The 576,716-nt window shown below is 37.7% G+C and overlaps 2 protein-coding genes, 1 long non-coding RNA gene and 1 pseudogene across 7 annotated transcripts; 3 read left to right on the plus strand and 1 right to left on the minus strand.

Moving 5' to 3' along the window:
* Positions 1–72,751: 72,751 nt before the first annotated feature.
* LOC117199383 (uncharacterized) lies at positions 72,752–117,970 on the minus strand. Of its 2 annotated transcripts, XR_004480610.2 has the most exons (4): positions 117,732–117,970; positions 115,894–116,026; positions 89,148–89,238; positions 72,752–75,186 (listed from the first exon to the last, which is right to left on the minus strand). It is a non-coding gene; the product is annotated as an uncharacterized LOC117199383 (long non-coding RNA). The 2 variants fall into 2 exon arrangements; XR_004480608.2 differs by lacking the exons at positions 72,752–75,186; positions 89,148–89,238 and adding an exon at positions 107,613–108,266 and having other exon boundaries at positions 117,732–117,963.
* A 78-nt stretch (positions 117,971–118,048) lies between these two features.
* On the plus strand, positions 118,049–449,510 carry ASCC3 (activating signal cointegrator 1 complex subunit 3). 4 transcript variants are annotated; one of them, XM_004264782.4, is made up of 42 exons: positions 118,067–118,338; positions 143,266–143,396; positions 146,131–146,281; positions 156,558–157,117; positions 181,103–181,223; positions 187,081–187,285; positions 187,996–188,137; positions 188,734–188,859; positions 214,563–214,763; positions 215,233–215,373; positions 251,889–252,053; positions 261,387–261,563; positions 264,213–264,284; positions 289,743–289,877; positions 306,630–306,821; positions 307,129–307,353; positions 314,392–314,511; positions 317,339–317,503; positions 319,183–319,269; positions 320,131–320,307; positions 323,800–324,025; positions 325,603–325,757; positions 328,259–328,357; positions 329,315–329,483; positions 332,592–332,812; positions 334,118–334,203; positions 338,400–338,566; positions 338,679–338,824; positions 338,949–339,069; positions 341,254–341,396; positions 357,124–357,261; positions 357,348–357,468; positions 358,399–358,531; positions 362,358–362,483; positions 373,707–373,818; positions 374,016–374,150; positions 419,827–420,051; positions 439,744–439,895; positions 442,037–442,184; positions 446,000–446,209; positions 448,432–448,607; positions 448,705–449,510. In XM_004264782.4, the coding sequence occupies exons 2-42, from the start codon at positions 143,307–143,309 to the stop codon at positions 448,847–448,849; spliced, it is 6,606 nt and encodes a 2,201-aa protein (XP_004264830.1). In that variant the 5' UTR covers positions 118,067–118,338; positions 143,266–143,306; the 3' UTR covers positions 448,850–449,510. The 4 variants fall into 4 exon arrangements, with proteins under 4 accessions (XP_033274654.1, XP_033274651.1, XP_033274653.1 ...); XM_033418760.2 differs by lacking the exons at positions 439,744–439,895; positions 442,037–442,184; positions 446,000–446,209; positions 448,432–448,607; positions 448,705–449,510 and adding an exon at positions 377,825–377,966 and having other exon boundaries at positions 118,064–118,338; positions 419,827–419,965; XM_033418762.2 differs by lacking the exons at positions 419,827–420,051; positions 439,744–439,895; positions 442,037–442,184; ... (1 more) ...; positions 448,432–448,607; positions 448,705–449,510 and adding an exon at positions 377,822–377,949 and having other exon boundaries at positions 118,065–118,338.
* A 37,686-nt stretch (positions 449,511–487,196) lies between these two features.
* SIM1 (SIM bHLH transcription factor 1) lies at positions 487,197–556,822 on the plus strand. The gene is made up of 12 exons (XM_004264783.4): positions 487,197–487,511; positions 488,206–488,825; positions 498,137–498,219; positions 501,621–501,710; positions 502,220–502,328; positions 502,463–502,548; positions 503,270–503,469; positions 503,669–503,775; positions 504,401–504,548; positions 528,766–528,934; positions 551,200–551,602; positions 553,862–556,822. Exons 2-12 carry the CDS (start codon positions 488,651–488,653, stop codon positions 554,590–554,592), a joined length of 2,301 nt encoding a protein of 766 aa, XP_004264831.1. The 5' UTR covers positions 487,197–487,511; positions 488,206–488,650; the 3' UTR covers positions 554,593–556,822.
* A 17,618-nt stretch (positions 556,823–574,440) lies between these two features.
* On the plus strand, positions 574,441–574,635 carry LOC101276815 (H/ACA ribonucleoprotein complex subunit 3-like; annotated as a pseudogene).
* The last annotated feature ends 2,081 nt before the right edge of the window (positions 574,636–576,716 follow it).

Below are 576,716 nucleotides of genomic sequence, written 5' to 3' on the forward strand. Positions count from 1 at the left end.
TATCCAAATCTTTATATTAAAATACAAGATATTTCCATTTTAGGGGGAAAAGCACATTAAACCTCGATCTTCCTGCTTCAATTTCTATTCTAAAACTAAATATTAGAATAAGAATGAGAACAGTAAAGTGAAATTTAACCGAAATTTACTGGTAAGAAACATTGTTAAATAAGTAAGATTCTAAGTAATTAATAAGTATCATATAGGTGAAAAGTCCAGAAATACACATTTTTAACCACTGAAACTTTAAGTCTATTCCTAAAAGTATAGATTTTTTTTCAGCATCTCTTCCAAGGATCAGAACATATATTAAAAGAAAGATAAAACCTTGTAACCTATATGAGCAACAAATGACCCTAAAAAGCCAAGCTATTACTAGAGATGGCCTTCAAGCAATCCTGTGCCTCCTTGGGCCCTCATTAAAGTTTATTTTTTATAACATCCACAGTGAAGATCAGTCTGCTATTCTGAGCAAACTGAATGTGGATGCCCCTTCCCATCTGGGTATGAGATGGACTTGCACCAATCCCCAAAACAGAACAAGTTCACAGTTGTTGAGAGTGGAAGGAACATTGCTAGCATCTTAGTGAGGTTTGCAGTTTTGCTGCTGAGTACCTTCTGATGAGTCAGGTGGACAGCCTGAGCTGGAAAAGGATGAGTGATGGGCAGATGATGGACTAATATGACCAGAGTGTACAGAGAGACGGTGAGGCATCTGCTGACCCCCTGGCTCAGTACATACAAATCCATGTGTTGTCAGCTAAATGGGGAGAGAAGGAGCTGACTCTGCCTGCTTTCTGAAACTGACCTCACACACCCTCACTCACCCCCTCACCCCATGGGGTGACCTACTTAACCAACCCTTAATACATGTCTCTTCAATGAAACCTTTGGATGATAGACTAACAAAAAAATATTTTTGATCAAGGCTTACGGGACATACACACTCCAAAGTTTATTCAGATCAAATAGAAACAAATAGCAGACCTACAGTTGGCATTGATTTTTTTCTATACTTTCATGGTTTTAAAAAGCAATTTTCATAAATATAAATAAGCAATTCCCTTCAGCATACAGTCTATGAAGTGAGGGCATTTGAGGCAGTTACTTACTGATAAATAATTCACTTTTTACTATCAGCCAATGTGTTCCATAGAGTTGAAAACTAGAAGTTAATAGCTTAGGAACCAGATGTAAGTAGCAAATTTCTTAAACTAGAACCTAACTTCAGATGTGCCCATACAGAAAACCATATACTAATTATATGGCAAAGTATTAGTAATAGTATTACAAAGAGATATCAAAAGAGGGGAAAGAAACTCCTTTCTACTCTCAGAGAAAAATGCACCAACATTTATAGACACTGGCCTAAAACAGGATTAATGTTTAAAATCACTGAATGGTGTTTGGGAGGAAAAAACCTAAAATCTACTTCTTTTATGTATATTCTATTACTATTTCTATTTTTGAGGATCAAATAGATTTTTCATTACCAATTGCATTACCATGCATTCACATGATTTAGGAGTCATGTGATTTTTTTAACTTGGAGGATAATCTATTATGTATTTAACTGGAGTTGGAAACAGAGTCATCCCCAAAGCCTTAACAATACTCCAGAAAAGCTAGTCCAATGTAGAGGGAGCCCAGCTCACTAAATCTGCCTGCAGGACTGCCTTCTCCATTTCTGAGTTAGGGCTATGTCTTAATCTCCTAGAAGAAAAATGTGTCATTTAAACTTATTCTAAGAGCAACCTAAGTGTCCATCAACCGAGGAATGAATAAAGAAGATGTGGTACATATATACAAAGGAATATTACTCAGCCATAAAAAAGAATGAAATAATGCCATTTGCGGCAACATGGATGGACCTAGAGATTATCATACTAAGTGAAGTAAGTCAGATGGAGAAAGACAAGTATCATATATCACTTATATGTGGAATCTAAAAAAATGATACAAAAGAACTTATTTACAAAACAGAAACAGACTCACAGACTTCAGAAACAAACTTATGGTTACCAAAGGGGAAAGGTGCAGGGGGGAGAGATAAATTAGGAGCTTGGGATTAACATATACACACTACTATATATAAAATAGATAACCAACAAGGACCTACTGTATAGCACAGGGAACTCTACTCAATATTCTGTAATAACCTATATGGGAAAAGAATCTGAAAAAGAATGGATATATGTGTATGTATAACTGAATCACTTTGCCGTACACCTGAAACTAACACAACATTGTAAATCAACTATACTCCAATATAAAACTAAAATTAAAAATAAATAAAATAAAATAATTCTAAGAGGAAAAACTTACAAACTAAACTAGGAAAATATTTTTTTTCCATATGATAAGTTTGCTATTTTCAATATTTTGACACAAAGGGACTCTCCTATTCCCCAGAGTGTGGAAGGCAGAATTACAAGATGATCCCTAAGACTCCCATTCCCTGGTATGTAACACCCTGTATAATCTCTCCCTTTGAGTGGGAGAAGGACCTGCAATTCTGATAGGATATCACTCCTGTAACTAGGTTATGTTGTATGGAAGAGGTAAAAGGATTTTGCACATGTAATTAGGGTCCCTAATCAGGTTAAATTCATTAAAAGGGAGATCATCCAAGGTGGGGCTGACCTAATTAGATGAACCTGTTATTTTAGAAAAAGAGTCTAGAGATCTGAGACAGGAGAAGTCAGAGAGACTCTCCAGCTGGCCTTGAAGAAACAGTCAGTCATGATGTGAACTGCATTTGGACAGAGACACCCTCTGGAAGCTGTCTTCAGTCCTATGGCTGCAAGTCATTCAATTCTGCCAGCAACCTGAATGAGCTTGGAAGAAGACTCCAAAATGTAGATGAGATTACAGCCCCAGCTGACACCTTGATTTTAACTGGGTGAGACCCTAAACAGAGGTGATTCATACCTTGGCTCCTAACTCACAGAAACTGTAAAATTATAATGTATGTTGTTTTAAGCTATTAAGTTTGCAAGTAATTTATTGTAGAGTAGTGATAACTAATACACCCAGTAGGTTGTTGGTTGAGTTCCATAGTATTTTCTTGAGTGGAAAGGACATTAGAAGTCTAAGTTTGTATCCAATTAGTTATGTAAATACTCTCCTGATTGGAGAAATTAACGTCTCCTTGTTTCCTTGACTACATCCTTTATAATACATGGAAGGACTGCATATAGCTCTAAGGAACAGTTCCCATAGTCCATTCATTTCCTCAGCTTACACACGTGGCTGGAACCAATGTGGGCAGAGAGCAATGGTGGCACAAAGTGGTCTACTTTGCAATGTACAGGACTACACGGTGCTTAGTTACAGTTAGCTGGCCCAAAAGTAGGTTTGAGATTTAACCATCCAATTTAGCTCATGAAGATGTATACCACTGGCCAGGATCAAAACAATGGATATGGACACATTCTAGACATTCAATTCTAAATAGAAGGTAATTTACAAATTCGTATAACTTTGAAATGGGAGTCTGAAGATTTAGGTGCAGATTCTATCTCTGCCACTAATTCATTGTGTCATCTTAGGCAAACCCTGAATCTCTATACATAATTTGTATAGTTATGTTAATTATTAGAGAAAACTTTCCAATGGCCCTGCTAGTGCAAATGTTCTAAGATTATGTTAGTTCTACCTATTTTTTTAAGTAGTGCTGAGTCTACACTAGCTCAGATGATTGCTTTGATCTACCCCCTAGAAATACTGTTTTTATTTTATCTAAATGAAGAGCAGCAATGATGAAAACAACCCGTAAAAGTGCTATTATGACCTCTTTGGCATCTACCCAGCTAGTGTCCCAGGTCAGAGCAGAAGAAAATACGGGCGGCTAAGGAGGATAGGAACATAAAGCACCAAGAAGAGGAAATAGGGATAAGAAGAACATAGTCTGTGAGATAGGAGTTATAAATGTAAAGGGCAATGACTACCGACTTCCCCAACCTCATTTCCTTTCAGAGAAAGAATTCCAGAAATGAAATTATTCACGAGACCAATATAGAGAGGCCTTTATGTAGAACCCAGTATCTAAGGAACCTACGAACAGGCCTCTAGCCTACCTACAACATGAATTCAGAATGTCCCGAGAAACAGCTATAGAATCTTAAAGGAAACTCAGATTTCACTTACAAGATTCTACCACATTAGAGAAGAATTACTCTCTAAGAGACGCCCTGAAATGACAATATCACTAAGATCCTAGCAGGCAGAGTCAATGTTTAATAATTTTTTTGCATTATCTATAACACTATTGCATAAATATTAGCTCCTACTAAATGCTTTTCAAAATCCTACTGCAGACAACAAATGGTTTAATAACAGATCTGTAAATAATACCACCTAGGAAAGAACAATTCAACCACCTGTCCCTTTGAACCATCAGTGAGCACATCTTTGAGAGTCTTAAAAGAAGTTGACAGTGAATGCCTGGGGGACGTAGGGTGACCATGATGTCCCATAAAGAAATCTAACTCCCAGGATCCCTGTAGATCTCAGGGTGTGTAAACCAGAAACAAACTACCTAGAACTTACACAAGCATCAATTTCAAATGACCTGGTAACTAAAAGGGAAATTAATGTATTCTTCTTAACAAATGTTTCAATACAAAGTCCATGGAAGATATAATTCATACGATCTATGTCTGTAGGATTCTTGTTGAGGTAAAGAGTAGGCAAAGGGGTGGGAGGATGTCTAAGGCACAGACACTAACAATATTATGAAGAACTAAGACAAAAATTTTGAACTTCATAGGGCCAATCAAAAATATCATTCAATAGAGGGAAAGGTGTTATTTCCCCCAGATTTCAGCCTAGCTTTCTACAGTAGATAAAAGTAAATGCTATATTGAGAATCTCTTTTGTGGAGGAAGGTGTTAAGTCTCCAATTACATCTCAGAAAGAAAAAAAAAAAAACCTCAATAGTTACTCATCATAGAAAATGGCATATATTTTGAGATCAAGAGTCAGCCACCTGCCTGGGACACAGAGTGAGAGAAAGATAAAAACAAATCTATCTTACAGTCTGTGATAACATAAGTTTGATAAGAAAAATGACAGAGATTAATACATAGCATAGCTGCATGGTCATAGCTAAAAATTAATGGCCTTCAGAGTTCTTTTCCGACTCTCTCATGAGTGTCCAAAAAAGTCCTTTTGAAATCTACAAAGTTTCACGTTGCATTTTGGGGTCACGAGGCAAAAAATTATGAAATAATTTTTCAAGTCATTTTAAAGGTTATGTATGTGTGTACACAGATATATGTGTGCATGCATAAGTGTATGTATACATAAATAATTTTCTAAAAAATTCTTACCTTTCATACCCCACTCTTTTCATCTTTATGGCCTTAAGCTTTGACTGTCATGATAACTAATAATTTAGAGTTCTACCTGTGAAATATTTCCTTCTCAGATAGAGATAATGAAATCCAGGTGACAAAGATAAACTGCAGGCAAGCTAGAGAAGGATAGAAAACTGTTTTGAAAGCAAAATTTAGAGAAGCCCACAGACACTATAAAGGGAGAGAGAATGATCATTATAAATATTGGGCAGGTGTAAAAAGAAGATGATACATGCTTATAAAGAATCTATACTCTTAGAAAAATGCAGAGAAACTTGGGGACTGAATGGCAAGGATTAGCTGTTCTTGATATACACTTTCTTGCCAGTAGAGAGCCATCTTTAAATTAATAGAATAATTAATGAGTCACAGCACAGTGTAAATTGAAAGTTTATAAATTTTAACACTTAAATTGAAGCTTATTTTAAGTACAAGGAAATAGTTTTGTGATTTATCACAAAGCCCACCACTTCACGCCTGCACAAGTGTACAGTTGCTCCTCCTTTGCAAGGTATGTTCATTCTTTTGATACTCATCAAATAAATACCGTATTTATTTACTATTTACAAGATATTTGTAAACTTGTAAATATTTACCTATTTACAAGAGGCAGTGACTTGGAATGTTACTTAAGAAAAATTCAGTGGGAAGGAAAAGGTTAGGAGAAAAGCATAGAATATACTCCCGTTTGTGGAAAGGAAGCAGAGCATATGTTGAAATGTGCCCAGACTATCCCAGGAAGGATTCATGAAAAACTAGTTGCCTCCTGGGAGGGGATCTAGGGAATTAGAGATAAGTTACAGGGAGACTTACTTTAACTGTATACACTTTAGATTCTGGTCTAATGTTGTGCCATAAGTATATATTACTTTTTCAAACAAATAAAAATACATAAAAATGGCAGGTACCTGACAGATCTTACCTGTAGTGGGGATTAGGAAGAAAGCAGAGTGTACGGAGCCACCCAGATACAACTGTATAATCACATCTTTCATCCGGAAGTCCAGGTGCCCACAGAACTCAGGTCCATAGACCCAGCCCGCATCGCCAAAGTGAACAAGGCGGAAAAGGCCTCTGGATTTGGTTGTAGCTTCACCGTAACTAGCCACCAGATCACGACGTCCTCACCTGTGCCTTGTCAGCAGACATTACCTACCTCATTCTCACAACGACCCTACAAGCTGGGTATTCTCTTGCCTTTTAAACAGAGGTTTGGTACGGTAAAGACAGCACCCCAAGGTTTCACAGATCCCAAGTGGCAGAATGAGAAACCCCTCCGGATATCCGGCCCCGAAACCCCACACTCCCCGGCTGCTCAGGAGTTGGGGGCACAGGTATTAGGAACAGCATACTAGCTAAAGCAAGGACGGCAGCCAATGGACTGGAGAGGAGAAAGAAAACAACTTTGACTTCAGAATTGTAGCATCCTTTAGAGGTCTAAGGAGGACCCAGAGTTAATGCTCCTAGGAAAAAACAAACACTGAAGTATGTTACACTGTGTTAGCTTCCCTACTGCTGCTGTAACAAATTACCACAAACTTTGCAGCTTAAATCAACACAAAGGTATTAACCTTCTCGAAGTCAGAGTCCAAAATGAGTCTCACCAGGCTGAAATCCAGGTAGCAGGGCTATGTTCCTTCTGGAGGCTCTCGGGGAGAATCCATTTTCTTCCTTGACTTGCAGACCCCTTCCATCTCCAAAGCCAGCCATGGTCGTTGGAGTCTTTCTTGTGCTGCATCGCTCTGACCCAACTCTTCTGCCTCCTACTTCCTCTCATGCTTATATTGAGCCCACCTGGATAATCCAGGATAATCTCCTTATCTTAAAGTCAGCTGTTTGGCAACCTTAATTCCATCAGCAACCTTATTTCTCCCTTGCTACCATACATAACATACTCATAGGTTCCAGGGATTAGAACGTGAACAGCTTTGAGGGGCCGTTATTTCGCCGACCACATATCTTTTTAGGGACAAAAAAATCATCAATAATGTTAAAATGAAGTAGCTTTCTACATTTTAATTATCTGGAAAATTTCTATACGATCCCTTGATGTCGCTGGCGGGGGGAAAAGGCATTCTTGAAAGTTAGTTTATTGTGAAAAAGGAAAGCTATATTGTCTCCAACAGTACTTACACATTTAGGAGCCTGGATAAATTATATAAATCATTAGAAACAATACTATGTGACTTTATTATAAATTTTTAAAACCACATTTTCCTGCTGTTTCATGCAGGGGACCAGGTGCACTAGTGTAATAGGCTGGCCCCTGCCCCGAGTTCCCCTTCCTGCCCTCTCCTGACTTATGACCTAGTGACATTCAAACAGACCAGTGAAATCCCTAGTGCCTTTTACTTGTGTACTCCACCTCAACCCACAATAAAGGCACTTGCCCACGAGCGTTCACTCTCTCACAACTCCCCACCTCCCTGGCTGAGCCTGCTCCCTTGGCCTCTCCCCATGTGGCCCCCTGTGTATGGCGTGTGTGCCTCCCTCTTCTAGGACCTGTGAGTATAATAAATCCTTTAATTTCACAGGCCTCTCCATGTGTAACTCCTATGGATATGACAGAGTGATCCTTAAAGATCTTATGGGGGACTTACTTCCCACTTACAGCACAGTGACTATAATATGCTTATAACATCCATAATAATCAGTCGAAGAATTCACTTTATTAAATAACCAGCACTGATGTTGTAACTTTCTACATAATTTTACCTCTCTGTGTTACATCAGACATATTCACATGCTAGAGAAGTCCGTTCCAGGTGCACCCAAAAATGAAGGCCTCCATAGGCACACAGCTGTCATCTATGTATATCCCTGACCCTACACCATCCCTCTAGGACTTACCTTCTAACATCCCCAAACCCTTACTAGACCCAACAAATCCAACATTTTTCACATAGCAGTAAAGGAGATCAAATATTTTAAGTGCCCAACTGGCCTATAGTTCTATATTTAGTTAATTGACCTTCTGCCCTTATAGCCATCTGCTGAAAAACCAAATGGCACCAAAGATAAAAGAAGAATTTGACTAGCATAGTTGAAAAATTATAGAGTTTTTAAAGCATCTAGACTCTATTAAGGATAATAGTTGAAAATATTTTTAAACATGTAATAAAATCATCCAAATTTGTATTTTTCTAGCTAAAAACATCGTTGGCTAAAGAGATGGCACATGGGGACTTCCCTGGTGGTGCAGTGGTTAAGAATCCACCTGCCAATGCAGGAGACACGGGTTCGAGCCCTAGTCCGGGAAGATCCCACATGCTGCAGAACAACTAAGCCCGTGCACCACAACTACTGAGCCTGTGATCTAGAGCCCACGATCCACAACTACTGAGCTTGTGTGCCACAACTACTGAAGCCCACGCGCCTAGAGCCCGTGCATCTAACAAGAGAAGCCACCACAATGAGAAGCCTGTGCACCGCAATGAAGAGTAGACCCCGCCCGCCGCAACCAGAGAAAACCCCGCGTGCAGCAACAGAGACCCAATGCAGCCAAAAATAAAATATGTAAAACAAAATAAATTTATTAAAAAAAAAGAGATGGCAGATGATTGATTCCAAAACAATTGAAAGAAAAGATCCAATGTGAGAATTTAGTATATATATGTGTGTGTATGTGTGTTCCAGTTACAGCAAGTTTGCCCAAATACTAAGTTACGCAGCAAATCACAATTTGTCAGGTGTGGCACTGGGTAGCTTACAGTCATTAGTTTTGGTTCAGTGCTTGTAGCCTTAGGAACAAAGGCATTACATTTTATGCACATTTAAAAAGCAATTTCATAAGCTTAAAATGCCAACAGTTTCTCATAAATGTTGCTGTAATTATTTTAAATCACCTAATAATATTCCAGGAAATAAGTGAATTAACTGTGTTAAGCCCAAGTCCATTTCACAGAAAACATCAGCATGGCCCACAGCTGGGATATTTTTTCTTTGTTTTGTTTTTGGTTTTGTTTTCTAATCAAGGTGTCTGTCACAGATCAATTATTATATGGTTTCCAAGAAGCCATCTCTAGGTAGGCATAAAATATGATTCTGTTGATTTAAAGAATACTGACTAATGTGGAAGATTAATAGACTGGGGAGATATACAAAAAGCTTCTTTCGTGGGCTAAAAATCTCCAACTGATCCTTATCTACCAGCATGGGAAAATCATAAGAGATTATTTTACATTCAAATCAGTTACCATTTCATTGTTAGCCTGTATACCACTTCCTTCAGGAATCCTGTTTTCACAAGTGACAATAATGAGAAAATATGATCTATGCAAATATGAAGAAAGTCTAAAATAATGATCTGCTAAAGGTCTTTTTCATAAAAGCGTCAGAACTTCCGAATAAGCAAACATATTTTCCTCTCCAAACAATCCAGTTTTCTGTTGGTTTATATTTTGTTCTTTATGAAGCATTCTTATTACCTGGGTCCATGTGACAGGGGATGAAATGTATTTGGATAGCTTTTTTTTGTGCTGTGCATCAGGATCTTATCTACAACAATTCTTGGTACTTTCCATAACCAGTCATATTTATAGGTACTGGCCATGATACTTGGGTTTGTAGGGTTCAGGAGGCCAAAGAACAAACCACTTCAGCACGCAGCCTAAGCTCACCAGGTCATGTACTAGGTAAGCAAAATGAAATTGCTGTTTCATAGTTAAGAAACAATTAAATACTATTCCCTTAAAAATTTTTCAAATTTTACCATATATTTGAAATTTTTCATGACAAAATGTTGGGGAGAAAAAGGTCAAATATAAGCACATTCATATAGTTAACCTAATAGTATTTCCTAATTCTATACATTGAATTTCTGAAAATAGACTCCTCAGAGCCTTCTGTGCCGTGATCCCTAAGTTCTAGCTACTTCTACTTTATTAAGCAAAGTCCCAGATCCTGCCTGGTGGCATCTAGCATGCTGCCACCCAAAACCTGTGTAAAGCACAGCAGTGAAGTTGAGTGGATAGTGTTTCCTCATGCCTTCAGGAAAACATCCTTCCAATTGCCTTCCTACATTTCTGAAAACAGGCCACCTAAGTTTCCTGTGCTCAAGCTGCCCCTAGCCATCAGTACAGAGGCCATCCAGGCTTCTGTCCCTAAGTGCCAGCTCCCTCTGGGAGTCCCTTCACGCAATCACCTAAATGTGTTGTATCTATCTGGGTCTCGGTGTGCACTTCCTCTTCAGCTTACCACCTACACTCTGTGCAGTCCCTACAGCATCAACCTCCAAACTTTTCCCAGTTCAGTCTTTCCTTTGGAAGTAGCACCAGTTTCAAGATCCTATCAGATATGTCTGTTGATTATGAGGACTTGCTCAATGCATCATTGCATGTAGAGTTTAAATAGTCATATCACCTATTTTGAATGGTTACAGTCTATAGTTTCAAAATGATTGCACCACTTGGAGAAAAGGAAGATCTTCCTTCCACAAGGAAGACAAGCCAACTGGACTGTTTATTAAACATTCAACCAATATTTACTGAGCCAACAATCTACCATGATGGTCTGTCAAAAAAAAAAAACAAAGAAACAACTAGCTTCTCCTCACAAGCTTATAAAGATTCTCAGTGAATTCCAATATAAAGATTTCTTTTAAAGTACAAATTTCAATTTGTAATGTTTAATTGTTTCTATTTTTATTTTTATCCAAGTACCGTTCACATAGCTTTAAAAGTCTAATGGTACTATGAGCCTTCTAATAAAAAGTTGCAGTACCCCAACTCAATACATTCCCCCCTTAAAATTTCCAGCAAAAAGAGGAAATATCTGTCAACTCTCTTAGCTGATTATTTTGTAATTTAAGAATACATTGTTGGGACTTCCCTGGTGGCACAGTGGTTAAGAATCCGCCTGCCAATGCAGGGGACACGGGTTCGAGCTCTGGTCCGGAAAGATCCCATATGCTGTGGAGCAACTAAGCCCGTGCACCACAACTACTGAGCCTGCACTCTAGAGCCCGAACCACAACTACTGAAGTCCGCACGCCTAGAGCCGATGCTCCGCAACAAGAGAAGCCACCACAATGACAAGCCCGCGCACCACAACGAAGAGTAGCCCCCGCTGGCCGCAACTAGAGAAAGCCAGTGTGCAGCAACAAGACCCAAGGCAGCCCCACCCCAAAACCCTTAATTAATTAATTAAAAAAAGAATACATTGTTTATTTTAGTGAACAACTGCTTTCATGGTGCTTACTACATGACAAGAGCTTTCTAAGTACTTTACAATATTAACTCATTGATTCCTCATAATAACTTACAAGGCAGTTATTCCTACTTTCTAGCTAGGAAATTGATGCAGAGAAAGGTCAAGTAACTTTTGCCCAAGGTCACATAGACAGTAAGTCATGGAGCCAGGATTCTAACCCAAGCAAGTCTGGTTCAAGCCCACAATTATAACCACAACAATGCATATATATTTCTAAGTAGTAATCTTAAACTACCATTGATTAATTAAAAAATTTTTGACAATATTGATTTTCTATGATGAGAAATCAGGATAATTTTCCACATAAAATGCACACACAAAACACAAATCACACACTCACACACACAAACATCCCCTCCCCATTCTCCCAATATATGTATTATATTTTTGTTAAATTACCATCTAGTTTACATTTTTGTAAAAGCTGACTCATGCAGTGCACATTGATTACATCTTTTTTGTACAGATTTTGGTTTTTAAGATTTTATTTTCAAGAAAATTTGTGGATTTTCCACATCACACCTTGAGCTATTTGATCTGTTTGTTGTGTTACTCATTTGAAGTAGACCATATCCCTATGATCTTAATAAGTTTAAATCAACCCTATTTCCCAAACAAAATAGTTTGTAGAATATTGGCTAACTGCACATGAAGAAGAGGTTAACCTTCCAGGCTCTCCTAGATTGTAATTGGCACACACAACACTGGTAAAGAACATAGACTTAACTGAAGGACTATATCCATTGCCATATTTATGTGCATATTTCCTCCCTCTTATCAGTAGATATTTTATTGCTAAACTTACTGAATTGAAGTGATGCATATTTCCCTGACTAATGCTGACCAGACATCTAGAAAACTCTAGAATTTCCACAATTCTAGTTTGAAGAATATCCCCACTCCCACCCCGATCCCACATAAAGCAGCCCCTCGATGCTGTGAAAGATCAACTGAAGAGCAATTACCAGTGCCCCTTTTACTTTTACAAAAATAAAAAAAGTCACATCAAAATTATTTCATAGCTCTTATCAAGCTTTGAATGTCACAGAAACATATAAAAAGAGAATTATGGAGGGGAGATCAGATGTTTAGTTCAAAACTTATGGATGATAACGCATAAGGAAATATGGCACTATTAAAATTAGAGGTAGGGAATTCCCTGGCTGTTCAGTGGTTAGGACTCTGTGCTTCCACTGCAGGGGGCATGGGTTTGATCCCTGTTGGGGAAATAAGATCCTGCTTGCCACATGGCATGGCCAAAAAAAAGTGCTCTCAAGTTGGTAGTGCAAGGTGACTACAAAAACAAAATAAAATTAGAGGTACATTAACAATTAAATGTATAGTATTGCTAAAAGAATTTCCAAATTTGTTGAAAATTAACTTGACTATTTTAAACATATATCATTTGAACTGGGTTTAACCTGTTGACAAATGAATAAACATATCTTTGAATGCAAACTAATAATTATAAAACAAATCTGCAAATTTCTTGAAAAAATCCTTTGTAAATAAAGTCATGTTGTTTGTTTATTTCCTTAAAGACTTATGTCTCAAATAATGTGAAAATAAACTTCCATCTAGCCTGCTTCCTAATAAACACAAATCCTGAATCAGTGAAGTCTATATTCATGACACTAAATTAAACTAACTACAGGGTTTTAAAATAAAATATTTTAACATGCTCACATATCAACTATTCAGTCTTCCCCCTTTCTCAAAATCACCTTTCACTTTTCAGACATAAAGTCAGTCTTAAATACATATTGATAAGAACAAAGCTCGAAATTACAATATATTTCCATTTAGGTCAGAAGTTATCAGAACTACAAATCCCAACATTTTATTGATAGATAATTTTTTCTAGACCATGTTAATGTAAGTACCTCATCCACTGTGGAAAACTTCAGTAGAATTTAATCTTGTATTCAAAACCCAATCTTCCTGTGGTGCAAGCTTTGAAAATATTAACATTTTTCCCCAGTATTACCTCAACACAGTAAGAGAAAATAAACCACATGGCATAATTCATTCTGTCAGGAAGAAATCCATCAAGTCATCCTAGACAGTAGAGACTCAGGAACAGAGCATAAGTAATGGATCAGGCTCAAGAACTTACAAAAAAGGTTCAAATCACCGTATACATAGCAAAGTGGCATTTAAAAAAAAAAAAAGGCAGCCATCTGACAAGTACGCCATCTATACATGCATTCTGCATCCTTTGTACAGACTAGAACTTTTAGACAGAAGAAGGTAAATTTAACAAATTTATCAAAAAGAAAAAAAAAGAAAGAAAATCAGAGGATTTGATTCAATAAGTCTTTAACAACTAAAATTATTTTAAAGTTTAGTCATCAACTCTAGTCTCCTCACAACTATCTAATCCTGACCCCTAAAACTAAATACATTAGTAAGTTTCATAAGGCTTCACCGGCAGATCCAGGCCTTTGCCAGACCTATATCTAACCTGAAAAGAGCAGGTAATATATCTTGTGAGGCTGGTACACTTGATGGAGATACAATTCCAAGTTCAGATCCAGTGACCCAACAACATCTATAAGACTTCTGGTCACCTTGTTGCCCTAGTTCTGCCCCACTACCAAGTTCAGTTTTATTTTTGGATAAGAGACCTGGGATCTGGGCCTGCATCTGAGTGAGGCTGCTCTTCTGAAATGTTCCCTGCATGCCAGTGGGTGGGATTCTGACGAGTCCTATGGTCCTATGTTGCCAAGTTCCAATTTGGCAATAAATGGAAGAAGCAACAGTTCAAATGATCATTCTTAAGAATTTGATGCAATTACCCTGAATATGTATATATTTCTTTAAAAAGAGGAATTGTATATAACTTACAAAAACTTACATAAAATATAAAGATAGATAAAGAATTTTACTGAGCACCTACTATGTGTCAGTGATAATGTGTCTCTCATCATCCAGCAACATAGCCTGGGCTTGTTCATGCGTGGTGGCAGGGGACCAATAGGACCAGTGGATGCAATCAAGACCCCTTGAAGCCTATGCTTGAAATTGACACAATCTCAGCACATTATCCAGCCAAAGCAAGGCACAGCACCTACCCACTTTAAAGAGATGAGGAAATAGACTCCACTTCTTGATGTTAGGATCTACAAAGTCACCCTGCAAAGGGCATGGATATAGAGAGGATGCAACCTCTCTATATCCATGCCCTCATTTTTACAACCAAGTCACCCACACCAAAATGCCAATTATTGCAGCAAACCAGAGTAACACTGCTTCTATATCCATATCGAAAACTTCCATTGGAAATGGATTGTTGGGATAAACACAGGATGAAGGTGATTGTAAATTGTAGTTTAAAGGTAGAAACTGGTCAAGTCTCAAGAGTTCATGATGTTCTCTGTTGGGGTGGGATTTGTATTCCCCAAGGGTTCCACTGGCTGACCCTGCCCTATGGCTTCAATGAGCATTAGACTCATCCTTTGAAACCAAGGTGGAGACAGGTGCCCTCCCCACCCCACCACACTCTAGGCTTGTGGTGACAGTGGCAGCCCTGATAATCTCTGAAGCACCTTTGGGGTCCTTCTTCCCATGCCTTGAAGAATAGTACAAGTTCACAACTGAATGATTCTGTGGTCTGGTCCTGCAGGGTCTTTTTCCATCCTCTGTTTCCTTCAGTTCCAGCTGGCAATGTTTCTGCTGTTATAGTCTCATCTCTATTCCTGCCTTTTGTTGAGGTGGTTGATTAAATCCTTGGGTCACACCCACACTAATCTCCTGTCCAGTCTATCACACCCTTATTGTTCTCTTCTGAATAGCTTTCTCATTTTTCGTAATACGCACAGACTGAGAATATTCAAATCTTTAAGTATCTAGTTCCTTTTTGCTTAACCATGTCATCTTTAGTTATTTCTCTCCTCTCACATTTTACTATAAGTAGTCAAGAGGAACCAAGCTGCTCCTTCAACACCTTCCTTAGAAATCTCCTTTGCTATATATTTAATTTCATCACTTGCAAGTTCTAGCTTCCACAAAACACTAAAAAATGAATACAATTCAGCCAAGTTCTTTGCCACTTTATAACAGGGATTGCCCTTCCTCCAGTTTCCAATGACATGTCCCTCATTTCTGTTTCAGATTTCATCAGAGTGGCCTTTACTGTCCGTATTTCTACCAATATTCTGTTCGTGGTTGCTTAGGTACTCTCTAAGAAGATGGAAGCCCTCTCTACAGCTCTCCTCTTTTCTTGCTGAGGTCTCACCAGAATTATCTTTAAAAATCTGTTCACGGTGATTCAGGCTTTTTCTAGCATGCAGCTCAAAATTCCTCCAGCTTCTACGCATTACCCAGTTCCAAAGCCATGTCCACATTTTTACAGCAGCACTCCCACTTCTGGGTACTGATTTCCATCTTAGTCCACTCAGGCTGCTATAACAGCGTACCATAGACTGGGTGTCTTATAAACAACAGAAATTTATTACTCACAGTTCTGGAGGCTGCAAGTCTGAGACCATGGTCGGGTTCTGGTGAGAGCTCTCCTTTCGGTTGTAGACTAGAGTTTCTCACTGTACCCTTGCTTTGCAAAAAGAAATCTCTGGGGTTTCTTTTATAAAAGCATTAATTCCATTCATAAGGGCTCCACCTTCATAACCTAATCATTTTCCTAAAGCCCCACCACCTAATACCATCCCATTGGGGGTTAGGATTTCAACATATGAATTTGAGGGTAGGGGGAGGAGACACAAACATTCAGTCCACAACACCACTGAATTGTTTTCCCCATCTCTAGTAATAGAGAAATTTCTATATCTTATGAGATCCTGTAATGATCAGTATGGAAATTATGATAAAAATTCCCTATGCTAGAGGAATGAAAATATGTTTTTCTAATGTAGTATAGGGGCAGTTTTGCTATAGTCTTATTAAAACTTGCAGATTTGTGTGGAATTGCTTAAACTTAAACTTAGAATATAGCCCTAATATATGGTGATACCAAGGTACATGATTCCTGGAACATATCATGTGTGAGATGTTGGAAGATTTGATTGGGCACTAAACATACTAAGGGCCAATTTCTGATAGGAAAATTTGTCTTCCATTTATTTCTCCTCCAATATCCAGAAGAAGTTGTCAGTTTGTAACACTCTGAGATAAATAGACGAAAATAGAGGATTATCCCAAAGATCTGAAATTGGAAAGACAAGGAGTGACGATTTGAATGCTAACAGCATTAAGAGCCCAATAATAACTACACAATTGAAACATCATTTTGAAACTCATCGCTTGCTCGGTGAAATACTCTTAAGAGTAGTTTTCTACACTACTCATATTTGAACCTATCTGTGTACGGAAGCAAAATTTGCCACTCCAAAATGTGTCTCTTTGCCACAAATATTAATTTAGGCTGATTATTTTTAAGAAACAGAAGACTCAGGAAGTCTTCCTCTTTACCTCCCCCTTAGCTGCTTAAAGAATTCAGAGAAAGGGTCCGTTCCAGGAACAAAGCCATTACCAGAGATACCTACAAAGAACATGGGCCAGGTGTGGTGGGAGAAATTCAGATCCGAGTCTACTCTGTGTCCCATGTCTCTTCACCACCCAGCACATACAGGTTTACCAAACAGTTGCTTTTCCATTTCCATGTCAATTGTTTTTCTCCCCTTGGAAATCCCAAATCACTACCCACAACATCTTCTTTTGTCTTTAGCTGAAGATAGTTTCTAAGGTGAGGGTTTCAACCGTTTGATGAGTTACTCAATTTTCCTGGGTCTCTCCCATGTATACATGTTATTCAACTTTTGTTTGATTTTCTCCTGTTAATCTGTACTATGTCATTTTAATTCTTAGAGCTGCTAGAAGAACCTAGAAGGGTAGAGGAAAATTTCTTCCTCCCTGGCACCTGCATCATATGTGGACCTCCTTTGACAGTGCTTCTCACCTATACAGGCAGAGTTAGTCACTGATGCTAGTCTAAAGACATTTTTGTTTTGAAAACTGAGGTGCCATTTTGAATACCACTTGCATTTAGAAAAAGAACAAATTGAAATGAAATCAAATACCTGAATTTGAAAAACAAACTACTCACCTTCCATCTTTGATGAAGGAATTAGAAATCATTTGCAAACCAATTACCATACTAGGTAATTTCAAATATTTCTGAATATATAGTCAAATATACTTTACATACAAGAGATTCTCTGTGGCAGTTGTTAGCCAGAGAGTTGGGGGAGAGATGTCCATTTTAGTCAGTCTTATCCTATGATAATTATGTAACAAGATGGGAAAAGATACAACTCAATCCCATTTTTTTGCTGATTTACTGCCACTCACAAGGCTGACAGAACATTGCACCCGAAGCATCAATATTAATCATTCCACAGCTGTTCTCAATTTACCTCTCGCGCTTCCCAAGTGTTAATAGCATATACTGGTCCAGAATGGCAAAAAGAAAAGTTTTGAGTAAAGGTTTAAATAGTTATTAGGAAAGAGATATATATATAGAAGATGATATTATAAGTTACAAATTGAAGCAAATATGGCCTTATATATGAAAAAGGGACTTGTAAAACAATTCTGTTTTTACATTTATCATAAACTATATGTAGAACTACAGTGTTTAAACAGCATTCCTATATGTTTCAGATGCTGCTTATATGAATTTGTATAAGCATGTCCACAAGACCTAGGAAATTCTTTGACAATTAAATGTCACAAGAATAGTTTTTCCAAACAAGTGAAACTTTATTAATGTACATGTTAAGAGAAAAACAGCTTGGCTTATGGGTTTAGACTTTTCCGATGTACAAGCAGTCAAGAAGGAAAATTACTCTTTTTTTTAAAGAAAATGAGATACTTTGCCACTATCTCCATTTGTTTGCCTACCTAAATTTTCTTTCAGAAATGGTGGATAAGCTAAAAGAACAATTTTAACCTCAATTTCCTGAATAAAGACTGGGAAAGAAAATTCAACACTGACCACTCTCTCTTTCTATTCTACTGAGAGTTTACAGGGCCCCCAAACTAATTTTAGATGAAAAAAATTCTCTTCTAAAGTGGCTTTAAAAAGGCTGGAGGAAAATAAAACCTTGGATGGTAGATAGCTCACTTAATCTGGCTCTGAACTTTTTTTATTTTCCACATTTATAAAATAAAAATAATGTTATCTTCATAAGAGTTTCTGTAAGGATTAAATATGATAATATACATTTTTAAAACGGGGACGAATAATAGTCAATTTTTCTGGAATAAAAAGTATGGGGCTGGAAAGAAGAGTAATTCCTAACAAGAAAGTGTATAATGATAGTCTGCTTTCTTTGCTGGCTGGCTGCTGACTGAGGGAATAAATGCTACAATCTCACTCTTCTCACCACTTCTGACTGCCTGCTGGGCTCCCATTGCCCAACCAGGAGTCAATGGATAGGCAGGTCCATGGATGTGATCCGTATTAGATCAGCCTCATGCAAAAGAGAGGATAGAGAAGGATAAAGAGTGAATTTGAAAGGACAGATGGAAGATACTCAGCACATGACATTTTTCATTGATGTTTCTTGAACACCATGAAGGTGAGATACAGCTCATGACAACTTTTATACAACTCTTTATTCTCTCTCCCATTGACTTCTTACACCACACTTCCTACCACACTACCCTCTCCCAAACTACCACAAAAAAAGGACTTGGAAATCCTGCCTAACCCCATTAGCCTTTCCCTCTTCTCCCTCTTCTCCTTCTTCTGCCTCACAACAGCCCAGAAGGAGTCCAACATTGGCAGAAATCTTCCCAGAGGAGATGTGTAGAGAGGAAAATAAGTAGACAAGGTGGATATCCTCTTCCCAGATTAAAGGGGGTTGAGGAAAGACTCAGAATATTCATATGATAATTTTTCCCAGTACAATGGCAAAAGTCTTCTCAAAGCTATTCTTGCCTTTTTCTGTTCTACCTCCTTTCCATTTTCCCTACTGCTGTTAGAGTAACTACTCTAAATACAAATTTGATCCTACCATTCACTCCAAAACATTTAAATAGTTCCTGCTGTAAATTGTAAAATAAATAAATAAATAAAAATGGCCACAATTCTCCACTATTCCTTATACCCAGGCCTCCTTGCGATGGTGATGTGACTGGTCCTCCTATCAAGAGGTACAGTCTAGTTCCTCTCACTCTTGGGAAACTTGCCATCTGTGAACAAGCCTAAGCTGCCCTGATGGATGATGAGAGATACTTGGCCCAATAACCTCTGTCACCCCACCTAAAAGCCAGCCAACCACCAGACATGTAAGTAAGGCCATCCTACCCAGCCAACCACAGACCAATAAGCAAGTCAAGTTCAGCAGAGCCTGGCCCAGATCAGTATTACCAACCAGCAAAACCTTTGGCTTGTAATTAATAAATGGTTATTATTTTAAGCCATAAAGTTTTGAGATTGTTTGTTATATAACAATTGATAACTGATAAACTCCCCATTGCACATAGCTTTTTTATATAAATTTATTTATTAATTTTTGGCTGCATTGGGTCTTTGTTGCTGCGCAGGGGCTTTCTCTAGTTGTGGTGAGCGGGGGCTACTCTTCGTTGTGGTGCGTGGGCTTCTCATTGTGGTGGCTTCTCTTGGTGCGGAGCACAGGCTCTTAGACGTGGGCTTCAGTAGTTGTGGCACATGGGCTCAGTAGTTGTGATTTGCGGGCTCAGTAGTTGTGGCTCACAGGCTGTAGAGTGCAGGCTCTTTTTTAAAAAAAATTTATTTATTTTTGGCTGCGTTGGGTCTTCGTTGCTGTGCACGGGCTTTCTCTAGTTGTGACGAGCGGGGGCTGCTCTTAGTTGTGGTTCATGGGCTTCTCATTGCAGTGGCTTCTCTTGTTGTGGAGCACAGGCTCTAGGCACACGAACTTCAGTAGCTGTGGCACTCAGGCTCAGTAGTTGTGGCTTGCGGGCTCTAAAGCGCAGGCTCAGTAGTTGTGGTGCACAGGCTTAGCTGCTCCATGGTGTGTGGGATCTTCCTGGACCAGGGATCAAACCCGTGTCTCCTGCATTGGCAGGTGGATTCTTAAGCACTGTGCCACCAGGGAAGTCCCCCCATTGCATATAATATTAAAAATCTGAACTTCTTATATAATAATCAGATCCTTCATAAAATCTAATATAAATGTTCAGCTTTATACTCCAAACTCTAAGCCTATCTATATTACAGTTTAACCCTTAGAGTCTGATCAGTATTCTGCAAACAAGTGCACACCTTCATATCTCTGTGCTTTCCACATGAGTTGGAGGACAAACAGGAAAGGAGATTGAAACTAACATGTAGAGAATAACTACAATGTCCCAAGATTTTTACATGTGCTTGCTAATTATACCTTCAATTAACAACCCTGTAAATTGTAGTCATCCCCATTTTATAGATGGGAACACTGTGGCACAAAGAGGTTAGATTTCTCAAGGCTATAAAACTAACAAGTGATAGATCTGTATGATTTCAAAGTTCGTGATCTTCCTGTTGCAAAACTGGTTCTCAGTTTGGTGACCAGGTGGGGAATGAGCTGCAGTAGATATTCAGAATTATCTTGATAATGCTTTCAAAAATTATGTGATTACTCTAGTTATTCTGTTGGACACGTTAAGAATTTTATCAGGGATGGAAATGGACTCCTCTAATACAGCTCTCCCTCTTCCATACTCCCCTCTTTGAAAACTACCATACTTACTTTTTCTATATTATTGTCTCTGTCTGGAAAAATTTTCCTCCTTTTCTGTCTGGTAAATCATACACATCCTTCAAGGCCCAGCTAAAAAAATCTAATCTTCTCAATTAAGATTAGATAGAAATATTACAGATAGAAATAAATGTTCACTCCTCTGTGCTTTAAAACCACTTTGCCAATGTCTTTATCATAGTGCATTGTACTTAGTTGTGTACCTTTCCCTTCTTCCTTGTGAGCTAATTGAGGACAAGAACCACGTTTCACTCATTTGTGTTCCTGAAACTATACCTGGTGTATAGCAAGTGCTCACTAAATATTTGTGGAATTATGGTGAATAGTTTTCCATGTGCTTAACAAGAGATGGAGGAAATATGTTTCTTTTCTAAAGCTTAGGGTGAAAGAGCTGGTTTGTGCTAAAACAGAGATATTCTCTGAAACCCCAAATTCTGTTGCTATTCCTAAATAAGAAAATTTGTTCAAATTTCTCTTATTAAGTAATTTACAACATAATTAATACTAAGAATTAAAACATGAAGCCCTCTAGAGAAGAAAAATAATGACAGCAGCATCTGGGGTAATTGGGGAATGTAATTGTGAATTTGCCCAATAGACAAATAGAACTCCTGAAGAAATCCATCCTATTAAATGTAGTTACTAGCAAAAGCACATATTAATCTTCTCGTGCCAGATAAAATTTTGTACTTAAACTTTTACCTAGTTGATTACTTAGCTGACAAAGCTGTAATTATGGCTGCAAATTTTAAAAGAAATATCAAGATATTGAAGTAGCCTGGTCTAGAAGTGTGAAAGTTATTTGTGTTAAGCCATTTTGGTAGATAATGCCTTTTTTAGAGAAAAAGAATGACAAAGAGAAGAGTACCTCTTATAACTAAATTTCTGGACTCTTTTCAAATATCCCCTCAACCCACATCCAACCTTTCAAAGGGAAGGGCCTCTAATTGTTATACCTTGACACTAGGCACCCTAAGTAATTGTGGCTCCCTAATGATTTAGCCCCATTTTAACATGGCAATATATATTTCAGGGTTTGATGATGCTATTTTAAATTCTCAGATTAAGTTTGACCTTTGCCCCCTGTTCATTTCAGTGACTCTCATACCACCACCATCCTCAGAAGTGCAGGATTAACTTTGGTAATTATTGCCTGTAAGGAGATACGAAGATTATTTCCTATGTCTTCAATGTCTATTTTTCTAAAAATGTCAATTGTTTAGAGTAATAAAGTAGGCTTATTTTATAAGTACACTGATTGATGACCACAGTAAGGTGTGTTAAATCATACATCTGAATCTGGCTACATGGAAAATTTGTATGAGCATAAGGACACATATAACAGCACACACAAAAAGGGAGAAATCCTATAGGTGAAATGATTTAGGCAGCAAATTGATCACAGATTATGAGAAAATGATCACTTGCTCATAAACAACAGAGCTGAGGATGCACATGAATTCATTAATTAGTGAGATGCAGGATTAAGGGTATAAGGGTGCAGGCTCCAAAAAAGGCTCCTCCAGGTGTACAATCAGTCAGTTATAAGGCAGGGTAGCTGCTGGCTCCCTGGGAACACATTAGTCACAGTTCTAGCTTTAGACAACACTGGCTTATTGTAAATGCATGAGTGGGAAAGGGAATTGCCACTTGGACTAACCATGAAAATCTCCAAAATTTGAACTTCAGTTATCTAGGGCAGTTATAGGTATATATATCGCTATGGATTGATTCATTTTTTAAAAAGCAAAAATACAAAACAACATCATCTTCAAAATTATTTTGTTAACACTAGTGAAGTTTAAATCAGAAGAGAGCAGCTGATAATCAGAATCTCTAAAAATAAAAATCTCATAGTAAAGGTGAAAAAGTTCATCCCAAACCATATTTTTTATATGTCTCTACAGAATGATGATGGCTCATGGGGAAACTTAAATGAAATATAATTTTGAAATATAATTGAAAACTGGAGACAAATTCTACATGTTTTCTTGTATTTTTTTCCCCACTAAAGATTATGGTTTGAGTTCTATTTCTTTTGCTACTTTCCCCTGCCTGAAGTCATAATCTTCCAACTGTAACATAAAAAATCTTTTTTGTAACAACCAACTGTGATACCTTAAACAGAGGACTACTCTCTGAGATTTGAAAAAGCAGCAGGAAATGACTGTCAAAAGTTTTTTTTTGTTTGTTGTTGTTGTTGTTTTAAATCCCAGCAAAGAATTAAGCAAGAGAAATTCAGAGAACATAACGTAGAAACAGAAATGACCTTCCAGAGAACATCTAATTTTCCCCAAGAGATTTCATGGGTTCTGTTAGGCCACTTTCACAAGATACAAGTATTCATCTTGAAAATAATGACAAAGCTTCAGAATACAGAGAATTTAAGGCCCAGAAATTGTTTAAAACTCACAGTTCCAGAAAATCTCACTGTTCCAAATAGAAATGTCCCAGAATTAATTTCTTAAAAATGACCGAGTAGGGCTTCCCTGGTGGCGCAAGTGGTTGAGAGTCTGCCTGCCGATGCAGGGGACGTGGGTTCGTGCCCCGGTCGGGGAGGATCCCACATGCCACGGAGTGGCTGGGCCTGTGAGCTATGGCCGCTGAGCCTGCGCGTCCGGAGCCTGTGCTCCGCAACGGGAAAGGCCAAAACAGTGAGAGGCCCGCGTACCGCAAAAAAAAAAAAAAAAAAAAAAAAAATGACCAAGTAAATATTAGTAAGTCAAACTCTAAGATAAATATTAAGGAAATAGACTACCAACAATAGAAATGTTATAACCTTCCACTAAGTTATGCTGCCTCTATCTATTGAAAGAATTTTTAACAGTTATAGAATTGGCAGACCAGGAGACAAAAACCTGAACCATGAAATAATTCTGAAATGAAGAAGCATTTAAATTATGTTGCCTGAAAGACACAATTAAATCATTTTTTAAAATCCCAAGTTAACAACTACATGATATCTACTGCTCAAAAGTGATACCATCCAAACTATTCAGAAGACCAAATCACTGGAACACTAAAAAAAAAAAAAAAATCTAGATTGTTGTGGGAATTAAAAGAGATAATACACATGAAAGAACTTTATAAATATGAAACATTGTTCAAATAAAATGAATTGTAGTAATCATTTTTGGGTTGTTGACACAAGTGATCATGCAGCAGATTCTAGGGTATTTCACACAATCACCTGATTTTGACTCTTTCAATCCAAATGTATTACTCTCTTTTTCTGACTGGCTCAGGAAACATTTTCTTTTTACCTTTAACACTCTATCTCTTGGTAATATTTTAAGGATGTTATACTAGAGGGGGTAAGATCTAGTAGCTTCTTATCTTCTAAAGACTTGTAACTCTCTTAGTTTGGATTTCCCTGAGAACAGAGTCTGAGATGAGCACATGTATGCAGGAGAGTTTACTGTGGAGACAAAGTGAGACAGGAAAGGATCAGTTAGTGAGACGGTGGCTGCTGAGGTCACTGATATAGGCACCCCAGCACTTCTGGGAAACAGAGATGACTGTTTGAAGAGCTATGGAACTTTTACCTACTGACTCTAGTCTCCAATAAGTTAGTGGTTCCTTCAGAGCACTACATCCCTCATACTTCCAGGCTGTGATTGAATAGGGCCAAAGAAGCTTCTACTGCATTGGAGAAGACCCTGGGGTAGAAAGAGCACGGACACACAGTGCACCCTGGAAGGAGGATGCCGCCCAGTGAGAGGTGAGTCTGGGCTTACACAGAACTATGTGCAGCAGTTAAGACTATGTAGTATTAGTTTTCTATTGCTGTGTAATAAATTACCTCAAACAGAGGCTTAAAATAACACTCATGAATTCATCCATAATTTCTAAAGGTCAGAAGTCCAGGCATAACTTGATTCTCTGCTCAAGGCCTCACTGGACTGAAATGAAGGTGTTGGCTGGGGCTTTGGTTCTCATCTGGACTCAGGGTCCTCTTCCAAGCTCACCAGTCATTAGCAGAATGCACTTCCTTGTAGTTGTAGGACTGTGGTCCCTGTTTTCCTGCTAGCTGTCAGCTGGAGACTGTTCTTGGGTGCAAGAGCCTGCCCACATTTCCTTCCACGTGGACCCTCCCCAGGCAAGCAGTTCACAAGATGCATGTTTGCTTTCTTCCAAAACAGTAGGAGCACATCTCTCTGACTTCCTTTTCTGCCACCAGTGGAGAAAACTCTGTTTTCAAAAGGTTCATGTGATGAAGTCAGATAATATTCCTATTTTAAGGTCAACTGATCAGGACTTTAATTGCATCTGCAAAATCCCCTCACAGCAGCATCTAGGTTAGGGTTTGATTGAATAATTGGGAAAAGGTGTGCACACCAGGGGCCAGGACCTTGGGGAGCATGTTACAATTCTGCCCACCCCAGATTGAACTATCAGATCGGCTGAGAGGATATGACATGGGACACCAAAAAGCATCTGCTGTAGCAATTTTTAAAAGTAAGTTTGTTTTTTGCTTAACAATTTAAGTAAAGGAGCAGCCAAAGTCTAGCAAGATGGGTCTGAATTAAGAAGTATCTCCTGAAGTTTGGTTTAGGGAATTAATTGATCATATTTTTCTGATACATAAATAAAGAACCAAATAGAGTAGATCTCAACACCCATCATAACCTAGGTTTTCAGTTATCTTCTATGATATCTTCTACATGGGGTACTTAAATAAGTATACCTGTTAAATAAGAACTATGCCATAAAACTGATTGCTCTGAAGACCTGTGCAACTACTAAAGAAGGTAAAGTGGAAGATTCTTGAATATTTAGTGAGCATTATTTGAATGGACTACAATGGACTCAAATTTTTTCATACATAATTGTTACATTGTATCTAGCCTATTAAATCTAACATTTAAATTTAAAAACCCAGTTAAGATAAATTAAATATCTGCCAATTTTATGGCTATGAGCACATGCTAATCTTCTTGCTGGAAGATGAGACATGCAGATTGTAAGAAACCAAGCTATATTTAGAAGCACATTACTAGAGCTGGGTATTTCAATTCGAGCTCTGTTAGATCTTGTATGACGTTCTTTTCCATTGTGTAAAAAGTATGTTCAACAGTTCTTCTAATTGTATAATTTAACCACTGGGAGCCTAAGTGGCATTCCCTAATTCTACGCGGATAATAGCAGTGTTGTGTTTGTGGTTACTGCACACAAATGCAGCCCTCGGATTTTTCTGAATTCATTTCCTGCTCTAGGGGCATCTCTGGTAATCTCTGCTGTGGCTTCCTGAGCAACTCGCTGAGGTAGTACGAACAAGTGGGAAGCAAAGGGAAATACAAACCATAGGGGGCTCCATCTTTACTCTCCGTGCACCCTGATCGCTCTCCTGCTTCTTGGCTTGAAAGAGGGTGTATCACACATATGTGTGAAGCCTTAGTATATGCCAAGCGCTGTGCTGAGAACTTGATTTGTAAGCTCTATCCTCATTTAATCTTCATAAAAACTTTAGGAAATAGACACTAGTGATATCCTCATTACAGATGAGGTTACAGAAAACCTTATGTGACTTGCATATGGCTAACAAGGTTGCATAGCTAATAATAAGCTAATAAGGATTCAAACCCAGGCAGCCTAACTCCACAGCCAGTGTTCTGAACCGTTATGCTATACCATCAAGAAGGTGGTGAATACATTAATTTTCTAAAAATGCTGCTCAAGATCCAAAGAAATTAGTAAGTTTTCCCTCGGGTCCTTAAAACCAAGATAACTGGAGGATACAGATTCATAAAGTACTATAAAATGCCGCACATAAATATACCACCAAGTACACTTTAATATGAAGCGTTTGAAGATCCCAAGGCTTCTTTACCTCTTATACAACATGCCGTTTATTGAGGCATAGACAGAACTTTTATTATCAAATGTTGATTTCCCAAATGGAATGATGACTATAGAATTATTTTTACTTTAAAATCAAAGAGTGTGACTACCAGAGCAACTATCTCAAGATCAGAATTTATATTCTATTCATTTTTTTCTTTAAATGTCAGTCACTTTTGAAAAATAAGGCAAAAATTGTCTCATGTCCCATATACTCATACGTGACAAGTACTCAGACCTCTAAGTCCTTTTTCCCCAAACTCACCAGACGGTTCTCATTGCTTTCACTCAGGGAGGATTCATGATGGGTTTTAAGGGTAATCATTTACAAAGGCAAAATGATAGAAAACTACTAACATGCATTTACTATTATTTGTCAGAGAAATTTTCCTCTTGAAGGTTGGTTCTTATTTGGAGGGAACAAAGTGTCCCCTAGAATTAAAAGACTACCAAATGGTGATTCATAGTCCAAATATCTTGATTCACATACTCTAAAAACAGAATGTTAAGCTAAGTCTTTAAATTGCCCATATGGACTTCGTAGGCTAAATGAGATTCGGGTCTGAACCACAAAATGCATCAGGGATAAATTTCAGCAAATGAATTGCTTCCAAATTTAGTGTTATAAACTTTCAATCCATATCTTATAGGATTTTGTCTAACATTGGGGAACCAATATTTGAGCTCATGCATTTCTTTTTCCTTTAAAGGGTCCTGATATCCTGGAACTGGAAGAGATGTCCCATAGATGTAGATGATCACCCATATTCCACTAAGCCATTCAGTTCAGCCCTCACTGAGTTCTCAGAGCTTCTCACAAAGTTTGAAATCATTCATTTCCTCTCTCCCATTGCACTGGATAAGTTTTAGTCAGTATAGATATATTTGGGGGTTTAGTATTATTATACAATCACAGTGTAAGAATAAAACTACTGGGTTTTTTTCCCAGTTTGAGTAAAACATTTACATATTCAAAATAAAAATTATAGGATCAGTGAAAGAAATACAATATTTTTAAGATACTTGCAAATTAAATGCTTAGCCTGAGTGATCTGTATTATCAGCAGAAAACCTTATTATGCACATAATTTGTGCAAGTTCCTTTTATAGGTTCTACTGAGAAATGATGAGTATAAGCTCTCTTAAAGTATATGATCTTTTAAAGAGATTATAATCTATAGGTAAATCATTAATACCATAGTTCCATGAGAGTTATATATAATAAGATTACCTCTTTAAATGAAGCAGAAAAGTTGTTTTATTTAATTTTTTACTGTATTTTTTCTTTAGAGTAGCAATTAATTCAAAGTACAAATTCAAAAATATTATGTCCTCAGGTATTATAGTGAAATGACAAATAAACATATATCAAATTTTAAATCATAGAGGGATGTCTGATACCATAATTTGTTGCATTTTGGATAGAGCAAAAGTCTTTTTCTGTAAAAGATAATTGATGGATCGTTTTCTCATTTGGCTTAATATTTGTACATTAAGTATAATTCTGAGACCTTTATTATTTGATGCCATATTAATCCTTATTTAATCATTTTGCTGGAGAGCCCTGAATCATGAAGGAGTCATACTTCGGATTCAAGCGCCCATTCAGAAACCAAGGAAAGAGCCCAGCAAGCAAGTCCAAGTTGGAATGTAAAATTAAAATTAAATAGATATAAAAAATAAATAGATATAATATATATTTAGATAATATGTGTTTACATATTATGGAAAACTAATAAAAATCAAATGCAACAGATACTATATTTTCTTCACTGGGCAGATAACCCAGGGAGGTGGGAGGTGTAGTGTTTGTGACCTTGGCCTTAGATGACAGGCCTATGTTTTAAAAGAGCTCTTATTAACTGAATGACTCATGAGCCTAACCTCCTTCCCATAAATGAAAGTAACACCATAGATCATTGGTTTGTTGTGAAATAATACATATCAAGCAGTGAATGGAATACAATATATTTTTGAAACAGTAACTGAAATAGAGCTATTTATTTAATCCTTACAGAAACCAAACACCATTTCCTCATTTTTTTTAGGTAGACATTGAGGCTCAGAGAAGCTGAATAACTTGCTCAAGGATTCCTACCCAGAACACAAGAATGCCAAGTTTCAAACACAGATCTGTCTGATTTTTCATTTATACCACACGGCCAACTATATTCTACAATTCCCAAAATCCCCCAAGGGGGGACTTTTATTTGTATTTTAGCTTCAGTTTTTCTCATTGTCATTTATAGTCCCTGCCTTAGTTTGCTAGGACTGCTGTGACAAAGTACCAAAAACTGGGTGGCTTAGAATAACAGAAATTTACTGTCTCATAGTTCTGGAGGCTAGAAGTCCTAGATCAAGTTGTCATTAGGGTTAGTTCCTTCTGGAGCCTGTGAGGAAGAATCTGTTCCATTCCTCTCTTTTCACTTCTGGTGCTTTGCTGGCAATCTTCGGTGTTCCTTGGCTTTTGCTGCATCACCCTGATCTCAACCTTCATCTTTACATGAGTTTTTTCTGCATGTGAGTCTTGTCCAAATTTCTACTTTTTATAAGGACACCAATCATTTTGGATATGGGGTGAACCCTATTCCAGTATGACCCCATCTTAACTAATTACATCTGCAATGACCCTATTTCCAAATATGATCACATTCTGAGGTATAGGCAGTAGGACTTCAACATATGAATTTGGGGGGAAACAATTCAACCTATGACAGTTCCCAAAGGGAAAAAAATCTTTTCAAGCAGGCAGGTGTGAAGTCTTGTAATGCCACACTTCCTAATAGGATTCGCCCACACAGTGCGTGGTGTATTGGCGTGGTCATTTTGCTGCTACGTTGTCTGCTGGCTTGGGCTGCTCAATGCATTTATTGTGTATTCAACTCTGGCACCCAAAGCTAACTTTCTCATGTTATGTCTCCTCCTAACCAGCAACCTTTGATCATTCAAGGCTCGCACCATCCGTTATGAGTACCTAGATATTCCACTGGAAAGCGAGGAAGATCTGACCTGAACAGTGATCAGCTCTTGGGCTGCCCGTGCAGCTCTAGCAATCACTACTTCTTGCTGACACTTCCACAGCCTATTTTAGAGTTCAACAACTTCTGCTTTAGAGTAACCTAGAAACAGAATTTTCTATTTTTCTGAGTGGCAAATTCTCCTCACCTTTGAGTTTTTCATCATTGAAGATTGTTCACTCACATTTCTACTCTCAGGGATTACTTGTCATTACCAAGGTGACATTTTCCTGCTCCAGGATGTTTATGTGTTTATCCTGCTTTTCACAGCATCATCCCTGACTGACTTTTCAGCCAGTCAGTTGACCAAAGCCTTACTTATACCACCCTGTAAGATGATGAGGCATTTTTCCTGCAAATTGCCACACCTTTCTTTCCAGGTGGCACTAAACTAACTCAATTTGTTCTTAGTTTCTGAGATCCATAAAAAAACAGCAACAATGAGCATGCGTTACATATGTGTTAGACTTCTCTTGCTATTAAGGGGGCAAGATGTTGGGGCCTGGAATGTCATGATTTTTGTTTGTTTATGGATATACCCTTTTATTCAGACATAGAAAATTCAAAATCTGATATTATAGCATTTATTAGAATATATATAACTCATATATATATAAATAACTATATATATAACTATATATATATAACTATATATATATATACATATAACTCCTAGAGTTCCATGGTTCCATGGGTTCCCTCAATAATTAGTTCCAGTTAATATGGATTCTCAAGGGGAAGCAGAATGGAAGAAAATTTCAGTGCTTAGGCTATAGGGTCTGGCAAGACCAAGTTCAGGTCCCATTTCTGCCACATCCCAGTTCTGTGACCTTGAGCAAGTTAATTAACTTCAATAACCTCATGTGTAAAATGGGGAATAAAAATAGCTCCTACACATAAAGTTGTATTTGTGTAAAGCAGGGTTTGGAAAACTTGCCTAGTGATAAAAATCATCTGGAACATAGTAAAAACACAGAGTCCAAGACCCTTTTTCTGGAGAATTGGATTCAGAAGGTCTGGGTGAGGGATCCCAAATCAACATTTTTAATAAGTACCTCAAATGATCAGTATCAGGCAAGTGCTGGAAATATTTCTGTGTTGCACAGTTCATGTCCCACTCGGGAAATGTTAGTGCATTTCTGTTTATCAAAATTGATTTCCTAGAGACCCACAGGGAGGAAGCTGGCGAGGCTGCTCACAAGCCAGTTTCTTCTTCCAGGTCCCACTGCTAAACTACGTTCCAAGGTCTCCTTGCTTCTCGGTGACTCCATGAGATTAGTCACAATAGTTTGTCTGAAATCAGCAGAAATAGTTTGTCTCTTCTCTCTCTTCATCTCCCTCCCTCCAGTGTGATAGTTGTGTACACTCTAAGGTAACCTTGAAACCACAAGTTAAAGATGGTAAACCCACAGTTTACAAATTACATGGGTTTGTAAGTGATTTTGTAGCATTAAGTCCCCTACTCGCCCATACTGACCACAACATGAAGAGGAATAAAGCTTTATTGTGTTAAGCCACCGCCTTTTGGAGCTGTTGCACAACCCGCATCCCATAACACATCCACATTACATCATCTAAGATTACTGAAACTGGTCTCAATTCCTTCATTCAGGCTTCTCTCAATTCAGCTTGCATACCATTGCCTGACGCTAATCTTAAAACCACATTTTCCTCACCTCACTTACCTATACAAACACATATTAGTGACTTCTTTTTTTTTTTTTTTTTTGGTCACACCACGTGGCATGCACAATCTTAGTTTCCCGACCAGGGATTGAACCTGTGCCCCCTGCAGGGGAAGCTCAGAGTCCTAACCACTGGACCACCAGGGGATTCCCATTAATGACTTCTTTTATATATCTCATCAGGTCAAAAGTCTTCATCTTTGTTTTAAAACCCCTGAATATCCCATCCTAACTATCTAAACTTTATTTCTAGAGGATGGAAAAAATAAAATGCCTAAGAGAAGTGTAAAGAACTAGGGAGCTATAAATATTCTTTCTTCGTGGAAATCTTGTTTCACTTGGTGTCAGAACCACACAACATAGCGTACCATTTTTCTGTTATTTTTTCTGAGACAGCTCTATCTCCTCCCCTGGATGATGCCATTGAACATAGGGTCCATGTCTCACACTTCCTTTTAATCCAATTTCATCTCTGGCGCCATTCTAAACACACAGCAGGAATTCAATAAAACCTTGCTCCTTGATTACTGAGCTGAGTTCATATGGTTTTACATCTCCTTTCTTAGTTGAAACTGTTTATTTCTGAAATGTAGTATACCTTACACAAAGTGCTGGGATAATGTGAGCAACCAGAGAAAGTATTCTATGGCATGGCAGGCTGCAGAGTAACTAAAAGCTGTGTGGTTTCCTGGATTGTAGAAGCATGTTGAGAGCTGGTCTGCCCCACAAGACACATTGCAGTTCCATGTGTTCTGATAAGTAGTTACTTGTTGCCAGTTACTTAGAAGTTTTGGTACAAATATAGAAATTACCCAAATCCTTAGATTTTTTAAAAATGGATTTTAGAGGAGAAAAGAACCATAAAAATTATCTAGTCCAACCCCTTCATTTTTATAGACAGGAAAATGGCATGGTGGAAAAAAGGTTTGACCAAAGCCACACATCCATATTCTGGTTTCAGTCCCACACGTATGGTTTGAGCAAGACACTCAGTTTCCTCCAGCCTCAATTCCTCATCTAAAAATTCAGGGAACATGATGATATTTAAGACCCTGTCTAGCTCTTGGATTCTAATAGTTCTATATTGCTTATTAAGTACTTTAAAAAAATGTTAATTTATAAACCTACGTAAATAATATGATTACTCTATTTATACAGTAGACTTTGAAAAAGTCTTTATACAAAGATTTGAAAAATTCATACAAGATGCTGGGTTAATAAATATACTCTGATATTCTACTTAGCAAAAATATAGCAAAACTAAGTTAATGAGCCCTTAGTTTAAATCAATATAAAAGAATTACAACCAAAACTAAAATTATGGACTGTTCTTTTAGTATCTGCAGTAATAGATTTTTTTCCTGTACTGCTTTATTTAAATCTATCTTTGAGCATATAATGAGTGAGCTCTCCCCAGTACCTAGGTTATGACATGGATATCAATTGGGCACATAAAGAAAATGAACTTTTGCAAGCTATCACATTACTACTTAGTGCACAGAGGAAATAAAATTACTAAATGATACCCACAAGATTTTGGGGAAAAAAAGAATGCTAGACCCATTCTTATTCACTATAAACTATATTTAACATGAAATCCTCTACCCTTTGAGCTCCAAGTAAAATTGTCCCCAAATCCCCTCCCCTGATTCTATAGCCTGTACAAGCCCAAATCCCTCCTAAGGTTTTCTGTGCACGAAATCATGCAGCCTCTGCCTTCTCACAGGTGGAATCTCTTTCACTCCTCTGCAAATCAAATACGAAATTCAACAGCCATTCCATCCATTTCCACAAAAGCTACATCAAAGCATTAATAAGAATTGAACACCTTCCTGAAGATCAGGGAACATGAGGAGGAATCACACAGCAATTTTAAGATTTTTACTAGATATTCCTTTCCCTGAGGACCCTTCAACCGCCCTGTCACCAAGGGTCCTCTCTTGGCATTTCCCTGATGTAGCATACTCCTGTCATTTCTCTTAATACTAAAGAGCCACAGAACAAAAATATATATATTTTCTCATCCCACAGAGAGCATCTCAGCCTCCTTTTCTAAAACTTTCTTTAATTCTCAGGGGCTTGGGGGCTTATCTTTTATGCCTAGAGCCCATTAAGATATCTTTAAGACAGGAGTCTTTATGTGGGAAGTTACTGAAAGCAACAAATAAGCTTAAGCCACAAAAGGAGATTTATTAGCTCATGTAACTGGGAAGTTGGGGGTGGATTCTAGGACTTAAGTGCCATTTAGACTTTCTCACTGAGTCTCTTGCTTTCCTCTGGATGCTGGCTCTATTCTCTCCTACCTGTCCATGTTGTAGGAGACTTGGCAACTGGCAGCTAGAGGTCATTTCATTAGACCTCACAATTCAAGAGGACCAAGAGACCCACTTAATCTGTTATTGTCATTCTTCAGAGGCAGTATGGCTCCTTACCCAAAGTTTGAATCAGGTGTCAAGACTGAGGAAACACACACACACACACACACACACACACACACACACACACACACACACAACATGAGGGTATGAAAAAGGCTTATTACTTACATAATGAGGCTTTCTGGAGAGAGTGGGGCAGACTTTCCACACTGGTCAGAAAATGGCCTGAGAGAACAAAGAAAGGAGACTGGCTTGAGGCTTTTATTGTGATTAATTAGTGGGGCTAGAGTGAGGGTTCCCATGCTTGGGCAGGTGCTTGCCTGGTTTGAATCTCCCATCAGCACCAAAGGAGAAGCCCTGGCCTTGCTTATCATCTTGCCCAGATGTGAGGCAGAAGGGATGAGGAAGGCGTAGTCTGAAAAGCTTCTCAGCAGTCAAACACCAAAATATGGCATCAGACTGTTTATCACAATACCTCAACTTAAGACACATGTCCAACAATCAGAATTATCACTGCATCTGAAACGATACAATCCTATAATAGATCTTATGCTCACATGTGTGGCCATGGGGCCTGACCATGGGGCCAAGATGCTGAAATTGGCAGCCCCACCAAACCCAGTGTAATGGGTGGTGAAAAAAGATCAGATCTTCAAAGAAAAGATATATGCTCTTGCTAAGAAAAGTTGAGGTAGCAGTCTGAGCAGAAAAAATAAAATAAAGTAATAATAATTCCATACCCCAATAAAGAGATTATAGAACTAGCTGATAAGAGGTTTTAAAGTCCCCATCTTGTTATGTGTGATTGGTAGCACAAATAATCAGCAGAGGTGCATAATACAATTGCACTGAAGTTTGGATCAGAATGAACTAGTTAGGAATGTAAAACCATTCACTAGCTCTGGGGACCTGGGCAAAAGTAAAATAAGAAAAGGAAAAAGGGAAAAAGGAGAAAATAAAGATTTTTAGAACATGCTTAGTAAGTGCCAAGTACCATGCTAACTGCTTTACATGGATTATCTCATTTAATCTCCCATAAGAACCCTATGATTTGGATGCTGTTATAACTTCCACTTTATACATATGAAACTGAAAGTTTAAAAAGTTAAATAACTTCCTCAAGTCCTACGCTAGAAAGTTTGGGTTCCTGAACTGAACTCAAGTGCAAAACCTGCATGATTAACCACCATGGCTTAACTTCTCTAACCCTCAGTTCATTCCCTTGTAAAATGAATAATGAATAAATTTAAAAAATAGCTCTGAAATCTTTGGTCCTCAGCAGTCCTTTAAATTTTAAAGAGCAACTTTAATTTAAAATTTTTTTATTGTATTATGTAAAATAGATTCCACCTCTTCTTCATCCTTATTGCCAGCTTCAGACTGGTTCCCAAAGATCTCACCTTCAAGCCCAAACACCTCTCAAAGTATTTTTTCAGATTAAGATAATTCCCTCCCTGAGAATTGTGCTTATAATTTTTCTATCTCATGAAAAATAATCAAAATAAAAATGATAAAGAACAGCAATGGCATCACTATCTCACAAGTGACAATGAAATCAATTTTTACTGTGAGGTTCAGCAAAAATCAAGTAGTCAAAATTGCCCTTAAAAATCCATCCAAGCCCCTACTTGAGACCGCCATTTAATTTGTAATTTAGTAAGTCCAGCTCAGCCAGATATTCCCCCAGCACTGAAGAATACCACTCTTTTTGATTGAGCCCGGTGGAATATTGGGCTTGTGTTTAAAAAGTCATGTATAAAATATACATACCTTAGTCACTAAAATTACATTAAGCACAGCAACAAACTCACAGCATGAGAGGTGTGAAGAAATTAGGATTAGTTGTAGTAAGAGTAGATTCAACGTGTCTTGGAATAAACATGAAAGAGATGATATCGTATTGGCATGTGAGAAAGATTATTGTTTCAATGTGGAAAGCAATTGAGAAGAAAGAGATCAGCAGGAAGACTATTACAGGACTACACATAGAAAGATACTGGTAGTGCAAACTCAGGTAGCAGCAGTAGTGGTGGAGAGAAGGAACTGATTCAAGTGTTCTTAAGGAAGTAGACATAATACAACTTGGTATTTGATTGGATGTAGAGATTGAAGGAAAGAAAAGAGTTGAGGAGGAAGACTGGATATTGAGATGATTTATGTATGACACTACCAACACAGAAAACACTGAAACAATTACTATTTATCATGTGGGATACTGCCCTTCCATTAAAGCAGAATGATTGCTCTTTCAATATCATGCTAATCTTTTAACCAATTAAATCCCCAGGTCTTTTTTTTTTTTTACAGAAACTTCTGCTAAGCTAATGTCCCCCAATCCTTTATTTGGTACACAATTTTTTAACCTCCTGTTCCAATATGTGGCAGTTCTCAATTTTGATGCTTTCATTTGAAAATGTGTGAACTATAATTAAATATGAGAAGCATGGTTAAATCTAGGGATACATTAAAAACTTTATAGTCAGTTCTTTTTTTCCCTTTACTAGCTATGGGGTAAGTCCAATTGTCATGTGGATGAGGGAATAGAAGTTTCTACATGACTTCATGGGAGAGAAACAAGACTATGACTATGAGCTACAGGAAGATCAATTTTAGCTCTCTATAAGGACAACCATTCTAGTATTTGTAGCTATTCAGAAATGGAATGAGATAGTAAATGCTCTGTCTCTGATGGTGTTTAAGAGGATTCAAGCATTATTGGAAGAATTAGACCAGATGATCTTTCCAAAAGAAATAATGATGATGATGATAATTAACAATATAATACTGAAGCCAAAATATATGCTATCATTTAGGTGTGGAAAAAAGAAAGTGTTTATTTACTATAATTTGACCTTATCTTGCTCTAGAGCTCAAATCTTGATGATGGCAGTAGAGAACATAGTTTCTTCCAGTTTAATAGAAATATCTTCTGTCAGGTTCTTAACATCTTTCAAAAAGATTCACAGTTTTCTTCAGTTTCCTAAGGTTATGTGTGGGGATATAGTTGAGCATAAGAATACACAGGGCAGCGGGGTAGGGAGCTGCTGCTTCTTGTGCTGTTCTCCCAATTCTCACTGGCCTATGTGAAGGCGTCCCCATTCCTGTCTGGATTCCAGATGTCCACAGTAACCATCTACCGATACGTGGGTAACCCCTTCTGGCTTGGGGAGCCATTGTACTGAAGCCTGAAATCTATGGTTTCTGTCATTCTGAAATTTTTAATTCTTGCCCTAGGCATCTTCATGTCCACCAGTTCTATCCTGGAACATATGGAAATTCTGGATACCCTACATGTCACATTCAATCTCAGGATGGCTTAAATAGCAATCTTAGAACCATCTAACTTGCACCTCCTTCCACTGATGCTACTTTATTGCTCCTGCACCATGTTGGATGCTACACTGTACTAGAAAGAAAATTTCTCTGAGAGGCTTGCAAACTTCCTAGGACACACATGAGAAAGTGAAGCACTAGTCTGAAAATTTGGGGATTCACACAAATATACCTGGCATTTTTTACCTGCCTCTCCCCATTCCCAGGGTTTCTCTCCCAGAGAAAAGAATGGTCAAGACCTTGCTCTTCTTACGACTTCTTTCTCTTTGGCTCTTTTTATCAGTCATCTATTGTCACAGTAATGCTGTGAACAAGTCATTTCAATAACTAAGTGGCTTAAAAACAACCACCATATGTTTTCATTCATGCATCTGTGGGCTAAGAGTTGGGGATTGCTGAACTTAGGTAGGCTTGGCTGGCTTAGTTCCAAGCTGAAGATTAGATCCAAATCACCATCTCCTGTTTCTCATCCTCATTGGCCCAGTAGACTACTCAGGTCACATTATTCTCATGACCAGAGGTTGCAAGAGATCAAGCCCAACCACAGGAACACAGTTCAAGCTTGTGCTTATGCCATATCGGTTGGCCTTTGCATCGGTCAAAGTACTTTCCACCTACTGTGAGGCCAAATCAAGTCACATGACCAAATCCAACATGAATGAGGTAGTGATGTAAACTCCATCCATGGTGGTGAGGAAAAGGCATGTGAATATATGTGAACCATAATCTAATAGACTATACTCCTTCCAGCACCAGAAAAGTTCTCTATTTCCTCTTTCTGCCTGAAAGAGACAGAAAGAGAACAAATCATGTAACACTGACCCTCCCATTTACCGTCCCATGGAAGAATCCCACTAGATTATTGAGAAGAAAAAAAAATTGGATAATATTTCAAATATAATATCCCCAAAGCAATTGCTAATATCAGTTGGTCCAGGTCTTTGGTAAGCCCTTTACTACTCCAGATTATTTAATTATTACCACAGCCTAGTGTAACAATTTGTTAGTCTTTATTTTACAACTGTGGACAATGATAAAGATCAGAAACTTGACCAAGGTTATCCAGATAAATGAAAGAGACAAACCTCAAACCAAATTCTATATGACTCAGTAATTTACTACCAGCAAGAATTCAAGTTCAGCAGGGAAAGCTAGCAAAATACTTTGTAAACCCTGAAAATATACCTGTAAGAGAACTCTAAGTTTGTTAGACTTGAATAGCTAAATCTTAACATTTCTTATAGACTTATTGTTTCAACGTCTATCCATTCATCGTATTGTCTTAGTGGTCATCGGCATGCCAGTAATTTGTTTTGCATAGTGACCTCATATTTTGCTCCAGAATTCATGGTTCACAAGTCAGAAACTAGGACATTTTTTTTATTTAGCATCATCTAGTCTCCAGATATCAGGCATTGTTATCTGTCATGGTAACTTTGTATCTTAATTTAGGAAAATCAATAGGAGCGATAGGGGCAGAAGTTCTTGCAGTAACAGAGATCAGGAATTAAAATGTACTTGTGTAGAACAAACAACAAAAGGGCTACCTGTAAGACACACACACACAAACCATAAAATACCAGAAGTCCCCAAATCAGCCACCGTAAGTTATTACCATCACAAGGTGTGAAATCAGTAATGACAACAGCAATGATTCAAGTTAATTGAATTCTGAGCTCTCTTATTGTTATCTTCACACCCCAACAGGTGCTCAGGCCTCTTTCTCTGACTGAAATCATCTGTAAAATACTTTCCACTCTCTCCTTTAATGTGCATAATACGTAAGAAATAAAACCAAATCTCTCTTTCTCTAAGCAGTTCACAAAATGATTGAATGAGTCTTGTGCCCTTTGCTCACTTTTTCTACAAAACCATCATCCTCAGTTTAAAATAATAGTATTTTCGTGTTATGTACTAGGCATTAACCGGTGAATGAGAGAAACAGGTCATTGCTTTGCACAGTTCATATTCTGGAAAAGAAATATATGCAATAAACAAATGAAAGATAGTTTCATGTGGTGATAATTGCTATATATTATGTGATGATGGTTGAGAAGGAAGTAGCAACTTTAGATTGCATAGAAGGAAAGATGTTCTATGAATGAATATCCACCAAGACAGCCAATATTCTTCTGGGGTAAGAAATGACCCCAAAATCTCAGCAGGGTTGAGAAATCTCTGCTCCAAGTCAGAACAACCCTCCAGGGTAACTGATATTTTTACAGTGATTCAACAACACAGGCTAGTGGGGTCTCCACTTTCCTAACTGTGTCATCTGAAAGAGACCATTTCTTCACTTGATATGACAGGGAAACAAAGACTGGAAAGCAACACAGTCAATGGCTTTTCACTGTCACCCTCCTTTACAGCCCATTGGCCAGAACCAGTCACCCAGCCCTGCCCAACGCCAACTATCACTGGTACTCTACCCTCAAGATGTACCCTTTAACTTGGTACACAAGGACCATCTTGACCTATGAACCCCCTTGTTTATATCCCCAACCTCTGCCCTTCCTAAAGCAGAGTTTTTAGTTTTATGCATGTTCACATAACATTTACTTCCAATTCCTGAAAAATTCTTCCTGTCACCATTCACCTCCCTTGCTTTTCTCTGGGATAATTTTTATTTGTGTTTCATAACCCAGCATGCTTGCCCTCTCCTCTGGAGAATCTTCTGTGACTCCCCCTAGCTGGGTTAGTGTCCTTGTCTGTGCTCCTCCTACCCTACACTCACCTCTGTATTTGTCACTTTATTACTCGTTTCTCTCCCTGACTTTCTACCAGACTGAAAATTTATGATGAGCTTAACTGTGTCCTCCTAATTATTATATCCCAACACAGTCTCTTAAAAACATAGGAGTTAGTTGAATAGTTGTTGAAGGAAAAAAATGGGAGAAAAATAAAAACTAGAGGAAAGATGCTGGATTGTTAAGTGTAGTTGATTCACAATATAGTCTCATTCACAAACAAACAAACAAAAAAAAATGGAGAGAATCATGAGAATAAGCACGTTTGATGCAAGAAAGAACCGGAATTTTTGTGAGAGCCTATCATATACTAAGTACCAAGCCAGAAGTATTATGTATGTTCAGTTAAGGTTTGAACATAATGAATTTGAGATGCTATTAGAATAATCATTAGAACATGTCCAAAAGATAGTTGAGATTGAAGTCCATTTGTCATGAATAAAGACATGTAGATCTGAGATTCATCCACAGGTGATAATGGGATCCATCCAGTGTGGATCCCTGAATCTCAAACTCTGTGTAACAATACTTGATAGAAATAAAGTCTGGTCAAGTCAATAGCCCTCAAGCATTGGGGGAAGGAGCAGTTATACAGAAATGGAGTATAATGGTATATTTGGTATATACCAAACGGAGCAGTTATACAGATGTGGAGTATTATGGTATACTTCTAGTGATAATTTCCAGATGTATTAAATAAAGGAAGGAGACAGGAGAAGAGCAAGAGAAGAGGGAAAGCCAGTAGGAATAAATGTAAATTAGTTATTACTTGCTTAATGATGAAAGAAAAAATTTACAATTAGCTACTGGGAATTCTCTGAAAAAAATATTGTTTTATTTGCCAGCTGAAATGCCATTTGCATCTGATTTTACTTCTCATGTCATTAATCTTTGATGCAAGAACTAGTTAATTGTTCACACAAATCTGGGAAATGCCACATATTAGCTGGGGCTGCCTGACTGCCAAAGAATCATGTGGGACTGAAACAGTCAGTTCAATATATATTTTTTAGCTCATGACGACAATCTCTTGAGATCAGTGTTTGAAACCTTCCTTTTTCATGCCACTTGTGGAGTTATGTAGATAGACTGTAGTAAACTGGAAGCAAGAAATCTTTTGTCCATGCCAGCCCAACTCCAGTCCTGTAAATATTGCTATAATGAAGCTGCCCTTTGAGCCTCTTTGATTTTGAAATCACTCATCCAGAATTTATAATACATTGACTCATTCTGGATGAAGTTTTTTTTCCCTAAAACCTAAAAACTCTCTTTTTCATTTCTAGAAAGTATCTAACCAGATTATTTTTGAAGAGCATTCTGCAAAGTAAATATTCAGGGTTTTTTTAAGTGTTAAACTCAGGAATAAGCAAAGTTGAACAGCTTTATTACCTATGAAATTTCTAAGATTTTTTAATACATCAGTGCCTATTGTGATTTTCTTAAAGGCAGATATACTATGACATGTTGCCAAAAGTTATTTGACCTTGGAACACTTTTTCCTGGAGCACATTTTGGGAAATATTAACCTACCTTAAAGCATGCCAGCGTAGATTTATTTTGAGAGCATCGACTACGTGACAGGCATTGTGCTAGCACAGTCTAAGAAAGCAGACCTAATTTCTGTCTGGGTAAGACAGACATTAACTTATAATTAATTTAATAATTCTGAGTGTGCAAATTACTGTAAGAAAAATGCAGGGAAATCTAACCTTGCCTGGGAGGTTAAGGAAGGCTCCTTTGTGAAATATAGCTTAAGACCTGCAAAATGGGCGTGAGTGAGTTAAATGAAGAGAGGCAACAGAATATTCTAGGTAGAGGAAACAGCAAATGCAATGGCTCTGAGGCAGGAGAAAGTACAGCCAATCCAAACAATTGTTAACAATACAGCAGAGCTGAAATGCAGGAGACACCCTCATGCAGCATACTTTGTAGTTGGTAAGAAAGACATGCTCTATACTTTACCCTTCTAATTCCAAACCATGAGGAATCACCTTTTCCAGCAAATGATGAACTAGTTATTCAGGACTGATACACCACTGAGAATAACCTGAAGAGCAGGAAGAAGCATGAAAATCATCTCTCTGAAGACACTGGAGAGCTACCAAAGTAAACATCTAAGGGAATGCAATTCCAAAAATAAGGGAAGCTCGGAGAGGTGAAGCAAATGTTGGGAACCTCTCTTCACCTGAAGGCATTAGTCAGCTTGGAAGCTTCAGCTGAAAGCTTGAGAAGCTTAGCAGGGCAGTCAGCAGTTTTACAGAGTTTGGGTGACAAAAATGATGTCCAGGGTGTACCAAGGAGAAGGAACAGTTTAAAACACTGAAGGTCTTCATTTGAGAAAACCAAAAGACTACAACCTATGTCTGAGGTGAGTATTCACAAAGGCTAAATCACAGCTTCAAATCACCTCAATCTCTATTTAGATAAAAGTGGTCCACCGTACCCTAACTGTGCAACAGAAACAAAAGTAAATTCCCTCAGGAGGAAAGGATCATTCCAAGCCTCAAATTATCTTTACAAATTATCTTTACAATTGTAATTCACAATGGAAGGCACTAAAGGTCAGAAGAAAACACCAGACTAAAGAAGAAAAAGGAAGAGGACTTCCCTTGTAGCACAGTGGTTAAGAATCCACCTGCCAGGCTTCCGGCAAGATGGCGGAAGAGTAAGACGCGGAGATCACCTTCCTCCCCACAGATACACCAGAAATACATCTACACGTGGAACAACTCCTACAGAACACCTACTGAACACTGGCAGAAGACCTCAGACCTCCCAACAGGCAAGAAACTCTCCACATACCTGGGTAGGGCAAAAGAAAAAAGAATAAACAGAGACAAAAGAGTAGGGACGGGACCTGCACCAGTGGGAGGGAGCTGTGAAGGAGGAGAAGTTTCCACACACTAGGAAGCCCCTTCGCGGGCGGAGACTGCGGGTGGTGGAGTGGGGGAAGCTTCAGAGTCACAGAGGAGAGCACAGCAACAGGGGTGCGGAGGGCAAACCGGAGAGATTCCCGCACAGAGGATCGGTGCCGACCGGCACTCACCAGTCCGAGAGGCTTGTCTGCTCCCCCGCCGGGGCAGGCGGGACTGGGAGCTGAGGCTCGGGCTTCGGTCGGAGCGCCGGGAGAGGACTGGGGTTGGCGGCGTGAACACAGGCTGCAGGGGGTTAGTGCACCACGGCTAGCCGGGAGGGAGTCCGGGGAAAAGTCTGGACCTGCCGAAGAGGCAAGAGACTTTTTCTTCCCTCTTCCTTTCCTGGTGCGCGAGGAGAGGGGATTAAGAGCGCTGCTTAAAGGAGCTCCAGAGACGGGCGCGAGCCGCGGCTAAAAGCGCGGACCCAGAGACAGGCATGAGACGCTAAGGCTGCTGCTGCCGCCACCAAGAAGCCTGTGTGCGAGCACAGGTCACTATCCACACCCACCTTCCGGGGAGCCTGTGCAGCCCGCCACTGCCAGGGTCCCGGGATCCAGGGACAACTTCCCCGGGAGAACACGGCGCGCCTCAGGCTGGTACAACGTCACGCAGGCCACTGCCGCCGCACGCAGGCCTCTGCCGCCGCACGCTCGCCCCGCACTCCGTGCCCCTCCCTCCCCTCGGCCTGAGTGAGCCAGAGCGCCCGAATCAGCGGCTCCTTTAACCCCATCCTGTCTGAGCGAAGAACAGATGCCCTCCGGGGACCTACACGCAGAGGCGGCGCCAAATCCAAAGCTGAGCCCCCGGGAGCTGTGAGAACAAAGAAGAGAAAGGGAAATCTCTCCCAGCAGCCGCAGAAGCAGCAGATTAAAGCTCCACAATCAACTTGATGTACCCTGCATCTGTGGAATACATGAATAGACAACGAATCATCCCAAACTGAGGTGGACTTTGAGAGCAAGATTTATGATTTTTTCCCCTTTTCCTCTTTTTGTGAGTGTGTATGTGTATGCTTCTGTGTGAGATTTTGTCTGTATAGCTTTGCTTCTACCATTTGTCCTAGGGTTCTATCCGTCCGGTTTTTTTTTTTTTCTGTTTTTTTCTTAATAATTATTTTTTTATTTTAATAACTTTATTATATTTTATCTTACTTTATTTTATTTTACTTTATCTTCTTTCTTTCTTTTTTCCTTCCTTCCCTCCTTCCTTCCTTCCTCCCTCCCTCCTTTCTTTCTTTTTTCTTTCTTTCTTTTCTTTCTACTGCTACTAATTCTTTCTTTCTACTTTTTCTCCCTTTTATTCTGAGCCGTGTGGATGAAAGGCTCTTGGTGCTACAGCCAGGAGTCAGTGCTTTGCCTCTGAGGTGGGAGAGCCAATTTCAGGACACTGGTCCACAAGAGACCTCCCAGCTCCACATAATATCAAATAGCAAAAATCTCCCAGAGATCTCCATCTCAATGCCAGCACCCAGCTTCACTCAACGACCAGCAAGCTACAGTGCTGGATACCGTATGCCAAACAACTAGCAAGACAGGAACACAACCCCACCCATTAACAGAGAGGCTGCCTAAAATCATAATAAGTCCACAGACACCCCAAAACACATCACCAGACGTGGACCTGCCCACCAGAAAGACAAGATCCAGCCTCATCCACCAGAACACAGTCACTAGTCCCCTCCACCAGGAAGCCTACACAACCCACTGAACCAACCTTAGCCACTGGGGACAGACACCAAAAACAACGGGAACTACGAACCTGCAGCCTGCAAAAAGGAGACTCCAAACACAGTAAGATAAGCAAAATGAGAAGACAGAAAAACTCACAGTAGATGAAGGAGCAAGATAAAAACCCACCAGACCTAACAAATGAAGAGAAAATAGGCAGTCTACCTGAAAAAGGATTCAGAATAATGATGGTAAAGATAAGCCAAAATCTTGGAAATAGAATGGACAAAATGCAAGAAACATTTAACAAGGACCTAGAAGAACTAAAGATGGCATCAATAGCAGAATAACTGAGGCAGAAGAATGGATAAGTGACCTGGAAGATAAAATAGTGGAAATAACTACTGCAGAGCAGAATAAAGAAAAAAGAATGAAAAGAACAGTCTCAGAGACCTCTGGGATAACATTAAACGCACCAACATTCGAATTATAGAGGTTCCAGAAGAAGAAGAGAAAAAGAAAGGGACTGAAAAAATATTTGAAGAGATTACAGTTGAAAACTTCCCTAATATGGGAAAGGAAATAGTTAATCAAGTCCAGGAAGTACAGAGAGTCCCATACAGGATAAATCCAAGGAGAAATACGCCAAGACACATATTAATCAAGCTGTCAAAAATTAAATACAAAGAAAACATATTAAAAGCAGCAAGGGAAAAACAACCTGCCAAGACTGAATCAGGAAGAAATGGAAAATATGAACAGACCAATCACAAGCACTGAAATTGAAACTGTGATTTAAAATCTTCCAACAAACAAAAGCCTCTTCTTGCATTTTGTCCATTCTATTTCCAAGCCCAGGACCAGATGGCTTCACAGGCGAATTCTATCACATATTTAGAGAAGAGCTAACACCTATCCTTCTCAAACTCTTCCAAAATATAGCAGAGGGAGGAACACTCCCAAACTCATTCTACAAGGCCACCATCACCTTGATACCAAAACCAGACAAGGATGTCACAAAGAAATAAACCTACAGGCCAATATCACTGATGAATATAGATGCAAAAATCCTCAACAAAATACTAGCAAACAGAATCCAACAGCACATTAAAAGGATCATACACCATGATCAAGTGGGGTTTATTCCAGGAGTGCAAGGATTCTTCAATATATGCAAATCAATCAACGTGATACACCATTTTGACAAATTGAAGGAGAAAAAACATATGATCATCTAAATAGATGCAGACAAAGCTTTCGACAAAATCCAACACCCATTCATGATAAAAACCCTGCAGAAAGTAGGCATAAAGGGAACTTTCCTCAACATAATAAAGGCCATATATGACAAACTCACAGACAACATCATCCTCAATGGTGAAAAACTGAAACCATTTCCACTGAGATCAGGAACAAGACAAGGTTGCCCACTCTCACCACTCTTATTCAACATAGTTTTGGAAGTTTTAGCCACAGCAATCAGAGAAGAAAAGGAAATAAAAGGAATCCAAATTGGAAAAGAAGAAGTAAAGCTATCACTGTTTGCATATGACATGATACGATACATACAGAATCCTAAAGATGCTACCAGAAAACTACTAGAGCTAATCAATGAATTTGGTAAAGTAGCAGGATACAAAATTAATGCACAGAAATCTCTGGCATTACTATACTCTAATGATGAAAAATCTGAAAGTGAAATCAAGAAAACACTCCCAATTACCATTGCAACAAAAAGAATAAAATATCTAGGAATAAACCTACCTAAGGAGACAAAAGACCTGTCTGCAGAAAATTATAAGACACTGATGAAAGAAATTAAAGATGATACAAATAGATGGAGAGATATACCATGTTCTTGGATTGGAAGAATCAACATTGTGAAAATGACTCTACTACCCAAAGCAATCTACAGATTCAATGCAATCCCTATCAAACTACCACTGGTATTTTTCACAGAACTAGAACAAAAAATTTCACAATTTGTATGGAAACACACAAGACCCCAAATAGCCAAAGCAATCTTGAGAACAAAAAACAGAGCTGGAGGAATCAGGCTCCCTAACTTCAGACTATACTACAAAGCTACAGTAATCAAGACAGTATGGTACTGGCACAAAAACAGAAATATAGATCAATGGAACAGGATAGAAAGCCCAGAGATAAACCCACGCACATATGGTCACCTTATCTTTGATACAGGAGGCAGGAATGTACAGTGGAGAAAGGACAGCCTCTTCAATAAGTGGTGCTGGGAAAACTGGACAGGTACATGTAAAAGTATGAGATTAGATCACTCCCTAACACCATACACAAAAATAAGCTCAAAATGGATTAAAGACCTAAACGTAAGGCCAGAAACTATCAAACTCTTAGAGGAAAACATAGGCGGAACACTCTATGACATAAATCACAGCAAGATCCTTTTTGACCCACCTCCTAGAGAAATGGAAATAAAAACAAAAATAAACAAATGGGACCTAATGAAACTTAAAAGCTTTTGCACAGCAAAGGAAACCATAAGCAAGACGAAAAGACAGCCCTCAGAATGGGAGAAAATATTTGCAAATGAAGCAACTGATGAAGGATTACTCTCCAAAATATACAAGCAGCTCATGCAGCTCAATATCAAAAAAACAAACAACCCAATCCAAAAATGGGCAGAAGACCTAAATAGACATTTCTCCAAAGAAGATATACATACTGCCAACAAACACATCAAAGAATGCTCAACATCATTAATCATTAGAGAAATGCAAATCAAAACTACAATGAGCTATCATCTCACACCAGTCAGAATGGCCATCATCAAAAAATCTACAAACAATAAATGCTGGAGAGGGTGTGGAGAAAAGGGAACACTCTTGCACTGCTGGTGGGAATGTGAATTGGTACAGCCACAATGGAGAACAGTATGTAGGTCCCTTTAAAAACTACAAATAGAACTACCATATGACCCAGCAATCCCACTACTGGGCATATACCCTGAGAAAACCATAATTCAAAAAGAGTCATGTACCAAAATATTCATTGCAGCTCTATTTACAATAGCCCAGAGATGGAAACAACCTAAGTGTCCATCTTCGGATGAATGGATTAAGAAGATGTGGCACATATATACAATGGAATATTACTCAGCCATAAAAAGAAACGAAATTGAGCTATTTGTAATGAGGTGGATAGACCTAGAGTCTGTCATACAGAGTGAAGTAAGTCAGAAAGAGAAAGACAAATACTGTATGCTAACACATATATATGGAATTTAAGAAAAAAAAATGTCATGAAGAACCTAGGGGTAAGACAGGAATAAAGACACAGACCTACTAGAGAATGCACTTGAGGATATGGGGAGGGGGAAGGGTAAGCTGTGACAAAGCGAGAGAGAGGCATGGACATATATACACTACCAAACGTAAGGTAGATAGCTAGTGGGAAGCAGCCGCATAGCACAGGGAGATCAGCTCGGTGCTTTGTGACCGCCCGGAGGGGTGGGATAGGGAGGGTGGGAAGGAGGGAGACGCAAGAGGGAAGAGATATGGGAACATATGTATATGTATAACTGATTCACTTTGTTATAAAGCAGAAACTAACACACCATTGTAAAGCAATTATACTCAAATTAAGATGTAAAAAAAAAAAGAATCCACCTGCCAATGCAGGGGACATGGGTTCGAGCTCTGGTCTGGGAAGATCCCACATGCCACGGAACAACTAAGCCCATGTGCCACAACTACTGAGCCTGCACTCTAGAGCCTGCGAGCCATAAATACTGAGCCTGCATGCCACAACTACTGAAGCCAGCATGCCTAGAGCCCATGCTCCACAACAAGAGAAGCCACCGCAAAAAGAAGCCTGCTCACCGCAACGAAGAGTTAGCCCCAACTCCCCACAACTAGAAGAAGTCTGTGAGCAGCGACAAAACCCCAATGCAGACAAAAATAAATAAATAAATTTTAAAAAAAGAAGAAAAAGGAAACAAATATGGAAAGTATAGAACACTGCTTAAGAAACATTTGTGGTTTGGTAAAATCTTGGCTAACTTACCTTGAAGTTTCAGCACAAAAGGAGTAAGAAAGGGAGCAAAAGGTCCCATTTCAACAGCTAATGACCAATAACTTTCTAAAACTAATGAAAAATACTAAGCCACAGATATAAGATGCACTGCAATTCCCAAGCAGAATAAATGATAGGCACATCTAGACATATTGTATCATAGCAAAATGGTAGAAAATAAAAGATACATATGCAATCTTAAAAACAGCAAGAGAGAACAGGACACATTACCCCCAAAGGATCAACAATAAGATTGAAAGCTGACTTCTCAACAAAAAAGTAGAAGCCAAAATATACTTCAAAATATTGAAAGAAAAGAACTGCCATGGGCTTCCCTGGTGGCGCAGTGGTTGGGAGTCCACCTGCCGATGCAGGGGACATGGGTTTGTGCCCCGGTCCGGGAGGATCCCACATGCCGCAGAGCGGCTGGGCCCGTGAGCCATGGCCGCTGAGCCTGCGGGTCCGGAGCCTGTGCTCTGCAACGGGAGAGGCCACAGCAGTGAGAGGCCCGCATACCACACACACAAAAAAAAGAACTGCCAAACTAGAGTTCTATATCCAGCCAAATATTTACTCAAAAATGAAGGTGAAATAAACATATGTTCAAATAAATAAAAGCTGAAAGACTTACACTCCAGTAGACTTATACTAAAAAGATACCAACATTGGGTTTTCAGGCAGAAGAATAATAATCATAGGTGGAAGCATGGAAATGACAAAAGGAAAAAAAAGAATGAGGACTAATGGAAAGGATAAGTATATAGGTAAAACTGATAAAAATTGATTGTTTTAAACAAAAATTATGTCTTGAGGTCAACTCTCTCTATATACATATATACGTAGAGAGAGAGAGAGGATAAAAAAACAGAGGAAAAAAACAGCACAAAAGTTTAAGGGAGGCTAAATATAAATAAAATGTTCTAAATTTCTTGCATTGCCCAAGAAGTAATAAAACTATACATTTACACAACACTTTATAAGTCAAGGATGCATGTCATAGGATGTATGGTAACTACTAAAGGAAAATAAAAGAATAGATAACTAACAATTAACAAGGAAATATGAAATTAAAATTCTTATTTTGAAAATTAAAAAATATTTTTACAATTTTTAAAGGTTACTCTCCATTTACAGTTATTACAAAATATTGGATGTATTCCTTGTGCTGTATAATACATCCTTGTAGCCTATCTTACACCCAGTAATTTATACCTCCCACTACCCTACCTCTACACACTGGTAACCACTAGTTTGTTCTCTGTGATTCTGCTTCTTTGTTGTTATATTCACTAGTTTGTTGTATTTTTTAGATCCCATATATAAGTGATATCAAACAGTATTTGTCTTTTCCAAGTCCATCCATCTTGCTACAAATGGCAAAATTTAATTCCTTTAGATGGCTAAGTAGTATTTCATCGTATATATACCACATCTTCTTGATCCATTCATCTGCTGATGGACACTTACGTTGCTTCCATATCTTGGCAATTGTAAATAATGCTGCTATGAACTTCGGGGTACAAGTATCTTTTCAAATTAGTGTTTTGGGGCTTTTTTGGATATACACCCAGGAGTGGAATTTGCTGGATCATATGGTAGTTCTAGTTTTAGGTTTTGGAGAAACCTCCATACTGTTTTCCACAGTGGCTGCACCAATTTACATTCCCACCAACAGCGTACGAGGGTTCCCTTTTCTCCACATTCTCTCCAGCATTTATTTGTGTTCTTTTCAATGACAGGCACCTTAACACATGTGAGGTGATATCTCGTGGTTTTGTAAATTAAAATTCTTAATTGAATTTCTAATTCTACCATAACGGATTAGGTAAGGAACTTGCCCTACCACCATAATCAACTAGAAAACTGGACAAATGATATGAAACGGCTGTTTTAAGACATCGGAATAAAGGCAGCAGATGACTGTGATCCCAAAGAAAAGCAAAACAAGTGAGGTAGGACCTACTACTGCCAAGGCTTTCCAGATGGAGTTATTTTCAAGACTACAACACAGGAAGGGTTTAATTAAACAGAGCATGGATGTCTTGCTGACTTAAGGAACTAGAAAACAGAGTGTGAGGAGACAAGTGGCTGCAATTTGTGGGACAAACTACCATTAAGAAGGAAGATATGCAGAAAAAGAGACGCAGAAATCTGCGTAGGGATCTCTTGAGTCAGCTGCTAACAATAAGCTGCACGTGGATAGACTCGACAAGGACAGGCAAAAAGCTATCAAGATCCATCTGAACAATCTAAGGCTCATGTAGGCCTAGGAGACATTCTAATTCCAACCAGTCAGTGTGAAGAAGCTTTTATTCATTCATTTATTTTTGGCCACACTGCAGGGCATGTGCGATCTTAGTTCCCCAACCAGGGATCAACCTGTGCCCCCTGCAGTGGAAGTGTGGAGTCTTAACCACTGGACCACCAGGGAAGTCCCAGAAGAAGTTTTTTAAATATCCAAAGCATTCAGTAAGATCCCAGATGGGACATGTCTCAGCAATAGAGCTAAACTGACCCTAGAATAAAGGCTACTTTATCTACTCTCTTTTTTAAAAAAAAAGATGAAAAAACATGGGGGGAGGAGAGGAGAGGAAACCTTGAAAGAATCAAGTTGATCCACAAAGCTCAACACAAGAAGAGAAGGCATACATAAAAAAAGAAATGAAAGTGAGTTATTTGTAGAGAGGTGGATGGACCTAGAGACTGTCATACAGAATGAAGTAAGTCAGAAAGAAAAACAAATACCATATGCTAACACATATATATGGAATCTAAAAAAAAAAAAGGTTCTGAAGAACCTAGGGGCAGGACAGGAATAAAGATGAAGATGTACAGAATGGACTTGAGGACACGGGGAGGGGGAAGGGTAAGCTGGGACTAAGTGAGAGAGTGGCATGGACATATATACACTACCAAATGAAAAGTAGCTAGCTAGTGGGAAGCAGCCACATAGAACAGGGAGATCAGCTTGGTGCTTTGTGACCACCTAGAGGGGTGGGATAGGAAGGGTGGGTGGGAGGCTCAAGAGGGAGGAGATATGGGGATGTATGTATATGTACAGCTGATTCACTTTGTTATACAGCAGAAACTAACACACCATTGTGAAGCAATTATACTCCAATAAAGATGTTAAAAAAAAAAAAAGAAGAAGAAGAGAAGGCATGAATCCCACTCAGTCATGGCAACACTAAGGCCCTCTGCTGGACATGCACTCTGGGTCCTTCTTCTAGGACAAGGTAAGAGCAATACTATCGGTGGGAAAAGAAAAATAAAGAGATTTCTTCGAGCACCACTGTCCAATAGAATTTTTTTTTAATTTTCTTTTATTTGTTTTTTTATACAGCAGGTTCCTATTAGTCACCAATTTTATACACATCAGTGTATACATGTCAATCCCAATCACCCAATTCATCACATCACCACCACCACCACCCCGCCGCTCTCCCCCCTTGGTGTCCATACGTTTGTTCTCTACATCTGTGTCTCAGTTTCTGCCCTGCAAACCGGTTCATCTGTACCATTTTTCTAGGTTCCACGTATAAGTGTTAATATGCGATATTTGTTCTTCTCTTTATGACTTACTGCACTCTGTATGACAGTCTCTAGATTCATCCACGTCTCTACAAATGACCCAATTTCATTCCTTTTTATGGCTGAGTAATATTCCATTGTATATATGTACCACATCTTCTTTATCCATTCGTCTGTCAATGGGCATTTAGGTTGCTTCCACGTCCTGGCTATTGTAAATAGTGCTGCAATAAACACTGGGGTGCATGTGTCTTTTTGAATTACGGTTTTCTCTGGGTATATGCCCAGTAGTGGGATTGCTGGGTCATATGGTAATTCTTGTCCAATAAAATTTAATGCATGCTACATAGATAATTTAAATTGTCAAGTAGCCACATTTTTAAAAATGGATAAGATTAATTTTAATGTCTTTTATTTAACTTGATATATTCAAAATGTTATCATTTCAGTAAGTAGCTAGTGGAAAATAAATTATTATTGAGATATTTTACATTTTTTTCATGCAAAGACTTTGAAATACAGTGTGTATTTTATGCTTTCAGCAATCTCAATTCAGACTTGCCTCATTTCAAGTGCTTTACAGCCATATGTGGCTGGTGGCTACTGTATGGAACGGCACAGGCCTAAAGCTAGGGAGTCTGGCTTTGTCAGCTATGTATAAGAGTGGTCTAGGAAATCCAGCATCTCGGGACCTTGAGCTAATAAGAAGTTGCAGCCCCTCCAGCTGTAGATAGGAAGTCATCATTCCCTTAGGAAAGTAACCATAGAAGCTGAGTTTGGATGCAGCCCCTTGTGATCCTCCAGGGTTATTTTTGGACAATTCTGTTTGTCACACCACAGAATGATATTGTTAATAACCAAAATATTTAATTAATGTGTCTGCCTCCTGTCATTAAAATAACATACCTCTTTCAAAAGCTTAATTAGACCATGAGATAAATAGGAGTAACCCACTACAAGAACGTTCAATCTTTCAGAGTCATTGACTGCCAGATGTTAGCAATGAGAATCATATGCAAACTGATAAAGATCATTTCCATAATACATCAATCATATTTAATAAAGCCATGCCGTTTACTAGAAATAATCCATCTACTTTACTACTACAGACAGCAGCAAAACAGTAGTCTATCTACAAACTATAAATAGACAATGAAATGGAGTAGCTCCTGGGTATAAAACTGCTTGTTGGGAAAACCCACTAGTCGCAAAGGGCGTGCTGGTATGTGTATCTAGACCTTATACATGTAGGATACAATGTCACTTGTTTATAGATTTTTCATGTTACTCAGTGACATAAAATACCTAGTTTTCCCAGATATTTTGCATAGTATAAAAACATGTAATTCATAGATCTGAGTCACAAAAGGGAAATAAGTCTCCTTTGGTCTTTTAAACAGTATTTGGCCACGTTTCAGCTAAAAGCCATAAAACCAGAAATACTCACAAGGCTTGTTTGGGGGGAGTACAAGGTAGATTTTGTCTGGCTCAGTGATTAGAAGGTCCTGAAGACCTCATATGGTTGAGTCTCATCTGGCAAACCTACTTAGTCTCTGAATTTCTCGTTTCAGTTTAACTTTCAGGCCTTCTTCAGTAACTTTCAGATTCCTTGCTTCTGGAATCGATTTTAGGAGTGTGTAAAAAAACAAAACAGTGTATATTTTTTTAATGTACATCTGAAACCTCTCCCGTGACTCTCACAGGATTCTTTCCTGTAGCCAATATTCTCAGATGGAGTCTGTGGCAAATGCTCCTTTCTAAATGACTTCCCTGTTGGAAAACTCAGGCAGCTGAAAACCTGAGCACACCCCAGGCACACCCCCAAATAGAACTATGTAACTCTGAGCTGGGGACTTGATATCCTTTTAGAATAAACCTATTGAGGGAATTTCTACAAGGCTATTAACAACAATGACAACAACAGTACTGATATCCCATCTCTCTTTTTTAAAATATTTACTTATTTATTTTGGCTGCGCCGGGTCTTAATTGTGGCATGCAGGATTTTCAGTTGCAGCATGCGAACTCTTAGTTGCAGCATGCGTGTGGGATCTAGTTCCCCAACCAGGGATTGAACCTGGGCCCCCTGCATTGGGAGCACGGAGTCTTACCCACTGGATCACCAGGGAAGTCCCTATCCAATATCTCTTGAATGCTTATTACATGCAGGCGTCAAGCTAAGCATGTCACATGGTTCCCTAATTCTATTTGTACAACAATTTTTGAAGGAGGTACTCTGATTTTCCCCTGAGGGAATATTAGGGAGAAAAGTAAATTATCCAAACTCACCCTGCTAGTAATGGTGGAGCTGGGGTTTGAACTCAGACAGTCTAATTTCAGATTTCATGCAGTTCTTGCTGCATATACTGACTCTCACTTGTGAGGGAGCTAAATCCACTTACAGTTAAAAATCAATTCAGACTCAACCAATAACCCTATCTGTACCCCATTCTGGATCTAAAACTCAGCTAAGTATCCCTCTTCTTTGTTTTCCAAAAGCACGTTTTCATTCCCTATTCACCATCTTTGCATTATTTAAATTATCTATTAATTTCTCAGTGTCTCCCACTAGATTTAAATTTCTTTAAGGCAATGGTTTTAAGCTGGAAGTGATTCTGCCCCCCAGGGCACACTTGGCAATGCCTGGGGACACTTTTGCTTGTCACTACTGGCGGAGGGGTTCTACTGGCATTTAGTGAGTAAAGGCCTGTGATGCTGCTAAACATTTAACAACGCACAGGACAGCCTCCCACTAGAAAGAAATATCCAGCCCAAAATGTCAATAGTGTTGAGGTTGAGAACCCTTCTGTAAGGCAAGACCAACTATATATTATTAATCTTTGTATTCAGCACCCAATATAATATCTGATATATAATAGGTGCTTCTTGAACAGGACTCAACTGATATTGTAGGTTAGAAAATTATGCTCCATTTTCTATTCATTTGAAAATGACTTCCCTAAACTTCTCAGAATGAGTTGTCCCTCCATTCTCCACAAGCTATTATTACCTTAAGTCACCTACCAGACTGAAGAAAAATCTCTCTGCTTTTACATACGTGTTAGATGGTAATGTCCTATCAGTTTTAGATATCTTAGCATCTCAGTCCCTGCTTCTACAAAGCAGTTTTTAAAGATACTAAAAAAGACTATGTCAAGAAAGACTTACCATAATTAGATGACATGTTGGCATCTCCCTCCCCAGAATGCGTAGCCCACTCTGAGTCCCAAATTCTACAGGGCACGCAGCCACAAGGAGACCTACAGTCAGCAGAAGGCAAAATCATCTGGGTGGGATGAAGGCTGGCCCTGGTGTGCATTACTCTTTTTTATTTTCTGTTTTTCTATTATGTAACCTGTAATCTCCCATTATATATAAGCTATAACAGCTGGCCGTATTCAAGTTTCTCTCAAACTTACATTGCTCTCCATTGAGGTTGTGATTTTATTTCTATCTGTTTTCCACAGGTCTGAAAAAGCATGTCGCCAAAACTGGTGTCAGGACATTCTGCAGTAGGGACTTCCTTGCTTTTCTTGCAGAAGTAGCGGAGTATAAGCAAGCATTCCCATGAGAACTTGCTACAGAAAAAGTTGTGATTTTTCTCATTGGAAACAGGTGAAATAGAATCAAGGGCCATAATGGGTAGCTCCTATTCAAGAGCAAGAAAGTGTTTCTTACAAAAGGCATTGAAAAGTGTCTGTTAAATCTCATTGGGTTATTAATATAACCTACCCAGACTCTTTTCATTAATGTTTTGTTTGATAGCAATCTAATATTCTAATATTGGTAGAATAATGGTAATTTCATGTCCCTCCTATTTTTGATGAATTATGACCTATAGTACTCTTTCCTTAGTTTAATATCTCAGTCTTTCTTAGGCTGCCCAGTCCTCCTTTCTGGTCTATGATTTAATTAAGTTGTTACTCTGGTGTTTTTAAAACACTAGATAAATAATCATCTGTCATTAGATCATTCTTTACATAGAAGGAAATGCCATTAAAACTCCCACTTTTAGCTATGACAAAGTAACTACTAGCAGGTCAAAACTCACACCAAAAACAAGCAGAAAAGCTGAATAAAGTACAAAACAAAACAAAAAGATTTTGGAGGTACTGGAGAGCTTCAAAGCAGCCAGAATTTGAGGGGTCAAGCACTCAAAGAAACAAGACGCTTATTGGAATGAGCTCGACACCTGTGTGCCAGTTTTCCCCTTTGGGGTATTTTTCAAATCTTTAGGACTTTGGAGCAAGAAACCTGAGGCTGATCAGTAAAGAAGTAGAAATTAGCTGGTAAGTAGCACTTTGTGTGGCTGTAAGAAGCTGGGGGAATAAAACTGAGTTCCTGCCTGACAAAGAAGCCAGGACTTGAGGGACCAAGAACTTGTATTGAGGAAAGGATGTTTAATAAATGATACTGGGACTGTAGCAAACCTACACGAGAAAAAAAAAGAGAGAGAGAGAATCTTGACCTTTATTTTATGTCAAACCATTAAAAAAATCCCTTCCCCATGTATTTTAGGTTTAAAGGTAAAATTTAAAACTAAAAGCTTCTAAAAGATAACATAGGAAACTATATTAAGGATGGAAAAAAAATTGTAAGCACCTCAAAGGCACTAACTATAAAAGAAAAGATTAATCAGTTGGACTACATTAAAATTAAGAACTTCTGTTTTTTTCAAAAGACACCTTAGGACACCTTTAACAGAGTGAAAAAGGTAAGTCATAGGGTAAAAGAAATTATTTTCAATTCATATATTCAACAAAGGACTTGTATCTAGAAAATATAAACAGCTCCTACAAATCAGTAGGAAAAAAATAGACAACACAACTGAAAAAATGCACAAAAGACTACACAGGCACCGATATCAAGATGGTATCAAATGGACAATAAACATGAATATGTATCAAAATCATTACTTATCATGGAAATGCAAAGTAAAACTACAGTACCACAATAATGGCTAATAATATTTAAAGAGAAAAGTACCAATTGTTCGTGAGATTGTGAATAACTCAAACTCTTATACACTGTTCTAAAAATGGGAATTGGTGCATCCACTGTTTGGCAATATATGCTAACATTAAATATATTCATAACATGACGAAGAACTTCTACTCCTATGTATACACACTACAGAGATGCAAAAATATGTTCATCAAATGACACTCATGATAACATTCATTGTAACACTATTTGTAATACTCCCAAACAGGAAACAACACAAAGGCCTTTTAACAGTAGAACTGATTAATAAATCATAGTATATTCCGGTAAGGTGATATTAAATAAGAATAAGAATAAAATACTGTAATATTTATAGCAATAAGAATGAAATACACACAGCAACACTGATAATGTTAATGAAGGGAAGAAAGCAGATACAAGGGAATACAGACTATGCAACTTCATTTATTAAAGTTTAAGCACATATAGAATTAGTTGGTAGAAAAAATGTCAAGACAGCAGTTGCCTTTGGGAGGGATGTTAGGGACAGGAAAGAGTGTGAGAGAGGATTCTGGGCTGTTGGTAACATTCTGTTTCTTGACCTGAGTAGTAGTAGTGTACCCACTAATGAAAAAAGTTCACTGAGCTGTACACTTATAATGTGGGCACTCTTCCTCTGTATGTTATACTTTAGCACAAAGTTTACGCTCTAAAAATTCCGTTACAAATCATGACAAAACAATGTTCACGTCTTAGGAAAAGCCCATAGAGAAAGTATTATATGGTCAACTTGGAAAAGAAATTCTGACCTCAATATATTATTTTTGATTAAGACAAAATCTTAATTTCTTCTTTCTACCACATATTTTCACCACTTGACATTACATTGTATACTAACTTATTTATTGCCTGTCCCCCCTGCCTAGCATGCACTACATGAAGGCAAAGAGTTTATCTATTTTATTCACTGCTGTATACTCAGCATCTAAAATAGTACATAAAAATCCCTTAATACATCTTTACTGAATGAATGAATCAATCAAATTCCTTATGGTCATTACTGGTCATTGATGCTTTTATTTAAATTTAGTTTGAGTTTCACACACATGAAACCTTACAGAAAGCCTTCAATAATTCCAGGTCTTAAGCAACTTGCATGAGGTGGGCAGTAAGTAAGGTAACGCCTTAATCCACTTCATAGCTACAATGAAAACATGATAGGAAGAAGCCAGAAAGCATTATAAAGTATTCTTTTGGTTCAAGGGAGTTTCTTGCCAACCAGATTCTTCTCTACAAAATTTTTCGTTTTTTAAAGGGAGAAAATAGTTCTTCCTGTCCTCTAGACAAGAAGAAGGAGGAAAATATGTCTCAGTGACTACGGATAATGTAATGACTGGACTAGTGTCCAGAGTGATGTGACCATCTGCTGCTGACTGATATACATCCCTACCTAAACCACACTGGGAAGGTGAAGTAATGGTGAAAAACTAAATAAGAACACCCCCTTTATGAAACAGGTGATACAAGCCCTTTCCTTACAGGCCAGTGGCTGCAGAGGATGTGACCTCTGGGCTCAGATAAGCAGCACAGAGAGGAAGCCAGAGAGCTCAGAGAGAGTCTGTGCAGCTATTTCATAAATTCCGTTAATACTTCGTTTTTAAAGCTAATTTTAAAGAAAATTAGTAAGTCTCCAAAAAGATTTCCAAAAGATCACTAGTTTATATTTTTTTAATTACCAAATTCTGGAGGGCTGATGTCCAGTAAGCCTCTACGTGACAGAGACATGTACCCTCCCTACCGAGCAGAGAGGAAATGGGAGTGTTATATGGCAAGTTCCCTAAATAAGGGTGGTTTGAGGGATGTCCGTGATCAAGATTGAGTTTGAAGGATATCCTTCACTACCCAAGTAGAGTAAAACCTGACACACCAATCTGCTTCATTTGAACCCTGAGCCCATGCAGATAGGGTTATACCTGTGTCTATGATTTTTCTTTCTTTAGTTTTATAAAGACAACTACTATCAGTCAGCAATATTTACCATTTCAATCTTGTCATTCATCTTCAAAATTCTTAAGCAGATTTTCACATATATAAAATTTGAATAAGTTACTTGTTATTTAAAGATGAAACACTGGGCAACATCTTACGTCTTCTCACTTATTAACTTCTTTCTTTAACATTGATATCATTAAATATAATTGCTGCACTTCATGTGCTTTAGACTTCTTTAAGAAATAGCTTTCTCTGGACCTGACTCCTCCCACCTTTCCCTCTTCCCTTCTACAGAATGAGTTTCTTAGAGGTTTCTTTGTGGGTATTTTAGCATCTTTATACCTGGAAAGTTTTTTCTCTTTGCCGTTCATTCCCTTAACAGACTTCTTGGAATATATATATATATATTTCTGAATATTTTCTCACATTTTGCCATTATTAAATGAAAAGTAAGACTTCCTTTGTTTTACAATTAATTTTTTCTGGCCTTTCTTGATTAATGACATAAACCTCCTTCATAAAAATACCCTTATCGTCATTCAATGATTAAATCTCAGTGATGCCTGGAATCATAACCTATAGATAATACACGCTTCCTTTTACCACCCAGGACTGTCTTTAGGCACAGGGAAGAAGGGCCACTGATCTGAAACCTGCAAATGTCTCTTTCCCAGCTCCATCCTCCTGAGGGTAGATTGTCCTGCAGTTGTGCACATAATACACTGAGAAGTAGCAAGTGTTGGCTGATTGTAGGAGGTGTGCTAAGAGCTTGGATTATGGGTCAAGTTGACTGCAGGTGTGGGTGTAAGTCCCTCACAGAGTCAAAGGTAAGAAGAGAAGAAGGTGGGTCATCTCACTGCAGTGCAGAACTTCCTGTAGTCTGAAATTTCTAACTTTAAATTTAGCTTTCCAAATCAGTATGAAGGTCCATTTGTCAAAGGAAGAGGCTAGGAATAATTTTATATAACAGTTCGGTGGCTTGATTTGTAAATTTAAATATTTGGCCTCCGTTTTCACTCTTGCCAGGGCCACGTGATGTTAGGGCCAGGAAGGACTGACATCATCCTCCAAGTCATGTTCCAGAAGTAAAGCTAAGGGGGGCTTCCCTGGTGGCACAGTGGTTAAGAATCCGCCTGCCAATGCAGCACACACAGGTTCGAGCCCTGGTCCAGGAAGATCCCACATACAGCAGGGCAAATAAGCCCATGCGCCACAACTACTGAGGCTGCACTCTAGAGCTCACGAGCCACAACTACTGAGCCTGCGTGCTTAGAGTCCGTGCTCCACAACAAGAGAAGCCACCACAATGAGAAGCCTGCACACTGCAACGAAGAGTAGCTCCCGCTCACCGCAAGTAGAGAAAACCGCACACAGCAACAAAAACCCAATGCAGCCAAAAATAAATAATAAATTAATTAATTAATTTTTAAAAAAAAGAAGTAAAGCTGAGGGGACATACAGAAAGGCCCACTGAGAAGCAATGCTTCTTTTTCTTCTTTTCTTAAAGATTTAGTTTTCTCCTACATTCTTGAATAAGCCAAGCAAATCCAAGCATATATCATTCAATTTCACATAACAACAACTAAAAGGGATAAGTGAATTCAAGAATTAACTGTCCTTTATGTTTTTTCCTCTATTCCTTGAACCTTCTGTTTTACTGCTGGGCTCTTTCACATCTCTAAGGAAATTCCTGTTCTAATGCCATGATATCTTATTTCAGATCACAGAGAAGCAAGGGTAAATTATAGCATATTTTCATTGTCTTGAATTTACTTCCTTTTCAGAGTGTTGGCTAACCCCCATTTAGGTAACTGATAGTATCTAATTAAACTACCTATGTGGGTTTAATTTGTTATGGCATTTTTCAATGTTCCTACTCACCCAGAGTTGGATGAAATATTTTCTAAGTCTATCATTTTGTAAAGCTCTCCAGAGTGAAACACAAGATTAGTATAAGGTCATAATCGTGATGATAAAAACATAGTCTTAAATTTATGTTCGAAGTTTCTATAATGATTTGAGAAAAAACTTTTGTCATTATAAATTGTGATCAGTGGAAATGTATGTCATTCAAATTTTAAAACTAAATTGATTAGGAGATTGCTTAATTGATATTCTCTGCTATGATTTTACAATGCTTCTGTCAAATTTTCAAGCCCATCTCCAAAACAAATCGACCAGGCACTTGCTAATCAATTTAGCTGCCAGTGAATGCCTGTTCTAAGAAATGGGGGCCCCACAGCCCCTACTGAGTGGGCAGGGGGCCATCTGACCCTTCCCCTTGGCCTAGCTGAATGAATGAGGATGATCACCTGACTTGAGCTGAACCAGTTGGGATTTCTTTCAAAAATAGGTTCAAGGAGGGACTTCCCTGGTGGAGCAGTGGTTAAGACTCCATGCTCCCAATGCAGGGGGTGAGGGTTCCATCCCTGGTCAGGGAACTAGATCCCACATGCATGCTGCAACTAAGAGTTCGCATGCCACAACTAAGGGGCCCACGTGCCACAACTAAGGAGCTGGTGAGCCACAACTAAGTAGCCTGAAAGCCACAACTAAGGAGCCCGCCTGACGCAACTAAGACCCAGTGCAACTAAATAAATAAATAAATATTTAGAAAAATAGTTTCAATGACTCAAGAATTCTTGTCAGTCTCTGTTGGGCACTTGATCCGATACAGAGTGCAATACCAAGGTGAGGGTAGCTATGTTAGTTATGAGCAAATGGAGCAGAGGAAGTCTGTCTACAAACGGAATCATAAAGCAGACACATACACAGAGATCTTGGCAGAGAGCCCTTACAGCCCACAAGACAGGAAGAGAAAAAGAGAGAGAGAGACACTGCCTTGACTTGTGCTACTGTCCTGATCCTGCTTCCAGACCAAGTGGCTGACAGCTGCATTAGCTCCTTTGGGTTCTAAAAAGCTGCCCTTGTATATTTATAATACATTAGATATTTTACTTATACTAATTTAAGGGGTATCTAAGAGCAATCATCTTTCAATAAAGCATAAATAGATTTTACCATCTCTAATTCTGTAATTCTGTGATGACATTTTGTATACAACCTACATGCAGAAATGAAGTTAAACCTCATGAGGATCCTATAATATAGGTACTATTAGAATCACCACTTTACAAATGAGAAAACTGAGGCACAGAGAAGTTACGTAACTTGTCCAATGTCATTCAACTAGAATTTAGGTCATTTGGTTAAGAATCAAAAACAGACTGTGTCGCTCCAGGATCCACACTCTAAAGAACTATCTAATTCACAGCATATCAATCATTTTTCTATGATTCAAATAATCATATTTCAGAGAAGGCTGATAGTAACTCATAATTTATTTAGTAACTGCATTAAGCAAAGTAAAACACTACAGCCATTAGAAGGAGCTTGAGAAAACCATTAGCATTTGGAATTATGAGTCTGATATGCAGATTAAAGTCATAAAACCTTTAACCTTCCTTTACAGAATGCCTCATTGACCATCCTTTCTCAGAGGAGTTACAAAGAAGATTGATATACAATAAAATCATTATGAAAATAAGGGTATTTAACTTTCCAATGAATAAGCAAACATGAACTAGAGAGTAATAAGACCAAATATTTATTAAGCACTCAAGAGAGCTTGAGTAACAGTTCTTGCACAGCTGAGAATCTCTTTCCAGTTAAAATAATTTTTGTATATAGCCTTCCTTCTGTTATATCATATATTTTCTTAACACGAGACATAAGAAGCTAAGACTACTGTGGGATTATATTGAAATTTTTAAAGTTTGGGGGTTTGGGTTTTTTTTTTACTAAAATTGATACCATTTTAAGATAAAGCCAAATACAATCTCTAAAAGTAAGTTTTAAAATGTTAATAACCAAGAACATAACAATAATAAACAATGCTATGTTTTGGATCATTAAGAAATAGACAATACTAATCTGCTGTTTATACTCTGAGCCCAATTCTCTGAGGTACAGGAGAAATACAGGGCAAAATTCCTGCCAGTAAGAGTGTACAATCTGGCTTGAAAAACAAAAGGAACCTACATGAAACAAGCACAGACTGATAAATGAGGGTATGTTTTGTTATTTATTTATACTCCCAACTCATTAAAATATGTATCTGGTCAACTTCAAATAGCAGTATGTAATCCAGCTATACATTGTGGGGATACAAAATAAACATCTAACAGAGAAGGACAAGAATGGGGATACAATAGTCAAGGATGATATTTTGTAGCAAGAAAGTAAGACTTTCTTTACCTTATCCTCCAAGATGAGAAGTATTTCAATAAGCAGAAAGAAGGGAAGAATTCATTTAACTCTAGAAAAGCAGCATAAACATAAGCTTGGGGACAGGCAGTACTATACTGTGATTGTCCTTCCAACATCCATTCTTGCCTGTAGGTTAGAAGATAATGTACCCAATTCCAGGAATGAACCGGGCCCCAGGCAATCAGGGCAAATCCACTTTTTTATCCACAGTCACTGGTCCAGATTATCCAGGCCTAAACCAATCAGTAAGTGGTATCCACTGGTCTGAGTGGTTCAAAGGAGGGCTGGATTTTGTTGTGGGAAGGGATGCTTTCTCACATTGGCCATAGTGAAGCTTATATTCTTCACAAGTATTCTCAAGTATTGAAACATGAAAAGTGTGATTCTTCATACTCGTGGGAAATAGAGATGCTTTCTACTGAAGAAAGGCTGTCAGCTTGTAATACCACTGATTTGTGATTCTATTCACAGTCCTTAAAATGTGACATCTATAAACAGGAGTTTTGTGTTCTGGTTGTATAATATTCTCATTGATAATATATATCAAGAATGAAGATTTGCAAAACATTTCTACTGTGTATGATACTGACCAATCTACTTGACTTCAATGATTATCACTTCATTAAAAGTGAAATACAATGCTTTTGTCCCTCTGTCTCACAGAGATAGTTTGAGAGTCATTGTCTATAAAAGCAGGATGTGGTGGTGATGCACAATAAGCTTTTAGGAAGGCTACAAGCATAATTGCACTAAAACAAAAATCACTACTAAGCCAAATTTATATTCTTTTTAAATAAATAAGTTTCATTAATGTGTTCTAGTTTCTAAAACACCCAGAACACTAGTCATAAGGCTTCTTTAATCAGAGTTCTTCTGAATCATTTTCTTTTCCAACATAGTTGAAACATTTGGAATGACCCAACATAGAGTAAAAACAGTAACTTTATATAACTCCTACTTCAAATAAGGAAAAGTACAATGCAACTAATCCATATTCTTTGGAATGAAAGTCAGTTACAGTATTACTTCAAACAGCTGAATTTCTTATTTTTCTCTTGAAATCTAAACAGTCCTTTCATAACTTGCAGGCAGTGATTTTTAACTGCAATTTAGGTCACCCAACTGTCCTCTTTTTTCCCCTATTCTAGTTTCTAAATCTCTAAATTTCATCAATTCATTTTCTGTCAGCACAATATATAAATACACAAAATCAATACTCAATCTGAGAGATACAGGACTAATTTTAACAAACAATTTCAATCAAACCTTATTCCAGATGTTATCTTTATTTTAAATGCCCTATATTACTTAGTGTTTTAAAGTTATTTTCATTTCACTCTCAACACGTCTCTCTTCACACTGTCAACAATAGCTTGTCTATTTTCTCTTATTTTCAATTTGGAAATTTTTGCCATTGAAGAAGGAGCAGGAATTGATTCCTTTTTCACCTCAATTACATCTTTCAAAACAATTTTAATGTACGGAAATAACGTCTTACCTCCTGAAAAGAATACTAATTAACCCTCATAGATCAACAGTTCTGGTTTATTAGACTTCCATAATATACTTAGATTTGGGGCAAATTTTAAAAGAAAAAAAATTTAAGTCAATCTCTAAAAAATTAGTTTTCTAAACTCCTAATCACCTCAACAGAAGCATGAAATTAAAACTTTACAAGAAACAGAAATCCTATTTTTGTCAAAAGGTATTTGTGTAATATCTTGCTGAACCCCCCAAAATATCACCCAACAACCTGTTAATAAAGCCAAACCAAGTTCATTTGGACTCACGGCACTAAGGGAGAATACCACCTCAATACCTTAGCAGTATCTCAGAAGAAGGATGTCAGAAGTGAAATATTTATAAGACTTTGGAGTTTGAGCTTAAGTGGTTAAAGATGAGTCTTTCAAGACAGGGAATTAGTTAAGATTCAATAAAAATTTGTGATACAATAGCTTAGGATTGGTAGACATAGCAAAGTGAAGGTCTTGAAGAGACTCTTGGAAAGTAAACCTCTGTTTGAAAAGTGAGCAGTTTGCCCAGAGGAGCAGATTATATTGTTTCCAATAAATTGATCTATAGGAAATTCCTGAAGCAATGAAGTTGTTTATTGGTTTATAGCTGTATCTCTCCCAGGCAAAATTTTCTTGGAACAAACAACTAAGTCATGTTGACAACGTTGGTCTAAAATCTTACTGTAGTCCTGTTGATACAGATGGTAGTTCTCATTCTTCCCTTTTGATCATTCTTTAACCTGACCTGGAGTATAGATGGTTATCATAAGGGGAAATGATTAAAGAGATGTTTGTAGAGCCATCATTAAATATCAGGGTCCGTTGTTCATCATTTCAACAATTACACACATCAGGTTTTCTTGTTTTCTGTTGTATTATCATTTGATGGAACAGTGCCTATGAAAAGCACTTAAGATTCTAAGGGTTACATATTTGAACATTATAACACAAATACTTAGAATACTATGATCAGATTCTATAGTCCACATCTAAGCCAGAAGCTAAGGGTGATATAATTAAACCAAAAGAACAGATTGCATCCATAAAAAAACCTCAGACTAGATGTGGGTATATTAGCCAAACTGCCTAATCTCATCATTTTCTTTGTTTCCTGGACCTTCTTAGTAATATTAAAATTCTCAGAAGTATCTATAGGAATGGAAATGCAATATTCTCTTCCTAAAGTGGTATTTGTAATACCTCTGCAGTTCAGTTATGTCTAGGGCTTCTTCTTTTTATTCCTTTTTTTGGCTGCACCGCACGGCATGTGGAATCTTAGTTCTCCGACCAGGGATCAAACCCAAGCCCCCTGCTGTGGAAGCATGAAGACTTAACCAGTGGACCCACAGGGAATTCCCTAGGTTTTCTTATTCTTTGAACTGAGAAGGAGTTCTATGGATTTCTGACATTATCTAACTCTCCTTTCAATCTCTGAATGATGGCATGTTAAGATTTTCTTTACCATCCATGCCTCTAGTAGAGTGATATAAAGAGGCTTAAGGACAGAAGAAAATCATCCCTAATGTCCCTTGAGTAGTTAAGCTTTCAGATCTCAAGAGAAGCTCAGTTTTTTTTTTCTCCTGCTTGAAACAAGGTATATAATTATCTCCTTTCCTGAGAGTGTCAAATAGTGGACCAAAATGTAGCCTCAGTAGTATCGTAGACTCCTGACTACCCTGAAACAGGTATCAATTCACTAAGATAAGAAGTAGCTGTCTGATTTGTTGGTAGTAGTCAGTAGGCTTTTGTGCCACAAATTCAATACCTATGGTAGGGGGCTGCCCAATGACAAATTCTTAGGCAAAATACCCATGGGTGGATGCCAAGTCTTATATAGTTTCAGCAGTATTCAAAAGTATTAGGTACTAGGTGGGTGAATATATAGTAAAGATGTCATGAAATAGATGAAATGTTCTGTTTATAGGAAATCCAAAGATTTCCTACATGGTAAACCTTGTTTGGAAGGGCTATAAACATGAGACAGGTGTTAAATAAATTATACAGGTTCCCTTTCTGAGTCTTACCTCTTAAGTTCAGTTATACAGAGATGTGCTCCTACAAGTGATACCTGGGTATTACATAATCCTCCCTTTCTATCTTCCTAGGTATGACATAACAGGGTGTTTTCGTTTTTGGTTATCTGCTTGATGTGCTATCTTCCACAAAAAAAAAAAACAGCAACAAAAACCACACATTAGTAATTGAGTCATATGATTGATGAAACCACATTTTTTAATTGTAAAGAACTGGAACGAAAGGGAGCTAGTTGACATGGAGAAAATGTTTACAAGTTCAGCCATTGGTTCAATTGTATGTTTTACCCAAATCCAAATCATGAACAAATTGCATCCAGATATTGGACTTATATTTAGGTGTGAATAAGATGGAAGAAAGCAATGTTGATCACAGAGAACTCAACATAGTTAAAAAAAACACAGTTAAACATAGTTAAAAAATAACAAGTGTGTTTCTTTAAAATTCAGATTTTTAAGCCAGAAAAAAAGGGGGAAATGGCTAAAAAATTAAATAACAAAAGCATGTAGATTAAAGAATGACAATCTGTGGCTCCAGTCCTTTAGAATCTGTTCCATAGCTCTGAAGTAGAAGCTATCCATGTCATGCAGCCGTCTTCTTCATTCAAAACTCTTGGTGGAAGCTGTCTCCTTTCAAAGACCATCTGCTGCTAAGGATTCTAAGAAACCTCAGTTTTATAATAGACATTAGAATGGCACTCCAGGTATCAGTGGGTATTTTTGCCTACCACTTCTTGGTATTCACACCCTTGTGTAGTCCCACACTGTACCAGGTTTGGTCTGTGTGATTAATAGATTATGGCAGAAGTGATGGTATGTCACTTATGAGATTAAATGATAAAACACACTGGCTTCCTTCTTGGTTGTGTTTTCTCTCTCTCCCTCTCTTCCTCTCTCTCTTGTCTCCAATCATTTTTGCTCTGGAGAAAGCCAGTTGCCATGTCGCATGCAACCATATAGAGAGGTCCACTGATGAGATACTGAGGGCTCCTAGCCAATAGTCATGTGAATAATCTTGGAAATGGATAGTCTAGTCCAGTCAGGACTTCAGATGATTGCAGCCCCAGCTGATAGCTTGACTGGAACCTCGTGAGAGACCCTGATCCAAAATTACCAGCTATGTCATTCTCAATTCTTGACCCTCAGAAATTATGTGGAATAACAAATGTTTACTGTTTTAAGTCACCAAATCTGGGGGTCATTTGTTGAATAATTTGCTCCTCAGTGATAGATAACTAATACCGAGGGTGAAATCCTGTGTCTTTTTAACTAGAAGACATAAATCTAGGGCTCTACACTGTAGAGTTTAACTGCCGTTAGAGTGGCTGGAAGTATCTGATAAAGTTCTTTCCAACATGCCTCCTAACAGTTTTGTTTTCCCCTCTTGTGTCTTTTTCCTGAAGAGGAAGTCTCCATGTTTTAGCCCATATAGAGTTGCTTAGGAGGATGTAAAGGAAAGACAACTTGAATCTGTTGCAGTAAGAATGGATATATAGCATGAATGGTTTGCAGTAATTTGCCGTGTATGTCTGAAGTAGAGTCCAAAACCAGGGAAGCAATGTCAAAGGGTAACTTGTAACAAGTTCACATGGTAAGAATTGATTAGTGCCAGAGGGTGTGAACCTCAGGATCTTGAGAGTCAGAGGAAGCCCAGAAGTGTCAGTTTTGGTAGCTTCAGTTTTAAAATATCATTAATTCTGTCTCATTTTCTTGAGGTTCGAGGAGATGAGAACAATGAAGTTTCTGGATAAGTTCAAGGCTTTACAAAATTTTCTAACAGTCCCATTAAAATGAGTGCCTCTATCACTGGAGAGATTGATTGGACCTCCCCAGGTTGGGAACATAAAATCAACAGTGTGTTTGCTACTGTCAGAACATAGCTCTCCAGGAAGGAAATGTTTCATCCACTCTAAGAATAAGCAAACAATGATCAGAAGGACATATTAAAAACCCATAGAAGGAGGCAGTTATTTGAACTCCTTCAAAAATGTCCATGGGGACCTAGAAGCCTGGGTTCTTGTCCATGTCCATCCTTACAAACACGTACAATCTTAGTAAAAATTTCCCCATCAGTGTTGACTGACTATAGTAGTCAATTTGTACTTCTTATGGTAGGTAATTTCATGTGAAATTTTTGTCAAGGTTCTAGTTAAAGTCCTTGAGTGACACCGAGTATCCACTTTGAAGTGTCAGAGATTATCTTCAGGTAATTTACAACTGGAATTTTTCCAATAACTCTTCATATTCTGGAGCCAATCACTGCCATTCCATAAAAACTTCCTTCAACCTCTCAAAAGAATTGGCTTCTAGGGCCATGATGGGAGCCAGAACCTTAGTGAGGCCTGCCTGCCATATTGATTATCTAGGCTTTTTTTTGTTCCTTCATGCTGTTTTTGCATGGCTTCAACCTTTATGACAGCCAACTCCTTAGGAAGTACTAGAGCATTTAAAAGTTACTTAATCTGTTAATCTTTTCTTTTTTTTTTTTTGCGTTACGCGGGTCTCTCACTGCTGTGGCCTCTCCCGTTGCAGAGCACAGGCTCCGGACGCGCAGGCTCAGCGGCCATGGCTCACGGGCCCAGCCACTCCCTGGCATGTGGAATCTTCCTGGACCGGGGCACGAACCCGTGTCCCTGCATCAGCAGGCGGACTCTCAACCACTGCGTCACCAGGGAAGCCCTGTTAATCATTTTTAACTGAGTTAACTGCTAAGGTGAAAAACCTTTACTGTTACTACTTCACACTCCTTAGGATGGATATTATTAAAAATATGGAAAATAACAAGTGCTAGCAAGGATGTGAAGAAATTGGAACCCTCATGCATTACTAGCAGGAATGTAAGGTGTTGCAACCACTGTGGAAAATACTTTATGTTTATATTAATATATTTACCTTAATGTTATGTTATGCTAAGTGAGGTAAGCCAGACACAAAAGAAAAAACATTGTATGATTCTGCTTATATGAGGTACCTAGAATAGGAAAATTCATAGAGACAGAAAGTAGAATAGAGGTTACCAGGGCTGAGAAGAGTGGGCAGTGAGGAGTCACTGTTTAATGGGGATATAATTTCTGTTTGGGATGATGAAAAAGTCCTGGAAATAGATCATGGTGATGGTTATAGGCACCTTGGACTTGGACTTCTCAACCTCCAGAACTGTGAGAAATAAATGTTTGTTGTTTAAGCCACCCAGTCTATGGTATTTTTGTTATAGCATCCCAAATGGACTAAGATATATATGTGTGTCTACACAGATACATAACCATAATTTTTAAAAATCTCCTTTGTTTCCAAAGCAGTCCAAAATCATGGACCACTCCAACAGCCTACCTTCTATAAGTGTATATATTAACTCTTGTCTCTTATCAATTGGCAAGTACAAAAAAATTTGACCATCTGGGCTAAATTTACTTCGGATGAAGGGTCATATCCTAAGAGTGAAATGAGATATGTCATGACATATCTTGTCTAATATTTCCCAGTTTCAGAAGTAAGAGTTGACTCATCAATAAACAATACTAAGCCAGGATTTTCTATGGATGTTTATAACAAATCCGTTCAAGGCATAGTCAGTTCTTGAACAGACTCTAGACAGCCATGGAATTCCCTTTTCTGGGTAATAAAGATTAGTAGAATTTAAAATACTACAATGATGGATACAATGTATAAGAAAAAAGCAATAAAATTTCATTGGAAGTAAGCCCGCTTGCTGAATAATGTCATCTGTTTTCAGCAAGTAGTAAAGATTACACAGGATGAGATACCATCATGTTTAAGGAAGATCCTGAAACCAAGTCACTATAATGTTCTACTTGTTTGGCGGCTGCTGCTTAGATGAGGAGATATGGGTCTAGGAAAAGGCTGAGATAAACACTTGGTCTGTGATGGTTCCCATGGGTTTGTATCAGAACATTAAGAGAGTATCCCAGGGCATTGATGTAGAAATAGGTAGAAAGTTTTGTAGTTCAGAAGACCCAGAATATAAGGCTTTTGAAGAAGTCACAAAACAGCTGCTAATATTTAGATTCTCAGGAAAGAGTTTCAGTTACCAAGGACTAAACAAGTTATATGGAGATGTGACTCGCAGTAGCTAGTGAAAACCAGAAAATCTGTTAATTGTCTCTTAGTAATCTGTCTAGGAAAGTTTTGAATGGCTTGTAATCTGTCAAGCATGAAAAATTTACTCTCCTTAGAATAAATTATATTCTGGACAATGGACTCTGTTCTGAGGAAATTGTAATTTTTCTTTGGAAATGATATAACCTTTAAAAGTTAAAATAGTAAGTATGCAGAAGCTAATCTTTAAGCCCCCCTCATCTTGAAAACATACAAAAGGTCACCCACATATTAGATAAGAAAAATTTACAGTACTGAAGTTCCTAAGAAGCTGTGGAAAATAGGAGGGTGTCTCAGTAAATCTCCAAGGCATAACTGCCCCCAAAATTGTTGAACTTCCAGTTTTTTGGGGGGGAGGGGCAGGGGTTGACTTTTTCAATCTAGAGAAAAGCAGAACATGTGCTTATAATGTTGGTACTGAACGTAAAGTAGTATTGGGGTTTGGTACCATAGGGAAGCAGAGATAATATGTTTATTTGGGCTTAAGTTCCTAAACAAGTCTATATCTTCACTCATTGATTTCTTTGACTAGAAGAATTGGAGTATCACAAAGACCATTATAAGGTATGACCAATATTCTGTGTCTACTTGAATTTCAACTATTGACTTGCCTTTTTTAGCTTCTGGTTTTAAAGGATATCATGAAAGCTTAGGATATTATGAAATCTGAACCTTGATGAGTTCATCCCCAATAATTCTGCCAATATCACTAGTATTTTTTGCCCACAAAGAACCTGGCATTATGCAGTGATTTTCAATCAAGGCTGGATTTACACAAAAAAATACTGGAAAGCCAAAGTTTAATTTAGCTGGGCAGCTATGATTTGATAACCATAGAAATTCTGAGAGATGTGAAAAAAAAGACTATGAAGAGAGGTTTTAATTTAGCAATGCCACTGCTTTTCCAAATCTTTCTGGGTTCCTGTGCAATTCAGAGTCTTCTTAAGTAACTGTATGCAAAATGCATCATTCACTGCATTTGTGCATTTTCTACCAAAAGGGTCCATATCTTTCCTCAAATGAAATCATATAACAACCATAACCCTTTTCTTGTTCCTTTTGATGAATACCCATTATGTGAAATGTTTTTTTTTTTAAACATCTTTATTGGAGTATAATTCCTTTACAATGGTGTGTTAGTTTCTGCTTTATAAAAAGGTGAATCAGGGCTTCCCTGATGGCGCAGTGGTTGAGAGTCCGCCTGCCGATGCAGGGAACACGGGTTCGTGCCCCGGTCTGGGAAGATCCCATATGCCGCGGAGTGGCTGGGCCCGTGAGACATGGCTGCTGAGCCTGCACGTCTGGAGCCTGTGCTCCGCAACGGGAGAGGGCACAGCAGTGAGAGGCCCGCGTATCACAAAAAAAAAAAAAAAAAAAGGTGAATCAGTTGTACATATACATATGTCCCCATAATTCTTCCATCTTGCATCTTCCTCCCTCCCACCCTCCCTATCCCACCCCTCTAGGTGGTCACAAAGCACCGAGCTGCCCTCCCTGTGCTATGCGGCTGCTTCCCACTAGCTATCTATTTTACGTTTGGTAGTGTATATATGTCCATGCCTCTCTCTCGCTTTGTCCCAGCTTACCCTTCCCCCTCCCTGTATCCTCAAGTCCATTCTCTAGAAGGTCTGTGTCTTTATTCTCGTCTTTCCCCTAGGTTCTTCATGACCGTTTTTTGTTTTTTTTAGGTTCCATACATATGTGTTAGCATACGGTATTTGTCTTTCTCTTTCTGACATACTTCTCTCTGTATGACAGACTCTAGGTCCATCCACCTCACTACAAATAACTCAATATCTTTTCTTTTTATGGCTGAGTAATATTCCATTGTATATATGCACCACATCTTCTTTATCCATTCATCTGTTGATGGACACTTAGGTTGCTTCCATGCCCTGGCTATTGTAAATAGAGCTGCAATGAACATTTTGGTACATGACTCTTTTTGAATTATGGCTTTCTCAAGGTATATGCCCAATAGTGGGATTGCTGGGTCATATGGTAGTTCTATTTTCAGTTTTTTTTAAGGAACCTCCATACTGTTCTCCATAGTGGCTGTATCAATTTACATTCCCACCAACAGTGCAAGAGGGTTCTCTTTTCTCTACACCCTCTCCAGCATTTATTGTTTGTAGATTTTTTGATGTTGGCCATTCTGACTGGTGTGAGATGATACCTCGTTGTAGTTTTGATTTACATTTCTCTAATGATTAATGATGTTGAGCATTCTTTCATGTGTTTGTTGGCAATCTGTATATCTTCTTTGGAGAAATGTCTATTTAGGTCTTCTGTCCATTTTTGGATTGGGTTGTTTGGTTTTTTTTGATATTGAGCTGCATGAGCTGCTTGTATATTTTGGAGAGTAATCCTTCATCACTTGCTTCATTTGCAAATATTTTCTCACATTCTGAGGGCTGTCTTTTCGTCTTGTTTATGGTTTCCTTTGCTGTGCAAAAGCTTTTAAGTTTCATTATGTCCCATTTGTTTATGTTTGCTTTTATTTCCATTTCTCTAGAAGGTGGGTCAGAAAGGATCTTGCTGTGATTTATGTCATAGAGTGTTCTGCCTATGTTTTCCTCTAAGAGTTTAATAGTGTCTGGCCTTACATTTAGGTCTTTAATCCATTTTGAGTTAATTTTTGTGTATGGTGTTAGGGAGTGTTTTAATTTCATTCTTTTACACGTAGCTGTCCAGTTTTCCCAGCACCACTTTTTGAAGAGGCTGTCTTTTCTCCACTCTATATTCTTGCCTCCTGTATCAAAGATAAGGTGACCATATGTGTGTGGGTTTATCTCTGGGCTTTCTATCCTGTTCCATTGATCTATATTTCTGTTTTTGTGCCAGTACCATACTGTCTTGATTACTGTAGCTTTGTAGTATAGTCTGAAGTCAGGGAGCCTGATTCCTCCAGCTCCATTTTTCTTTCTCAAGATTGCTTTGGCTCTTTGGGGTCTTTGTGTTTCCATACAAATTGTGAATTTTTTGTTCTAATTCTTTGAAAAATGCCAGTGGTAGTTTGATAGGGATTGCATTGAATCTGTAGATTGCCTTGGGTAGTAGAGTCATTTTTACAATGTTGATTCTTCCAATCCAAGAACATGTTATATCTCTCCATCTATTTGTATCATCTTTAATTTCTTTCATCAGTGTCTTATAATTTTCTGCATACAGGTCTTTTGTCTCCTTAGGTAGGTTTATTCCTGGATATTTTATTCTTTTGGTTGCAATGGTAAATGTGAGTGTTTTCTTAATTTCACTTTCAGATTTTTCATCATTAGTGTATAGGAATGCAAGAGATTTCTGTGCATTAATTTTGTATCCTGCTACTTTACCAAATTCATTGATTAGCTCTAATAGTTTTCTGCTAGCATCTTTAGGATTCTGTATGTATAATATCATGTCATCTGCAAACAATGACAGCTTTACTTCTTCTTTTCTGAGTTGGATTCTTTTTTTTTTTTTTTTTGCAGTATGCGGGTCTCTCACTGTTGTGGCCTCTCTCGTTGAGGAGCACAGGCTCCGGACGCACAGGCTCAGTGGCCATGGCTCATGGGCCTAGCCGCTCCATGGCATATGGGATCTTCCCAGACCGGGGCACGAACCCGTGACCCTGCATCGGCAGGCGGACTCTCAACCACTGCGCCACCAGGGAGGCCCTGGATTCTTTTTATTTCTTTTTCTTCTCTGATTGCTATGGGTAAAACTTCCAAATCTATGTTGAATAATAGTGGTGAGAGTGGGCAGCCTTGTCTATTATGTGCAATCTTGGTGAAAATATCAAAATGCCATCTTTCCATAGCCAACAGTTGAGCACATAACCTAAAGCAACCAGTTTTCTTCTCTCTCGTCTCTCTTCTCTCTCTTTCTACCTCTTCTCTCTTTCTTCTTTTAATTTTAACTAAAGTGATACAAAGGCATCAAATATAAGCATAATAATAAGGCTCTTCAAAAGATACTGTTAAGAAAATGAAAAGAAAAACTACAAACTGAGAAAACACTTACAAATCACATACTTGATAAAGGATCTGGATTAAGAATATATAAGGAACTCTCAAAACTTAATAAAAAATAAAGCAAACCAATTTTTAAAAATAGGCAAAACATATAAAACTATTACCAAAGAAGTACAGAATACAATTACAATAAAATAATATTTTCACCTATCAAAATGACAAATTACTTGTTCCGTACTTGCAAGAAAATGTGAGGACAAACATTCATACTTTTGTAGGAATGTAAACTGGTAAAACTTTTCTAGAAGGAAATTTTGATGCTATTTTAGTCTAGAGTTTTAACTGTGTTCATATTTTTTGACCCATACGTTCCCTTTTGTGTAGGTAAACTAAGGAAATAATTATACACATAGTCAAAGATACATTCAGCATAGGAAACCATCAGCACTGAAAGGCAGAAAGATGTTATCTCTTGTCATTTATAAAATATAGGTTTCTGGCTATATATTTTTTTTAGATTGTGGATAACTTTGTCTCCCTTATACTTTACAATATTTTGTACAATAAACATGTATTTCCTTTATATAGAAAAACAGATTGTTTTCTTTCATTTATTTTAGGTTGTACAGCAATCATTCAAGTGACGGTTTTCAGGTACTGATTTATCACAAGGGACAATGAAGTTGAAATACAGATCTGGCTTTGTGTTAATCTTTTTAAAACACAGATTAAGAATAATAAACTCAATCAGCATGTTCTTCAAGAAAGCTAAATCAAGTGACAATTTTCAAAGTTTTATGTGAATACATTTTTTTTAATATTTATTGAAGGCCAGCTATATATATATATTTTTAATTCATTTATTTATTCTTGGTGTGTTGCGTCTTCATTGCTGTGGTGAGCAGGGGCTGCTCTTCATTGCGGTGCATGGGCTTCTCATTGCGCTGGCTTCTATTGCTGCGCAGCACGGGCTCTAGGCACCCAGGCATCAGTAGCTGTGGCTCGTGGGCTCTAGAGCACAGGTTCAGTAGTTGTGGTGCACGGGCCTAAGTTGCTCTGCGGCATATGGGATCCTCCTGGACCAGGGTTTGAACCCATGTCCCCTGCATTGGCAGGCGGATTCTTAACCACTGTGCCACCAGGGAAGTTCCTTATGTGAATACATTTTTAAGGTTGAGTTTGAGAATGGAGGGCAGAAAGTAGAGTGAATCAATGATCTTTCCTTTGACATTGCAGATGGACAGAAAACATATCGCTAGGTAATGGGTTGACTAATAGCTTTTTATAAGAAAAATAAATAGAGATTGTTTTGCTCAACCTTCTCACTTTATAGATCGAGCATCTAAGACCTTACTACAATCCCCATGTTTAAAAATCTACTAATACTAGCTAGTTACTAATTTCTATCTCCAGATTCAAAGTGCCTACCACTACTCAGAATTTCATTGAGACTTGGGACATCAGTTACCCTTCCTATTTGTTGTGGTAAAAGACATAAAGGAATGCAAAGGCAACCAGTACAATAATAAATAATGGTGAAAAATGTGGCCCAAAATATGTCGGAATGAGCTTCTGCTAGTTTTATTGCTAGAAATCATCTCCCTTTCAAACTGTGCCTGAGTGATTTCAGACAATTTTCCAGTGTGCTACCTCTCATGTGCTCTCATGTCCTATCATCAGCTGCTCCCTCAGGCCAGCACTGCTACTTTGATGCTGATGACCCTCCTAAAATTGCTTTACCGTTGGTTATAGCTACCCTCATCCAGTGGCCACCTCCACTATCATCATCTGGCCTCAGAGAAAGAACTCTGCTCATTCATTGTCTACTTTGCCATAAATGTTGACCAGGTACTCCTCTTTAATTCCCCATAGCACACCATCAACCCTTAATTACATGGGAAATTGAAATTTGTGACATGTCTTTAGTGAAGGATCAGGGATAACAGAAAGGAAACTTAAGGAAACCTACAACCCCCCATGACCATCATTTGAGTAAATCACACAAAAGTAGTGCCAATGGATTTACACCACAAAAAGGCGGGGGGCGGGGGGAGGGCTGTTAATCACACATTCTATTTCCCCTACACCACTGTGTCCTCTAGTAAGCAAATAAGCCATGCTCTTTCCAAATGTCCAGAGTCTTATTTTTTCTTAGATGGCCATTTGCTTGTCAACGATACATCTAAATCGTAAAATCCCTTTAAACCTGAGATAAAAATGCTTTTCCCATCACTAGGTTTTACTACCGTGGCTCCCCTTCATATTTGCCATTTCTGAATTGTTTGAATATTTACATTTGTAACTCTGAAGGATAGGTATTATATTACATTTGTTTCATTTATCTAAATTCCATCTCCACAGCTAAATGGCTAACATTTCAAGGATAGGAACTACTATTTCTTTTTCACTTTCCATAATACTTTGTACAATACCAGACACAGAGTAGACTTTTGATACTCAAAGACTTCAGTGAATTTGACTTATAGCACTAGGATAATTTGAGATTTGAGATATGATGGCAATGGTCTTTCTTCAAATGTTTATTCTCTTTCTTTGGTGATTGAATTTAAGTGCCTTTGCCCTAAATATAAGAGTGAACATAAATCATTGTAAACACTAGCAGGAAACAATAAGGAATTAAATCCAGGATTAAAAAGGAAATAACTATGTATACATATGATTAATTATTTGAATTTTACAATCCTGTGTTATTTTCTTTCTTTATGTAGCTTGCTTAAGCTTTTAATGACAAAAATCTTATTTGAAAAATGTATTCTATTTTATTATCAATCCAAGAAAACACACGGATCAGTAGCATCCTAAGCACATTAACCTGCTGACTAGGGATTACCTTAAAAAACAACAAATCTAACATTCATTCACTGGAACAAGGACAAATAGAATAGAAAAACTGTTCACCTCCAGACTCAGGCAATTAGTTTTAAATATGTCTAGATGAGTGTTGCTATGAGAAATAAATGCACTGAATAGTAACTATGAAAAAAGATAAACTGCAAAAGAAGCCAAGGTATAAGTAAATACCCTAACAGAAGGCACTTGAAAATAAATCCTCACTAATATTGGAGGTTTCAGAATATAAAGATCTATTAAGTTTTATTTTTGAACTTCTATAACTGTCCCCATGGTAACAGTCCAGGACAATTCAGATGGAAAATTTAAATTAAGAACCGTAGTTTGGACAGAAATCACAAATGTCCATAAATCGCTAACCTAATTGAGAATATGAATTCTAGCATTCATTTTTTAAAAATAGCAATAGGCCTTCTGTCATGATCAGGAGATGGGGTAATCTGAAGACAATCCGATAATACTTTGTTTAAAAATGTAACCATAAAAATACAATGTGGCAAAAATTGTGAAGATAATATTTATCCTTCCCCAGAATGGCAGATATTCTTTTCTAAGTAAAAAGGCTTCTATTTTGCTCTTATTATAAGGGTAATAGGTGTAATAGAAACAAAAATTTTAAAAATACAGAGGGGTTTAAAATGAAAAGCAAGTCTTTCTTCCTGCCTCCCACTCCCAATTCCATTCCCCATAGATGACAATTTTTTATACAATTTCTGGCTTTAGTTCTAGCGATTACCTTCGTTATCCCCTTAATAACAAGGATTATCTAGATTCTAGGTTATCTTCTCGAGGTTATCTATATAAGCATATAACAATATTGCTGATACCACTACACCTCTATTTCTTTTATTGATTGTTGTCTCTAGCAGAAAAAATGAGAAATTAGCTCGTTTTCTGCACCTTCCCCTCCCCATTCAGTCTTTATTATATTTTTATTTTATTAGGTTTACTTGAAAATTTTAAGTAATCTGCTTAAACGTCTCGTTCTTTAATTTACATTCCCTAACTCCTTGCTATAAACATGAAAAATATTAGTACTTCTGTAGCTCATTCTACTTCTCCAAAACTCAGTCAGATATACCATTATTTTACTGTCAAGGTCTATAGAATTTGCATCTTAGTCTCTAACTAAGATAAATTTTTTCACTTTGTCTATATGTTGATTCTGAAAACTGAAAACCAATAGAAAGCATTTCCTTATCATTCATTACAGAATGACATTTCATGATTGGATTTAGAGAAAGAAATCTAATCTACAAAACTGAACCTTGTAAATAAATATTCCAAAAGCATGGGTCAAAAGGATTCTCAGTGTTTACTTGGCTGCTTCTCAAAGCCTTTGACTAGGAGGGAATATCTGAAGAAATAATGAAGTTATATTTTCCAGAATTTTTTTCTAAAGGTGAAATACTTCAGATTGAAAAGGTCCTTAAAGTGTCAAAGAGAAGAAACAGGGAAAATCCACCTTGAGACACACCAGAGTGATGTTTATGGGCATCAAAGAAAAAGAGAGGCTTCCCTGGTGGCACAGTGGTTAAGAACCTGCCTGCCAATGCAGGGGACACAGGTTCAAGCCCTGGTCCAGGAAGATCCCACATGCTGTGGAGCAACTAAGCCCGTGTGCCACAACTACTGAGCCTGTGCTATAGAGCTCGCGAGTCACAACTACTGAGCCCGTGCACCCAGAGCCCGTGCTCCACAACAAGAGTAAGCCACCGCAGTGAGAAGCCCGTGCACCACAACGAAGAGTAGCTCCTGCTCGTTGCAACTAGAGAAAGCCTGCATGCAGCAACGAAGACCCATTGCAGCCAAAAAAATTAATTAATTTTAAAAAATAAAGGTTACAAAGAGAAAGAACAGAGAATATACAAAGGAATAAGAATTAGACTGACTTCAGATTTTTCAGTAGCAACACTGGATGAAAGAAGTCAATGGAGAAAAGTCTCCAAAGTATTAAAGAACAAGAATTTAGAATATAGAGTTTTCTATGTAGCCATTAAAATGTGAAGGCATGATAAGGTATTCTCAGATCTATAAGACCTCGGAAGCTTTGCTGCAATGGGATTTTTATTGAATTCTCAATTCTTACCACAATGGCTGACACAAGGTAGGCACTTAATGAATACACAATAAAGAAAGGAAGGAACAGTGGGTGGGAGGACAAAAGGAAATGAGAGAGGAAGAAAGAAAGAAAATCCAAAAGTAAACTCAGTCCTGAGTTTTATGAAAACACAGAGACACTATGTCCTATGTAGTCGAACAGTATTTGCTACATAAAGACCTACATTAAAAACAATTTTGGATACTTAAATAGGAGGAGAGAAATTCAAAAGATGTTGCGAGAGAAATTTGAAGTAAAGGTGATAAAATATTTTGGTAAAATTTATTGTTGCCTTTTAAAAAAATCACTGAAACTAATTATTCAGCCTTGGACAAAACCTATGCTACACACAAGTGAAGCTTGAGGACATTATGCTAAGTGAAATAAGCCAGTCACAGAAGGACAAATACGGCATGAATCCACTTATGTCAGGTGTCTAAAATTGTTAAACTCTTAGAAAGTATCAATAGAATTGTGGTGCCAAGGGCTGGGGGGAGGGAGAAGGGGGATTGTTGTTCGATGGGAATAGAGTTTCAGTTTTGCAAGATAAAAATTTTTCTAGAGGTAGCTTGTTCAACAACATGCATACAGATAACAATACTATACTGTACATCTAAAAATGGTAAAAAAGTAAATTTTATGTTATGTATTTTTTACCACAATTTAAAAAATAACTGAAACTAGAGCTTTTGTCTCTGCAATTCACTAGCAACATAGAATAGCTTTCTTTCGAGTTCCTTAGGGAAGACATATTAGCTATCAGGTTTTTAAATAACTAACACTTTTTCTCCTATCTTCTGCTGGGTATTGATTCCACTTTCCTCACTATTTTGACTTCTGTGACTGTGAGCCTAAACTAAGCCAGTGAGGCTCCCTTTCTCAGTGTTATGGACTGAATTGTGCCCCTGCTTCCACCACCACCAAGTTCATAAGTTGAAGCCCTAACTGCCAGTTCCTCAGAGTGATTCTATATGGAAACAGGGTCTTTAAAGAGGTAATTAAGTTAAAATGAGACCATGAGGATGGGATCCTAATCCAATATGACTGGTGCTCTTATAAAAGAAAGATACTCCAGGGGTGCACATGCACAGAGAAAAGGCCATGTGTGGACACAGCCAGAAGGTGGCCACTCGCAAGCCAAGCGGAGAGGCCTCAGGAGAAACTAAACCTGTCGACACCTTGATCTTGGACTTCTAGCCTCCAGAATATTGAGAAAATAAATTTCTTCTGTTTAAGCAACCCAGCCTGTAGTATTTTGTTATGACAGCCCCAGCAAACGAATATACTCAGAAACCTTATTTTGAACAGAGCCACCAAAGACTAAAGTTAGTTGGTGTGATAGAGCAGCTAACATTCTGGGGCAGGGGTGGGAGGTAGAGGGAAAGATAATACACACAAATAAACCTCAGTGTCAAGAAGCAATCAGTCCAGGACTTCCCTGGTGGCACAGTGGTTGGGAATCCTCCTGCCAATGCAAGCGACACGGGTTCGATCCCTGGTCCGGGAAGATCCCACATGCTGGAGCAACTAAACTCGTGGGCCACAGCAACTGAGCCTACATGCCACAACTACTGAAGTCCGTGCACCTAAGGCCCGTGCTCCGCAACAAGAGAGGCCACCACAATAAGAAGCCTGTGCACTGCAATGAAGAGGAGCCCCCGCTCGGTGCAACTAGAGAAAGCCTGCATGCAGCAATGAAGACCCAACGCAGCCAAAAATAAATAAAGTTCAAAAATATAAAAATTAATTTAAAAAAAAAGAAGCAATCAGTCCTATGGAAAAAATTACATGAGAATAAGGGAATATAGTGATGGAGGATGAGGGCCTATTTTAAGGTAGTTAGGGAAGAAAATATTGAGAATTTTTGTTTATTACATGTTTTTCTACAAAGTCTCAAAGGAGAAAATTCTCTCTAGTATCAGCAAGAGTTTTCTTTACCTTTAGGAGCAACTGGTTCATTGTCACCATGTTAAAACCACAACACTTGTGACTGTTCACATTACCCATGTAACATTTGTGATTTACCCTTATCACAGGGTTACCAACAAAGGAAAGACAACTGGATGGACAGCTGACAACAGCAACAACGGAAGACAGAAAACATAAGGAAAATATTTTCAAAGTGATGAGAGAAGACACCATCATGAGATTGTCTGAAGTCATATTTTAAATGTAAACCACCTGGGTCTAATAGCAGGTGTGTCCTTGTTATGGAGATGGCTACATCGGCTTACTGATGTTGAACATTTGAATCAGGATAATAGCTGATAAAAATGTCATCTGCCTACAATGCACATACAATCTCTAATCCTCAAAACAACCCTAAAAATAGACATTATTACCTCTATTTTATAAAACAGAACCAGAGGCTCAGGGAAGTTAAATTACATAAAACCATACAACTAATCGAAACATCCACTGTTACATTTCATAGCCCATATTCTATACATTAAATCACTGGCCTTTCTAAATTTGCTCTAAATTTATGTTCATCAAACAAACTTCATAACATTTATGCTTATATAAATTTTCTCTTCAGGGAAAAAATTGCATACTGATTATTCATAAAATTCATGTCAGAAATATATTTGAAATATTAGGGAATTTACATAAATTTTATTTACACAAATCTTTAGAAGCATGTCTATGATCAAAATCTTTACAAGCATGTCTATGATAAAATGTATTTAGATTTACAGAGGTAAATCTTACAAAACCCATTTTTTCTAATTGTATTTGTAACCTACCATCTTTAATAGATAAAGTACTAACCTATCATCAGAAGGACATGAAGACTGGGATTTTTCTCAGTAGAAATGAAATGTTAGTACTTCTCTAACTTGCTTTCTTACTTGATTTAATTTATGCCTCTTCCACCCACCCAGTTGCAAGATGGTCATGATTAAGTGTTTAACTCAGCCATAGAACATTCTGACCCACAAAGAAATCAAATTCATGTCCTTGGCCTTATTAGAAGTTTCACGAATCATCGTTATCCAAATTTATGTTTTAAAAATTCCAATAGTAATTATTGTCTGTAGAATCCTTTTGGTAATTAATCATGTACTGCTTTGTGACAAACCTATTGTTCTCTTGAACTGTTAACTATTCTGTTATTTATCTTGATGCTACAGTCCCTCTTTTATACTGTCAGAAAATTATCTTCCTAAAGCACAGATATTATGGTCATGTTATTGCCCTGCTCAAAAACTATGAAAGGCACATTCTCAGGATTCCCTCTGGCTTTCAAGCCCCTTGCTTCCACTGGATTGGTGCATTTTACAGATCATGACACTGTTCTACCTGTACTTTCTGTTCTTCCCCACAGGGCAGAGTAATGGACCCCCCAAAATGTCCCCATACTAATTCCCAGAACCTGTGAATATATTAGCTTGCATGGCAAAAGGGACTTTGCAATTGTGATTGAGGATCTTTGTGAGTGTGTGTGTGTGTGTGTGTGTGTGTGTGAGTGAGATTAAGAATCTTGAGATGGGGACTTCCCTGGCGGTCCAGTGCTTAAGACTCCATGCTCCCTATGCATGCTCCCAGGCAAGGGTTTGATCCCTGGTCGGGGAACTAAAATCCCGCACGCCACATGGTGCGGCCAAAAAAAAAAAAAAAAAAAAAAAGGAGAAGAAAGGAAAGAAAAAAAAATCAAAGCATCATATAAGAAATTAAAAAAAAAAAAAGAGAGAGAGAATCTTGAGATGGAGAGATAGACCTGAATTATGTAGGTGGGGCCAATGTGGTCACAAGGGTCCTTATAATGGAAAGAGGACAAGAGAGTCAGAGTCAGAGAAGAGGTGACAACAGAAGCCAAGATCAGAGGGAGAAATTTGAAGATGTGATGCTGTTATCTTGGGAGCGGGAGGAAAGGGCCACGAGCCAAAGAATATGGGAAGCCTCTACAACCGGGAAAAGATGAAACAGATTTTCCCCTAGAGCCTCCAGAAGAAACCAGCCCTACTGATACCTTTGTTTTAGGCTTATAGGGCCCATTTTTGGACTTCTGACCTCCAGAACTATAAGATAATAAATTTGTGTTATTTTAAGCCACTAAACTTACATTAATCTGTCATAGCAGGAATAAGAAACTAATACAGACCCAGTTGAGGAAATCAGTCCCTTCTCTCAACTTGTAAAACAGGACTCCCAAACTTTACTGCAGATTTGGGGAGCTTGAGCAGGGAGTTCACATTTCAGAATAAGGAATATTAGACATCTCTGCTTTTAAAATACTCACCTATAATTTTTTCTCTCCCTCTCTGTTGTACTCTTCCCCATTTTCTCAAATTATTGTATATCATAAATACAAGTTAAGCTTTCCCCTCTGTTTGACTCCTGATAATCCATGCCCTTAGGATCTCATTTCCCAGGTCAAGTGATTTTTATCTAAGCATTTCCTCAGTAAATTCAAAAGGAACTCTGATACCAGCTGTTACTATAACTGTACAAACTACATGAGACAGAAATCTTATATATATTATTTTTACCTCTACAGGTCCTTTCTTATGGTAGATGTTCAGCACGTTTTTCTTTAAATTTACTTGATGAGAAGTGCTATTATCTGAATTCAGCATATAAGTTTTATCCACATACATAGTTAGATAACCTTCTGCTGAAAGCTCCTGGAATTGCCTTTGAATTTCCTGTCAGGAAGAGGTCAATGGATCTAAACTTAGCAGGACATTACTTTATTTGCTCTCCTTTAGTGCTGATAGTTTACACAGAATTACACGCGACCTCTCCAAATACTCTCTGTGACTAATGGTATATATTTTTGAAATGTTTGCCCATAATTTTTCTTTCTCTGCTCTGTTTTCCTCATAACCTGAAACAAACAGAGGTCTCTGAATTAGAATTATGACCATGACTTACGGTTTTTTTCAGAGAAAGAGATATACCTGAGACCAAGAGATTTATATTAGACTATACTAACCAATAAGTCTAGGAACACAGATGGTTAGAAAGCCAGCAACAAGGCAGGTGGTCAAAAGTCAAGCACAAGTACTGACAAAGAAGTACAAGGAATACTACAGGATACTATTATTAAGCCAATTTCTTGTCTTTATTTCCTAACTTTGTAGAAAGTTAATAGCAAAATCATTGAATGTGGCCAATATGAGGCAAGTCTAGGCTGCCTGGAGTTTTTATCTTTTGTATTTACAAGAAAAGTGTCTGATTGGTTTGACAGGAAGGAGCCAAAAAATGTCATATGTACCACTCTATAAAGGAGTTTATTTTATAAACAGCATTCTCCAACTCAAGGTAAGGAAACTACAGCACATAAGCTGAAGTCTGCATTTGACTTTATATTACCTGAGTGGGAACATATTATATCCAAAGAAGGTTTTCTGGTATTTGACCCTAGCATACCCCATTCAGAATGGAGTTTTATTTTTGAGATTTAAAGATCAGAACAGTTGAAACCTGACTAATAGTGGTTAATTAGATACTCACAATTTCAAAAGGCAGAGATATTTGATCATTTGCTTAAAATCCTATAGTTCAGGTAAATAGTAGAATGTGACAGAAAATTATTTATTTCCAATTCACTTCCACCATGGGAGACTCAAATTACTTATAAAGGGCATCAGTCTTTTAAAGCCCTTCCTTGAAAAACTAAAGTCTCAATTTCTCACCAATTCCTCACATCTAAGTTCAATGGACACAATATAGAAACATGAGATTATTACTAAAATAAAAGGAAAGCCAATAACACAGATAATATTCAACAGACATATGACAGTAGATCAGATGCTTGCAAATGAGCAAGCAAATCTCAGTGTCACACATCGTTTTGTGTGAAAATATGCTAGACAGCATGTCCCAGCCTCAGTTACATGGCCCTCCCCTTGCACTCTCCGCTGAAGTAATCATTCTCCTGTGACTGCTAACAACCTTCTTTGGCATAAGCTGCTTTCAAAAGGTTTTGTTGTTATTTTTTGTTTTGTTTTGTTTTGAATTGTCTTCTACCCTACTGTCTTCTATGTTTACCCCTGCTGCAGAAGCAGATATCACCAAATGTAATTCCAAGTGTATTGCTGAGGAGTATTCTACTGTGAGATATTCCATAATTTATTTATTCATTCACCTTTTGATAGGCATTTGAGCAGTATCCAAGTTTTAGCTATTGCGAATAATATTGCTATGAACACTTCTGTACATGTCTTTGTGTGGAAACCTGTTTTAATTTCTTTTGGTAAATTCCTAGAAATGAAATTATTGGATCATACAGAAAGTGTATATTTACTTTCTTCAGAACTGGCAAGCTGTCGTTAAAAGTGGTTGTACCATTTTGGTTTTTTTTATAGTGATCTTGGGGTCTTCTTATGTATTTATTTTTATTTTATTTGTTTTTGGCTATGTTGGGTCTTCGTTTCTGTGCGAGGGCTTTCTCTAGTTGTGGCAAGCGGGGGCCACTCTTCAACGCGGCGCGCAGGCCTCTCGCTATCGTGGCCTCTCTTGTTGCGGAGCACAGGCTCCAGATGCGCAGGCTCAGTAGTTGTGGCTCACGGGCCTAGTTGCTACGCGGCATGTGGGATCTTCCCAGACCAGGGCTCGAACCCATGTCCCCTGCATTGGCAGGCAGATTCTCAACCACTGTGCCACCAGGGAAGCCCCTGTACCATTTTTATATGCCCGGGAACAGTGTATGAGAATTCCATTTTCTAAACACCTTCACCAAAAGGTGGGCAGTCTGGTAGGCTTGGTTGGCCCCCAGTCTGGTTGGTTGCCAGGCCCCGCCTTGTACAGATGCTGCTGGCTTCTGTTTACTGGGGCCTGGTCACGAGGCGGCTGGTCGCTGGCTCACTGGTGGACAGAATCAGAGTCCTGAAGACTCTGGGGCTGTTGCCTATTCACTGGTGGGTGAAGACAGATCCTGGGGTTAGTGCTGGACTACTGGCAGCAGAGCTGGTTCCTGGAGTATAGCTGCAGGGCCGAGGGATCCCAGAGCTCATTTCAGAGCGTTAGTGGGAAGGGGTCGGTTCCTGACACAGTTGGTTATAGGGTCGGGAGTGTCCCGAAGGTTGCATTGGTCTAGTGGGCAGGGCCAGGGCCCTGCTGGCCCCAGGGTAGGGTCTGGCCTGCGTCTGGTACCTGCCCTCTGGTGGTGAGACTGGTCTGGAGGCTTGTGGAGGCTTCCTGGTGTGAGGGGCCAGTGCCTGCCCACTGGTGGGTGGAGCTGGGTCTTGGCCCTCTGGTGGGCAGGGCTGTGTCTAGGGGCGTGTCCAGAGGTGGCTGTGGGCTCTTTAGTCTTTAGGCAGCCAGTCTGCTGATGGGTGGGGCTATGTCCCCCAACCCTCGCCCCCCAGTTAGTTGTCTGGCCTGAGACACCCCAGCACTGGCAACTCTAGGCTGTTGGGTAGGGCCAGGTCTTGGTGCTAATAAGCCACCAGTGGGAGCAGTGTTCACATGGCAGAGTGTTTTGCCTTATGCATGTTTTCCCTTATGAAATGTTTATTCTTTTAGGCTATAATTTGTTACACAGCAAGACATATCTAATATACTGGAGTGCATTCCTTTCACTCACATTTCATTTAGTTTCTTCGACCACATATAACCAAAAGAGTCTAGGAAATATAGTCTATTTATATACCCAGTAAGAAAGGGAGAACAGCTTTTGGTGGAGAGCTGGCATTCTCTGCAAAACACATTCTAGTATCTGGACATTATTTGACCTGTGCTTCAGTTTCTCCAACTACATTGTGAAAATGGAAACCCAAATTTTAGTGACAATTAGCTGTTTCTGCCATAGCTGATTTGTGTTAAATGCACGCACTTGAACCAAAGAATGGAGGCCAAGAAACTGGATTAACAGCTACTAATATGACAGCTGTCATGGTATACAACTGGAGACAAAGGGAGTAGTTTTCAGAAGATCCATGGACAGGAGCACTAGGAAGGCAATTGCATAGACACACACTACATTTCTCAATAAATATCTTCAGAATGAATTAATTAAATTGGACTTTTCTACGAAAGAATGTTTAAAATATAAGACTGTTAGTGGGCATGAGATAGACGTATATATCATGACATGGAAAGGGCTCTGTGGTATACTGTTAAGTGATAAAAGCAGATTATAGAATAGTCTGTATAAAATGACCCCACTTATAAAAGCAAACAAACGCATATGAATAAATATATATGCATGAAACAGCCTTGGAAAAAAATGTAACTCAAACTGTCAGCAATTGTTGCCCCTAAGGATATTCACTTTCTTTTTACTGTTTGCTATTGTTTGAATTTTTCTACTATTTTTTACACACTGCATTAAATTGTTTACAATAAATATCTATTACTTTTATAGGGATATGTAGTAATAAAAAGCAAAAAGAGCAATAAAAATAAATATATTCTTTGGGGAAAAAAAATCTTTCTCTCTAAAATGCTTCACAAATCTGCCTTTTTCTCTCTATTGCATGTTATTTCCTTAGTTTAGTCTTTACCATTTATTAACTAAACCAGGATTCAGCAAACATTTCCTGTTACGGGCCATATAGTAAATACTTTGGCATGCAGACTATATGTTCCCATTCACATCTACTCATTCTGTTGTAATAGCTTCAAAGCAGCTGAAAATGATACCTAAACTAGTGAGTGTGGCTGTGTTCCAATACAGCTTTATTTACTAAAACAATTGGTGGGCTAGCCCACGGGCCATAGTTTGCTGACCACTCACTTAGACTACTTCAAATTATATCTCTGACTCTAATCCTCTCCTCCTCCCCCTCCCATATCTTACACTGTTCCTACATATGTCACATAATTTATTCACATCCCATGTTTTTACTTAAGTCTCATCTGTCTGGAAAATTCTTAGATTTCTGGTGACATCTAGATCATTTTTTAAGACCCAAAGTGCCTTCATGACCCTGGTAAACAAAATTGACTGTTTTCTTTCTGTGCTTCCACAGTCTTTGTACATACCTTGATTGACACCTTGTATTGTGATGATTTCAATATGTGTCTCTCAGTCAGACACAGGAGGGCTGAGACTATGCTTCTGAATTCCTGGAACCTAACAGAAGACAGAGCAGAGAACAGGGATTCAGAAATGTTTGCTGAGTGAATAAAGACACAGAGAGAGGTATCTCTTTGGCCTTTTAGACTTCCAAATTAAGTGCAGAAAATTCCTCCTTCCAGCAGTCCTTTTTCCCTCCACAATCAGAGCAATCAATACCTGTTAGCTTAGATCTTTCTTCTTTCCTTCCTTTTTGTATCTCTGCATGCTTTAATGCCCAGAGCAAATAAAACCATATAGATAATATCAACTTTTTGAATCTAATTTGTCATCTGATCCAAAACAATACACTAAGCATTTACAAGTTACATCATTCAGGGGGATGGTTCATATTTGCCTTCTAGTCCAATTTATAAGGATTTTCCCCCAACCCAGGTTCACCAGATGGTGAGCCACTTAACTATGGGGAGTATATTTTTGAAAAGCTGAAAAATATCTAGTGCATAAATGAATGGCTCCCTAGGTCACAGCCTGCCAAGTTCAGAATGTGCCCCAGGTATGCTTAGGACCTTTTCACAGGGCTTGTACATAGGAAAAATATTACTTATATGCAATAAACTATCAAAAAGCCCATTACATTATTTAGCTTAATCCTCCCTCAGCCCTTCAAATGGCTATTATCACCAATTTGCTGATGAGGAAACTGAGGCTCGTGGTTGTTAATTATCTAGCCCACTGTCATAGTGAACAAGGAGGGAGTCCTTCAGATTTTAAATCCTGTGTCTTTTTCTCATATGTGACTTAATCTCATCTTCCCTTGACTCTTAACACTTGGATGATAACCTTTTGCATATCATTTAAAATGAGTTATTAAGCTATCCTGTTCAGTACTAGAGCTTTTGCAGCTGACTTTCTGCTTAACAATATGGTTAATTATGCAAATTATTGTTAAAAGGGGTTCCAAAAGTTTGCCTGTTGAATAGTTTTTAAATGTTTAAAACAGATAATTAACATGGTTTTAAGCACCACTCTATACTGAGCTTTGTTGAGCTTTCCCTAGGTTTTGGCGGGCAGTGAGATGGACTAGACTGAGATGACCCACATCTGAAGACTCAATAAATATCCATCCACAGAAAAGGCAGGTGAGCTGCTAGATCTGAGCAGCCCGAAATGGTCAGGAAAGGTTAATGTCAGTCATAGTACTGGAAAATTCAACAGTAGGTGGGAACTCCAGTACATGTACAGAATACAATAACAAAAGATCCAGAGATCTACCCATCATCCAAAAGATCCTGAAGCTAATAATAGAAATCTACTCTTATGGGTAGAACTGAATCAACAAAAAACCGGGAAGAAGCCCAGCCCCATAGGAGCTAGCATACCTGTCTTAGGACACAAGGCTGAGACTCATGCACAGGGGAACCAGACAACACATCAGGGGCAAGAAGGAGGCTGCAAAGTTAAAGTGACAGCAGCTGACTTGACTTAGGGCCTTCCCATTCTCTCTTCCCAAAAGGCAGAAATGTACCAAGCAGTTATATAGGTTGAATTCTATGGGTGATGGATACAATCTTCCAGCTAAGAAGAGACAGGGAAAACAAGTAGAGATTACTGTGCACCCATCTCCACTTCACTCTTGTCTGCCTCCCTTTATTCATTTCACCTCAATGTTCAAAGGTTTTAAGTAACCAAAGTATACTTTGGAGTATTTGTCTTAATTATTAAGTGATGTTTATTTTTCTTATTCTGAATTTTTAAAATAATTGAATATTTTGTATTTCACTATGAAAAAAATATAATATCCAATTGATTTTTCCCCCTTTGTGTCAACAGCCCTCTGTAGAATCCCTAACCTTGCTTTAACCAACTCTTTATTCACCAAACTGAAAATTGCAATTAATTCAAACTGCACAGATTAATGTTTTTAAAAAAATCTCCACACTGGGAATTCCCTGGTGGTCCAGTGGTTAGGACGCTGCGCTTCCACTGCAGGGGGTGCAGGTTCGATCCCTGGTCAGGGAACTAAGATCCCACATGCCGTGTGGCGCGGCCAATAAAATAAAATTAAATTAAATTAAAAATCATTACACTACAAAAAAATTAAGGGTACACATGCCTCTTAAATATTCACAAATGATGAAAGGGTTAATTATTGTGCATTCTCTTGATGAAATATTATGCACTGACTGAAATGATATTTTAGAATGCCAAGAAACCAAGTACACAAATGCTTATATTTAAAAAATTAAAATCTGAATCCATAACTACAACTAGATAAAAGTTTTATACGTGGGCAAAAATGATAAGAGAATACTGAAAAAACAAAAATGTGGTTTTATAGAGAGGCAGAAAGAAAGACTAATAATATAATAAATAAAGACTAAATAATAAATAAATAAAATAATAAATAAAGACTAATAATATAATAATAAATTATATTTTATTTTTTGGTGTTATAATGTTGTTTGGGCAATTAATCACATTTCTTAAAATGAAATGTATATCCCTCACCTATTTTTATTATATTTAACTTTTAATTAATTGAGATGAGTTCATGAGCTTACATAACATATAGTTTCACAGAACCACCGCCCTAAAAATGCTCAGTTGTTCCACTGTGGTACATCTAAAACAAAGCAATTCAAAGAATCTAGTATCTTTGGAAATGGAGCTGTAACTTCATGTATCTAAAAAAAAAAAAAGTCTTTCCATGCTACACATGATAAAGGAAGGTGTCATTCAACACAGCTTAGAACAGAGTGTCATTCAACACAGCTTAGAATAGAGTGTGTTCCAGGGAAATCTCTATCTGTGACCTCCTAATCACCTCCATCCCCTAACTCTATCCCTCCCCATCCTCCTGCAATTTTCATTTGTGATTTGAAATTTTTCTCTAATCCTCAGTGTTCTCACACAGAACGCTAAAAGATTTTGCCCTTCTGCTTTTTGATATGCCATTTTTGGTTTCTAATTTGAATGCACTTAAATCCTGCACAAAATTAAACTCTGATTATGCATTCACTTACCTTTTATTCCTTAAATGTAGTTTTCCTTCCCCTGAGTTCATAGTGGCAGGCTGATAAAGGCCTGCTTACATGGGCAATTTTATTAAATTAATACACATTCAGTGGAAACATTCAGATATGATTATTTTACTATTCATAATACATAATTTGTTTCCTTTGAGGAATCGTTTATTCTTCCAATAAATAACTTCAATAAAATACAATAACATAAGATTGAATACATGGATAGGCCTTTTTCATTGCGAGGAAGTATTAAAAATATGGTCTTTTCCCAAAAGAACTTTTTAAATATCAGTGCTAAAAAGATGAAGTAAAATGAATTTTTATAATAGTATTAAAATTTGTGGCAGCTTAAATGAAAGAAGATTCTAATATGAAAATGGTTATTTTTTATTGTTTATATCTTCAGATTTATTGCCACTATATTGTTTTGGCTGCTAGCTGTGACCTAGTTTTCATTTGCTTATATTTTTTATTTGCTTTATTTTAAAAATCTTACGGCAAAATAAAAAATACTGAAAGTTTCTTTTAAATAACATCGAAGATTTTTATATCAACTGTACTACAAAACAACCTGAGTATTAATGAATATAAATTTGGAGTGGTGATTCTGAGGCAGGAACTTGCTTAGAATGTTCAACAATAGCAAGGAGGCAGGATGACTGAAGCAAAGAGAGGGAAGAAGAGGGTGAATGTAGAAGGTAACACCAAAAAGGTAACTAAAGGGAAAGACATTGGGCCATCGAGGTCTTTAGATATTATTATACATGCAGTGGGAAGCCATTGCATTGAACAGCATAGTGACATGACCTTCTTTAACTTTGAATGACTTTGACTTTGAAAAGTCAAAGGCTTACTCAGGCTGCTGTGTGGTGAGTAGACTGTGGAATGAGCAAGAGTAGAATTAGGGTAATGAGGACGGTGGCTTTGAGGTAGCTTGTTTTTGTACTGTGTGGTAAGGTGTGGTTAGATTTTGGAGATACAGAAACCTACAGATATACCCATTACCAGGTTCACCTGTTGCTAATATTATATCCCATGTGCTTTATCATTTCTCTCTCTCTCTCTCTCTGTGTCTCTCTCAGTCTCTCTCTCTTTCTCCCAGGCCTCATTCAAATAGTTCTTCTGAACTATTTGAGAATAAGTTATATTCATCATATATCATGGTCCTTTACTTCTAAATTCCTCCATGTGCATTTCACAAATTCAACTTCAGTAAATTTAACATTGACACAGTATCTAATTTTATCTAATTTACCATTTGTATTCCAATCTTGTAAGTTGACTTAGTAATGTCCGTTAGAGCACTGTTCCCTTCCAGTACAGGATCCAGTATTACCTTTAGTTGTCATGTTTCTTTAGGCTCCTTTAATATGGAACATTTCAGCAAACTCTGTCTCTTATGAATATATCTTTAACGTAGAGCCAACTGACAGGACTGAACATTTATACAGATGGATTTGACGTGGGCTTTGAGGAAGCTGAGGATGATCCCAAAATTTTTAGCTTGAGAAACTGAATAAATGTCATTTATTGTGATAACCAATACAACAAAGATGAAGGGGGGGCAGGTGGTAGGAATAGAAACCACTAAGGAGGTGCCTCTTTGTGAAAGAGACTTATAGTTCTTACTCATGTCTTATTCTCCTCTCCTGGACACACTGCAGCATTTTACTTCCCCACCACCTTACACCTACCTGGGGCTATATTATCAGTTCTAATAGGTTGTGTAAAAAATTAATAAACAGAAACCTCAATTAGAGTTGGGACTCTCATGCCCTGTGATGATAGCAGAGCCCAACAGGAAGAAGAAAGACCTCTCTCCTTTTCTAGCAAGGATTTAGCCAATGAAAGGTCAAACTCTGTTTACTGTAGCCCTCCCAACTTCCTTTTCCTCTATATAAAAGCATCCTCCTTCCCTTGCTGTGTATCTGGGAACTTGCGCATGGCTCTCTGTGGTTGCAGACCTCGAATTTGCAATTCTCTGCTAATCCCGAATAAACCCATTTTTGCTGGAGAAATATCTGGCAGCCTATTTGGTCTGGGTCAACAGCTGTAAACTGAAATGATAGTATCACACCCCAAGTGAAGCATTCTATTCTCCTGTCTCACTGCTCAAGGAGGCTGCATGTTTCAAGTGGTGCAGCTGCAGGATGGTGGAGGCTCCATCATTCTGGATTATTGAGTTGTCACATGAAGAACATTTGCCCTGGAGAATTGCCCAGACACACAGCAGACTTTGTATGAGGAAATAAACATTTGTTATGTTAATCCACTGAAATTTGGGGGTTGACTGCTACCTCGCCTGTCATGACTAAGTCACTATTAGACACGCAAGTGAAAATGGTAAATAGACATTTGGATATAAGATTTTGGAGTTGGGATCGGGTCAGGTCTAGGAAAGTTCGGGAACCAACAACATGCAAATGATGGTTAGAGGCATGAGATTCCCCCATCTAGAGAGTGTAGGCATGGATAATTGATTAATAGGTGATTGATTGATTGACACATACATATAGACATGATGGCCTAGCCCTCTACCACCTGCCATAAATGATCATTCCAGGAAAGAGCATATGACCAAAGTCAGCCACTCAAAGTCTTTTTGCAGGATTTTTCAAACTAGAACAAAGAGAACCAGTCTCTCTTATGTGGTGGGAGTCAGAGACCACAGTCTATGAGGGTCAAGAAGTTATGCTCCAAGCCATGTGTATGAAACTAGAAAGAGTGGGTGAGAGGAAAGTTGAAGCAGAGAGAAAAGAAGAAATAAGAGGGAGTCCCAACACCATTCAGTTCCCTAGTTCTCATTGTTCTTGAGGCTATTTCCTTCATGTCTAATGGATAGTTTGGTCATTCAACAAAACTATTAATTACAAGAACCAGTAATTCCCATATTCTCCTAATATAGTTTGAATAGATTTCCATGACCTAAAGCCCAAAGAATGCTGGATAGTAAATGAACGTTACCAAGTTAATAAAATATAAACTTCTAACTTAAAAAAGTCATGATTGGCTTCTCCTGTTTTTACAGAGCTCTAAGTGAAAGTCATCATTTACTTCCTATCCCTTCCCCCATTTAAGATCCTATTCCAGTTATCTATAGATGCATAAGAAACCACTCCAACACTTAGTGGTTTAAAGTGACAATCAATCTGCAATTTAGGCAGAGCTCTGTGGGGAAGGCTCATCTCTGCTCCACATGGTGTCAGCTGGAAGACCTGAGCAAGAATATTTGAGTACAAAGTGACCACTGGCCACACCTGGTTGGGGGGTGTGTGTGAGTAGGTGTAACCTCCCAGGTATGGCAACTCCACTTAAGTGAGGGCTGTTCTCCAAAGGCTGCAGTTGTGAGTGCTTAGCATCCAAAACACACAGTAGCTGGGATGGATATACCCACCCAAGAAAGAAGCTCTGAGCAGGGCAACAGCATGTTCGCTACACATCTTCTTTTGAATGTTTTACTAGAAGTTGTATATATCAACCTGATATCTAGGCATAAACTGAGAAGAAAATTTGACTAGCCCTTAACTAGATACAGAGTGAATAGCAAGTCTTACCATTGTCTGTTGAGTAGAACTCTCCTTGTTTGAAGATGAAGGTAAAAAAATCAACATAGTATCTATGAGAGGGACTTCAAGAAATTTTAAAAAAAACCATTAAACTCAACAAAAGTGGATCACTGGGACTTCCCTGGTAGCGCAGTGGTTAAGAATCCGCCTGACAGTGCAGGGGACACGGGTTCAAGCCCTGGTCCGGGAAGATCCCATATGCCGTGGGGCAACTAAGCCCGTGAGCCACAACTACTGAGCCTGCACTCTACAGCCCGTGAGCCACAACTACTGGAGCCCACGTGCCTAGAGCCTGTGCTCCACAACAAGAGAAGCCACCGCAATGAGAAGCCCGCACACTGCAACGAAGAGTAGCCCTGGCTCACCACAAGTAGAGAAAGCCCGCACAGAGCAACAAAAACCCAACGAACCAAAAATAAATAAATACATGAGTTAATTTTTAAAAATATATTATAAAAAAGTGGATCACTGAAAATTATTTATTATATACAAAAGAATTGGGTGATTTTAATAGTTTTGTTAAAATACAATTTATATGTCATAAAATTAATTGATTGAAATAATTGAATGAATAAATGTTTTACGTTTACATATACAACCTTCACTACAATCTAATTTTAGAACATTTCCATCATTATTAAAAAAATCACATGCCCATATACAGTCATTTCCCAAGGCCATCCCTCTGCCCCCAGCCCTGGGCAAGCATGTTGTATCATGTATCAGCACATCTTTGTTCTTTTTGTTTTTCTTTTTTTTTTTTTGCAGTACGCGGGCCTCTCACTGTTGCGGCCTCTCCCGTTGCGGAGCACAGGCTCCGGACGCGCAGGCTCAGCGGCCATGGCTCACGGGTCCAGCCACTCCGTGGCATGTGGGATCTTCCCGGACTGGGGCACGAACCCGTGTCCCTTGCATCGGCAGGCGGACTCCCAACCACTGCGCCACCAGGGAAGCCCATCTTTATTCTTTTTATTGCCTGTTACTACTGAAGAGTATTCCATTGTATTTTGTTTACACATTTACCAGTTGATGAACATTTGAGTTGCTTACATTTTTTGGCTATTGTGAATAATGCTGTTATGAATGTTCATGCACAAGTCTTTATGTGGACATTTTTACTTTTCATTTCTCTTAGGTAGGTATCTAGGAGTGGAATTCTTGGATCATATGTTAACGCAATGCTTAACTTTTTGAGGAACTGCCAAACTGTTTCCAAAGCAGCTGCACCATTTTACATTCCCACTAGCAGTGTATGAAGATTCCAATTTCTCCACATCTTCCAATACTTGTTATTATCTTACTTTTTTGTTGTGGCCATTCTAGTGGACGAGAAATGACATCTCATTGTCATTTTGTTTGCATTTCCCTGATCGCTAATGATTTTTTTTATGTGTTTATTGGCCATTTGTGCACTTTCTTTGGAGAAATATCTATTCTCATCCTTTGCCCATTTTAATTAGATTATCTATTTTTTTAGTATTGATTTGTAAGAGTTCTTTATCTATTCTGGATATAAATCTCTTATTATATATATGATTTGCAAATATTTTCTCTCATTCTATGAATTGCTTATTGACTTTCTTGATGGTATCTTTTGAAATGTAGAAGTTTTTAGTTTTAAGTCCAATTTATCAATTTTTCTTTTACCCCTTGTATTTTTCTGTCACATCCAAGAATCACAAAGGTTTTCCCCTATGCTCTCTTCTAAGAGTTTCATAATATTAGTTTTTACATTTAGGTGAGGTCTGTGATCCATTTTAAGTTCATTTTTGTGTATAGTGTGATATAGGAGTTGTATCATTTTTTGCATGTGGATATTCAATTGTCCTAGCATTATGTGCTGAAAGGACTCTTTCCTATTGAATTTTCTTGGCACCTTCATCAAGAAAACTGAATGATTTTAGAAAAGCAGTAGACATACTCAGTCTGACAAGTCCCTGACCTATATCAAAGAAGAGTAGACCATTAGGAGAAAACAGTGTGACATTAAAACAAGAAGAGAATAAGATGAAATGGGTAAAATAAAGAAATAATGCAAAGGAATAAATAATATAACAGAAGCATTAACATGCACAGTACAGAGCAGAAAAGGAACTACTGAATGTCTAACCTCTTCCAGTTATATACATATATATGCACATATAAATAGATAGATGGATAGCTTTTTAAAAAAACTGTAAAGCAGAAGTTGATAAATATGACAGACAGAATAAAAATGCAATATAAGAACTTTAGATGTTTTTCAATTAAGAAATTAGAATAATTTGAATAATAATTAAAGACATAGCTGAAGAAAGAATCCCTTAAGTAAAGATGTGAGTATATGGATGAGAAATGCTCAGAGCTTCCCTAGAAAAAAAATCCAAAAGAAATCTCCACATAGATTTATTATAGAAAAAATGTATTAAAGGAAAATTCCTTTATAATCTAATTAAAATGGGCAAAAATCTATGAGGAAAAATGCTTTCTTTGCATGAGAGAAGCAATTGGATTGCTCCAGTTTCCTCTACTAAACAATAAATGTTAGAAGACAGGGTAAACATTTTAAGTTTTGAGTAAACAAACCTTTTTTTTTTTAAAAAAAAAAAACAAAGACTTTAAAACCTGGGAATGTTGTCTTTCATTTGAAAGTACCTAAAAAAATCTTAGAAATTCAAGGGTTTGCTCTCCACCAATTTATTTGAATAATAATCATAATAATCATGATAATAACAGATAACACTTATTAATGTGCCAGGCATTGTTCCAAGCACTTTACATATATATATATATATATATAAACTCATTTAATTCTCACAACAACTCTATGAGATGGATACTGTTGTTATCCCCATTTTACAGGTGAGAAACTGAGGCACAGAGCACTCAAGGAACTTGCTCAAGGTGACATGATTAATAGGAGGCAGATTTAGGTATGAACCTGGGCAGTATGGCACTGGAGGTCATGCTCTTAACCACCAAGATAGGCTTCCTCCACTACAGATGGTACTATATTTTTCTATATTCACAGCTCCTAACGTCAGTGAAAGGCACTAGAAGTTGTTTAGAGGTTGAAAGAAAGTATTCAACTTTTAAAAACCTGAATTGCGTATTATGTACTAGTCGCAATGCTAGTCATGGGGCTACAGAGAAAAAGAAAGACTCAGCAACAAAGAGCTCCCCACAGTCTAGCACGAGAAGCAGGCGAGTCAGCAAAGGCAGTCCATGAATGTAGCAGGGGGATGCAGAGTGCACAGGGAGAAGAGGCACTGAACTGGCAACCTGGGGGCTCAGCACAGTATTCCTAATTTCAGTCTGCAACTAAACTCATCCTCTGCGTTGGACCAAAAGCCCGTAGTATTAGGCACCCACAGCTGGGCCCACCAGTCTTGAGTGAACTAAAGATAGAAGTTTTGCAAGTTCAAAAAGCAGCAGCAACAATTCTTTTTCCCTTTTCTTCCCCCTAAACAATGACTGGTTGTTGCCCTTTGATTCTCTTGTGCCTAATTAGACGCTGAAGAAGCTAACCAGGCTTCCGTTAAACTTAACTGGAATGATGTGTTTTACAGAATCTTGCAGACATGAAAAGTGAATTGGTACCCACTTTCAGGTTTGACTCTGTTCAGCAACTGTCCAAGGCAATGGACAATGGAAGCTACAGGAGGCTGAGCAGTTAAGACTGTAATTCTCGGGCTTCCCTGGTGGTGCAGTGGTTGGGAGTCTGCCTGCTGATGCAGGGGACACGGGATCGTGCCCCGGTCCAGGAGGATCCCACGTGCCATGGAGCGGCTGGGCCCGTGAGCCATGGCCATGGAGCCTGCGCGTCTGGAACCTGTGCTCCGTGGCGGGAGAGGCCACAACAGTGAGAGGCCCACGTACCGGAAAAAAGAAAAAGAAAAAGAAAAAGAAAAAAAAGACTGTAATTCTGTTTCTTTCATAAAAACCATGGTCGAATAGCCCAGAAATAGACCCCCATAAATTCAGTCAACTGATCTTTGATAAAAGAGCAAAGGCAATACAATGGGACAAAGATAGTGTTTCAACAGATGGAGCTGGAACAACTGGACATCCACACGTGAAAAAATGAACCTAGACTCAGACCTTACACCATCACAAAAGTTAGCTCAAAATGGATCACAGACCTGAATGTAAAATGCAAAACTATAAAACTCCTAGAAGATAACAAAGGAGGAAACCTACATGATGCTGGGTGTGGTGATGCCTTTTTAGATACAACACCAAAGACAACTCATGAAAGAAATAATTAACAAGCTGGACTTCACTAAAATTAAAGACTTCTGTTCTGTGAAAGACAATGTCAAGAGAATGAGAAGTCACAGACTGGGAGAAAATATTTGCAAAAGACACATCTGGTAAAGGACTGTTACCCCAAATATACAAAGAACTGTTAAAACTCAACAGTAAAAAAAACAAACAACTTGATTAAAAAATGGGACAAAAATCTTAAGACATCTCACCAAAGAAGATACACAGATGGTAAATAAGCGTGTGAAAAGTTGCTCCACAGCATGTCATCAGGGAAATGCAAATTAAAACAACAATGGGATACCATTACACACCTGTTAGAATGGCCAAAATCCTGAACACTGACAACAAAGGCTGGTGAGGATGTGGAGCAATAGGAACTCTGGTAGCATTACTGGTGGGAATGCAAAGTGGTACAGCCACTTTGGAAGACAGTTTGGTGGTTTCTTACAAAACTATACTCTTACCACACGATCTGACAATCTCGCTCCTTGGTATTTACCCAAAGGAATTGAAAATTTATGTCCACACAAAAACCTGATATGCAGTTTTTTTAATAGCAGCTTTATTCGTAATTGCCAAAATTTGGAAGCAACCAAGATGTCCTTCAGTAGGTAAATGAATAAATAAACTATGGTACATCCAGACAATAGAATATTATTCAGCATTAAAAAGAAATGAGGGCTTCCTTTGTGGCGCAGTGGTTGCGAGTCTGCCTGCCGATGCAGGGGACACAGGTTCATGCTCCGGTCCAGGAAGATCCCACATGCCGCAGAGTGGCTGGGCCCGTGAGCCATGGCCGCTGAGCCTGCGCTTCCGGAGCCTGTGCTCCGCAACGGGAGAGGTTGCAGCAGTGAGAGGCCCGCGTACGGCAAAAAAAAAAAAAAAAAAAAAAAAAGAGCTATTAAGCTCATGAAAAGACATGAAAGAAACTTGAATGCATATTACTAAATAAGCCAATCTGGAAAGCCTATATACTATGATTCCGACCACGTGACACTCTGGAAAAGGCAAAACCATGGAGACAGTAAAAAAGATCAGTGGTTGTAAGGGCATAGCAGGGAGAGAGATGAATAGGTAGAGCACAGAAGATTGTTAGGGCAGTGAAAATACTCCGTATGATACTATAATGATAGATATATATTATACTATTGTCCAAACCCGTAGAATGTACAACACTAAGAGTGAACTCTAAGGTAAACTATGGACTTTGGGTGATTGTGATGTGTCAGTGGAGGTTCATTCTTGGTAAAAAAATTTTACTTTCTCATGAGTGATATTGATCATGGGGAAGGCTACGAATGCGTGGGGTCAGGAGGTCTTTGGGAAATCTCCATAGCTTCCTCTTAATTTTGTTTTAAACCTAAAACTGCTCTTAAAAAATAAAATATTTTTTAAAGGGTCAAAAAAAAAAGAAATTCAAGGGTTCAAACTCAATGAAAATTTCATTGTCAAATTCAATGAAAATATGACATCCATGTACCTTACTGGTATATATTACTGTATGGGAAGGTGTGATGGTCTGCCCGTACTCTTTCTGAACCCCAAAGGAGGAAATATAATTAGATCTGGTTTTCAGGTTGGTGGAGGAAGGAATGTGGAGGTGGGAAGAGTGTGAACCTGTGATGCTTCACTCAGCTGTTTCATCAGGCTCTTTCTTAATGAAATGTGTTATTTCTTGAATTATGACCTATAGTCCACAATTTAGGAGGCCTCACACTGTCAATTTAGTGCTTAATTTTCTCCTGTGAAGGGAGTAATTTATTGAAAAATATCGTTTCCTTATCCAGACCATGTGAGCAGAATTCTTCTGCAGACCTACCTCCCTGAGGGTAATTTGCTAATGAGAAAAGATAAGGGAAAAGAGAGTGAGTGCCCTTTGGATATAGCCTCTTTTGGAGTGAAGGTCATTCAAAAATGCAACTAGCACAGAGGTCCAAACTCTGAGATTAACTGAAGTTTCACTTAGATTTAATACCATACGAGCACAATACATTTCAAGATTTCCAAGTACCTCATAACCTGTAAGTTTTCTGTCTTGATTCTTTCAAAATTGTACAGCTAATGCACTTAACCTTCACTTGGAGGTTCATTTCCACCTCAGATACTGAAAGCAGTCTTCACTGATGAGTGTTAGGAAGAACCCTAAGTCAATTTGGTTTAACTCAACACACTTACTTTTATATTTGCCCTGAACTTGGCACTATGCAAGCTACTGATGACAAGATAAATAACCACAAAGAGAAATCAACCACAGGCTTTATTCTTTAAGTGACTGCATAAGAACTGCCTGAGAGGTTGTTAAAAATGTAGGACCTGGCCCAGTTCCCAGAGGTTCTGGTTCATTAGTTCTTCTAGGGCATATGGAGTGAGAGACTTCTTTTTGGAAACATTTGTCTAGAAGCCAAGCACAGAATAGATATCTCAATACGATGTCAAAATTAACCATTATTTTAATAATGGTTAAAATCATAGACTTTGGCACCAGAAAATCTGGATTTGAATCTAGTACTACTACTTACTACTATATGACATTAGGTAAGTTATTATTATATCTCTATAAAATCTTACCTCCTAGGGTTGTTGTTGATGATTATAATAAATGAAGGAATTTAAGTCTAAAGAAATGAATTAACGCTTATAGCTTTAATAATTCTGTTTTACTGAGGGGTACTGTAACAAAATGTCCCATTACAATAAGGGACTTGGGAATCAGTGTAGGCAAAGGGAGAGATGAAGACAAGATCTGGAGTCTGTATGGATGAAGAATGAGATTTTGAAATGAGAGATGAAAAGAGATATCTAATTAAGAAGGTTGCTTAAAGTTTGCTCTGTTGTGTGCAAGGTACATTTCCCAAAGAAAACTTCATAACATTTACATTACTAGCCAATGTTTTTGAAGTTGGACTTGCTTTTGCAGGGAATGCCAGAAGAAGTGCTGAGTCTGTTCTCAGAGTGGGCTGGGTGCAAGAGAAAAGGCTGCTCAAAGGGTGTAGTCATATTTTTATTACATAAGTAAAATGCTACTAGGCTGACACATAACAAACCTCCAATAAAGCTATGATTCACAGGATGCCACGTGCTCTAAAAAGGCGCATGTAGTAGGTTGCATAGAGACTCCCCATAAAGACATGTCCACACCCTAACCCTCAGAACCTGGGGTTGTCTTATATGGCAGAAGATGTGATTAAATAAAGGATTTAGGGCTCATGCACAAAATATCTGCATGGGCCCTAAATGCGATCACATGCATTCCTATAGATATGAGGCAGAGAGGGTTTTGAGACCTAAGAGGGGGAGGCAATGAGATTGGAGCCATGAGGCTGCAAGCCAAGGAACTCCTGGAGCCACCAGCAGGTGGAAGAGACAAGGAACTGATTTTCCCTCAAAGCCTTTGGAGGGAGCAGAGCCCTGTTGACAGCTTGATTTCAGATTTCTGGCCCCCAGAACTGTGAGAGAAAAAAATATCTCTTGTTTTAAGTCACCCAGTTTGTGGTAATTTGTTACAGCAGCCATCAGACAAGAAACAACAATTTTTTCTGAGAAATATAAATGGTGGCCATATGGAGAAATAAGAAATAAAATCAGGTATGTTCAGTTACGTCTTTGAATGGCACAACTAAGAAGCCAAAACTCTAAGGCCTTGGCACTCAAAGTGTGGTTTTTAGAGCAGCAGCAGCATTACCTCAGAGCTTTTTAAAACTGTAGAAGTGGGGGCCACATTCCAAACCTACTCAATTAGAATCTGCATTTTAACAAGATTCACGGATCATTTGTATGCACTCTAATATTTGAGAAGCATGCTTCTAGGGAAAGGCTATTGGAAGATTTTGAAAGATTTAATGCAGATCAGTGACAAGGTAATATTTGCATTTTAGGTCAAACAATCTGGTGGTATTATGAAGAAGAGATGTGACAGGGGTAAAACCCAAGGCAGAGACAAGTGACTGCAACAGTACTAGTAAGAGATTATGAAGTTTTGAACAGAGATGGTGGTAATAGAGATGAGGAAAAAACAACACAAATTTAAGAAATATTCAGACCCTGGTCTGATGTGTACTAATGCTGCTCACACCTAGGTTCTATAACGTGTCCTTATTCTTTGTGCTTCTATTTCTAAGAGGATCTCAAAATGGGATTCTTTCTGGCATAGTTTCTACTGAAGCACCAACAGATGACAGGATACCCAAGTGAGTATGAGATACCTTCTCCTCTCCATAGGCAGGTTTACAAAGGAAATGTGTTCAAGAAACTATTACATGGGACTCTCTCTCTGGGTCTGCCTGTGTATCTATCCACAAGTACTGTACTTTTTTCTCCTAATAAATACTTGTTAAAAAAACAAAAAAAGAAACTATTACATGATTCTCTGAGCCTTCAACCAGATTTAGGATATAAACAAGTGTCACAGAAAGTAAAGAAGCTTCTTCAGAGAACTGCAACTATGTTGTAGACACCTACCCCCTGCAGGGAATAGAGTATGATCTTCCAATCTCACATCTAGTGGGGTTACTGCCAGGGGACCAGAGGAGAGCTTTGAAATGTGTTTTCTGCACGTGGAAAATGCAAGGAACTTGTGTACTGATGTGCCAAAATGCTTAAAGTGTACTGTACACTGAGATGTGATTCCACTTCCGCCCCAGGAAACTTAGAGGCTAAGAGCATGACTGACTACTTGGTGGAGCCAGAAGCATGCCGTTGCTTTAGGACTGGCCTTCACTCCCAAAACTTACCAGGGCAAGGGGCGTAAGCCAGGGAGAAGAGAGCTAGAGTGGCTCACCTTGGGGTCTGTCCAATAAAGCCATCTGAAGGAGAAAGAGGTTCCCCTCAAAAAGAAAGTATAGGTGCACAGCTAGCTTCCCAGGGTCTGAGGAAGGAAAGATGCTTCAGTCAGGGGACTGCAGGAGTTGGGAGCATCTAGTTGAGAACCTTCAGAGTCCTCAAAAGTACCCCCCAACAGAAAGACTCTGCTTTAATCATTTGCCTTTAATCAGGACCTGCCAGGGTCCCTGCTTTTAGAATCAGAGAGGGAAACCACCAGGCTGTGTAGCCAAGCAAGACATTTCCTCCATCTCCTGACCTCCATTCAAACCCCAGCTTGTAAGGAATGTGTGTGTCCCTGCAAATGACAGCGCTAAGTGGGGTGGGAGGATGTTGCCATACGTAGAAAGGAGAGAGAAGGCCCACCCCACTTCTTCAGTTCAGGCCTTTGGCTCCAAGTAGGCTTAAATAAGCTGGTGGAAGGGAGAAGAATTTACACTAAATCCAATTCTTCACTTTCATTTTTATACTCTAGTGAATAGTCTAGTATTAAATAGTCTACTGAATCACAATAGCATTTGTGATCTAAAATGACAGTGGAAAGTTACATTATCTAAAAGTAAACAATAACAACAACAATAAAACTATAATCTCCTGGGAGTTTTCCTCTGGGAACAAGTAATCCATTCCAATAAAATTTAAACGAACTGTGAGAGAAAAAAGGTTTCATTTTGGCTATGTCAAAAGCTATGCTTGCTCCAGTATGCAGACTAAATTAGAATTTTAGTAAATATTGCTCATCACCCCTCAGGCCAAGAATCTAGTAAAGTGACAGATGCCCTTCCAGAGCCTGAACCTTCAGGAGCGATGCCGGCCTCAGAAGGCGAAGAGGAGGAAGGGGCCCTGGAGGCCATGCTGGCTGTGTCTTGCAGGTGGGGCCATCCCGTTGGGCCCCTGGCTCTTCTCACCGCACTCCACGCACACGCCTCTGAAGCCTCACTTGCGCTGCACCTCTATGATGAGGCATCACATTCTGGAGGAGTTCTTTGCTAATTATCTCTTCAGTCTTTGCAGAGGTTTTGAGATCTCATCTTCAGGAGTATAAACAAAAGGATCTTTTGTGGGGCTGGGCAATGAAGTCCATCTTCTTGCAAAGCACTTCTGAGAATGGATTTGATTGCCTGAATATTGAGGACTATGTACATTTTTTTGTCTTTAAAACACATAAATGAATTTTATATAAATGGGTTTCAATAAATTTCTGCGTTAACAATTTAAAAACATAACTAACTAAATAAAAATAATACCTTAGATGTTGGCTTCCTCAGAGGAGTGTGGGAAGTTGAATTGGTTCATTTAGGTTAGAAGATGGCTAAACAGAAAAAGACGGCTTCTGGCACTTGTGTCAGCTGTGGGCATTAGTAACCCCCATTCATTTCTGTAGGACGTGGTCTCAACACACTTAGGATATGGTTGTCTATTTCCAGAGTTTCAAACTATGAGAGGATATTTTACTCTTTCTGCTTTTATAAAAGGAAACACTATAATTGGTGCTACACACTTAATAAAAAATTGTTGTTTATACTTGTTTTGCTTATATATGTATTTATAATTTCTTGCTGTGTCTCTGTGAAAGCTTAAAAAGAGAAATTCTCCCATAGAGCGTATATGTCAGAATTTATTTTGTAAAATTCACTTTAGGGGTTGTTAAATAACCAGGTCTGTTCAGAGATGTGTAAATCTGATCAAGCAGACAATTTTTATCATTGTACATTGATTGTACCTAGATTTTAAATTTTCAAATGACGCAATTGATGAAATCCATATCACATTTTAAACGAAGAACTTATTTTTAAGCAACCTTCAATATATATTTTAAGTACTAATACTAAAATTAATTATCTGTCCCTATTTTTCTATCTTTCTTCTGCATAATAGCAACATAAACACCAACAGACAGAGCTGTAACCAAAACGAGTCCCTTCTTCTGATCTAGAAAATACTAGGATTCTAGATGATAAACCATTCAATAAAGAAGGGAATGAGGTAACCCTTGACACCTTTGTCATCAGTCCCCAGGTCAAGTCCTCCTTTATGAAGTTCCACATCTTGCCAAAAGATGGGGCTCTTGTATCCAGCACAGAAACTGAAAGTGAGAAGAGAAGGCTACGCAACCCGCAAAGGCCTTTTGCTAGCAAGAAAGTTCAGCTTTGGAGGATGCGCCAAGAGGCCTTTAGACACATTGTCAACCTCTTAGAGACTCAAATTTCCTTACCTGTGAAATCTAGATAATAAAAGTGAGAATAATAGAGTTCTGGAAGAAGTGCTTATTAGCACGATGCCTGGCAAAAGGGCAGATAGATGGGCAATGAATGTTAGCTGCCATCCCTAAAAGCCAACAGTGTTTGTCTTCTCTGCTATTGTGTCTGCTGACCCATAGTAGGTATTCAATACACAATATAGCACTTGAATGAAAGGCTGAATGAACCTTTGAATCAATCTATAGAGTTAGCTAAACATAGCTTTTAGTCTGAGCCTCCTGAGCCTTTGAGATCGGAATCTTATCCATGACTTGAACCTTGCGCTTCCTGACCAATGACTCTATAATATCTGCCTGCCCGACCTGTGATTTGATAGACTTTAATTGTTCTGGTCCTGCTAAGGTGGTGTTTCAGTTTTCAGCCTGTTTCAGTTTGTTTTGTGTCTTACTATATCTTAACAAGAACAAAACAATCACAACTCATTTTAAACTAGGAAGAGAGCTAAACCTATCAAAATAGTAATAAAAATTATTTTAAACAGAAATTTGACATAAACAACAAGTGGCACCTTAACTCTTTAAATCTTTTAATTTCATTTTAAGCCATAATGGCATTAGTTCCTCAGAGACAATTCCTCAACACATTCATGTAAAGAAAAAATGTTCAAAATATAGGGACGATTTTAGACAATTTCACCCTTCTTTATGGAGGTTTTTGGGAGTTTACACTCTTTCTAGGGGAGTCTTACCCAATCCCCAAGCCTCAAAATCACTGAAATATTGCTAATTCAGCCTTGTTTTTTAGTATTGTCAGTTCTGGTATTATTGCTCCTGGAAAACTCTCAGTTTTATTGTGTAGCTGTTGCCCAACTTTCAAAAGTACAAGTCCGTAATCTTGGTAGAATCCTTGTATTTATATATATTGGACAATTAGGGAGAAAGAAAATGTTATTGCTCCTGCTCCAATCTTAACTCTCTTGTCAAATATGCTGAGATACTTCATAATAATTCAGAATCCCTAAAAATACAAACTCACGGGCTTCCCTGGTGGCACAGTGGTTGAGAGTCCGCCTGCCCATGCAGGGAACGCGGGCTCGTGCCCCGGTCCGGGAAGATCCCACATGCCGCGGAGCAGCTGGGCCCGTGAGCCATGGCCGCTGAGCCTGCGCGTCCGGAGCCTGTGCTCCGCAATGGGAGAGGCCACAGCAGTGAGAGGCCCGCGTACTGAAAAAAAAAAAAAAAAAAAACAAACTCATGAAATTAATCATTGAGAAAAAATATTTTGAAGAAACAATTTAACTTCAGGTTTCAGAAACAAATTCTCCAGTGAGAGAAGTGAAGATTTAGGGGTTATGTAGTAAAGAATTGGGGCTCGCCCAAAGAGAAGGCCTGGCCTTTGCCCTCAGCCTTACAGTATCTGCTGTTTGCCTGAGGGCCTTGGGTCCTACTGGGTTGTCTAACAATAGGATCTAGGGTGGGGACTGGCCACACCCATACAGTCTTAGGTTGGGGGCTGGCCCTTCCAAAGGTCCAACTGTGTGAGTTAGGGTGGGGGCTTTGAGTCACAAAGTATCCATAGACCTGGAAACTGGGATTAAATAAATGGGCGATCAATCAAGCCTACATAATAAGGCCCCCCCCAAAACCTCTGGACACCAACCTCAGGTGAGCCTCCCTGATTGGCAGTTCACTGTGAATGTTGTCACACATCAATGTTGGAACAGTACCATGTCCTGACTCTGTGGCTAGAAGACAACTGAAACTCTGCATTTGAAACCCTCCTGGACTCTGCTCTATGTGTGTCTGCTTTTGACTAATCTTAATCTGTATCCTTTCCCTTTAATAAAACATAACCATGAGTATAACAGCTTTCAGTGAGTTTTATGAGTCTTTCTAGCAAATTATTGAAACTGAGGTAGTTTGGGGACCCCTCACCCACCCATACCCCTGCAGACTTGCAGTTGGTGTCAGAAGTGAGGGTGTTTTTGTATAAGGATGGTGCCTCTAACTTTGTAGTTGACCTAAACTTCTCATAGGGGATTTCCAGATTTGTCTGAGTAAAAAAGTCACAGCAAGTTAACTTGACTGTCATTTTGGAACTACCAAGCTGTACTATAATAGTGCAGGATGGAGTTACGCTGGCCTTGCCTACTTAAAGTAAGCACAAACTGTCTTTGAAGTTCAAAGACCAATGACAACTCTAATGTATATTACTACCTACTAAACACCTTTTCCATACTTTTCTAGGGTTTTTCCATAAGAAAAGACTTTAAAATGGAGGGTGGAAATCTCTCTTTCAAGTATCAACAAGCCTCACAAATTAAGATCAAGGTAGCAAAAACCTGAAAAAATGTTGCGTGATATATTATTTTATTTATATGAATTTTAAAACTAGGAATATAATCTATATTGATAGAAATCAGAATAGTGGCTTCTTTGGGGTGGCTGCGGTGGAGTGAGGGGATTTGAGTGCTGACTGGGAGGGTCATAAGAATATCTGGTAGAGTTAGAAATGATCTATAACTTGATTTGGGTAGTAGTTACATGAGGTGGTATATGGCACTGTACAATTAAGATTTGTACACTTTGGTACATTTCAGTTTTTTAAAAAAGCTATACCTCAGTAGAAAAATGTTAAGTCCTTTGTCACATAATAAAAGAAACACTGAGGGTAAAAGAAAAATTGTATTTATTTCACAGATACTTGGTGTCTAATATGTGTCAGGCATTCTGTTAGTACTTGTGGATACAACATAAAGCAAAAAACAGAAATGGCACTTGTTAATAGATGACCAAATCAGTCATTCTTAGCCTCTAGGCTACCATCAGCAACAGCTTGCACTTTAAAATTCAGTATGTGTTTATTCTCTAGGATTAATCCTACAAATAAACCTTTCATAATTTTGCACATGAAACATTTTGTTCTACCTATTCTTATATGCCCAGTTCAGTTTTCACTATTTCCACAAAGGTTTTTAATGTCTTGTATCCAGAGGTGGCCTATCTTTACTTTGAATTCCTTTTGCACTCATAAAGTAAGTATCATGCAACTCAGCACTTAATTGTTCTTGAAGCGTCTTGAGTGTTAAATTTGTCTTCTACCCAAACTATAAATTCCTCTAAGTTCCTTGAGACTAGAGATCATATCATGTGTTTCTTTGGAATGTGTCACACTGCTTAGCAAAGTGTGGATTTTGTGATATATGCTTAATTTCTTGTGGGTAGAATGAATGAAAACTTCACTTTGACGACATTGAACATGCTTAAGAATAGGTTAAACTTCAGGAAAAATTAATCCTTAAAGTAATTACTGTTCAGGATTTCATTCTGCCAGTTTTTACTAGCTCACTTTTTATGTGTTAGAAAGAGATAAAAGTTATTCTTGACATTCTCTTCTGTTCCCTTTGGCTCAGTTCTGGTAAGAAGGGAAGAGAGGCTATTCTTATCTGTTTAATACCAGTATATTTGCTTTAATTAAGAAGGAAAGTATTCTGGGTGAAACATTTGTCTCCAAATATTTCCTACCTCCTGATTATTTAACTTAGTACAGGGTTGCCTGAAATAAATACTACATTTCCCAGCTTCCCTTGCAACTCAGTATGGCCATGTGACTGTGAGTGATAGGTACACTTTCAGTTTCCCAAGGGATGTCCTTTGGTTCCTCCTCTTCCTTAGGACTGCTACTTGGAATATGGTCATGACTGTGAGTCATCTTGGACTATTAAATGAGGACAACACCCTAGAAATGGCAGAGCAATGAGAAGGTGCATGTGTCCCTGGATGAATAAATCGAGAAAGAAAGTACAACATTCTAGGATCATCCATGCATCCTGTATATGAGATGTCTATTGTTTAAGCTGCTGTTATTCTGGGTCTCATTATATATAGCTTAAGCAATTTCCCACCTTATCCATGGGAGTAATCATAGAATGGCAACAGTTAGCACAGAATGATTCTTCCCTTCCCACACAGTACTTTAAGGAATAAACATGTTTCAGCCCCAAACTTTGGGTGGATCATTTGCCTGTATAAGACAACCAGACCTAGCTTCTGCTATCAAAAGTCTAGTTAAAAATTAGTTTTGAAGCTAACTGCCTCTAATCTTTTTTCCCCAAAGTCCCATTCACACACACAAACATATACTCAAATGCATTCTCACACTGACCACGGGGTATCACCTGGCATTTGGGAAAACCAATTGGATATCAAGTTAAAACAGCCAATAAGAACTGGGTGAATAGTAGTTTTCATCACATATTTTATATTGACTTTGAGTGGTGTTGCTTTTTAATACCTAACCTTGACTGCATCCTTGAAATTGGCTTTTGTATTTTGTAATATTTTATGAAAATTTAATGTATCTTATTATCTTATAAGAAATAGTTAAAAATATTCATCCACTGAACAATTCATAATTTCAAGGCTGCTAAAAGATGCATAACTTTCATTTCATATGTTCAACTTGGAAATTATTATAGCTACACATACCTCAATACCTTGAACTTACTCCTGTATATTCAAGCATCTTCTACTACTTCTGTCCTATCTCACAGAAAAACTTCCTTCTACCAAGATAAAGAAAAACCTCACCCATGGTCTTCAGTGCATCCTTGTCTGCCCTTACCTCCTTATTTCCTTACTTAGCTCATCTCTTTCTTATAGGTTCTTTCCCTTTATCAATCCTTGCCCCTCCTCTTCTATCTTAAAAACACACACAGGGCTTCCCTGGTGGCGCAGTGGTTGGGAGTCCGCCTGCCGATGCAGGGCACGCGGGTTCGTGCCCCGGTCCTGGAGGATCCCGCATGCCGCGGAGCGGCTGGGCCCGTGGGCTATGGCCGCTGGGCCTGCGCGTCTGGAGCTTGTGCTCTGCGATGGGAGAGGCCACAGCAGTGAGAGGCCCGCGTACCGCAAAAAAAAAAAAGAAAAAAAACCACACACAGACAAAAGTCTCTCTCGGACTCTAATATTTCTTCATGTATTGCCTTGCTTTTTTAGACAAAAATGATTATCAGTGGTGCTTTCATTTTCCCACTTCTCATTTACTCGCTTACATTTCCATATGATTCCATCTTTATCAGGTTACTAAAAGTGATTCCAATTCATCAATCACCTAAATCTCCAAGGACATTTATCCAGTCTCTACTCTCCTTGACTTTGAGCAGGAATTAACCTTGTTGATGACTTAAAAAAATAATTCTATATATCTTAGCTTATCACTTATCTCTTTGACCACTCTTCTCCTTTGCTAGCTCTCTTTCTTCCTCCCAGTCCTAAGTATAATGGATACATTTTGTTTTGATCCTTTTCCTGGTAATATCTTTTCTGAATTTCTTCTAAGGAACTACCCCTGTCTACATTTTATCCTTGCACCATTTGATTTACTACAACTTCATTTTTTTCAAATCCCCTACCTTACCATCTATTCTACTGAATGCCCCCTCTACCCACCCCTGCCCCCACCCCTGCATTTCCTCCTCTAAGACTTGCTCCTTGAACCCTTCAGCTTTGTGCTCCCATCTACACTGCTTCCTCTCCAGACGAGGCACGGCACTCTTCCATGATTTTTTTCTTTGCCTTTTTCTAGGATTGATACACCTTTTCCAGAATTCCATGGTTTCCTCTTGGTTTTTGCCCTTATTTTGCTGGAGTATATGGTCAAGTAACTTTCTAAAAGATCATACCAGAGGAAAGTGTTCTGTAGTTCTCCATCCTTGCTGAACTGAAAATATCTTTAGTTTGCTCTTTTAGTTAATTGATAAATTGAATGAGTACAGAACTGTAGACTGAAAAATATCTACCATTAAAGCTTTGAAAATATTCTGTAATTGTCTTCTAGATCCAGTGCTGCTGAGTAGGTCTTATTTTTATTCCTTTGTTGGTAAAATGTTTATGTTTGGAAAATTTGCAGGTTTATTATTATTATTATTCATAGATTTTATTCTTGATTTTTTTTTCTCACTTAAAAAAAAATCTCTTTCTCTTCTACTGATTAAATTGGCTGGTTGGATTGGTTCTCCATGACTCATCTGTTTTCATGTTTTCTGTTTATGTCTTTTATCTTATGTTCTAGATTTCCTTGATTTTTATCTCCAATACTTCCAATGAATTTTTTATTTAAGTAATCATGTTTTTAGTGTCTCAGAACTCTATTTTCTTCTGTGGTTGCTCTTTTTTCAGAATATTTGGTTTGTATCTTATAGATCCAATATATCCTGAATACTGGAGTATATAAATTGGAGTGCTTTTAAAAAATGTCCTTTTTTATTTCCTGAATTTTAATGGCTTCCTTTGGAGTTAGTTACTCTGTTTTTCTCTGTCTTTCTCTTTCAGAATGGTGATTTTCCTGATTTGCCTGTTGATTCTTCACTGTATGTTCCTTCATAAAAAGAGCTGGTCATTGATGTGGTTTTCCTTTGCTTTTAGTAAGTAGGATGTCTTCCAGCTCTTTCTCCTGTGTGGAAATTGTGAATACACGGCCAGGGCAGGGCCAGAAATCAGGTTTCACTTTAGGACTGGTGGCCAAGTAGCTAGCTGGCTCTCTGAATGCTGGCTCTGAATGCCAGAACAATAGTGGTTTTGCTCTGTGTTGTCAACATAAAAGTTTTCACTTCTTCTCTACTATTTGTGCAATTAATTTGGAGGAGACTTTGGGGTCTTTTTGGTTTCTGTTTTTTTTTTTTTAATTAATTTATTTCATTTATTTTATTTTTGGCAGCATTGGGTCTTCGTTGCTGCATGTGGGCTTTCTCTACTTGCTGTGAGTGGGGGCTACTCTTCGTTGAGGTGTGTGGGCTTCTCATCGCGGTGGCCTCTCCTGTTGCAGAGCACGGGCTCCAGAGCACAGGCTCAGCAGTTGCGGCGCACGGGCCCAGCCGCTCCGCGGCATGTGGGATCTTCCCGAACCAGGGCTCAAACCCGTGTCCCCTGCATTGGCAGGCGGATTCTCAACCACTGCACCACCAGGGAAGCCCTTGGTTTCTGTTTTTGTCTGGTGGCAGATGTGTCTTTGTCTGCTCACAGTGTGCATGAATGAGAGAAGGAAATGTGTATTGTGACTGATTCACTTGTACCATATTTAGAATGTTACCTCCATTTTCAGCCCTTATTCTCACTTCTGCCCTCTGCCATGCTCCCAACCAACTCTTTTGTAGCATCTTCACTATATTTTTTTAGGCGTTCGTTTTGGGTGTTATTACTAGTCAAATCACTACTATTAGCTTTTTATCCAGGAAATTGTTGAAATTTCATTTACTTTTCTCCCCTTCTCTACCTACTGTCCTCTCCTTAACATAAGCACGTACATAAAAACACACATATCTTTATTCTTTTATTTACTCTTTGGTTTTTCTACTTCTACATTTTTATGTGTCTAGGAAAGAATAGTTGGCAGATGGTATGCCAAGTTCACCATCTGGAACAGAAACCCAAGAACAACTCTCTATATTTTATAAGCATATATTTTGCCATTTGAATAAAACATATTGCAGAATCCTCCCTAGCTGACTATCCCTTGGACATGTGACCACCTCTACAACATTCTTATTCAAACAGAAATAGAATTACTACCAGGGTAATGGGAGGAGCTCACATTTCTTTAGTTCTTTGGAACTTTAACAAATTCATTTTATTAAGTGAGGAAGAGGACAAAAATGGTGGTTGGGTAGGCAACCAACAGTCTGCCATGGTAGTGATCCTTTTTTCCTTCCCAACTCAGTTCATTAAAAAGTTTAGGGAGGCTTATTTTAGAATTGAGTTTTTTTGTTTTTTTTTGTTTTTTTTTGTGGTACGCGGGCCTCTCACCCCCTTGTGGCCTCTCCCGTTGCGGAGCACAGGCTCTGGACGCGCAAGCTCAGCAGCCATGGCTCACGGGCCTAGCCGCTCCGCGGCATGTGGGATCTTCCCAGACCGGGGCAAGAACCCGTTTCCCCTACATCGGCAGGCGGACTCTCAACCACTGCACCACCAGGGAAGCCCCTAGAATTGAGTCTTTTATTATTCGGTGTCCTCCAGCAGTTAAGTGTCAGCTCCAGGTAAGGAACTGCACTGGGGTCTATCAAAGATGGACTTTTAAGACCCAATGTTGCAAGCTGGGGTAGGGAAGACGGCAGGACATTGGACTGAGAATAGGTAAAACCAAAAAAGGCCTATAAGCTAAGGTTGTGGGACACTAATGAGCTGGGCAGACCTACTGGTCTTACATACTGAGATACTAAGAGACTGATGGGCTGGAAATGAGTCTGGAGCTTATTAACCCATGCCAACAACACATGAGGTGACAAAGGCTGAGACTGAAAGGCTAATTTGCTAATATGATGGAACACAGACATGAAAGAGCCAAAAACATGGATGACTTCGTTGAGCCACTGAAAATACCCCACCCTGAGATTTTGTTTTTGAGACAATTTTGGAATAATTAAGGTAATTTTAGTCAAATGATCTAGTTACATACACATACGTATTTAATTTTTCATATATGGGGTCATATTGTATATATATTGTTTTGTAAACTACTCAATTGTATATCTTGATATGTTTCCATATCAATTGATTCCACTTTATAGATGTGCTATAATTTATTTAAATCAACCCTCTATTGAACATTTTTTGGTATAATACATTTTTAAGTACAATGAGTTTTAATTGGTTGCCCAACCACCCATTAATTTCAACCCACTATACTCAATATTGCCAAGATAATCTTACAATCCCAGTTGGTAACTGCCAAATCCCAACTGCCTATAGAACTAAATTCAAAGTTGAGTCTCTCCTTACAGACCAGTTTCTAGCCAATTTTGACTTTGTCACTACCTTCTAATAAGAACCTTCCACTATAGACAAACAGGTTACTCACCACAGAATGCATCTACAGTCTTGTTTCCTTGTCTTTGCTCATGGCATATTTTATGGACAGTCTTCCTTCTCTTCATGAGGAATCTTGTCATCAGACTGTCTTTCCATTAATGTTTTGGAAAATCCCCCAAGGACTACAAAGGGTACAAAGATAGTTCTTAGAGTTCAATGAAGTATATTTCCTTCTAGGTCAGGACTATCTAATAGAACAAGATACAAGCGACCTATGTAATTTAAAAGTTTTCTAGTAGCCAAATTAAAAAAGTGAAAATAAGTGAAATTAGTTTTAATATCCTAACCCAATATCTACCAAATATTTCAACATGTCATCAATATAAGAATTAAGCTATTTTACATTTTTTTCTTTGTACTAAATCTTTGAAATCTGGTGTGTATTTCACACTTACTGCATGTCTCAATTTGGACCAGCCACATTTCAAGTATAAATATTCATATTTGGCTAGTGGCTATCCTACTGGACAGGGCAGTTCTAAGCAGTCTATTTTCGATTTCCTTCTTGTCCCCTAAGTCTCTGAAACTGTGATGAGAACAATCTGTCATGTAAACTCCTAGAACTTATTGTTAGTACCTCTCATTATCATATAGCCTCCTTGCATTTTTTACCTTTTGATGCATTTGACTTGTCTCAGAGCTAACCTGTAAATTCTAAGGCTGGAACCATGAACTGATTGACTCTCAAGGCTGTAAACGCCTTTAACAAAACCATCAACTAATTCTTCTCTTGATGCCTGTCTCCCCCGCACCTAGTTCCTATTAAGTAAGCCTTCAGAATCTACTTAAAGTCAAATCCAGGGGTCAAGGCATCAATGTAACCTAAAGCAGACACCTTCTCTGGCGAGTGCTAGAAGGGGATCCTCTTTTCAGGGTCTGAAATCTGTTTCTCTCAAGTCTGCATCTCTCTTTTTTTTTTTGCGGTACGCGGGCCTCTCACTGTTGTGGCCTCTCCCGTTGCGGAGCACAGGCTCCGGACGCGCAGGCTCAGCCGCCATGGCTCACGGGCCCAGCCGCTCCGCGGCATGTGGGATCTTCCGGGACCGGGGCACGAACCCGTGTCCCCTGCATCGGCAGGCGGACTCTCAACCACTGTGCCACCAGGGAAGCCCTCAAGTCTGCATCTCTTGAGACCACATGAAACAAATCTATGTTACATGATGAGTTTTTACATATTTAGAGATAGTCCCAGTAGCTTTCTCTCTTCTGTGAGAATCTTCCTAAGTTCAAAGAGTACTTCTTCATTTGTCATGCTTTTGAGCACTCTTCATCATTTTGCTCTTCTCTGAAATAATTCCAACTTCTTTGAGGTCTTCTTAAAGTGCCTGATCTAGAACTGAACGCAGAACTACAGAAGTAGTTAGGGCAGTTTAGTGTATAATTGGATCACTATTGGCTGCCTCTCTATAAAACACGGTTCTATGAGGTGTCAAGGCACATTCCTTACGAGAGGGGTATGGAAGTGAAAAAAGGAGCCACAGCACATTATTAACTCATACCGCCTTTGCATGCCCGGCTTTTAGCCTAGAACTGTACACACATACAGCACATTCTTGAGGTTAATTTTTCTTAATGTCATCTTCCTGATTCAGTTGAGCCAGGGAATCTTCAGGCATTTTGTTTTTGGTGGGGTTCGTCCGACAAAAGGACCGACTAGAAGAGGTAACTTTAAGAGAACTAAACTGAGAATCCAGAAAGCTTAAGGAAGGCGGGACTTGAAAGGAAGGAACCGTATATAAAGTGACCAGCAGCCAGGATTTCTGGCTGGCGATGACAATGACAATTACTTGGTTCTTCACTCATACTCAGGGCTCCTCTCTACTTTACCTGTAATAGGAATTACCTCCTCCGTGTCTTCACCTCACAGAGAAGGGCGGGGAGAAGATGGAGCCGACTCAAGTAACTACAGGGAAAGATGCTCAGGTAGCGATCTGGAGGTGGCAGGCCCTGCCTCGCAAGGGCACCCCACAGACACCGAGTCCCGGGAACGCGCGCGCCCGCGCCCACGCCCGCCTGGGGGCGCGCCCTCGCCGCAGGCCTGGTCCACCTCAGCGCTGGGCGGGCGGCGGGCGGGGCGGCGGCGCGCGCACGCGTGGGGGTGGGGCTGGGGGAGCCGACGTGCAGACGTTGGCGCCGCTGCGGGCGGGTGACGTGTAGGCCCGCGCTTGCTCCGCCCCCTCCCTCCTCTCCGGATCTGTGGGTTTGTCCGGCTGTCCGGCTGTCTTCGCGTACCCTGCCCCGTGGCTGGAGGGGACCCGGCAAGCCCGGCGTGGGGTGCGGACTAGGACGCGGCGGGGCAGCTGCCCGCTGGCATCCTCTGCACTGCCCTCCGGCCCTCACCCGGCGTGGGAAGTAAAGATCAAACCGAAATGGAGGGAGGCGCGGAGGCAGGAGCTGGCGGAGAGATGGGAAGCGCATGAACCGGGGCCGAGAGGTGAGGAGAAGGAAGTGGGAGGAGGAGAAGGGGTGCTGCGGCCCTGAGAAGCCGGTAGGAGGCGGGGCCAGGGTGCCCCTTGGACGATTCCCGTTCGGCCCCGGAGGCAAGCCCGGACCTGTCATCCCTCTCGGGGCCGGAGACTTGTCTGTGGTCTCGGATAGTCTCGTCCTTTTCATGGAATTTGTAGGGTGGGGGTGGGAATCAAAAAATGAACCAGAGTCACATGTTGCCAAGGTGTTAGGCCACAACGTGATGACCAGATGGGTAATTTTTTAAAATTTTTCCTGTGCGTGGGTAATTTGTTTTCATTAGGGTTTTTTTTTTGTTTTTTTTTGTGTTTTTTTCCCGTTACAAAAATGTAGTAACTTTTTCGTTTTCTTCACGTGGACTTGGGAGAGAAATCAGCTTCCTTGTGTTTTTTACCTCCACACTGAAAAGTAAATAAAGTGGGTGGGGAGTGGACCATGGTGAATTTAGCAATCGAGGAGTCTAGAATGTTACTTCGAAATAAGTGTTGTATGTGCAAGCGTGCTGAGGTGTTGTGGGTACGTGGGCAGTTCTTTTAAATAGGCTTCTTATCACACATTAACTCATTCATTGACTCCAGTGTGTTCGTGTATTTTGCTATTTAGTTTAAAAGAAACATTTTAGCGGAAGCTAAAAATTTTATATGAATGGTATCACATGTGTAGTTCAAACTAGTAATCATATTTTCTGTCTTTCTTTTCCTAAGTAAGATTAGATTGAAGAGCGGTCACCATCACCAGATTGCATGTTTCATAGATTGAAATCACTTTTCTGATTTTCAAAGTGTTCTCAGAAGTTGAGAATTCAGCTTTTGATTCCACTCTGGAGCGTGCTTCTCTTCATGTATCTTTCATTTTTAATGATAATTATAATAATATTCTTGCATAAGAAAAATGCTTCTTAGAGATACCAGTTAAGTGTAAGCTAAATAATATTATTTAAATGAATTAATTTTTCATAGCTTAAGTTGTGATCCCTGCTGAATAGTTTTAGTTTTTGTTCATTCGTCATTCACTTATTTATGTCTTCATATGTACCAGGCACTATGCTAGGCCTAGGAAATCAAGAGACATAGGATGTCGGTACTTATGGAACTTTCTGTAGTCCATCACCCTTTTAGTAGAGAATCGAGACTAGGGCTCCTCCTCATGTCATGGATCTCTAGTTGACCTAAGCAAGGCTTTTTGCAAGAATAAGTTATTGTCAGTGTTTATATGTAAGTGGCATTGAAAGAGGAGCAGATTATTTTACTTGCACAGTATGACTTGATTTTGCCTTTGATCAAAAAGATGGTATGCATGCTAGTGTTTTGCCAGTTAAGAGGAGTAAGTTTTCTTTTTGCAAAGTTGGCTTAGTTGTAAAATTCACAATTGGAAATCAGTTTCTACCTGAAAAATAATATTTTATTTTTCCAGTTTTTACATTGGTCTGAGTGATCTATGTGTTAATAACTTGTAATTCATAAGCATTCTATGCACAAAGCATATTCATGAGGAAAATGTATAGTACTTGTTGAATGAAGTAAATTTATTGCCCCATAGTACCTTCCATGGGGAGGTGGTTTACATGAGCCCTTTAAGTACAGAATAATCTTGATGTAATGTGACACAGTTTTTAACTTTGAGCAGATATCTACCTGAAACTGAAATTACAGCAAAGACATTTATGGAAAGAAAAAGTGCATAATTACCAAGGAGGAGAGAATAAGGTATCTAATATGTATTTAGTAATCATCCAAAGGGAGGCATTGTGTGTTATACTCTAAAGTTACTTAAAGTAGGGACTGGATCTTATTTCTCATTTCTTTTGCCTGGTATAATACTTAGCACATAGTTGACAGACCCATATAGATGTTCATTAATTCAATATGTACCATCTCATTTGAGTATTTTGCATGTAGATGAGCAAGTATGTTTAAGTGAGTTTGTCTATTGTTTGTTCATTTTCCAGCTCTGCGTTGGCTGTGGTAATGTCTTATAGGTTGTCCTAATTTATTTCTGAAACTGTCTCTGTGATTCAGAGTTAATGCAATTCAACCCATGTTTGAGTATTCTGATTTTAGTCAGATCATTCAGCCTGAAAGGGGCATAAAAAATCATTTTGTTATTCCTCTTCATTTTATTGATCAGAAAATTGATATCCTGAGAAGTTAGCTTGATTTTCTACCATAAAACAAAAATTGGCATCTGAATTAATTTCTTTTTATTTTTATTCTGCTTCTTCCTACTACAGTCTGTCTCTCCTTGTTGTTATTTGAATAGAATAACTCTTGGAGACCTTTGTAAATTAAGATAGATTCCCATTTTATCTTCCTGGTTTTGGAGTTTTTGACTAGTTTTCCTCCACTTCTGTGATTTCCTCTTTAAAGATAATTCTTAGGAATTGCATTCATCATCAAAGGTTTGAACTGACATGGAAAATAAGGGTGCAATTTTGAGAGGTACATGATTTAAAGATATAATATGTAAGACAATTACCGGTAACAGTAAGCATTCTCAGGATATGTTTTAATAAGATAATTGACAAGAAATATTTATAGTTGAAGAGAAGAAAGTTCATACCTAGTTATTTAATGACTAAACCAAAGATTGTCAAACTGCTGAATCATACTCTTGGGGGATGGTGTCTAGAAATGTCTATTTTCAAGCAACTCCCAAGTGATTCCAGTGCCACCAATTCATATTGTGAAGAACTTCTATATTAAAGCATATGAATTCAAGAGCCTCTTAATTTTGGATAATATCTATCTTATTACACCAGAACTTCAAAAGAAGGAAGGTAGTTTATCTCAGGATTATGGAGTAGTCAGGGAGGCAGTTGCTAATGTTTTCCAGCATTTTCAAAGACTTGCTAGGTCATTTTCAAACGAAGTCAGTAACTAGCAAGTTACTCAGTTGTGTGTAGCTAAGAAACATGGCATATGAATTTGATAAAGGAAAATTTATATTCCATTCCAGGTGAGGGAATCCTTGCTTACCAATGAGACAACTTGTCCTTGTAGAAAAATTCTTGAAAGTGAATAAAATGTCCAACAAGCCAATCAAATAGAACAATGTAAAAATGATAAATGCTACTCTTATTTATAAATATTGATAGATATAAGTATGTCTTAATCTTTATTTAAGAAACTTAATTATAAAAGTCTACATAAATGATTTATAAGAATAAATTAATGACAGTATACAATCTGCAAAAATAATTTCAGTGCATCCTTTCCCAGTGCACATATATTTTCTAAAATGAGACCTGCTTTAAGTAGTACCTCTGACACCAGGGAGGCTCACTAAACGTTCTTTTTGAGCGTTCTTTAAGGAGTGAAGGAAGCTTTGCAAAACTATTAGCAATGCTTTTACTCTGAAGATTGGTGTGGTAAAGAATAACCTAAAAATCAATTCTGGAAAGCTTCACAGTAATACTCTGAGTACACATCATTGAACAGATACTTATTGAGTTCTTTGGCACAGACCAAGAACCATACAGGGTACCAGGGAAAAGAAGACATACATCACTTTTGCACTCTTGGAGATTATAGTCAAGATGTTGGCTTTGGGAGACTGTTCAATGAAATTCTTTAAGGAATTTGAGGGGTGGCTTGGCTGAACACCAGGTTTTGAAAACTCCTCTGTTTGTATTTATTAGAAACAGAACACTGGAAGAACATAGCTAAAATTCTATATCCAATGGACATTTTACCACATGTCTTGACAGCGTTTGACATGGTTGACCATACCTCTTCCTTAAAACTTATCCTTTCCTTGGTTTCAGAGACACCACCCTGGCCTTATTTGGCCTCCTGTTGTTCAGAATCTCCTTTATAGACCTTTCTACCCATTTATTCTGTAAAGTCTCATGTTCCTCCAGCTTCTGCTGTTCTTGTCTTCTTAGTCTTCACACAAATCCTTGGGTGATTTTTATCTCTTCCCATGATACTCTTTATGATTCTCATGTTTGTATCCAGACCTCTCTCCTGAACTTCACACCTGAATATTCAGCCCCTACTGACCGTTTCTACTTGAATGTCATACAGACATCTCAGACTCAACTCATCCGAGATTGAACTCATGATATTCCTAACTGCCCCCCCTACCCAAGAAAAACTGAGCCCTAATTCAGTGAATTCTGTCATCAACCTGATCTATACATGTGGAGGTCAGCTGAGGTCCTTGCCTCCTTCCCCACCACAGATAGAAATAATCAGAGTAAGCCAAATAAATTTAATTGAATTACCTGATTCCTCCACTTTTCTCTAAATCACTACCACTACTTCGTTTCAGGAACCCATCATCTCCTCATCTTCATCTCTTCATCTGGATTACTGCAGCAACCTCCTAGTATCTTTCTGCTTCAGGTCTTGCCTTCCTGTGGTCCATAGTACTGCAGTCATAGTAATGTCTATTAAACACAGCTCAAGTCAAAAACTCTTCTGAAGATTTCTCTTACTATTAGAACAATTTCTAAACAACATAACTTATGAGGCCCTTCATGACCTCATTCCTACCTATCTCTCCAGCTCCATCTCTTGCCACATTACATACTCTTTGACCGCTATGCTCCAGTCATCTTTTCAGTTCCTTGAGTGTGAAATGTTCTCACCCCTCATCTGGAATATGTTGCCCTTTTTACCTAACACTTCATCCTTGAAGTCTCAAGTAAGAAAGCTGCTTTTCCTTCCCAACCTCCTTTATTGCTAGGCTAGAGGCACCTGCTTTGTGTTCTGATAACACTCATTACTGCCTCCTTTTATAGATAGCAGTCTTAGTTTGTATTGAGATAGCTTATTTAATTGGGTTGTCTTCCCCACCAGGCTGTGAGCTTCGCAAGGGCAGGTAGCAGATTGATTTTGCTCACTGTGGTTCACCCAGCCTGGTGTCCAGCATGCAGTGGAAATACTAGTTAAGAAATATCAATTGAGTGAAAGTTGTTCCTGCATTCTTCTACTATGATATTCCTGCTGAGCCCACTCCTACCCTAGAGTTTCTAGCAACTGTTGACTATCCTTTTACCCTTGCTTTTGCTTTTCTACTTTATTAGCTTGAGATTTTGAAAAAAACTTACCCCCAAAATAAGAATTACATTTCTGCATATATAAGTTCTTTGAAAAGAATGGCATCATGAGTTGAATAAATCACAGTAGCTTTTGATTTCTTTTGTGTTTGAGTAAACTTCCTTGTTTGTAAGACCTCTTTTCTTAGGGACTGAAATAAATTAATCAAATAATTAAGCTAATTTCTGTGAAACTATATTTTTGAGGTCTTGAAATAAAGATGATATAAGCTTCAAAAAATAAATGTATAGGAATCCAGACCTGTAAATTCTGCCTCTTTTTTTTGTGGCAGCTTTGGCTTCCCTTTATTCTTCCTGTCAGTCCATCCAGCCAGCCATTATACAAATATTTACCGAGACTGCACAAGGCCCCAGGCACTGTTGAGGTGCTTTGGATACTGCAGTGAACAAAGCAAAGTCCCCACCCTTGTGGGGATCTTACTCTATTGGATGTAGCTGACAACAAGCACAGTGATAAGTGCCTTGAAGTAAAGTGGGTTGGGTGCAGAAGGATGAAGGAAAGGGTGCTGTTTTAGATAGGGTGGTCCGAGAAGGTGTCTCTGGTAAAGAGATGTTTGAGCAGCAACCTGAAGGAAATGAGGGACCTACCTTTGTGGCATCTGGAGGAAGAGTGTTCATCCAGAGGGATCTGCTTGGTATGGTTATATCACTGCACCAAGGCCAGTGTGGATGCCCCAAAATGAGCAAGGAGGAGAGTTACAGGGGATCAAATCAAAAGGTTGGAGAAAGCCAGATGCCTTGGGAGTTTTGAAGTTTACTTAGAGATATGGGAAACCTTTGGGGGGTTTTGAGCAGAGGAGAGCCACAATGTTATTTGTTTTAGAAAAGAATCATTCTTGTTTATATGTGGAAATTAGATTGTTAGGGAGTAAGGGTGAAAACAGGGAGACTAAATAGGCCATTGCAGTAAACTGGGGAAGAGATGGTAATGATGAGAAGTGGTCAGATTCTGGATATATTTTGAAGGTAGAATTGGGAGACTTTACTGATAAGGTGGATGGTGTAAAGCATAACTCCAAGTTTTTTGGTCTGAGCAGCAGGCAGAGTGGAGTTGTGATTTATTAAAGTGAGGTAGACCATAAGAGGAGGTTTGCATGGGAGATAAATTTTGACAGTTTTAAGTTTGAGCTCACTATTAGACATCTAAGTGGAGATGTGGAAGAGGCATGGGTAGACAAATCTGGAGTACAGGTGAGATGCGCAGGATGGAGATAAGAATTTGGTGTTAGAATATAAATGATACTTAAAGCCTTGAGACTGAAGGATCACATGGGGAATGACTGTAGCTAAAGAAAAGGTCTGAACTCTGAGCTTAGGGGCAAAGCAGTGTTAAAGGATAGGAGGATGAGGAGGAACCAAGAAGAGTGGAAAGAGCCAAGAGATAATGTAGGAGAAAAAACAAGACATATTGGTGTCCTAGATGCCAAGTGAAGCAACTGTTCAGAAGGGCTGGGTCAAAATCTCCTGACAGGGATCAAACAAGGACTGAGAAGTAACTGAATTTGGCAATGTTGAGCTTATTTGTGACCTTTATAGCTCTTTTGGTGGAATAGTACAGGTTAAAGCCTGATAGGACTGGAGTGTCTGCTGTAGATAGCGATCAAAAAAATGGGGTGTTAATTGAAAAGGGCTGTGGAGTTTTTAAATATGGGAGCAGCTACAGCATATTTTGGGGTTTTGGAAATCATCCAATAGAGAAGAAAATATTACTAACAAGGAGAGAGGGGACTTTCACTTCAGTAACTTTATCACTGTGTCCCCACTGAATGTTTTTCTTTTTTTTTTTTGGCTGCGTTGGGTCTTCGTTGCTGTGCGTGGGCTTTCTGTAGTTGCGGCGAGCGGGGGCTACTCTTTGTTGCGGTGCACAGGCTTCTCATTGCAGTGGCTTCTCTTGTTGCGGAGCATGGGCTCTAGGCTCACGGGCTTCAGTAGTGGTGGCATGTGGGCTCAGTAGTGGTGGCTCATGGGCTCTGGAGCGCAGGCTCAGTAGTTGTGGTGCATGGGCTTAGTTGTTCCGTGGCATGTGGGATCTTCCTGGGCCAGGGCTCGAACCCGTGTCCCCTGCATAGGCAGGCGGATTCTTAACCACTTTGCCACCAGGAAGTCCCTGAATGTTTTTGTTGAATGAATGAGTTAATGGATGGGTAGAAGTATTTTCACCAGATGCAGTATAATTTTTTTTAATCAGTGCTGAATAAAAAGTGGAAGAAAGAACACTTCAGTTAACACCTCCTTTTCCAGATCGTTGTGGGATTTTTTAGGCTTCAGTCTTCTTTAGTTAGATTACCATCTTGAAGTTTACTTTTTCACCCTGGTGAACCTGGTGTTTCTCAGGTCTTTGCAGCTGCCCTCACAAATGATCTATTAAAATGTGTCACCACTACAGACTTGTCTAATCTTTTACTTTTTGTTCATTTTTCTCATTTGAACTTTTAAAGAGTTGGTACCTATTTCAAAAATTTTGAGACCTCTTGTTAACAATTATTCTTGACTTAAGAAGATACAGTATTTGCCAGAAGAGTGAAGGAATGCAGATTTTTGAATGTTCAGAGTAGGGTTGCCAAATAAAATACAAGATGCAGAGTTAAATTCGAATTTCAGGTAACGACAAGTAATTTTTTTAGTATAAATATATCCCATGTAAGTATGTCCCAAATATTGCATGGGACATATTATACTAAAAAATTAATTGAAATTCAAATTTAACTCTGACTTTATATTTTTATCTGCTAATCTGGCAACTGTAATTTAGAAAAAAAGGTTTGTATGATTCATAGTCTGAGAGTATAAACACAAAGGTAGATCTTCAGAGTCTGGGTCTCTGGAGAATGTAATACTGATGGTGTATTCATACATAACTCTGATGATCAAGAAGAGAGAGGTATCTCAAGAAACTGATGTTGCTGTGCCTGAATATTTTTAAAAAATATAAATTGAACATGGAGAAGGAGTACACGAACTAAGAATGAATTAAAGAAAAGAGAGTTTGTGGGATCTGTGATGCGTATCCTTGAAGAAACATAAAGGTTAGCAAAAACAGTTTTTAAGCTACATTCAACAGTGTGTTTCTTGGGGCAGTTACTAGGATGTTAAAAGAGAATATAGAGTTCATTAACTACTTGATCTCTTCTTTCTTTTATGCTGGACTCTGGATTGAAAATGGCAGAATTGATTTGGGTTAAATGGAATTGAAGCACATTATGGGTAGCAATATTAAAAGAGCACCCAAATGTTCGGCGTTCAGTCTCTCATAAGCCTGAGCATTTTCAGTAGTGCTTTCAGAACCTGCGATTTGGCAGACATTCAGTTTGATGCTTTCACAACTCTTCTCTCTCTTATTAGGCTTCTGTGTTTATTTAAAACTTAATTAAAACTTTTAATTGTGGAGTATTTCAAGAATATGGAAAATTTTCAGAAAATAATGTAATACACTCCTATACTTGCCATACAGATTTAACAAGTAGTAATTTTTGCCTTATTTGCTTCAGTTCTTCTCTTTTGAAAAGTATTGCTAATTTTTTTTCCCTCTTCTGTCACTTCTGTGCTGCCTCTCAATCCATTACCTTGAAGCTGGTGCATATAGTTCTCATGCATGTTTCTACATATTTCTGTGTGACAGGATATAAGCCAGGGATTAATGAGGGAGATTGATGGAAAGAAATGGGATTGATTAGCTTGGTGAAGAGAAAATTTAAAGTAGGATTACAGGTTCCTTCAACTATCTAGAAGTCACTCATGTGAAAAGAGTACTTAACTTTGATAACTTATTGACATTAGGCAGTACAGATAATTTTTAAAGTACTTTTAATATCAGAAAGCAACATGTAGTACTTAGTGACCTAATTCTTTTATAGTCTATACTTACATGGAAACTTTTATAAAACATTGAAAAACATCAATGTTCAACCTACACAAATGTCATTTTTTAAAAAAAATCAACAACAATCATGATTTTCCTAATGTCTTTACTGTAAATATGGTTAACCAGCAATCTTTAGAGAAATGACTATATTACTATTTAAAAATTTGTTAAGGGTACACATCCTGAAATATTTAAGACATCAGAGAAAGTGAATTTTAAAAAAATGTTCTTCATGTTTTTATGCTTTTTGAAGCATGGTGTTTCTTTCAGTAATTGCATTCTAAAAAAGGTGGGAGGTATCATTAACAAAACCTATTTTTCTCTGAACTGTAGTATATATAATATGTTGGTAAGAAAAATGCCTTAGAAGTTCGAATGTAAGAAAGAATGAGAGATATGGGTCTGACCCTTTCACACACCTTTCAGTTTAGGAAACTGAATACCAGAGGATGGAGTCGATAGGGAAGTGAGAGTTCAGCTCAGAACAAGGCACAGAGAAAACATTCTTATGGACTATATTTGCCAGGGCACATTTCTGACTAACACAAAGTGAAAGAGAGTACACTGTTTTTGTAAGTAATTAAGTTTTTATTCATAAAGATTGAAACAAACAGTTCAGACCAGAATGTTAAATAATGGTCATGGCAATACATTCTTTCAGAAAGATTAAGTAAAGCATACATGACATGTAATATAGTAGCACAATAAAATTCTTACCATGTGTTTGTTCTAATTCATAATGCCCAATAAATTAGTGATTTACTTTCCTGTTTTTGTATTTCTTGTTTACCACATAAATTCATCTGAGTCCTGATTTTAGTGTCTAGTTTTTCTCTACTTGAGAGAGAGGGGTAGAGATTTCATTCTGCTATTACGAGGTAGGTGCCAACTTCTTTTACACAGTGTCAGTGTTAGGGTGATTTAAGAATTTCCTCTACACCGACCTTCAAGATGGCAGAGGAGTAAGACGTGGAGATCACCTTCCTTGCCACAGATACATCAAAAATACATCAACATGGGGAACAACTCCTACAGAACACCTACTAAATGCTGGCAGAAGACCTCAGACTTCCCAAAAGGCAAGAAACTCCCCACGTACCTGGGTAGGGCAAAAGAGAAAAGAAAAAACAGAGACAAAAGGATAGGGACGGGACCAGCACATCTGGGAGGGAGCCGTGAAGGAGGAAAAGTTTCCACACACTAGGAAGCCCCTTCACTGGCGGAAATGGGGAGTGACAGGGGTGAAGCTTAGGAACCACAGAGGAGAGCGGAGCAACAGGCTTGCAGGGGGCAAAGCGGAGAGATTACTGCACAGAAGATCAGTGCCGACCAGCACCCACCAGCCTGAGAGGCTTGTCTGCTCACCCACTGGGGCCGGTGGGGGCTGGGAGCTGAGGCTCAGGCTTCGGAGGTCAGATCTCAGAGAGGACTGGGGTTGGCTGTGTGAACACAACCTGAAGGGGGCTAGTGCACCACAGCTAGCTGGGAGGGAGTCCAGGAAAAAGTCTGGACCTGCATAAGAGTCAAGAGACCATTGTTTCAGGGTGAGCGAGGAGAGGGGATTCAGAGCACTGCCTAAAGGAGCTCCAGAGATGGGTGTGAGCCATGGCTATCCGCGTGGGCACCAGAGACGCACATGAAACACTAAGGCTGCTGCTGCAGCCACCAAGAATCCTGTGTGCAAGCGCAGGTCACTATCCACACCTCCCCTCCCGGGAACCTGTGCAGCCCACCACTGCCAGGGTCCCGTGATCCAAGGACAACTTCCTCGGGAGAACACACGGCATGCCCCAGGCTGCTACAACGTCACACCAGCCTCTGCCGCCGTAGGCTCACCCCACATTCCATACCCCTTCCTCCTCCCGGCCTGAGTGAGCCAGAGCCCCCGAGTCAGCCGCTCCTTTAACCCCCGCCTGTCTGGGTGAAGAACAGAAGCCAGAGGACGACCTACATGCAGAGATGGGGCCAAATCCAAACCTGAACCCCAGGAGCTGTGTGAACAAAGAAGAGAAAAGGGAAATCTGTGCAGCCCCAGGAGCAAAGGATTAAATCTCCACAATCAACTTGACGTACCCTGCACCTGTGGAATACCTCAGTAGACAGTGAATCATCCCCAAACTGATGCGGTAGACTTTCAGAGCAACTGTAGACTTGGGGTTTGCTTTCTGTGTCTAATTTGTTTCAAGTTTTATGTTTGTCTTAGTTGACTATTTAGAGCTAATTATCATTGGTGGATTTGTTTATTGATTTGGTTGCTCTCTTCCTCTTATATGTATATATATATATTTTTTTTTTTTTTTTTTCCTTTTTCTCTTTTTGTGAGTGTGTATGTGTGTGCTTCTTTGTGTGAGTTTGTCTGTATAGGTTTGCTTTTACCATTTATCCTAGGGCTCTGTCGTTGTTTTTAGTATAGTTTTTAGTGCTTGTTATCATTGGTGGATTGGTTTCTTGGTTTGGTTGCTCTCTTCTTTTTTTTAATTAATTACTTTATTATTTTATTTTAATAATATATTTTTTAATTTTAAAAACTTTATTTTTTTAAAATTTTTTCTTTCTCTCTTTTTTTTTCTTTTCTCACTCTTCTTCTGAGCTGTGTGGCTGACAGGATCTTGGTGCTCTGGCTGGGTGTCAGCCCTGAGCCTCTGAGGTGGGAGAGCTGAGTTCAGGACATTGGTCCACCAGACACCTCCCGGCCCCTCGTAATATCAGTCAGTGAGAGCTCTTCCAGAGATATCCCTCGCAACGCTAAGATGCAGCTCCACTCAGTGACCAACAAGCTGCAGTGCTGGACACCCCATTGCAAACAACTAGCAAGACAGGAACACAACCCCGCCCATTAGCAGAGAGGTTGCCTAAAATCATAATACGGTCACAGACACCCCAAAACACATCACCAGACGCGGCACTGCCCACCAGAAAGGCAAGATCCAGCCTCATCCACCAGAACACAGGCACCAGTCCCCTCCACCAGGAAGCCTACACAACCCACTTAACCAACCTTACCCACTGGGGGCAGATACCAAAAACAACAGGAACTACGAACCTACAGCCTGTGAAAAGGAGACCCCAAACACAGTAAGTTAACCAAATGGGAATACAGAGAAATACACAACAGATGAAGGAGCAAGGTAAAAACCCACCAGACCAAACAAATGAAGAGGAAATAGGCAGTCTACTTGAAAAAGAATTCAGAGTAATGATAGTAAAGATGATCCCAAATCTCAAAAGTAGAATGGAGAAAATACAAGAAACGTTAACAAGGACCTAGAAGAACTAAACAGCAAACAAACAATGATGAACAACACATAAAATGAAATTAAAAATTCTCTAGAAGGAATCAATAGCAGAGTAATGGAGACAGAAGAACGGATAAGTGACCTGGAAGATAAAATAGTGGAAATAACTATTGCAGAGCAGAATAAAGAAAAAGGAATGAAAAAAATTGAGGACAGTCTCAGAGACCTCTGGGACAACATTAAATGCACCAGCATTTGAATTATACGGGTCCCAGAAGAAGAAGTTAAGAAGAAAGGGACTGAGAAAATATTTGAAGAGATTATAGTTGAAAACTTCCCTAATATGGGAAAGGAAATAGTCAAGTCCAGGAAGTACAGAGAGTCCCATACAGGATAAATACAAGGAGAAACACGCCAAGACACATATTAATCAAACTGTCAAAAATTAAATACAAAGAAAAAATATTAAAAGCAGCAAGGGAGAAACAACAAATAGCATACAAGGGAATCCCCATAAGGTTAACAGCTGCTCTTTCAGCAGAAACTCTGCAAGCCAGAAGGGAGTGGCAGGACATATTTAAAGTGATGAAAGGGAAAAACCTACAACCAAGATTACTCTACCCAGCAAGGATCTCATTCAGATTCGATGGAGAAATTAAAACCTTTAAAGACAAGCAAAAGCTAAGAGAATTCAGCACCACCAAACCAGCTTTACAACAAATGCTAAAGGAACTTCTCTAGGCAGGAAACACAAGAGAAGGAAAAGACCTACAATAACAAACTCAAAACAATTAACAAAATGGTAATAGGGACATACATATCGCTAATTACCTTAAATGTAAATGTATTAAATCCTCCAACCAAAAGACATAGACTGGCTGAATGGATACAAAAACAAGGCCTGTACATATGCTGTCTACAAGAGACCCACTTCAGACCCAGGGACACATACAGAGTGAAAGTGAGGGGATGGAAAAAGGTATTCCATGCAAATAGAAATGAAAAGAAAGCTGGAGTAGCAATTTTCATATCAGACAAAATAGACTTTAAAATAAAGACTATTACAAGAGACAAAGAAGGACACTGCCTAATGACCAAGGGATCAATCCAAGAAGAAGATATAACAACTGTAAATATTTATGCACCCAACATAGGAGCACCTCAGTACATAAGGCAAATGCTAACAGCCATAAACGGGGAAATTGACAGTAACACAATAATAGTAGAGGACTTTAACACCACACTTTCACCAATGGACAGATCATCCAAAATGAAAGTAAATGAAGAAACACAAGCTTTAAATGACATATTAAACAAGATGGACTTAATTGATATGTATAGGACATTCCATCCAACAACAACAGAATGTACTTTCTTCTCAAGTGCTCATGGGACATTTTCCAGGGTAGATCATATCTTGGGTCACAAACCAAGGCTTGGTAAATTTAAGAAAATTCAAATCATATCAAGTTTCTTTTCCAACCATAATGCCTTAAGATTAGATATCAGTTACAGGAAAAAAAACTATAAAAAATACAAACACATGGAAGCTAAAAAATACACTACTAATAACCAAGAGTTCACTGAAGAAATCAAAGAGGAAATCAAAAAATAACTAGAAACAAATGACAATAAAAACACGACGACCCAAAACCTATGGGATGCAGCAAAAGCACTTCTACAAGGGAAGTTTATAGCAATACAATCCTACCTTAAGAAACAAGAAACATCTCAAATAAACAACCTAACATTACACCTAAAGCAATTAGAGAAAGAAGAACAAAAAAACCCCCAAAGTTAGCAGGAGGAAAGAAATCATAAGGATCAGATCAAAATTAATGAAAAAGAAGAAAACAGTAGCAAATATCAGTAAAACTAAAAGCTGGTTCTTTGGGAAGATAAGCAAAATTGATAAACCATTAGCCAGACTTATCAAGAAAAAAAGGGAGAAGACTCAAATCAGAATTAGAAATGAAAAGGAAGGAACAACTGACACTGCAGAAATACAAAGGATCATGAGAGATTACTACAAGCAACTCTATGCCAATAAAATGGACAACTTGGAAGAAATGGACAAATTCTTAGAAAAGCACAACCTTCCGAGACTGAACCAGGAAGAAATATAAAATAAAAACAGACCAATCACAAGCACAGAAATTGAAACTGTGATTAAAAGTCTTCCAACAGACAAAAGCCCAGGACCAGATGGCTTCACAGGCGAATTCTATCAAACGTTTAGAGAAGAGCTAACACCTATCCTTCTCAAACTCTTCCAAAATATAGCAGAGGGAGGAACACTCCCAAACTCATTCTACGAGGCCACCATTACCCTGATACCAAAACTAGACAAAGATGTCACAAAAAAGAAAACTACAGGCCAATATCACTGATGAACATAGATGCAAAAATCCTCAACAAAATACTAGCAAACAGAATCCAACAGCCTATTAAAAGGATCATACAGCATGATCAAGTGGGGTTTATTCCAGGAATGCAAGGATTCTTCAATATATGCAAATCAATCAATGTGATAAGCCATATTAACAAATTGAAGGAGAAAAACCATATGATCATCTCAATAGATGCAGAAAAAGCTTTCAACAAAATTCAATACTCATTTATGATAAAAACCCACCAGAAAGTAGGCATAAAGGAACTTACCTCAACATAATAAAGGCCATATATGACAAACCCACAGCCAACATCCTTCTCAGTGGTGAAAAACTGACACCATTTCCACTAAGATCAGACCAAGACAAGGTTGCCCACTCTCACCAGTATTATTCAACATCGTTTTGGAAGTTTTAGCCACAGCAGTCAGAGATGAAAAAGAAATAAAAGAAATCCAAATCGGCAAAGAAGAAATAAAACTGTCACTGTTTGCAGATGACATGATACTATACATAGAGAATCCTAAAGATGCTACCAGAAAACTACTAGAGCTAATCAATGAATTTGGTAAAGTAGCAGGATACAGAAGTAATGCACAGAAAACAGTTGCATTCCCATATACTAATGATAAAAAATCTGAAAGAGAAATTAAGGAAACACTCCCATTTACCATTGCAACAAAAAGAATAAAATGCCTAGGAATAAATCTACCTAAAGAGACAAATGATCTGTATGCAGAAAAGTATAAGACACTGATGAAATAAATTAAAGACGATACAAAGAGATGGAGAGATATACCATGTTCTTGGATTGGAATAATCAACATTGTGAAAAGGACTGTACTACCCAGAGCAATTGACAGATTCATTGCAATCTTTATCAAACTACCAATGGCAGTTTTCACAGAAGTAGAAAAAAAAATTTCACAATTTGTACGGAGATACAAAAGACCCCCAATAGCCAAAGCAACCTTGAGAAAGAAAAACGGAGCTGGAGGAATCAGGCTCCCTGACTTCAGACTATACTACAAAGGTACGGTAATCAAGACAGTATGGTACTGGCACAAAAACAGAAATATAGATCAATGGAACAGGGTAGAAAGCCCAGAGATAAACCCGTGCAGCTATGGTTACCTCATCTTTGATAAAGGAGTCAAGTATAAACAGTGGAGAAAAGAGAGCCCCTTTAATAAGCTGTGCTGGAAAAACTGGACAGCTACATGTAAAAGAATGAAATTAGTACACTTCCTAACACCATACACAAAAATAAACTCAAAATGGATTAAAGACCTAAATATAAGGCCAGGCACTATAAAACTCTTAGAGGAAAACATAGGCAGAATACTCATGACATAAATCATAGCAAGATCCTTTTTCACCCACCTCCTAGAGAGAGGGAAATAAAAACAAAAATAAACAAATGGAACCTAATGAAATTTAAAAGCTTTTGCACAACAAAGGAAACCTTAAACAAGACGAAAAGACAACCCTCAGAATGGGAGAAAATATTTGCAAATGAAGCAACTGACAAAGGATTAATCTCCAAAATATACAAGCAGCTCATGCAGCTCAATATCAAAAAAAAAAAAAAAAAAATCCAAAAATGGGCAGAAGACTGAGTAGACATTTCTCCAAAGAAGATATACAGATTGCCATCAAACATACGAAAGGATACTCAACATCACTAATCATTAGAGAAATGCAAATCAAAACTACAATGAGATATCACCTCACACTGGTCAGAATGGCCAACTTCAAAAAGTCTACAAAGAATAAATGCTGGAGAGAGTGTGGAGAAAAGGAAACCCTCTCGCACAGTTGGTGGGAATGTAAACTGATGCAGCCACTAGGGAGAACAGTATGGAGGTTCCTTAAAAAACTAAAAATAGAACTACCATACGACCCAGCAATCGCAGTACTGGGCATATACCCTGAGAAAACCATAATTCAAAAAGAGTCATGTACCACAATGTTCATTGCAGCACTATTTACAATAGCCAGGACATGGAAGCAACCTAAGTGTCCATCAAGTGATGAATGGATAAAGAAGATGTGGCACATATATACAGTGGAATATTACTCAGCCATAAATAGAAACGAAATTGAGTTATTTGTAGTGAGGTGGATGAACCTAGAGTCTGTCATACAGAGTGAAGTAAGTCAGACAGAGAAAAACAAATACTGTAGGCTAATACATATATATATATAGAATCAAAAAAAAAAGTGGTTCTGAAGAACCTAGGGGCAGGACAGGAATAAAGACACAGATAGAGAATGGACTTGAGGACACGGGGAGGGGGAAGGTAAACTGGATTGAAATGAGAGAGTAGCTGACATATATACACTACCAAATGTAAAATAGATAGCTAGTGGGAAGCAGCCACATAGTACAGGGAGATCAGCTCGGTGTTTTGTGACCACCTAGAGGGGTGGGATAGGGAGTGTGGGAGGGAGTCGCAACAGGGAGGGCATATGGGGATATATGTATATGTATAGCTGATTCAGTTTCTTGTAGTGCAGAAACTAACACAGCATTGTAAAGCTGTTATACTCCAATAAAGATGTTAAAAAAAATTTACTATGCATACAACAGTGAGTAAAGATCAAAGCCATCATATCCTTTGATAAATACTTTTTTGGATTTGGAGTATATAATCCTAGTTGTTTGAGTATAAAAACTTGCATCAGATTTCTAAAAGATCACCAGAGCTCATATTCGGGAATGTAGTGGTGTTCCGTATAATTGTGGTACAGAGGAACAAATAAGTGTACAAAGTCATGATAATTCTTTCTCTAAACAGCTAAGGCTTGCTCCAGAGCATCACTTGAGCTTTGGTTTGGTGTATGAGGGTACCTCCTGAGAGGTTTCAATTCAAATTAATCTTTTCAGGGCTTATTAGGGGACAGGCACAAATTCCTTGGGTCTGTCTTTAAGAGGCCCATAGATTGGGATGGAATGAGAATGTTGCCTTTGTCAGCTAATCTGGCCCCAGACCTTTTTCACTGGAATGGAAATATGTGCTGCCTCGTATGTTGTGGGTCTCCTCCATGTGTTCTCTACAATATTGTGTGCTGGTTTGTTCCTTGTGGGATGTTCTTTCTTACTATTCTTGTTCTCATCTGTGCTGATACGTTATTCTAGCCTCTTACTTTCGCAAGAACATTTAAAAGAAAACTTTTCTTATCCTTTGTTAAAATATAACCATGGGGGTCTTCTGTAGACTCTGGTTTATAGTTATGGGCCTGGCTAGGTTTTCTCCCCCACTTTTGGATGGGAAACCTGGAGTTGATATAAGTAAGTAATTGGAGGGAAAAGTTAGAGAACAACAATCTCATTTAGATAAATTTTATTCTTAACAAGCCATTATAGATTTTGATTTATACAAAAAGTATATATGTATATACTTAATCATCTGTCCCTTTCTTTCTCTGTTCTCCATGCTCTGAGTGTGTTCTAATTTGACTGGAAACTATTCAAGAGCAGTTGCTTCATGCTTAAGAATGAGTTAGGATCTAAAGTGAACTTGTTGGCTGGAAACTATAAATAGTTAAAATTTCCCTTGAAAATTCTTTAGGAGGACACCAGGTTGTCACAACATACTGTCTCTCAATGTGTTGTATGCAGCCACGTTTTTCCTCCAAACTTGGAACATATCACAGTTTCTGAGGGTGCACCAGATGAAAAAGTTGGCTTGTGTTTAATGGCCATGTTGTATATTTTTTTAAAAGGGAGCTTAGTTTTAAACATTGGAGTCATGCAGTGCAGCGAGATTCTCAGTTTGTTATGCATGTAGTGATTGAAACAGATTAAGAGAGCATCATATTCTTGTTGCTCACCCCCATTCACTCTAGAGCATGTATTGAGTACATGAAATAGTGGACAGAATCTCTAATATTACTGTTTATGTCTGTCTATGCCTTATATTTGGCCTCTTATGTTTGATTGTTTCAAATAATTAAATGCACCTGTAATGTGATTCCACTACATTAACCAGTTGGTGGCAATAAAGTACAATAAAAGTAAGGAATACAAGTTCAATATGATTAAGTTAAAATTTTCTATAGGATTTACCATGAAAAAAACCACCCCATTTTGAAATGACATAATAGAGGATTATATATATAATGTTTTACATATATTAAGGCTATTAAGGCTGATGTTTTCTGAATTCTGATCTAAACAGTGTAAACTATATCACAACTTGATTTTTTTAACTTTTTAAAAATAAATTTACTTTATTTATTTTTGGCTGTGTTGGGTCTTCGTTGCTGCACGTGGGCTTTCTCTAGTTGTGGCGAGCGGGGGCCACTCTTCCTTGCGGTGCACAGGCTTCTCATTGTGGTGGCTTCTCTTGTTGCGGAGCACGGGCTGTAGGCGTGTGGGCTTCAGTAGTTGTGGCGAGTGGGCTCTAGAGCGCAGGCTCAGTAGTTGTGGCGCACGGGCTTAGTTGCTCCGTGGCATATGGCATCTTCCTGGACCAGGGCTCGAACCCGTGTCGCCTGCACTGGCAGGCAGATTCCCAACCAGTGAAGCCCACGGCTCGATTTTTTAAACTGGTGAATTAAAATATAAATATTTTAGCTTACTTTTTTTAACGATATGGTTTGTGGGCATATAATTTTATTTTAAGTATTGAAATTTTAAATTCTAATTTTTACTCCATTCGTAGGCCACTCCGTCTTTTCAGTGTTTTTATTCCTTACCTACATTATATCCCTTTTACTTTTTCTTTTTTCTTCCTAATAATTACCTGGTATCCATGATCACCAACAAGTAATTGCTTGGCTTTATACTCATTAGGAAATACGGTTTGTCTCTTCTGGAGTTTTTGTTAATTTTTTATAATTAAAAATACTGTAATTATATTTTCCTAAAGTTGCTATCAATCTGTTAGACCCTTTTTAGACTTGAGAAGCACAGGTTTGGAATATGAAGAATAAATCCTACAATTTTTTATGTGATACTTCAAAATAATATGTACTAGAATTCTAACTTACTCATTATTGGTTAATATCATTTCACAAAGGGAAATGCATTACTGTCAAATTTTTATCTTCCCTATTTGAATGTTACAAAGGGCAGTTAACTTCTTCAAGACAGTTCCTTTTTATCTGTACATATATCTAATCACTGTAAAGATTCATTCAGATAACCATAGTGGGGGTTACTTCAGGCCAACAGGAAAATATTGACTTTTAGGGTTTCAGTCTTTTAGCAATTGTATTTGTTCGGAGGGATCTTTTTATGTGTGCATTTGTCATTTAGTAGGCCACGCTAAATGTGGAATAGAAATTACTGTGGTAACAATTGCTTTGCAGGCCAGTTTATCTTGATGAGCATTCACTGTGTCTTATATATCAGAAATTTTAACCATAAACATTATGACGTTGTATCTTTAAGACCTCCTAGGTGAATGTTTTTTCCTTTCCTTTGGATCTCAAATCCAGCACTTAATCATTTGCATCATTTAGGCTCCACTGTCTTCCTACTGTCCCTGTGTTATAAAGCCTTAACCCTCTATAATACCAACCTTCATTCCTTTGCCAGATTGTTGCCATTCTAAATTTATGGTTTCCGGTATGAGATGAGCATTCATTTGCCACCTGAAAAATCCTTTTATGGTTTATTAATCAATTTCCTCTCATTTTTGGTGGTAAGGTCAAACTTTTGCCTCTGTCTTTAAAAATTCCATCTCATCTTCTTTTGAATAGTCTTGGCAGATCTCAAAGAAAATAGGAGTCATTTTGGTGGAACTCTCTTTTACCATATTTTTTCTCCCCCATTCACCTTCTGCTTCCCATATTACAAACATATCTGCACTTTGACTCATCCATCCCTCCATGTTCATCCTTCCATCCAAGTCTTATCACTAGAACCATGATTCTCTCTCCTGCGTTCTCAGGGACCCGGCTCCCCTAAGTCATAGTCTTTCTTCTGGTTATTCAACCTCTCTCTTTCTCTATTGGCTCTACTCTGATTATAGAATTGTGCTCAACTCTCTCCTGTATTTCTAAAAACTCTCAACAGCATGCATTTTGCTATTTCTTGCCTCTTCTCCTTTTCTTTTCAACCAAGTTCCTTGAAAGAGTAGCTAGTACCCATTTTATTTCCCCATTTCTTCCCTTTCTGTTTATCTTTTCTTTAAATAAATTTTATTTTTATTTTTGGCTGCGTTGGGTCTTTGTTGCTGCGCACGGGCTTTCTCTAGTTGTGGCGAGCAGGGGTTACTCTTCTTGTGGTGCACGGGCTTCTCATTGCAGTGGCTTCTCTTGTTGTGGAGCACGGGCTCTAGGTGCACGGGCTTCAGTAGTTGTGGCTCGCGGGCTTAGTTGCTCTGCAGCATGGGGGATCTTCCCAGACCAGGGCTCGGACCCATGTCCCCTGCGTTGGCAGGCGGATTCTTAACCACTGTGCCACCAGAGAAGCCCTCCATTTATCTTTCACCCACTGAAATTTTCTTTCACTGACCATTTTTTTTGAAACTATGTGTACTAAAGTCATCTAAGACTTGAGAGTGGCTAAGTACACTGGACTCTCTAGCATGACATCTGAAACTTTCTTTTTTCATGTGATACCACTTTCTTCATATGACAGCTCTTTGCTGATCTCTTAGGACGCTGTCCTTGGCCCTGTACTGTCTACTCTCAAGAGGTTTTTTGGGGTACATGGATAGGTTTCATGACATTCATGCAGCCTCTGAAATGGATTACAAAATGTTTATATGTGTATATGTCTATTTTCTTAGGGAGAGGGTCCACAGGCTTATATATATAAATAATTTGACTTAAAGGAATATGTTCATCCATGATTTTAACTACGTTGAAGTGATAACACTAAATTCTGTACTTCCAGCCCAGACCTGTGATATGTTCCATCTGTAGGAGAATTGAGAAAAAAGTCATTCAGTTCACTTTCAGTAAGACCTTGTTGAGAAAGACTGCTGGGAAGCAGATTATGCAACCTAACTCAAGCCACCCAATTCTTAGTATAGACGGAAACTCCTTGGTTACTATTGATTTGAGACAAAATTGAATGGTGACTTCAGAATAAAAGATACTATCTCTAAAACTGGTTCTCAAAGTATGGTCCTTGACCTGCTGCATCACTGGAGAATGTGTTGGAAATATAAAATTTTTGTGCCCCATCACAGTGCCATCTGATCTGCTGAATCAGAAACTTGGAGGTGAAGAATAGGGTGGTGGGGCTTAGCAATTTGAGAAGCCCTCTGGTGACTTTGATGCACACTAAAGTTTGAGAGTCTCTTTGCTGTCCACTGACTCCTACTTTCATTTCTTCTTCCAGATGCTCCAGAAAGTACGTTATCTAGTGTTAGAAAAATCCAGATGTGGTTCTCGGAATCATCTCGTTTCCAGAAATGCTCTCCTAAATTCATTCCCAATGGATACTTGAAATTTGAAGTCAGCTAGCTAGGGAGTTTATTTGCAAATTGGATCATTTTACTTTTCTGATTAAAGTTCTTCAGTGTGGTGTGGATAATCCATCCATTTTTTGCCCCAGCCATTCTCATACCATTTCCTTACAGATTTGTAATGCAATCATCTATGTTTTTTAATCTTTTATGTTTCTGATTTCTAATCTAATTGTATTTTGCTCAGAAAATATGAGCTATATCAGGGGTCAGCAGACTAATATGGTCACCCTGAGCCCAAGAATGGTGTTTTTTTGTTTGTTTTGTTTTTTTAAAGAAAAAAAAAAAGCAAAGATTATACAGCAGAGACTGCGTGTGGCCTGCCAAACCTAAGTATTTACTCTCTTTCTGCAAAGTTTGTTGACCCCTGATCTATATGATACTTATTTTTTGAAATTTGTTGAGATTTACTTTATGGCCTCGTATACATAGACCATTTAAAATTGTTACAAGTGTTGAAAAGAATATATATTTTCATATATGTTAGGTTAAATTTACTAATTTCACGGCTCAAGTTCCCTATTTTTGGTTGAATTTTTGTTGATTTGACCTATCAATAGTTAATCAATTATTGAACTTTCACTTTGATGTTGGACTTGTTACTTTCTTTTGGAGGTCTATTTGTTTTAACTATTTTGAGGCTATTCCATCAGGGCATGCAAATTCAAAAGTTTTATACCTTCTTAGTGAGCTGTATCTTTTCTTATTATGTAGAGAAGTGGGTTTTTTTTGTTTTTTTCCCCCCATCCCTAATAATACCTTTCGTTTTTAGAGTCTATTTTGTCTGATCTGATACTATTGATATAGCCACCAGCTACTTTTGGTTATTATTTAACCAAATATTATTATTATTTATTTGGTTATTATTTACAGCTACTTTTGGTTATTATTTATAGGAGGATCTTATTCTATCTCTTAACTTTCAACCTTTCTCTGTCCTATTTTAGGTATAGCTCTAGTGTTTACTTGATTGCTGTTTAGTAATTCAGTCTGTCAATCTTTTGGGTGTTAAGATTAATTCATTTACATTTATTGTGAGTATCGATATATTTGGACTTGTTTCTCTTTGATCTACTTAATGTATACTTTGTCTAGTTGTAACAGCATACTGGGTTATTTCTTCAGATCTCTCTTTCAGGTCACCACTTTTCACTGTATTTAATCTATTGTTTAACTTATATATTGATAGTTTTTAATTTAACAAGTATTTATTTTTAAAAGTTATATTTTCAAATTTGCCTAGTCATTTTATTATTATTCATTATTTTTAAATTCTCTCTTATTTTGTTAAACATTTCATACAGTTATCTTATATCTAATTACACTAATATAGGAGCCAGAGATTTTTCCAAGTATTAAGCTTTGTAATAACTTCAAAGGGTATATGCAATCAAGAAGAGCAGAAACAAGGAGTGGTCTGAGACATCCTATATGTCCCCCTAGTTGTTCTTTCTTTCAGTCTCACAATAGACACATGCTCTTTGGCCCAAACAATTAGTGAGGTCTCTTAATTGAGTTTTGTTGGTCTTTTCACACTGTGAGAAGTGTTTGGGTTATAAAACATCTCTGTTTTAGACTAGAGTAGGTTTTTATAAGCTCTGCACTATTGACATTTGGGGCTAGATAATTCTTTGTTGTGAGGAGGCTGTCCTGTGCCTTATAGTATGTTTAGCAGCATCACTGGCCTCTACCCACCAGAAAACAGTAGTACCCTCCCAACCCCCCAGATGTGATATCCCAAAGTGTTACCAGATATTGCCAAATGTCCCAACGGGGGCAAAATCATCCCTATTTGAGAACTAGGGACTTACATAGTTTATGTGACATTCTCCAGGCAGTCATGCCTTATAAACATTGTAGTTTTGTTGTAATAAGCTATCTTAAACCAGGATAACCCTCTAAGAGTATTCCATAGATGAGGACTCCCCTCATAGCAAATATAATTAGTCTGTTTGCCAAAAGATTAGTTGTTTAGTTGTTAGCATATAAACAAGATTAGGTCAGATTACCTGACTTCTTTCTTTCCCTGGGAATTCTCCCCTTCCTCAGCTGCTCTAATTCTTTTCTCATTCTTCAGTCTCCCTGTTATCATGGTCTCCTTTTCTCCAGTTTTCTTCCTTTTATTATTAACCAAATAGTTAATGAGTGCCAAAAATATTTTAGTACTGTTTTGTTTGCTAGGGGAGATCAGTGAAATGAAGGTCTTTTTTGTCATGAAGCTTACTCTTTGTGGGGTAAGACAATATATAAATAAGTAAATAAATAAGAGAATGTCAAATATTAATTAGTGCCTATAAAAATAATTGAAATGTTGTACTATGATAGACAGTAACTGGGTAGCTGCCCTGTCTAAGATTGAGTGGTCAAAAAAGGCCCCATCTCAGGAGGCATCTTTTAAGCCAAGACTTTTGTGTCAAGGAGTCAGCTGTATGAGGATCAGTAGAACATTCCAAGTAATGCAAATGCAAGTAGGTGGAAACATGCTTGATACTTTAAGAAGAGAAAAAGCCAGTGAGACTGAAAGTAAGGGATAATGTGAAATGAAATCAGTGAGTGTAAAATGAAATTGGAGAAAAGATGGGCAGGTGCTTTTATCTCTCTCAATATTATTGGCTGTAGTAATAAAGTATTTGACACCTGTACTTAGGAATTGGTAGAATTCATTTGAAGGAATGTTATGGTAGTACCCACAAACAAGTGGGGTTTTTTTTTGTCTGTTTCTTTTTCACCTATAAGCCAATGAATTATTAAATAAACTACTGGGGTAGAAAATGTGTCAGGAGAATTTTTCAACATTGGTAGCAATTGCTTTTTAACTAATTAGTTTCTTTTTTTCTTATACAGGCTAATTTGTTGAATTTGATTACCTCTCCCACCTCCTCTCTACAGATAAATATCATCTTGTTTTGTTTCAGTTTCAGGCTTCTGGTTGTATGGATCGCTGATTGAATAATAGATGGCTTTACCTCGTCTCACAGGAGCCTTGCGCTCCTTTTCAAATGTCACCAAGCAAGATAATTATAATGAAGAAGTGACTGACTTACAGGTAAACGTTTTAGATGAAAACCATTATAAACATAAGATACGGGTAAATATTTGGCATTCGTTTTCTCAATTCTGTGTGCTTTTTTTTGTTTGTTTTTGGCTGCATTGGGTCTTTGTTGTGGTGCACAGGCTTCTCTCGTTGTGGCACGCAGGCTCAGTAGTTTGGTGCCTGGGCTCTCTAGTTGTGTTGCGCAGGCTTAGTTGCCCCGCAGCTTGCGGGATCTTAGTTCCCCGACCAGGTATCTAACTCGCGTCCCCTGCATTAGAAGGCTGATTCTTAATCACTGGACCACGAGTGAAGTCCTTGTGTGCATTTTTAAAAATGGAAAGTTTTACCTTTTTTGGTATTATACCAAGAAGGGGAATGTGCATATTGATGTTTGCTGTGGGAATACTTATCTTAAGCACTTACAAGTTTATTGTGAAAGAGAACAAATAGAACTATGATATTGAATCCTTTGTTAACTTTTCTGTTCCTAAGATACCTGCCTCAATTAATTTTGTAATTTAATCCAGTAATTTACCTCTAGATCATCTGAGTAAGTTTTCAGATCTCTGGTCAAATTCTTATCAAATGTGAATATTAATCTTTTAAACTCTGTAGCTGGTCTCATAATTCACTTCTGTCTTGTCCTTATAATTGGTTGTGGATGTAATAGGCCTAAGGGTCCATGAACTGTGCATATGAAGGAATGAGCCATTTAATATAGTATATGAAGGAACTGGCCCTATGCTGTTTTTTAAAAAACAGCAGTCCCTTTTCTGACTCCTTATTTGACTCTTGTAGAATATTAACATTGTTTCCTAGTAGGTTGGAATTTTATTGCTTAAAGCCCTTATGCAGTTTTACAATTAATAGCTTCACTGAAAGATTGATACTAGGAAAAAAAGATTTGTAACAGTCTTTAGGTAGATTTTTCCTCTAATGATGGTACAGAATTTTGCTACACACAAAACAGTTAACCTTCTTTATGATGGGAGCTATTTTGCATTTTCACAGCAATTAAAATAAGGATATATTCTATACAGTTAATTAATATTGCTATCTTAAACTTGAATTATTTCCTCTCATTGCCTAACCAAGGCCCTTTACAAGTTATTTTTTATTTATTTATTTATTTTTTTGCGGTACGTGGGCCTCTCACTGTTGTGGCCTCTGCCGTTACGGAGCACACGCTCCGGACGCGCAGGCTCAGTGGCCATGGCTCATGGGCCCAGCCGCTACACGGCATGTGGGATCCTCCCGGACTGGGGCACAAACCCGCGTCCCCTGCATAGGCAGGCAGACTCTCAACCCCTGCGCCACCAGGGAAGCCCTACAAGTTATTTTATATAAGAGACGCAACAGAAGATTTTAAAATTTGAAAGTTATAAGGACGACATGCTCATCCCATGTCATTCAATTTGTTTTTGTAGGCTTTTAAACACATTTTCCCCCTCTGGGGGAAGAAAGTGGCAGATATAATGAGCCTCATTTTAATGTAATTTTTTATCTTGGGAAATATCCAACGTATACAAAAGAGAGAGAAAAGTAACGTGAAGCTTTGTGTACCTATGACCCATTATAACAATTCAACTTTGGGCCAGTCTTATTTCATCTCTACATTTGCCTGTTTTCCTCCCCGTAAACCCAGATTAATTAGCTCCATTTCAGTTTAGAAAACTGAGGCAGGGAAGTAATAGTGAATTATGAAAGTAATAGGAATATTGTCAATAGAACCAAGAGGAAAATTACAGTTTTCTGTCAGACCTGCTACTTTTCATTTGGTCACAAGACATCATGAAGTTTAATCCATGGATCAAGTCCAATGATGTGAAGTAAAATTTTTACTGCTTTCTGTGTCAGTTCTTGAGAATGGAAAGATTTATAGTCTCAAAGAAAGTGTGTGTATAGATAAGAATCCCCTGGATGCCTAACTTGTTCTAGGATCAGACTTAGGAAAGCAATACTGATTTGAATATATTGAACCTGTCATAGGAGTCTTATTTTCTTTAAATGCCTTTCATCAAAAAGCATCACATAAAGTTCTTATATACAGTATGGTTTAAGCTATGTTAAAAACGAGCAGGAGGGGCCTTCCCTGGTGGCACAGTGGTTGAGAATCTGCCTGCCAATGCAGGGGACACGGGTTCGAGGCCTGGTATGGGAAGATCCCACATGCCACGGAGCAACTGGGCCCGTGAGCCACAACTGCTGAGCCTGCGCATCTGGAGCCTGTGCTCTGCAACAAGAGAGGCTACGATAGTGAGAGGCCCATGCACCGCGATGAAGAATGGCCCCCACTTGTCGTAACTACTGAAAGCCCTCGCACAGAAACGAAGACCCAACACAGCCAAAAACAAACAAACAAATAAATTAAAAAATAAATTTAAAAAAAAAGCGAGCAGGAAAATGGAAAAGAGGTATGTGGGGTGTTACCGATTGTTATCTGGATGTTGGACATTTTGCTTTTTACTTTGCCGTATGAAAATTATTTCATAATGAGTATTCATTGTGATTAAACTGTAAAAAAAGAACCTTTTTTAAAACATATCTTTAAACAAATGAGATTCTTTTAAATCACAGTTAAATAAAGCTCCTTCTGGGAGATGTAAATTTGGATGTGAGTAGATACAATTTTGAATTCTTGTGGGTAGTGCCAAGTTGTATAATGTAATGCAAAATATATGTAATAAATGATAGAATTGAGAAAATCTTTAATCAGTATGTTTCTGTATTATTCTGTCTGTTTCAGTTGAAGCGGTCTAAACTTCATGAACAAACTGTAGGTTTGGACCTGACATGGATGAAGATTGTAAAATTTTTGAATGAAAAGCTGGAGAAGAGTGAAATGCAAAGTGTAAATGAAGACTTAAAAGATATATTGCAGGCTGCAAAACAAATAGGTATAGTTTTGTTATTTTTTTTAATCCACTAAAGTTCAAAAATAGATGCCTTTTAAACTATATACTATAGAGTGAAAGGTTAAAATTTCCAGGGAAGTATTCATAATTATGAGACAGCCTTATCTATCAAGGAGCTTAGGATTCAGGGAGGCAAAAGTAAGTAATTATAATACAGTCAACTTGAGGGATTTATAGGAATTTAGAGTTTTAAACCACTGTCTTTATTGAAATAAGGATTAGGGTAAATTAAAAATTTTCTGTAGTTGGAAGGAACCTTAAGATGCCCACCTAACACACAGTGAGGGCCAGTACTGAAGCTGAACTTTTCTTCAATTCCTGTTGCACACTAATATTTACATCATTTGATTACATTTGAAGGAAATTGTAGTTAGAGATTGTAACACTCTGTTACAATCTGTTACAATCAAAGTTAGTTTCCCAAAATTGAAGACAGAGTAAAACAAATCATGTGACTCTTTGGTAAAACATCTGAGTTTGTTCATGGAAATTCATTGTCCCGTTCCAGACTCTGATAATTAAAAAGCATAGTTAACACTACTGTAGTTCTAACTTCAAATTCAGGTTTCTACCTATAAAAAGTTCAGACTGATAACTTTGGCTCTGTATGATCTGGCCTTCACCTTTCTTTCTGACCTTGAGTCATCCTTGCTTTCACTAACTGTGCTTCAGACACATGGCCTTTTCTTACTTCTGCAAACTCACCAGGTTGGTGCCTATTTGGGGATCGTTGTACATGCTGTTTCCTGTGCTGAGAATGTTCTTCTGTCCTAATCTTAGAGTGTGTAGATCCTTTCTTGTTATTTTGAGCTCACCTGAAAATTATTTCCTTAATGAGGCCTTCGCTGATCATCTAATCTTAAGCGGTTACCTAGTCATTCTTTATCTTGTAACCCTCGGTAACATTTTCTCCATAACATTTATTATCTGATATTTTGCTTGTTTGTTTATTGCCTGTGTTTTGCTACTAGGATGTAAGTTTCATGAGAATAGGATCTTATTTTTCTTGTTCAACACACTCCATCCCCAGTGCTTAGAATAGTGCTTGGTATATTTTAGGGTCTTAATAAAATTTCACTTGATAAATAAATGAAAAAGTTTTCTCAGGTGATTTCTTAGTAGAACGAAAATTTAGATCCTAACTTCACCATATGCTGGTTGGCAGTTTTCTTCCCTTCACCAGCTTTGTAAGGTGTTTCTATTATATCTTGTATACTTGAAGACTTTTTATTTATAATCATCAAATCTTAGAATTTATTATTCAAATATTTTGACTTTGATGTATTATTTAATTATCATTGGTTTGTAGTATAGTACAATATTGAGTTTAATGCCCCCATAATTTAAGTTGTGAAAGTACAAAATGAATGTCATGTATGTTTTTGCAGTTAGATGATCTTTTGAAGTTCAAGGGCTTTGGTGAGAATTGAGATTACTTACTAAGCCTAGGGAAAATAGAGCGCACTGATGTGATTTGTGACAGCATTTGACATAGACTTTATGTTTTAAGAATACTGAGGCAGTTAGGTTCATTAGAAAATAGTAGCAAAAATGCAAAGTCTCCAATCTACCTAGATTACCTTGAGTAGGATCGTAACCCTTCTGGGCTTCACTGTCTTCATTTCTAAGATGTTAGAATTATTTGTCGGGGGGTGGTCTGACTTAAGCAGTTTTCAAAAACTGTAATATCCTTCCTTTAATTTTATTATGAAAATACCTCAGAATATTTAGCAAAAATAGTATAAAATATTGAGCTTATTCAGTACCATGACTAAATATTTCTTTATTAAATGATGTGGAAATTAAGGTTATTAAAAAATAAGTTATTCTTTAGACTACTTCCCCCAAATATCTCTGAAAAGTCAAAACTTATTGTTTTAAATAGCCGATCATTAAACATAATTCTAGGAGTTTTGCCTGTTAGCAAAGCATCTGAGTCATACTCAGGAACTAATCTATTGACTGACGTGTTTAAGGAATTGATTATTTTGAGATGTAATGTCTCAAAAGAATATTTTCATGACAGATAAAATCTTAGGGTTGTATTTAGGAAAATGCTCTATTATATCTACTTTTTAATGGTGTGTTTAAGTTGAAAAACTATTAGTGAAACTAGTAGTTGACTAGTAGTCATCCACTCTGTCTGAATGAAAATACTGCTGATACTGGAAGTGTAATTAAAACTAGCAGCATTGAAATGATTAGTCTTATGGAAAAAATGTCTTTGTGTTTCCTCTTATATCATTCTTTTAGCACAGGTAATTTTGGTGTAATTGTGTTAAAAACGTGGAGCAAGAGAATAAAGTAAAAAGAACAATGACTTATATTTCAGTTGAGCATAGTAGTATGAGGCACATGTGTATTGACCAGTCAGAGTAATAGGTATTTTAAGCTGGAGGGGACATCAGGGAACATTTTGTCCAATCCCTTCATGTTGTATGTGAAGAAACAGGGTCCTTGAAGGTTAAGTGAACCCCGTGGTTGATTTGTGGCACAGGCAGGCCTAGACCAAAATTCTGAAATGGAAACATGATGGAAATCCTAAATTCTTTCCTTTCCTTGTAGTTAGAGATCATGTTCTGTCCAAGTCTACTTTTCAGCTATTCTCAGATTGACTCCCTTTGCATATTTGCCCTAGTTTAGGCTTTTACTATAGCATGTCTGAACTACTGCAGTAACCTATCGCCTCACCCTTCCTTTCTTATTCAACTTCTTCACAGTCACTAGACTTATCTTTTTTTTTTTTTTAGACTGATTGTTATAAGAAGCAAAGCTCATTTTTATTCCCAGCTTGCTCTTTAGACCAAATTCCTTAGAATGGGAAAGGAAAAGTTCCTTTATGAATTGAAATAATTTACCTTTTCATCTCCTTGCCATTCTGTCACATGCGGCCTTTGTTCCTAACATATATAATGTTTACTATCTTACTTTCCTAAGCAGTCTCTCTGTCATTATATGTTAGCATAACTTTCCCCATTGTGATTATCTGGTAAAATGCTTCTCATCTCTGAAGAAATGGCTTAGGCTTCATCCATGTCCTTTGTTATTCCTTTCCAGTGTTAATAGACAGTGTTCCATTAGAATGGCATCTATTCTATATTTTTTCTCATTATTTGATATTTACCTCTGTCCTCTCCCTCATGGACTGTGAATGCCTTGATGATACAGGGATTCTAGGAATCACAGTGCCTTTGTACTCCAGTGCCTAATGTGGTGCAAGGGATACACAGATGTTCAATAAGTAAATGAAGTATTGAGAATCCAACTAAAAGTCAACCATGGTCTCTACTACCTCTGATGCTGACAATGTCTTACAAGTGGTAGCTTTTTTAAAATTTTTGTTATTTTAAAGTACTTATTTTTCTCTCAGGTTTATATTTGATATATTCTTATACCTTTTTACAATTTCATTCTCCCCACAAAGAGTATTTTAATAATAAAACTTAGCTTGAGGGAGAAAATACTATAAATTATTTAAAAATAGTATTCTTGGCACTTAATCTTAGTTTATTTAATTACTCATTGTAGATATAGCTATCTCCTCCATGGATTTTGAAGGATAAGCATAGTCATATTAACCTATATTCTGCTCATAATGAAACTTTGTCAATATATTTTATGTGCTCTAAGTAAAAACATTTTTGAAAATAAGAGGTCAAGATTCAGAATGACAGTCAGTAAAATGCATTATGTATTAGGCATGTATTTCTGTTATTTAGAGTTTTAAATGATCATTTCAGGAGGCTAAGATTTACACAGAGTACGTAGAAAGTAGGATGGGGGTCAAGAATGGTGGAAAGATCAGTAGAAAGACCCAGCAGTTCCCTAATCAGCTTTGTAAGTGAATCTCTCTCCTAAGGCCAAGCAGAATGATGTAATAATTTTACTCTGAATCCTCAGTACAGATCAGGACTCAGCCAGAACTGAACTAGTTGTTGTTTTTTTTTTTTTCAGTGTTCAAGTTATTTTGCCATACACAGACACATTTGTTTTGCCTTCTTTAATTTATAACCCCTGCTTCATTTGGATTTTGGTGTTTTTATACATTTTACTTTTAATAACTTTATCTTTGAGAAAAGCATGAACCAAAAGGTAGGACAGGAATAACTTACAAAGTGTGATTTAGGGAATTTGGGAATTCATTATGTTTTTTGAGTTGTCAAGGAAATAAGATTTTACTATAAAAAAGTGAGGAATCAAAACTGAGAGTGGAAAGCAGTTTATAAAGTAATGACTGGAAAAAGGAAGTATAAGAAGGTATTAGCAGAATCTGGCAATTCTGTCTATGGAAGCAAGCGTAGGCATTTAGAATAATAAAGGCCTGTTGTGTATGGGATATGGCAGGAGGTTTTGCAGAAGTATTTGTGAAAATAGCTATCTTGAAAATTGTGGATTCCAAAAAAGTTGACTTCTACTTCTCATAGATTGGCAGACAAGGTAATTTGGAACAACTCTCTGCTGAGAATAACTAGAAAAACTATAAAACATAAAATTTGTTTGACTGCATCAGCATACTACCAAAGCAGTGAAGAATTATGGGGCCAAGATCTAGAAGCAGGAATAAACCCCAAAAGCATGACCCTGGTTTGGGCCACTTTTTCCTAAAGGTGACTGTCCATTCTGGAAGAGGAGGCCAGATGGAGAAGTGGAAGATGAGACAATGAGCAAAGCTTTTCACATATTCAGAGGACCAAGATGACAAAAATGACTAAAATGGACAAAAGAGGAAATAGAAAATCTGAATATATGACTATTAAAGAAATTGAATCTGTAATTAAAAACCTTCAGACAAAGAAATCTATGTGCCTTTTTGGCTTTACTGGGCAAGGTCATTCAACGTCATTTAAAAAGGAGGATATTGTTGATTAAGGGAGGTTACAGGCATATAATAATCAAATGTAATATACTATCCTTGATTTAATCCTGAACCGGAAAAAAAGTATAAAGATATATTTGGGGCCATTGTAGAAATGTGAATATGTGTTGGGTATCATTAGGTAATATTAGGTAAGATCTTAGGTGAGATAGGTGGTGTGGCTATGTAAGATATCCTAAATCTCAGTGTCATGAAGACTGCAATATACTGTCAAATGGATCAGTTAAAGAAATACATGTGAGAGAGAGGGCGCAAGTGCATGTGAGTGCACAAAATGTTAATTATTAAATTGTTAAATGGGAAAAATAGTGTGATTTCATGTAAAGCAATAAAGGTTTAAAAGCCATATGATTATTTAGTAGATGAAGAAAAAGCATTTTATGAATATCTAAAATCCAATTGTGATTAAAAAAAATACTTAGCTAACTAGGAATGGAAAAGGAACTTCCTTAATTTGCTAAAGGGTATCTATAAAAAACCCTAGATTAAATGTTATATTTAATGTTACAGCGTTGAAAAATATTCTCTTTTGCGATGGTGAATTAGAGAAGAATGCTATCATCACTTCTGTTTCTCACTGTACTTGCTAATGTAACAAAGCAAGAAAAAGAAAGAAAGAGTATAAAGATTGAAAAAAACTGCCATTAGTCTAATGACTGTATTGTTAGAAAATGAATTTAGCAAGGTCAGTATAAAAATCAATTTTACTTCTACTTACGAGCAGCAGTTTTTCAAAAATGCCATTTTCAAAAGTGTTAAAAATCATCAGATACCTAGATATAAATTTAACAAAAGGTGAGCAGGGTTTTCTCTTGGAAAACTAAAATATTATTGAGAGAAATTAAAGATGCCCTAAATAAATGGAGGGATATACAAAGGCTTGAAACACTCACTACTATAAAGATATCATTTTTACCCAAATTGATCTACAGGTTCAATGTGATCCCAGTCAAAATCTCAGCAGGTTTGTGTTTGTGGGTATGTGTTTGAATGTAGAAATTTACAAGATAATCTGAAAGTTATGTGGAAATTCAAAGGTGAAGAACAGCCAAGTCAACCTTGAGAAACAAAGAGGGAGAGCTTACTCTCTGGATATTGACTTATTATAAAGATCAGTAATTTAGACAGTGAAGGATTGATCCAAGGATAGACGAATAAACCAGATGGAAGAGAGTCCAAAAACTGGCCCACAGATATTAAGGATACTTGATTTATCATGAAGGACTTCAAGTAGTGAGACATGGCTGAATGTCTCACTACTTGAAGTCCTTTTGGGGGAATAAACTTCAGTTATTTAACCTTTCTATATCTGTGTTTCTCTGTAAAATGAGGAGAATGATTGTAAGGTTCATGTGACAACTTTAGATAACATACTTGTTAGAAAAAAAGTACATTAACAGGCAGCGGACACAAATATGTAAGAGGGAAAAAATGATGAGAGTATGGGATAGTTATGTTTAAGTTGAATCATTTTTGTACTTTTTTATATGTAATGCTGTCCTAGGAAAGTTGCTGGTATTGTAAAATAAATACTTGTAAAATAAATCGTCATAACTATCAGTTAGCTAATCTCTATTCAAATATAAAATGTTTATAGCCACTTGCCTGCCTTGCTGGTATTTTTAACAAATGGAATGAGTTTAAGTTAATGATGTGATGCAGGGTTATAATATATTGGTATTTACAGTTACAGATCAAGTGTCAGGGATAAAATGGACATTTAAAGTTTGGCCGTAACATGGAAAAATAAATTTGTAAAATACTTTCTCCTACACATTGAAGAATTAATTGTTCAAGGAACTCATTTGTTGACAACTTCTAAATTGAATATTTAGCAATTAAGGATGTAAACAGTTGATGGATATTTTTATTCATTTTTCAATTAAAATTTCCTACTCATCCTTTTTGAAGAATTCCTCAACTATAAAGGTAGGCAACTAAAAAGTTATAATTTACAACCTTTTAATTCTTAATATTATGTAATCAAAAGAAAAATACATAAGTAAATTGTGTATTGAGGATGATTTGATTGTCACTACTCAACTCTAATTTTACAAATTTGTTTTATGTTACAGTAATCAGTTACTAATTATATATTTACACTTTTACATTTCACATACATCTCATTTATTCTCAATATAACTGTAAAGCAGGCAGGGCAATGATAATTTATTATTAATAAAAAGTATTCTAGGGCTTCCCTGGTGGCGCGGTGGTTGGGAGTCCGCCTGCCGATGCAGGGGACACGGGTTCGTGCCCCGGTCCGGGAAGATCCCACATGCCACGGAGCGGCTGGGCCCGTGAGCCATGGCCGCTGAGCCTTCGTGTCCGGAGCCTGTGCTTCGCAACGGGAGAGGCCACAACAGTGAGAGGCCCACGTACCGCAAAAAAAAAAAAAGTATTCTAGTGAACTTTTAAGCATATCTCTTTAAATGTATTGCAGTTGAAGTGCTAGGTGCATAGAGCCAGTTTTCTGGGCTATAGCACCAGTGTTTTATGTATAGAAAATTAGATGTTCAAGTGGTAGGTAACTAGACTAGCTTCCTTAAAGGTTTGGAGATCTTAAGTTTCAAACTTTAGTCAATTGATTATTTAATGAATATTTTATTCTTTACTGAGACTTTATTTTGAGGACAAAACGAATTTCCTAAAATCCCTATTCCTCTCAGAAAGATCAGCACAGTCAGTGGTGTAATTGACCGAAGAGTTTCAGACTAATAATCATTTAATCTTAGCAGTGGCAACAAATGCTGTTTGCTAATGCTTCTGAAAAACTGGAACTCCCAGACTCTCAAGTAGCGCGCTACGGAGATTCAGTTTTGAGAAACCCCTTTGTGGTGTGGACACGTGTCCGTTCTTAGCAGCCCAACGCAGAGATGGGATGGAGTAGGTTGTGCAGAAGAATTAGTAGTTAGGCAAGGATATTCACCTGAATGAACCACCCTTACCGAACAGGCTTAAGAGTTTAAAGTATTTGTTATTTTTGAAATTTTGTAGATTACAGAAGGGCTTAAATTAAAAATTTGAAACCTTGAGAAAATTGGTTTTGATCTTTGTAGATGTTTTATGAATCTGCAGTTATTTTTTTTCTTCAGAAGTGAACTCATAACTTACATTTTTTTCTCACTTAATGTATTGTGGAGGTTATTTTACGGCAAGATATATGGATCCACAGCATTATGTTTAATGAATGTAATGTATGGCTGTAACATAATTTAACCAGTGACCTAATGATAGGTATTTAAGTTAATTCCACTTTTGGTAATAAATTGACTATTCTCAAATTTATTTATTTCCTACAGTGGTGATTATTTGTTTGTTTAATAAATGAGAATTAGAGATAAATCTACTTTCTAGAAGTGTAGTGTAGTAGAAAGAACGTTTTTTAGGAGTTAGAAGATTTCTTTGAATCTTTTTTAATAACTAAATAGCTATTTGATCTCTCCCAAATTTAATTCTGAATCTCTATTTTAGCATCTAAAAGATGGAGATGATTTTGTTAGGAAGAATTGAGATAATTTAATGTAAAAGTTCTTAGTAAGTTGTTTAAGGAAAATCCCAAGTTGCAAAAATGATACTATCTTTACCAAAGAGTAACATTTACAATGTTAGGTAAAGAATGAGTTTGTAATTGTGAATTCCGGTTTTGGTCAGACTTCGGTAGTCCCAAACCTGTTGAATTATCTGTAGAGTTATTACAATCCCTAAGTTATCCAAAACCTAAGTTCTCCAAACCACATATGTAGACTGAATAAGTAAAATATACACAAATCCTATTCAATTAATTAATTCAAAAGCATTAGTTAATTTCTAGAAGATTTTTGTCATGTATTCTCCTAAATACTAAAAGAATAATTATATGTCAGATGGTGTTTTATAAATTCTTTATAATTGTAAAAGTAGACTTCATACTTAAAGAATTAAATAACGACATACATCGTAAAATTGCTTATCTTCACTTACATAAACTGTTAGTCTTCTACACACATTTGTAAATATCAAATGAAAAAAAACAATAAAAAGTTACTCAGGCAATGTGGTATAATGTAGGAATACTTGTTTGGTGTCATTGTGGCCTGGGTTCACTTCAATTCAACAGTTTAAATCTCTGCTGAGACACCTATTTTTGGCTAGGTAACAGTGAGGGAATACAGGAAGGTACACAGTATTATCCTGACTTTGAAAGAGGCAATTGAGCTGGATTCTGAAACATGGGTAGTATTTGAATAATCAGAGGCCTTGGGGAAGATTAAAATAAAGGCATAGGAAATAGGCATAGAATAGAACAGGACCTGAGTTTTGGATGTTAAGAAATTCTTGTTGGCTGGAGCAGGAAATGTATAATAGCCAGTAAAGCTGGAAAAAAAGAATGGGGTCAGTTCCTGGCATGACTTGAAAACAAAGTATAGGAGTTTGGGTTGAATTTCTGAACTATATCGTAAGCTGCTCAAGATTTGTGATTAATGTGATTGGAGCCATGGTTTCAGGAAGATGATGGTGTTAATTATACTATTGCTAACTTTACCAATATTACTTTAGGTTAAGTCCCATTGACTTTTGGGACCTTTTCAAGATTGAATTTCCTTTTTTCTGCTCTTAGAATATTCTTTGAATTCTATGACACATATACAGGTTCTTCTTTTATTTGAGGGAATCAGATATGAGATATTAATGCCTTAAAGAAATTAGGGGCTGCTCCTTTTTACTTCCTCTTACTTTAGTAAGAATTTACCTCTGGCCTCTTCTCAAGAGCAGAATTTAAAAGAAAATGTGTAATATGGCTGACTTTATTTTAAAAGATTCTTTTTATGTTCATCCTTGACCTTTCTACCCTTGTAGAAAAGGTATTAACTGTTGTTAAAACTTTATTTTTTATTGAAGTGTAGTTGATTTATGTATTAAATATTTTTGAATGAAAACTATGTAAATTTATTTCTTGCCATCTCAAGTGTATAGTACGTGGAAAGGAAGTTAGGGATTTGTGAGGCTTGCTTCCAGCTCCAAAAGTCTATAATTCAGACTTTTTTTGCACCTTACTTATTTAACTAGCTCATCAAATCAGTTTTTAAAATTTGGTTTTAAATAAGATTTAGCTAATGCTTCAAATTGTTTTTAGAAAGAGGTCAGGGGTTGTTGTAGGTAATTACTTTGCTATAACACTGATAATGGGTTATTTACCTAATACAATTCTTTGGGAATTTGGGAATGGACTTAAAGGGATTTACCTGTTCCTGAATTGGCTATCTTTATCCATCTATAGCAAAATGTCAGTGTGTTTTCACTGTTGGATTTACTCAGAGGAAGATTTGTAGTAGTTTCTTTGAAAATGGAAACTTCAGCCATGATCCATTTGAGCTAATGCTGTTTCTTTTGTCTGAATAGTTGGAACGGATAATGGGAAAGAAGCAATTGAAAGTGCGGCTGCATTTCTCTTCAAGACATTTCACTTGAAGGACTCTGTTGGTCACAAGGAGACAAAGGCTATCAAACAGATGTTTGGTCCCTTTCCCTCATCATCTGCCACTGCAGCTTGTAATGCTACTAATCGAATTACTTCTCGTTTTTGTAAAGACAGTCTTACTGCTCTCGTCCAGATGACAACAGATGAATATGGTGATAGAGTTTTATTTGGTAAAAATTTAGCATTTTCCTTTGACATGCATGATTTGGACCACTTTGACGAGCTGCCAATAAATGGTGAATCCCAGAAAACTATAAGTTTGGATTACAAGAAGTTTCTGACTGACCATTTTCAGGAGCATTCCGCCCCAGACCTCAAGCCTGTGGAAAAAGCAAACGACTCCTTTTTGTGGTGTGAAGTTGAGAAGTACTTAAATGCAACTTTAAATGAAATGGCCGAAGCAACAAGAATAGAAGATCTTTGCTGTACTTTATACGATATGCTTGCTTCTGTTAAAAGTGGTGATGAACTTCAGGATGAGGTATAGTTGAAGTAATTGCAGTTTTATCTTAATGTGAATTATCTTAATGAAATAGCCTTTTAAAATATGGGTGGCTGGCAAAGAAAGTATTTCTTTAATATTGTGCTACAGTGGTCAAATATATAGCCAAATGGTTTTACATAGTAGACATGTGTATCTTTCCACTATGTAGTTGTAGGAGGACTGTGGGTGTAATGAATAGTAGAAGAGTCTAGGGCAGTAGTTTGGGTGTCCACAAGTCCTGGTTACTGGGACAGTTCTGGTTAAACCTGTTGTTACATTGTAATAATTAGTAGTGTCTCTTCTTCAAAAAGTATATAGGTTTGAATGATAAATTATATGGTTAATCTAGTAATAACTGTTTACATTTGTACAGCATTATATATTTCTATGAGTTCTTTGATGAAAATATGATAAACTTCAAAACATTAGAAATTTTATCTATATACTGAATGACTTACTGATTTAGAAAAATATTTTTGACTAGTTTCTATGATTGAAAGAGTAAGCTTTGAAAAACAGACTGATCTAGAAGTAATTGGACTGTTTTATACTACTTGTTCAATAAAGAATTGTGTCTTTATAAGTTTTTTATATCACACAAAGGAAACATTATTTTAATTCCTTTCTATGCCACCATTTGCTTATGTTATTCAAAATGATGAATTACTCTTACCGTCACATGAAAAGTTCAGTTTTGCTCTCAGTTACTGGCATTATATTCATTATCTGATACAAATTTAAAATAATGTCAGCCCAGTTTTAATACTGGATGAGTAACATTTGATGAAGTACTAAGAGAGGTGGCATATTGTTGTAGAAAGGGCAGAGACTGAAATCAGAAGTCTTTTCTTTCCCACATTTTGGTAGTGAGAGTTCAGGTAATTGAATCCCCTAGAAGCTTTTTTTGCTGGGCTCTCAGGATAAAAAGAATGTGTAGATTATAGAATTGGTATAAGCCTTAAATGAGATACCATGTGTGAGATGATAAGTAGCATTTAATAAATACTCGTTACATGGTAGCTGTGATTATTTTTGTTATTGTTGTTATTATTGAAATTAAGAATTTGAAAATCACATGGAGTATCAGGAATGTAGAAAAAAATCTAGGTTTCCCCCACCCCCAGAGGAGAATTAATTTAGGGAATTATCTGTTTCCATATATCAGAGTTTTATTAGAGTGTATACCTGATAGATCAGTAAATAAATTTTTATCTATGTCTTGTTATATATAGATGTTTCAAGTAATTAATAAAATGATGCTTGGAGGCTGGGTCTTAATTCAGAGAATTATTATTTTTACCGCTTTTTTTTTTTTTCTGTTTTGCTTTTTTAAGTCTCACTATTCTAAAGAAAATCTTTTGAATTGAGTTTTTGAAGTGAGTTCTGATTTTAAGTCTTTGGTAAAATAGAAAAGGTGTTAATAGGAAAATACTTGGGAATATTGGAGATGGCATATACATATCTCTTGGTATTATTTCAATATTAAATGCTATTTGCAGTTATTAATATTGATGTAAGTATTGATAGAGTTCTGTAACAAGTTCTTTGGAAAAGTGAATTTTGAGTTATTGATATTATCATAGTTCGTGGTTGTACAGCTGGGGTTCATTCTTTATAGCATTTCTTTTTTTTTTTGCGGTACGCGGGCCTCTCACTGTCGTGGCCTCTCCCGTTGCGGAGCACAGGCTCCGGACGTGCAGGCTCAACCACCATGGCTCATGGGCCCAGCCGCTCCGCGGCATGTGGGATCTTCCCAGACTGGGGCACGAACCCCTGTCCCCAGCATTGGCAGGCGGACTCTCAACCACTGCGCCACCAGGGAAGCCCGTCTTTACAGCATTTCTAATTTTACATTTGCTGTTAGCATTATTTCTTGACTCTATGCGGATGGTGTTATTGACCCATGTGAGTTCAGTCCTGAACCTAGCCCTGTTCCAGATATGTGCCCGATCCTAAACTTGGTTAGAATGTCTTCTGAGGGAAGACTCTTTTTTTTAGTACTTATTTGCATTATAGGTGATTCCAGCATCCTTTGAAATTTTGATATAGAGTAATTAGCATGGTTTAATACAGTAGTTCCCAAACTTTGTTCTCAAAACTCCTTTACGCTCTTAAAAATTACAGAGGATCTCATAGAGTTTTCCTTATGTTGTTTATCAATATGTTCTATTGATATTTATTGTATTAAAAATTAAAACAAAAATTTTAATATATTATTAAATATTGTATTTATTAAAATAATACTAAATCTATTAATTAATATAAGTAACTAAATCTATTACATTGATACTAATAACACTAAATCTGTTACATTAATATAAGTAGCATTTTTATGAAAAGTAACTTCTCTGAAATAAAAAATAGTATGAAGAATGGCATTGTATGACATTTTTTCAAATCAATTAAATGTCTAGCTTAATATAAGACAGCTAGATTCCCATATGTGCTTCTGCATGCAGTCTGTTCTGATATTACACATTATGTAGCCTCTGGAAATCTCCACTCACTTTATACTCGTGGGAGGATGAGATGAATGAGGCAAAGACTATTTTAGTGTTATTGTGAAAATAGTTTTGGCTTCATGGACCTCCTGAAAGGATCCTGGAGATTCTAGACCAGACTTTGAGGATCACTAATTTAATGTATATACTACAATTTGGTAAGGAGGCTGTCGTGATGTTTTTGGTACCCAGAGTAGGAAATCTAATATTACCATGCTGAATGATTAACATTAATGTTTCATGAAAAGGTTTTATATCTATTAGGTATTGTACATTCTTTTTGGTAGTCTTAGCCCTGCTAGAATATAAGGACACCAACATTAACCAGGTTGACATTAAAATAATGTCTCTTCAACTGTGAGGACAAAATATGTGCTGCTTTTTCTGTCGTCTTTCCACCACATAATCAGAAGAGCCCTTCCCCTGCCCAGAGTCTGAATAGAGAGCTACCATTGGGTAAAATTATACTTAGAGAATATTTAGAATCATTGAGTTCCCCCACGCAATGTATTATTTGTGTGTCTAGCATTCTATCCAAGTGGTGCCCATATAATAAGGGCTACTTACTCTAATGAAGAGTTTCTTTTTTTCAAAAGGCATCTTATCCCTTGCTTGAGTAGTCCTCATGTAACTTACTTGTTTTGCTGACTGATAACTGCTCCTGTTACGTCTGCCATTTAGTCTTGTGTCTGTACAGGGGCAGTGAAGTTGTAGATGTCTACTCTTTTATATGACTGTGTTTTAGACATGTGATGGCAGTTAAATTTTTCCCTTCCTTAGCCTTTTTTTCTAAGTGTAAAACTCCTTCAGTTTTCCTCTACATTAACATTAATCCATTATATCAACACAATCTGTGTACAGTTGTTCAGTTCTCCATAGATCTAACAGTATTGACCTGTAGAATGCTTTCATCATCTCATTTCAAAGATACCAAACTTTCAGTTGCTTATCCAATCTAAGAACAACTAACCTAATAATCTCATAGGAAAAAGAATTAAGACTATTTTGCCATGATTTTACTTGTGAATTCTGTTCTTCTGTTACATTTCCATGTGTTGATATTTAAGTTATAATAATTTTCACAACCCATCATTTTTATCATTTCTTTTTTAAATTGGGGAATTTTGCCTTCATCTGGAACTTCTGTTTTCCTTTGTTATTTCTCAGAGATATTAATGACTCTGTAAGCAGTCCTTGAACCTTGGGGTATGATTCATCAAGGTCTGAACACCTGAACTTATTTATTTGAAGAAGTTAGGTAATTCCTTACTACTTTCTCCATAAGGTAGAACTCAATATTTCTCCATGGGTAGCATTCAATATTTTTGGTATTTGTTCTGCTCTTTCCTGTCTTAAGCTAATATTCTCTGTAGAAGATGCATACCAAGTGAGAATGGACTTGCTTCTCCCATCTTCCTCAGGGAAGAACATATGTCCTGGTTTTATTTCCTTGCTTCAAGCTTGGTAAAAGAACTCTGTCATTTCTCTCGTTTTTACGTGCCTAGATATTTTTAGAGCTTTAACCATGTAGACACTACTATAATAGGTTTTAAAAACATATACAGAATTATGATAGTTTTTATTGTGATTTTGCTACCATATTGTCTCTCATGTCCCTCTAATATTTTTCAGTTTATAGTTCCTGCGTAGCCATAGTGTTTTATTAAAATTCAATTTTTTTTCTCTTATTTTTTTCAGGATTGTGGTGGAAATTCTAGTCTTTTATGCCATTTCATTTTTTAATGCCAACTGTTCTTTACACAACTTTATTTTTCTCATTTAAAACAAAGTATCATTGTAGAAAATTTAGAACATAAAATGTAGGAACGAAATCATCTGTAAGATTCTCACTACTATCTAGCGATGGCCACTGCAAATATTTTGGAGTATATATTTTTAAAAGTATGAATACTTAAGAAAATGCGTCCTATAGTATATGTAATGCTTTTTTGTTACTTAACACTTCTATGCATGTTTTTATGACAATAAAACATGCAATATATTATCTATTGTATTTTTTTTAGTTGAAGTATAGTTGATTTACAATGTGATTAGCTTCAGATATGTAACATGGTGATTTGATTAATAAATTTTAATGGCTGCATAGTATACATTTATCATCATATCCTAGTTTATTAAATTAATACTCTGCTATTGAAGATTTAAGTTAAATCTAGCCTTTCCCTATTATAAATAACATTGCAATAAAAACTTTTATGCTAAATATTTGCTAATACATATTTTTCCCTTGAATATATTACTAGTACTGAAAATTTTGCATGCAAAAGTACTGACGAAATTCTTTCCAGAAAGAATCTACCAGTGTCCATTTCTGCCTATAGTGTATAAGAGTATCCCTGTACTTACGTTCTTGCCAACCCTGTTTATTAGGGAGATAATTATATCTCACTGTTTTAATTACACTTCTTATTACTACTGAGGTTAAAGATTTTTTCCCCATATATTTATAGGCCACTTACTGCTTTCTAGTGAGAATTGCCAATTTTTCATTTGATGAAGTTCAGTTACTCTTTATATGAGAATTTATAATGAGATTTAAAAAAATTTTGTGATGTTTTGAGTGTACAAATAGGCAAGTCTATTCATCTTTTCATTTAGGAATCTTTTTTTTGGTATTATGCTTAGAAAGGCGATTCCAAAGACATGATTGAACCTCCCATCTCTTTTGAACTTTTTTCTTTTTAGTCTCACTGGTTTTAGTCAGAATGTTACTTGGATCAGATGTATCTTTGTATTTAATTTGTAGGTGCATATCTGAATATGTCCATATTGCATACTCTAAAGTGATCTAGCCATTTTCTCCCAAGGTTCTTATTACTTCCACATTGTCTGCCATTTTAGGTTATTCATTCCTACTTTTACTTTTTAAGGGATGAAATTTTCATGAGGAAAGTTCATGTTCTACTTTTAGCTGAATGTAAAATTTAGGAAAGGTCAAGATGGTTGAAGTGTTACCTGCTATAACAGGTCTCTTAAGTTTTATGGTCTATATTGGGAAAGCACTGGCAGTATTTTTTTATTTATCTTGGTTGAATGTTGCTTTTACCTCCTTCTTTGTGGCTCAAATTGTTAGAATAACGGGCTGAATATGACGATAAAATAGATAAATATAAGTTCATATACTTGTAACCAGGAACACTGTTAATTATAGGTAGATCTAGTTCAGCAGCTTTCTCTAGTTGCGGCGAGTGGGGACTACTCTTCGTTGCAGTGTGCAGGCTTCTCATTGCGGTGGCTTCTCTTGTTGCAGAGCAGGGCTCTAGGTGCATGGGCTTCAGTAGTTGTGGCATGTGGGCTCAGTAGTTGCAGCTTGTGGCCTCTAGAGAGCAGGCTCAACAGTTGTGGCACACGGGCTTAGTTGCTCTGTGGCATGTGGGACCTTCACGGACCAGGGCTCGAACCCATGTCCCCTCCATCGGCAGGCGGTTTCTTAACCTGCGCCACCTGGGAAGTCCCAAAAAGGTATTATTAATATGTTAACTTAAACTCACAATGAGGACTTAAAAATACTTGCTTGTTTCCAATTTGTAGTAATAACAGATTCCAAACTATTTTGCTCATAGTTGGAATGGTTGTTTGAGGAGTAAGACCTTTTACCAAATTTCGTACATTTAGTCTTATTCTTCTCTGTTTGGCACTGTTCATTCACTTGTTTATTCATTCATTCTCAGCTGTGTGTCAAGTACTCTTAGGTTTGGGGAGACAAAAAGGAAAGGTAACAAAGTTCAATCAACTCACTCCCATTATCTTGCTTTCTTAAGTCTCCTCCTCTTGGAATTTTCATACATATATTTAAAAGGAGAATGGGCATGAAAATTATGTTTGATATAATGAATGTTATGACTAATTTGGAAGAGCATATGGATTTTATAACTTGAGCAATATCTGTAATGTTTCGATATGGGAAAGAAATAAATACATTTTATTAGCAGAATAAAGAATAAATTTCTGTGTTTGAGATGAGTAAAAAACGTTCTGGATAATGTTTATTCAGTTGAAAAACATAGATAAGTATGACTTAGATTTAGAAATTGCTGTAAGCATTTTAAAAATATTTAAAATTTAATACATTATTTGTCCAGCTTTATATGTACATGTGCACATATGCACATACATACATATGATGGCTGTAAATTTCTATTCAGTAAGGCAACTAAAAATCAGCATATTTTGTTTTTAAGAATCAAGGAAGCTATCAATTTGCCACGTGCATGAAAATGTAAAGTAAGCTTTTAAATATACAATGGTACCTAGCTTTAACCTTACTTACTATACATCTAATTAATTATAGTATGTGAGGAATAAATAGTATTTACATTCCAAGTAGTTTTAACTAAGTCGTGACCTTGGTTTTAGCTTTGTTAAGTTGTTGTGTTAGATTAAGTACCTGTAAATAATGAACATTAGTTATTCTGAAAATATAATTTATCTCATTCTCTGCAGTGCAACAACAATTTGCATAACACATTTTTCTTGAGAGATAAATAAATGCTAAATAAATGCTGTCCTAATTTTCACAGTCATTTTCCTTTGTTGTTTAAGACTTTATTTTGGAATGTATGAATACTTAATAATTTTTTATGCCACAAACCAAACTAAGAATAATTTACAATGTTATAAATAACATACTCCGCTTTATGTAATTATTCTGATACTGAGTTCCATATGGACTGTTAATTCAAAGCTTTTTTCAGAATTACTCAGTTAACATTTTCTTTTAACATACTTCATTATTCTTTGTTTTCAATACGCACATCATTTCATGTGCTAATCTAAAATTGCTTGTTATCTCAAAGGAAGACATTCCCTAAATTGAGTATAGTTTTTCTTTGAATACCATGTTTACTACAGTGTATAATGTATGCTGTTTATACAGTAGAGGTGTAGATACAACTCTAAGTTTTAAAATGCCTCCCTTTATAATTAAGAAAGGAAATACATGGATTTGCCTTAGTTTAATTTATGAGAATCAGAATGCCTCCTCTTTTTCTTGGGGCTTATTGGATAGTCACTGGTGCATCACATGGTTTTCCAATCCTTCTACTATTCTTAGAATCCCAGCCTGAGTAGAGAATTTGTAAATTACCCTGTTTTAATACTAATACCTAAGGTTATTCTGACTTCATAAAATAAACTTCTGGAGCTTTATTTATCTGTTTTTTAAAAGGTTTCTATAAGAAAGCAATTATTTCTTTCATGAAAGTTTGAAGCAAGTATGCTTCTAAAACTATGTTGCCTGGTGTCTTTTTGTAGGGCAGACATTAATTAGCAATTCAGATTTTCCGGTCGTTGGTTTATTCAAATTTTCTATTTATTCTTAAATCAAATTTGATAATTTTATATATTTTCTGTGAAATTAGCCATTTCACTAGCCAAGTATTCAAGCTTTTTGCTCTAAAGTTATTCATAATGTCTTCTTATTTAAAAAGAAAATTTTTTTTACACTAGCTTTTGGTTATGTTGCCCCTGTATTTCTGTCTGTTTTCTACTTTCTAATTTTTGATAGAGGAGTGTTTGTTTTCAGAGAACCAGCTTTTAATTTTGTTGCTCTTCTCTTTATTTTTTTTCCCCACATATGTTTTAGCTTTTATTCATATTGCAGGTATTAGTTTTAAATAATAAGACATCTGGCAGTTTCCCAATCTTTAGATATGAAGTAGTTGGGACAAGCCTGATGTCCTTGTAGTCACATCCAGTTATAGCAGGTGTATTTGTTTCACAGTGGAAATGGGTTTCTTCTTTAAAAATTTTAATCTGTTTATAACTACTTATTTTCTTATGCAATCAATAATAATGATGATAACATTTGAAATACTCTAAAAATATAAAGTGACATCAAAGACATTTATTGTATCTGAAAAATAAAGTAGATTCCAATGAGAATGTTAAAAGAGATGTATATTTTATGACCCGATAACTAATGCTGATAGAAAATGACCTCATATTGATCATTAATTACCTCTTTTCATTACTTACTCATTTTCTCCACAAAGATTTGTTAGGCATCTTTTTTATATTTTACTAGGTAGTTTTTGTTTAAACCACAAGTGTACAATCATTTAAACTTTACAAATATTTATCAGCAGTAGGAGAATAATCACCTTGATTGATATAGATTTAAAATTCTTTTTTCCTTGAATCATTTATCATCTTTTTTTAATTAATAAACTTTTTAAATAGCAGCCTTAAGTTTACAGAAAAATTGAGCAAAAAGGATAGAATGTTCCAATATACCCTCTTTTATTTTGTTTCATAAATTCTTTTAATGGAGGCAACTGCTTTGTTACCTCTTGGAGCTTTGTAATAGTACTTGAAAGTCTTTATCACATTGTTCCATATTACCTTCTTCTGGAGTGAACTTAAGTTCCATTGTTGATTTTGTTGACTGTCATTTTTAGTTTAAGATTTCTTCATATGTTTTAGAATTTTAATTATGCTGATGGTGATGTTGATTTGTAGCTTCTTCCTTCCACATTCCCCCTCCTCCCCATCTTAGATTGCTATAGATTGTGGCCGCAAGTCTCATTTTGGTAGTAGTTCTTTTCAGCCCCTTCTTATAAACAGGGGAGCCCCATGCCCATGCTCTGGCCTCAGCTAAGCCTTGTTCTGCTTTGCACATTGTTTACAAGGAGCACTTTTTTTTTTTTCTTTTTACATTTTGACCATGCCGCAGCATGTGGGATCTTAGTTCCCCTACCAAGGATTGAAGCCGTGCCCCCTGTGGTGGAATCGTGAAGTCTTAACCATTGGACTGCCCGGGAAGTCCCCACAGAGCACTTTTCATCTAGGTTATCTCACAGGAGCCAGACTCCTGGCCTTGCTGTCTAGAACTGGAGCTCAGCTTGTTACTTTAGCCCTACTCGGTGTTTTACTTTTTTTGGCTCAATTTCTGGTCCAGGGAGATATTTTTCTTCTTTTTAAGTTTGAAGTGTCTTTTAGGTTTTTCTCTTTTTCAGTCTTACCAAAAGAGGTACATTCACCTTCTGCAATCTTACCAGAAGTGCATTCACCTTCTGCAATCTTACCAGAAGAGGTGAATTTTGTGCCATACCTTCTTTTTCATCTTAATCGCCAATACTTGTTTTCAGAAGTCAGCTTCCTTCACATGTTAAGCATAAAAGGGAAGGGAGTTTTTTCAAGATAGTTTTAAGAAGAAATTTAAAAGTAAAATATATTTTAGTTTAGTTTTTTTTTAAGAGAAATGACTGTGATTATCCTTATAGGATCATCATATTTTTTATTGTGACAAACTGCTTAAGGGTTTTGTTAGTTAGAAACACTCTAATACTTGAAAATAGTAGAATAACTAAATTCAGTATATAGAATGTCAATTGTACTGTCAGAAACAGTGACCGATAAACACTTATTCAGCTATTCTTTCTACTTAGGGTTAAAATTGAAATCTTAAGTTTGCTCAAGGCAATGGAAAATTAATCATGACAGTTATGTAGTTTTAATAAGAATAACTTAACTATAGACTTTACAAGTATTTTGATAATTTCAACAACAAAAAACCAAACCAGGAGCTCATGGTTACTTATATTATTAGTAAGCCTTATATATTTTTTGCTTTATTTTGGTATTTTTAACCCTGTCTCTTGTTTTATATGAGTACCTGGTTATCATAACTTCATTGCTTATGCATTTTATGTATCACCTGATACCCAGAAAAAGTGATGTGTGGTATAATATTCCTGGAGATTCAATTTCTGTATAGAGAGTTAAGTGTCTTGAAAATACCCCAAATAGAAAGATCCCCTAATAAATGCTGTGATTTTTATTGTCTATGCCAATAAGGAAAGAGGCTAAACATTATTCCTTGCATATTATCAGTCTACCATGAAACATAATAAATCTCATAACAATAGTAAATGTGTATTTTAATAGTTACAGGTATTGCTTTCTGTGAAAAATGTTAATTTTCTTTTGATATACAATTAAATAAGCTTACTTGGAGAGTAATACTTTACCCACTTGCTCCATTTTGTAAATCTGGCCATATAGATGCTCAAGCAAAATTTTCATTTCTGTTTGTAAGCTGCTCTTCTTTTCCCTAACCAGCTTAGTTCAAAGTGCCATCCATGGCTCTTCTACTTGGAAATAATATAATGGACATTCTGCACTTATTGCATCTCTTAAGTAGTTCCAGTTAGATATTAGGATAAGGGATTTGCTTATTACCTCAAATGATTAAATTGTTAAAACATCTATTTTATTGCTATTATGAACTAATAATAATTATATTATTAAAATTACTGAAATAATTTTTCAGTGATCAGAATTTTTAGAAAATGGTGTATGTTAGCGTGATTCCTATGTGGTTACATTGTGCTTGATTAAAAAAAAAGTTTTTCATTTGAAAAATAAGATTTGGTAGAGGAAATAAAGTTTAAATTATTCATTGGTCCTTGTACTATTAGTTATCAGCTGATTTGTCTACATGATTTTTTTTGGTTTATATAATTAGTGTTCATTCCAAATATGGCAATTTGTGAAAACCTATTTTATTTATTAAGTTAGTGATGCTTTGTGTCCTTAGCGGACAAAAAGTTAAAAAAATTGGTAAATCAGGGCTTCCCTAGTGGCGCAGTGGTTGAGAGTCCGCCTGCCGATGCGGAGGACATGGGTTCGTGCCCCGGTCCGGGAAGATCCCACATGCCGCGGAGCGGCTGGGCCCGTGAGCCATGGCCGCTGAGCCTGTGCGTCCAGAGCCTGTGCTCCGCAACAGGAGAGGCCACAACAGTGAGAGGCCCGCGTACCACACACACACACACACACAAAATTGGTAAATCAGAATCTGGTTTGTATTATTTTATTTATTTATTTTAAAAATAAATATATTTATTTATTTATTTTTGGCTGCATTGGGTCTTCGTTGCTGTGCGCAGGCTTTCTCTAGTTGTGGCGAGCGGGGGTTACTGTTTCGTTGCGGTGCGCAGGCTTCTCATTGCTGTGGCTTCTCTTGTTGAGGAGCATGGGCTCTAGGCGTGCAGGCTTCAGTAGTTGTGACTCGTGGGCTCAGTAGTTGCGGCTTGCAGGCTCTAGAGCACAGGCTCAGTAGTTGTGGTGCACAGGCTTAGTTGTTCCTTGGCATGTGGGATCTTCCCGGACCAGGGCTTGAACCCATGTCCCCAGCATTGGCATGCGGATTCTTAACCACTGCACCACCAAGGAAGCCCTGGTTTGTATTATTAAAAAAAATAATAAATAAAACCTCTTCTGATTAAATAGTATGTGTTCATTGTAGAAAATTTGGAAAAGAAAAAAATGAAAAGTGTGAAATTTAGTGATATTCTTTCCGCATTTCTCTGTATAGGACTTGCTTGCATATTTTTATGGATGAGATAATTTGAGTAAAAAACAGAATTTAATGAAATAAAAAATAAAGACAACTGTCAAAAGCAAACAAGATATTCTTCAGTAGGGAAATGGATAAACTGTGGTATTCAGTGATAAAAGAAAATGAGCCAGCAAGCCATGAAAAAACTTAGAAGAACCTTAAATGATTATTGCTAAGTGAAAGAAGTCAATCTGAAATGGGTACCCACTATATGATTCCATCTATGTGACATTCTGTAAAAGGCAAAATTTTGGAGATAGTCAAAAAATAAGTGGTTACCAGGGGTTGGGGAGAAGGGAGAAAGGGGTAAATTGGTGGAGCATAGGGGATTTTTAGGGCAGTGAATCTCTTCTGTATGATACTGTAATGATAGCTACATGTCATTGTGGTCATCATACATTTGCCAAAACTTGTAGAATATACAGCACAAAGAGTAAATAAACTGTAATGTAAACTATGAGCTTTTTAAAAAAACCCTAATTTGGTAGTCAGTGTGATAAACTAGACAGACAGATTTTGCTGTGTAAACATATTCTATGTAGATCTAAGCAGTGTTTTACAGTACAATCAAAATATCTCCTAGACCAGTGCTGTCTTTTTGTGATGATTGAAATATTTTGTTTGCTCTTCAACACAGTAGTCACTAGCCACATGCGGCTGCTGATCTCTTGAAACATGGTTAAATGTAACTGAGGAATTGTATTTCATATTTTGTTTAATTGTAATTACTTGGCATACAAATAGCCTTGTGTGACTAGTGGCTACAATACTAGATATTGAAGAATCTAAATTAGACAACATATATCGAGAAATGTCAGCAGTGATTAATACAGTTAAATGGAGTTAATAGTTGATTGAAAAACCTTATTGTAAATATTGGTTCATTGCCAATTTGGAATCAGGTCTCCATTCTTTATCCTGTAGTTTTTTACTTTTGTCCTGTCCTCAGTACTTTAATCAATAATTTGTATAAAGGCACAGTTATTGAACTTGTGTTCTGGACTGGTTCAACACTGATAGTGTTTACTGATATAATAGATTGCCAGAATCCAGATTTTAAAAGCTCTCTAAAGACTAAAAAAACAAAAACAAAAAAAAAGAACAAAATGAAATTTATAAGGGATCTATTTGAGATTTTGGGCTTAAAAATTATTATATAAAGTACAGGATATGGGAATCTGCCTACTAGGAATTTATGTGGAAAAAAACTAAAACCAAATACTTTTACTTGGCTACACATTCAATTTGAGCCAATAGTGTGGTATTGTTACCAATTTAAGCTGTGTTTAGAAAAGTTTAACATCTAGTCCAGAGTTGTTTTAATCTCTCTGATCTGCCCCAATCAAATTATATTTGAAATGTTATGCTCAGTTTTGGATGCCATTAAAAGTAAAAGGCTCAGTAAAAGGTAGATTTCTAAACGAACCTGGATAAAGAATCATCAAGAAACCAAATTATATGACTAATAGTAAGGAATTGATGTATGTTTACCTGGGAAGGAAAGAACTTACGAGTGAAGTGTGCCTAATACTTTACTTGGCCTTATCTTTAAATTTTTGAAGGGCTGTCTTGTAGAAATATTATTAAGATCATTCTCTGTAACCCCGGAGGGCACAGCCAGTGTTAGGTGAAAGCTATAGTGAGTCTGATTGGGCTCAATGTACGGAAGGATTTTTTGACTTTAAGCATCCTCTAGCAGTGGCATGAGTTTCCTTATGAAGTGTTCTACTTGCTGGTGGAAGTATGCTGGGTGTTCATTAGCCAGAAAAAAAAAAAAATGTCAATAACAGCAGTAAATATGTATAGAGCACCTGTTGTCAGATACCATGCTAATTTCTTTTAACAGAAAGGAAAGCTGAGGCACAGAGAACTTAAGAAAGTTCCCATAGTCATATAAGTAGGAATTGACAAAATTGGTAAACTTAGTTCTGAGTCCAAGCCCGTGTTCTCAGCTGTCCTGTTTTTCGGACTCCTTTGGCAGTTAATTATTGATTTTTGAGAGCTTTGTTTAGATGTCCTCCAAGGTCCCTTCTAAACTGAGCTTAGATGAGATTACCCCATTGTAGTTTCTACAATATATGGGTGTATGTGAAAGCTGTGAGGGAGATTCATCTGGTTCTTTTATTTAACAGACTGAAATGGAGGAGACATACTGGTGGTTGTCAGGAAGGTTAAGGAAGCTGTGATCTAACCAGTGATTAAAGTTTTGGTTGAAGCAATGGTTTCAAATCTATTGCTGCTTTTTACAGAACAGTAGGATATATTGTATTTAGTTTCACCATTGAACCAAGAATAATTTTACTAGCAGAAGTTGGAGTTAGAATATATGCATGCACATATTTACAATCATGAGCACACTTTCTTGAGAAAAAATGCTGAAGTAAATATGCATGTCAGATATTTGTGTTAATATTTGTTGTATGTTCATTTATTTCCTGACAAGTGATAGTTGATTATTCATACTTTTGTAGTATTTTCTTTGAATTATTATTCTATCATGATTGCTTTTAAATGATAAATGCATTAGTATTGTGTATATTTAGCAAAGATTCACTGAATATTTCTTCAGATGAACACTGTGAAAATGTTTGCTTTAGACGTAAAGCACTTAATTACTTGCCTGGGATATAACTAGTGTACAAGTATTAGGTTTTGTTATCATTTTCACTGTGATACAAATTATTTTGTGTACTTTTCTTATTCCCTTATTTGATTATGATTCGTTTATTTTGGTAATACTAAATACCTAATGTTAATTACTTATTATATGCAAGGCACTGTGTCATATACATTTACATACATTATTTAGTTCACATCACAACCCTGTGAAGGGTATGTATGTACTCTTATTCCCACTTTACAAATGAGAAAAGGAGGCTCAGAGCAGATGTCTAAGCTCCTAAAGCCAATGAGCAGCAGGCTTATGATTTGAGCCCGGACTGACTTTCCCCTAACCTAAACTGCTGTGTGTTACTAGTGTTCATAAGCTTGGTAAATTAGTAAATTAAGTTGACTGACAGGGGGTAATATAAAGTAAAAACTGAGTTGCTGATGTAGAATGCACTTACACAAAAGTTTTGAAAATGTGAGTAGCAGTGGTATCAGTGGATTGTACCTAATCTGTATTTCCTTACATTCTATAATTATAAATTAAATATAATTTAATATTTAATATATTAAATAATTTAATTATTTAATATAATTTAATTTATAATTTACATATAATTATAATTATGTGATTTAAATTATAATTTTATAATTTAAATTATAATATTATAATTCTACTGACCATTTTCAGAAACACCATTCATGTAAGAACATTTTCAGAAAAAATATTATATTAAATATAAATATTGCTTATAAGATATATCCAAATAAGAAAACTTACATTGTGCAAACCTTTCATAACAGAATGATACTTTAAAGCATTGGTCTCCAAACTTTTTTGATTATACTTTCTAACCACGTTTGATAATGTATCCCTGATACAAATGTAGTTATTTAATTTTAAACTGTATATGATATACAGTATAATTTTAAATTATGCTATGATACCTTACACTCATTATAAAACATACATAGAAATGGAGAATTAAAAAGGATGCTGTTTTAAAAAGAATATTTAACTTTATTAATGATATTAAAATTCTTTCTAGTCAGAGCAATGTAATTGAATATACATCAGTATTTTTGACTCTTAGTGTAGCACTTTTTGATGTTTTGAGGTTCTGCTTCTGTGTTCAGTTCAATTCAGTACTTCATCTTGAGAACAATGGAGAGCAATTGGAAGTTTGTTGGCAAGGGTTGGAGGGAAGGTAGCATACATTGATCAGACCTACATTTCCTAACATCTTCTGTCATTGCTGTGTGGAGAATGGATTGGAATGTGTTTTGGATAGATGTGCAGAAACTATTTAGGAAGCCCTTTGCATGGTACAGGCAATAACTGTTTGGGATCTTAAAACAGACAAGGAGAAAGGCTTGAAATCTGTTTAGTAGTTGAGATCGAGAGAATTTAAGAGTGAAGTGGATGACGGGGTAGGATTGGGTGCGATGCATAAAGAGGTGGTAAGGGTGCATTTTAGGCTTTTGTGTAACTGGAAGGATGGCAATGCCATTCATGGAAATAAAGAATACTTAGAGTGAAGTGGGTGGAAAACCAAGAGATGGTTTTGGACGTATGTGGAATTGTGAGAGGCCTTAAGACCTCCAAGTGAAGATGATAACTGGACAAATTGTTAAATGAAGCTCAGAGTAGAGATCTGGGAAGGATGTGTGACTTCATGAGTTTTCAGTATATGCTTGCTAATGGGAGCTGAGGGCTTGCATGTGAACAGCTAAGGAGAGAACATGGAGTGGAAGAGAAAGCCTGGGATTAAACCTTAAGGAACTCCAACATTTAATAGTCAAAGGGAGCCTAAAGAAGAGATAGGAATGTACCAGCCAGAGTGGTAGGATACATATCAAAAGAATGGCGTGTCTAGAGAACAGACTTGTGGTTGACAAGCGGGAGAAGGGGAGGGAGAGGGATAGACTGCGAGTTTGGGGTTGGTAGATGCAAACTATTAAATTTAGAATGGATAAACAAGGTCCTACTGTCTAGCACAGGGAACTATACTCAATATCCTGTGATAAACCATAATGGAAAAGAATATTAAAAAAGAATGCCTCTATGTGTATAACTGAGTCATTTTGCTGCACAGCAGAGATTGGCACAGCATAGTAAATCAACTCTACTTCAATAAAATAAAATAAAATTACTTAAAAAAAAAGAATGGTGTGTCAAGGATATCAGAGGAAAAGTATGTTTCAAGAAGGATAAGGGGTATTTAGCAATGTGGAGTGATGCATGGAGGACGATCCAGGAAGATGGGACCAGAATTATATTCATTATCTTTATCAAATCTATGAATGAGTATCCTTCAAACAGAATGGATAATAGTAACATCTGCTATCCTTCAGACAGAATGGATAATAGTAACAGTTTGCATAGATATATCTTATTTTTACTTTCTTTTTCATGTTCTTTTCTTTAGTTTTTTATTGTAACCTTCTTAAAAAGTATAGATTAGAATTGAACTCAGCCCTCTAAATATGGTTCAGTCAGTGTAGTATCCTTTGAGATGGTAAATGGGGTTTTGGAGATACAATATTGCTATTACTACATTAAATTTTTCCCTAGCCTTTATTACATTATTTATTCATATTGAACCTGTAAATAACCAACCCCCTACCCTTTCAGGATTTTTCTTAGGAATTTATTTGTGGGATAAGGTTTCCCCATCTTGTACAAGTACACATGAGTTTTTTAAACCTAATTGTGGGGTTTTATATTTACCTCTATTGCTTCTCCTTAGGTCTGGCCAGATTATATCAGACTATTTAGAAAATTTTAAAATTTTGATTCTATCATGAACTAAATTGACACCTTTAACAAATTTAATTTAATATCTTCTAGTTTATATATAATTGATAAAATTTTGAACAGGACAGAGCCATGACCACTCTTTAAAGAACAACTTTAGTGGGTGATCTCCATATTGAGAATAATTCCATAATCCGCTTAACTGTATTGTCCAAAAGGATACCGCATTCACATCAAGATATTATGCCTACTGTGCATCACTAGCTGTTTTTCAGAATGCCCGTTGACTATTTGCTAGGCAGAATGGTTGGTCTCTCTTTTGAAAGAGGTCTTTTCGGAACTTCAGATAGACTTATTTTTGACTTTTAATGAATTCTTTAATATTGACTAGATGGAAACAGAATGGAACTGACAAACCTTTTATAAATATGAATTTTATTATCGTTAAAGCCTGTTTTAGTGATTAAATACTTTGTTCAACATGTTTTGACTAACCTGAGAAATAAGGTTCAAACAGGACATTAACATGACCAGAATTGCCTTTTACTTGGAAATAATGTTTTGCCTCTAAATCTTTGAGTAAACCCGTAATGCAAGTGTGTTTGTCATGTTTATTCTGTGGTTTCACAAACCCTCAGCATATCTGCATACCCCAGCTCTTGAACAGATTTATAGTTCTTATTCAGGCCCATTATAACTTTTTGTTACCAATTTTCCTAAGATTTATAGTATAATTTTCTGTGATATATTATTTAAAGGTTTTCATTACTTTATATTTTGCTTTTATGATGATGTAATGTGTGTGATTCATTTTGATACTGTGTTGGGGATATAGCATCCACTAGAGCATCGTTCCTATTGGAATAAAAATGATATAACACAGAATACAGTGGAAAGTGGTGTTTACCTTTCCTGAGAGATTCACAAACTACATTCATCTGTTACAAGTGTAAGAAATAAGGAAGTAATGCTGCTTATTAGTAATGTTAGTCTGTACAGGGACTTCCCTGGTAGTCCAGTGGTTAAGACTGTGCTTTCAAGGCAGAGGGATTGGGTTCGATCCCTGGTCGAGGAACTAAGATCCCACATGCTGTGCAGAGTGGCCAAAAAAATTAAAAAAAAAAAAAAAAAAGTTTAAAAGGTAGTGTGTGCGTGTTCTGCGATATTTTTTTTTTTTGGCATCTCAGGAACATAGTCTGTTGGTTAATTTTTTTACTTTAATGAAGAACTACTTTAATTTGATAATTTAATTTAATGAAAAAGGAATTATAATAACAATGAGAACCCTGAGCACCTTTGTCTATTGAGAAGTTCCTTAATAGATAATAATGGCTTTAGCAAAATCTACCAGGAAAAGGATATTACCTGTTTATTCCTATTGTGTTTCCTTTGAATCTCATATCCTTAATTTATAGCCAGAGTAGTAAAACTTGCCTTTTTATTGTTTTGAGAGCTGCATTTTTGTTTTTTAAAACTCTGTAGTTGATGCCTGTTTCTCTACCCATAGCTAACTTTTCCCGCCTTTTTTTTCAATTTGATAGCTTCTGGAACTTGTGTCAGTGTATAGAGCAATGATCCAGACAGTTGCACCTTTACAGACAGTCACTCTCGGTGCCAAATTAGTTTGTAGTGCGAATCTTGAATGAGAACTGCACCTGCTCTCAGTGTAGATGAAAATGACAAATGTTAGGGAAAGCGTAATTTGGGATTGCTTTAAATCTGATGGCAGCTGATCTCAGAATTCTGCTGGGGATTCTTCATTTTGGATTATGGAAGTCCTGCTATTCAGAGCAAAACAGCCTTCTTGTCTCTTTTGCTAGGTCTTAGGTGTATTATTTTTAAGAAATAACATGCTCTTTGTGCTGTGATTTTATATCTGAGATGTTTTATCTAGAAGTTATCTTCCAGATACATTGGTGGTTTCCTAAAATTATGTTGGACTAAAAATTTCTGAATCTCTAATTTATCATATGTCAACATTATATTTCAAATATGCAAGGGTAGCTGCCACAATAAATCACATTCTTATGGAGGAAATGGTCTCAATTTAAGAATTAACATGTTCTTTGAAGGTTGATAGCATATAAAAGACATTTCATACTGTATGTAGAGAGCATTTGCTACTACAATTTGTTTGGAATATGGGGGGAGAAGGTATCTTTGTAGGTATGTATTACATTTATCTTTTTTGAATTTGCTTATTCTTTAATATCACCCTTACCTTAAGCATGGGACTTGTGTCTAAAAGCAATTCAAAACACTCACTTAAAATGCTTATCAGGAAAATTGTATTTAATCTTTATTTTTCAACCCTCAACAGTTTATTGGTTACTTTTAATATCTTAAGTCATTTTGGTTCATAATTTTAAAAAATAGCTTCATTGATATACAGTTCACATACCGTACAGTTCACCCACTTAAAATGTTATAAAGCAGTGTTTTTTAGTGTATTCATAGATATGTGCAACCATCACCACAGTCAATTTTAGAGCATTTACAAAACCTCAGAAAGAAATCCTAAGCCTTTAGCTAGTATTCCCCTACTCCCCCGCCCCCTTCTCCCAACCCCCAAGCCCTAAACAACCACTAGCCTACTTTCTGTCTCTAGAAATTTCCTTATTTAGGACATTTCATATAAATGGAATCATAATGCGTGGCCTTCTGTGACTGGCTTCTTTCACTTAGCAAAATGTTTTGAAGGTTCATCCATGTTGTACACTACTTCATTCCTTTTTTTAAAAAATAAATTTATTTATTTATTTTTGTCTGTGTTGGGTCTTCGTTGCTGCGTGCGGGCTTTCTCTAGTTGCGGCGGGCAGGGGCTACTCTTTGTTGCAGTGTGTGGGCTTCTCATTGCTCTGGCTTCTCTTGCTGCGGAGTATGGGCTCTAGGTGCACGGGCTTCAGTAGTTGCAGCACACGGGCTCAGTAGTTGTGGCCCACAGGCTCTAGAGCACAGACTCAGTAGTTGTGGCGTACAGGCTTAGTTGCTCCGCGGCATGTGGGATCTTCCCTGACCAGGGTTCGAACCCATGTCCCCTGCATTGGCAGGTGGATTCTCAACCACTATGCCACCAGGGAAGCCCTACTTCATTCATTTTTATGGCTTAGTAATATTCTGTGCTGTGGATGTATACCACATTTTGTTTATCCATGCATGAGTTGATGGACATTTGGGTTGTTTCTACCTTTTGGCTGTGTTAATAGCCCTGTTTGTGTGTAAGTTTTTGTTTGGACACATGTTTTAAATTCTTCTGGGTATATACCTAGGAATGGAATTGCTGGGTCATATTGTAATTCTGTGTTTAACTTACTGAGGAACGAGAAAACTGTTTTTCACAATGGCTACACAACTTTGTATTCCTGCACTGTATGAGAATTCCAGTTTTCTCCACATCCTTGCCAACACTTACTATTTTCCATTAAAAAAATAGTTGTTCCAGTGGTTCTTCTTTGCATTTCTTCGATGACTAATGATGTTGAGCATCTTTTCACATCCTTATTGGCCATTTATATATTTTCCTTGGATAAATTCAGATCCTTTGCTCATTTTTTTCATTGGTTGTCTTTTTTTTATTAGTAAGAATTCTTTATATATTCTGGATACAAGTCCTTTAACAGATATATGATTTGCAAATATTTTCTCCCATTCTGTGAGTTGTTTTATTCACTTTCTTGATGGTTTCCTTTGAAGCAGATGTTTCTTATTTTGATGAAGTCCAAATTATCTGTGTTTTCTTTTGTTGCTCATGCTGTTGGTGTCATATTTAAGAATCTCTTACCAAATCTGAGCCCATTAAACTTACTTCTGTAAAGAGTTTTATAAGTTTATATGTTAAATGTAGATCACTGATCCATTTCGATTTAATTTTTGTATATGGTATAATGGTCCAACTTCAGTTTATTTCATGTGGCTAGCCAGTTGTCCCATCATTTATTGAAAAGACTGATCTTTCCTAACTGAATGGTCTTGGCTCACTTTTTGAAAACTTTACTTATTTATTAGTTCTAATAGTATTTTAGTACATTCTTTAGTATTTTCCACATAGAAGATCATAGTGATCTATAAATAGAAATAGTTTTACCTCTTAATTTTCAATCTGGTTGCTTTTTATTTCTTTTTTCTTACCTAATTACCCTGACTTGAACCTCCAGTACAATGTTCAGTAGAAGTCACAAAAGCACATTTTTTTGTCTTGTTTCTGTTCTTAGTGGGAAACTAATCCAGTGTTTCACCATTAAGTATGATGTTAACTGTGGGATTTTTATAGATGCCCTTTATCAGGTATTAGAAGTTCCTTTCTAGTCCTAACTTGTTGAATGTTTTTACCATGAAAGGATGTTGGGTTTTATCAAATGGTTCTTCTGCATCTGTTGAGCTGATCTTGTGATTTTTGCTTTTTATTCTGTTGCTATAATATATAAATTGATTGTCTTATGTTGAACTAACCTGATATTCCTGACATAAATCTCACATTGTCATGGTATATAATTCTTTTTTATAAATTGCTGGATTTGATCTGGTTTGCTTGTATTTCACTGAGGATTTTTGTGTCCATATTCCTAAGAAGTACTGGTCTTTAGTTTTCTTATGACATATTTATTTGTCTGGTTGTGGGGTCAGAGTAATATTGACCTCATAAAATGAGTTGTGAAATATTCTTTCCTCTTGTTTTTGGAAATGTTTGTGAGGAATTGGTTTTAACTTAAAATGCTTTGTAGAATTCATCATTGAAGCCATCTGGACCTGGACTTTTCTTTGTGGATGTTTTTTGATTATTAATTTAATCTTTCACTTGTTTTAGGTCTATTCAGGTTGTCTGTCTTGGGTTACTTTTGGTAGCTTGTGTCTTTCTAGGAATTTGTCCATTTCATCTAGTCTACCACCTCCAGGGCTTGTTACTGTCATTTGCTTGTTTATTTGTTTAGTGACCTGCTGGATTATTTTAGTTCAAACAGTTCCTTCTACCCTCACTCCACAGTGTTGACCTTCTGATGTTGTTCCCCAGGGAGCCGCACCTGTGAGTATACCCATAGTCCCTTTGGGATGAAGGTAGTGTTAGCACAAACAACCCTTTTCTACGCTTCCCCTGACTCCATTCAGCTGTTCAGATCGGGACTTGAACCCACATTGTGATCTTTACTAATTCCCAGCTGACCATTCTGATGTTTACAAAAATGCCCCTGGGACATAAATTTCTCCATAAACTAATCCAGTAAATTTGTGACCCCTTTGAAGGAGTAATTCCAAAGGTCAGTGTTGATATATAGTCTCACCCCAAGAGGGTCGTCCCAGTTGTCTCTCCCCTCAGTTCTCTCTTGTAACTTAGTTGTTGAATCTGTGAATCTTCTCCTAATTGTGGTTCACCACAACCTCTGCTCTTTCTGAGATAGCCCTTTGGCTTCAACTTCATGGCCTGGTTGCAGATGTGGTCTATTTCTTTGGAAGAGATTGGGATCTTTCTGTTTTATGGCTTGGTTCTACCCTCAGGCAAGATTTCTGAGGCAGAACTCTGGAGCTAGGAGTGGGGACAATGGAAGGCTTCTTTCTGAGTGACACCCCTGCTTTCGAATCTGAGTACTTGATGGAAGGGGTAGGCTGTAGCCTAAATTCTAGGCTTGCCTCTCCTTGTGTGGAATCACTGCCCTATCAGCCAGAGTGAGAGTGATTGGATCACCAGTATTTTCCTTGATGTTTTGCCCAAAGATAAGGCCTGTCCACATTTGGGGACAGGGTGGAAGACAGGTGGCCTTCTGTTTAGATAGTGTCAGTAAAATGAACAGCAAAAGGAAAATATTTACTAAATATTTAATGCCTTATATATACTCAACATAAAATTCCTACTTTTAATGATATTTTTATTTGTGTGGATTCTCTAAGAACAGTTAGAATTTGTTTAATATAAAATCTTCACATGTAGAATTAAAGTATAACATTTCTGGACAGGAAATATATATATATACCCCCAAACCATATATGAGGAAATCTAAAGGCTTTCTGGCACAGTTATTTCATACAGTTATATAATTGAAAGTCTCTGAATCCTAAAACTGGTTCTGTGACTCTGGAATCAACTTAATCTTTGGCAATCACTCTGCATAGGAGAGTAGAATATGCATAAAAACTTTTAATAAAGTTACAGAAAGCACTTGCAGTACTGTGTTTCAGATTTCACATATATTAAGCATTGAAAATTATTGATACTTACTAATTAAGCAATAATAAAATAATAAAAATACACTTTAACAGGAAAATACAATTGTTTTTTGAGCACTAAAAATTTGGCATGTCATGATTTATTAAAACATTCTAATGATTTTTAACTCTAAAATGATAGCTCATATTAGTAAGTTGTAAGAAAAATGGTACTCTGCACTCTATTTGGGAAAACCAGAATGGTATGTTAAAAAGCAAATTAATTTTAGAATTTCACTTGGTTATACCAAGAAAAAAACAAGTGTCAGAATTTTTTATTCTGTGATTTAGAGTTTTATATATAAATCATAATTATTTTAACAGTTGGATCGTGCTCTTTAATTATATAATTGCAGATAGTCTTATGAAGCCGAAAGCTCCTTAGCAATGTGAAGCAATGTAACTTTCCTAAGTTATTATTTTCTTATGATTCTTTTCTAAATACTTTTTAGTTTTTTCTGTGTTAGTTTAGCTTCATAGCTGTGTTGAATAGGGTGTTAATAACTTGAAAAAATAATTAATTTTGAGGTAACAGTTTGTTTTGATTTTCCTCTTATAAGCTGTTTGAACTGCTGGGACCTGATGGACTTGAACTTATTGAGAAACTCCTCCAGAACAGAATTACGATTGTGGACAGATTTCTTAATTCTTCAAATGATCATAAGTTGCAAGCTCTTCAAGGTAAGAAGTGTTCAGTGGTAATTCTATTTTAAAGGAAAAAGTCATTGTTTAGCAGTCTATTTAATACAATTATACTTTTAATATTCTTTGGTTGATTATGTAGCTTACTGATACCATTCTCTTAAGTAGATTTTAGGTGTGGCAGATTATGAAACAAGTGTCAATGCCCTAAATAGGGTATTATGTCAGAGATTCTGTTTATCTTTAGGTATAGCAGAAGATTTGGAAAGACAAAAAAGAATTTTAAGGAAATACATACAGTGCTTAGAGTGGGTCAAGTAGAGTTATAATTTATAACCACTTTTATTTTGAAAACTTTCAGACCTTAGTAGTGGTGCAAGGATAGTGTAATGAATACTCACGTACTCTTCATGTAGATTCACCATCACTAACATTTTGCTTCTACCCCCCCATTATCATTCTCTACACACACACACACACACACACACACACACACACACACACACACACAGGCGTATGCACACATGGACACACACATATGCACATTTAAAATTTTTGCTGAACAATGACTAGAAGTTGCAGACATTATAATACTTCAGATATAAAATTTCAACATACAATAAGAGTCTCCTGCTTACCTGAAATACAGTTATCACACCCAGCAAGTTGAACATACATATAGCTATGTATTACATATGTTTGAAAACCCCAGAAGAATTAGAAAGAGTTGTCAAGGAAGCTAAAATTTTTTTTTTTTTTAAAAGCCTGACTTACTATGAGACAACTGATGCCAAACTCAGGTTTTAGGTGGTAAGTAGGAAAACTGAGTTTCTTACCTTTACCCAAATGTCTTTGCCAGCTTTATAAATAGCTTGGAATTTTTAAAAAGTGCATGGGCATAAGAAATTAGACCCCCTTCTTCAAACTAGTCAACATTTACCCTTCTTTTATGTAAGTGACGTCACCTTTTCCTTATGAGTGTGGCACTGAAAGGAAATTACAAAAAAAGCCTTAATTTAAATCCAAAATTTCTTATGGGTTTTCTTTATCCTACACTTTGATTACTGATAGTTGCCTTGGAGTTACTTTGAGATTTCTAGAAACTTTGAAGATTGGAGTTTAGCCACTTTGTATTGAACACTTATAAACTACCTTGCTGTAAGAGGACTTTCACCTGTTAAACAGTGCTTAATCAGACATTGCAATAAGCCGGCAGAACTTAGGAGCATTTAAAATGTGTATCTGCCAGAAGAAAAGGAATGAATTTAAATATCTGGTCTTGCGATGTAATTTCTGAGGATTTGATGTTCATTTTGTCAACCTTTTAAGTGCTGATACGTACCGATTCCACCTTTTATTAGTGCTAATTTATTAACGAAAAGTTCAAAATGAGTTCAGCTTCACATATTTTTTTAAGAAAGCTGTGGATGATAAGTTAATGTTTTGTAGTTTCATTATGTCCATTTTTGTTTAACATTTATACACAAACTTTACTAGGATAACTTTAAGAAGCAACACACTTTTTAACCTAAAACCAAATATTAAATTTGAATTATTAAAAAATATTTGAACCATCAGTCTGCCCTGAAATATTTTCTACTCTTCTCAATCAGCTTTTACTCTTTTAGTCTATGCTAGATTGTTACTAATGTTGCTACTATTTAAGAATAATAATTATACCATAGAAAATTGGGGGCATTTAAACAAACTTCTTCTAAGGACTGTGGTAAAAGAAGAGCTGACAAATGAGCATATTAGGTTTTTTGTGTATCTTCATTAAAGATGATTTTCCTTATTTTGGGGGGGAGGGAGAAAGAAATATTCTTGAAGAAAAGAATCATTAGACTCTGTTACTTTATCACTGTTCTCATCCATTTATATCTTTTGATATAAATTTTATGTTAACGATCCTTCAAAATTCTCTTAAAAATACCAAATTGTTTTGTATTCTCTATTAAGCTACCTTAGTAAGACAGCTGCATCCTGCTCTTTTCTCTGTTCCACAAAATCATGGTCTTAGAGAGCAATAGCTTCCTGCCATTTAGCATTTTCTAGCTTTCATACTGATTTTCTTTGAATCCTTTTATCCAGGTATATATACATCCACCCTACTTTATCTCTGTTCTTATAACCAGGAAATGTAAGGTAGGTGAGAAGTGGGTGGGTATTGTGTACTCCCTGCTAAATTGAGGATAGTTGTGAATTAAATTCTGTTTTGGGGATGGTTGTAGAGAATGTTTAGTATGAGGTGTATCATAAAATAAAAATTAAGTTAGCTCATGCTGTCAAATGACAGTGTTTTGAGTAGTTATACAAGACTTTTTCTGTCATAATAACATTTTAAAAGGATACAAGCTCTACGTGTTCTTCAGTAAAATTTTGTTTTAGAATTGCTGTTAAGCTTATTCGTTTCATTTCTTCTTGTCAATCTCTACAGTTAACTGAACCCAACAAGGAGAATCACGCACTTAAGCATTTGTGCTTTATAACTTGATTTTTAAAATCACCTATTATGTTCAATCTTATGGGATTTCAGTATATTCTGATTGAGGCCTTATAAAGCTATCAATGAGGTAGACATATTTTCTTCTTATAATTTTAATTTCCTTATTTTGATGATCACAAATGTGTCCAGTAGTATTTTGTTACTGTCACATTTGTTTAAAATGTTAATGTCATTAGCATAAAATATAGTATGTCACCCAAAGTATTTAGTTTCATGTACAAAATATTTAACATTCATTTATAGTAATAAGTACATGGCATTATTCACATTTTAAAAAATCCTGCTTAATATCTCTGTTATTGAATGTGTGACTTTGAAAGCAGGTTAATTTTTTTCATAGTTCAGAGTACATTTGAAAAATGCCAGTATGTTGCTTTCTTTCTCTAACACTGAGAGTTAGTTGGTTATAAATTCAATCATTATAATAGTATATAAGATTTATTTACAAAGTAAAACATATAAGACTTACTTAGAAAAATACTTTTGAGCTCTAAAATGTAGTTCTAATATAGATGGGATTATATCTTATTTCATAATTTTGAGATGTAATAAATCTTTATTTCTCACTTTCCTTTTTGCGACTTATAGAGCCATTATACGGAGGGGTTATTTCATGTGATTGAGAGTTAAAATGACTTATTCAAAATCATGTAATGAGATAGTGACAAATGTCTGAGAATTGTGAAGATTTGACTTAGAAAGCTAATTTCCCCCTCTTGATGCTAAGCTTAATTCCTTCCTTGTTCTGTATTGGATCTTGGAAGTTGATAAAATAACTTGCACTGTGCTCCTTCAGAGTATGGACCAATTCCATTCTTCATTGTCTTCCTAGCCTAGCAGCAGTGCCTGGCACCTAGTAGGTCCTTAACACAGTAACAGTATTGACTTGGTTTGCTTTCAGTGACATTCCTATCAGTTCTTTTAGGGCTGCAGTGAGCCAAGATACTACTACTTGGAAAGATTGAATTAAACACAGAAAGTAATCCTGTTGGAAGAAAATTTTTCCTGTATATTGAGTTGACCAACCACAGGTTTAAATTGTACCTTGTAAACACTGAGCTTTGATTGACCTGATTCCTCTTAGTGGTTCTAGACTTCTTCCATTTTTAAAAAAACTGCATTTCCCAAATCAAAACTACAATGAGGTATCACCTCACACCAGTCAGAATGGCCATTGTTAAAAAGTCTACACATAATAAATTCTGGAGAGGATGTGAAGAAAACCGAACCCTCTTGCGCCTTTGGTGGGAATGTAAATTGATACAGCCACTGTGGAGAACAGTGTGGAGGTTCCTTAAAAAACTAAAAATAGAACTACCATACGACCCAGCAATCCCACTACTGGGCATATACCCTGAGAAAACCATAATTCAAAAAGAGTCATGTACTAATATGGAGGTTCCTTAATAAACTAAAAATAGGGAATTCCCTGGTGGTCTGCTGGTTAGGACTCTGCACTTCCACTGCAGGGGCCTGTGTTCGATCCCTGGTCAGGGAACTAAGATCCCACAAGCTATGTGGCGTGACCAAAAAACAAGAAAAGAAAAACCAAACTGAAAATAGATTCACCATAGATCCTGCAATCCCACTCCTGGGCATATATCTGGAGAAAACTCTAATTTGAAGGGACACACTCACCCCAGTGTTCATAGCAGCACTATTTACAATAGCCAAGACATGGAAGCAACCGAAGTGTCCATTGAGAAATGAATGGATAAAGAAGATGTGGTATATGTATGCAATGGAATATTACTCCACTTTAGAAAAGAATGATATAATCCCATTTGCCTCAACATGGATGGACCTAGAGATTATTTATTTATTTTTAACATCTCTATTGTAGTATAATTGCTTTACAATGGTGTGTTAGTTTCTGCTTTATAACAAAGTGAATCAGTTATACATATACATATGTTCCCATATCTCTTCCCTCTTGTGTCTCCCTCCCTCCCACCCTCCCTATCCCACCCCTCCAGGCAGTCACAAAGCACCGAGCTGATCTCCCTGTGCTATGCGGCTGCTTCCCACTAGCTATCTACCTTACGTCTGGTAGTGTATATATGTCCATGCCTCTCTCTCGCTTTGTCACAGCTTACCCTTCCCCCTCCTCATATCCTCAAGTCCATTCTCTAGTAGGTCTGTGTCTTTATTCCTGTCTTACCCCTAGGTTCTTCATGACAGTTTTTTTTCCTTAAATTCCATATATATGTGTTAGCATACGGTATTTGTCTCTCTCTTTCTGACTTACTTCACTCTGTATGACAGACTCTAGGTCTATCCACCTCATTACAAATAGCTCAATTTCATTTCTTTTTATGGCTGAGTAATATTCCATTGTATATATGTGCCACATCTTCTTTATCCATTCATCTGATGATGGACACTTAGGTTGTTTCCATCTCTGGGCTATTGTAAATAGAGCTGCAATGAACATTTTGTGGACCTAGAGGTTATTATATTACGTGAAGTAAGTCAGATAGAAAGACAAATATCATATCACTTATATGTGAAATCTAAAAAAGAGATACAAATGAACTTATTTGCAAAACAGAAGTAGGCTCACATAGAAACAAACTTATGTTTACCAAAGGGGATGGGGAAGGGAGATAAATTAGGAGTTTGGGATTAACATATACACACTACTATATATAAAATAGATAAATAACAAGGACCTACTGTATAGCACAGGGAACTATATTCACTATCTTGTAATAACCTAAAATGGAAAAGAATTTGAAAAAGAATATATATATATGTAGCTGAATCACTTTGCTGTACATCTGAAATTAACACAGTATAAATTAACTATAATTCAATTTAAAAAACGGTTAAAAAACCTGCATTTCCATGAAAAGGTGAATCATACTGTTTCTTTATTTGCTTTAGTCATCTTCTAAATATATCCTGAGCTGTATTTTAGTTTTATTTTATTTCATGTATAAATTAGTAATGACATATAGACAATTTAACAGAGTAAGGCCTGTTACATAGGGAAAAGTATCATATATGTAAAGAATATCTTTATTTTATTATTATGTTAACAGTAAATGCTAATTAGTATTGATAATTATTATATTTATTGAAATTATATAAACAGATTTCAAAATTGTGAAATAGAAGTTTTAGGTTTCTGATGTTATATCCAAGAATTTATAACATTAAACTATTTAGTCTGTAAGAAGAAAATATCTGCTGACTTTTCCAAAACCAGTATACCATTTAGAAATTGTGATTTAGACAAACTCTCCTTAAAACATATAATTGAATGTGTCAGTTAAAAAAAAAAAGAATTCTTAGAGCATTGTGCTATCTTATGTTTTGGTGAGAAGGAAAACAATGGTTTTCCTAAAGGTTAAGCTTGTAAAATATGATCTTAAATTTGCTTTGCAGACAATTGCAAAAAAATTTTAGGAGAAAATGCTAAACCTAATTACGGTTGTCAAGTCACTATTCAGTCTGAACAAGAGAAGCAGTTAATGAAACAGTATCGCCGGGAAGAGAAAAGAATTGCCAGACGAGAAAAAAAGGCTGGAGAAGATGGAGAAATTGCAGAAGGACTCCTGTGCTTTGATCCTAAGGAACTGCGGATACACAGGTAATAAAAGCCAGAAGCTGAAAAATGCTTGTGTTGTATTTGCTACTTTAATGTATCATTATCATTATTTAGTTTAGTTTTAACAAATTAGATGATTCTTATTTCTAGTCATGTTTTCTTATAAGAATAGAATTTTGTTGTATGAAAACCTAATTTTCTGGGATAAAAAATCAGTGATCCGCTTAATTAGAATATTCTTGGTTGCATCAACGTAGGTGAGAGACTTTGGTGCTGTGCATACACCACTAGGTTAAACTTTATGAAGCGTACACAAATTTATTTTGAGACTTTTTTCTTTCCTACCTTAATGAATACATTTTCCCATATTGTTATCAAGAAGTAGAAAGGAGAAAAATGAAATAAAGGCATCATTATACATGGTGTTTAAATATTGAAACCCATTTAAAAAAAGGATTTTACACTTTGTTAAATATCTTTGGATTGTGACAAAGAAAATTATAAATAAAAAAACATTAAGTCAAACTTATCAGATGATGTTATCTAAAAATAGTACCTGAAAATGTGTTGATGCTTATATGGTTACACAGAAAATTTCAGGATTGCTAATAACTTCCTTTGTGTAGTTTAATTTCTTCACTTTTATAGTGGAAGGCTGCGTGAAATAGTTATTATAATGACTTTGTTTTAGTATATGCTTTCCTTTGCAAGATAAAAATTACAGATTTAGCCTATTATTTTTGTATTTACAGAGAGCAAGCACTTATGAACGCTAGAAACGTTCCAATTCTGAGCAGGCAGAGAGACATGGATGTTGAGAAAATACGTTATCCACATGTTTATGATTCCCAGGCTGAAGCCATGAGAACATCTGCATTCATTGCTGGTGCAAAGGTATGCATTGGTATATGACCACTTTTGGATAACATGTCTGTTCTGAGGAAATGACACATTGATTTTCTCTGTTTCTTTTGTGATTCTAGTACTAGTTGACTCTTCTATGCTAAATTGTATTTTTAAATATTGAGGAAAATGAGATAGTGCAGTTTATGTAAAATTCTTAGTGCATGGTAGGTTTTCAAAACATATTTGTTCTCCTCCCTTTCATTATGCACCTTGTGTTTTTGAGTTTTAGCAGTTGCATCACTTTTTGCCTAAACTTTACACTGTGTATTGCACATTTTCCCTGGCTACATGACTACATTTGTCTTCAAGAATACCATCTAATTAATGTACACTTAAAATTCATCAACATAATATGGTTCGTGTGTTATATGAGATATCTGATTCATGAATGCTTTGTGTGTGTGGTTTTTTGTTTGTTTTTGTTTTGTTTTTTCTTGTTTTCCTTTAAATTAGCTAAATTTATTTACCAGTGCTATGTCATAAAACAAATAGTGTTCTTTTTTCTCTCTTTACTTAAAGAATCTTTACCAAAGTAATTGTTCTGTTTTGTATTATTATTGGATTTTAATTTTTGATGTTTATAGATGATTTTACCAGAAGGAATCCAAAGAGAGAACAACAAGATATATGAAGAAGTAAAGATTCCTTATAGTGAACCAATGCCAGTTGGGTTTGAGGAAAAACCAGTTTATATCCAAGACTTAGATGAGGTAAGATTATCATTTTATAAAGTTGATATTTTTGATGCTTGTTATGTTTTTGAATGCATTCGTATTGGAAAAATTATTTTTAAAAGTTAGTTGGTTAATACAGTAAAGGGATACATGCAGTTGGTTACTAATGAAGTAGGGGAGTTTAAATTTAAAAAAACACATATATACATATATTTCTTTACACATTGAACATATTTATGTATATTTTGTGTATGTATTTCTATAATTTTATGTTTATTTTGGTTATTTTAGCTAATATTTCATTTAACCTACATAAGCTGACTTAAGTAAACTGTTTTAAAGGATTCATGTATTGATAGGTCAAATGTTCAACCTATGATAAAATAGAATATTATTTGGGCCAGGACCAAATTCCAAACTATTTAATTAACTTTCCCTCAGCTTTTAAATTTTGAATAATTTCAGTCCTTTGGAAAAGATGCATGAATAGTACTATTCTTATACCCTTTTGTCTTGATTCACCATTTGTTAAAATTTTGCCATATTTGCTTTATCTCAAAGTAAAATATTTCTTCATTTAGTTTAAAGTATATACATTATTTAAGGTTAACCTTTTCATCACCAAAATGAAGTTGCTTTATTTTCATATATATATTTCATATGAAGTCATTCAGAAATATCAAATAATATAGGCAAGCAAAAGGAGCAGCAAAAAGAATAACTACAGCCAACCAAAATTAACTCCATTCTATACATGTGTGTGCATGTTTGTTTTGTTTTTACAAAAATAGAATTATATCACACATTTTGTTCTATGTTTGTATATATACTTATATACATCTTTCTGTGTCAGTAGACATATTTCTACAGCATCATTTTAAATCACTATACAGCATTCCATTTTATGTCTTTATTAGTTTTAAACCAATTTGTTATTATTACAATTTTAAGTTGTTTCCTGCAATAAGTTTTTATAATAGACTAAAATTATAATTAAATCTTATATTAATGGGTTTCATCCTGTGCATCAGAATTATCTGTAGAACTTTTTCAAAATCCAGATGCCTCGGTCCCTGTTACATCATAATCTCTTGGGAGGGGCCCACATATCTATATTTTGAATATGATTTTTAGAGCTCTGTAGTTGATTCTGAAATGCAGCCAGGACTGAGAGCCTATAGGATTAAATAATTATATATATAATTCTTGTTAAACCTTACCAATCATTATAAGGTTTATCATCATGAAGATTTCTTTAATTTTATATATTAAATATTAACATTTTTTCATATAAAAGCATCATTGACATTCATTGTCTATGTAATGAACGAGCCAGGCTTCTTAGTTTTTTTCATACTTATTTCAAATAAATACTTTGTTCATTTTAATTTAGATTATAGGAGTAAAAGAGATTTCTGAATGGGTTAATTCCATCTGCAGCCTTAATGTCTCTTTGCCATGTAACCTAATACACTTGTAGGTTCCATGGATTAGGATGTGAACATCATTGGGGATCATTATTCTCCCTGCCACACATGATATGGATGACCACAGTTTAGCTGTTAACCTGTTGAAGGACATCTGTGTTATTTACAGTTTTTGGCTGTTACGAATTTTATGAGTCTGTTTGGGCTGCCGTAACCACAGCCTAGTTGGCTTAAACAACAGACATTTATTGTTTCGCAGTCCTGGAGGCTAGAAGTCCCAGATCAAGGTGCCAACAGATACGTTTTCTGGTGAGGACTCTTTTCCTGGATTGCAGCCAGGTGTTTTCTCTCTGTGTCCCCGTGGCCTCTTCTCTGTGTGTATACACAGAGAGGCCTCTGGTTTCTTTTCCGCTTCTTATAAGGACACCAGCCCTATCGGATTAGGGCCCCATTCAGATGACCTCATATAACCTTAGTTACTTCCCTGAAGGTCCTGTCTCCAAATATGGTCACTTTGGGAGTTAGAGCTTTAATTTTTGAAACTTGGGGGGGACATAATTGCATCTATAAAATGGTTAAAGCTGCTCTAGACATTGTTGTACAGGTTTTTGTGTGAACATAAGTTTTCATTTCTCTGGGATAAATGCCCAAGAGTGCAACTACTCGGTCATATTGTAGTTGTGTGTTTAGTTTTCTAAGAAACTATCACAGTTTTTTTCTAGAGTAGCATTTTATATGCCCATCAGCAATCCAGGGTGATCTAGTTTCTCTACATATTTGCCAGCGTTTGGTGATATCACTATTTTTAATTTTTATTTTAACCATTTTAATTCATATTTTTATATATTATTTATATTTTTATTTTAACCATTCTGATAGCGTGTAGAGAGTTCTCATTGTGGTTTAAATTTGCACGTTCATAAGGGGCAGTAATTGGGGAATAATACATTCAAATGCAATGTGTCATTATAAGTACATAAGTAAACTGTTTGCCGTGTTAGCAATGTAGATAATGATCCCACCAGATGTCGTTAACCATGGATATTAATATAGAGCTCAGGAGAAAAATATAGATATTAACAGAATGTGAGTTTAGTTAGATGCTTCTGTTGGTTTGGATCTATTTTATGCAAGGCATAAAATCTTTAAAATCATAGGATGTTTCTGTATCAGGAAAAGTGCTCTTGAATATGGTATCTTTCTCTTTTCACTAAGATCATAATTGCATGCCATTCCTGACAGTCCTATGGAACTATAGATAAAACAGTTTTATGTCCTCCCACTGACTGAATGTCACATCAGATAAATTTGTCCTCTCTACTTAAATTACTTCTATAATTTGATTAAAAAGATAACGAGAATTTTAAAATTCTAAAATGATGTGCAAATTTTCTGTTAATACTGTTAAATGGGTTTTATACTTTCTTGGAGAGGGAATAATCTAAAAAAAAAAATTGATGGATTTCTGTATTAGAACTCACTCAGTTGGAAGTTAGAGAAACGAAACTGAAATCAAGTTTTAGCAATGAAGGCAGAATGTTGGCTTTTCTAACCAGAATGTGCAGGAGTAAAGCTGCCTATGTGTCCAGATGGATATATAAGTTCACATGATGTCATCAGATCTTTTCCTCTGTCTTCGTCGTTCTCTTTCTCCATCTCTTTATTTCCTTCTCTTCTCTTTCCTTTCCCCCTTATCTCCTCCTCCCTCTCTTTACCCCTTCTCCCCCTCCTTTTATTTCTCTGATTCTTTTCATCCCAACTCCCAGATATGCTTTCTCCATATAATCAGGGAAGAACATAGGACGGCAACTCCAAGCATATCTGCTTCCCTCTCCTCTAATTGTAAAAGCAAGAGGGTTTTCCCCACAGAAAACCCCTGGGATGCCATCAAGAGTCAAGGAGGAGTTTACCAAAGAAAGATGAGTGCTGTTATTACCTTAAAAAGGAGAAGGAGAAAGATGCTAAGCAGGTGGAATTATGTCTTTGATATTTTGGTGAAAGAGTGAGGTTTGCTTTTTTGTTGGTGTTAAGTAAGTTGACTGCTATCTATTTCCACAGTTGGGAGTTATATTTTTTAAATAGCCAATAGAGTGTTATTCAGCAGAATTGAAATACTGATCCAAATATACTGTTTAGTTTGGAAAGGTAATATAAAAGATGCATATAATGTTTCATTTGAGAAGTTAAGAAAGTTGAGTCCTATGAAGTCTGAATGTAGAAAATTTGAGATTTTCTGTGACCCCAGGTTATTGAATTCCATGCTTACAGGCTGGGTTCTGGGGGAAATGAATAGGGTATTATCCCTGATCTTAAGTTATTCTGTGTAGTGTGTCTGCCCCACACCATTTCCATGGAAATAACTAATACAGTAGGGTATGTTGTACAAATTTCTATGGCGGCACAGAGAAGGCAGACTAAGTTCACAGAAGAAGCCGTCATGGTGAATGAGGGCACAGGATTTTGCCAGATAGACAAAGAGGGTGGGGGGTGTAGATGAAGGATGCTCCATGAAACAGTTTGTGACCTTTTGTAAACAAGTATTTCAGTATTATTAGCATGTAAGCTACATGTGGAGAGTGGCAGCAAATTAGTTTAAAAGAGACTTAATAGTGCACATGAAGGGCTTTGAAAACCATAGTAGGTTTAGACTCAATATTGTGGGAAATGCTACTTCTTAAAAATAAAAGTAAATGATCAAGTATTTTCACTTCCAGAATTACTGTGGTTGCAATAAAAAGCTGATGATTGAGAGTAGAACTGCTGCAATAGTTCAAGGGAGAAATGCTATATGCCTGAATGAAGAAAGTGGAGCCTATATAGGAAGTGGGACAGTGGAGAATAGTTTAGCTGTTAGTACGTGTAACGTCTGATGACTGGTTTAAGTGACAGGAGATGAAGCAGAGAGAAGAAACTGGAATGACATCCAGGGTAACATGGGCGAGTGCCAGTATCATTTATTAAGATGAGAAATAGGAGAAAAAGAAAAGGTTTGTGCATGTTAAGTCCAGGAGGCAGTGTGTTGGTGAAGCGCAGGGCCTGTGAGTCCAAGCTGACAGCTTGAATCTTGGCTCCCCACATTCTAGCTGCGAGGCTTGGGGCAAGTTACTCTCTGAGACCCAGTGTTTCACTTGTAAAATTGGGATGATAGTACCTACCTCATAGTTTTATTGTGATGATTAAATGAGTTAATATATGTAAAACACTTTTAAGTGTGTTGAGTACTTAAGACATTTTAGGTAAAATATTTGCTTAAAATGATAAATGTAAACTGACACTGTGAGAGCAATCATAGTATGGATAAAATGAAAAGACTTATTGTTTCTTTGGAAATTATATTTATTAAATAAATTACTTCTGTGTTCATTTATGCTCCTCAGCTATTCTGTCATTCCAAATACATAAGTCACTCTATGAAGACATAGGGTAGTTTTCAGTTAATTGATAGAAACTAAAGAAACCAGTCATTATAATTACTAACGTTTGTGGTTATCGCAAGACTTAAAGTTTGGGAAAAGGGAAATAGAAGAAGTATAAAAAATGTTACTTTTCCTTTGGTTTTACTTTGTTCTCTGAGCCTGAGTGCATCCTAAAGCTAAAGAGTTTAATGACACAGTTTGATTCAATCAATTTACAAAGGCAAGAAAGCTAAAAGAAGCATCCAGAGAAACACTTCAGAATGTGAATCTTTTTTTATGAGATCAATTTGAACAAGATAAAATGTCACTAAAATCTGGACATAGGCCCAGATAAAAAGCCTTTTCCTGAAGCATCCCACAGCCTGCTTATTATACTGTCAAGCATATCATCAGTTTCATCAGAACATGACCTTGAATCACTAGCTGCCTTTTTAAGAGGTGGTATCAAGAAATAGTAACAAAATATAAAGTTTAAAACTGAAAAGTGAGTTTGCAATGTTTTTCACACTGATAGGGATCTTAGCAAAGAAGATTTCATAAATTTCATGAGGAAGGAAACTGTGTGGCAAAAATTAAATTTCTAATCGTTTTAACAAATTTGAATTTCCCTTGATGCATGCATAGCCTCACCTGGCAATTAAAGCCATGAGTATTCTGATAAATTTGCTGCCATATTTGTTTGTCAGATTTTTCACCACTTATTACCACCAAAACAAATAAATGAACAAACAAAACATATAGATGTAGACTCCTTCTACATCTATTGTAAACTCCACAATACATTGTTATTCTTTTTGCCTTAACAGTCTTTTAAAGGTATCATTTAAGATATCTAAATAATAACCACGAAAAGTTTTATACTCGTGCACCTATCTGGCACCTTTATGCCTTTGTGTAGGTAGATTCAGATTTCCATCTGGTATTCATTTCTTGTAGTGCAGGTCTGCTGGTGATAAATTTTTTCAGCTTTGTCTGAAAACAACCTTCTTTTTTTTTTTTATCTTTGTTCTTGAAAGATATTTCATTTGTTATGGAATTCTAGGTGGACAATTTTTTTTCTAGTACTTACAGATGTAGCTGCATTGCCTTCTTGTTTACATTGTGTCTGCTAAGCATGCCCTCATTCTTCATCTTCCTCTCTATGTAATATGTCTTTTTTTTTTCAGGTTGATTTTTAAGATTTTCTTTGTATCACTGGTTTTAGGCAGTTTGATTATGATGTGACTTTGTATTAGTTTTCTGTTATTGTATAAGAAATTACCAGAATACTAGAGACTTAAAATATCCATTTATTATCTCAGAGTTCTAGAGGTCCAATTTGGGTGGGCTTGACTGGGTTCTCTGTTCAGGATTTCACAAGGCCCAAATCATGGTATTGGCTAGACTGAACTCTCACCTGGAAGCTCTGGGGAAGGATTCCCAATTCATTCGGGTTGTTGGCCAAATCTATTTCCTTGCAGTTGTAGAACTGAGGTCCCCATTTCCTTGCTGTCTGTTATTCTTAGCTCCTAAAGGCTGCCCACATTCTTTGGCATGTGGCTCACTCCATCCTCAAAGTCAGCAAAGGCTAGCTCGAACCTCTTGTGTGCTTCAAATATCTGACTTCTCCTGGCAGCTGAAAAAACTCTCTGCCTGTCACTACCATGGTGTGGTTTTCTTCAGGTTTTTTTTGTTTTTGTTTTTTGTGCTTGGCATCGGTTAAGCATCTTGGATCTGTGGATTTATAAAAGTTTTCATCAAATGTGGGAAATTTTCAGCCATTATTTTTTCAGAAATTGTCTGCCCCCTTCCTTCCTTTCAGGAACTCTTATCATAGGTATATTAGGGTTCCTGAAGTTGTCACACAGCTTAATGATGTTCTATTAACTTTAATTTTGTTTTGTTTTGTATTTTTCTTTCTTTATGTTTTATTTTGGGTAGGTTTTACTGCCTTGTCTTCAAATTTAGTATTCTTTCCTTCTGCAGTGTCTAAAGTGCTGTTAATCCCATCCAGTGTGTTTTTCATCACAGTCATTGTAGTTTTATCTCTAAAAGTTTGATTTGAGTTCTTTTAATATCTTTTATGTCTCTACTTACACAATCATTTCTAGAGCTTAGGGGGTCATAAGACTTTTTCTGTAGAGGAACAGACAGTAATTATTTTAGGCTTTGTGGACCATATAGGGTCTCTGTTCCATATTTATTATTGCTTTTTTATTAAGGTACCCTTTCAAAATATAATAACTATTCTTAGGTTATAGGCTGTACAAAACAAAACAAAACAAATGAAAACAGGCCTCAGGCAGATTTGGTCCACAGGCCATAATTTGCTGAATCTTGCTCTAGTTTCTTGAACAGCCTGTCATTTATGTTATTTCTGGATTGGTTTTAATCAGTTTTTCTTATTTCTTATGATAATTTTTTTTCTGCTTTTTAGTTTGTTTGATCCTTTTTGACTGAATCCCAGAGATTGTGATTTTACCTTGTTGAGTACTGGATATTTTTCTTATAAATATTCTTGAGTTTTTTTCCCTGGGACATAGTTAAGTTACTTTGGATCAGTTTGATTTTTTCTGGTCTTGCTTTTAAAATTTCTTAGGTGGACCAGAACAGCATTTTAGTCCAGGGCTAATTTTGCCCCACAGCTGAGACAAAGTCTTCTGAGTACTCTACCTAATTCTCAGTTAATTAGGAGGTTTGCTGCTGTGGCTGGTGAGAACAAGAACTATTCCAGATGCTGTGTGGTCGGGTTTGAATTTGCTTCCTCTAATTCATTCAGATGGTTCTTTCCCTGTACCTTGGGTAGTTTTCTCATATATGTGTGCTGTTTAGTACTCACCTAAAGACTTGAGGGAGACTCTCTGTAGATCTCTGTAGCTATCAGTTCTCTCTGATTATTTTTTTATAATAAAAATATCTTCCCCAAAAGGAGAAACTCAGCTCTAGGGAATAAAGTAGGACATAAAGCTGATGGAATAGAACGTGAAGCTGTGTTTTAACAGAATCTTCAGTGTTTATCTGTGGATTTTATTTTTCTTTTTTAAAATCTGTGGATTTTATTTTCTGAACCAAAAGCAGCAGATAAATCTGGAAATTGGGAATTACAGTCAGCCCTTCATATCTGGGGGTTCTGAATTCGTGGATTCAACCAACTGTGGATGGAAAATAGTCAGAAAAAAAATTCCAGAAAGTAAAACTTGAATTTGCCACCAACTATTTATATAGCATTTACCTTGCATTAGGTTTTACAGTAATCTAGAGATTACTTAAAATATACAGGAGCTGTGTACAGGTTATATGTAAATACTACACCATTTTATATAAGGGACTCGAGCATCTGCATATTTTTTTTATCTGCTGGAGTCCTGGAACAACCCTCTCAGACACTGAGGGACGACTGTATAGCAAGACAAAAGGTATGTTTTCCCACCTCTCTCTGAAGGAGGCTAATGGCTAATGCGTTCCAAGATAAGTTGTTATCAAAGGAAGGAAAAAGCCTTCTTCTCACGGTTAAATTATGAAAAGTAAGGTGTACTTTCAAGTAAGGTTTTAAGTAAAATGAGAAAGGAAAAAGGAGTTGACCCCACCTCTCCTTTTCCATTCTTTACCTACGATGGCGGTTCTCATTCGGCATTTTGCCACCTCCCACATCCTCCTCGGGAGACGTTTGGCAATGTCTGGAGACACTTATTTGTCACATCTAGGAGGATGCTACTGGCATCTAGTAAATATAAGCCAGGATGCTGCTAAACATTATACAGCGCATATGACAGCCTCTCACAGCAAAGAGTTACCAAAATGTCAATAATGCCAAGATTGAGACACCCCTAAAGAACAGAGCTGTCCGCCAGAACTTTATGCCGTCCATAGTTGGATATCTGGAAACTTGGTTCTTTTCTCTTCTTCTTCTCCTCCTCCTCCTCTTCTTCTTTTTTTTTTTTTTTTTTGGTCTCTTCTAAGCATTGAGCAGATCTAAAACTATTACAGAATAAGTTTGTTAAAACTTTTAAACTTCAATCACTTCCTTCCTAACTTCTTTGATGTTGTTTTCATGTACTTTAGTTCTATCTTGTTTTAGTTTTTACACCAGATACTATTATCGTTATTATTATTTTATAGTCAATAGTTATTTGGATTTCCTATATATTTTGCTCATTGTTTTTTAATTTTATCTAGTGCTTTCATGTTCTGTGACTTTTCATTGCCTAAATTTTCTTTATTGGGAATCTGGTGGTGGCAGATTAAGTTTCTTTTAATTTTTGTTAATCTAAAATACCTTTATTTTACCATTATTTGCAACAGATATTTTAGCTGGTAATAGAATTCTAAGTTCACAGTTATTTTCTCTTAGCATATTAAAGATATTACTATGTCATCTGCTTTTCATTTTTGCTTTTGCAAAGTCTGCGATCAACCTAGCTGTGATTTGTTTTAAGGTAAGATTTCTCTCTGGTTGCTTTTCAGATCTTCCCTTTGCCCTTGGAATTTTCTAGTTTTACCACCATGTTTCTAGATAAAGCTTTCTTTTTAACTTCTTACTCATTTTCTCATTCTGTTGTCTGCTTAACATCAGCAGACAAAGAGGAAGGAAAAAGGACTTTACGTTTTTCATGCACCTAAAACATGGCAAACATCGGTAGATAGTATTTTTAAAAAATCAGCAAGATGTTTCCCCTGTCTTCAGTGAGCTTGCAGCATAGTTGGGGGCATAAGATGGCATCTCTGTTGAGTATTTACCAACAGTATACTGTGGAATGTACTAAGTACGAAATCAGTAGTTTGGATTTAATGTAATCTTAAATGGAAGGCAGAGGGATCAGTGCAGGTTATAGCTGTTAATGAAGATTTTTTGGAGAACTTGAGACTTTAGTTGTTTCTCGACTGCTATGATCTGGGGGATTGGGCTTTTTTTGAAGAATGACAATGAACTGAACAGTGTTTTTCATGATGTGGGGTGTATAGAGAAAGGAACAGTTCCTGATTTTGTGTTGAAAACTTTGTGTAGACCTTGTATAGAATATTGGAGATTATGTCTTGTCCATATTACTTTGTATATAGAAACTTTAAAATGGTATTTTTCTTATAAAAACTTGGCCATTGTCAGGAGGGCCATTATATTATGTATTCAAGTATTATTTAAAGTATTACTATGGAAGGTGTAAGGAAAATCTTTAAAATTTCTCAGCTTACTCTCAAAAGTAATTGGGATTGGATTTTGATGCACTCAGTCTGCTGTGTGTGGAAGTATGCTTTTGATAATATATTGTCTTCTGTTTTAGGGGTCAATAAATGTTCAATATGTAAAAATTTGTTCCATTAGATAAGCTTTCCTATAAATGAGATTTTTATATATTTTTGACTCAGCAAGTATTTAAATTATATGATTAAAAAGTAATGTTTACTTGCTATGAAAGTTCACTATAGTTCAAATATATGAAATAGCTAGGTCTCATTTGAAGGGAAGTGCTATTTATATTTTCTTTTCTAAAAAAGAATTAATTGTGTCTGTATGCCCTGAACTTTTTCAGGATTGCAGTACCATAAAGTCTACTGGGAACACTTGCAAACAGCTAACTAGGAAAAGGGCACCAGCTGCTTGAAGAATACCTGCTAAACTAAGGAGAGTTATACCTAGCATCTGCCTAGCATCTAGCTAGGAATAATCGAACAAAATAACTTTCTTTACAACTTATACTTTATTGATTTTATGGGGAGGGAAATTAGAAGAGAGAGCATTAAAAGCATAATGGCATATTGAGCTACGCCAGAATGATAATTTTAGAACTCAGATGAATTCAGAAGTCTGAAAAGTAGATGAATTTAGCTTATAATGTGGGAATTTCAAGTGCTTTAGAAATGGACTTAGTCCATATCTTCCAACATATCTATGTATTGTGGTTACACAGGCCTATCATAAATAAACAAATATTGGGTATGATTGTATTGCTACTCACAGGTTTTCATTATTTGTCTCTGAAAATATGTACGGATTGGTTATCAGTCATCAGCAGTCATTTCTTGAACTCTTGATTGATGCAAGGCACTGTGCTATAGTGGGTACCAAAAGATTTAGAATTATGATCGTGCCTTTGAGGAACTTACTATCCCATTAGGCAAGTAGAACTGATGTTGAATTCTCAGCTTCACCATTCGCACATTTTGTGCTATGGATCAAGTTACATAGCACATCTAAATTTGTTTCCTCATCGGACTATTTATTCTGAAAAGATTACATGAGTCAGCACACAGAATATGTGTAGCACTATCTGTGATATATTTTGGGAGATTAGCCACCCAAACTGCAGTATGATATTGCAATCCTGAAAAAGTTCAGGGCATACTTTGAATCTTTCTGTTAAGAGACACTGATAGGTGGAATTATTTTGGTATAAATAACTTTAAAATTCCTCAAAGATGAATACTGAACGTAATACAGAAGACAGCTTTAAATTAATAAAGATAAAGCACAGGAACTTGCATTTTTTAGTTAATACTGTGCATTTCTTTAGGTACCTTATATCACATTATTTAACTTAATCACCTTGTATAAACACTGAAAACAAGAGGTTTTGGAGAGGACAAGTTTAAATTTGATCCAATGGTGCAAATATCCAAGAGTGACTAAATAAACGTAGGTAGGTCACCTTGCTTTTTGCATTCTCAGCAAGCTCTTACATTCTTGATAAATTTCAGAGTTGTATGAAAATAATAATTATGTAATTTTGGGTAATTTTAAATGTATCAGAGGAAATCAATATATAAAGAAATCTTAATGAATTCTTAAGCAGTCTGCATAATATCATGTTTTATTGCATATCTTTCATGATTTCTTTAAATGTTTTGTTTATCCTTTAAATCTTTACATATTACTCAAGAAGTTCAAGTAAAGCATTTATCTTACAGGGGGTCCCCTTACCTAACTTCTCCCTTCTAATTTGATACATGTTTAAACAGAAGTTTTTCTGAGTAAAATGTACTTTGTTCTTTCCAGAGTAGGTTGTGTTAAATTATGAAAAAATCAGATGACTAAGAAAACCTTAATCACTGTGTTGGGAGTGGGTAGGGAAGGTTGAGCTAACAGTTCTCAATCCTGTTTGTACTTGATAATCACCTGGGAGACTGTTAAGAAACGTCCAGATTACTGTTCCCCACATTAGCAAATAAATGAAGATCTCAAGGGTTGAGTCCTGAAAAATCTGTCATTTTTCAAAGCACCAATACTCCCTACTCCAAGTAGGAAGAACCTGTTCTCAAAGCATCAGCCGCCTCAGCACACCCTCAGCCGAGCTCCTCCCTAGCAGTCTTTGACTAGGTCCTTCCCCCACTCTTTTGGGTGGTGGGTTCAATGTATTTGTAACGCCTCTTTTTTTTTTTTTTTTTAAATACTCATTTATTTATTTGGCCGTGCCGGGTCTTAGTTGCGACACGTGGGATCTTCATTGCCGCATGAGGGATCTTTTCGTTGAGGCATGCGGGATCTTTAGTTGTGGCATGTAGGATCTAGTTCCCTGACCAGGGATCGAACCCGGACCCCCTGCATTGGGAGCCTGGAGCCTTAGCCACTGGACCACCAGGAAGTCCCTGGAACCCTTCTATGTGAGCTTCAGATCTCATGAGGGGAATGAGCAGTAAATTTCAATTTAAGGAAGCCATTTATAAGTCCAGTTTACTGCTTGTTTCCCTAGTAAGGAAAATTCTGAGATCATCTCTTTAATGGGAATGAGTTAATGACATTAAATTGTGTTTTTAAAGTATTGGAAAATTTAAAAGGTACCAATTTAAATAGGCATTTATAAATTTTTGTTCTTCAGGAAGTCAGTACCAAGTATGTTATTAAGCATTGGAATGTTTGAATACACACGTGTGTGCACATTTGTATATTGAACTGACTATTCTAAATAAGTCATTAATACTTTCACTTATATAACACATTTTTGCTATATTATTATTACCTTACATTAAATGGATTCTTGGATTAAAATCTAATCTGTTAGATTAGTTAGTGAAAATAGCCTCTTATCCTTCAAAACAATTCATTTGATGAGGATTCTGTTAATATGAAATTTTCTTCTTTAAGGAGATATATATTTAAAATGACATCCTTGCTTTATTTAATTAGTTTTGGAAAGTTTAAAGTCATTTGTACTGTAAAAACATTTTAAATTAAGAAATTACCTATAATTTAAGAACTGTAACATTTTGTGAGCTTGACCACATAAGTGCCCAGATACTTTACCCTCTTTAAAGATTTCAAGCAAGCTAGTGAAAGTAATTTACAAGTTAAGGTCAAAGCTGAAACCGGTTATTGCTACAAATATCAGCCAAGAAACTGAAAACGACATATTCTGTGTGGGACTTAACAGAATTTGACAGAGACTCTTTTGCCTCTATTTTATTGCCGTGGTTAGAAGTGCGGCTGTTTATTAGAAGGCAGGCCCCACAGTTTGGGTCAAAAAGACTATAATACCAATTAAATAATAGTGTCTTACATTTTTAAGATCTAACACTTAAAGCGACATCCTGGAAGGATATTTATAATATATACATGTCAGGATAAGTTTATCTCCCTTATGAAAATAATTGATTAACTTAGTAGAAAATGCCAGGTTCTTTATCTCTAATTTCTTTATCTCTAATTGCATCTGAAGTTTGTATATGTAATTGTAATACTGGTTTTGTGAATCAAGCCCTCGCTTATTCTGATGGTTCTGTCTAAACACAAGCAAACAGAACCTAGCCAAATCAGACTCATAAGTGAGGTTCAGTCATGTCTTTTGCTGTCTTCTTGTGCATTGGGAATGTGACTCTCGGCATAGCACGTTGGTGAAGGTGTTTCAGAAGGACATCTGACCTGCTGACTTGTTAAGAGTGTGCTGGTAGAAACCCACATGTGCAATCTTATGGTTCATTGGTGGACTTTGTTACTGTGCAGCCAGAATCTTGTTTGTCTTTTAAAATTCCCTCTTGAGGTTTTTTCTTCAGTTTTCTCAGCAGGTAAGCCTTAGCTCAAACCTGGGAATGAGGAGCGTACCTTACGCTTCCAAGAAGAGGTTAGTGCTCCTTTCTAACACCCATTATGCCTTAAGTCCTCAATTAAATCTAACAGTGTTGCTATTATTCGTTTTTCTCTCCTTGTTTTCTTCTCTTCAAGGCCAGTAATACCTACTTATTTATCATTTTGTCATCAGGGAGTACAATATATTTAGAAGTCCCATTTGGTTGTTGTGAAATGGACTATTTTCAGGATGAGAGAATTTTTAGGAATTGACACTTAAGGGCATATTGAGTATTTTTGGTTACTCTTCTAAATGATGTAAATGCATTCCTTTAAATAATATGAAAGGATTATGAATTATGCATTGTGATTTCTTACTGCTTGTTTGTATGTAATGCAAATTGGCTCAGTTTCATTTTAGACAGTAACTAACTTACCTGTTTTTCACAAAATTTTACAATCTTATTTCCTTCAAAGACTTAACAGCAGATTACTCTCCTGAGGTCTTTTGTTGCTAAGACTTAATTTCCTCTACCCAGATTGTCTGGTTCAAAATGAATTAATATCATGAAACATTAAAACACACAACTCTTCAGTAAAGAGGAAATAATAGTGGCCATACACTGTCTTTCTTATCTCTTTTTTCTTTTTTTAATCTCTTAATTAACAGAATTCAGTAATATTTCAGTTTTCAAGTGGGAGTACAAATTGGAAATTTGCGGTTTGGTAAAGATGTAGAACTCTTTATATGACAATGAAAAACAGGGTGAATCAGTTACTTTATATTGACATAAAAACATTAGGTATTTATATCTGTCAAGAAAGAAATTATTATTACTTTTAATACATTAAGACACCATACAGTAGGTCTTCTTCCCCTTTTGTTTTTCCTTAAGATAAATTTTTTTTTATGTAAAGAGTAAAGCGTTTTTGTGAAGCTGATTATAAAATCTGTTCTATAAAAAAAGTAATATCTAAAATGTAATATCTAAACTTACAAAACAGAAGGTAAAACTTCCTTTATAATCCCAGATCCACTGGAACAGTTTGATGTATATCTTTCCATAATTTTTTTGTATTAACAGATTATATTTAATTATGTTACCGTTCTGTGGCATGTTATAAGCATATATATCTTCCTCATCTTATTTAACTACTGTAATTCATAAAGAATGCATCATGAATTACTGATCTCAGTCTATTTATGGACATTCAACTTGTATTAGTTTTTTTTATTATAAATGATATTTTAGCAGACATCTTTTTGCTTATTTATCTGACATTCTTGTTGTTAGTTTAACTTGGATACATTTTTGGAGGTAGAATTTTTAGGTTAAATGATATGCAAATTTATTAATGTTGATCATTTAAAAGCAATGTGTATGATGCATATGAAGATGTAAACATTACCAAGAATAATCAGTTTTTAAAAAATCTTAAACACCCAGATTAAAAAGTACTCTGACTCTATTTTGCATTTATTTGATTATTAGTATGGTCAGTATTTTCATTGACTTTATATTTTTATATTTATTTTTATAAAATTAAGTTACTTTGTTAAAAAATCAGCATAAGGAATAAAAGTGTAAAGTAATGAAATCAGTAAGCTTTACAAGTTTTTAACTTGGACTTTAAAATTTGAACTTTTGTTCCAGTCCTTGCTCGACTACTTACTGGCCATTTATCCTAGGGCAAACTCTCTAATCTCTCCATGCCAAGTTTCCCCATCTGTAAAATAAAGGTAATAAGAAAGACCTACTTCGTGGGTTTTCTTTCGATGTTGAGAGAAATAATCCCCTTAAAGCATTTAAAGCAAAGCCTAGTGTGTAGTATGTGCTCAATTAGAAGTGGTAGCTAACTGGTACTATTATCATTAAATGGATTAGTGAACAACTTAATTGCCAACTTAAATAATAAGGAATATATTATCTTATGTGTTTATCTCTAATTAAGAGCATTAAAGATAACTTAACATTTTAGGTTTTGTTTTTATAATGTATTAGTCTACTGATCTGGTCACAGATCATCAGTTTGGGGTTGGCCGTCAGTGAAGTAGCGTGCCAGGTCTTCCCTGGTTCCGTTCCTTTAAAGGTTAGGGTGTGGACGTGTGTGGTAGCAGAGGTATAGTTGGGACCCAAGTAACAGACTCCTGGTGGTCCAGATTCACTTGCTTCGCCTTTAGCTCTTGAGGACAGAGAGTAAGTCCTCACAGCTTGGCACTTGGTAGGCAGAGTTCAGTGTACGATGAACGAATGGGAGGGTACGTTTTAGATAATGGCCAGGTGTGGTTTAGGCTTTGCAGTTAATAACAGGTCTGTACTTTTGTTGAAACCATAGAGTCCTGGTGAGGTCCCAGCTCTAATGCTACAGGTATTGGATGTAGGAAGAGAACCTGCTGTTTCTTCTATTCCTAAACTTTTAATTGAGAGAAACCTTTGAGGAACTCAGCCTATTAAGACCAAAAAAGAGAATGTTGAGGAGGACAGTGAGTGGAGGGACATATGACTTAAATTGAATTACTCTTCTGAAGGTTTTTTAAATTACCTTTTTGTCTCTGGAGGGTAAAACTCTAGGAATAATAAGAACTTTTTAATATGAAATATTTTTGCAATACTTGAGAGCTCATTTAGGCATCTCCATTTAATCAGACAGATCTTTAGTTTTTCCGTTTTTTTAAGGAAGTCAGTTGTATATCTTTGTGTGTGTGTGTTTTACCTTTTTCTTTTTGCATAGGTATTATCACATTTTAAAAGCTAGAAATCTTTAAGTAGTGAAAAGTCTCATAATTTATCCTTGTCCCCTGTCTGCCCAGATCCTTATTTCAGTCTATTAAAAATCACAGTATTAGATTTTATGTATTCTCCCAGAATGTCTACAAGCAAATATAAACATATTTTAGTGTTAACTGTTAAATATATATAAACAGCAGATTCTTATTCCCTACTCCCCACCCCCACCATCTTTGAGAAAAGTAGCATATTATAATATGGGTATGCATCTTGCTTTTTTCAAATAACAAGATCTTTCCATCTTAGTGAATAGAATACCTTCCATGGCTGTTAAGTAGTTTGTGGTGTGGAACGTGGTTTGTGGGAAGAATTAGAGTGGTGGATTCCAGCATATAGAACTTGGACTGCCTATACCGAGCTGTGATCATCTCTGATTCTGAAATTTTGAACCTAAGGCACATGCTATCTAGAGCCAGAGGAAACTCAAACTGTGAAGATTATATAATGTATGTCTTTGGTATCTATATGATTTTTCCTAAATACATGCTGAAATTGATGTTTGCTGTTAGAATATTTAAAACTTAAGCTTATGATACATATACTAACTTGGAAGGGATGACATGATCCTGGCTTCATCTTAGATACCCAGTTAATGCATTTTAACTGACTGGCAGTATAAGTACCTACATTTGATTACTATAAACAGTTAGTGCAGTATGTGTAGTGTACATTTTTAAAATAAATTTATTTATTTATTTTTGACTGTGTTGGGTCTTTGTTACTGCACATGGGCTTTCTCTAGTTGCGGCGAGCGGGGGCTACTCTTCGTTGCGGTGCGCGGGCTTCTCATTGCAGTGGCTTCTCTTGTTGCAGAGCATGGGCTCTAGGCTCATGGACTTCAGTAGTTGTGGCACATGGGCTCAGTAGTTGTGGCTTGCGGGCTCTAGAGCACAGCCTCAGTAGTTGTGGCACACAGGCTTAGTTGCTTCGTAGCGTGTGGGATCTTCCCGGACCAGGGATCGTGTCCCCTGCATTGGCAGGCGGATTCTTAACCACTGCGCCACCTGGGAAGCCCCTAGTGTACATTTTTGTTCTTCCAGGTAAATAGTATCATCCAGATTATTTTTTAGAAATAAAGCGTGCATTTGGTAACGGCCTGTGTAGCTAGTGTTTGATAAAGTATATCAGAAACATATTTTCTATGGGATTGCATATATGAGTCATGTCATTTCTGTAAGATTAGTAGTCTGATGAATCTGAAATATACATAGACAAGTGGATTTAGGATGAAACTTGTAACATTTTCATCTACTGATTATGATGTTTTGAAAATGCTTAGTTAAAACTAATTAAAAGGGAAAATGGTACATATTTCAAATGACTGTGCTAAACATAAAGCCTTTATGATAAATTAGCCATGATACTCATTTTTCTATTTAAGAGCAAATACTAAGATGCTAAGAAAAATAATTGCAGTTCAATTTTGTATATTCATTCATGTATAAAATGAACACCTGTGTTTCTTCTAAGTTAGAAGAATATCAAATATTTGGAGGCAATGATTGTTAGTGCCATTTAATTAGACATTAGTGTATGTATGAAATATAAATAAAACAATGAATATTATTACTACATAGTTCTAAATTTAAGTAAAATAGAGTTTTGATATAGTCACACTTTTTCTTCCTCTTTAATCTTTTGTTTTCTTAAGATATTCGTGAATATAATTTGAATATTATATCAATACAAGAAATTCCTTATGCTCAGTGAACTTTAACTTAATTATCTCATGTTCTAGTAGCTCACAAACATAACTTGAAACATACTGAATCCTCTAGTGATATTTTTTAATACTGTTAAAGTTGCTGCCTGTACACATTCCTTTTATTTCTTTTACCAACAAGTTTATTTTGAAAATTATTTCATCCATTTTTCTAAATTTAAAATGAAAAACAAAAATAAACTTTGGGGGGAGGGGGCAGAATGTGGGCTGTGGAAGTAATTTATAAATTTTTGTAGGGGTTTGCTTTTTTTTTGGTAACTTGTTTCTCATCAGCATATTCTGTTGCTAGTAAAGACTATATATATGCAACAGTAATTTAAGGAATCTTTTGCAATGGTTTTTAAATGAATGTCGAGACTTTTTAATTGGCAAACTGAATCATTGTATGGTAGTATTTTAGACGGTATATTTGGTGGTAATTTGTGTTTGGAGCTAAGACAAACTCAGTTCAGGTTTCATCTCTTCCACAGTTTACTAGCAGTGTGGACTCGGGTGAGTTGTTTAACTTCTCTAGGCCTTAGTTTCCTCCACTACCCTATATTCTTTCAGGAAAATCTTTAGAGGTAGGTGAGTCTCTATGGTAGTCCCGTCTTCATAGTCTGGTCATAACCTACTTTTCCATCTTCATTATCTCTGCTTCCCCTTCCTCCCATCTCTGTCACACAACTACTAACTTTTAACTAGTTCCAGGTGTTTTTCTTTGGAGCTAAGACAAACTCAGTTCAGGTCTCATCTCTTCCACAGTTTACTAGCAGTGTGGACTCGGGTGAGTTGTTTAACTTCTCTAGGCCTTAGTTTCCTCCACTACCCTATATTCTTTCAGGAAAATCTTTAGAGGTAGGTGAGTCTCTATGGTAGTCCCGTCTTCATAGTCTGGTCATAACCTACTTTTCCATCTTCATTATCTCTGCTTCCCCTTCCTCCCATCTCTGTCACACAACTACTAACTTTTAACTAGTTCCAGGTGTTTTTCTAATACTCAGTTCCTTCTACCTGAAAAAGCATCCTTCTTAGTGACGCTCTCTCCCCTCAGATAGCTCAACATATAGTCCATGTCTTTATTATAGACAACTGAAATGACGTAATATAATTTTATCACCTTTTTTCCCCCTTAAACCACAAGCTAAATATTCTAAGGATCATTTTAGACACTGTCTTACTTTTGTTAAGAGAAGAAAATTTATACTGACATAAATTCTTAGTATAGTAATATTTATACAAGTGATCAGTAAATGATTGTTGAATTGAATAGAATGTTATAAACCTCCATGTGTAATAGGTTTGTTTGTGAGTATATTCTTCTAATGCCTTAGTTTGCTTCTTGATTGAACTGTAACCTTTAGGAACAAAAGAAATGTTTCTTATTCAAGATTGAATATAGGTTTTTTCTGGAACTGCTACATATTTTGCTTAGATCCAGTTTACTCTTCCTTTGGAAGATATTGTGAATGAAGTGTGTATCTTTTTAAGATTTTTAAGACTTTTTCCCTCATTTATTCAACTGATTTATCAATCAGTGAAAATTTATTTAGAGACCTATTATGTTCCTGGCAATTGGTTAGGTACTATGGTAATGCAGAGAGTAGTAAAACTGAATCCTTAGTTTAAATCCAGTGGGCTGGATATACATATAAATAAATCATTTCAGTGTTTGTGGTTAAGGGCCATAATGGCAACATATATATAAAGGGGGTGGTGTGAATGTCCAGCTGCTGAGAGAAATGGGAGTTCCCTAAATCTTTTGAAATATGGCAGAGTATAAATGCATAAATATATTAATTGTGTATGGAATTGGAGGGGACCAGAGATTACATTTGAACTTGAACTTGAATGATAATGAAGAGCTTCTCAATGCTGGGAAAGGTATTATAGGTTGTGCAAAGGCACAAAGAATGTCCAGAGAATAGTATGTATAGATGGCAGTAGTGGAAGATAATAACAAGGGTTCACATTTTGAAGGGTTCTATTTGCTATACCTTCTGTGCCTTGAAAGATCTTGTATGCTACATACCCTGTATAGTTAAAATGGACAGTGAGAAGTCTCAGAAAATCTTCAAGCTGGAATGTGACATGATCAGATTTATAGTTTAGGAATAGTGGACTTCTGTCATGAGTCTATAAAGACTGGAAATTGTAGGATTCACTTACCATAGTATTTTAGAAGCTTCATATAAAAAACAAAGATGATATATGACAGTGATGATAATAGATGCTATTAATTTATTTCAACACAGTTGCAAGTACCTACACTGTGTATGGTTTATACTATATGGTTTATAAACATTAGCAATTAAAGACTATGATTCTGAAGTTACACTATCTTCGAATCCTAACTTCACCATTTATAGCTGTGTGAACTTAAGTCTTTTGAAATCTCTGTTTCCCCATCTGTAAAATAATCTGGTATGGTTATTACAAATAATTAGGATATTCATATGAAGGATTTACCCTGTGATTGGCTCATAATAAGAACTCTGTAATTGTTGGCTATTTTTATTATTTTTTTAATTTCCTTGTGTGATAGTATAACCTTATTTTACAGATGAGGAAATAGAACTCAGAGGTGTTAATTATGTTCAAAGTTACATTGCAAATACAAAGCCAATCTTTTGACCTGGGCCTCTGACCCTAAGCCTCGTGTTCTGAAAAATGTGCTGCACTGCCAGTCCAAGGCTGAGTCATCAGCAGAGATCGATGAGAAAGTATCGCTGGTACTCTCAAGGTGTTTAATCGGTCTGCCCAAGAGTTTCTAGGCCCTAGAGATACTACTCTGATATCTTCAAGGTGTGTGTATCCAAATGAAGGCATAAGTGGATATAACAGATAAGTCTATAAAATTATTTTTAATTTTAAAAAGACAGCTTTATTGAGGTATACTTGACATACAATAAACCATATATATTTAAAGTGAAAATTTGATAAGTTAGAGTATGTAAACACATGTGAAACCATCACCACAATCAAGATAGTGAACATAACGGTCACTTTCAAAAGGTGTTTCGTGCCCCCTGCAAGCCCTCCGATCTCTCCCTCCACCCACCTCCCTACCCCCAAGCATCAACTAATCTGCTTTCTGTCACTATAGATTAGTTTGTATTTTCTAGATTTCTATATAAATGTAACCATGCAGTATGTATTCCTTTTTTTGTCTGGCTTCTTTCATTCAACAATCATTTTGAGATTCATCCTTATTTTACATGTTTCAGTGATTCATTCCTTCTTATCACTGAGTAGTATCCCACTGTATGAATGTGCTACATTGTATTTATCCATTCATCTTTTGATGGACATATGAGTTGTTTCTAGTCTTAGCCTATTACAGATAAAGCTGCTATGGACACTTGTTTACAAGTTTTTGTACGTACATATACTTTTTTTTTTTTCTCTTGGGTAAAACCTAGAAGTGGTATGGCTGGATCACGTGAAGTGTATGTTTAACTTTTTAAAAATTAAGTGCCAGTTCCTTCACGTCCCCACCAACACTTGCAATAAGCATTTAAAAAATTTTGAGGCATTTTAATAGGTGTATAGTGTTATCTCATTGTGGTTTTAACTTTCAATTCCCTAATGACTCACGGTGTTGAACATCTTTTTTGTGTGCTTATTGCCATCCGCATACTTTCTTTGGTGAAGTGACTGTTCAAATCTTTTGACCATTTAAAAAATTGGATTGTGTGTTTTCTTATCATTGTGTTTGGAGAATTCTTTATATATTCTGGATGCAAGTCCTTTATCACTTGTAAGCTTCACAGAGATATTCTCCTGTGCTGTGGCTTCTTCTTTCATTTTCTTAACATTATCTTGAAGACTATAAGTTTTTCGTTTTGCTTAAGTCCAGTTTATCAATTTGTTTGTTTATAGATTATGCTGTGTTTAAGAAATCTTGGCCTAACTCAGGACCACAGAAAATTTATCTTTTATTTTCTTGAACACGTTTTATAGTTTTAAGTTTCATTTTAGGTCAATGATCCATTCTGAGTTAACTTTTGTATATGGTAGGAGGTATGGATCCAAGTTTATTTTTTGCGTGTGGCTATCCATTTATTCCAGCATCATTTATTGAAAATGCTATCCTTTGTCATTTGCATTGCCTTTGAGCCTTTGTCAAAAATCAGCCATCCGTATATGTGAGGGTTTCTTTGTGGATTCCTTATTCTGTTCCTCGATCTATTTATCTTTATGCCAATACCATGCTGTTTTGATTTCTCTAGTTTTTTAATAAACCTTGAAATCAGGTAGTTTTAGCTCTCTTACATTGTTCTTTTGTTTCACAGTTGTTTTGTCTCTTCTAGATCCTCTGTGTTTCCATATGGATTTTAGAACCAGCTTGTTAATTTCTATAGAAAAGCCTGCTGAGATATTGAATTGGATTTGCATTGAATCTATATATCAATTTGGGAAGAACTGACATCTTTCATAGATTTTTTTTCATTCTGTTAGCAAAATTACATAGTTTTTAGTACATAAGTGTTTCCTATCTCTTAAATTTTTTATAATTTTGATGCTATTGTAATTGATTTTTAAAAATTTTTTACTTTCAGACTTTTCATTGATAGTATACAGAAATATAATTTTAAAAAAATGCTGGTCATGTATCCTCCAACCTTCTTAAATTCACTTATTAGTGTTAGGAGATTTTTTGTAGATTCCATCAGATTTTTGCCTAGGAAATCATGTCATCTCTAAATAAAGACAGTTTTTCTTCTTCCTTTCCTATATGAATGCCTTTATTTTTAAATTAAAAAATAATTTTTTTTTCCTGGATTGCACTGACTGGAACCTATAGTACTATGATAAGTGGTGAGTATAACATATAGTATGGCGTTAAGTGGTGAGTGTAATATCTTGTTCTTGATTTTAGGGGAAAGCATTTAGTCTTTAACCATTAGGTATAGTATGAGCTGTAGGGTTTTTTTAGATATCCTTTGACAGTTTGAGGAATTCCCTTCTATTTCTAGTTTGCTGAGACATTGTTTTTCTTTTTGGTTGGGAATGGGTGTAGGATTTTGTCAAATTATTTTTCTACATCTATTGAGATGATCATATGGCTTTTCCATTATAGTGTATTATTATGGTGAATTACATTGAGTTTGAATGTTAAACTAACCCTGCATTCCTGTGATAATCCCCACTTGGTAATGATATAGTATTATGTTGTAGAATTCGATATACTAAAGTTTTGTTTATAATTTTTTTCTATGTTCATAAAGGATATTGGTCTGCAGTTTTATTTTGTCTGGTTTTGGTATTAGGGGAAAGCTTGCCTCATAGAATGATTTGGAAAGTATTCTCTCCTCTGCAGTTTTTCTGAACAGTCTAAAACTCCATGAAAAATTGGTGTTATTTCCTCATTAAATGTTAGGTAGAATTTACCAGTGAAACTGTTTGGGCCTAGAGTTTTCTTTGTGGGAAGGATTTTAACTTCAGCCTTAATTTCTGTAACAGATACAGAGTTATTTCAGTTGTATATTTCTTCATGAATGAGCTTTGGTAATTTGTGTCTTTTAAGAAAGTTGTCCATCTGATCTAAATGGTCAAATTCATTGGCATAAAGTCATTTATAGTATTCCCTTATATTATTTTAATATCTGCAGCATCTGTAGTGATGCCATCCTTCTCATTCTTGGCATTAGTAATTTGTGTCTTCTCTTTTTTTGTGGCCACACCACGTAGCTTGTGGGATCTTAGTTCCCCAACCAGGGATTGAACCCAGGACCTCGGCAGTGAGAGTGTAGAGTCCTAACCACTGGACTGCTAGGGAATTCCCTGTCTTCTCTCTTTTTTTCCTGATCAGTCTGGCTTAGGGATTAATCAATTTTATTGATCTCAAAGAATAAGCTTTTCTGTTTTCATTTCATTGATATCTACTTTGATCTTTATTATTTCTTTTATTCTGTTTTACTTCGGTTTTAATTTTTCCTTTTTCTAATATCTTATTTTGAAAGATGAAGTCATTCATTTGAAACCTTTCCTCTTTTTTCATATAGGTGGCTGGTGCTATATATTTTTCCTTGAATAGTGCTTTAGCAACATCCACAAATTCTCATACGTTGAGTTTTCGTTTTCTTCAGTTAAGAATAGTTAATTTCCCTTTTGAGTCCTTCTTTCATCCATGGGTTATTTAAGAAGAACGTTATTTAGTTCCAAATATTTGTATATTTTCTAAGGATATTTCTAGTAAGGATTTCTAATTTAACTCCATTGTGATCAGGGAATATATTTTGTATGTATTGCTTCCTTTTCAATTTATTAAGACTTGTTTTATGGCCCAGAATATGGCATATATATATATATATATATATATATATATATATATATATATATATCTTGTTAAATGTTCCATGAACAATCGAGGAGAATTATTGTTAGATGAATAAATGTCAGTCAGGTCAAATTGGTTGATAGTGCTGTTCAAATCTATTGTAGCCTTGCTGATTTTCACACCTACTTGACTTATCAGTTCTTGGAGAAGGATGTTGAAATCTCTGACTGAAATTGCAGATTTGCCTATTTCCCTTTGCATGTCTGTCAGTTTTTGCTTCATGTGTTTTGAAGATCTGTTATTGGGTATATAAACATTTAGGATTGAATGATCTTCTTCATGAAATGACTGGGTCTCTATTCCTGGTAATATTCTTGGCTTTTAAATCAATTTTTTTCTGGCATTAATATAGCTATTCCAGTTTCCTGCCATTAATTCCATCCAGTGTTTTGTTTACTCTCAGACATTGTAGTTTTCATCTCTAAAGACTTTTCGTATAGAAGATCTTAGGAAAAATTAATTAACCACTCTGTGTCTTTAATTTCTTCTCTATTAAAAGGACATAATAATGGTACCTATACTATAGAATTGTTTTGAGGATTAAATAAATAAATATATGAAAGTGCTTACAATTGCATGTGTCACAGTGTAAGTTCTGAACAAACATAATCTACAGCTGTTATTCCTACTCTTAAGGATGCCTTTTCAAAAAAGTATCTTTAAAAATCCATAACATATTGAAACAGAATTTCTTATTGATTTATATCCCCAGGAATTTTCTTGTTTGCACTTTCATTTGTTATCCTCAATCTAAATAAACTAGGCTATCATCATATGAAATCAAAAGATACCTGTTTAATTTTGTTTCATTACATTATTATCATGGTTTTGTACTTAGGATTGTGTACAAAGATACAGGTATAGTCTCATTATCATATTTTTCAAATTTAGTGGGTTACAATTCCCAAGTGCATTAGAATTGTACAATAGTTGTGAGTTGTCAACTGTGCACACTTAGTTTAAATACAGGACACATTGAGAGACTAAACAAATTAGTCATTTGGTTTTTTATCACTAAAAATTTGCATTTAATGTTTTGTATGAGACCTTCACGTATTATCATTTATAGTGGGTCATGTCGTTTTTAGATTGGACAGCTGGCTTTTAAAGGGATGAGAAGACTCAATAGAATCCAGTCAATTGTGTTTGAGACTGCCTACACCACCAATGAGAACATGCTGATTTGTGCCCCTACTGGAGCTGGAAAGACCAACATTGCAATGCTTACAGTTTTGCATGAAATTCGCCAGCATTTTCAACAAGGTGTTATCAGAAAGAATGAATTTAAGGTAGGAAATTAACAAGTCCGACAACAGCTTCTTCTTTTTTTTTTTTTTTTTCCCGACAACAGCTTTTTAAATTGTAAAATTTAAAATCATTTTGCAGTTGTACATGTTACATGAGATCTGGAAGTTTTTAAGGATATTATACATGAAGTCATGTAAAGAATGCTGCATGATTTACTTCATTACTTTTAGGCAATCCCTATTTGTGTTATGAAAATCCCACTACCCCTGTGAAAACTATGAAATGCACTTAGCTTTGAAGCACCAGTTTTCAAAGTGATAAGGCTATATCAACAAATTCCATTGTCCTGTAAACAGCTGCACACTTATACAACAAAGATAAGTACTTTTCATATATCACTATTAAGATTTTTCGCCGTAAGTGGCTAGAATCATATTTCACAATAAATAGTGACTTGTATTGACGTTGTAGTTTTTGCTCATTCATCAAGCTAGTGTTTCTTTGGCGCAGATTGTATATGTTGCTCCAATGAAAGCGTTGGCAGCTGAAATGACAAATTACTTCAGCAAACGTCTAGAGCCACTGGGCATCATTGTGAAAGAATTGACTGGTGATATGCAGTTGTCAAAAAGTGAAATTTTACGAACTCAGGTATGTTGTATACTTAGATTTTTGTTGTTGTTGCTTAATACCATTCTTTTTTTTTTTCCAAGCAATTGTTAAACAACTATACCTTAAGTAACTATAAAACATAATACGAATGTGACATGGTGAACTTCTTTTTTTGTAACCACAGCCTATCCTCTACAGAAGAGGTTTTTGCTGGTGCTTTGTTCTATTATAGCCCTTCTAATAACTTCCATGATTCTTGCCATATCTTGAATATTGTTAGATTCCTGGTGTAGATTTTAAGTCATTGATAGTAAATGTTGATCTTTTAAAACAATAGGCAATGAGGATTTTCATAAGACCAGACTTCAGTTTTAAGAACAGGAAAATGTATCTTTATACTTTATATGTTATAGATCTTTAAAGGATCCCACTAGCATTCTAAAGTATTCCATAAGGATGGTTTAACGTATATAAAAAAGTTTTTAGTCATTCTGTATTTTAGCAAATAGGAAGCCACTAAATCTTGCACTGTATATAGCACTATATTAGGTGAAATGTATGACAAGCAGGGCATTTAAGATACCGTTCCTGCCTTCAAGGATCTTATGACTGAGTAGACAAAAACTACATTAGAACTACAACTAGATTATCATTAATGGATGCAACATGTAAGTAGGTGATGTTCATAGTGCTTGTAAAAAATAAAATAATGTATAACCAGATATTAATGGGACAATTCAGGGGAGTTTAATGGAAAATAGATGATGTAGCTTTTGAAACAATGAATAGACATGTGATTTGAGGGGCTTCCCTGGTGGCGCAGTGGTTGAGAGTCCGCCTGCCAATGCAGGGGACACGGGTTCATGCCCCGGTCCAGGAAGATCCCACATGCCGCGGAGCGGCTGGGCCCGTGAGCCATGGCCGCTGAGCCTGCAGGTCCAGAGCCTGTGCTCCGCAATGGGAGAGGCCATAGCAGTGAGAGGCCTGCGTAATGCAAAAAAAAGAAAAAAAATGTGATTTGAGGGTATCTTCATTTCCTAGGGCTGCCATAACAAATTATCACAAACTTTGTGGCTTAAAATAACAGACACTTAATTCTCTCACAGTTCTGGAGGTCAGAAGTCTGAAATCAGGGTGGCGGTAGGATTTAGTTGCTTCTGGAGGCTCTGATAGAGTATCCTTTTCGCATCTCTCTCCTAGTTTTTGGTGGCTGCTGGCAGTCTGTACACACATCACCCCAGTCTCTGCCTCAGTCCTCACATGGACTTTTTCCCTGCATTGCCCTTTCCCCTACTTTTCTAAGAACACTATTTTTAGGTTTAGGATCCACCCTAATACATATGATCTTATCTGCAGGTCCTTACCTTAATTATGTCCGTAAAGATCCTTTTTCCAAATAAGGTTACAGCCACAATTTCTGGGTAGACATGTGTTTTGGGACGCCACCATTCAACCCATGACAATGGGTATGCCAGGTATACTGAACCACAAAGCAAGGAAAAAAATCAGGTTCCAGTTAAATGTATTTTGGACTTGATAAGGATAGAGTGCATTATAATAAACATTTCAGTCAGTTTTACCAGTTATTCTTAAGTTTGCCTTTCATAGACACTCTTTATTTTTTTCATAGACACTCTTGAAAAATCAACTCTTAATATTTATATACAGGCATGTTCATTGTAGTATTTTTAAAAAATATAAAACAGAAAGAGTAAGAAGAAATTAAATATCTATGAATAGAAGACTAGTTAAACAATATGAAATTTCACTTGATAAAATAAAATATTCCTTAAAATGATGTTTTCTGGGAATTTTTAATGGCCTTAGAAAGTGAAGTTTAGAAAAAAATACAGGAACAGCTCTTTATGTTAATACAATTATGTATTCTATGCAATAACCAAAACGCTATCAGGAGGAATAATTATAGTAGTTATGTCTGGTGGTAGGATTATGGAAGATTTTTTCCCCACTTTTTCTACTGTAAGACTGTGTTAATGTTATAATCTAAAAAATAAGCATAATTTTTATTTTACTCTAGGAATCATTGTTTTATTCAGCATAATTATTTTTCTTCGATATAGTTGTTTCATAACCTATGACCCAATTACCTAATTTTTTGGTAAAGCCTAGGGAAAGGAAACTAAAATTTATGGGACACCAGCTAGCATGATGCTCTTGTCACTATGCTAGTTGCCCTACAGACATAACAATGCAGTTCTGTTAAGGAGAGTAAGGCTTATTGAGGTAACAGGTCTTGCCTGGGCTCCCATTTCCAGTAAATCATGTAGATAGGATTGGATTCCAAGTCTTCAGATTTCAAAGTTTGTGATAAATTTCTACTAAAATATGTCACTTTTGCCCATCTTTTATATCCACAGTTTGTTGTTTTAGGTGGTGATGGTGGTGGTTTAAACCACCAAGATACTGAAGGAGCTTGGTAGTATTTGAAAGAAAATCAGTAAAATGAGGGTTTGTCATGTGAGGGGAAAAATGCCTATCTATAGATGTTTAGTTTTCAGGTCAGTTCAATATAATGTGTATAGCAAATAAATGAAATAATTAATTTTTAAAGTTACTGAAAATAACAAAATTACCTTATTTAGAGATCAAAAGTTGGGAAAGTAAAGGTGTGTTAATTTTTTAAAGAAATTCCAAAATGCCACCATTTTAGGACTTAGTGATTAATAATGAAGGCTCTAGTTAAGAGTACTTTTAGAATTTTGGAAAATTTCCCAAAATGTAGAGATAGTGAAGGCTTTAGTTCACTGAAGCATTTGTTTTTGTATTAATAGCTTTAGTTTTTGGAATGCTAAAATTAAAAAATTTTAAACTCATCTCTAAATTGTAAAATAGAATTTTGTCATATCAGTGGTGACAGTATTTGTTACTATTCTTTTAGTTTGTGAAGGACTGATATTCAACTCTTCTCAGGATATATGACAGTACCAGTTGTTAAAATATTGAAATACTTTTTAGCTCGTTGGGAAATGGATACTGCTAAGACCCTCCAAGTGCAGCTCCTACCAACTCATAATCCAGCAATTAAAGGGTTAGTACCTGGACCAGTAGGAGGCCTTTAGGATGTAGTTTTAGCCCTAGGGCAGCTGTTCCTATTAGTTGGTTTTCTTGAAGTTAATTACCCTATTTCCTCCTTTCCTGTACCAATGCTGACTTCCCCAGGCCTCCGTGCTTGTCTGGGGTGGGAATGAAAGAATACGTTGGCCTGTCAGTCTGGCATCCTTACCACCCTGCCTTTCTGGTGGACAGTTGTCCATTCATACTGGTTGTTAAATATTTTAAATATTATACCTGATTTTTTTATTAATACTACTAGAGTTTAAAGATTTATTAGTGAAGACCAGTATCTGTTTCAGTAAAGGTTAGTAGATAAAAACAATGATCAAGGATGTAGCTCTGGTTATTAATGACAGTTTCCTTCAATTAAAAAAATTTCTTTTACCATATTTATAGTAGCCTCTTTAAAGTCATTGCTGAACACAGCATGTGGCCCATTAGGAGCCAGATTTCATTGACTGCCTTTTTTTTTCTGTGAATGAGTCACATCACCCTGTTGCATAGCTAGTAATTTGGGGTTGAAAATAAAAAGTTTTAGCAACTCTAGATTCTATTCATCCAGCCTTTTCCTTGAAACATTTTAAATTTGATTTTGTTAAAAAATATAGAGAATTATCACCTAAAAACAAGAATAACAATTATATTTATATATAATCACTTTAGCTAAGAAATTTTTATTCTTTTTATATAATTTGTAGACTTAGCACTTTGAACTGAATCATGTTTAAAATATTGTCTTTATACAATAAAGAGAAAGGATTTTTACAGATTTGTGTAACACTACAATGTTATGTACAGTTTCTATATTTATGGACACATTTGTAGAAATAGTGTTATGTATGATAGCTTTCAGGGCTAGCTGAACATATAATTGCAGAGATCATTATCTTAAAACTACACATCAAGGGGCTTCCCTGGTGGCGCAGTTGTTGAGACTCTGCCTGCCGATGCAGGGCACACGGGTTCGTGCCCTGGTCCGGGAAGATCCCACATGCCGCGGAGTGGCTGGGCCCGTGAGCCATGGCCGCTGAGCCTGCGCGTCCGGAGCCTGTGCTCCTCAATGGGAGAGGCCACAACAGTGAGAGGCCCGTGTACCGCAAAAAAAAAACAAAAAAAAAAAACAAAAAAAAACTACACATCAAGACACATAGACTGATAGATATTTTTTGTGTGTGTGATTTTTACTTTCATAATGTCTTATGAAGTCACACAAATTAGATAAAAATTTGACACATAACCATCTTTATTAAAAATAAAATTTCCTGAAACTGGAACCATTCTAGAGCATCTGAGACCATACCTATGATATAGCCTACCTAAAGAAATGAGTTTTATATCCTGGTGGGTACAATGAAATTAAGGGAAGAAATTAAGTCAGTTTGTTCCTCTTTTATTACTTGCAAGTCCAGACTTACGAAATTTTCTGTAAATGTTAAGTTTGACTTTGGTAATCTTATCTCACTGCTATGCTGTATCCAGGGTTCTTCTTCTGTATCTTTCTGCTTTAGTCTTTCTGTATACCGTTAACAGACCAGTTAAGAAAACAAAAAAACAAAACAGACCAAAAAACCCCCTGCATTGACCTACTAGAGAATGGACTTGAGGATACGGGGAGGGGGAAGGGTAAGCTGGGACAAAGTGAGAGAGTGGCATGGACATATGTACACTACCAAACGTAAAATAGATAGCTAGTGGGAAGCAGCCGCGTAGCACAGGGAGATCAGCTCGGTGCTTTGTGACCACCTAGAGGGGTGGGATAGGGAGGGTGGGAGGGAGGAAGATGTAAGAGAGAAGAGATATGGGGACATATGTATATGTATAACTGATTCACTTTGTTATAAAGCAGAAACTGACATACCATTGTAAAGCAATTGTACTCTAATAAAGATGTTAAAAAATTTTAAAAAACCAAAAAACCCCTGCATTGATTTGGTCTTTTGCGTTGCTGTAGAGAGGCAACTCTCAAAATTGATATGGGGACACCCAGAGTTTGCTAAGACTCTTCACGGGATCAGCGAAATTAAAACCAGTTTTTGTAATAGTATTATGATGTTATTTTCTTTTACTCTCATTTTCTCACAAGAATAGAGTTGAGTTTTCCAGAGGCTACATAATGTGTGATGTCATCATCACTGACAACTAATGGAATGAGTACTTTGTAATTTTGTGTTGTAAAAATTTCTTAGTTTCAATTTCTCAGGTAAGAAGTATTGACAGATATAACCCAGAAAAAGAAAAGCTGTTCGGGGCCTCAGTAATTTTTAAGAGTGCAAAGGAGTCCAAAAGGCAAAACGTTTTGAGAACCTCTATTATAGGGGAAAGCTCCTTATGTATGACATTGGATTCTCTTCATAATCTACATCCAGCCTGATTTTCAGCCTAATGTTCCCAGCTGCTTTCCAATATAAACTTCAGCCAGACCATTTCTGCTTTTTCTAAAATAACATTACTCAACATTTTCTCAAATGAACTTTGCTAATTAGTAAGTTTCGTCTTGCATTTTCTTTTTCATGATGTCTTCCTTTATTCATTGACATTTCTCTAAATCTTATCCATTCTACTAAACTCAGTTTGAACTCTAAGTACTTCATTTCCTCTTGCCTGAGTCCAACAGCACCATTCATTTATATTCATGAAATAATACCTTGACCCCAAAGAACATGCTTTTGGATCTGGTGTGGTCTTAGAAATCTGGGCAATCTCAAACAAAATTTTGATTGCTCTTATACCATATTCAGTTGTGTTAATGAACTGTTGCTAGTGAAAGAGTATTTATGGAAAGAAAAGGCAGGTAACATTTGAATTCAAATTATGGGCCAGTCACTATGCTAAGTGCATATATACCTCCTCAGTAAGTCATTACAAAAGCCTTGTTGAGTAGTGTCTCCATTTCACACATACAGGAAGCAAAACTCATTAAAATCTATCTCGATTTATATATTATATATTCAGAAGGTTGATGAGCATCTCTTTGTCTCTCATTTGCTTGTCTCTGTACTTCCCTAGATCTGGGCAGGGGCCATGTGCTTGGCCTCTGTAATAGTTTATAAGTGGAACCTCGTATTTTGTGCTTGCTCTTTATTCTCCTCCAATGTACCCCTACTATCCATGATGGTAATTTCTGTAGACCTGAAACTATATAGTTATTAACCTCTTCACACTATCCTTCTACCTATTCTCACATGCTCACAGATTAATAGACTGTGCTGCTATCACTGCCTTTGAGATTGGGCTGTAGAGAGAGCAAAGCAGGAGTATTGCAGGGCATGTGGGAGTACAGACACACTCAACTTTTATTTTTGAATTTCCTACTTTCCCTACTTTTTCCACTTTTATAATTTTTAATAGCTTTTTAATGATTCCCATTGTATATTTCCTTTGGTAAGTAAGTTTCCTAATAATTAACACAATTAAATATAATCTTAAATTTTCCCTCTTTTTTTTTTTCTTTTTCATATTTTACTACAGAGGTACTTCTGATGTATTATTAGTTAATATGTAATTTGTAAACTGCTACTTCATATCCTACCCATACAAAATCATTTTACAAAAATATTCTAAAAACTAGTAGATAAAACGTGTTCTGTGCTGGGCTGTTACTGGAAGGTATCATTCCCTGTCATTTTTAAATACTTTTTCAGTGTTGTTTGTTTATCTTTTTTTTTTTTTTTTTAGTATGGGAAGCCAAATTAATCTCATTTGCAAATTCTCTGTCATGCTCTTCTGATCATATTATTTCCTTGCTCATAAATTTTCATTGGTTCTTTACTGTTTAGTGAATTAAGTACAACTACCTAGCTTGTTAAGAATCTTGTATAAATTAAGTATAATGCGAGATGTGATCTGTTTTGTGGTTCGCTAGGGATTTTCAGGTCTAGCAGCAGTTATGATTTTATTGAGGTTTGATATAAAATTTCCTTTTACAAGAGAGAATTATATAATTCTAAGATTTATTGTCAGAAGAAGTAGTCTGTGTAGGCAACAGATACCTCTTTGGTGTTCAACTGAAAAGCAACTTTGAACAATTTAGTAAATTTGTCATCAGCGAAAACATCAATCTACTTTTCCAACCTTATTTTTCATTATTCTACATCTACTGTTAATTTCAAATGTCTCCCCCTAAATGTACTCTTTATCAAAAATTGCTATTTTAAAATACTCATTTTGCTTTTCAGTGGTTCAGCTGAGCAGTTGAGCTTTTTCTTATACTCTTTCCTCAACTCAGATTATCCCTTCTGCATTCTTTCCTAGTATCATAGATGCAGTATTCTTTTAAATCTCACTGAAAATACTGGTCAGAAATTTTAGAAAAAGTTTCTCCTCTCCTAGCAGTAACTCTGTATCAAAGCAAGGCATTTGCTCTGAGTTCTGAAATCATTATCCTTTTCAAAAAATTTGCTCATCCTTATCCTGGGCGGAGTTTATCTCTGCAGCTTTGGAAGTTGAAATGGGTTATTTCAGGTTTTGTTTTTGTTCCCATTTTGGCTGGGGATGAAGGGAGCTTTGTCAAATCTGTTAGGCCCAGGCAACAGCAAAGGGAACCCTGAATTTCTGTTGTATTATTCTGCCAACTCAGAGCTCATCCAGCCACCTTAGTTGGGAGGGTGTGTGTGGTGTGTATATATGCATGTGCTTATGTCACATTCAGTGTTCCTGCCCCAATTTACTCTTCTCTTAAGGGGATTCTTCCTCTGGCATATATTTTATTGATTATTTCACTGAAAATGTGTATATACTTAAGGGTGGAGGGGAGGAAAAAGGGGAGGAAAAATGGTTAGAAATTACACATGCTCAGGTTACAGTTTTATCTGGATATATGTGTATATGTTTCATTTAATGTTGTTACCTTTCTGTATAAAATCGGAGGATATCTTTATTGTATCTCCAGTTCTAAAGGGTATTTTTGCTGGATATAGATTTGTAGGTTATAAGTTCTTTTCTTTCACCACTTGAAAAATGTGTCACTTTTTCTGACCTCCAAGGTCTCCAAAGAAATATTCACTGCCATTCACATTACTGTTCCCCTACAGGTAATTTGTTTTTTCTTTCTCTTGATCACCTTTCAAGATTCTTTCTTTGACTTTGCTTCGTGTTTATAGATTTATGTCTTTTGTCAGGTTTGGGAAATTTTTATCCTTTATTTCTTCAGCCTTTTACTTTTTCTCCTTTCTTTGTTGGACTGCACTGATGGGAATGTTAGTTTTTTTGTTATTGTCCCACAGGACCCTGAGATCTGGTTTTCTTTTTCTATTCTTCAATATGTTTTCTCTGTTGTTCAGATTGGATAATTATGATCCATCTTTGAGTCCACTGATTCTTTCATCTGTTGTCTGAATTCTTGCCATTGGGCCCTACCAGTAAATTTTTAATTTAGGTTGTTGTAGTTTTCAGTTCTCAACTTTTTTTTGGTTTTGCTTTATGTTTCTTTGCTGAGACTTTGTTTCATTTGTTTTGAGTGTGTTTGAAACTGTTCTTTAAAGGATTTTTATGGTAGTTGCTTTAAAAGTCTTGTCAGATAATTCCAACATCTTTGTCATCTCAGTGTTGCATGTTTTTTCTCATTTGAGTTGAGATTTTCCTGGTTTTTATGTTATTTTCAGTCATACTCTGTACATTTTTGTACATTTTGGGTATGGTGTTATGAGACTGTGGTTCCTACTTAAATCTTGTTACCTGTTACTCTCTGGCTGGGATAGTTGTCAGGACTTTTTCCACACGTGTCCCCAAACCCTCAGTGCTAGTCTCATTACACAATAAGGTTGGGGAGGAACAATTTTTTTTTCATGCTGTTTGGCTGGTGTTGTCAAAAAGTTTCTGTTCATGGGACTTCCCTGGTGGTGCAGTGGTTAAGAATCTGCCTGCCAATGCAGGGGACACGGGTTCGAGCCCTGGTCCAGGAAGATCCCACGTGCCATGGAACACCTAAGCCTATGTGCTGCAACTACTGAGCCTGCACTCTAGAGCCCGCAAGCCACAACTACCGAGCCCACAGGCCACAACAACTGAAGCCTGCGTGCCCTAGGGCTGCGTGCCGCAGCTACTTAGCCTGCATGTTGCAACTACTGAAGCCCGCGTGCCGAGAGCCCGTTCTCCGCCATAACAAGAGAAGCCACCGCAATGAGAAGCCCGTGCACCCCCACTCACCACAACTAGAGAAAGCCTGTGCGCAGCAACAAAGACCCAATGCAGCCAAAAATAAAATTAAAAAAAGAAAAAAAGTTTCTGTTCATCAGGGCTGCCCTCCATCAGTACTTTGTTTAGAGAAACTTCTTGTATCTTGGGTGTTTTGTTTTATTTTGTTTCGTGTGTGAGTTCTGTACCCTTTCACTTTCCTAGTTTTGAGCTTCTTCAGCACCTGGTTGGGATATATAGGAGTCAAAGAAAGAAAGAAAGGAACTCACTGCCAGGTTATTCCTTGAATCCTGAGATCCCTATGCAGTCTCGCTTCTTATTTCCAATTTTTACATCAGCTCATTCTGCTTTATTGAGTTAAAGTTACAAAATTCACTGTTCTCATGCTGATGGACAGCAAACAATTAAAATGATCACAGAATAATGACTAAGCTATATGTGTGTGATTACTAAGAAAGTTTTTTTGTTTTGGAAGTCTGGAACTTCTAAATATTTTACTGTTTAAAATTACTATTTTATTGAATTAAAAGTTGAAAACAGAGGACCATATAGTTAGCTCTGAGAAGAAAAACTTTCATAAACAGAAATGTAAAAGTAGTATAAAGTTCAGAAGTGCAAAAGCATTCAGCCTATATTTTTTACTTGTGAAAAAGAGGCTTAACTATATTTGGAAACATCATTTGTCATTTTAAGTTTGGCTAATTGAATATAAATATACACTTAAAGCAAGTTTTAAAGTACTAGTGCTTCTTTGATTAATAGCAGTTCCAGACCTCATTTTAAGGGGAAAATCCTGATAAATTACTTTTGTGTCCTATTCTTAAAAAAAAAAAAAAAGATTCTTTAAATATATGAATCTTAAACCTCCTAATGACATCTGTAACCCTAAAATATTTTATTTTGTATTCTTTTCCAGGTGGACACATAACTGAAAAAAGTAGAGACTACTTTTAGTAACTTCACATCTAAAAAATTCATATGTATTCTATTTATAATAAAGATAAATTGACTCTTCTGACTGAATTAACCAGATCATTTTATAAAATTATCACTCGACCTAGTACTTTTAGATAGCAAATATAAAATGTTTTGCAAAAGAATCCTAGAAGTGAGTTGTAACAAGGTTGATGTTTTAAGGGACACATTTGAGGTATATGAAAAACCATTCACTAACTATTTGCTGAATTATGAACTTGTATCTCTAAAAGTGTCTTAATCCTATATGCTTCTAAAGGGCTAATTTGTTGTGCCTCATTAGTAGTTTGGAAAGTATCAGAGTATTAGCTTGTCTTAGCTGATTTTAAATGGGTCTGACTAGTCTGTGTAGAAGATGAAAGAGAATAAATAGCTCTTGGTGGATTGTGGCTGTGGGCATGAGGTATCAAGAAGATGTTCAGTGGGGGGACAGACGCTACTTGTGGAGAGAGCTACCCTGAAGTTTTGTGTGTGCCTAAGATAAATTTTGCTGCACACTTTCTCAATATTCAGTACGAGGGTTTTATGTTAAAGCTAAAACTAGGAACTTATTAACTTTGTGATTTCATTAGTTCTTTGTTTTATTTATTATTGCTTAGGGAGCAAAAATGAAAATTACAGAAATAATTAATAATTTTAACTTTTATTATACTCAAGAACAGATTGTCCCAGTATATGTGTGGCAGTACAGTATTTTGGGAAGCTGAGTGAATGACAGAGTTCTATGGTCAGATAGTCAGGTAGTCTGATCCCTGTGAGAGACTGATAATCCTATGAGTATAAGAAAAACTAAGATGCCTTGCAGTGAACTTAACTTATCTAACTTTAGCTTAGCATTTTCCAAACTTAATTGAATATAGATCATTTCTTTCCCAGAAAAATTATTACTAGAACTTGATTTGAGAAATGCTACCCCGGAACATTTTCACAGATTTAGTGAAGTCATGTTCCAGGGGGAAGAGTTAGTCTTACTTTTGATAGTTTTAAGAAATCAACCTCAGGTAAGTGTTCTATGTTGCTGTGGTCTTTGGTATAATGTATTTGGTTCTGACCAAATCTGAATATATTAAAAGTACTTTGTTTTAAACCAAACTTTCTTTTCAACACTTAGAACTCCTTAAAATATTTTATGGGTAATGCTTTTAAAATTTTGTACTGTTGATATATGTATTCAAGAAAATTCTATTTGTTGTTAGTGGCTTGCAAAGCATTTTTTTCTTAAAACAAATAACTCAGATACATTAATTATAAAAGGAGTGTGAATTTTCAGCACAGTTACTGAATGGTTGAATATTTGGACTTTAATCATGGTCTAAAACTAATGATAAACTAACTCTTCAGGTCTTCCCGAGAATACGCAGAAATTGCAGTATCAAATAGTGTACAGATTAAAGATTATATTTTTCTAGACAGTGTTGTTCTGTGCCAAAATAAGATCTCAAAATAATGTTGTCTTTTTTAACGTAGTGTCTTCTTCATTGATGTCAGATTCTGTTTTAGAAATGTCAAGATATTCTTAGAGTAATGAAACTTTCTCCTCTAGGTAGAAGGCATTTTTTTATTTGTCCATTTTTCCATGCCCTTTTATGACATTTAACGCAACCTCCTTCCACATCATATCAATTTAATTCTGATTCTGGTATTTTAGGACAGCCAATAGCCATTTTTATTGTGAGAAAATACAGTTTTTTGCTGTTGAATATTTTAGCAACAAACTACTTATCAGAGATCTTGGTCAATTTCTGTCAAATTTAAGACATTAATTAAAGTTTTTACTTCTTCTTTCTCTAATTTTCAGTTTCAACTTACAAGAAATTTAAATATCACCAACTTTATTTTGTTTATGTTACTTGGCACTTATGTGTATATTAGGGTACAAATTGAATAGAATGTCATCTTCAAAATGTTAGATTGCTAAAAAATCTTTGATCAAAAACCTTAGATCAGAATGATTGATTGGTAAAGCCCAGATCCAAGCTTTAGAGACCCTCCCACGTCCGTGTTCTGAAGAAGGCCCTTTCATTTCTTATGTATTTCCTATTACATAGAAGCAGAACAAGCAGGAAAAATAGCTTGATGGGTATATTTTTAATTTTGTGCTTATTAGATTGTTTACTTTCATTTTTCTCATACTTAACTTCACATTTGAGAGTTTTGCACTTAAACTGGTATTCTGGATTTCAAAAGAAACAATAATGTAAAAAAAAATACTACACTTAAGCATATTCTGAACATCTTATGTACAGAAACTTGAAGTGTTTGTTGCATAAGTCATACAGTTTGGTCAAAATCTATGCAGTGGGCATCGTATCACTTTTGGTTGGCTCATGTAAATAGAATTTGGGTCCATTTAACATTCTGGACATAGTTCTGACAGGTTGGAGGGTAAATTGGATGTAATATACCAAAATAACATTTTCCTAGCAGACAGTTTTGAACTTGAATACATGGTAGGACAAAATAACTTCTTATAAGAATAGTGAGTTTGGTTTTAAACATGTAGATCATGAAAAGATGTCTGGAGTTATAAACAAAACTGAGTTGGAAGGGCAAACAAGTCCAAAAAGACTCTGGTAACATTTCTGGAATAAGTTAGAAATATAATGTCACCTGGGTTTTCACATATAATTCCTAATGGATCTGGTGAAACGTGCTAAATGCTCTGTACTTGGGGGTTAGGATTTCCTGAATCTTATTAACTTTGCCCTTCCAGTTTCATAAAAGGTTTCATCTCTTTTACATGGGTGTATTTAAACAAACAAACAAACACAAAACAGCAAGATAATATAGACTAAAGGTAGTTGAGAAAGGCAAAGGAAAATATGGGCCAGGTTAAAAAGAGGAGCCCAGAACAATACTGATGCACTAATGCATGTAACATTATGGAGAGAGGCCTGACCTGGTCTATAAATCACAGTGACCCTTTCTTTGCCCAGGAAAAGCTATTCTTGAGGTAAGAAGCAAAAATATTTCCCAAGGGCTCTTAAAAAGAGAAAGATAAGTGATCTGATGAAACAAAGTGTCAACAATGTCTGTCCAGTAGATTCAATGATAGGTTTTATGGACCTTTTAAAAAAACAATAGGTCTGGCATGTAGGAATCTATGGGTCTCTATAAAGTGGAAGGGTAATCTGTGTTTCCTTTTCGCTTAGGGAATTACAAATATGCCATATGTCCCCATGTTCAAGTATTCAGTATCGATGACTGCCATATATTTGCTGGGGTTCTCACTGCTTGCTTTGCATGGTAGTGCAGGACTGTGAAAATCACCATGCAAACTGAAACCATGCAACATGATCTTCATAATGGAAAAATGTTTCCAGAGGGGTTTTGGGCAGCAACCTGTAGTCAAGCACATTCATGTTTTTACTGCAAAACTTTCCACACCAAGTGTAAATTTACATATCAGTTCAGGTCAGGTTTTGCCAGGAAAGATTAAAAAAATACTTTGTCTCTCAGAGTTGGGTTTTTTTTTTTTTTAATCTTAGAATTGGAGGTACAATTATGGACCTGCATTAGGTGTCTGTGGGAAAATGCATTCACATTAACAAATTTGGAGGCCAGAAATATGTAGCACTGCCTTTGGTTAGTTTTGGAAGCATTGGTAGGGGCCTGGGGCACCTTTCCTAGTTTGTGACCTTCATTTTATCCTGTATCAGAAATTCAGAAGCCTGGATAAGGAACTCCAATAGGATAAGATTTAGGTGTAAGGTAGGAAATCGTATAATTGCGTTGCATCCTAAGATTTGAAGCAAACTTATGATAGGCATTTAACTTTTATTTTCTATAACTGAGTTAATGCCCAACTATAGAGTAATAAAGTGGATCAATTTTACTCTTAAAGATGATTTTCAGTTTTTAAAATATTTCATATAATTATAATTGAAAAAATCTGCTTTGCTTTATTTTATGTAATTTAAATGGAAAACTGGGATATTAATATTTGTATTGGTCATGCAAATGAGTCTCTCCATCTTGAGGCAAATTTTAATGTGTAAACCTGGATTTATATTGGCAATGAGCATGAAGGAATGACCTAAGGGCACTGTTCTCAGACATGTTTGGATCATAGACCAGTGAAAATCTGATGAAAGCAGTGGACCCTGTCCCCTGGAGTTTGGATTGGGGGAGCAAATATGCACAAATATATGCAGTTCTGCACAGTATGTTCTAACGGTTCACTAATTTCAGGCAAGGGAACCCTTGTAACCATTCTTTCATAAAGCAGAGGGTGCCATGACTTGGGAATTATAATCCTAGACTACCTTGGTTGGGCACAGCATTCACTGGAATCTATACAGACTTGCATGGCCCTTAGTTTTAGTAGGACACTACAGATTTTAGCTGTGCTGTGCTGGCTGTTTTCCTGTATTGGGGATCAAATGTTTTATGTAAGAGTGGTGGCATATATATATATTGTTAGGTACTACAATAATACCATTATTATGTCAGTCATGACATAAAAGCACCTGAAAAGTTTTGTAGAATTTATTCTATAAAAAGTGTGCAGTTATAAAAAAACATAGATTTGGTTAGTGAGCTTCCTATTTTATAAAAGTTAGATGTGATACATATATGCAATGGAATATTACTCAGCCGTAAAAAAGAATGAAATAGTGCCATTTGCTGCTTACCTAGAGATTGTCATAGTGAGTGAAGTTAAGTCAGAGAAGGACAAATATTGTATGATATCACTTATATGTGGAATCTAAAAAAACGGTACAAATGAACTTATTTACAAAAGAGAAATCGAGTTACAGATGTAGAAAACAATCTTATGGTTACCAGGGGAGAAAGGCAGGGAGGGATAAATTGGGAGATTGGGATTGACATAGTCACACTACTGTATATAAAATAGATAACTAATAAGGACCTACTGTATAGCACGGGGAACTCTACTCAATACTCTGTAATGACCTATATGGGAAAAAAAATCTAAAAAAGACCGGATATATGTGTATGTATAACTGATTCACTTTGCTGTACAGCAGAAAGTAACACAACATTGTAAATCAACTACAATCCAATAATTTTTTTTTTTAAAAAGATTGATTCTTGAAGACTCTAGGGCAAATACACTTCATGAGTCTTGATGATACAGCATGCATTTTTCAGATATTGGTGTATAGCCAGTAACATATGATAGTTCCAGGGAAGCTGTACTGTCTTGGCAGACATAATTTACTCTTTGAACAGTCAGTTCTTCTAAAACTGAGCTGCCTTGGGTAGGGCAGGGACTTTATAATTCAAGCATATCTTCAAGTTTCTTCCCCCAAGGCATCCACAGAAACATAAGAGCATTCTACATACTCATTAGTATCTGAGATATATTTTGAAAATTTGAATTTATTCTTATAATTTACCTCTGGAATTAAAAAAAAATCTCTGCTTAAAGGATCTGATGAATAAAAACATTCTCTGTTAATCTGAATTCTTGCTCTTTCTTGAACAATACCAAATGCTTATGCTTTCTTCAGAAATTTCTAGTTTGATATGGTGTGATGTCAGTGAGAAAATACAGTCTTATAATAATATCCTGAGAGCTTGATAGGTCAGGGCAATTTTTTTAGTTCTTGATTTGAAAGCAAGTTTTCTGTTGTTGACAGTGCTTTGGTTACTCTCCAAGGAAGTTGTTGTCAAAAAGGCTCATCTCATAAACACTGCAGCAGAACTACAAAGTTGCTATAAACCTAAAATGCAAGTCCAGAGCTGGCTAATTTTAGGATTTGTAGGGAGCTGTGCTTTCTGTAATTTCTATGACTGATCTAAATAACTTCTCTAAGATGTATAGTTTTCGTTTTCACAGTATTGTAAAAAAATATTTTTCATGTATCAAAACTAGAAATATATGAAATCTTATTTTTGCAAAGCTTTGTGCCACTACAGCTGTAAATAATTTTCCTTAAGGGTACTAATTGTACTTGGATTCATCATGGATTTGAACTTTTTTTAATTCATTACATAGAAATATTTACTGCCTATTGTTCTTGGATAAAGTCATCCCAACGTTAGAGGGCACGCCTATTCATATTATGATAAATATTATGTTAGATCACATATTTTAAACCATTTTGTATCCTGCAGGTCATTTTCTGTGTATTTTGTTGTGTAGTTTTACATCTCTAACTGGAGCTTTGTGGCACTTTTGAAAATCAGTGTGAATTAAAAGTTAATTTTATCTTGAGAATTTCTGTACGCCACATTTTTTTTTTTATTCCAAAGGATAACATGCTCATTGTAGGAAAGTTTTAAAAATACAGAAAATTACAGAGTTTAGTATATATCCTCTGAATCTTTTTTTGAGGCAAGGATGTATAACATTAAAAAATGAAAGTTGATTGTTTATTATTAAATTTTTCCAGTAAATATTTTTGCATATTATTAAGGATTAGTTCGTATTGCATGACATTTGATGGCTGCAGAGTATTCCCTTTACTGGATATAATATGTTTACTGTGCACTTCTGATGACTTTTACTTAAAAATAACATTTATTTACTTATTCATAGCAGATTGAATATTGAGGGAAAAGAGCTAAATAGGATATTTCAGAAACTAATTTGATATAGTGGAGAAAAGAATTTTCTCTTCTAGTTTTTAAGTTGATTCTTCATAAACTGCCGGTTAAAGGGTTTCCTTTACATTCCCATTTATCAATCACATTACCATAAGCATAGACTTCCGTTTCTTTAAGTGCAGCGATTCACTGGGTCTAGTTGAAAGGGAACTAGAAAGCGTTCTTTGTCTTTTCTGTTGATGGGTGATAGTTATATATATGATGCACTCCCCTAGGCGTACTAATAGGATGGGCCTTGGGTTATCTAGTTCCTGGTGTTCCACTTATAATTCTTTTTTTAAGCAAATTTATTTATTTATTTATTTATTTTTGGCTGCATTGGGTCTTCGTTGCTGTGCGTGGGCTTTCTCTAGTTGCGGCGAGCGGGGGCTACTCTTATTGCGGTGCGCGGGCTTCTCATTGCGGTGGCTTCTCTTGTTGCGGAGCACGGGCTTTAGGCGCGCAGGCTTCAGTAGTTGTGGCGCACGGGCTTAGTTGCTCCGCGGCATGTGGAATCCTCCCAGACCAGGGCTCGAACCCGTGTCCCCTGCATGGGCAGGTGGATTCTTAACCACTGCACCACCAGGGAAGCCCCAGTTATAATACTTTTTTTCTCCGTTATTCAGAGCGCCTCTGAATGCAAGCTAATTTTGGATCTGTTATATTTAAAAAATAAAAATTATTTTCTTTGGTACTTTAATATGGTACCTTAATTCTCATTGCTGTCTAATTTATATGTTGTAAATATTTCTTTTATCTTAAAGAAATATTAGGCACCTTATCTATAGCGTGTAAGGCATAGCACTTGTGTTGGGGAGTCAATCGTGTCTAAGGCAGGGCCAAGCCTCAAAAGCTAATAGTCTAAAAGAATAATATCTGTGGTCTTGCCTGTTTGCCTTAAAAACATTTTCATTGTATAGTGCTTTGTTCCCTAATATTTTAGAAGACTAAAATATTTTAAGTGTCTTACTGTTGTTATTTGATATAACATATAAAAGGTCTTTTGGAGTTAGAACTTTGCACATAGTTATCCTTCAACAAATGTTAGTTTCTTTCTGCATCATTATTGGGTTCTTTATTCTTCTCCTAACCCACTGTACTTCATGAGAAGTAACTCCAGGGTGTATACTTGATTTATGCTACACTGACACTTTGAACTATACCTGGCTGTTTCAGTCCAGGAGAAAAGAAAAAATTGATGGCTTTCCCCTCAGTTTTAGAAGCGACAGTATAGTTAAGTTGAGTGGCACTTATTTGGTACTAAGTAGAGTATCCTTTTGACTTAGCCCTTGGCAGAACAATAATCTGTGCAATTGATTAAGGAGAATACCTTTTGAGAAGGCTTGTTAAAAGAAGGCTTTTATGTTAAATTTGATCTTCTTTTTTGTAAGAGAATTAGAGCTATTGATTCATTCCTACATTTGAGACTTTTCTTACTAGAAAGGAAAATAATGATCAATTATATTCTAAGGAAAGCACTAGATACTACTACATGTTATATTTAATGCAGGCGTGCTAGTTGATCTCTAAACATTTTATTTCAGGTTTATTGAGGTATAACTAATGTGCAAAAAACATACATATTTAAAGAACACAATTTAATGAGTTTTGACATATGCGCATAACAGTGAAGCCATCACCACAATCAAAATAATGAACATATTCATCAGCCCTAAAAGTTTCCTCACATCCCTTTGTAATCCATCTCTCACCATCTGCCACTCTCATCCCCAGGCAACCACTGAAATGCTTTCTGTCATTAAAATAAAAGTTTGTTTACGATAAAAAAAATTATGTAAGTAGAATAATACATTGTATGCTTTTTTAAAATCTGGCTTTTTTCACTCTATAATTATTTTGATATTTATCCATGTTGCATGTATTAATGGTTTATTCCTTTGTACTGCTAAGTAATTTTGTGTCACATGGGTATACCATGAATTGCTTATCCATTCAATTTTGATGGATATGTGCCTTGGTTCCAGTTTTTGGCTATTACAAATAACACTGCTATGAACATTCTTTTGCAATCATTTTTGTGGACATAGGGCTTTCATTTCAGGGTAAGTACCTAGAGGTAGAGTTGCTGGGGATATGGTAGATGCATATTAAACTTTTTAAGAAACTACCAAACTGTTTCCAAAGTGGCTTTCACATCCTCTTTAATACTTCAACTCTTTAATTTTAGCTATTCTAGTGGGTGTGTGGTAACATCTCATTTTGATTTTAATTTGCATTTCCCTAGTGACTAATGATGGTTGAGCATCTTTTCATGTGTCTTTTTGGCATCTGTATATCTTCTTTGGTGATATATCTTTTCAAGTCATTTGCCTTGTTTAAAGTATTTTAAGTGGGTGGTTTGTCTTACTATTGAGTCATAAGACTTTTGTATGGCTCTAAATACAAGTTTTGTGTTGGACATGTGCTTTGCAAATATTTTCTTACCATTAGTAGGCTTGCCTTTTCATGTTTGTAATAGTGTCCTTTGAAAAGTAAACACTTTAAATTTTAATAGAGTCCTAATTATTGACTTTCTCTTTCATAGTGCATGCTTGTGTCCTGTTTTTAAAATATTTACCAAACCCAAGAGAAGTAAGATTTTTTTCCTTATGTTTTCTTCTAGAAGTTTTATAGCTTTAGTTGATCAATTGTTTTTTTTTGTTTGTTTGTTTTTTGTGGTACGCAGACCTCCCACTGTTGTGGCCTCTCCCGTTGTGGAGCACAGGCTCCGGACGCGCAGGCCTAGCGGCATGGCTTACAGGCCCAGCTGCTCCGCGGCATGTGGGATCTTCCCGGACCGGGGCACGAACCCGCGTCCTCTGCATCGGCAGGTGGACTCTCAACCACTGAGCCACCAGGGAAGCCCTGTGATCTATTTTGAGTTAATTTTTGTGTAAGAGGTAGAGGTTCATTTTTTTTTTTTGAATATGAATATCTGTTGTTCTGACATCATTTGTTGAAAAGGTTATCTTTTTTCCATTGAATTACCTTGGCACCAATACTGAAAACGAATTGACCATATATATGTGACTATTTCTGAATTCTATTCTGTTTCATTGATTTGTATGTTTATCTTTACGCCTGTACCACTGTCTTGATTACTATAACTATATAATATGTCTTGAAATCAGGTAGTATAAGTCCTCCAACTTTGTTCTTTTTCAGAGTTGTTTTGATTATTCCAGGTCTTCTCTTTTCCATATAAATTCTATATATTGTGGTCGATTTTTGATAACTTTTTTCCATCTATTATTACGCAATTTTACCTAGTAACCATAGAGAGAGAACATGTTACAAAAGTGTGAATTGGGGGATTGTAGCTGTTTCTTTTTAATTATTTTGCAAAACTTGAACCTCCTGAAAACATTGCTTTAATGGCAATGGAAGCTGAAGTGACTAAAAGATTAGAAATATTTTGAAAAGTAGGGAAAGATATCTACAACACCCTAGGATTATAGATCTTTTAAAAGTATTTAATTATTTTTAATACTTTCAAGTTTTAATTGTTTCTCTTCTCTTTTCAAAGCACATTCTTTCATTGCAGAAAAATTTTAAAATAGGCAAACAAAAACAACATGTCCAACTGTAAGTTATTGTAAGTGTATACTTTCTACTTCTCATTTTTGTGCCAAAATATATACATCTATTTAATGAATGGTAGTATGGCATAGTGGTATGTGGAAGTTAATTCATTTTATACATGTGAAGTGTTTAGAACGGTGCTTGGCAATAAATTCTTAATAAGCAATAGCTATCTTTTAATAAAACCATACAAACAAGCTGCTCTGTATTCTGCCTTTTTTATTATTTAACAAGGTACCATGCATGAACAGCTAACCATCCATGTCAATAGGTATATGTGTATGACAATTTTAATGTTAACTAATTGAACAAGCAGATTACTGATTGTTGCAAAAGGACCACCCAACACAAACCTGCCATGTATTCCTCATTAATTAAATTGGGAACATAGAGCAGTGCTGTTCAGTACAGTAGCAACTAGCCACAGGTGACTATTTAAATTAAAATTTAATAAAATTAAAAGTTTTTTTCCTCATTTGTACTAAGCTCATTTCAGCCGCTCAGTAGTCACCAATGGTTACCAAATTAGATAATGCAGTTATAGAACATTACTACCATCACAGAAAATTCTACTGGACAATGACAGTATAGGGCTTAAGGAAGCATTGTGGTAATATAGAGAGCAGAAGCTTAGGCAGTGTACATGCATGCACATGCAGTTTCTTTTGTTATGGGGCATGCAGTGTTCCAGTATACAAAAGGGTCCTCGGACAGTTGAGAAAGAAGCCAAGTGTCACTCAGCCACTCCCCTTTTGTAGAATTCACACTTACAGTCTCTGGGCCTCAGTTTAAGGGAATGTTTACAAACATCAGCCTTTTCTACTTCTGAACCAATTTTGATTCAATTCTTAATTGTACAGTTGAGAATTCCCTGCTTCTAGATTCCCAGGGTCCTGCAGAGCCCTCTCCTCATAGTAGTACACAGCATTGTATGGGTGTTTTATGTTTTATTTAATTCTTGCTTGGATGTTTGTTTACAGTGTTTTCAAACTTTCCCGTTAGAGAAATCAGAAAGCGTGCATGATTGGTTGAAGGTTGCGAACAGCCCTGTAGAGCACCAACATTTTAACACGTTCGAATTAGTAATTGGAAGTAGGCTTTTCATCAGTTTGTCATTTCAAACGTTGTCATTACAAAATTATTCTTGATGCTATCCTTTTTAATTATTATCTATAGTCATACTAGAAACCAGCTTAATTTCCAGTCCACTTTCTTTTTATATTACATATCTAGGCATTGAATTTCCATATTGCTATGTTGATTATATTTTGCTCTGGAAAATACAACAGCACAGTTTTACAGCTTACTTACAATAATCACCATCCCTCCCCCACCTTCCTCTCCCACCCAGTGCTATATTTTGTATGAGGAGCTAAAAAGAAAATAACATAAATTTAAACCGCTTCATAAAATATGGAATAAAAAAGTAAGAGGAAGTGAAAATGAGGCACAATGAAAATTTTATCAGCACAAAAGATTTTGTTTCAACTTCTGGATGTTGTACAGATCTGAACTTCTGCCATGTATAACTAAGGACATTCAGGATAAAAATCATCGATCTAGCTCATTAAAACACTATGTATCTTTTTAATCAGTGAAGAAAGCTAATCATTTAAAATCACTATTTACTAAGCTACTTAAGCATAGTTTTAAACCAGTTGAAAAACCCAGAGTCTTAATGGTGAAATCTAAATATTATAGGTATGGATTTAGTTTAGAAATTAGTGTGGTATTTATATTTGTTATAGTGTTAATACTTCTTATTTCTCTAGTTGTCTTCTTTGTTTGGTTTTGGGATTGTTTTTTTTAATATTATTGGTTTTTTAATATTACTGGTTTAAAAGGCAACAACAATATTCTTTTGTATTTTCAAGGCGATTCTTGACTGTTTAAGCTTAATTTTTCAAGTGACTGCACAAGCGTAATTAGTGTGTTTTTGATGGCAGTAATGATTTTTCAGTCCTTCGTAAATCTAAACATTTTGCTTTTCCTAGTTTTTTTAATTTGTATTTACAGTTTTATCGAATTAAGCAACTAATAACCAAAATGAATTTTTAAACCTCATTTCATTAAGAGACATATCAAAAAATGGGAATAGAACCTGAAATGTGAAAGCTTTGATCTCTAAGAGAACAGATAGTTTTAAAAGGCTTAACCATATGTTTATACATAATGGAATTAGAAGGCTACCACTTTCAAGATCTCTTGATGAAATGTGAATATTATTTGCCGGGATAACTATTTGCCAGCATTAAAGCATGCCATTAAGAAGTAATGAGAGGGCTTCCCTGGTGGCGCAGTGGTTGAGAGTCCGCCTGCCGATGCAGGGGACACGGGTTCGTGCCCCGGTCCAGGAAGATCCCACATGCCGCGGAGCGGCTGGGCCCGTGAGCCATGGCCGCTGAGCCTGCGCTCCGCAACGGGAGAGACCACAACAAGTGAGGGGCCCGCGTACCGCAAAAAGAACAAAAAACAAAACAAAACAAAACAAAAAGAAGTAATGAGAGTTCTGTTTTGAAGAATGTCTCATTACTTTTATTAGTAAGTCAGCTATAGATTACTTGGAAGCTTCATGGAGTTCTTAGTGTTAGTTAAGTTATTATTTTTACTTTTGCAAGGTTTAATAGCTACTCATTAAATACATTAAAATGCTTTGAGTAAAAAAGCCCATTTCTATATATAAACTACTGTTTTCAACTCTTTTGTTCTTCTTAATATACTTGGGTTGGAGGGGGTAGTGAGAGTGCTATAATTTTTGATGCATAAAAATCTGTCTAGCGAATGCAAATTATTACGTGAGATCCTTTTCTTAGAGAATAATTTAAAAGCACTCAGGAATCTAACTACCTTTGCTTTCACTGAGAACTTTTAGAACAGCTTTGCCTATTCCATGAGTATTCTTTTGCAGAAAAATAGCTTGTTTCATAGTATTAGAGGAATGAAGAGAGGAGTGAGGGTTATATTCTATTAATGTCTTTTTTCTTCTGTTGTATTTGTTTTACATCAACATTTAGTTACTTTTTTATCATGTGATTATTTCATATTCTTATAGACATTAACTAAATAAAAGTAGCAAAGTAATTAGAAAATTTATTTTTAAATTAGTTCAAGACCCCTGCTTGCAAAGTATATCATGCTAACTTACTGAAATACAGATCAAAAGCCAATGGGAAGTTTATTATTTTCTTCTTCCCAAAGTGAAAAATCAGAATTTCTTCTATTGCAAAATTATACTACAATACATAGCATCCTTAGAAGCAATCTGGTTTCCCTATAAACGAGGACCTAAAAATAAAAGGAAAAGTCAAGAGAACTATGATGCATCCCAAGTATTCTAATGACTTATTAAATTTCAGAAAAATCCTGCCGCCATTAAGTGGTAAGATGGGAACTCACTAACCACAAATATTAGTATCATTTTGAAAAAATTACTTCTCTTTCTCTGGAATATGACATACATGTATTAAATATTAAAGGGTAGATTATGTGGTCTTTCATAATTGCAAATTCCTTAACATAAGTATTTTTCTTTAGTTCTCAAAGGCTATCTAATGAAATCTGCAAAATATTTAAAATTTTTGAAAGGTTAATTATTGTCAATAAATAATAGGCCTCAGCTTCTAGAATTCCTTTATATCTTGTTTTTTGTTTGGTTTCTTTGTTTTTCTTTTAAGCTTTTGACTTATCTTACAGCTATTGGGGTTGAATCTGTAAAAAGGAGTTTGACACATAAGTAAAAGTGTTGGCAGCTAATGACCTAGAAAAGATAGATGAAAAGGCTAGCCAACTTTAATTTTCTTCTACTATATTATCAAATCAAATCAGAAAATTTTCCTCAGAGGGTGACTTGTAGCTGTATTGAGTATTTCTTAATGTTTTATTTGTGATTATCTCATCCTGAGCAAGGAGATTAGTAAGGAGAAGTAAAATATCTGGCACATGGGGAATTTTCTGCAGCCTGTGTTTTTATATTATATTACATATATATATTTTAGAAAAAGTCATTGACTATATTTAGCTTAAATATAGCCTATATTTAAATATAAGGTAAATATAGTCAATCCAGCACCAATTTCTATTGATTATTGATTTTATCTCCTGAATATTTCTTACATTTATCCATGTCCTCTCCATCCTCACCAGGACTTCTGCCTGGTCTGAGCCTCCAATCATCTTTCACCTTGATTACTTTTATAGTATTCTTACTGGGGTACCAGCATCCACTCTGCCCCCTCCAGTTCTTTCTCCACAGATAATCAGAAAAGCAACCTGGTCAGTTTCACTCCTTCCCTTCCTACTCCCATAACTCTGTGCTATGAAAAACAAGAGCAATCAAAAAAAAGCCACTCATAGTTTTCCAGGCTACTGTAAGGGGAGATAAGAATACAACTTCTGGAGGTGGCTAAAAGGCTGAGTAGTCTGCGCCTGCCCGTCTTATTTCCACTAGTCTCCAGTCTTCTCATCCTCTTTGCTCCAGCTACACACTGCCTCTCTTCAGTCTCTCCCATTCATTTTTCTCTCACATGCATGATCTATGCCTGTAACTGCTTCTGCCTATTATTCTCTTTTTTTTCCCTTCACCTGATTAATTCCCTTTCATCCTATAGATGTTAAGTCAAATGTCACTTTCTTATTAAAGGCTTTTCTGATTTCTCTGGTTAGGTCAAATTTTCCTATTATAAATTGTTGTAACACTGCATAGCTAATTCTCAGTAGCTTATCACAAGTAAAATTTTGTATTTTATGGCTTTTTGATTAATACGTATTGCCACTCAACCTTCACTACAATGTAAGCCCTATGAGATCAAGGGCTGTCTGCCTTTATCTTTCCTCACCATTGCATAGTGCATGGCATCATGCCTGGTGCATTGCGATGAGGAGGAAGAGAATGATGCTGATGATCTTAGAAAACCTAATTGGTCCTAATTTATGTCAGGCATTATTCTAAACATTTTATTGTATTAATCTGTTTCATTTTCATTATAACCCTATGATATGTATGTACTGTGTTTTGTTTTTTTTTTAATTTATGGAGGAAACTAAGATTTGTAGTAGTAGAGATAATAAATATCTGATAAATGCATGAATGAAAGGTACTGAGTATGTTTTTATTGAGCATTCACGATATATTAGAGATAATGTATTGATAAATGAGACATGGCTATAAGAATACTTAGAAGTGTTGATAAATTTGCTTATAGAAATATAGGTTTCAGTCCGTGGTTATAGGACTACCCACTCTGCTTTGCTTTGGAGAAAATTAAGGTAGGAGTCCTCAGCTATTGCCTGTGAGACATAAGGAAGTGAAAAGCTGGCGTGTTCTGATGGGAAAGGCCTGGGAGGTGGAGGGAGAGAGGTAGGAGAGGAACATTATAAAAATCTGTAAGTCCTGATTGCAGAATGTTCAAGTTATATTCATTCCTCTTTGAATGATACTCTGAGATACAATTGTGCTCTTCCTGAAAAGATGAGGATACAGGCCACTTAGCTTCCTTAGCTTACTCCATAAGGAGCCATCAAGATCATCCCACCTTTCCTCAACAACATTCACCCTAAGTGAAGTAACATCTAGATACCAGAAACCTGGAGTATCACCCCCCGAGGCCACAGGGCGGGAAGTGGGTGTACCAGTGCCTTCTTTGTCCAGGACTCAGTAAATGGGCCTCTTTCTTGTATAAGCTTTCAGATTTTTCAATTTGGTGAATTTACGTGAACAGAGTAGGGAAGAGAGCATTTCCCTGGCTAATTCACAAAATCCATTATGTGACAGTATCTTAAGCGTAACTTTCTTTCTTTTTTTTCTTTCTTTCGATACGCGGGCCTCTCACTGCTGTGGCCTCTCCCGTTGCAGAGCACAGGCTCCGGACCCACAGGCTCATCAGCCATGGCTCACGGGCCCAGCCGCTCCGCGGCATGTGGGATCCTCCCGGACCAGGGCACGAACCCACGTCCCCTGCATCAACAGGCGGACTCCCAACCGCCGCGCCACCAGGGAAGCCCTTAAGCATAACTTTCTAAACCTAAATATCTATGTGGTAAAACACAAGTTGTGTAAATCCTGCTATTAAATGTAGAAGTATTTGTTCTATGTTTTTTTTTAACATCTTTATTGGAGTATAATTGCTTTACTACTCTCTTATTAGGCAAGGATAGTTACCACCAATATTGTGGAGTTAATAATTACTATCTGCTAAAATACATAATCCATCAACAGTTCTTGAGTATGTACCATGCAGCAGACCACTTGAAGACATTGTAGATACAATAGCTGTCAAGAGAGTCACTGCCCCTGCCTTGTCTGTGCCTGTGGTTTATTAAGGGAGACAGATATTTAAGCAAGCAATACAGTGTAATAGATGCTGACAGAGAAAATATGAGCACATATTTTCTATGTGTGAGACGCTGCAGAAGCCTATGAAAAGGAAATAGAGTATTGTGGTTTAAAAAAAGCCTTCTGAACATTTCAGCTCAGGAGCTGAGAATGTAGAGAAAAATATGGATATGTGGTTTTATTTTCATTTAATAATAATGGGATCATATTTATGTACATATGTGTATGTGTTTGTATAAAATGCATAATATTTTGCCTTTTCCCACTTAATATCAATGCATATAGATCTACATTATTGCCTTCTAAAGAACTTCATGCATGTCTGTCTGTCTGTATGTCTTTATTCTTGGGTAGAACTTTGGAAGTGAGATTGCTGGACCTAGGGTTTGTGCATTTACAATTTTGATAGATTTTGCCAGTTTGCCATCCAAAATGGATCCACTAGTTATACTTAATATCTCTATTAATGGGTGAGTTTATGCAAATTGATGATGTAAACCCAAACACTGAATACAAAAATAGACTCTTACTACAAGGGAAAAATGCAAAGTTACATAAAGTAAGATGTTAAACATTGCTAAAAATCAAATAAATGCTAAATTAAAATACAAAGCTGTTTCTCCATGATAAATTAGTAAAGGTAATGAAAATGCCCCACACAGACAAAGCTACACTGTAATTTCAGCTCTCAGCCATTGCAGATAGTGTGGTAAAATCTTTTAGGTGACTGATTTGCTTAAAAGAAATCTATATAGTATAGTGAAAAACAGTTTACTTAACTGAATAGAGAATGGATGGATGTTGGAGTCCTGGGGTCCTGGAAATTTGACAGATTTAGCCAGTTCTTCTTAACTCAAGTTGCAATGTCAGAATTACTTGGGCAGTATTTTCCTACTACACACACCAGACATCCTAACAGGTGTGAGGTGAAAGATCATTGTTGTTTTGATTTGCATTGCCTGATTATTAGTGATTTGAGCACCTTTTCAGGTATCAGGTGCAGGTTCATGGGAGCCTGCTGGTAGGTGCCGTGGATGCTGCCTGAAGCTGTGGGAGCCGCCCTGCCTTGGGCTGCTGGAGCTAGTAGGTGCTGGGAGTAAGCGGGGGGCCTGGTTGAGAGAGCCTGCAAGGGGACACCTAGGACCTTGGGGTTGGCCTGATGCTGGGAACGGCCAGCTCTGGGACTGAGGTGAAGTTGGGTGCTCGCTTTACTTTCGTTCTCCAATGGGGAAGGTATCTCTCTCTGTGCCGGGTTGCCTGGGCTTAGAGGAGGAGCGATGGGGGTAATGTGAATCTATCTTTCCTACCTTCTTACTGTGTCTTTTCTTATTTCTGTGCTTTACCTACATGCCGTAATCTCTCACCTGGGATCCTTCGCTCTTGCGAAGCAATCTTTGTGTGCAGATAGTCTTCAAATTAATGTTCCTAATTGGAGGGGATGAACACTAGAAATTCCCATACAGCCATTTTGCTGACATAACTCCCAGTTTTTCTTTTTCAGTTAGGTGTTAAGAAAGCTTAGAGCCGGGTTTTGTACTTAATCATGGATATTATATTAGCTAATTCTTTGGGCATATTTTCTTTTCTCCTTATCACTTTTCTAAGCCTTGTTTTTATTGAATATGAGTTTCTGTTAAACCACTTCAGCACCAATAACAAATAATTGTTGTTTGCTCTTTTTCTGTGCTGCTGTAAGTTTGTTGGATTGTAGGAAGTGGAAGGGAATGGAGGAAAAAAATGCATAAAAATGTATAATTTCACTCGGTTCTGCATTGTAGTGATTTTGGTGCTATATGTGTAGCTTATATGTGTAGTTGTGGGCAGATTCAGTGGCAGTTGCTTGAACAAGGTTAACTGCCCCCTCATAGGTGACCTTTGCATTTCATAACATTGTATGAGAGAGTTTAGACCACATTTCATTCCTTTGCTGTGTTTTCACCTTGAAGTATAAGCTTCTAAATTTCTTGCCTTTATCTTTGTGGGTTTTTTTTTTTTTGCGGTATGCGGGCCTCTCACTGTTGTGGTCTCTCCCGTTGCGGAGCACAGGCTCCGGACGCGCAGGCTCAGTGGCCATGGCTCACGGGCCTAGCCGCTCCGCGGCATGTGGGATCTTCCCGGACCGGGGCACGAACCCCTGTCTCCTGCATCGGCAGGCGGACTCTCAACCACTGCGCCACCAGGGAAGTCCTATCTTTGTGTTCTTAACCATAGACAAATGCCTGAAGACACTGAGTTGAGTGAGTTAATCACAAACTTTTATTGAGAAGTTCTTTCGATACCCATAAATTCTGATTAAATAGTACACATGTCCTGCCTTTTTAAAAAAATAAAATAGGATCCAAATAATGGAAGTAGGTTAACAATAAAGACAACTAGTTTCCTTAGTTTGCAGTCATTTTCAGCAGCTTATGTCCTGCCATAATTTCTTCATAAGATTTTAGAATCCTTCCTTCATCCATCTCTTCTTTCTGATAATAGACCCCAAACAAACTTTTGATTAATTGTTCTTGAATTAGTAAAAATCTTAGTATTGAATGCCTCGAATTAGTTTGAAGAGATGAAACTGGTATTATCTTGGTATTATCATTTTTGTGAAGAGCTGCAGAATACATTTTTTTAGCTCATCGCATGTGAGGTTTTAAGTTTGGTATTACAATGTGATATTTAAAAGTGTTTCATTTCAGTAAGAAATCGATCCTCAAACTGAGCTCTTCACATGCAGCAGGAAAGAGGTGGTGACTATCAAATGTTCAAAGTCACAGGAGAGAGGATTTTTTTCCCCCACTTTTAAAGGGCACATATACCAGTTAGATTTGAAAAACAAAACTGCTTTATAATAAACAAGGAAACCCATTCACTATGAGCCCTATCCCAATTGTACAGGATAGAATTTACAACAGGGCAGGTTTCTACCACAAATTAGTCATATTCAAGAACTATGTTTTATGAGTGAGCAGAATAGGAGTCATTGTTTAGTTGTATCAGACCCTTGCTCTATGAGACTTTAATGGAACGAAATCCTGGGGTATTATGGACAAGCAGTTAGAATGATGAAAGCAAGGTCTTTATGGCTTATACACACTGCAATATAAACAATTTTTGTGTTTTTCTCTATTATGTGTAATTACTTAAGTTTTAGGGTAACCAAGCATTGTATTCTTTGTACACTTATGTTGATGAGGCTAGAGTTCAGTGTATAATGTTCTGAGATTGTTGGAAAGTATTTTAAATCAACAAAAAGAACTGCAAAGATAATTCTACTACAGTTATAAACACAATTCTACCACAGTTATAAACAAAGTATTTTCTTAAATGTTCAATTTTGAATTATATACTACAAGAGCTTTTTCTCCCTTACCCCCAGCACTCCATGCTCTGTTCCTTCAAAAGTATTAGGTTTTCATATTGAATTATATACTTTGTTTCTTTATTTAGTAAATCTTTACCTTTGAACTTTTAACTAAAAGTAGTATCATACAGATTTTTTTCCCCTAACATCAAAATGGGAAGATACATGTCAGATTACAGTATCCTTTATGATTTTGCTTGACCGTATCTGTACTTTCAATAAGAATCTGCATAAAATACATTTGTACTTGAAGATTTTCTGATTAACTTTTATATTTTCATTTTATAATTGAAAGCTGTGGTCCTTGACATTAAATAAGTATAGCTAGATACTTCAGAAGACTTTGTGCTTTACATGTGTGAGTGTGCACTCAAGCGTGTGAATTGGTGGGAGAGGAGGGAACATAAAAAAGGTAGAAAAGGAGTAGTTGGAACTAACTGATTTGTTGTAGTGTCCCAAGGGGCAGGTATAATCTGCAAGCTGTCAGGTTCTATTACAGGGGCTGTTGCCATCAATCAGAGCTCACATTTGTATAGCAGAGGTTAGTATAACTGTAATTATATGTGTGTTTATGGAATTTAAACCATGTGACATTGTAGATTTTATCCTTAAATTAAAACATTCATATAATTTATAAGCTTTTTGGTTGAGTAAGTATGGGATTATGTATTTTAAAAAGGAAGACAGACTTCCTAAATCCTGCAAACTGTTGCGCAGTCTACATCTATAGCATTATAATGTGATTTGTAGCAACTCTCGGCTGACTGTCTTCAACGCAGAAAATGTATTAAGCAAGCATTCTTAAATATTGTCCTTTAGCTTAGTTAATAGATCCCTCAACATTTTCAACTAAATGTACAATATTTCATCAATTGTAAGACATTTAAAAACTTTATTTGGTAGTCTTTTTTTTTAACTTCTTAGTGACACATAAAATGAAGGTGTGGCTTAAAATTAATAGCTCTTGAGATTTGATGAATTACAGTAATATACTCTTGGATTTTAATGACTATATTTTGGTATTTTACCTTTCTGGCTTTTAAAAATGTCATTTATGTAATGGGTTTAAACAATTAAAATTTTTTTCTACAGTCTGAATACCAAAAATTTCAAAATCAATTTTAAATATTATACAAGTAAGAAAGTCTACTTCCATTTCTTATATTCCGTTAACATTTTAAATCTAGTTTTAATTTATAGCCGTCTGCCTCAAAGAAGAATACTGCTGGAACAGTCAAAATGTTTTAAAAACAAATGTTTAAAATTCAGTAGGATATCAGTGTGACTTGTGTAACTTTAAATAGATATAACAGGATTTGTTAAACATAAAACAGACTGCTTTTAGACATCACAAACATTCTGTGTGTCTCAGTGTTCACTGCAGCTCTATTTACAATAGCCAGGACATGGAAGCAACCTAAGTGTCCATCGACAGATGAATGGATAAAGAAGATGTGGCACATATATACAATGGAATATTACTCAGCCATAAAGAGAGACGAAATTGAGTTATTTGTAGTGAGGTGGATGGACCTAGAGTCTGTCATACAGAATGAAGTAAGTCAGAAAGAGAAAAACAAATACTGTATGCTAACACATATATATGGAATCTAAAAAAAAAAAGAAAAAGGTTCTGAAGAACCTAGGGGCAGGACAAGAATAAAGACGCAGATGTAGAAAATGGACTTGAGGACATGGGGAGGGGGAAGTGTAAGCTGGGACGAAGTGAGAGCGTGGCATGGACTTATATATACTACCAAATGTAAAATAGATAGCTAGTGGGAAGCAGCTGCATAGCACAGGGAGGTCAGCTCAGTGCTTTGTGACCACCTAGAGGGGTGGGATAGGGAGGGTGGGAGGGAGACGCAAGAGGGAGGAGATGTGGGGATATATGTATATGTATAGCTGATTCACTCTGTTATAAAGCAAAAACTAACCACCATTGTAAAGCAGTTATACTCCAATAAAGATGTTAAAAAAAAAATTCTCTGTGTCTTAGACTGGATATGTATTGCTGTTAGTAATATAATTTCAAGACTATGTTTTTCTGTATAGTGAATTAATTTATTGGAATTAGAAGGTTTTATGGACTGGCCTATCTTTGTAAAATATGAATATGGAAAGACAAGAATAGATTTTTTTTAATAGACAGCAACAACAATAACATTAAGGAAATGCGGGTATTATGATTTCTAAATTAGGTGTCTAATTTCTCTTCTTGGTTCAAAGACTTTCCATAAATATATTGAACTTTCTTATCTTTTTGCTTTTGGTACTTATAGAGGTCTCTGGTTGAGAAGAAGATTGATAAGTGGGCAGGAAATTGGCCTAAATGTAGAAGTTGTATCTGTATTTAAAAAAAAAAAAATCCAATCAGTAGGTTGAGGAACTTGGACTTCCATGTAAAAATTTCATATTTGGTACCTTCCTCAAGATGCTTGCAGCATACATAGAAAGATCACGCAAGAGATGATATGTGGTCCATGCATATTAGAAGCACAAAGAACAAATTTTGCTTATTTTTTCTTCTTAGCCTGGAATATCCTTCTTTCTTTCTTTGTCTGGCAAACTCTTATTCACCTTTTACCTGTTCAGTCCAGGTATCCTTTCTTGCCATTTAACTTTCGTTTTTAATTGTAAGTTATATGTAATTATAAGAGCATGTATATGCATAGCTTACTGTTACTGAGTAAAATACACAGAATAGTACAGAAATTGTAAGTGAACAGCTTGATAAAATTTTTGTAAAGTGAATACACTGATATAAGCACCACCCTGATCAAGACAAAAATATTACCACACCTCGGAATCTCTCCTTATTCCTCTCCCATTTGCTGTGTCCTTCTTCCTTCCCAGAGGTGACTCCTATCCTGCTAACACCTTATGTTAGTTTCACCTGTTTTAAAACTTTACATATATGAAATTATATACTATGTAACTGGATTCTTTCATTAACAAGATTTTCAGGTTTTTACCATGTTACTGCATATGGCAGTAGTTTACTCATTTTCATTGTTGTATAATTGTTTCATTGTATAACTATGTTATAAGTTATTTGTCCATATTATTGTTGATGGAAATTTGGCTTACTTCCAGTTTTGAAGTATTATAAATAGTACAGCTGTGAAAATTCTAATATACATCTTTAGTTTCAAATAGGTGTGTATTTCTGTTCAGTACATAATATACTAGGAATAGAATTGCTGGGTCACAAGGCTTGCATATGTTCAACTTTAGTAGGTAATACCAAGCAGCTTTTCAAAATGGTTGTGTGAGTTTGTATTTCCATGATTATTTCATGAGAGTTCTAGATGCTCTACATCCTCTCCAAACACATGGCATTTTATGTCTTTCATTTTAAATTTTCTGATAGTTGTGTAGTAAATAGTATTTCTCACTCTCTTCTTCTCCCACTCTACTAGTTTAATCTAGTAATTATATGGGGGGAAAAAGGTAAAATGTATATATATATATACTACCAAATGTAAAATCGATAGCTAGTGGGAAGCAGCCACATAGCACAGGGAGATCAGCTCGGTGCTTGGTGACCACCTAGAGGGGTGAGATAGGGAGGGTGGGAGGGAGGGAGACACAGAGGGAAGAGATATGGGAACCTATGTATATGTATAACTGATTCCCTTTGTTATAAAGCAGAAACTAACACACCATTGTAAAGCAATTATACTCCAATAAAGATGTTAAAATAAATAAATAAATGGTTTTTAAAAATGCACAATTGAACATGTTCCTCTTGCACTCTTACAGGTATGTTGACAAGAGGCTTTGTGATCTCTTTAGTAATTCTTACCTTGAAATTCAAAGAATTTTATTTGGGACAAGTCTGTTAAAACTTAGATTCAAGCATGACATTCTTCTGTGAAACACCACCTTTCTGGTGTGTTTTGATAAAGGGTTGCTATAGTGTCCAATTAGTGGATTATGCAAATAATTATAAAAAATTCAGCTTAGGGCTTCCCTGGTGGTGCAGTGGTTGAGAGTCCACCTGCCGATGCAGGGGACACGGGTTCGTGACCCCGGTCCAGGAAGATCCCACATGCCGCGGAGCGGCTTGGGCCCATGAGCCATGGCCGCTGAGCCTGCGTGTCTGGAGCCGGTGCTCCGCAATGGGAGAGGCCACAACAGTGAGAGGCCCGTGTACCGCAAAAAAAAAAAAAAAAAAATTCAGCTTAAAAATTTTACTGTTTTTCTCCCCTCTTACCCTCCCCTAGGAGGAATATATTTCACTTAGAGAAAAAAAGTATTTGAGTAGTCATGAAACAATCACAGAAAACTAAACATTGTAAATTTACTGTTTACAGATGTAAGAAAAGTTTTTTGTTTTGTTTTTGTTTTGTTTTGTTTTTGTTTTTGTTTCCCCTTTGTTTTAAAAGGCAAAAGATAATAATATTAATGTTTAAGTTAATTACCAGATGAGGTGGTTCTAGCAAGTCATAGGTCCTTTGGTTTTGCTGTCAAATGGAGCATTTTAAAATTGAATACACCAAATTGTTGGCACAGTAGTGGTGTATAGCATCTCAACTCTGCCATTTTCCCAGTGGTCAGGCTAAAATTGGAACAGTTTAGAATAATGATTTTCATACTCCTGAGGGAATAAGTACATGTATTGAGAGAAATTTGAGTTGACAGTAAAAATATTGACAGTTAACCCATGCCCTAATACAAGAGCAGATGGAAATGTCTTGCATGAGTTCCAATTCATTAAGCAAATGTGACACTTTATTTTCTAGCCATTTTCGTTCAGGGGATTAGAGTAATGAAATGGTAATATAAATGAAGCCAGTTCTCACTGTGCTGAAAGTAAGGTGTATAAAACAAAATGCTAAAATGGATTTCTAAGGTTTGGTAGTATAGTTTTCCGATATCTGAAAAATTTTACTTTACAATTTAATCATTACCACATTATTATCTTTGTAGTGTACTTTGTAGCTTTCTTAACATTTATTAATAGTAAGCTTATTTTATATTTTAATGTGACATGAATTTACAGTTTAAGAGAATTACTGTTTTTGAAATCACATGGGCATATTTTTTAGGACTTTGAGTGAAAGGGTTGTTAGTAAGTGATCCCTGGGTATATTTATAATGATATATCTTGGGTTATTTTAAATTTGTCATTTTTCAAAGTAGAAGTTCTGTTTAAGTTATTGGAATATAAAAGATGTTAATTAATGCATACTGAATGCTTCAACCCATTTTAGATCTTAAAATCCATTATACATCTGTTTATACTTAATTCCAAAGCATTTTTTTAAATGTAAAATTTGATGTGATCTCAACATTGCCATTTGGCTTTAGCAAATTAACTAAGTAGCTTTGGATTTGTAGTATTTCACACCTTAGATATGAATGCCTTAATCTATTTCATTATAGTTCACTAATTGTTACATCGAAGTACAACTGCTAAATTTTGTGGTTGATATAGTTCATTTCAAAATGATAGCAGTGATATCTCTAATAATGCAACAGGTTATATTGACAAACTTGGATTATGCATTTGTTAAGAATTATACATCAATTGCAATCTAAAAAAATAAGATTATCATCATTCCCATAAGCGACTTCAAAAACAGACCTGAGATAACACAACAAAAATGTTGAGAACAATCTGACCCCCTTAACCTCTTCACTCTTCAAAGCATAGTGAGTTTTGATTGTCATCAGTCTCTATAAGCTGATATACTGGATAAGAAAAGCTTTGGTTTTGATTTGTTACCTCATGTGTTCTTTGAGTTATATAAGGGCTTATTTCCTAGTTCAATATTACTGTAGTAGAAGGTTTATTAAACTTTTCTTTTTTTCTGCTATAGTATGCTTTTAGGGGACACAAACAATTCAATATGTAGAAAGCAAATAGACTTATAATCACAGCTCATGTCAAATGGTCTCTTCTAAGAACTTTATATAAGTACCCTGGGCTTACCTCCTGCTCTTAGTACCCTGGATCTCCGGTGACTCATTGTTTGTGTTGCTATTTTGTGCCAGTCATGCTGTAGTATATGTGTTGTTTTTTAGTATAAACTTCTGCATATACCAGTTGATATTAAAGGGTAGTTTTTAAAAACTGTGTGTCAATAGTAAAGCTTCCTCCAAATTTGGAAAAGTATAAACAGGTAACCATTCCTAGAGTGGATCCTTGGTTTCCTTTTCATTTCCTTTTAGTGATTTATTCACTTATTTTTGTCCCTTTTCAAATAAAAGCCATTATCAGTACACACTTGTTTAGAAGATAGTGTCATTTGGTTTCTTACATTGTAAGACACATTTTAAGTAAGCCTGTGTATTTTGTATACTTCACACTACAATTTACAGACAGACTACCTTTACTGAGTTTTAATGAGTAACTGCTTAATATCACAACTTAAAGAGAAGTGACTGTTGTCTACAGTGAGTCAGATATCATTCTGGGATATTTGTAACACTTTATTCGATCTGTGTATAGGTGGTTAATCATATTTCTTTTTGAATAACACAGTGGAAGTTTAAATAATATGTGACCTCTTTCCCCTTTTTAATTTATCTTTTCTTGTCTTATAGATGCTTGTGACCACACCAGAAAAATGGGATGTAGTGACAAGAAAGAGTGTTGGGGACGTAGCTCTTTCCCAAATTGTAAAGCTTCTTATTCTTGATGAAGTTCATTTACTTCATGAAGATAGAGGACCAGTATTAGAAAGCATAGTGGCACGTACTTTACGTCAGGTAAGGGGAAGTTATTTGTAAGCTTATTTTGAGGGATAAGTTTTTAAACTTAAATGTAACATTCAAAGAAATACTAGTATGTATTGTTCATGGGGATAAAGATAATTTTCATAGGGAGAAACCTTCAGCTATTTCATTTTTATGTTAAAAGTACCCTATTTTTCTTCCTCCCAGGTCTTATGTTATTGAAGTCTCTTTAAATTAACCAAAATAAATACAGGAAAACTTCTATTCTAAACCTGTGTTTTAAAGCTAAATGTAACTTTGACTAAGCAGTATTAAAATATGGTAGAACATAGGAGAATATTAATTATTCATCCATTTCTCTCCATGCCTGACCTTTCCCCCCACTGAAAAAAATCTGGAAATGATTTATATTTTCCTTAATATACTAGATAAAATGAAATATCTCCTAATGTGAATAATCTTAATTGTTATTTTTAAAAAGGGATGTGTACTTGTTGTCTCTAGTTTTGGACCTTGTGGTAACTCATAAATTGTCCAAATCAAAATTGGTAAATTCATCAATGATCTGTGATTGTTTTCTGTCACCCCTCTTTTCCTTAAGTGAAAAGATATCTTAAAGTACCCATGACTATTAAAATGATGTTTGTTGGTAGATTGTACATGTAAAGACAGTAGATGAACACTAGTTTTTTAACATAATCAAGAACTCTAATTCCTTGACTTCCCATCTCTTACTGTCTCTGATCCATATTCTCCTGGCTTTATTTTCGTTCTGAAATAGCCAAGACTACATGACCAGTTTTTTCTTTTGTCAATAGCCTTAACTTATTTATCCCCTGACTCCCTGGCAAAATTCCAATCATGAGTCAATTGAACAGTATGTTTCCCTCCAGTCAGATTGCTAAACACTAGCTGAGATCACACAGGGGTGGTGGAGACTAAGGTCACTACACATTCGTAGACTCTGAATTCACCTGAATCGTCGGGGATTCACCCCGTAACTTCGGAGCAGCTTTCCTTCTTTTTTCCAAGCTTCACCAGACTCCTCCCTCCTTCTTCCCCACCCTGTTGTGCCTCATTCTTAGAAGACAATACTTTTTACTGAGTGGAAACACAGGCCTTCATGGTTGAACTCCCTCAGTTTGCATCTAGAAAAAACCTCCCCACCATCCAGCAAAAGCCTCAAACCCCTTCCCAAATCTATCCTCATCATTCCATCCCTCATCCTTTAGTTAGAGGCCCCCTGTCCCCTTGTCTTCGACTCCATTCCTTTCACTCTGTAAGTTATCCCTTTTCTTTTTCCTGGGTCTTTAACTTCTCCTTCTCTGTGAGCACTGTGCCTTCAGCTTTAAAGAATTGCAAAGTCCCACCCATCTTTACCAAAACACCTCCCTCAAACTATCCTGCTCCAATAACTTCTGCTTTGTAAAGCTGTTTTTACCACTCAGCTTCTGGAAATATTAATCTATATTCAGTTTCCCTTTTGATTTCCAAACAACTGTGGTCTGGTTATTGCTCCAGCATAGGTCATAAAAAGTTTTTTTGTTTTTTGTTTTTTAACCAGGATATAACTCATTATTTCTTCAGAATTGAAACTCTTTTCTCTTGGACTCCATGATGCCACCCTGCCTTGATTTTCTTTACTTGATTTTTTTGGTCACCTACTTAGCTGCTCTTTCTCAGGCTCCCTTGCTCTCTCCTTTTCTCACCCTTGAAATGTTTACATTCTCCACGATGTTGGTTTGCAAATTGGCTTTGTACACAGAGGGCAAGGAGGGAACTGAAAAAAGAGGCAGACCACTCCAGATTGGTAGGTGACAGTTTTAATAAGCAAGGGAACTTACTTTTGAGGCTTGTCTTGGGCAACTGCAAGATCAGTCGACCTCTACACCTGCCTTAACTGTATATAGAGGCCTTAACTGACTTCTGTCACATATACTGTCCAGATGGTCTCAACACCACATTGCTATCTCAAGGCTGCATCCTCGGGGAAGCTTCTAGCTCAGGGAAGGCAAGCGGAATGCATATTCCTAGGACAGCAAAGGGGGTGAGGATCCTCTAATTGACAAGGTCTAGCTTGCGGATTAATTGGCAGTCACATTCTCTCAGTGACCTTTTCCAACACAGGACTCTGGTCACTTGCCATCTTCTTTTTTTATTCTAAATATTTACCCTGGGAAAATAACACTTCTGTGCCTGTGTCACTTAAATCTCTGCATGTAGTCCAAATCTCCCCGCTGACTTCTATTCCTATCCAAACACAGTTGTATGTTTCTACTCTGATATCTCATAGACATCTCTTGCTTAAACACGTCAGAAACTCTGCCATCTTCCCTCCCTATTTATAAATGGCATGACAGTCCATTTGATTCTCAAGCCCCAATTGAGTGTGTGGGAGCCACACTCAACTGTTCCTTCTTCCTTAACACTCACCCTCACCCCAATGACTAGTTAGGTGTCAGTTCTTTATATTTCGTATCCTGAATAGCTCTCATCTAGAACTAGGTATGGGAATTTAATATGAAGGGAGTACAAAATTTGAGGAAGTTTATATTGCATTTTCAAATGTTTTAAAATAATATACTTTCATCTGGTAAATCCAACATAAAATTCTAGATGATTTAATGATTTAGCTATACCAGACAAAACTCAGTGCATTAAAGAAAATATGAAAGAGCATTTAAAAAATAACCTTGAGGTGGAGAAGCTCTAAGCAAAATGCAAAACTCCAAAGGTTACAAAGGAAACATGTGGCGCATTTGGATATGTAACTATTAAAAACTTCTGACCAGTAAAGATACCTTCAAAAAGTTCAAATGTAAGTCAGAATAATAGAAATTATTTGTAGCACATAAAATAAAGCTTAAATGTCCTTTGTAATTAAAAGGTTATTGTAAACTAGTAAGAAATATGTTTTTTTTTAATTTGGAAAAAGCACTTTACAGTAGAAATAAAAATTCTGAAAATCATAGAAAAGATGCTTAAAAGGAATCCAAATCAACATGAGACATTTCTCTTACATAGATTGGCAAAAGTGAAAAAAGAATGTAATTTGAAAATGCTCACTAAACTGTGTTTTTACTTCTAGAAGTCTAACCTATGGAAATAATAGCACAGACACATAGATATAGTAACACCAGTATTCACTGACGCTTTCTTGTTAGCGCAAAATATGTTGGAAACAACCCAACTGTCCAACAAAAGAAGAAATAGTTTAATAAATTCCATTAATTCATAAAATAAAATGCCACTTTGCAGTCTTTAAAAAGAACGAGGTAGAGCTATATGAACCGGGTTTAAAAGATATCCATGTTATATTCTCATTGAAAAGACACAATATACAGCACAATCCCATTTGTGTAAAGAAAAAAATGCAATATATTTATATTCTCATTCACTCATTTAGTGAACATTTATTAGCTATCTGCTATGTGCTGGCTACACAGTTCTAGGTGCAGTGGTTATAGTTACCAAATAAAGTTCTTGCTTACAGTTAGTTACCAAATAAAGTTCTTGCTTACAGTGGGGTAGAGTAGGGTGCATAGATGTGGAAGCACATGCAACACGCTGTAAAAGTGGATTTATAGTAGGGATGGGATTAGAGGACTCTTTAGGACATGTTCACTTTTTACTATATAAAAATATGTGCATGCACATGCACAGATGCACATACATAAAACACAAAGCATTGAAATATTCAAAGTAGACACACAAAAATCAGAGGTTTTAGCTAATACCCAACTTAAGAATAATGTCAATAATACATGTAGTTGTGAGACAGAGGTGAAGCATGGAGAAGTCTGCCACTGCCATCACTGTTCTCCTTTCTCGCCACCGTGGATCTGCTCTGGCACAGATTTTACTTGTGAGGTCTCAAAAAGAAGCATGCAGGACATCATTTACACAAAAGAGACCTATTTTGATCATGAGGTTTTTTTTTTTTTTGCGGTACGCGGGCCTCTCACTGTTGTGGCCTCTCCCGTTACGGAGCACAGGCTCCGGACGCACAGGCTCAGCGGCCATGGCTCACAGGCCTAGCCGCTCCGCGGCATGTGGGATCTTCCCGGACCGGGGCACGAACCTGTGTCCCCTGCATTGGCAGGCGGACTCTCAACCACTGCGCCACCAGGGAAGCCCTGTCATGAGATTTTTAAAAAAAATTTTTAACAGCTTTATCAAGGTAGAATTGATATACAAAACAGTGCATATGATTAGTATATTAGGTAAAGTGAGATTAGTGGTTAACAGAAGGTACTGTTTCCCAAGGTGATACTTTCCGATCACAAGATGTTTTGATTTGATACCTTGATACGTACATAGCTTAGTGATCTTTTCAGGGAGCCAGGCCACGTAAGTCCATACATTCCTGGTTTGTTTGCATTGAGCCACCTAGAGAGCATGTCCATCAGCTAAAAGCATTACAAAGATAAAGCTTTCCTGCAACTATAGAACATTAGAGGTCAAGTAAATACCATTAGTACATTTGCCAGGAGGTCTGTCATTAGCATGTTTACAAGGGGATTTGACCAGGGCATCTTTCTTTCTTGAGGATTCCCAGTTGAGAGAGAAAATAGATTGCAGGCCTGCTGCTGATGCTTTCTGTACATATGTACACAGACACACACATTATGTACCATATGTACTTTGAAGAATTCGTTATAAATATATAAATATTTTGTAAATTATGAATATATAATAGTATAATTTTCTATATATAGTTTATAAACTGTGAAGTAAAATATATAAAAATTATATATTATAGGTTTATTACATATGTAGTATAATTATAAACATATCATATGTTAACATATGATATAGGAATATATAATACATTGTATGTAACATGGATATATAATATGTAAATATACATTAATTCATCCTGCACATTGGCTTCTTCATAATATAGCCAAATTCTAATTGTATAGTTTATCACTTACTGTGCTTATAAACCTTTGATGACTTGCTGTTTGTTATCTTAAGAAAAATGTTTAAATACTGTAACTGGACGTTAAACACTACTGAAACCCTGACCTATTTGTCCAATTTTAACTTCTCCATCATATTCCTTACCTGATGTAGGTTCCAGCCACACAAAACCATTTATTCCTTCCCCACTTTTTTTCCAATGCCATTGGCCCTCTTTCAGAGGTAAAACTAATCTTACTTACGTCAGAGTGTATTGTTAGTTATGAGATGAAGGGTTGTAAATGCAAAATTATATATTATTGCTCCACACGTCCATCTGTTGAAAACTTACTATTCTTTTGAGTCTGCCAAATATCACTTCTTCTATGAAGTGTTTCCTAGTTTACCACTCAGAAAGAATTACACCTTTTCTGTGTTCCCTCTGTACTCCCTTTCTTTGCACATTTTTAGCACTCATCACAGTCTTCCTTATAATTTCACAACTTAACTATAGGTAATTCTGTCTTTATCTGTGTCTCTCACTAGATTTTAATCTCCTTAACAGAATGATCTATATGATTCTTCTCATATTTCCAGTGTATTAGTGCAGTGCTCATAAATATTTTTAGAAAAAACAAAGTTCCTTTTTGTTTGTTCCTTGTGATTACCAGACATTCCCAGTAGATGGCAGTGCTTTACATGGCACTTCAACAATTTGTAACTAACATAGATACACCATAGGTAGCTATTCTAATGCAGTGTAGATTCTGTTCAGGTTCTGAAGTTGCATGGTGGTATTAGGGACTAAATTCACAACATACTTGGCATGAGTGAAAGAAATTTGGAAAATAAAAAAGTACAATGAAGCCCTAATCTGTTATATTTAACAACATTGAACTAACATTAGTTGTAACTAAATTTACTTTCAGTGAATAGACTTTGTCCAAACTTAGATATTATGTGAGGGACAATGCTATAAAAATTTACTGCCTAGTTTTTGGGCTAATGATAAAGAAGAAACTGTAAAATGTTAATTTTTCATAGCTTTCAACTATTAATATTTTCAGATAACTCTGTATAGTGTATAGAGTTTCGAGATGTGGTTTAAGACATAAACTTCCAAATTATCCATATTTAAAAGAATATATTTCTCATACAGGCTTATCTGTGTTGAGAATGATATGTTTTTTTAGATTAAAAAATACAGTTGTTGTAAAATGGGGTTTTAGCAGAAAAATATCTCTAGTGTTTGCAAGGTATCATATATTTAACATCAAAAGTCCTTAAAAATATACTCAGTAACTTTTGTGTTGAATGATTTTAAAACTAAAAATCACCTTCATATCCTTTCACATCACCACCAATAGGAAATAGAACTATGGTATAATTAAAATTATCATTCTAATTACTGTAAAGGATTCTAATCATAGCATGTAAAGGAGGTTTCTTAAATAGTAGGTAGGGTCATCAGTTCCCCTTATTTAGGGTTCTCTTGTTTGGGTTGGGTTTGGTTTGGGAGCCATATGTATATCTCATAGGTAGTGTTTTATTTAGTCCTCAAAGAAGCCCAGATAGAACCCATAACAGTGAGTAAGCAGATTCATTTTTGTCCTACTTACAGAATGAGTTTGGAAGGCACAGGGCCTCTCTAAGTGCCTGTAAGTAATATTTGTGTGAGGGAGTGAACTCAGGCCCTTGGACTTTCCCAGCCCATATATGCACTGTATAGAAATATCCAAGGAGAAATCTGACATTGGGAGCTGCTCACTTAGGTATAATAACTCGAAGATACCAGCATGATGCAAGCAAGTTTTGACTAAAATTAGATGTAAATAAGAGAGACATAAAAACTGAAAAAATAGTTAAAATATTTGCCCAAGTAAATATATCCCATGAATCCCCTTATTTTACTTATGATAGCAAGAAGGTGAGAATGACTTAAAAGTTCCTAGATTTAAAAAATAATAATATTGTATAGTCTTTTGTTAAAGATTGAGAATCTTTTTATATGCATTCTCTCATAAAGGAATTTGGTCGAAGGTTAATTAACTTACCAAATTCATTCCAAGTCTTGTGTACTTTTAAAAATCACATCAGAGGTTTTCAAACTTCTTCCCAGGTAAGAAACCCTTTTTTAAATTAAACTTTTACATGGAAGCCTAGTATAGAAAAATATGAAAGCATGTGGGGTTTGAAAACCCAGATAGAAAGGATATTGTAGGTGCATGGGGCTGCAGAATGCCCCCCATACTTCTGCAGAACCCCTAGGGCTTACCTGTGAATGGTCCTGGACTGTTCCCTCTAGCAACATTTGGCATCTTAATTTAAAATGGGAAGTTTTTATGTGATGAAAGTAATACTTTCTCTTGGCAAATCCTTAACTTCCTGTATTATAAATATAAAATATAGAGAATTTGAATAATATAATTAATGTCATAAAATGGTCAAGCACGTAGAATTGTATACCCTAAAAATAGATAAATTATGTTCATCTTAGGTGTCCATGGGACATTTTCTCAAAGGAGAAATTGAAAAGATCATAGTCTTTACAAAATACAATAGAGGGACTTCCCTGGTGGCGTAGTGGTTGAGAGTCCGCCTGCCGATGCAGGGGACGCGGGTTCGTGCCCCGGTCCGGGAGGATCCCACATGCCGCGGAGCGGCTGGGCCCGTGAGCCATGGCTGCTGAGCCTGCACGTCCGGAGCCTGTGCTCCGCAACAGGAGAGGCTACAACAGTGAGAGGCCCATGTACCACAAAAACAAAACAAAACAAAAAAACAATAGAAATTTAGAAATAACTTCTATATGGTAAAACAAAACTATATACACACACACATACATATCTATATATGCATATGTATATACAAACACATATATATGTACATACATTCTACACTTTTGTATTTGATAAATTGAAGACATAAAACCCAACCACTTGAAAGAATAGTCTTCTGACACTGAGAGTTCAGTAAGTGATCATGAAAGGAAGGAAGGGAAAGAGAGTGACAACACTATTATTAGAAAATAATGGAAGTTTATTAAGTACAGACAGAGTTTATAATTCAGAGTTTGAATTATACTCAAATGAAACAGGAATGTTGGGACTATAGTAAGTTAATTATTAAATTTTAAATGTTGGGTAATTTTAAACAGAATGTTCTAAAAAAATGGAAAAATAATACAGTTGAAAAAAATTAAATACAAACTAGGAAACCAATAGAATTAGATTTATTAGCTAGAAACCTTCTATATTTTTAAAAAAGCAAAAGCTAAGTTTTAAAAAAGTAAAATAAACATAACAAATCCAATCACAAATAAGTAGAAAACCTATGAGTAAACAAAATTAAAAAGGATAAAGATATTTTAAGAACGTTTAGAGATGGAAAAAGATGAGAATACTATCAGCTATCATCATAAAAACGTAATTGAAAGAGAATGGAATAGTGTCGTGTGCTCATCAGCAGTAAAATGGAGAAACTCCTTGGCATGCGAGATTTCTCATGATCATTTCTACACTTCTGCATTTCTAGCTCGTGCCATTAGTGTTGCTAAGTACAGTACCTTATAAACACCATTCTTCCCGGCCTACCTGGCAGGTCCTAGCCGCTCTCTTAGAACACCGACAACTGTCACCTCTGCGTGCCTTCCCTGACTTACCCGAGCTTGATCTCTCTTCATTGTTCTCAGTTTTTAGAAGGTGCTACTATTAATGGGACACATTACAGTGTTTTTTTGTAGTTTTTACGGACTCTTAAACCCCTGCTCTCCTGGCTTTGTGCCTGTCATTAAAAGCTTAATAAATGATTGACGAACAAATTAATTGATGTTTTCAGCAGAGTTCAGCCACAAAATTAGAATATTACACCCCACCAGTGAACACAAATAATGCAGCTTAGGACATTCTTTGAGTAGTTTGTGATTTTCTTCCCCCAAGTTTTGGCTGTTGTTCCACACAAACTCTCTCTTATACAGTATATCATTTTAAATTTAAATTTGTGAAACACTAGAAGAATCTACCTTAATTATTTCAGACTTCTGTGGTTGTGTGTTTAAAATGAATTTGAAATTATTGAACTTGAGAATAAAGAGCATATACTTCTAACACCTGAAATTATAAAGTGGTACAGCTTACACTAAAACCTAACACATGTCACTTGCCTTGTTAAATTTTTAGGGGGGAAAACAACAAAACAGAAGAAACTATTTAAGAATTTTCCAGTTCAGAAAATATACTAATATTACACTTTTAATCACTTTATATCATTCCACATGCCAGATTTAAGCCAGTTTTTTTTTCACATTATCTGTCTTTTAGACTGTGTTGTTATTCTCAGTTTCTTCAGTGATCTTATTTTATTGTGACTGTTTCATCGTTTATACTACTAAAACTTATTTTAAACTTGGTACAAATCCAGATGGGTTGAATCTATCTCATATGTTAATTAAAATAACCCCTATAGGTTGAATCCACACAGAGTATGATAAGAATTCTTGGACTGTCTGCAACCTTACCCAACTACCTCGATGTTGCTACGTTTTTACACGTTAATCCCTTCATTGGACTTTTCTACTTTGATGGCCGCTTTCGACCTGTTCCTCTTGGACAGACATTTCTGGGGGTTAAAAGTGCAAATAAGGTAAACATTTGTTTTAAAACTTACACTTTTCTTTTCCAGAAATATTTTTGTTGATGTATTGTTTAATACTTGTTTGAGGTTAGAGACTCCAGAAGACCATTTCAGTCACATTACAAATATCACAGCCTAGAAAAAAAAACTCAAGCATACTTCCTCAGCTATATGTAGTAGAATGTCTCCTGCTCCAAAAAGCTGCTTGTAGTAGTTTGCATTGCTATTATCAGTGTATATTTTGTATTCTCAGCTAAGAATACAAGTTATATATAAGAATATGTTTCAAAATGTTAATTTGATAGGGTTGAAGGCCAATATGAAATAATAAAAGACTTTAGTTAAGTCAGTAATATATATCATGATATAATATTATTCATCTAAAATAAGTAATACCTTATATGCAATAGAAAAATAATTTCATGATAGCAACTATTAAAGGAGGGCCTCTATTTAACTTATAATATTGTATAACTATCATATTAATTATATACATAAGTGGCATTTCTGAAATTCTTTGCAATGTTTTAAAAAGTCTGTTTATCTAATTCCTTAAATAGTATTACCATGTACCATTTGCATTATCAGGGTGCTTATTTTAGGCTTTTATAATGTCATGAAGGAATATTTTGCTTAAAATTTATTTGTTTATCATTCTGTTTAATGACACTTCCCCCCCCACCGTGGAAGAAATAGTTTTAGGAGAAGATTCACGGGCCATATGACCTCTTTATAAAAGAAAGCAGGATAGAATCGTGTGTTACTATGTCAACCTTGGTCTTTAGTGTATTACATTACTTTTGTCTAAAAACAATTGTATTAGTAAAACAGGGTCATTTTTAGCCTACAGTATTATAAATAAAATACTCAGCTTAGAAAATACTAAAAGCCAATGTCACTGCAACAGTTAATATGCTCCATCTGCATTGCATAAAAGTAAGGTATGTTTAGAATTGTGGGGAGCCATTTCAGATGTATACATAGAAGGACAGCTCATGATATGGTAATAGTTATGATATGCATCTTTTACCTTCATTGTTTCAAGGGCTTTTCAGTATTACTTGTTGCTTGTTTTTTTCAGCCATATCTTAATATATGTTTGATTTTTTAGTTTATTTTAATGTATCATTAGAACAGATGTAGAGCTGTTTATAACATTAGATTGTTCTTTCAACTTATAATTTAAATGATTGCAGATGGTTCTCACAGAAAGATGTAGAGAAGAAAGTGTTTTCAGATGCTTGTCAGGGGTCTTAAAACTTATTTTCTTTTAATTTCATCATAGAAGGTGGTAAATCACTTACAGCTAATTAACTTCCATGTATTTTTCACCACAATATGTTAGCATTGTAATCACAAAAGGAATGGTGTGAGATGTTGAACTATCATAATTATTTTGAAGGTTTAAAAATTTGGCAAAATTTAAAAACTATTTTTACAAATCTTACACAGTGTAAATAGTAAATTAATTATATATATTCGTTATAAATATGCATTTTTGTCTTACTAAAATGTATTAGTTTTACGCTCAGCTGACATACACAGTTGGTAACAAGAATTCCCCCAGGGTGTTGTTTAATATATTGTAACCGTTGTTAATTTGTCATTTCTTATAGTAAGGAATCCTTTTAGATTTCTTAGAGTTTGATTCAGAAGCTCACGATGTGATTCAGTTGTGGAAGAACACAAAATAGGAAAATGGTGTCCATGACACATCTAATTTGAAATAATGGCTTTGACCAGAGCTCAATCCAAAATTCACCAGAAAAATTACTGAGAGTTTTGTTTGGAGAAGTTTTTGGTTTGTTGTTTTTTCCAATCATTAATGGAGAGTAAATTGTCTTGTGATTATCTCATTTTACTTAATCACTATAAGAGTTCCAGAATGTTAAAATGTTTCCTTTATTAAAACAAAAAATCTAAATTTTAGTCATTTCAGTTGTGTAACATTTTCATCCCCTCCAGACTCTTAATAAATGTTAAATAGAGAGATGCAGGCTGTGTCACATGCCTTCTCTTTGAGGTAACTACCTTACCTTTTTGGTTGGAAGTTGTCTCATCATTAATAGGGAAAATGAGACCTTTTTTAAATTCATTAATTTGATATTAAATTTCCAATTAATCTGGAAAATGTTTCTGTAGAAAAATATCTACCGAACTCTGTATACATTACAGAAATAGTATGTTTCCTTACATTTTAGCTTTGTATGTCATGATATTCTACTGGTAATATTCCGGTGATTTTGAGAATTACACAGGAAAGCTCTATGTATAGTTTTATAGACTGAAATAGAAGAAAAACAGTCTGAAGAATGGGCTTCTCTGGTGAAAACAGTGAAAAGAACTTTAAAATTATTTTAAAATATCTCTCACTAGAATATTATTCTTAAACTTATTGTCTTTAAAAAAACTTGCATTCTTATAAAGCTAGTTCACTGAAACTATTGCATGAGGTATTTTATTTGTATTTTTTAATTATATTGTGTTTATTTCCGATTGGGTTGTTATATATCAGGTGTTGATATTGCAGGTGTTGTTTCTGCATTCTGGCTAGTCTGAAAGTAAAAGGAGGTGCGTCGTAATTGATAAAGCTTCCTTTGTGGTTAAGAAGTTTATAATTGCTTCATCTGATATTTTTCATGTTTTAAAAACTTTAAGGTGCAACAGTTGAATAACATGGATGAAGTATGTTATGAAAGTGTTTTGAAGCAAGTAAAGGCTGGACACCAGGTACACTTTATTTTATCCTGTTTTTAGAGAACACTTAATGATTAAAATTATTAATTTTTATGCTCTTAAAAAGGTTCTTCAATTCTGAGATAATGATTCACAGGTTTTATTTCTTAGTAATTTTTTAGCCCACTGGGTAGCCATATAAGTCATAAAATATTCATAGGTAATATTATCATTCCAGTATTGATAGATCATTGCTGTTTTGTTTGCCACTTTTATTAAATAGATAAGAGAAAGAAGAATTTCATCCTTTACATTTCAGGTTACTTCTTTATTTATTTTAAAGCACCAACCTTCTCTCATACATCAAAAATTTTAATTTACTTACATAATGTAAAACATTTAAATGTTATATTATTCTTACTGTTTTCCTGAAGTAGTAGCAATTGAAATATATATAATAAATTTTCATATTGTTTGGATATTAAGAACTTTCAAAGTTCAAGATGCTCCAATCAAGATTGTTAAAAAAAAAAAAAAAGTGTAATGATGTGTGTAGCCTTTTCAGATTGGTTTCTTTCACAATGTGTATTTGAGGTACACAAATCTCTGTCTTTTCATGGCTTGATAGCTTATTCTTTTTAGCACTGAATAATATTCCATTGTCTGGATGTTCCACAGTTTATGTGTACATAACAGCTGTGGATGGGTTTTATGTGGACATACGTTTTCGGTTCCTTTGGGTAAATACCAAGGAGTGTAATTGCAATATCAGTATTTATTAAACTACTCAGCCTTTCTCCATATAATCTTATGTTATAAAATATGTCTTTAAAAAATGAAATGCATCCTTATTCCTGAATGTTGGGAAATGTAGCAGTTGTATCTTGTAATGTAGGTAGGTAAAAGTCCAAGTAAATGTAATTTAAAGAATCCTAGGAAGATTATATCCTCTTCCTCTTCTGGCATAGTTCATTCTCTCACTGTTACAGGGGCTAACATGTCCCGCTAGAAATCATGATTTACAAAGTTCAGATGCTGGCTGGGGGTGTTTGGTCAGTAGAGATTAGATCTCACTGCCAGCCCTTTCATTCTTAGTGTGAATCCATCCATTGCATTACTTTTCTAAATGAAAACTGCCATAGGGCAGGCACTTGTAGTAGTAAGTTCAGACCAAAGTTGAGATGGAGAGCTAGGTTCACAGTGCTGGTTCCTGTTTAGAAAGGACAGACTAGGTTGGGAAACACCAGGGGAGGCTTCAGGCGGTCGGGGGCCAGCTGCTGTAGGGCAGGAGGAACCCGGAAATGAAGAGTGTGCAAAGACGAGGCAGAAGTTGCACACAGGCATTACCTCCCACCTTTTGTGTTCATGTCATGGCATCCACCAGTGCCAGCCTTTTAAGGACCACCAAGCTGTCTCCTTCCCCTACACTTTTGTCTGGCTAAAAATGCACTGTGGGTGACTCTGTAAAGTGTGGTTACAGTTTAAGAACCCACTGAAACACTTCGGTATCAGAGTTCCTGTCCAGATCCGTGCTTACATCCCTCTCCCAAAACAAGAATGGAGCAGGATAAGCATGATTGTTTTCAGGTTCTCTGCCATAAGAAGTAGGGTTTAGGTTGCAGGTCTCCCAGTTTCTGTTTCAGTGATTAGTGATGATGTTTGTTTTCCATAAAAGTAGGACTTTCTTCAGTTCTCTAGACATACCTACATATCTATTTACTTTTTTTAATTGTAAAAATAAAATAACAATATTAAGGAAAATTTTCATAGTTCCACTATTATTTTACCCTTTCAACGTTATTATTGTAATGTTTATGCATGTCCTGCTGGTCTTTTTTTTTATCCATTTGCACATGTAGCTTTTAATTTTGCTCATTCAAACTTAATTACTGGCTACAGTCCATTGCTAAATTATAATTATACTGTATGTACAGTTTTATATTCAGTTTTCCTTAATGAATACTAAAGATTTTTCATTGTTTCTACCTGGTCTTCACAATTTTAATGTCTGTAATAGAGAGAACGGAATTTTTATTCAGGTTCTAAGTTTCAGATGCCATGTAAGTCACTTCGGACTTTTAATCTTCATAATCTTCTGACATAAGCATTAAATCTCCTTTTGTTAAAAGAGAAAATGAACCTATGACATGTTAAGAAGCTTCTCAAGGTCATACAGCTAGTAAAAGTTTGCTCCAGGATTGCAATACAAGTCCGTGTTGATAAAAGCCCACAGCATCTTCAGAACTTTACACTGCCACTTTGCCATTGAGTTGACATTTGTTCTTCCTTTTATTATTGATTATTCCTCCGTTATTGAGTGCTTTAAATGTTTGCAACTTTCTGTTATTAAAAAATAGTGCTGCTCTAGTGATCATCTTTCTGCCTATTATTTTTTCTGTTGAAACATTTACTTAGGGTAAATTCTGTGAAATAGGATTATGGTTCAAATGGCCATATTTTGTGGTCTTACCACATGATTCTATAATGTATTCTGAATGGGTTATAATATCTCATTGTCATAGCAGACCTGCAAAGGATTTTATTAAATGTATGCCATTTTCTTCTGAACAGCATCAAGTAGTGTGATGTAAGATTATGATCTGATGTGTGTTTGCCATTTTGAATTTGTTTTACAATTGTAAGTTATATAAGACACAGTGGTGTTTTACCAGTGAAATTTTTTTCTTAGGTAGCAACAATTACCTCTAAATCATGATTACAAAAACTCATGTTTTACATACCATGTTATTCATGATTTGCTTTGGGTATGCACTTACCTTTCAATTAGAAAAACCCATTCTTCCCAGTGCTTTTGCTTCATATGTGATCCTGTGGTCTTTAGCCTCTGTAATTGTGTCTTTAAAATGTTTAATATAAAATATGATTAGTATAAAAGAGGGTGACCAATAAAAGAGTGTAAACAAATTTAACACTTGGGTACACCAAAAAGTGAAAATGAGGGGAAAAAAAACAAAAATGAGGGGGAAAAAATCACTGAATTCTATCACTCAGAGATAGTTTCTGTTGGTGTATGTCCTTCCATTTCTTAAAATGCATTTTACTCCCTTAATTTTCTATCCTTTTTTCTCCATTATCTCTATAGTTTCTCTATTTTCTCTACCTCAAAATATGACAGAACCGTACATAGAAGCAATAACATGTAAATTAACATCTTAGCTTAAAGATGTTATAGTTTAAAAATTTGTGTTCTACGCAATGGTGTTTTTTTAGGCTTTGTGTACCAGTAGAACAGGTCGTACTACGTAAGATTGGGTTGTAAGGAAATACTGTTGGTTAAGTTCCTAGTATAGTGTCATGTACATGGGGACTCTGGTAAATAGAATCTCATTGTGAAGAATTGCTCATCTTCAAAGATCCTTAGTGAGTCGGGGCTGTTGGAAAATATGAAATGCATCAGGACCATGGCCCATTAGTTGGTATTTGCCTCTAGTATTGCTAGTACTACACATGCCCAGGCCAGTGCCTGCAGATTATAAGTACTAGGTTAAGGCAGCATCTTAGTCTTTTACATTAATGTAATCATCTCAAGTAAAAAACTCTTTTACAACATAATTTGAGAATAAACCTCTCTCTTTTTTATTTCTTTAAATTACCTGGATTATGTATGTAACTTTGGGAAAGTTGCCCAAAACTAAAATCTTTTTCTGTTTTAGTCTTTTCAAAGGGATCGCTCTGTCTGTTTAAATCTTCTGTTAGCAGGTTGCTCTGCCAAGTACTATTTGGCTTATAAGTTCAGTTAGCTTGATAAGTGACAGCTTCTGCTGATTGTCTTTGTAATATGTCCAGAACTGGAATTGCAGTGTGCATACTTGGAAAAGAGGACTGTTATACATTTTGATTTTGGAAGCTGAGGTAGATACCTGTTTCAGCAAGGCTAGCAATCTTTGATTTAATCCATCACACAAGAATTGGCTACTTCACAGTAGTCTTTGATTACTGAGGCTCATGTGGAAGTTTGTTTTCAGGGGCTTAGAACCCCTCACTGGATTATTTTTCTCTTTTTATCACCTTGAAGAAATACCTTCTCTAAGCTGTGGTCCTCTGCTTTTATTAGAAGGTTAGCAAAGAACTCCACAACAGAATAGAGTTTCTGAGTTTAGTCTTTTCCCTTGTAATTGAGGTTGATTATAATGTTATACTAGTCACTAGTTGTCTTTGTATAAGGTTCCAAGTGATAAATTTCAACAAATGAATTTATATGTATCCATCTGTCAGAAGATGAAAAATATTGATGAATATTGTTGAAATATTGTTGAATAAAGATGAATATTGTTGAATATTGATGAATATTGTTGAAAAATACAACAATCTTTTACCTTATTATCTAAAAAACTGACAGCCAATTTAACTCTTCAGTTACATTATTCTGCCTGACTCTAATGACTAAAAGGTCTAACTATATATGCTTCATTTTAAGAGACTCTTCTGTATAAATGTTTTGCTGTACATATAAAAGTACAGTAAATTGTGTGTGTGTGTGTGTGTGTGTGTGTGTGTGTGTGTGTGTGTGTGTACACAGAGAGACAGATACAGAAACAGAGACAGAGAAACAGGAGACAGAGAGAAACAGAGCTTTGCTCTGGAATTCAGTTATAGTTGTAACTAACTGGACATTAGTGCATTGTTATTAAGCAGCCAGCTATGTATTTGATCAATGTGCTTTTCCTTAGTAATAGGGGAACATAAGTTATTTCTTGTAGCACTGTGTACCAAACAAACTTTAGCTTTATTTTGTTGCCTTTTAAATATATCTTAGCAGTTAGTATATAGTAGTAAGAAATTGTAAGTCAGTCTATTCTAATCCAGGAAAACAAATTGGATTTTCCTTGCGACTACCTCATGTCCCCCTCTCTTTTTGCCAGCTTGTTAAAAATTCTTCCAGTGAATACTCCTTGATTCTATTTGTTTGCCTTCAGGTTGTTTAGTATTTTGGATTTTCTCTCTAATTGTGGTTTCCCTAAATAATTTTATTAGCGCAACTACTTTTCAGACCATTATTAAGAAGACTAAAAATATGTGTCCATTAAAAAAAAGAACTATAGGGCTTCCCTGGTGGCACAGTGGTTGAGAGTCTGCCTGCCGATGCAGGGGACACAGGTTCGTGCCCCGGTCCGGGAAGATCCCACATGCCGCGGAGCGGCTGGGCCCGTGAGCCATGGCCACTGAGCCTGCACGTCCGGAGCCTGTGCTCCGCAACGGGAGAGGCCACAACAGTGAGAGCCCGCGTACCACAAAAAAAAAAAAAAGAACTATAACTCTAAGGCAAATAAATACTTTTCATGCTAAAAATTAATTTCCTCTTAAATATATAGACGAATTAATTTTGTTTCTCTCTGCTTAGATTAAATTAGAATAGAGCAAATTTCATGTTCAAAAGCCATGCTGATGTTCTCTGATTATAGTATTCCATGGGTTTCAGTATAGCAGTCATCTACACTTGTGTGTTCGCGTACTTAATAGATTTCATGTGCGGCTTTGTCTTAAAAGTATTAAAAGCGGTAGGAGGCAGTTGTGTTCCACTCAAGCATGTGTGATGACAGGTGGAGAAAATCTTTTCAGGTTGACTTTTCAACAGTCGTACTCCGCAAGACTTCAAGCTCTTCTTGGCTATTGGGAAATTAAAAGTTGGCGATTCAGCCTTTAATTTTGATCCGTCTGCTCAAACTAATGAGACGTCTCATTTGTAAGCTTCTCTTTGGGTTACCAAATGCAAGTACAGCTTTATCATTCCAGTTAATAATTCCCCTCCTCCGGTGTAACTCGCAGAATGGGAAAATAGTTGATGCCTTAACCCTATTGAGATTTTTCTTGTTATACAAATTTTGTTACAGTGATAGGAAAAGAAGTTAGAAACTGCCTCAGAGATTACGGCATATTTTGTAAGTTAACTTGTTCTTTTTTCACATTATCAAAATGTTAAGATCCTTAATCAGTAACTTCTTACTCAAAATCTACCTCCAGTTTCAAGAATAAAAGGTTTTGCAGTGTTAAAGGGAAAAAAATCATCTTCAACCTTGGATTAATGCTGAACATCAGCTTTTCCTGATTCACATGTGTCTTCTCTTTCTTCATTGTTTATAAGTTTTTCGTAGATGTTGCTGTCTCTAATAAGAAACCACCTTTAAAAATTGGCCGATAATTATGGATTAATTTATTACTATCTAAAGGGAATTCTTTTTGTTTCCTAGTGTTGCTTTTTAGCTTATATAAAAGTAATTATGTACAATTGAAAGAAATTTTACTCTGCTAACTTCAATAATGGAACTTTTCCTTTGGCCCTTTTGCCTAAAAAGTTTCCTTCCTCCAGGTACAAGCATCTCTAATTCTTGATACTAATGTTTCTGTCGTATCAAATTTGTCTAACATGAACTTTATTGGTAAATTATTTGAGAGCTTCTTTCTTTTCTGCCTTCTTTGCTTCCCTCCTCCCCCAACTGACACATAATCCCAAAGGAATATAAGAGCAAAATTCTTAAGAAGGAGACATTTGAACAATTATGAGAACAAGAATTAAAGACATTTCTCCTTCATCTTTGTTGCTAAAGATGGTACTGCTAAAGAAATATTTCAGGTGTTTTTTTACTGTAAGAAAATCTAAAGGAAGCATTCACTAAACCTCTACCTTTGGAAACAGAAAATCCTCCCCACCTACTAGAAAAAGCTCTCATGAGTCTTCTATCAAATTGAGATTTCCTTATCCCTCCTTATTTTACAGACAAAAACTAGTTTTTGGTACTTTTTAGTTCTGTATTTTAGTTTTTAATTAGTATTACTAGTGTTTGCTTAGAATTTTTTTCTTCTCTCTGTATGATTTCTATAGTATATCTGTGTACAACATTTGGTTAAAGTGAAGGCAAAAACAGAATATCATCATCATAGAAGGAATTTCTGGTATGACATAATGAAAATTCATTAAAGAAAATTTAATTATATATTTAGCAGTCAAAATTTTTAAATTAGTATAGTTCAGGGGCAAAAATTTCTTATCACTGTCAGCTGCAAGCTTGATCCTGTGATCACTGTACTACATATTTTGGTCATGCCTAATTCAGGAACATGGAAAACGATGTCAGTCTAGGCATTCTGCTGTTTCCCCTGCCACAGGCCAAAGGCAAAGAGGGTTTCAACTGAATATTAAGTCAAAGCAAAGCTTGACACATCCTTAATAAAAGTTTACTTTTCTTTTAAGGCAAAATTCCCTTATGACAGTAGCTCATAATTGAGAATAAAATAATCAGAGGATTACAGAGAGGTTGTAGAAGTGGAAGTAGTTGCAAAATGTCAATTTTTCTTTGTGCCTTTCTTTTCTGGCTCTTGTGATACAAAACTCTCCTTGCTTTTCTCTGTCTTCTAACCTTTTGAGCCATCCTTTTTCTTTCTTTGTAGCCTTTTCCTTCTCTACCTGGCTCTTTCTTAGACCCTTTTTTTTTTTTTTTTGTGGTACGTGGGTCTCTCACTGCTGTGGCCTCTCCCATCGCGGAGCACAGGCTCCGGACGCGCAGGCTCAGCGGCCATGGCTCACGGGCCCAGCCACTCCGCGGCATGTGGGATCCTCCTGAACTGGGGCACGAACCCATGTCCCCTGCATTGGCAGGCGGACTCTCAACCACTGCGCCACCAGGGAAGCCCCTTAGACCCTTTTTTTAATTTAGCACTCTCTCTTGTATCATTCCATCCCAGTTAAAACCTTTGTAGAAATAACTCATATATTTATATTCCTAACCCAGACCTCTTCCCTAAGCTGTAGACCCATGTGATCGTGGCTGGCCTCTCCTCTTGGGTATCACAGATGTAGTATGTCCAAACCAAATACATAATTTCCCCTCTAAACCAGTGGTATTTCATCCATTATTCCCTGGTTCAGTGAATGGCACAACTATAGATTTAGTTCTGTAAAACAGAAGCCTAAAAGTCACCCTTTTCAACTCTCTCTCCTGTGTTCTCATTTCTGATCCCTCGTGAGGGCCTGTCCATTTGACATAAGTGTCTCTCAGACCTGCCCATTTCTTTCCATTCCCTCCTCCTTCTGCACCGTCATCTCCACCACTTAATGCAGATACGCATCATGTCATCCAGGACACCTCTTAGCTGCTCTACCTCTCTTAACTGTTCGATGTCCATTCTGGCCTTGCTCTAGCTGTTCTGTATGCTGCAGCTAGCTAGAATGATCCTTTCAAAATAAAGCTCCAAGTGACACATGAATACTTAAAGCTCCTTTAAAAGGGCCCAGGGGTTCCTATAGTCTTGGACCATTACCTCCCTCCTTTCTTCTTCATCACATACATGTCTCTTCCTCATTTCCTACCTCCCTGATTCCTGGCCTTCTTTCAGACCCTCATCATAGAGATGCTTTTTCACTTAACCTCTGAGCTTTTGCGTAACTTGTTCCCTCTGCTTAGTTCACAAAGAAGTTCACACATTCTTCTTTATTCTCTGCTTAGTTGACCTCTACTAAATCCTTTAGATTTCATCTTTCTTAGAGAAGCCTTTTTTTAACCTTCCTCTCTCACCTCCCTCTTATGAACTATATAATAACATGGCATATGTCTTCCTCCTGTTTCTTGCTGTAGTTTTACATTTTTCCTGGCTGTTTTTGATTAATACCACTTTTCAGTAGAAGATCATAAGTCCCATAGGAAAGGGGCTATCTCTGGTTTTGCTCATTATTGTATTATCATGGCCTCACCAGTACCTGGCACACAGTTGGTGCTCACATAGTGTGTAATGAATAAGTGAACGGAAGATGTGGTAGTCTTCGTTAAGTCTGAAATTACTCTTAAAGGATTAGGGAGCAACGAACTTCAAAGAAAATCAAGAAAATAATAATTAGTTCCACAGTAAGCCAAACATCCAGGCTGAGGGGAGAACAACCTGGAGAAGTGGAACGACATCAAAGATCACTTGGATTACTTTCTTAAGGAATTTTTTTCCCCCTGTAGTCTGTAAAGATCAATGAAAGAATGTTGGTATTCTCCTTAAAAATGTTTCATCCCATACAGTTACTCTTAATATTATTTCATCTAGTTATAGTCTTTTCTGTTAGAAGTATTAAATTATCTCGTTTTCTCCTAAAATAAAATATCCATCTGACTTAGCTATTTTTCATGATATAGATATCATTTGTGCCACCAGTTATTTTAAGTTAATATATTCTTTCTTTATTTCTATTCATTAAGCCCTACAGGGGTAACCTTTGAACCCTTTTAAAATTTCACATTTTTAAGGCAACAGAGAAAAATTCCATTTTTCTGAACTATAGCTTACCATAAGAGTACTCAATTATATTCTTGAGATTTTATATATAGCAGTTTCTTTGTTAACCTTGTAATGTTCTCTTCATTTGCAAAGGGAATACTTTTTGATGAGGAATATTATTATTGCGTTTTTCCTTCATTGTTCTTAACATTATTTTTTTCCTAAGTCTTCGAGGATTTTTATTACTGAAATAACACATTCTTATAACAAGGGAATCAACACAAACGTGTAAAGAAAAGACTAATGAATTACTTTCTCCTCACTTCGCCTCACGCCCAGTACCCTTGCCCCTGAGTGTATTCAGTTTTCTCCTGGCACGTATAGATATATACAAGTATGTCCATGTTTTTAGGCATTTGAGCTTTTTAAAGTTGGTAATCAGTGGTTTCTGGAATTACAGCACAAATTGAGCACATGGAACAGTTTGTCTCAGAATGATGTTTAGAAACTTTCAGGTATAAACTAAATTTTGATCTGTCCTTGTATAGTTTACAGATCTTCAGCCAAAAGATCAAAAGAAAAAAAAAATGCTGTGCCTAATCTTGGAATAAAATTGGAAGCAATACAAGTGGTTTTATTTTCCTGAAACTGGTTCTCTTTATATTTTATACATTGTTGAACCCAAGGAACATATATAATGATTCAGACCTGGAAGGCAAAGCTTTATGCTCCATCCATTTCATCTCATCCACTTCATCTATTAAATAGTTGGACATTATCTCTATTTTTATATGTCAGGTCCGTACAACTCCCTCATAGAAGTTATCACCACTTCTATCCATTTTCTCGTTCTCTGTGTCTTCTTTGGTGCCTCTCTTCATATTTTAAGTAGCAAAATATGAAGATAGTACAAGTTGCTATGTCCTCTTACTAGATACTATTACCATACTGTTGTATAATTTTCCTCTCAGTTTGTTCTGTTTCACACCTCCAGAATGTCTTGCATAGGAACAACTATAACTATTGGGTTTTGCATATATGCTTTATGCATGTAGCCAATGCATAAATGCATGTTTTGTGTGAAAAGTTAGTTAAATTGTATATAATTTGTTATAAATTTTGTTGCTTGAAAGATTCTATATAGATCCACAGTTGATTTAAATCAAATATTCCAGACTTACAAAGTGAATTTACTAGATTATTTTGTCATTTATTCATGTGATTTGTGTAATTATAGTATTAAATTACAGTAAGTATATAATTATCAGGTTAAGTAATATAAAAGAAACATTGAATCTATTTTGTGGTATTTAATTTTGTCATATACTCTGTATATTTGGTATTTTCACTAATTCTGTTGAAAATAAAACCTAATTTACATACATGTTTATACTGTTATTTTAATTATTTATATTTTTTGAATAACAGTAATAACATAGACTTGGGAAGTACTAAAACAGTGTTTGACTGCTAGTAATCATTTTTCTTTTATAACACCATAGAAAATTCTCTGGACAGCTATTCAGAAATTTTACATTAAATTGTCAGAAGTTAATTTGACAGCTGTTTGTTTCACTTTAGATAATGATATATTGAATCTCTATTAGCTGGTTTCCAGCTGGTATTTGGACTTAGAAGCAGTTGGTAGGTATATTTAATAAGTTTCGTTACCACCACAAGCATTTGTTGATTACATTTTTGTAGCCATCTTTTGATAAAATTGAACAAACAGTATTTTTATTAAAGCTAAGTATAATATTTTGTGTCCCAAGGAAATCTGATACAACTATTCCTGTACGTGCTCAAAGTGCAAAAAAGAGAGTTGAATATTTAAACTCAATGAACCATTGCAAACGTTTACTGTCTTTCCTGTAACTAGGGTTTTTATTTTTCTTGTTGTCATTGTAGCATATTTAAGTGAGAAGGGGTGGAAAGGAAGGAACTATGTCTCTGTAGTGAATATTATAAAATATGATTCTGTTTTTAAGAGAGTAGTGTAATAGTCTCAGATCTTATCTTACTTTTTTCTTGGTTTTATGAATGAGTAGATGGGAAATGCAGCTCTAACTGTATTATGGCAAATAAAGCGGGCATTTCCAACCTGTACAGCATTCATCAAGTTAGTGGCTGCTCTCGAAATATGGTCAGAGACTTAAGTCTTGTTAAGGGTCTAAGATATTCGTGCTAGCTTGCCATAGGCTAACTTCATTGTATACCACACACACACACACACACACACACACACACACACACACAAATGCACACGCACATAGGCGAAAACAAGAGACACCTGGGTAGGGAACCGACCTTATATTTATTCACAGAGCATGGTGTTGGTTGCCCCTCTCTAGCTTTACAGGGTAACATGGTAAGAGCCAGCTACCTCTGTGCACATAGGTGGCCCCATAGGAGTGCTCCAAAATTATGAAACTTGAAGCGTATATAGTTGTTGCTGGCACATCCTCCCTTCTGGTGGGGGGAAGGGAGGGTATAAGGAGAAAGGGGAGGGAGAGGGAGAAAGAAGGGAGGAAGAAAGGAGACAAAGAAGTAGACCAACTGACCTGCCCAGGGACCTTTCTCTTTCACTCTGGAATATAAACAGATTCCCTCTTGAGGAGGGAAGGGGCGGCCTGTACCCTGGAATATAAGCAGTTGTCTCTTTGAGTGATAAGAAAGGAGCCTCTAGGCTTTATTACCTATAGAATGGGAAGAAATGGCTCTGGGGGAGTGGAGGCATTCTCTACCGTTAAAGCCCTTCAGTTTCCACTGCTCAGAAGGCCCTGACCATGTAGGATCACCAGGAATTTCAGGGAGGATTGTTTTCCAACAAGACCTAAAGGTGTCTTGAAAGGACATGTACTCTACTAAACTATCCCAGTAATATAGTTTGCTACCACTGTCTGCTTTATAAAAATCTTTCTAACCTTACCTAGATTTCATAGTCTCTCTGGTGATCCTTTGTTATGTTCTCCATGGACTTTGGTCTCACTTTTTTTTTTTTACTGTGGTATTTTATTTGCTCTGTCTTGTAGCTGTGTTTTTGAAATCGTGGAGAAGGGCCAAATGCATGGCTTAATGTTGGTCAGATGGCATTGTACCTTTTTTTAAGTGCAGTGTAAGTATCTCAACTTGGGTTTGTAGATAAATCTTTTTTTTTTCTTGCTTTTTCCTTTCTCTTACCTTTTTTTCTTATTAAAGAGGGTCAGTTGAAGAGTACAATACAGATTTATGGAAAACCGAGGTGTTTTTCATTTTGTAAGCACAAATATTAGAGCAGCCTCAAAAAAATGGAGACAGTTAAGAGCCAATCTAAGAGGAATTACAACTTTGTGATTTTTCCCTTTATAGCAGTACAGTTTTAATTAGTCTAGCTAGAAAATTTTATTGAGAGTATATTGCCTTAGTGGGATTTCTTCTGCTCAAGTAAGTTTAAAAAAAAAAGCGTATTCTTTTTAGGGAGAATCTATTCAAGTGTGTCACTTGAGAATATTAAATGCACAGTTGGATGTTTAGAATTATAAGTAGTGATTATTGTCTAAGGAAATAAATGAAAAATACTGATAGAAATCTTAAAAATACATTTTTATGTTGTTATTTTACTGAAATTAGATTCAGTCCAGAACATCTTATAACGTTGAATAATAATAGAACTTCAAGTCCAGCAGCATCTTTAGAAATGAAATTGTTAGCTCACTAATGAATTTTATTTGCATAGTAATAGACTAGCTGGTCTTGCTTAATTTGCTCTACAGAATAGATGTATTTTGGGGCTGTCAATAACAAATGTCAATGCAATTTGGATTGTCATAGAGGTCAGTAAAGTATTTTTCTGTGTGTGATGCTACCGTGTATTAAAGTATTCTTTATTCTGTCTTATCAGTCTTTAGCGGATTGACCTAGGTTTACCAATGAATTAAGTTGACCCACAGTTGTACTATGGGGAGTAACTAAGAACAGTGTAATTTGGGTCAGATTTTAGTCATATTTGAAAACATCTTCGATGAAGCATGAATTCAGTGGTTGGATTTTTAGAACTTCATTAAATTCCTTCATTATTAAACTAATCATTACAAGTAGGCCAGCTTCAACATAATGTTTCTTAAAAGTTTTGCTTATGTGTGTCTATATGAACATTTTATAATTAGTAATGCTTATAATCTTTTAATACTTATAATGTAGGCTGAAATTTAAAATGGAAAGAGAATTCTAGACTTTTTTTTTTTGCGGTACGCGGGCCTCTCACTGTTGTGGCCTCTCCCATTGCGGAGCACAGGCTCCTGACACGCAGGCTCAGCGGCCATGGCTCACGGGCCCAGCCGCTCCGCGGCATGTGGGATCTTCCCAGATCGGGGCATGAACCCGTGTCCCCTGCATCGGCAGGCGGACTCTCAACCACTGCGCCACCAGGGAAGCCCGAGAATTCTAGACTTTTGAAGCTTGTAAATTACTGAGAATGGTTCATAATTTGGGATCTTTTTCTGTAGTCTATTTGCCATGTTAAGGTAAGAGTTACAGTGGGTAGAGTGCCAAATATAGAAACTGCTCCTCTTTTCTTGTAGTGTATGAACTATATCTGAGTCATCAACCTTAATTCTAGGTATTGAACAGGATGGAGATAGATGGTGTTTAAGACTAAGCCAAGGCAATACTGTTAATATTCAGCAAGTCTTTATTGAATAGCCAGTGTGTGCCAGAGATTGTGCTGAAGACAGAAAACAGAAAGATACACTCTGCATTAGTGTTGCTCATAATCTGATGAGAACCAAAGGTTAATCTAATTATGCATAAAATGTAAATGTACAGATTTCACAATAAACTTTCACCCACTTGTTTTAGCATTTATTGATGATTTTCTAACTCCCATCCTTCCTTTCATTCCATTGTATGTAAGAAAGAGCTTTCCCCCTTCCCATTTATTCATTTATTTCTGTCAACTCAAATTCTTATTGTATTCAAAAGGTTATAATCCATTATTACATTATTACAAGATGACCATATTAGCCCAGATTTGGCAATCGGGAACCCCTTCAAGTTGCCTTCTTTATCCTTTTGACATGCCCACATCCCAGAATTGGAATTAATCATTTCTGATTAATCATTTCTGCAAGCAAACCTGGTAAGAGAATGGTATTTAGAAACCAGTGAAAGTATTTTATTTCTTTTTCTTTTCTTTTTTTTTTTTTCACGCGGGCCTCTCACTGTTGTGGCCTCTCCCGTTGTGGAGCACAGGCTCCGGACGCACAGGCTCAGCGGCCATGGCTCACGGGCCCAGCAGCTCCACGGCTTGTGGGATCCTCCCGGACCGGGGCACAAACCCGCGTCCCCTGCATCTGCAGGCGGACTCTCAACCACTGCGCCACCAGGGAAGCCCGTATTTTATTTCTTAATATTTCCACTTATTTCTTTCCCCAAAATATTATCCAGAAGAATGAAAGAGATTTGGGGTTTTCAGAATTTTCAAGGAAATATAATGTTGAGCTGTTCCTTTCCCCTAGTAGAGTTCCTCTCACAGCTGTTATTTTCAGACTGCTCCAGCGTGCTCCAAGGGGCCACGGGCATTGTTGGCGTGAGGTTGGGAGAGGTGTGCTGTTTGGGAGGAAGAAGTGAGATACGAGATTTGGATCTCTCAGGACCACTCAGGTAGCTTAATCTTTATATATATATATATATATATATATAGAGAGAGAGAGAGAGAGAGAGAGAGAGAGAGAGAGAGAGAGAGATCCTGCAAAAGAGTTTAGTGAAAGAAAGCCAAAATGAGTTTTTAAACCACTGTTCTGTGGCATTAACTTTTCATAATTTCCATAGGATGAATAGTTTCTGTTCTTGTGGTGGTGATACCAAGTGGACTGATACTTGTGGTGATAAGCAAGTGGACTGATCTTTTCCGTATGCAGTATCAATTTAGCTTTTCAGTAGAGGTGGGATTTCATCTTCCACTTTGTCAAGTATACATTGGACTAAGCAAACCAGTAGTTTTGCCCTTCTGGGCCTTGAAAACCAGGTGGAATACTAATGGTACATACTGGCTGAATGCAGTAGCCTGGAAGTTTTTATGTGTAGTGTCAGTAGTCACAGGCAACTGTGACTCCTCTGTTGCTCAAATCAGGTACAAAGTAATGTATTTGCATATATGGTAAGACAGACCTGTAGCTGAAAATGCTGTACCACCCCTACAAACTAGGGTTTAGCCAGAAAGTATAGTTTTCCACAGCCCCTTAATGCTTAAGAAAACATTTTTAATTATGTTAAGTTTATAGCAAAGGGAAAATTTATTCAAAATACTTACTATTTTAAAATTATGTTTTAAAAGCTCTACTTTCTTTCTCTATTTTTTGTGGTCTTAATATTTTAGAGACCATACTGAAATATAACTATCTTATGCTTCAAATGTATTGTACAATGTCCTGATATATGCAAATTGGTTGTAAGATAATACTTTTTACAGTGGACTTATCTCTGATGTTATATTTTTTTGCTGTAATGGTACATACGGACACTAAGTCGTCCAACTTTGTTTTTTTTAAAATTATTATACATTTTAATAAAGAGTATCTTTTAGGGTTTAGAAGATGTAAAGCATTGTGGATTTCTTTTAACCAACTTTAGCAGTTAAAGCTCTATATAACTGAAATATAGAAGCTGATAAATATTAAAATGATTCCTTTAGAGAAATTGATGAAGAATATATTTCACATTCAGGGTAATGCCCTAAAATGTAATTCAGTAATGATAACCTGAATCTGTTTATCACTTTAAAAGTTTAGATTTCTTGAGAAGAACTGCATATTCTCAGCATGAGAGCCCAGAGGTGGCTCTGAACTGCTGAGTGTAGATCTAATTACACAGCTTGGAGCTGTGGAACCACTTCTCTCTCTACCTCCAGATTACTTTCGTTGGTTTATTTGCATAATTTAATGCATGAAGACTAGTCAGTGAATTATACAGTTTTCTGAGACAGCTAAGACAAGATAAATTAACTCTATTTGATGTAGTTTGTATATGTGATAAGCCTTTTACCAGGTCTTTTTAAACTAAAAATTATGCTTTAGTAATGCAGTTTGTTGGCAGGAATATCTGATAATAAATGCTAGTTGTTATAGTCGTGATTAATAAGTTTAAATTTTATTAAGAGAAGTTTAAAATTTATTATTTTAGCCCTATTTTTAGTAATAGTTTTATTGATGTAATCCAAATGTAGTAGTGTTAAATTTTCTACCATTATAAAACATAAAAATGCTTTCTTTATTCATGTCCATCAGTAAGACATTATTTTGGTTAATGGATCTGAATAATTTGATTCATTGTAAATGTAAGTAGCTTTGATTTAGGAACTGTCTTTGACTTCAAAGTCAAGAATTTTTTTTTAAGATGCTCTTAGACTAGCTCATTTTATAAATTGTTTCTTTTTAAAAATCCAAAGTTTTAACTTTGCAATGGCATTAAAATGTACAGTTGACCCTTGAACAACGTGAGTGTTGGGGGCACACCAACCCTCCATACAGTCAAAAATACACCTATACCTTATCATCAGCCCTCAGTATGTGCAGTGCCTTCATACACGTGGTTCCTCCAGATCAGCGATTCTGCATGGGATTCAACCAACAGTGGGTCGTGTAGTTCTGTAGGATTTACTATTGAAAAAAATCTGCAAATAAGTAGACCTGCCCATTTCAAACTCATGTTGTTCAGTGGTCAGCTGTATACACATAGCTTTACAACAGTATCAAAAGACTAATAGTAACTATTTTAGTTATTAATTATCAGTGGAACGTTTGCTAATAAATTTAAATAAAACTATCTAGGAAAATTAATTATCTAGTTGAATAATTGGAAGTTAGCTTTATACCCCAGATTCTAATAAAAGGTATCAGTGAAAGTATTAACTCAGCCTACATCCTATTATTATTTATAAACTTTTAAATTCATATCTCTGCTCAAAAATGTGCTAAAAATAAATATTTTTTGTGAAAGTTGACCATTTTTAACATTGGAATTTCAGCAGTCATTTATGAGTGCCCACTGATTTGGTGATAGCAGGGAGAGTGGTATGGGGGATGACAAGGAGACCTCAAAATTAGTAAGGTGTAAACGTGCCCTCAGGCAACACCCAAAGAGGAAATATAACTTGGTGGAAAGAAAATAGGCTTTGGACTATCAAATCTGAGAATAATTCCCAGTTCTGCTCTTGAATGAGTAGAAAGTTATTAAAACTCTGAGCTTCAGTTTTCTCATCTGTAAAATTCTAATAGAATTACCTACCTAATTGTGTTGTTAATAGTCAATTAAATAACTATGCCTGGCACCTAGTACTGGGCCTAGCACATAGTAAGCACTTAGTAAATCATATCTTTTATTATTAGTCCTAGTAATTGTGAACAACAGCGGAGAGACCTATGTACATCTCAGGATTACACAAGGCACAAGTATGAACAAAGTGCTGTGGGAGTGATAGCTTTCCCTGGAGAGATTGGAGAAGAGTCATTAGAACTGGGCCTTAAAGGTTTGTAGAATTTCCCCAGATGAAGTTGGCAGGAGAACTAAGTAAAGTAAAACATGGGTAAAGGCCTAGAAATATACAAATGCATGGAGGCTTTGAACAGCAGGAAGGATTTAGAGAGATGACAGCCTAAGGCCAATAATGAAGAAACCTGGAATGTCATCACCTTTAAATCAAGGAATTTGCTAATTTTGAGAGAGGACCCCAGTTAATTTCTAGATTATGCTTTTATTTCTTCTTCTTCTTTTTTTTTTTTAACCTGCATCTTCTTCCTGTAGTTGTTCATGTAATGAATGGCAGCTTCTGTGTTCACCATTTCCCAGACTCCAATCGTGCATCATAGTAACTAGATATAAGCTCCATAAGCACAGGGCACGTGCCGGCCTTGCCCACCGTTACATCCCCAATACCTGTCATGTAATTGTTGGATGATCACAGACTCACAGAGGAGCTAAATCAAGCACAAAAATAGTTCAAAATAAAATATAGTCAGTGATAAATGCTTAAGAGAGGGGCCCGTGAATTCTTTGGATGCTCAAAAGAATAAAGTATCACTTGTACCTGGAATCGTCAGGGAAATTTTTATGATTTTAATTTAACCATAATAGTGGCATCATCTCCCCCCATGTGGGTATAAGGGTTTCTTCTTTTCTTTCTTTCTTTTTTCTTTTTTTTAAGTGACTTTTATAAATTGGTACCAATGTTTCAGGTAGTTTATTGGCTACAAAGCTATATTTTAAAATGTTTAAATCAGAGTTCTTTTTATAAGATCTGTCTCAAACAATCACACTATTTCTCAGGGAGACCTCCCTAAGTGCTTTCTCGCTCATCTTCACCCTTCATAAAAAACAAGGCCACCTTTTTTCTTTTAATAACCCCAGCCTTTTAAAATTGTCCTGTCCATTGTTCTATCAATTTACATTCCAAAATCGTCTTTAGGTTTTTCCTATGTTTTATCCACCTTTTTCTTTTACACTTCCTTGAGTCATAATTTTTTTATCAACATGTAATGTATATTCCTTTACAAAAATTCATGTTTTATCATGATGATGGCATTCTCTTTAACTGCTCAGATTAAAATCTTTGTCTAACATAAAAATAATTTTTCAAGTATTGCTTTTAGTGGTATCATTTTTTTCTGAGTCTTGAGTGAATTTTCTCTAAGTATATATTTTATAATGAGGTTGTATTTTGCCTTTCCAGCTATTACTGCTCTTCTGTCTACATGTCCATTTCTGCCTAGAGCCAGTATTCACCAAATCCATATGGATTTGCTATCTTCTCTGTGCCTTTGACCTCTGTATACTTTTCCAGGAAGTACTATTTATTTTCTTCTGCTAGACCATGTCTCTTTTTTCTTCTTAAAGCATTTCCAGGTGAACTAAAACAAGATAAATGTGTCTCTTCGATCAAAAGTACCACTACCACCCTTCTAAGTTCATTGTTAAATATGTGTTCTTTAAGTTTTTACTTTGACACCGTAAATCCCTTAACAATAAAATAATCACATCAAATATGGTAGTACAATAGTATATTATAAACATACTATTACAGCCTCATCACTGATCATTTCTCCTGTTCAATATAATTTATATATTCATAAAACTATTAAGGCTTGTTTCAATGGGTAAGATGAGCAATATAAGATATACAGAGAACACATTATCTTTTTATACTCCCCATCCCATTTTCATTTGTGAGGTAATTACTTTGGTGGGTTTCCATCCATATCTCCCTATTTTTAAACACACACACACACACACACACACACCCTTTATAATATACTCAGAATAATACTATGGAAATTGTTCTTCAACTTGATATTTTTTTTATGTGGCAGTACATTATGGATATCTTTGTAGATGTCTTTGCAGATAGATATGTGTGTTTGTGCATGTACAAGAGCAAAATCCAACTCTGCTTGTGCCCACCATTGGATTTCCAGAGCCACACAGTGCTACTGAAGTTTAGCACCTTTTCATATGTTTATGACTATTTTCACTTTCTTGCCTATGAATTTCCCAGAAGTCATAGAGAAAAATCCTGGCAGATTTAAAGAAAAATTAACTATTTCCCTACTGAATAAGATATCATAAATAAAGTCAAAAGATAAAGCATAGAACAAAATATTTGCAATATAGAAAAAGACAAAACATACTATCTTCTGTATTTTAAGAACACCTACAAATTAATAAGAAAAAAATGCCCAATAATAAAACAGACAATATTCAGAATAGGGACATAGTTCAATAATCATATATACTTTGACCCAACAATTTCACTTGTATGAAAATATCCACAAAATTGTGAAATGACTTGTATACAGAGTTATTTATTACAGCATTGCTTTAAGCAAGAAAGGATTAGGAACAACATAAATGTCCATTAAACAAGGACTGGTTAAGTAAATTATGGTATTTCTAAGTAAAGGAATACTATGCAAATGAAAAAATAAATGAGGAAACTGGGTACTGGTGTGAAAAGATCTTCAGATGACCTAAGTGTCTTTACCTGGTCAGTATTGGCAGGCCTAAAATGAGAACTGATTCACAGCAATCAGAATGAAGCCTCTTAAAATTGCATTTACTTAATATCACAGATAGGGTAATATAATCACAGCAATAAAAACTGTTTTGTTGCCTACATGCCCTTGTGGTATATAAATCTGAAATATACCGGCAGCGGCACTCCTCATTCAGACTATAGAACATGGAAAATGATTTGGCTATTTTCTTCAGTCTCCCAAAGATAGTACTTAAAGAACCATTTTAAATGCACAGAGGACAGGTTTGGGGGGTTTTGTTTTTGTTATTTTTTTTTACATACAGTGGATGCCATTTCACTGGGCTCTCAAATTTTAACATTCATCTTATTAATGGCTTATTAAACCAGATTGCTGGGTCCCAGCCTCAGAGTTTTTGGCTCAGATGTGGGGTGACGCTATTAATTTGTAGTTGGAACAGGTTTCCAGAGGATGCTCTTAGTCTGGGGACACACTTTAGAATCACTATTTGTTTAGGTCATTGGGACTTAATTCTCTTGAGGATCCTGGGTTAAGAAAGTTGGGAAGAATTGAGAACAAAACAAATAAATGGCTGTGCTGGTTAGAGTGAAAACGTAAACACCATGACATAAACTTCCTCATCCTCAAGCCTCATTCTTTAACTAACAGTAGACAATACCATAAATTATAAAACATTATTTCTCAGCAGCATTTCCTGTGGGAAATCTATCTGCCATGTATTTTTTCCAGGTATTTCGATTCTTATTCTTCCTTCTTAGTGGAAATTTCTAGAGAAGAGAATTTGATTCAAGATTTCACAATCTTTGGCCTCCTCCCTCCAGTTCTAAAATAATCTCAGGCTTAAATATTTCTACTAATTGTTTTAGTCCTAGTTCATCTGGCACAACACCCTTACAAAGGTTGTTAAAGGTTAAGTGTTCTTTTAAATTGTTTTTTGTGGTGTTAGATATGCACACACACTTGCATTAAGTGAGGAATAAATGCTTATATAGGTGTCAATTTATAATATTCATTCACTGATCTAACCACTTAGTCTTTTAGGTCAAGTTAATTTTCTTAATGCTTATTAACCTCATCATGGTGTTAATACTTACCAGCTCTGAGGAAGACTCCAAGTTCCTGTACAAAGAGTTTTAGCATCTCCTTTGAACTTGTTAGAAATGCAAATTCTTGTCTTGCCTCAGACCTACTTAATTAGAAAGGGGGTAGAGGGGAGGAGCAACAGTTTGTGTTTTTAACAAGCCTGCCAGGTGATTTTGATGCATTCTAAAATTTGAGAGTTGTTTTACTAAATGCAGTGTTTCACTTACAGGATATCCTTTAATCCTTACCATAATCCTATGACTCTAGTAACTATCTATGTACTAGAGGAAATAAAGATCAAAGAGGTTAAATAATTTGTTCTAAATCACACTGCTGTTCAACAGTATTTCAAAGTAGAATTTTTGGTCTTTTTAAAATAATATGTCCTTCTCTCCTTTGAATACACTGAAACAATATCAGTTACTTTGGCATTTTGGTCTTTTGAATGATCATTATCTGAGCTTTTATTTTTCATTAATTTTAATCAGCATCTCATTTGAAGAACACTTTCTTTGATAAGTCAAATAACAGGACCAGAACTCAGATTCACATACTTTCTTTCCCAGTCCAGGACTGATTCCATCATACATTTTTTAACTAAATGGCTTTTTAAACCAAAAATAAGTATATAAAATATTTTTAATTGCATTAACCTAACAAACCTCGAGTAAAAATTTAAACAGTTTTACAAAACAGTCAAAATTTACCAGCATTATTGAGTTGAATCTACTGTTCTAATCTTATTTTAGACACACGCCCATTTAACTGCTGTTTGGTTACCAACAGCGTTTCTAAGATTAATTTGGAATTATTTCTGCCATATGAAACAGTGCTGTCCTCTCTGTTAGTTATAATTTTTATATGAGTCTATTTAAATTAATTAACCAAATTAACAAACCATAAAATCAAGTATGTTTATAGAGACCCCAAACCTTGTAATGGCCTCTGTTGGAGCCTCTAGACAGAAAATTCTTAATAAGAAAAAGAGTTTATTTTACTGAATAAGACATGATGGATTCTTTAATAAAAAGAAATTGCTACTTTAGTTGTAACTAATATTTCTCTTGGCTGCAGTAGAAAATAATTTGCAAAGTGATAAGTTGACAAGTCAGACTTAAATAATTAATGAAGATTTAGGGTCATATTTTATTTTCCCTTATGTTCTCCATATCTGTTATTTTAATGGGATTTACATAATGTGGCATTTAAATTATGGAGAATAGAAATCTGGTTGTATTATAAAACCCTAGCCCATCTGGAGAATGATCTTGGGGCTATAGTGGTTATATAAAATATCTTAATAATCCCTGATGTTTCATATGTATAGGTAAATAAAGATGGGTTATTAAGGAATCTTTGTAGTGGTGGTATTATATACGTTTTATTTATGTTTCCTTTTGAACTTCTTTTAACTTAGAAGAAGAAAACTAAGTTGGTGGTAACCATTAACTAATTTCACACAGTAGTACAGTGGAGATTTCAATAGTCGTTAATAATTCAATTTTTAGACCCCACTGCTAGATATTTTTACTCAGTTGGTTTTAGGGGAGGGCTCAGAAATCTATTTCAACAGGCCCCAGCAGTAATTCTGATGAAGTGGTCCCTGGGCCTCAGTGTAAGAAACTTCGAACGAAAACATATTTCTTCAAGCTAACACACTAAAATTACCAAGGATAAATACTCTAGACTAGTGTACGTAGCCTCCTCCATGCAGACTGCATCCTGCTTCTCCAGCCAGCTAGGGCTGATCCCTAGTGACTCTCTCTTGCCGTAACAGTAGAGTTCCAATTTGGTGCCTTGGAACATATTCCTCGTGGTATCCCCGGTGCTTTGGCCACTGTTTGGCATGCAGGAGGTATGTGTAAATGTCATGGCATGGATGAGTGAAGGAGACCAGCTGTCTCCATGTTTGGCATTCCTGTGTTATCCGCACTCCATCCGTCTTTTGGATCAGCTCCCTAAATTATGTCTAGTTTTATCTCCCTCCTTAAATTGTATAGAAGAAGGGACCATGTCTTATCCATTTCATATCTCTCCTTCTAACAGTATTTTACACACACACATGTCCAGTAAATATATTTTAAGTAAAAATTATTTTGTGCTTATTTAATCCATCATACAAGATTCCCATCTCCGTGAGGGCAGGGACCTTGTCTCTCTGTTTTTCACAGCAGTTTTCTCAGGGCTTGGTAGTGACTGCATGCTCAGAAACGTTTGAATGAATGGATAAATTAATAAAATAATAAATAACTTCATTTTAATTGAGATTTTTCTTAAAATTTAATGTTGGGGGTAAATGAGGTTTTGTGTGTGATCAAATTTATTTCTATATAAAAGAAAATAATCTGCCTTCCCCTTTAAAAAGAAACTCGTAGTTGAAATGTCCCTACCTTGTAGAAAGACAGGGTGGTAGAATTTGACAGATTCTGAATTGAGGAAGCTTCAGCAAGACATTATGGTTAATAGAATCTTCCATCTAACTTAGTATTAAATAGCTGATGTCAGGAATTATGAAAATATCACAGTGAACTTAAATGGCAGTCTCTTGACATCCTGTGAGGTAAAGATGATTCGCCAGAAAGCTAGAGAGCCTGTGAAAAGCAGATTTGGTTTTTGGCAGGGGTGGGGGGTTGAAAATAAGGAAAACAAAAAAATTTCTAAGTATCCACGAAACTCTCTGAAATAAATTTTAGTAGCGTACTCTTTAGAAATATTCTTTTGGTCATATTTCTTTTCAAATCACATTGGTATCAGAAAATAAGTTAGAGCTCTGATAAAGTGTGAAGTCTCAAGCTTTATGTCCTTGAAGGCTGTGATTAACTTACGTTAAATTTCTCCAGATGACTTGCAGGGCTTATTTTACTTTCTCTAAGCACTTTGGGAGATTTTCATTGAGGAACTTCTGCTCTTCTCCAGATTATTTTCTCTCCCTTACTTTGAATACGCTCTAAAAGAATATTAGTTAAGTATTCCAGTTTCTTGAATGATGGTTATCTGAGGTTTTACTCTACTATGAATTTTATCAGATCCTATATGTGGGACATTCCCTTTGACAAGTTTACTATGGGCTAATTATAAGATTACTATGAGTTAATTATACAGCATGTGCTCTAGATCTTTGTCATTCTGTCTCCTTTCTGGTCAAAGCCCAGGCTTCCTTCCCTTTTTCACTTTTGTTGGTCCTCAAAATGATCTTGTCTTACTCCGGTCAACTCTCATGAACCTATTAATTCCCTGACTAAAAACAATGTTGCGTGTCCTTCTAAGTGTGTAGCCTGCAAATAACACCAAAGTTGCAGCTTCTGGGAAAACAATTGACAGAAGAACACGGAGAGACACTGGGAAGACAGGCAAGAATTAGGAATTAGTCATGGCTCTTTGGGAAGGCTGGGGCTGAGCTATGGAGGGAGGGGACAGGGAGGTGGAAGCCAAAGAAGAAACATCACAGAGGAGAGAAGGCAGGCCCTGACAGGCAGCAAATGCAGACTGCTAGTCACGTCCTGATTTTATTCTCTTCATTTGCCTTCACATTCTTCCTGACTACTGTCCCTGGAAGGAATTTTTTTCCACTTCTTCTTGACAAAGCATCCAGATACTCACCTTCCCCCTAATTCAGATTTCCACAGTCGCTTTGTGAATAATTCCACAGGAAGGTCTGCCACAACAGAAAATTCCAAGTACCTCTCTAGAAGCTTTTTCATCTCCAGCAGTCCCCTAAACTCTATTCTAAATGGTTGTTCTTAGACATGACTTTGTCCAAGGAAGAGTGGTCTTTATTGTTTCCAGTTTCTTTAAACATCTTTATGATACTGGCAATTTCATTGACTGTGGAGAAATAAGGCTCTAGTATATTTTTATACTCTGTCCTCATAAGATATGACTGTGCTAATGAATCATGTCTTCAGAAGAGAAATGCACAAATTAAGTTCCACATTTTATATAATCCATTAATTTCATTCTGACTTCTGCCAATTATAGGCTAATAATAAAGCTATGTTATTGAATTTTACTTAACTTGCCTTTATCCTATATATACTTTGTTCTAAAATAAGCAAATGTTGAAGTATTCATAAACTGGGGGTTTATTTTGAAAAATTAATAGTTATTTATATAGGGTGATTTCCAGACTAGTATTAAGCCATCTTTTAATGAATTTGAGTATTAAATAAACTGCTTTCCTTTATTTTAGGTGATGGTGTTTGTACATGCTCGAAATGCCACTGTAAGAACAGCTATGTCTCTAATAGAAAGAGCCAAGAATAATGGCCAGATTTCCTACTTTTTACCTACTCAAGGACCTGAATATGGACATGCAGAAAAGCAGGTAGGGAACAAATGGCAGCACAATACAAGAACTAAAGCACATAATGTACCAGATATACCAGATATTTTATATATGAAAGATCCATGGTTTCCAGTTTCCAATAAGTTAATTTTACAGATTTATCATGTTATAATTTTGACTTTTTTCTTGACTTTCAAAGGATCCGAATACATGTTGTGTCCAATTATCACTTTTTTCTATATGATTATAATTGTAGTGTTTAGTCCCATAGTTAAAGCATAAAATAGTTACATTTTATAAAATACATTAACATCTAATGGATTATTGTTCTTTTAAAGATATAATAGATAATTTTTTTTTTATTTCTAAGGTTAACATGGACAGATGTAATTTACATAAACAGAAGCTCTTTTTGAGAGTGAAAGTTTGAGACCAAAAAGGTTCAGAACAGCTGCCTTGCCACTCACTATACGCTCAAAGGACCTAAAAAGTCTGGGTCCTCATTAGAAACGCAGAACCTCAGGCCTCACCTGAGATTTACCATATCATAATCTGCATTTCTACTTGACCCCAGATGATTTATGCACATTACAGTTTGAGAGGCACATCTCTAGGTAATTTGAGTATCGATAGTACATCTCTAGGTAATTTGAGTATCGATAGTATTCTAATATTTATAAAAGGTTTTATTTAATTGTGTCAAGTAATGATTTAGATCAAGAGTGGGCAAACTACAGCCCAAGGGCCAAAGGTGGCAACCTGTTTTTGTAATTAGTTTTATTAGAAAACAGTCAGAGCCCTTCCTTTGTCTTCTGTGGCTGCTTCTTTACACACAAGGGAAGAATTGAGTACTTGCTGCCGGGATTATATGGCTCACAAAGCCTAAAGTACTCTGTCCCTTTGCAGAAAATTTTGCCCTGATTTAAAGCTATAAAAATAAATTTTTAAATAAAAAAACTATAGACATAAAATGATAGTATCTTCAAAATATTTTATATGCATAACTTAAGATTTAACTGAGATTTGCTGAACAGCTGCCTGGCATTGTGCTCTGTGCCTTCACATTTACCATCTTAGTACAATGTATTCAGTTATTCAGATTGTGCTGTAAATTTCACCATTTTATATTGATATTTTAAATTCTGACTATGATAATCTGATGCAGGTTGTTTTGAATGTCAGATTCTCTTTCAGTGTAGCTACAAGGTTTATTCATTTTTTCCTTTTTTTTGCTTTATAAAGTTTTCTATTACATACCACCTATTATGCAGCTTTGTATTCTTCCAGTTATTTATTAATTATGAATTTATGAGAGTCTTTGAAAAGTCAGGTCAGCATTCATAATGGTGAATTATGAAAGGTCTTGTTTCATTTCTTTGGAAATACAAAGCAGCTCTATTGTGTTTAAAAGCCAAGCCTTGAGAGCCACCTTGTGGATTTCTGGTTATTTTATACCTCTCAGTTCTGAGAGTTATTGCTATTCTAAATCATGAAGGTTTATTGTTTCATTGTTATAATAATAATATTCAATATTTATCAGCATTTACTTGGGCCAGGCATTGTTTTCATTGCTTTCTATAACTCATTCAATGTTCACAACAACCTGTGATGTAGGTTTGTACTATTATTATCTCTTGATATGGCATTTGTGTATAAGTAATTCAAATATAGCATGAAATACTCTAAAGCATATAGAAATAATTTATGTAGAGGCATTTTCAAATGATATTTATTTAAAACCATGTAACCAAACGTATAATGACTGATCACTATGCTGAAAAAAACGTGGAGACTTGAAAGTCCCTAGGCATTTTATTATACCTTTCTTTTTTTGATATTTTCATTATACTTGATTTTTATCCTGACCCACCTGTTATTATTGGGTTTTTTTAACAAGAATGGATTCCACAGACATTATTAATAAGTACATGTTTTCAAGGAACGCTGTCCTATTCACCATTATACTCTTTAGTATAGCATTTGGCTGATAGTAGGTACCCCAAAATTACTTTTTTTTTTTTTGCCTTTGTTTCTTGGAGGCAGACATTATTAAGATATGTTCTTACTTTAGTTTTCTCATTTGATCTCTACCACTATTCTGCCCTTTAAAGATTCTTATCCCCATTTTACAGATAAGGAAACTGAGAAAAGAGAATAATTTTCCCAGAGACTCCCATGTAATAAGTGGAGCTATGATTTGAACCAGACTGACTCCAAAGTCTACCCTTTTCACTACAGTGCATCCTGTTTGTTCAAAAGCAAACAACAGAGCTTCCCTGATGGCGCAGTGGTTGAGAGTCCGCCTGCCGATGCAGTGGGACACGGGTTCATGCCCCAGTCCGGGAAGATCCCACTTGCCGCGGAGCGGCTGGGCCCGTGAGCCATGGCCGCTGAGCCTGCGTTTCCGGAGCCTGTGCTCCGCAACGGGAGAGGCCACGGCAGTGAGAGGCCCGTGTACCGCAAAAAAAAAGCAAACAACATATCCAACCTGTGACTTTCTAAAGCCTTTAGAGCTTTGAATCTTTTTTTTTTTTCCCTTAATAAAATGGAAGAACATTTCTTCAGCTCAGCTATATCCCTCATTTCTCCAAAAGAGAGATTCAAAACAGTTGGCCCCTCCACAGTGAAAATTATTTATAACAAAAGATAAGGTAATCTTTCTGGATGTTTTCTCGAAGCTCCAGAATTTTAGATTATTCTTCTAAATCTAAAGTTGAATGTTTGTTCCTATTACTTGAAGTGCCTTTTAAACTTGAATGGTATTAACTTACTAGCAATTCTAAGGATGCTATTACGATGATGGCAGGAGATATTTCTTCTGATGTTTTTGAAAAATAGGAAATTAAGTACTCAGAACATTAAAATAAAATTAGAAGGTAAGTTTGCTATGGTAGTACATAGAAATTTAGCCTCCTGACTCCTGTTAATGGAAATACAACTAAATCCCTACCGTGCCACGGTGATCCTTTATCCCTAAGTGTTTAAAGTAACCGTCTCAATTCCTGACTCAGCAAGTATGGTTTTTAAAAGCATTTCTTCGCAGTTTTATTCAACACACTGTAACTTTATTTGTATAAATAATAAGTAAAACTCCATTAAGGATTCTTTTTCCCTGTGTGTGTGGGGCGGGGGTAGGGGAGGGCAGTGTGCATACATAATGAGGCTGTGTCTGTGCCTTAGCCACAGCTGAAGATGAGTCATTTCTTTCCAGTAAGTAACGGTTATACTTCATGACCCCTCATACCATTCCTATCTTTGATATCAAATTTACTCCCAGCTGGAAAAGCAACTATATTTCCAAATTGTCCACTGAAACAGGAAAATAGGGAAAAGAAGGTGAAATACCCCAAGGGTAGATTACGCTACAGAGATGGAGCTTGCAGTTCTCCCTGGGGAAGGGAGTGTCTGAGGAATTACAAACGAGGCCCAAAGTAAGAGGACACATTAGCAAAAAGCTCTGGCTGTGACTTCCACTCTAGAAGCCCTGTGGCCTTAAACACCTAAACATTTCTTAAAGGTACTTTTTCTTCTATCAAATGGAGTAATAATGGGGTAAATAATACCTATTCTAGTAGTTTACTATGAGAAACAAATGAAATGATATATGAAATTATTTTGGAAACTAGCTGAAGAATGATAAAACATTACATATCATATTCTGGAAATCTCCTTCTAGAAGTTTACTTTGCATATTACTTTTTGCCTTCTCCCACAAAGAAACTCTCTTAAGAAACCACTGTTTTCTGTAAGATAGAACATACCTTAGGGAACAGTAGCAGCTTGCATTTATACATAGAAATATATCATTAGGGATACAGACATTTTCATTATTAAGCCACTATTTGTCTGTTTAAGATTTATTTATTATTTATTTATTTTATTTTTGGCTGCGTTGGGTCTTAGTTGCGCCATGCAAGATCTTTATTGAGGCATGCGGGATCTTTCGTTGTGGCATGCGGGCTTCTCTCTAGTTGTGGCAGGCAGGCTCCAGGGCAGGTGGGCTCTGTAGTTGTGGCACCCGTGTTCCAGAGCGCATGGACTCTGTAGTTTGCGGCACACGGGCTCTAGTTGAGACACACGAGCTCAGTAGTTATGGCGTGTGGGCTTAGTTGCCCTGTGGCATGTGGGATCTTAGTTCCCCAACCAGGGATCGAACCTGCGTTCCCTGCATTGGAAGGCGGATTCTTTACCACCAGACCACCAGGGAAGTCCCCATTATTTTTAATTATAATTTTAACTTTAAGTTGAATGAATTATTCCAGTTAGAATCTTCAGATTCTGTTTCATTCTCCATCTCAGTCAAATAAATTATTTCCTTTAGGGACAAAACTTTTAACAGGCTTTAAATATTCTAGTACTAGGATGGATATTCCCACCCACCCTGTACGGTATTTCTCTGATTAATAAGCACTGATGTTGTTCGATTTCTTACACATATTAGTGATATTAAAAGTTTTCCGTATAGGTAGATACCGTCTATCATGCAGCAAGCCTCATGAATGTAGTGATTAGGAATATCTGTTAAATCAGAACACTAGGAAAAATCGAGTAATAATATGTACCCTCAAGCTACCTTAAAGTATCATTTTATGACTTTTTATTATTATCTAGATCTACCAACCATCGCCTGCTTTCATAGGTTAGCTTTAGCCTTTGCCTAAATTATAGGAATTTGGCTTTGATGTAAGTAATCTGATACTTAATATTGATCGCTTTAATTATTTCTGGTTTAGCAGCTTTCCAGTGTCAGTATAACCAAATAAAATTAGAATTTCCTCTTCCTGGAATAGATGATATCTGTTAGCTAAAGAGAGTAGCAAGTACCTAAGAGCCCCCTTTCTCTTGTTTTTTTACTTTAGATAAGTGTAAACTTGTCTGAGTTTATTCTTTCCTCAGGCATGTCAACCTCCTTTCCTTTAGGAGGCTAATATATTAATTCTACTGTCTGTTTGTAACCACATAGAAAGAATGTTATAAGTATATTAATTTTTTAAGTAAAATGAAAGAAAATTAATAAAACGTAGATTTGAGTGTTTAATTGGATTTTTTTCATTTTCAAAGGGAAATAGGCTCTTTAGAATAAAGATTTTGAACCCAGGCAAACCTTGAAGGCCTATGTGTATTGTAGCAAATGGTAGGATTTCCTCATTTTTTTATGGATGGCTGAATAATAATCCACTGTGTGTGTTTGTGTGTGTGTGTGTGTGTGTATGTGTTTGTATCACACATTTGTTATTCATTCATTCATTGCTGGATACTTAGGTCGTTTCCATGTCTTGGCTATTGTAAATAATGCTGCTATGAACATCGGGGTTTAGATATCTTTCCAACTGTTTTTGTTTCCTTTGGATATCTTCCCAGAAGTGGAATTGCTGGATCATATGGTAGTTCTATTTTTAATTTTTTGATGAACCTCCATACTGTTTTTCATTGTGACTGTGCCAATTTACATTCCCACCAACAGTGAGTTCACAAGAGTTCCCTTTCTCCACATCTTCACTGGCATTTGTTATCTCTTCTCTTTTTGATGATAGCCATTCTGACCTTCTGACGAGTGTGAGATGATATGTCATTGTGCTTTTAATTTGCATTTCCCCAAAGACTGACTAGTGTTGTTGAGCTTCTTTTTATGTGCCTGTTGGCCATGGCCATCTTCTTTGGAAAAATGTCTCTTTAGGCCCTTTGCCCATTTTTAATTAGATTATTTGGTTATTTGCTATTGAGTTTAATGAGTTCTTTATATACTTTGGTTATTAACCCCTTATCAGATATATGGTTTGCAAATATTTTTTTCCCATTCTATAGGCTGTGTTTTTACTTTGTCAATTTCTTTTGCTGGGTGAAAGCTTTTTAGTTTGATGTAGTCCCACTTGTTTATTTTTTATTTTGTTGCTTGTGCTTTAGGTGTGATTTTCAAAAACTTATTACCATGACCCATGTCAAGGAGCTTCTTTAGTGAGACCCTTTTTAAGAAACACAGAAAGTAGCATTGGAATTTTATCTTTATTTAAGTAGCCTTGATTGCAGCAATTTTTGTTCCTGTGCTTTAAGATGTATTTTAGAAACATACAATAAATTTCTTAAAACAAGTTTATACATCTTGTTAAAGAACCTTGCTGTTTTGGAAAAGTGTGTATGTTAGAATATTGTTGCTCTCTCATTTGAAAATACTTTAGTAGGAAAACCATTTTAAAAACATACAGATTTTATATGTAAAGATGTCTAATCCCTAGTGGTACAGAGATTTGTATTGATAAAATTTAAAGATCAAAATCACACTTCACAGTGATTTTTTTTTAATTTTTTATTTCAGCATTTATTTTAAAATGGCGAAATGGGTATGAAGAATACAATTTTAGATGCGATTTCTCTTCTACTGATTAGGGTGCTCTCTCTAGAATGCTAACTTGTGTCTGTATAATTGGGTTGTAGTTAATACCAGGGTAGCTCATATGGGAACCAAGACCATCTTTCAAGGATTATAACATGGAACAGGGAACACAGTACTTCTTTCTCCCCAGTTAAAGTACATAATTCGCACAGCTAGAATGACATATGGAAATTGGTTATGGGAATTAGGCTAGTCTGTGTCATTGTGAGTTGACTATATACACATGAACCTCAAACTGTTTTTAGTGGTAGTCACTCAGTGAATACTTACTGAGTGTAAGCTACCTACTAGTCACTATGGTAGATCAATAAGTATCAAGATAGATAAACTCTGCTGTCAACCTGTTTAAAGTGGATTGAGAAAATTGTGTTGTATCAATCAGGATTCATTAAAGGAAACAAACCATTGTTCTATATTTTAAATAGAAAGTAATTTTGTGAAAAGAGGTTAGGTAATTCCTAGAATGTTGATAAGGTTGGAGTTGTAGAAGTCAGGCAACTACCACTGGAACTGTTGAGTTTAAGAACCAGCAGCCATACCATGGTGGTGGTCCAGCATGTAGAAGCTACACCTGCTACTAGATACCTTTCATCATTCATGAACATGCTGGAAAACCAAATTTTGAATATATAGTACATCCATTATACCTTTTAAGCCTCATTTCTCCAAGATTTTGCTTGCCAGCAAAAGAAAACAGCAGAAAATGGTTTCCTCTTCACTTCCATTGCCTAGATCTTGCATGAGTGCATTTAATAAGCAGAATGGATTTTTGTATCCAGTACCCTGACTACAAGAGATCTGGGAAGTACAGATTTTACCTTCTAGCTCATGCAATACAAGAAGGCCTCATTGAAGGAGGTGGACTTGCATGCTGATTAACATTCTTTGCGTTAATTGGGAATGGAAATATATTTTGGAAGAAAAAACGTAGCCGCCCATTTATTTTTATGGAGCTTATGTTCTGGCTGAACAGAAAGATTAACAACTAATTAAATAATTGATTTTAATTACGTTGTATTAAATAATAAAGAGGGATTAAGTGCTAAAAGAAAGTGAAATTGGGAGGACGCTTAGCTAACACAGTGACATTTAAGGTAAGATATGTACACAAAACAAAGGACAGCAGAAGAATGTTCTAGGAAAAGTCTCTGACACCAGAAAAGCAATAGCACATTGAAGGATGTGGATAAAATCAGAGTGACTAAGAAACGCGGAAAATGATGGAGAGTGGTAGATGCCATGCTTATAGCATGAGTCTAATGTTGTAGGCAAGGACCAGATTGTGAGGGCCCTGTTTATCATGTTACAGATTAGGTAATTTATCTTAAAAGAAATGGGTTATGATTAGAGAAGTTTGAGGAAGGGAGTGGCATGTCATTAGCTATATTCCCCTCAACTAATAATATAAAAATAAAATGACAATTTGAGCACACAAAACAAGTAATTTTCCTAACAGAGTTGTGCTTTTAAGAAAGATCACTACACACAGGCAGGGCAGGAGAGAATGGGAATACCAGTTAGAGATGTGGATTCATTGGGGCATATTTAGGAAATAGAATTGATTGACTTGGTAGTTAATGGGGTATGAAGGGTTGAGGAAGAGAGATCTGGAAGTTTTCTGGCTTCTAAAAGATGTCTGGCTTAATATTGTTGAGTGGTTAGTTGGGTCATTTATGAGGAAAAAGTAGTAGAGAAGGATTACTTTGGAGGGAAGGGTACAGATCATGAATTCCATTTGGACGTGCTGAGATGAGCTGCCTGGGATACTTAGAGATGTAGAGTAAGCATCTGGATGGATATGTAAGTCTAATGTATCAGAAGCTCAGTCTGTTTTGGAGTGGGAAAACCATAGGAGTGGATATGAGTCGTAAAAGAGCCTAAGACCAAGTCTTGAGGAATTCTGCTATTTAATGATTAGAGGAGAATGAGCCAGCAGAGGAGCCTCCAAGCACTGGAGTATACCCCGGAGCAAATGTCATAGAGGCCAAGGAAAAGAGCGTTTCAAAGAAAAGAAAGAGATCATCTATACTGACTGCTGCAGGGAGTGGTCAAGTAATGTGAGGGCTGCAAAATACACTGTACTTAGCCACATGGAGGATATTGGTGACCTTATTCAGGGCCTTTTCACTCCCAGAGTGGAGAGCAAAAACTAGATTAAGGTGGCTGATGAATGTAGATTAAAGTGTAAACATCAATTTTGAGAACTTAATTTATATACAAAAGGAAAATGGATAGTATCTAGAAAATATGAAATAGTACTCAGAAAGGTAGACATACTATTTTTCTTTTCAAGGTGGAAGTGATATGCTTATATTCTGTGGAAACTATTCAAGAGAGAGTGAAAAAGGATTGAAATTGATTGATTATTCATATAGGAAAGGAAAGAGACCACAGATAACCTATAAGAGTCCTGAGAATTTTCAAGAGGCATGGGATCCAAAGAAGAAGTAGAGATTTTCCTTAGATAGGAGTTAGGGCACTGCTGTTAAAACAGAAGAGAAAATTAGAAACATGGGTTCTGATGCAAATAGGTTTTAGGTTTATGGCAGGAAGATAAGGAAGCTTCCTGTGACGTATTGTATTTTCCTTGGGAAGTAGTTATTAAGGTCATTCTCTAAGAGTCAAGGATAACCAGGTGGTGAGAAGTTTGTGGAGAGCCAGTCAATGCATAATGTAGACATTGTGAGACATGCGACAACAAACTGACCATAGAGACATCACAGAATTGCTATCCAATGTTAAGGGCTTGTTGAGATTGTGATCATGGATTTAGACTGGTCTCTAGTTGCCCTTGTATGTAATTTTTCTTAAGCATTAGCTACCTTGGGTCATCTGAGTTTGACATTCTGCCAGTCTTACATGGCAAAAGGGCAGATGAGTTTAAGAAATGGGCAGGAATGTGATTAAAATCTCGGACTGTGTTATCTGCACTGGAGAAAGAACCAGAATAAAGACTGGGGCAGGGATGGAGAGGGCGTGCTGCTGATGAATATTAAGAAAGTAGAGGAACTGTGATCTGGAAGTATCATTAACGATAAAGAAAGAGCTTAGAAAAAATTAGTTGGGCATGCTTGACATATAGGAATCTTTGGTCAGAAATTGAGGTGTTTGCACTAGCGATTTTGGTTTTGGAAGTAGTACAGTTGTGGGTTGATGACAGGCCTAGAATACAATTGTTGGTATGGCTAAGATGAGACAGAGGAGATGTCAGTGGAAATGAGGGTGTCAAGGAATTGAAGAGCGAGGGTTTTAGATGTCCACATGGAAAATACTGTCACCGAGGATCATGATAGGAAATGGGATAGACAGAAAGACTAGGAGCCATACGTATGGAGTCTTCATTGGATAAGGTAGGGTAACAGATGACATAGCAGATATACTGAACCTTAAAGGAACAGAGGTTTTTGTAAAAAGTTAGTACAGGCTGACCTGGAAATGGTGAGAGAAAAGAGAGAGATCATCCCCCACCACTTGAAAGATATGCATGGAAAACAAAAGTCCATGGAAAAGAGTCAAGTTTCAGTTAAGGCAGGGTGGGAGATGAGGTTGATTTAGTTTGCTTATTACTGAGTGGCAATTCCAGAGAATAGAGTGAAGAATTTCATACCCTAAGGTGGAGAAATAGTAGAGGAAGTAGGGAACCGACTCAAGAGTGAAGAAGTACCAAGTATTATGGGAACAATAGTATAATAGGGCATTGGTTCCCCATTACCTGTTTCCATGCCAGCTGTCAGAATCAGAGTATCTGGAACTAAGACACTAAAATTTTAACATGATCCTCAGAAGTTCTGATCATAGCTAGATTTTGTTGATCGTGTGAACAGATGGCTAATAGGCCTTATCCTGAGAACAGGGTGGGAGGTATGATGTGTTTCCTTCTGAAAGACTCGTGGAAGACAGAGCATTGCCATTCTTGGCTCTCTTGGTGTGGACGCTAGAGGAGCGATTTCAGATGTCTCGGTGATAAGGGTTTAAAGTGGAATAAGAGCTTTGAAAGAGAGAAAGAGAAAGGATGGGGAAAGATGATACTCCTTAGATCTCTAAACTCCCTTGTCAAAAGATAAGCCAGGTATTGGTTTATGCTCCTAACAATGTAAGCAGGTCCACTAATTAACTTTATAACTTTATTGAATGATAAAAATTGCACATACCAAAGATGAGGACTCTATAATATTTTTTCCGATATTGATAAGGCATACATACTCACTAGTAATTGTGAAAAAAGAATGGTATCATTTGGGAGAAACTATTTGCCTCCTTCTGGTTAAATTTTAGTTTTTATAATGACTGTTAAGTTATTTCTTCCTAATGGATTTGAAATAATCCACATTAAAGCGGACCTTATCAAAATAAATTACCTCAGAAGGCTTACAAAGGTCACTAAATTATTTATGCCGTTTCTTATTGTTCTTTCATGCAGGGTTTGTAACTGAGCTGAAGGTCTTGTGTTACTTCTGTATATTTTTTTGTCTTATGGAGGACAAAAAACTAATTTGTTTCCTTTTAATATCTTCAGTTACTTGCTGTCAGTCTTCGTTCTTTAATCATGTATTTGTGTTAGTTTGGAAGTCAACTTTGGCAAGTGGTTACATTTTATTTTAACCTTATTCATTTTAAAAAGTACTCATACTGATTTTCTGTGTCATAGGTAGGAAAAAGATATGTAAAGTCATGGAAGGAAGCTTGGGGCATGCTTTCACTAGCGGAAAAAAATTTAGTATCCTCTGTGTGCTAATGGATTCTTAGCAGTTGTCCATTCTATTCTAATTTTACTGACAATAAAGCCATGTATGGGAAGTTCACTTGTGACAAGTGGAAATATAAAGACTGAGGAAAACAAGTTTACACAATTCTTCTGCTGCACACCTGACTCCCTTTACCTTTCACAGCTGGTGTTCTTTTGTGCTGAATTTCCATGTATAGAGATACTTTATCCAGTGAGTATAGTATTGGATCTCAGATGGCTTTCTCAGAGAATCCGATGCTCTGTTCAGACAGTGTGAACAGGGTGAATTATACCCCTTCAGTCCTGCAGAGGCCAGCAAAGCCCAGACTCCAGGTATAGCTCACGCTGAAAAAACAGGTGGAAAACAACTACTGTTCTGATACTTGAGGAAGCAGCAGGCATCTTATAATAAGTTTAGCTCCATAACTCATGGTCTTAACCATCTTTCTCCATTGATTTCTCCCAATAAAACTCCTATTAAAAACCTTCTTCCATTTATGTTTCTTTCAAGGGAAGGTTTTATACAAACTGCCATTGTGTGTGTCTGCATGTGAGTTTCAGTATGAAAAAATTGGATTGTGTTAGGCACACTTATGTCTCATACTTTTTTCACTTAGTAATACATCATGGAAATCTTTCCAGATCAACACTGAAAGATCTAATTCATTCTTCTAACAACTGCGTAGTGTGCCCCAGCGTGGACATTATCTTAATTCATTTGCCCAGTCTGTCTCGATGGATACTTTTGTTGTTTCTAATTATGTAGTATTGTAAACAGTGCTGCAGTAAACATCCTTGCTCACACTCTTGGCAGTTGCAGTGATGTCCACTGGGAAAATTCCTGGCAGTGGAATTTATTTATCAACATGGTACATGCATTTAAAATTTTGGTGAATTGAGTGGTCCTGAATTGCCCACTGAAGAGATTGTTCCAACTGACATTTCCTGGAACAGTAACTTCCTCCCACCTAACTTTGCCAGCACTGAACAGCGTTAGAGTTTTTGAGATTATGACAGATTAATAGGCAAAAAAATGGTACTTCATTATTATTTTGACTGGCATTTCTTTATGAGTGAAGCTGAGCATTTTTCATATTTGCCATTTGAATTTCTTTCTCTGTAAATTGCATGTACTGTTCTATGTGTTACAAACATTTTTCCTACTTAATCTTTGATTTTTATTTTTATTAATTTATGAATATTTTTACCATAATGAGATTTTTTTCAGGTTATTTACAGTATTTGGGCTTTGTCTTACTTATAAAGATCACACTCACTTCATCATGATTTCCTCCAGCCCTTTTTTTTTTTTTTTTTTGCGGTACGCAGGCCTCTCACTGTTGTGGCCTCTCCCGTTGCGGAGCGCAGGCTCCGGATGCGCAGGCTCCGGACGCGCAGGCTCCGGACGCGCAGGCTCAGCCGCTCTGCGGCATGTGGGATCTTCCTGGACCAGGGCACGAACCCGTGTCCCCTGCATCGGCAGGCGGACTCTCAACCACTGCGCCACCAGGGAAGCCCTACAGGTTTACTTTTAAGGATGAACTTCAGTATCACTTCCAAGAAATAACGTTTATCTTTTAGTTGAGTTAGTGCATTGATTTACAGATTAAGTTAGTGAGAATTGGTATTTTCACCAAACCAAGTTTTCCCATCTCAAAAGCAAAGCATTTCATTTCATTTCTTGAATGTCCTTCAGCAGTATAATAATGCTTTCTTCATGTAGGTGCTACCTATTTCTTGTTTTTTCTGTTTTTGACGGCTTTTATAAATGTGCTATTTTCTTCCCTTTTATTTTCTAACAAGTTATTGTTTATATACAGAAAGACTTTTTAAAAATATTGATTTGGGGGACTGTCACCTTTCTGAATTCAATCATTATTTTAGTTAGTAGTTTTTAATTAATCCTCAGTTTTCTAAATAAATGTTTATTTCATCTGCAACTAATAATTGCTTTGACCTCTTCTGTTCCAGTATTTCTACTTTTTATTATTTTCTCATGTCTAGTTCCATTGTCTAGGACATTGGTAAGCTGATTGTAAACATCTTTGCCTTGTTCCTAACTTAAATTGATATACGCCTAATGTTTTATGATTCAGTGTGGTTTGAAATCGATGTTTCGTCGCCTCTGCTTATCAAGATTGAATGTGGTCTTTTGTGAGATTTCAGTGCCTGGAGATGATCATACATTTTTTCTCCTTTGACTTATTAATAAATATGTTAATATATTTATAGGTATAGTGCCCTTGCATTCTGGGGTTTAATTTACTTAGTTGTGGTATATTGTTTTAATGCACTGGTGAATTCTGTTTTCTAAAACTCCTTACTATTTGGATTAATATTCTTAAGAGAGATTTCTCTATTGTATTCTGTTTTCTGCTGCTTTATCAGGTTTTAATATCAGTGCTATTACACTGCCTCTGTAAGATTAATTTTTAGACTTCTGTTTCTGTGCTCTAGGGCCTCTTAATAACACTAGAATTAATTTGTCTTTAAAAAGTATGAAAGCCTAGATGTTAGATAGCCTTTACATTTTCTTCCATTGCTTTTATTATAATTTTCTATCACTTTTAATATGAATGTTAGTAACATTTTCCTAGAAAATCATCTGTTCCAAACATTTTTAATGATGGAATATATTGAATTTTTCAGAATACTCTTCTGATTCTTTAAAATTGTGATGTATTTCTGAACACTTCTTTTTCACATTACTAATTTTGTGTCTTTGTGCTTGTGCTGTTGTGCTCGTTTTCCACTATGTATCTCCTTTTAATTAAAGGCTAGACAGTAAATATTTTAAGCCTGCAAACATATGATGTCTGTCACACTCCTCAACTCCCCTATTGTAGCTCAAAATCAGCCATAGACAATATGTAAACAAACTGATATGGCTGTGTTTCAATAAAACTTTATTTACAAAACAGGCAGTTGGCACATAATTTGCCAACTCCTGCTGCCCAGTAATAGACATTGTCTATTTTTATTTTTTTCTTTTAAAATTAGAGTTTTTATGTTTACTTATCAATTTCACATCTTAAAAATCAGATTCTGTTTTAACTTTATTAGGGCATTTCTCCTTTTTTCCTTGGCTTTGTTATATATTTTGTTTTTATAGATTTCTGAATTAGCTGCTTGATTTACTTATTTATTATATTCTTATTTAGTTATAAAAATATTTCAGGTATGATGTTTTCTGAGAGCACAACTTTACTCCATCCTATAAGTTAGGGATGGGGAACAGATCAGGGGGTGCCAGGAGTTGTAAGTGGGGAGGGTTTAACTATAAAGGAATAACAAGAGAATTTAAGGGGGGTAAAGGAACAGTTTTGTATCCTGATTATTATGGTGGTTACACAATTTGAATGTATGCCAAAATTCGTAGGACTGTACACCAAAGTGGAAAGAGAATTTTACTGTATGATAATTTTTTAAATAAGATTTAAAACATACTCATCCCTGGGCCTCCTCCCCAGGATTTCTTGTTTATTTGTCCTGTGAACTAGGCTAGATCACAAATGGCAGATTCAGATTCAAAGACAGTTGAGAATGAACATTCCAGTCTTATTTTAAGATTGTTGTCACTTCATGTCTCTAATGAATCAATAAAAAAGCAATGCACATAAAGCAATTATACTCCAATAAAGTTGTTAAAAAAGTATTAAATATGCTTCATAATTAAAAAACAAAAAAGCAATGCACAGAATGTGAGCAGGAATAGAGACAAAGGCGAAGTGACTCCTGGCACTTCTTGGTTGCTTACAGAGAACAAGCTGGTTGAACCCACCTGGGCAGAGTTGGAGGTGATGTGTCAGCACCCCATGATCTACCTGCTACATTATAAGAATATTTTTCACCGCAGTTACATATTTCCTGCGTTCAGCTTCTTGCTATGTCATTGGTGTCACAAGCCAAGTCTTACCTCAACTGGATGTTGACTGAGAATCTGCATTTATAACAAGCACATCAGGATATTCCAGTGCAGGGGTTCACGGACAGCAGATTCACCCAAAACAAAGAGCCATCCAGCAGTATGATTTTTTTTCCGTCTGTCTCCAAGCAGTATTTTTTAGTTTCCTCTGTTAGCTCTGAATGTTCACTCATGAATATTAGCGAAGAAATGAAGTAGGCGAAGTAGGCAAAGTCTTCTACTTTGACCCCACTAGGGAGCTCTGTTATATACTAACAAATACTCCATAACGTGGAGCCCGTATCTGTGAGACCGACAATAACACACGTCTGAAAAGATGGAAGTTAAGGCAATATGATCCAAATGTAGTTAATAATAAAGTATATTTATACACTTACTTCTAAGAGGCTGACCACACGGCACAAAAATGAAATAATACCCTTCCCTTGAAACTTAATGAAGATAACTTTTTTGTGTATATGTGTATTTTGCTTGGGACTCAACAAGGCTCAAAATTCTAAGTTGTTATTTACTTGGCTGGCCACTAGATGGTGGGGTTTGTTAATGTTTTCCCTTCCATTTTATATCTGTAGCAGATTTCATGGAGTGCAGTTTTCTTAGATCATTTTCTTAGTTAATTATTATTAATTTAGAAGTTTAAAATATTAAGTGACCTTAGAGATAATCAGTGTGACTGTACTAGAACCCCATTCCCTGCCAGTGTAGTGCCCCTTACGTGAAAACTGTGGAAAACGCTGTTTCAAAAGAAGCTATCAAGATGTTGATCGTGAAATTTTCAGAGCAGTAGCAAATAAGCACAGAATGTGATGCCCAAACAGAAGCTTTGACTATATGGACACTTTTGTTAATCCATAGTCTTTAATTTTGCAGAAAAGAATTTCCCCGTTGTACAGTGAGTCGTCAGTGAATTTTGTAAGATCTGCTGTGGCACTCATACAGATTGCAGATAAGTGGACCATATCCCACATCTGAGGTCAGACCAGGCCAAAGAACAGACCTCAGAAGCGAAGTTAGTATATTCAGGGCAGATGTAAAGTTGAGGAGCTAAGACAGGTGACCGGTGCCCTCCTGTTAGAGATCAGCAGGAACACAGGTGTTGGGGAAGCACAGTTGGGTTTATTGGCTCTTACTATGAGAAGGAGCGCATGTCCCGTGGAACCAGGGGCATCTCAGTAAGAGGGAAAGGCTTCCAAGGCAATGGGTCTGGAACAGAAAGTGTAAAGACCCTGAGGCAGGTGTGGATTTGTCAAAAAAAAAAAAAAAAAAAAGGGTTGGGGGGCACTTAGAGAAAAAGCCAGCTCTTGTGTCTGGCCTGAGTAAGTAAGTGAGGTTCAGGAATGGGAATGATTTCTGTAGGTCTTGCATCCTAAGGACTCTGGCCTTTACTCTGAATGAGTTGGAAGCCACTGAGATTTATGCTTATTTTTAATAGAGTTTTTTTGAAAGGATAGGAAGCAGGTAATACTGATTGATTGCAAGAAGAGGACACCTGAGTGAAAGAGACACTTGCTTTTACCTTCTTTCCTTTTGGATTTTGTGCCATGTTCAGGGTTACCTATTTTTTAAGATAGAAGAAATAAAATTTTTAATGATTTTGTATAAAACATTATATACTAAGACTTAGTAAGACCTTAAGATACTTAAAAATAATTCTGTGCTCTCTTTGATAAACTCATTCAAGAGACGATAAATAACAATTGCTTTTAAATGCTAAATAACACTTTTATGTTTTGTTGATATCTACTCTAGGTGCAAAAGTCAAGAAATAAACAAGTACGGGAATTATTTCCAGATGGTTTTAGTATTCATCATGCAGGAATGCTTCGGCAGGACCGAAATTTGGTTGAAAGCTTGTTTTTTAATGGGCATATCAAAGTCCTCGTCTGTACAGCTACATTAGCCTGGGGTGTCAATCTTCCTGCTCATGCTGTTATTATTAAGGTGAGAGCTTACCTTCCTTTGCGCATGGATTTGTGGTATCTTAAAACAAACCTGTGGATTGATTTATTTGAAAATATTGATTTGGCTGCTTCAGTGACTTTGAATGTTATTTATATAAGGTCAGAGCTGTATTCTCCAAAAGAATCTAGTTTATATTGTGAAAATTTAACGCTATCACAGATGATGAAAGGATTAGTTAAAGTACACTTTTGAGATCTTGCCATATTTGCCTAATTTCAGTATTCAGCTCATCAGGATTATATTTGTGTGTGTTTATGTAAATTTTTATTAACTTTTCCTCATCTAGGGAACACAAATATATGCTGCAAAAAGAGGCTCCTTTGTTGACCTTGGAATTTTAGATGTCATGCAGATATTTGGTCGAGCTGGAAGACCACAATTTGACAAATTTGGGGAAGGAATCATCATAACAACCCATGATAAACTCAGCCATTACCTCTCTTTGCTCACTCAACAAAACCCAATTGAGAGTCAGTTTCTGGAAAGCCTTGCAGATAACCTAAATGCAGAGGTAAGATCTAATGAGTTAAAGGTTGGAATAGAATCATCAGCTTCAAGAATGACCAAGAAAAATAGAGTTTGAGTTGATTGCTATTTCATGATATTTAATAATACATTTTATTTCATATGCAGTCATAAGACACAAGAGGTGGAATGGCAATATTATTGATGAGTTCAGAGCAATATAGAATGCAAATGATTAACTGATAAGAACTCATTGCTTAAAGACTATACTTTTAAATCATGAGGTTTTGTTATAGGACAGAAATCTAACCAAAGCTATACAAACTGGGGAAACAGACATAGCAATAACAACAACTATATTTGTCCTGCACTTCAATAAAGTTTATTATGAAGTATTTTATAAAGTTTTTATAAGGTTAATAATGCTCTTCTGTCTTAGATCATTTGATTAACTTTGTTATAGAAAATATGATTGCTTAAATTGAGCTACAATATTATAGTTTATTTCATGTGTGATGTGTGTTTGTGTTGATATTTTGTTTTTTGGTTTTTTTTACTCAGGATTACTTTTATTGTTTTAATTCTAGAATTTTCAACCATAGCAACCATTCACAAATAGTTATAGGTTAGCTTTACATATAAAACCTTCCAGTAAATACTCTGGAGAAGAGCAAGCACATATGAGTTTAGTCCCTATACTTTAAGATCTTAAAATAAAATTATCACAATAACTTATGTTGACCACCTTTCTGCCATTGTGTAAAATAATATTTTTGTTATACCTTTCATTTTCAGAAATATGTCTTTAAGGCCAAATTTTACTGGACCCTATCAGAATTCTGAGTGACATCACATGTTAGGAATTCAGTTAGGCTCAAACATTTACATTAAAAAGCCACAGTCAAGATAAACCTTGACATTTTAATAGACTACTAAAAAGAAAATTATTTCCTTTTCTTGGAGGTACAAACATAACACTTTCCACTAATAAGACTCTGTAGATAAGAAATTAATGTCACAGGTGACTTGTATAGTCACCATTATTGTGTTAAGATTTAAATAGCAGACCCTGGAAGCCTAGATAACATCTTAACTGGTAAAGAGGATGAACATTCTTAAGAGTCTGTGTGTCAAACAATCAAATACGGTTTTGCTGTTTTCACTGCATTTTTAATTGTTGCTCTGTCATCCAACACTTTCCTACTTCTTTCCTATATCCCTTCTTACCATTAAAGTTGACTCAATTTTTTAAAGTAGGTGGGATATAACTATTAAATAAATGAATAAGTGAAATATTTGAACTGAAATATTACAGAAATTTCACTTATATTCTATTCATGTTATTTAGAAGTCTTTTTAGAGGATGAAAAACACACTCAGTATGCAGTTTCCTCTGTTTTAAGGAGTATATAGTCCAAAAGGGAGAAAAAGACACAAAAACACAGTGCAATAATGTTGGTGAGTAATAAGTTCTAAAGAAGGATTCAGTAGAAGGAGAAAATACTTTTGGCCCCAGCTTATCAGGAAAGGCTTTGTTCATGAAGGTGGTAAATCTAGGTTCAGAAGATTAGGTAAGGTTTAGAAGATCTAGTTGGAAGTTAGAAAAAAATCATGAAAGATGCTGGTTTCTAGTAGCATAATTACAAGAAAGTGAAAATGATTAGGAAATGAATTATGATATTAGGCATATCTCCAAAGGAAATATATCTCAGTTTCAATCCTCATTACCTACTATGATGGCATGGTTTAAATAATTAGGTCTTGGTCATGGGTCACCAGTATCTATGATGGATTAGTCTAATGTACAAAGATAGTAATAGTAATCCTTCAGTGGACTGAGGACGCACAAACCTGCTGGGTGCTTTTTGTATATTCTCTCAGTACTGCTACTAAGGAGATATTATTGTCCTCAGAGAGATAGGTAACTGACCGAAGGTCATTCAAGTACTAACCTTTGGAGCTAGTATTCAAACGCAGGTCTTTTTAACTACAAACTTAGTCTTCTTATTATAGCCTAGATTTCTGATATATAAAATATAGTAACTTAAAGGTGAATACATTTCTCTATATTAATCAACCTACCATTTGCCTTCTTCTAAGACCAGGACTAAATATTTTCCAAAATGGTAGTAATAATTTCTCTGACTTACAATAAAAAGCAAGGCTGTTTTTTTGTTTGTTTGTTTGCAGTACGTGGGCCTCTCACTGTTGTGGCCTCTCCCGTTGCGGAGCACAGGCTCCAGACGCGCAGGCTCAATGGCCATAGCTTACAGGCCCAGCCGCTCCGTGGCATGTGGGATCTTCCGGGACCGGGGCACGAACCCGTGTCCCCTGCATCAGCAGGCAGTCTCTCAACCACTGCGCCACCAGGGAAGCCCAGCAAGGCTGTTTTATACAATTTTTCTAGAAAAACATTTCAAGAAAGACTACATCTTTGTAAACTTAGAATTATTTTCCTTGATAGCTTTTTGTAAGTGGTAAATTAAACACAAAATGGTGATGTTTTTGTACAAAAGACACAGGTGAGTAAAATACTTCTCTGGTCTTCAAGAAATTCTTTTTCTTAGGGACTATAATAAAATAAATGAAACTATTTGGTCAAGCCCTGAGAAATTAAAAATCAATTGTAGCCCATAGATTCACCTCATATTCATAAAATACTTATTAGAGTTTGTCATTTTCAGAAATGTCAACTAACTGTAATGATAATTCCATTTAATGCCATAAATGGCGTTCAAATAATGAAACATATACCCTGAAATTTTTAGGTAATATGGTGAAGTATAGCCATTGCTAAAATTTCTTTATCATATTTTGTCTACTAGACTAGCTCCCATTTAAAGTAAATTTTCTTCTTAGGGAAACAAACTCCCTTAAATTATAGTTGAGTGTGAAATTAAATTTGGTAATCTGTGGAAGCCAAGTGTGAAATTAGTTTATAAAATGAATGTGTGCTATGCTCTTAAGGTAATGGATTTTTAAGTCTTTAGACTCCGAAAATCTTTGCAAGACTGTACAGCAGCAGTGATCAACATCAAGGTCACGTTAGATTAGGAATGTTGCCCATACTAATATCTTTGATAACACTAGTTTAGAACTGGAGAAAGTATCATATTAAGGTATCATTTTAATGCAGACATTTTATGAGACATCTTTGCTGATTGATGCCTAATGGGGCTGACTCCTGAATGCTAATTAATGCCAAAGCTCACAAGTCCCAGCCCTGTATAAAGCCTCTTAATTTTGCACTGAGAGAAACACTGAAGCATGTTTGAGGCTTATTAAAATTTATTCAGCAGACATTACTGGGTATTGTTTCACGGTTTCACCTGTGAAACCGTTCTCTCATAGGTGACATTAATTTCTTACGTATTCTGTGCCAGTCCCCTATGGTCCATACTTTAAAATGTATTAATCTTTCTATAATCTTACGTACATTCTTTATTCAGAGTTCCTTCCATCTCCGCAGGACATAGTACAAACACTTTGTCCTTGGATTTAAGGCCTCAGCAGTCTGACACCTTCTCAGTTCTGGCTCTGGTTACTTTCTAGCACAGGTCTTCTGCTCTAGACAGTCCCTTACTCTACTCACGTCACCTATAAAGTACCAGTCTTCCCATGTATAAAATAGGAATAATATCACTAGATTGTTGTGAAAATTTAACAGACACCTGTGCCAAGTTGTTATTCGGTACAGAATTGTAGCAGTTACATTATCTTATAGTCCCTTTATCCTCAGCCCCAATCGTACTTACTACCCGCACTCAAATTTTAGTGGAATAGGTAAATGAATGGTGGCATAAATGGTGTTTTCATACAGTTACTAAAGGGGTTTGTGTATACATATGTATTTATATACACATGATTATTATATTTGCTTGTTTAGTTTTATATGATTTCAAATAACTTTTTGAAAAACACATGCAAATAAACAATTAAGATAACCTTAATGACTAAAGTTTAAATAGGTAAATTAGATACAAAGTGATACTTTGAGCCTTACTTCTAAATTACCAGATTTGGGGTAGTTTTTTTTCCCCCCTCTTTTACTTAGAGCATAAAGCTGTATTACACTATATACTAATGGCACTTTTATAAGTTTCACATGTTAGGTGTTTTTCTTTCAAAGCATTTTTGAATAGGTATTATGTCCTAGGCACTGTGGGTAATGGTTTCATAGATGTCATCTTAATTCGTTACATGTATACCACCTATAAGACTATAGACTTCCTGAGAGCAGGAACCATGCTCTATTTATTGCCATATCCATTGTACTTTATACTTTACATAGTGCAGTCTTGTTACTGACTTCCTATATGATTACTGAGATGAATGAATAAATTTCAGAGAGATACTGTGAAAAATACTTGTTTTATAAAAGGCTCCTGTACTAAGTAGCCACTAGACCACAAATATTTGCAAGTAAATTTTTGTTTTTGTCACTAGGTGGCATTCAAAGATTAATCTCACAATATAATGTACCATTATAAATTTACATTCATTTTTCTGAGTAGTCTTTTCCTTTTTGGTGAACATTTGGGAGACTTGCATTACTTGATCCAGTTTTTGGTACCTACCTACTTCATCTTTTCCTTTATTCTTCTCACTACCTGGCAATAGGTAATTATTATTGTTAATTTACTGAGTCTGATTTTGAAAGTATAATAATAGCAAGCTTATTTTATCCTTTATAAAATTTTCTACTCTTAGGAGTTGTGTGGTGTTATTTTAAAATATCTGTAAGTCATAAGGGGATTAACACAATTTGGCTGTCAAATAATAGAATCACAAATGGAGGACGCTGTCGGATTTTTAGCCATATCATCAAACTAGTTTCCTTTGCCTAAGCAGACTAGAAAATGTTTAACTGTGTTACTTGTTAATATTTAGGAAGTGTTGTAGAACTAACTCCTTAGCTAAATTTTAGTTCTTGTTACTCTTTATTTTGTAGAAACTCTTACAGTTCACATTTTAGGAAGTGTATGTTTACTTATATTGTGGGTGGTTTAGTCATTTGTAAGTACATTAATGTAAATTTATTTTTTCCTTATATTGTATTTACTTATATTGTGGGTGGTTTAGTCATTTGTAAATACATTAATGTAAATTTATTTTTTCCCTATATTGTATTTACTTATATTGTGGGTGGTTTAGTCATTTGTAGGTACATTAATGTAAATTTATTTTTTCCTTATATTGTATTTACTTATATTGTGGGTGGTTTAGTCATTTGTAGGTACATTAATGTAAATTTATTTTTTCCAGCTTTACGAAGATATAATTGACATGTGACATTGCAAGTTTAAGTTGTACAATGCAGTAATTTGACACACATATGTATTTGTGAAATGTTTACCACAATAAAGTTAGTAAACACATCCTTCACCTCACATAATAACCATTTTGTTTTGTTGTTATGATGGGAGCATTAAAGCTCTACTCTTATATCAACTTTCAAGTACACAGTACAGTATGATTAACTGCAGTCACCATGCTGTACGTTAGATCCCCAGAACTTACTCATCTTATGCCTAAAAGTTTGTACCCTTTAACCAACATCTCCTCATGTCCCCTACCCCTCAACTCCTGGCTACCTCCTTTCTGTTCTTTGTTTCTTTGAGTTCGATGTTTTCAGATTATTTGTATAAGGGAGATCATACAGTATTTGTCTTTCTCTGTCTGACGTATTTCAAGATAGTGTAATTTTTAAAGTAGATAGAATCTGCCTTACCATTTATTTACTTTTGGTCTTTTTTTTTTAAGGACAAATAGTATGGTGTAATATTGCTATATGTCATCTTCAACTAACTAAAGATATCTAAGCATTCTCATACCTATTTTACAAAATTAGTTATACAGAATTTAAATTATAATATGGGAATAAAGCAAACATTAAGGTTTATATTTTCTTTACTATTTAGTACTAAAATAAGGGGATTTATTTTTCCTTCTTTTCTCCTAAAATTTGGTTATTTAGGTAGGGGTCATCACTTCTCCTTTGATTAAAGTATTAAGAGGTTAAAAAAAAAATTTTCAGTTACAGATTCAGGAAAAATTATTCAACTGTGAAGTTTCACAACTTGGATAAATTTGTTAATTAAAATGAACACTCTAAGTATAAAAGCACAATGACTGCATATAGATCCAGTGGCTAAAGAAATGTATTTTTAAAACTTTTCACTGCAATTCTGGCTTAAGGTCATTTTCTAACAATTCCCTTTATTACACAGATTTTATATGTTATTATTGTGTTTTAAAATAATTAACCTTTGGTTTCATTAAATTAGCATGTTATAAAGCTACATTAAAATGCTATGTTAAAAATTATATTTTCTTTCAGAATATAATCTAAAGAATTACCGTGTTTATTATAATTCAAAAGTATAAATATCTGTTTTTTCCATAGGTTGTTTTAAGTTTACCAATAAAAAATTAAAACCACTCCCTGTTCTTGTATGATCTTTTTAAAGTGTATATATTATTAATATGTATAAATCCCAATAAAATATGATTTTGTTTTATGCAAAAATTACTGCATTTACCATTGTATTTATATTATATATTTATACTAGCTATGCTGCAAATGGGTATCTTTAGAGGAAAAAACTACTAATGTTATGCTCTTTGTGATTTTGGTAATGACAGTATACAAAATCACAACAAAGAGGGATAGAATCAGCAATATTATGTTGTTTTGATTGTGGTGCAGTCACATTTAAAACTGTCAGTAATGTTGTCACATAAAATGAAACCAAAATTTAAAAGAAGAAAAATTAATGAATACCAAAATGTTTATAATACTATATGGAATTAAATTCAAATGGGAAGACTAATCAAATGCCATAATAATAAGTAAAGTTTGGGAATATAGCATTTCTAATGTACTGTTCTCAATTAAATGAGGCAGGACTAATTTTTAATTAATTGGAGAAACATCATGTCCAATAATTGTGCTTACCTTCTTTTAAATACAGCATAATGATGTATTTTAATAACTTAACTTTCAACAAAATGGTCTTTGATGTAATGTTTATATTCAACTTTAACGCATTAGTTTAACTTTCGTTATATTTTTGATTTGCAGATTGCTCTGGGAACAGTTACTAACGTGGAAGAAGCAGTGAAGTGGATAAGTTACACTTATCTTTATGTACGGATGAGAGCAAATCCATTAGTGTATGGCATCAGTCACAAGGCTTATCAGGTAGAAAACTCATTTACTAAAAAAAAGTCAGACCTCCTTTTTAGTTCTGTAATCCTTTCATGATATGAGGATAAATATTTGCTACTTCTGCTCATCTGAAAAGATTTAGGTACCTGGAAGAAAAACAAAGAGCTTTAATCTTTTTTAGAAAATACTAAGGAAAATTAAATTTGTCCCTGGTAATTATTTCACTTTCTTTATATATCTTTTCCACTGATCTTTATGTTATTATCAATTTACTGCTCAGATAAGTTTCCATTTGATATTAGTATCTTGCTATGTTTTTTTGTTGTTGTTGTTTTTTTGTTTTTTTTTTTTTTGCTATGTTTTTTTAACTATATTTTTTAAATTTAGTTTTTAGAATAAACCAGACATGAGGAACCTTACAAAGCACTTTTAATGATAGGCTTATATTATATACAGTATATTCTTCTTATCAAGTCCTTCTAAGTCTTTGTTGCTAAATTAAAAGATAGCATTAATGAGTTACTATCTTAACAGTTTGGAGGCTGGATCAGTTCTGCTGTGCACATAGACTGAGAATCAGATGCATGTGGTCACAGCTCTTCCTATAAACTTCACAGCTCTGTGGTCCACATAGCTTACAGATTCTGTGAGATCTTGTCTTTTCTTTAAACTCTGCTTTATACCCTGTAAATGCTTCCTAATTACAGGTAAAATCCAGTTGTTGTCTAATGAAAATACAATTTCACCACCATCATATCGATATTCATTAGTGTTAAATCAAAATTAGCAAAGAAGTTGAATTTAACTTGGAATTATAGTTTTCCTCTATTTACTAATAATGATAATTTTGTATGTGTGTGTGTGTTCCATTTTGTATCAAAGCAGTTGCCTATCTTTTTTTTATCTTTCCTTTTCCTATACAGTAACTTTGACCATGGGAAAATTGAAACTTAAGATTTAGGAGGGAAAAAAAAGAAGAAAAATAGCAGCAGCAACTAGTTATGAAGCTGTTCATCTGAAATCATTTGGTTTTTATACTTAGGTTTACTGTAGATGGGGGAATTCAACTACCTTTATTCTTCTCAGTTAAAATATGTGCTAATCTTCAAATAGATATCTTTTACAACCAGATCGCTCTCAGTTATAAAATGTAGGTGTATTGTAACCTGTACCTTTATAAATTTTAAAGAATAAGGCACTAGCTATTCTTCCCCTTTTTTTTTTTTTTTTTTTTTTTTTTTGAGGTACGCGGCCTCTCACTGTTGTGGCCTCTCCCGTTGCGGACCATAGGCTCCAGACACGCAGGCTCAGTGGCCATGGCTCACGGGCCCAGCCGCACCGTGGCATGTGGGATCTTCCCAGACTAGGACACGAACCCGTGTCCCCTGCATCGGCAGGCAGACTCTCAACCACTGCGCCACCAGGGAAGCCCGGCACTAGCTATTCTTATTACAAATGTGGGTTTTGTGAAAAGAGTCAATGGCACTATGAAAATATTCTGAAGGGGTAAAGGAAGACCAAACACAACATGTATTTTTTCATGGGCTAAGGCATATCAAATCTTGGGACAAGATAAACACATCAATTGATTTTTGTTTACGTACCAGATTAATATTGGAAGTCATTTTTTTATAATTTTCTAGTGTAAAAAGTGGGTTTTTTTCCTTTCTGAGATACAAAGTTTTATAACCTTCACAGTTCAGATAATCTTACCTTCTTATTTTTTTGACCTAAGTGTTTTTTATTACTCAGAAAGAATGTGTAGCCACAAGACTCATGTGAATTAACACAGATCATGTAGTTTAATTCTTTTTAATGGTTTAATAATATGTGATTAATAAAATGGTTTCATAAGATGAGCCTGAAATATACAGTATGTTACCTACAGGAAATATTTAAGACTTTTTGTATTTGCTAATGTGACTGGATTCCATCTTATTTCCCTACAGTTGATTTTCCTTTGTCTCATTATGATTTGCTCATTTATTTTAGCTATATTTGATGCATGAATAAGCTGCCATAAAAATCTAAGTCAGAACAAGTGGTAGGAGTATTAACTCATATTAATTGATTTCTAAAGTATTTTATACTTCCCCCTCCCCCTTTAAAGGTCATACTTCACTTTATAGCTATAAATATATACATAAAAAAATATATATATATAAATATATACATATATTTATATACACACACACATCATAGTAACAGGAATGTTTGTTAATATCTTGTGTTAAATGTCCTTTCTGCTTAGAAAAATACTGTAATAATTTCTAAACTATTCAGAGATTCATTGTCAAATTGATTTTACTCTTTGCTTCTATTACCATTATAGGCAGAATGGGTTTTCCCATCAACAGTTATAAAAACTGCTAGAACACTAAAACCATGCTTTTGAAAGGATGACTTTTAATTTATTTTTGTATACCTTTATTTGAACAGAGGAGAACATTCTCACTATCATTTCTTTAAATAGGACTGTGGTTTGATATTTTTAAATTCTTATTTATTTTAGTGTGGGAGGGAGAAAGCAGTGATTTTTTTTCATGTATCTAATTCCTAATCCTTATTAATCTTAACGATTATAAGACTATACAGGAATTTTAGATTCTAAAATATTACTATCTGAAGATAATATACAGATTAAAAATTTTAGTTAATTTTAAAGCTTTCTTTACTTAATGGAATAAAGTATTTTCTAATTATGTCCTATCTTTTAAAAAAATGCATTCTTTTAAAATTATAATAAAAAATGTATACTAACTAAAGCATCAACAGAAAATTTTAATTTCCATAACAGGTATACATTTGCAAATGATGACTCTCTGAAGAATTATTCAAGTGTTTTTTTTTTTTCCTGTAGATTGACCCAACATTAGCAAAGCATCGAGAACAGTTGGTCATTGAAGTTGGACGGAAACTAGACAAAGCTCGGATGATTCGTTTTGAGGAGCGAACTGGATATTTTTCCTCAACTGATTTGGGTAGAACGGCCAGCCACTACTATATTAAATACAGCACTATTGAGGTAGTATACTGAGTGGAACAAACAGAATAATATGTTTGTCTTTACATGCAAATACTTTCTAGACTTCAAAATATAGTATTCATGCAAAATAACAAAAGCTACTAATAGAACAAAATGCATTTGACTTTTATGAATTCAACAACATACACTCAGTAAAGATAAGAAAAAAAATAGAACTATAAATATTCAGGACCCTCTTGCCATCCCGTTCAATGAGTATATCCCAAGCAGTAGACGCACCCAAACCTAAAACCATTGAGCACATTGGTGAGACCTCTGGAATGAGTGCCTGAATGATTTAAAGTGGGGTCTGATGGCTTAATGATATCCATGAATAAAAAGTTGAAAAATTAATTGCAAGTTATTGAGAAACACTGACTAAAAAGAATTATAAAAACTAATGAAAATATCAGGGCACTGAGCTGTACTATTTGGATAATTGAAGAGATTTTTCAAAGGTAATTTTTACTACACAATTGTATCCTTGCCTGTTACCTTTTAATGTAATCTTATGTAAGGTAGGGAGCCACTATAATATCTACATTTTAAAGAATATATACTTGTCTTCGTGTGTATTTCTATACCTACGTATATACCTTCACATGTTAATACATGAGAAAACTTAATAGTGATTACCTGTGAGGAGAAGACTTAAATTTGAAGGGAGTTGGATTAAGGTGAATTTTTACTCTTTTTATAGAGAGAAAGTTTGATTTTTTTTATGTTCATTTTCATTTTTGTTCTTAAAATTGTTTTTTAAATGAAAAAGTAATAGAAATCACTAAGATGAAATTTCTTCAGAAATATGAACACCAAGGCCTATATGAAATCTGTGTTGTACTTATTTAACATGTGCTTATTATGCAGATAACATGTTTCAGAAAACATTTTCACATGCATAATAGCTTTTCCTCATCTTGCCGCACATAAATCTTGTGTTTGTACAGCACTTTAGGTTTCTTCAAAGTCTTTTAACATATATTACTCACAACCATGATCTGGTAGTTCCTCAAACCAAAACATTTTCCCTCTCCCTCTGTTGCTGCCATCACCTACTCATGTCAACTCATTTTGTCCATTAAGTTACCTTTCTCATTTGTCCACTTGGTAGTGTGTTGCTGCCAAACTACATCTTAAGCCTGTTTGCAGCTCTCTTTCAGGGACTGTAGCCTTTCTTCAGCTTTGTTTTGATTTTTTTTCTTTCCAGTTTCCTGAATTTCTGTATGCCCTAACTAGCAATGTTGTGATATATTTGCCAGAATCTTAAGTTGCATATTTTTAGTTATTCCTCTCTGAATTTTATGTGATATATGATCAGCTTTAAGTTGGTGAATGGTGCAGATTTACATATGCCCATGCTGAAAATGAGCCAAGACAAGAATGTTATGCTGAACATTGTTTTAGATATCTGTTGTAAGTTTCATTAACTGATTTTATAAATCTTTTTGCTTCTTAAAGGTCTTCTCTAGCTAATTTGTTTGGGGAATGTTTTTTAGTCTTTGATAAATTTGACGATGTTTAAAATGATGATTTTGGAACAGTATGCTACAGACATTATAACTCTGCATATTCTAGGGTTCAGATGTTCTCTTAGAATGTGTGATTTATAGTCACATTTTTAATTTAAAATATTTTACTGGACCTTCTATTTTAATCAAATATAACACTTACTTTGGTAGACCTTCAATGAATTCTTTGATGCTCACAAAACAGAAAGTGATATTTTTGCTATAGTCTCCAAAGCTGAAGAATTTGATCAAATCAAGGTAAGATTACTTGAAGCTTAAATCAAATGCATATAACACATATGTGTTGATTCATTTATAAAAGTTCATAATTAATTGTTATTCCTGATACAATATAAGCTGTATGACACTTCACATTTTGAGTACCAGCAATGTTCTTCCATTTATCAACAATGTCCACTATCCTAGATTTTGATAGTATGTCATACCTGACCTCATTCTTTGCTCTCTACTACAAATCAAACATAATTTAAATAGGTTTTGCAGTAATGAAACTAGCAGAGAATATAGTGTGTAGATTTTGGTTTATTTGCAATATAAGGTTCGCTGAAGAAAATATAAAGGACATGCATGATTCAAACTTAGATATGAATATTTCTGTACCCATATTATAATTTAATCTTATTAACAGTGAAAACTTTAATACTTTGAATCATAGTACTTCACAGCTTTAAGCTATGAATGCCTTATACCATATAAAAATATATGACTGTAATGGATGCGTTTGAAGATAATTCAAGTTTGCCCTAATCCATTTGGGCAGAGGTTTTACTCTGGTCAAATAAAAAATGAAATCTCATCAGTTGAAGGATGGTGAGGTCAGAAGACTTAATTTTTGTGACATATCAAATTTGTATATGTCAATGGCAATTTTAATATTGGTGATGAATAGTAAAATGTAGTCTTATCAGCATCAAGATAGTTTTTCATTGTATTTTATTAGCTACCTCTGAAAAGATTGCTATTATTTTAGTATACAAAAGGAAACTTGAGTTATCACAGATGGAAACTTTTAGAAAACATGCAATGTGGTTTAATTTCAATATAAAAAATTTAAATAAATCAGCCCAAATAATCCTATAAAAACATTGATTCTTCCAGGTCAGAGAAGAGGAAATAGAGGAGTTAGATGCCTTATTAAACAACTTCTGTGAACTCTCAGCTCCTGGAGGTGTAGAGAACAGTTATGGGAAAATAAACATCCTACTACAAACTTATATCAGCCGAGGGGAGATGGACAGTTTCTCCCTTATATCAGATTCTGCATACGTTGCACAGGTAAGAATATTACTCCCTTCCTGTTTTCCTTGGTTACTTTTAGAGATTCAAGGAATTAATTCATGCTATACTATGAATGTATTGCATTGTGACATGCTGTCAAATTACCATTTTATCTTAGAACTGTTTAATTTGTACATTTTTTATGCCATCTATGCTGTTAGATCAGGAACAGGGGTGGGATTTGGTGGTTGGTTTGGCTTTTTTTGATGTTGCTATTATTTACATTTTAGAGTTTAAAAATATCAATATCTGATTTTTTTCTGTTTTAAATGATAAAGTTCACGTCTTTTACTTAGGAAGGGCAATAGTACAAGAATATTTCAAGTGAAAAGAAAAGATTGTGGAACCTTTGTAGCATTCCCCAGATGTTAGAAATATAAACAATTGTTTTTAACCATTAAACAAGGCTTAATAAATATACCCCATACCATATATTAAGTATGATATATCTTTTATAAAAAAGGTAATCTTTCTTTCCTACTGTCGATACTTACAAATTGAGTACTGAAGGAAAATTAATCCGTAAATTACAGCTCATTAAATGTTTAAGTTTTTTAAATTACTGTAGTATAAAATGTTGTAATACTTATGTTTTTAATATTCAAGCCTTTATATGATATAAAGTAGATTTTGTTTTCAGTATTTACCTTTCAAATGAGAGGTTTCCCTTCTAGGTGTACTTTTTTAAAAGATATTTTTTATTTATCAAGAATACTTTTTAAATTATTTTTATTGAGTAATACCTCCTCTAGGTTAAGGAGAAATAAAAGGTTAATCTTATTTTAAATATAGAAAATATTCCACTGTGTATTTTATGTTTGTAATTTTGCTCAAAGACTTAATATAGAAAGAGTATGTTTGTGTTAAATGAATTTTTTTTTTTTTTTTTTTTTTTGCTGTACGCGGGCCTCTCACTGCTGTGGCCTCTCCCGCTGCGGAGCACAGGCTCCAGACACGCAGGCTCAGCGGCCATGGCTCACGGGCCCAGCCGCTGCGCGGCATGTGGGATCCTCCCAGACCGGGGCACGAACCCGTGTCCCCTGCATCTGTAGGCGGACTCCCAACCACCGCGCCACCAGGGAAGCCCCTAAATGAATTATTATTAACAGCTATGAATACCCCAGAGTGCTTTGAAATAACTGTAAACATGAAATATTTGCAAACATAAACCAAGATATATTGGTAAACAGTTTGAATGAATGCAGTAATTTAATCAAAGTAACCAAGAAACCAGGTAATGATTTCATATATTATATAAAGTAAATGTGGATGTGGTGAAAACATATTTTTTTTTATTTTTCATTTTGGAACACATATGTTTGTGCCATAGAAAAATACATATATTCTCAAAAACCTAAAGCCTCTATAAGGAACCATTGTTTTTAAAGTCTTTTGTTTTATGTTTTTCTGAAAAATAATATAATATTGTCGTTTTATTTTATCTAATGATTTAACTAAAAGGTAAAGCTTTACTGTGTTCTGGATGAACAATCTGGCCACATTTCTGCTTGATTCAAGATTATGAAGATATCATCAGAGACTGATTTACGGATTGCTTTACAATATAAAACTTACAGTTTCTTCATGATTGGTACCCAGAAAGTCAGTCTCAAAAGATTGAGGATATATCTATAAGAATCCCTTTTTAAAAAAAAAAAAAAAAGCTATTATGGGTTTATCATTCTTGAATATGTTAGGTAAATTATTGTTGATTTTTTGGGGGGGGGGTTGGTTTTGTTTTGTTTTTGTGTGTGTTTTTTTTTTTAGTTTTAGGCATCAGTAGTTCCACAAGCACTCTCTCAGCTCTGTAAATTGGTACTTCCTTGTATATTTCTGAAACTTTATTCTCTCAGCCCTTAAGATAAATCCTTAGCTCAGATATTCTATGATTTTATAAAGGGGCCTATATTTATCTTCTACATGTTAGAGATTTTGATCATTATTCCCATGCAATTTATATCATTTCAGATTAAAATGTCCTGTTGGTATCTTCTCACATGGGATTTCTCTTTCCATTTCTTTTAGCTTTTAGGGAACAACTATAGGTTCTGAAATATAAAAACATACTTTCAAACAGTTGAGAAAATTAGCCTGGCAATTTTTTTAGAAGAGCAACTGAGCATGCTGTAGGAAGATCTATTTGATAGCTATAAAAATCAAAATATTCATTTTACGTATCATTTTCTGGGCCTAATAAGAGATATCCCGTCAATTTTTAACAGGTGTTACAGCTATCCCCATACGTCAAATACCATTTGTTCTTAAATTTCTAATACTGAAACAAAGTAGTCGAATTTATCTAAAGATGAATAACACTTTTTATGTAAAATATAAAACCAAAGTCCTTAATTCTTATGATCATTTTTCACCTCATAATTCAAGCCGGATCATCTGTTTGCTATTTAAAATCTTACTCTTTTCCATCTCTTTTTATGATTTTGATCAGATTTAACATTCTTCATTTTCAAATACAGATGTAATGACATATTTTTATTTTTTATTTATCAAGAATACTTTTTAAATTATTTTTATTGAGTAATGCCTCCTCTAGGTTAAGGAGAAATAAAAGGTTAATCTTATTTTAAACATAGAAAATAGATATTGTAAGATGTCTCTAAACTCATGATTTTAAAAATAATCTTCCATAAAACAGTCTGCAAAGTTAATGATAGAGGGAAGGAAGAAAAACAAACTACAGAGATGTGAAAAAAGCTTCAATCATTGTAACTTTCTTTATGTCTACTAATGAAGTTATCCTCAGATCACTGAATTTAGAATTTTGGAGTTAAGTTTGGCATTGTTTAGTTCTGACTTTCAATAGATACTCTGACACCAACTCTCCTGGTCAAATTATTAACCTCACCAAACTTTAGTATCTTCATCTATAAAATCATAATAACAAGACCAGTCAAATGCAGTTGTCATAAAAATTAAATGAGATAATATATGCAAAGCGGTAAGCATACTGCTTGGTTTATACAGGAGCCATTAATATGGGTTAGTTGCACTCATCAGTATTTCTTTGTTGCTCTTCTCTCACTAATTGTTCTCTCTGACTGGATCCCAAAATCTTCCTTATTTCTCTAAATAGCTTTATAAATTTAATCATTCCACTATATACCCAAGGGCATCCTTGGCTGTCTCTTAGATTCTAAAATGGCCTCAGCACCTTCCCAAATACTTTATATTTTTTTTTTTTTTGTCTCTTCCTACTCCATTCCTGTTTAGGGGGTGTGAGGTAGAGCTTCCTAAGGACTGGGAAATAAAGCTACTCCTGGAGAGTTAAACAGTATAACATCCACATATAAAGGATATGATTATTCTTGTGTAGAAGTAATAAAGATAATTAGGGTTATATGAGGATAGCTGTTGCCCACAATTAAAGGATGCAGCTAGACATACTTTTGAAACTGAGTCAGAATAATAAATTTATTGACAAATTTAAAATTACATTGGACCTAACCACCAATCCCCCTTTTCATTCTTCAGAACGCAGCTAGAATTGTCCGTGCTCTTTTTGAAATTGCTCTGAGGAAACGTTGGCCTGCCATGACCTATAGGCTCCTGAATCTTAGTAAAGTCATCGACAAGAGGCTCTGGGGTTGGGCTAGCCCTTTGAGACAATTTTCAGTCTTACCACCTCACATTCTAACAAGATTAGAAGAAAAAAATCTTACCGTGGATAAGCTGAAAGACATGAGGAAAGATGAAATAGGTAAGAAGGAAGCAAAAATGTTTTAATGTACTGTTTCATGCAGTTAAAATATTTCACTTGATGTAAAAAAAAAAAAGTATTGTGAATTTCCACATTACTAAAGATGAACTTTTACCATTTTTATGAAATTTCTTTTACATTGATCTAAACTCAGGCAAAAGTCTCTCTAAATTTTATTAAGTTACTCAATAGAATTAGAAGTTAAAATGGAGTTTAGATTGTCACACCCTTGAGTATTTTACAGATAGAATCTTAGCTACAAATGATGAGAATTAGTCAGTGAGGCTTATTCTCAATTTATTTCTTTTGTTCATTTCATTTCATCGTCTTTTGTTATGTATATTAGCAGTATTACAGCAAAAAAGTATGTCAACATTAAACCCTACATTTCTTCAGTTTCTAAATGAGCTTCATCATTACACATGTATAGATCTTTAAACATAGTTGGTATCGGTGTGTAAATAGTATTTGGTCTTCTATGTTTTTCACATAATATTGAAAAATTATCCCTACATACATTGCCATGTACCTTAACATTCTGTTGGACAAACATTGATTAGGTAATATTTCAGATTCTGAATAGAATAGACATTACATATGAAGGGAGTCAGGCTGAGGAGAAATACAGGGACCTGGTGAAAGGTTCATAGATGTGTAGAGAGGCTGAGATAGTTATTTCCCTTGTATAATAAGAAGAATACTTCTCAGATGGAATGGAAAAGGGGAGGTATCAATAAAAATAGAGAGAAATTGAGAATACAAACTAGGAAGTTGAGATTACTCACCTTGGGTAACATAAATATTTTATTAAAATAAGGAAAATCACTTTAGATTTTCAAACTTTGGTGAACATAAAACATTTTGATTTACTTGTAAATATGCTTTAAAAAATTATATTATGAAGCACCAAGACATACAAGAAATATTGATACTATAAGATAGAATCTATTTCCGCTTAGTCACTTGGCCTGGAGTAGGAAAATGTTTAAAGTTGATCACATCTGTTTGTGACCCTCACCCCCACCCTGGTGCCTCCATTTGTATCTGTATTTCAGAATCTGATCATTTATGAAAATATGTATAAGTGGTTAATTTTGTGCTGGACTGGCCATATTTTATATTTTTATCTTTGTTTTCTGGACATGGTATGGATAAGTTAGTTATGTTTGATTAGTAAAGCATTTTCCATCATGGTTATAGAGTTCTGAAATAGGCCTTGAATAAATTAATGACTGTTTTCACAAAATACTGAATATTTCTATAATGAGTCTTAAACTGGCTAGGAGAAAAGTGGAACTGTTTATAGTAGTTTAAACACTATCAAGTCTCAGTAATTTTAAGAACCCTATTAGTAGCTGAGAAAACCTTGATACTGGTTTACAGAGCTATGAATTGCTAATTCAAGTTAACTATTACAAAATATTCAAACATGCCAGGTCAAGAATGTCAGCTATTCTACATAGCAAATCATAAAACAAGCAATAAAAGCACCTTCTCTGAAATCCCATTTACAAGTCAGATTATATTGCTTTTTTTCTGTCTGGACACATTTCTTCTAAGTGACATTTTCCCTGCAGGTCACATTCTGCATCATGTGAATATTGGGCTCAAGGTCAAACAGTGTGTTCATCAGATTCCGTCTGTTACAATGGAAGCGTCCATTCAGCCCATCACACGGACTGTCCTCCGAGTGACGCTCAGCGTCTGTCCTGATTTCACTTGGAATGATCAGGTAGAAATGGAAAACACCTAAATCTGCATTAAGGAAAAATGTCTGTACTGCAGGTTCAACTACACCTCCTTACGTCTGTCCTCAAAGCATATAGAAAAACCTTTAAAAAGAACATATATCGAAGAATCATTTAAAACATTGTATCAATAGTATTATTTACTCTCATCCTCCAGATAAGCATGTGGTATAATATATTAATAATATGTCAACCAGTGAGACCCCTTCAGAACATTTTAGGAAACCTAAATTTTCACATTGTATAATGGTTTAGTGGATTCAGCTCCATAGGGACTTTGCTTAATTCTATCTTCTTTCATTTTTCTCTATGTGATCTTCATTTTTTCCAGCTCTTCTTACACTGTCATTTTAACCTACTCAAAATTCAAGATTCTTCATGCTAAAAGGGCCCTTTTAAAATCCTGAGGTTTCTCGAACTATCATTCTCTTCTTTACCATTAGACTTGTAGAAAGAGTAATCTGCATTTTCCTCCTGGTCACCTGTTTCCTGCTGAGACTACTTCTTCAGTGATCACCAAAGACTGACTGATTGCCATAATAAATGACTTTTCCTTAGTTATTATTTTCTTTACTTCTCTGGACATTCAGTCCTATACATTGTCCTTGAAAATGTCCTTCTTTGGCTCGCATCACTTTTCTGTTTCTGTTTTTACCCCTACTTCTGTTCTTTCTTCCAGACCTTAGCTGTTACTATATACTCTGGATCCTCTTCTTATTCAGTCAGTAATTCTTAAGGTCTGTCTTTGCACCAGTTACTGAGCAAAGAGTACAGTAAAAAAGAGATTGTACATACAGGCAAGTACGTGTCAGTCCTTTCATTCAAGAAGCCAGTGGGGGAAGACAAGTAAATCAGTAAATGTAGTATAGCAATGCTTACTTTACATGGTAATTGTAAGGTTCTAGTTAAGTGTAAGTAAATATCTTCTGCATTACCTGACATTAGTACATCTTTAAAGTGAATGCATTTTATTCTGTGATGTTACACAACCATAGTCCTAACCCAAATCTACCACTGATCTTAAAGTGTCCTTAAAGTGTCCTAACCATTCATTCCTTCAGTTTCCTCATCTGTAAACATGTATAATAATAATAATAATTATCTTTCTCCTAGAATTTCTGTGAGGACAAGATGATATAAAATTTTATTTAATATCTTTATAAATATAGAATTTTACATAAAGTATAAAATTACAAGTAGCCATAAACTCATTTCAAGTTTTTATATTTTCAAATGCATAAAAGTTTTATGTTTTTTCATCCTGTTTTCTTGTATCAAGATCCATAATAGGAATTCCCTGGTGGTCCAGTGGTTAGGGCTCCGCGCTTCCACTGTTGGGTGCCCAGGTTTAACCCCTGGTCAGGGAACTAAGATCCCACGAGCCACCCAGTGTGGCCAAAAATAAAATAAAATAAAAAGCATCCATAATAAGTCTCCCACAATTTGGTTTAATTCATTGTTAGAATGGAGTACTTAATTGTTCATGGTTGCTTCTATCAGTTAGAATGCTGTTGGCTGCAAGAAGAGCAAATATGACTTGTCTCAAACTGACTTAAGCAGAAGAAGATATATCATCTTACATAATATGATAGGTCCACAGGTAGAATAGGCCCTGAAGATGATTGAGTCTTCTGTTTAATGATACTCTTCCGGACCCAGAATCTTTCCATCTTTTTGCTCTGCTGATATTGTTGGCTACTTCCCAAATGTTTTCATGCTTCCTTGTTCACATTTAACAGAGAGAGGGAAAAATACCCCACCTGCAGCAGCCCAGAGCATGGGCCAGAACACCTTTTCTTCAGCCTAACTGGGCCAGTATTGGGCACATGCCTACCCCTCACCACAACCTGTTGTAAGGGGGATACCATAAGCTGATTAGTGTATGCTAACCAAAATTATCCTGGGAGGTGGGGTTACCTTCTGAATTACATGAGAGAGGTGTGAGTACTAAACAAGACTAGGCTTTATTAGGAATAAAAAAAGAATGAGCAATGAGTATACAAAATACAGTATATCTATCCAATGGAATATTATTTGTTAATAAGAAGGAATGAAGGACTGATGCATGCTATGACATGAACAAAAACATTATGGTAAGTGAAAGAAGCCAGTCTCAAAATCATTTCATATATATGATTCCATTTATATGAAGTGTTCCAAAAAGGCAAATCTATAGAGAAAGAAAGTAGATTGTGGTTGTCCAGGGTTGGAGGTTGGGAGGATGGGGGATAGATAGGTAGGGTACAAGGTTTCTTTGGGGGATGATAAAAATGTCCTAAAATTAGATTACGAAGACGGTCACAAAACTTTGTAAATGTATTAAAACTATTGAACTGTATACTTTAAATGAGTAAACTTTGTTATGTAAATTGCATATCAATAAATCTGTTAAAAAGAGAGAGAGGAATGGGTGCTGAGAATACAAACAACAGTATCCCTTACTCGAATTACAGTATATAGTATTAGGATACTATTTTTCTTCCAGGTCCATGGGACAGTAGGAGAACCCTGGTGGATTTGGGTAGAAGATCCTACAAATGATCATATTTATCATTCAGAGAATTTCCTAGTTCTAAAAAAACAGGTAAATATGTATATATGGCTCTATCCTTATTATGTTGCTGTCATTAGGAAGAAAATGTAAACTAAATAATTTCTATTGTTACTTATTTCTCTATAATTTCATAGTGCAATTAAAGCTTTATGTATTATTTTTTATGTTTCTGTTAGGTTTTAAAAGAAAATAGTAATTAAATGTTATAGTATTCATATATTCAAAGTGATTTTCATTTGAGAAATTTAATTATAATCTTTCTAATGGTTTAAGGCATGTCTTCCAGAGGGGTGGGTGGGATAAATAATATTTTTAAAAATTAAATAAATAAAAATTAATAACTTTAGGTGTTACGTAAGCACAGTACTAAAGAATATTGAATAACATTGTATAAAAGGTATTGTTTTTTAAATTCTCTATAAATTTCAATTTGATGAAAGCTGTCTTTAACTGTGATGCTTCATTCCTAATTTCTCTTTTTATCAAAGAGAAAGCAAGCTAGCTTTAGGCTTGAGTGGATGCCCATAGAATTTTATAGCCATATTTTATTTTCATTGCATTTGTGTTCATGATTATCTTCTATTTATGTCAAGTGTTCTGTTATTCCACTTATGGTAGTCAAAGAATTTAAAGAAAACTATTGAGTAAATAATTTGGTAAAAATTAATGAAGTAAAGTACTTGAATGAATGAATTTTGGAAAATTCTGATAATGAGTCAAGTTGATAACCTGTTAATACATGATGATATGCATATGTAAATAATATAAACTGAGTGTATGTTTTTCCTTCTGTAATATCACGTATCCTCAGAAGGGAACCACCTACAAGTTTCTGAAGTATCTGAATATCTCAGCTATTTAGAAATCTAAGATTTTTTTTTATCTTTAGTACATACTGCTATAGATACGATTGTTTTTACAAGAGACTAATAAAGCCTTTATGCTACTAGAATAGCCATATTCATTTTAGACTTTATTTCACATTAGGTCATTAGTAAAGAAGCTCAACTGCTGGTGTTTACAATCCCTATTTTTGAGCCTTTGCCTTCTCAATATTACATCCGAGCAGTGTCTGATCGATGGTTAGGAGCTGAGGCTGTATGTATTATTAACTTTCAACATCTGATTCTACCAGAGAGACATCCTCCCCATACAGGTAACATATGGAATAGTAACTTGAATCATTGATTTTTCCAAAACTGTTGTTTTAGCTCATGTTGAAAAGTGTCTATGCTTTAAAGTTGCCTGAATCTGAATAAAAATCCAACCTATTTGTCAATACAGTTTGAAAAGAGACTTTTCAAAATCAGATCAAATGGCAGGCCTTAATTTTTCTTTTATTTGAGATCCTAAAACATTAAGACTAGTTCAATTTTTATAATCTAACAAGCATGAGACTCACTGATTCTGTATTACTATGCCTTGATCTCTATTTTTACATTATAATTTCTCTACATCTCCTTCCTTTTTCATTGCAAGTGTTGTCATTTTATCTGTGCTCTCTGTGAAACTTTTGAGATATCCTTTTTTCCTTGCATTTATTACTGTTAAACTTACTTTTAGTATGTTAATTTAATTAAAGTGAATTGTAGGGTTTTTTCCTCCATATAGTGTGCTTCTACACCAAAAAGTGCTAATACTAAGGAGTCAGGTTATGGTATTACTACAGAATGGATTCACGTATACTTCGAGTCAGTTTGTGTCTTACAAACAACATATACTCTTTATATTGGTTCTTTTCTTCCACACTAACATTATAAAAGGGTATGCGGTGATCTGCAGTATCATGTAACAGTGTTTTTCATTGTTTTCAGTGTTTGATAGTTGACAAAAATCCATTTAAAATTTTTATAACATGATTGAGTGCCTTTCTATTTTGACTTGTTAAAGAAGCAAATTTTCATGAATAAATATTTATAATGATACTTTTAAGTGGCCTATAAAATATTCTATTTCAGAAATATCTTGAGGCTAATCTATTAACTAATTAGTATATTAAGTTTATTTCTTCTCATTGAGAATTCATAATGGATGAGTAAAGATTTCGAGAGACCCTTAATTTATAGCAAAATGAAAGTCAATTTCTCTTTTCCATATAAGTCTTCCGAAGACAAACTCTTTGTTTTTTCAAAATAAAAATAGTAGTTTTTACTGCTTTCAGTGAGCACATTATTTGACAATCTTTTGGGGAAGTAAAGTAGGCATTAATGTGACTTTAATCTTTGTCATTTTTGTACTTTGTTCATTATCTTAGCATATCTTAAAGAGAGATACTTTAAAATACAGCTTAATACCACTTTGATATCTTGACAGAGCAAAACTAAAAAATTGTCAACCTAAAAAAATAATGTGATTGCAGTATCTACTAATCTACTCATTGAAGAGGACCTTTCTGGTTTTCTTTTATCAAATATGCTTTGTGATATCTGGAATCTCAAAATAAAATACATAAAAATGTTTGGTGCTTTCATTTAAAACGTATGCTACCAACATCACTACTGGGTCTCTCTGGCTGTAGTACCTGATTTTAACATGTGTTAACATTATATTTTAATGCTCATTTAATCACTTCTTTGTTGAGTGGCCAAGCACGTCACCTTATTTATATAATTGGCTGATTTTCTGACTACATTTTTAAAAGAAATAAATGTACCACCATGACATACCAATTGATATTAAAAATGCATGATGTGGGACTTCCCTGGTGGCACAGTGGTTGAAAATCCGCCTGCCAATGCAGGGGACACGGGTTCGAGCCTTGGTCCAGGAAGATCCCACATGCCGCGTAGCAACTAAGCCCATGCACCACAACTACTGAGGCTGCACTCTAGAGCCTGCGAACCACAACTACTGAGCCCGCATGCCACAACTACTGAAGCCTGCGTGCCTAGAGCCCGTGCTCCACAACAAGGGAAGCCACTGCAGTGAGAAGACCGCGCACCGCAATGAAGAGTAACCCCTGCTCGCCGCAACTAGAGAAAGCCCACGCACAGCAATGAAAACCCAACGCAGCCATAAATAAATTAATTAATTAAATTTTTTTAAAAATGCATGATATAACCTCAATGATGGCTAGTTCTGTTTGGCTCCAAGTATACATATAGCCATCTCACTGAGCTCAAATCAGTCAGGAAAATATCTTCATCTTTCACAGAAGTAAAGCATCTTAATTTAGCATTGTCAATAAATGCCAAAATATTTATTTTTTTAGTCTTTATTAAGAATATGTCTATGCTTTGATTAGCATTGCAAGTTAAGACTTCCTCCCTTCTTGATTTTCAGTGCTACAAAAAATATAGGATATCGTAATCTGGTATGAGAAACATACAGTTCTCAATTACCTGTGTAATAGAGTAGAGCAATGGAGCAATGATAATATTTTTAAAATTAGCTTTTTTACTTTTAAATACCTTTTCTGAGGAGAGAATTCTGCATACTTTCCCATCTGAAACTGTACAATGAAGATCTAACTCAAGATACAAACCACCATGTCCCCTTACTGATTTTTTTTTCCCTTCTTACTCAAACTTCAAATGAGTAGAGTCATCTTCCAGGAAGTAATCCTGAGAGTAGCCAACTGATACCTTTCTGGATTATATGAAAATGAAATGACTATCAAGTTCAAGGGTATCTAGGTATAAGTTTATTTCTCGAAATCATTTTTTATTTTCTAATCTCCTAGACCTCTAGTCTACATAATGATTTACAATTAAATCTAGTTTCTTTCAGTGTTTTCCCAGCACAGTTCTTATTTACCCAGTCAGGCTATGATTTAAAACTCCCACCCAAGTTTCTTCTTGGAATTATTTTAAGTTCATATTAGTTTGCGTTGGCTAAAACAGCAGTTCACGTGACCATTCTGTTTTGTCAATTGTCTAACAGATGAACAGTGACTTGTTATTAGTAACCATTCTACTACTGAAGTTTGCAAATGGTTTTCCTTCTTCTACAGATTGGTATAGATTTAGTTTTCTTCTAAAACATGCATATTTTCATTTACCTGTCATTCAAATCACTTTCCTGATTGGAAGAGAAAGATGTGTCATTAGCACTGTCTTAGAGGTAGCTACCCCAGAAAAGTTTCCAACATGTCAATATTATAAATGTCATAATGGAAAAACAGATTGATAACTAGTATGTAAGAATTTGTTAATCCTTTTTTCCCTCTGAAGAATTGAGGATTATTATAATTTATTTCTAAGAGACAGTATTCAATATTGTGCATATTTTCCAGTTATTGTATGTACCTTTTGAATCTTTTCAGAATTACTGGATCTTCAGCCTTTACCAGTCACAGCTTTGGGATGTGAAGCATATGAAGCACTATACAATTTTAGCCACTTTAACCCTGTGCAGACACAAATATTTCATACGCTGTATCACACAGACTGTAATGTCCTACTTGGAGCGCCCACTGGATCAGGAAAGACTGTTGCAGCTGAATTAGCCATTTTCAGAGTCTTCAACAGGTACCCTACTTCAAAGGTCAGTTGGAAACACTCATGCTTACATTCAATTAGAAAGCATAGTTTATAATCTGTAAACTAGCCAGTTCTAAACATACTGGCTGGACTCGATGAATAGATATGTCACTCTTGGTGAATTTTCCAGGGGAGCCCAGATCAGTATTAGAATAACTGGCCACAAGAAAATTTATATTAAACTTTGGAGTCCTTTAGTTAGATTTCTAATGTAAATATCGGTGCTCACATGTTCTTTCCTCATTGTAAGATACCTAATTCATAGCCATATTTTTAAGAAATATAATGATTCATAATCAATCATAATCAAATCCTTTGGCTATGAAGGAAATGCTAATACTTTAACATATACAGCTTGATTACACAAGGAAATACAGAGGCAGCTTTTATTCCCCATTTCTCCAAATGGCCATGATATCATTAATGTAAAATAATGTGGCAAGTCAAGTAAGTGTTGATTTTAAGCTTTCTTGAAATATGACATACTCTCACTTTAGAAACATTATTTTCCAAGAAAGCTAACATTTCCAAGAAATGTTTTAACTTCCTTTTTCAGTGATTTCCAGTTAGTAGCTGTTCTTCCCTACTTAGCTTTACATTTTCCTACTCCTCAGTTTATTATGTGGCGAGTGATTCATTAGGAGGCACACTAACACAACAGTAGAGCTCTGTTCTAAGTTTGAAACATTTTATAAAGGAAAGAATTTTTTTTCAGAGAATAATCTGTATGTAAGTTTGGATTATTAAAGATCGGGAGGGGGGCTTGTTTATTTTTGTTTTTTAAAAGGTAGAACACCTAAAATGTATGACTGGCATTGGTGTCTTCCATAAAATATGCATTAAAATTTAAACAACCAGATTATTTATCTTTAGAATTTCAAAATTAGTAACTTTTTTCATGAAAGAATTATAACTCAGGTAGCTCTTGATCATAAAAACTTCTATTTTCAGTAGAACCTTAATTTTCTCTAGGTAATGTATTATCTCATAGTTTTTTTTAATTTTTCACATTATGTTAAAAGATAATTTCATTATAAACTACCTAAAAATAATACAAATGGTGCTTTTAAAAAAATACTTAAAATGTTCTATGTCAGTATTTTTATGATGTGCTATATTCATATCTTACTCTGGATAAGTGTTGTTTAAGTTAATGACTTTTTTCTGTTAATTTAAAATTTTAAGTCTTTCATCATTAAAAGATACATTTTTTAAACGACAGTTATATTTTGATAAATTTTATCGAGTTTAACTTTATTTGAAAATGATGTCACTATTTTCATGAGATCTTTTTGCACCCCCATTTTAGGCAGTATATATTGCACCCTTAAAAGCCCTAGTACGTGAAAGAATGGATGATTGGAAAGTTAGAATAGAAGAAAAACTTGGTAAAAAGTAAGTTCTTACTTTTTCAGATGATATGTGTTGAATAATCTAAAAGGATCAACCAGTAAAAGATTTGCATAAAACTGTTGAATGCTTTTACAGTGATTTTCATAGTCTTTTTATTTAAAGGTATGGTAGTTAAAATATTATCAATATTCTCATTTAAGATTGCAAGTAAATTAAGGGCTTTCATTTTTCACTTTTATTTGGCAAGATAATTTTCTCAAAATGTCTAGACTCAAAAGCAAAAGCAAAATAAGATACATCTCTTTATTTTTCTTTCATGTCTTTCAGGGTAACTTCCAAAAACCACTTAGAAGGCATTTTGCATATAAATAATTTACCAAAAATTTAAAAATCATTGAAGAACATGACTTAAAAAAATTGTACTGTTGACAAGGTTATTTATTATCGTACTGTTTTTAATAGCAAGATTGCATTCTAACCTGAGTGACAAATAGAGCATCACTAAATAAATTATGACATATTCACACAATGCAAAATATTGTATTACTCTATTAAAAAATGAACTCTATATACTGAAGAAATGATCTTCAGAGATAGTTAAAAAAATGTTTTTAAGTTAAGTACCCCTCTTTTGTTTTTAAAAAATGGTAAAGAATATAAATATGTGGTTCTTTTAGAATGAGAACTGGGTGACTGGAGAATATCCATGTTACAGAGACTATTTACTATATATTTTTTGAACCACGTGAATGTATTACCTAGAATGTAAAAAAAATGAATAAAACTAAGTAAAAGTTTTGGGAATGCTATACTTGGAGGAACTAATCTTGACCTTTTTATGTTTTTCGAATCAAAACACATATAAAAATGACTTAATGATTTCCTAAAATTTGGAGTTAGTCTTCAGATTTCCATCTTTCTCACTCTAAATCTGATATCCTCTCAGAATGGGGTGGCACATATTTGCCCCAGGTTATCTTTTTTCTGTCCTAATATGTTTGAATTTGCCTATAATATCTACAAAATTTCAAGGTAAGAAAAGAAATGAAGCTCACACATAATCATATTCTTGGTTTTTTTTTTTTTAAACATCTTTATTGGAATATAATTGCTTTACAGTGGTGTGTTGCTTTCTGCTTTATAACAAAGTGAATCAGTTATACGTATACATATATCCCCATATCTCCTCCCTCTTGCGTCTCCCTCCCTCCCACCCTCCCTATCCCACCCCTCTAGGTGGTCACAAAGCAACTAGCTGATCTCCCCTGTGCTATACGGCTGCTTCCCACTAACTATTTTACATTTGGTAGTGTATATATGTCCATGCCACTCTCTTACTTTGTCCCAGCTTACCCTTCCCCCTCCCCATATCCTCAAGTCCATTCTCTAGTAGGTCTGCGACTTTATTCCCATCTTGCCCCTAGGTTCCTCATGACCTTTTTTTTTTGTTTTTAGATTCCATATGTATATGTGTTAGCATACAGTATTTCTTTTTTGCTTTCTGACTTACTTTACTCTGTATGACAAACTCTAGGTCCGTCCACCTCACTACAAATAACTCAATTTCGTTTCTTTTTATGGCTGGGTAATATTCCATTGTATGTATGTGCCACATCTTCTTTATCCATTCATCTATGGATGGACACTTAGGTTGCTTCCATGTCCAGGCTATTGTAAATAGAGCTGCAATGAACATTGTGGTACATGACTCTTTTTGAATTATGGTTTTCTCAGGATATATGCCCAGTAGTGGGATTGCTGGGTTGTATGGTAGCTCTATTTTTAGTTTTTTAAGGAACCTCCATACTGTTCTCCATAGTGGCTGTATCAATTTACATTCCCACCAACAGTGCAAGAGTGTTCCCTTTTCTCCACACCCTCTCCAGCATTTATTGTTTGTAGATTTTTTGATGATGGCCATTCTGACCGGTGTGAGATGATATCTTATTGTAGTTTTGATTTGCATTTCTCTAATGATTAATGATGTTGAGCATTCCTTCATGTGTTTGTTGGCAATCTGTTTATCTTCCTTGGAGAAATGTTTATTTAGGTCTTCTGCCCATTTTTGGATTGGGTTGTTTGTTTTTTAGATATTTAGCTGCATGAGCTGCTTGTAAATTTTGGAGATTAATCCTTTGTCAGTTGCTTCATTTGCAAATATTTTCTCCCATTCTGAGGGTTGTCTTTTCATCCTGTTTATGGTTTCCTTTGCTGTACAAAAGCTTTGAAGTTTCATTAGGTCCCATTTGTTTATTTTTGCTTTTATTTCCATTTCTCTAGGAGGTGGGTCAAAAAGGATCTTGCTGTGATTTATGTCATAGAGTGTTCTGCCTCTGTTTTCCTCTAAGAGTTTAATAGTGTCTGGCCTTACATTTAGGTCTTTAATCCATTTTGAGTTTATTTTTGTGTATGGTGTTAGGGAGTGTTCTAATTTCATTCTTTTACATGTAGCTGTCCAGTTTTCCCAGCACCACTTACTGAAGAGGCTGTCTTTTCTCCATTGTATATTCTTGCCTCCATTATCAAAGGTTAGGTGACCATATGTGTGTGGGTTTATCTCTGGGCTTTCTATCCTGTTCCATTGATCTATATTTCTGTTTTTGTGCCAGTACCATACTGTCTTGATTACTGTAGCTTTGTAGTATAGTCTGAAGTCAGGGAGCCTGACTCCTCCAGCTCCATTTTTCTTCCTCAAGATTGCTTTGGCTTTTTGGGGTCTTTTGTGTTTCCAAACAAATTGTGTAATTTTTTGTTCTAGTTCTGTGAAAAATGCCATTGGTAGTTTGATAGGGATTGCATTGAATCTGTAGATTGCTTTGGGTAGTATAGGCATTTTCACAATGTTGATTCTTCCAATCCAAGACCATGGTGTATCTCTCCATCTGTTTGTATCATCTTTAATTTCTTTCATCAGTGTTTTACAGTTTTCTGCATACAGGTCTTTTGTCTCCTTAGGTAGGTTTATTCCTAGATATTTTATTCTTTTTGTTGCAATGGTAAATGTGAGTGTTTTCTAAATTTCACTTTCAGATTTTTCACCATTAGTGTATAGGAATGCAAGAGATTTCTGTGCATTAATTTTGTATCCTGCAACTTTACCAAATTCATTGATTAGCTCTAGTAGTTTTCTGGTAGCATCTTTAGGATTCTGTATGTATAGTATCATGTCATCTGCAAACAGTGACAGCTTTACTTCTTTTCCGATTTGGATTCCTTTTATTTCTTTTTCTTCTCTGATTGCTGTGGCTAAAACTTCCAAAACGATGTTGAATAATATTGGTGAGAGTGGACAAACCTTGTCTTGTTCCTGATCTTAGATGAAAGGGTTTCAGTTTTTCACCATGGAGAATGATGTTGTCTGTGGGTTTGTCATATATGGCCTTTATCATTTTGAGGTAAGTTCCCTCTATCCCTACTTTCTGGAAGGTTTTTATCATGAGTGTTGAATTTTGTTGAAAGCTTTCTCTGCATCTATTGAGATCATATGGTTTTTCTCCTTCAACTTGTTAAAATAGTGTTTCACATTGATTGATTTGCGTATATTGAAGAATCCTTGCATTCCTGGGATAAACCCCACTTGATCATGGTGTATGATCCTTTTAATGTGCCATTGGATTCTGTTTGCTAGTATTTTGTTGAGGATTTTTGCATCTATGTTCATCAGTGATATTGGCCTGTAGTTTTCTTTTTTGTGACATCGTTGTCTGGTTTTAGTATCAGGGTGATGGTGGCCTCGTAGAATGAGTTTGGGAGTGTTCCTCCCTCTGCTATATTTTGGAAGAGTTTGAGAAGGATAGGTGTTAGCTCTTCTCTAAATGTTTGATAGACATAATCATATTCTTAATGAATGTCTCCTTTTGTCTTAATAAGTTAACACTTTCCCTCATTAGAAAGGTGTTTATTCCAACATATGGAGGAGGTATGAGTTCAACTCTATAAAATCACATAGGGCAGAGACTTTGTAAACATAATCAAAGCAAAGGTTGATACTCTTGCATGTCTGCATAAAAGTTAGATTTCAATGATTGCTTTTATACATTCTTCATTTTATGGAAGGAAATCATCTTAGAATTATTAAGAAACATCTGTTTTGGACTCAAGTCAGAAAATTTCAGAAATCAAAGGGAGATAAAGTAGTTTTAAGCATAATAAAATTTTATTTTGAAAGACATATTTTTGCTTTTCCAAGCCCATGTGTTACCTGAAAAATTAAAGGGATCATTTTTATTCTTCTCCAGAGTTATTGAACTAACAGGGGATGTAACTCCTGATATGAAATCCATTTCCAAGGCTGACGTTATCGTCACCACACCAGAGAAGTGGGATGGAATCAGCAGAAGCTGGCAGAATAGGAACTATGTAAAGCAAGTCACTATTCTCATCATAGATGAGATCCATCTGCTAGGTGGGTGCCACTATATCTGAGTCCAGTTTACAAACTTCGACTCTTCATACTTGCAGCAGCCAGCATCAGAACTTGTGTTAAATGATTAACATACATTATTCCTATTTCTTAGGGGAGGAAAGAGGCCCTGTTCTAGAAGTCATTGTATCTCGAACAAATTTCATCTCATCTCACACAGAAAAGCCTGTTAGAATAGTTGGACTATCTACCGCATTGGCTAATGCCAGAGACCTTGCTGACTGGCTCAACATTCGTCAGGTATGTGGAAGACTGATAAAGTAGGCATTTAATAGTATGGCTCAAGGCTATATTAAGGAGGTGCTATAACACTATAAACTAAAGTATAAAAACTGGAAAGGTTTCTCTCTCATTTTTACTCTAGATGGGCTTGTTCAACTTCCGACCATCAGTGCGTCCAGTTCCACTGGAAGTTCACATTCAAGGTTTCCCAGGTCAACATTACTGTCCTCGTATGGCTAGTATGAATAAGCCTACATTTCAGGGTAAGCTTCAGATTCTTGGAATGAAATACCGACCATTTTGTATGGTAGCCTTTAAATGCATTCTAAATGATGTGGGTTTCTTTGAAAGGGTGGTACTGCTCCAACTTCTACAAATATCTAAAACTATTTACCTTAACTGTTAAGGAGTATAAATATATTTTGAATTAACTATTGACAATTAGATTTCATAAGTGATAATGTCTTTGTAGTAGAATAAATGTATGTAACTTTTTAAAATAATCAAATTAGTCTTAAAAATAATTTATTACGGTACCATGGTAGTAGCTTGAGTAGATGATAAATAGAGGGTACAAGTTTTAAAAACTCACATAATATTGATTTTTATCAGAAATCATCTTAAAAATTTCAGTACTTTTTTTGGCAATGCATCTGTTTATATGTTTTGTTTTGTTTTTTGTTTTTCCCTTTCTAACAAATTAGGCAAGCAAGAAAGATTTGAGAGTAACACTCCTATCTTACTAAAACATGGTTTCATGTTTAGGCTGCATAAGGAATATTTATTATATCAATTAAAAATAACCTCCAAAATAAATTCCCTAACGTGAACCGCTGTTGATTGTGAGGTGACAGTTGTGAGGTGACTTTTTAGCTGCTGTAATTAGCCTTATGACAGAAGCAAAGTATTGATTGTGAACTGGAGACCAATCTTGGCAGTTCAGATTATTTACACCTCCACAGAAGCATTGTACAAAATCACTAATGAACAATAAATCTGTCGTGAGCTGTTCAGCCACACCTGTTCTTGCAGCAGCAAAAATCCATTAAATGTTGAGGTTTTAAAAAGAGGCAAATTCATTCATGGTTATGTGTACAAATGATACCAATATTGTACTAATATGTGTATTTTAAACGTTGTATCTCTAATATGATTTATCAAAGCATTACCATTTGTATTCTATAAATTCTGATAAACTGTGTGTTCACTTTTCATAGTATGTATTGTAGATTGCTTATATTTATTTAAGGAATGGCTGATTGCAAACCAGTGATTGAAATGAAGCATTTTGTGTTATGTTATGTAAATAACCTATACCTGCACTTCTCTAGATATGGCATAAGTACAGTAGCTGTCCTTGTAAACTATTTATTATACCTGTAGTGGATCACTATATTTCTTTCAGTTTAGATTTACGATTTTGTGATAGCTTTATTTCTCACTCTTAGGGTATAAATATAGTCAAAGTCCTGTCAACATTTCCATTTATGAACCTTGTTTTTTAGCCCATAAAAAGAATTCTGCAGTTCACATTTCAAACAAGATATTACAAGGAGGTTGAACTTTTTATATAAAATAAAAGTTTTTAATAACTGTTTTAAGAGACCTGTGTACACCTAAGTATAAATTCTACTTGTGCCATCTTATCAGCATTTTGGAGCCTATGCATAGCAAAGAAACCTCAGCTCCAATTAGGTCAAATGATTAATGTGGCTCTTTAAGTAATATTTTCAGTCTTATTACCCAGTTTTCAAATTACTCATCTTCTGTGTGTCTACTCCCTATGTTTCGTCACTCAGATATAGATTCAAGCATGGTATTCTTTTGAGCTCTCTTCTGCATTCTCTTATCTTCCCTCTTGAAATCTTACACATATGTTTTTAGAAAAAACAGAAGGAAGACATTCTTCTGACTAATTTATTGATACAAACTCTCTAAATTTTTCTATCTACTGGCAACAGGACAAAAATAAAAGGAATTTTTTGTGGCTTTTCTTCACCACCTGCCCCAGGACTTGACTCTCTCTTCAGACCCCAGGACCGATTAACTGTGGAATATCACTGCTCAGGCAAGCAGAAGCACAACTCAGAAATAGAAAACCCCACCTAGGATTTAGTATCCATATACAGCTATTAATGGAGAGTCGGCTTTTAAGTCTCCTTCCTTGGCAGTTCAGAACAGAACCGGGAGTCGAGATAGGCCAGTCTTCCCTGTCCTAGGCAGAATACTCCCCTGAGCAGAGGCAGCTACCTTTCCTTTCCTATCATTTCTCCAATATGCTGTCAGATCCAGGTAGTAGCTCAAATAATGCTATACTTCATGACCAAATCATGAATTCAGTTAAATCATTTACACCATTAGTTTTCATGTGTCCATTTGATGTCCTGATGAAATTCGGATTCTGGTATAAGTGGCTTACCATTGTATTTTCCACAACTTTTCAACAGCAATTAGAAGCCATTCTCCAGCCAAACCTGTTCTGATATTTGTCTCATCAAGACGTCAAACCCGTCTTACTGCTTTGGAATTGATAGCCTTTCTGGCTACTGAAGAAGATCCAAAGCAGTGGTTGAATATGGATGAAAGAGAGGTAAGCAGCATATTTTATTTCTACTTCTTTTACATGTCAAATTAGTTTGTATTGTAGTATAATGGAAATTATGCATATAAGTATGTTTAGTTTTAATCTATATTAAAAGTTTCGTATAACATTACAGAAATTTGGGGAAAAGATAGAGAAAATGCATAAATACTGCCACCTTAAAACTATTAATATTTTCATGGATTTTCTTCCAGTATTTTTCCACTAAATATTTTTTTTACATCATATTTATTCCTGTATTTTTCCCTTTAACATCGTCACCTATGCATATTTTAATATTCAGCTAAGATTTCTCTAATATTTGAGTGTTCACTGCCGTCATGGAACTTATAATCAATTTTGGAAAATTAACTTTTTATAAACTATATAACATGACCATTTTTGAAAATTTAGAAAACACTGATAAGTATGTGAAAATTAAAAACCTGTTGTTATCCTTTAAGTAATAACCATCATTAAATTCTTTTATGTCTATATAATAATATTCTATTATGTGGCTATTCCATTGTATTTTTCTCCTATAATTAAATAATTATGTATCTTTATTATTATAAGTTTTTCTTTGTTAGAATTATTTCCTCAGTATAAAGTTCTAAGGTTAACATCAATGGGTCGGATAATGTGGACATTCTTATAGCTTTTCATATACACTGATAATTACTTTCCAAAAGGGCAATAGTAATTGTGGTTATCACTATTGATGTATGAATTGTCAGCAGTATATGAGAGTAACAGTTTCACTACATCCTCATTTGTCGTAATTTATTGTTATACATAAAATGTCTCTTGTTGCTTTAGTGTTTATGTGTGCCTTAATTTTTTTTTGGTTGAACATTTTTTTAATATATATTTGTTTAATTTTTTTCTTTTTTGTCCCTTCATTCCTTTGGGCTTTTATCTGTTGCAGTACAGCAGTTTTTCTTATAGACTTGTGTGGGAGCCTTACCAAATTAAAATACCACACACACACACACACACACACACACACACACACACACACACACACACACTCCCCTAAAACTATACAAGTTTACCTTGGAGATATTGTAGATTGGGTTCAAAACCATTGCAATAAAGCAAACCTTGCAATAAAGCAAATCACACGAAATTTTTGGTTTCCTAGATCATAACAAAAGTTATATTTGCACTATACCATAGTCAGTTAAGAGTGCAATAGCATTATGTCTTAAAAGAATGTACATACCTTAATGTAAAAAGACTGTATTGCTAAAAAACACTAACCATCATCTGAGCCTTCAGTAGTCGTAGTAGTGACATCAAAGATCACTGATCACAGCTCATTGTAGCAAATATAGTAATGATGAAAAAGTTTGAAACATTGAGAGAACTTCCAAAACATGACACAGAGACATGAAGTGAGCAAATGTTGTTGAAAAAATGGTGTTCATAGACTTGCTCAACGTAGAGTTGCCGGAAACCTTCAATTTGTAAAAAAAAAAACGCAATATCTGCAAAACACAGTAAAATGAGGTATGCCTTATGATGTCACTTTTTTCCATGTATATGTATTGATTATATATATGTATTAATCTTTCATCTATTTTATTAGTAAATTTTGGTAGTTCACTGAATGTCATTTATCTTAGTTGTTTTTTCGAATAGCAGTTTTTGCATTTTATGTGATACAATCTGTTTATATGGGCTTTGTGATTCCTTCTAATACTTCTAAACGTAGGTATACCTCCTCCCCTCCATAGATTTGTAGACAGTGATTTTTCTTTTCTAATACTTTTCCAGTTTTTTAAAATATGCTCCTAGTTGGAGTTATGATGAAAAAATAGTTGATATCGGTAATAAAACTGTTGCATTGTCCTTCTCCCTGCACACCTCCCCTGTCTCATCTCACGCAGCCTGAAGAACAGTAAACATGCTGCTCCTAGCCCACTAGTGTCAGTGTCAACAGTCACGTATTTCTCCCCTTCCACATCTCATGACTCATTTAGGGTTAGTACCCCTGTTGGATGGTACTGTGTATATTATGGTCATACATTAACTAATATTAGTTAACTAATAATAGTTAATATTTCAAAGCATTCTTGCATAGGACCGCAGATGACCCCCAAATTAGCTTCATATAAAAGATATCACATGACTCCATGAAGTAGAGTGAAAGTTATCATTTTATCTTTTAAGTTTCATCATTAGTTCCTTACTGTGACTTGTAGGCATATACAAGGTGTATAATTCAAGATCATTTAAAATCAAAATAATTTTGTCAAAAGTTCCTTGTCCTGTGTTATTTAATTATTGTGCCCAAATAATCACCCTGTTTTGTCTAAACAGTATCTTGACTTAGAAGGCAAATGCTGAAAAATAGCTGTATGGAATATTGACAGTTTAGTTTATGTGCAGCATCTATCTAGGCTTAGTTTTGTTTTTTGTTTTTGTTTTCTTCTTGTGTCTTATCCCTAACAGTGTTCCTAATGGAGACTTTTCTTAGAAGTCAAGGTGCAAGGTACCTACTTATTGAATCCATTTTGGGATGTTTGCTTATATATATAAGAGCTGGGCCTTTAGCACATATGTGACTCACATGAACCTCAAATGTGAACCTCATGTGCTCTCCCCAACTATAGTACAACTCTACTATTCTTTATTTTTTTATTTTAAGGTATGAGACCTAAGGAATTCTGGACAGCTCAGACATTATATGGAACTACCTCTCTGTTTTGTTTTGTTTCGTTTTTATTTAACCCAAGAATCTATCACCAAGGCTCATTAGAAACCATAGAATTTACGTGCATGGTTTCTGCTGTTTCATAGACTTTCATTGCTAAGGTAGGACAGTTAGAAATTGCCACTTCTGCACATTTTGTTTCACTAAGCCCATCTCAAGAATAAGACAACCCAGGCTTTGCTTTTATTCCTGCCTCTAAAAGCAATCACCTTTAAAATCAAAATTTCCGAGGGTTTATAACCAATTATTATGCAAATTCATTCTGCTTATACCAAAACCTCCTATAAAGCAGGTGTTTCCGTGCGTTGTTGAATCCCCTAAATAATGAAATTAGGAGGACTTTTTAGCACTTTAATTTTGTAAGAGTTATTTTCTGTAATATCTGGGGCTAGACACTTGGTGACGATTCCTATTGCTGCTCCTTGGACAGTGTCAGGTTGGTGTTCTGTGGTAGGTCATGAGTACTCTGGTTAGGACTCTAGTGTTGACAACTTGATCATTCAAGGAGGCAGAGTAAGCATGGGAGCAGTTATCCTGGCAGCTGTGAAGCAGGGTGCTTGTGGAAGAGGGTTGCATCAAAGTCATTCTGAAACTGAATGGTGTGAAGTCAGAAAGTGTCCCTAGATGTGGAGGTGGGAGGGGAGAGGTTCAGTGGGAGAGTAAAGAAAGCCAGGGCAAATCTGAAGAGGCTGGAGAAAGAGAATGTGACCAAGGAAGAATATATGTGTTGTATTTTGTTTCTCAGCAAAGACAAAAGGAGTTGTCCATCTAACTTTTTAACCCAGTAAAGTCTCTTTACTTTACCTAAAGTAAAGTATTAGGAAGCAGATCCTCTTCAAGTGGATCACTGATATGAAATCATACTGCAGAATGAGAAAACCCCAAAAGTAATGCCCTTTCGTATTTGCCATTATGAAGACTTCTTGCACTGATTTCAAAAGTTTGTGGGCATGTGCTGCCCTATCTCTTGAATTCTCAGTTGGACAGCCACCACTTCCACCATTAACCTCAAACTATTGTTGGGCTTTTGCCTCACTCTCTCAAGCTTCAGTTTCAAGACAGAAACATCTGAATGCCTGAATTTCAATCTCTAGCATGCAGCAGGAATAGGGAATATCTTCTTCACTTTGGCCTCTACTGAGGGATTTTCAGATACTGGCTGTCTATAAACAGTGTAGGTACAAGTAGTGAAGGTTCACTATAGTCTATTATTTGTCCAAACTCACTGATACACAGTCTCTCCAAACCTACACTTAAAAAAACAAATTTCTTCTAACAATGCAATTCTCCCTCATATAACCAAAATCCACTCATCCCTCCCCAAGGCGGGCAACTGAAAATTTCATCATTAAATCCATTAATCCTAGATCTCTTGATTATATCCAGTCACCCTCTGGTTCTTTGGCAATCCTCTCTCAATATTCTCTAGCCAATGGACTAAATGATAAAGTTGCCCACAATTAACACATGCTATATTCAACAGTAGAGGATAGGGAGAGGAAAGAGAAATGAAATTAGTTAAAATATGTAACATATTGTTAGTTAAAATATGTTAGTGCAGGGCTTCCCTGGTGGCACAGTGGTTAAGAATCCACCTGCCAATGCAGAAGACACGGGTTCGAGCCCTGGTCCGGGAAGATCCCACATGCTGCGGAGCAGCTAAGCCCATGCGCCACAACTACTGAGCCTGTGCTCTAGAGCCCATGAGCCACAACTACTGAGCCCATGTGCCACAACTACTGAAGCCCGCACGCCTAGAGCCCATGCTCCGCAACAAGAGAAGCCACCGCAATGAGAAGTCCGTGCACCACAACAAAGAGTAGCCCCCGCTCGCCACAACTGGAGAAAGCCCACGCAGAGCAATGAAGACCCAATGCAGCCAAAAAAATAAAATAAATAAATTTTAAAATAAATAAAGAAATAAAATATGTTAGTACATATATGAGATAGCAAGGGTAGAGACCACAGTGTTTGTTTCTGCAACTGATTGGGGAGCTAAAAAGATATTTGTGGTTTATTTTCTCTGCTATCCATCACCTGTACACTTCTTCAACCAGCCCCTAAGCTAATTACGATTCTCTATCCAGTGGAGTTACCAAAACCCACATTACTGAGACACTGGAAATTGGATGTTCATATATGCTTAGTATATAGGGTTTTTTAGAACTTCTGTTTATTTTCCAAATGTGAGAAGATTTCTCTGAGGTCCATTCAAAGTTTTCCTTCCCCTTATTGTATAGCAGTAGCCCAGTTTTTCCATCAGGGTCAGTCACCTAAACTACACCAGGACCATATTTTCCTTGCTCACCCTGTAGCATAAGGGCCTCAAATGGCCCTGTGGCTGTTTCAGCTTCCAAGTAAATTGTTACATCCCTTGGATATTGTCTGTAAACTAGAAGAGCTAGAGGTGTAGGGAAAGGAAACAAAAAATTTCCAAGTGGTTTATTAGCTATGTTTGCAGAAGACATCGGCACACACTGACTACTTGGTTCCTGGAACTGTATGTTCTGGCAGTGAGAGAAGTAGTATCATTTAATGATTGCGTAGTTCAGAGCATACACCTTATCCTACAAAATAACACCCCAACCTTGCCAAAGTAGTGTATCTCAGCTGCCACTCAGTCATTAATCTATAAAACCTGCTCTTTCTCGGTAATGAGAGACATAATAGGAACAGTGGATCCCGTGGCGTCCATTGTCTTAATCTTTCTCTATGATGTGAGCTCTTCAGTCAGAAAAATTATCATACAGGATATCATGAAGATGTATAAAGCATTCAGTAATCCTACCATTGAAGCCACTGGCAGGACATGATGGGCAGGATAGGAGAATCAAAATCTGTAGTGTCCATTCTAGACATCATCTCAAATAGATGTCACCTCTGTGATAGAAAGGGTCCAGTATAATTCCCTTACCACCAGATAGCTGTCTGTTCCCATGGCGAAGGTACTTATAATGGGCCCAGGGTTGTCTGCGTTGGTGGCATATGGGGCACTGAGCAGTGGCAGTAGTGGGTCGGCCTGAGGAAGAGGAAGTCCATGTTTAGCCCAGGCAGAGTTTCATCTCTTCCACCGTGGAGCCACTTAGTACGTGAAACCATTGCACAAAGACCTGGGGCCTGGGAGGGAAGTTGCTGGGTACCCTCAGATGCCCACTTGACTGTTAACAGCATTTTCCACACTGCTGTTAACTTTTTGGTAAACATCTTCATGGGATATAGGTAGCTGTTTATTCTAGCACCATTCTAAAAGCTCATCTACATAAAACTTCTGCCTTTCTTGCCACTTGTCTTCCAATAGCACTCTTGCCAAGCTCCTGACCATTTGGCTAATCCAGTAACTACAGAGCAAAGGATGGATCATCAATTTGCATCATCTCTACTTTGTAGGAAAGTGACAAGGAAATACATAACACTCAACTTTTACTCCTTTCCTTAGAGTCATCCGTGAAAGGACGATAATACCACATGAGTGTACTTCTTATGGTGCCACAATCTTGTTCAAAGCCATTTGGAATTTGGAATTTTTTCCCCCTCAGTCAATTTGACATAAGAAATACCCCATGGGGCCTAGGTACATAGGTTGAAGTAGGGATAGTATGGCAGGAATAGGCACACACATGGAGGGTTCATGGATCACCTTTCATGATATTCTTCCATCAGCTCCTTTTATTTCTAATAATGATGCGTGCTGCTAGATAGCTCAGATAACATCCAGTTCGTGATCAGCAGCTTCAGTTGCAAGGTTACCTGGTACTACATAGTCAGGAATTCTTTCTCTCCCCGCTCAAAAATATCCATTAAATAATCCTCTAACTTAAATCAATAGGTAGCTCTTAAGAGAATTTGTAAAGTATTCATTTATTTAACATATATTTATTGAATGTCTACAACTTACCAAGCACTGTGTGTTAGCCTTACTGATCTCAAAGAGCTTAAGTGAAGAAAGTAGAAATTTAAAAATATATGCATGATTAAATAAGGTGATATCAAATTATGAAAATTGTATGGAAGAAACCAGTAAGAAATGGAATAGAATAGGGGAATGGGAGGCTTCTTTAAATAGATTAGTCAGAGAAGACTTCTCTGAAGAGATGACATTTAAGCTGAGCACCAAAGCATAAGAACAAGCTGGCTACACAAAGAGAGAAGATAACCGCGTTTCAGGTGAAGGGACAGCATGTTAAAGGGACAGTGAGCAGATCGGTTGAGCTGGAGCCGCATAAGCAGGAGGAGGGTGCTACAAGTTACACTTGAGACAGGCAGGAGCCAGCTCATGCAAGGCCATAGCCCCATGGTTAAGGAGCTTGGATTTTTATTCTAAGTACTATGGGAAGACAGTGATTTTTTCATTTATTAGACCAACATTTATTGAGCTCCTTCTGTGTGTCAGGTGTCAGGTAAAGTTCCTGCCCTATGGAATTAACATTCTAGTGGGAGTGATAGCTAATAAGCAAGTATGTCAAGTTGTAATAATTCACATGGGGGAAAAAAATAAGCAAGTTAAAGGGAATAGGGAATGCCAAAGATGGTAGTGGAATGTTGTACATTAATACAAGTTGAGAAGGCCTCCCTGATGAAGGTACCTTTGAACAAAGAACTGAAGGAATCAAGGAAGCAAACTAAGCAGGTACCTGAGGGAGGAGTGTTCCAGGGCATTAAAGGTTTTAAGCTAAACAAATTACATACCCCAATTTACATTTTAAGATCACTTTTGCTGCTTAGTGGAAAATGGATTGAAGTGGAAGTAAGCATGGAATTAACGATGGTGGTGACCTAGGGGCCACCTAGAGTGGTAACAGTGGGAATGAAAAAATAAATTTGGGGCTAGATGCAATAGGACTTTCTAATAGATGAGAAATGGAGATTCAAGAACTGAAAAGAATCAAGAATGGTGCCCCAGTTATTAACCCTAAACATCTGAGTAAATAATAGCATCATTTATTGAAATGGGGAGAACCGAGACTGTAGGATAGAGAGGAAGGAGGAGACAGATTTAGGATGGAGAGAGACAGACGGAGAAGACATATCTGAGCTTAAAAAAAAAAAAAAAGGAAAGAAAAGAAAATTATATTTTGGACATGTTAATTTGTATCTCCAAGACTTTCAAGTGGAGATCTCAAGGCAGTTAAATGTCGGAAGTCTGTAAAACCCACAGAGGATGTGAGATATATGAACTTGGGAGCATCTGCAAGCCTTTAAACCCAGGTGAGCACCTGAGACCCTCGGATAGAGAGGGTGGAGATCAAAAGGCAGGCCTGAGGGACTCTCTCATTGTGAGCTTAGGTAGAAAATGAGCTGGCAACGAACCCTGAGAAAGCAGTGCCAGTGAGGAAACACAGTGTCCTAGAACACTGTAGACAGGAGGGGTTCGTGAAGGAAGGAGTGCTTGACTACATCAGATGTTAATGGGAGCTGAGTGAGATGAGAGCAGAGAAACACCGGTGGGATTTAGCACTTGGACATCTTGGACGAACTTAGCAAGTAGGGTCAGTGACATGTTGTGAACATAAGCCAGTTTGGAAGGAGTTGAGGGATAAATGGGTGGGAGGGGAAGGAAATGGAAGCAAATAGCGTATACAACTCCTTCTAGAAGCTTTTCTATGTAATTTAATTAGTTATAATTTAGTGCCTAACAAGTGTGGTTCGTTGGCTTCTGCCAAATACTCTGCAATCTGGTTTGACGTGCAAGGGTGAATGGTGCTGGGATCTGGATAGTTGCCAACCTGCTTGGAAAGATAAAAGAGCAGAGGGAACACCCTTTCTTCTGAGCGGGTTTACTGATTGAAAGCTCAGAATACTGTGCTTATTTCATCACTCACACGTTGCATGAGATGCATATCTGGGATGGGAAAGCAGAACCCTGGCTGAAGATTAGACTTTATTCTTCAGTCTTACTTATATTCTCCTCCTCAACTCCTCTGTGTGTCTGTCCAATTAGCAGCAGGGCTAACCCTTTCTTCTTCCACACTGTTAAATAAGGTCCAGGTAGCTAAAAGAAAAGCACATCAAAGACAACTAGCTTTTTTCTTTTTTCCCCCCTTACATCCTTACAAGTAGGAATGAATTAAACAGAATCCTACAAGGCTTTTTGCCCTGAAGGTCCTGGACCACAATGTTTGAGTTGTGTTCTAAAGTCTGCAGTACCACGAGAAGGTAGATGCTGGGAAATAATCTGAAGCAGGAAAGGGGATAGCTTTCTGACTGAAGCACGATAGGAAAAGAATCCAGATGTGGATAACATGAAAATCGGAGGAGTATGGAAGACAAGAATTCCTTGGAACATAGTATTGTTAAACCTTGTTAATTCAAATTAATTGGCTAGAAGACTCACACAGATGACACTGAATATAATTAAGGAAATGTGCTAATTATAAATTTACACAATGCTTCAAAGTGAATTAATGAAAAACTGTAGCATAGGTACACAGGAGGGGCACGTTCATGAAAAGTAGAATTGGTGTTATTTCCGCATGCTTAATACTGAAGGAATTTTTTGATGCTTGAAAATTATTTCATTTTAAGCTAAACATAACTCACCCAACCTCATTACAAGTAAAACCTTCATAGACGTACAAAGATGAGCTATAGCCTAGCTTTACACAAAATGATCACAAGTTCAGATTTGGTGGAGTTTCTACTACTGACATTTTACTATAGTTTTCTTTGATTCATTTGCTTTTTCATTCAACATATATATATTGACCTCTTCCTGTAGGTAAGAAGTTAGTACCAGGCTTTGAAAATGGACTTGGAGATTGTTAAAAATCAGAAATTAAGTTGAGTTTAATGTAGGGTAACCATATTTTCAACTTGAACAATCTGTTTTATCAAACTAAAATAGATTTAGCTCATGATACAAAACTCCCACCCCAAGTGCTTTCTATTTTGATCAAGCTTCAGACCTCTTAATGACTACCCAATAAAGAAAACTATTAGGCTCAGAATATTAAGTGTCAAAACAGGCATTATCTACAGATTTGCTGAACATTGGACATTGAACTGAGTTGGGTCTCATGGAATATTTGTGTAATTAATAGCAGCTTCAAGATAGGAGACTGTTCTTTTTTATTTTGTCTTAGTTGATATCATATATGTCCTTTTGACTAAAGAGGCAAAGCTCTTATTATGCTTAGTAATAATTGCTGTATTTATCAAGTACTTTATAGTTCACTAAAGACTTATCCCATTTAATCATGAACTCTGGGAGGGTCGTTCCTGTTATCCCAATTTTACAGATGCAGAAACTGAAACTTAGAAGAATTAAGTGACTTGCCCAATAGCACAAAGCAAGTAAGCGCAGCGTGGGAGCTCAAAACCAGAGTGGCTGTCTCAGAGTAATGTTCTTTTACTGTCCCGCACAGTAATGGAATCATGGACAACATACTGTCTAGAGAAGATGGAAAAGTCAAAGTAAGGGTGTGTGTCGTTTGACGGGGACGCAAGTCAGTAGCTAAAATATCAAATGCAAGCAACCAACAAGAGCTGTGCCGTTCTCAATCATGAGAGGTGATATCTTAGTTTAGAAAAGAATGTTATTTTAAGTATTCTTCATTTTGAGGCGTGGGAGTAGAAATACTCAAATAATAAAGAACAAATAGATTTGCAAATCATCTGCATAACGTTCCCCAGCTGTGTGAGTCTAGGGCATTACTCATTATTTCAACTCTTATCTGTTTTTTGTATACCTTTTAAAACAATGTGGTCCACCCCTAAGTCAAGTGGATGATGTCATTACTTCAAGTAGTTATTTGAAATATCCCTCATTCATGTGATGATTAGAGGGTGGCATTGTGGTTGAGAGCATGGACTAGAGCCAGGCTTCCTGGGTTCAGTACTGACTTCCCACTGCAAGTGGGATGTTTCACTTCTGAGCCTCATCCTTTAATCTGTGAAAGGATGATAATCTCTCCCCACAAGAGTCTTGCGAGGATTAAATGTATTAGTACATTTAATGTGCATAGAACAGGCCTGGAACAGAGTTAAATATTCAATAAATGTTATTACATTGAATAACATCTTTTAAACAGATTCTTTTTGCTGAAAGCACTGGTAAAATTTGGTCATATATTTATAATCTTTTGCTTGTGGTCCTTCACAAATTTAATTCATATTAATATAGTATTTGTTCATTTAAAATTGTGCTACTTTAGAAAATCAATTCTATAATGTCCCTTTTATCAGCTTTCTCTGCATTTTAAAAGCAGAGATGTATGAAAATGTTCTCCAAGAATGTTTTGGAATTTGAACTCACCAGAAATTGAAATAAGCATAAAATGTATACTCAAAAATTACCAATGGCATAGTGAATTAAGTTGGAAACATTAATAAGGAAAAATTTGTAATATCTCAGCCCTATATAGCCCAGTTTTGATATTTCTATTACTAAGAATCAGGTTAACCTAAAAGCAGACATTGAAAATAGTATTGTGTTTATTTAGCAGACAATAGCAAAGATTTACATGTTGTTATTCCGATTTCATTTATATATTTACTTCTCATATAATTGTATTTTTAATCATTTATAAATGTATTTGTATATTAACAGTATCATAAATTACTTTGAGGTGTGCTTGTTTTGGGTTTCCAAGGGGGCAGCAAGAGAATATGTTCTGAGGTATATTGGTAAAGTTTGGAAACTTACTACCTTTAATTAATTTTATTTTTTTATTTTTTTCCTATTAGTAGATCAAAAGAATGTTCTAAAGTGTTTCTTTCATTTTAGTTTTTCCCCTTCAGTCTGTAGGGTTTATCATAAAAAGTGTATTTTAAGAATAAAAGTAATTATGAGGAAATGTTTTAACTTCATTTAACATCTGTACCAGATGTGATATATTTAATTATTTTTTTAAAAAAGAAAGTCTTTGTAACTTTCATTATTCTTCTGTATGGTACATCTTTTATTGAGTGTTTTATACAATTGATAAGCATTATTCAGTGGCATATGGTCTGAGTCTGATGTGCTTTGAAAAGAGTACAGAGTTCTGATAATGAGGATTCTGTGAAAATGGGAAAACCAGCACAACAGATACGCTTTGAGAAAGTATGGGTTTTTAGCATCTTGAAACAATATATCACACTCAAAGGGACAGAACTGGGCTGCACAATCTGTTAGCTCATTCTTGTCCAATCTGGTCTCCTCCTTTCTTTTGGAGCCAGCATTGTCATCAACTCACTGAATTATATTCTGACTGGAATGTATTTCAGGCACAGAGTAATGTATCTACTTAAATGGAATCCTATCTTTCTACAAAAGCTTTCTGAGTATAATAAATTTAAAATATAAAAAAAATTTCTATTAAGTTAAAGTAATTGGTTCAACAGTTTACATATGTGCCTTCTCCCCCACACCCTAAAGAAAGACCACTGCTTGGAGGAGCATAGGTCTGTTTTTATTTATAATACGGAAAAAAATTTTTGGTTTAACTAACATACAGTCAGAAGTATTTCAAGGACCGCTTATCGGAAAGATACCTGCACATTACAGCAGTTGTTCCTTGAACAGAAATGAACTATGGAATTAAAACTTCTTCTATCAAAGTGTTTTAGTTACATGATTATTCTTTTTAAAATTCTATAGCAGCCTTTCTTAACAAGAATTAAGCCTTCATGTCCTAAGACATCCAATGAATGTAATAAATGAACTTTTCTCCTAACCATCTAGAATGGTACTAACTATCCTTGGAAAAATTAAGAAGATGGTAATTCAGATATTTTTTTGTGAGGCTCAGTTCTCTCAGGGAACCAGAATTGAGAAAGACTACTATATAGTACTCAAGGCCACTGAGTCTTTTAACTTGAAGCATAGTGTGTTGTATAAAAGAATTAGGTGTTACTTTAGGGCTATATGTATGTAAAGGATTCAGTGTGATAATCTTTGTAAAGTGATAAGCACAATGCCTGACACATAATAAGTACTCAACAAATAATATCTATTATCATGTTTTAAGCTTTCATTATCCTAAATTCCTGAAAAATTTTGCTTGTGTTATGTTGTTTTGATCCAGATGAAACCTATTTTAAGTGTAGGGATGAAGATGCATATAATCTAATCAAAAATTATATTTTCAAAGTTAAACAGACTGTCCTTGTAATATTTTATGCTTAATGATTGAGTAACATTACTATAAATTTTGCTTTTTTCATGATGTACAAATAATTCAGAATTCATCCACAGTAACCGTGTAATAAATGAAGTTGTTTTCTGTGATTGTCCTCATGAGGATTTTAGGTCATTACCAGTTTAGATAGGCAAATAGTTCTTTTTAATGCATTGATTTATGTGAAAGTGGGGGAAGGGAATGAGAAACAGCCAGGCTTCCCTGATGCGAAAGGACGCGATATTACTGCCTCACCAAACCTCCTGCCACAGGATTCCTCAGCTTTCCTATGGTAAATGGTATGTTATTTTTTGGATATGATTGGCATTGCTGTGGAACACTGCAAATTATACAAGTTATACATACACACTGGTATTTAAGTTGTGAAACTGAAAAATCCCGAAACTAATTGGCAGAGTAAGAAAAATGAATTATTCTTGATAGTGTGAATTGAAGATATTTTATGCAGTGAACTATGGAACGAAAAAAGGATGATAGGCAGTCACTTGAAAACAGCTAACATAATTTATGAGACAGGACAGTACCTTTCTTTATAGCATGCATTTGTAGTCAGCATTTATAGTAATACATTTCCATATTCTTGCTAAGCAGATTGTAAAGAAAATAATGCAGGAATATCAGGTGACTGTACTGTGACTATGAAACAGAATGAATTCTTTATACATTGCATTCAATTCAGGAAAGTGGGTAAATAAGATTTCTGATGTGTATGTTATTAAAATATTACCTAGTCTATGCAGTGCTTTTTATACATTAATAATTATTATAAAGCCAAACTCCATCTTTCTTTTTTATTTTTTTTTTGATTATTGGAGTAAAACAACTTTTTCCCACATAAAAGACATGGAAAACTTTTCCAACCAACCATTGAAAATAAAATTAGTAAGAATGAAAACAGTTGGAATGCTTCATTATATGAATATGTTTGTCTTTTTTTTTTAATTGGGGTATAATTGATTTACAACGTTGTGTTAGTTTCAGATGTACAGCAAAGTGAATCTGTTATACAAATACATATATCTACTCTTTTTTTAGATCCTTTTCCCATATAGGCCATTACAGAGTACTGAGTAGAGTTCCCTGTGCTATACAGTAGGCCCTTGTTACTTATCTATTTTATGTATAGTAGTGTGTATGTGTCAATCCCAATCTTCCAATTTACCCCTCCCCCCTGAATATGTTTGTCTTATGAATTTTTAACAAAATGGCAGCAGCCACCTGAAGTTTCTCTAGATGGAGATTTTGTGAACTGTTTACTGGTTTATGCAGAGCCAGGAGCATAAGTGTATTGCAGGTATACTTGTGTATATTCGAGGTGATTAATAATAGAAGGCAAAAAGGAAATGAAGTCTGAAAATAATGTTAGTCTTCCAACTTCTGTCTCAGTCTTCAGGCATATAATAGTTATACATGTATTGATGCCTACTTCCAAGTTCCTTCTCCACTGTTGTTTACTGATGTGGTCATGAAGCTGTTGACATAACTAAAACATGTCCTTCTTCTGAATGCTGATATATTCTCAAACCACTTGGTCTCTGCATTGCTGCCCTCAGGGAGTTGCCCAAAAAGGTTCCCAGGCTGCACCTAGTGTTGTCATCTTCTTTAGGGACAAGTAGAGGTCTATCATTAAGCAGAAAGAGATTGGGTTTTCTGTTTAGTTCTTTACAGGAAGTAAGTTTTGTAAGAAAATAAGATTTGCTGCTTGTTGCCATAAAATCTGTGTTGCATTAAGAATTTTCCATGTAGAATGGAAAGTGATAACATATTCTGAGAGTATATATGAAATATAAGTTTCAGAAACTGTTTACACATATAAAATTCAATGAGCTAAACTGAGGCTGGAAATGCAATCTGTTTTAAAATGCAAAAACTGGAATGTATAAGAATTCTGAATGCTAAAGTTAGCATTTAAAATAAGTAAGGTAAGGAATTACTTAACCAATATTGCTAGAATAATTAACTATTTAGGAAAAATAAACTTAGATTTCTACCATACTTTCTATTACAAAATTACAAGTTAATTATTTAAATGTAAAAAATAAAACTATAACAGAAGTTAAAGGAATAGTAGGTGAATATGTATTTGATCTCAAGATGAGGAAAAGTTTTCTAAGCAAAAAAAAAATAAGGGACCAATTTAAAATTTTAAGTCCATAAAGTAAAAAAATTAAATAAATAAAATGAAGTACTTATAAAACTGGACGAAAGTTTATACCATGTGATGGACAAGGAGTTGATACCCTTAATACATAAAGAGCTATCACAAACCAATAAGAAAAAAGGCTACTCAATAAATGGAAAGATAATTTACCAAAAAGTCAAACAGTAAATATGAAAAGTATTTAACTGAACTGTTGATTAAAGAAATGAGAAGTAAGCAAAAGTATATACCAGTCTGATTTTTTAAATGAAGAAACTGAGGCTCAGAGAAGGTATGTGACTTGCCCCTGGGTCACTAAGTTCAGTGAGAAAGCCTAAATTTGAATGACTACTCTTTGGTAGGATTATGACTGATTTTTCCCATTAATTTTTTGTCCATACTTTCTAAATTTTTATCACTGAGGCAAAAAATAGAGGTCTTTTCTATAACAAGACCAACACAGACACCAAAACGTTTTAGGCAGTATTATAGCATTTTAGTAGTTGTTACTCAATAAGGGGTAATGAGTACAGATTTTTTTCCTTGATGCATAAAAATAAAAGGGATAACGTTTACATTTTAATTAATTTACAGTATACATTCTCACTAAGTAGATATTCTTTTCAACTAATTTAAATTTAATCATAACTGCAGATGGGACCTATATTTTCATGCCCATATAGCATAAGAATTAAAAAGACAAAATGAAAAATGTGAAGCTAATGCACTGACATCTTGTAATTGTGTTTTTATTTGCAGATGGAGAATATCATTGGCACAGTAAGAGATTCCAACCTGAAGCTGACACTTGCTTTCGGAATAGGAATGCATCATGCTGGACTACATGAGAGGGACCGAAAAACAGTAGAGGAACTATTTGTAAATTGTAAAGTTCAGGTAATTTTTTTCCATGAACAGATATTTTAAAGTAACTTAAAAGTTGTATTTTAGTTAGATATAAGATATTATCTTTTATTTTTTAGGTTCTTATTGCTACAAGTACATTAGCCTGGGGTGTAAACTTTCCAGCTCATTTAGTAATTATTAAAGGAACAGAATATTATGATGGAAAAACAAGACGATATGTGGATTTCCCCATTACAGGTAATATTTTTAAATTTTCAAATACATTAAACGTCTATTTTAGCATTAATAATTTGAATTTGCATGAATTAAATTTTAGAGAATTGGTCACATGTCAGTGATGAACAAATTGTAAATTTTTTGTTTCCAGTAAAAATATTACTCCAAAGTATTAAGCCATTTTATTTACTTTTACTTATCCAGTGTGTTAATGAATGTCAAAGGCACAAGTAATTGTTTTAAATTTATAAATAGATAAAAGTACTGATTAGTAGGAATTAGTGACTTAAGTTATAAGTAAACATTATGTTTAATTTTAAATCTCCCTCACTAGACATGATATTTCCTACAGGACTTCTAGAACCAAAGCACTTGTTGCTATAACTTGTACATGAACAGTCTATTAACATATTTTAAAACTTGATAAAAGCATTTTCAGTGAGTTTTGAACAGGAAAATATGCCAAATGTGTATTTCAGCTCAATGAATGCATATAAAATCCGTATCATTTCTCAATCATTACTTACCTCAGAGACTCCTGCAGTATAAAAGAAAAATTTTATACAGTGGATGGGAAGAAGAGGAGGCCTAAGTGGATCCATTATTCATGGGGAAAAATAAGCAAATGACTCTGCTGAAGAGGTTTTCCTATATAAGAGTTATATAGTTATAACTCTTAAATAGCATTTTTAAACATTTACATAAAGGAATCTTTGATCTTTCTTACTTTTACACACTGTAAGACTCGTTTGGGGACTCAATTTTCTATCATAGTGAATTAATTATTTAATTATTAGGGAACTCAGTAGTAGGCATCAGAGAGAGCATCCCTGGTCTTAAAATACTTTTCTCCTTTTTATTTTGTTGTGTTGTAGAAACATGCTATAATCCATCAATATTTCTTGTGCTACATGCCACACTGCAGAATACCTCTTGTTCTCTTTCTTATAGATGTACTCCAGATGATGGGGCGTGCTGGGAGGCCTCAGTTTGATGACCAAGGCAAAGCTGTAATTCTGGTTCATGACATAAAGAAAGACTTTTACAAAAAATTTCTTTATGAACCTTTCCCTGTAGAGTCAAGGTAAATTTTGCTGTAAATTAATTTAAATGGATTATGTCATAGGTTGATATTTTTGTGCTGACATTGTATTAGATGAAAATCAGTAAAACTTCTAGTTCAAAAGAATTATTTGAAGTGAAACAATATATTTATCACAATAAGACAACATTAAATTATAATTTTCACTATAAAAGAAAAACACGCTGTTTAAAAGAAGCAGTGAAGGGACTTCCCTGGTGGTGCGGTGGTTTAGAATCCACCTGCCAATGCAGAGGGCATGGGTTCGAGCCCTGATCCAGGAATATCCCACATGCCACGGGGCAACTAAGCCCAGTGTGCCACAACTACTGAGCCTGCACTCTAGAGCCCGTGAGCCACAACTGTGGAGCCCGTGTGCCACAACTACTGAAGCCCACATGCCTAGAGCCCATGCTCTGCAACAAGAGAAGCCACTGCAATGAGAAACCAGTGCACCGCAACGAAGAGTAGCCCCCACTCGCCACAACTAGAGAAAGCCCTCACGCAGCAACAAAGATCCAACGCAGCCAAAAATAAATTAATTACTTAATTAATTTATTTTTTAAAAAAGAAGCAGTGAAGTACATTGTTCAGTCACATTGACTGGAGCAAGACAACCTGGGTTTATATTTGAGCTCTCCACCACTTACTTGCTTGATCTTGAGCAAGTTATTTAAATCCTCAATGCCTTAGTGCACTGTCTGTAAGATGGAGATAGCAGCAATACTGGCCATCTCGTAGGGTACTTGTACTGATCAAATGTATCGTGCTTGGAACTGTGTCTGGCACATAGTAAGCATTTAATAAAGTGTTAGTTTGGTGTGTGTTTTTGTAGAATAGTCTATAAATAAATATCCAAAATAAAGGGATTGGTAATGAATAATTTAGGCTAGTGGCCAGTTTCAGAATTATCACATACTTCTTTGTGGATCCAGTAACTACCACCCCTCTGATGAAGTCTTTCCTCATTTTCTCAGCTGAAAATAATCTTTTGTCTGTCAGATTTATACATTTTTCATTCCTAACATTTATCACTTGCTACCTTTTATCATAGTCTTCTTTAATATACTGAATCGCCTTTACCATATTCTAACTGCAAAGGACAAAATATATTTCTAATTTATACTGTAAATAGTTATTGAGTTTTTTACTGTGTTAGAAGTTCTAATGTTCCTTTTTTTTTTAATTTGGAAAATATAAAAACATTTAATATTGTGGGAGATAGCTAACATTGTGCTGAGAGAAAATTTATGACCATAAATATATGTATTTTAAAAGAAACAGTGAAGGGCTTCCCTGGTGGCGCAGTGGTTAAGAATCTGCCTGCCAGTGCAGGGGACACAGGTTCGATCCCTAGCCCAGGAAGATCCCACATGCCACAGAGCAACTAAGCCCGTGCGCCACAACTACTGAGCCTGCAACCTAGAGCTCATGAGCCACAACTACTGATCCCACATGCCAAGAGCCTGTGCTCCGCAACAAGAGAAGCCACGACAATGAGAAGCCCGTGCACCGCAACAAAGAGTAGCCCCCGCTCGCCACAACTAGAGAAAGCCTGCGCACAGCAACAAAGACCCAACACAGGCAAAAATAAAAACAAACAAATAAATAATTTTTTAAAAATAAAAGAAAAAGAGTGAGAAATGAATTATCTGAATATGCATCTCAAGAATTTGAAAAAAAATTAGCAAATTGAACTCAAAGAAAGGAGAAGATAGAAAGATAAGAGAAAGAATTAATGAATTAAAACCAAACATACATTAGAAAAAAATCAACAAAGCCAAAAGTTGGTTCTTTGAAAAGAAGAATAACACTGATAAACCTTTAAGTCTGGTCAAGAGAAAAGAGAGAAGGAACAGCACAATATCAGGATACAAAAGAAATCTAAAAGGTAATAAGATATTATGAAAAAATTTATACAAATTTTAAATTTTAGATCAAATGGTAGAATGCTTTTTTTAAAAAATTACTAAAACTGACACAAAAAGAAATGGAAAATTTAAATAGCCTCTTATCTATAAAAGCAATTGTAACTGAAATTTAAAATCTTTCCACAAAAATTTTCTGACCCAGACGTTCCACTACTGAATTCCTTATAACATTTAAGGAAGCAATTGAACTCATGAAATTGAACACAAACCCTTCCTGTAATAGTCGAAAAGATAGGACTATTTCCCAACTTATTTTATGAGAGTAGAATAACCTTGGTTCCAAAACCTGATAAATTTACAAGAAAGGAATGTAACAGGGCTGTGTCTCTCATGAATATAGATGTAGAAATCCTAAATAAAACATGAGTAAATCAAATCTAACAATGTATAAAAAGATAACATATTACAACTAATTACAATATCAGTGCAAAGATGACTTATTACTTGAAAATAAATGAATATAGTTCACCACGTTAGCAGGAAAAGATGAGAAAAATTATATGATTATCGCATAGATATAAAAAAAAGTGTTTGGTGAAATTCCATACCCATTAATTATAAAAACTCTTAGCCAACAGGAATATAAGGGAATGTTCTTAATCTGATAAAGAGTCTCTACTAAAAATCTACTGCAAACGTCATGATTAATGATTCAGTATTGAAAGCTTTCCCTTTGAGATAGGAAATGATACAGGGATGTTGTTTTCACCACTGGCAGTAAGCGTTGTTCTAGAGATCCAAGCCACTGCATTAAGGTAAAGCAAAGAAATAAAAGTCAAAATATCCTTCTGGGCAAGAGGAGTGACTAAAAAGCATAAAAGGAAGACTTCTGGGGCTCTGGTAATGCTTGATCTTGGTGGTGGTTACACAGATGTGTTCACATTGTGAGTATTACTTGAGTTGTACATGTATAATTTATGTAATTTTTTTCTATGTGTACTTCAGTAAAAAGTTAATTAAAAGTTTAAATGTGTACCTTGATATGACTACTATTAATATTTTATTTCTACAGAGTACATATACAGAAGTTATATGTTAACTTCTCTGTTAATGGGCATTTAGAGAGTTTCTAGTTTTTAACGCTTACATATATTGCTGCAGTGAAGTATTTTGCTTCCCTATCCTAACCTATAAATGTTTTCCTATCAGGTGATAATGAAAAAATGAAATTGCCGGGTCACGGTGATTGTTCAAATAGATATTGTCAAATTGCCCTCCAAGTTAGCTATATGGATTTATACTCTGCCACTGGTGACTGGAGAGTAATATCGCAGCTTTTTTTTTCATTCAATTTATTATGGCCGCTTTCTTATATCCTTAAAAACATCCTTTGCAAAAACTGTTTTTTAATACCTGCATATTGTTCCATGTATCATAATTTACATGGCCCTTTCTTTTGTTGGACATTGCTTCCCTTTTTTGTAATTTATGTAAGAAACTGAAATGAACATTTTGTTATGCCAGTCTTTCAACACATCTGATCATCTCTGTATATTCCACAACACCTAGCACATTTATGTCTTATATGACTGAACTTAATATTCACAGAATGAATGAAGGGAATATCCTTGCTCTATCCTAACCATCCCTCCTTTCTTACCAATTCTTCTTTCATCTGCCTCAGTAACTCTTCTCTGCTCTCCAAGGCATATCGTCCCTCGTCTGCTCTTACCTCGGCTCTCATCTTCTCCTCCTGAAAGTTATTAGCTCCCTTCCTGTCAGCCTGTGTTTATTTCCACCTAGCAATTTATTTCCCCAAAATTATATACAAAAGATACAAATTACACAAAACATTTGTTCTGTATCCTGGAACATCAAATCTGAGTCTTGACTATGTGAGAAAAGTTGTTTTTCATTTAACGTTCATGTATGTTTCCCATGTCTTGTTCACTCTGTAGCTTATTAGGAGTGCTCTCTGACCATTTAAATGCAGAGATAGCTGGTGGTACAATAACATCTAAGCAAGATGCAATGGATTATATCACCTGGACTTACTTTTTCCGACGTCTTATCATGAACCCCAGGTAAGTGCGGGGCAAGTATTTTTCTGTTTTGCACTAAAATAAAATATGTTTGAAGGTAATCATCTCTAAATTCAGGTACATAACAAAAATGCCAGAACATTGGACATCCTAGGTATAGGAATTTGCCCAGAGAATCAGATAATATCTCTGATATGTTCACAATGTATTGTGATATATTAGAAAATAATGGTGTACATTTTATTAGCTTATTTTAATTAACTTAGAATGTTCTCAAGGAGTTTGCTCTGTAGTTAGGGAGACAAGACACCTGATGTCATTAAGAAATGTGCTCAGTTAAATTACATGGTAGTGGCTGACTTGGGTGCAGTTGGAATTCAGAGAAGAATAAGGCCTGTGAAATTGTAGGGGGAAGAATTTGTGAGGCATTTGTAAAGGTTAATAAGAACCCTGCAAGATGAAATAAAATTGGGGGAGTTGTGATGGAGTATCTTTTTACTCCAGGCAGGGTAGATTGTATCTTCATTCAGCACCTGTTTATCAAATATTATACTAGACATTGAAGCCTGAGGATGAGTGTATATCATCCCTTATCTTCAAGGGCTGATCTTGTAATGTGGAGATGGACATAAATGATTACAGTGTAAATCATAAGTGCTCTAACAGACTGTATTTAAGCCTGTGAGAGTGAAAGCTTCACAGACGAAGTGATACTTCACCCAGAACTCGAATCTGGAACAGAAGTGGAAAAGGTGGAAGGCACAAAAATACTAGATGGGCGGAGGCCCTCAGGGCTTGAAAGAGTCTCTAGAGAATGCCAAAAGTTAGATGTAAAGCTTAGAATGTGAGGCAAGAAGATTTTCTTGCCTAGAAAGTGGACCAAGCACCAGAGAGTAAAGGGCCTGTATGCCATGCTAAGGGGTTTGCATCTGATCCTATTGGCTGTGGTTGGAAGTTTTTAAATATAGTTTAGCATCACCAAATTAGGTTTTTGTTATTGTTGTTGTTTCCTTTGTACCTTTTGAGCCCTTCACCCATTTCTCCCACCCCCACCCCCGCCTCTGGCAACTACCAGTCTGTTCTTTGGTGTTTTGTTTTGTTTTGCTTTTAGATTCCATGCCTAAAAGAAATCATATGCTATTTGTCTTTCTCTGTTTGACTTATTTCACTTAGCATAATATCCTAGCGGTCCATCCATGTTGTTTCCAAGGCATGATTACATTTTATTTATTTATTTATTTATTTATTTATGGCTGCGTTGGGTCTTCGTTGCTGCGCACGGGCTTTCTCTAGTTGCAGCGAGCAGGGGCTACTCTTCATTGCGGTGCGTGGGCTTCTCATTGCAGTGGCTTCTCTTGTTGCAGAGCATGGGCTCTAGGCGTGCAGGCTTCAGTAGTTGCAGCACACAGGCTCAGCAGTTGCGGCTCACAGGCTCTAGAGCACAGGCTCAGTAATTGAGGTGCACGGGCTTAGTTGCTTAGCAGCATGTGGGATCTTCCTGGACCAGGGCTCAAACCCATGTCCCCTGCATTGGCAGGCGGATTCTTAACCACTGTGCCACCAGGGAAGTCCCTACATTTTTTTATGGCTGAGCAATAGTCCATTCTTTGTCTATACCACAATTTCTTTATTCATTCATCCATTCATGGACACTTAGGTTGTTTCCGTATTCTGGCTATTGTAAACTGCTGCAATGAACATGGGGGTGCATATATCTTTTCAAATTAGTGTTTTTGTTTTCTTCTAATAAATACTGGCTTTGTTTCAGTACTTGCAGCACTGTGGTAGGGAATGAGCTAGAATGGGGAAATATTTATAGCAGGGAGACCAGTTAGGATGCTTTTTAACAATAGGGCAAAGACACGTAGGACCTTAACAGATGCGGGGGGAATGGAAGGAGGCCAAAGGTGAGGGACATTCCTGATATGAGTAAGAAGAAATATTAAACCATTGTTAAGATCTTGAACAGAGAGATCATGATGAAAATGATGAAATGAATTTACTAAATCTTACCGGTTGGTACTTTAAGAAATTTGTTTCTCTTCAGCCAACATTTCCAATTACATAGGTAGGAGTTTGAGAATATGGTGATGTTTTGCTCAGTTCCGCAACTGTATTACAGGCCTCTGGATTAGGTACAAAATTTCATTTGGGAAAATGACTACAAAATTAATGAGGTAGTCTTACAGTACTACAAATTTTCCGTAGTAAACAGATCACAGATTAGCATTGTTGAATCGTACAATGGGATAGAGTTTACATGTACTCTAGTCCAACCTTCTTGTTTGGTATTGAAGAAATGGAGGCTGGAAACTTAAAGTGACTTGTCTTGTATCCCATAACTACTTTGTGATAAAGCTAGAACTTAAATACGTAAGTTTTGTGAATTACTACTCTTTATGTTTTTGGAGGGAGAAGAATCATGGTGTATAACTGTAGATATATTCATTTTTCTTATATCACAAGAATGGAGGCAATTAATGTGATAGAAAGAGCTTTGACTTGGAATCAGAACACTGATTTTTGTATCAGCACTGCTTTTTAGAAACTGTGTGACCTTGATCGCTTCACCTCTCTTGGCTTCACTTTCTTCATCTGGAAAGTGAGTAATAGCCTACCTCCTTCACAGGGTCATGTTGGGAATCAAGTACATGAATTAAAGCCTCTCTAAGTTTTGTATTAATTATGAAAAACTTAATTAATGTTATTAGTGAGCTGTTATTCTTGTACTCCTTTCCAGTTGCTTTACTGGTCTATACCATCCTAAAGACTCTAGGGCGTTTTCTGGCGGTACAGTGGATAGGACTGCACGCTTTCACTGCCAAGGGTGCGAGTTCAATCCCTGGTCAGGGAACTAAGATCCCACAAGCTGCATGGCCCAGCCAAAAAAAAAAAAAAAAGACTCTAGTTTAGAGACTTAGAACCTAATCATTTCTGTCAGCTTGTCTGATCAGCAAACAAGGGAATGATTCTCTGAGGCAAATTGAGTTCTTTTGCGAATTATAGTTCTTTATTGAATCCACAGATACACTGAATTTTGCGTGTGCGTCTTCTTTTCTTAATTAAAAATTTTAACTTTTCATTTTCAAACAATTTGAGATTTTTTTAATTGCGAGAATAGTGCAAACAGGCACTGCGTACCCTTCATCCAGCTTCCTCAAGTGTTAACATCTTACATGACTGTACAGTTATCCAAACCAGGAAATTTACATTTATGCAATACTATTAAGTAATCTACAGCCTTCATTCACATTTCATCAGTATTTCCACTAATGTCCCTTTTATGCTGAAGACCCAATTTAATAGTATCCTGCATTCCATTTAGTTGTTCTGCCTTCTTAATTCATTTCAATCTGTGACATTTCCTCAGTCTGTCTTTGTCTCTCATAACCTTGACACTTTAGAGGAACCCTGGCCAATTATTTTGTAGAACATCCTTCAATCTGGGTTTGTCTGAAGTTTTCTCATCCCAGAATTCAAGTTCTGCCTTTTGGGGCAAGAAGACTGTAGAAGTGATGCTGTGCTCTTTTCAGTGCATAATATTAGGAAGTTCTTCTCTAGAGATCCCTTCTGTATTTAAAATATCACTTGTCTGTGAAAGACCCAAAATAAGTTATTCCAGCTGTTCCCCATCCCAAGTTACAGTCTTATTTCTCCACCTGCCTTCTGAATGTTGCCACATGGACTTCCCGCCATCATTTCAAATTCAGCATGTCTAAAACTGAATCAGATATCAAAATTTTGCTCTAATATCACTTTCTTACCTTAGTTAATGTTATCACTCTGCATCTACTTATGTTGACTTCAAATATCAAATTTGCTTTTTAATTTTTCTCCTCCCTTAATTTCCTTAGTTCTTTACCTGCTTAATCTTCTTTTAGTCTATCCTCAATCTAGCCTGATTTGCAAACTGTCCGAGAATATTGATCAGAAATTAAATGTATTGGAGACGGGAACTAGATAAGTTGTGCTTAGTAGACATAGAATAAGTGTTGACACCTGAACAAAGACTTGAAAGAAGTAAGAAGGTTAACCACATGAATATCTAGCGAACAACATTTCAGGCCAAGGGAACGGGAGAAGTTCTAAAGCAGGCACATCCGGTGCGTTGAAGGCGCAACAAGAAGAAGGTGTAGCTGAAGTGGAATAAGCGTGGGGAGGAGAGTAGTAGGAGATAAAGCTAGAGATGTGGGTGGTCAGTGGTCATACTGGTCATGTGGGAGCTTAGACACCATGGTAGGGACTTTGATTTTTATTCTGGGCGAAATGAGAACCATTGTAAGTTTTCAGTCAGCCGACTGACAGGATCTATTCATACCGTTAAAAAGGCCAATTATAATCATAAATGTTATAAATAATTTAAACTTCCCTATTGAAAGACAGAAATTCTCAGATTTATTTTTTTAAATCCCACTAAAAATGATTTATAAGCAACATATCAAATCAAAATGATATAGAAAAGTAGAAAATTGGGCATTGAAAGAAGACCTGAAGGAGAGTACCAAAGAGAAACCAATAGCTACAGAACTAAAATCAGACAAAATGAGATTCAAGGCAATAAAGATTAAAAAGGACAATGAAGAATGCTTATATTGATAACAAGTACAATCACTAAAAGTTATAGTAGATTATAAATTTTTAGATAACTAGAAATATAGCATCAAAATATATAAAGCAGGGCTTCCCTGGTGGTGCAGTGGTTGAGAGTCCGCCTGCCGATGCAGGGGACACGGGTTCGTGCCCCAGTCTGGAGGATCCCACATGCCGCGGAGCGGCTGGGCCCGTGAGCCATGGCCGCTGAGCCTGCGCGTCCGGAGCCTGTGCTCCGCAATGGGAGAGGCCACAGTAGTGAGAGGCCCGCGTACCGCAAATTATATATATATATATATATATATATATATATATATATATATATATATATATATATATATATATATATATATAAAGCAAAACCAATAGAAATCTAAGATGTTAACTAAATTATAGTCATGTTGAGAGACTTTAACACATATCCCTCAAAAATCAGCATGTCAAAGAGATATAAAGTATTTCATAAAATAAAAGATTTGAATAACACTAGCCTTGAATATGTGTATGTGTTCGTAGTACCCCCAAAAAAGAATATGCCGTACTTAAAAACACTAATGGAATTTTAGTTATAAAAATATACCATGGGGCTTCCCTGGTGGCACTGTGGTTGAGAGTCCGCCTGCCGATGCAGGGGACACGGGTTCGTGTCCCGGTCCGGGAAGATCCCACATGCCGCAGAGCAGCTGGGCCCGTTGAGCCGTGGCCACTGAGCCTGCGCATCTGGAGCCTGTGCTCCACAACGGGAGAGGCCACAACAGTGAGAGGCCTGCGTACCGCAAAAAATACATATATATACCATGTACTAGACTACAAAGAGCAACTCACTGTATTTCAGAATGTAGAGATCATAAGGCTACATTCTCACAGTGTCATGCAATAAAACCAGAAATAAACAAGAGAAAGGATGGCAAAAAAATCTAACTGCTTGGCATTTAACTACTTTTATTCTAGTGAAAGATGAAATTTTTTTTTAAATAGGTATAGGCTAGAACTATACAAAAATAAAAATGTTTTAGAACAAAACCTATGCATTTTAATCAATGCACAGTTCCAAGGAACATTCATATCTTTAGGGCACCTACAGGAAAGCGTGAATGCTTGAAAATAATTAAATATCCGTCTCAAGAAACTAGAAGAACATTAGCAAAAACAAATACAAGAAGAATATATAAAAATAAAAATTGAAGTTAATAAAATGGGAAACAAAAACTACACTAATATTATTTATTATTGTGTCTGCTGTATTTGAGATGCTGTTTCAAGAGCCTAACTCATTTAGTACTGTTATGACCCCCATTTTATAAATGAAGAAACTGAAGCACAGGGAGATTAAGCAGCTTGCCCACAGTCAGGCAGGTCTGAGTGACAGAGGCAGAACTACTGATAGAATCCAGGCATTCTGGTTCCAGAGACCACATTCTTCATCCCTGAGCCCATTATCAGGTCCAGAATTCAAATATCCATACTTTCTCTCCAGATCTCTTTTCAGTGCTGTGATGGAAAATGTGTTCTCTTTGGAAACCATACCATACTAATTCTGAATGTATAATACTTTTGTTCGTTTGATGCAAAAAAAAATGTCATTTTTAATATCTATACCTTTACATCTGGATAAAAATGGGAAAACGTGCCTAAATAAAGTTTAACAAGTTACATATTTTACTTAGTCTGCTGTAGCATGCCCTGCAATTTTCTTTCTGATTGGCCCTTATATCTTTTTATTATTGTCTGTGTTAAAATCACCTATACACAAAGCTAGAAGCAAAGAAAGGCACAGGAAATTGGTACACTTTTTCTACTTATTTGTAGATCTCGTAAAAGTTTTAAGAAACCTAAAATCATTGTCTCAAATGAAGAGCTTGTGTTATATGTAGTTTTAATATATACTTCATGCTTCCTGTCATTCGGTGCCATAAATTGAGATTTGACTTTTCTTTGGGTGGGAGGGTCTTGTATATACACATATGTGCATGCATGTATGTGTAACAAGGAAAAGCTGAAGTTTATTTAAAATACAAAGGGCAAACACCACTCTCAAAATATAGTCACATATAGGTAAATAAATATGACCCAATTCTCCAACCCCCTTCATTTAATCATATTACTGTAAAGTGTCCCCCCAACACCACCACCAAAAATAAAATTTATGTTGAGAAAGATTTCAGTTCCTGGTTGTTCTCTGTATGTCTGTGTATATTCTTAAGTTTTTGATATGCATGTATATGCAAATATATGTATGCTTATAAAGATACATATTTATATGTGTAAATATATATGTAGACACACATACATATATACATTAGTTCATTCAAATATATATAAACACATGTATTGGTGCATCATGAAATCTAATATATTTCAAATTGAGTTCTGGATTCAATTTGTATGTTCAATTTTACTCTCTGTTTTCCCCTGAGAAAGCTTCTAAATAATTCTAGGGCAAAAAAATGTTGTGGTAGTTTCAGCTGTCCCTGCAACCACTTTCATTATTTGTGTCATTATTACTGCTGCATAATCTGAACATAAAAAAACATGGTGCTGTAACAAATGACTTCCCAGTACTGACAGTCATAGCAGCAGCATTTCAATACTGATGAAAAATTTCCCAGCGAGGTCTCTGGCCAGGTTTACATAAACCAAACAGGAAATAGCTGCCACTATTCACATTAAATCCAAACTGTTTGGTGTAACTTTATCTATGTTTTACATTACAATAAAATCTCTTTCATTTTCAGCTGGTGAAATTGCGTCCTTATTAACGTTGGAAAAAGATATCTTGAAGTTTCATGTGTGGTATTCTTGTTTGTCCTTTGATAAGGTCTTTTAAAGATAATATTTTTAAAGTTGTTTTACTTTTTGACTGTTTAAATTTAATGAACTTTGTAAAATTTTATGATAGGGAGAGGTTTGTTTATAATTTCTTCCCAGTGGACTGCTAATAGAAGTTAGCTTGTCTAGCCCATGTGCTAGATGCTGTCAGTATCAAACTGCCTTTGACTTTCACACCTCTCAGGGGACTAGTAATTGTTGTGTTCAAACAGCCTGTAATTGTGATCCCGCTGGCTTTCTCAGTATGCTTCTGGCTATTAGAATCATTAAACAACTCAGCACCTGTTAACAGCATTGTAAATATTCAACCCTGCTTGTGTGCAGGTTGAATCCAATATAGAGAAATCTTACAGAGCTCAGCCTCATAAATTAGGGCCTCTGACAAGTCAATTATTGTGAAACTGGGTTTCTCTGTGAAATAAATGAAATAGCATGCTGACAAAAAGGTAGGCTGTCTGTTTATGGCAAAGAGAAAATAATGACTTGACGATTCAATGCAGTGAGCGTGAAACTACATTGTATCCTTTATCCATAATTAAACAGTTGTATAATATTTCTGTTTTAATAACCAGTAAATTATAAATTTTCTACTGTGGAAAGTGCAACATGAAAACAGACCTTTTTACTTAGCAGTTGCATGCTTTTTTCAAGTTAGTAAAGTGGTTATTGAAATTAATGATATGTAATTTTTTTAAGCTAAATGCTTATATTTGTTTAGGCTAGAAATTGCACAGTGACTGAAAAGTTTACATGTTAGAAGCGAAGGCCATATAATGCTACTAATGAAGATCATGTAAATATAAACTCCATCCTTTATTCACAAAAAAAGTGTTAGAATATATTCTCTCTCAAAATTTTATGGGACCTAAAAAATAATTCCATTTACACTTAGTTTTATTACTTTATAGTGTCTTGTAAATTATACATTTAATTAAGATGTAGCAGTATACTTTCTTAAGGATTTGAAAATATTTATGTAACCTTAGAATCTCAGTTCAAATATTAACAAAGAATAATATTTGGTATAAATCAGTGAAGTCATACCACTAACAAAAATAGATGCATTTTAGTATTTGTGTTGGCTGCATGGGAGAAAGTTTTTTAATGATTGAGATTTTACTATTATATTTAAGAATGTAATATTTTAACTAGCCCTCTCTATTTTTAAAGTTGTCACTTTTAAAAAATAAATAAAGTTATCACATATGCCAGAATATCTGAAGAAAACAATTTTAGGGATTTTTAAAATTCTAGATTACCCCCCCCTATATAATAAGGATAAAAGTTTTGATATTGAATAAATTGAATGTCAATTCGATTATTTAAATTGAGTTTTTCATTTCTCATATGCAAGTCAGTAAGAATGTTGGTGAGCATATTGAAAAAGAACAACTATATTAAGAAATAATCCATGGAAGTTTTTAAAGTTATTCTGCTCAAAAAATGCATTAATTTTTAGCAAGTTAGATTATGATATTTTAGTGTAGTCATCAGATAATTTGTTGCAGTCTCAGAGCCATGATTTTACTTCATTTTTTTTTTCTTTTTTACAACTCACTGTAAATGTTTAAAAAATATTTACCCTGACTGTACTTTCTCTGGATAAAAGCCACAAAGTAGTCTAAAAATTTTTCCAATAGATGTAAATGAACAAACTTCAGAAGGGATATTAGCCCATCAAAATATATCTTGTAAATACATAAAACAGTGAGTAAAATAATTATTTAAAAAAGAACCTATAATTTTTGGAGAAAAGTTTTTATCATTAATGGTTTTCAGTATTATTTGTAAGCGTACCAAATTCTTCATTTAAGCATAATATGGTAATGTTGGCATTCCAGTTATACTTACATGGGAATGACTTATGGTGGTCCATAGCAGTAACCATGAGATTGTTTGTTTTCAAATGGCCTAAGAAATTTATAGATAAAAGTGGAATCATAACTTTTTGTTTTTCACGACAATATTATTTTCATAATGTCTTCCTTCTGTAATTTTAATTGCATAAAGATAGCTTGATTCTTGCTCTGCAAATAGTACTACTTATTCAGTGTCCTGGCACATTTTCACTGTTTTTTTTACTATTTAGATATAACTTTATCAACTATATATTAGTCCAGACAGCTGAAAATCGTGTTGGAAAATTTATAGGCTTAGCAAGCCAAAAGAATGTGAAATATAAAGTAAGCACTTACGTTGCAGAAAGTTTGGCTGATAAATTTCATTTGTTGGGGGAAAAAAATGAAAGACAAAAAAATATTGTTAATAATCTGAAACAGCTTTGGGGATCTGTCTCTTTTATGGAGGCTTGAATGTTCAGAATTTTTATTTTTACCTCTAATGCAGAATAAATTATTCTAACTATATACTCCTTCTCAGTCACAGTTCAGGATAAAGGAAATATTTTCTAATGGTTTCTAATGCTGGTTTTTCACCTTCACATATGCCTGGTTAGATAAAAGTAGGTGCATTTTGTTTAAAGTAACAATAGCACTGATCTGTCTAGTATTTGTTCATTGGTAAATACTGCTTTATTTTGGTTTATGAAAAGAACTTTTCCAGGAAGGGCAATAATTTCTCTACAGACTAAAATTTAAAGTAACTAATTCTCTTTTATGAGAATTAAAATCCTCAGCATATAACTATGATTTACAGTTATTTTCCCAAATAAATAACCTATTATTAATCCATACTCAGTGGAAACTCATATATTTGGTTGTACCTAGACATTTGGGCTAACTTCTCTTTCTAGTGAAAATATATCCTGCCATGATTTAAGTCCTGCTTTTTCTGTTTTTAAATAAATTTTTATAGTACTGACCCCAAATCTTTCCCTTGGAAGAAAGGAAAAGAAAAAAAAAATCACCATGCTTGAGAGGCCTTTAGACCTCTCCCATTTGAGATTGTTAACACTTTCTTCCTCAGGCTGTGACCACCCCCTTCCTAGTCCTGTACAGATATAAATCCCTCGTGCTGGGTTTCAGTGATGAGAGTCTGTTCTCTGAGGCCACTTTCCACTCCTGTTCTTTGACTTGGGTAGAGTTAGGGCATGTAATTCTCCATGCTGACTAGTGGACAGGGTTCACACAACAGGAATTAGCAATCTGCCATGACTGTGGAGGCAGTCCCTCACCTCTTGGATCGTTTCCCAGACACGGATTCCTAGTGATCTTAGGGATTTGCCAAAAATCTCTTGGAGTTACAGGGAGGAGCATTCAGGTGAATTGCGTGTCCTTAGGTTTTTTACTCAGAAGATATATAGAGCTGAACCTATGTGTTTTCTGTATAGGTAAGCTTACTTACAATGCTTATTTTGTTAGCCTGATGATGTTCCTTCTAATCTTTAGAATATTTACTCCTTAAGCATTAGGGGAACAATTGACTAAATTTCCTAAAAGAACTCATCTGCCACCCAAATCAATTGTTCTTTGAGTTTTTTAATGTTACTGAGGATGAGATTTTACATAAAAAAGGGAATTATATATTTATATATAATATGCTTCTCACTTTTTCTAAATCTAGTATATAAGTTTAGTTTGCTGTAGATGTGTAAACTGAAATAATGTCAGTTTTAACACTGGAAAATTAGTATCTTTTTAATGTGCTGCTGAATTTTATTTGCTTATCTTGCATATTTTTAACATATTGCCATTGTTTATCAGTGTCAATAAACCTTAGTATGGGGATTTTGATCTGTAAAATGGAAGTGGTAATTGCAATTGCTTTATTCCTTTGATTTGCGATAAATGGATTTTTTTTTAATTCTGAAAAGAGCGAGGTGAAATTGAAATGATGGTTTTAATAAGTAATATTTTGAAACAAATAATGACCTTGCTTGTTTTCTAGCTACTACAATTTGAGTGATGTGAGCCATGATTCTGTGAACAAGTTTCTGTCCAATCTGGTTGAGAAGTCCCTGGTTGAATTGGAACATTCCTACTGTATTGAGATGGGAGAGGTACGACTTGGTCATACACATTCCAATTGAAAGGATGGCCCAGCTTTTTAACAATAGGGCTTTTGCTTCTAATGATAACCAAAAATTGTAATGAAACAGTTGGAACAGCAACCTACAGTATGAATTATTAATTTTATGAATATATACACTTCTATTGTACTTTTTATTTATGTTATTTTATATTTCTTTTGAAACAGGATAATCGGAGCATTGAACCACTGACATATGGCCGGATTGCCTCTTACTACTATTTAAAGCACCAAACAGTTAAAATGTTCAAGGAGCGTTTGAAACCTGAATGTGGTACTGAAGAATTGCTTTCAATTCTAAGTGTGAGTTTCATGATATTATTGCATTGTTTTTAATACATAGAGATTATATTTTATATATTTCATACCTTCACTTTTAATTTGGGTCTTAATTTGTTGCCATCTAGTTCCTCTTGAAATTTGGCAGAAACTGTTTATGAAGTTCTTTCTTCTGTCAAACACGATCACTACAAAGCAAATCTGGACTAAATTCCCCATAGATAAGATGACTGTGTAATTTATCATCCAAACTTGGGTCAGTCTGAGAATGGAATGGGGCACTATTGATATTTAAGCCAGGATAATAGGTATAAACTGGCCTCTCCTCAGCAGCCAGGTGATCTCCCTAGCCTTCAATGTAATAACCTCTCTGGATTATAGTTGAAAGCTTTTCTTATTGCTTTTTTTGGGTAATTCTTGTTGGAACTATGCTGTTGCTGATGTTTCTTAACATAAGGATCCACTTGATTAAGTTCTCTTAGAATTAATGCCAGAAAAGTTAACTCCTCCCATTCCCCCCTTCCAAAAGAAAATATACAATCAGATTTATCACATGGTAAAAAACTATACTTTGTTCATTTTGCTTTTTTGCCGAGAAGCTAAGAACTAAATTTAATATTGAAGTTAAAATTACTATTAGGAGTATCTTCTCCACTTCCTTCCTTCATATTATATATGCATTATTTTGTTGTTGTTGTTGACTTTAAGTAATAATTTACCATAAAACTTTGTTGGCACATTAATCAGGATATACGTTATAAGTAAATACGGTATTTTATTTTACCCCTCAGGTGTGTTGGTACTTTTTTAAAAAGTTAAGACCCATTGGGCTCTAATGTCTTTAAGGTCCTTCTCTTATAAATTCACTGATTCTGCTGTAGTTCACTTATTAGCTTTTTTCCTACCTCTCCTATTGCTTTATCATTCTCAATAGACATCAGTATCCCATTCACAGTTTTCCAATTTTTCAGTGTTTTCCCTTTGAGAAACTAGTGTAGAGATTTTGCTTATGGCATAGGGCCAAATACATTGTAATGAGTCAGAAAATATTTGTTCATGAATTGACGGATGGGTGGATGGGTCCTGTATAAATCAGTTTTCTATTGTTTGCTCTATGGAAATGAGTAGAGGATTAAAGTATATGAGGCAGCTTTCAAGAAAATGATTTTGCTGTCAAATTAACAATTCATTTCTGAGGTAAGAATATTTTTTAAAAATTAAGAATCTCTTTTAGATTTCTAAGAATGAGGTTTTTATCATTTCCTAGACAGATATTCATAAAAACAGGATTTTTCTGGGGGGAAGACAGTAAAATCATGGTTAGTTAATTTCAGCAAGCATCTTAAACTAGTATCTGTTAGATTTAAGAATATAATGTTTCTTTCAGATTTACCTACCGTGATATATTTACCTAATTTAGTATTTTAAAGTACTTGGGAACACATAATAACAGCTAATACCTCTGAGCACTTTTCATGTGACAGGCCTTATTCTAGGAACTTTACATTGATAAACTCATTTAATCCTAACAAAGCCACTCATTTGATATTGATAACATCCCATTATTATTCCTATTCCTATTATTTAAGAGTAACCAACTTGTCCAAGGTTGCACATCAAGTGAGTAGTTTGCAGTCTAGCACCTTAGTATGCGTTCTTAACCACTGCACTGTGCTGCCTCTCATGCCCCTCCCTCCCTCTCTCTCTCTCTCTCTCTCTCTCTCTCTCTCACACACACACACACACACACACACACACACACACACACACACACACACAGAGTGAGCTGGAAAATAACGAGTTGGGAGGTTCAAAGTATGTCTAGACTAGATGCACATTGTTCGTAAAAGTTTGTGAAAACCATATGCCTATTCCACCCTACTAAAAAAAAAAAACCCAAATGTATATAGTACCAAGGGAATTCAGTCATTTTTCTCTTCAGTCTTTTCCATAAAAAGGCACTGATAGAGCAAGAGGTCTGTTCACATCCTTTCATTAGCCTGTTTCTTTCCAGCATCACACTGCCTAAAACCAGTACTGATCTCATGGTATATCTTTATTAAAATAAAGTCAACTCTTTTGTGAATAATACAAGAACAACTCATCTGCAGATATACAGAAGGTAAACTACAGTATATTTACATAGATATTGTTCTGCATAGTCCCTTAATGAGTTCTACAGCAACAATGATATAATCTCTTCATCCTATGGTGTCTAGTCCATGAAACTCTCAACTTTTGCTACGTAGTGTCTAAGTCTGTAATATCTAAGTGAGACCTCTTTTTGAGGGAGGACACTGGGACATTAGAAGTATAGGACTCATATGGATAAGGAGATCTGCAGGTACCACGATTTTGCTAATTTCTTATCTAGAAATTATTCTCTATGTACTAGAGAACATATGTGTAACTAACAGAGAACCATTAAGTAATAAAGCAGGATTGTGTTTGAAGTAATTATAGTACAATTTCTAGAAAACATTCTTTCACTGAAAAGTGTTTTTAAATATTATTTTGTGATCACACCAGAGAGTCCTAAATGACTCACATAGCTTCGTTATCTTCTCTGCTCTTACCTCCAAAACTGCATATTAATCTCCTTGTGGTTTTGAAACAAGGAGATACAACTGGTCAAGCAGGAGCTATAGAGAAGAGGATGACAAGCACAACAGGACAAACAAAAGCAGTGTGTGTGAAAGATCTCGTTCCACTACCATTGCTTTTGTTTTTATAATGTTTAATAATGTCACATTATGTTTTCGAACAATGCAGTATTATAACTTATTTACTATCAGCATCTCCTTTTACTAAGATACAGTGACATATTTCTGAAGTCATTTTCAAACTTTTTTATTTCTATAATTTATTACTTATTTTAAGAGGAATTTTTAGTATTCCCGAAAAGATCACAACTGAGAAGCTTCTAATCTCTTGAGTATTATTTTGAATTCACTATAATATTTCATCAATTTAATTTTGGCAGTGAATAAAGTTTTCTCATTATTTCTTAGGCTACATATTGTATTTAACTTTTGGTATTTGCTGTCTTTGGTATTAATGATAGTGTAGAAATTATGTTCATTAAGATTTTTATTTTAGGTGTTCTGAATATGTTGCAGTATGATTATTATTGGCCCAGAGAAAACAAACTAGAAGGTAACCACAGAATGAAAAAAGGAATATTAAAACATTCATTGGGGCTTCTCTGGTGGCGCAGTGGTTGAGAGTCCGCCTGCTGATGCAGGGGACATGGGTTTGTGCTCCGGTCTGGGAAGATCCCACATGCCGCGGAGCGGCTAGGCCCGTGAGCCACGGCCGCTGAGCCTGCGCATCCAGAGCCTGTGCTCCGCAACGGGAGAGGCCACAACAGTGAGAGGCCCGTGTACCGCAAAAAAAACAAAACAAAAAACATTCATTGACTTTCATCAAGCATTTAAAAATACATAAACTTTTAAGTAGGGATACAATTGTATTGCCTTTAGTTTTTTTTTCAAAACTAAAAAGAGAAAGCCATATAATCAGGTCATTTCATGGTATGCTTCCTTTCACAGTGTTTTTGGCCCTTCAGTCTTCCCTCTTCCACAGTGTTCCGTAGCAGAAGGTTGTCAGGTTTGGTTAAAAAAAATTTCCATACATTAGGTACATGTATACCCTAACTTTTGAATTCTATCCTTTTTGTTCTTTTCCTCTGTCAGTAGGCTTGTTGGGGTCAGCCTGGTATTTTGCAGAATAGTATTTATTATATTGACAGTATCACCCTTTTGACAAAGGATGGAGGCAACAGGAAATTTCTGAGTTTAATATAAAGATGAAAACTGAACTCTTCCAAATAGTAAGGAGGTAAGCTAAATGGAGTTGTCTTAAGAAATATCTTAAGCATATGATGAAGTATGTATAATTTAGATGTTTTATCCTTAATATGTTATTCTACATGTGTCCATATTAAATTCCATCAGTCACATTTCTACCCACAGACTATATATTGATGCATCCAAAAAATATTTACTTTGTGCCTACAATGTGTAAGGCTCATTCTAGGGGCAGGAGATAGAATAGTGAACATTAGTGGCAAACTGTGTGTGTGTGTGTCTGTGTGTCTGTGTCTGTGTTAATGCACAGATAATCTATGGGCCATGGTAATAAACTATGAAAGACTTGGGTGTTGCTCCTGACCGAGGTCATCAGCACAGTGTGACGCTCCAAGAAGCATAGCAGAATGTTGCCCACCATCAAAAAGAGTCTCTAGGGCTTCCCTGGTGGCGCAGTGGTTGAGAGTCCCCCTGCCGATGCAGGGGACATGGGTTCATGCCCCGGTCCGGGAAGATCCCACATGCCGTGGAGCAGCTGGGCCCGTGAGCCATGGCCGCTGAGCCTGCGCGTCCAGAGCCTGTGCTCCACAACAGGAGAGGTCACAACAGTGAGAGGCCCGCGTACCGGAAAAAAAAAGAGTCTCTAAAAACAGAACAGGATATAGTATTCTTCCTTCGTGTTAATCTTCCCTGTGCACGAGGTTTGCTATATACATTTCTGCTGACCCCACATCAAAAGAACATCATGGAGAAAGTTTGAATGGGCCCAAGGGAGCCGCTCATATGATGGGAGGTATGTGATTGGGGCATTGCAGTCTGCAGAGGCAGAGGATATGAATCAGGTAACAGATACTAAAATCATGGACCTTATGAATGGAGGCCCTCTTTAGATCATGAACACAAGTAACCTTTTTAATTAATAGGAAGTTCCATCTGATCCTGCAAGTAATAAACTCAGAGAATTTATTACTTCACTTGATGAATATAATGTAGGCCAAAAATATATAGATTAAAAAAGGGCTAGAAAGAATTTATGAATGATAAAACTACTAATGAATTGTGCGTGTCATATTTGGTGTGGCAGATGCTGATTATTCTGTTACAGACCAAGGAAACAGGAATGAGGATTAGATGAAAGTGTGTCATCTGTATGGTATTTTTCTCTTGGTCCACTAGATACTTGGAATATTTTTTTTTAAACATCTCTATTGGAGTATAATTGCTTTACAACGTTGTGTTAGTTTCTGCTGTATAACAAAGTGAATCAGCTATATGTATATATATATCCCCATATCCCCTCCCTCTTGCGTCTCCCTCCCTCCCACCCTCCCTATCCCACCCCTCTAGGTGGTCACAAAGCACCGAGCTGATCTCCCTGTGCCATGTGGCTGCTTCCCACTAGCTATCTGTTTTACATTTGGAAGTGTGTATATGTCCATGCCACTCTCTCACTTTGTCCCAGTTTACCCTTCCCCCTCCCCGTGTCAAATCCATTCTCTACTTCTGCGTCTTTATTCCTGTCCTGCCCCTAGGTTCATCAGAACCACTTTTTTTTTTTCAGATGATACTTGGAATATATTTTATCCTTCAGAATATAGGGAGTGGGGGGTGTTATTTGATTTTCTAAATGTGACAGTCTATTATACTTTCAGGAACTAATTCCTGTTGATCACTATTCCATTATATGTACATCTTTATTTCAGTCAACACCAAAAAAGAAAACACACTTCCACTAATTTTTTTTCTCTGCTAACACCTCTTTTCAGATTTCTGTTTTCACTTACTCATCTTCTTCTTAAGAAACTGAGCTGTTTCTAGCTTACATTTTTAGATGTCATTGTCTTTAAATGATAGTAAAGTACTCTATTCTAGGTGTAAGACTGAAGATTTTTTTAAAACTATTTCTCTTCACTTATTCTATGACAGCAACCCATTTATTTAAATCTAGTCTTTTCAATATATTCATTAAAAAGTAATAATAACTACCTTTTATGGAGCACCTACTACATGCCAGGCACTTAATATACATTATTTATAATCCTCAAACAACATGGTAAATGTTAATATATAGAAAATGAAACTGAGGTTTGATGAGGTTATTTAAGTTTTCCCAGGTTCCATACAAAGTAGCTCTTTAGAACTCTCTTCCCTATTCCTTACTTCCTCTCCTAGACATATTTATCCTTATCCTATGATTTAATTCCAAATGTAAAAAATATTTTAAGTATTGAAATGTAATGGTATATACTTTTTAAAAGTCAGTTAAGAAACAGAGTTGCTTTTAAAATTATGTGTGACCTTGTGACTTAGAATTACAGGTTTTAAATACACATGTTAATTACTGGCAAAATAGTTAATTTCAACCTTCCTTATGGAAAACATAGATTTTAAGTTTTAAGCAATATCTTGCTATTTGAAAAGGTTAGATATTTTATAAGAACTCTTGCCAAGTTTTTTCTCAACACCATGAATTAATAAGCTTCATAATTAAGGCAGCTGCTTCACACTTCTATTGTTAACCAGTGACATTACATCTGTCTTGCTCCATTGATGCCCTCCTCCTACTTATTGAAGCATTTAGCAGTTTTGGCAACAGGGATTACATGGCATGGAGTAAGTAGTCTAATTAGATATAAGTGAAAATCCTGAGGGAAAAGGATATTTAAAAAGTAATTTGAAGAATCTCTTAATGATGTTGGCACTGAAAGCCAAGTCTAGAGTAGAAGGTGCCAGTCATCGTGACAAACAAGGATTATGATTTGATATGTTCAGTGGACTTTTAGAAGGTAGCCTAAGAGTAATAGAAATAAAAAGATTTCAAAGTTGGGGAAATTTATTTGAGTGAATTTTTCATAATATGCTTACCGTAGTATTAATAGCTTTGAAAGAAAGCAAAATATGCCCCAAATGTATTTTGTCTCTAAATGAAACAAATGAACTTATTTACAAAACAGAAACAGACTTACAGATATCAAAAACAAGCTTATGGATACCACAGGGGAAACATGGTGGTGGGGTGAGGATAAATCAGGAGCTTGGGATGAACATACACACACTACTATATATGAGATAGATAACCAACAAGGAACACAGGGAACTCCACTCAATATTCTGGGATAACCTATATGAGAAAAGAATCTTAAAAAGAATGAATATCTGTATATCTCTAACTGAATCACTTTGCTGTGCACCTGAAACTAACACAACATTGTAAATTTTCAGTAGATTTTTTAAAGATAAACTCAGTTGATAAGGTTCTTGTGACTACACAGAAACATGAGTTTATATATCAAATATCCAATTTGAAAAGTTGTGAAATTCTTATTTCTCCACAAAACCTTAGATATTGACTAAAAGTATGGGTTTCGTGTGTTAACATAAAATAGAACCATTCCAAATTTAGAAAAGTACCATAAAAAATTAGATTTTTATATATTAATAAATTTCTGGGGACTTCCCTGGTGGCCCAGTGGTTAAGAATCCGCCTGCCAATGCAGGGGACACAGGTTTGATCCCTGGTCCAGGAAGATCCCACATGCCACAGAGCAGCTAAGCCCGTGCACCACAACTAATGAGCCTGCGCTCTAGAGATCGTGAGCCACAACTACTGAGCTCACCCGCGCGCCTAGAGCCCGTGTTCCACAAGAGAAGCCACGGCAAATGAAAAGCCTGTGCACCACAACGAAGAGTAGCCCCTGCTCGCCACGACTAGAGAAAGCCCATGAGCAGCAACAAAGACCCAACGCAGCCATAAATAAATAAATAAACAAATAAATAAATTTGTTTGTTTATTTATTTATTTCCAGGTTTGACAGTTTTCTGCACTGCTTTATTTGAAAGCATACTGGTTCTTTCTTTGCTCTGCCCATATAGACGACATTTTCAGTGATATAGCATTTTTAATGCTTGAATTTTATCCTCTTTGGCACACAACCACAAATCTCTTGGTTGAAAATTACAAACGTATCTTTCTTAAACATAGGCTTGGAAAAATAAGCAAGAATTTTTTTTAAGAGAGAAATTTTAAATGGAATAAATAGAAAGGACAAGCCAGATACGAATACCATTGGTAGGGGACCCCACATGTAAATTAAAGAGTTCATTAAAGGAAAAATGAAAGGAAGGAAAGGTTAACCGAGTAACAGTGAACATCACCAACCTCATGGCCTTCCATTTCCAAATAACCTCGTGACAATTGCAGGATCCCATCTGCTACTCTTTATCATCCTAGTGAGGAAACCTAATGGGATATCTTCCAGGGTTCATGAGAAAGAGCTTCCTAACCCCCAGTCTGGAGAGCTGCTTGGCATCTTTTGGAGAGGCACAGATGGCAAATGTCTCGAAAAAAGTATCTTTCTACTTCTCTTGGTCTCTTTTCCTTGAGCCCTTCCCTATTTTCCATTATTTCCTAGTTTCTTCCTAGCTTTCTGCACTTACAAGCTTTTCTTAGCACAGAGAAAAGTGAAATATTTTCCTGGTGAAAACCTTCATTCTCAGATCTGTTGTGATTTAGTAGATTCCTCTAAAGATTTTTAAGCTAATTGTGTTCTCATGAGCATAAAATGTATTTTTAATATTACCTGAAATTTGTCGTGTTTTAAATTTTTGATACTTTTTAAAAAATTACTTTTGGCTTCCTAAACTGTCCCACAGAATAACTGTCAATTACTGAGATTCTAAATGTTGGTGATTAAATAGGGTTGTTAATTAAGAAATAAGTTTAGATACCAAAGTATGACTATCCTTAATATTTCTTTCATTATTACCTAGTTTAACTTTCTCATTTTTTCAAAAAACAAAGACCCAGTTTTGCCCAAGATGACACAAACCGGTATGGAAAAATAATACAAAAACTCAGATCCCAAAGGGCAGAGTTGAAATTGGAATTCATATCCCCCAGCAACCTTTTAAATGCTCTTCTCTTTCTTTTCCCCTTTGCTATTTTGTACTTTTCTTTTTCCTCTTCTTGCATCTTATTTTGCCCTTTTATTTAAATAAAACTTACAAAACATGGTATGTAAAAGGGATATACCATTAACCTTCTCAGCCTAAGTTATAAGATTTGCTAAGTGTTCTATCCAATACTCATTGCTCTTGGGGGAATACCAAGGAAATAATAGATAGACCTGTATCTTTTAAGGAGATTTGTCCTAGAGCCCAAAGAACCTAATAAAAACAAAGGAGTAGGCTTATGTCGAGTCTATCTGTCTCTTCTGCTGTTGCTGCTTCATATAGTTCTGCCTCTGCACGGGAAGTGTTCAGTCCTGCTTATGGCATTCAAGGCAGAAGTGTTGCTGATGCTGTCCTCAAAAGTCAGAGTTACCAGCCTGGCCTACGTGCAGGATTGGATCACCAAACTCCTGGGGGTCACGTTAAAAGCATTTGCAAAAGGAGACTCCATTTAGACATTTTAAAATTACAAATAAAATCTTGAGTGGTTGCATATAAATTAAGTCATATTTGTAAAACTCCAGGGTAGTCTGCTTTTCAGGGAACCCCATCATGAATGACTTGGCAAAGTAAATCATTGTTAATTTGGTTTTGGATATATTTTTGTTTATCGTTGGTAGTAACTCTCTGCTTAACTTAATGATATCATAACTATTTAGAATTGTCAGTACATATGCAATCACACTGGGGAAATTAAAATGTAATGAAAATAAGATTGAAGATTATTATCTTTGTGGGAATAAAATCTCTTCCCTAAATTCTAACCATTTGTCACTTCATTCTACTTTGAATAAACAGAGCATTGTTTAGACTAAAAATAAGTGGAAAGTAAAAACTTTAATAGTGGATAAAACATTTTAAAATATAATTTTCATATGCTAGAAATTGGTTTCTGCTCAGAATGTTTCTAATTTCATCCCAATAAAAGTTAAGTACTCTAAAATTATGGTTAGGGTTTCATTGGTCCAGCAGGTGGAGCAGTTCAGAAATCAATGCTAGCTCACTCCTCAATTAATAATGGTGATTAGAAGTATTCCAAAAGGTTCATGGTTCCTGTCATAAATATCTTCCCAGTAGAAATAATGCCAAAACATTGCCTTGTATTTTAACAAAGCAGCCAAGTAGGTAAATAAGTGTGACCATTCCCAATACTTAAAGCCAACTAAATCTACTTCAATATCATTTTCTGTGTAATAAAGCAAAAGAAAAATTAAACATCCTAAAAGAAAAATTAAATATCCTTCCCAACCCCCTATTGGTATAAGCAGAGTCCTTCAGTATTACATTGTTTTGGAAACATGTAATTAAAAAAAAATAACAATAGAAATACTCCTTGGTGCTGAGAGATATACAGCCCTTTAGGTTAACTAACATGCCAGACTTTTTCTCTGTGTAATAATGTATAGAAACACTATGCGCCCTAAAAAAAATTTTTTTAACTGTATTGACACAGTTTCAGGTAAAATTTTTAAAAATTCCCTATCATAAAGTGTGTTAAAGTGTATCCTAATATGTGTTTAAGGACAAGATATTATAGTTAGCCATCTTCTTGTTTTATTGAATCTTGTTTTATAGATAATACTGCTTTTATAAGTTGGGGGGGGTTTAATGAAAGCAGTACAATTACCCTTTTTTTATACTTAATAAATAGTGGATTATTCTCTCACCTCATTGGTTATTACCAGACCACCACAAGTCCTCATATATTAGCCGTTATTTCAATTGTGTAGGAATTTATATCTCCTGGTCAGTTTCTCACAAGACAGTTTCTCGTCCACTAATCCTTCTGAGTTGTTCTTTTTATAATCATTTAAGAAAAGACCCTATAGCCCAAGTAAAGAATGATTCCATAACTATGGCTTTTGTGATATTACCACCATAAGTATCTCATAGACTTATTAGGGAGATTAAATTAGTTAATAGAGGCAAATCACAGAGCAGTGGTCATTTGCTCATTTGAAGTACTTAGTTAATGTTAGCTCTTCTTATATTTAGTAATATTTATTGAGCACACACTATGTTCCAGGCATGTAATACACTGCAGCATGCTAGGCTGATAAAGTTCCAGTACTCATGGACCTTATCTTCATAATGGGGTTGGCAAACAAGTTAACAAATAAACATGTAATATAAGTTCAAATGTATGTAAGATTTTTTTTTTTTTAATAAGGCAGGAGTCTGAAGGTAACTAGGGAGGCCTGTTCTTCACAGAACAGTTAAGGAGAGCTTTTCTGAGGACATGATATTTGAACAGAGAACTGAGTGACATGAAAGAGCAACTCATGAGGAAGCCTCAGGGGAGAAATTCTAGGCAGAGGGAACAGCAAATGCAGAGGCCATGGAGCAGGAGGTACTTGTCAGAGGTTCAAGGAAGGACAAGAAAGCCTGTGTGGCTAGCGTGGAATAAGCACTTAGCGGGCATGGTGGGCAGGGCCAAGGTCGTCTTTGGCCTGGCTGAGGAGTTTGGATTTTATCCAAAGTGTTTAGAGAAGCCGTTGGAGGAATTTTGATCAAAAGAGCGATGTGGTATTATTAATTCCGAAAAGACTGCCTCCTTAGTAGAGAAGTGATTATTGCAGAAATCATTTATCATTCGGGATGTTTTGACCATTGAACCAACAGTAATTAGCTGATTGATTATAAGTAAACAGAGTAAACAGAAGAAATAAAGATGATGCCTAGCTTTGGGGCTGGAACAATTCAATAAGAGAGAAAACCATTTATTGAAGTGAAGAAGGCAGAGTTAAGAGCAAGGTCTATGTTTGTTTTGGGGGCCGCTGGTGACAGGCCACATGGATAGTATTCAAAATTTCAGACTCCAGAGGTGGGTTGAGATCATCTGGGCAGTGAGTATTGAGCAGAGGTCTGCAGATTGCACTCTGGGAACTCTAGCTTATTGGGGTTGGGGGAGGAGGTGAGTCAGCAGAAAACCGAGAGTGAAGGATGATAAACAAGAAAGAAAACTTGCAGGAGAGTGCACTGATCTGAGCTAAGGGAAAAAGGAATCTCAAGAAGGGCGTGGTGGTCAACTGAGTTAAAACTGTTGATAGAGAATGGATGAGAGCTGAGATTAATCACTCAACTTGATACGATAGAGCTCCTAGATGTCTTTTTTTTTTTTGACACCATTATTGGAGTTTAATTGTTTTACAGTGGTGTGTTAGTTTCTGCTGTAAAACAAAGTGAATCAGCTATACGTATACATATATCCCCATATCCCCTCCTTCTTGCATCTCCCTCCCACCCTCCCTATCCCACCCCTCTAGGTCGTCACAAAACCCCGAGCTGATCTCCCTGTGCTATGTGGCTGCTTCCCACTAGCTATCTATTTTACATTTGGTAGTGTATATATCTCACTGCCACTCTCTCACTTCGTCCTAGCTTACCCTTCCCGCTCCCCTGTCTTCAACTCCATTCTGTAGTAGGTCTGCGTCTTTATTCCCGTCCTGCCCCTAGGTTCTTCATGACCTTTTTTTTTTTTTTTCCTAGATTCCATATATATCTGTCAGCATACAGTATTTGTTTTTGTCTTTCAAATTTACTTCACTCTGTATGACAGACTCTAGGTCCATCCACCTCACTAAAAATAACTCAATTTCGTTTCTTTTTATGTCTGAGTAATATTCCATTGTATATATGTGTCACATCTTCTTTATCCATTCATCTGTCAATGGACATTTAGGTTGCTTCCATGTCCTAGCTATTGTAAATAGCACTGCAATGAACATTGTGGTACATCACTCTTTTTGAATTATGGTTTTCTCAGGGTATATGCCTGGTAGTGGGATTGCTGGGTCGTATGGTAGTTCTATTTTTACTTTTTTAAGGAACCTCCATACTGTTCTCCATAGTGGCTGTATCAATTTATATGCCACCAACAGTGCAAGAGGGTTCCCTTTTCGCCACACCCTCTCCCGCATTTATTGTTTGTAGATTTTTTGATGATGGCCATTCTGACCAGTGTGAGGTGATACCTCATTGTGGTTTTGATTTGCATTTCTCTAATGATTAATGAAGTTGAGCATCCTTTCATGTGTTTGTTGGCAATCTGTATATCTTCTTTGGAGAAATGTCTATTTAGGTCTTCTGCCCATTTTTGGATTGGGTTATTTGTTGATTTGATATTGAGCTGCTTGTATATTTTGGAGATTAATCCTTTGTCAGTTGCTTCGTTTGCAAATATTTTCTCCCATTCTGAGGGTTATCTTTTCATGTTCTTTATGGTTTCCTTTGCTTTGCAAAAGCTTTGAAGTTTCATTAGGTCCCATTTGTTTATTTTTGTTTTTATTTCCATTTCTCTAGGAGGTGGGTCAAAAAGGATCTTGCTGTGATTTATGTTATAGAGTGTTCTGCCTATGTTTTCCTCTAAGAGTTTGATAGTGTCTGGCCTTACATTTAGGTCTTTAATCCATTTTAAGTTTATTTTTGTGTATGGTGTTAGGGAGTGTTCTAATTTCATTCTTTTACATGAAGCTGTCCAGTTTTCCCAGCACCACTTATTGAAGAGGCTGTCTTTTCTCCATTGTATATACTTGCCTCCTTTATCAAAGGTTAGGTGACGATATCTGCGTGGGTTTATCTCTGGGCTTCCTATCCTGTTCCATTGATCTATATTTCTGTTTTTGTGCCAGTACAATACTGTCTTGATTACTGTAGCTTTGTAGTATAGTCTGAAGTCAGGGAGCCTCATTGCTCCAGCTCCGTTTTTCTTTCTCAATATTGCTTTGGCTATTTGCGGACTTTTGTGTTTCCATACAAATTATGAAATTTTTGTTCTAGTTCTGTGAAAACCATTGATAGTATGATAGGGATGGCATTGAATCTGTAGATTGCTTTGGGTAGTATAGGCATTTTCACAATGTTGATTCTTCCAATCCAAGAACGTGGTATATCTCTCCATCTGTTTCTATCATCTTTAATTTCGTTCATCAGCGTCTTATTCTTTTCTGCATACAGGTCTTTTGTCTCCTTAGGTAGGTTTTATCCTAGGTATTTTATTCATTTTGTTGCAGTGGTAAATGGGAGTGTTTCCTTAATTTCTCTTTCAGATTTTTCATCATTAGTGTATAGGAATGCAAGGGATTTCTGTGCATTCATTTTGTATCCTGCTACTTTACCAAATTCATTGATTCGCTCTAGTAGTTTTCTGGTAGCATCTTTAGGATTCTCTATATGGAGTATCATGTCATCTGCAAACAGTGACAGTTTTACTTCCTCTTTTCTGATTTGGATTCCTTTTATTTCTTTATCTTCTCTTATTTCTGTGGCTATAACTTCCAAAACTGTGTTGAATAACAGTGGTGAGAGTCGGCAATCTTGTCTTGTTCCTGATCTAAGTGGAAATGGTTTCAGTTTTTCACCATTGAAAACAATGTTGCCTGTGGGTTTGTCATATATGGCCTTTATTATGTTGAAGAAAGTTCCCTCTGTGCCTACTTTCTGGAAGTTTTTTATCATAAATGAGTGTTGAATTTTGTCAAAAGCTTTTTCTGCATCTATTGAGATGATCATATGTTTTTGCTCCTTCAATTTGTTAAAATGGTTTATCACATTGATTGATTTATGTATATTGAAGAATCTTTGCATTCCTGGGTTAAACCCCACTTGATCATGGTGTATGATCCTTTTAATGTGCTGTTGGATTCTGTTTTCTAGTATTTTGTTGAGGATTTTTGCATCTATGTTCATCAGTGATATTCCCTATAGTTTTCTTTTTTGGTGACATATTTGTCTGGTTTTAGAATCAGGGTGATATGGGCCTCATAGAATGAGTTTGGGGGTGTTCCTCCCTCTGCTGTATTTTGAAAAAGTTTGAGAAGGATAGGTGTTAGCTCTTCTGTAAATGTTTGATAGAATTCACCTGTGAAGCCATCTGGTCCTGGGCTTTTGTTTGTTGGAAGATTTTAAATCACAGTTTCAAGTTCAGTGCTTGTGATTTGTCTGTTCACATTTTCTATTTCTTCCTGGTTCAGTCTCGGAAGGTTGTGCTTTTCTAAGAATTTCTCCATTTCTTCCAGGTTGTCCATTGTATTGGCATAAGCTGCTTGTAGTAATCTCTCATGATCCTTTGTATTTCTGCAGTGTCAGTTGTTATTTCTCCTTTTTCATTTCTAATTCTATTGATTTGAGTCTTCTCCCTTTTTTTCTTGATGAGTCTGGCTAACAGTTTATCAATTTTGTTTAACTTCTCAAAGAACCAACTTTTAGTTTTATTGATCTTTGCTATTGTTTCCTTCATTTCTTTTTCATTTATTTCTGATCTGATCTTTATGATTTCTTTCCTTCTGCTAACTTTGGGGTTTTTCTGTTCTTCTTTCTCTAATTGCTTTAGGTATAATGTTAGGTTGTTTATTTGAGATTATGGATATGTATGTTCCTATTACCGTTTTCTTAATTGTTTTGGGTTTGTTATTGTAAGTCTTTTCCTTCTCTTGTGTTTCCTGCCTAGAGAAGTTCCTTCAGCATTTGTTGTAAAGCTGGTTTGGTGGTGCAGAATTCTCTTAGCTTTTGCTTGTCTGCAAAGATTTTAATTTCTCAGTCAAATTTGAATGGGTAGGGTAATCTTGGTTGTAGGTTTTTCCCTTTCATCACTTTAAGTATGTCCTGCCTCACCCTTCTGGCTTGCAGACTTTCTGCTGAAAGATCACCTGTTAACCTTATGGGGGTTCCCTTGTATGTTATGTGTTGCTTTTCCCTTGCTGCTCTTAATATTTTTTCTTTGTATTTAATTTTTGATAGTTTGATTAATATGTGCGGTGTGTTTCTCCTGGGATTTCTCCTGTATGGGAGTCTCTGCTTCCTGGACTTGATTGACTATTTCCTTTCCCATATTAGGGAAGTTTTCTAGTATAATCTCTTCAAATATTTTCTGTCCCTTTCTTGTTCTCTTCATCTTCTTGGACCCCTATAATTTGATTGTTCGTGCATTTAATGTTGTCCCAGTGGTCTCTGAGACTGTCCTCAATTTTTTTCATTCTTTTTTCTTTATTCTGCTGTGCGATAGTTATTTCCATTATTTTATCTTCCAGGTCACTTTTCCATTCTTCTGCCTCAGTTATTTTGCTATTGATTCCTTCTAGAGAATTTTTAATTTAATTTATTGTGTTGTTCATCATTGTTTGTTTGCTCTTTAGTTCTTCTAGATCCTTGATAAATATTTCTTGTATTTTCTCCATTCTATTTCCAAGATTTTGGATCATCTTGACTATCATTACTCTGAATTCTTTTTCAGGTAGACTGCCTATTTCCTCTTCATTTGTTTGGTCTGGTGGGTTTTTACCTTGCTCCTTTATCTGCTGTGTATTTCTGTCTTCTCATTTTGCTTGACTTACTGTGTTTGGGGTCTCCTTTTCACAGGCTGCAGGTTCGTAGTTCCCATTGTTTTTGGTGTCTTTCCGCAGCGTGTAAAGTTGGTTTAGTGGCTTGTGTAGGCTTCCTGGTGGAGGGGACTGGTACCTGTGTTCTGGTGGATGAGGCTGGATCTTGTCTTTCTGGTGGGCAGGACCACATCCAGTGGTGTGTTTTGGGGTGTCTGTGAACTTATGATTTTAGGCAGCCGCTCTGATAATGTGTGGGGTGGTGTTCCTGTCTTGCTAGTTGTTTGGCATGGGGTGTCCAGCACTGGAGCTTGCTGGTCGTTGAGTGGAGCTGGGTCTTAGCGTTGAGATGGAGATCTCTGGAAGAGCTCTCACCGACTGATATTATGTGGGGCTGGGAGGTCTCTGGTGGACCAATGTCCTGAACTCAGCTCTCCCTCCTCAGAGGCTCAGTCCAGACGCCCAGCCAGAGCACCAAGACCCTGTCAGCCACACAGCTCAGAAGAAAAGGGAGAAACAAAATAAATAAATAAAATAAAATAAAGTTATTAAAATAAAAAATAAATTAAAATATTATTTAAAATAAAAATTTAAAAAGTAATTTAAAAAGAGAAAGAAAAAAGAGAGCAACCAAACCAATAAACAAATCCACCAATAATAACAAGTGTTAAAAAGTATACTAAAAAAAGAAAAACAGACAGAACCCTAGGACAAATGGTAAAAGCAAACCTATAGAGACAAAATCACACAAAGAAGCACACACATACACACTCACAAAAAGAGAAAAAGGAACAATATATACATACATATATACATATATATATATATAAAAAAGAGAGCAACCAAATCAATAAACATATCTACCAGTGATAATAAACTGAATACTAAATTATGATAAACATACAACCAGAAACAAATTAGATGCAGGAAGCTAACCCCAAGTCTACAGTTGCTCCCAAAGTCCACTGCCTCAGTTTGGGGATGATTCGTTGTCTATTCATGTATTCCACAGATACAGGGTACATCAAGTTGATTGTGGAGCTTTAATCCGCTGCTCCTGAGGCTGCTCAGAGAAATTTCCCTTTCTCTTCTTTGTTCTCACAGCTCCTGGGGTTCAGCTTTGGATTTGGACCTACCTCTGCGTGTAGGTCGCCTGAGGGCGTCTGTTCTTCACTCAGACAGGACGGGGTTAAAGAAGCAGCTGATTCGGTGGCTCTGGCTCACTCAGGCCGGGGGGAGGGAGGGGTACGGATGCGGGGCGAGCTTGTGGCGGCAGAGGCCTGTGTGACATTGCAACAGCCTGAGGTGCGCCATGCGTTCTCCTGGGGAAGTTGTCCCTGGATCCCGGGACCCTGGCAGTGGTGGGCTGCACAGGCTCCCGGGAGGGGAGGTGTGGATGGTGACCTGTGCTTGCACACAGGCTTCTTGGTAGCTGCTGCAGCAGCCTTAGCATCTCATGCCCATCTCTGGTGTCCACGCCGATAGCCACGGCTCGTGCCCGTCTCTGGAGTTGGTTTAGGCAGTGCTCTCAATCCCCTCTCCTCGTGCACCCCAAAACAATGGTCTCTTGCCTCCTAGGCAGGTCCAGACTTTTTCCTGGACTCCTTCCCGGCTAGCTGTGGCGCACTAGCCCCTTCAGGCTGTGTTCACGCAGCCAACCCCAGTCCTCTCCCTGGGATCCGACCTCCGAAGCCCGAGCCTCAGCTCCCAGCCCCCACCCGCCCCGGCGGGTGAGCAGACAAGCCTCTCGGGCTGGTGAGTGCTGGTCGGCACCGATCCTCTGTGCGGGGATCTCTCTGCTTTGCCCTCTGCACCCCTTTTGCTGCGCTCTCCTCTGTGGCCCCGAAGCTTCCTCCCGCCACCCCCCATCTCCGCCAGTGAAGGGCCTTCCTAGTGTGTGGAAACTTTTCCTCCTTCACAGTTCCTTCCCCGAGGTGCAGGTCCAGTCCCTATTCTTTTGTCTTTGTTTTTTCTTTTGCCCTACCTAGGTTCGTGGGGAGTTTCTTGCCTTTTGGGCAGTCTGAGGTCTTCTGCCAGCGTTCAGTAGGTGTTCTGTAGGAGTTTTTCCACATGTAGATGTATTTTTGATGTATTTGTGGGGAGGAAGGTGATCTCCACTTCTTACTCCTCTGCCATCTTGAAGGTCCCCTCCTAGATGTCTTTAATGAGTAATTTCAGTCGAGTCACAGGAGATAAAAGCCTTATGTGAGAGGACTCGAGAGAATGAGTTTTAAGAAAGCAGAGACAGCAAATACAGCTAATTCTTGCTTGGAGCTCGGGAGGGGAGATGATATGAAATCAATTTCCTTTTTTTTTTTTTAAGATTTTATAGCATATTTATATGCTGATGGAAATGATCCTACAGAAAGGGAAAAAATGATATAAGAAAGAAAAAATCCTTAAGAAAATGAAGGGGAAATAGGAATCACTGCATAAATGGAAGAATTGGCTTCTGGTAGAAGAAGAGACAAGCCATTGTAACAGGAGACTAGACGGTGTTAGAGCATAGGTGTCAGGAGTTTGGTAAGAGATGATAAGATACTGAGGAGATTCCCTTGTTTTTGCTTTGAGTTTTTTCATGATTATCAGCTGAAACTGAGGAGGTTGAGAAAGACCTATAAATGTGAGTGATGGCCATTAATAGACTGAGGTGGCTGTAGTGTGGGGGAGTGAATATGGTATTTGCATTTAGGAAACAGGGGTTCAAATCTCACAATGGCCAGTTTAAGTCTTTGTATAAGTGGCAAGTCATTTCATCTCTCTAAACCTCAGTTTCCCCATTCATTAAAAGATGTGCAATCAGGGCTTCCCTGGTGGCACAGTGGTTGAGAGTCCACCTGCCGATGCAGGGGACATGGGTTCACGCCCCGGTCCGGGAGGATCCCACATGCCGCAGAGCGGCTGGGCCCGTGAACCATGGCTGCTGAGCCTGCGTGTCTGGAGCCTGTGCTCCGCAACGGGAGAGGCCACAACAGTGAGAGGCCCGTATACAGGTAAAAAAAGATGTGCAATCAGACCTGCCCTACTTATAATCACAGGATTAGTGTGAACAGCTAAGGTATAAGATACGTATTGGAACATATCTTGATCTAGATAGATGTTTTGTTTTGTGTTACATTTTAGTTTGGGTTTATTATTTATGTTTTACTTTTGTTTTACATTCAAAACTGCCTTACACTAAATACCTTTACATTTCGTAGGGGTTCAGAACACTTAGTCACTGTCAGAAAGGCTGGCCTTATTGGACTTACTCAGAAACTTTTAATTTCATTATTAATATTTGGAGGGATAAAGAAGAATACAGTCTGGGTTTCCTTATGATCTCTAAGAAAACTTTATCCTCACCCTAGCATGTATCCTTTAGTGAGTTTTATTTTAGTATTGCTCCCCCCCCCCAAAGAACATATGGTAACTTCATTTGAGAGATCTTGGTATTCTTTTTTTTTTTTGAATTTTATTTATTTTTTTAGACAGCAGGTTCTTATTAGTCATCCATTTTATACACATCAGTGTATACATGTCAATCCCAATTGCCCAATTCATCACACCCCCACCCCCACCCCGCCACTCTCCCCGCTTGGTGTCCATACGTTTGTTCTCTACATCTGTGTCTCAGATTCTGCTCTGCAAACCGGTTCATCTGTACCGTTTTTCTAGGTTCCACATATATGTGTTAATATACGATATTTCTTTTTCTCTTTCTGACTTACTTCACTCTGTATGACAGTCTCTAGATCCATCCACGTCTCTACAAATGACCCAATTTCGTTCCTTTTTATGGCTGAGTAATATTCCATTGTATATATGTACCACATCTTCTTTATCCATTCATCTGTCGGTGGGCATTTAGGTTGCTTCCATGACCTGGCTATTGTAAATAGTGCTGCAATAAACATTGGAATGCATGTGTCTTTCTGAATTATGGTTTTCTCTGGGTATATGCCCAGTAGTGGGATTGCTGGGTCATATGGTAATTCTATTTTTAGTTTTTTAAGGAATATCCATACTGTTCTCCATAGTGGCTGTATCAATATACATTCCTACCAACAGTGCAAGAGGGTTCCCTTTTCTCCACACCCTCTCCAGCATTTATTGTTTGTAGATTTTCTGATGATGCCCATTCTAACTGGTGTGAGGTGATACCGCATTGTAGTTTTGATCTGCCTTTCTCTAATAATTAGTGATGCTGAGCAGCTTTTCATGTGCTTCTTGGCCATCTGTATGTCTTCTTTGGAGAAATGTCTATTTAGGTCTTCTGCCCAGTTTTGGATTGGGTTGCTTGTTTTTGTAATATTGAGCTGCATGAGCTAGTTATATATTTTGGAGATTAATCCTTTGTCCATTGATTCATTTGCCAATATTTTCTCCCATTCTGAGGGTTGTCTTTTCGTCTTGTTTGTAGTTTCCTTTGCTTTGCAAAAGCTTTTAAGTTTCATTAGATCCCATTTGTTTAATTTTGTTTTTATTTCCATTACTCTAGGAGATGGATCAAAAAAGATCTTGGTATGATTTATGTCAAAGGGTGTTCTTCCTATGTTTTCCTCTAAGAGTTTTATAGTGTCCGGTCATACATTTAGGTCGCTGATCCATTTTGAGTTTATTTTTGTGTATGGTGTTAGGGAGTGTTCTAATTTCATACTTTTACATGTAGCTGTCCAGTTTTCCCAGCACCACTTACTGAAGGGACTGTCTTTTTTCCATTGTATATCCTTGCCTCCTTTGTCATAGATTAGTTGACCATAGGTGTGTGGGTTTATCTCTGGGCTTTCTATCCTGTTCCATTGATGTATATTTCTGTTTTTGTGCCAGTACCATATTGTCTTGATTACTATAGCTTTGTAGTATAATCTGAAGTCAGGGAGTCTGATTCCTCCAGCTCCATTTTTTTCCCTCCCACTTTAGCTCTTTGGGGTCTTTTGTGTCTCCATACAAATTTTAAGATTTTTTGTTCTAGTTCTGTAAAAAAAATGCCATTGGTAATTTGATAGGGATTGCATTGAATCTTTAGATTGCTTTGGGTAGTATAGTCATTTTCACAAAATTGATTCTTCCAATCCAAGAACATGGTATATCTCTCCAGAGAGATCTTGGTATTCTTCATCACACTGTCATTTTTCTGAGTTTTCTCTCTTAGGTTGTTCTGCTCTTATTCCCTTATTGCCTCTGCCTTTCTCCCCACGTTAATATTTTACTGGAGACCATGGTTCTGGGTTTTAGTGTACCAAAGGGGAGTAACAAAGTCTGTTAAAGTAATGATTCCCCACTGCCACATTATCCTACCTCCAAATTAAAAAGCATTGCGATTCTTTAATGAGACATTACCCTGACTTCCAGACCAATGTGCTCCTAAGAGTGCTCATCTATTTATAGTGGTTAAAAACCACTTAGTAATTAGAAGAAATCATAAAGTAATTATGATTTGTAATAGTGATTATGGCTGTGTGATTTCTCCTTCACTAAGATGCTTTGCAAATAGATTAGCACTTCTTTGAATTAGAAACTTGGGCTTGAAATCTGTGAGGAAGCTGTATTAGTAAGAAAAATGTTCTTTCTTTTGGGACTAAGTAGAAAGCTGTAAAATAGCCAGGAAGCCATTGGAACCTGACTGACAGAAAAATCAGGCAAATCAAATTGGCCATTTTATTAGGCATATATTCATCTGGAAAAATTCTCTTCATTCAATTGCAGTTAAAGCGTTGGTCAATTTAATATAGTTCATTAGTAATGCCAGCTCGAAGTTGGGCTGAGATATAATAGTTTCTCTTCCTGAACAATTAGGTAAACATTACATTGCTTAATATGAAACTTGGGGGAGGGGGCCATATTTAAAGTCTAGATGCTTGCTAAATATAGCTTTTCAAAAATTAGCATTTTTGATACACAAATAATGCATTGCTTCATTTTAATTTTTAACAGGGAAGTAAATGACCGTACCTTTTTTCCCCACACTTCTCTAATCGCTTCCTTCCTCTACTTCAGTTTCTTCTTTGCGTCCCTTACTAGTTACACTTTGTCTTGCTTGTCCGTCATTTTCTCTTATTTGGAAGCTTATCTGTTCTATACCTATATCACTATCCTACAGACATTCTCAAACATACATCTTCAACCGGCCAGCAAGTACTTATTTAGCATCTACTGTGTTAGGTGCAAGAGGACAAAGATAATTTACGGTCCCTGCCTTCAAGGAGGGAAAAGGCCTATGTCTAAGAAGTAATTATAGTTTGATATTAACTATTTTAAAAGTGTAAGTTGTACCAGCATGTCTAGAGTATGCTGAAAGTCTAGTTATTAAGAACATGGGCTTTAGAGTCACACAGACCTGACTCTGTCATTTTCTAGCTATGTGGCCTTGGGTTAGTCACTTAATCTCTCCAAGCTCCATGCTCCTCTATAAAATAAAGGGGAAGATTAAATAAAAGAATGTGTGTAAAGCCTCAATACATTACCATATGATAATCATTCATCTCTGTTCTTACTAGTTTTTATTAATAGTAATATTTTAACGATAAAAAGTTCTAGTAGTTGATTTATTATAATTTATATAAATCATACCAACATAGGACAAATATCATTATCCTCTTCTATTGAAAAACACCTCATAACATAAATTCTGATTCCTTGGCATGCCATATGAGACTGTTCCGAGCCAGCTCCAGGATAGGCTAGAGTAGAAGCAGCCTCCCTCTTCCACTGCTCTTCCCCTTTTGCATCTCTGTGGAGCTCCTTCTGCTCCATAGGCCAGGAATGCCTCCTTTCCCACCTCAGCCAGGATTGTTTTCACACATTGGTCAAGACCTATCTCACTTAATCTGTGTGAAGCACTAACCAAATAAAAGGAAAACATCATAAAATCATTGTTAAGGGATAGTTTATTCAACGGATATTGTTGGGTAAATTGTGTAACATTTTGGAAAAATATTCGTTAGAGTCTAATTTCATAGCATATACCAGAATAAAATTCAGTCAGATTAAGGATCAAAGCCAAGAAGAATGTTTAAATTTCAAGGGAGAGGGGAAGAAACAAAAAGCATAAAGGAATTGAAGAAATTATAAAAGGAAATGAATGAATTTGCCTACATAAAAATATAAAATATATGCATGTCTCTATATATAAAATTTTTAAAGCATTAATATTTGTCATTATTTTTTATTATATCAAAAGGGTAATATATTTTAATTTTTTAAATCAAAAAATTGAAAAAACAACCACTATGACTCCAATGATAAAATGAAAAGAAGGCATTGAATAACAACTTACAGAAAAACAAATTCATTTTTAACAAACATAAAAAATAAACCCTCAGACTTCTCAGTAATCAAGGAAATATTAACTGAAACAAAAAACAGCAATCATTTTAGCCTGTTAAATCGTTGGAAATTCAAAAAGGATAATATCCATTGATGGTGCGTGTGCTGTGAGTTGCAGCATTCCCAGATGCTGCTAAATATTGTTGACCCAAACTTTCTAGAAAGAAATTCGACAATATCTATCAAAGTTTAAAAAAAAAAAAAAAAGAAAGGTTTAAAAAATTTCTGCTCCATGGCATTGTAATTCCATTTCTAGGAATCTGTCCTGAGGAAACAAGTCAAGATATATGTACACAGATGTTCATCACGGCATTACTTATAATAGAAAAAAAAAAAACTGGAAAACTTTTCTTACAAGACCAATATCTCTTTAAGAATAATTTATAATCACTTAAACTTAATTTTTGAAAGTGAATCAGTGGGGAAAGTGGGTTTTGTTTTGATACGTTTTCATATAGCCCTATATGTGAATTCTACTATTGAGATATTTATAAAGCTTGCCTTGTTAGACAATAGAGGATAACTTACTAATGAACTGAATAGTTTTGAAAAGCTCTTTCAAGAAAAAGATCTAAATAGTTATTAATAATTCTTAGCAAACTATAGTCTTCCCACTGTGAGAAGGACTAAAATGAATACTCTTATGCCGAGCCATATACATATGGCAGAAACCTAGAGGAATTTCCTCTCCAGAGATACATTAAAAGCTGAATATCTTTTGATTTCTCAACCCAAAGAAATGGATGTGCCCCATTCTCATGTGTACATGTATTCTAAAAATTCGTGTTGTTACTACCAAATAAAATACATCGAGATGGTCTTTATTACAGTAGTATTATTCACACCATCTGCATTTTATTTTTACGTTCTCCTAAAAAAGAACTTCACTTATTTTACAATGTTTTCCAGCTGACAATCCAATAGAATTTAAGCATGTCTTAGAGGTTTGATTATGTCAGAAAGTTAGAACTTACCTTGCTTTAAAAACAAAAAAAAAACATGAAACAAAAAAATCTGGAAGGTAAGAAGGATTTACAAATGTCATTCTCCTCAGATGCATAAATTCTACACATTCTTATGTTCTAGTCATTTTTTTATATGTAGTTCGGAAGGATAATACAGTCTGGCAGAAGCACTATAATCTGTTTTAAGGATTTTAAAGATTTCCATTGGCAACAGAGAATTCTTCTATATACACTCGCTTCAACTTACTAAAACATAGGTCCTCCATTCCATCTCTGTAGGTATTTTCTGTTATTTATTAAACAGTGTCAGCAAATTTGTAAGACAAATGCCAGACAGGTGTCATCTTCTACTGACAGATGAACAAATAAACTGTCTTGCAGAACCGGTGACCGAGCTGGCAATGTATTGCTCAGCTGGGCTGAGAACACAGAAAGGGTTGTAACGTTGAACTACTTTTACTTTTTTTGTCAGTGAAAGAGGAAGAGAAGTGGGAAAGGAAAGAATCAGTAAGACATCGAAATAACCAGTGAATTGCAGGTAAAATCAGAGAAAAAGGAAAGATGAATTGTCACTTGGGACCCACACCAAGTCATGTGGGTAATACCAGACTAGCTTAAAAGCAGGGTGGGCTTTTTTCTTTTTTTTTTTTTTTAATTATAGAATGGAAATATGCTGTGATAATTATTTTAAATATTTTTGTTAATAAAATTTCTGAATATATGTCTTATATGGATTTCAGAATTCAAAGAACTTTAATGGTATAGAATACTCTTAGAACTGGGCTGAAAATTCTTTTCTTTGATCATTCAGAAGGCCCATAAAGATCTTGCAGAGTCTTGAAGCTATCATTATAAACATCAATTATCATTACATTATGGGTATATTAAAATGCTAGAGGCCTCATTTAAAAAAGAGCTGACAGAGTCCTGATAAACTGAATTTTGCTATTTACAGACCAAAAGCAATGGTTCTTTCAGTTTTAGAGCAGGCAAATGTCCCAGATACCCACTACATCAGTGTGTCAGTACAATAAAGCCAAGTGAAATCAAAGGTTTCTCTGTGTAACACTTTGTCAGAAACTGATTTTACAGCCTTATTTTTCTTTTTGAAACAAGTAGTTGGTTGCTACATCTGAGAATCTGGAAAAGTGTATATGCCTAATGTATTCTCATATTGCACTCTAAAAGTTTAATTTTGAGTTAATCAGCCCCATATGAATACCAAACTTAAGACCTATACTTTACAAACTCTGAACCTGTACTCTATTTTCCAACATTTCAAGCACCAAGGAAATGCAAACTAAATTGAGGAATTGGGTTAATTTTAATTTAGCTTACAGTATGTGATTGCCTGTGATCGAGTAGGTAGGTAGGTAGGTAGATATAAATACAGATATTCCTACAGGATGTTATGGGATTTGAATATGACTTTAGCCATAAGAATGCATGTTTGCTTTCTTTTGATTCACACAGAGCAGATGGATGCTTGACTGCCTGCTAATCCACAGCTGGAATGGTTTCAGCAGTTTCCACGTTGCCGGGTTAGAGTGGCTTTTCTAGTGGACTGAGAGGGCAGCAAAAGAGGGATATCATTATTCATCAGTATCCCGGTGGGAGCGCTGCCAGCAGAGATTAATTTTTTCTGTTATGCTTGTAAAACAAGCTCAGGTGGAGTCTCTAATCCTCAGGGCACGGGTGGCAGATCAAGGAAGATGCTACAAAGCTAGTTAATTTTCTGATTCTGGGAGAAACAGAAGCTCTGTTAGATGTATAAATACATGATTGCAAATTTAAGTAGCTCAAATCCAAATGGGATCTTCCCAGACATCTGGTACTGAAAATCTCTGTTTTTCTTTGTTGTCTTTAAATATAACTTCTTAAAGAAGTTTGCCCTGAAGCCAAAATATTGGTAACTCTAAATATGAGGAAGTAATTACTTTTATGAGTTAATAACAAAATATTTAATTTTTACAAACGTGAACAAAAGCAAAATCCTTCTGCCTAAACAGACTCAAAGTTAGATGCCTAAAGTACCCACTTAAGTATATGACCAGAAAGTTATGACACTAGCTATCTGATTGGCAGGATTGGTTGTTTTTGTTTTTTAATGTATATCCAGTCTATTTTTTAATGGTTTTATTTTTATTCTCTCAATGTATGATTTCTGTGTGACACCTGTTCCCTGTATCTTATTATATGATCCATCAGTATGTTCACAGTTTTGAGCAATTAATATAGGCTTCAAAATAGAGTTAGTTGACTTTTTTAAAAACAGAACTTATACATCCAGTAGCTATTGTCTTCTTAAGATTATTTATCTATAAAAGCTATTTACTACATTTATTCCAAAAAATATGTACTTCTTCCAGGCCCGTGGCACATTCTGTTGATTATGTTGGGTACAAGTAGACATTCATTAATGGTACTTTTTTGTTTGGATGCTTGCTTTTGTTTTGAGAAAATGACAGGCAGCTATTGGAAGCCTAGTCAGAAGACTAAATTTGATTGATGAAGTCAGAGAGTATAATTTTGGGTTGTAAAATTGGTTATGACTAGAAGATAATGTGCAGTTCCTAAAGTCATTCTGACTGCAGTCCCAAAAAAGAAGTTTCAAAATGTTTTGAGTGACAAAAGCCTTATTGAAAGGAATTTATAACCTGTCAGGATATTTATTTTGCGTAGCATGACATACCTATGTTCTGGGATATTTATTTAAAATCAGTCCCTCCTGTGACTCTAGTCACACCTTACACACCTTTCTTTTGGTTAACTTTTGGATTTTTGTTAATAATGAGTCCCAATCTCGTTGTTTTACCAAGAGCATTTTGTAGTCCAAGAGGAGGTATACATTTTAAAAAGCGCTAAGTAGAATGCAAAAACCAGTACTTCATGGAAGAGGCTCCTACAAAATGCAGGATTTGTGAGGGTCAGGAAGGCTTTCCAGTCGTGAAGAAATAGCCAGAGGACATAACATGGGATGAGAGTTAAGCAAGTCTCAGAGGGACTAGAGAACTAACTGAGGAGTTAGGATGAAGCCCAGAGCCATTTGTTAATAATTTTTGAAATAGTAATGACTGCTAATAAATTTAAGTAATTGTTTCCCCAACCTGTACCAAATAAGCCAGCTCTTGCTGTCAGCTACCTGTCACACTCAGAAGAAAATATAATAATTTAAATACTATACCTAGCCTTAACAAGAAACTCAAAATCCCACAAATCTGTAGTTTCTTCATTTGTCCTTTTCAGATAGGCCTTGCGAATCATGTGATTAATTCTGTAGCGTCATTTGCCTCTCTCCATAAGGAACATTGTTTCAAGAGAGAATAGAAATTGTTTGTTGAATCATTCCTTAATTGTAAGCAGTACATTTTTGAATCCAAGTAGAAAATTAGAATACTTATCAAAATTTTTTGGAAATTTTAGGGATATCTACATTTTTCTTCTTAATCAATGCAGACTTTGCTTCTTGATGGAATAGTTCATATATACACTAATGTATGCAAGCTACTATTTCAGTAAGTATCCTCTGAGAACCTAGATTTTTGCATTTCGAATAAATCCGAAGTTCCCTTAGACTATTTAAATAGATTTTAGAAAAGGAAATTTCTACTTAGTGAATAAAAAACAATAAAATCTAATACATTTGGAGAAATACCCTAAGCTGTTTCTCCAGTACCAGTAGGAGCCATCCAGTCAGTATGGCTGACTTTCTATCACTCTAGGTGCTATGGCACAGGTCTCTCTTCTTCTAAACTCTAGACATCAGTAATGAGTTTGTTGATTAGACATCTAGGAAGAGAATTTTTTTTTTTAAACTTACAAGGCTGTATTTGTGCACTGACCTATTTCACAAGTTTTACTATTACTGTTACATGTTTTCTTTGTAGCTTTTAGTTTCTTTCTTTTTTTTTTTTTTTTTGCGTTATGTGGGCCTCTCACTGTCGTGGCCTCTCTCGTTGCGGAGCACAGGCTCAGCGGCCATGGCTCACGGGCCCAGCCGCTCCGCGGCATGTGGGACCCTCCCGGACTGGGGCACGAACCCGTGTCCCCTGCATCGGCAGGTGGACTCTCAACCACTGCGCCACCAGGGAAGCCCGCTTTTAGTTTCTTGATATTGGTAAACTATCCTGAGGAGCAACCATTTATAAAAATTAAATTTTATATGAATGATAATACTGTCCAGATAGAATTCTATGATGCATTTAATATATTCACCATATGTTCAAATATGCAGATCTACATACCCCGTTGTAGCTTGAAATTCAGATTTTTACCAGTGGCGTCATGTTCTCCCTCTTGGTAATCTGTGTTAAGACTTTCAGGCCATTGATACTGAGATATAGCGTAACATTTTTATACAGATATATAGAATTACTCACTTGATTGTGAACTGGGAGCTTTGTACATAATCGTATTTTTATTAAAGCACAGAATTTATACCACATTCAAAATCTAATTAATTGGGAGCCTTGTTACACCATTGCACTAAGATGGAAAGAGTCAAAGAAGAGGCAGTACTAGAAAACTGAGGATACTAGTCCCTAGAAAAAGCCACTAAAATTTAATCTACTTAAAAGAAAGCCTAATATTTTATAGTAAGTGGGGAGAAGGAAGACCGTTTATTTGAAGAAAACAAATTTTTTCTTAAAAAATGTAACTAAAAGCTGTGGAGAAAAGTTCATTTTCTTTTATATTCAACAGAATTTGAACTTATATCTCAACTAACTCTTATATCTTTGCTAACTCTTAAAGGCTGAATCAGATTTATTTTGTTTGTGGTGATTTTTTGAGGCACACTTTCAAAATGACACAATTTTCAAAAGACACAATTTTTCTAACATAATTATGTATCAGGGTATAATGCTTTTCACTTTGGGTTTAAGTTTTAGCATACAATTTTTTTTTTAAGTTTTTTGATGTGAACCTTTTTTTTAAGTCTTTATTGAATTTGTTACAATATTTCTTCTGTTTTATGTTTTGGTTTTTTGGCTGCGAGTCATGTGGGATTTTAGCTCCCCGACCAGGGATCGAACCCTCACCACCTGAATTGGAAGATGAAGTCTTAACCACTGGACCGCCAGGGAAGTCCCCTAATATACAATCTTAAAGAAAACTATTTTTTCCAAAAATACACTTAAGGACATCATCAATTTTCCCAATAACCTATCTCAGTACTTTGATATTGAAATCATTTGCTTTTGAGCACTTATGGTATCATCATTCATATGTATTTTTCTTCTTCAGTTGTTAATCAGCCTAACTCTTCCTGATTCTCATTTGCCAGTGGATTTGCATGTTATTCAGACAGTTTCTCTAGTATCACTTTCGTTGACTTAATGAAATAATGCATCTTTACCAAGACGTTTAGTTGTACTTTGCAGTCATTTTTCTAATTTGTTTTGCATTGTATTGTTGAATGATTTTAGACAGAGACTGACAAAATTGTTGACTGATGGCTAGGGATAAATGATAATGTTCAATCAGGAAGAATGCTAAAATGACTAATTTTTAATTGGTTGAAATATTTAAGAATAGTTGGGGACTTCCCTAGCAGTCCAGTGGTTAAGAATCCACACTTCCACTACAGGGTGCACAGGTTCGATCCCTGGTCAGGGAACTGTGATCCTGCATGCCACATGGTGTGACCAAAAAAAAAAAAAGAATAGTTATGTTATGACTCTTGCTTGCTTGCACAACTTTGTAGCAGACTTAGATAATGAGTACTCAGATGACAAAAACCCCTACATAATAGAAAGAACATGACTTTGGAAATTTATACTTGTAAATGCCTGTATTAAAGAATATCTGAAATCAATAACCTAACCTAATTTGAGAAGCTGGAAAAGGAAGAACAAGCTAAAGGAAGCATAGAATAAAGATTAACATTGAAATAAAGGAAATAGAGAATATAAAATCAATAGAGAAAGTCAATTTTAAAAAGTTTGTTCTTTTAAAAGATCAACAAAAATGACAAATCTTTACCTAAACTCATCAAGAAAAACAGAACATTCAAGTCACTCTGTTTCAGTAATGAAACAGAGGTTATTACTAGTGACTTCACAAAAGTAAAAAGGATTATAAGGGAATACTATAAACAACTATATGCCAAAATTTTGTATAATGTAGATGAAATGGACAAATTCCTAAAAAGACGCAAGCTTCCAAAATTTACTCAAGAAGAAATAGAACATCTAAATTTGGCCTATTACAAGAAAGAGATTGAATTAGTAACTTCAATACTTCCCACTAAGAAAAGCCCAAGCTCAGATGACTTTATTGATGAATTCCACCAAACGTTCTAAGAGTTAATATCAATTCTATATAAATTCTTTCAAAAATATGAGAGTACACCTCCCAGCTCATTTTAGGAAGCCAGTGTTACCCTGACACCAAAACCAGACAAGGATATCACAAGAAGACTTCAGACTAATGTCCCTTGTGAATATAGATAAAAAATCCTCAACAAAATACTAGCAAACCAAATCCAGCAGCTGAGTAAAAAGATTGTACACCATGACCAAATGGGATCTATTCCAGGAATGCAAGATTGATTTAACATTCAAAAAAGGCAATTAATGTAATTCACATTTTAATAGGGAAAAAAACCACATGATCATGTCAATAGACAGAGAAAAAAACATTTGACAAAATCTAACACTGCTTCACGATGAAAGCACTCAACAAAAAGGAATAGAATTGAACTTCCTCAGCCTGACAAAGGGCATCAACAAAAAACCCTCAGCTAACATCATGCTGAATGATGAAAAACTAGATGCTTTCTTCCTAAGATCAGGAAGAAGATGAGGATGTCCATTCTCACCATTTTATTTAACATTGTACTGGAGACTCTAGCTAGGGCAATGAGAGAAGAAAAAGATTTTAAAGGCATCCAAATTGGAAAAGAAGAAGTAAAACTATTTCCAATTCCAGAAGACATGATCTTGTATATAGAAAAGCCTTAAGGAATTCACCAAAATACTAATAGAGTTAATTAAAATGTTTAGCAAGATTTTAGGTTACAAGATCAATATACAGAAATCAATTATATTGCTATATCCTAGAAATGAACAATATGAAGTAAAATCAAGAAAATAATTTCATTTATAACAGCATCAGAAAGAGTAAAATATTTAGGATTAAATTTAACCAAGGAAGTGTAAGTCCTGTACACTGAAAACTATAAAACACTGTTAAAAGTAATTAAAGATCTAAATAAATGAAGAGATATCCCATGTTCATGAATCAGGAGACTTAATGTTGAGATAACAATACTCTTCATATTCATCTGCAGGTTCAAAACAACTCCTATCGAAATCCCAGCTTTTTTCCAGAAATTGAGAAGCTGATACTATAGTTCATATGGAAATGCAAGGCAAATAGCCAAACAATCTTGAAAAAGAAGAGCAGAGTTGGAAGACTTACACTTCTTGATTGAAAACTTACTACAAAGCTAGTCTGATCAAAATAGTATGGCAAAAGCATAGTCATATAGATCAATGAGATAGAATCGAGAGTCCAGAAATAAACTGTTACAGTTATGGTCAGTTGATTTTCTACCAGGGTGCCAAGTCAATAAAATGGAGAAAGAGTGGTCTTTTCAGCAAATGCTACTGAGATAACTAGATATATACATACAAAAGAATAAAATTGGACCCCTCCCTCACACCATACACAAAAATTAACTCTAAATTGATCATAGACCTAAATATAGTAGCTAAAACTATAATACTCTTAGAAGAAAACATAGGTGTAAATTTTCCTCACCTTGGGTTAGGTAATGGCTTTTTAGATAAAACACCAAAAGTGCAAGTAACAAAAGAAAAAAAGTGGATAAATTGGACTTCATCAAAAAAGTTCCTGTGCTGCAAGTGTTACCAACAAGGAAGTGGAAAGAAAGTATTTCACTGTCACCAAATGGAAGAAAGTATTTGCAAATCATATAGCTGATAAAAGACTTGCATCCAGAATAAAGAACTTTTAAATTTCAATAATAAAAAGATAAATGGCTCAATTAAAAAGGATCTGAATAGACATTTCTCCAAAGAAGATATGCAAATGGCTAAAAAGCACATAAAAAGATGCTTAGTATCAGTAATTATTAGAAAAATGCAAACTAAAACCACAATGAGATACCACTTCATACCCACTAGGATGGTTATAATCAAAGAGACAGACAATAACAAATGTTGACGAGGATATGGAGAAACTGGAACTCTCATACATTGCTGGTGGGAATGTAAAATGGTGCGGCCACTTTGGAAAAGAGTTTGGCTGTTCCTCAAAACATTGAGCAGAATTACCATATGGTGTACCAGTTTCACTCCTGGGCATATACCCAAAGGGATTAAAACATGTTCAAACAAAAACTTGTACACAAATGTTATAGGAGCATTATTCGTAGTAGCCAAAAAGTGGAAACAACCCAAACTATGAATAAACAAAATGTGGTATGTTCTTATACATTTATTTATTTATTTATTTATTTTTGGCTGTGTTGGGTCTTAGTTGCTGTGCGTGGGCTTTCTTTAGCTGCGGTGAGCGGGGGCTACTCTTCTTTGCAGTGCGCAGGCTTCTCATTGTCGTGGCTTCTCTTGTTGTGGAGCACAGGCTCTAGGCATGCAGGCTTCAGTAGTTGTGGCACACGGGCTCAGTAGTTGTGGCTTGCGGCTGTAGAGCTCAGGCTCAGTAGTTGTGGCGCACGGGCTTAGTTGCTCCACGGCATGTGGGATCTTCCCAGGCCAGGGCTCGAACCCGTGTCCCTTGCATTGGCAGGCGGATTCTTAACCACTGCGCCACCAGGGAAGCCCAAAATGAGGTATATTCTTAAAGTAGATAACGGTTGATCCTCACAAGCTGGCTCTACTACTCCACTGGTTCTCCCCCTCATAACTTTTTTGTTGTATAATTTTCTCAGTAGATCTCTTGATGTTGTTTCTTATAAACTTTAAAACAACTTTTTTAACTTAACAAAATGTACTTCTAAACATGTATAGGTCACCCTTAGCCTGGGGAGATGAAGAAACCTCTTTATTTGGTTTTAACATCCTCCTCGAATTGCCATCTTATTTTCTTTCTCCCATTCGGTGCAAAATAAAAAATGAAATTTCAACTTTCCATTTCTTTTCAATCCATTTATTCATAGCTTCCTATAATCTGGATTGCTATTATTCAAATTTTTCAGAGGCCCCAGTGCCCTTGTAATTATTCAGTGCTATTGTCTTTTCATAGTGCTCATTCTCTTTGATCTTTTTATAGCATTTGACATGAGTTACTTCTTGATACTCTCTTCATCCTTAAAAATGAACTTTCACACCTTATCCAGTTCTTTTTCTTATGATTTGACATTGGCTCCTTTTCCTGTGTCTAACTCTAGTTGTTCTCATTTTTTTTTTCTTGCTTTCACATGTACTCACTTCCTCAGGTCACACCACAATTACAGTTTTAAGTGTTACCTTTAAACGGGTGAATCTCATAGCATAGTCACCAGTCTTGACCTCTGTTATGAACTACAGTTCCAGCTTCTGCTTGTTTAGTGGACATTCCCATTTCATTGTCCCTCTGTGACCCAAACCAGAATGTCTCAATCTTGATCTTCATTATTCCCAGAATTCCTGTCCTTGTTTTGTCTGTCAGTTGTATTTGCATTCTTTCATACCCCCAAGATGAATTACTTCAAGTAATCCATGACTCCTACTTTTCTTCTCCCCAATTCCACGTATTAAACCAGTTACCAAGACGATTCCTTCATAATTTTTTTGTTTCTCCCTTTTTTAAAGAACGTTCACTGTTCAGCTCCTGTCTGGGTTCCCATCACCCGATTTCTAAACAATTGTGCTAACCAGTCTCCTAAATGATCTTCCTACTTTAGCTTCTCTCTCTCTCTAATCCACCCAACTCATCCCTGCCAATTTACCTGTTTTAAAACATCATTTGTGGGCTTCCCTGGTGGCGCAGTGGTTGAGAATCTGCCTGCCAATGCAGAGGACACGGGTTCGAGCCCTGGTCCAGGAAGATTCCACATGCCGTGGAGCAACTAACCCTGTGCACCACAACTACTGAGCCTGCACCCTAGAGCCCATGAGCCACAACCACTGAGCCCACGTGCCACAACTACAGAAGCTCGCACTCCTAGAGCCCAGGCGCTGCAACAAGAGAAGCCACCGCAATGAGAAGCCCACGTATCACGACAAAGAGTAGCCCTGCTTGCTGCAACTAGAGAAAGCCCGTGCACAGCAACGAAGACTCAATGCAGCCAAAAATAAAATAAATAAATTTATTTTTTAAAAAAGAAAAAACATCATTTCTCCCCTCAAAAATCTAAAATTATGCATATAATACAGCATTACTTCCTTAACCTGGGTATCAAGGCTCTCCACAACGGTCCTTTTTTACCTGAACCTTCTCTCACCTTTAAACATGCTATATATATGCTCAACTTCACACCTTTGCCTATGATTCCCACCTGGACAATGTATCTAACATTCATCCATGCATCTTGGCTCAGCTCCCTCTTAAAATATTCCCTTATTCGGATGCAGTGGTTGCTACTTTTTCTAAATTCATGACACCAGTGTCTGTTTCATTCATTCATCAATCACTCCTGTATTATCTTGTGGTATTTCTTGTATATTGGCCTATTTTGATATTTCACTTTTAGATTTATTTTACTTTTTGTATATGTATGTCTTAACTCCTGGAAGAAAGATACTCAGTAGATAATAAGTAGATTAGAAGTGGGTTTTGGGGGGGGTTTTTTGTTTTTTGTTTGTTTGTTTGCGGTATGCAGGCCTCTCACTGCTGTGGCCTCTCCCGCTGCGGAGCACAGGCTCCGGACGCGCAGGCTCAGCGGCCATGACTCACAGGCCCAGCCGCTCTGCGGCATGTGGGATCCTCCCGGACCAGGGCACGAACCTGTGTCCCCTGCATCGGCAGGCGGACTCTCAACCACTGTGCCACCAGGGAAGCCCTAGAAGTGTTTTAATGTTTCCACTTTGGTTTTTAGTTTTTAGTTTTTTGCTTGTTTTTCATTTGATATTATCTCATAGCCTGTAGAAATGCAAATTATAAAGAAAGTCACCCTAAAAAACATATGAAGTTTTAAAGACAGAAGCAAGGTGGTTAAAAAAAAAACAAAAAACTTTGTTTAGCTTTTAAAGATGGATTGCAAAGTGTGACATTTAACCATATATAATTATTATATATTGCTGCTAATCTCAGTTAGCAGCAATATATAATTCCCTTATTCCCTTTTAGGATTCAAACCTGATAGCCTTAAGAGGAAAATATCTAAACATTGTTAAGCTGTAAGGCATTTTTATTATATCCTTGAAAACTGAGGAATTTTTTTTAAGTTTCATCAAAGAACAATTTTTTAAGGACTTAGCTATAAATCCTGGGAAATAGAAGTTTCTGATGGAATTCTTACCACTGAAATTATTTTAAGCACAAGAGACCTGCTGGTACTCACTATTGTAAGATCCCTTAAAATCCAGCTGTCAACCAGGTGGTCATTCTTACACTGGAAGGAGTAAGGTATTATTTCTTGTGCATATTTATTTTTGGCAAATGATTCTGTGCTTGCCCTAACTGGTTGAAGGCCAAACATATGTCCATAAGTTTAAGACATTGATACAAATCAGACACATATTTTCATATAAGCCCTGACAGGAAACACACATAGATCTATGAGTAATTACAATTACATCTGTCAGTGTTTTCATGTTTGCCATCTGCATATAATAAAATTATTTTGATATTTCATTTTAGTGAAGCAAATTGTATGCATATTGGACAAATATTTTATTGCTTAACTAGATCTTAGTTTTATCATTTTCCAATAAATGTTTTATAACCAAGGGCTCTTGTTTTACTTTTTTTTTTTTAACTTGTAATCTTATTAAGTTCATTCCTAGTATACCTTTCACTGCGTTTTGAGGTTATTGTAAGTTCCATGTAAGTCTAGTTTATAGCAGTCTTTTATTTTAGAGATATACTTTATTCATATGATTTATTTACTTTGAATAGATAATTTGAATAAAAGTAAGAATCATAAGTGCTAGAAACCATACTAATTATATACATAGATTTGATTTTAAAAACAAGTTATGTTAGTTTTTTCATAGATTAATTATTGAATAAAAGGTAATCTGAAATAATAAAGATAAAAATAGGAGGCTTTTTTTTTATCCCTTAATATATCTTGACCTGGCTTGGTAAATGCCAGATTATTTTTCAAATATTATTATAAAATATATAATATACAACTAATTTAATACTTCAGAGAGGCACAGAAATTAAACAGGGTTCCTATCAGGGAAATTTACTGAAATGCTTTTTCTACAGCTTCAGTGGCCAAAAGACAGCACTGGAATGTGAGAAAATAATTTTGGCTTGTTTTAACGCCTCAGAATGTTACAAATTAATCAAGTGCTACTTAAAGTCTAGAACTCATTAACTTTATAAGTTTTGCTTTTCCCATGACAGAGATTAAGTTATAGCATAAAGCTTCTTTAGTCCCTCACTTGATCAGGTTACCATCCCCACTGTTCAAGTGCTCTCTTACCAACTACTTAGTGAGTTTAGCGTAGGCAGTGCCGAGTCCAGCGATATAAAAGTACTAGTTTACTGTTACGTAATGCTTACACGAAACCACACGTGAATCCATTCTGGCTGTTTCTTACCTCAGTAATTTGCTTAGGTAAAGCAGACTCATATAGTTACTGCACCTAGAATAAATACACTCACACATACACAGTCAAACAGAATTCACTTGTTTACACACGCTCACTAAAGAGAAAAAGCAAAGTCGATTTTAAGTATTTGATAAGCTTCTTATTAACGAATCTAAAAAGCAAGCTGTACAACCAGTGGATTTAAGGGCAACAAGGACATGTAAGAGTTACATATGGAATAATGCTACGAGAGTCCTAACTAAACCCAAGTGCCAGCTAATCACTAAAAGACATACCATACCTCAGCAGTGTAGATTTGCCAGATTGTTCTCCAGAGAACAGGCAAATAAGTTAGTGATACAGTGGTGTGAACAAGCCATTACGTAAGAGTGTGTATCCTCAGTCAACTAAAATCAGTGTTCATATACAAGCAAAATGTAGTAGCATACATACATATGTTTGCGGGGTTTTTTGAATTTTTTACTTTATGTGGAGTAGCTGAGTCTATGGCATTTGTAGAACAGATTGAGGTTTGTGATGAAAAGGGAAACAAAAGGAAAACTATTGAGTGAACAGCAGGGCCCATTTGATGTGATTATGAAAGATGTTTCTTTATTCTGATTTCTCTTTTGCAATCTGAAGACAGTAGCAGGGGTTGCAAGCAGAGTTTATCATAGGTTGTCAATCACTGTCGTTCAGCATTTGCAGGGAAAATGTCTTTATTCAAGGACAGCTGAGCAAATCAGAGACATAGATTTGCAGTTAGTAGCCTGTCCAGCCAACACTAAATAAACAGGGACAGGGTAGACAAACCAGCCTCTCACATAAAAATATAATGGACTCCACTGACCTCGCTGCCCTCCATTCAGCTTCAATCCCAGTTGCATAAAAGCTTCACTGCCCACTTTCAATTTCCTTTAATTACCTACATGATGTAGATAAGAAAATGAACCTCACTTGTAGTCAGTGATCACACACAGGAAATTAACTAGACAAGTTGTTTAAAATGAGAGGAGTAATTTGGAGGTAAATAGAGTGTCCTACTGAGGAAGAAGTAGCTAGAAAGGGTTTTTGTTTGCTTGTTTGTTTTTAAGCAGGGATTTTATTATTTTACTAGCTCTCTCCGCTGATCCTGGGTTTGCTGCTTTCCTAATCAGTCTAAGTAAAAATCCATTGCAAGTATTCTGAAACACCCAGAATAAAATACTTTGAAGGAGGTAAGAGCTAAGTAAAGTAGTGAAGCAAACACACCACATTCTAAAGAGCTTAGAAAAATTGTGAACTGGAATCCCAGGAATAAATGATCATGGTTTTCACAGGAGGGTCTGGCGGAGTAGATGAGGGTTAAATCACAGTGTCTTCAGTGAGTCTTCATTTTAAATTGCTTCCTGAGTCCATAATCAAACCACGAAAAATGAAAATGCTGATAATATTTTTATGTATTCTAATTGATCTAAAAATCAATATTTTCTGTTTCATTCTTGTGGTTCACAGCACTTAAACTTTAATTAGAAAATACTGTAGGGTTTCAGGGTACTATAACTATACATAATACTTTGTCTTCAGAAAAGTTGGAGCAAGTGTCTAATATAAATGATTCTTCCTCTTCCCTGTCTCTTCATACTATTTTGAGTTAGGTCACTGCAGAACACTGAAAAGAGCATCTTTCCTCATCACACACTGATGTGCTTTTGTGAACATTTAATTAATATGAATTTAAAAGAAACCTAATTGGAGATTGGAAACTAAAGCCTGCAGTATCAAACCTATAGTTCAAGAGGATATAATTTCTCAATATTTTATCTTTAATTTGGCTGTCTCTTGTATTGAGAATATTGTCTTTCAAAGAACGAATATTTTCTGTAACACAGTTACATAAAAATTGTATGATTATTTGGATAAAATGTATGTGCCACTACTAGTAAAGCATTGGTAAAAAGTAATAGTATTTTTGTTTCTTTTAATAATATTTAAGAATCATGATTTTTTAAAAGTGAGTTAATGAAATGTCATTTTAGATAGGGAAGTATTTTTACATAATTGTAAACAAAGGTTTACAACTGAAAACTGTAGAACAAAACTCAAATAATTGAATCTTAAGCCTCAGTTAACATTCTGTATGTGATCAGACGTGGGGATGATTATTATAGTAATAATGCCTGACATTATACCAAGTCTTAGAGCTTTCAAGTGTTTCATAAACACTATCACATTGAATCCTCACACCAAATCCCAATTTAAGACAAGGAATTTGGGACTTAGGGAAGTTCAGTTAGTCTCAGAAGATCACATAGCTTGTAAATGGCAGAGCTGCAAACCAACCTGTTGTATCAGTTCCCAGACCCAGTGTTCTCTCTACCACCTCACACCGTGCATCCCACCCTCGTGATCTGTAATGTCTCTAAGGGGATGAATTACTTACTACATTCTTTGGATTCCCCTTTAATTCAAACACTGGAAACAGAAAAGGAGGGATCCTCAAAGGAAGTAATAGCTTTTGATGAGACCTCATTTAATTATGGATAATTTTTAACTACAGAAACTATTATTGATTTGATATTTTATAAACATAAATCTAACGTCAGCCCTTTGAAAATCTCAAAAACATTGCCTGGGTCAAATTTAATAACGAAAAAGACATTACTTCTCAAAAGAATATATTAAGTAATAAAATCTACATAAGCATTCTAAAGAGTGTTTTCCTATAATAAGATTCCGTGTCCCTCTTTTCCACCTCAAGTATGAACCTTATCCTATCTCTTTTCCCTTTTTTACCTAAAAAAAAATGTTTTACTGTCTTTCAGCTCAGTTGAAACCTCCCCAAAGATACCTTCCCTGACCCACTGTTATTATTTGTACTCCTCCTTCCTTATACTTGTCCACTTGTCATTTTACATTTATTCATGGTCAATTTTGATTGAGGTCTGGCTCCCCCACTTCACTGTAGAGCTTCATGAAGGTAGGGGATCGATTGTTTGTTTTTGTGCATCACTTGTACCCAGCAGTAGTATATGCTGAATAAATATTTGGTAAACAAGTGACTCAGCACACCAAGACCTTGTCCATTGTAGTTATTAAAATGCTTTTCATTATTATTATTAAAGTGTATAGATTTTGCCAAGAAATTAAGGAACCCTTAGCTTAATTAATAAAGGAACCCTTTGATTGCTTTTATGCACCAAGAAAAGGCATCACTAAATTAAGCTTTTCACTAAGATCACTGTCTTTGGGTAATCTACATTAAAGATCTGATTGCTCCCCTAATCAACCTAGAAGGATCTCTCTACTGCAGAGCATTTTTTCTGACCTAAAATGTACTCAGCTGTTAGCAGACTCATCTGATACTGATACTGCTGGCAGTGAGCAAATTCACAATCCTGGTGAAGCAGGGGATAAAAGCAATAAACCAGGGGTAATTCAAGCAGAATTGGCGTGGTTTGGAGAACAGTGGAGTCACATCTTACATGGAGTTCAGATTCTAAAGCAAGCAAATACAATAAAAATCACCAATGATAAAATTTACCCGAAAATAACCCCAAAAGTAGAATAAGCATAATTTTAGTAGTCAGTCTTGTTCAAATACACTGGTTCTCAGTGAGTTCAACACTACTAGTTTTCCCTCTAGTGTTGGAGCAGATCATTGTTTCTTTAGTTTAGCACCACATGAAGTAGTTGACTTGCATTTAGAACTCATAAGTCATACTTTATGAAAAAATGTGCATCTTTGGATACTAGAATCATACGTCACAGAAGGATGTTCACACCTTCAGAGGTATTTGGGAACTAAGACTGGGAAATACCTAGTTTATATTCTTGCCTCCCAGTCAGTCAATCAATATCTAATCTCTCTCTCTCTCTCTCTCTCTCTCTCTCTCTCTCTCTCTCTCTCTCTCACTCACTCACACACACACACACACACACACACACACAGTATGGGGAAGAGGGGTGTGTACGGTATATAATCAGATTTGAACAGGATTGTACAGAGGGAAGTGGATTACTTAGATAACACTATTCATTAGTGCTTTCAGCCAAATTCTTACTTTCCATATAATTTGATTTTAATTTAACTTTTCATATAATTTCTAAGTCTAAACCTATTTCCTACATAGCTAAAACCTGGAGGACCGATACAGTTTACAGTATTAAAATAGCTATTCGGGGCTTCCCTGGTGGCGCAGTGGTTGAGAGTCCGCCTGCCGGTGCAGGGGACACGGGTTCATGTCCCGGTCCGGGAGGATCCCACATGCCGCGGAGCGGCTGGGCCCGTGAGCCATGGCCGCTGAGCCTGCGCGTCCGGAGCCTGTGCTCCGCAACGGGAGAGGCCACAACATTGAGAGGCCCGCGTACCGAAAAAAAAAAAAAAAAATAGCTATTCGATTTTCTTCTGGAAAAAGATCAGAGGAAGTTGTATTTTATGAACAGTAGAAAGAAATCTAAATATGAATAAATTTTAAACTGTGTAACAGATTTAAAGCTGATTTCTTCTCCCTCCACCTCCACCCAGCTATCTGGATTGTGGTCCTCTCTTTAAGTGTATTTTGCACGCTTAACAGAAAGCTCCTGCTCACTGAGTGTTCCCAACCTCTCTTCTATTAATAGCATCATCATTCTCCTCATCCCTGAGGCTTAAACCTTAGACCCCTCCATATCTGTTTTTATGGATCTGCTCATACTATTTTCTTTGCCTGGAATGCAAGGAATCTTTCTCCCTCTCTCCTCTTCTACAAATTGTTCTAAGGCTAGAACAAACAGTATCTCTTTTAGGAAACTTTCCAACACATCCAATTCACTTCAGTGCTCTTCTCTGAATAACAGTATTTTATTCTGCACTTAGAATAATTATTTATATAAATTGTTTTCTCCGATATCATTTTAATTTCCTTTAAATAAAAGGTCATGTTTTAGATTTCTGAACCATCTTTTTCCTTATCTGCTGTTATATTTTTCTTAAGCCATTTGGCAAGGCTAGGATGGATAGGTGTTGATGGGGTTTTGGATGGAGCCCAGATATTAGGTTGAGATGTGTTAGTTGTCAGGTGACAATGCTTCAGTCCTGAAATTCACCTGAAATCAAAAATAATAGCACTGCCATATGTAACTGGTCCCTCTTTAGCAGATGACTTCGGAGAGAGCAGGAACGAACGGAAATGGCATATGAAAAGAAAACCAAAATGACACATAGGGGCAAAACATTATTAACTGCTAGTGTGTCAGCATATACTTCTTACATAAAACAGCACAAAGTGGTAAAGACAGTGTTCAGAATAGTGTAAAGTGCTGTGATATTTTTGACTATTGCAAAACAAAGACAAGACAATTCATGAATGAGAGAAAATGTAATGATTATTTTAATATTCCTATTAAATATGTTTAACTGAATATTATAAAATTTTGTTTATTTATTCAGTTCAGTTAAACAGAATGTTCTAAATATTCACTTAGGATATTTTTTTCAGATGTTACATCAGTTGAAATTATTTTTACACAACATTTTTCAGTCTCTTGGACTTACCATTTTCCCCCCCATTATAGGGCCTTTGCATATACTACATACTGTTCCTAAAACACTCTTCACGTCTCTGTTCATCTAGTTACCATCTGCTCATCCTCTATATCATAGCATATCTACCTTTTCCTTCAGGAAATTTTTATGACCTTACTAGGTCAGATTTCTTTGCTAAACTCTCATGCTTTTATGTATTTCTTCTTCATAGTATTTGTCACCATATCAAATTCACATTTATTTATGTGACTGAATAATGTCTGTCTCCCTCATAGGGTGGATATTCAACAAATATTTCTCACTGTTTCCTATTTGTCGCCCTTGTTCTCTGTTCCTGTTTTTGTCTTCTACTTTCTCTGTCTGTTGTGGTCTTAATTGAGCTGTTTATATGATTCCATTTTCTCCTTTCTTAGCATATCAGCTATACTTCTTTTTTTGCTTTTCTTAGTGGTTGCCCTAGAGTTTACAATGTACATTTACAAGTAATCAAATTCCACTTTCAAATAATACTATACTACCTAATGGGTATGGAATCTTATAATAATAAAATAATCATAATTCCTTCCTTCCATCTCTTGTATCATTGCTGTCATTCATATCACTTATATATAAGACAAGTCATATACATAGGCATATAAAATACGTAAGCATACATAATTGTTCAAAAATATTATTTTGAACAAAGTGTTGTCTGTTAGATCAATAAAAAAATAAAAGTTTTTCTTTTACCTTCACTTATTCTTTCTTCAGTGTTCTTCCTTTCTTTATATAGATCCAAATTTCTGACCTATATTATCTTCCTTCTCTCCAAAGAACTTCTTATATTTCTTGCAAGGCAGGTCTACTGGTCTGCTGGCAACAAATTAACTCAATTTTTATTTGTCTGAGAAAGTTGTATTTCTCTTTCACTTTTGAAGGATAATCTCACAGGATATAGAATTCTAGGTTGGTGGGGTTTTTTCCTCAACACTTTAAACATTTCACGCTAGTCTCCTTTTGCTTGCATGGTTTCTGAAGAGAGTAATTCAGAAGTAATACTTACCTTTGTTCCTGTATAGGTAAGGTGTTTTTTCCCTCTGGCTTCTTTCAGGGATTCTTCTTTATCTTTGATTTTTAGTAGTTTGAAGATAATATGCTTAGGTGTAACTTCTTTTTTTTTTTTTTTTGCTGTTTATTCTGTTCAGTGCTCTCTGAGCTTCCTGGATCTGTGGTTTGGTGTCTGACATTAATTGGAGAGGAGGGGAATTCTCAATCATTATTGTTTCAAATATTTCTTCTCTTACTTTCTCTCTACTCCTTCTGGTATTCCCATCATACATATGTTACATCTTTTGTCATTGTCCCGCAGTCCTTGGATATTCTCTTGTGTTTTTTTCAGTCTTTGTTCTCTTTGCTTTTCAGTTTTCAGAAATTTCATTGATATATCCTCTAGCTCAGAAATTCTTTCCTAAACCATGTCCAGTCTACCAATAAGCTCACCAAAGGCATTCTTCATTTCTTTTAGTGTTTTTGTATTCACCATTTCCTTTTGATTCTTTTTTAGGATTTCCATCTGCTTCCATTGTTCATTTGTTCTTACATGCTGTCTATTTTATCTGTCAGAGCCGTTAGCATATAAATCATAGTTTTAAATTCCTGATCTGATAATTCTAACATCCCTGCCATGTCTGGTTCTGATGATAGCTCTATTTCTTCAAATTGTGTTTTTAGCCTTTTGGTATACCTTGTAATTTTCTTGATAGCTGGACATAATGTACTGGGTAAAAAGAACTGCTATAAATAGGCCTTTAATAATGTGGTGAGGTGGGGCATGGCGGTGTAGGGGAAATATTCTCTGGTCCAATGATTAGGTCCCAAGTCTTCAGTGAGTCTGTGCCTCTGTGCTGTGAACTTCACAGCCATTTCTACCCTCACCCCTTAGGTGGGACAGGATGGCTAGAGTGAGCTGGAGTGGGGTATTTCCCTTCTCCCACACGCAAAGCTTGAGCTGGTTACAGTTGGGTACTTCCATTCCCCAGGTCAGTTAGGTTCTCATAATATATCCCAGCAGGGTTAGGCTCCAGTTAACTAGTTTCTCCTGAGAGCAGGCCTTGTTAAGAAGGACAGAGTGCTCTAACGTATTTCAGGATGGTTCTTTTCCCCTCCCCTTGCTAGAAGCCCAAGGCGATTTTTCTCTGATATTTACTGTGGGAATCTGGTTGAGCTCCTAAAGGTAAATTTCACAGTATTGTGGGGGCCCCCTATGACTGGGTCCCCCTGGAGTTTTTAGCTCTCGGAGTTGTCTGCACTGTACCTCCCACAATTCATCAGTTACAGTTCAGGTTTTCTTACCTCGACGCTGATTGCCAAGGCATTTTCTGCTTGTGAGCCTCTGCTCCTCTTAGCCGTGACTCCCTGCATTTGCCTGTGTTTCCAATCTTGGAGGCAGCGGTTTGCCCTGTGTTCTGCCTTCTCATGGATTCAAGACGAGTTGTTGGTTTTTTCAACCTGTTCAGCTTTTTACTTGTTAGGATGGAGTGGTGGCTTCTAAGCTCCTTGCATGTGGAACCGGAAACCCCCAAATTTGAACAATTTTGTTTTAATCTAATTTATTACAGTAAGTCTTAAGTTAATGATCCTGGTCTTCACCCTTTTCTTATCTCACCAACCCTATCCTCATCCCCCTTTCTCCCAGCCCTGTCTTATTTCTTCCACTCATTCTATAGATCCTCACTTAAATATCTCTTTTTCCAAGACGCTTTCCCTGACCTTCTAAAATAACTAAGTCCCCAAACTGAATATCCCTTCAGCACTCTGTGCTTACCATATCATAACATTCATTTCCACTTTCAGGACTTGTTTTTCCCTGTTGAACTCTCAGTTTCTGGTTCGTTGCCCGGGTCCACTGTCAAGCATAACATTTGATGCTTACTAGGATCTGTATTGCTTTTGTTGACTGGATAAATAAGAAGAGCATTCATGAATTTCAGATGTATTATACATTACTAGCTTTTGCTTAATATTAATAGTAGTACTGACCAAAGCAGAATTTTAAGGGATATGGTTATTTTACAGTTTTTCTAAAGCATGTTTTAAATGTCAGTAGTTAAAGCTAAGAAGTACATTAAATATTATACTTTTGATACAGTACATTTATATGTACATTATAGATATATGGGTTTGTTTGTTTTTTCAGGATGCAGAAGAATACACAGATTTGCCAGTAAGACACAATGAAGATCATATGAATAGCGAACTGGCAAAATGTCTTCCGTTGGAATCAAATCCTCATTCATTTGACAGCCCTCACACCAAAGCTCATCTCCTACTGCAGGCACATCTCAGCCGAACCATGCTGCCCTGCCCCGATTATGACACTGATACCAAAACAGTGTTGGACCAAGCTCTCAGAGTATGTCAGGTATGAAAGTCATTTCCAATTACCTACATTTTCTCCCATTCTTTCTGTTTTTTTTCTTTTTAGAATAAAATATACTTGCATTTAAAGATTTTTATTGTAGCATTGTCGAGAAAAAATCTGGTGACTCAAATTAAGGATTTTTGAAGGAAAAGCAAATATAAATGCAGTAAGATAACAATTTTAGTCATCCATTCAATCAAAATTTACTGAAGGTAAACTAAGTGCCAGGTACTTTGCTAGGTTCTGAGCATACAGCAGTGAACAAACAGAAGAGAACCTGCTGTAATGGGCTTTCACTAGAGATGGCGAAGACAGACAATTAAAAATATAAGTCAAGGGGCTTCCCTGGTGGCGCAGTGGTTGAGAGTCCGCCTGCCGATGCAGGGGACGTGGGTTCGTGCCCCGGTCTAGGAGGATCCCACATGCCGCAGAGCAGCGGGGCCCGTGAGCCATGGCCGCTGGGCCTGCGCGTATGGAGCCTGTGCTCCGCAACAGGAGAGGCCACAGCAGTGAGAGGCCCGCATACCAGGAAAAAAAAAAAAAATATATATATATATATATATATATATATATGTATAAGTCAGGTGTTGATCACTGCTATTTTAAAATAATAATAAAGCATAATAAAGGATATATGGAGAAAGATGGAGGGTGCCATTTTGTACTATTTTTTAATGTGGTATTCTGGGACTGTCTTTCTTATGAGGTGACATTTAAGAAACAAAGGAAGGGAGTGAGCTGTGGGGTTATTCCAAACACTAAGAAGAGCTAGTGCCAGGATTCCTGTAGGAACTTACTAGGTATATTCAAGAAAAACCAAGGCGGCCATTGTAAAAAAGATGAAAAGGGGTGGGTAGAAATGAGGTCAGAGAGGGGTGGGAGTGGAGATTATAGATAAAATGGGGTCAGGTCACGTAGGGAGTTTGTAAAACCATGGTAAGTCTTTTGGATTTTACTCTGAATGAGAGCGAAGCTGTAGAGCAGTGGTTCACTAATGGTTATGGTGTCTATATCCATGAGTATTTACCATATTAATGAAAATGGAAACATTCTCAAATATTTATTACTTCATTTTAAAATAACACTAATATACCCATTATTATGTAATGATTTTTCATGAAAAATAACTATTTTCCAAAACAATTAGTGAGAACTGTAATAGCATTTTACATTTTTGCAAGTATCTTTCATGTCTAGCTTAATAGAAGTCAGCTAAATTCGTTTAACACCTTTTGCAAGCAGTCTGTTACAATATGGTGTTTTAATTGAAGTATATGAAGGAAATCCAGCCTCACTGAGATATGTAGTTTAAAGAAGGAAGAGTATTTTTATAGCCTTTTCAGAAAATTGTAGATATTCTCTGATACTATACAAAACCTTGACATGTTATATTCCTTAGTTAGTTGCAATGTGGAATCTGAAACCATATCAATGAACTTTATACCTTGAAAGCTGTAAGGCTAGGCAAGAAATGATGGTGGCTGGACCAGGTTGGTATGGGTGAGACTGGTGAAAATTGGTTGGGTCCTGTATATTTTTTTAAGGAGAATCTGCTAATGGATTGGACAAGGGTTTTTAGGGAGAGCAAGGAGCCAAAGATGATTCCAAAGCTTTTCTCCAGAGCAAGTGGAAAGCTGGAGCTGCCATTTGCTGGGAGATGACTGTGAGAGGAGCAGGGTGGGAGAAGCACGCCTAAAGGATTGAGCTTATAAGAGATTTTGATTTTCTACATTATGGCTTTTTGGACATTTATATATAAAAAGCATTTTTTAAGATTTTCAAAAGACTGATGTTTTTAAAGGTAGAATAAATGAGTCTGTGAAGATCTGTGTATAGGCATTTGCAAAATTAAAGACTTAGGCATAACCCAAGCATCTTTCAGGTTATAGAACACTGCCAAATATTACAATTCCATTTACTAATTCTGTATCTGTGTAGAATATCTACATAAATATATGAAAATATATCTAGAGAGAAGATCCAGAATAGTATTGACCAAAAGATTAAGTAGCCGTCTCTGTGTAGCAGCATTTGGGATGATTTTTAATTTCTTCTTTATGCTTTTCTGAAATGTTTGAATGTTTTCAAATGAGCTGCTAACAATTTTATGATCAGGAAAAAAAAACGCTTAATTTTATTATTTAAAAGAATAGGCCTGTTTCATAAAATAGAGTATGCACAAACTATCAGGAATTAGAAGGGAAATAAGGCTATAATAAACAAGTAAATTATTTTTACACCTTTTTTGTAACTAACACTTGGTTTATCTCTCTAGGAAGATGGTTTGCCACTCTTTATTAGTCACACTTTATAAACGAAGGTTAAAGTTCCTAAAGTTTTAGCTGTGGCCCTGGATACTCATTTGTGTTTCCTCTAGCTATTTTTTCCCCCTCAAACACTGACCTGTTAATGAACTCAGGGGTCGGGAAGGGTTGGAGAGATGTTGCAGAAGGAATTAAATTTTTATACGTACAGGTATACTTAATAGGTGTACATATTTATATCATATATAAAAGTTACAATGTATATCGACTCATGCATACCTTTTCACCACTCAGTTAATAATGATTCAAAGGCTATATAATAATAGAAATTAGCGGTTTCACAAGAAGTCTATTTCTAAATTTACTGTAAGGGAAAAGTATTCAATCAGGTACTTTTAGCCTCTATTTCGATATTATGTACAGTTTCGTGGATATTTATATTTCTTGATTTTTTTTACTCCTTCTAAATAACATCTAAAGAGAAATAGTTTTCTGTTTAATTATAAAAGTAATACACTTCATTGTAGAAATTTGGAAAAACAATGTATTAAAATTAAAGTCATTCACAGTAATTATATCTTCACCCCTATCAATATGAGGCTCTTTTTTTGTTAATGAATTAATTTATTTTAATTCAAAAAAATTTTTTTAATTTTTTCATTTTGAAATAACTTCAGACATAAAAAGTTTGTAAAAATAGTACGATGATATTTCCATATATCTTTCACCCAGCTTCCCCTAATGTTAACATCTTGCCTCAGTACTGATCCAGTCCTGTTAAGTAATCTACAGACCTCATTCCAGTTTTGTCCATTTGGATTTTATCCCACTAATGCTTTTCTCTGTTCCAGGATCCAGTCCAGGATCCCACATTGCATTTAGTTGTCATGTCCGCTTTAGTCTCCTTGACTTTCAGGACGTTGGCACTTGTGAGGAGTATTGGCCAGGTATCTTACAGAGCTATCCATCAGTTTGGGTTTGCCTGATATCCCCTCATAATTACATTGAAGTTATATATTACTGTCAAGAATACCATAGAAGTGATGTTTTGTCCTCTCGGCGTATCATATCGGGATACTTGTGACATGGATGTGTTATTACCGGGGATGTTAACTTTGTACACTTGAGGTGGTGTCTGCCAGGTTTCTCCACTGTAAAATTACTTTTTTTCCTTTTGTAACTAATATGTTGTGGTGATACACTTTGAGATTATGCAGTTATCCTGTTTCTCATCATATTTTCCTACATTATTTTCATCATCCATTGGTGACTTTTGCCTGAAACAATTATTACTACTGTGATTTTCTATTCCCATCATTCCCAGAATTTCTGTTTTCCTTCATTTATTTATTTACTTTATTCATTTATTTATTCATTCATTTATTTATTTGTTTATAAGTATAGGCTCACGAGTGTTTGTTTTTATTAGAGAGTGGTTTTAGAGACTAAAATCTGGGTGCTTGTTGACTCCATCACTGCCTGGATATTATTGCCTCTGGCCCCCTCAGCGGGCAAAGCTAGGAAATATAAGTATGTATACATAGACATCTATATCTATTTGTATATCTGCTTAGCTGTGTGTGTGTGTGTGTGTGTGTGTGTGTGTGTGTGTGTGTTTGGGTATGTGGAAAACATTTGTATTCATAAAACCATGAGTTCATTCTAATACCTCTAATTCCAGTTTAACACCAAGGGTTCATTTTAGCCTTCCCCTTTTTTAAATTGTAACTCTTTTCTTCACCCGTGAGAAACTTGGCTCTCATTAATCAAAATATGTTTACTTAATCCTCCATTCTAGCATACTCCTGATGTAGTTTTAGAATGACTAACACTTACTCCTGGACAAAAACAAGTTTACTAACTACAGTAGTTGTGTATAGTTCTTTTTTGTCTTTGGAGGCTCAGAGTTTCTTTTTCTTTTTGCATTTACACAGATACACACTTGCTCTCTCACTTTCTTCCTTTGCACATTTTTATCATGTTATTTTATAACCTTTTTTAACTTAATAATTTACAACATTAAATATTCTTCTCAAGCATAGTTTCTAATGGCTGCACTATATTTCTTCATAAGAAGGTCATAGTTTACTTAATTAGTTCCCTGTTGTCAGACATTGTGTGTGCAGTTTTCCTTTAGTGTAAATTATAACATTAGTTATGCTTATAAATATGGATTTGGCTTTTCAGAAGCCACCTGGAAAGAAACTTAGTTGTAAAGAGATGGCAACCAGCTTCATATCCTAAATCCTCTCATTCCTGCAGTTTCTTTGTAAGATTGTGATAAAAGTAACAAGTCAGGAAGAGGAAAGAATATTAGGGTTGCTAATGGAAAATCTGGGGGGGAAGTCGTGACTTGATAAAATTTCCCATGACTGAGTGACAGTTTTCATCATTGTACCCTATTGTTCTCATTTGATACATGGATACTGTTGGCCTAGAAAGCATTGGTTCAAGCAGTTTTCCAAGCTGCCGTCCTGCTGGCTGATTGAAAATTATGCTACTGCCCTCATGGGACATCAGCATGACCTTGTGTTCTGTGTATGGGACTCGGTGCCACCAGCTCTTACTATAAATTCAGCTCTGCTACTTAGAGCCTTAGTATAAGGCCTTAGGCAAGTCACTGAACCCCTGCTGTCTGAGTAAAAATAACACCTTACAAGAGTGGGACATTAGTTAATATTTATAAAGTAAACAATGATTTGAGGACTCGAACTAGGTCTATCTTAGTCTCCTCATTCTTAGTAATTCTTTTACTTCTTTGCTTTTTCATGGTCATTTAACTCTAATTTTTTTATTCCCTTTAATTTATAGAAATGCACCTTTTACATGAGCTACCATTTAGATTATGAAAACTCTGTATGACTACCCGTGTCCTGGGGAATCTTTTACAAAAGAAAAACATAGTTGTTTTAGTACTATTCACTCTGGCTTGAGGTCAGAATGCACTGTATAGCCTGCCTTCTCTTCTTGTACCCATTTGAAATTATGTATCAAGGTCATTTATGTCATTTTTGGGTTTAAGGTGTTTTTGTCATGGTTCTTAATATTTTACTGTTACTAGCATTTCCATCTCCATCCCACCCAACAAAAATAAGAGTAAAAATTTCTGTACATATCTCAAATTTTTTAAACCTGCTTAAAATACACTAGTTTATAAATTGAGCAATTATGGAATTGATTATTCTTGCCATTAGTCTTTGAGATCCTCTTCTTGATTATGTTAACTCTAAAATATATTTGTAATATGTAGTAAATGATGTGACATATTTTGTGTGCCAGATGTACCCAAGAAAAACTTTATGTTAGCTTTTATGGGAAGATGATACATAAGAAATACCAAAAATTAAAGTGATTTGCCTAAATTTTTCAAATTTGATGGCAAAGTCAGAACTGATGAAAAGTGTCTGGTGTTTTGATTAGCCCCACACTGTTTTTTTAATCAAGGGACAAAGAAATTGGTTTTCAAAGAAGTCAAATAACTTAGTTAAAAGGTGATCTTTTGAGGCAGTCCATGCTGAAACCAAATGGAGATACCAGGACTTTAAATCCTGCTCTAATAGCTCTGATCTTTTCTAATAAGCGCCCTAAGTCTTTACGTTAAAATCATCTTCGTTTAAGTGAAAAATAATTAAATACCAAGCCAAATAGTATAAGAGTACAGGTTTATATCTTAGCCACGCCCACTACCTCCTCTGTGGTATCTACAGCAAAACTGCCCAGTAACTGGACACTTTCAGATGTTTAAGGAAGAAAGGGAAACCATGGCTCGAGGAGCTGACTCAGTGATCTGAGGACCAAAGGGCTGTGTGATTCAAAGTATAATTGTGCTGTCAGTTTGCTGGGTTAATTCTGGAAAGTTGCTTTCAGATATAGTAGAGGCCATATTTTACCCTTCAGCTAATGCTATCTACCTTGCAGCCTAAGTTTAATAGATCAAAACATCTGTGTGCACAGTAATACTCTTAACGACTACAAGATACACCTCATGAAAGAACACACACACACACAGAAATATGACAGTGTAGATTGATTAGAAAGATCTCTGGAAACCTATGCTTCCAAATTGAAATTGGAATTAATGTATATTAAATACCAAATTCAACCAGAATATTTGGAGAACTGCATACCATCCCTGTACTCCACACCAAAAAATTGCTATTTAATGACGGTCCATAAGGCAGGCCATCATTAACAGTGGTGCTGGTGAACATTTATTGAGGATTTTCCTTGTACCAGGCTCTGTTCTACTTGCTTCGTATTGCATAGACTCATTTGCCCTAATAATCCAAGGAAGCAGTACAATTATTTTCCTTATTTTACAGACGAAGACTAAGTAACTTTCCCAAGATCATAGCAGAAAGAAGAACAGTTTTCAGCATAGGTTGGATATACAATAAAAGTTTATCTTACTGGGTTCCCTTTGCCCTGTAAAGATGGATCTAAAAATTGTACTCATGGCCTAGTCAGGATTTATTTTAAAATGTGAGAACTTCACAGGAATTTCTACATTTTTTTAGACCAAGAATTCCCACTAGAACATGAATAATATTTTTTAATTAATCCCTTCTTTTCAATGTATACTCAAGTCACCTCCCTTTAATTACTCTAGTTCCCTTTCAACAGTCTGCCTATAATTACTTTAACCAGTTTCCAAGAGGGACTTGTTAATATGACTGTTATTTGTAATTGCTTTATTATATCACTCTATAGTGTCCAGTTGATATGTTTTTTGTTTCAGCTGCTTATGATCCTTCTCGAGGTTTTTATATCATGCTAGGTAACGCAGTGAATTAGCCATTTACTTCCTCAGAGTCTCCCCTAAAACTACAATAATTGGAAATAATGGGGGGGAAGATCAGATCGCTGATACAACCACAGGAAGAAAAAGGAATGCCATAATAATTATAAGATACTCCTAATAATAAGTAGTAATGCACACTATAATGACTGTGCTTAGGTTTACTATTACAACACACATACACACATTTTATGTTCCTCTTTCATTCTTCACCATTTGCCTTCTCTGCTTAGGTTAGGTTCTGGGCTTCTTTCACTGGGTAACCACCACCACCACCACTAGCGGGGCTCCCCTGGAGGCAGCTTTTGTCCATCCCCCTAGTCCTTTTTGAAAAACTTCAAACGTCTAGTAACAATAGGCAATTTCAGAGATTCCCTGTCCCAAGATACAGAACTACCAATTCCCCCAAAAGATAACAGACATCTCCTCTTTACTATTGAGGGAGTGTGAAGTTCTGTATTCTGTATACCAAGGCACATGTTTATATAGATTGAATTCATGTTCCATTGCACTAATGGAAGTAGGCAAAAGGTAAACCAGGAGACTGGCTTTGAAAATAATTTAGGTGATTCAGTGCCTGAAAGGAAGACCTTTAAGGAGCTATGTTCTGGTGGGTAAGTTTCCATTGTTTCATAAATTCTTGCATCTGACTTTAATATAGGAGCTGTCATTTTACATCATTTTCTTTAAGGCCCAAGTTTTTTTGAACAACTAAGTTTCCAGCCTTTCTTCTCTTTCACACAAGATAGTATGTAACTCATATACCACTCAAATTAATGTTATCATGTTCCAATAGGATTTATCAATTGTCACAAAAGGTGCTTGTCAAAAAATAACTTTAATAAGCTGCATAAATAGAGAAAGGGGGGAAATGTACGAACTGGCATGCTTTCCTCTGTTCAGAAAACCCTCGTAAATTTGCAAAACCGAATCCCTAAAAGTTTATTGGTAGGGTTGTTGTTTAGCCCAAACTTCAAAACAATAATTTGACCTCTTTATCTCTCTAACAGTTTCTGATAAACTTAAAGTGTATTACATTTCAGATAACTAGTATCATATATTTTCTATAACCCACAGCTATTCTGAAAACACATTGTGTCTTCAAACTATTTTTTTAAGTATTTTAATCAATAAACTTAAGATATGAATGTATGCATACATTAGAGTCTGAGAATAGAAAAGAATAGGATAAGGGAAGCAAAAGATACAATGATATGAATATTTTTTATTGATCTGGTTATTTTAACTGAGAGATACTTTGACTATAGCTGGGTCTATATTTCTATTAACAAATGATCCCCATTTTTAGTAGATTAAAAAGCTAGAAATATTTGATGATACCAGGAGATAGAACTGCCATGGAGCAAGGCTAACATAACCTTTGAGGAGTATTTACCTATGGATGCACTAAGCACAGGCTCAGTGGGCTATAAATTAAATGTATTGAAGAATGTCAGTGTCAATTAAATGAACAAGTTCTAGAATCATAGAGTCAAATACAGTTAGCAGTGAAAATAGTCCAGGTGGTGCTGAGCTTATCAAAAGAAGTACTTGGTCAAATCCTTAATCCGATACTTGTAAGAAATGTTTTGATGTAGCAATGGTAGATAAAATCTCCTGTATATTCTTAGTAGAATCCTTTCACATTTTTTAAATGCTTATAATTATTATGATTAGATCAAATGAAAAGCTTATCTTTAAGTGGACAGTAGAGCACAATAGGCTTCAGAAAGCTTCTTCAAATCATTTTGAGAAAAAGATGGAAGGGTGATAAATAAATAATTTTTAGACTTCCAAAATTGGATTATACATAATTAGTAATCTACAAAGAGTTCATTTCTGCAACTGAAGTCGTTAAAGGATCCTAAGATGAAAATTACACTATTAAGTTTTAAATATATCTTTTATATTTTTATGGGTATGTTTCAAGGAATATTAATACTATGAGCATACATTTGGAGGATTCTGATTCATATTCAAAATATGCTGGAACCTCATCAATAACTATTTATAGTGTCACTGACTGTTAAGGTGACTTGGGCATAATTCTTGGCACATAATAGTTCTCAATATATCATGGGTGAATGGAATGAATAAATATTTCACTTTTTCCTTTCTAGTTCTTTCTTAAGAGAGGATTGAAAAGGGAGATTTACTGTGTGTGGATTCTCACAATGTTTTTAAAATTATCTGCCAAATCTGAATTGTCTACTAACAAATGTAGTCTGTTTGTTGTAAACATTCATGTGACCTTATCAAATTCATAGAGACAGGGAAGTCTAATTCAGGCTGCTTTCCTAGCAAGACTGCCAGGAGCTCATATCTTGCCATAGAAGCCTAGTGAGGTTTCATTAATGGATATGTATTTCAAAACAAATAATTTTAAATGAACTTAATCCTGAGTGATTATTCTTCCAGATGCAAAGATCTGCACTGTGGTGCAGAATCATCATCCAGCTAGTGCTTATTTTATCCTGTATCAAAGTTACATTTTAATTCCACAATAGAACACCCAAAACACCTAAAACAAAGCACCATTCCCCACTACAGACGCAACACAGAGCTAATGCATTTAGCATTTCCAAAACTAACACAAATGTGTGGATTTTGAGGTGTAAAACACCTTCACTTACTCGTGTGGATTTACAGGTGATCTCCCTTCAAGGACTATAATATAATTTGGAAGGCTATTTCCCCCTGGATGACTCTACCTGTAAGCCTTTGAGTGACAATTTGGTGCTGGTTTATTGATGATATGATGCTATTATGAAGGATCCTTCTACCTCCAGCTCTTCTCCTCATACCCACATAACAACCCTTTTCCCGTTTGGGGCTGTAGGAAATGAGTAATGCTTAACCCATTTGTGTGATCAATTCACTTAAGCAGCTACTGTGAAATGTTAATCACAACTTTAATTTGTACTGCATTAGCATTTTGATTAACTTGTAGGCTTGCTAGCACACTTGAAGCGCTTTTACTCATAGTTACAGCTCGGAAATGACTTTTTGATTAATTAAGTTTGTTAGACAGCAGCTGAGCTTCCTGAATGCTAACCTTCTGGGGGTAAAAGTTCAGGAGAAAGTTACTGTGAACAACTGTTGCTATTGAAAAAGATTCTTGTAAATGTACTTATAGCATTTTAATTATTGACAAAATATTGTATCATTACTTGCAGCTGACCTGAACCTTTAAAGGAGTGTGCCTTTCTGTCAAGAAAGCTTTTCTTCAGGTTTTCCCATCATTGTAAAACTTCCGGGAGCTCTTGAACTAAATAGTGCAGTTTCTAGCAGATGTCTAACAACTAATGTTTTAACAGGCTGCCTAGGATGAATTTCCATAGTTTCTTTTTCAGGTAAACTTTGTATTTTAGAATAGTTTTAGACTTACAGAAAAGTTACAAAGATAGTACAGAGATTTCCTGTATATCCCACACTCAGTTTTCCTCTGTAATTAACATCTCACATCAATATGGTACATTTGTCACAATTAATGAATCTTTATTGATATATTATGATTAAAGTCCATACTTATTCAGAATTCTTTAGTTTACTTAATGTCCTTTTTCTATTCTAGGATTCCATTCAGGACACCACATTACATTTAGTTGTCATGTCTCCTTAGGCTCCTCTTGGCTGTGAGTTTCTCACACTTTCATTGTTTTTGATGATCTTTCCATAGTATTTTGCACTTTCATGATGTTCCATAAGTAACAACTTGGTTTCTATAAATTAATGAAATTTTTTTTCTCATTCTGGACTAAATAAGTCTTTCTCTTCAACTCTGACCATGTATTATGTTTATGTCATTTCATTTGAACAAATGTAGCAACATTTTCTAGCCATTTCAACCTTCCTCATGACCTTATTTTCATGTGGTTTTTGCAGTCCCTACACTATCACTAGATACGTTAGGATGACTATCAGGAGATGTGAGGAAAAGGAGAAAGTTTCCTTGAAGAGGAGAAAGGCTAAAGGGAGGAAGAAGAGAGAATGCAGGTCATCAAGATGCTGAGAGGGAGCAGAGAGGTGGGAGCATCTCTGACTGCTCCATATGCTCACCCTACAGCCACAGCTGGAAGAGACTGAGGACTAAATTCACAGACTTTGCAAACTGAAGTTTAGAAAGTTTTTAACAATGGATCTTAAAGCTACATCTCATTATGCATCTGTTAACATGCCTCCTGATGCACATTGAAAATGATAGTTTTTCTTTTAGTGACCTAAGTCAGTGTTGCTATTTCCTTGCAGTGAAGTTGACTTAATTCAGTCACAGTAACTTGGATTCTTTAAACCCAGAATTCACTTATGTTTCAAAAGATATTTAATGCCTGCATATCAAATATTAAGATGTAGTTTTATAACCAAGTGGTGGATTAAAATTTATTTTGAAATTTTAGGTTTTCAAAAATCCTGTTGACAAAATTTGTTCAGAGACAATAATCAGTTAAATGCATAATGCTTTTGTCTGGAGTCTGCATTTTTCTGTTAGGTAGGGAAAAAAAGGATAGATGTAAACCACTTTAAATCCTCCTTGAAATAAGACAGGGTATATGTAAATCATTCAGAGGTTGTAGACTGTAGTGTGATGAGCACAGAAAATGAAATTAGAAAACCAAAATCAAGTCTTAACTTACCACTTTTCACCATTGCGATTACAGTCACTGGACTTATGTGAGTTTCAGTTTTCCCATCTGTGAAAAGGAGACAGTACTAATGTCTGCCTCATACTTGGTATTAAGAGCTATTTACAAAAGTATTTTATAGTCTGCACACTACTGTGCAAATATTTTCATCACACTACATGTGCATACTGTCTGTACAGTTTGTATATATTTCACTGCTGCTTTTCACAATAATTGAATGAAATGTATTTGATACAAAACACAGATATATTGTCAAGCTTGCATTTTTAAGTATAATCTACAGTAGCAGAAAACAAAGGGAAATATCTGTAGATTTGGATAAATCTATCCTTTGCAGAAATAGTTAACATCACTATGAAATGTGGTTGAATTTAAATGCCAAGACCCAGCTTGATATGCTTAGGGAATTCTTGAAGTCGATTCACAGTAAGTATTGAGGACATGAGGTGTATTCAAGTCAAAAAGCATGCTGTTGGTTTCAGGACCCTTACAGCCTAAAAAATTCTCTTCCAGAGAGTGTCCATTCTCTGAACTCTAGTTCATTTTGATTGTGGGGATGAGGGGCAGGTTGTTTCTGGTGGGGGTAGTGGTGGTGGTTTGACCTTTGCACAAAGCCGGGTTCTTGAGTTTGCCCTGTGAGTTCCACATGAGGATGAGGTCTGGGCTGTGTAGAGTATGTGTACCCCTCTTTGTTTTTGCCTCTCTCTCTCTCCTCACCCATCTCGTCTCTCCTTTCTTTCTCTCTCCCTCCCTCTGTTGCTCTCAGTCAGACATAGGCAGACGCAAACACCACCTCATTTCTACATTCCCTGTGAAACTCCTGAGCTGACTCATTCTTCCTGTTTTGCCAATAATCAAAGTCTACCTCCTCAGAGCTCTCCAGTCTTTCTTCTCAGATTCCTCCTTCTTTTACCCGTGTATATTTTACTTTGTGTCTGTAAGATTCCTTTTTCATCTGTGTTCTTAAGTCTGAATCTCTTTCCCCACCTTCCTCAAACCCCAGTTCACAGCCTTCAGCTCCATTCCAGCTCCTGCGGTCACCAGAGTGGCTTCAGCAGATGACCTTTTCAACACTGTAATCGCATGCATCCCAAACTCCTCTGCTCTAATCATTACTATATCCACACCACTTTTGCCATCACCTCCATGGTATCACCCTCTGACTCTCCTCTCTCACCTCACTTCTTTACCTGTCAGCTTGACTGAACGTTTCTGTTACTCATCAGCCGGGCATCTCTCCTCCCCTCCCTGATCCCTCGGTCCAGTCCTCAGTCCCCTGTGTCTTCACTTGTCACTGGCCCTAGAGTTGTCCATTTCAACAGTGATGTCACCAGTAACCTAAAATCTCAACATCCGAATTCTCTGCTTTCACACCCAAATTAATCCTACTCGTTATTGTCGGAAACAATCACAAAACATTTCTAATTATTTCTACAATTTCTACTTGTTTCTAATAATTTCTATAATTATTATTTCAAAGTCATGCTGTTGAGACTCAACACTGCTCTGGTTTTTATTCACATCACTAATTCCCCCAGTACTTACTCCAGACCTTTTCATGCTCCTTTACAGTGCTTTTTCCCAGGAGGAGGCATCACCTCCAACTCGAAGAGGTGACTGAGACCCTGTGATAGGAGTGCTATCAATTTCCATTCTCTTCCTTCAGAGCTTCCCTCTCTCCAGTGAATTTGTGTGGGGTCTCAGTGACCTGCTGAAGCCTCTTTTCTCTGTGAGGCCCTTGCTCACACGCCCCAGCAGTGGAACCCTCTTCTGATCCCAAGAGGGTCTTTTGTCTCTTCATCTTATTCTGTGCCTACTGTAGACTGCCTTCTCTTTTGACTTAGGCTTTTCTGCCCCTAACTCCAAGGGTGTTACAGTCCATCTGGAAAGATAGAAAGTGAGCTTTATAAAAACAAGCAACACTATAGTGTGAGTATATTGGCATTTTATTGATGAAAGAGTAAAGCTTACAGAGGATAGACACAAGCCTAATCAAACTCCTTGGTTTTTAAAATTTTTTAGATGAGAAAAACAAATACCATTAAGTCATTTGCCTCAGGTCTTACGGTTAATTTAAAGGCACAAGCCTCTAACCTCTGAGGCCAAGCCTCTTTCTAGTATACCACACCATCTTCAAACCAGTATCAAGTGTTCATGAATTATACATCTGTTTATGCTTCATCCAAACTTATTGTTTGCTTTAAACATTGTGTTGTCGGGAAACCTTCTCAAAGTCTCATTTTATCTTGTAGCACATTCATCAAGGAATTTTCTGTTCTAATCTAGGGCCCGATGGAATTCCACACACTTTCCTCTCATCCTGAACTTTATAGGCAGCGTCCTATTCTGGTTAAAAGCAAGCACTTTGGAGTCAAGCTCCCCAGAATTTGAATCCCAGCTGTACCAATTAACCAGAGCTATGCAGCTTTAGGTATATTTCTTTCCCTCTCTGAGCCACAATGTCTTCATCTGTACAATGGGTTTTCGTTCAGTAACTTTCATAAGATGGTTATCAGAGTATCCGACAAATAGTACATGCTTAACAAAGGACCACTGTAAGCAGTTATTTCAGTAGTGCCCTTAAGAGTCCCTTACATGCTCTTACCCCTTTGGTCTTTCCTGCGTTTCCTCATCTTATCTCCAGGTAACTGCCGCTCTGCTATCCTCAGCTCTGCCCCAAAGGTGCTCATTTTAACTATTCTGGCTGCCCGCTTTGTGCCCAGGATATCTGAGTCCACATCCCTAGCCCATACTCTCTCTCCAGAGCTCATTTATACCTGGGCTTCTCACCTTGCTTCATAGTGGCACCTCGGTTAAAATGCGTTTAAAACCACACTCATTGCCTGCTTTCCTATAAATAAATGACAACCCCACAGTTTCTGTTAATTATGGTAAGGTTTTATTTGTGGTGTAACTTCATCAATCAGTGCAATGCTAGGAATCATATTTCCACTCTCACAGCTGGATGACAAAGAATTCTGAGTCAGCAATCAATTGAAGTTGATTTTAACTTAGTAGGAGAAAGTCTCGTGCATGGAGTCAGCCTCCACCTATTTGTTCCCATAGACTTAGAATCATCCTAGCTTTGTCTGATAGGTAGCATGCCCAGTAGAAGACGGTTAAGAGGTAAAGGGGGATTCAGCATTTGCCTAACGTTAATACTAAGGTGGAAGAATGTGCAGGGTTTTTTCTCCTCGGTGTACTAAAGCAACCTTTTGTTGTTTGAGTATTAAATCTCTGTAAGGAACTTTGAGGTGTCTTGGGGAACTGAGCCATGATCTCCAGCTATTACCAAAGCCAGCCCCATTCTAAGGAGGAGCATATACCTATTAGTCCTTTTTTTTTAATACAATTTTTAAAGGTTACACTGCATTTACAGTTATTACAAAATATTGTCTGTATTCCCCGTGTTGTACAATATATCCTGGTAGCCTGTCTCACACCCAGTAGTTTGTACCTCCCACTCTCCCACCCCTGTATTGCCCGCCCACTGGTAACCACTAGTTTGTTCCCTATATGCGTGAGTCTGCTTCCTTTTGGTTATATTCACTAGATTGTTATACTTTTTAGATTCCACATATAAGTGATATCATACAGTATTTGTCTTTCTCTGACTTATTTTCATTAGCATAATGCCCTCCAAGTGTATCCATCTCACTGCAAATGGCAAAATTTCATCTTTTTATGGCTGAGTAGTATTCCATTGTGTATATATACACCACATCTTCCTTATCTGTTCATCTATCGATGGACACTTAGGTCACTTCTGTATCTTGGCAGTTGTAAATAATGCTGCTATGAACATTGGGGTGTATGTATCTTCCGAATTAGTGTTTTCATTTTCTTTGGATATATACCCAGGAGTGGGATGGCAGGATCATATATTAGTTCTATTTTCAGTTTTTTGAGGAACGTACATACTGTTTTCCACAGGGGCTGCACCGATTTACATTCTCACCGACAGTGCACAAGGGTTCCCTTTTCTCCACATTCTCGCCAACATCTATTTGTGGTCTTTTTGATGATAGCCATTTTGACAGGTGTGAGGTGATACCTCACTGTGGTTTTGATTTGCATTTCCCTGATGATTAGAGATGTCGAGCAGCCTCTCATGTGCCGCTTGGCCCTCTGCATTTCCTTTTTGGAAAAATATCCATTCAGTTCTTCTGACCATTTTTTAATTGGTTGTTTCTTTTTTTGATGATGAGCTGTTTCTGTATGTTGGATATTAACCCCTTATGGGTCACATCATTTCCAAATATCTCCTCCCATTCAGTAGCTTGTCTTTTCGTTTTGTCAGTGGTTTCCTTTGCTGTGCAAAAGCTTTTAAGTTTAATTAGCTCCCGTTTGCTTATTTTTGCTTTTATTTCCTTTAGGAGGTGGATCCAAAAAAATATTGCTGCAATTTATGTCAAAGTGTTCTGCCAGTGTTTTTTTTCTAGGAGTTTTATAGTATCCGGTCTTACATTTAGGTCTTTAATACATTTTGAGTTTATTTTTGTATATGGTGTTAGAGAATGTTCAAATTTCATTCTTTTACATGTAGCTGTCCAGTTTTCCCAGCACCACTTATTGAAGAGACTGTCTTTTCTCCATTGTATATTCTTCCCCCCTTTGTCGTAGATAAATTGACCATAAATTCGTGGGTTTATTTCTGGGTTCTCTATCCTATTCCATTGATCTATGTGTCTGTTTTTGTGCTAGTACCATACTGTCCCACCTGTTAGTTCTCATCTACCAGGAAGACTGCTGTAAAAGATAGTGAGACGTAGGAGTCCTTTTCCTAGGCTCAATCATGCAGAGGTATGTCAGGGTGACCTGCCAGACCCTCAAGCCCATTAACCTGGACCATCCCTTAGCCTTAGCCCCTTCAGATACCTACCTGCGTGGTGACATGGACTTGTACACTCAAACTGAGAACGAGGCCCATGTCCTCCAGTTTGGCCTGTGCTGCAGGGTCTGTCTTTGGCCTTATGTGTCCCCTGACTTTCTTGCAGTTGCTCACCTCTGCTGATGAACAGTTCTGCCCATTCCATGCATTTGCTCCCCACCTTACATGCCCTGCTCCTCGAATCCCTGTACTACTCAGTGTGGAAATTAACCCCCAAAGGTCCAAAGGAAGTCCCTCTGAGAAAGAATGAGTTGTTTTAGGGTGTTCTTTTCATCTCATCATAGAGGAACGTTAAAACAGGTACCTGTTTACTGAGATCTAATATTGAGGCCTAACAGAGCTATACTGTTCCAGGCAGTATAGTAGATATCTTACATCATACATCATCTCATTTTACCCTCATCACACCCCTATATGAACGTATAACACCCTTCTATCAGTGAGCAATCTAGCGGTCATAGGGTTAAGTGATTTCCCAAAATTTACGCATAGTAAGTGGGACAAAATCAGGGTTGAAACCTATGTCTGACATCAAAGCTTGTAATGTTTTCCTGCGCTGTGCTGCCTTTGGCAGGTGTGCAGTAACTTAGGTAGAATGTTTGTTATAATTATTGTAATTGGATGTTTACCAATATTCTTTAATAAATTGAATATTTCTTGAGTGCTCTGTGCTAGGGCTACAGTTCCAAAGACTACTTCCAGAACCTTGCCATCAAGGAGTCTATATTTAATGGGCACATGTGTAAACAAAGGTTCACAATAGGATAGTGGTGGCCTGTGTCAAGATTAGCAGATGCGTAGGAAAAGAAGTGCCCGCAGTCCATCAAGTAGCCTTCACAGGAAGAAGTAACATTTGAGCTCAACTTGAAGGATGCATAGGAATTTCCCAGGTAGACATGGTAGAGGGAGCAGGATTTATAAAAAGAGAACCTGCAGAGAAGCGTTAACTTTTGTCCTCTACACGGCGTGGAGCTATTGAAGAAATTTAAGCAGAGGAATGACGTGATCAGTTTTGCCTCTGTGAAAATGTACTGTGGTAACAGTATAAAATATGGATTGAAGAAAAATTAGATGAGAATAAGGATAAAGGGATATTTATAATATTGCAGGTGAGAGTTGATGAGGGTCTGTGCTACGGCAGTGGCAGGAGGGAGCAGAGAAAACAGGACCCACAAGGGAGTGGTTGGGCACAGCCGTGTGGCAGCATTTTGTCCAGCACATTTGGGTCGTCACAACCTTGTCTCATCCTGGATTCTTGGTCTCCCTACCTGCCTTTTCTTGAAATTAAAACAAGATAAATAAATAATAGTTTTCAATTCATAATACAGCCTTTTCATTTACTTCATGTAAGCAATCACTTTGCATGATTTTTTACGTTTCACATCTGGATCATACAAAGAAGGATTGTGGGGAACTCTCATAAATTTTATGAAATCTTTCAACTTCATCATGAAAACTTCAAAGTTAAAAACATATGGTCCGTCCTTCCAGCTCTTCTAGTATGTGAGCTTGTGGTCTGGAATTTATTTCCAGTCAAGTTGTAATGTAAAAATCACAAGTAAAATCACCATAGTTACTCCACATTACAACTTCTGACATCATCATGATACTGCATTACTCATGAGGTATAATTACTCATTTCTCTTCCCTTACGGAGTTCGCGAGTTGTGACTTGTGAGCTAATACTTTTATTTTCGTCTGAGTAGTGTTCCTCATGACCAGCTTGTCTCATATACTTCAAAGACAAAGTGTTTAAATCAGTTGTGCAGAGAAATAGGAAGAACAGAAGTGAGCTTTCCCTAGATTTATAAACATATACCTTTGTACATGTAAACACTTTCATATGCACACATACACGTATACATACATATAAGTATACCTATTATACCAGCCATTAGGCTTTACGATGTACAATTAGTAGGCTCACGGGTGCTAAAGACCAATTTGACCATTCCGTCACGCTCACCATGGCATCCAGAGACGTGGATCCATCTCCCTGTAATGTGTGTAAAAAGACCACAGATTGGTTTAGCCAAATGTTTTTTAAACTATTTTACTTTTCGTAAATTAGAGAACTCTAAGTAGGAAATTCAAAACTTAGAAGGAAAATATGTCTGATTCACTAGTACTAAGTAGTATGGCAAATCAATTTTACTAACATAATAGACCTTTAAGAACCATTTCTAAAAATGTACTAATAGATTTTGTACAACATTTTATAAATATTTTACCATCAGTGAAACGGTAAAGTATCATTTTAGGCATTTACGAGGTACATCTGATTTCTCTTACCCTCATCTCTTCATTTCCCAAAACAAGAGAGTACACTCCTAAAACTGTATAACGTAGCTGCCTCAGATCGTGATATTAACTTATGTGTCTTTAAGTCAGCATTCACCAGAATCTAATTTAATTGAACTAGCTTTGCCTGTGTAAACTTCTCCATTGTTTAAATAAGATTTCACTGTTTAGTTTTGCCTTAAGCAAATGCAGCCGTTTGTTTGTCCATAAAACATTGGATTAAATGTATAGACTAATATGAATAGCTTCTCATCCTTCCACGTGTACCACTGGTCCTTCCCGCTTTTAGTGTGTGGTATAGAATTTTCATTGAAAACCAGGGCTCTGCCTTTAGCCTGCTGTCTGGGGAAAATTCATTTTTGGCAAGAAGACTTCCTATCACCTTGCCATTATTGCTTTTAAATTTGGAAAAGACTACCTGAGATTTATGCTTTAAACGCGGCAACTAGTGCTCTTGATACAGTGGATTATAGAGGTACTTGCTCTCGAGGTACACTGAGTTTTTCTCTTTGTTTTATTACTAGGTGCCAATATTATCTGCTTATCTTTGCTGACCTAAAAAAGTTAAATACTTGGCGCTTTGTACAAAGTAATGTTCAAAAAATGCTGTGAGAGGTTCAGTGTGTTCCCTCCAATCCAACTGTAGTTTACTTTTTGGTTTCTATTTTAATTAATAGTAATTTAGAGGTATAATGCTTGGGGTGGTTTTTTTTGTTTTTTTGTTAAGGCTATCATCATCAGACCCCCCACTGAGGGGGCAGGTGCCATGATATAACATGCGTTCTCCCTGTTCAGGCAATGCTGGACGTGGCTGCACACCAGGGCTGGCTGGTGACTGTCCTGAACATCACCAACCTGGTGCAGATGGTGATCCAGGGGCGGTGGTTGAAAGACTCTTCTCTTCTTACGATACCACACATAGAAAACCACCATCTTCACATTTTCAGGTAAGTATTTTAATTTTCGATGTAATAGGATTTTATTATTTCAAAAAATTATTTCCTTTACATGTATGGTCACTTGAATTTCATGTGGTGCCTAGAATACTGATTCTTTACAGTGAAAATGCCCATGTTTCCCAGAGGGAGACATGGCCTAGCGACATAGCGTTCCCACTTGGAATTTGGCCATTGGTCCCAAGCTGAACCACAGTTCATTTTAACCTTCTATTAAGTTGTTTTCCATTTGCAACATCGAATACATTTTCATTTTAACTGTGTTTATTCCTTTACAATATCAGCCTTCATTTTTAAAGATGTTATTAAAGTGCTTTGTGACCTAGAGCAAAATAAATTACCAGTTTCTTTTATTGCAGAATAGATTTGAGGGATCAGAAATCTGTTGTCAAAAGTAAACTGTGCATCTGCAAAATGTCCAAAACTGAGCAGTTATATATACTAGCAGCTCAAGATATAACCTGCGTTTAAAAGAGGAGTTTATATTCCTGATAAAATTTTTCAATTCTTAGGTCCTATGTACATGGCTACATATATTTTAGCAAAGGAAACAACAATACATATTACAGGCAAGGTGGGCAGTGTTCAAATGAAAATGTTTCTTTCACACCAGTTGAGAGATAGTTTGCAGCCAAAATATTGGTTCACAGTCATGTAAACAAGCAAAACTGTCTGGCTGTGCTTGCCATCATGCACCCTCTCCCTCTCATCAGCTGGACAAGGAGTGGCAGCCCTTTGAGGCATCTGGAGACATACGCCAAGCAGAACCTCAGGCACACATGGGGGGTCTCCTCAGGGAAGGCCCTCCATTTGACTGAAGTATACTGGATTCCAGGGCAGGTGTTTCCATGGTGCTTGAGTCCCCACCACAGGATGTCCCTGGTAACTAAAAGGCACATTCAGAGGGGGTGGGGGGCACACCAGCAGCAGGTGGCCTGGGGGGAAGAGCAGATACCTCATGTGTCTGCAGCTCAGTTTCAGGAACCCTTCCGATATGGTACTAAAACTTACGGGAGTTGGATTTCAGCAGAAAAGGAGACACGTGAGGGTACTAACCCGACAGTACATGGGTCTGTTAGGGAAGCTGGTTGGGGCCTAGGAGATTTGATCCAATTCTTTACTGTTACCCAGAAAAGTGCTGTATTTGTCTAATTTCAGTGATATTGTTCATCTTGCTATATAAACAGGAAATAGATTTAGGTAGATTCCATTCCTGGTGATCCAGCACTATTTATGCTATAGATCTCAAACATTCCCAAAATGCACTTTTAATTGTATGATCTCAACAACTTACAATGAAAACTTTATTCAAGTACTTATATTAGAGACATTTGCCTGCATCCATTAAAAACATGTCAGGGGGCTTCCCTGGTGACGCAGTGGTTGAGAGTCCGCCTTCCGATGCAGGGGACACGGGTTCGTGCCCGGGTCCGGCAAGATCCCACATGCCGTGGAGCAGCTGGGCCCGTGAGCCATGGCCGCTGAGCCTGCGCGTCCGGAGCCTGTGCTCCGCAAAGGGAGAGGCCACAACATTGAGAGGCCCGCGTACCGCAAAAAAAAAAAAAACATGTCAGGGCTCTGCCAGTTCCGTACTTTATCCACATGGAAGCATTATCACACTTTAGTGCCTTCCTATAGAAATCACCGTCTGTCAACCCTAATTATCTACTGAGCTCACATATGATTTACACATTTTATGTCGTGATAGCCAAACTGCCTTGGATTGATGAGAATGCTGTCTCACTGAAGCTTAACAACAGTGGCCTTGGCATGGACATATATACACTACCAAATGTAAAATAGCTAGCTAGTGGGAAGCAGCCGCATAGCACAGGGAGATCAGCTCGGTGCTTTGTGACCACCTAGAGGGGTGGGATAGGGAGGGTGGAAGGGAGACGCAAGAGGGAGGGGATATGGGGATGTAGGTATACATATAGCTGATTCACTTTGTTATACAGCAGAAACTAACACACCATTGTAAAGCAATTATACTCCAATAAAGATGTTAAACAAATTAAAAAGCTTTGTAGTAACTTTAATTTCTAAACTGTTCTAATCATATAAATCATCATTGTCAGAAAATCTCATTTGTGCTATGAAAGAATCATTTGGTTGGCGTTATTCTTTCTCAGGAAATGGAGCCCAGGTATAAAGGGTCCACGTGCCGGGCACCCTGGCTCCATCGAGTGCCTCCCTGAACTGATCCACGCCTGTGGAGGGAAGGAGCATGGATTCTGCTCCATGATAGAAAAAGAGCTACCAGCCCCAAAAATGAAGCAGGTAAGGCCATCACTTCCATGTGTCGATGCTCCCTCACTCTGGGAAGTTGTACCAAGAGTTTTCTAACTTAGAGTGCTGCTTTCAGAGTCAGACTCTCCTGAGTTTAAGTTCCACCCGCCATTTACTAACCCTGATTATGAACGTGAAAACATTATACCCGTCTCATGAAGTTTTGGGTAAGATCAAGCAGGATGTTATTATGTAAACTGCTCTATGTAGTTCCTGGTACAGAATAAGAGCTCAACAGATGGTATTAAATAATGACAGTAACAATAATTAGAAGTAGCGTCTGCGTTATTAGAAGGTTGTTTCAGTATAATGCTGTTAAGCCGGCTGAGAAAGGCCTACTATGACTCGCCCATCACTAGGCTGCATTGCTCAAGAGCCCTTCTAATCCCTTCTTCAGAGTGGGTTTTGTTTTGTTTTTATGCTTGGGTATATTTTCGTGCAGTTCCCTCAATTACTCTTTTATGCCCCCGCCCCATTTTAATCACTTTATTGTTTCTAGATTCTAAAGTAGTCCTTCAAAGAAACTCCTTATTTGTATACCCTATAATTTAGATATAAATCTGAATCTACGTTGTGAAAGACAACATAGGTCATTGCTCCAAACTCTCTTTGGAAAGATCAAAAACATGAACGAACAATGCCAGAAATATTTGGCATATATAGACTTTTAAGTCTTAAGCAATTTCACCCTAAACATGTCAAAGTTAATGTTCAGGATTTATAACATAATTAACATATTGACTTGCAAATGCAGATACTAAAATAAAGAAACTTCTAAACCATGTCATTTTTTTTTTTTCCAGTGGAACTTATTTTCGAGCAGGACTTGGAAAAAGTATTACAGGCATCAAAGTCTGATTGTTCAATTTCTGTTGAACCCAAAATTGGCACCAAAAGCTACTTAAATATTCATAATAAGGGCCTACCTTTCTAACTAAATTATCATCAAAATTATGAATAAAAACAATATATTTAAGATGAAAATAAGGCTTCTATTAGCAACAACAGATTTCTAACATAACGTACAGTGATTTCAAGCCAAGTTTTAGATGTGATAAAAAATTAGAACATTGTTGTAATTAGTTCAGGGAGAACTCAGAAGTAAACTTACTTAATTTATTTGCATAAATTGCCATTCTGTTATCTTTAAAACCAAATGCAAATTGGCTCAGTCTGATATGATGATGGTTATTTGGCTCAAAAGTGCTTCAATTTGCAGAGCAATCTGGTGTCGGCTCTGCAGTGAGGCGATCCCAGGTAACATACAAATCCTGAATTATTCCAGAAATTAGTATGTTTAAAGCATCAATTTAAGTGCTAATTGCAGTAGTAATGAGAAAAAGCAGTACTACTGTGAGATTTGCATCTTCTGCCCCATCAGTATGCCTGCAACGGCTGCTGACTGGCAGAGGATTTGGCTGCTAATTAAATAATTGTATGCATGGCATTGCTCTTGCCTGATTCAATAGATGAAGATTAATCCTCAGATAAATATGTTTGGCTGGTGTTGAAATGTCTTAGCAATTTCTTTAAAAACAGCTCATGTTTTATATACGCATATGTGAGTGTGTGTGTATGTATGTATGTTTGTGTGTGTATATATATATATGTACAAATATATACACATACAACAAATACATGTATATACATTGAAGATTGAAAATAATAATACCAAGTGCTGCAAAAGATTACAAATATATAAAAGTCAGATCTGACTTCGGGGAGCTTTGTGAAATAAAATTCCAACGAGTTGCTAATACTTAAAATATTATATTGGTAACTCATTTAAAGGTACAAGTGAAGAAACATATGAAGTCTTGCTTCATGTGGTAAATGTTACCTGTGTTGTCTCACGAAGTTAAATGCTTTACAGAAATGGTGTATTTGTGTCTTCACTCTGGCCAGTCTTAAGAGAACATCCAGTGGGTACAGCTTCTAGACTCGGTGACTGTTGGTTCTAGCAAGGGATAAGCCATCATTTGTACCTTGAAGCACAGGGTAGACCATTCTGTGGCTTGACTATTTCAAGATCTATTCCAAACGTAATTTCAGATTCACAAGACAAGTTATAGGATTGGAGTTGAATTGAAAATTTGCATTGGATTTACATTTTTTGAATTCCTAAGGGATAGTTTGATTCATCAGGGCTTCTTCATTTCAATTAGGTGGTATACTCAACAGCAATAAAGTCTTAGCAAACAGGAAATCAAAGCCTATCAGGAAATCTGTAGTATATATTAAAGAAGTACAAGGAAAACCAAAATTATTCATGTGCTTTTAAAAACTAACTTAGAAGGTAACAACAGATAAAACAGCCAATATATAGAGAAGTTTTCTTGACTGATAGTGATATTTGCCACATATTTATAAATGTTAGAAAAAGATGACAATTAGTTATCTGAGGACATTAGGTTTATTTTTGTACATCTTTTCCATAGACTTAGGAATTCATTCATTTATTCATTCATTCAACAATGATAGGGTCTTCCCCGGTGGTCCAGTGGTAAAGAATCCACCTTCCAATGGAGGGGATCCCTGGTCGGGGAACTAGGATCCCACCTGCCCCAGGGCAACTAAGCCCACACACCACAGCTACTGAGCTCAGGTGCCTCAACAAGAGAGAGAGAGAAAACCCGCAAGCCACAACTAGAGAGAAGCCACATGCGTCAGCGAAGATCGTATGTGCCACAACTAAGACCCGACGCAGCCAAAAAAATAAAGAAAATAAATTTTAAAAAAACAAAAAAAACTGGGCTTCCCTGGTGGAGCAGTGGTTGAGATTACGCCTGCCAATGCAGGGGACACGGGTTCGTGCCCCGGTCTGGGAAGATCCCACATGCCGCGGAGCAGCTGGGCTCGTGAGCCATGGCCGCTGAGCCTGCGCGTCTGGAGCCTGTGCTCCGCAGCGGGAGAGGCCACACACGTACCACAAAAACAAACAAACAAACAAAAAAAAACTGATAAGCACTTACCATCTGCATTTTGATTTCTCACAAATATTTTCAATTAAAAGAGCAGGAATAAAATTAGTAAAATATTTTCTACCCCTTTAATATGTGTCATTTAAATTGGTATTCTCAATATGATAATGCCAAAAAAAAAATTTCTTTCTAGAAAGAACCCTAGACTTAGAGGGTTCCTTATGATATATATACAAACATATAGAAATGTTTTCCTTTCAGAATAATTTGCACTATGAGCAAAAGAAAAACCCATTTTGTACAATAAATGATCAATGAATGACACTGACTGACATCAACAATTGCATCACAACATTTTTCAAGTTGCTTTTATATCCCCAAGTAATGCTCTCTGCCTTAGAAGTCACATAAATGCTATACTAAATGGTTCTCTAAAACTAACCAGTTCAACAACAGTTATTTTAAAACTTATTTTTTAGTGTAGTCAGTAGTCACTCAATGTCCAGAAGGGATTTACAAGAAAGGGGTCACAAGTTTAGGTAATGATTAATACTTCTTTAGGTGTTTTTAAAGGGACTTCACAAAGATTAAAAGCACACTACTTTTACACACAAATAAATGAGTACAAGAAAAACTAGGAAATCTGAACAAGAGCTGTGGCTTGTATCACTGGTATTAATATTGTACTTTAGTTTTGAAAAATGCTACCCTTGGGGGAAACTGGGGAAATGGTGCACAGGATCTCTCTGCTTTATTTCTTACAACTGCATTGAATCCAGAATTAATCTCAATACAAAGAGGTTGATTTTTTAAAAAGCTCACTATTTCTTAGTTGCTGACTACATTTTGCATTAACCACTCCTTATCTTCTCTTTTTTTATTCAGGCATGGAGTTTCTTATCTCATTTGCCTGTGATAGATGTTGGCTTAAGTGTTAAAGGCTGGTGGGATGACTCAGCGGAAGGACACGATGAGCTCTCTATCACGACCCTGACTTCTGACAAACGCAACGACAACAGATGGGTCAGATTGCATGCTGATCAGGAGTATGTGCTTCAAGTCAGCTTGCAGAGAGTCAGCCTTGGGTTCCACAAGGTATAGTGTTTGGTTTCCATTCTCAAATGCTTCACACCAGATCCCAGCACGCACCAGCACACATGTCTTTTATATTACTAATGCGTCCGTGCCCTTCACCAATCCCGCTTCCTCAACTGGCCTTAAGCAGCAAGAGTCAGTCTTCTGCAGTTAGTCAGTTCTCCTCATGTGCCATTTTTCAACCCCCGAATACCCACATGACATAATAATATAATGCCTAGAGTCCTGGTCTCAAAGTATGGTCTACAGGCTCAGCAGAATTTTCTGGAGTACCTTTAAGAGTGCAGATTCTTTGGCCCTACACCAGGCCGCCTGCACCAGAAACTCGGGACTCTGAAGGGATCTCAAAATCTAGACTTCCGCCCAGCACCCCAAATGAAGAAGGCGCTAGCTGGACTTTCCCGTGGCTCACTTGCCACATCTGTCTGCTTCCTTCATTAGCATGCATATGAGGGAGCTCTGTCAACGTTCGTACAGGCCAAAAATTTGCAGTATTTTTATTTTAAATTACTGTGCTCTTTTCTGTTGCCTGTGACACCAAAAATAATTATTGGGCCCTCTAAGAATATTAGTACACAGCATGTGGGCAGATTGTTTTTTAGCCCATAATAATCGAAATAAGAATTTGCCTTTTCGTTAGCTCAGTGGAGTCAGGGGCTTTCCCATATCTAGAACTAGCCGTCAGGAGTGAGGTTGTAGTTCATTAATACTGTCCCCTCTGTTTTCACACACGAAATGGTCAGTAACTTTCTGTTGGTACAATATCTTTTCAACTGTGCCTTTAAGTCCCATCTCATTAGATTTCTAATTCTAAAAATCAGTCAGTGTAAGTATGAACTGATTGGCCTCTGGCATTTCAGAGGCTTTAATATGAGCATTTTTAGATGACAGTATATCCCAACTTACAAAAGAAAAGGCAGTAGTAATCATACCGAGAAAATCATGAGAAAAAAAACTAAGCTTTTTTTTTTTATAGCTGCCGTGTGAGGCGTAAAATTCCCCATTTTACAGAATAATGGAACTTGGGGAGTATAGGAATTTGCCAAGGTCCTAGAGTCAGAAAATATGAGAGCAGGCTGGGAGCACAGAGTTCTCCGATTCAAGTCCCTGTTCTCTTTGCACCTACCATGTGCAGACACGCTGACAGAAGCGAGACCTGTCACAAATAGCTAAACAATGTACCCCAGCCTCAGGGGGCTCACAGTCTCAACAAAGAGCTGCTCAAGCAGCTTATCATAGTGCCTGGATAAACAGTGTACTGAGGTGTATCTAAGGTACGTTGAGAGCGCTAATTAGAGAGAACTTTATTTTGAGACCTTTGCAAACATTTCTGACAATTTTGTAGTATAAGGGTTTTTTTTTTACTATAGTATTAGTACTTAAACATTAGCTTTAACTGTGCTAGAGAAACTCTAAAATTTTGTTTCTAAGTGCTGTAAAAATACATTGCTCTCTGACCTCTCTTTTTAAAATGCCTTAAATGAAACAACTCTCTCTGGAATATTGAGTGAAGTCTGATTAAGAGCATGTCATTATTAGCACATTTTACACCATAAATCATTGTCTTAAGGAATCTCTAGAATAATCTTGGATTTTGTAAAAAATCAATCTAAAATAAAGACGTCAAGTGTTGTCATTATGGTGATAGTTAATCTTGTATGATGGTGATTAATATATTTTATAAATTGTTTGGCTTACAATTTCCCATTCCTCAGAGAAAGGACTTTTTTTAATATCACCGTATGAGAATATGTGCTTTTTCATGTGAGCTTTATTCTTGGGTGATGGGGGAAGATGTTTATGTGACAGAGTGCTTATTATCCTAAGATCCAGAGTCTAGCCTGGACTGACTTTTTTCCCCCAGTATCAATTTCTTGCAAATAAGATTTTGGAAGACTTGGTTGATATGTTTGTATCTCAGTTTGTTCATCTGCAAGTGGGGAATTAATTTCATTTATAAGAATGGTGTGAGAAAGATTCGAGGGCTTTCTGTTCTCATGGAGCTACGAAGTAGTGTGGCTAGAGTGTGCTTCGAGAATCTCGAAAAAAGGTAGATGATAGCATATCAAACACACCAAACCTGAAAACTAAACACATCCCAGATACTTAGATTTATGGCCTCCAAGAAAGACAGCGTGGCCTTTTAAGCACAGCCAAGTGGTATAGAAAATCTAGCCATTAGTAATGCTTTATCTTTCCTTTTTTTTTTTTCTGGTTTACAGGGAAAGCAAGACAGCCATGCAGTCACCCCTCGATTTCCCAAATCAAAAGATGAAGGATGGTTTTTGATATTAGGAGAAGTGGATAAGAGAGAACTTATCGCTTTGAAAAGAGTGGGATATGTCCGAAATCATCATGTTGTCTCCATCTCTTTTTATACTCCTGAAGTACCTGGAAGGTAAGCAGAGTCTTACCCCACCAGAGTTCCGAAAGAATTAACCGCAACGGTGATGAGAACGGTGGTTTTACCTTTTCGTTCGTTTTTTATATTCTAGGTATATCTACACACTGTATTTCATGAGCGACTGCTACCTTGGCCTGGACCAGCAGTACGACATCCACCTCCACGTCACGCCGGCCAGTGTTTCCGCACAGGCCGACGAGATCTCCGATGCCCTGACTGACCTCAAAGTGAAGTAACCCGACCCGAACAATCCATTTGAAAGAAGTGGTGGAGAAGCCTGACTGTTCAGTCATCTGGACAAAGTCGAATTACTTGACGTTTGCCTTGGAGGAATCAACTTCCAACCTCAAGGCACTGCGGAAACTGGCGGTGGCTGCAGCTCTGACTCGAGCAATGCAGAGTCAGCTGCGGGGGCCTTTTAACAAATGTCGCCTTTTATAACGTTGTCTCCATGGGTCTCTTGATGTGTAAAATGACTACGCCCGTAGGAGAATCTTTCAATTTGTGTATATTGAGTTGATACCTAGGAATTATCAGATCTTACTTTTCACAGTGTACTGTTTACAAGAACATCGGCTTCTCTTTTTTTAAGGAAAACTAACTGCACAGGGGCGTGACAGTGTTAAGATTTGTTATAACAGATTTCTAACCCTGCAGCATAAAATATATAAGATAAATCTGTACAGTGACACACTGTGTTTTGTTCACAAAATTTATACTTTGATCACATATGGAAGTAATTTCAAGAATTTCTTATTGTCACAAATGTTAATAATATATGATGTAAAATTACATTACAGAGCCCAATGATGATTTAAAAGAAAACAGAATATACTGATCTTAGAAAATGTAGATACTGTAACTGGTAGAAATAAAATATTTAGAGTGCCACTTCAACACAGCCTGACTCACTTATTCCCTCTGCCTCCTTTCCATTATAGCCCCTCTTACTCTTCTGTTCTTTTTTTCTTTTCCTTCTCTGTCCAGACTTCACTTCCATTCTCTCTCTTAATACTTACTTACACAAGGAGAGAAGTGTAGTCTAATTCATACAGGCCACGTAGTACAAGTCTTTGTCTCTGTGCTCTTCAGGGCGGGCCTGAGGCAAACCTAGAAAATTTTCAGCCCCTACAGGTAGGTTTTCACCTGTGATACAGGAAATTTCCCTATGTCCAAACAATTTCCATCTTGAAAAATACTTTTTTTCCAAATAAAACGTTGTTGGATTCCATATCCATATAACATACATTTTCTAGTGAAATGAAGTTCTGTTCTTTGCAAAGAAATTTCAGTTATTCCTGGTCCTGTGATCAATTATTTCAAAATACTTTCCAATGTAACCACCGCAAGTACTGGAATTTAAAACTTTTTCTGAAACTGGAACATATTGCTTGTGTGTACCTCCTTTTCCATACCAAAGAAAAAGGTGGGAGAAGGAGGAATAAAAGTAGGATGGGGAGAACCAGGCGTTCACTTCCCAAAATTAAATCTAAATAACTAATGTGAATGCACCGAGTGCAGTGGGCATGAGGTGTCCAAAGGGCTATAGTCTCAGAAGTTTACTTCATATAAAGAGGTCTTTCTGCCTTGCCTTTGGCAGTTTATTTCCTAATTGCAATTCATACCTAAGCACTGTTAGAGTGAAATTAAAAGAAAATGAAGATGATTATATAGACAAACAATTACCAGTCCATACAGGAACCTGAAGAGAAACAGCTCATGGTCTTCATGTTTATCAGCATCGTTCTTTTTTTTTTTTTAAGAAAGCAGGCAACTTTGGGGAGGTGGGAGAGATCTTCACTGGACATGCAGCAGAGGACATAGAAGCAATAAGAAAGAATTTCTGTTATATCTGTTGAGAGAAAAAGCATGACTAATTAAAATTAATTTTAAAATTGAAAGTGATTAGTTCACAATAAGCTGCAGAAGACACTCGTAAGGCAAGGTGTGCTTGGATGGAAAAGTTCATCTTACTCCGATGAGTAACCAATGCTGTTTGTCTACAATGTTATCCTCACTCATTACCTGACCAGAATTTTAGTGTTAGGTGTGCACTGTAATATAGGGCATGTGCCAACACAGATCAATTCCGTATTTCATTTTTAATTCCATATTCCATTTCATAGTCCCCTGGATTTTATCAACTCCAAATAATGGAAGTCCCAGTCAGATATTCATTCTAGGTATGATGTGGAGGTACTCTGATATCCACACGAATCAGAAACATGTCCTTCCTCTTAGACAAGGTGGCCTGGTGACGAAAAGAAGATGTAGATAACTATAACAAAAGGAAGTCATTGCAGCAATGAAATATTTGGAAAAGTCATGAAGGGACATTTAGGCTGAGTTTTGAAGACGGTTATGAAGATGATCAGAGATGAAAGAAGAGCCTTTCGGGTAGAACAGCATTAACAAAGGTTCTGAGATAACCCAGTGTGTCCAGTTGGTCTGCATTTTCAGAGACATGAAAGGGACTGAACAAACAGACAAGAAGGATGGAAAGGTATGTAAATTCTTACCTTGAATTACAGGGTAAGAACTGCAAATCTTAAGTGAATGCAGTGGAATTCCTTGGGAAGACACCAGAGAAGATGAGAAGGAATTCTGAGATTAGAACAGAGAACCAGTGGAGATGGAAGGGTATGCAACCATGCCTGTGGTGGGGAACAGGTAATAAATACCAACAAGACTGAGTCTCTCCCTTGGATTTTGACGTTCCCTTCTAGTGAAGTAATCCAGTAGCCTTAAAAAACTACACATACTTCCCAAACACACACTTCACAATTTCCTCCAGTTGCTCAGAGGAAAGACCTTGAAGTCATCCTTGACTCCCGTTTCCCCGCCAGCCACAGTGGTCACCGTGCTGCTTGGTGAACATCCCATGGCCCTCGGCTTGTGCTTCTCCATCAGCCTGGCTTTTTCTCCAGACGCCCACAGGTCTAGCCATCTTAGTTTAAATGTCAACCCACCCAAGCTCACCTATCCCCCCATCCCCCTTTCCTGTATTTTCTCCATTGTTCTTATCACCACTATAAAAATATTCATTTATGGAATTCACTAGCAGTCCAATAGTTAGGACACGGCATTTTCACTGCCATGGCCCGGGTTCGATCCCTGGTCAGGGAACTGAGATCCCGTTAAGCCGCAAAGCGCAGCCAGAAAATATATATATACACTGGTTTATTATTAGTCTCTCCTAACTAAGCTTCCTGATTAAGCTTCAGGAAGGGTTTTTTCTCACTTGTGTTCAGGGCTACATAACCAAGACCTACAACATAGCCTGGCACATGGTAGCTGCTTGATAAAGCCTTGCGGAATGACTGAACACAGAGACACCCATGGATTCTAAAATACCACACACCTACTTCAGTTGACACCTCCTCTTCTGGAGGTGGCGTCTACTCTCAGACTCACCAAGAGCAAGTACTTGCCTGGTCCTCATGTCACCTGTCAACAGAGGAGAGGTATACTTAAGCTAATTGGTAGCTTTATGATGACGATGACTATGGAATATTTTTATATAGCAGTGGATCTTGGGTATTACAGGTATTTTAAAACTTCAAATTATCGTAAAACCTTTTTAGCCTGAAGTTTTAGTTCTCCCTTCTCTCACCAGACCCCTTTCTTTCCTCCATCACTGCTGCTAACTATTCACAGTGAAAGGATCCCCAAACAGGAACTCCATACATTTAAAGAATACGAACTGATAACTTCTCTCTTTCAGAAATAATTCCAAATGAGTAGGCAAACATTATTTCATGAACTAGCTTCTTACAAAAAAAACCTGAATTAAGTTTTAAATCTTTCAACAGAGTATTACCAAAATAGAACTTGGCTTCAAAGATATATATTGAGCCTCTAGATTAGCTTTCTTTCTCTGCTTTCAGAAATCTAATTTCTAAATCTAAGAGACACAAGAAGATAAAATATTTGAATTTAATGAGTTCTAATTATAGTATTTTAAGATCCTCAAAAATGCTCAGAATGGTAGCTGATTCCAGCTTGTCCCGAAAGCCTGTTGTTTTGGTAATGGAGGATGGCAACAGAGACTTCTGGAAAGAGTTATTTCCACAGTTTCAAGCTCAGTTCTTTCACTTTTTCTTGTGGAGCATTCCATCCTATTTCTGAAAAATAAAGTTCTTCAAATTTGAGGATTTTAAATGAATTTCAAAGATTCTTCTTTGCACCTTCTTCCCAAGTCTTTTTTTTTTTTTTTTTTGGTGGAATATATTTTGGTAAGAAGTAAAGCATCAACACTTACTATCTTTATACATTGCAGAATGTCTCCCCCACTCACCCCCCTCTTCCTGAACCTCTTCCCCCCTTTTTTTTAACATCTTTATTAGAGTATAATTGCTTTACAATGGTGTGTCAGTTTCTGCTTTATAACAAAGTGAATCAGTTATACATATACATATATCCCCATATCTTTTCCCTCTTGCATCTCCCTCCCACCCTCCCTATCCCACACCTCTAGGTGGTCACAAAGCACCGAGCTGATCGCCCTGTGCTATGGGGCTGCTTCCAGCTAGCTAGCTATTTTACATTTGGTAGTGTATATATGTCCATGCCACTCTCTCCCTTTGTCCCAGCTTACCCTTCCCCCTCCCCATATCCTCAAGTCCCTTCTCTAGTAGGTCTGCATCTTTATTCCCGTCTTGCCCCTAGGTTGTTGTGACCATTTTTTTTTTTAATTCCATATATGTGTTAGCATATGGTATTTGTTTTTCTCTTTCTGACTTAGTTCACTCTGTATGACAGTCTCTAGGTCCATCCACCTCACTACAAATAACTCAGTTTCCTTCCTTTTTATGGCTGAGTAATATTCCATTGTATATATGTGCTACGTCTTCTTTATCCATTCATCTGTTGATGTACACTTAGGTTGCTTCCATGTCCTGGCTATTGTAAATAGAGCTGCAATGAACATTTTGGTACATGACTCTTTTTGAATTATGGTTTTCTCAGGGTATATGCCCAGTATTGGGATTGCTGGGTCATATGGTAGTTCTATTTTTAGTTTTTTAAGGAACCTCCATACTGTTCTCCATAGTGGCTGTATCAATTTACATTCCCACCAACAGTGCAAGAGTGTTCCCTTTTCTCCACACCCTCTCCAGCATTTATTGTTTGTAGATTTTTTGATGATGGCCATTCTGACTTGTGTGAGATGATATCTCATTGTAGTTTTGATTTGCATTTCTCTAATGATTAATGATGTTGAGCATTCTTTCATGTGTTTGTTGGCAATCTGTATATCTTCTTTGGAGAAATGTCTATTTAGGTCTTCTGCCCATTTTTGGATTGGGTTTTTTGTTTTTTTGATATTGAGCTGCATGAGTTGCTTTCCCAAGTCTTTTGCATGCCAATTTGAGAAAGATCTTGGGGTGCTAGTCAGATGTTGAGTCTAGTCCCACCCAAGGTCAAGCTTTGGGCCCTGACAGCCACATCTGAATAGATGCTTAAATTTTTATTGTTACTCTTCAACTGGCCTGCAATTCAGAGAATATTTTTTAAATGCACTTGATTGAATTTTCACGGGTAATACTGTGTCTCTAATATTAAGCAGTTCCTTATGGAGACTTCCTAGAGAACATAATAGACTGTAAATCAATCCACGTTTGGTTAAGAAGAATTAGAGCACCTCCTTCTAATTAAAAGTTCTTTGAATCCCCAAACCCATGTTTCCTTACTTATTAAGTTTATTATTTGTCTGTTCTTGATTTTATTTGCACTTGTTAAATAAATCCCATAGATGCCATGCTCGTCCACTGAAAGCAAGTATAATCAACTTGAATGATTGTACCCTTTGATTCCAGTTATATTGGAAGCAGTTTTTAATGATTTGAAGATCACAGGGCTGATCTAAGATGAATTTTATTTCTGAACTTTCATCCAAGCACAGCTGGCTCTTGATATCAAAATACTTCACCTTGCAGGGTGTGGATTGCTCTTGCCAGTTCAGGAGCTCCCTACAGCCAATGGCCCATTTTCCCAAATAGCCTTGAAGGTGCCAACATTTCAGAGGAGAATGGAGCTTCTGAAATAACTAAATAATTACTGCAAGTGAGACGGCTAGTAACACTGAGTAATGCTGACTGCCATAAAAGTGAAACACCAAAGACAATTAGAAAAGGCAGATTCTGCAGAAGTTTTTCATGGCAATACATCAGAATTGGTGCATATTCTCTAAAAGTAACCGTCTACAGGGAAAAAGTTCATTTGGATGTGTCAGTTCTAACCAAAGTGGACCAGCAAAACATAAAATCGACTTAAATTACAGAAGGGAAAGTTTGAATTGGAACAACAACAACAACAAAACTTCACAGCGCGTTTATGAAATAATGCATAGCCAGGCTACCAACGGAGACCTTCATTAACCAAACATTATCTGCCTCAACATCATAGCTGTCTCTCCACCCAACTCCACACTAGAGACGGGTCACTGCATACTTCAAGTATCTGAAATTGAATCCACATGAAAATGTCTGATAGTCATTCTGACAAAGAATGCCAGTATCTTCAACTGAGCTTTCAGATAAGCTTGTCTAATTACAATACAGAAATGGCCTAATTGTGGGCAGTATACCAGGAATGTGCATCTTTACCTATGTTACTTAGCTGGGTATCATCAGAAAATATGCTCTATTTCCTATCACAACACAGTTTTACCAGAGATCTAGAAGGAATAGATACGGGTTAGAAAGAAAACTGCATTTGCTGTATCGAGAGAAGCAGTTTGGGTTTGGGGGTTTTTGTTGTTATTTTCCTTTCATTACCTCTTACCCCTGTATTGTATTTGGTGATCAACCCCATATTGGAAGATTTTAGGACAATATATCTGATCGGCTCTCTTCTGTTCCCGTTTCCTCACCTACAGAACAGTGGTAGTACCTGCCCGTGCTTCCTCTCAGAGTACCTGGCTCCATCATAAGAAAGGCAGCCATCTTCATCACTGTGGCACAGCAAGTGTTTTACCAATTTTGTTGAACTAATCATTCATGTGAAAATGCTTAGAAAATGATAAGACACTATAAAGAGGAACTGAGATGTAAATGAAAGTCTAAGGTGATAAATTATAAATCACCTCGTCTGCAGGATTGATTTTATATGTCAACGAACAATAGGCTAAAAGCCCACCTCATCATTGCTACTCCCACCAGAAACAATAAAATCTTTATGCCCAGAGAGGGACGTGCTTGTGTCCCATTCCTTTGTGCTACAGTATTTCCACCTCTCCAAACGCAAATGCATGCACACTTTCAGTTGTAGCTCAGCACACATAGGGGAATGGGGATTACTTCAGTGGAACTTTTCTGAGGATGCTTCCTGGGAACATGTTTTGACAGATAGTGAAGGGGAGACAGAAGCCTCAGGCAGTGGAGGAGAAGTCTGACTGCCTCATTTCTGCCCCTTCTAGCTTCTGAGGACAAACTTCACCACTTCACAACCTTGCCAGGGTCATTTCTGATGTCCAAATTAGCAGAAACAGGGACCATTCTGGAAACAGAACAGCTTTTGAGAGCAAGAGCTGTGGGCACCTCACACTTTGACCAAGAGTTTGGGTTGTAAGACATATGGCACCCAGAGTGATATGATATTTTCAAGTAAGTTCTAAAATTTCCTTAAGAGCATTTATGTACTTTCCTTAATATTGCAAGCAATACCCACTCTGTCCAATTTCCCTGGGAGTTGCGTTGCTCCCATACTTGTATAAGCACGAAAATCAATTTAAGTATATTCAGTAAAAACCTAAACCCTTTCCTTTTAAAAGCAAATATTTGCTTTTTCTTTCAGAAGTAACTATTTTTATACCATTTTGTCCAACTTCTGAAACCTAACTCTAGCCAAAAAATAAGGAGGAGAAAAATGCAGCTGGCTTCTAAGATAGTATATTAGAAGCAGTGAGTATCATACAGACATCTCAATAAAACCTCAGTCTTATTTTCTGATACTTTAGAAAATGCATTTTTCTAAAAACACATTACCCTTCAAGTGGCCTTTGGAGAAACTGAAACATTGAAGAAATCCTTGGATTGCAGTAAAGAACATTCTCCATGGACAATTCTAATCAATTATAGAAACATAAATGTACCCAGATCATATAATAAACCAGTGATGATCCTGGCTGGCTTCTGTCCTTCTTATAAAATGCTGCAACTCACAAACATCGGTCCTGCTACTAGTTGCAGCTCTCCAGCCCAAAAAGATTTACTCTCAACTGATTGTTACTTTTCATGCTGAAAATGATTGTACATCTGCATCTTCTATTTCAGTTTTGTCATTTCGTTGTCTTTGCCCACTGTGTTAATTATTTTTGGATGCTTCAATCCTATCTCCAGACAATATATTTGAAACACTCATGAGGATGCATTGCATAAATATTGAATGTGTTAAAGACAGAGTCTGAGGTAATTCAGAATGAATTTAAGTAAATTGATTGGAATCAGCTTTTATTTAGGAAATCTTCTAGGGACAATTCCGACATTTAAAATAACTAACTGTTCACAGAGATGCAATCTGCATATGCATTCCAATAAATACATGCATCAGCAATCAAAACAGAAATACATGCCTTTATGATGCCGGAAAACAGATAAAAAGTGATACCAATTACAGTAATAAAATAACTGGGGAGCTCGCTTCGGCAGCACATATACTAAAATAACTGGGAATATTCTTCAGAACAAAAATGCTTTAATAAAATCAGATAAAGATAATGTAACAGTGATGAGGTGTTAAAATAAAAAGGGGAAATGTAAGGTACACCCAAGCTGTAATTACATATGTGTTTTATAGATTCAGTAGACAGAAAAATTAGATCTGTTCCACCCTGGTGAACGGTGAGGGAAAGAGAAGTGGCAACTGTAATTAAAAGTCAAATGTCTTGGGATTTCCCTGCTGGTCCAGCGGTTAAGACTCCATGCTTCCAATGCAAAGGACAGGGGTTTGATCCTTGGTCAGGGAACTAGATCCTGCATGCTGCAACTAAGAACCTGCATAACGCAACTAAAGATCCCACACACCGCAACGAAGACCCGGTACTGCCAAATAAATAAGTTTTTTTTTTTAAATCAAATGTGTTGCATTGGGTTTGGCAATGATTTCTTGGGTATGACACCAAGGGCACAGGCAACAAAAGAAAAAATAGACATTTTGAGCTTCATAAAAGTAGTGCATCAAAAGACACTATGTATTAGCCATAAAAAGGCAACCCACAGAATATGGAGAGAAAATATTTTCGAATTATATGCCTGATAAAGGATTAATATTCACAATATATAGAGAACTTATAAAACTCAAAAACAACAAAAAAACCAACCTGATTCAAAAATGGGTGTTGGCCTGCACCCCACAGGCTTACAAGCCCTGTACTTGTCCAGCTTCAAGACCAAAGAGTCTGGAGTCAGCAACAGAAACATCAGTGGTTTAATGGATGGGCGAGCTTACAGGTCTGAGGCAAGGTTCTGGACGGCAGACAGGACTTGGCTGCAGTCTTTGCTCCCAGGCGGAAGGGGAGACTACCACTTATCAGGGAATTGACATCAGGTGGGCTCATTGGTTACCAGGGAAACCAGTAGAGGGGCACACCCCTCACCACCCCTTTGCTAAGAACAATCACCAGCTGGGGCCTGGAGCAAGTACATAGGAAGGTCAGTCATGTGCATAAGATATAGGTGAAGCAAGCACTGGTCAGGCAAGGGATGTACAGAGAGCAAGAGAACAGCCCTCTTGAGTGGCCTGACCATACAATGGGGAATAAATAAGCACCCCCCAAAACATAGATAAGTCTCAAAAAAAGATATGCAAGTAGCCAATGGTCACATGAAAAGATGCTCAACATCACTAATCACTAGAGAAATGCAAATCAAAACCACAATGAGATATCACCTCACACCAATTAGATGAAAAAAAAAAAAAACCCAGAAAATAACAAGTGTTGATGAGAAAGTGGAGAAATTGGAACCCTTTTGCACTGTTGCTGGAAATGTAAAATGATACAACCACTGTGGGAAAAGAGTATGGCAGATCCTCAAAAAACTAAAAATCGAATTACCATATGTTGGGCTGCCCCCCACAGGCCTACAAGCCCTGTGCTTGCCCAGCTTCAAGACTGAAGAAAGAGCCCGGAGTCAGCGACAGAGACATCAGTGGTTTAATGGATGGGGGAGCTTACATGTCTGAAGTGAGGTCCTGGAGCAACGCCCCACCGTGTGCAGCGGACAGCAGAGAGGACACAGTGTCAGTCTTCGCTCCCTCCCAGAGGGGAATGGGAGATTACCACTTATAAGAGAATTGATGTCAGGTGGGCTCAGTAGTTACCAGGGAAACCAGTAGCAGAGCACACCGCCCTCACCACCCCTTTGATAAGCTATCACTAGCTGGGGCCAGGGGCAAGTACATAGGAAGGTCATTCATGTGAGCAGGGTGTAGGTGAAGCAGGTCCTGGTCAGGGAGGGGATGTACAGAGAGCAAGAGAACAGCCATCTTGACTGGCCTGACCACACACCATATGATCAAGCAATTTCATTTCAGGGTATATATCCAAAAGAACTGAAAGCAGGGTCTTGAAGAAATATTTGTACACCCATGTTCATAGCAGCATTATTCACAGTGGCTAAAACAAGTGTCCATCAACAGATGAAGGGGTAAGCAAAATGTGGTATATACATGTAATGGAATATTATGCAGCCTTCAAAAGGAAATAAATTCTGACATATGCTGCAACATGGATGAACTTTGAGGACATATATGATTCCACTTATATGAGGTACCCAGTACAGTCAAATTCATAGAGACAGAAAGTAAAACGGTGGTTACCGGGGGCTGGGGAAAGGGAGCATGGGGAATTAATAGATAGTTTCAGTTTTGCAAAATAAAATTTAGGAGATAGATGGTGGTAACAACTGCATAACAATATGAATATACTTAATACCACTGAACTGTATACTTAAAAAATGGTTAAGATGGTAAATTCTATATGTGTATTTCACAATAATAAAAAAGATGGTTTTTTTTTTTGGCCACGCTGTGCGGCCTGTGGGAGCTCAGTTCCCTGACCAGGGATTGAACCCAGCCCCTTGGCAGTGAGAGTGCAGAGTCCTAACCACTGGACCACCACGAAATTCCCTATTTTTCCCACTTCTTATTGAATTATCTTTCATTTCATAAAAATACACATAGCTCAATAATATTCAAGTTAAGATTTTATTTCAGGAATCAAAAGAGACTAGACACAAAGAATTTATGATTTGACTAGACTAGTATGACGTGTTTATATTTTTAGGGCAAAGTGTAATCTGCCGTGTATTTCTCCACAGAAACATATCTAAGTAGGTGATACTGAAATTGTAGAATACAATAAAGGCAGCCACGGAACCATATTCCAGGCCAAGGCTGATGCAACACAGGCAGCCATGGTCTCATGATTCCCTGATTACGTATAAACCGAACTAGTTAATATGCATTTTCCTCTTCTGCGGTTCTTTTAAGCTTAGACTGAACCGTAGAATTTCCCAGTGGATGCTTCTTTTGTGCCTCAGTGGGCGATGTCCTCAGGTGGATTCTCTAGGCGTCACCTGAAGAAAAGAGTCAGGGAGCAGAGCCCCAGTTTTCAGTGCTCTGCTGAGCAGGGTTTCAGCAGGCTCCGTCTGGGGGCTGCAGGCCCTTACCCTTCCTGTACCACAGGAGCTAAACTGAAGTTGTCAACCTCCTAAGAAATGGGAATATGCCCTGTCATCATCTCTCCTGGCAAAATAAGACTGGTTAAAATGTCATCATGAATTAACAAGCATGCCTGCGTGCTTCACGGTGTGACAAAGGTCTTAAAAGGCTCTCTTCTGTTTTTGATTTGCAGATTTTTAAAGCTGGCATTAAAAATATTCCTTCCATACAGGGTATTTGGTCAAATGCTATCACATTTTTGGATAAGCTTGGTTATTCGTATTAAACCCATTTCTTTATATTTCCTATCACATGTGATAGGAAAGGAGAATCCTACAGACACTTGCCTCCCAGTTTTAGCCAAAGCTAGAGCAGCAAGCTACCCCCAACACCACCACCCTCATGAAGGCACAAAAGTACTAAACAGAGAAAAGCCGGCTTTGATGGTGAGATGCAAATATAGTAACAGCCCTCCGTGTGTTGCCTTGAATGGCTGTTGTCCTAATGCATGCTGAAGGGGTGATCTATTTAAAGGGATGTCAGACACTTCAAAGAACTTGACTTACCACTTCACCACAACCTAAGATTTATTCAAGAAGAAACAAAAAGATCACATTAAAAAATTCCTTCATGGGGACTTCCCTGGCCATCCAGTGGTTAAGACTTCGCCTTCCAATGTAGGGGGTGCGGGTTCGATCCCTGGTCAGGGAACTAAGATCCTACATACCTCCAAAAAACCAAAATATAAAACAGAAGCAATACTGTAACAAATTCAATAAAGACTTTAAAAATGGTCCACATCAAAAAAATCTTAAAAAACAAAAATTCCTTCATTATTTGAATAATTTTCAGAAGCGATCTGTATCTCTCAGAGTATGTATATTTTATCTCCTGAGCGTCCACTGAAGAAATACGTACTAAGCGCAACCTTCAAACAAAACTGAGCTATGCAGATGCTTCAGAACACAAGAAGCAACAAAAATCGGCCACTGTCGGTCTCCCCAGCCTGCCGGTCCTCAGTCTGTCCTCCTTTCCTGACCCCAGAGCCACAGCCTTTCTCCTGGGCACCAACCGGTTCACCTTAAACCCTCACCTGCAGAGCCCACCGCCTCATATATAGGAAGCACTTGAGAAATACCTGTGACACAAATACAATTTTAAAATAATAGAGTGGAGGACTGTCTCATATAGACCATGAAGCTAAGAGAGGAAACTGAAGGTAATAAACCTTCTGCAGCACCCGCGACGCCCACTGTCCTCTCTCAAAGGGATGGGGTGAGGTGTCTCCAGTGAGGGTCAGCAGAACAAAGTGAGGTTACGGAATATCCTTCCTGCTTGCAGGTCATTAGGCAGACAAATGCCTTCCTGTGCTGGGAAAGATGATCTGAAAGAGAACCAAGTAAGTGCGGAATTTAGGAAATTAAAGGTATTTTTCAGGCAGTGGGTCCAGTAGTAAATGTCCCTGATGTCTAACCCCCACTGGAGAATATCTTACAGCCTCCACTGCAGATTGCTATTCACTTAACATGTTCCCAACCAAATGTGCAATGCCTTAAGAACTCAGCGCTCGCCATAGAATAATTCTGGAAGGATATATGAGGAATTTATGAGCAGTGGCTTCTGAGGGGGGCCCTGTAAGGAGAGGTTTAATATGTAATGTTTCGCACTATTTGATTTTTTTTAACCTTGTGCTCACAGAGTATTTTTCCATTGAAAATAGTTGGCTTAAAATGTTTGATAAAAGAAAAAAAATCTCTCAAAAGTGTAACCTGCTTAAAAAAAACGGAACCAAACCAAAAGATTGTGCTTGTATTTCCTTTACAAACTGATTGACTAGTTGTGCGCCTGAGGGGATAGGGGTTCCATGTCAGGTTAAGAAAAAAAAACAAAAACAAAAAACCCTTTAATTTCCTGTTGAGGAAAACTTTGGGAGAAAGAGGGTGATTGCTGGTTCACGCCGGGGAAGGGACCCCCCTGAGAGTGGGCATGGGTTCTCTGATGTGTTTGCTGTATGTGAAAATGGAACGGCCTGTGCTGAAGCCCTCAGCTCCTCCATGAGGCACTGTGAACCTGAGTGGACTGTCACTAGCGATGATTCTCCATTAAAGGACAATTAAAACAAGGGAAGATTCGGTGTTTTATTTAGGGAAGAAAACTGAAATTTTTCTGGGGAAGGGGTTTTAGTTTTGTGCTTTTTGTACTTCAAAAAATCTCAAGGTGCCTTCTCTCCTTTCATCCCTATTATGGGTTGAATTGTGTCCCCTGCTCAAAAAAGATATGTTCAAGTCCTAGCCCCCAGTACCTCAGCATGTGACTGAGTTTGCACACAGGGTCTTTACAGAGGTCATCAAGTTAAAATTAGGGCCTTGGGGTGGGCCCTCATCCACTATGGCTGGTGTCCTTATTAAAAGGGAAATTTGGGGCTTCCCTGGTGGCGCAGTGGTTGAGAGTCCGCCTGCCGATGCAGGGGACGCGGGTTCATGCCCCGGTCCGGGAGGATCCCACGTGCCGCGGAGCGGCTGGGACCGTGAGCCATGGCCGCTGAGCCTGCGCGTCCGGAGCCTGTGCTCCGCAACGGGAGAGGCCGCAACAGTGAGAGGACCGCGTACCGCAAAAAAAAAAAAAAAAAAAAAAAAAAAAACACAAAATGGGGGAAATTTGAACACAGAGACAGATATGAATGTGAAGAGGATGTGAAGAAACACGGGGAGGATGCCTGTTAAGAAGGGGGCAGATATAGGAGTCAAGGAACGTGTGGGACGGCCAGAAGCTGGACGAGGCAAGGACAGATCCTTCCCCTACAGGTTTCAGAGGGAGCGCAGCCCTGCAGATGCCTGGCTTTCAGACTTCTAGCCGATGCCACTGTGAGACAATGGATTCTTGTTTTTCCTAAGCCGGCTAGTATTGGGTACTTTGTTATGGCAGCCCTAGGACACTAATACAAACCTTTCCTGTAACTTCCGGGCATACAGGCCCTCAGTGACCTCTGCCAGGTCTCAGTCCCTGTGGCCTTTTGCCTCAAATCCGAAGCCTTGTGTTTTGCCTCATTGCTTTCAGTTCTTTCGTGCTGCCGGCACCTCCAGGCCTTAGCCCAGTTGGTCTCCAAGCTTGGAAGGACTTCGGGGGCTTGGGGGCCTTCGTGGCTGTCCACCTGTCACTCATCCTCAGGTCTCAGCTTGGAGGCATCTCCTCAAGGTTGTGAAGCTCCCATTCCCAGCCCTACTGTTCCTTGTCCCTCCTTCATTGCTGCACCTGCCCACGATGCTGAAAGTGTCTGTCTGTGGGTCTGTCTGGCCTGTGAGAATAACTCTTTCCAGGGCAGGGACCATGCCGTCTTCAGCTTTTACTCCCAAGCCTGCCACAGCGTCTGACGCACAGACGCTCAGTGAATCGTTCCTGAGATGAACTGCCCTCTGAGTACCTACCGTTGGTGGAACCCTGTCAGGAGACGCTCTGTCATTCCAACCACCCCCAAGTAGGAGCCAATGCCCAGAATCTAAGCAGCCTGTGGCAGACTAGAGAGGAGACACATCATGACAAGGAGAAATAGGGCATCTGGTCTGTTTCTAGCACTACTTTAACTATCACTGGCCCCACTCAGGGGTCCCATGAGACAAGAGCCCAGAGCAACAAACGGGTTCCCAGGAAAGGCATCTAGCCTGGGTTATAAATCTGCACTGTCTGGGGTATTTTCCCCCCATTATCTCTCACTTGTCTACTTGCGCATCTGCCTTGATTGCATTTGGGACTGTAACCTCCTCTTCCAAGAGGGGCCTCTGGGAACTGAAGAAATGATGGCTGGATTGAAACTGCAAAACCGGGAGACTGAACAAATGGGTGGATCTGAACGAAGGCTCCGGAAGAAGTGGATGGTCTCATTCCCCCAACTTGTTTATTATAAGACCAAAGGAACATGTTTGAAGGACTAATGATTTAGAAGGAAGAAAAAAAAAGTGAGAAATGAAAGCTGTATTTTTCTAAGGAAAGAACATTTTTCTCTTGATCATCCACAAATTATAAGACGACATACATCAGCATGCTATTTCATTAACAAATTACAGTCCCTTCTCCACAGTGGAGGAATAAAGAAAAAGTTCACCTAATAAGAGAGGTTAGCCCCTAATTAGGATCAGGCTGTAGAATTTGCCGGGTGTAATTTTCCACTGCAAACTGTTCTCGGGTTGACCTTGGCTGGTATTAAGGACATGGGTTTGAAAACACATCTTTCCTTTGCCAGCACGTCCCCACAAAGCCCTGGTGCCTTCCACAGACCATTACTGAGTCTGTCTCCGCCCCCCAGCCCCCTGCTCCCCAATTGGCCTCCCTCCCTCCCTCCAGCTTTAAGGGATCTTTTTGAAGAGAAATTACCATTTACTGAGTACCTGCGGGGTAGCAGAAAAGACATAGGACTTGGAGTCAGTCTGGGCGCTGAATCACGTCTCCACTCTAGCTTCCCTGAACCTGGGTTCCCAGCTGAATGTTGAAATGATGACACCTGCTTTCAGAGTTGTCGTAGGGCTTAAGGGTGGTGTGAAGGTATAAGGCAAGCGCGCACACGTGTTATTTTCCTTCTGATTCAAGTCCTGTCAGCAGCTCTGTGAGCCTGGCATTCCTCCTCGTTCCGCAGCTAAGACACCCGGAGAGGCCAAGTCAGTCTCTCACGGACACGCAGCCCAGATACGGTGAGGGCAAGATTTGAACCTCTGACCCCAAAGGGTCCAACTCAGCCGCTTTGTCCACCCAGACACAGTGACCTTGAAGATTGGCTGCTCAAGCTCAGACATGGGGTGCGGGCCCCCCAAAATAGAGGCACTAAGCACAGTGGCTGTTCATGCCTTTCCACCCTTTGGGGCTCAAAACATGAGTCTGGGATGGCCAAGGCGGCCCTGGGCATGGCTCTCCTCCTTTCCCCCAGCCCCGCCCCCTCGCCAGCCTGTCACAGGGGAGCACCTGCTCACCTTGCTACCCCGGTGGCTTCTTAAGAGATTGTGTAAAAGCCTTGAGAGGTGAGTGCTCTTTACTTCCAAGAAACCCTCACTACCTACCCTCTCACCCCGTCTCACCTCCTCCCCGCAAATACCCTGTGAGGCCCCCGGTGTGCTGGACCTGTGGGCAGCTGAGGTGCTGATCTCATAACGAGGCAAGGATCAGAGCTGTATACAGTCATTCCATCCATATTGATTGCTTCACCACATGCACAGGAGACCTGTGGAAAAGTTCTATAAATGCACAGCAAGAATCCAGCTCCCTAGGTTAGCACTTTGGAAAACTTTGGGGTTTGAAAAATTTCCAACGGTTCCAGAGATGTCAGTGTGACCTTCAGAGGCAGGACAATCGCGGGAGGGGAGGGAGGAGAGAATGATTTTGAGTTCAGGTGAATTGTGCTCTCATATTACCACAATGAATAGGTATCTGGGAAATCTTACCAGAAAAGAAGTTGAAAATAGAATTAATAGAATCTCCTCAGACTTTCCTTGATTCCTTTTAGGGTTTGTTATCTCTGTTTGCCCTAAATGGTCCCCACCTTGAGCTGCCTGAGATCTATCATCAAGAAAGGAATTTCAAGAAAAACAAAATCAGTTAAAATCTCTAAACTTTAGAGATTAAAGATTGCCATAGGTTGTGGAAGATGGAGAGGTAGAAAGAATGAAAAATAAGAATGGGAAAGTAATTCTTCTTAGCCAGTACTTATGGCCGGTGATACAAGGTCTTTTCACAAACACAAGAACCTCAAAGCAGAGTTCTTAACAGGCCCGTGCGTTTTAAAGGGGAAGAGAAAAGATTTGTCTTTTCCTCTTGTGTCTTAAAAGGAATTGTACAAATTTCAACAATCTTCCTTTGGTTAAAAATGACTTTTATGAATTTGGTTATATAAATACTCAAAATTACAGCAATTGGAAATTTGGAAAGCAGTCTGACTTTTAGCAAATCCCCAGAATGGCCCCTGAATGGGTATTATTTACTTCAAAGTCATCATCTCAGCAGACTGTGCTTATTTCAACAATGCAGTTATATCCCACAAGTGTTTGAAACTCCCCTTCCGAACTCCCTTCAGAACCCAAGGTACATTTCTCCCCAGTGTTGGCAAACACTGGTTCTCTGAGAGATACTTTGATTTTTGGAAATGACCAAAAATGAACACAGTCAGTCTAGGTAAAAACAGCTTGGGTCGAAACCAAAATGAGACTATGATTCTGGAGTAATTGCCTTTGAAACCAGTTCCCCAAGAGGAGTTTGAAAAAGTGTTTTCCCCAATGGCAGCCTGTTGGAAGTAGGAATTTGTCCTCCCAAGATGGATGTTCACACAGCTGTATGAAAAGTCATTCTCTACTTTTCTTGAGCCTAAATCCCAGTAATGAGTTTTTTTCTAGCTGTTTTTCTCAAAGTTTTAATTAGACATTTACAACTTGATGATACTATTTCTCCTTTCACGTGGGATCAGTGATTTTTTTTATTTCTGATATAGAAAATTAGTTCTCTTAGAACCCACAGAACTAATTAGCTATGAACCCACAGAACTAATTAGGGGCCACTGTGGATTTGCTCAATTGATTTATTCTTCAGTTTACAACATTTTCTGGCATTCATAAGCTATTAAGATTAGTGCTAAGTCGTAGCTTCACCATGTTTCTGATGCCAATAGCATGTGGAGGTGAGCTGGGCCTCCTCTCCTCTCTAATTTAGAAGCTCATTAGGGGACATTTATTTACTTCAAAAGTGCATGACTGGGCTTCCCTGGTGGCGCAGTGGTTGAGAGTCCGCCTGCCGATGCAGGGGACACGGGTTCGTGCCCCGGTCCGGGAAGATCCCACATGCCGCGGAGCGGCTGGGCCCGTGAGCCATGGCCGCTGAGCCTGCGCGTCCGGAGCCTGTGCTCCACAACGGGAGAGGCCATAGCAGTGAGAGGCCCACGTACTGCCAAAAAAAAAAAAAAAAGTGCATGACCATCAAGGTTATCAAGGGCTAATCTCTGCCCTCTCATCAAAGGACTGAGGGACAAAATCTTTCTACACCCACAATGTTTATAAATGCCTTTTGCCCAGTTCCTGTGGCAACTTCTCCATATTCTGGGGAAAGATCGAGGGTAGTACCTATGGGAAGAAAAAGGATAAAGTCGTTTCTAAATGATGCTCTCTCTGCACTCACTTGAGGCATCTGTGTACTTCCTTGTGGTCCAAGTCTGCTTCTTTCATCCAACCGAGAATAAAGCACCTGAGCATCTTCCCTTTTCCATTAAATGCCGAGGCTCAGCCACAGGGGCTGAGATGGAATCCTGGTGTTTGGGAAAACAGTGGAGTCACCCAGGCTACCAGGGGTGCCTGTTCCACAGAGGTCAGCTGTCATGAGCCCATCTGAAATTGGCATCAGGCTAAAACAGGGTGTGTGTTCCCTTGGGCCATATCAGAGGAGAGTGCTCAGAGGAGGAGCCTCAGGCATCTTAGAAAACTCCAAGTCAAGCGGCACAGGGACCTGCCTGCAAAGAGCCTTTCAGATGGCAGCTCCTAAAAGCAGGTGTTCCGCCTACTGACCCACCCTGATATTTTGGGGCTGGGGGGTCCGGGTTTTCCCTCCCCTGGACAAGAAGGAGGATGAAGGACTTCATGCCGGTCTATTATTAATGTGAGTGTTTACCTTTGTCACTGATGTTTACCTGGGGATTTTTATTGGATTAATGTAACTTAATGTCATATATGTAAGCTGAGCTCTGATGTATATATTCGTTTATTTAAATAATCAAATCTTTGTGACTCTAGATGAGAGAAAGTTGCCATATTTATTCCTTTTAAGTTTAGAATTACTAAACACCCAGGATAGCTTCCCAAAATGGAAAGTGAAGAGAGGTGATTCTTCTAAACTAGTATCAGGTGAATTATTTGCTCAGGAAGACGAAGAATGTAAAGTTAGATTCTGAATCGAATCCCTAAGTTTGCAATAATGTTTCTCTAGGGTACATTCTACTGACAAATTTGCTGCCACTTTAAAATACACAGAATCTGCTTTGGAAACTAGGTTTTGCCTAGAGTCAATGTTTTCCTGTAGGATCACATGGCCAGTCTCAGGTGGTTGGCTGCCTAAGAGGTAAAGAAAGAGAAAGGACCAGAGGAAAATTATGGATAAACTAAAAAGGTTATACCCTATGGTCCGTCCCTCCTCTGCCCCCCTGTTGCTTTATTTCTCAATCGTCACTTGAGAAGCTGGCAGTAACTTAAATATATGTTGTTTGTATAGATAACTCTAATAATTTGTCACAGTATTGTCAGCACAGAGCAATTTTTATTGAGAGAAATCTGCTTGCAAAATACCTTTCCTCCCACTCTGCCCACAGGTCAAACTACCCCCTGTTTTTGACACATATGAATGTGACTAATAAGGGAATAAAATACAGATTCACCAAGCATTCCCTCTCCTTTGTTTCCTCAGCCTCTGTCTCTATGTCTCTGTCTCTCTGTCTCTCTTCACTTTTTATTTTTGAATTTGCTTGTTTGTTGGGGAAGAGAAGGGGTGGGTAAGTGCTATGCGGAGACAGTAGTGATGAAAATCTCTAGCCCCTGAGTGACACAGGTCAAATTTCTCTGTACGCTGGCAAAGGAACCCACAGTCACTGCCAAAACCACAGAGTAAAGTCTTCTAAAAATCCCCTCAGACATCGATGTTTTAAGAGTTAAGCCTTTTCATTTATATTTGGACAACCACCTGTTGACTTCTACTGGCGCTTGTCAAGGGCGGATAGATGGCGGGAACCTGCAGCAGAATTAGTCCATTCAGAGGGCTTGATGCTCCCCTTTGAAGACCTTGCCATTGTTTTCAGTGGAGCCTAGTCAAGGCTCATAAGATCAAAACATGAAAAACAAAAAGGAAAGAGTTTACTTGGGGCAGGGTCTCACTCTCCTCTTGTGATTATCACGGCATCCGCAGGCCATCCTTTTAAATCCAGGAATCGATCAGGGCAGTCTTTACAACGCATTTCGCAGTCCTGAAATGCGGTGGGCGAGAGCCAGGGAAAAGACAAGGGAGAAAGTCCACGACGGCAGAGCCTTCCCCATGGCTCCTGCTCTGCCTGAGCATTTTCCAGGGCAAGCTCTGCTCCTGCCATGAAGAAAGAGGGGAATATGAAGGCAAAGTAGAGCCAGAGGAAAGGGAACACAGTGCAAAGTGTGCTTCAGCTAAGAAAGTCTCATTTAAACCAAATCTCAAATTTGTGATGGGAAAGTCGACCACCATAGGATGGCATCTTTGGCAAGGTGCAGACAGTTCTAGGCACTGACAGAGATGCCTAATTCTCCAGCCTGCCTTGATCAAGCCGCTTCACAAGTGTTCTGTGAACGTTTCCTATACCCTAGGCCTTATGGCAACTCAATGGTGAACCCACCATGGATCCTGCCCAGATGAAAATGTACCTTGTCAATTACCCTTAACAACCCCTAAAAGAGATCAGAAGACAAAACTCAGAACCATAGGTCTGGTTTTGCTGAATAAAATATTCCAAAGTCTCATTTTGGAAACAATTCCTTGGACAATTCAACAGCATGAGCAGCGGATGGGGGCCTTTATTTACCAACATGACACTTATTGTGTACACGGCAGATCCAGAATTATGCGCAGGACAAATAGCTGTAGAGGCAGCTGGGGTAAGGAAGCCAGCCTTGCCCTCCTCCTGTGAGGGCTGTGACGTCTTGACAAGGGTGCACCTAGCTCCACCAGCTTCCTCCTATGGCTCGCCTTTCCCTCCCACAAACCACTCACTTCAAAGCCACTTCTTCCCCCACCTGCCACGGACACGGGCTCTGCCACAGCTTAGAGTTCATGGCCCTTCACACTCATCCATACCGACACCAGCCAGCCCCTCAACTCACAGCAGCAGCAGGGTATGCAGACTCTCGGCTGGGCACTGGGGAACCAAGGCTGAGCCCTGATGGTTTGTCCCTGCCCTCAAAGTCAACACCGTCAGTCCTAAACTGGGGTGTCTGTGAAGTGCTATGGGGACCTAGAGGGTCTGCATTGGATTTTGCCAAGAGAGAAACAAAGGCTTCTGTAGTCCCAATTAGATGCAGCATCAACTGCCACCAGACCTGAGGCAGGGCTCCAGCAGGCAAAGCGGGATTAGGGCTTCTATGGCGCTATGGTTGCTCACCAGATGCTCAGTTCCCCGGATTTATCTTTCAATTCCCCAGACAGGCATCTAAAAGCGGCATTCGGCTTTCAAAGCACACAATGAACATGTGTGTCATCTCCACAGTGTAGTCAGGAGCAGAGGAAAAGAAAGGGTGTTTCCAACTGCATTCCTTCCCACCCTTGCGTCACTGCCCCTTATATCCCAGGGTCTCACCTACCCCTTCTCTCCAGATGAATCCCATCTGTCTATCCACCTTGAGGGCCACTGCCAGACTGTTCTTCCCCAAAGGCCATGTGCACCTTGTCCTGGCAGATTCTAATAGAAACAGACAGGCACACTGACAGGGTTGAAGTGAGAAAAGTTTAATGAAGGGACTGTGCAGAGTGGTACAGGGTTTTGGGTGCCACGAAAGGATGATGGAGCACCTAGAAACTAGCAAGAGTAAGAAGCCCTTACCACCTCCAGGTCTAAGAGGGCAAGGAGAGAGAGACCTGCAGCTGTACAGGAGGGGCTGTCCACCAGGGCTGGAGCATAGAGGAATATGACCACCGCCAAGGTTATGGCAGGAAGAGGACAAAACACTAAACAGTCCAGCATTTCCCTCTCCCATTCTCCAATGGCTGCCCACTGGTGGAATTCAATCAGAGGCTGAAGGGAGCCCAGCTTCCCCTTGGGATCCTCTGAAGAGGTTCAGTACTGGGGAGAAGAGAGCAGGGTCGAAAGGGCAGAGAATGGATCTGTCGGGGGAAGGGCAAATAGAAAATAACCAGCACACAGCTACTATGAGATTGTTCAGAAACCTTCAATCTAGTGGACATTTATTGACTCCTGAGGATACACATTGCCATGATATTACTTCTGATTCACACCAGACCCGTGAGCCCTGTGGGCTTCAAGCCATGAGCTGCAATGGGACAGACAAGCCTCTAAAGTAAGCAGCTGCGGGGTGGGTGTGTCAGCACACAATGTGGATGCAAATCTGGAACGCATCTGGAGGTCTCAAAGCCAAGAAGAAACGCCGATAGCCATGGGAATGGGGTGATGGCTGACACCTTCGGGTAAAGAACACTTGGGGAGCTTGCTGGGCAAAGATGAGACAAGGACCGAGGCAGGGCCTTCCAAGACCCCTGCACTGAGCAGTTCCTCCTGACTTGAAGAGAATTTCGTATTGCCTAGCGCGGCACACAAGGCCCTCCTCCCCTGGGCTCCGCACACTTCAACATTCCTTCTCGCTGATTCCAGAGACAAACCCTCATCTCTGGTCCAGCCTGCCTCCACCTTTCCACCCCTTCCTCCTTTCCCATACTCTGTGCCTTGGCTTGCTGACGCCCTGCTCCTCCTTCACAAAAGCTTTGGCCTGGCCGATGGCTCCCTTTCTTGACCCTCGGTAGTTCCCACATCTCCACCACACAGCACGTGCTGTCTTATAGGGCCTGGGTCTTTTGTCTCCACCCCATATGGAGAATGAGGCGCTCCATGTGTGTTGGATATAGATGGATCCAAAACCAGTTGATTCAATCACTTGCTTATTTTGGAGGTAGCCAAACATCTTTGCATCCAAAGGCTAACTTTTTTGTTTGTGTCACATTAGCCCAACAGTGTAGACTAATTTGTTATTCCTAAAACAGCACTCCAAAAATAGTAGTGGTGGTATCACTGGACTAGATGGGTAGACTTCCAAAGGGAGTATGCAGAAAGGACAGTACTTATTTGGAAATATATTACAGTGGCTAAAGGCATGGGAGGCTCAGGAATCAGAACATCTATGTCAAATTCTGCCACTAGCACTCAATTCCTTGCAATCTGGGGCAAGTTACTTCATCCTTCTGTTTTCTTATTTGTAATAGTGGTACTTATTTCATAGGTTTGTCAGGCAGATCAAATAACAGAGTGCTTGGCCCAGGGCCTGACAGGTAGTAAGGCCTTAATAAATGCTAGAGATCACTGTTATAATTACTTTTAGCCGCTAGAGTCTAGCTCATTAAAGCTAGAAGGAGCCACACAGAAATTCTAGTCCAGTCACTTCATTCACAGATGTGGAAATGGATGCTCACAGCTCAGGCCGTGATCAGGCAGAGCTCAGCTATCATAAAACAAGGCTCGGGCTTCCCTGGTGGCGCAGTGGTTGAGAGTCCGCCTGCCGATGCAGGGGACACGGGTTCGTGCCCCGGTCTGGGAAGATCCCACACGCCGCGGAGCGGCTGGGCCCGTGAGCCATGGCCGCTGAGCCTGCGCGTCCGGAGCCTGTGCTCCGCAATGGGAGAGGCCACAACAGTGAGAGGCCTGCGTACCGCAAAACAAAAACAAGGCTCATGTTCTTTCCTTACTGACCAGTATTATTCAAGGGAAAGCATGATGGTTCATACCTGTACGGGTCCACGCTTTCACTTATATTACAAGCAGTGGGGCAGAGTGATCTGGATCTGCTTTTTGTTTTTAATTTTCCCTGAAGATTCCTGGTGATCCTTATAGGAACACTGAAAGCAAACGTGGAGAGTATAGCTGGAGTAGAAGTCATGGGGGTGTTTTATGCATGACACGTTTTTGTTTTTGTTTTAGACTAGTATCTCAGTCACGGGCAAACACTTGTAATGAAAATGTCCACCTATAGGTGGCAAACTTACACTGCTGGCATTCTGTCCTTGGGTGCCCTTGCAAACAAATGCCACTGGGGATGGAGATGAAAGTGAAATTTAAAGAAAGAAAACAAGAAACCTAAATGCACCCAGAAATAACAGTCTCACACAAATGTACAATGAAAAAACACCCACATAATTTCACAAAATACTTAGTCTGATTCGTCTGCAAAAACACCTCGTGGAATTGCACCAAATGCATTTATTTGAAATATATTTCCAGAGGCCCTACAACATAGCACTCCCTGGCTTGCAGTGAAAAAGACATACTTCACTGCCTTCCCAGCCCTGACAGTCCAGTGGGTGGCCTTCCACACACAAAGCACTTCCAGCAACAGCTCTCATTTGGTCACAGCCATTGTTCCCGATTTCCCAGACGAGGAAACAGAAGCTCAGAGACACCGAGGGCAGTAGCAGCGGAGACTAGAGCCCAGCCCTTTGGATTGCAAGTCCTGTCTCTGTCTGCCACTGTATGCTGCCTCCAACACAAGGCAGAAAGGGATGAAATGATCCAGGATTAGGGAACAGGACTAATTCTGTTGGGGTTTATCACTCACAAAGGAGCCCCAGCTGGTTCTTCCAGAGTTTTTCTGAATAGAATGTCCTCAGCTGCCCCCGCTAACCCAGACTCGCTCCCTAACCATGGGGGGTAGGGCTGCTTCCCAGAGTACAGGTCTGGACCTCCTGGGACCTCTAAGGGAGGTAATGAAGAATCTAATTTATCAACAAGAAAAAAAATCCTTCCACACTACTTAAAAAAAATCTTTGGATATAATTCAGGTTTTTTTAATGTCTTTAATTAGAACAATATTAAATGATTGTTTAAACACAGAAAGTAAACTCACTCCTTGCTCCTTTCATGAGTTTCCTACATATTATCCCAGACCTATGGCTGTGTATTTACAGAGATGGGGGTACGTAAGTGTGCAGATAGAGTTTTCTTTACCCACTTTATGTATCATTCTGCTACTTGCTTTTTTCATTTAATGGTGTATCTTGGAGAGCTTCCTGTAGATATATGTCACTCGGTTTAATGTGGCATGGTGATTTATAGTTTGGATGTACCATAGTATATAAAACATTCCCCTACTGGTGGGTATTTAGGTTGTTTCTGCTTTTCACTATTACAAACAGTTCTGTAGTGAAATCCTTTTACACATAACTGTGCACATGGGCAAGTAGCCCTGAAGGATAAATCCTAAAAAAGAAAAATTGTTGGAACAAAGCACATATACATTTTAATAAATACTGTTAAATTGCCCCCCAAGAAGGCTGAACTCAGGTTTCTGTTGACTCTTTCCATCTTTATTTTTTCCTTTCTCTCTTACTGACTTTCTATTCTCATCCAATTCTCTGGGTCACTTTTTTTTTTTTTTTGCGGTACGCGGGCCTCTCACTGCTGTGGCCTCTCCCGTTGCGGAGCACAAGCTCCGGAAGCACAGGCTCAGCGGCCATGGCTCACGGGCCCAGCCGCTCCGCGGCATGTGGGATCCTCCCGGACCGGGGCATGAACCCGCGTCCCCTGCATCGGCAGGCGGACTCTCAACCACTGTGCCACCAGGGAAGCCCTCTCTGGGTCACTTTTATCCCATGTTCTAACTTTAACCTCCAAGTCTTCCTTCTCCCTCCTTCTCCCACATCCAGTTCATCAGAAAGTCCTGTTGTATATACCTTCAAATATGTCCAAAATCCAAGCCCTTCTGACCATCTCCACTGCTAGCACCTGGTGGAAGCCACTGTCATCTCTGTCCTGGATCCGGTGTGGACTCCTACACATCTCTCTGCTTCTGCTCTTGGCCTCCTTCAATCTGTCGTCAACACAGCAGCCAGAGTGACCCTGCTAACACCAAGTCAAATGGTGTGGCTCCGCCTTCACTCAGTGACGTCCTCATGATGGCCTCCACGGCCCCCGTGATCTGCCCGTCTTGCTGCTTATCCTCTATTCTCCCCTCTGCACCCCATTCTGCTCCAGACACCGACCTCCTGCTCTTCCACGAGCGTGCCCCCCACTTTGGGTCTTCGCTCCAGCAGTCCCCTCCCTCCAGACATCGCTGGACTTACTCCTTCACCCCGCTTCAAGTCAGCTCAGGTTGCGCCCTCTCAGCAGAGCCACCCTGACCCTCTTACTTGATCCTGCAAACGCCCCCTCTGGATCCCTGTCCTCTTTTCTCCTTTTTCTATTCCCTCAGCACTTAAAACCTCTTATCTGAGCTGTGACTTTTTATCATGGTTTATCTCCCCCCATCTGAGTGGAACTGCCCCATAGGTGGGGATCTTTGCTATTTTGTTCACTGAAAAATCCTGAGTGCACAGAGCAGTAGCTGCTACACCAGAGATGCTTAATAAATATCTGTGGAATTGGAATTGCCATTCATCCCCCTGTTGCAATTATGAAACAGCTTCACAGAGGTGTGGTTTTGACACTGAGGCATTCCCTAATGGATGATGTTGTGCTATGGATTGAAAAATAAGTTTCAGAAAGAAAAGGTGGAAACATTGGACATTATCAAAATCTAAAACTTTTGCTATGCGAAAGACCCTAGAAAGGGGATGAAAAGACAATTTGGGGAGAAAATATTTGCAAATCACATATCCAACAAAGGGTTTATATACATAGAATACATACAGAAACTCTCAAAACTAACAGTAAAACACCATAGAATCCAAGTAGAAAATGCACAAAGGACATCAACAGACATTTCATCAGAAGGGAGATAAAGATAGCAAACAAGCACATGATAAAATGCTCAACATCATTAACCATTAGGGAGATGCAAATTAACAGCATAATGGTATCAGACCTATCACAATGACTAAAATAAAAAATAATGATAACATCAAATGATGGCAAGGATATGGAGAAACTGGATCACTCATACATTGTTGGTGGGAATGTAAAATGGTACACTCTCTCTGGAAAATAGTTTAGCAGGTTCTTTTAAAACTTAAAAATGGACTTCCCATACAGCCCAGAAGTTGTGCTCTTGGGCAGCTATCCCAGAGAAATGAAAACACATGTTTACATAAAAATTTGTATCCAAATGTTCATAGTGGCTTTATACATAACATCCCAAAACTGGAAACCACCGGACTGCCCTTCAGTGGGTGAATGGTTAAACAATCTATGGTAGCTTCATAGCATGGAATATTGTTCAGCAATAAAAAGGAATGAACTATCGGTGCATGTAACCACTTGGATCAACCTCAAGGGAGTTATGCTGAGCAAAAGCGCCAATCTCAGAATTCACATAAATTCCAGTTTTATAACATTCTTGAGATAACAAAATCATAGAGATAGAAAACAGATTATTGGTTGCCAGGGTTTAAGAATGGGAGCAGGGGAAAGGGACAGGTGTAGCTGTAAAGGGCAGTGTGAGGGAACCTTATAGCGATGTTATAGCTCTGTGTCTTGATGTTATACTAAGCTACACATGTGACAAAACTGCATATGACTACAGACACACACACACACGCTCAAGTGCATACATAACTGGAGAAGCTTGAATAACCTCTGTTAACATTGGGGCAGGCTGGGTGAGAGTGAGAGGGGTGCGCTGAACTTCCCCGTACCATTCTTTGAAACTTCCTATAAGTCTATAATTAGTTCAAAATGAAGTTAAGAAAAATTTCAAGAAGAAATCCAGGCCAGCTAGTAAGCTCCTCTTCTTTCAGCCCAGAGATGCTTCTGCTTCCTCGACTTCGTGGGGATATTTGTCCCTTGGGTTACTCTCTTTATCTTTAATACACGTCACCCCTTTTTTACTTGATCGTGTTTCAAAAGTTTCAATCACTTTTTGAAAGAAAATCTGGAAATACTTACTCCGGTGAACATTATTCCTGTGGGGTTCTGGGGAAGTTACTCAGATTTCTGTTCTTCAGCCTTCCCTTTGGAAACTTGGAGAGATGTCATCTGTCCCCTTCCTCACAAGAATGCTGAGGATTACAAATTCACAGAGGTTCCAGGGAAGTCCTGAAATCATGGAGTGAATGAGAATCTCCTCCACCGAGTGCCCTTCACATTCTCCTCACTGCACAGGTGCTTCCTTTGCACTGTCTCCTTGGTCAGGTGTCAGCTCATTCTAGAAAGATGTGAAGGTTCTGTATGAGCTATGGCATTGCTGACCATTGGATAACTGGTGGTTAATAACACTATTAAATATTCTGGGCCTATGGTGATTTATACCCTTCCTCAAATTTCAAATTACTCAAAACGAGTGTGATTTTTCAAAAGTTACCTTAAAATGCATAAACGTATTGTTGAGTAAATAGAGTTTTTAAAATAAACACATTCAGCTACCTTAAAGCATTTTCCCCCTGAATTTGGCCAATAGATTTCAAAACTTTTCGTGCATGTCGATGTCAACACTTTTGACAAACTCTCCCCACGGTGCTTCCCACCTGCACGTGTTCCCCTCTTTCTCTTCATCACAGTAACCTTTCTTTTTCACTCCCCTACTTTGCCTGGAACATGCCCTCACTAAACAAATTTGCTGCGTCACTTCTACTCTTATACTCCCCTGGAGTAAACCATTATTTGCTGGTTGCTCTGACCAGCACTGGCAGCTGGGGTTAACCACTGAAACCCCCGCATGATGATTTGCAAGGGTCGTGATAAACATTCCTTGACATGTGTCACATAGCCTAGAATCACCAAGGAGGGCAGTGTTAGCCCAAGCAAGAGCTACTTCACATAGCGCCTTTGTGCAACTTAGAAAAAGGTATCTATCCTCCCTGGGTAGGACATAGGACTGAGTCCTGGCTGAATTTCAATCTTGACCTGCCCAGGTGGGGCACAATCTCCGGAACTGGACTCAGACGCTCTAGACCAAGCTCAGGTACACAAGCTCAGCTCCTTCTGACCTTTGCACTGACTCCATCATTGACTTGCAGTTTCTAAGAGCAATCACCTGATCCATTTGTGACACAATTTTTTTCCTGGGTCACAGTAAAAATTATAAAACACTTAGGCACAACATATTACAAACCCATCCTGTTACAAGTTTCTTTTTTTGTCACTGTGACGGTGCCAGTACTCATTGGGAGTTCAGCAGGTCACTCAGCTCTAGGACAAGCTCAGACCATTTTGGTTTCCTTTAATGAGGCTATTTTTTGTCCTTGTTTAGTTTTCCGTTTTCAGTGCAGTGGTCTGTGACTCACAGACTCCATTCATGACTTGCTATCGGGGACCTGAGGCACGCATTCTCTCAAGTTGAATGAGAACGTTTGACTCTCTCTGTCAATGTGCAGTGGAACACAGCTCCCAGATTTTCCACACTATGGGATACCAGCTCTGGACATTTCTCATTCTGTGTTTATCTCTGTCAGCTAGTCTGAAAATTGGAACCAGAAACACTTGACAAATCACTGGCCACATTATGGTTACAGGTGGTGACATATTGCTGCTGCCGCTGCTGCTTATTCATGAAACTGGAGGTTAAGACCCCATTTCTGAGATGTAGAGTAGGGAAAACCCCACATAAAACACCAGCGTTGGACACAATATCGCATAGACAGTTTCCAACCGAAATGCCAGTTATTAGAAGTCATGTGGAGTCAGGAGTTGCCATGGAACCCATTTGTTTCTAAACCAGATCCTCCTGCTGGAATCGTTTTTCGTTATCATGTCTTTCTTACGGGGGGGAGGGGGGAAGAGGGACAGAGAGAGAGAGACAGACACACAGACAGATGGATGGGGGTGGTGTAATTTGATATAAAACTATGTTCTAATTCTTATATACTCAAGCCCTAAAATTAATCAGGAATTTAAAAGTTTAAGGAGTGTTAATATCAGCTTTAACATACATTCATATTGCTGTCTGGTTTGGAGGAAAACAGTCACATTGCCATCACGTGACTTCTGATAATTCAGGGAGAATATACAGTGGCTTATCATATGACATTTACCTTCACAAACAAGTTATCAGATCTCTGGGAGTGAAAATAAACATCCAAGCAGATCTAAACTACGGTAGGTAGGCTGCATACTTGCAGCACACTGGTCTTCCCTGTTTCTCCTGTGTATCATTTTTATTTAGATTCTTAACCAGATCATTACAAGTTTTTCCTCTGAAACTACTGCCAGGATCCATCTGTCCCCTTGTTCCTCCAAGTTATGTGCTTAAATCTTGAGATGTGATTGGCTGGCGTATGTTCCTGCTTGAGTTGTTTTTGTGGTAAAGTCTCCATGTGTTTGTTGGTAAAATACAAAAACAGTTCAAATATCAACTTGGGACAACTGAGTTTCAAAACATACAGAATCCATAAATTAACCATTATTTTAACATACGTACAACACAACTGAAGATAACTAGTCAGGAGATCAGTTGGATGAAGACACATTCACATTATATTTGCATATTTATCTTCTGTGTTTTGCACTAAAGAATATTTCATATGGGGGTGGGGGGAAGTGTCGGTAGATGACTCCGGAACCTTGAATCTGTATTTCTGACTTCCCAGAGTTCTGGTGAGCTCTCTCCCAGGGGTTCAAGAAACCCTTACCTCCATTAAAAGCCAGGTCCCAGCTCTTCCTCCAGCCCAGGGCCCTTAACCCTGTCCAGAGCCAAGAGGGCCCCATCCTCAAATGTTTCTGGAAAGACAATTCAAGAGGAGAGAAACTTGAAAAGCCCTTAGGCATATGAAAAGATATTCAACCTCTATAATTAAAGAAAAACAAATTAAAAGTAAACTGAGTTTTTTTCACCTATCAGATTGGCCAAAAAAAAGGTTATAATGCGCTTCATTGCAAGGCTGTGGAGAAACAGCCCCCCTCGTGCACTGCTGGTGGGAGTGTCAATGGGCACAACTTCTGTGGAGAGCAGGGTGGCAATATCTATTAGGAGGACAAATGCACATACCCTTGATCTAGCAACTCCACTTTGGGGAGTCTGTCCTGTGGTTACACGGGTACACAGGTAACCGACATGTATACGGTGTTCATTGCTGCACTGCTTGTAGTAGCAATGATGGGGAACAACCTAAAGGCCCTCAGTGGGTGACAGGTTAAATAAGTTATACTGATATATTCTTAAAATAGAATGCTTACAGATGTTTAGGAAAGAAAGGATGAGGAAGTTGTCATGGAAAAACTCAAGGTGCAGGACAGTGTGTAAAAGTATCAATCCTAACGTTTGCTTGAATACACCTAAAGCAACTCTAGAAATATAATAAGAACTTAAATAGTGTTGCATAATAGTGGACACCGATTGGCAACCAAAGGATGCATTTGCTTGGTTTGCAAAGCATTTTAAAATTGGATTTCACTTAATAATCTGATATCCAGGTGAGGAAAAAACGTGAAGCAGGCCAGGTGTTAAGATAAGAAAGGGTGCTGGTAACTTAATCTGTTTGGATTTTCCACCCAGCTTTAGGGTCATACCTCAGACACAACTGAAGCCGGGTGGAGGGACTCTGCAGTGTGAGCACGGAGGAGTTGACCCGTTTTACACCAGGAGTGGGGCTATCCTGGTCCCAAACCTCTCTCCAGGTTTCCAGGCTTAGGAGCCGCAGCCAGGAGAAGGCACACGTAGCATCCCCATCCTCCCAGGTGTGCTAGGAGCAGCATTTGTCACAACAGGTACAGGACCTAGGGCCCATGATAGTTTCAGGAGCCCACAGAATGTTTTTATTCTAATCTATTTTACAAAAGAGAAGAAAAGAATAAATCTAAGATTAATGAATATATGATAATGAATTCAGGCAGAATTACACTAGTCTTTGCAGCAACCCAATTGTAAAATATAATCTTTAGGATTTTTTATGGAGGAAGGAGCCCATAGAAACATGACAAAAGCGTCCAAAGACTGACAAAGTCATACTGTCCCAAGGTGGCCCTGCACGAGACGGAGCACGCGCCACTGAAGAGGAGGCTATGGGGCCCAGCCAGGGCCTCTTCCTCCAGGGACAGTTCCCCTGCACCAACACCACACACATCTTGGGTCCTTTATGCTCAAGGACTCTGGCAAAATTAGGGAATGATTTCAAGGCCAAAAGGAGAACCAATAGCTTATCTGCTATTTTTCCAACGTGTCCTACCCGAGGTGGATTGCCCCAAGCCCCCTGGACTTCTTCTCCAGTGAGAACCCTGGAACTCTGGAACCTTCTGGCGGTGCTCTGAGCACTTTCCTGCCCTTTGGAGGCCAACCACCCCCCCTCAAAGGCTGGCCTGGCTGGGTTCCCCCACCTCCTCTCCCTCATTGTGAGGCCACTGTCCTCTTTCTTTCTTTTTTTTTTTTTTTTGCGGTACGAGGGCCCCTCACTGCTGTGGCCTCTCCCATTGCGGAGCACAGGCTCCAGATGCACAGGCTCAGCGGCCATGGCTCACGGTCCCAGCCGCTCCGCGGCATGGCATGTGGGATCCTCCCAGACCAGGGCACGAACCCGTGTCTCCTGCATCGGCAGGCGGACTCTCAACCACTGCGCCACCAGGGAAGCCCTCCTCTTTCTTAAAGAGATAGGAAGGACCCATCTTCACAGCCATGAGCCTCACCCCTGGACCTCAACTAGACAGTCGTATTATTTTATGCCATATGCCCAAGCTCCTACAGTAGGACTCTCACTTTAAATCTTTTCCCTCCTGACTTCTCCAAAGACAAGCTGAGAAAAGGCAGACAGAAGCAACGGTTCTCAAAGTGGCAGCAGTGGTTCCCTCACTGGCAGCATCAGTATCTTCTGGGAACTTGTTAGAAAGGCAAATTATTGGGTCCCATCCCAGATCTGCTGAATCATAAACCCTGGGAGTGAGGAAAATCTGTGTTTTCACAGGCTTCTCCAGGCAATTCCCATGCAGGCTCAATTTCCAAAACCATCAGCTAGGAGCAAGGATGCCCAGACTTTCAAGGGCAGATCCCCAAGTCCTAGGACGCAGAGGTGATGAGGCCAGCTAGAGTGGGACTCCAGTGTGCCCCAGAAGCCAGGGGCACTTGGTCCCCGTCCCAGAACACAGAGGTACAATACTTCGCCGGGATCCTGCGGTGACGCCGGAAGGCAGGAACGGGCGGCAGCTCTTCCAAATTTCAGTCTGGAGGCGCCCCAGCCGAGTTAGGCCGCAGAGTCGGGGGAGGGGGAGGGCGGGGAGGGAGGTCCGGGCGGCCTTCACCGCGCAGTGGGAGGCGGCGCCCGCACCCCTCTCTCAGAGCTTGTCCTCACCCCTGCTTCTGCGGCTCGCGGAGCTGCCTGGTGCTCGGACCACCCCCGCCCCTCCCATACCTTACGAATGCCAACCCCAGAGTCCAACAGGGATTTCCGATTCCCAAATCAGAATGGAGCCCGAGGTCCGTATTTAAAAGCTGCGCTCCGCTGAAAACTGCACCCTAAGGGACCCCGGCACTCAGCCAGGTCTGGAAGCCCCGTCATCTGTTTACGGATTACAGGCATCCGCCTCCCGAGAATGCACTCACCGCCTAGAGAGTGCAGGGCTAGGGGGTCCTTTTCAGGCGCTCGCGGCACAATCCCGGGGCACACTGATCCCAGGAACTAGACTCAAAGTTGGGCCTCAGGGAAGGGGAAACTCTCCAGAAACCTAATCCAAAGGCTCTCAAAGCAAGACAGTGAAGCACAAGCCCTCTGGATCCACCCAGTTCTGACGCCCCTCACCCGTTTCGAGGCCGCGGACGCCTCTCCGCCCCCTTCCGGCCACCTCGCCTCCTCACCCCCGCCCCCCGCACGTCCCGGCCACCCACTCGCGCGGCCCGGCCTGGCGTGCGCTCCAGCAGCGCACCGAGAGCATGATTTGGCCTGAAAATCGGAAACCGATTTCGGAATCAAAGTGTCTTTCAACCCCAAGTCGCAAACCAACGTTCAGCTTCAGCTTTTTGCACACCCCGATTTGTGCTCCTGGGCCCTGCTTTGCTGAATTATACGCACACACCATCCACAGCTCTATTTCTAGAAAGGAAAAGTGTAAAATGTGCCGGCGGTCTGAGCCGCAGTCACCCACCCGCTCCTGTCCTCAGAATGCGCAGGTCAGAGTTTTTCAGCTACTGTTAATGTTTGAATCATTCAGTTCTTTAAAAGTGTGCACAGTTTAAGAAGCACTTGTTTTTCAGCGACCAATTCAAGGTTATATTAGACTACAATTTCAAAATCTGGGTGAAAAATATTATCCAGAATATTTAGAGAAACTATATAAAATCTTTACTTGCCTTTGCCACTCTCATTTTTCAAGTTGGAATATTTTCCTTTCCTTCCTTCCTTCTTCCCTCCCTTCTCTCTCTCTCTCTTTCTTCCTTTCTGCCTCCCTCCCTTTCTTTTTTTCAGTGTGTAACCACTGAAGCTAATTTTTTGGACATGTTAATGGTCAATTCAGACAGGCACCTGAGAAGTAATACCTCAGAAGAGAGCTGTTTTGTTTTGTCATAAAATAATGTATACTTTCCCAAACCTCCTAATCAAACAAGTAATATTTACAATGATTTAAAATATATTAAATACGCCCCTAGACTGTTTTCTAGCAGACTCGCCCGGGTTAAAGTTATAAGGGACCCTTGTTTCTGCCTCAACATCACAACGTCTAAATGTGGTAATAAAATGGGGCTAGAACAGGATTCACTTACATGGAAGAAGAAAAATGTTAGTATTTCCCTAGACATTAGTATTTCCCTAGGTAAATTCTCCTTTCCACTGGTAGAGAGTGAACATCTGGATATAACACACAGAGATATTGAAGTGACCACCTTCAGATTTTGCATCTTGAATATAAATACATCCGTCATCCTGACATTGGCCATTGAATAAAATCTGTGCCTGTGTGCTTTGTACAATTGTGTATATGTGATATGCAAGAGTGTAAAAGTGCATGTGTGCGTCCCTAGCAGTCTGTTTTTGTTTTTGTTTTTTTAAGTGTTACGGGTCGGGGGCGACGTGGGAGACAGATCACTCTAGTTTTAAAGCAGCAGGGCTCAGGGAGGAGTTACCAGAGGTAGGATAGAGGTCTGTGCCCGAAGCAGGGGTCGGGGCCTCTGTGCTGAAACCGGCTTGCTGGTTTGCGCCGGAATTCCTCTGGGCGTTCACTCGTTCTTTTACAACCCAACTCAGCTTCTCTAGACTGCGACGTTGGGAGCGGACGGGCGGCCCTCAGAGGACCCTCCTTTTCGTTCTGGGCGCTCAGAGCGCGCGGGACTCCGCACGCACAGGCGTGTAGGTTCTCGGCTCCGCCACTGTGGGCACGCCTTGCCCCCCCCCCCACCCCCGCGAGCTTGAGCCCTGGACCTCTGCACGTCTTGGCGCCCAGGCCCGCGGAGGGCGGCATCCATGTGGGCAGCACCCAGGGTCGTCTCGGAGGAGGAAAAGACTCCCAAGTGCGCGATGTCGCGGCCTCTCTGGGCTGTTTGCTCTCCTGGGGAAGCGGGTGTGTGGCGTGGGAAGGAAGAGGATGTTTGTTTATAGATCGGCTCCGGTTTCTTCCCGCGTTAGGACCGCGTAGACAGTGCCCGATCGCCAGAGGGCTGCAGTTTGAGGCACCCGCGCAAGGAGGAGACGGCCTAGCTTCTCCTAGGGTTCCTGTTTGGTGTTGGTGGGTCGCGTGTGCCCGTCTTTTTCCTTTCTGGGGCTTTTCCCCTTACATTGGCAAAGAGGTGGGTAGGATTAGCCTCTTAAGCCTCAAGAAACTCGTTTAAAATTTCTCCTGCTAGAGGCGAAAGGCGATTCTCGGAGCACGTGGGAGGCTCCCGAGGTCCCGGCTCCAGCCCCTACAGGCGTGGTGCTCGTGGGGCCGCGGGCGGGGTCGCCGGGAGGGTGCGAGGCCGGGGCCGGCACCGGGCGGGGGAGTGCCGGAGCCGCGTTCCCGCTCCAGCCGGGGTTCAAAGATTAGAAAAACAGGTGTTACGTCGCCATGCTAATTCACTCTCTCGGTAAACGCGGCTCAGACAGTTGTGTGCGGAGGACTTAGTGAGGGGGCCGTCACCACTTGGCCGCGCATTCACTTTGTTTATTAAAGGACACATTCCCAGTTCATCGACTACTGAGCTTCACTGGGACACTGGAGCAGCCCTCCTGGCCCCCACCCCCAGGACGTCGCCTTTGGTGTGAAGACTTCCATACTCATCTTGCTGCTGAAGGCAAAACACTACATTTCTTCGGCGCAAAACGCACCCTGTAATGGGAGGCGTGCACTGCCTGATCCCCCAGAGCCCCTGCGACGGCCAAGGGTTTCAGACCGCAGCAAAGCGCCAACACACCTGCATGTTGTTTGAAGTAGAGATAGGGTTTACAGTAACCGCCGACTTAAGTAACATCCTTTCTAGAACAGTCGGAATAGAAAACTGCTAATTACCCCCGAAGGGTCATTGCTTCACCTGGCTGCTCCATATTACCCCTAAGTTCTGTCCAGGTTGGGGGCGGGGAGAGTGGGGAGAAAGAAGGATCTCAGGAAGGTTCTTTCAACCTTTCCAAACAACCGCCCCCGCTCTTTTTTTGTAGGGGTCAACTTGATCTTATCTGGTCTTTCTGCAATCTTGTGTATAAGGGAGCCACAGTACATCTCTCTCTCTATTCCTACTCATCTCTTGTTAAGAGTGCGTTACTTGGTGGTTGAACCGCCCAGAGCCGGGTCTCTAAGTGGCTACAGCCTCTGGGGAAATGACTCCTCCTTCTAGATTAGAGCCCATTTGCTGGATTCCAGTTTTGGAACACCTACCACATCTCTATATTTAGTTCTTTTTCAAAAAAGTTTTGTTTTGTTTTTCTGTCCAGAACGTTCACCACCTCCTCCTGCCAGGTGTTTCCCAGATGTGTAAATACCCCGAGGACGCTCCCATTGTCGTTCTTCGAGCTTACGGCCATCGGGCGGCAAGGAGGGGGCAGATGTGTGTATTTTTGAACAACCACTCAAAGTTGTTCCGAATATCAGCAAGATGGCACACACCCCTCTTCAGAGTATATGTTTTCTTGGAGGCAATCAGCGCCACCAACGAGAAGACGAGTGCAACATGACTGGTGTTCTCACTCTTTTACCGCTGATGAAACAATTGCCTCCGAGTCGACCTCCAAGAGCAGAATCGTAGTCACCAGCAGCACCAAAACCAAGCAGGGAATCGCATCTGTAGGGAGTGATTCGCAAGCAGCAATAATTGTCTTCCGGGACGAGTGAACTTCTTCCCGTCGCTGTTTTCTATCCTCAGATGACAGGGAAGGCGATTCAAATGAGAGGTTCTCTTAAATATAACTTGTCAGCAATAGTACTTACAAGCGTTTGTTTAAACGGCTCCTGTAAGGGGTCGTAAATGCTGTAGATTCATTCGTGCAGACTGTGTCCCTTCTGTAAGGAATATTCATGTTGGACTTTTGTTTCCTGAAACAAAACCCAACAAAAACTCTTCGCTCACGTTTAAGGTAACGGATTATTGTGAGATACTTTATATCAACGACTCTAACTCTATTTTGGCCTGAAATGTAACCTCTTTTCCCCTAGTGTCCCCTATCTGCTCCCCATAGGAAAACTCCATGACTGAGCTTTCTCCCGTCAACAAATCAGCGCCTAGATTAGACCCATTTCCGAAAAGACGCTCCTCTTTGGGATTAATTTAAATACGGGTGTATTTATCCTCTCTGGCGATGCATTCGGTGTCGCCGTGGTTTCAGAGAAATGCGAAAAAGAAAATATAACCCGAAGAAAACGTAACCCACCGGCCCCGTGCACGCTGTGGGCCCCGCGACTTGCCCGCGGGAAGGGAGCGGCCGCCTGGTCCGCCTTTGGGCGAACATCGCCCGCAGCCTGGGCTATTCCTGCCTTGCCTGCCGGGCGACCCAGCCCCCGGGCCCGACCTTTGCGGCCAGGGGCCGCTGCCCACAGCTTTGGGGCGCCCCTAGCACTGCGGGGCCGGCGCTCGGGGCTGAGTGCACAGACTCTCAACCCTGGGGATCGCGGGGAGCGCGGATCCTGCACGTCGCCCTCAAGGCCCGGGAGGCCGAAAGCAGGAGCTGCTATAGCCGGGCAGCGCAGACACCGGTGCCCCCGGCTCGTGAGGAGCACTGCGCGCGCGGGTAGCAAGGCAGCGAGCCGGCAGCGGGGGTGCGCCGGGGGGAGGCGCGGTGCGTGCACGCGTCATTCAGCTCCGTCGGCCAATGAGCGCCGCGCCCCGGGACGCGCCGGGCCAATCAGAAGCGAGGAGGTTTGTGAGTGGCATTAGGGGAGGGCGGGAGAGAGGGAAGCCGGGAGTGAAGTTGAAGCTAAACCCCGTAAACCATTAAGAAGTTAGGGGGGCGTTTTCGGCTTCCAGTCAGGAATAATACTGGCTTCGTAGCAACTACCGAGGAGGAGGATTCTAAAACCACCTCACCCGTCCCAAAGCCCGCATCCCCCTCCTTCTGCCACACACCCCTCCCCCAATTCATGACCAAGAAAAGAAGAGACAGCCAGGGCACGCTCTGCTCCTCTCTGCGGGTGGGAAGCAGAGAGGCCTGAGGAGAGGCTTAGTTGGACGGTAGGCATGAGTACAATTAAGAGGTGGGCGCCTGTGCACGCTTTGCTGCCAGCGGGGACTGAAGGTAGGTGAAGCGGAACACGCCCTGCGCCCGCCCATCGGCGCCCGCAGCTCTACGGCGGAGGGGGAGAGGCCGGGCGCCTCCCGCCCCCCGGTGCCTGCGAGGGGCTGTCGCGAATGTGCCACCTGTTAACCTGGCGCAGCCGTGCCCGGCGTGTTGCCGCTCCTGCTGGGCAGGGAGAGCGCTGGGTCGCCTCCTCGGCAGTCCTGAGGGACTTGATGTGTAAGTGCTACATTTTGAGGAATCCCCGAGACTTGAGACCCAAGTTAGAGAGCCAAGTTCCGGACCTGCCAAAGTGGGGGGACGGAAAGGTGCCCGAGCGCTGTGGAGGAATTGTGATTTGCGGAAACCTGCCTTCCTGGGACTTGCGCCTGGCCTGGGCAGGGGCACGGGGACCGGCGGCTGAGGGGCTCCTAAGGGTCTTGCAAAATCTGCGTTTTGTTGTTTGGGCAATTTCCCAGGGGGCTGGAGAATGTATCTGACGGGGGTGAGAGAATGGGAGCGTTATTTGCAGGGGACTCAGTCTCGCTGCTGATTTCTCCAAATCTTAACCAACCAACCAACCAAAACACCGAGCCCGGCGAGGAAAGCTGAGGCGCGCTGAGGCCCTTCCCGGCCATTTTTCAGAATTGGGGCGAGCGCGCGAGTGATTGTGGAGCCGCAGATCTCTTACGCTCTGATGCTGTTGTCTTCACAGTGGCCTGAAAGAGTTGTCCGGCATTCCTGTTCTTCCCAAAGCGGCTTGGAGCCACCCTAACGGCCGCGGGACTGAAAGCAAACGTCGGGGATTATTATGTCGATTTCCCGAGAACCGGGGTTCGCAGCGCGGAACCGAAGAAAAGGCTAGCTCCTCGGAGGTCCCGCCGGCATTTGATACCCAGCGACGCCTAGGATTGCCCAGATCGCCTGCGGTGGATCAGCAACTTTCCTCTACTCGCATCCCATATTTTTAAAGAAAAAATTTTCTGTTCGCCGCGTTGGTCTTTTACTGCCACCAAAACACTGAAGCAAAGACTTCAGTCTCGTCATTCAAAGTATGCTTTATATTTTTGCCAAATATGATCTCTAATTGAAAGTTTATTTTTGGTTTTGGATGAATCTGTGGAACTTATGTTGTAAGAAGAAAGGGGGAACGAGACACGATGAAAGAGAAGTCCAAAAATGCTGCCCGGACTAGGAGGGAGAAGGAAAACAGTGAATTTTATGAACTGGCTAAATTACTGCCTTTACCCTCGGCTATCACCTCGCAGCTGGACAAAGCATCCATAATCAGGCTCACCACCAGCTATCTCAAAATGAGAGTAGTGTTCCCAGAAGGTAAGTGACTTTGCCCAGATGGAATTTCAAAGGCAGAAGGGGCACGGGATCTGCCAGTGAATGAGCCTACGCCACAGGGCAGAGAAGTACATTCATACTTACACACACACTCTCTGCGAAGGGAAGTTTAGCATGGCTGCTTAACTAAGGACCTCTCTGCATTTAGAATTTCTGTTGCCTTTCCGTGGCTCTTTCTACTTCCCCATGAATACTTTCTCTTCAGTCCATCAGATATGTTTGATTGGGAAGCAGCTCAACAGTGCTTTTGTCAACACTTAGATACTGAGCTCAGTTGAAAGTACTACTAATCCAAACATGACTTTCTTTTTTTATTCCTCTTGTTAGAATTGTATCTAGCAGAGAGCAGGAACATCTCTAACTTCTTGTATTTTTGTTATGTCTAGATACACCCATGTACATGGAGCTAGCTAAAGCAGATACTAATTTCTCTATATGTTAGTAATCCTGCAGATGAAGAGCAGGCATATTCATGAACAAATATGTCCTGAATTTACCCAGTCTCTTGACTGCTTCTAGCAAATTTATTCTGAGTTGTTGAGATGTTCACAGATTCTGAAACTAACTCTGGGACTTGGTGATTTGCAACTCTGGGCTTGATATTTTCTCTAAGATATAAGATTGAATTAAGATCGCTAGCCCGCTTAGAAAATATCTCCTAGCTGGTAGGTTGGCAAATGGATCCCTGGGAAAATTGTCTTATAAGGCCTAGAAGTTAGAATAGCTGAGCTTTTGACATGGTTTAAAATGTGTATTTAGATTATCAAGATTCATTGTGTGAGGACAGAGTAGCCTTGAAAGAACACTGTCCTGTATAAAACCATTTATACTCCCTAGGGGAAGGACTCTTCTATTTCCCCATCCTTTCCTTTACCCACATTCAAATAACACATAAACAGATTTTAAAAAATATTTTAGATATGTCTTTGCTGGGAGAGGAGGATTTGGAAATGTAGAGAATACTAAACAAACAAAAATTCAAGAGAAGGAACCCTGTGTACTTACAAACCAGAACTTCTTATGTGACAAAGAGAGGTTTATGTTATTGTTGATTTGGGATGTTTGGAGTTTGTTGTTTTCTTTTAAGGAAATGCGGGGAGATAATCATTATTGGGCTTTGAGTTTCACTTTGCTTCATCTTGACTAAAAGTTATTATCTGAATCAAAATCTTGCAAAACATGTCCTCATATTAGTCAGGGGCACTAAAGGAAAACTTCCAAATTATAGTTCGGTTTTACCCCAAAACTATAAATAGTAGTATGGTCATTTTGTCTTAAAGCAGTTCCTTGAACAATCTCATCTGAGCCTCGAAACCACAGGAAGAGAGGAATCAAAACCTAACATACCTGAAAAGTTTTAAAAAAAGAGAAAGAAAAAAAGGAGGGGGAACATATATTAAAAACCATATTTCCCATTCAAACTGTGCTGAGAATTGCTGGTGGGAAAATTACTATTATGCTACATTGCCTTCTGTTTAAAAAAGAGATCTCGTTGTCTTTATACTGTCAGCGCCTACTTTATAAAAATAAAGCTATTGCGAACTCCGCTGGCCGCTCTGTTCCTAACAGGATTATTAGCAGTGATTTGTCAGCCCCTGCGGTCTCAGTGGGCTCCCTTTCTGCGTGATTTCTAGCGGGTCTCGTCAATTATCGGTGCCGATGTCGCTCGCTGTTTGATCAGAAGAAGCATATGGTGCTGCTTGTGAGGCTGCGAGTAATCGCGGAGGAAGAGAATAGAGGGTCGGCTTCCCCGGCGGGCACAGAGAGGGACAGAGCGCCCGGGGAGTCGCCAGGCCAGGGCCTCGTTTGTGTCGTGCAGACCCCGGGCAGGCGCGGCCGGAGGGAATCGGGCTGATTCTCGTTGTTTTGTTTTTGTTTTAAAGAGAGCAAGGTTTCTTGTTTAATTAAGTGCTAACCCCACAAATTATAAATTGCGTGATAAATAAATAGGAAAAGTAAACTCTCTTAGCCAACTTCTCGTTATTTTTAAAAAGAGCGCCGGTGAAGACTCCGGCTGGAGTCCCCTTGGTGCCCAGGCCGGTCCCCTGTGGCTACTTTAAAGGCGACTGTGCTTTCTGCAGCCCCACTCACCTTCCTTCGGAGCTCTGGGCCCCGGGCCCCTCCTTCCTCTCCCTTCTTCTGTGGATGCGTGTGGGTTTATGGGGAGGAGGGGATGGATGATGTGTGAACTCTGGGCACATCATTTATTTCCCCAGCTACTGTTGAGCTCATAACTCACCCGTAGCCTCCACCGGGTGAGTTAGACAGGGTCATCCGGACAGCTGGTTCCTAGGGATGAGGTTTTAATTTTGAGGATAGATTAGCTTCAAAAGTCCAAAACCCTAGACACAGCCCTTTAAAATATTAAAGGACAACAGCAACAAACAGTAAAACCAACAGTTTTTAAAAGGAGTGAAATAATCACAAGCCCGCAGAGCCAAGCACAACCTGCAGAGGGTGCGAAGTTTGGGTTCAGCTGTTGACTGACGGCAGAAGGGGGGACAAGAGTGGGTCCATGGCAGTGGGGGAAACTGAGCACTTTATACGGGGGTAAACTTTTTTAGTGCTGAGAAATGGAAAGAATTTGTTTGAAATGAAGTTCATTTTCATATCTGTCTTAACACCATCTTAGCACATAGTAGGGCTTCAGTAAAATTTTAAGGGTGGGATGAAAGTAGCTATTTCATCATGGTAAGCCTGCTATCATATGTAACATGGAGTATGCAAGGTATATAATCTAAAATACTTCTAAATCTGGTGACATCTTAGTTACAGGCATAAAAATGACTGTAAAACTCCACTGTTTTTGCTCATATTACATTTTATTTTTAATACCCTGTAATTCTAAAAGACTTAAAACAGAAATCTTTCCATACTTATATGTGAAAAAAATTAAAAATCCTTAATCCTTTCCCCCCTCATTTGCTGAATACAGTTTTTCCCACCTAGGATAGCAGATTCCTTGTCTGGGAGCAAACTTCAGCTTTTATTTATCTGAGTAGATAAAATTGAGCTGTTGAGGGAAAAATGAGAGAGAGAGAGAGAGAGAGGGAACAGATGAATGGGCTGTGGGTGCTCGGAATAATTAGGAATAAAGCATTAGATTGGAGATTTCATAGTAAAAACAAAAACTCTGGTACAATCACTGTCATTAGAAATCATTAGAATTGCATATCTCCCAGGTGGTAACATATTCTATTCTAAAATAGCCTTGCAAGGAAAAAATTGGCACATCTAGATATGTATGTCTTTGGTGTTATCAAAACCAAAAAGGCAGGATAAAAAAAGTGATGATATGACTTTATTTGTGTGCAAAAAAGGGTAAATTCAACTAAAATATATATATTTGTTATTTAGATATAAGATAGTTTTGACTGGGGGCGTAGTGACTTGCAGAATAACCTTTGAAAGGATCAGATGTTTTCAAATCTATGGCCATTCAGAATCTTGGTAACATCACTACTATTTCATTGTCAAGGTGTCTTGGGAAAATAAAAATAATGACAGAATTGAAATTAGTAGCTGTGTATGAAAGAGAGTTTCTACAAAGGCTGGAAGGACAAGGATGGTTAAACAAACCTCCACAGACACTTTCTGTAATAGTCACCTCAAGATTGAAATCTTTAATCACCTTATATTTTTTTGAGGCCAAGAACTGAAAGAGAAAAAGAGGTCCCATTTCCCACGTGGACGGGTGATTTAAAGCTGTTTTTCTTGCTGCTTGGGGAAATGATTGAGCATTAGGTTTCCATGTTTATTTTCTTACAGAAGTTTTTCTCATTTAAACGCCTTCAAGCACAGTTTATGCTCCACGCTGGTTTTCTCTCTTTAATTCCAGTTTTGATGTTGACTTAAAATGTAGAGTGCAGAACTAAACTCCATGCAGAGCATTTGCAAGGCAGATTTATGTGCTAGAAATTATAGATCAGATCAATGGAAAAAGTACTTTTTTTGAAAAGGGAATGATCACTAATAAAACCAATAACAACAACAGCAACGAAACTACAAAACAGGGTATGGTAAGATATGGCAGGGTACAATCACCTGTCTGAAGCTAAAATCAGGTTAAATTTCCAGAGGACAAATCCGATTTCTAGGGGAGTTATTTTTCAATTCTGGGGAGATCTTTGCAGCTTCCAGCTTTTGCAGCTACAAACGTGGACACAGAATTCGAACCTATGGATTCTCGCCTCATTTCTCTATCTGTCGGCTCAGGTATTTCTCAAGAGAATGAGGTTTAGACCCAACTAAAACCTTATGATTTTAGCTGCTCACCCAGTGCCAGTCTCTGATCCACGGAATTTTAAATTTTTCGTGGGGACGGGGAATCCTCAATTATTTCGCAGTGGGCCTGCGAATCAGAAAACATAAAACAGTGTGTGAGAATTGAGGAATAAAGCTTCTTCCTAGGGTAGAGCCCTCGGGCAGGCGGCTCCTGCGTGGAGTCACTCGACCTCGGTGGCTCGGACCAGCCCGGGAATAGCGACCTCGTCGAAGCCCCCGCCGCGCCTCCCGCAGGGCCCGCAGCACGCAGAGGGGAGAAGCATGTAGGCCGCGGCCGACCGGCGAGGTCGGCGCCGTGCGGCCCATTCTCGCCCCGCGGTGGTGGCCCGCGACCCGCCCGCCTTCCCCCGGTGGCCGCAGCCGAGGGTGAGCCTGCTCGCGGCCTCCTCAGGGCGTCTCGTCACTCCCCGCGCGAGCCCAGGTCTTTTCCCTCCCGGGACGCGAGGGCTTCTGCGCCCGTGCGCCCGCCGTGCCTCGTCCTGTGCGGACCACTGCCCCGAGGCCCGGTCCTCGTCTAAAACTTAAGCCAAGATCCCGCCCGAGGGGCCGCTGTGCGTCTGTCGAGTCCCGACCGCCAAGTGGAACAAAAGCGGGATAGGCCCGCGCCGCTGGGCAGACCCGTCTGCCTCGCCCGCGCCGGCCTTCGGACGCCCTGTCAGGCTACCCTCGAAGGCCCGGAGTCTTGAGTGGACACCGCCTGCCGCTCTCAGCCGCCTCGCAGCACTACCGTCAACCCCTCGTGCGTGTTCGTCCCACGGGTTAGTTGGCACCTGGCCGAACCTTGCCTGTCCCTCGTTCCTGCAGTACGTGTTCTCTCGGGGCTAGACCCTGCCCGGGAAGCCCTAGCTTCGGGGCCGGGGCACTACGAGGGCGCAGAGGGAGAGTCAGCGCTGCGACCGTCGGTCTCCACCCCAAATTCACACTAACTTCAGCGGATCCCCCGCCCGCCCCCCCCCCGGCGCGGCTGGGGGTCTCAGAGGCAGGCAGGGGAGGGCAGGGTACACACGCACGGTGGGGGCCAGGCCGCCGCACGGGATAAAGCCCGGCCCCGCGCGGCCACCGACGCCCTCGGAAGGTCGGCCACACCCGCCAGGTGGCCCAGAAGGCCGCGCCGGGTGTCCGAGGTAGGCGTGGGTGCGCCTAGGTGAGCGAAGCGGCCTCCTGCCCAGTGACCGCTCCGGGCGCTCGGCCTCGGCTAAGTGCGCCCGACCTTCCCCAAGGAGCCCAGCCGCCCAGGCTCCCGGCTCCCTAACACGAAGGCCGCTTGCTTGTGGCTTGGGAGGTTTGGACAGTGAGCTCTCAGTGAGCACGCGTAGGCCCTGTGGAAAAACCAGGTGGCTGAGACAAGTCCCCCCCACCCCCACCCCCGGACCAGAAGTTAGGAGCACGGTCTCGGAGGGCTTTGCCCGTCTCAGTCACCAAGTTGTCGCCAGGTCATGGGACAGCTCCCCCATCAACCCCATACTGGCTAAAGGGCACATCGCCATCCATCCAAGAGAAGGTTCCCAGGAACGACAACAAGGAGGACACCTTTCTATTCACGTATAGTGTTTATTTATTGAAGGAGAGAAAAAAAAAAAGAACAGTAGAACAAGCTCTCCTCCTCCTCCTCTTCCTGTCTGAGTGAAGGAGGCAATGATGCCAGATCTGTAATCTACATTTTGTCAAGGGTATGAAATTCATTCCGAAGGAAAAGCTCGATCAATTTATTTTTGCTGCTTGCAATAACACAGCTGGATGATGCTTTGAGCTCACGCTAGACTGGGGCTCATCATTCATTCGCCAAGAACGGACCTAAATTGTGCCTGTGGGATTAGGTCAATTTTAGTGGATCTACTTCGCCTCATTTGGTTACTAATTGGTTTCTTGTTTTATAAATCGAAATCTCATTTTCAGGAAATTACAAAAACCGTGCAGTCAGTCCATTGAGGTAATCCTTGGGTCAGGGGGTATTTAAATGGAAATGGCTCAACCGAGCACTGAGGGTAAAGCAACAGTGAAACTTCGCCCTGGGTTTCACGTGAAATGTGAGCTAGCCCTTTAGATCCAGGATAGATACATCCCTTCTGATACTACTTATGTAAATATGATAAACCAGACTTTAAGGGAGGAGGGGGGCGGGGAGAAGCAAAATTTATCTGCTAAGGTTAATGTGGCATATCTTGGAAATCTTCCAAAATAGATTATGTTTTCTTTCGTCTTTGGCCACTTTAGCTGGGGAAAATCCTTTCGTCTAAAACCCGATTTAGTTATCGCCTCCCTCCCAGAGCTCCTTTTCTCCTTTGCAAAACCCCCGTTCTCTCGGCCTCACCGAATTACAAGAGAATCTTTAGATCTTGTTCCCACTGTAATCCTGCCGCAAAGGGAGTTGGTTTCCTCCTCATTTTAAACAGACAATCAAAGGATTTGCGAATTTTCTGCGGTAGGTCAAGTGCAGAAACGAAATCTCAGTTTACCCCCCTCGCCAACTGAAATGGGGTGCGGGAGCGCGTCACTGCAGGCAGAAGGTGAGGGGGTCCAGGGAGAGGGGTCTCTAGCCCACTCGGGGCTTTTCGGGAGGTGAAACCCATGAGCAGGGCTTCGAAGGTGTCCTGGGCAGGCTGACTGGAGAGCTCAGCCCTGATATTAGGTCAGGAAAGCTCGGCAGGTAGACGAGGGCAGCCAGTCCCTTATAAAACATTAACCCAGGCATAACCGTGTGACGGAGCTTTCAACCGGGAACAGAAGAGAAGGCGATGCTCGGTGAAAGCAAAAGGTTCCTTAAAAGGTGGTGGTGGGGGTGTGTGTGAGGGCGGGTACAGGAAAGGGCGACGGAGGCCCCTGTCACCCTGCGCCCGGCCCGGCTGCTTATTAACCTGCCGGTAAGTCTTATTTTTCCCTCGTAGGCGCATACTAATGAGGCCGCAGCCCGAGACCACAACCAGCCAAGGCTGGCGCCGGGAGTTCGGAACCAGTACTTAACCCTGAGCCCAGCTCGGGGGATTTTCGGATGATTTGGGTCGGGAGGCGGCTCCCCGGCGTCCCCAGCCGCTGTGGGGGGACCTTCATAATTTTAGAATAAAGACCTGTGTTGGCTGCAGGCTCAGGCTTCGCACTCTTCCGGGAGCTGAGGAAGACGGGATTCCAGACACAAGGCGGCCGCGACAAGCTCCCTGCACGCCCGAGCGCCCGGCCCCTCGCCCCAGCGAAGCTTTGGGCTTTCAGGCCTCGGCTGGGCCCGCGGTGTCCAAGGGTCAGCGCCATGCTGGTCCCGGGCTCTCCCAGCAAGATCCTTTCCCCTTTCCCCGTGCGGCCTCCCCAGCTAACCCCTCCCCCCGCTTCTTCTGGGTGTGTAGGTGTGATCCGGGATGAAAACATGAACAGGTCGTGCCAGAAACCAAGGAGGATAGCTTGACTGAGACGGGAGGAGCGAAGGGAAGGTGACAAGGCGAAGGGGTGTGTACAGGCGGCTGTGGCGGAGGACCTCCCGCACGGTCCAGGGGGACCACAGGGCTCAGGGCAGTGGAGTCACTCTGGGGAGGAAAACTGGGGCGGGCTAAAGAATCAGGAGGGGTTGCCGAGACGCGAGGGAGGGAGAGGAGTCCGGGCGAGGGGGGGGGGGGCGGGGAACATCAGTGTTTGCAGAGCTGTGGGGAGATCGTTAGATTTATTTAAATGTGCAAACACCCAGAAAGACCCGATTCGAGCTTAAGGGGCGCTCACGGTTACTCGTTACCAGGGTTTTGATCGCTAGCTTCGGAAGCAGCTCCTGGCCAACACATTTCAGGAGTCCGACTCCGCGTTTTATTCTGCAAGATCCGCCTCCACCCCCATATTACAATGCGAGTGTTTGTCATTGGGTACTTCATAGTGATTTGTCCCGTAACGCAGTAAATCACCCCACCCCCACTTTTTTGTCACGTTTAACCTTGTTTAATCGTGTAAGCACAAAAGAATTTAACTATCTAGTTACACTAATTTCAGCAGCAACATTGTTAAAAGATATTTCCCATAAGTAGTGTAACCTCGGTCTTGGCAAGTTTCTTCTGCCTTATTTTTCATTTTCTTCCTGAAAACAGGTACTATAGCAGACTCCATATTAATTTTTTAAAAAATCAGCCACGGGCATACAGGGAGTTTTATTTTTTAGGCATCACCGGAGAAATGATGTGTGGCAAAGCCTGGAAAGATCTTAACGTGGTAGCATCAAGGAGAGGAAGGGGCAGTCTTTGTTAATAGATGATACCTGGGAAGCAGAGAAGAGGAATGATTCTCTACGTCCAAAAGGGAACGAAAATATTGTAAGACGGTGTTAGCACCTGAAAATAAGTGACTTTCAGAGAGCTTTTTCTTGGAGTAGGGAGGGAGCTGAGGTTAGGACGTGGAAAGGAAAGGCAGAGGCAGGACTGCGGAGGGTAGCTGGTACTGGAAGCCATACGCAAGCAAACGGATTTTTCCGAAGGGGATTAAAGTCAGAGGCCAGGGAAGGAAAATGGCTGGAGAGCCCCGCAGCCAATCAGAAAGCCCACCAGGACGAGCCGCAGTCTCAGGTCTTTCCCGGCGGGCAGAGGTATCCGCTGGATGGGTGGACACCCTCGGCCTCTTGATAAGGGTGATGAAACTTGGGGTGGGAAATAGTGTCCCTCGCCCACCTAAGCACACTAGTGAACCTACGCCAAAGTTATCGCTCTGGTGGTGTCGGGGTCCCTCTGGGCACAGACTGTCCCCAAACTCGGCCACTTGTGTGGGGGGCGGGGTAGGGGCGCTCAGTCAGGACCCTGCCCTTCCTGAGAAGCCCAGGCTGGTCGAGCAGAGCGAGAGGGAGTCTCACTTCTGTTAAACCTGTTAGAAGCTGAGCGGGCAGAGCCGTCATTTACCCTCTCGCGTCCCTGCGGTCTAGGTGGGGAGGGAGCCCGGGTGGTATCGGGTCGTGTGTGCAAGCTTGCCTGGGTGACAAAACCGCGAAACTAGTCTCAAACCGCCAGCCGGGTCGGAGTGCGTCTTTTAAGGGTGTCTCTGTGTCTCCACAGGGCTCGGCGAAGCGTGGGGCCACTCGAGCAGGACCAGCCCCCTGGACAACGTAGGCCGCGAACTGGGCTCCCACCTGCTCCAGGTACTGACTTGGGCCTCCTGGCGGCGCACGTGCTTCGAGGGCCCGGGTGCCGGCCCCTGAGCCAGGATTCTTGTTTCCCGGAAAATGGGATCCCGTCCAGAGGTGGCCGTTTCGCAGCCCCTACGACTCCTTGTAGAGTTAAAATGTTTAGCTCTTAACTTCGCTGGGTGTGGAAGGCGCCTCTCGAGGTGACAGTCGGCGCTTTGGGTTTGGAAGGGAGCCCGGTAAGGCCCGATTCAGGACGGCTGAACGGAGGGAGGGGGCGCCATCTGACGCCATTCAGCAGAGGGAACCAGAGGCCAGGCTGCCGAGGCCGGGCTGCAAAACCGTCCCAAGTGAAGAATTTATCCAGGAAATAACGGGAATCTGGTAGAAATACCCGTCAGTGCTTTAAGTCCACACGTCCCGGATCCAGCTGCGTCCACAACTCGTTTCACCTCCTCCCTGTAGCCCCCGGGATCCCTCCTCTCTCTCCACGTGCCCTCACCCCAGGCCTGCCCGGGCCGTGTGCGGACCCTCGCGCGTACACACATACACCTCCCTGAGTAATGAGTTTATCCAGTGCGGTGGCGCCCATTACCGCGCTGTTTGCAGTGTACACCGTTTTAAATTGCCCGTTGCCCGCGTAAGTCGTCTAGCAAATATTTAAAATAGTAAAACTCCCGGGGGCATTTTTAGGCTTGACACTTTTATCCCACCCTGCACCCCCTTATTCTTATTATTCAAGTCCACCACGGGCTCCTCCCGTGGGAGCCTCAAACCCGAGCAGCATCGGACTGGGGACTCTGAGCCCGTCTCCCTCCTGGACCAAACATGAGAAGCATCTCATGGCAGGAGTGCCGTGGCCTTTCCTGTCCCATCACTACCCTGTGCCTCCTTCAATCCCAGAGGCCAAAAGAGATTTTGGTTTCATAGAGCAAAGAGAGGCCCTGTGTGAGCATTCCCTCCCAGGCCTGGCCTCCGAATTTAACTAAAAAGATTCTGTTTCTCCCCTTTCTCAGGGGAGAGAAAGTTGTCTTTCATCAGTTGTCTCTCAACAACTGACCCCCCACCCAAAGCTCTCCATATTCCTAGCTAAGTTTCCTCATCAACGTAAACAAGAGAGCAAAACCCAAACAGTCCCTCACCCCTTCTAGTTCTTGCCCAGTTTTTTTCCTAGTGTTCATCCCAAACTCCTTGTAGGACTTAATGATCCTCCCAATTTCCATTGCTTACTCTGCCCCCCTCACTCCCACACCGCTTGCACTCTGGCATCTCTCACAGCTGGTGTGCTCTGCACAGGCTTCACAATATTTTGATATCCAACATAAGATGCTCATCTCTTATCGCACCTGACCTTGTTCATTCCACAAACATAGGAGGCCCAACTGTATGCCAGACAGAAAGCCCTGCCCTCATGGAGCTGACACTCTAAGGAGAGCAGCCTTGCAAACCCACACAGGTGCACAGCATGGTATGACACGTGGTGTAGGTGCCATGGAGAAAAAGAAGAAGGGGAAGGAGGCGAGCTGTGTTTGAGTGGCACCATTTTAAATGGGGACGGTTGCAGAGGACCTCACTGGGAAGGTGACATTTGGGCAAAGACTGGATGGAGGTGACACTGCTTACTTGACATTCTGCCTCTCCCTGGGTCTCTAAAGTAGCGGAATTTCCTGGATTATTCTCCCTCTCTGCCTGCTTTTCTAGGTTTTCCCACTACTGTCTGGTTGTAAAGGCTGGCATTCCCCCTAAGGTTCCAGCTCTGTTTCTCCTCTCACAGCTTCCTGGGTTATCTCAACCTCAACCAACACCACCACTTCAACTCCTTTCTTCTCATTTGCATGACCCCACTGGTTTCTTGTCTAGACACCCCTCCTGAGAGCCAGACCTTTATTTCCTACTGCCAACTGGACACATCCAAATGGAAATCTGCATATACCTGAAGTTTAGCATACCTAAGACAAGAATTCATTATCTCCTTCTTCCAGACTTCCACTCATACAAAAACTCACCAGGCCTCCCTAAATGTTCAGTGATCTTCAAGTCAGTCTCAGCTTCTCTTTCTGCCACCACAAATTCCACAACAGCCAGAACCACCTTTGACTTAGACTCTTCCCCCATCTCATCTTCCTTGTGACCACCCAAGTTCAGCTTTGACCATCTCTGATCTCCTCATTTCCACTCTTTCCTCCTATAGATCACTGTCCACATTCTGCCAGGAGAAAAAAAACAAAAACAAAAAAACACATCTAAGCATGCTATTTCCCTGCTTAGAAACCTCTGTTGGAATCTGATGCCTGCAGGAGCATCTCCAAATTCCACAGACTGACATCTCAAACTCTCCAGAAACCCAGCACCAGTGTAGTCCCTCAGCCTCATCTCTGGTACACCAAACTCATCAAACCTGAATACACCAGATCCACCCTCCACCCCCAGTCCCTGCTTTCCATACACCATTCCTTCTGCCTAGGATGCCCTTCCTCCCTTCTCATGTTCAAGCTTCCTTTCAAGGCTCTACTCAAACAGCTCTCCTAAAGCCACTCTGGTTCTCCCCAGGCCTCTGGCCACTAAGTCTCCAGGCCCTCACAGCACTGTCTATTCAGCTGTATGTTCATTATATCTATCTTTAGGCCAATTGTCTGTTTTGGACTTCCAGATCCTTGAGAGCAGGATCTGACTCATCTTTATGCTTCACTGCCTGGACTGAAGCCTCATTCACAGAGATAAAGGAACAGTGAAAATCTAAGACTTTTCTTCATGGAGAGCCTGCCAGTTTGATGCATCAATGTAAACACACACATACACACTGTAGCACTACTCTATGGACTTGCTGCCGGGAAAGCCTCCCATCTCCTAAATCCCCCTCTCCTGGACTCTTTCCAGAGCCACTGGCCTGCTGCCTTCTATCTACAAACTTTTCAAACTGCCAGCCCTTCCACATCTCCCAGTGCCTACTATTTCTCAAACCCTGCTAGCACTCTTTCCATTATAGAATATCCCACTATGAAACTCTCCAAGACTGACACAGGAAACTTCTGGTTTGCTCAGTGACCATCACCCCAAGAACCTAACCCACCTCTTATCACAGGCTGTTATTTTTTTCCCCCCAGAATGTTTGTGTATGTTCCAGATATGCCTGCTTTGTCCATTTTGGTGAATCCTCAGTCTTGGAGGGCAGTAGCCTTGTGCACCACTTCCTAGAGTCTCTCCTAGGGTGCCGCATGTCCCATGTTTACAAATTTGGAATGAACAAAAGAGAGACTCTTGTGGCTGGTTTTCTTTGCTCTATTTCCTGCCAGGCCCTGTCTACTCCATCACTCTGCACTTCTGGCAGAACATCTCTAACTTCTGTACCCCCCCCCACCGCCAGTTTCTCTCGATGGCCCAGAGGGCTCTCCATTCAACGGTTTCTGTCTCCCCAGACCTTGGATGGCTTCATCTTTGTGGTGGCCCCAGATGGGAAGATCATGTACATCTCGGAGACAGCCTCAGTCCACCTGGGTCTTTCTCAGGTAGGTGAGTGGTCCACACCTCCAGCCTTCAATGTTTACAGCCAGGGCTGGAGGTAGGGTCGGGTGGGGCTTTCCCAAAGCTTTTATAGGTGTTTCTGGGACTGGAAACATCTCAGCTGGCAGGAGGTCTGGATCTCCCTCTTTCTCTACTTATCCTTTAACATCCACCAGCCAAGCAATGGCTACCTTTTTGAGCTGCTACCATAAGCCAAAGATCATGGGAGGTGGTTACATACTCATGTCGTGATGTCTTCACCGGAACATTGCCAGGAAGCTACTACTATAACTACTTCAATTACTATTATTATTCTTTCCTCTCATAGATAAGGAAACTGAGGCTTAGATAGGTTGCAATAGGTAGCAGGCAGCAGAACTGGAATTAGAACTCAGGACCGACTCTAGAGCTGTGGCTCCTGTCCTCATAGCCCTGCAGACCTCCGGCTGAATCTTCCAGCCCCTCCGTGGGGCATCCCACCTCCTCGGAGACGGTGATACCCCCCTCTTTACAGGTAGAGCTGACCGGGAACAGCATTTACGAATACATCCACCCTGCGGACCACGACGAGATGACGGCGGTGCTCACTGCCCACCAGCCCTACCACTCTCACTTCGTCCAGGGTAAGGCGGACGCGCGCCGGCGACACTCCGGCCCATCGCAGCCCCTGGTAGCTCTTCCTCCGTTAGCCGTGGCAGGGACATGGCGCCGCGCCGCCGGCCTCACGTCCTGCGCCTCCGTCCGCTCCTCTCTCCAGAGTACGAGATCGAGCGCTCCTTCTTCCTGAGGATGAAGTGCGTCTTGGCCAAGAGGAACGCGGGCCTCACCTGCGGCGGCTACAAGGTGCGTGGCTGAGAGGGGAGATCCACGCCCCGTGGCGGCCGCGGCCACCGAGCCTGGTGCAGGTGAACGGGGCAGGACCAGAGGCGCGTGCGGCGGCGTGGGAGGGAGGTTCAGGCCGCCGGGACCACAGTGCCCCGCACGCGTCACAGCGCCGGGCGCACCGCCAGGGCCATTAAACTTCGCGAGCACCTGGGGACTACGTTTTAAGATTGCGTACGTCTCACTGGGGCCGGGTGCTGCCTGGCCGCTGGGGGTCTTAACCTGGGGCACGCAATGGGCCTTAGGGGTGTGTAAAGCGTCTGAAACTGTCGGTAACTTCGGTGGATTCGTAGAGTTTACTCACAGCGTCAGATTCTGCCCCCTCCCCTGCCAGAGGTTAAGAACCAGCGCTTTAGCTGGAATCCAAGTTTTTCTTGCTTAATAAGCACTAAACATGATCAGAATGCAGGTTCCAGGGCCCCACTTTGCGATCCGGATGCATTAGGGTTGGCCGGGCTCAGGCCTCTGCATTTTCCTCAGCTCCCAAGTGAGTTCACTGGGGCAGTACAGTCGTTCCCTTGAGACACGTTGGAGCCCCAATAACTTTGGACACTTCAATGCGCGGGCGTGGCCCACAGGCGTTTGTGGCCGAGGAGAGTCTCCAGATGTTTCAGTCCCTTCGCCCCCTTTCTGGATGTTTCCTGGCTGTGGCTGAGTCTCCCGCCCTCGCCGTCCGCCTCAGGTCATTCACTGCAGCGGCTACCTGAAGATCCGCCAATACAGCCTGGACATGTCCCCCTTCGACGGCTGCTACCAGAACGTGGGCCTGGTGGCCGTGGGCCACTCGCTGCCTCCCAGCGCCGTCACGGAGATCAAGCTGCACAGCAACATGTTCATGTTCCGCGCCAGCCTGGACATGAAGCTCATCTTCCTGGACTCCAGGTGGGCGGTCAGGGCGGGAAGGGGTCACCCCTAGAGGGAGGGCGGCCCCCACTCAGTCACCGAGAGCTCCTCGTCTACCTTGTGAGCCCATTTTGCAGATGAGGCGACTGACAGGGCCCTGCGAAGTGAGGGTGGGCACCCAGCGCTGAGGCGGCTGTCGAGGGTTCCGCGCTCATCCCGCCGGGGTTGCTCTCCGCAGAGTGGCGGAGCTGACGGGGTACGAGCCTCAGGACCTGATTGAGAAGACCCTGTACCACCACGTGCACGGCTGCGACACCTTCCACCTGCGCTGCGCCCACCACCTGCGTAAGGCGCCACGCTGCCCGGCCCGGGGCGGAGGACGGTGGGGGGAGGGGTGGGGGATGGTTGGAGAGGCCCTGCGGGCGCCTGCCCCAGCACCGGTCCCACTTCATTTCTCTCCTCATCCGCGGGCCCTCACACAGGCCGAGGGAGAGCCTCTGAGTTTCTGAGTGAAGTTCTCCCAGGAGGGGTCTTGTTCTCCTATTGATAGCCGCCCCCCTCCCCCACCAAGATGGAAGAGGAAACCGAGGCTCGGCCGCTTGGCTCACGCGCGTTGACTCGCTTCAGCTTTGGATACAGCTTTGCTTTGAGTTTAATCTCCGAGACAGGGAACGTGAGCATCGGAGTTGAGCGGCCCAGACCTTCCGTAGGTAGAACATCGAGTGCCGGGAATCCCCCAACTTTAAGTGTTGCCCTCCTTGCTAACCGTGAGGGACCCAAGCACTCGATGCAAATGAACAGGACAGTCGGTTCATTTGGGAACGTTCTAACCAGAACGTTCTCTCCCTCCTGCCCTGGGAGCAGTTATCAGGGCTCACGGGGGACCCGCCCTCCCACCGACAGGGATTACATTTGGACCGGTTCAGGAGCGGGTCCGTTCACCATCAGCTGCCTTGTGTCTCTCCATCAGTGCTGGTAAAGGGGCAGGTGACCACCAAATACTACCGGTTCCTGGCGAAGCACGGCGGCTGGGTGTGGGTGCAGAGCTATGCGACCATCGTGCACAACAGCCGCTCGTCCAGGCCGCACTGTATCGTCAGCGTCAACTATGTCCTCACGTGAGTGCAAGTCTGGGACCCCTTTGCCCACTGCAGGCGACCCTGGTTTCCACGAGGGTGCAGGTGGTGGGCACGGCCGTGTTAGGCGAGACTGGGGTCCGCGGGGACGCCGGTTTTGACCCTGAGCGCCGGCTGAGGGGCAGCTCCAGCACTTTCGCCGCTATGAAGAGACTTTCTTACGTTCTAGAGAAAGATTTAGGACTTTTCCCATCCACAGTCCATATTTGCTTTCTACTCTCTCTCTTTTAACCTTTTAATCTAACTCTGCATTAAATAAAACAATGCGGCAGGAAAGAGAGAGAGAGGAGGGTCCCACGTACGGAGCCGTTTATAGTTAATAAACAGGACATCTGTTTCACTTTTTCAAAGCTGGGTTTGAAGTTCTTAATTTTAACCAGAGTCTCCAATCAAAGTTAAGAGTTCTGAGAGAGTGATTCCTTCCTTGAACCACAAAGGGGGTTTAAGTGACCAGGAGGGTCTAACTTTAACCTCCAGAAAGCAAAGGGACCCGACCTGAGCTAAGACTGCAAGTCTTGGCAGGCGCCCAGGCCCGGCTTGTTGTGCAGCATCCTCGCTGCGTGAGGAGCCGGCCTCGCGGTGCCACCTGCGGGCGCGGCTGGCTGGGCGGCCTCGGTGGCTGCATTGGAGCCTTACTCTTTCTAGAAACAATAATCATTTCTGGTTAGCGGTGTGGCCCTGCAGGCTGACCACGTGTCCTGGTGTGCCCCTCGTGAAGAAAGCACGTTCTGTGTAATGTTTGTGAAAATAAAATTGCTTGGGGTTGAAGCCTTTATGAAGAACCCTTTTGTGTGCAGAGTTACCTTTTTCTTTTTTCTTTTTGGTAGAGGTTGAAATTCTTGTGATTTTAGGCTACCTCAGCAGTTATTTACTTTGGAAGCATTGACACACCAGGGCACTTAGTAGAAATGCTATTTTGACATTAGGAAGTTGGTTAAAGGGTGCTATTTGGAATAAGACTGTACTATTGGCCATGAGGAGTAGATTCATTTCACGTTCTTTTAAATTAACAAATTAAAAATGTAGTAGTTGGAAATATTATGCTTGGCAATAAGATTATTTACTCTGTGCCCTGTTTAATAAGAAAATTTAATTCAGTAGGCTTGGAAAATGAATTTGGTTTAAATGAGGATTCAGTATTCAAGAATAATAGCTGGTTATTAAGAAGAAACGTTTTATTTCTTTCCTTTTAGTAAGTGGTATTAAAACAAATACTGTTAGGTTCTTGTAATAGCAAGAGAGCTGTGGATTTTAACAGAGAGCAGAAAACATACCAGTATTTGGGGTACCATGAAACAAAACCATCTATTTTATGAATGCAGTTTTTCATATTGTTAAAATAAACGTAAGAGAAAATGGCAAAACATAATTCATAAAATAAGCCACTTTGTGGAGTAGAAGTATTAAAGAGTGAAAAATTATGTCTGCTCACCATGGAAAGGAAATGGACATTCTTTAAGAAGGTGCTTTGTATGTCTGAGACATCACGAGCATTATACATACACTCTGTTCTATGGTGGGTGCCTGTGGTTATAATCATTTTTTATCAAACAGCGGGTATATAGTCACACAGCCCCATATAAATGATCAGAATGCAAGTTAGACCTCCCCATGGGTAAACTTAATTTATGTTTAGAGTCATTTTGAAATATTCTGTTTTGTTTTCCAGGGGATAAGTGTACTTTCTTTCTTCTGTTGACTCTGTCATTCTTCACTCTACACACTCCTTCAGAGCTGCAGGATTAGGCTCCCAACTCTACATCAGATTAAAAAGATGTAATGAGGATAAATGATTTACAGAGGGAAAAATAACATCGCACACATTTTTCTGAATGTTTTATACCTCTGAATGAAAGTAGAAATAAACACACAGAAGCACACAAGATGAAAAGCTGAAATTGATTACCCTTTTATGAGGCTCAGCTCCAATTCTTTGTATAAAAATTCTTAGGACAATTTTTATAGCTGCAAATGTGGAAACTGCCTTAGATGGAATGTCATCAAGTGGCTCTGTGTGTGTTGACAAGATTTTCATAATGAACAGGTTGCAGTTTGTTTGATGTGTATATCACACATCTGGCTGGAAGTTACTAATTTACATTGTCTTAGCAAATTAAATAGATGGCTATTGATTCTCTATGGTAGCAGTGAACTACCACATACATTTGTTTCAGGGCTAGTTCTCTATGAAGCCTGAGAATGATAAGTGAATTCTTTCCAAATACACCACCTCAAACAATATACTTAAAACCACAAGCCCCCCCCAAATAACTTGACAGGCCAGATGTTTCCCAAATTTAGACAGTTTAATAGCATACTTTGTGAAGGGGTTTTCATGTCATGAAAGTAGAGAGAATTTTAAGTAGTCATTGGTCAAATGAAGGTGTGGCATTTTGGTGGAAGCTACATTCATCAGAAACTCATTTTTTTTTTAATTGGACAAATCTGGGAATTTATTTGAAGTATATTTTTAAAAATTCATTTTGAAATAATTTTATACTTTTGGAAAAGATGGAAGAAAGTATAAAGCACCCCTGTATAGCCTTCACCCAGATTTTCACCAGTGGTTAGCATTCTGCCACTATGCTTTGGCGTTCCCAATCTCTCCCTTCCTTCCCTTTCCCCCTCCAAATATATACACATGTGCATATACATGCACAAATATTACTATCTCTTTAATGAACTATTTGAGAGTAAGTACAGCCATCATGCTCTTTTACCCCTAAAAGCTGAAGTGTGTGTTTCCTAAGAACAGGGACATTCACTCATATAACCACAGTAGAATTATGAAAAGCAAGAACTTTAACACAAATATAATACTATTATCCAATATACATACCTTATTCAAATTTCTCCAGTTGTCTCAATAATGTCCTTTGTAGAAAAACTTCTATTATTTTTTTAAGGTCCAGGATCCAATCCAGGATCACACATTGCATTCAGCTTTCTGTTTCGCTAAGTCTCTTTTAGCTAGAACATTTCCTCATGCCATTTTTGTTTTTCATGAAAGTGACCATTTTAAAGGGCACAGGCCCACTATTCTATACACTGTCCTAGAAACTCATTTTTCTGAGTTCCTGGTGGTAAATTCATTGTTGAAGTTAAAATATGCCTAGAAAAATCAGTCATTATTATCTAACAAAAGCAATGATAAATGGAAATGTTCAGTAACCTTGTTTTAATAAGCGGCTGCGACAGTGATTGTAGGAATTTTAGAGGCAGGTGGTGTTTTTACTGGCTTTTGTCTGACCACTGTACAAAATGTTGGTGTTCTGGAAATCTGGAGAAGACATTATGATTAAATTTAAAATTTTTTCTTAGTTTTTCTCTGGGTCCTTGAGGTTCACTGAAGGTTGTATAGCTCTTCATTAAAACTCGCCCCCCCGAAAAAAAACCCCAAAACAGAAAAAAAAAAAAAAGCTGACCAGCTCGTGACTTTCTATAAGACACACATACCCTTTTAGCTTAAAAAAAAAAAAACTTTCTTATAAACTTTGAGTGCCCACGGGGTTTGAAATAAGTGTTAAGTATGACAGGCCCTGCTCCCTGATTATTTTCAAGAGGAGAGGTGAATGGAGCTAGTGTCTAGTAACAGTGAATGTGGGGAAAGTCGGAAAGTATGGAGAGTGAAAGAGAGCATACTGTGTAAAACCAAAGTAATTTTCTTGAATTTGTATGTCCTCGAGTTTGTTTAATTAGTAGTGTTAGTTATTCATAGCCAGTTCAGATGGAAAACATTAGTACTTAATGTGAAGAAGATTGACAATGTGGAACACCCAATAAACTGTGAAAAGTAATTTCTAGAAAAATGAACAGTCTTGCTTCTCTTTATGTTTTAATAATTAAACTTTTTAAATCTACTTTTAAGGATCAACCAGTAAGGTGTAACAATCTCATTTTAAAATATTTTAAAACGTAAATTTTTCAAACATACAAAAAAGTTGAAAGAATAGTACAATGAATGTCCATATACAAATCATCTATAATACAAGCCATATTTGCTTTCTGTCTCTCTCTTCCTATATGTATATTTGTATATACATTTTTTTCTCCACTGAATCATCTTAAAGTAAGCTACAGACATCATGATACATCATCCTTAAATAACGTTCTCCTACATAGCCACTGTACATTTATTATGGCACATTTTAAGTGTTAAAATTACTGTGTGTAGAAGGTTGCAAAAATATACATGAGATCTAGTTTACTGATGCCATTAAAGACAGTCCGCCACTGAAATTCATCAAGTACTCACTGATGCGTGACCTCATTTAGGATGACTGATAGTATTTTGTGAGGGGACTTCTGTAGGATATAGTAGTAAATGTTAGTGTATTTTAAACTAGACTTCTAATGAGAATTGTAAGCTAATACAATTCTGATATTTCGCTTGGAAAGTAAGAGAAGATTTTCAGAGTAATTTGGTAATTTTGGAATCAGATACATTTAATATCTTCAACCATTTTTTTGTTGTTATTGTTGTTGGTAAAGAAGCCTTCTCTGTTTATTTCCTAAGTTTAGAGTAGAACAGTGTTTCAGTGGAAAATCTCACATGCTGTTTTAGAGTGATTCACTGAACATATAGAAGAAAGTAATTTTCTTTCTTACAGTTTCTATCTCAGTGTTACAGAAAGCAGAACAAGTAGACACAATTTACATTAGTGGTCTATATAACACTTGCTATCTACTGAATAATCCTTTGAATTTGTAGAAAAGTTAGGGCAAATGCCAAAGGAGACATACTTCCTTCATAGAAAAGAAAAAAAAAAGACGGTGTCTACACTGTAATTATTGCAGGTCCCATAATTTTTGTTCTTCTTTGCATAAAACCACTGTAGTTCTCACAATTAAAAAGGGTTTTTAAGTGTTAACATATTCTGTGAATATAAACCCTTACGTATCCTTACCATAAAGCAGCAGACATTAAAATATGCTCATGTAAGTTTGCCTTTCAAGTGTGTTAATAGTGCTGAGCTTTTGAGCACTTAAATTTTAAAAAAAATTAATTAATTTAAAGGCCCCGTGATATTATTGCTATTACTACTAGGAAATTTTAGAAAATGATTTTTAAAAACTTGACCAATAATTTGAGTAGTTATAAAAATGGACTTTATTTTTCTGGCTTTTGTAGCAAAACCACCCTTTTCTATTACAAGTAATGTCAAATGAAGCACCTTTTGACTTAGCAATCTACACCAAAATATGAAATAATTTATTCTCGTGCCTCAGATCGATGGAGCATGCATTGCATAGATTTAATGTTTTTGATCATGAAAAATAATAATCATGTACCAATGTATACCCATAAATTAGGTTTGATCCCTAATTGTGTTGAATTATTATTAGGATAATATTGAACATCAAAGCCCCAGTTGTCCTTTTCAAATGATCTTTTATGTAACTGAATGGTCATAGAAACAAATTGAAAACACATTTGTATAGACAGTAATTTATAACAACCAAAGCTATTAATAGTAATTAATAATAATTTTATAACTACCAAAACACTTTATTAAAGGAAAGGACTGGGACATTTAGTCTGTTTTACAGTACCTAATACCAGTACTCACTTAAATAATCTTATCCTTCATACACTTTTCACTAGTTGTAATTTTTTTAATCAAAATGATCTGTATTTAGTTTTGAATTTCTCATTTATACTCAACATTTTCCCTCTATGCTGAATACATATTTCTTTTAAAGCGCTGCCACATTCATTGCTTAATTTGCTCTTTTGACATCTCTGTACAGTGGTTGGGGCCAGGATCACACTCCCCATTTTCTAGGTGAGGAAGCTGAGGTCAGATCTGCTGAGTAAGTAGTGAAGCCAGGGTTAAAGCCTGGAATGTCAACTGTATTCCCCAGTTCTCTGTATGGTGATGGTGGGGGAGAAAATGTCTGGGAGAGAGGAATGGCTTTAAATGAGTAAGGCCTGTAGTGTCAGGCCACCCAGCTTCTGGATAGGCTTTTCATCTGGTCTCACGATGGAACATTAAAACGCTGCCTTTGTGTTGCTGCTTCACAACTATGTTCAGGTATTGACAATTGAGGGGGTTAAATGAGCAGTGCTACCTTCTCAATGACATTCAATTAAGAATGTATCTTTTTTTTTCTCCTTTAAGGGCATTTTCACTGTGTAAGAAAAAATGTGGCCTGCAAACATTTTAGTTTTTTATTGAATTGCTTGCCTTTAGATTACCCAGATACAATATTGCTATTACTAATTATTTCTTTTCTGCAACCAGATTTAACATTTTATGTTCTGGTTAAACAAAAGTCAGTGAATTGGCAAACCAAGTCATCCTTTTTTTTATCACATGAGACACCAAATTACCTCCTGTGGTGGCAAGCTATTTGAGAGAGAGAGAGAGAGAGAGAGAGAGTGTTTCTGGGGGTCAGCACTGGCCCTTTTCTGTTTTTGAAGGATAATGGCAATAAAGGTTGTCCCCTGGGGACTCTGTTCAGGGGCTGGGGATGGAGAGCTTCCCAGCATGCTCTGGGCAGGTGTGTCATCCTCTGCCCCTTTGGCAGTGCTGCTACCTGGCTGCTTCCCCTTCCGCAGGCCCCTCTGGCTTCCACTCCTCCCTTCGTTGTTACCCTGACCTGGATGGCACTGACTCACAGGACCTCCCCTTTACTTCCTGGGTGGAGGCCGCTTGGTGCTTACTAAATGACCAGCCTGACCACTCTTCTCTGGCTGTTGGGAGGAGAAGGGTTCTGATCTTTGAGTCACATCGTGGAAAAACATGGATCATTACATTTGAAGGCAGGGATTCATCCATGTTATTGTGAATGGATGGACAAATTCAAATAAGGCTTTACTGGAACTCCAGAGAAACATGTTTTTGTCTTTTGACTTAGTGTGGTCATGAGGCAAACGCTGTTATGTTTGGTACAAGATGTGTGTGTGTGGAGGTGGGTGGATTATGCATACCTATTTTTTTTTAAATTGAAGCATAGTTGATTTACTTTTTTTGGATTATGCATATCTTGATAATTTAGTAAAAGGCTGCTACTTCCTTCCGCTTATCCAGTGCTTTCCTCTGTTTTCTGTTCTCATTGGCTTGTGACATCTTTCTAGATGAGCAGGCAGTGATAGAAGACTCATTTGGGTTGAAGTGCTGTTGTCTGTGTTTAAGCCATCATGCAAAAAGGATTGGTTGGGGTTTAGATGGAACCTGGAAATACCCGCGTGCCTATGAGTGGAGGGATTTAACATTCTGCCTTGTCTGAAGGAGTAACTTCCCATCTCCTTTCCCCCTGCTGCAGGCATCCCAAGGTCCAGAGAGCTGGCAGTGGGGAGAGGTGATCCATGGTGAGGGCAGGGCTAAGGGCCATGAGAGAGGAACTTGCTTTTGTTGGGCACTGACAACGTTAGGGGTCTGGCTGAGTCTGGGCCATCTGTTTACCATCTGTGACTTTTACTCTGGGAAGTTATATTGCACTAGGATCGTGATTTTGTTTTTTTAAAAGCACAGTATCATTCGAAGCAAACTGCAAGGGAAAGGCGTGGGCTTTTGTGTCAGATGGATCCAGGTTCAAATATGCGTTGCTGCATAATAGCTGTGAGACTTTGAGCACAGCTCTACACCTTTGACCCTCTGTTTTCCCATCTGTGAAATGGAGACATTTGCATACACTTTTTAAGGACCGAGGGGGATTAAATAAGATAATGTACGTGTAGCACAGTACCTGGCAGAGAGCAGATGCTCAAAATATCTTAACTGTTGTTACTAGCTCTTGCCAAGTATGTGACTTCAACTGAAATACTTTGGAAGGAGATGAATAATTCCCTCTTTAACTTGGATTTCAGGATCCTCGAATCCACAAATTTGAGTGTTTATTTTCTTTCCCCTCCCCAGTCCTTCCATTCACACCCCTCCAAGCATTGTGCTCTTTGTGTGTGGTGGCTTCTATAGTTTGACTAGGCTCACCCTGTTTTTCACTGGTGTCACTGTATGGTCTAGAGGGAGCTGAGATTTCTGCTTGGATGGAGGTAAGCCAGCATTTACCAAGTGCCTTATTTGTGCCAGGCAAGCTAGAAGGTGCCTTACATGGTGAAATGGTGTTTACAAGGAAAAAGAGGGTTCTAAGAAACTAAGCTTTTATCAAATTTCTGAGGTTAATTTTGTTGGAACCAGTGTTTTGTCAATTTTACCAAGTCAGTAATTATAATTTAAAGTGAATAAAACCTGTGACAGTGGCATTTTTGATGATCAGTGGAGGCTTTTGTATGTTCCCTATCTCTCTACATGGACTGGGTATGGCTATCTCACCAGTGTTTTACAGAGGATGGCAGATTGCAATGATTTATTGCATGTATACATGAAACAGAAGTCTTGGCTTCTCTTGAGTAGTTTACAATTTAGTTGACAAAATAAAAGAGTTTCATTTAAATATTTAAGAACTCAGATTAGTCTAGTTTGAAATGATATGGTACACTTGCACTATTTGCTAAGGGCACAGAATTCAAAGGAGCTTTAAATGAAGGTGGAGGTGTCAGGGAAGGAGTAGAATTTTAAGGGTTGGACAGAAGTGGAATCTTTTGAGATGAAACAATGACTTCCACACATTTGTCCCATTGTTCTTTTTCCATAAGTATTTCTGTGACAGTCACTCTTCAAATTCGATTCAGCTGTGCTTGTCTCACTGCTCTTGTCTAAGCTGGGTTTCTCCCTTTTTTTTTTTTTTGTGGTACGCGGGCCTCTCACTGTTGCGGCCTCTCCTGTTGCGGAGCACAGGCTCCAGACGCGCAGGCTCAGCGGCCGTGGCTCACGGGCCCAGCAGCTCCGTGGCATGTGGGATCTTCCTGGACCGGGGCACGAACCTGTGTCCCCTGCATCGGCAGGCGGACTCTCAACAACTGCACCACCAGGGAAGCCCAAAGCTGGGTTTCTTTCTGTCTCTACCTTTTTACCTGAACTTTTTTTGTTGGAACTCAGCGTGTTCCATCAGGATTGGAAACTATTTTCCCCAAAGCTCGTACCTTTCCCAAATGAGTACTAGTATATCTTCAACATGTTCATTTGACTTTAATAATGAATATATATATTTTTAGCATCCAGGCATAGGACATAGTTTTTAAAGTTTTAAGGGATGTCAGTATTCTGAATTGAACTTAAAATCTTATTGAAATGAATACACAGTGGCGCCACAGTGGTATAATGGTTGTATTTAAAAAATTATTTGTAGGAAGTAAATGTTAGATATACATTAGGACAACAAACAGAAGCAGAATGGAGGAGAGGGAGGTGCAGAGAAGCTATGTGGCCAGCTCCAGATTTGCAGAACCGGAAGGCCTCCCCAGTGCGGCGTTTGACATTGTAATCCTACTAATAGAATATGATGCAGCCTAACCCCCAGGCTTCTTACTTAGATGTTTCAAACTCTGATAACCATAGGGACATTTTACAAGATATTTGAAAAATGTGTTACGAAATGAGATATCACTACATTTTATCATGCAATATCATATTAGTTAAGGGTTTGGGCTCTGGGTCTGTTGCCTATTTAAATCCCAGCGCTGCCACTAACTCTGTGATTGTGGGCAAATTGCCTAACTTCACTGCCTTTTTTTTAATCTGTAAAATGAGGGTAATAATTATATCTACCTCATAGAGTCATTGTGAACATTACATGGATAATGTGTGGGGTTCTTGGCACTGTGCCTGATTACAAAGTAACATGGGATAAGTGTAAATTATTAGGGTGATTATTTCAGTGAAATTAAATAGAATAATTTTTGGCCTGCCAGTAAACGCAGAATAAATGTCTGTGAGTCTTTGGGCTGAAGGAGGGAAAGCACAAGTCTTCAGAAGGCTGAGGGTTGCCCAAGAATAAGTCACCAAACATTCTGAGGCATCTGGAAAGGACTGTGAGACCATCCTTCAGTTGGTTAGTGCTAATAGGTCTTTAAGTATTTATAAATGATTTATTGAGCACCTATTATGTGTCAGGCACAGTGCTAGGTTCTGAGGACATCGAAATGAACAAGACAATATCTGAAGGAAAAAGAAGTAAGCACAAGTCCAAGCTATAGCCTACCTTGATTTCTCCATAGATTTACTGATGACTGAGATTCCTTCCTGGAGGGAAGTGCTTCCATCCACAATTAGAAGGAAGAGGGCCCAAAGTACCTTGGGACTGTTAGGGCACCCTTGGGGAATAAGCTTGCAGGGGCAGTCAGACTCCCCTCTGGTTAGATGGTGGGGAGGGAGCGGATGCAGTGAGAGGAGCCGGGCCTCTGGAGAGAGGGGTGTGTGTGTGTGTGTGTGTGTGTGTGTGTGTGTGCGCGTATGGAGATCATGATTGGCAGCAAGGTAACCGATTGCAGGCTAAGAAGTCCAATTTTAATTCTCACAAGGATATTACCCAGGGCAGGTCCTGTGTATCTCATTACCTGAGCCAGAGAGAGAGAGCAGTTGTGCCCAGGTTGACTTTTGTCCTGTTGGAATGATGTTGAGAGTAGATTTTTGTTCTGCTTTGACTGTGATTTTTGAATATTTTGTGGGGCTGACTTCTAATAGGGTTAAGCATCTCAGCAAATTTTAAATTGAAGAATCTCTCTAGAGTCAAAATAGTCTTTGCCGATTTATTACATTTTTAGGAAGTGTTGCTAATTATTTTAGGTTAATGTAATTAAACTTTTCTTTTGTAAAGGGAAATTCCTAGGCATTGCTGCTGCCTTGCCCTGGAGAGACTGGAAGATGGTTGTCAGCTCCAAGCTGAAGGAGGGGTGGGAAGGTGCTCTTGTTTGTTGCCAAGCTTAGAAAGGTTGGGGAATAAGAAGGACTCGCATTTGTGCAGCGGTTATTTTGTGCCAGAGGCTCAGAGAGGCCAAGTGACTTAGCCAATATAACACAGCTCAAGAGAGAGCATACCACCCCAGGGCCCAGACTCTAGAGCCCGTCCAACTTCCTATTTGGTATGCTGTTTTTAAGCTGGTAACATTGTACTAGGGTGAACCATATGAAATTGCCATTTCTGTATATTGAAATAGTCCAAAATTGGCAATTTTATGATTCCACCTATTGCTCAGGAAGTAATAGGATGTTTTGCAGAGATTTTACCAAGGTCTATGGATAGTTCACTCTCTTGTTCAATATGGGGTCTCCATTGCTTCCCAGAACCAGTCAGCTGCTATGCAGTATGCTCACTTCCAGGCCCCAGCCCATCTCCCCTCCACCAGTTTAAGCACCAATGGTCATGACATGTTCACAAAACAGCAGTCCAGAAGCATCGCCTGTAGACCATTATTTTATTCAGAACATCTAATATTTTACCAGGATTCAAATGCAAGCTGCTGTCTTTACTAGAAGGATATCTTTCCTTTGATTGATTGCTAAATAGATAGAGCTTGTGAAAGGATCTCTTTTTTTTTTCCCTGGGATTTCTTGTTCAAACAGAATTTGTTGTATCCACATCAGTAAAGCCGTGCTAATATGGGCTGCTGGCCAGATCGTGGAAATAGCCTCATTATGTTGAACTGGATGTCATAATGGTACCCATTAAAGTGGGATTCTCTCTGTGTTTGTACTTTTAAATCCAAGTCCCTTGCCACTTTTTACATCTCTCTGAGAATAGCAACATTCTCTAGCAATGCAATCTAAGAATGTGCTGGCTCTCTCCTCCTACTATTGAAAACCGCGATAAAAATAGAATCCTGGTTTCAGAGCATTCTTAGGGGTTTGTGGCTTGCTTCTGCTCCTCGGTCATTCATTTCACTCTCTGCGCTTGTGATGACTGTAATGTGTTCTGGTTGCTGAAGGTAAGGACCCATGAGATTTACTTCTTTCAACACTCCCATTAATTGATATCGGTGTCCAAATATACGACAGGAAAAGAGCAGTATTTTTTTTCCTCCAGAACACAGACCTACTAGAGAATGGACTTGAGGATATGGGGAGGGGGAAGGGTAAGCTGTGACAAAGTGAGAGAGTGGCATGGACGTATATACACTACCAAACGTAAAATAGATAGCTAGTGGGAAGCAGCCGCATAGCACAGGGAGATCAGCTCGGTGCTTTGTGACCACCTAGAGGGGTGGGAGGGAGACGCAAGAGGGAAGAGAGATGGGAACATATGTATATGTGTAACTGATTCACTTTGTTATAAAGCAGAAACTAACACACCACTGTAAAGCAATTATACTCCAATAAAGATGTAAAAAAAAAAAAAGCCATTAAGAGACTAGTAATGTCACAGCATTTCTATTAGCTGTTGAAATCTTGCTACAGTCCTGGCAAAGTGAAGTATTTGTTGTGCTGGATTTGGGTAATGGACCCCTGCAGGGTTACAGCTCAGAAATGCTGGAAGGATGAAGCCCACAAAAGGGAGGGCAGAGTGGGTGTCAATCTCATTCCTGCAATTAAAGCAGTTCAAGAAATAGCAAAGTGCAGGGTGGTATTTATTGTGAGGGTTAATTGAAAACCAGGGGAAAATATTTAGAGACGCTACATGGCATTTCACATTGTAATCACTTTTCTATTTGTGTCTCATCTTGTTGACTCAATAGGACCTTCATTATAAACAAATTTCTATCATTAGAATTAGCTTAATTTCTGTGACTGTAATTAAGAGGATGGTAAGAAATGTTGTAGAGCCTAGTCCTCTCTACTGAAAACTGGGCGTGTTTCTTGCATTCGCTCCGCAAGTATTTCCCCAGTGTCTACCACATGCCAAGCTCTGTGGTAGGACTCTGGTATGACCAAGACAGACAAGGTTCCTACCCTCATGGAGCAAAAATTTTAGTGGGAAGAAATAGATAGTACTTATAAACAAGTAAATATGTTGTATAATGTCAGGAAATGAGGGGGAAAAAATTAAGGGAAAAAGAGATAGAAGTGGTCAGGGAAGTCCTCTCTGAGGACTCTTAAATGAAGGGAGGGAGGCAGCCATACCAAGACCTGCAGGGAGAATATTTCCAGCAGTGGGAAGCAAGTGCAAAGGTCCTGAGGTGGCAATCAGCTTGACAAGTTGACAAATGGAGGAGGTCACTATGGCTGGAGCAGAGAAAGAGAGGGGAAGAGCAGAAAAAGAGGATGCTAGAATAGGCAGAGTCAGATCATATTGGGTCTCAAAGGCTTTGGGAAACCATTGGAGAGTTTTGAGCCAAAGGCATGGCATGACGTAATTTAAGCTTTGAAAGGATCGTCTGGATGATGTGGAGAATAGGCTTTGGGGTGGGTGATGGGAAGAGGCAGGGAGACCAGTTAGGAAATGATTGTAATTGCCTAGATGAGGGAAGATGATGGCTTGAAAGAGGGAGGTTGTGGTGAAGGATCAGATTCAGGATGTTTTGAAGGTAGACCAATGGGGTTTGCAGATGAACTGGATATGAGTTGTGAAAACAATAGGAGTCAAGAGCAGCACCTAGGTTTTTAGTCTGAGCAACTTGAGTGAATCATGGGAAGAAGCAGATTTGTAGGAAAGGGCAGCAATCAAGGGTTGTGTGTGGACATGTTTAGTTTGAGATACCTGTTATTCATCAGAGTGGAAACACCAGGTAGGCAGTTGGATCTGGGTGTCTTGGAGTGAGGAGGTCTCAGCTGAAGATGAGGGTCATCAGCATATGGAATCTAAAGCCAGTGGAGGGGCTGAGGTCACTAGGGAGTGGGTGTTAATAGAGAAGCAGCCTGAAGACCAAGCCCTACAGCTCTGAGTGGTTTGGGGTCTGCAGGAATGGGAAATGCCCAAGAGGAGGCTTGAAAGGAAGCAAACAGTCAGGGATGGGAATTGTTTGGTGAAATATATGCAGTCAGGACAGGCCCTGGGGAACATGTGAATTTTGTCTTTGGAATGTTCCCTCCCTTTTCAGTGGTTTTCCATCTTCTCTGTGGTGCCCTTTCTTTCAACGAATTCTTTTAGTTTCTCTCATCCCTGATAACAACTGCTCTAGTTCTCAAAGCGTGGTCCCCTGACTGGTAGCGTCAGCACCATCCAGGAGCTTGTTAAAAATGCAAATTGTGGGCTCTATCCTAGACCTACAAATGAGAAACTCTAAAGAGTGGAGCCCAGCAAGCTGTGTTTTAATACATTTTTCATGTGCTTCTGATGCATGCTGAAATTTGAGAATCACTGCTCTAGAGAAAGAAGCTTATAAACTGAATCAATGAAGGATAATAGATGAGGCTTACCCTATTATCCTTTTCTGAGCCATCTGTCTAAAGCCAAAGAAATAAATGTCTAACAACAGATATTGAGCATCAACCACTAGACCAGTCTTGAGACATATTCACGGGAGCCAAGGAAACATCTCCAGCCCTAAAGATAATAAAAGCAGGCACCTGTCTTTAGTAGTAGGCTGTATTTATAACTATATATTCTGTATAGTATTATACAAGCTCTCTGACTCCAAATATGGGGACAATGAAAAATTTGGCATTTCAGTGGGCAATTCAGAATCTCTAGCAACAATTCAGAACTTATTTTGTTAAAACACAGCTTATTTACCAGGCAATTTAAAATATCTGAATACCAAGACATATAATAATAATGATAATAAAACATTTGTTGAATTGTGAATTCTTATTCATAAAATACATCTCAAATTTATTTTAGCTGTTTAAATAATAGCGTTTAATGTATATTTAGTTAAGCATTACAGTAGTAAGGACTTAAGGAGATTAGAAATAAATGAATCCAATTAAAGAACACATCTGTGAGATTTGATATGTCCTAGGTATGAATGAACTGTTTGCACAGCAACTGTAAAGAAACCGTTAAATGATTAACTATCTAGAAGAGGTTTAATCAAGAATAAATGCTATAGGACACATTTTAAAATATTTAAGTTAAACAGATGAAGACTTTGTGCATTTGAAAACATCGCATCATGCCATCATTTTTTGCTGCATCTTTTCCCAGGGAGTTCGAAGACTGAGGTTCAACTTTTCTGTGATCTGCAGACATGTCAGGGCCTTGTGTTGTGTAGGAAAGGGCAGCGCTTCCAACAGTGCCATGAGGTTTGGCTTTGCGGGGCCTCCTCACACACTGTGGGGAATTGGGGGACCCTGAGATCTTGTGGATAGGATCCCAGTGTTGGGGAAAGATTATTTCTTCGCGATTACAGGTATTTTTCTGTTCCTGGAGTTTGTGTGGAGTTGAAAACAGGAGGTGTGCCCTTTCACCCTCTCTGCCAGAGGATTGTAGGGTTTAGGAATCAGCTTTGTAAGGGTCAGAAGAACTATGTGAGAAAGCTATTCCTGTGAGAATAGAACCTCAGCCAAATATAAGGTGTTAGGTGATGGATTCCCCCATCGCATATCTATCTTAAACATAGGCAGGGTTTTAAAGAGAACATATATTTGAAAAACATCAGCTTAATAATTGACAGTGAAAGTGAGAGGGATGGACAGAGAGGGTGGAGAGGTGAGACAGAATGCAAAGAGGGGGCCAGAAAAACATGTGTGCATTTTATTTTCTATTTGTGAAAAATTTTAAATGTAAGAAAAACTTGGTTGATATTAATATCATTTTTTACTTTCTTTATATTTGGCTTTTTTTTCTCCTCCAGAAGTGGGCTAAAATTAGGGATTCTCCTGGGAAAGGAGACCGACCATTTTTAATTTACGCCTTTGATGAAAGAGGCAGCACATTTTGCATTTAATTTATTCGAATCTAACTTTTAAAGTCCACCTCAAGAAAATAAGACACAGCACAGCTATAAGATCAATAGGATTTGGAACTTAGACCAGGAAGATTCACAAACATACCTAAAACTTTAGTAGCTAGATATAGAATGAATTCTGAACGTAAAAAAATAAGTTCCTCAGAGCAAGAAATGTGGCCCCAAAGTAGGGTTTATGCCATTTAAACAATGACAAATATGTCATCTATAACTCATATGAAACTAAATTGTTTTAAGAAGCTCTGTGGCAAGACTTTCTTTTTTTCAGTTATAAGTAATATTTTAAGTTATAGTCTCCAAAGAAGGAAACATAAAGTTCTATAGTTCACTTGAAAGCCTTCAGAGACAGATAATTCTGTCAGGTAGGAAGGGTGGAAAATAGATCAGAAAGAAAGTGAAATGTACAGGCACTAAGAGAGCATAAAGTCATTTGGACATTTAAAAATTATAAATGGTGTGCATGAGAAGTTGAACCTATGGGAAAAGAAGTTTAGTAGTGCTTTCTCTCTTTGTAATTTAACATTCACAAAGAAGAAACCCTGGATATATAAGGAAAAGAAATTGGGGAACCATTTCACAATGAGGTAGGAGTGCCTGAAATTTGCCTCAATTAGTGTTTCTTTTTCAATAATTTTTTTTCTGATTATAAAAGTCATACATGTTTATTACAGAAAAAACTAAAATAATGTGGAATGGTATAAAGAGAATGTAAAGAACATCGTTAATTTATTTTCCAGAACTCCTCTGTTAACATTTTAGTTTTTTGCCTCCCACTATGGTACATGCATATACATGCCTATACAGTACATGTTGATTTAAAAAGAGAAAATTTTTCACATTGTCAATAGTATTTTTCACATTGTTAGAGTAAAAAAAAATGAATGACTGCATAGTATTTTATCACATTAGTAGGCCATAATTAAGTAATGCTTCTATTGTTGGTTCCTCCTATTTGTGTATAATTAAATACAAGAAATTATGCTGATAAACACCCTTGTATATAGACTTTTGATACTCATCTCTGATTATTTTCATAAGATATATTCCTAGAGGTGGAATTACTGGATTTAAGGTATGAACATTCCTAAGACTCTTGGTAAACATTGCTAGTTCACTGTCTTAGCAGTAGTATATAGAAATACCCATTTATTTCACCTTGCCTTCATTGAGATTCATTGTCATTTAAAAAATCTTTGCCAATTTGAAAGGCAAGAATGACATCTGGTAGCTGCCTTAATTCACACAGGTTACTAGTAGTGAGGCAAAGCCTTAAAATTATTTCTTAGCAATTTGTGCACTGCTTACATCCTTTTCATGTTTTTCTGTTGCAGAGATATTGTATTCATTAGTGATTTTTAGAAGCGTTTCTCTGGATGTTTAAAGCACTATTCCTATTCACCCCTTCATTACAACTGTAATGGTTCCAAAGACATGGTTGAAGATGAAATTAATTTAGTATTCTAGTTTGCCTAAATATCACATATGCCATGCCTGAATTATAACTTGATAAAAAATAAGTGCATTTAATGGATATACATACCACTAAAACGGTAGCATATGATTTGTTTCTTTGACTTAAGATCTCACAGAATTTCAGAATGATGATTATTAATTATAATCTGGGAATTTAAGAATCCCTCACATAAACTTGCTTACTTAGCAGATATTTCTTTCTTATTTATGTAGAAAAGTTTGCCAGTTTTTTGAATTTTTGGTCATTCGGATTGGAGTAGAATAACAGTTTATTGCAATGAGAATTATTTTGTTAATCACTTGCAAGTGAGCGTCTGTTCTCTGTAAGATATTTGTGCTAGACAGTAAACAGAGACTACTAGAAGAGAAGGAATTTAAGATATGCCATTCACTGTGAGACAGATTTACAAGTGCCAAATGAGGGTGGGACAGTGACTGGTAGAGGAGCTCAGAGGAGGGAGCAGGGAGAGATCACTGTGGCCAATGGGGAGAAGGGAACAAAGTCAGATGCAATATGGTGACCGGTCTGGATTGAACTATATTTCAACTTGTGTCGTGGGTTTGTATGAAAGTGTTACACTATCCCTGTTGTGAGGATAGTTGGTCTTGCCACATCTTACATTATAGTTTTTGACTTACTTTTTGGTTGTTGTTGTTTGTTTACATCTCTGTCTTTCCTTCTTGAAATCACAATGTGATAGTAAACCTCATTCACTATCATGTAATACTTACTCTCACATACGAGAAGGGTAAGTCATCCCTTACCCTTGTGAGGCCATCCACTCCATAGCATGTTGGATGAAACCTACAAAATGGAGGAGAAAGAGGTTTCTAGGCAATGTTTATGGAAACCCCAAGACTTTTGGGGAACTACTAAAATCACCAAATCAAATGGAGAAAACCACAAGGGGCAAACACAAATCCACTTATTAGTATGAGACTATTACATTTAGTATTAGTATGAGACTATTACTAAGGGTAATAGTCTTATATTAGTATGAGACTATTACATTTCCAAGGGTGCCTTAGCCTAATTTCCCAGCAGATTGTCTAAGTCTGTGAGCCCCTCACAGTATGGAATCCTCCTTATCAGATACCTCTGCTGGGCTCTGTGGGGGCCTGAAAATGAAACAGAAAGTAGGTCTCTCTGCTGCAGAGGTTTACCCAGTGGCCAGGCAGCAGCTCTGCCAGAATAAAAAGAAGGTCATGCACTTCGTGTAACAGTGACTCTAGAATCCAATTAAAAAGTTTAGTATAAGGCACAGTCATTCCTACTTAATCCGATCACGGTTTAATGCAATCCTTTTCTTATTTCAGTCAGCGCCTTTGGAGCCAAATCAATTGTATGTCTTTGTTTCCACGTTTTCCTCGGTAATTTGATCACCTTCAGCCGTTAAAAAACAACAAAAAAAGCTCAATTGGGAAATCTGGCAACATCTTTTACGAATTGCCACATAACATAAAGTCAACAAACTCCAGAACGGCCAGCTCCAAAACAGACATGACAGAAACCAAAAATTCAGTGGAAACAAAAGCAGAAAAGGGTAAGGCAGAGCTGAAGAGGGAAATTCTTGCAAAGAATCTTGACTCAGCATGAGCTGATCAAATACTGTTGATTACTTCTCTGTATAATCATCCCAACTCGCTTGAAGGCCGTACATATGTTGGTGCTGCTGTTGGCATCATGGATGCCAGTCTCCCAGTCAAAATGCTAGACATAATATTGATGCATTTCTCTGAAGCTGACAGTACCTTTCAGCAGCGAAGACACCTTTCATTTGCTTTGCAAGGGCATCACAGTGAGCTTCCCATATGGCAATTTGGCATTTACCTTGTGAGTGGTCGTGGAATATTGCTTAAGGAAAGGCTGAGAAGGCCAATGATGCAAAAATAGCCCCTTTTATTCTATTGGAATTTGAGTAATTCCAAATATGTACATGCCTATTATAAAGTTTAGAGTAGACTCAGATGGTTAATTCTGCAAATTGAATGATTTCTGACTGTCCATAATGGAATAAGAGGATTACTTTGGTCTGTGTAAATATGGGTGAGATTGACAAGCTGCAAGTCCTAGTGATTGCAAATTACCCATTTCACATAGCTTTCAGAGCCTAGGTACCTGAGGATGTCTATGGCGCTGGTACAAGTCATTAAAAAGAGAACCAAAGAAAAGTAAATTGAAAAATATGCCAAATGGCATATGTCAGTTCCTCTTTCAATATGCCAGTCATATCTGGGAGAACAGCGTGAGCTGCCCTTGAGAGGGTTACCTATGGGGTCCTTAACATGGTCTATGAGGCACTTCTCAAGAAAGCTTGAGCAGGGCTGAGTCCTTCCTTTATTAAAGTCACCTAAGTCAAGCTCCTCACCATTCTCATTTCAGAGTCTAAGTTCTGTGCAGCCACGTATTTTGTTTTGTCCCACTCCACAGGGAAGCACTGAACGGCTTTACTAGGCATACACCTAACTTTGAGGATGTGTGTGTATACCAGAATACACCTCACTAGGGGAAGGGGGAGAGGTAGAGCCAGACTCTTCTTTGTGTCTGAGTTTGGAGGAGGGAAATGGAACTCAGTAATGTGATTCCCATCAGCATCTAGACCTTTAATCTATACAAATGAAATACTCAATTTAATAGAATTCTAAAAGTAAAACAAATGCTTTGTTCTCAGTGAATCTGCCATGCAGAGTTGCTCTTGGCAGTACATCAACCGTACTTGAAATGTCTTTAAGTGGGTATTTTTTTATTGTGCTTTTCATCCTAACACATCTTTTGAGCTGTTAGAGTCTCGAACAGAGAAACAGGAAGGCCGAGCTCCTCTCCGAATGCCAGGTCTGTTTTGCTCTATGGTCTTCATTTGCTGACTTAGCAATAAAGAACTTAATGAACTTAATAAATATGTTGGCCACACTACAATACAGTTTAGAAGCTAAAAAGGAACAGAGCAAACGAAAATGAGTTTGAGATAGAAAGGAAAGAAATACAGCATAGGGAAGTGTTTGTAATGAAAGGTATTACAGTTGCTACCAAAGTGAAACTATCGCTTTGGGGAAATCAGGTGCCAAAAAGTGCCATCGAGGGTGGAAGTGAAGAAATAATACTATTTATTGAGCATTTACTATGTTCTAGGTACTGGGCTATAAGCTTTCCACATAATATTTCATCTGAACCTCAGCACATCCCTGTGAATTTTTTTTTTTTTTTTTTTTTTTTGCGGTACACGGGCCTCTTGCTGTTGTGGCCTCTCCCGTTGCAGAGCACAGGCTCTGGACGCGCAGGATCAGCAGCCGTGGCCCACAGGCCCAGCCGCTCCGCGGCATGTGGGATCTTCCCGGACCGGGGCACGAACCCGTGTCCCCTGCATCGGCAGGTGGACTCTCAACTACTGCGCCACTAGGGAAGCCCACATCCCTGTGAATTTTAAAGAGGAAATTAAAGTCTAGACAGGTTATCACACAGTAAGAGGCTCAAACTGTGATCTACCTGACTTCATGATCTACTGCTTAATTTTGGCAGATTTGTTTTTGTATTTTTTGGTGCACCAGAACATTAATATTTTAACTGGTGTATCCAAAGTATAACTCTTTTTGTATTTATTAGCTTTTTCATGTGTATATGTAGAAATTAAAAGCATTTACTGGCTTTCAAATTTTATTTAGGCCTATTTAATTTGGAGTGTTTTCTTCATTGGAAACTATGCAAAAATTTTGGAGAGACTTTTTCAGTAGTTGAAATGCATACTCTGGGGTCTGATAGTGTGCAAGAGAAAAGTGAATCCTTGTTTACTCTCTGCTTGTAGCCATGAAGTCTCTGTGCTGAAATGTTGCATTAAGAATGAGTCGACAAAAATGATTTGACCAGTTTTCAGGGGTGCATGATTTTTGCTGTCAGTCTTAGGGACTGGATGGATACTCTGCTGCCCAGCAGACAGAAGTACATTTGACACAGAAGATGGTCAAGGATGGGGGCTCTACCTCCTGTCAGAGCCTAGCTTGCTCACTGTCATATCCATGTGATCTCAGGGCCAGGTGGGTCTGGGGACTCACAGCCCACAAGGGTCTTTTTCCCCAGAGAAAGGCTTTTGGGCTCCAAGTTATTAGTCGTCATTGAAGAAAACAGTCCTTTTTTAGTTGCATCCTTACCTTCTTCCTCTTCCATCTATGTGAACTCTTGTGCAAAATGCCATTGGGGGCTTCCCTGGTGGCGCAGTGGTTGAGAGTCTGCCTGCCGATGCAGGGGACACGGGTTCGTGCCCCAGTCCAGGAAGATCCCACATGCCGCGGAGCGGCTGGGCCCGTGAGCCATGGCCTCTGAGCCTGCACATCCGGAGCCTGTGCTCCACAACGGGAGAGGCCACAACAGTGAGAGGCCCGCGTACCGCAAAAAAAAAAAAAAATAAGCCATTGGAATAGAGTATGTCTTGACTCTAATCTTCTAGGAACTTAGGATCCACTGGGAAAGATAAGACATAATCTGTTGAAAAATAAGATTAGAGGAGGAAAGAGATAAGCTCCTGGTTCCTTCCCCACTTCCCTCAGGAACTGGCCCTGGTGCCTTGGTCATGAGGGTAGTGGCTTAGACCTTCTGCTCATTGCTGTGTCTCCACAGCCACCACAAAGATGCTTAGTAAACACGTACTGAAGGAATGGGTGGGCTTAGCAGCTGGGAAGGGCTTCCTAGAGACGAGTGGGATCTAAGATAGTTCTTTATAAGAGGGGTTTTATAAGTATGTGTTGGAGTAGAGAGAAAATCAGGAAAGTATAAGGTCAGTTTGGGGAGAACTGTTTTGGATGAAGTGAGGGGCTAATGAAGGAAAATTCTGAGATATTGTCAGAAAAATAGGTGGGCACCACATTTTGGCGGGCATTGAGGTTCTGACCAGGGAATGATCAGAGCCTGTGCCATGTGTTGTCCTTGGGAGTCGATTAGAGCTTAGAGTGTATAGCAAACCAGTGATGTGATCAGACTCCCCAAGCCCAGGAGACAATTCTTATGCCTACCTTCTAAATTTTGGGGTTTTTTTGGCCACGTGGCAGGTGGGATCTTAGTTCCCCGACCACGGATCAAACCCATGCTCCTCGCCATACAGCACAGAGTCTTAACCACTGGACCACCAGGGAAGTCCCTACTTTCTAAATTTTTGTTACATAGGTGAATTTTTTTTTTTTTAACTTTCACTGAATAGATGGACTGTTTGATAAGAAGCCATTGCAATTTGATGACATCTATCACTACACTCCAGTTAGTTGCATTGATATTATTGGACCTGTTTTAGCTGGTTTCTATTCCTGGTCACTTGAGGAGGAACTCCTTGCCTGAATTATACTTTTGCTTTTGCCGGATCTCTCTGTAGAAGAATAGGTAGGGAAAAGGAAAAGAAGGTTAATGAATATTCGCTGAACCATGGACATCTGCCAGTCACTTTAACATATATAATTTTATCAATTTGTTACACTGAATATAGCTATCTTAATCTGAAGAGCATTGAAAATGCACAGAAAATGTTTAAAAAGGTGAGCCCATTAGAGAAAGGAAAAATAAGATAAGAAAAAAATAAAGGAAGCCGTGGAGTTTGTTGCCCAAAATGCCTGACCTGAGGACTTGTATACTTGCTAGAGGTGGTGACACATCAGCCTTGGGCTCAGGGCTTTTGACTTCATTGCAAAGAGGGAAACATGATGAATGATATGATTCACAGTGCTCGTGAGATAAAAAGAAATCAATTACTCAGGAGCAGCTCAGCTAGTTCTGGAACCTGAGAGAAAATGCTCCCACGAGTCCTCACAAAGAAGACTCTGAAACATTTTAGTCAGGCTGCCAGTGGGAAGGGGTGAGGAGTGAGCTGAGACTCCCCGCTGCCTGGAAGCAGGCTGAGGTGGTAGCTGGGGGCAGGGCCAAGCTGTCATCTGTAGTCCCTCAATGCCTCAGCAATACCTTTGTAACGAACTTTCTGAGATACACTCTTTATCCCGGTCATATCACAGTCTGCAGTTATTATATTTGTTTATTATTTCTTCTCCCCAATAGATTGTAATCTGCACAAGGGCAGGGACTCTAAATGCCTTATTTATCCTTTCATCTCCATATAGCACAAAGTCTGATATATATTAGCAGCCTAATAAATATTTACTGAATGAAGGAGTAAAAAGAACTGGTGGGAAAGTGTACCCTAAGGTAACTGAATTAGTTAGCCTGTTGAAAGGGATTTTTAAAAAATATATAATTTAATTAATTAATTTATTTATTTTTGGCTGTGTTGGGTCTTCATTGCTGTGCGTGGGCTTTCTCTAGTTGCAGCAAGCAGGGGCTACTCTTCGTTGCAGTGTGCGGGCTTTTTGTTGTGGTGGCTTCTCTTGTAGCGAGCATGGGCTCTAGGCGAGCGCGGGCTTCAGTAGCTGTGGCACGTGGGCTCAGTAGTTGTGGTTTGCAGGCTCTAGAGCGCTGGCTCAGTAGTTGGGGTGCACAGGCTTAGTTGCTCTGTGGCATGTGTGATCTTCCTGGACCAGGGCTCGAACCCATGTCCCCTGCATTGACAGGTGGATTCTTAACCACTGCGCCACCAGGGAAGTCCCGAAAGGGATTTTTAACTAATAAGCTAGATACACTAGTTTGCTAGCCATACGAATATTTGGAATGTTTACCCAGAATGATTGATCTAGGAGCAGCTGATAGAAGACATTCTTCTTGCCAGTGATCAGATAGCATCAGATGGTCAATTGTCTATGGCACTAACCCCATACAGACAATTTTTAGAGTAAATTTTATAATCCATATCTTACCAGTGAGGACACAAAAGCTCAGCGAATTTAAATTATTTTCTACTTATATAAAAATAATGAAAAATGTATTTTTTAATCAAGACATCTTCATGAGTATATCATATAATTTAGCTGTGGTACCTGGGGCAGCTACATTCAGAGGCATTAGTTAAATGTTAGGCACTTCTAAAATAATCAAGGTGTTTGTGGAAACCATTTACAAGGTTAACTTTTTCTTGCTTCCTTTTTGAATATGAATGGCTGTCATTTCTGGTAAGAGAACATGTGTATCCATTTCCTGTGGTGGCCGATTAAGGGCTGTGTCTTCCCACCCTGCAGAGACACGGAATACAAAGGGCTGCAGCTCTCCCTGGATCAGATCTCAGCCTCCAAACCAGCCTTCTCCTATGCAGGCAGCTCCACTCCTGCCATGACTGACAGCAGAAAGGGGGCCAAGTCCAGGCTCTCCAGCTCAAAGTCAAAGTCCAGGACTTCCCCATACCCTCAGGTAGGTGCATGGCCATTTGGCCACTTCCTGTTTTTGTGACTTGGTTTGGTCTCACAGGAGAGGAAGTATTGAAGCTGTTTGGAATTAATTATCTGGCTTTAGTACATTTAAAACTTCTATAAATCTGGAAAGCTTTCTAAAAATATCTTCTTCCTTTAAAATAACTGTGCTAGTAAAAATTTGAAGTGATCTTGTGGTTTACTGCTTTTATATGAAGGTTGTGAGAGGCTTAGTGGCAGTCAGAGCCATAACTTTATTCAAGGAGATTGGTCCTAAATTTTTTCCTCTACACTGATTAACCAGAAAGAAGTAGCCAGCATAGAAAAATATGGAAAACAAGAGCTTGATGTAGAAAATTGAATCTTAGGACAGGAACTGAAGTCAAAGGATAAATTAAGAGGTGGAGGCAAAAAGATCAAGGATACATTTCACCATGAGATTTGAGCACAGATGGACTATTTATGGGGAGGAATGAAACAAAGAGGGTCTTCCAGATGGCAGGAATGGTAGAAAAAGCAACCCTCTTCTCATCTTTGCAAGGTGGTGAGCTGATGAGACCCAGAGGAGGTATTCCAGAAACACTGCAAGGTACAAAGATGAGTCCTGATGCTCAGAAGGAAAAAAAGAATGTCTTTCTTCATTAGCCACTGAGATATAGAAGCTTGTCTGTGTCAAGGTGTAGGGACAACTCTCTGCTGGCCTGAAGGAAGTGGGACAGAATTGAGGATTTCCCACTCTCCATACCCTGTGACCACCTCCACCTTTAAGGGTGCCACATCCAAATTCCTGCAGTTCATTAGAGTAACTCAGGAGATGATTCCTTGGCTAGTATAAAACCAAGCTGAATTCAGAGGCATTTCGTCAAGGTGGTCTTTATCATTTGTGTTTCTAAATATATTTTTTAAAGTAAAAATGGCAAACCAGTGGGTCCAGAAACTATTATTTTCTTACTTATCAGAGCTATATTATTCTGTTGACTTCTACAAGTGGGCACTGCTTGAGGAAATGTCATTCATTGAACGAATGGTCACTAAGAAGCTACTATTTGCTAGATTATTTTAGCAGCTTGGTGTGCGAAGGTGAGAAGATCATGGGCCCCAAGGGACTGATGTCTGGTGCCACAGAGACCAGATTTCTTTACCCTGACAAAAGGGAGGGGAGTAGATGTGTGATGCCTGGACATTTTTCTTTTCTTTTTTTTTTTTGTGGTACACGGGCCTCACACTGTTGTGGCCTCTCCCGTTGTGGAGCCCAGACTCCGGACGCGCAGGCTCAGCGGCCATGGCTCATGGGCCCAGCCGCTCTGCGGCATGTGGAATCTTCCCGGACCGGGGCATGAGCCCGTGTCCCCTGCATTGGCAGGCGGACTCTCAACCACTGCAACACCAGGGAAGCCTTGGACATTTTTCAATGTACACCTTCTTTTATGAGGACTGAGCACGTTACTTATAAAGTGCATTTTAGTTCAAGTCACTATGGAGGAGGAGTTGCTTCTTTTTATTGAATATCTGAGCAGCTTTTCTTATTACTATCTTGTACCTTGGGAAAAGAGTTTTACTGTCTCTTTTTAGTACTTGGAAGGATGAATTACTCCTTTGGGTAATTCTATCCTTATATGGATAGGAGTGCTGGACACTTAGATGAAAGGAGAATTTAAATTAGGAAATACTAAGTTAAGAAGGAGTTTGTCCGTTGTTATATAGAAATTAAGCCACAAAAACAAAATCTCCCCACTGGACTTCCAAAACCTCATTGCCTATGTTTTCTTTCATGCTCAGCTCTTAAGTCTAAAATTTCTTTAGTTTACTCTAATTGTAGACCACCTACACATTTTTAAAAAAATGTTTTAACTGACATCAGACTGCTCCTTGTGTTTATGTGGGGAGGAGTTAATTTGAAAGTTGTACATGTTTCATAGTTTTAAAGAAAAGCAATGCAGAAGAGTGGAAAGTAGAAAATCACCCACTGTTTCCTCCTTTTCCCTCTCCAAAATGGTGGTTTCTTCTAGAAATATTCTATGATGTATCTATAAAAATCAGTCACATGCACACACATATATCAATATAGGGTTTCTCTTGACTTTTTTGTGTTCATTTTTGTGATTAATACTTATGTAAATGTAATCCTTAGAATTTTGGCCCTATGTCTCATTTGAAGTCTCAGTCATGAATTAAGTTCACTTAACATTTATGTGCCTAGTAAAGGTTATTCTTTAATTATGTTTGCTTTAGATAATCATGGTGCTAGGTCAATCATTGACTGAGTTTCTAGTACATGGGCTACTAATATGTAGAAATCAGAAACGGAACACAGTCTTGCTTTCGAGGAGCCACTTGTGTAGACAGAAAAAGGAACAGTCTTTGCAGTGAATTGTCATGGGGTGAGCAGAGGGTCCTCTGGGGACACAGTGGAAAAGCGTGACATCCAGGGCAAACTCATCTGTTTCTGCTGGAAGAAAACAACTCAGTACCACCATCTTGGATTCTAAATCCTCAGAAATTTTAAAGAAAAAAATAATTTAGCTTCTCAAAAGTCTTATTTGGTCCAAATTGCCCTTATATTATTATCTTTTATTATTTTTTTAAAATTTATTTATATTTTTTGGCTGCATTGGGTCTTCGTTGCTGCACACAGACTTTCTCTAGTTGTGGCGAGCGGGAGCTACTCTTTGTTGCGGTGCGCGGGCTTCTCATGACGGTGGCTTCTCTTGTTGTGGAGCACGGGCTCTAGGCGCGCAGGCTTCCGCAGTTGTGGCACACGGGCTCAGTAGTTGTGGCTCGCGGGCTCTAGAGCGCAGGCTCAGTAGTTGTGGCGTACGGGCTTAGTTGCTCTGTGGCATGTGGGATCCTCCCGACCAGGGCTCAAACCCGTGTCCCCCGCATTGGCAGGCGGATTCTTAACCACTGCGCCACCAGGGAAGTCCCGCCCTTATATTATTAAGGAGTACTCATTCTTCAGTTTTCTTGCACCATTGCTCTTATGTGTCTTAGACTCAGTAAATGCTAGCTGAGTGCCTACATCAGAAAGATGCTACACTGGCCGTTGTGATGAATGAGGGTAGAGGGTAGGTGTTGGGTAGAAGGTGCTAGAATATAAAGAAATGGTATAAGAAATGCCCTTAAGTGTTGCAGTACAGTTGGAATGATAAGTTATACACTAGGATAAGGAGTGTATAGAAGATGATGTATACAAAAGGCTTTAGGAATGGTGTCAGCCTGGATGACTGGGGAGGGTGTTGACCTGGCTTTGAGGGTAGAATTCAGGTATATGCACATAAGGGAAAGGAGAGGACACTTCAGAAAGACCAAGATTCTGAAGAGATGCAGGAACACACTGTTAGTGTGACTGGGCCTTGGGGTGAAGTGGGGTAGGGTAGGTCCCTGTGGATAAGGCCAAGGGGTTATATGTTTGGAAGCATTCATTGATTAGTGCCAATATCTACTAGGCCAAGGAGTTTAGATTTTGCTGTGTGGAAAACCTGTAAAGGCTTTGAACAGGAAATGAGAGCATTAAGTTGGTGGAAGCAAGGCAGACTACTCGAGATACTCGTTTTAGTAGTCTTGACGTGAGCCTAGGAAGGTCTGAGCTAAAGTTCTCAGCTGAAGTGAAAAGCATCGTAGAGGAAGGATGAATAAAATTATTTTTATCCTTGGCTGCTTCTTTTATCCTTGTTCTTCTTCTCATTGTAGATGTATTTTGATCGTTATAGATTTATTTTGAAATTATATTTTAAAGCTTACATTTTTTAGTTAATGACACACACTGAATTTCCCTTTATATTTTCACAGACCCATAATAAATACATTTTTATTCACTGAATGGTCAAGCTTTGCTTGGTATTTAATTTTAACTGCTTTTGTCTCTTCTCAAAAATGAAGAGAAAATCTTTTATTTTTTGTTATTTCCATGTTTACATGTTTTTAGCATGCAAATTCTCCTCAGGTTTTTTCAAGAGGCCATTTCCAGAGCAAAATTGAGCTCGTAGGGTAACATCTTGTACCTTTTATTAGTTATGAAATGGTGATTTAATGATTCTATCAATATTATTTATTAGGCTCTTTGCTCTATTATATATTAGGCATATCTAGAAATTTCTAATGGACGTTCGAAGCATGGCAAACAGCAACATTACTTTTTGGAATTATCTAGGCACCCTTATTTGAAGACGTGAGACATGCACAAATTGTAATGCGCTGCCATCACCGAGTTTGTCTGCAGTAGTAGATGAACTTTCAGGTCCCCTCCTGGTATGAGATGCTCTTGGGAATAACTTGATTATATTATAGTCACTTAATGAAAGACTGAATCACCTTTGTACCTCTATGTATTACTCGGGACAAGAGAGGTCAAAATGGAATTGTTTTGAATGGTTTTGGAAAAATTGTTGTAAGAAATATTATAGATAACTTCCAAAGATTCTGCAGCTAGCTACTGTGCTGCTGTAGAGCTATCTTACCACTATGACAGTTGTATTTTATTGTTATTGAGTTTATATTCATGAAAATAGCAACTTATTTTTTTCACAGTTCTGCTGAATTAGAAATATTGAGCTTATAGAATTTATTTTTCAGATCTTATCTCTAGCAATTGTTAGCAGCAATTGCTAGAGTCTTCTTCACCTATTTTTTTGGAACTAGTCATGGCTACTCTAATACAGTTGGAAGTTATCCTGCCATAGTTTAGCCACGTCAATCATGAATAAACTGTCTCCTGATTCCAGTTTCCTTTTAAACTTCTCCTCTTGGCATGTTTATAGTTGTTACGTTTATTAGAGACAGTGCGTGCCCTCTGGTTTTATTGCATCATTCTGTCCTCCTCTTGCTTTTTCCCTGGTCAGTAATAAGCAATACACTATATAATTCTGTAATAACAGTGCATGCATAAAATCATGTATGCTTCTGAAACCTGAAAATATTTAATCTCTTGTTACAGATACACTGTAACACTTGCAGGTTTAACTTCACATCTGTTACTTTAAATAATCCCACAGAACCCTCTTAATTTTCACTGCCAGCAATCTGGTTTCCTTTTGGTGAAGGTAGAAACTCTCTCCCTGCAAAGGTTCTTTCTGGCCTCAAAAAAAAATACATCAGTGACTGCTATGCTGACTTTTTAGGCTACAGAGAACAGAAGGACCGAGAATTTCTCAAGTGTAGTTTTCCCTTACACACAGTAATTTTATCTCTACCAGGATAGATGTCCTTCATTTCATGTTTTATGTTAAATGAAAACATGTAATCCTTGACCATTACCAACGACAAAAACTTTAATGCATCATCCAAAAAAAAAAAAAAAAGAGGTTATCTTCTCTGAAATTCTTACACTACAGGCTTGTTTATATTTTCTGGCCATGTCTAAACTTCAGATATCTTCTCTTCTATAGAAATCTCAGGAGATTATTAAAGTGGACACTTATGGTCTTTTTAGACTGTCTTCATAAATAAACCTCTAAGTATTATTTTAGAAAGCACTTCACTCAGTAAGGTGAGACCTCTGTGTTACAGATTTGTACTTTGGTTTTTACCAACTCTTGCATTTAGTTAAATATTTATTATGTGCACTAAAATGCTAAAGGTGGGCCCTTAAGGAACCATGTCCCTGGTCTCACTGGGGAGGCAAGACCAACATTTTAGAGAGGAATTGTAAGATGTGGCTGGTCATGGGACCTCCAGGCCCCTGCAGCTGCCTTTTCATTCCCTTGGCACATGGTTGGGGGAGGGGCAGACTCCCCATTAATCAGCCTCCTTATACCCCCAAATTTACCTTCCACTACCCTGCTTCTCTCTCTTCACTCAGCCACATGGGTTTCAGGAGGAACCTGGGGCCTTGTTTGAAATAGGCCAGTGAAGTCTGCTAAAAAGCACACACAAATTTGCTGAGGGGATGTGCAAGGTCAAGGAACGGTCTGATTAAGTGAGTCTGCAGAGAAAGTTGACATTTTAGGAGGTGTGATGGATAGAATGGGTGATGAGATGGCAGGAAATAACAATGGGACCGGGCAAAAGTGGTTGCTTCTAGGACAGTCTACCTGCCATTACAGGGAACTTCTTTGTCCTTCACCTTGCTTGGGAGCACGATAGTATAAATATTTGTAAAGGTAAGGTAACTATTTATGGTAGATAACTAGGTATATGGGATTCGAAAGAGGACCAAAAGATGATATACTTTCTTGCTAAATAGTTTACTCAAGGAGGCAGATATCGCAAACAACACTGTTTCATTGGTGTTTACTAAAACATACGGTATATAATGATATGTGTTGTGTAAAACGCATTCCCAATAGCGAGAATCCAATGATGACAAATCTCACACAAATTGAAATAAACAGATGGCTGTGTTTAGTCACATTAGATTTATATATTAGGCAGCAGGACTTCATTGAATAAGAAAAGACCAATGAGAAGAAAAAAATGAAAAAAAGTGGCATGAATGAGACTTTGCAAAAATTATAAGATTAAAGGAAGAAAATTTGGAGGCAGTAAATGGGGACTTTAAGATCCTTGAGGACAGGAGATGTTACCCTTGCTAACAAGATTGCCTTGGGCACCCAAATGCCCTCAGGACATATTGAGTGAGTGGGTAAATGAACTGATGGATGAGCCCACCAAGGTGAAGTGGATAAGATAGGTGGATAAAGAAACAGAGGAGAGAGGAGATGACCTGGGTAGACAGCCCTTTCTCCGGAGGCTTACAGATTCAGTGGGGGAGATAAAAATGTAAACGGATAATTTAAACACAGCATAGTATGTATGTGATAAAGGCATGTGTTGGCAGTGGTGTAGCTATGGTGGTGTGTGTTGGGGGCTCACCTGTCCTTCCAGCAGTGAACTGGAGGAGGGAATTGGGGGCTGACAGTGAGAGAACCAATAGCCTCTAAGCTTAGAGACCTTCATGCCATGGGGAGTTTCCAGCAGGTTCAGATTTATTCCTATTTTCAAGGTTTGCAGTGAGCTGCAGGTTGACAGTTAATAAAGCCCTGAACCCCTTGGGTGCACCCTCAAGGACCAGACTCATGCTCCATCTCTAGCTGTGCTCTCCCCCCCTCACCCATTTACCCTTCTTCTCCCATTGCCTGTGTCCCAGGAGCTCCCTCACTCTGGAGGAGTGCAGCGCATCTTAATTTTCTCTCCACTTTGGAAAATTTTCCTCTCCAGTCTTCCCTGCTTCTCAGATTGACCTTAAAAGACCACTGATCAGTGTTTGGAGACTTGCCACAGTCCTAGCTGTCACTCAAGGTCACCTATAATTGGGTCCTAAATTACCTGCACCCTCTGATCTGGCCAGACTTCTCTGCTCACTATTTGCTGAACACCTTGTCCTTTCCTGCTTCCATGCTTGTGCTTATGCATTTACTTCTGCCTGCATTGCCTCTATTTTTCAAAATTCTGACTATCTTCTAAGGCCTGGATTGAATGCTGCCTCTTTCATGAAATATAACTGAGTTATATTTCTCCCTTGTGCCTCCATTTATAATAATCTATCTTCTACTGCCTTCTAGATATGTCAGATCTCCTCTCTTGGACTATAATATCTTTGAAAGTAGTTAACCATGTCTACTTCATTACCCACCCCCAACCTTGCCCCAGCATCTACTATGGTGTCCTCCACATACTCACTCTCTAAATGTTAATGAAATGAATGAATGGATAAGTAAATACATTAAAAAATTATGCAGATACTTAGCTGGTTGCCTATAGAGACATAAAAACCCCAAGTAGGGAAAATATTCTGCTACTATGGAATTTATAACCTATGTAAAGAGGCAAAAGATACACATGAAAAACAACCTAAGGATGGTTTCACAAATGCAGAATCTTGCAGTACAAATCAAACACCTACCTGCTGAGGGGGAATTACATGTGGTAGAATCTAGAGGCTCTTTCAAGAGTAAAACTTTGAATGAGCACTCTCTGGCTCACATTCTAGGGAAGAGAACTGTCCACATCCTGTCCTGAAGTGGGCTTTCTAGTCTCCACGTCTCCACTGTGATCTCCATTGCAACAATGGAGAGAGGTGACAACTGATATTAGCTCTGTGTGTGTATGTGTGTGTTTTGGTTACAAAATAATTGCCCTGACGTGAGTGTCTGTACAAGAAATGCCATTTGGCTCTGTCTTCCATCTCAGGAACCTGTCTTTGTTTATGGGCTCAGCCCTAGTTCCAGGGCCCACTTCCATGATCAGTAGACACTTTCTATTTTTTTTTTTTTTTTGCGGTACATGGGGCTCTCGCTGTTGTGGCCTCTCCTGTTGCGGAGCACAGGCTCCGGACGCACAGGCTCAGCGGCCATGGCTCACGGGCCCAGCCGCTCCACGGCATGTGGGATCTTCCCGGACCGGGGCACGAACCCGTGTCCCCTGCATCAGCAGGTGGACTCTGAACCACTGCGCCACCAGGGAAGCCCAGTAGACACTTTCTAGATCACTCTCTTATTCTTTAATAATCTATGTGCATTTTCGGTGCTACACCTTTATATCTAGGAGGGATCGATTTCTTCCATAAGAAAGGGAAAAGTCTTAAATTTTGGGTTTCTTTGTTTAGTTGGTTTGGTTTTTGACCTTTGAACACAAAAGGCCTTGTGAGGGTAATGTTCCTTCATGGTGTGTCTTGACCCTTAGCTCCTCCTCTACCTGACCCCCACTGTCTTTGTCCCGTTCCAGGCTCTTCAGAGCAGGACATCACATTTAGACTGCTTCATCCCTCCTTATTGTCCTTTCAGTCTCTGAGCATTCCTGCTCAGAGTAAGCTTCCTGAAATATCATTTACATCGTGTACCTCCCACCCCAAGCCCTACTTAAAAACCTACAGAGGCTCAGTGTTGGTTATAGTATGAAGTCTGATCTCCACAATCAGCCCAGGCTATGTCTTTGCCTCTTCCAGCCACCTCTAGCCCCGCCACATCAATTCTCCATTCTAGCTGTGTACTTGCCCTAAGCACACCTTTCCTGTTGAGCTTCTTAAATCCTACCCACCCCCCATGCACAGCTGCAGCCTACCTCTCATCTCCCCAGATCCCTGGCTATAAGGCATAATTCATGTTAAACACATCTCTGTTTCATAATGTAGGATGGTTTGGATCTAGGGGAGAGTTAGTGTCCAAAACGACATTGAGCAGTGGGCGAAGCAGCTGTGCTAAATCAGATGGAACGCCTCTGCTTCTGGCTTAATGGAAATGAAGGCTGGGATTTGTGCTTCTGCTCTGCAGCTGAACAGAGGAGAAGGGGGAATGGCTGAATCCACCATCAAAATGTGCCTGGGGAAATTTATTTTAACAAAACCTATAAAATCAAATTTTATTAAAACTAAATAGTGAAATTAAAGACAGCAATGCCTTATTGGACAGTGCTTGGTGGGATCTGACCCCCTCATAATGGGACCTTTGTAGAGTTAAGGAAGTTGGATTTGGATATCTTTGTCTAAGAAATTGAGATTTCTTTAATTCTTCCGTCTTTCACAGATTTTTAGGAAACTTCTTTAAGCATATTGTAGCACACTGAATTGCAGTGTTTTCCTGGAAGGTCAAGGTCTGGATGTATATTATTTAATAGCTAGCTTATGCTCTTTTAGTTTTCCTTATTATTTTACTGTGCTTGGCTTAGAAGATGAGAAGGTAGATCCATCCTTCCATTTACAGACACCAGTTTGAAATTGATTAACTCAGTAGAGGGCCTTTGAGCTTCAATTTCTTTTTACAAAATTACAAATCTGATAGATCTCCTCTTTTAGTATGCAGAAGGCTGGTAATACGCCTGCCAATCTGTTGGCCCAGTTCTAGGACACTGCCAAGAGCAGCTTGGGCAGCCGTCCTTTGTCCAAACTCAGAATAAACCAATGGTAGGCCAAATAAAGCAGCAGTAAGGGGTTGGAGCAGGTGGCGCCACCTGTATCCATCTAATTCAAGCCCATCTAATCTGCCACTTATATGTGAAAAATCAGAGAGTGAGTCAGAGTATCAGTGAAAAGATGGATGTGGTTCTGGCTTATGCTCAAAGCCCATCATGGAAGAAGATTACCACTAAAACTAGTGCTACTGGTCCTGGAAACCCAGGATTTATCCAGTGAGCTAGAGCCATTTCTATATTACCTACGCAAGTTGGGATATTCTTGATCATTTACAGCTGTGTGTGCCAGGACATAAAGGGCCTAATTAAATGTTTATTACCTGTTTAAAATCTTCAGTGCAATGAAGATGCCTGCCAGCCTTTAGGACTTTACCTTCGGATTTATAAGAGGATGTGGATTGTGGATTTCATGGTTGGGAACAGCTCTCTCCATATGGAACCCTATAGGAGAGTCCTTATAGAGTTACACTGGAGGAAAACTGGCCTCTGGTTCCGAGTGCTGATTCCCTTCCAGCTGCATGTCAACCTGACAGCCAACGAGATGTCGACTATGCTTACTTTTCTGTGAGAAAAATGAGTGAACCAAATCCCAGGAACATTTTTGTAACTGTTGGTGGGGGGTTGGATTAAGAGAAGCCCTAAGTCATTTCAAACCACATTTGAGGCATATTAAAAAACTTCTCATGTTTCTACTTCATGAAATATATCAGGAACTTACAGGTATGAAAGATTTCTCACCAGAATATTCTTTGAGCTAAAAATAACTAAAATGTGGATTAAAGGTAAAATCAACATCACAATAAATAACAGATTATACTATAAGTGGAGCAAATCATAACAATAATGAGTGAAAATCTTGTGAACCATTCTTAAAAATTGATTTTGAGAAGATGACAATTTATACCATTTTCTAAAATGAGGGGAGAAGTGGCCAAAATATTTAAAATTTTTAATAATTGGATTTTGAGTCAGTATTTGCTTTCTAATTATTTACAGTGTAAATGGAAATATTTATTGCTCAGTTCCTCTAGTGAAGCCATCCTTGACTCTGGAATGTGACTCAAGATTGATATTTTTTTCTTTTAAAATGTATTCTCTAATTTTTCTTGAAGGTTTCCTTCCTTACAATTTCTAGGTAGTAAAATTTTTCAAGTCAGAAATGGAATCTATTATTTGACTGCCGTTGAGTTACAGTATCACAGGCAAATGTTTTCAGTCCACCTCCCAGGTTAGCAAAATAACTTGCATAATTGTCATTTTAAAATGCATTTGATTTTGACATTAGTTTTTCTCTTACCCTTATGTTTATCGTTGAGAAGACCCCCGGCAATTTCCAATGTGTGTAAGCCAAAGCCATTCTTTACAGTAAACACGACTCCTGTTCAAGGGAAGCATCCCCAGCAGTGGGGGTTATTTTAATGGACATGCTGTATTACTTTAATCTAACCCTTTTACCATCTGTTCTTCCCATAACAGTGAATGAAAAAAAAAAAAGGACATATTTTATGTTTCAGGGTTACATTAGTAAAAAGTAAGATAAAAGTGATTTAAAAGCATGCATATGTTCTTAGTACAATGCAGTCTGCATCTGTGATGTTTTTTCTCATGGTTCAGATACAAATCAAGAGGAAAGCTGCTCATGCCCGATAGAGTGAAAGTTTTTCATGGAAAACAGGACTTTACCATAAGAGGGTCTCTCTCTATATTTTACAGCTAAAAATGATAAAAATAAAAACCTCAGTGAGCTGCCAGAATAAAAGTAGATAACTGTAGCATCTATTGTTGGAACATCTGGTGTTTTTCCTGAGTTGGCTTGCTGCTGCCACATCCAGATGAATACAGAGCACCTGTCTGGAACATGCTCTTGAGGCAGGAATGAATCTCGTGACTGTTTTCAAAAGGGGAATATCTGTGTTGTAATTGTGGTGGAAGAACGCTTCAGTGCTATGAGGACGTAACCGAGGCTGTGTGGTGTTGGTCTACTGGGGTGTAGAGGTTGGAGAAAACCCCCTTTGTAAGAACATGCTTAGGGACCTGGGATCCATTCCTGCATAGAGGGTAGGATACTGCTGTCTTTGTTATCTAGGTACCTAAGTCTAGATGAGTCCAGGATTCTGGAAGGAGTAAGGGCTCTGGAATTGCATCTCTCCTCTTAAACTTCCTAATCATGTGAACTTGGGCAGTTCTGTTTTTCGTTTTTTTTTTTGAGCTTCATTTGCTGCATCAGGAAAGGGACTAAGGATACTTTTAAGATGTTGTGAGCATTTAATAAGATAATGTCTGTGGGATCTCAGTATGGTGACCAGAGCATAGCAAGTATTTGATAATGGTAGCTATCGTTATTGTCATGGGCATTAGTTAGCATAGGCAAATCATATGGTAAATTGCCTCTTAGTCATAGTTCACTTTCCCTTCCCACGCAGCTACAGTGTTAAAAGAGAGTGATAGCTCCCTTCTTTGAACTCCTAAACGGTACTGTTTTTTTCTTCATTCAGGCCCTTGCCATTTTTCAACTTGTATTAATGTTATGTTCTGTGGGTTATTTATACCCCTCCTAATATGAACACCTTGAAGGTGGGGCTGTATTTCTCACATCACTTGGCGCACTGCCTTGCAAATACTAGGTACTCAATAAATATTAGAATGAATCAGAATGAATTATTATAAATAGTTCCCATTGAATGCATATAAAACCCCAGCTGATGGCTCAGACCTTTAACCGGATGAGGTATCAGTCTCTTCTAGAAAGAATGATTCTTTCATGAGCCCTGAATCTCAGAGAGGAGCTGGGGGATGTGGCTGGCATCTGACATCCATTTCTGGCAGGCATCCAAGCTCTTTGCCAGTCAACATTAGCCCACCTTTGGTGGGTGGCATTTGGTTTCATAGTTATTAGAACCAGGGCATCCTTCGTCTAACTCTTTTTTTTTTTTTTTTTTGACCGTGCGTCATGTGGGATCTTAGTTCCCTGACCAGGGATGGAACCCGCGCCCCCCGCAGTGGAAGTGCGGAGTCTTAACCACTGGACTGCCAGGGAAGTCCCCTGACTCATTTTTAAATTTACCAATATGAAAGCCTGTTTTGAAAATTAAATTTTAAATAAGAAATAGGGGTAAATTAAGGTGCAGAGTATTCATAATAGTAACAACTTTTCTAAGAAAGAGAAACAGAGGTTTCCGCAAAATTAACCAAAAATTAGTTTCAGTGAACTTTCTTTGTTGATGTAACCTAATTAAAATAGGGAATTGAATCATTCAGTTTCTTAGCTTTAAACAAAGGAGGAAGTGTTGTTACCTTTTCAAAGGAAGAAGAGCAGATATTCTATAGCTCCTAAAATGTGATTTTGTTTTACCTGAAAATAGTCTAGATATCAACAATTGCTAGGAGAACCAACCACAGGTTCCAGCTAGCTAATCGATCATGAGTGTCACTCTCTCTCCACCCTTAAAACAGATCTGTGGGCTTTTAGTCAAAGTTTAAGTGATAAGAATCGTTGGTACCAAAGAGCAGTTCAACTTTGAAAATCAGAGCATTTGGAAGAAAAGGCCCTAATGTTTAAGTGGTTGGCCAGTGGCCTGATTTCTTTTTGCAGCTGGGATGTTGATTTTTTAAAAAATTTTTATATTGAAGTATAGTTGATTCACAATATTGTGTTGGTTTCAGACGTACAGCAATTGTGATTCAGTTATATGTATATATAATATATTTCAGATTATTTCCATTATAGTTTGTCATAAGATTTTGAATATAGTTCCCTGTGCTATACAGTAAATCCTTGTTGCTTATCTATTTTATGTATAATAGCTTATATCTGTTAATCCCATACTCCTAATTTATCCCCCACCTTTTCCCTTTGGTAACCATAAGTTTGTTTTTTATGTCTGTGAGTCTGTTTCTGTTTTGTATATAGATTCATTTGCATTATTTTTTAGATTTCACATATAGGTGATATCATATAATATTTGTCTTTGTCTGAGTTGCTTCACTTAATATGATATTTTCTTGGTCCATCCATGTTGCTATAAATGGCAATATTACATTCTTTCTTAGGACTGAGTAATATTCCATTGTAAATATACACCACATCTTCTTAAACAGATCATCTGTTGATGGGCACTTGGGTTGTTTCCATGTCTTGGCCTATTGTAAATAATGCTGCCATGAACATTGGGGTGCAAGTATCTTTTCAAATTAGAGTTTTTATTTTTCCCAGATGTATACTCAGGAGTGGGATTGCAGGGCCATATGGTAGTTCTATTTTTTGTTTTTTAAGGGACCTCCATACTGTTTTCCATAGTAGCTGCACCAATTTACATTCCCACCAACAGTGCACAAGGGTTCCCTTTTCTTCACAAGAGATGTGGATTTCTTTATCCTTTAACATACATGTTTTATCTCTGGCATGCCTGTAGGATGGGACTGAAAATATGGCCTCTAGATCAGCCGTCCCCAACCTCTTTGGCACCAGGGACCGGTTTCGTGGAAGACAGTTTTTCTGCGGACGGAGGGTGCCTGGGGGCGGGGCATGGTTCAGGCAGTAACACGAGCAATGGGGAGCGGCAGGTGAAGCTTCACTCGCTCGCCCGCCGCTCACCTCCTGCTGTGCGACCGGTTCCTAACAGGCCTTGGACTGGTACTGGTCCGCGGCCTGGGGGTTGGGGACCCCTGCTCTAAATAATACAGTCTAGGGAAAAAAATCATTTTTACAAGATGGTGATATAACTATTCCTGTCCACCAAAGTGAAAGTCGTTAATCAAGGACCTTTACACAATACATACGTATCTGTAACATTTACATTTTTTAAAATTTTATTTTATTTTTGGCTGCATTGGGTCTTTGTTGCCATGCGTGGGCTTTTCTCTAGTTGCGGCAAGCGGGGGCTACTCTTCGCTGTGGTGCGTGGGCTTCTCATTGCGGTGGCTTCTCTTGTTGCGGAGCACGGGCTCTAGGCGCACAGGCTCCAGTAGTTGTGGCACACGGGCTCAGTTGCTCCGCGGCATGTGGGATCTTCCCGGACCAGGGCTTGAACCCATGTGCCCTGCATTGGCAGGTGGATTCTTAACCACTGCGCCACCAGGGAAGCCCCAGCATTTGCATTTTTAAGAGTACTTTGATACGTATTATTTATTTGATCTTCCCTGTAATCATATAATGCAGGTAGTCTGTTTCTATTCTGCAGATGGAAAACTCAAAGCCCACAGGAGGTGATCTTTTGTACAAGTCATGTTGGATGACAATAGATCAGGGTCTTCCCATATTTGAGTTCAGTGCGGTTTCTACTGGAATCCCTAGTTGATAACTTAAAATTACATTTTTTATGCACAAAATATTAATCATCGTTAATGAAAACAAAGATATTTAATTAAATTATAGCTTTATCAGAGCATGTCTCTATTTCTTCAGAAAAATAAGTTTTTTAAAAAATAGTCTTTTCCCTAATCATTCTATAAAAATAAGATATGTTTGCTATGTAGGATTTTTTATTTTAAAACACTTACTTTGAGGGAATTCCCTGGCATTGCAGTGGTTGGGACTTGGTGCTTTCACTGCCAGGGCCCGGTTCCATCCCTGGTTGGGGAACTAAAATCCTGCAAGCCGTGTGGCACGGCCAAAAAAAAAGATTTTATACATAAAGAAAAGTTGCAAGAACAATAAAGTATTTTTGCCTACTGAACCTTGGTTCATCAGGGCTTAACATTTTGCCATATTTGCTTTATCATATTCTCTGGGTCTTTTCCCGTCTGCCCTCATTATTTATTTTTTCTGAACCATCTTATAATAGGTTCCATATATGATGCCTCTTTAACGACACCTTACTACTTCAATGTATATTGCCTGGTGTAATGGTTTCTTAGGAGCGGGAAACTGCCGTTTCTGTTAGCTGTTGCCAAATTCCCCTCCATAGCGGCTGTATCAGTTTACATTTCCACCACCGATGCATGGGAGGGAGTACCTTGTTCTCCACACTCTGCCAAACAATATGTTGTCGAGCTTTTGAACTTGGGCTAATCTGATGGTTAAGAAATAGTATCTCAGTGTTTTAATTTACATTTATTCAAAAGTTAAACATCTTTTCATATGTTTAAGGCTATTTTAATATTTTTTGTGAATAGTCTATGTCTTTTGACCATTTTTCCTTGTGCTTTCTTTTAGTTTCTTTTGTTATTTTTCTAGCTTTTGAATTGAGAATTGAATTTAGATTTATTCTTTCATTTTTACTGATTTAGGTATCTAAAGCTATATATCCCATAAATCCAGATATATAGTATTTTCATTATCCTTTTCCTGGAAATTCTGTAGTTTATGGTTTATTTGCCTATTTTCCCCAGGAGTTAATAGTTTTGGGTTTTTTTCAGGTGGAAGGGTTTTTTGGTTTTTTTTAAATTGTTCTTAATTTCTATTTGTTATTCATTGTGGTCAGAGAGTGTTGTTTATAATACTTCTACTTGGTGAAATTTACTGAAATTTTCTTTGTAACCTAATATTTGATCAATTTTGATGATTATTCATGTATGCTGAGGTTTATTCTTTATTATATGTAAAGTTTGATATATAGCCATAACATTTATGATTTTGTTTTTTAAGTCTTCTGTAGCTTTTCTTGTTTTCTTTTTTTTTTTTTTAACCTACTTTATTTGTCTTATACTGAGAGTGGTATCTTAGTCTCTTACTATTAGGATATTTCTCCTTGTATCTCCTATAGTTTCAGCTTTATGTAGGTGGTATCACCATGCTATTTGATGCATAGACAGAAAGGCAGAAAAAAAGAAGAAAGTTTTTAAGCAAGAGAATGACATCATTAGATGAGAGTTTCAGAAAGATCTCTGAGGTGGTTTGGTTCTGGGAAGCCCCAACACCAAGCCAGGTTGGAGGTTCATGGGGCTCGTTTGTTTTTCCTCTGTCAGGAAGACATCTGCATCAGAAGGACAGAAAGCAGCTTGGTGGTTTCTAGGTGCTGGAGAAAATGGGGAGTTATTGTTTAACGAGTAGAGTCAGTTTTGCAAGATAAAGAGTTTTGGAGATGGGTGGTGGTGACGGTTGCACAGGAATGTGGACATACGTAATGCCACAAAAATGGGTAAGATTGAAAGTTTTATGTTATGTGTATTTTACCACAATTAAAAATAATTTTAAAAAGAAAGGGAACAGTTAAAGAGGACCAGGAAGTGGGAAAACATGTTGTCATAGACATTCATGTATAGGTTTTTGTTTTTTTTAATAAATTTATTTATTTATTTTTGGCTGTGTTGGGTCTTTGTTGCTGCCCGTGGGCTTTCTCTAGTTCCGGTGAGCGGGAGCTACTCTTTGTTGTGGTGCGTGAGCTCCTCGCTGCGGTGGCTTCTCTTGTTGCAGAGCACAGGCTCTAGATGCACAGGCTTCAGGAGGTGTGGCACACAGGCTCAGTAGTTGTGGCGCACAGGCTTTGTTGCTCTGCGGCATGTGGCATCTTCCCAGACCAGGGCTCGAACCCGTGTCCCCTGTATTGACAGATGTATTCTTAACCACTACGCCACCAGGGAAGTCCCTATAGGTTTTTATATGAATATAATTTTCATTTCTCTGGAAAAAGTGTCCAGGATTGCATACAGTAGGTGCACATTTAGGTTTTTTAGAAAGTGCTAAGCTGTTTTCCAGAGGGGCTATACCATTTTACATTCCTACCAGTAACGCATGAGTGAGCCAGTTTTCCTTCATCATTGTCAGCACTTGGTATTGTCGCTATTTTTTATTTTAGCCAGTTTAATAGGTATGTGGTGATATTTCATTGTGGTTTGAATTTTCCATTTCCCTAATTGCTAATGATGTTGAGCATTTTTTCATGTGGTTATTTGTCATCTCTTTACCTATTGGGTGAAATGTGTCTTCATGTCGTGGGCACATTTTAGTTTTTTATTGTTGAGTTTTGGGAGTTCTTTGTACATTCTAGATGCTAGTCTTCTTTTATGGAAATGACACTTGTCTGAGGGTGCCAGTTTGGATTTTGCTTGATTTTGGATCCCTTTCCTGTGGCCAGTACTGAGAGCCAGTAAGTATTGACTTGTCTTCATATTTTGGCATTTACTTGTGCTTTTCTTTCAGAGGATAACTGTCTTCATTTTGCCTATGTCCTAATCTCTCTCTCTCTCTCTCTCTTTTTCACGTAGTCTCTTAAACATCTCGGTACCCTACTCTCTGTACCCACAGGCTCATAGCAGCTGCTGTTGGACTTTCTTTTTTTTTTTTTTTTAACTTATAAGTAATTTGAACTTTGGCATATTCCCTGCCTCCTAGTAATGCTGATAACATAGGTCACGTGTGATTTAATCAGTGCTCCGTGATGAACTTATAGTTTCTTGGGGGAAGATGTGTGAAGAGATTCAGATTCAAATGGATGCCATTATCCTTCCTGCTCAGAAGCCTCTAGAATGGAATAATTTATTGACCAAAATACCTCATTATCCCTATAAAACTTGTGTCATAATGGGATACTTGGGGGGAAATTGATAGTATAGTAAAATTATAACTGACATCATAACCTTTCCCTTATAATCATGACAATAAAAATTCTTGGTCTTGGATTATAGTTCTAACTAATTATCTACTTTAAATAAGTGCAATATAGGAACAGGCATAGGGATCATATGTTTCAACAGTAGAAAGGATAACAATAATTATATCATATAGAATATTAGAGCTGAAAGAAAAGTTCAAGAAAGACTAGGGCTTCCCTGGTGGCGCAGTGGTTGAGAGTCCGCCTGCCGATGCAGGGGACACGGGTTCATGCCCCGGTCCGGGAAGATCCCACATGCCGCGGAGCGGCTGGGCCCGTGAGCCATGGCCGCTGAGCCTGCGAGTCCGGAGCCTGCGCTCCGCAACGGGAGAGGCCACAACAGTGAGAGGCCCGTGTACCGCAAAAAAAAAAAAAGAAAGGCTAATCTAACCCTCTATGTCATTCTACAGCTGAGGGAAGCAATTTTCCTGAGGTTTCCCTGAGAGTTACTAGCGAGGGTGTCCCTGGAACCAAGTCCTCTTGGCTCCCTGTCCCTTGTGCCTCTTCCATTAAATGGTCCCAACTCTGGTTCAGGCTTTGGTAGGTTAAGTATCATCATGACCATTTTCCTGTTGAGACAAAAGAAATCAAATCACTTGCCCACGACTGTACATGTCATTAAGTAGCAAACGCAGCTGCAAGGGAGACCGGGAGGCTTCGCATGCAGCATTCATTCACACGCTGCATATATTGCCTGGCTGCCTTCCTCCCTTTCTGCCCTCTCTCATTTCTCACATACTTAATGAACACCTGAACTATTTCAGATCAAATTATGGGGTGGTAGTGTTAATAGAGTGTGGTCTGTTTTAAAGGGTGGACGTGGCTCATAGGTTTTGTTTTGTTTGTTTTTTTGTTTTGGCTGTGCCGTGTGGCATGTAGGATCTTAGTTCCCCGACCAAGGATCAAACCCATGCCCCCTGCAGTGGAAACACGGAGTCTTAACCACTGGACCACCAGGGAAGTCTGCAGCTCACAGTTTTGATGGTGCACACAGGTTCAAGTTTACAGGCCTTCTCTTAAAAAACAAAGATTTACGGCTAGGCTTTTCCTCCGTACCTCTAAAGCAGTGGGAGGGCTCAGTCTAACTGAACCACCCAACTTCTGCCTGCTTGAAGGGCAATGCCCTTGCTGCAGTGGTTTCCTGATTATCGACAAGAGGCTTATCTGTCAGATTCTTCTTTGGGTGCTCTTGAAATGTGTACCTCAGGTACGCCAGGGTTGCCTCATGTTGAATTTTCTTTGTCAGCGAAGGACAGAATGTTCTTCTCTGCTGCGCCAATAGCACTTTCCCATGTACACTCAGGGAAGGTTTTTCCCCCTCTCAACAGGGCTCAAAAGTCTTGACTGGAGTACTTCAGAAATAGGTCTGGTTTATACTTTTATAAAAACAAGCAGAGTCTGGGCAATTCCTAGTGTGGAATAGCACTGATGATCTGAATTTTTCCTAGGCAAGCACATGGATGGTGCTACCAAAGGGCAAATGGATAGCACTTTGGTCCCCACTCAATAAGGAGAGAGGGTGGCAATCCCCGCTTGGTGAAAGTGAAGGTGGCATCTTATGAAAAGAGAGGCTGTTGTTCACGGAGAGAAAAGGCAGATAGCAGGTGGAGGCGTGAGGTGGAGAAGTGGAGCTCGGGGTGCCTCGATGTGTCCATCCTACAGGCCTGCGGGAAAGAATTTATATTTTCTGTTTTTTTTTTTTTTCGGTACGCGGGCCTCTCACTGTTGCGGCCTCTCCCATTGCGGAGCACAGACTCCGGACGCACAGGCTCAGCGGCCATGGCTCATGGGCCCAGCTGCTCCGCGGCATGTGGGATCTTCCTGGACCGGGGCACGAACCCGTGTCCCTTGCATCGGCAGGCGGACTCTCAACCACTGCGCCACCAGGGAAGCCCTGGGTTTTTTTTTCTTGATGGAATATGCTGATAGTCCATATGTACATTTGGAAAATAATTAAAGTAATATTAGAAATGGTTGTGGAAAAGTTTTGGACCTGGAATTGGCTGGAACTCTGTCCTAAGCATGCTGTATTTATCAGTGTACTTTGGAGTTGCCCCAGAGGAGCCTCTATACCTCATCTCCCTGGCTGAAAGGGACCCTGGGAGGAGCTGCCTGTTTGCACTGAGCTGGGAAGAGCTGGGGATTCTTCCTCCTGTTCAGGGTGGGGCTAGTAGGAAGGGGAGAGTTTGCCTTGTCCTGTGAAGAATTCATCATTGGTCAAATTTGCTCAACTAGTGTGTGAGAGGTGAAGAACACTGGAGCCTGGGAATGTCTCCTCTCCCTCCCCACTTTCTCACCACCACACGTGCAGGTCCCTCTTTCTTCTTGAGGGTAAGAAAGAGAACGTAGAATGGACTTGGATTTATATTTTGGTTCCTGAGACTGTAAAGCAGCTCCTGCCACTTTTCTGGAAATCTCTCTAACGTTGAAACTTTTTTTTTCTCCTCTCTTCCTTACCAGTATTTTCTCTCAAGTGTAAAACAACGGTTTACAGTGCAGGCTTTGAGACCAGATAGACTGTGGCATGGCTGTGGCATCTTATTAAAACTCAGTGAGGCAGTGTCCTCATCTATAAAATGGAGCTATGTTACTGTCCAGATGGTTATAAGGATTCATTGATATAATATACAGTGAGTCGTTAGCATATTGCTGGGCACACAGTAAGTTCCCAGGAAATGACGTCTATTATTATTAGAGCAGGTAAACTCTCTATGGCACCTAGAATTGTGTTTGGCATTAGGTAACCAAAAACTGGTAGAAATGATTCTATTACTGATTTTAGTGGCTCTTGAGGAACTTCAAACTGAGCGAACCTCCTAGGGAGGTCCTCAGAGCCTTTTTTGTTTTCTTTCAAGCACCTGACCAAATACTCTGGCAACAGGTGAGCAGCGTGATTCCAACAACAGCCTGCAGCTGTGCTGTCCTGATGAGTCTGTGCATATTTGAAGTTTCACTTTAGAAAGCAAGAAACACATCCTAGTGAACAGGTCTAGCTTATATGGGGCAAGACTTTTCCAAAGTCACATTGAGACCGAATTAAGTTAAGCATTTATTCACTACCTTGCCATGTATCCAGCATGGCCCCCAGAGAGCTAACAGTCCAGTGTGAAGCCGTAAAACTTATTTTTGTATTGCTTTTTAAGTAAGAAAAAATGTGAAAAGTCAATAGGAATAAAATATGGTGCTCTCTTGGACTCTCCCTTTGGCAGTACCATTTGTGTAGTGATGGAGAACTTGGGCTTGAATCGTTGCTCTGCCACCTGCTCACCCTGTGGTCTTGGGCAAATCATCTCCGCTCTTAGGGCCCTAGCTTGCCTATCCATATAATGGGTTACTAATATCTCACTTAAGCGCTTGTAAGAATTATGCGGAGTAGTTCACAGGAAGTACCTCCAACAGTGCCTGGCGTTTAGTTCAGTCCATGTTTGTTATTATTAGTTTTATCTCCTCCTTCCGGCAGCCAAAAGGATTGTCTTTTGCAGTACCATGACTGACTAGGTGATCCAAGTTAGGGGTGTCCAGAGTGGTGATAGGGTCTTATTTCGGTGCCTTAAGCCCAATATGACCTTAAGGGTGCTTTCAGACCTTGGGGCTTTTTTTTCTTTCTTTCTTTCTTTCGTTTTTTTCTGTTTGTTTGTTTTGTCCTTTTGCGGTACGCAGGCCTCTCACTGTTGTGGCCTCTCCCGTTGCGGAGCACAGGCTCCGGACGCGCAGGCCCACCGGCCATGGCTCACGGGCCCAGCCACTCCGCGGCATGTGGGATCTTCCCGGACCGGGGCACGAAGCCGTGTCCCCTGCATCGGCAGGCGTACTCTCAACCACTGCGCCACCAGGGAGGGAGGCCCCTCTTGCTTTCTTTTGAAATGTACTTTTCTCACCCTCTCGGTTTCAGTACTCGGGATTTCCCGCGGAAAGATCTGAATCTGATCACGACAGCCAGTGGGGCGGCAGTCCTCTGACAGACGCGGCCTCCCCGCAGCTGCTGGACCCCGCGGACCGGCCGGGCTCTCAGCACGACGCGTCGTGCGCCTACAGGCAGTTCTCGGAACGCGGCTCTCTCTGCTACGGCTTCGCACTCGACCCCTCCAGGCTGGTGGAGGAGAGGCATTTCCACACCCAGGCCTGCGAGGGCGGCCGGTGTGAGGCAGGCAGGTACTTCCTGGGAGCGCCGCAGGCGGGGAGGGAGCCCTGGTGGGGCTCTCGCGCAGCCTTGCCCCTGACCAAGGCCTCCCCAGAAAGCAGAGAAGCCTATGAGAGCAGCATGCCTCACATCGCCTCGGTCCACAGGATCCACGGTAAGGGCGGCTCCAGCGACTCCAGCGTTGCGCCTCTGGGCAGATTTATCCTAGTCCAGCTTTGACCCTGGAGTGATCCCCACCCAATGGTTTCCTCCTTGAATTTGCAAATCAGAAACTCTAACCAATGGGAATTTAAAAACCAAATCCACTCTTTTGAAGTGTATTAACGTTGCTGATGTTTGCTAAATACATTTATTTTGGGCAGGCGAGTAAACATGATTCCCATTTTAACACCAAGGAAAAAAAAAGTAAAGAAATTAAAGTGAATTGTTAAGTCTATTGAACTTGTAGTATGTATGCATCTAAATTTCTCATTTTAACATCAAGAAAAAAAAAGTAAAGAAATCAAAGTGAATTGTTAAGTCTATTGAACTTGTAGTATGTATGCATCTAAATTTCTCATTTTAACATCAAGAAAAAAAAGTAAAGAAATTAAAGTGAATTGTTAAGTCTATTGAACTTGTAGTATGTATGCATTTAAATTTCTTGTGTATTATTTTCTTCTGTATTCTCACCCTTCCAATGTGGACTGGAGTAGTTTGGGGCTCATCTAGCAGGGTTTCTCAATGAGGGCACTATTGGCGTGTTGGGGAGGCCTGCCTTTGTTTTATGGCCGATAGCTCATGTCACAGGTGTTTTAACCTCCCTGGTCCTCTGGGCATGAAATGCCAGTAACTGTCCCCTTCCCCCATTATATGGCAACCCACAGTATCCTCTGTGAGTTGAGGATGCAGTGAGGTGTGGGACCCATGGGGATTTTCACCTTGGGATTATTACACGGCTCTACAAACACACAGAAATGGGCGCTGCAGTTAAAGCCTTTAGTGTTATTAATGATCTTCTTTGTCCATTTCAATGTAAACTGGTCAGGGAGAGCTCATTCTGTCCATTCCAAGCTTAGGTCCAGGCAGGTCTTGAAAACCCTTCCCATTTTCTTAAAAGTCAGTGACACTAAGGTGGATCCAGTGGCTGTGCTATTACTCTTCTTGCTGTGTCTCTAGGATAAGAAATGTGCCAGACACTGTTGTTCTCACACATAGAAGTCTCCTGCGCATACCCCCTAGGCACTTACTGTTTTCTATGAATGGTTTTGCTTTGTTTCCATTTTTGCTTTCTATTTTTCTGCTTTTATTTTGAATTTCTCTAGTTTGGTAGCCTGGGAATGAAAACCCAGGGCAAAGGGCAATTGCTTACCCAAGAATGGAGTGAAGTGAAAATCCTGCCTTAACCCACATGGTCAGGAGGAAGATATTAGAAATAAAATGAGAAGAAAAGGGAAAAGGAAAGCAATGACTAGTGTGATCCCAGGCTTCTCTGTTGCATTAAGCAGTTTACAGCTTTCATATGTCCCTTCCTGTTTCTCTTCTCTCTTTTTATATTGACTTCAGACTGTTTTGAGAATAACGTAATTTATGGAATAATATTTTAGATGCACTTTTCCTCCATATTAGATCTCTTTCCTTGGTTCAGAACAAGTTGTTATTAACATTTAAAATATTTATGCTTATTTCAGAAGCAATATCAGGGTTACTGTATGATTATGTGTGAAACAGATTTTTTTTACCACTGGATTTGAGAAGGCAATATTTATATTTTTAATTGGAAATATATATATATATGTATATATCCAGGCACACATGTACACACACACACACTTATATGAATATGTATACATATTTTAAACCTTCAAATAGTTTAATAACTTCAAATAGTTTAATTACTAATGTTAGAGCTTTATTGTAACTCTACTTAAGAAACATGTAGCAATTTTAACATTTTAGGTCATTTAGTTGGAATTGAGAAACTAGTCCAGCCTATATCATCATCTTCCTCAAACCCAATGGAAAGCATTAGCTAAGCATCACTTCAACATAACAGTTCTCTAGATAATAACAGAAAACAAATCCTATGTATTTTTCTTTTATTATTTACAGTCAGACAGGTCCAGGGATGTGCATCCATGGACAAGTATAAACATACTTTACTGTCTGGCTAATTGGCATTCACAACCCACGAACAAGGTTTACCTTCTAGAAAACATGTTATAAACTTCATCTGCACTTAAAAGCCACTGAGAACTATGAATTCCAGGACAATATGTTGACACTGTCATGTGAGCCTGTGTCTGTTTCAAATATCGGTGCATATATTAAAATGGAAAAATATAAGGTTTCTGTTAATAGGAAAAAGAAATACACTTACAATACTGGGGGTGATTTTTGAGACCACTTACTTTTTACTTTTTCTGATTTCTAGGGCGAGGTCATTGGGATGAAGATAGTGTGGTCAGTTCTCCAGACCCTGGGTCTGCCAGCGAATCAGGTGACCGATATCGCACTGAGCAGTATCAAAGTAGCCCACATGAACCTAGCAAAATCGAAACTCTGATCAGAGCCACCCAGCAAATGATTAAAGAAGAAGAGAACAGGTTGCAGCTGAGGAAAGCCCCCCCAGACCAACTGGCTTCCATTAATGGAGCTGGGAAAAAACACTCCTTCTGTTTTGCAAACTACCAGCAGCCCCCAACGACAGGCGAAGTCTGCCACAGCTCCGCTCTTGCCAACACTTCACCATGTGACCACATCCAGCAGAGAGAGGGAAAGATGCTGAGCCCCCGCGAAAATGACTACGACAACAGTCCCACAGCACTGTCGCGGATAAGTAGTCCCAATTCAGATCGCATTTCCAAATCCAGTTTGATCCTAGCTAAAGACTATCTACATTCGGATATGTCTCCTCATCAGACGGCAGGAGACCACCCTGCCGTCTCTCCAAACTGCTTTGGCTCTCACCGGCAGTATTTTGATAAGCATGCTTACACATTAACTGGATACGCCCTGGAGCACTTATATGATAGCGAAACTATTAGAAACTATTCCTTGGGCTGTAATGGCTCACACTTTGATGTAACTTCCCATCTAAGGATGCAGCCGGATCCAGCACAAGGACACAAGGGAACATCTGTTATAATAACCAATGGAAGCTGATGTCTTTTCTAAAAGATTTTGTTCTTTAAGGATCTCTGAAACATATTTATCATTTAATGCCCCATTACCAGCATTTACAATGCCACAGATTGTTAGAGTGGATAATTTAAGGTACTGGGTATTTGACATGTGTTCTTGTGAAATCAAAGATAACAGCACTGGCATTCAGGGTTATACACAGGTAATGGAGCTAAAGTGAATACACAAATTGCCCCTCTATTTATATGGGAACCAGGATAGATAAATTTTGAATTGAAACATACTTGTGTAGTATTAAGTGAGCATATATATCACATGAAAGCACCGATGGATGACAACAATCATTATGATGATCCAGTGAACTTCATACACACAGACCACTATCCACAAACTGCTATATATACTTTACCTATGGAAATATAGACTATATATCATAAATATACCCCAAGTGGGTAAGTTTCCTTAACCCTAGTGCATTAAGCATCTTAAAGAAATTTCCATTCCCAAAATAACTAAGAAAGAGATATATCTTGTAAACTGGTTTCTTCTTTGTGGTTTCAACCATCCAGCTCATTTCATTCAGGCATAAATTAGGGAAATGGTTCTGGATATGATACAAGAATGAGTTTTCACCTGGCATCCATTATAAGCAATCAGGAAGTGGTGATTTTTCACCTTACTTTTGAGTTAGACAAAGAACAGGATCACACTGACATAGCGGTAAGGGTTTTTCTAAGTAAAAACACTGAGATATTGGGACACATATCAAAAGCCTGGTGTGCCCAACTGGAAATAGATTAGTAGAGATGGAAAGACCAGAGGCAGAGAAAAATGAAATGATATCTCAAAACAAACAAGTTCAGGGTCAGCATATGTAATCAACATATTTGGGGCTTGTAAAGCTAACCAAATAAAAATTCAAACTAATTCACCAAGAAAAAAAGGCTGATAAGTGCAAAAAAAACACACACACACACACAAAAAACTAAGGGAAACCAGTGAATGCTACATGACAGCAGTGTGTTTGAACACATTTCAAAGCACAGATGTGCAAATGTGACATGTGGAAAGCCTCAGGAGAGAGTCTAAGATAAAAGCCTAGGCTGACAGACAAGTGGTTAGAAGGATACAAGTAGTACTCTGAAGGAACAGGCAAAGCGTTCATTATTCCATATTGTTTGTAAACAGCAAAAACAAACTTGGTCTCGAGTTCATGTGATACAGTAGAAAGACCAGCAGACTAGATGCCGAGATCTCTGAGTTCCAGTTTGACCCTGCCTGTAACTTATTTTGGGAGCACAGATGTATCACTGACCACACCTGGGCCCCAATTTATTTATCTGTATGGCAGCTCTAAAGTTCCAAGGGTCTGTGGTTCGTTCTTGCAGCAGTACTGAACTTGTTAACCAGTTATCTCTCTGCTGTGAGTTGTCAAAGCTCATCATTCTGGCTTACCTGCACTCATACAGAGGTCTAGATGCTTTGAAACTTAAGCAGGTGCATGGGCTCTTTTAGGCATATTATAGTTACAATCAACTTTCTAGTTCAGCCGAGATATAGATGGTAGAAACTGATGAGGGAGAAGAAAAATAAGTAAGATTTATTTAATGCATCATTCTCTAGTAATCAAAGCAAAGTGACATAAGTGATTAGAGAAATTTTATAGAAAGTATTTCCTAGGAGTCCCATGCCTGAAACTCTTGCCATATGGAAGGGGGGAGGGAGGTATTAGAACTTACATTTTGAAGACAGAACATGACATTGAACACTCAGGGATTGGTAGTATATTTTCATCATTTAACACAGTTATTTGGCAGTCCAGAGGCAGGTGACAATCTGAATGATGGTAATCTGAGAGATGAATATGGTTGTTTGTATGTGAGAAAGGAGGCTACATAAAATTAAATAAATAGCTCTTGGGTATGACAGCAACGTTTGTGCTGTAAATGAAAAAGGTGCACGTGAGTGAGAAAGTGGTTATCATATATACTTTCAAAAATGTTAAAAGAACAATAAAAACTAAAATTTGAACCATACAAGCAAAAGTATTTATGGAAAACCCTGGAGCACTTAAAATGGATTTTTGATCAATTGCAACATGAAGTAAGGTTTTCTGAATGCTAAAGTTTTTGCAGAATTCTGTAGATGGACAAATGGTTCAAAGGCACAGATATCTCAAGAATATGGAGCATTTTGGAAAGGAAATCTACACAGATGGGTTTTACTAATGGATACACATTCTACCAAAAATGTCAAGGACAGATGGTATAAAAGAAATGGAATCTTAAGAATCAAGAAAAATGAATTGATATGAAAGAAAACACTGTCATAGTAATTTCAGTGGGATTTTCCTATGGAAGATAGTTAACTGATGAAAGAAATAAATTATGAACTCTACAATTAGGGGGTAGTCAGAAGGAATAATGCTCTTTAAAATGGTATGACCAATATTTTTAAGTGAAGACAGAATTAACTGAATTACATCTTGATTAAATTTTTGGTAGATTGATCCAGTTTCAAACACAACCTATTTATTTAATTTATGTCTCAATAATTTTATGGTAGCAGCTTTATTATATTACATATAATGCCTATATATGTATATGTATGTTCCCATTTAAAATTAGACTTAAATTGGCTTTAGTTTTAATACTTGATTTCCATAACTTTGCTAAATGCTGAGAATTGACTGAAATAGAGAAGTATGATTTTTATATCACTTTGGGGATTCATAAAAATGTGTTATATCCAATTATTAGAACAATATGTAACCATTCATTAGATGATGCAAACCTCATGCTTTCTAGTAATAGTAGGAGTATCTTTGTTTCCCATTTTACCTGTCTGCCCTACCTAATTTAAAAATTTGGATGACCAAAGAAATAAATGAATATTTCCCCATCTTCCTTGGGAAAATTTAGTTAAAACTATTATTGAGAATATACAGATTTGATGTATTATATTTGGATGCATAATATTAATGTCACAATCACTACGGGTCAGACATTTAGGTGTGTCACACAGGTTTTTTGACATACTGTGCTGAATATAATGGGCTAGCTTTTTCTAAACTGTGATTGCCTGATTTAGGATAATACAACACAGGGCTGGTGTGACATTCAATATGAGACAGGATGCAATAAATGATTTGCCTTCAGTATTATACAGAAAATTCATTTATTCTTTTTTGATTATATTTTATAGGACTAGAATATTTTCATGGGGTGCTATTCTTAATTGTTTCTACACCCTGCTGCCACATGCTGCTTCTGGGCAGAGAATCCCACTTAAGCTAGGCTTTAATGGGCTCTTCTAGAAAAGGATAATATGCTTCATTTTCTTGTCTTTTTAATGGTGGATGAGGATCAATTCAATAAAAGATCATTTGGAAAATATGCATAGACATTTTAAAATAAAAAGATTTTTTTCCCAATACCTAGACCAAATAAGTTTGATAGAAGACACTACAGCTAAAGAGACCTTCTGAATACAGATATAATATTTTATAGCTCTCTTGCTTTCTTTTAAGAGCTGGATGTTACTAAACTATTCAGTGCAATTCTGTTAGTACTAGTAGTATTTGGAAATGACAGAGTCAATGCTGATGTTTGGAAAACTGAGGATTTGGCCATTTTGGGGTCACTTACCTTGCCCAGAAGAATAGCTTATGCTTCAATGTACTCTGATTTAAAAAGTTTGAGTGCCCAGATTTGGTACCTTCATTCACTCAAATTACAGGACAGAAAGACACATCTTGTTTTCTTAATGACTTAATAATGAATGTGAATCCTATGGTTCTCCAAATAAGTGATTCAACTTTCATGTCAGTGTCAGCTTTTGTGAATAGGAATTTGTCTATAAGACAGCAAAATCAATTCGTTAGTCCTTCCTGGAAAATGCATTGTGGATAAAACATTCATTTTCATTCTAAGCCTCAAATGAATGACAGAACAGCTATGGACACATGCCTAGAAAATATTCTTGGGAGAAATTTCTGTGTGGGGCTCATTTCTTGTGCACAGGAGTTGTACGGGTAATGCTGAACTCAAAAAGTGAGATTGTGCTCATATCCAAATAGGGTTTGCTCAGAGTTCCTTTTCTAGGACGGTATGCAGAAAGGCTGTGTGTATGTATAGTACACACACACACACACACAACACACACACATGCACACACAAGCAATTGTAAAACAAGTAACAAAGTTCTGTTCTGCTGTGCTCCTTAAAAACTGATGGTTCACATAAGAAATCCTAACTGATAATTTAAACCAAACATTTATCATTTTATTTATTACAGTTTTGCTGCATGGGAATTTGCTTTCATAAGCCTATATAGTTTGTCCTAATTTGCTGATCCGGAGCACATTTAATCACAGTTGAATTTGTACCCAACAACCCTGGTGTGTTTACATTTCAAAAGAAATGAGATTGGCATGGAAAAAATTTTAGAAGTACTGTAACTTTTTTCCAATATTTTTCCCCAAAGGGAAATATTTCAAAAAACGAAACATATGAGTAGGCACTTCAAAAAAAGATAAAATATTTTATGTTTGTTTTTTGACTGACATGCTATAAAAGGATTATATTTGTGAGATACTGATTGCCAATATTTCAAATACCATCTTGCAATGTATAGTTTTTAGTGATATCATAGTATAAATCTGTAATTTGAACTTTTACTTTGGAATGTAAAGTAGAAAATATTAGCTATGTCAATGATATCTTGCAAAGTGTTCCCATTTATAATTATTTATATTGTAAATAGCTTTCTGAAGTAAATTCGAAGTTAATGTGCATAAAATGTATTTATTATGTGAGGAATTTTTTGGTTTAAAATATAGTTACCAATATGCAGTTTGAGTCTGAATTATTCATTGAAAGGAAAATTTCTATAGGACAAAGACTGTCAACTAGAAGACTAGCAATGTAAAGAAATAAGGATTGTTTTAGCTCTAGATTCTCTTGAAATGGGTAACACGCGCGCGCACACACACACACACACACACACACACACACATTTTAAGAGACCTAGTAATAGAAGCTTACACATATGCACAGTAACTATTAGGTAACGGATCTGATTTTCATTAGACACTGGAGAATGGTTTCTCAATTTTTTATTAGAACATCTTAAGCAGGACTTCTTTGGTCTCCACTTTGCTAAAATAAAGTGAGAAATTTGAAAGTATAGGTTACATGTTTAATGTCCAAGGGGGAAAAATAAAACCTATAATATTGAGATTATCTAATTTGAATATCTAAAACTAGTTTTAGATAGTTTAAATTGTCTCATGGATATGGCCAAATCCTTATAAATTGTCTAATTTAGACTATCTAAATTAGATAGTCTATTGATTATCTAGTTTTGAATATCTAAAAACATATTAAAAACATAGCTTGAATAATTTTTATTTTGGAATCCAAAGTATTTTTAAAATTTAGAAATTAGGAATTAAGGTCAAACAAAAAATAGATTGCCAGGTGGTTCTCTCTTTTTTCATTTTCATAGCCCCCAACATGGGAAATCCGCCTCCAGGGATTTCTGATTTACCTCGATGTATTCCAGAAGTTGTCAACCATTAGCCAATTCAATAAGGCTACACGATATAGTTTTAATTCATTGGAAATGTTATTTGTATTTCATTAAGCTTTTTGACAAAGCTGCACAAAGTATTGCCATTAACATTACAGCATTTATCAGATATTTTCCTACATGATCCTTTAAATACTTGTTTTAGTGCTTTCATTTCTGAAAATAAAATTGTTTTCACCTACTTTACACTTCAAAATAACTGCACTTCCAAATTAATTCACAACATTTATGGAATTCATATTATATGCCCCACATGGGATAGACACCAGAATCTTTCTCATTGAAGGACATTATAGGAAAGCACATACGGAGGGTCTTTGATTTTCCTGATGTGCTTTGAAAGTGCAAATTCTTTAAAATGACAAGCATTTATTGAATCATCATGTGCCAGGCATTGAACCAAGCTCAGATTATCACTGAAATCTGGATAGAGACCATCACAGAGGGAAATACCAATATGCTCTATTTCATTGATGAGGAAAGGGAGACAGAGTGATTAAGTAACTTAGTGACACAGCTTAAGTAAGTGGTGGAGATGAAGGATGAACCCAGGCAGGTTTACTCCAAAACACTACCTTACCTAATTCTGCTTTCTTTATATAAATAAACAAACAAACAAATAAATAAATAAATCAAGGAAGTGAAAGAAAATATTGTCTAAATGGTTGCAGAAAACAAATCCCTCAATCCAGTCAACAGTGGTTCCAGTAGCCCGATGCGTGGTGTTTGGGCTGGGCTAGCTCATTCTCCATTATCACACTGACACGTGACGATGGGTCCAAAGAAGACAGAGGCCGAGACTGCTTCTTCCTTGCACGATAGTTTGCCTTCCTGCTGAATGAGTGTTCTGATGTTTCTCTTAAATAAGTGTGATCCCAAGAAAAGTCCAGGGCTTAAATAAGCTACAGGCAAATTATCCTCACAGGAGCCCCGTGATAGTTGAAAAAAAAAATTTGTGTCTTTCTCAATTAACAAAATACAGGTGGGTTAAATAGTAAGTAAAAACTACACATTTTTTTCATCCAATATTTTCAAGATATGAGCCAAAACAAAAGTAGTACTTTTTCATGATTGTCATTAAATACTGTTTTGTTTCACGGAAAATTTTCCTTCCTCTTTGGATAAAGACCAACCAAAGCCCACTCTACCAAGAACCCCTGTGTGTCAGTATTACCTGTATTATTTCAGGGCCTGGTTTCAAGGGTACTCTGCAGGGAGAGCGTTAGAGGGCTGTTACAGCTACCACCTTATGTATTTTCCTCACATGAAGAGAAACCGCCCAAAAGTTATCTGACAGAAAGACTGCCCCTCAGAACACAGACGATTCCCGTAAGGTGTCCTTAAGCAATGGTATGAGCTTGCCGGCATCGGTCTGTCTCTGGCTCCCTCTGTGTTGGTGGTAACTCCTGGGTGCCAGCAACCCAGACAGCCTGTCCAGCCATCCCTGGTCCCTGGCCTCCGCCTCACAGTATCAGGAGGGTCGATCCTCTGTAGCACTTTTTGGCCTTTTCATAATTATGCTTTATAACTTAATATGTGCTGTATTTACCGATGGAATTAGATCCAGGGTGGGAGAAATGTAAAACAGCCCCTGCTTTGGGGGTTTGTAAATAATCTCCTCTTTGTTCGGCTTCCCCCAGGTCAGGCTCCTGTGTGGGGAGTAATTCCATATGGGAATCTGACTTGAGTGCCATCGAAGTAAACCTTAAAGGGAATCTTGGCAGCATCTCCCAAGCCATAAGGAAGTCATTCTCAGTAACTGGTGAGGATTTTCTGATAGCTTTGTATTTTATATATGTATGTATATATATATATATATATATATATATATATGTATTTTTTAAAACATTGAACCTGAAGACTCTTACTATGGTTAAGATCTCCAGAGTTCACTCAGGAATGGGGAATTGAGATCTAATGTGAGAAGAATCATCCAGAAAATAACTGAGGTTCATTATTCAGTGAGTTTCTACATTTCTAATTTCAAATTTCAGCCCTTGTGTTAGCCACATGCCCTGTTAATTTGGCAAGATGGGGTTTGTCTATGGTGCCACGCTAAACCTATTTTTAAATTTAAAAGTTCAGAGACACCTTTTTAATAAACATTTACAATTCTGTTACAAAATTAAAGGTTATCAATAGCTAAGAAATTTTTTTTTCCGCAGAGTGGAGAGAAGTGGTGGGAAGGTTAGCAAGTCTTCATACTACTTAAATATGTCTTTCAGTTACCTGTGTACCTTGTTAATACCCACATCTGCTATGTAATTAGTCCTGATGTTTTTTCTGCATAAAGGTAAAATATGTAGAAAGTGTCTTTTAATGTAAGAGATAGAATGTTTTATTTTTGAAATTCATTTTTCTTTCATGGACACTGAAATGTCCATGTTGCTCCATTTAAAATCCCCAAAAGGAAATAAGACAGAGAATTGTATCACTTTTTCGTATCCCCTTTGGTTGGTTTACGGCCAGGTCTCCTTTTTTAGAGACTGTATGTCATACTGTATTGTTCCAAATTTTTATTCCTTTCTCAAGTTCCCCTCATCCTGCAGACATCATGTCATTTTACTTCAGTGACCATGACTAAATGAGGACTTACAAAATATGTATATGTAACAAAATATGTATATATAACTCTCGCACCTTACAACAATTAACAGTAACTTCTTGCCACTTAGTATGTGGCATTTTGTAAAAGAAAGAGACTGAGATCAGGCATGAAAATTTGTCCTTGTGTCTCAAAGTCCTGAGGCCTCTCTTTGGACACTCCCAGCCTTCAGCCCTTCCACAGCTCTCTTCATCACCTTGCCCTCATCTTTTTCCTCTCTCTTTTGACTCCTCTCAGCTCCTCCTGGAGATGTTTAAGCGTGCTAGTGTTCATATGACACATACTTAGGTACATATCTACACACACATGCACACACGGTCTCCCAGATGAGGCCAGCCTTCAGTTCATCAGGCCTCTTTACTGCTCAGCTACTCTTAACTCAACCCCCACAGCTGCTGCTTTAAATCCTGAGAGCGACTTAAATCCCACTCTGAGTTGAAGACTAGGTGCTCTGTAGTCCTTGCTTTCCTGAAACACCTCAATATCTCTTCCCAATATCTCAAAATAGATCTATGTCTTTGCCTGCTTATCTCATGAACCAGGTGACTTTCCTCTGTCAAATGAGAATGCTGGGGCTCCGTATCTCAAAAAGCTGCGGTGGACATTCAACGAAGCAATGACCCTGGAGCCCTCCATGGACAGCAAGTGCACGACAGAAGTTGGCGTATACTGTTACGGGCCTCTGAGAAAACGATCATGCAGTTTCCCACATCTCCTTCATTCGTCATCCAGTCAGCGTCCAGCTAACATGTACCCAGTGCCTCCACGGATGATATTAACTCGCTACTGGCAATACAGACAACACGTGTGGCCCCAGAGTCAAGAGGTCCGCAGTCCGGGGAAGAGGTGAAGGAGGACCCAGATGCCCTGCTACTCCTCGTCCACTGCCCCCTGTGCTGCCCCTCCTCGGATGCCCACCTCTCATGGCCTCCCCTTGACTGACCCATCCCCCGATGGACCGGGATTCACTTTTCTTCTGAACTCCCTGTGTTGATGTTCTCAGCCAGCTTGGCAGCAGTTCTCTAGTGTGTTTATCTGGGCTCTTTCATTAACAGCAAAGACCCTCATCACAGGGACCGTTCCGTATCCTTCTGCAGCCCTGCCCCCAGCACAGTACATGCACATGATAGAAACAAGGTGAGTGTCTGTTGGATGAGTGACTACACGCTCCCTCACCAATGATGGTGATGTATTTCAGGTTATTTCATCTTGTTCTACAGTCAATATTATAAAACTTCCTGTGGCTTGTGCTACCCATAATAACATTCTGGATTCTATAAACATTACAGTTGCTTCATGATTTATTTTTTTAAAAATATTTAATTTATTTATCTATATTTATCATTTTGGCTGCGCCAGGTCTTAGTTGCGGCAGGTGGGATCTTCCTTGCGGCGTGCAGCCTTATCAGTTGTGGCATGCAGGATCTAATTCCCCAACCAGGGATCGAACCCAGGCCCCCTGCATTGGGAGCCTGGAGTTTAACCCACTGGACCACCGGGGAAGTCCTGCTTCATGTTTTCTTTATGGGGGAAGGGTTGCAACTTGCTTTCAATCTTCTGATTTTGAGACCTGAAGTCTCATCCGTGTAAATGATGTTCCCCTGTTACTTGAATACTGAAGGAGATGCTGTGTATGTGACACCCTGGGGGCAGTTTCTGGCTTCTGTGGGTATGAGCACCATGCCTCCCACCTCTGCTCCCCTCTTAAATCCACCTTGCCTCCTAATTTTCCCAGGGCCTCTTTCTGCACTTCTTATGTATATTCCATATTTCTAAGTTATATTACATGACTTAGATCCATTTCAAGAATACTTTTCCCAAATCTTACCCTGTCGTTGTGTGAGATACTACCACAAATTCGACTTTTGTCTTTTCTTCCCAAAATCCCCCTCTTTCCCCTCAAACTTTCCTCCATCATTCTATACATCCCCCCACTCTTGACAGGGTCTTCTTCCAGAATTTATGCTGTTCACGTACTTAAAAAGGCCCTTTGTGTCTTATTGAGGCTGAGGGAAATGTAAATTCCTGAGCTTGTTACATTAGCTGCTTCACAACTGAGCCCCAAACTACCTTCTTGGTCTTTTCTCCATCTGTCCCCCCAGACACCCTAGGTTTCTGCTGCACTGGGTTTTTCAATCTTCCTGGAATGCACCATGCCTTTCACTCTCCTAGTCTTGGCATGGGCTGTTCTCTGTGTGGAATGCTCCACAGCCATTCTTTATTAAGAAAGTTCCTCTTCATCCTTCATGGCACAGAGTTCTCAAGTGATGCCTGAAGTCCAACTCCCTTTGGGAACGTTTTACACTTCCTTTCTGGGCTCTCACTGTACTTGGTTCATACTTCTCTTATCATGTTTATCAAGAGTTCAGTAAGTTGTAGTCCTGTTTTTTCAATTACAAAAGCAATAGGTGAGTTAAAAAAATGGACACAATACGGAAATGTGTACAGTAAGAAAGAGAATGCACACAATTTTTCGATCTTTCTTTTTCATTTAACAATGTATCATGGGCATCCTTCTACATCAGTATCTATATATCTCTTGGTCTCTTTAATGGATATATAATATTTTATAGTATGGATGTGCCATGGTTTACTTAGCTATTCCCCTTTTGATAGATATCTATTTCTTTCCAATTTTTGTTTATTATTTTACATTACATATGTACATACATACAATAAACATCTTTGCAAATAGATCTTTTTTGCATCTGTGACTGAATTTCTGTAGAATAGTTTCCTAGAAGTAAAATTGCTGGGTCGAAGAGTATCTTCAATTTTGAGACAGACTACCCAGTTGCCTTCCAAAGACACTGTAAAAGTGGACTCTTCCCCCAATATTATATGAGACTATATCCTTGTCCTTTAACAGTTTCCTACCTTGTTTCATGTAGTCTTGTACATTTCTTGACTTTATTCCCAGGTACTCAATAATTTTGTGAACTATTAACATGTGGACCTTTTTCTATAACTATTTTTTTCTAATTTGGAATTGATAGTGTATAGGAAAGTGCTAATTTTTGTGTATATATCTTGTACCACTTATCTTTTATTTACTCTTATGTCTAATAGTATTTAGTTGATCCCTTTGGATTTTCTGTATAAACAATAACATTTCTTTTCTAATATTTGCAATTCTTTCTTTTTATTTCTATATTAATACATTTTTAAACATCAATAACAGATATTTAATTTTATCAAGTGCCTTTTTGGCACTCAAGATAATAGTACATTTCTTTCTAATTTCCTAATTTGAAATATTCTTTCCAAATGTTGAAACATCTTTGCATTCCTGGCCAAAACCTGCTTCAGAGAATTATTCTTTTAATATACTTCTGTTTTCAGTATGCTAATGTTTAACCTTAGACCTTTTCCTCTATTTTTTCAGTTGTAGTCATTTTCTTGTATTTGCCTCTATTTGAATATGGGCTCTTTGAGGACAGGAACCATATATTGTTCAACTGTAAATGCCCCTCATCTCACATAACACCTGATACATCGTAGATGCTAAAACTATGCCTGTATTTGTGTTCTGAAGTCCTGGATTCAAATCCCAGTTCTGCCTCTTACTAATGATGTGGACCGGTTACTTAATATCAGTCTGTTTCACCATTTGTAAAATGTGATATTACTTCCTTAAAGGCTCTATGTAAAGATTAAACAAAAGAACATGTGTGAAGTATATATTACAGTGTTTAGAGCATAAAAAGTAAGTAGGTTTCTCTCCTTTTGTTTTGCCCCTGCTATAGAAAAACAATCTGAATTTATTTGTCATGGGAGAGTTATCAGGGCAATCCAAGAATTTTTAACCGATAAGATTATGGGTGACTCTGAACCTCCACATTCTCACTGCAAAATGAACGGATGGGTGTCAGCCTTCTTTTGATCACTGTCATCAAATAAATACTCGTTAGGCAGCTCATAATTACAGCTTGAGAAAAACGGAATATCATATAGATGGCAGGAGCCAATTAGTAAAAAATTTACATTGGAATTATAGTTCATCATTTCATGTTTTCTACTTTAACAACATGTGTGCACACTTGCCACACATTTTTTTTTTACATCTTTATTAGAGTATAATTGCTTTACAATGTTGTGTTCGTTTCTGCTGTATAACAAAGTGAATCAGCTATATGTATACATATATCCCCATATCCCCTCCCTCTTGCGTCTCCCTCCCACCCTCCCTATCCCACCCCTCTAGGTGGTCACAAAGCATCGAGCTGATTTCCCTTCCCTGTGCTATGCGGCTGCTTCCCACTAGCTACCTATTTTACATTTGGTAGTGTATATATGTCAGTGCTACTCTCTCACTTTGTCCCAGCCTCCCTTTCCCCCACTGTGCCCTCAAGTCTGTTCTCTACGTCTGCGTCTTTATTCCTGCCCCGCCACTAGGCTCATCAGTACCATTTTTCTAGATTCCATATATATGTGTTAGCATACGGTATTTGTTTTTCTCTTTCTGACTTACTTCACTCTGTATGACAGACTCTAGGTCCATCCACCACACTACAAATAACTCAATTTCGTTCCTTTTTGCCACACATCTTAATTTTTTTTTTTTATTCTATCCCTGTTAGAACCTGAAAGGATAGAATTGATGCTGACTGATTTAAGTCACCAGTTTAGCAGTAAGCATGAGAATTTTGTGATGAGATTGGTCTAATTTGAGGTTTTTATTTCTTCAAAAAGAGAAAAAACAAGTAACTAGACTGTATAAACCTGAAACCTCCCTCCCCCAAACTGAAATATCAATGTTTTCTCATATACAGGAGAATAAATTCTATTGCCTATGCATGAAGTTGAATCAATGTCTCTGGTGTCATTTCGCTGAATGGTTTCAAATAGGAATACAAAGCCCAAATGAAACTAAGATGAGATGGTAGAAATTGTGACAGGGCTATTTTTGAAATGATGCTCTTAGGAAAAGCTGCTGATTGAAATCGATACCTCAAGACCTGGAATTTGAAAAGACCATTTCTGAGACCTGAGAGGGTCACTGAATAGAAGTGTCAGTTGATGGTATTCAGACCATGCAATTGCTTTCACCAAGGTGCCTCTGTGTTTACTTAAGTGACTTGTGGTAGCTGGTGGCTGAGCATACATTGAGAGAGTCTCCCTCCATCCAGGCTCCAGGGATGAGGAGACTAGAGAGGACATTGTCTGGGGTCTAAATGAGTAAGTCCTGGTGTGCTATATTGAAAGAAATGAATCGAACTGCATTTTCCTTTTCATTTATCCCCTGGAAAGAAGATTCTGTGAAGGGTATGAAGAATATAAACCTTTTAAATATTAAAAAAATCAGTGCACCCCAAACCTCGCAATATCTATTTCAGACCAAATCCTATTTAATAAATTATAATTGATCAGAAAAAATCATTTGTACAGATCTCTGCTAATGTTTCCATTTTTCTCCAAGGAGTCATTTCCTTTTTGTTAAGTGTGAGATTTGTGTGTGTGTGGTGATGGCCTGGGGTGTGGGGTGACACAGAGGCTATTCACACAATTCAAATTGCTTTACATAGAAGTTACCAGATTGCTTAATTACATTAAGATTTGAGATGATGGTGTGGGGAGAAATGTAGTTTAATGAAGCTATCAACCTTTTAGGTTTTTTTTTTTTTTAAATAGCATTAGCTTTTAAAATTTAAATTACAGGGAAATCTGATTTGTCGTTTTTTGTATGTCAAAGTGAGTAAATCGCATTTTAGTGTCTCTAGCACATGGGGTGTATCTTAATTATTAATTTTGTTCACTAAATTTGAGATTGTTCGTTTGAATGAAACTGAACAATTTCAAGTACTCTGAACCCAGCTCTCCACTTTCCCATCAACCCATGGGACTGTCCCAGATTCATGTACATGTCACAGGTGCAGGTGACCATCCAAGGTATGGGAGTAACAATCCTCACCCCCCAGCCAGACTCTGTCACACAGCTGCAGAGCTGGACACACTCTTCAGAACCATAAACATGGCCAAACTGAATGTAAATTAAGCTTTGGATTCTGAATCAATGTTTTAAAATGTCAGAAGAACAGTTTGGAATGCCACACTGCCCCATCAGCTGCCTTGGTTTTGTAAGAACATGTTTAAAATGGGGAGCCTGTTGTTGCCGCCCCTGTTCTGAGAAACTCTCCCAGTGGACAAGCTCTGAACACCGTGGCAGGATGTGAGGTAAGGTGGGGCTGGCTGGCTGGGAGTAATAGGAGGAAAACCAGCCTCAGAGGTTGTAGGTGTCCAACTGTGTCCTGGGGACTAACACATCTGACCTGGAATCAGAGCCTGATTCTTGGACATTTACATTACATGGTTACTGTAGCTACTGAAACTTTGCCTACAAGACCCACCAATGTAAATTTGGCTACTAGGTCCTTTTAAAGAAAAAAAAAAAAAAAGAGTTGATGAGATAGGTTAAGCCTAACTGGAGAAATTTTCCGCCATTTCTGGCAGAAAACAAATAAAACCAAGCATTTTAAGAACTCATAAGACCAAGCATTTAAAATGTGACCTCAAAGCCAGAATCTTGCTAATCTGCATTCTATTATACCAGCAATATGACCTTGAGCAAAGAACTTGATCTCTCTAAGTCTCAGTATCTTTGACCATAAAATGGGAATAAGAAGAGTCCCTACTTTATAGGATTGATGGAAGGATTAAAAGAGTAATGTCTTCAAAGCATAGAAACATCATACCTAGGACATAACTAGCTCAGAACTCAAATATTATTTGTTATGATTAGTACTATGATTATTATAATCATTATTGTTTTGATATTGTTCTTTGAGCTAAATTCTGTAATTTTTGTTTCTAGGATTAAACGGAAATCAGAATTAATATTTATGGATTTTTTTTTTTATTCAGGGATTCTTTTCCAAAGGATGTTGCATCTCATCAAAAGCATTCTTCATAAAAAGAAAAAAAAAACTGTTGGAATGTATGTGATAGTTTTATGTTTATTGCAGTTATTTAGTGGAATTCCAATATTATTCAGCATGTTTTATGCTTACAGAATTATTTAGGGTATAATCAAGAATACCATAATACTGTCTTTATACATGGGCACTGTTTTAAAAACTAGGCTTAATTAGCAGGAAGATATTCATAGTGTGGGTCTGACATTATTATGACCTCAATATAAATTCCATGAGGTGGAGAAGACCCAAGAAAGAAGGCTACAGATTTATCATGGTATGATACATTTGCAATATGGATTGTACTTATCTTTTTATTTGCCACAGACAATGTAAATTAGGAACATCTGAACGAAGATTCAAATAACTTAGCATCTGTAGCCCACTATAAAATATGCTGTTCCGATGCCTAGAGTAGAAACAGAAATTTACTGTTTTCTTACCCTACTGATATGATGATTTGGTTTTGGGTCCCAGAGGTAGCCTCCTACCAGTGATGAACAGGGAACCATCCTGAAGAAAAGGTAGGGAAATGGCAGTGGATCACTTATTTCCTCCTCTTCTCTTTTTAGTGTTTTAAGGAAATTTTGCTCTTTGGTCAAGATGTTATTGATGAATAAAACGCTTTGAGGGGGTGAAGTTTGGGGTAACAATGTCTTTAACCCATTTTCCATCTCAATGTTATTTATTCTATAGATAAAATTATAAGATTTAAGAAATGTAAATGAGCTATTGAACATTTAAGTTCATATAAATATGTGCGAATTTGGGGGTGGCCTTAATGGCTCTAAATATTTCTGGTTGGATAACTTTCCCAGCATGCATGAAGAACTCCATGGTGTTCAGGGCATGAAATTAATCACGAGGGCAATAGACAAAGGGCAGAGGGCCTGCCACAAGCTGGGACCTCATCATGAGATTTTCATGTTTGCTCTTCCCCCAAACGTTATTATCCTCATTTAACAGATGAGGAACCTGAGGCTCTGAGATTTCTCTATGATTTACTCTAGGTCACTTGGGTCACAAGTCAGACTTTACAAAGCTTTCGTTTTGTAAAAAATAAAATATAATAATTTGGTTGAGGGTAAAGCTGTGGACATATAGCAGAGTAGTGGGCCTCAGACCCTTGAATGCCCTGGGAAATCCTAGACTGCTGTGAGACTGGGAGCAAATCTTAGCTGTGAAACTGCCATGATGAGGACACGGGTGGCCAGAGAGTTTTGAGGTAGAGAGTAGAGGCAGGAGAGAGAACAAGAAGGGGCTGTGTTTCATCGTGGCACTTAACTCTGCTCAGCTTTCGAGCATGACAGTGAGGAAGAACAAGGGAAGATAGTGTGTCCTTCATTCACTCTGAATGGCTGGGTGCGTTTTTTTTTAAATTAATTTTTATTGGAGTATAGTTGCTTTACAATGTTGTATTAGTTTCTGCTGTACAGCAAAGTGAACCTGCTATACGTATACATATATCTCCTCTTTTCTGGATTTCCTTCCCATTTAGGTCACCACAGAGCACTGAAGAGAATTCCCTGTGCTATACAGTAGGTTCTCATTAGTTATCTGTTTTATACATAGTAGTGTATATATGTCAATCCCAATCTCCCAATTCATTCCACCTTCCCTTACCCCCCTTGGCATCCATATGTTTGTTCTCTACCTCTGTGTCTCTATTTCTGCCTTGCAAATAAGTTCATCTGTATCATTTTTCTGGATTCCTCATATAAGCAATATCATACGATAGTTGTTTTTCTCTTTCTGACTTACTTCACTCTGTATGACGGTCTCTAAGTCCATCCACGTACCTGCAAATGGCACAATTTCATTACTTTTTATGGCTGAGTAATATTCCATTGTATATATGTACCGCATCTTCTTTATCCATTCATCTGTTGATGGACATTTAGGTTGCTTCCATGTCCTGGCTATTGTAAATAGTGCTGCAATGAGCATTGGGGTGCATGTATCTTTTTGAATTATGGCTGAGTGCATTTTTGAAGGGTTCTCAAGTTTTCTCATTAGACAGTAATTTGGAAAGTTTGTGTAAAAGTGGCAGACTCTCTGAGAGGGCTCCTCAGTCTTGTCTAACCTGCAGTCTGACTGAGGCCTTTTTCCCACTGGGGATAAGAGGGGCTTCTCTGTGTGGCACACATTTAGCAACAAACAACAGCTGGGTAGTTTTGATCCAGTTATAGCTACTAATTTGCAAGTTGTTCTAAGCACATCTGAGCTATCCCACAACTTTCTCTGAGCTGTGTGCCTTGAGTTCAGAAAGTGGAAACATGATGTGCCTCTGCCTCCCAGGCTACCATGAGAGCCTCCGCTTAATGCGGAACTGATTTCATTCTTTGAGCAATAATAGCACAGCGAGCACTTCAAAAAGACCAATCCATCTCCTCTCCATAAAACGTTAATACCCTTCAATGTACCAAAAAACCCTCCCCAAACAAAACAAAACAAAAAACCCAACAGGCTTTCACGCTTTGCAAGGCAAACACCAACTGCAAAAAGCAAACAGGACCAAGAACATTTGAGTATCTTCTTTTGCAATCCATCCGTTATCCATTATCCCATATTGTAAAAATTGGAGAAAATACGTCCCCTCTGTGGCTTGCTGTAAGCTTGAGCTTTGCTTATTCATGGGGAGGGGAGAGGGACAGCATCCTCCGCGGAAGACACCCCAGCCCTATCCAGCAGGCTGGCTGTGCGGGGCTCCTTCTCCTAGGTGTTGGCTGTGCGACTTCACGTCAAAGCCACCTTCCTCAGTTGGAATTGGGACCAGGGATCTGAGCAAGGAAATTCGGTCTTCAAGATGCACAAGAACATGAACTACTGAAGAGCCTGTGACTCTGTCATCCTGGCCCACCTAAACCCCTTTGGGAGATAACACCATGGAGTTCTTGGTTTCTCTTTGCCCTCATCAAATTTCCATACTGTCCAGAGTCAGTCTGATGCTTGGAGCACACAGTCACTTTCAGGGAGAGGTATTTTTGGTAGAGAGTGGGGACAGGAGGAAACTAGTAAACAGTTTCCTTAGTTGCATCACTTTTCCACCTATATCCAGGACTAGGGATCAGCCATTGGCTTGGAATACCAAGTAGTTGTTTTTCTACACAGAAGTGGCATGAGAAAGATTTAACATATTGCATTGAGTATCAGTTTTAGAGAGTTTGTCACCCCTTAGTTTTTAATGACTGGTTGTGGTTAAGAACTTGGACTCTGGAACAAGATTCTCTATTCAAATTCTAGCTTTGCCCCAAACCAGCACCATCACCTTAGACAAGTCACTTAACTTCTCCAGGTCTCCATTTTCCCATCTGTAAAATGGGGTTAGTAATAGAACCTAACTCAAAGTATCCAGACCACCATCTGGTAAATACTCAGAATATGTTAGTTGGAGTTGTCTTATCACAGGTATTAGGAAGATAATTCAGTTTTATTTTGTGATTCCATTTTGTCAACATTATATAGGTAGCTTATTCTTCTTGCTGGAAAGTGATTGAAACAAACTATCCTAGACTCAAAAGGTAAAATTTTTACAAAAACCAACTAGTGCTTTTTTGAAGGGATGTTTTTCCCCATTGATAACGATAGCATCTGTAAAATAAACATAATTCCTGACACATTTCTGAGTTAACTCTTATAGGGTACCATCATGGAAGAAATAAATATGCTGGTGTATTTCAATGGCCTGACAGATACAAGTCACCTTTAGATTTGAATCACGTAATATTTTCTTTCTATTTAACAGGTCTATGTTTGTGAAGGTTGGTTGGTATATTACTCTTGGAAATGATACTCTCTCTTTAATTGGTTTTCTAGGACCTTCTGCAAAAGAAAGTGGAATTCTAGATCATTTTAAAATGAGAGCTATGAGACAGAGAAACTGAGGAAGATCATGTTCTTGATGGATAATACAACAGTGTTATCAGGTCACATAAAATACCTTCGCACTATTACTCTTTTCCACTCTGAGGACTCTCAGAAAAATAACTAAGAGAAACTGAGCTGAGGACTGGGAGAAATAAGGAGCAGGATTATTACAAAATATGGAATTTAATGTTTCTTTAGGGCTTTGGTTTTATCCTTTTATTGCACAGGATATTCTGTTTTTCTCTTAGTCAAGTAAAGGGACAGTACGAAACATATACATAGGTTTTGAAAGGTCTGTGGAAAGGATGTTGTACGGTCCCACACAGGGTACTTGGTGTACAATGTGCCTAAGAGTTGTAAATTCATATACCACAATTAATGAAATAGCTAAAAATTTTTGAGCACCTACTATGGGCCAAGCCATTTAGTGCTCGTAAAATATCACATCATAACTATGCCATTGTTTTGATAGACTGCAAAGACATTGCTTTCTCTTTTCATCTTTACATCTCAAGTAGCCTGCCTACGAACGCCCTTTGTGCCAAGGATGACTAGTAAGAATGAGGATGTCTTTTCAGAACCTTGTTCTCCTCTCTTCTGGGCATGCTGCTAGATTATATCCTCCAGTCTCTTTGCATCCAGGTGGGGCCAAATGATTAAATGCTGGCCAAGAAAAAGTGGTGGGAGTGATGCAGGCTACTTCTGCACTCTCTTGAGCTTCCTTTCTGTAGGCTGGTTGGAGAAGATCCAGTGATGGATTCCAAGGCCATAGAATATGGAGAAGGTACTAGACAGGAGGAGTCTGGGTCCCACACTGGTGAGCAGAACTACCCTTACATTAGTCAGTTAGAGGCAGCTGTGGATGGAATTGGAACCTCTGACTTTGGTGTGGTCATGTTTTTCCAGTATTACCTCAAAAAGCAGGGGAACCGGGTCTATACGGTGAAGAAACTTGACCCTATGGGACAACAGACCTGCTCCACCCATCCCGTTCACTTCTCCCCAGATGACAAATATTCTTGACACCAAATCACCATCAATAAACGCTTCAAGGTGCTCATGACCCAGCAACCGCGCCCCATTCTCTGAGGATGTCTTAAAATTTCATGTCTCTTCTGCTGCCTGCTAGCCCTTAAGAGACTTTCTGAAACCAAACTCTTCAATCTGTGAGCCCTGAAGCTTTCCTACGACCCTTGCTCTTTGGAATCCGGTCTCATTATTGCCTTTGATCATGCTTGTTGTGAGGCAATCATAGTAGTATCTTTTTTAAAGGGAAGAAGTTTAAATCTTCTTTTCATACTTTGAATCACTGTCAGGTTATTAAAATGATTTGAAAGAATAAAAGTACTACCCTTACACCTCATCCTGTAACGTGAACAGAAAACACTCTTGTTGAACTAAGCTCACTGAAATTTTGGAGTTGTTTGTTATACAAACTAACATTGCTTACCCTGACTAAAACAGTATGAATGCTTCTTTACTAACATAGAAATGACTCTAAATAGTAAGAGTAGCTAACATCTGTTCAATATTAACTAAATGCAAGGACTGAAGCTTAGAGAGGATAAGTTACTAGACCAAGGTCATGAGCTAATGAGTGACAGAATCAGCCTTGAAAGCAGGGCAGAATGACCTTGAAGTCATGCACTTAACCATTTTGTTTTGATATTTTCCTATGAAATATAACATTTATTATAACTGTTTTTGTATTATAGAAGTAAATCATGGGGTGAAGTTTGCTTCAACTGTTTTTGCTCTAAGTAGCTATAAGCAACTATAATTTTCATAGCTGAAAATCTCTGTCCTTAGGTCATCGGGTACTCCTTTCAGCACTTGAAACAATGTAAATAGATAGGTATCATCTTTACAGTTTTCTTCCCCAGCTGGGCCAGGATACCTCGACTGAGACATAACACAACAGGTCCACCCACTTTTCTGTTTTTGATTTGGCAGGATTACTTTTTATTGCCATTAGTTCCACATCACCCATGCTACTCTGTGCATTCCAACGGTCAAAGGAGTATGGTCTCTGAGTCCCAGTGGTCACAATCCTAGTGGTGATGGTGGAGGTGATCTGTGTGAGTTTGGGTGGGCGGGGCTAGGAGAAATGCCAGAGAAGTGGCAAGATGGGTCTGGTAACCCAGTACATCTTTGTTCCATGGGAATCCATTCTTTGTATTTCTTGTTTGTTGGAGTCTCCTGAAGAACATTATTTTTCTATCTCCGAAGTAAAATGTACACACTCAAACTTCATTGACCTTAAGGAATTTTAAGTATGACTATATGGGTTCCTTGTAGAAAAACCACTTTTAAAGTGTAAAAAAAAAAAAAAAAAAGGTTTTTCTTAAAGCTAAATTAGAAACAAAAAGATCTGAAAACTCTGGAACCTATACATATAGAAATCGTTTTTTGGGGGCCATATGTTCCTCTTTGTAATACAAATGTGTCGAAAGAGCAAATATCTGCAAAAATCAACTACAAAGAATACCATGCGAGTTAATGCATATCAAGCCATTCAGTCACGAAAAAAATTTGGAGTAACCAGCAGTGGGTCCGTCCAGACTCACTCTCTGCAGTGGTGATAAAATCCCAGATGCTGTGCCAGCCGCGTGTGGAGGCTCCAGGTCGGAGGCACCCCTGGGATGTGTGTGCCTGGGGAGAGCGCAAGATCAGCTCAGCCTCATTTGAAAGCTTTGAACAGTCTGTTTGGAATGCTAATGGGTTGTGCTTTCTGCTGGTAGAGAAGGATGATTTTTTTCTGCAGAGCATTAAATCATTCCCCACCCCCAGGTCTTTCCAGTAGTAGTGCTATCAAATTCTATCAAACAACTCTCTCTGAACTGATTTTTACATTCAAATGTGGAGAAGATACACCGCAATCCAGAGGGACATAAGAAAGGCAGAATAAGGAAAGCAGGCCAAGTGAAAAAGGGGTAAAATGGGAAGGTCCTCAAAGGGTTCCTGGAGAAGAGGAAGGGGGAGAGAGGGGTGGGAGAGGGAGGGAATGTGGACCTAGTTACTGTGCACGTTGTCTGTGCAAGGCTGAAACCCGGAGCTCCGGAACACGTAATGGACCTTTGCCTAATCATATGGCAATGTCAATTTTAGATGTGGTTTTGACTCCAGTTATAATATATTAATTTAGAGAGAGGACACATATCACAAACAGG

Source organism: Orcinus orca, chromosome 12, assembly GCF_937001465.1.
Source record: "Orcinus orca chromosome 12, mOrcOrc1.1, whole genome shotgun sequence".
NCBI lineage: Eukaryota > Metazoa > Chordata > Mammalia > Artiodactyla > Delphinidae > Orcinus > Orcinus orca.

Excerpts from the sequence above, each read along its gene's own strand:
- ASCC3 (XM_004264782.4), top strand. The coding sequence starts at position 143,307 with ATGGCTTTACCTCGTCTCACAGGAGCCTTGCGCTCCTTTTCAAATGTC. Across the intron at positions 157,118-181,102 it reads GTGATGAACTTCAGGATGAG|CTGTTTGAACTGCTGGGACC; the intron begins GTATAGTTGAAG and ends TCCTCTTATAAG. Across the intron at positions 181,224-187,080 it reads TAAGTTGCAAGCTCTTCAAG|ACAATTGCAAAAAAATTTTA; the intron begins GTAAGAAGTGTT and ends TTTGCTTTGCAG.
- SIM1 (XM_004264783.4), top strand. The coding sequence starts at position 488,651 with ATGAAAGAGAAGTCCAAAAATGCTGCCCGGACTAGGAGGGAGAAGGAA. Across the intron at positions 503,776-504,400 it reads GCGCTGCGCCCACCACCTGC|TGCTGGTAAAGGGGCAGGTG; the intron begins GTAAGGCGCCAC and ends TCTCTCCATCAG. Across the intron at positions 504,549-528,765 it reads AGCGTCAACTATGTCCTCAC|AGACACGGAATACAAAGGGC; the intron begins GTGAGTGCAAGT and ends CCCACCCTGCAG.